The sequence below is a fragment of the Myodes glareolus genome, chromosome 4, assembly GCF_982192425.1.
Source record: "Myodes glareolus chromosome 4, mMyoGla1.1, whole genome shotgun sequence".
NCBI lineage: Eukaryota > Metazoa > Chordata > Mammalia > Rodentia > Cricetidae > Myodes > Myodes glareolus.
The window spans coordinates 109,502,798-110,079,513 of NC_142029.1; the positions used below are offsets into that span (position 1 = coordinate 109,502,798).

The 576,716-nt window shown below is 43.8% G+C and overlaps 2 protein-coding genes across 4 annotated transcripts; both read left to right on the plus strand.

Moving 5' to 3' along the window:
* Positions 1-3,941: 3,941 nt before the first annotated feature.
* Fat3 (FAT atypical cadherin 3) lies at positions 3,942-463,482 on the plus strand. 3 transcript variants are annotated; one of them, XM_085689898.2, is made up of 27 exons: positions 3,942-7,241; positions 134,538-134,852; positions 295,349-295,410; positions 343,230-343,544; positions 344,659-344,869; positions 353,008-353,147; positions 365,136-365,411; positions 367,732-367,942; positions 371,520-375,593; positions 379,036-379,232; positions 380,357-380,510; positions 383,017-383,250; positions 403,562-403,951; positions 406,403-406,617; positions 407,579-407,716; positions 408,537-408,680; positions 411,760-411,957; positions 414,154-414,952; positions 427,308-427,442; positions 429,562-429,719; positions 436,885-437,353; positions 448,738-448,891; positions 450,867-451,519; positions 454,334-454,447; positions 456,702-456,761; positions 457,473-457,508; positions 458,082-463,482. In XM_085689898.2, exons 1-27 carry the CDS (start codon positions 3,953-3,955, stop codon positions 458,687-458,689), a joined length of 13,749 nt encoding a protein of 4,582 aa, XP_085546024.2. In that variant the 5' UTR covers positions 3,942-3,952; the 3' UTR covers positions 458,690-463,482. The 3 variants fall into 3 exon arrangements, with proteins under 3 accessions (XP_085546024.2, XP_087761983.1, XP_085546026.2); XM_087905857.1 differs by lacking the exon at positions 456,702-456,761; XM_085689900.2 differs by lacking the exons at positions 456,702-456,761; positions 457,473-457,508.
* A 34,783-nt stretch (positions 463,483-498,265) lies between these two features.
* Mtnr1b (melatonin receptor 1B) lies at positions 498,266-513,362 on the plus strand. The gene is made up of 3 exons (XM_048434823.3): positions 498,266-498,385; positions 500,716-501,039; positions 511,384-513,362. Exons 2-3 carry the CDS (start codon positions 500,817-500,819, stop codon positions 512,304-512,306), a joined length of 1,146 nt encoding a protein of 381 aa, XP_048290780.3. The 5' UTR covers positions 498,266-498,385; positions 500,716-500,816; the 3' UTR covers positions 512,307-513,362.
* Positions 513,363-576,716: the final 63,354 nt, after the last annotated feature.

Below are 576,716 nucleotides of genomic sequence, written 5' to 3' on the forward strand. Positions count from 1 at the left end.
ACCCCGTGAGAGCCCTGCTTAGGTTCTATGACTTAGATTGGTGTCCCAGGCCCTTCACTGGAAGCCTTGCCTGCCTATAAAAGGTGACTAGATTGGGCTCTAAACCCCCCATTACTAGAATTCCTTGTTAGTTAACATGTATTATCCTCTGAGTTCCTTTTGCACTGGGCTTCCACATCCCCTCCCCCAACAAGTGAACCCAGTTCCAGTCAACTCTCTCCTTCCACCCCTCATTTACCCACCTGATCCCTCCTATTTCCACCCACCTGCCCCCAGTCCACCTAGAAAATCTATTTCCCCTTCCCAGGGAGATCTGAGTGTCCCCCCCATGAACTATTCTTGTTACCTGGTCTCTCAGAGTCTGTGGATTGTATCATGGTTATCCTTCGTTTTACATCTAATACCCACTTATGAATGAGGACATACTGTGTTTGTCTTTCAGGGTCTGGTTACCTCACTCAGGACGATTTTTTCCAGCTCCGTCCATTTGCCCGAAAATTTCATAATGTTATACTTTTAGCAGCTGAGTAGTACTCCATTGTGTAGAATGTACATTTTCTTTATCCATTCTTCAGTTGAGAAACATCTAGGAGAATGCACCATTTCAAAATGAATAACTCAGAAAAATAGAGAGAGAAAGTATAATACTCATTCAGGTAGTTTTTCCCTGTTCCCAAATGACCCAATTAACAGTTTTAGATGTGAAAAGCAAGATCATCAGCTACATTATAAGCTCATGCCTGAGCACGCGCAGGGTCACGGCTGTCCCAGGCACTACTGTTCCTGCCCAATGTCTCTCATCTTTATTCAGCCCCCGGAAAGGTGAATCTGCACGCTCCATCTCAGTCCCACACTGAGATTCATGCTCACAGTGAGAAGGGCTGGCTGGGAGTCTGCCAGCACTGCCTCTGAAAGACGAATGTCTCTGAGATTGATGGCTCAGTGATCTCTTTGGGGGTTGTATAAAAATATTGATTATGTTGCAGAAAATAGGCTCTGGGGTTCAGAAATAGGTGTTTTCTTTAAAATAATCCAGAAGCAGGAGAATAAATCAATGCACAGGGCATCAAAGACACCATAACTATCATAGCTTCAACAGATTTGGCTTGTGTATGGAAAAACTAATACCTTGGTGAAATAATAAAAACTGTTATCTTCAGATGCTAAAAACAGAAGCCAGAGTTTTCTTCTAGTGCCTACTTTGCAATTGTACCAAATCCCTAACTTTAGCACACATGTATTGCTGAAACCCATGAGGAAGACTGCCAGGCAGCATTTCTGCCAGGTGAGGTTTTGTTTTCCTACTTCAAAACCACCGATAGAAGTGTTGTATGAGATATTTCGGGTTTGACAGCCGAAGCTGACAAAAGTATTCTTGCTTAGTGTTTTGTTTTGTTGTGATTTCAATACAAATTTCCATACACAGTAATACAACTCTGTTTAAACCTGTTCTGAAGTATTTCCAATTGTCTTGAACACCACTCATTCTAGTTTATGACAGAGAGAAGCAGCAGAGATCTTGCTGAAAGGATAGCTCAGTATTTGTAGGCATCAATTTTGATTAGTTAAATGGAACAGTCAATTTCCTATGGCAGCTTTCTTTGCTTTGAAGGATTCATAAAAGGCTCTGTTAGGGTGGCCACCCCTCGGTCACACAGAGCATTACTCCAAAGAGACAGTATCCTAGAGGTGTAAGCAGGGGTTGGAACATGAGGATCATCCCAATTGTTGATGAGTGCTTGTTCTGAGATTGTCCTGAGATGGTTGGTCAGTGGATGTGATTGGAACGGACACACTGTTGCTCTTGGGAGATCTGAGGACTGAGTATGGTAGAATATTTTCCTTCCTCAGGCCTCAGTTTCCCCTTATGAAAACTGTGTTTTTAAGCTGCTTTTTAACCCATGTGATCTCTGGATTCTCTCTATCTCTGTTTGGCTCTCTGTCGCTGTCTCTCTGTTTCTGTTTCTCTCTTCAATAAGGTGTCCTTCCTTGGGGGCCATGGGAATGAGCATGTTAAGCCCTCTAGTTACATTAGGACTAAGCGGTGCTCTTCACTGCACTAGCAAGATTGGTTTATGTAAAATGGGTGCTGCACTGGATGCCACAGACCGCACTGGGCACGAGTGTGGTTTTTTTCAGCGTTTCTGCAGTAGGAGCTTGGACTGGGGATGTAAGGACAAGAGCTGAGCATAGGGGGAATGGTTCCTTTCTTGTAGTTGTAGACTTCGGACTCTTCCAGCAGAGGATGGGCCAAACTGCTCTCATAGACAGCTTCCAAAGTTAACAGGATGAATGAGAAATAGGCAGACACTGGATTTGTACTGTGGGGACTCCAGGGTTTTCCTCTGAGAGAATAGACTATGGCCTTTGCACCTGCTTCTGAGAGCCTGTCTTGCGTTCATAGTCACAATGGCTGAGATCAGCATCTCCACTGGTCCTAGGCATCTTCAAAAGATGAGAAGACCGGTCCATCAATTCACAGAGAGTATCATTAAGGCTTCTGCTGGCTTCAGAGTGTGATTGCTAGAGATGGGGCTGCCATACTCAGATTTTAATTGTGTACAACACAAAATACAAATCAAGTTACTTCTGAAATGCCCAGGAGCCAAATAGTATGCTTCCTGAAACCTGCTGACTAGTTCGCTAGCTCTCATCTGCCTGGTCTTATTCCTGGCTCTAGAAGCAATGAATGACACAGCTCTGATTATTTATGTTCTCAGCCCACAAGACATTTCCTGATGACACTCAGAGAAACTTCATGAAAATTAACTTCTTTTATGGAAAGCTTTTCCCTCTTTCTGCTTTTCACTGTGCTCTGTGCTGCCTATGAGCTTATAGGATCCCTGTGTTGAATTGTTTTCTCCTCCCTGCTGCTCAGCCTTTTCAGATGACTCAGCTGGTGACAGCAGCAAGGCACACCATCCATAGGAACTCAGCATATATACACTCAGAGTTTTGCCTCATTGGAACCAAGCCAAAAAGCGGCATCTGGAGGCCATTCTTGTAATCCCTTATATACTTTCGGGAAAGTGGATTTAACCACCTTTGCAATGAATGGCAGCCACCGAGGAGGGTTGCTTGGGTTATGCAGCTCCTTTAGGGACAGTCACCTGTGCTTTGTTACAAAGTGTTTATTCTCATGACATTGAACTGTCCACTCATTTTGATCAGTTCTGAAATAGGCACAGTAGAAGGCAGTAGTAGGAAACCTTTACAAGGTTATAATCATGTGGAAGGAACTAAGTGGCCGTTGTTGGGCAATGTTCAGTGAAAGAAGTGGGAAATGAAATGATGTCACACGTGCCTCAGTAGTGGGCACTTCAAAGCTAAAGATGCAACTGTCCATGTCCGTATTTAAACAGAATACTCTTAAATGCAGCCTGGCCACCTTTTCTTATCTTAGCTCTTCATCTTTAGCGTCCGAAAGTGTCTATCTCTAACCATCATTTTTGTGGCTACATTGTAGTTTAAGAATGTACTCTAAATTATTTAATTTTCTATTGATAGACTTTTAGTATCTTCTGAGTTTTCCCTTTTAAATGTTGAACTGTGCAGTAATGAAGCTAACTAAATAGCTTCCTAGTATAATTATATAAAAGGCTACTATAGGCCAACGTTAAATGCATTTAAGGTCTCCAATTATCCATCTCTAAGTTGACCTCCAACATATAATAAATTTGGTGCCCCAACCCAATTCCAAAAGAAGTGGAAAAGAATCATTTAACAAAGTTCAATCAAGATAAGGTTAAAGCCTGGTGACTTTGAATTCTTTATTATCTAGTGCCAGTGAAGGTTCAGATTTTTTATTGATGCTTTAATGAAAAGATTTTATAATAAAGCCTTCTTAAAGTATCGTTTCATGACAATTATTTTGTGTTTCTTTCCCACTCTGTCTTCTGAATTAATTTATATCTTTCCTCTGTGTTTCCCTTTAGGATGGACATGTGATGTGATGGGTGTGACTATGGGACACTGTGTGGGCACAAGGCCTCCTTCATGCCTCCTCCTGCTGCTGCTGAAGCTGCTGGCCACTGTCTCCCAGGGACTGCCAGGAACAGGGCCCCTGGGCTTCCACTTCACACATTCCATGTACAATGCTACAGTGTATGAAAACTCAGCAGCGAGGACCTATGTCAACAGCCAAAGCAGAATGGGCATCACCTTAATAGACCTATCCTGGGACATCAAGTACAGAATAGTGTCTGGTGACGAGGAAGGTTTCTTCAAAGCTGAGGAGGTCATCATTGCAGATTTCTGCTTTCTCAGGATAAGAACTAAAGGTGGCAATTCTGCCATATTAAACAGGGAAATCCAAGACAATTATTTATTAATCATAAAAGGTTCAGTCCGAGGAGAAGATTTGGAAGCATGGACCAAAGTGAACATCCAGGTTTTAGACATGAACGACCTGAGGCCTCTGTTCTCACCTACCACTTACTCAGTCACCATTGCAGAAAGCACACCACTTAGGACTAGCGTTGCCCAGGTAACGGCTACAGATGCAGACATTGGTTCCAATGGAGAATTCTACTACTTCTTTAAGAACAAGGTTGAGCTTTTTTCCGTCCACCCCACAAGTGGTGTCATCTCTCTAAGTGGACGCTTAAATTATGATGAGAAGAACAGGTATGATCTAGAAATCTTAGCAGTGGACCGGGGAATGAAACTCTATGGCAATAACGGAGTTAGCAGTACTGCTAAGCTTTATGTTCACATTGAACGCGTAAATGAACATGCTCCCATTATCCATGTGGTCACTCACACCCCTTTCTCATTGGACAAGGAGCCAACATACGCAGTAGTGACAGTTGACGACTTGGATGAGGGGGCCAATGGAGAGATTGAGTCTGTTTCCATCGTGGCTGGAGATCCTTTGGATCAGTTCTTCCTGGCTAAAGAAGGCAAGTGGATGAATGAGTATAAAGTCAAGGAGAGGAGGCAGGTGAACTGGGAGAGCTTCTCCTATGGCTACAACCTCACTATTCAAGCAAAAGACAAAGGGTCACCGCAGAAGTTTTCAGAACTAAAGACGGTCCACATTGCCAATCCCAAGAGAGACAACATCCCACTTAGGTTTGAAAAAGATGTGTATGAAGTCAGCGTAAGTGAGTTTTCCCCTCCTGGTGTCCTGGTGGCCATAGTCAAGGTAAATCCTGAGCCTCTGGATGTGGAATACAAACTCTCTCCTGGAAAAGATGCCGAGTACTTCAAGATCAACCCTCGGTCAGGTCTGATTGTCACAGCGCAGCCCCTGAATATGGTGAAGAAAGACGTGTATAAGCTGGAGGTGACAGACAAGGAAGGAGAGGTGAAGGCACAAGTTACCATAGGGATTGAGGATGCCAATGACCACACCCCAGAATTCCAGCAGACCCTGTATGAGACGTTTGTGAATGAGAGTATCCCTGTCGGAACAAATGTTCTGACCGTGTCGGCCTCTGACAAGGATAAAGGAGAAAATGGCTACATCACGTACAGCATTGCCAGTCTGAACCCTTTGCCATTTGCCATTAACCAGTTCACAGGTGTGATCAGCACCACTGAAGAGTTAGATTTCGAATCCTCCCCAGAGACATACAGGTTTGTTGTAAGAGCTTCTGACTGGGGCTCACCGTACCGCCATGAAAGTGAGGTGAACGTGACCATTCGCGTGGGAAATGTCAATGACAACATCCCCCTCTTCGAGAAAGTGGCTTGCCAGGGAGTCATTTCATACGACTTTCCTGTTGGAGGTCATATTACAGCCGTCTCTGCGATTGATATTGATGAACTCGAACTTGTAAAGTACAAAATCATTTCAGGAAATGAACTTGGGTTCTTCTATTTGAACCCAGACTCTGGTGTTTTACAGCTTAAAAAGCCACTGATGAATTCTGGCATTAAAAATGGTAATTTTGCCCTCAGAATCACAGCTACAGATGGGGAGAATTTTGCAGATCCCATGACCATTAACATCTCAGTCCTCCACGGGAAAGTGTCTTCAAAGAGCTTCAGCTGCAGAGAAACCCGAGTGGCTCAGAAATTGGCAGAGAAACTACTCATTAAAGCTAAAGCTAACGGGAAGCTGAATGTAGAAGATGGATTTCTTGACTTTTATTCAATTAACAGGCAAGGACCACATTTTGACAAGTCTTTCCCCTCTGATGTGGCTGTGAAGGAGGATATGCCAGTTGGGACTAACATCCTGAAGATTAAAGCGTACGATGCCGACTCTGGCTTCAATGGGAAGGTGCTGTTTACAATATCAGATGGGAACACGGACAGTTGCTTTAATATTGACATGGAGACTGGACAGCTTAAAGTTCTCATGCCCATGGACCGAGAGCACACAGACCTCTATCTCCTCAACATAACCATCTATGACCTCGGAAAGCCACAGAAATCCTCATGGCGATTACTGACAGTCAATGTGGAGGACGCTAATGACAACAGCCCAGTGTTTCTCCAGGACAGCTACTCAGTCAGCATTCTTGAAAGTTCAAGTATTGGCACCGAGATTATTCAAGTGGAAGCAAGAGACAAAGACCTGGGTTCTAATGGTGAGGTAATGTACTCGGTTTTGACAGACACACGGCAGTTTACCATCAACAGCTCAACTGGAATCGTTTATGTAGCTGACCAGTTGGACAGGGAATCCAAAACCAACTATTCTTTGAAAATAGAAGCCAGGGACAAAGCAGAAAGTGGCCAGCAACTGTTTTCTGTTGTCACCCTAAAGATCTTTCTGGATGATGTCAATGACTGCTCCCCAGCTTTCATCCCCACTAGCTACAGTGTGAAGGTTCTGGAAGATCTCCCTGTTGGTACAGTCATTGCTTGGCTTGAGACTCAGGATCCTGACCTTGGATTAGGGGGTCAAGTGCGCTATTCTTTGGTCAATGATTATAATGGGAGATTTGAAATAGACAAAGCCAGTGGTGCCATCCGCTTGAGCAAAGAGCTGGACTATGAGAAGCAGCAATTCTACAACCTCACAGTCAGGGCCAAAGACAAAGGGCGGCCTGTCTCTCTGTCATCGGTTTCCTTCGTGGAGGTGGAGGTGGTGGATGTCAACGAAAACCTCCATATGCCCTACTTCCCGGACTTTGCTGTCGTTGGATCTGTCAAAGAAAATTCACGGATTGGAACTAGTGTGCTGCAGGTGACTGCCCATGATGAAGATTCTGGCAGGGATGGAGAGATCCAGTACTCCATCAGAGATGGAAGTGGTCTTGGGAGGTTCAGCATAGATGATGAGAGTGGTAAGTGTGAGGTTTTGACTCAGTGTCTCCTTTCACCTCTTCTGTCTGCCGGTGCTGGAGATGGGTGTGTGTCGGGGCTTCAGAACAGATGAGGAAGGTTCTCTATTAGAGGAAGCAAGGCACAGAGCATGAACCATGTCTTAGAGTGGCTTGGTTTCTGAGTAGATCAGCCCACACCATACCCAGTGTGTCTCCTATTTGTGTTGTATTGTGTTTTCTTGTTGGGCATGACTATTCTGAGACTATCTTCTGAGAAACTTTTGCCATTATTGCCCCTGGTGATTGGATTCCTGACCCTCACCAAATGAATGGCCCTGATACAGTAATTACATTTGAATTAGTTTTAAATTAGAAGTATGAAATTGATTTTCAAATGCATCTTATATGCGAATCTTTCCTTTTCCAGTAAAGCTTTGCTGTAGGGAATTATTGCTTGGTGTTTAATGTTGAACGGGTACATCCAGCCCTTGAACAATGGGCATTCATCCTCTGTCATGAGCAGGTGACTTAAAAAGCATTTCTATAAGAGAAGAGAATTGTGCTGTAAAGTCTAGTCATAGAAACTTGGTTATAAGACATCTTTGACTATTAGTAGTTTATTTTTATATCTTTTTTCTTTTATTGAAAATATCTGGGATTTTTGTATAACACATTATTTATAATTGATTTTATAAATGTTTTAAAATGCAGAGCAAATTTGGCAAATATTTTATTGCCCAAATCTATCTACTTAACTTCTATCATAGATAGCAGCAAAACATTTTTAAAAATGCTTGCTATTGTTATCATCTGTACAAATGTTAATATGCCTAGACACTTGTGTATATGTATATGTGCATGAATGTTTGTATGTCCCTTTCCGTGTGTGAGTTTGTACCGGTGTGTTTTCGGACATGTTTGTGTACATGCACGTGTGTGTGCGCATGCATGTATCTTCTATTGTTCATACCACATATTTTTCTCGTGTTAGTAGATTCTAAATATTTCAAAAGAAGAAAATGCGTCTTCTCTGCTGTTGTGAGTGGTGGCATTAGTGTGTTCTGTTTTCAGGACCAATATGTACATATTAACTAATTTTCTACAACAGTCATAGAATTGCTTGCTATCTATCTTATTCAGTTTTAGGCTGTTTTAAAAGTTGTGTACCACCATGGGTGTCTTTAAAAGACATAATTCTCATAGCTGTGGATGCTGGAGGCCTAAGGTCAATATAGCCACATGGTCAAGGCATAGGTCCTCTTCTGAACTTGTGGACTTAGATCTTGCTATGCCCCCAAAGAGGGGGCTTTAGTTTCCTCCTGCAATGAGCAATTTTAGGTGCATGTCACTGGGAGAAGGTACAGCTAAGTCCTTGACTGCTGCTGTCAGGGCTTCAGTAATTCAGCCAATTAGGAAGCTACAGCTTGGGCTTGATGCAAATAGCCAAGGGCAGGAGAAGTTGTCAAGAGTAGCCTATGCTTTGCCCATATGCTCTATGGTTATTGTTTTTACTTGAGTTTTTATTTTAGAAAATGACTCCAATCATTTAATATCCTTGTTGTTAGAAACTCCCCACCAAACAAAACAAAAAACTACAAATAAATCCTCAGTAGTTAATATCTGTTTCATTGTAATCTGAACTTTGAAAAATAGACTTTTTTGTTTATAAAAATAATGTCAATTGTGTTGTAACACTACTTGATAAATTAAAAGTTCATTTGATGTGAACAGTAGCTCCACTGGGTCAAAGCTAAGTGAACTGTGAAGGTTGTCTTTACATTAAATGTGGAAGTCAGCCGAACTATGGACCTGCATCCCCGAGACTGAACACAGTACTATTTCCCACATTCATTCTGTGTTTCTGAGATCTTTTCTCTGAACACCTGTAAAGGTATAGCAAGTGTCCTTCCCCCTTTTATCTCATTTTCTTCTCTTAGACAATGGAAGCCTCCTTTATATCTCTTAGAAACAATGCCTGGATATGAAGCTGAAGAGTAGAATTCTCATAATATTCTACATCCTATTTCTTCCTTGGGTCTCACTGACCCTGACTTTCAGGATCTAAGCCCAGGAGCTCCTGAGTAATTGCTGTGTGCACTTATGCCTTGGTCCAGGGGTCTGGAAAGGTTACAACAAAAAGCTGCCAGCACACTGTTCATAGGCCCACGTGATTCTAAGGATCCATCTGCTCTTTGCCCTTAAGTGTGGACAGGCATCACCAGAACAAAGACTGAGAGAGTGGTACCTGAACCTGGCAGCATTTCCTGAGTCTCGGGCCTATCCTTTTCTGTGCCCTTACATCCCATGAAAGAGACATGATCTTTGCTTGTTTTTATTTTTGCCTTTTAAAAGTTTGAAGTCAGCTGCCAAAGGTTACACGTTGTCCTGTATTACTCACCAGCCTTCAGATTTGGAGCAAGAATCCCGGAGATTTGTTTACAATGTGTGATCCCTGGCAAGGCCTCAGACCATAAAGTGGGTAGATCTTGGGTGAGCTGAGAAACTTCATGTCAATGTTGTAAGTACTCCTGCCACACGGGCTTTGTAAGTACGTCCAAACCCTAAGTCCCAAGAAAGGGGCGGACAGAGTCTGCATTTTCTAAGGTCTTTTTTTTTTTCATCCATTTAAAAGGCAGATGATTTAACTCAGGTACACATTTCTTTTCTAATCATATCTTATAATTCAAGTAAACCTTTTTATTATTCCTCAGTGGTAATCTTTTTCTGAATGTCTTTCTGATGGTTCCTAAACCTATCTGTGTTTCAGTCATTATGGGAGGTTGTACCTCATGAGAGGAAGTGTATGGGATAGGTAATGCACTTCCTAGATTGCAGGAGCTTGTACCTCATGAGGGGAAGTGTTTGAGAGATTTCATAGATTTATGGTCTTGACTTTTTGGCAGTCAAAGCACAAAACTACACCTTTAAAATTCTTCTCCATGCACCAGCATTTATGAAATGTTTAATAATATTCACAGTAGCTGGATTAACTCTCCTCATGCTACATTGAGTCTGATCACAGTTTAAATCACTAGTGTGTAAGATGCGATTTAATCAGTTTTTCCTTCACAAAGAATTCTTACTCTTTGGCACAACAGGAATCCATATGCATGAGAGGTATAACATTGCTCTCAAAATAATACAATGTATGTTTTAAACTGTGAATTTATATCAGATTGTTTCGTACATCACAAACTACAGTACATATTTTATTAATTTGCTTACTTGAGGTTAATTAAAGAAATATTTAATGAAGACAAACTAATCCTACCTTGGACGTTAGTCAGAGATAATTGAGAAGATGTTGTATTATCCATCATTACTATTTATTTCTTCCACTCACTGAATCTCTATAAAGGGCCAGACCCAGGAGAAGGTGCTATCAAAGTCAATGAGGTAGTGTCAAAGGCTTTCCCATTCAGGATCACGTATCTGGTTGCTAGCAGTTCTGAGATTTGAAACCCAGCAGAAATATTCTCAGTGTTACACCATTCCCCTCCCTGCACCCAACAAGCCATCATATGCAGTCCCTGTGTCTTCCTCTTGAGAAGGGATGCTGGACTCAGAGAGATGCTCAGAGACTCCATGCAGAACCTTCTGATGTTCTGAAAGTCAGAGCACAGCCCTAGGACAAGCTCAGCACTGATTTGTGACAAAGAAAGACAGTCAAGAAGTCCCTGAAAGTCAACATCCACCCAGAATCCATGTATTGGGATCTAGTAGCCATTGGGAGTAGTGTGACGAGGTGGGTTTTGTGGCAAGGCTCCACTCTCATAAACAGGACATAAACCTTAGGACAATAGCACAAGTGGATTTTCCCCCTTTCTATTGTGTGAGAGTACCATTGGAGAAACCATCTACGAAGAACAGGCACTTGCCAGACTTTGGGTCAATTCTCACATTGATTTTGAACTTGCCAGTTTCTAAACTCGTAAGCAGTATTTTTGTGTTTGTCGATAAACTGTACAGCATAAGGTGTTTTGTTATAGACGTCCAAGTGGATGACAGCTCCTTTACTAAAGGAGAGAGAAGACAAATAAATCGTTGCTAAATGATGGCCCAGTGAAGCAGTGGTGAGAACAGAGACTATTACCTATCTCATCTCACGTGAGCTGATTTTACCTAAGGGAGAAACACAGGGAAGACACTAGTGATATGAAAGAGATGGACTTCCCATAGTGGTGGCCTTTCCAGAATGTTCCAGGACAGCAACACTAATGTTCATTTATGTGACACATTTTTCTTAACATACTCCCAGGTCCCAGGAGCCATGGTTTGCTTCCTCTAGATTTTTCTCCTCTGATGTTGCAGGGGAAGCTCACAGGCAAAGAAGGGTCTGAGACATAATAATTATTTAAAACTTTGTTGCTCTTTTAGACAATCTATTCCAACAACCAATAAATAAAACTTTATGAGTTTATAGGTATGTTCACTTGACTCTTCAAATCCACTTTGTATCCTGTTGTGTGTCCAGAAGACTATGGGCAAGTTCGATTTTTTGTTCTCTGACATTATGTGAAGTGTGAGGAAACCTGGGTTCAGGGTATTTCTTCTTTGGTCTCTTTTCATACTAGGTGCTTTGGGCATTTCATGGTGATTGGGCTATCATTAGTCCTGGAATATTAAATATAAACTGTTGACTTTTCTTGACCTTTGTTCTGTTGACTTTTCTGCCTTTGTTCGTGGAGCATTGAGTATATGCTTCTTCCTCAGTTTAGTAATGTGAGCTGTCTGCCTTCTTCCAGGACCCTAACTTGTAAAATATTCTTCTTAGGCTAATGCTTTTAAAACAGATTTAAGTTTAAATGTATTTTAAAGACTCTTTTCCAGCAAGTTTTATTAAGTGTGGTTTCCATAACCCTGATATGATGGATTGCAGGCAGCGTGGAGGTGATAGCTATCTATTTCAAAGGGAGGAAAGAAAAGTAGGTCCTTACCTTGCCATCTGGCTCCTGCCCTGCTTCTCCACCATCACAAATGGACACCGTTTGCTTTACTAAAGACCCAATCCAACCAGCTGCAAGAGAAAGGGGCTCGGTGGACAATAAAGTGACCCAAATATTTCAAACTCTCCGTCATTGTCATGCTGTGCTTTGGTTCTCTGCAAAAAGACAGCTACCTCTCACCTGGTAGCCAAGGCAACAATAAAGACACGAGCTGAGTAGCATATATTTAGTTCCACTGAAGCAGTGAGGCCAGTGCTATGTTTAGATTCATTTCTCTGTAGTCTCCGATCACCAGATAATTCAGAAGGTGGATGCAAACCAAGAAAGGGAAACATTATATTGTTAGAAAAAACTGAAAAGTTCTGTGCAATTGCAAAGCTGCGATCCCAGCCCAGGTATTGACAGGACGGTTGACCCCCACCATAGCATCTTTGACTTACTGCATTCTGAGTTTTCTTTCCTTCGGTTTCGGATGCATTGGGAACAATATTTGTCTTACAGATGTTTGCTTATTTTTCCACCTTTCTTCAAACCTCTGGTAACTCCAGTTGGATGAGATCAGGATGAATTTGGAGATTCTGGTGAAATTCAAGCCAACTTAGTTCTCAACTGCTTTCGTTTTATTCATCTGCCTCAGATGTAATATCTTACTAGAGCTCATCTGACTCAGCAAAGCACAGATGCTGGCCCAGACTTGCCCTTGCTTCCCTTGGGATCCGAACAAGCAAAGGAGAGGGATGAAGTTACAGTCAAGTGACAACAGAAGCTTTTTTTTTTGACTCTGGGATTTCTGACCGTAATGATTTGCAAGAAAAACAGTAAGGCTTCCCGGAGGAGCACTCACTGAGCAGTGTGCACTGCTCTGATGAACTCAGGAGCTGCCGTGTACGTCAGGCAGGAAAGGCAAGAGAAACTTCTGGGAAGTGATGGGGAGCGAGTGTCTACCATGGTTTTCAGCAGGGGCTTTTTTCTTGACCTTTCTTCAGCTGTTAGCTGAAGACAATTTAGCTTTAATGGAGGACCACTGGTTTATGTCTGCATTGTGTATCTGTCTTGGACTGTTATTGTTCCTGAATAACCAGGAAATGATAAGAGTAGCGACAACCATAAAGAAGTCATCCACAGTCGGGTAGCAGGCTGACCCCCTGTGCTTGGGCTCTTTCCTCTGTGTATGGTCTTCCTTTTACATTTACAAATGAACACGGGCAGTCGTGAAAGGTGTACAATATCAGGGACTGGACATATTTCTGTAAGAGGCTGTATGTGCAGAAGCTGTTGGGACGGATTTCGTGTCCTCCATGACTTTAGATCGCTTTCATCAGTTCGATTTTCTAACCAAGGCAGTCTTTGGAAGTGTTTTGCGTGTACCTTGAAGGATATTTTCATCTATCATTACACCTGGAAGAATTATAGAGTTTCATAATTATTAATGTGATACCACTATTCTCACAGTGCTTCCCCACAATGAAAATGGGCCATGGTCTGTATTTTCAGCTTGCCAGGTTTGGGGTTTTGTTGTTGTTGTTGTTGTTGTTTTGTTTGTTTGTTTGTTTGCGGAAACATGTGTTCTTTTCCAGAGAATATCTGCAGAGAGTTGTGAGTGGGAGCGGGCTTGATTTAGATTACATTCTGCAAGCTGCTCTATGGGTTATTAAATATAATAGGGCTCTCCAAATTCTCCCACTGGACACTGTAGGATTTACTGGTTCCGTTGGGCCATTCTTTGTGATTAAATTCTCAGATTTTCATTTGCATGGCCTAGTTAATATTCTGGTGGTTTTTAAAAAACAACATAAGAGTGAAAACTATAGCTAGTAAAATAAATTGGCTATGACACATAGGGACCTAAAAAGCGCATAAAATTTGAGGAAATTAAGATAAAAAGTTTCGGTATACACAATACACACACATTAGAAGATAGTTTGATAAGAAACTAAAGCACAGAGGTTTACCTCTGAGACCTCTAAGATGTGTTTCTGACCCTCTGCCTCTTTCTTCCCAAGTCCTAATACTACCTATGCACCTGTTCTCTGTTGCTATAGAGCTTTGCACAGAGTGAATGGTGGCTTGAGCCATGGGCTGTCAATCGAGACAGAGAAACACAATACGGCAAAGTACATTGTGTACAAGAGCCACAAGCATCTGCTAACCACTTTTGTGACCTTAATATCACCTTTGGGTTGGGAGATGATGTCCATCCGTTCTGAGGGAAGACTATCTGAGAGAGACTTGGAACACTGAAGTGAGCTAGTGATAAGATGAAGGTCTTATGAGGCAAGCCCAGCAATGAACCCAGATTCCTCAGGGCCAAAGACCCACCATCAAGTGACTGTGTTCAAGAAAGAACAAGTTATGACAGGAAAATTGCATGCTTTACAGTCAGGAAAAAAATTACACTTTCATAAACTGGAAAGTTCATAAATACCACAGGCATCATTTAAACCCACAGAAATGACATGATACTTTATTGATCAAACCCTCACATTTGCCTACATTTTTGGCTGCATCAAAGCTTGCCCCTGTAGTACAGCAGTTTTGTTATAATTGCTGCAGAAGACATGAAAATATCACTTACTTATCTTCCACAGTGGACGGTTGAAATCTGTTTTTTATTATTGAGAGTTTAAGATGTATTTTTTTCCAGGATTACTTGTTATTGCTAATGTAATGTAAACTTTCAACTTTGCTATCAAACTTTGGAAGACATTCTATCAAACTCTTTTTCATATGCATCTGATTATTTGAAGAAAGCAAGCCACAGTGCACACATAATATCCAAGAGAAAGTGTTGGGTCTTTTTGCCTTGGTAATTTTCCTTAGACAGCCCTCTGGGTCTTTCTCTTCTATGCAGAGGAGATAATCGGAACCCTAGAATGCTTATAGGTTCTTTACCTTACATAAGAAATTTACAGTGGAAAGGATCTGGAGGGAAAAGACAAAGACACTGAACCATATCAGTAAAACCAACACTTTGGGAGCTGGAGAGATAGCTCACTTGATAAATGTTCCTTGGACAAGCACAGATACCTGAGTTTGGGTTCCCAAGGCAGACATAAAAGCTAAACCTGGCTGGAGCGACTGTAATCTCAGTCGTGTGGAGGTGGAGACAGAAGGATTTCGAAGGCTGACCCACAAGCTAGTTTATCTGCACTTGGTGAGCTCCAGGAACAGAGCGAGACCTGGTTTCAAATAATAAAATGGAAGGGAATGAAGCAAAGCTATAGAAGGCAAAAATACGTGCTGTTCATCTGTGCAAACTGGAGTTTGTATTCCAATGACTATAGTTCCAGCTCCAGAAGACCCAACACCCACTTCTGCCCTCTACAGTCACCTATAGACACATGTGTATATCCGCTCACACAGACACAGATGCAAACATTCACCAAAATAGATCTTAAAACAGTAAATAAAAGATGGAGAATGATTGAAGGAGACACCAACATCAACCATTGTGTCTACATACACTCTATTTATGTACACACACACATGAACACACACAAACCATGTGCATACACACACATACATACACACATACATGCACACACAGATGCCCATACATACACATATACACATATCCATACACACACAGACATATACACATACATGTACACACATGGATGCACACACATAATACACATTCACACATACACATGCACACACGCACACACACAGATACAATATACACAGACACAAACACACACAGAACTCACCATTCTCCCACCTCACCTGGGTGTGTGTGGAGATGTAGCTGGTGTGCTCTTGTTGAATCACTCAGGTATCATAGCTGCAGCATGCCCTATTATGTTAATATTATGTTAATATTAACAGATGTTAATATTAGTTCAGAATTCTAAACTTTAGAGGCACAAAACCTGGTTCCAAAGAATATAATCATACCTTGGCTGATTTAGGGCTTCATAATTTGGTGGGGCACCCTGAAGAAGGAGTAGGTAAGCAAATCTACTATTGGGAGTCTCTAAATCCACCCTCAAAACAAATTTGCTCTAATCTATAGGAAATTTACACTTTACCCATAACCTGTTTATGTTAGTTTGTACATAATTCTAATAAAATCGATTACCACACACATAATCCTGTGACATTCAGAGACTGCAAAGCAGAAATTTTTTCCCCCAGAAGGTTTGTGAACTGCAGTGAGAACCAGGCAGCAAGTGAGATGCCTAGACTGGTCCCACTGTGTACTTTAGAATTAGGTAGTGAATTGGTGTTCTTACTCTCCCAGGGACACCTGCAGGTGGACACTGCTGCCTTCTAGATCTCTCCCATGAGAGAGCAAGCTTGCTTTGGAAGTTCTTTTCTGAGTCCTCCAGTGTTGTGATGGAGCTGGGTCAGGCAGGTCAGCAGTGGATTCTGAGAGCTAAATCAAGGTACTTTAGCCATTTTCAGGATTAACAGCCCCAAGCCTCCCCTATGGATTTAAGGCCGAAAGAGTTCATCACTTCATTACCTCACAGTGAATAGTAATGTTAATGAAAGCCAGGATTGTCACCCTTGTCCAGAATCCCTCTAAAACACAGCTGGGGGAAGCCACAGTACCTGCTAGGTCCTAAGGCTGCAGTCCCAGGGGAGTACACAGGGGAGGACAATTGGAAACCAGGCCAGAGAGAGGGGACGCCAGCTACTGTAACATGAGGGGCCGGCTTGTTGGGGTTTTTGTCCTGCCCGGCACCCTAATATGTCGGCAAATCCTAAAGAAAATCACACACAGGACTCCATAAGATTATAAACTGATTGGCCCATTAGGTCAGGCTTCTTATTAGTCCTTGTAACTTATATTAATCGATTATCGTTATCTATGTTAGTCACACGGCTCAGTACCTTACTCAGTGTGGCAGCTCACATGTTGCCTCTTCAGTGGTCTGGGCAGAAATGGCGGAGGGAGCTTCCTGCTTCCCAGAGTACTCCCAGTCTCTTTGCTCTACCTCTACTTCCTGTCTGGCTTTCCCGCCTATACTGCCTGCCTGGCCAATCAGCGTTTTATTAGAATATGATTGACAGAATACAGACAATTCTCCCGCATCAAACTACATACTGACATATTATTAAATTGGCCTCAGCTTCACAGTACCATATTGTTTCTCAGTCCCCTGTGTGTCTTCAGGAAGTCGCGGGGAACCAGAGGGTAGACCAATTTCAGGCTGGACCTAGAAGAAAAGTGAGCAGAGGCTCGCTGTCTCCTCTTCATGCCTGGCCTCCTATGATAACTAGAAGAACCGACTTCTCAGCTAAGACTTCTTAGCCATGCGATGTGATGTATCTGGGTAACCATCAGGGAAGCCAGGATGTCGTAGTCCAGTTCACTCACTTGCAACTAACCACTTCCAGTTTTCTGATGGTGGCTGCTGGGAGTGGCAGGCAGGGATCTGCCTATGCTGTATCGGTGGAGAGTTCCAGTTCGGAAGCAGGATGAGAAGACAAGCAGTACGTTGCCTTGGTGCACGCTTGACACTGGCAGAGCACCATCTGAAGAGCAGGCAGGAATGAGCTGTGTGTGGAAAGATTTTGTGCCCACAAGAGAACCAAAAAGCAAGGCGAGAGCCCACACATTGTGATGCTTGTGTGTCACAGGGCAATGGTTTGCTGAAGCAGAGCCACTAAGCTCATTGGGAACCAGGAATTAGACAGAGAATCAAAGAAAGAAGAGGAATTCACAGGCCAGGGATAAAAGACAACCTTCAGCAACTTTTCTGCACATCCAGGTGCCCCATCTCCTGATAGCGAGCCCATCATTGTGAATTCATGAATGGGTTAACTCTTTGATGAAGTCAATACTTTTATGACCCAGCAATCTAAATATTGTGCCACTAGTTGGACACCAAGACTTCATTTATCACATGGAGGATTGTCTATAATCAAACTGCAACAATGTTACGTAGATGAGTACACTGGTAGAAATCCCAGAGATTAAATGCAGAACAGCCTTGAATTCTGCTGTCCTGGTAGAAGATACATTGTTTCAGACCCAGAAGAGAAAGTTCACTCACACTGGGTGACGGTGGCTCTTGCTCATTCTTACTGATTCAAGTGCCCAGAAGTGCTCAATGGCATACTCAGAAGTAGAGCTGTCCGAGCTATTCCAGTCTCCCTCAACCTCAAGTGCCTTACCATTCACTCTAGTGCAGACAGTCATTATCAGCACAGATAAATGTAAGGGGCAGTAAGCCAGGCGACTTGAGACGCAAACAAGGAAAAGGAGTACATAGGTAGTAGAGGGATAGGAAGAAATTTCCCTAAGAAGCCTCCTGATGACGTCTCTAACTTGCAGGAAGAAAAAAAAAATGATTAGAACAGATTTGGATGCTTGCCACAAACTCTGATAATTGGTTTGAAAAGAAAGATAAAAAGGAGGCTGGGAGATAGCTCAGCAGCTCTTCAAGTTCAGCTCTCAGCACCCACACAGGGAGTCACACAACTCCCTGTAACTCCAGCACTGGGGATCTGAATCCTCTTCTGGGGGGCCTGGACCCACACTGGGTGTCCCTCTACTCCCTGTAACTCCAGCACTGGGAATTTGACATCTTCTTCTGGTCTCTGTGGGCTCTTGCACACATGGGGGCACACACACAGAGACATATAAAGTTTAAAAATAAAATTAATATTTTAAAAAAAACACTGTAAGAAAAATGTAGCTTAAAAATACAGTTGTACCTAGAGGTTTCTTAAGCCTTAAAACATCCTGTTTGAATATATTTTTCCGATGAATCAAGATTTCATGTAGATGGACCCAATATCAAATCTGTCCCATTGCAGCAAATCTGAAGTACCCAGATGCTACACTCTTCTTACCTATGCACACGCACCTCGTCTCCTCACTGTGGACCCATTTCATATATGCTGTTTTTTTACCAAGTCTGGTGTTGTTACTATAAAATTCATTGCCGTTAAGCACAGTGCCTAACAGCCAGCTGTCGGATGCCATGGCTGAGAAGACTGGCATCGAGTCTGGAGAATCGACATCCATGCAGGCCACAGGAAAGGACACCAGCGTGTCTAATAAACACAATGGCTAAATTGCCAATTACCAAAGAATTAGTTACTCAAAACACTTAAATTGTGATTGAATTGAATTTTTATAACTGTCGATTCTTTGAAACACCCAGAGTCAGTATTTCGGGAACTGAAACTAGGGAGATCAAGTGATTTTTCCCAGAGCTCTCTACTGATCAACGGGACAGCTCGGCCTAGAACCCAGTACTTGCCAACATGGCCACTATCCAACATGGCCACTTTTCTGCTCAAGACTATCTTCATAATCTAGAAAGGACTTTTGATGTTTGAGGTTATTAAGGTTATCGTCTTAACTGACTCCACAAAGGTTTTTTTTTTTCTGATAAGGCTCTAAAAAACGTCTTTGCTTCTTGCTAGAATTGGTGCCAGTGTATAGATTTCATATTTATATTGTGATGCTTTGGGTAATCCTGGTATATGTGTGTCTGTGTGTGTCTGTGTCTCTATGTGTGTCTGTGTGTCTCTATGTGTGTCTGTGTCTCTGTGTGTCTGAGTGTGTATCTGTTTGTGTGTATATTTATGTGTGTATATGTGCGTGTGTCTGTATATGTGTGTCTCTGTGTGTGTCTCTATTCTGTATCTCTCTCTGTGTTTCTGTAGATGTTTGTGTTGTGTGTGTATGTTTGTGTGTGTCTGTATGTCTGTATCTCTCTCTGTGTATCTGTGTATATCTGTGTGTGTATGTCTGTGTGTGTCTGTATGTCTGTATCTCTCTCTGTGTGTATCTGTGTATATCTGTGTGTGTATGTCTGTGTGTGAATGTCTGTGTGTGTATCTGTGTATATCTGTGTGTGTATATCTGTGTGTGTATGTCTCTGTGTGTATCTCTCTCCTGTGTGTAGGTCAGCAGTCAGCATAGGGTGTCTTCACCTGCTGCTCTCCACCTTACTTTGGGGCAGGGGTCTAAGTTTACTGTCTGTCTGAAATGGATTGCCAATGCTACTGCCGATCTGCCTATCTCTGTAGTGCTGGGATCACAGAGATTTGCTACCATGACAGCTTTTGTTTATTTTTAACATGGAGGGGACCGAAACTTAAAACCTCAAACTAGAGCAATTGCCCATTGAGTCACCCCTCCAGCTCATTCCCTGGACCACCTTCCCAGTTCACCCTCTGGGCCACCTCCCCAGTTCACCCCTTGGGTCACCTCCCCAGTTCACCCTCTGGGCCACCTCCCCAGTTCACCCCCTGGGCCACCCCCCCAGTTCACCCCTGGACCACCTCTCAAGTCCACTCCCCAAGAGACCTCTCCAGTTCACCTTGACGGTGTCTCACAACTTAGTGTTTTGCATTTTGTTGCTTCCTGACTTAAAAAGCAAGCAAACAAACAAACAGAAAAGGCAAGATGTAACATTCAGAACAAAGATGGAAGGACATTTTTAAAAATCACACAACTTCAGCTTTTTAGTAGCCAAGTTTTCTAAGCCATTGACACATGCAAAGCCTCCTCAAAGTTTTTAATTCCCTAATTATTGTATTGTGGCAATATAAGTAAGTCAGACTTTAAAACATCAGCATTAAAATGCAAACCTCTATACTGTTAGAAAATACTAGAAGGTTATGGAAAACACAATTCATGCATTTGTGCCTGCAGGCAATGCATGTCGGGAGTCTGGCCCTTCTGCACTCCTCGGGGCTGAATGAGGGGGGAAGAGTGCTAAAATTTCTCTGCTGGAATTCACTGACCAGACCACTTGTTGGGGTCAGAGAGGAGGTACTTTAGTGATCATCTGCAGGTTCTCCAGCTGTGAGGACAGTTTCTTAGTCCTTACTTCATTTAAGTTGGTGACTATTTCTGTGGTCTGCTCTGGTTCCAGGAAGACAAAGCCTCCTCGAAGGCACCCCGAGTGCTAATGAGCAGGTGTGCTGTTGGTTCTCCATTCGGCGATCGTCTTCCAAGCCTGGGATGGGACTGTTGCTTGACAGGCAGAGCTTGCCAACCAGCTATTGCCCTCAAGAGCACACTTCTGTGCTGGGAACATTTTCCAGTTAGTCTGTAGGGTTCACAATAATGATGCTGGGTGCAGCCATCTTGCTGTGTGTGGGCTTCTGACCTGGAGGTGACTGAAGGCCTTGGGCCACTGTTCTTCTCTGATGAACCTTGGAGCCGTTCACTTCAGATAGTGATTTTTTTTGCTTGGTTGCTTGCTGCTGTGGTTTTCTGCCATCTGAGTGTTTCTAAGTTGTTCTGATTTGACAAGTCTTGAAGAGACATATGGGCCCCAAATAATTGTACTGAAAAATGCAGAAAATATTGAGCAAGAGGCTATTGGATTTCCATAAGTAAGCAAATATATTTTTAAGAACTCACTAGTGAAAATTGCTTTTTATTTAATGAGTCATTTTTATTGGAAGGTAATGATTATGTCCAGGCCATAAATACAGTATAAATTTTCTTTGGAGAACACTAAAACGATGACTCTCAATGGTAAGCAGCTTTTTAAAGAGCATAGGCATATTGAGGTACAGATTTCCAACCCTGAGCGGTCTGTCCACGTAAGAATGTGAAGAAGTGGATGAGACTCCATGGGGGCTTGTGCATGGGGGCAAATGTGTACAGCATAGACCCAGCTTCACATCGGGCTCTGGAATGATGCAAGCTAAGACTTTTAAAGGTCCAATTTCATGCTTTATTTTATTATTACGAGTACTGAATGAGTTACCCAGTCCTCTTCCCATATTACAGCTGGGGAAATAGATGCTCAGGAAAGCTTAGAGCTTTGCCCAAAGGCTCAGCGATTTCCCTCAGTTTTTTGTGCATTTCATGAATGCAAATTATCTCTGTGATCATCTGAGCAGGAGAGTGTTCCGGTCCACATCCAACCAGAAGCAAGATCTTAGTTCGTGGATAAAGACAGTGTAATGTTTACTTATTTGTTTGTTTTGGGCAAGGTTTTGTGCAGCCAGCTGCTGCTGACCTTCCTGCCTGCACTCTGGAATTCTGTGACTGAAGATGTGTATCGCCACAAACAGTTGTAAATGTTCTATCTTCACACGAGGTAGTGACTGGAAAGTCACACTGTTTTAGGAAACGAAAGCTGTTGTCAGGTCACAAAGTGAAATCAGATTCTTTTATGTATTTTGTCTGTGTTAGAATCTGTTTTATTAAATCAATTTTAATTAATAACAACAACAATGATAATGATAGTACAAACGAGGTTCCTGTTCAGCTGCACAGCTTGCAAGTGAGAGGGCTTCTCCAGTTGATGTTCTCGCTACCAGGATGCCTGACTGTGCCATTCATCAGCCGTTCCAGTCCGCTCCCTTTCAAAGGGTGCTGAGCACACTCCAGCTGCAGGCATAGAACCCATCTTAGCCTGGTGGTTCGTCTCCTAGTTCAGCATCTGCTGTCTGCTTAATCTACTCCCGCTTGTCGGTGAGTCCTTCGAAGTTAGGATTGTTCCCTGATGAACCACTGTGTCTGGGTCATTCACCACTGGCACTGTAGGTGAGCGTGGAAGAAGCCTGTGGGAAGCTCATGGGCACAGGCAGGAGCAGCTGAGGGTCTCGGTGTAACTGTTTTGAAAACTCTGAGTAACATGAAGAAGCCATGCCATGTGCACATCAGTTTCAGATCCTGCAAGGAGAATCCGCTCTGCTTCCTTTGTTCTTCTGTGGTTAAAGCTTTGAATAATGCGTGTGTCCATGAAATATAATTGAGACTCTGGGGTCTTTGAAGACCTGGACTCCAAACACTGGCTTTCTTCATACTTTTTCTCAGCCATTTAAGATTCTGGGGAGCGAGCTGATGACAGGTTAGATTTGGAGAAACCAAACTGAAAATTATATCTGTCGGATAACTTTCACCGTGTTTCATTGCCCCCAGCAGAGATTTTCAGCTTGTACTTATATCTCTTCTTTCCCTCTCTCAAGAAATAAAAGAAATAAAGAAAAGGAAAGAAAATCACAGATCTGCCCAGTACACTCTCGTGTGCACGATCTACTCAGATTCCTGGTATTTTTCTGTCACCTGGCTTGCTTTTCCACAGTGATGTGGTTAACACTGTCTTGACCAGTTTTTAAAGCTTTGTTATCTAGGAGGCTTTATCTTCAGGATGGCCATCATCTTTTCTCTCTTTCCCATCAGTGAAAGCCTCCACTCTTCATCAGCCCCACAGCCTTGTGTCTCAGCCCCACAGCCTTGCCTCAGGAGGCACTCTCTATCTTGAGTGAAGCTTCAGGTTTGCTTTGACTACAGTTTTTTTTGTAAGGTCTTCCATATTTTCTCATTTGTGCCCAGGATATTGTTGTTCACTGCTCCAAGATACATACATACATACATACATATACATACATACATACATACATACATATACATACATTATATATATATGTGTGTGTGTGTGTGTGTGTGTGTGTATACTTTTATCCATTTTTTTTATGCATTAACCTCTTTGGGTTGCTATTAAAGAACCGTGTCTGCTGAGGTCTGTTTTCTGTTTCCTAGTCAGTGTTTTGTGGTTGGGTCCTCACATAGTGGGAAGGATGAGGAATTTTTCCCAGGCCTTTTTTACAAGGGCTGTTATCCCTTTCATGGGCACGCTGTCCCAACCCCTCTTCGTCTCCCACAGGCTGTATCTCCTTGTCTTGTTGCCAGGGTGAAGATCTTTCCACAATAATTTTGGAAAGACAAACATACAGGCCTCGGAGCTACATTTTTTTCATATCTCCGGCCTTGCCATCCCTCACCCCTCCTGACCCATGCTCCATCCACTTCTACTAGGCAGCACGTTTCTGACCTCTTCAGAGTTGTGCGCCTTCTCCATAAGCATGGGAAAAAATGCTAGCATATTCTCTCCACATTCTTTTCGTGCTGGATTGTAATGAGCAATTTTATGTATAGAAAGGATTCCTCATGGATTTACACCAGACTTCCTCATTCCAAAAGAAACTCCAGTTTTGAAACAGACGACTGTAAAGGATTCATCATTTCTACACTAAGCAAGCACTAGTCATTTCTCTTCTGGCAGATAGCAGGAGCTAGTTTGGATAGCTTTATTCTGCTTTTTGGGACTAAGGAGAAGTCACACATTTCTGGATAAGGCTCCTCTTTTTCCTTTATATTCCACAGTGCTCTGGTTGCTTGGTAACTCTCATCACTGCCCATTGCTCTTTCCTTGCAGCCCTGACAAAATCTCTTTGGTGGATTTGTAGATAAGGAGAAATGAAAGCAAAAACAAACAACAACAAATAGCTAAGCCTCACGAGGCAGTTGGCTTTGTATTAGCCGGGCAGCTGTGATGTATGGGTCTGTAGGCCATCTTTCGGCTTTGGTATCTCCATCTGTTCAAAGTCAAGGTCATCATTTTCAAAGGCTGAGATCATGGGTCAAAATTTATCATTCCATTTGACTTTTAGCTTTTCTGTGTCACTGTTTTAGGTGTACAGAACCTTTGAAGTAGAGGAAATTGGGCTTCTAATTTCTAAACATTAGAGGAGGGGGAAATTTAAGAAGGGGTCAGACCTGGCTGTAGAAGATTGATGTAGAAGATTGTGACTATCAAGTCAGGAGAAGCTGAGGACCTCACTACAAGATCTGGTTATCAGTCGGAGAAAGATTTAGAGGACAAGCCCAGGAGAGATGAATGGAAGGCCCGTTTGCCTGTCAATACTGTTGACAAGGCTACTAGTTAATCACAGCTTTGTGTTCACACCTGTACGTGTGTGTGTGTGTGTGTGTGTGTGTGTGTGTGTGTGTGTGTGTGTGTTTGAGTGCCTGTAGATGCCCAAGGAAGACAGGAATGGAAATATAGAAGGTGAGATGTTTGTTCTCTGGATAACTGGGGTTAAATTTTATTAGGGAGATTTATGAAAGAGCCAGGAAATGAATATGGCACACTTGCCACCTGTAGTAAATGTGTTTCATATCTAAAATGCTCTTTTTGGTTGACCTATGACCTTTCCCGTGCCTCTCCAGAATGCTCGGAATGAACAGTGTGGACCTGGTACGTGAAGTATGCTTCCCATGACTTTCCATGGCGTCCATGGCCTTCACTAAGTCTATGTAGCCATGGCTCCCAGCATCTTGGAGCCTCTTATCACTTCTTCCTCCCCATCTTCCTCTGTGACCTTTGTTTCACCTGCCAAAGACAGTTCATATCAGCAAACCTTTCCTTTCTTGAGCACCACAACAGAAACCCTGCTGACTGAGCACCACATTGTGAGACGGTACCCATGTGACCAACTGTTAGCCATGTGAGGCCCAATTACCCACTCTTCAGAGACGACAGAACAGTTCTTGCATGATTTAGTTTTCTCAAGGACCTGAGGCAGACCCAGTTGCCCTAACCTTCAGAGAACCTACCGTTTGAGAGTTGGCTTCTTCCTGGTGACACATTAGCCTTTGATTTCCCTGTTAGACTTATTTGTTATAGGTTGGGAAAGACATGGGCATCACATTTCCATTAGTAGGAGTTGCAAAATAAACTTGCATTCTCCTCCTTCAGCCTCCGGTTGACGTCTCTGAGTCTGGGAGTACTGATGAGACAAAATCCACAGAGAAAGTAGGATTTTTACGATTTTTGTTTGCCTGTTTCGTTGAGAGGAAATTCGGAGAGCTCACATTTCTCTTTTTAAGTGTACTCTCCAGTAGCTTTTACTTTATTCACAAAATTGTGCATCCATCACTCTCTTTATTTTTAGCATTTTCCTCACCCTAGAAAGCAACAGTAAACCTGAGAGGTAATCATTTCCATTCTCCTTCCTGTGACCCCTTGGCAACCACAAATCCGTTCTCTGACTTTGCTTATGCTTTTTATAAATACAGAGTGTTGTTTGGACAGGGTGTTACCCATCTGTAATCCCAGCACTTAGGAGGGGGCAGCAAGGAGGTCAGGAGTTTGTGGGTAGCTGCGTATAGAGCTCGAGGTCAGCCTGGACTTCCTGAGACCTTGCCTTGAAAAAATAGAGCACAGTCATCTTGAAGGATGGGAAATAGCATTTACTGTGGTGACAGGAGAGAAGGCAAAAATCTTAGAAACTGAAACTGAAATCTGTTTTTATGAAATTTTAGGTCCTTACACATCTTGGAGTTGAGATTTGAGAATAAATCTCAAACACTTGCCTGACTTTAGAAACCAAACATCAAATTCTGTGCAAACAAGCAGCCAAACAGCTAGAGGTAATGAACTGATGAACTAGTCTGTTTTCCTTCATTTTTTCCCCCAGTTGTTCTTGAAATACTCCCACTATGTAGCCCTAGATGGCCTGGAAATCACCGTGGAGATGAGGCTGGCCTTGGTCTTGTAGTGATCTTCTCTGAAAAGATGAAAATGGGGGATGGGGGTGTTGGAGGAGGGGGGCGCTGTGTCGTTCCTGGCCGCTCTGTCATTCCTGGCCACTTAGCCCTGAAATAATCACACAGAAACTATATTAATTAAATCGCTGCTTGGCCCATTTGCTCTAGCTTCTTATTGGCTAACTGTTACATCTTAATTTAACCCATCTCCACTAATGTGTGTATCACTACGTGGCAATGACTTGCCGGCAAAGTTTCGGCATGTCTGACGCTGGCCACGCCTTCATTGCATCCCTGACTCTGCCCTTCTTTCTCCCAACGTTCAGTCCAGTCCTCCCAGCTTACCTAAGTTCTGCCCTCTCAACAGGTCAAGGCAGTTTCTTTATTTATTAATGGTAATCACAGCACTCAAAGGAGACTCCCACATCACTGGGGTATCCTCAGTGGCCCCTGCCACGGTATGCACCTAAGAGAGTACACCATGGAAGTTCAAGGGTATGATTGGGGGAGGAGGAGAGTGAAGGAGTGAAAGGCCATCTCAGAGTTGGGACTTGAGAGAGGCAGACAGAAAGAGGAGGCCAGAGAGGAACGAGAAGAGCAAGAGAAAGAACCTTAGCCGACTGGCACTTTTAAGAGGTGACATGTGGCATGGCTGAAGGCTTCCGGGAAGACACCTGGTGTCCTGTGATGACTGAAGAGCCTCAGCAGAGGAGAAAGAGGCCACTGCATGGGGACTAACGTTCCTGTCACTGTCTTCTGAATGCTGAGATTATAATGTGAGCCACCATGCCCAGAAAGATTCTGATCTGTTTTGGTGTTGTTTGTTTGTTTGTTGTGGGGAACTGAGAATTGAACCTGAGACCTTACATAAGCCATGACAGTGCTCTTCCACTGGGCTATGTTCCCAGACATCCTAAACCTTTGTTTGTTTGCTTGCTTGTTTGTTTGTTTATGTTTTATATTCTTATTTATTTTTAAAAATCTTAATCATAGCAGCAGTCTAGGGAAAATTGCAACTTATCCTCCACTTAAGTGCATAATTCCATTTGTTTTCTTAAAGGGCAGTATTTTTGAGAGATTGATTGGTTAGCCATTAAGGAAAGGTGTGCAGACAATAGGGATAAAATGAAGGGAGCGTCCCTTGCTGTGTTCTCAGAGACACTGGAGGGCGGTTTATGTCCTCCTGGCAAGCTTCATTGGTGTCTCTGGTTCTTCCTTGCAGTGCTGAAGTTACTTTAGGGGAAGGAAGTCTAATAAAGCACAAGGAACTCTGGGAGAAAATTGAACTCTGTCTGCAATCAATCATGTGTTATTTTAGGAGACCCGGCGCCTGGGCTTCTACAGTTTTTGACATCAAGGGGGAAAGAGCTTGGTTTTCTTTTGATTTGGGATTTTAATGTGAGTTTTTAGTACTTAATAGTAAAAAAGGCATGTTTTCACATGTACTTTTTATTTTCCCAAGTGTGAATTTTGCATGCATGTTGCACAGGCCCTCCGAAGTGGGGTCCAGAGCCAGTATTTAAACTATAAAAAACACGGGGCCTCATGGTGGGGGCTCTGCTGGAGTGTCGTTTTCAGGAGCAGGCAATATTTAAGCTGCTCTTTGCTTGGGGTTCCCTCCAGTGCTTGTGTGGTGAGTCTGGGGGTCCCTCTGTGTCGACACAGAGTTAATTGCCGGTTGAGGTGTTCTCTTCCAGGGAGGCCTTGGAATAAGCCCTTTCCAGTGCTCAGAGTGGGGAGTGCTTTGAGGTCCTACCCAGAAGGGTATCCCCCTTTGCCTTGAGGCTCCTGGCTACCCCCTTGTCCTTTATCACCCTCTAGTGTCTATTCCTTCAGTTTGAATATTTTTTTAGCTTTTCCCTAAAGTTAAAGACCAGAACAAGAACTAGAAAAATCACTCAGTGGGTAAAGCACTGTACAAGGAGACCCCAGCAAGTCTCCAGCACCAAAGTGAACACAGTGCTGTGACCCTGCATTCCTGCTGTCTCACACTGTGGAGAAAGTAGAGACAGGTTCATCCGCCGACTAATCTAAAGATTCAGTGAGCTTCAGGTTCAGTGAGAAACCTTGTCTCAAAAACTACCATAGAAGCACAGGAGAGATGGCTCAGCAATTTTGAGCATGTATAGCTCTTACAAGGACCAGGGTTCAGTTCCCAGCTCCTTCATGGTGGTTCGTAACCAGAAGTTAAGTCCAGTCACAGGGGATCTGAAACCCTCTTCTCTGTGGCCTCCCCACACACCAAGCATGCATGTGATGCACATATATGCGTGCAGGCAAACACCCATTTACATAAAATAGAACAACTGAATCTTAAAACAATGTAACATAGTGAGGGATGGAGGAGGATACTGGAGGCTGTCTTTTGGTTTCCTCACACAATACGCACACGCAAGTGCACACACACATGTACACACCCCAAAGAACTTTAAAATAATCAAACCAAACATCTGTCTCTTCCCCAACTTCATCTGCATGTTTGTTGAGCCTTTGGTGTCATGATCCAGGATATTTCAGCAGGTAGAAGATTGAACTGGGAGCCCAAGGCAAGGCACTAGACAACCAAGTCCAGTGGGCACTCTGCCTAGCGAATGCTGGCATTCGTTCTCTCGCAACCCACTTTGTCTCATTTGGTGCCACATTTCTCCTTCCTTGCCCGGGAGTCTCATGAGAGGAGAGCACTGTTTGCTGACATCAACATAGGTCAAAATAACATTTTTCTTTATTATTCCACCAGTTCAGCAAATATATTTTCCTTTAAATTGGTTTTTAATGTGTGCAAGTGTGTGTGTGTATGAGTGTGTGTGTGTGTGTGTGTGTGTGTGTGCATGTGTGTGTGTGTGTGTGCACATGCTTGTACATGTCATGATACACACAGGGGGATAGAGCATGTCGCATGATCATCAGTTCTCTCTCATGTGAGGCTGGGAATTGAATTCAGGTCCACAAACACATGTTTTTTAGAGATAAAGAATGAAAATAGGTAGAGGAAGAGAGAAGGGGAGGAGAGGAAAACAAGGAAGGAGAGAGAGGTGGGGGGAGGGAGAGAGCACGCCATGAGAAAGAAAAAGGAATGGTGTGACCTCTAATTTAGATGATATTCCTGCTCTGAACCATCCCACGGTAGAATTAGAATCAGCAAAGCAATGAGTGACTTACTTTATATGGAGCCCTCAGATTGCAAGGCTGCTTTCCAGCAGCCACTAACAGCTTAACAAAGAAATCCATGTGCGTTTTACAGAGCCCCACCCCCACAGAAAGCGGGCTGACCTAGAATGTCATTAATCTCAGCCTTCTTTGTGTGATGGGAAGGGGTGCTAATTCTTAGGCAGTGGTTTGGGGAAAGGTACAGAGAGAGACATTTGGGTAAAACAATTCAAAGGCTTCAAAGGGGTCATGCCTCACTTTCCCACCCAGACCACCCCGAGGGTGCACCCTGCCTCCTCCATCACCGCTGATTGGTTCTGATGACTTTGTCTATTCTCCTTGTGCATCAAGTAGGAAATCAGGGTGAGTTGCTGCCCTGAGGAGAATGAGCAATTGGGAAGCAGATTTGAATGACAAAAACAGAATTTCTCTGGCAGGGAATGGGGGGGGAAACAAGGAGCAGGGATGGGTGTGACTTCATATTTTGACTAGGAAGGCACAGAGAAGAATTTCCACTCTTGACTCATTTAAGCTTTTTCCTCCCAGAGTTCTGTATCCCACGGCCTGGTAAACTCACTGTGGAAATCTCAGCAAACCGATTCAGGGAAATCACACACAGCTATCATCCCTCAAGAGTGAGTCTTCAAAGTGCTGCTGATGTTCAGACTGAAAGAGTGGGAACAGCAAATTAATTATATTCAAAAGGAATTTAAAAGAGACTAATCAGCGTGGTGGAAGAGACAGAGGTGGGGAGCTGTTTACAGATGTGCCTAGATGTAAGGAAATCAGTGTTGGCTTGATGTGAGAGAAGGAGTGGGGCTCCTCTTCTCCAGCTAATTAAAACAGGCTTATCTGTAAATTTACTTATTCATAAGGCTTGCTTCCACAAGGCTGATGTTTCTCTAATAGGAGTGCAAGACTGCTTGTCTGGAGATGTGGGTCAGCCCTGTGATGGAGTGACCCAGATTCCTGTAGACAGTGCGCCCGAGCGAGAGAGAGAGAGAGAGAGAGAGAGAGAGAGAGAGAGAGAGAAAGAGAGAGAGAGAGAGAGAGGAGGGGGGGGAATTCCTAGCAGGCCGCACATCAGGCATGCCTGGTCCCTGCTCCCTCTGGGACTGCAGCTGCACTTGGCCCTGACTGCTTCCTTCTAGAAATCATAAGACCTCACCCTCAACCAAGAACAACCATCAGCTCTTTCTCAACTGCCTCCTAACGTCAGATCTTTCCTGCTTTTCAACAAAACGAATGTTTCCCAACTGAGTCTGTGCTTGTGACAGCTCTGGGGGAGAAGCGGGCGGGCAACCATGACTGCCCATGGGTGGTCAGTTTGGAATTGGATTCAAGCTGCCTTTGAGACAGCTCATCTTGGCATCCCGTTAGCTCTCTGCACATTTTCTCCATTGTGGAGTGACTGTTCTCATGTCACAGCCAGGGTTTTCTCTATTATAAAAATTATAGCCAAGATTGCATAGTCACTGTAGAGAAACCCAAAGAGAAAAATTGGCAAAACAGAATGAATAACAAAATTAATAGCTCAGAGAGTCAAAGATTCTTCTTTCTACCTCTCTAAATATTTGAGGTAATAAACAAGAGACCGTTTCTACCTGGTTTATTATGCATCTCTGCGACTGCTCAGTTGCAACGTTTAGACAACGTAATGCTATTTGTGTTTCAGTCTCCTCCTTGGTAAAACGTAGCTATTCATCTCAAGTAAATGCCTTGGAACGCATAAAAGACCTTGGATCTCACTCTCACGAGGGTCCCATACATGTGTGCTGGAGAAGGCATTAAATGAGCTCTTGGATGGGATCTTTCCCACGTGGCACAACACTGTCTGTGGTTCTGCTCCCGGTTCAGAGGTGACAGCAGTACTCAGAACCTGATGGAAATGGCTCGGGCCAGGGCTTAAGCAGTGTGTTCTGTGCAAGCATTAGTGACCAGTGGTGCCAGTCATTGCGAGGTCACCTCCTTAGAGTGCTTGTCCAGTCAGTAAAGAGTCGCGGTGCTCTGTCCTTATTTGAAATAAGGTACAACGATATCTTCTAGCCAAGGGACTTCATCTGAACTGCTTGTTCCCATTCTGATGTATCACCAAGTCGTGTGAAGCTGCACTCAGCAATTGGTAGAGGTAAATTAGCACTGATTGTAGGTTTGGATGTTTTTGTTCCAAGCTGATAGAGTAATGAAATTTAAAAATTTTTATATCAGAATGGTTTTGTGAACATACCACAATTATTTATCTGCTTTCTCTTGGACCAGGAAATGAAACTGTTGCAGAAATTTGTCTTCATCTGGTCGCCGACTCTATTTGGTCCTGTCCACTCCTTCCTCATCTCCTGTTTACTTGGCTGGGGTTGTTTTATGAAACCCTCCAGAGGAGATGCCTGCTAATATTGCTCATTTGTTTTAGCATGTGCATTGCCTCAGGTGAAGTTATTTTGCAGAGGAGAAATGTCAGTGAAACTGTGTACAGGAAGATGAAGACATAGCTATCATTTATTTCTTAATTTTCTACTCACATATTTCAGACATATAAGATAAAGAATTGATTATGTTTCAATGAAACTTGTTTAGGATTTCTTGATGTGTGTCAGGGAGCAGTGAGTTTCCTAGCAGAGGAATAATGGGTTACACATATACAGACCAGCTGAATAGGAGCTCCATCCTTATGAAGCCTGCACTTCCCGAGAAAGATGGTCTTCTGAACAAATGTCTTCTAAGCGGTAGGAGAGATGATGTGAGAAGGGTACAGGGGTCAGAGCAGACAGCCATGAGAGAGCTGTCTGCGCAACACCTTAGCAGGTTTGATCTTGCCAAGGTCGTGACTCTCCCTGGACCAAGCACTCCTCTTGCCTGCAATCCCTTGCCTGGGTCCTGCTTTGCTTTATCACTCTCTTAGATATGTGTCTCGTTTACACCTTGTACCAGGATGTCTTCAGGACAAGATCTCCATCTGCCCAGCTCTCTCTGCCCTGCCTTTCCTAGCGAGCATCATTTTGTGTGACCACTGATAATCTACGCTCAGAAGAGAACACCGCTGCTGTTGATAGCCTCTGTATTACAGATAGGGAAAGTAAAACTCACAGCGTTGATGTGCAGTGTCTTTGTGAGCTTGGCCTGCTTTAGCAAAACACACCAGACAGCTGGCTTAAGCATCTGAGATTTATTTCTCCTATGTGTCTGGGATGGGTGATCCAGATTCTACACAGACAGGTCTGGTGTTAGTCGGTGCACTTCCTGACATGGAGGCTTGTCTTCTGTCCATGTCCTCGTGTGTGACAAGGGGGACAGAGCTATTTTTGATGGCTGCAATGATGGCGTATGATGAGGCTTGTACCTCAGTGTGATGGAGTCGAATGGCAGGTTCAGGCTGGGTCAGGAGGATGGGATTCATGCCCCACCCTTCCTAAGGGAAGAAAGGAATTCTCAACTTCACACCTCTGGTTGAGTTGCTGCAGGGCTGGGGTCATGTTGTTTGTTGTGCTTTATTTTCTTGCTGTGAGTCCCTTTCCAAAAGCTAAGTATTGTAGACCCTTCCCCTTGCCTTCTGATTACACTTCTTTCTTTGTAGTTTCCCGCTATCAGATTCTATGTCATAGCTAGAGGATCTGGACTAAGACAGGTAACAGTTTCTTTCATGGGTGCTCACACCCACGTGGCTTATTTGCATTCTGAAGACTCACCTCTTGCTGCTGTCGTGCTAGGAATAAGACTTTCTGTCTGTGAATTTTAGGCAGACACATAACTCAGTCCACAAAGTCACATGGTTCACTGAGAGCAAAAAGCAACTCTGTATTTTCTGTCCATCTGTTTTCATTGAAGCCCTGTCTTCATTAGCTGTAACTCCCATGTCGGGAGACAGTCACTGTGTGGTTGTGCCGTGTTAAATATGAACTTCTGCCTTCAAATATCCAATGTCCTTTGAATTTGGAGGTAATTTAGAATAACACTGAGTATCACTGAGATCGTAAGGAATTGAAGGAAGGTAGGATCCAAGGGGGCTGTCTCATTGGCTGTTTATGCAGGGAGAACACAAGGCTTAACACATGGAGACAGTCTGGAAACTGAAGTGCAGTTTTGAGTTACACTGGGCAAGGTGAGAGGGAAATAGGGTTCTGGGGTGCCACGCCCCACCAGACATTATCACAGATCGCTGGTGATGGAAAGATTAATTTCCTTAGTCTATACATCCTTCTATGAGTTGGCAAAGTGTCATTGACTAGTTCCAGAAACAACAACAGAAACATAAAGTTAAAACAAAACCAACTCCAAAGACCTGGCCTGTCACAGAGCATGTCCTGTGTGACAGGAAGGACCCAAGGATTTGCATCTATTCTGGAGCATCTCCTGTGATTGCAATCACTTCCTGGAGCTAGGTGTAGGAACATTCTTTCCTAGGCACCTAGCTTTTCTGTAGGGAATGTAACAGGATGGCCTCTATTCTCGACCTTAAACTGGGGCAACACTCACAAACAGGTCTGCTAATGTTTACACTTTCACCAGGCAGGTTATTCTTAGTCCTGCTCTACAAGTGAGAAAATACCATGAAAACTTGAAGTCATATTTGCAAAGAAGGTTTGCATGCAAAGAGGGTTAAAGAAAAACAGATCCAAGTAACAGAGACTGATTCCTTTAGGCAGCATAAGCTCCATTGCCAAGTGCCTGGTGTCTCCTAGAAAGCATCACTTCGTGGGTGTTCTAGACGTGAGGTGTTCTCACTAAAGCCCTTTAGAATAATTTGTTCTCCATGTAGCAGTCAGAAATGAAGACAATTACTTCTTCCTTCTACTTATGAGGAAACGGGCCCTGGTGAGCTAATTGCTCATGAGGAAGTGTCAGATGTGGTAGCTGGGCTGTTTCCCGGGTTTAGTCTCTTAAACAGTGTGGGATTGCAGCAGTTCACATTTGATGGTAGTAAGCTTTGAGCTTCCCTTTCTCCGCTGTCTTATCTACAGCCAGTGGTCTTCACAGGACTTTCTGAGAATCAGAGGAATTCTAGGTAGGGAGCAGAATAAGCAGGAGACATGCCTAGAGCAAAGCCAAGTGGGGAGGGGGAGAAAAACTGCTTGAAAAAAAGAAGAAGAAAAAAAACCTTTCTAAAATAGGCTTTTGAAGACCACATCAAAATGACAGTTTTAAAAGCAAAGTTTTTGATCTTTAAGAGCTAAGTTTTGTTGGGGGAAAGAAAAAACTCCTGAAATATATATTAAAAAAATACAGGAAAAAAAGAAAAGCTGCTAAAACAGCTAGGAATATAGCTTATGATATGATGGGTTAGGGAGAGCCAGAGGAGAACTAAAAGCTTTCTTCCCTCTCTCTCTCAGGTCTCTCAAACAAGTTGTGTAGATCTGAGCTAGGACTGGGATTCTTAGAGTGCAGCGCTGGAGAGCAAAGCCAGGTGTGGAGAATGTGCCAGGCAGCAGCTAGGCATGTCTGGGGGTGCGGGGGCTGCTCAACCCTTCATCATCACTTTTTTGGTGAGCACCCTAAGCCACTTGCATCAGGAGCTACTGTGGTTCCTGTCATGGCTAGCTGGGCCTTGATAGTTGTCTGTGTTTTGCCTGTGTATCACCTACTGGAATCAACATATTTTCCCTGTGTCTCCAATTCTATGTCAAACCTTGATGTGAGCCACCCTGTTGGGAAGTTCCATTCCATTTTTTATGACCAGAAGAATCAGAACAATCAAAGAAATGCAATTTGCACAATCTCCGTACATCAAAAGGAGTGAAAAGCGCCTAAAAGTGATTTCCTGGGCTGGGGCAGTGTCTCATAGGGTGAAGGTGTTGGTCATCTAAACCCTTTAGCCCGGCTTCGGTCCCTAGAACACATATAAAAGTAGAAGTGGAGACTCAATTCTACAACATACATGTACACACCATGGTTATGACGTGTGCCTCCACACACACTAATAAGACATAAAATAATATAAAATAAATAGATGGCTCCTTGAGATTGGTGGAACCCAAATGAGCTGGGACATCACAGGATGAATAGGTGCTGGCAGGACAGACAAGGGAGAAGACTTGGTGTCATGGATCAGAATATGTAAGGACCTGCTAGAAAGGCTGTGTTGGTAAAGGCGGGAGCCTTACAGCTAAGGGCTGAAGCTACAGTCTGTCATGTGAGTTTGAAAGCCCAGTTTAGACAGTATTCTTCAGTTTGTGGGCACTGAGTAGCCATTGGAACTACCTACTGCTTGTTTATTGGTATTTGAACTGCCTAGTGAAGACCTTATTAGTTTACACAGACCTGAGATTCAGCCTTCAAACTCCACAGGGGCTAACAACTACATGTAGTCCAATGCTGTGTAAGAGAGAAGCTACAGGAGAACATGATTGACATTTCCATCTGCATGACCCAGGACCCACGCTGTCCTTCTGCCCTCTTCCACTTCTGCTAGTGCTTGAACGGTGAGGCACATGGCAGCTGGCATCTCAGTCACAGACTGTGGCAGAGCCAGAGGTATACCTATAACCCCCGAAAACCAAAATAAACCCCCTGACACTCAACCACCCTGCCAAGTTTTCCTAGTTTGATTGTTCCAAGGTTGTGTGTGCCCTCATCCTCAAGTGAGCCACTGCATTCCGTTGTTGCTGGGATGACAGGAAAAGGGTTAGCAGCGCAGGTCCTGGGTCCACATCCTTAAAAGCCCAGGGTATAATCTTTCCTTCTCACTCCTTCAGAGTTACTCACCCTTCTGCGAAGGGGGACAACGCCGTGCTTTCTGTGGGCTATTATTCAAATGTGGGTGAGATCTCTACTCTGTCAGCTCATTAATTTGTCTACTTTTCATCCGGTTAATGACAAATGTGAGCTATGCAAATGTTTGACATTCAAAACAGACAGCTCGGCAGTTTTGTGCTATTAAATCATTTTCTCATTCCGACTTAGAGATTTATCTAAATTAGTGCGGTGGTGGCAATGCTTCCTGGTATTTGTACCTGTCCGCTCTGAACTCAGGTTTGATGCCTCAGTGCCAGGAAGCAGGGCTGTGAACACCAGCTTGCCTCTGAGACGGACAGACAGTGTCCTAATGCTCTTTCATGTCAGAGGCTGCAGGACATGTGTCCTGGTGCTGCTCGGGTGGTGTTCATTGCTTCAAATGCTGGCTGCTGCCTTGCCACCCTCCAGCCCCCCACACAAGGTGGACGTCCTTCAAGCTCAGAATTCTACCCACAGAGAACAAAGACCTTAGGCTTCTTGCTCTAGCCCAGCTGAACAACGTCATCTTCTCATGCAGTCTGTGGATGGTGATGGCTATCCATGATTTAATGCCATGCTTGTTAATCACATGTTCCCACTTGACATGATGGACCAATTCCTCTGTCCACTCTGCTGGGCTGTGCGTCCTTCCTAGATATCCTGATTAGAGTGTGCTCTCAGTACTCATGGGATCCATTGATTACTCCCATGCCTCCCTAGTTCCCTTCTATGTGAAGTGCTATGCCTCCTGAAGGGTCCACACCACTGTTCCTTATTGGTGGATTATGAACTGTCTCATGTTGGTCAGTTTACCTGGTTCAGTCCTTTCATTGAGACAAGATGTCTAGAATTGTTTTGCTTAGCATTGAATGCTGGGGCTGAGCACAGATAGGCAATCCATCTGAGTTGTTAACAGACCTTCCTTTCCCTGGTCTTGGCGAGTTCTTTGAAAAGCTGGTTGTATTTTCTGTCTTTCTTGTTTATTTAAGGGCATACTAAATGGCAGCTGTGCTGTGGAGCAAAACACAAGCTCATTTTCTGGTTACTAGTCCCTTCCTAGCTGGCTTCATACCTTTGGGAAGTTATGGAAGGTGTGCAGGGAAAGGGACCTTGTCTGTTATTGCATACATGTTTGCTTGTGTGTGTGTGTGTCTGTCTGTCTGTGTCCGCGTGGATGAGTGTGTACCTGTGTGTGCACACTCACACTGTCTGTCTGGGGACTGGGGAGGGCTTCTGTTTTGCCCCCAGTCTCCTTGTGAGAAACATCGCTGTCATGGCAGGAAACACGTGGCATCGAAGCGCAGCGGCAATTAGGCCAACACTGGGACGTCTGAGCTGAGCAGCATCTGCCGGTGCCTGCAGACTCTTCTGCCAGGATTCTTCCTGCCAAGCCATCCAAACCATATGTTCTCATCAGCAGGAACACCCGCGTCCCAAGCCTTGCAGGAGCAAGGCATCATAGATCAATGGCCGATATGGTGATCAGGAGACAACGTGGTTCCTGCTTGATTTAAATAATGGAGGGGGAGGGAAAGGAAGCTAGCAATTTTACTTTCAGACACGAGAGGTATTAAAAATAATGCTGAATTTACTTGTGACTTGCTACTATTGACAGTGTAATTAACGTGTTAATTAAATTCCATGAGAGCTGTATTTTCCATGATACAATCTACTGGCTGACTGTTGGTGAGCAGTCATTGAAAAGGGCTGTGTGGAGGGGCTCACTCCGAAACTGCTATTTAGCTATGTGGGAGAATTTTTAAACTTCTGTTGCGGGGGGGGGGGGGATATCTACTTTCTGGGGGTACTGACACAGGAATTTTATATATTTGCTGTCTTACAGTATTTCAGGAATTGATCTAGATTGTTTTATGCTTGTTACAATGTGCTTGCTTTGTTTTATATCCTCCCCTGCTCCCAAAGAATAGACGTTCTGGCAGCAGGTGGGGAACACATCACAGGAACCCACAAATAGTGCATGCGGTGAGCAGCTCCTGGCTACACCCATGAACGCACTTGAGAGTGAATGAACAATCAGGACCCCATGAGGGACATGTATGACTACATCCCTGCTTAACACTTTTCATAACAATGAAAACCAGAGTCCTAAGGATTTCCCCCACAATTTTCTTAGCGCTACTCCTGTTATATCCCTCACGAATTTCTTCCTTGTCTTTGTATTAAAACTAAAAGACTTTGGTTTTACGGGGAAACTGAATAAATTGAGGGCATATGTGTTATTTAGTACCTGGAGTCTCACTCATAGAGGAGTAGGTGTTCCCTAAGTACTTCCTGGGTCATTGCAGCCTAGCTGTGTGGCTATTGACTTCCTCTTCTCTCTGTCTGGCTCCTGGCCATGCATTAATATTGAAAAGCAAGACTGTGCAAGGAGGCCCAGGTCTTCCCTGTGAGTGACAGATTCTCACTCGGCATAACCTGCCAAGAATCCCACTTTCCTCAATTTTCTACAAAGGTACTCAGTGTTTTCAAGTTCCCCTGTTGGTACCCTGGAACCAAGATTCAGGGTCACCTTTTCAACCCCTCTCTTGTCACCCTTAGCCTCTTGTGTGTCCTTCTGTCCATATTTTCTAGTTGTATTGTAGGGTAACAGTACCCGCCATACTTCTTCATGAGTGAGATCCATTTTCCCACTGTGCTCTTCCTGCCTTCTTCCTCACAGCCTAGTCTCTGGATGGTCAAGAGTACCAGGAGGGGTGCAGTGGCTAGTTCTTGTAATCCCAGTACTGGGATGCACTCAGGACAAGGTGCTGGGCCCATCACATACAGGATAGGCTTAAAAGGGAGTTGCATTTAATACATCTGAGGGGAATGGTATGAATCTCCAAGCCATGAATCCTTGATGTAGAGAAGCCTCAGGTGTGGAGGTAGCTTAGCAGAACCTTAAAGGAGAACAGGGCAAAGCTGGGGTTTGCTTCTTCATCTAAATCGTTTTCACAAGGCTTTGTCTGCTCACCCACCACCCTCAAGGAAGGGTTTTGTATCCTGAGCTGCAGACTGTAAATATTTGACCACTTGCTCCCCTGCTTGGGCTTGGTATCATCATTGGAAGTCTTTGCTGACAGCAGGGATTGGGGAGGGGTGAGGTATGAAGAAGCCTCCTCTCCACAGAACTGAGCACCATCAGGTTCCCACGGAGGGTTGGGGGATGATGAGAAACTACAGCCTGGGAGTAGCCAGCTACATACCACCCACCCAGCCCATCATGTGACAGAATGAGCCCTTAGCTTTTGTTTGTGTCCTTTTGCTAGTCTTATTGGCCACACTTTCAGAAGTAAGTGAGCCTCATGATAACGCTGTTTTCTCAGCACATGAAAATCGTACCCTATATTGCAGGCATTTGGTGTCAGATAGTTTGCACTGCCAACATGTGCTGTCCTAGTCTGCATCAAGGCTATAACTGTTTGCAAAGTGCTTCTTGGTTTGGCCTTTGTAAAAATAAAATTTAACCAGGATTTTTTTTTTTGAGGATTTGGGCATTAAGAAGTACACTTTCCCAGATGCAACAAGCTAATTTCTAAGGGCTATGGATGTCTTGTTCATGGTATACAGCAGAAGCTTAAAGGGAATTAGTTTAATTGTGTAAGAATATTAAGCAATCTCCCACCGTCTGCTGTCAGCAGCACGTGGGTCCCTGAAGGTCTGCCTTTCCGTCACTCTGATTTCCTCCCTGTCTAGATGGAAATCCCAATATCATTAACATGCCTCACATAGTTCCTTTTGAAGCTTTGGCTGGGTTAAATCATTTTTACTTATGCAAAGTAGATGGCTAAAACCTTTTCCCCAAATACCTGCCAAAAGCAGCTCATTCTGTTTGCAGTCTTGCAAATGCCACATGCTAGTCTCACACAGTGTGCCACCAGCTCACTAGCCTCTCTAGTTAATGATGTCGCTCATCCTACCCATCCCCCATTCGTAAGTCACTGCTCCCCACCCCCACCCTCTGACATAGCATATCTTCTTCCCCACACTTTCCACGGTTTACAATTGTTCTGGATCCTGTTCTGAAAGGTGAGAGATAATCTAGTTGCTTGTTTTATTGGACTGTTTTGAAATCTTCCTTTTACCGCAATCCATAGTAGAAATTGAATTTTACACTATGACCCAGAATATACACACAAGCATACACTCCTACACACAAATCAAAAAAAAAAAAAAAGAAAGAAAGAAAGTGTTCACAAAGTAATACTGCTTTAGTTTCCAAATACAGGGTAGGTAAGTAATAGAAATCTGTTCTCACAGTTCCATGTAACAGAGGTTTGAAGTCGCCGAGTCTAGCTGTGACCAGGGATGTGGTTCCAGTTAAGATCCCTGGGAATGCTGTCATGTCTCTTCTGACTTCAAGTGGTCCCCAACACCCCTCACTCTCCTTGAGCGAAGGTGGTCCCTCCAGCCCCATGTAAGCTTCCCCACTGCTCTGTGTCTGTGTTCAGGCTTGTCTGTGCTAAGATCCCCAGACACATTGCACAGCACCTATGATGTTGACTTTTAATTTGATGACCTCTCTTCAAAGATCTCAACAGCACAAAAAGCCTGGAGGCAGAAGATATGAACCCAGCAATACCATTTATGAGACACATTTCAGCTCATAACAGAAAAAAAAATAACTCACAGAAAAATATCTTCTTGGCTATTCTATTTTGATCTTTCATTTAGAAAACTCCGGCTGTTTGTCATTAAAATAAGTTCCCTATCGGTTTAAAAGTCTAATGCCAGGCCAAGGACCTGAGCTTCAGTGTGGGGCTTTGCTGATGTTCTTTCCCTCTCATAGATCACTCAGTCCCACTTTACAGGACTCTAGCAAGTACTGGATAGAATACGCAGAAAGTACTTGGTAATTTAAACAGAATAAAGGCAAAGCAAATGATCAGGTATCCATAAGTATTAATCAGCTCTGAGAATCCACACAGAATCATTGGTAAATCTGATGCAGTTAAGACCTCTTGTTGTTTGCTAATTAAGATGGCCAGCTAATGCCTGATTCACTGCGTTTACAATTACATGTAATATGTGAATGTTCCCACTAGAGGCTTTTAAGGTTGCACCGTGAGCTTCACTTTTGTTTTTCCACTGCTATTTAGCTAAGAATCTCATTGTTTACATAATTTTCCTTTACTAAAGTCTAGGTCATCTGCAGTTTTCCCTTGCAGACTCCCCAAAATGGGTTGGAAATGGAAAATTCCCAATAATCTGAGTGTTGGATTCTATACTCATACATGGAAGGCTATTTTCTTATGAAGCCCCCCTACTTGAAACTGATGCCTGATTTTATAAACCTATTCTCACTTAACTTGTTTTTCTGTTCAGATTGATAGTTTTGATTTGTGAAATATTTAACTCGTTTACAAAATACTCCTAGCAAGTTCTACTAGAATGTATAAACATGTAGCCTGCTTACAGCACAAAGCCAGCATTAACGGCAGAGAGCAGATGTCCGGGGGAAGAACTGATGTAGCCTAGCCAAGGGCATGGCTACTGTTCTACAGAGTGGAGAACAACACACAGAGCTAGCCACACGGCAGTGGATTAAGGACACCTTCATGTTTTAACCGCCACTCACATTGGTCTCCTCTCAGCCAAGGGCAGCCTAGGTGGGTGAGTGGGGCTTTTCCATATCTCCACATCTCTGGACCAAGTGTTCTTCATGGACACAAGACTCTCAATCAGGAGACCAGGCAGGAGGAACATCAGCTGGAGAGCAATAGGGAGGAAGAAGTGTGCTTGGGACTTGTGCCTGCTTGTACCTGTTGTCTCCCAAGTGTGACTTTGGTATGAGTTCAGATCCAGGCTGTCATCTGTGGGCAAAGACTATTAACTGTTGCTGGTTCTTGCTCCAGGCTTCTGAGGTGCTCAAGAGCTAAATAATCACCATTGTGGAGCTGCCTTCATTACTTGGATATATAACACTTTTTTTCTTTGCTGTGTTCATAGTTTTATCTAGCACATAGGTATAAGCTGAACTTTTAGAAAGGCAGATGCGTAACTTCATCAGGTACTTATTATGAAATGTCAGGTGATGATTTATTAGCTTGGCAGGGTAATGGCAAAGAAGCCCACAGGAGGCTTCCAGGCTGGCCAGAAGCACAGCGAGCCGTTTTCACTGTGACTGCTCCAGCCTTGGATGGCTTACCAAGAGAAGGCACGTGCTTTCTGCTTTGAATTGTGTTTTTCCAAGTGTTTTCTCCACGGGTCACAGTCCTCAACAAGCATGCATAATGCTCAAAAGATAAGGTTGCCTACAAATGGCAAATACTTGCAAGAGGCAGGTCTGAGAGAATCTGAGATGCTGGTATTTGAAATTAAAGTGTTGTAAACAGCACTAAGTGCATTTCCTGCACACACGAACTAAGCCCTGCTTTCTACAGTAAAATTTCATGGTGTCTTGTGGAGAACAAAGGAAATTATTAGTTTATTTATTTAGGGAATAATCAGAATAACCATATAGAAAAGCAGATTAAAGGTCCTGAAAATCGACTTCAAAAACTCACAAAACAATGACGATGGTGACTGTGTTTGGATCTTAAAACCAGAAGGGGAAGAGTCGGTTCATCTTTTGCCTATGTGGTAATGTATTTGGTCCTAACAGAAGCCAAGCTATCAGTCGGACTATGGTAGCCCAAGTCTTTAATCCCAGCACTTGGGAGGCAGAGGCAGGTGGATCTCTGTGAGTTCGAGGTCAGCCTGGTCTATAAGAGCTAGTTCCAGGACACCGACTCCAAAGTTACAGAGAAATCCTGTCTCGAAAAACAAGCAAACAGACAAAACAAAAACAAAAACAAAAAAAAGAAAGAAAGCCATGCGTCCTTATAGGACTGGGATTGGTGTTACTTCAATCTCTAAGTCATTAACAGGCTTTCAAATGTTTAATGGCAATTCTCTAAAAATTCTAGCTTGTCACAGTCCAAATGCCTACGCATGCCTTGGGACATCTGTTAAGGCAGCTGAGTTCAAGGGTTCGGCTGTGGATATGTGTGAGACCATCTTAATAATGGCTGCCTGGACTCAGTGGTAGATAGATAAGTAAAAATGCTGAGAGAAATTGAAATTATGAAAGTTGATATCACATCCAAAGAAATGTCTAAAAAGAATGGTATGGTCAAAACCTTGAGGAAGCACAAACCAAAAGAATACATGCCTTCCAGGTTAGTGGGAATTAAGGTGTTTGTATGAGTACATGCATAGCTAATTGAGTGATTGTCAGTATATGTATCCTCATAATATTGAAAGCTTTTAGATTGGAAAACCCCTGGAAATCACAGTTTATTTAAATCGACTACAGAAAACTAAGAAACGTGAAGAGGTGAAAATCATGAATGAGGCATTCCCCTTTAATTCTAACAAAGGGGAAACTTGAAAACCATAACTTTTGCCATTAAAGAAAAATGCAGGCAAACTGGGTTTTTGTGACATGTGCTTTTCTGGAACAGAAATGGAGTAAGAAGTGTTGGTTCTAGAACCATCCAGGCCTCATTCTGTACGGGAGCCAGGGCTTCAGGGCTGTGAACTTCAGGGGTGTGTCTGTACTCCCTCTTTCTAGGCAGAGCTTTCTCTCTCCGTGTTCTTCATTCCTTCTCTAGCTACCACACCTTCAGTCTAGATCCTTGAAGTCGTCTTCACTTCTGCCTATGGTCATAGTGGTTGTATTATTTTCTCATTAACTAGGAAGGAGTGTGTCCAGGAGCACACTCCATTGCAAACAGTGGGATTCTACTGAGAACGCTCTGAGAAAGACTGCCTGAGGAGTCAGGAGCCGTGCAGAGGAAATCCTCAATGCTAGTGGTGGTGGTGGTAGAAGGCGAACCAAGAAGCCTACCACTGAAATCCAAAGGCCTTGGTGTAAGAGCTACAATAAGCAGTAAATTCATCTTAGTTTAGCAAAAATACTCCACATTAAGTGCCTTGCTACCTTGGTGCCCATTATCCTAGACAGCTTTTGTGGTTTCCAACAAAACCGCAAAGGACGCAAAGTGTGTCAACATCACAAAGCAATCAGCAGCAGCAGATTCGGATGTAATACCTAATTTGCAATGACCAGAAAATTTAAAATTATTTTAATTATTATGATAAAGGCACTAGTGGAAATGTTGTGCAACATATAAGAACAGAGATATATGTAACATATGAGAAAGGAATTTAAGTATATTCTAAAACCAGAAAGCACATTATGAGAAAATGTAAACCTTTGAAAGACCCACAGATAGATTGAAAACAGACAGCTCGGGGAAGAGTGGGGTTTGAAAGTAAATTAATAGAATTTGCCAAGTTGATATGTGAGCAGAAAATAAAATAGGAAAAAGGAGACTGGCAGGACATTCAAGAACTGTGAGACGTTTTAATAGATGTAGTAGGCACATGATTGTGGTGCCAGGAAAAAAGGGGGGGCAGAGGAAGAGAGATAACTGAAGTAAAATGATTCTAGAATTTTCCTAATGTGATGATCGAAAACCACTTAAAGACGCTCTAAAGCCATGCAGAAAAAAATTGTAAATAAACAACAAAAGATCCTACATTTAAACCCATAATTAGATGTATCATATTTATTCTTGGGAAAACCAAATATAAAGAGAGAATCATAAAGTAAGCTGGGGAAGGGCCATTGCAGAACCCAGACGTGAGTGTCCTCTATCATCCGTGGTCAACTCTGTTCAGCCATGCTTCCCTCATTGACAAGACCAGGGCTGCCAGTTTGATTGCAATAGTACCTATCTGATTCTCAAGACCGATAATAATTTTCTAAGAAATTATAAACTGTCTTTCTACAAATTAAAGAAGAGGGAAAGCAAAGCAGCGGAAAACTATGCGTTTATATTTGTTTTTGTTTAAAATTTATTTGAAAATTTTATGCATCTATACAATGTACCTTCTTCATATCCATCCCTCATTCCCCAAAAGACCCTGCATCACATCCCCTTCTTAATTTCGTGTTCTATAAGTTTTATATTTATTTATTATTTGTTATTTTTATTTATCCATTTATTAACCAGCTAAGTTCAATTAGTGTTGTCCATATGCTCACAGGCATAGGGTCATTCACTAGGAAATGGGAAACCCAACAGTGGACCCACTCCCAAAGAAAAGTGACTTTCCTCCCTCATGAGCCATCAATTGCAAAAGCTCCTGAACTATATATCTCCTGATGCCCTCCTGAGGTCATGTTCAGATTTTTAACTGCCTTAATCCACTGTACTTAACTGTAGGTGCTGTAATTTGTATGTGCAACAGCCCAGCTATATCCAAAGATACCACATGATAGCATCGGCTCCATCCTCTGCCATTCTTCCGCCTCCTCTTGCTCAATGCTCCCTGGGCCTTGCATAGGCTAGGGGTGGGGATTAATATAGAATCCCACCTGAGACATTCACAGTTGCTTATTCTCAGCACATTGAGCACTAATGGATTTCTTCATTGACGACTTCCCCGGCTTCTCAAATCAAGATCGGAAGAAGCACAAACACATGCATACAATCATAAATATTTAAAAGAAAATTTCACAGCACAACTGTTTAGAAAACAACATCAAGAGGTTATCTCCTAGGGCCTATCATTTCCCTAACCATGGTTTTAACCATGTTATACTACCAGGTATGAATCCCATCCCACGGAACAGTCCTCTCACACAATCAGAAGATCAGTTGGTTATCTCCATAAACAGTCTTGCCACTATGGCACCAATGGGAACAGGTTGTGAGGGAGGTGCATGTTGGAACATGCAGAGTCTGTGCTGCATAAGACCCCTAAGATTCTTCTGCCCTAGAAGCCTGCATGGCACCTTCCAATACTGTGAAAGTTACCTATCAGGGGAAAAGTATCCTGGTCAGTTTAAGGTTGCTGTCTCTATTCCCTGCACCCAAAGTGTGGTGTCTTCAGCAAATGTCTTACCAGGCCTTTATGTGAGGCAACCAAGAGCAATGGCAGCAGCCTGTCTTGTTTGGGCTGCCTTTGAAGCCACTCTGAGTAAGAGCTCATAGGGAGGAAACCTACGCCTGGCACAGAGATTCGCGTTTATAAACTATGTCTTGTGATGTGTTTTATACCACTAACATTTTTAGCAAAATGGATGCACTCTGGATAACAAAACTGCAGGTAGTTCTCTCTTGTAGACATTCACATGAAAAACCCAAGTAAAATATTAACAAAGGAAACAGATTTAAGAGCATAACCAGAATATAATAGTATTTCCATGTATTATTTTATTCTAAGTGTTTCTTATCATTAAGAAATTTAACAACTTTAAAAACTGTTGACTATATTACAGGAAAGAAGCTAACCTATTTACTGAATCATACACTGCGAATTCTTTGAACTGTGAGTTTGACTTCCACACCAGAGCCTAAGCTCCTCTCTAGTATTCTCTCCTAGGAGAAGACAGTAGAATCCTTAGGTGGTGATAGATCAGGGCACAGTTGTGATGGCCACAGGGAAACAAAGACGGAGTCCATTAGCTTCCTACTTATTTTCCTTTGTTTTACCAAATATTTCAAGCTGGCCTTGAGTCTTCTTAAACGTCTTAATTTGTAGTTTGTTTTCTTAATTACTTGCTGTGCTTTTCACACCCAGTCTAGTTTCTTCTTATGACCTCTGAGATGCAGATAAGATCCCCAGAGAGGACAAACTAGACAGAAACCACTGCAATGTGAGGAAATGTCGGGTGGGCATCAGAGAACATAAGCACCCAAGGGAAGCAGGGAGCGGAGACAAAGTCCAGAAAGATATAGGCACAGCGTTTGAGCAGTAGCCCTGCTAAGGGCTTGGCTATGGCCTCATGTGAGACAACGTCACGAGGACCCTACCCCATCAGCCCTGTCCTGCTTGCTTGGCAGATGTGCCACTTCCAGGTGCTGGGCAGTTTCCTATTGCCCTGATATGACTGTATCACTCTGATCTTGGCAGCTGCGTTTCCATGGTTTTATGTCCTGGAAGCGTTCCTGAAACACTGTTAGATTAACACCTGAAATTCAGAGGGGCAATCTTTTTAAGCCTTTGTCTAAGAAGACTTATTGCTTGGCAATAGTTTCTCTAGTATAATCTTTTTAAAATACCTCTTCCGCTGGCCATCTTGGAATGTCATTTGAGTAAGGTTCCTGTTTACACAGTAAATTCTGTTAATCTACCAGAGAACTTTTTCAATGGTTCCATTTGACTCTCTGTTAGAAAAACTGTATTATTTTGGTCTTCTTCCCATTTCCCAGTCAAATCTGTGAGTATTTTTAAACCCCTGACTATTTCAAGACATGTTCTTGAAGTTTAAAATACATCTTGTTATTGTAAAGGCTGTAAAAATCCCTTCATTGTTTGGTTCATGGTGACACATTGCTTGATTTATAACAAACTACTTAAAATATCCCTTTTAGAATCCACTAAATTCAGGTTTTAAAAATCTAGGTAGGACAGGCTCCTTGCCATTTACAGCATGCTTTCTATGGCTTTTTAAACTATTTCTGTGTAAAATGTGATATGCTCTGAGAAATAAACTATTTTAGAATTGTACGTCTAAAGGACCAGTTCTATTTTATTTCTGGTTCCATGTGTTACACCCAGGCCCTCACAGAATGTGGCCACACATTTGAGAAACAGTTTAATCTTACTCTCCGATTCTATTTCCAGCACATGCGGAGTCCTTAAATATTCTTTCAAAAGTAACTGTTCCCCTTCTTTAAGGAAATACCTTAGTGCATCCAAAATTAGTGTCACCAGGGGAATGGCGTTCCTGCTTCCCTGGTTGGAATCTGGTCTCTACTTCTCACCATGTTTAATTTGTTGGTGTGAAAAGCCTGCAGTGGACCGTCAGAGTTGTTTAAAGAGGAAAGTGATTTGTCTGTGTTATTCCAGTAGGGTTCTCTGGGTGAGCCATTCTTGGAGGAACATTACATTTCACATCCTTTCAGGAACCAGTAACAGCAGATCTTGGAAGTTCTCTAGTGTGTAGAGGCCAGGTGGCTCCGGAACTCAGGCAATGGAGACTTCCCATGTGGGTTAGATAGAGCTGTCCTGACAGCCAGTGCCTAGACTTGACAGGCTATGCACTATTTCCTGGCTTTGGTTTCTCTCAAAGGTAATCAGCCAGTGATTTATAGTTTCTCTTCATCTTAGAACGCTCCGCCTTGGGGACTATCTCTGAAAAGGGCCACTGTAAACTAAACGTTTTTGAAAGCAAAACAGTTATTCCGGGCACTAACCTCACGGCACCCCGAATCTCAGGCTTACCCACAGGATACTATTAGAAAAGCTCCTGAAAAGATATTCCAAGAGACTGTGAGAGTGTTGTGTAGTCTTGTCCCTCTGAGCTGAAACTGTGCCTCCTAGCGGATGGAGAGAAGTTCATCCGTCTTACCTGGATCAGGAATTTCAGAGTTAGAGACTTATGTGACCTAGCTTCCAGGTTATAGAAGAAGCAACAACTGCTGGAGAGGGGATGCCCTGTGGTGAGTTGCCTGCAAGTTGTGCAGGGGGCTTCAAAGATGCAGCGCTCATGAGTTACCCATGATCCTGTAAGCAGCCCAGGTAAACTCCCTGGATGTGGACGGTCATCCATCAGTACCCTACCCAAGGTTAATGACATTTCCGTACAGTATCCAGGAAAAGTCACACAACAGGAAGGCAATGGGCTGAGTGGAGAAAGAGGGAGATGGAGGTGGCTTAGGTAGATTTCATGGTATCCTTTCAGAAGTGTGTTTGTTTTATTTTTCCATCAGTAATGGAACAAATGCCAAATATGTTCTAGAAGCCTTTCTTAGAATTAGGTCTTTTCACTCCACAACCCTCAAACACCTTCAATACTGCCTACCACAAGGCAATTACTCAGAAAATATTTATTAAGGAATGGGATGGATAAATGATTTGATTAAATTTATCTGTTACATATCCTGTTGTTTGTGAATGTTTAGGTGCTGTACCTTAGCTAGGCCTTAAACATCGACTATAATTTCCTGTGTGTATGTGGGCTGATTTGAGAAGAAATGCCTTTGATTACAGAAATACAACTGGTTAGGACTGATCAGATTAAAATCTAATGTAGGCAACTAATTCAATGAGCAGAGAAAAAAATTACCTAAACAAGAGCATGTGTGATTATGCTAAGTTCCGTAACTCCGGGGTCACAAATGGATTTTCCGTGCCGTCCATCTGACGTGAATTAATTCCAGTTGTCGCCGACTGTGAGACAGCGGTGGGCACGGTGCTTTATAATAAGAGGGCGCCAATTCCAGCTAAATTACAATGAAGATCCTCCTGCAGCATCACGCATCTCATTCGCGTGGATGCTGCTAATAGAGACAATGAAAAACCACAAGGCTCATAGGGAAGCTTTGCCACAGAAACTGATGGGGAACGAGTCTCCCCTGCCACTGGGCAGAGGGGTGGGAGAGCGTGTCCCCGTGAACTGCTGTTTGTCTGCTGAGCTGCTGTAGCAGATGCTTCAGAAAATGGCGTGGCATGTCTTACAACACAACTGGACACGTCATGGTCAGGGATCCAACTCTCAGTGTTCAGTACTCACTAACACTCTGCCTAGCCTGTAGACGGCTGCTTAATTCACACAGGGATTTGCTTCTGACTGTTCAGGGTGGAGATAGAAAGTAAGTAGGCTAGCACTCAGGTGTCCTTCCCTCTGAGGCCCCTGAGCCTAGGAGATGAGAGCCTGCCTCCGTGGCCTCACTTAAGTAGGGGTTTGGTAGACCAGGATTTGTGGTGACTCAGTGATTACCTTTCAACGTGCATGTTTTAAAGGTTCTGCAGCAGTTCAGCCCTGGGCTAGTTGTGTGGCTGTTGTTGAAGCTCTCAGAGCCCTGGTTAGTCTGACTCTAATGCACCAGTTGTGACAAAACGCAGCACAAAGCAGTCTGAAGGAGGAAGACTGTCCCTAGTTCCTGTGTTGAGGCAGTGCAGTCAGAGCAACTAGAAAGTTCTCAGTAAGCTGCAGGGGGCTGCTTGCTCACATCACAGTGGACCAGGGAGAAGGGAAGAAAGAGGAACAGCAGTGGTTCAGTTCACTTGCTCACTTCCCTCTTGCTATTCACTCTGGGACGCAATGTGGGACACCATGTGGTAGAACCTCTCAAATTCAGGAGAAGGTCTTCTACTTGGCATTAACCCTTTGAATACGCCTTCACAAATACATGCATACACACCGAGGCACAAGCAAGAAATATCCAAGGTATTCCTGATACAATCCCTTTGGAAACAAAATTACTACATCTCATCTACTGAGACAGTAATAACTCATCACTGTCAGAACATTGCAAAGAATGAGACTATTGTACAAAATGCCTTGCTTTGGATGGGCAGCGATGTGGGCACTTCTGGTATGGTAACCCATGGTTGCACAGATACTTGGCCATTGCGAATGGGCAGCGATGTGGGCACTTCTGGTATGGTAGCCCATGGATGCACAGATACTTGGCCATTGCTTGGACAAAGTTAGGGGTTTGCAGAAACAGCCTGTGTGCCCACGTCCCCTCTCAGTAACTGGGTTCTTTTTCATCAGGGAAGAGCACAAACACCTCAAAACAATAGATTAGCAAGAATGTAGACTAAGTGATGGTGTGGAGACAAGAAAATGGTTACCACAGAGGCTAATTCCTGAGGTGATTATAAGAACAGCATTTTAAGCTGTTCCTAGATATCAGGGTGACCCTAATTCTAGTCCCTAAATTATGGGGTTAGGCAGAAGTCTTTGATGAGAAAATAAAGTGAATATTTTCAGCAGAATCTCATTTTTAAATGATCCCCATCTTGAAATATTTTTTCGTTAGTGATACTGTCAACTGCTAATGAATTAAACATCACGTGGAGAAGGGCCGTTTATGCCTCCTAAGTAGCAAATAAGTCTCACGAGGAAAGAGTCTCCCTCGTCTCTGTGCTTTCTTTTCATGGTATTGGAAATTAACTTTCTCTGGCCAAGTGTTATAGATAATCCTTATTCATGATTTTAGCACAGATGTTCATAAATGTCACCATAGTGTATTTGCTTTCTTTGTTAAGTTGAATTAATGGAGCTTTCATATGCACATCTATAAATACATATAAACACATCAGCACCACACAAGCGTCAAGACTTTTAAAGAGATAAGCACATTTTTCCTCCTTCTGTACTTGGAAAGGAAATGCCATCATGTATGTACAGCTGCAGCCCAACACCCTTGTAGGTTTGTGAAATCTGCTATGTGCACCCGAGTACGAGAGCCACTAATGAGCGAACTCCTCCGTTGCAGTCTGCCTGTGGAATTTCCTCAGCTCAGCAAATGTATCTCCATTCATTCAGCCCGCGAGCCGTTATCATTTGGTGTGATTTGCTGTGACAGGAGGGTGGGGAAGAACCACTCTTCCTTAAAGCGCTGTCAAATTATTGTCACTTTTTTCCCCCTCTTTTGGTCCCAGTCCTTGTATTTGGTATTCAAAAGAAACCTTTATTTTATGGCGTTGGGCACAGGATTAGATCAGTTCCAGGAGATAATGACCGTATTTGCAGCGTGAGCCTTTGTGATTGCAGGGTGGCGCTTGCGGCTCCGAGGTGCTTCTCTGGACAGTTCTGCAGACGAGGCGCATGAGGAATGTGTTCTGTGCCTAGTCAGGCTCAGCGTTCTGTACTGTGGTGGTGCGGAGGGACTTTCATTTTCCTGGCTGAAGAGGACCAAAACAGACTTTCTCTTTATGACTAGTGAATGTGCTGGTGTGTAGATTCATCTGCCCGTTTATAAGAAGAGGAACAAAGGAACACACATTGTTTTATTACTGAAAGGAAAACAAGACACGTGTAATCACCTGGATAGTAATATAAGGATAAAGATATTCACTTGCTTGATTTCTCTCACTGGAGTTTTTGTTTTTAGGATTCAGACTCCATCCCCTGCAAAAGGTGATCAGTGACCTCTTTGTCATATAAATAGCAGTAATGACACCCTATCTAGCAGGAATCCTTCATGTCATTTACTTCCCCACTATGAACTAACTCTATTATATTGCCATTTTAAAAAGCACTGTAACTAAAAAGCATATGTATATATTTTTGTTTTGGTCTACACCCCTAAGTACAGGCAGACGTGTATGTGGGGGACGGTACCTCAGTGTGTGTACATATGGAGGCCAGAGGTTGACTCTGGGTGTCATGCTCCATCACTCTCCACCTTATTTTTGAGTAAGGGTCCTTTGATGTACGTGGAGGTCACTGATTCAGTCAGCCAATCTCCATAATCATAGTATCAGTGCTCCTCAGTGCTGCATTTATACGCATGTGGCAATCAGCAGTGTTTGCAGGGATGCCAGATCCACTCAGCTTCCCATGCTTGCTGTGCAAACACTGCATCTGCTGACTGTCTCTCCAGCACTTGTAACTGAATGGTGCATGTGTGCTTGCATGCGTGCGTGTGTGCGTGTGCGCTCATGTGTGCACACGTGTGCTCGTGTGTGCCTGCGTGCTTGAGAACCTGTGAATAATCACTCTGGTGTTACCCTGGAAGTGGGTACAGGGTTCATTCTACTTCTTCAGTAACTGAGAGATGAAGAGTGCATGCCCGGTGCTGGCCATACAACCTGACAAAGACCTTCTGGAAGTGAGCTTGAGTGAACGGGGGGCTGGGGACATGTTCCCCAGATTTTTCCACTACGGGCTCTTATGTGAGCCACTGCAGGCTCTAAGCTATTTATTTCTTGTCATTCTTAGTCAGTGAGCTACCGTAGTATTTCATGGGAACGGAAGACGAACTTACTGAATAATTTTCCAGATCTCTTTCTGCACAGACTCCAGCTGTAATCTCACGTTTTCATAGGTCCTTATTTGCGTTGGCCTTCCTGGCTCCATTGCCAGAACTAGGCAAAGTAAGCAAAAATGGGAAACATGGTTCATTTTGTACTGCTCTCTTGAAATAATCTTGGAGAATTTCTCCCAGACTCTACTGTTTGGTGGAGAAATAAGCCTTATGAGAAGAAGGAAGTTTTCATATATCACTAGATTTTTAAGTCTCTCTCTCTCTCTCTCTCTCTCTCTCTCTCTCTCTCTCTCTCTGTCTCTCTCTCTCTGTGTCTCTGTCTCTCTCTCTCTCTCTCGTGTGTGTGTGTGTGTGTGTTTGTAGATGGATAAAGGTGTATATGTGAGTACAGGTGCTCACAGAGGCCAAAAGAGATTATGGGATTCCCTGGAGTGGAGTCACAGGCAGTCGTGAGGCTACCTGCTGTCAGTACTGGGAACTAAACTCGGGTTCTCTGTAAAAAGAATTATGTGCTCCTGATCACTGAGACGTCTTTATAGCCTCAGATAGATTTTTATTCTTCAGTTTATTTTGAACATTAGCGACAGTTGGCTCAGGGGACAATTTCATGTGTATAGATATGAACTTCTGAAGAACTTCCTAAAGTCAAATAGGCAAGAAACAACAAAGAAAGACTAAAAATTGTATAACCCATGATTGTATCAGTCAATTGATTTGACCCTACATTTTAGCAAGAAGGTTAAAGTGAACATTTGCAAATTTTGTCCTGTCCAGGGCATTGTAGAATTTGTTATAGAAATGATCTCATATTTCCTACATACCGAGGAAGCTCTCCACTCAGTGAAGGGGAGAACACGGGCTTCCTGAAGAAGGTGGTGTGGAAGGCAAGCAGGCTCAGTTGGCTCAGCTAGAGAAGGTTCTTGGGGAAAACAGTGCTTCAAGGCCTAAAGCGGCTGCCTGTTTTAGTGCCTTCACCTCTTAGAGTGAAAGATTTATTCCCTGTTTCATCTAAATTCGCCAAGCTTCCTCCTAAGCCTGCTTCCTCTGTCTTCCTTCTCTATGGAATTGTGAATCACGGTGATCATATTTTATACAACAACCTCTGCTGCCTTTCAAGGAGGCTCCCGAGTTCCCTGTGCTCTTTTCTTCGGAGGGGAATTAATAATCATTTGTCAGCCCCTTTTCTTACCTTCAAACCCTTTTGTTGCTTTCATCGCTCCTGCCTGAACTTTTCCCAAATTATTTGTGTTTCTCCAAAGTTACAAAACTCAAATCAAAGCTGTGTTGAGGTCTTTGCTTCTGTAAGCTCAGAGGATGGATGGTTCATTCCCGCCGTGTTCCTAAATTCCAAGATTTATTTAATTTCAAAACAGAGTCTGGAAACTCTATCATGAACTCCACATACATGGCTTTTTCACATAATGTATGTAATTGTAATAAGGATTAACTAATTTCAAAAACTGTTTTATTTTTTTTTCTGTTGTTATAACAAAATCCAACCATTACGGTAAGAATATACATGCAATTTATATAAAATATATATTCACATATATTATATTTACATATAACTCAAGATCAGTTTTAAATCACAACAAAAATTGAGAAGCAGACAGAGCTTTCCCTATGTCCTTGGCTCCCCCACTTGCTTGGCCTCTCCCCTCGCTTATTAACCCCCACCACTAGCTTGGTGTATTTATTGAAATTGGTAAACTTACATTGCATCATTCTTATGGTTCTTCACAACTATTTCTTTTCTATAAATCAAATGGATGGACTCATATGTGATATGTTTTGAAAAATCAATAAAGGAAATGTCCTGTGCATGAGAATACATAGGTTTGTACATTAAACCAGACAGGCTGTGACCTGCCTTAATCTCCACAGGAGATTAAGTACCATTAATTAGGTAGAAGCACCAGTAATTAGGGAGAAGAGTACCATTTCCCATGCAATCTACTGTGATAGCACATGGTCATATTCAAGAGAACATGGTACACGTTAACAAATGGTAGATATGATGTATGTAAATTTTTCCGCCTTATATCTACCTTTACCCCACCCTGGCAGTTTGCTTGGCTAGCTGGACTAGATTCTGGTAACATTTGCCCGATCTCTAGCTGCATCTGTTTATAGTATCATGTTCTTGCATTTCTGTTTCTTCAGGCAGAAGTGAATGGAAGGCTTGCTGGTGAGAACTCCACGGGTCTGAGCTGGTCTTCCTTGTGTGTCCTCTCCTCACAAGCGCCCATTACTTTCTCCCTTAAGCCTAGAACGGCAGCTTTTCCTGCTTGCATTTAAATGGCTTAGTTGGGTTTGCTCAACTGCACAAAAATGAAAACAAGATATTTTTCTATATAACCATTTATATTTTTACCAAGAACATTATGTTCATGTATGTTGATAGAGGATATCATTTATCAAAACTAAATGGAGGTTTTTCCCAGAAGTGAGTTTGTTTGCCTGGCCTCAATGACCCATCTCAAGACACACATGTGTTTTTATGGACCACATTTCTTCCTGACTCTGAAATTTGTGTATGAAAGCTGGTAGTAATATGGTTGTAACTTAAGTGCTCACTGTAAAGCAGGCAACAGCCTGACCTCTCTTCTTTGTATTTTTGGAGAGGTCTGAGTACATACCTTTGCTGGATGGTTGGTGATGCTCAGGCCTTACAGTTTTTCCCAATGTGTATACTAGATTATCTTTGTCTGTCTTTGTCCTGGGTGCATCTCTGTTGTCCTTTGGTTTCTCTTGGAATTCTTTCACTGGCAACAAAATCCACAGATTTGAAAGCAGCTATGAAATATCCTTGAACAGAATAGGACTCGGGAAAAAAAAAAAAAACAACTTCATGCAATTGATGACCTAGCTTAGTGGTAATGTTGGACTTCAGAGGTGATTTTCCTTTTCTAACCTCAAGGGTACTGGTTGTTTTGCATTGCAAATCAGAACATAATTAATTTCATAAGGTTTTATCTTATAGGTAACTTGTTTCTCATGGTATTTTTCCAGGCATGGAATCGCTGGTGTGTTCCTCCTCTACCTTTTGGCCTACGAGGAGTGCAACCTAAGAATGTGGGTGGCTTGCTTCCTTAGAAAATGTTCAACAAAGCTCTGTGAGATAAACTGATAATTTTCACGGCAGGAGAGCAAAATACACTGCCCTATTTAGAATGGGTTTTTATAAAACCTAAAGAATACACTTACTAAGACAAATTTGGCATGGATTTTTATATATATTTTTTTTTGTAGTGACATCTCTGCTGCAGAACATTCTGAATTGCAAAGCACACAACTTTCTTTCCCTGCTGGAGTGGGGGGAGGGAGACTTTCCTGCCAATTCCAGCATGAATGACTTCAGTACCTGTTTAATGCGTTCTCTTTGTGAGTTACAGGCCTAAAATTATCCTACCATTTCACCATTTAAAATGTGCTCGCAGCTGAGCTAATTTTTCCAGCACCAAAGTTCTCGTGCTGACGGATCAGCCGTCCATGTGCTGCAGGCCTAGGGTGCCTCTTTCCTGAACTGCTGTGTGTTCCTGACGTATCTGAGTCGGGAAGGCATGGGACCAGCATCTTTGGCATGAGAGCAGATGTCCAGGACTCTTACCTAGCCCGCTCCACTTCACTGGAGCAGCAGGAGAGGATTTGACTTGCCTCATGCTGTCCAGCTTCAGAAGGGTGATTCTGGCCAGAGCTGACTCTGTCCCCATGCTTCAGCTGTCAGTGACTGTGGTTTAAGAAGACACAGGATGCTTGGGATGGCATCCTATATCCAGAGAAGAGACCCTGCTAGAAATGTAACGTAAGCTAGAGTCATCTGAGAAGCAACCCCTGGGAAAAAAAATGCCCCCATCCCCATCAGATTGGTCTGTGTTACATTTTCTGTATTGATGGTTGATGTAGGGGGACCCAGATTACTGTGGGCCATGCAATGGTGGTCCTGGGTACTAATTAAAGCAGAATGAGCAAGTCAATAAGAACCACTTCTCTATGGCCTCTGAATCAGTTTCTGCCTTGAGTTCCTGCCCTGGTTTCCCTGAACGATGAACTATAAGCTGTACGATCAAATAAACACTTTCTTCTCCGGCACTTTTTGTCATGGCAGTGTTGATCACAGAGATAGAAAGCTAAATAATGCAATCATCTTTATTTTGAAAAGAACATTTATAATGACTGAAAAGAAGAAGACTACTTCACAGCAGATAGGCCACAGAAGCTAAAATCCACGGCTAATTAATATTGAACTTTTTCCTGGGGTTTGCTGAATGTAGAAGGTACAGACAAGCTCTCGAGAACACTCTCACGGGGCTGGAAGAACGAACCAGTTCATAAAGTTCTTGTCTTACAATATGAGTGTAAATGGAAACTGCTTGTTTGTTTTCCAGCTGCCCAGAGCCAAAATAATCACACAGAAACTATATTAATTAAAACGCTGCTTAGCCTATTAGCTTATACTTCTTATTAACTAACTCTAATATCTTAAATTAACCCATTTCTATTATTCTGTATATTGCCACGAGGCTCATGGCTTACTGGTAAGTTTCTGGCATCTGTCTCCTTTAGCAACTACATGACATCTCCGTGACTCCACTTTCTTTTTTCTTCTATCTCTGCTTCTATCTCCTGCCTTGTTCTATTCTGCCTTGTTATAGGCCCAAATTGATTCTTATTAACCAACAAAAGCAACACATATACACAAGGACTTCTCACACCATATGAGAACCTGAGTTCTATCCCTAGAAGTCAAGTAAAGAAGCTGGATATTGAGGTGCCTTGTAATCCCAGTTTATTGGAAGCTGGGGCTCACTGGTCAATCAGTCTAGCTTACTAGCTGAGTTCCAGGTAAGAGACCATGTTAAAAATTAGTAAAAGTATTGACCACCAATACTTTTGATATCTAATAGCATTGAGATAGTTCTCTGATAGCAATCCACTGGTTCATACGCACTCACAGAAGCACACCCCTCATACTGTCTTCTAGCTACCCACTGGTTCATGCGCACTCACAGGAGCACATCCCTCATACTGTCTTCTAGCTACCCACTGGTTCATGCGCACTCACAGGAGCACATCCCTCATGTTGCTTTATAGCCTTAACTGTTTTAGCAAAGCAAAAACACATGAATAACCATGTCTAGGAAAGAGTTCAGATTTCAGCATGGGAAGGTTTGTGTTGTTTTGAGTCAGGCCCCTTGCATTTCAGTGCCAACCATTTCCGCACAGTTATGTATAATTCTTCAAAACCTGCTTTTCAAAAGGAGCTTTCAATAACAACATGAGTCATGATTAGCTTATACAATAGTTGAACCAGTGTGTTTTATATATTTTTCTCCAATTTGGACAATGACAATTTTGTTTTAAAGTCCACATGAGAAGCCCCTGGAGACACCTCTCTAAGCTTGATTAACACGTTGTGGTGGCCTTGCTTGGGCATAAAAACTACCCAAAGGGAAGTTGTCATCATCCTTGGAAAGATGTTTGCAGTTTAGCAATCATCTCTGATACACTGCCTGATGAATGCTGTTTCACTGAGGTAAGAGGTAAGCTGGCAGATGTCTTTGGGGGTCTCTGATGGGAGAACCCAGGAGAGATGCAGATGAAGGAGTGGGCATCGTGTCCTGGAGCATCCATCCAAGGCTCTAGGAAGTCTGACTTAAAAACGTTGGATGGTACCTTTTGCTAGACTGGAAAAGAAGCTACCTTTAAAAATAATTATTTGATAATCACTATAATAGCAAGAACAAAAGTTTCACTGAAAGTTAAAAACTTCCCGATCTCCTAATAAGAGAAACAAATTCCATCATAACAACACTAGGTGTCTGTAAGACTCTGCCTTGGTTGTCATCTTTCTGGTGTGACCCTGCATTGGGAAGGCATCACAACGCATTGACCTCCTTGGTGAAGAAAGAATTTATACAGGTCTGTCTCACTGTACTTGGAGGTCCACGGGACCCATCTGAAGCATTCAGAGCACCACCCAGTTGTCAAGAGCCAGTCATTCCTGTCTGAAGTGAGAGACACATAATGGACTTTGCTTAAAGAGTTTCCTTAGATTCTTTTGTGTACTAAAGTTCTTTCCTCCCACCCCAACCCCACCTCTGTGTGTGTTTATGTGTGTATGTGTGTGTGTTGTATTGTGCTGTGTGATATCCTGCTGAGAAAGTCTTTAGGCAGTGTGCATAAATCCTTGCACTTATAATACTTTCAGTCTTTGCAAAACAAAGATCTACCTATTGTAGCTTATAGAAAATCATTAGTTCTGTACCAAAAACATTTCCATCATACCTGGACCTCCAGCCAAACAATCTATTATTTAAAAACTCAGACAAAGTAGAAAAGATTCTAACACAGGCTTTTTCCTTCCCATAGCTGACTCTTCCAAGACTAAGTTCAGACTTAAAATTCCATATATTCACCCCTAGAACACCATCTCTTTCCACCCCACCCCAGACTCCAGGTAGTTCTCTACCTTACTGTGATAGTGCTGCCTATAAAGACTCCTTGAAGACTCTGTATTTTCTTCTCCTTACACAATCATTCTGCTTATAAAATGGTCTTCCTGCAGCCAGCACTACTGTTGCTATACACAGTTCTATGCCCTTGGTGCCACACTCCCATGCTACTATCCTAAAGCACACTCAGATTCAACAGAAAGGAATTCCACATATCTGAGAGACATGGCTTTTCAGAAACATTGTATTATGTTGCAAAGGACAGACATCTAGTTAACCTACACACATTCAGGACCAACAGGCTCCTGTTTTTATCAGTTTTGTTAATAGGAGACTGAAGTAGAGGCTGCAGGCTGGCAAAGCTGGAGACTCTCCTGAAGAGCAAGTGTAAGAGCAGAGAGGAGACAGGCCACTCCTTGTCATTCTGTTAGACTTTGAACTGCTTCTGTTATTGATATCATTGAGTGTGTTGGGGAAGGACTTATTTTACCAGCAAGATGGAAGGATTTTACATTTCTACCTATGCCTCCTCCATGATCGATAGTTATTGCTGTTATTGTTACATGTTTGATCATCTCCAGCTGTATTCCTATCACTAAAGTCCTGAACCCCTAACCAATCTTAACAGATATAAGGAAGAATCTGTAAGAGTGAGTCAGTTGGGCTCACCTTTAATTTACTAACACACATCATGTGATCCTTCAGCCTTCTTAACTCCTGAGGTTTGGTCAATGTTTGGAGGCTAGAATCTCAGAGACTGTGAGGTAGGAAGCTTGCTGCTGTGGAAGATCATTTCTGTAAGGATGCTTGAAGCAGGAAAAGCAGAGAGATCATTTAGATTTTAAGTTCCTTTTGACATGTGGATGATTTTATTGGAAATCAGCTACCACTGTGTAGGAGTAAAGTTTAATACTTAACTATGAGAGTGTTGTATAATGAAGACTGGATTTTCCTGGTCTGGTCCATTTAGCAAAAACTGTCCAAGGTATGCCTTACAATATTAATGATACTTATTATTCATCAGATTCTCTTATTTGGTGATTATTAGTCATACCAAAAATATATTATTGATAATAAAATACATATTTTATCTATGTCTATTTTCTTCAAAGAGGCAGAACTTCTCCTTAGCACCCGTACAGGATGGGGTGGTAAAAAAGAAAGACTCAAGATCTCATAAACACAGCTTCACCCAGACATGGTTCTGGGAGCCCTGGCCTCCTAGAAACCCTGAGGGACCTTGTTGCCTTTACTTACTTACTGCCCAGTGTGAATTCTCTCACAATCTCAGGCACCCACACTCTCCATCAGCTTTCCGTAATGATAGAATAGAGGAGTAAAAAAGGATGTCCATCAGACTAAAGATTTGGTAATAGCTGAAATTCTACAAATCCCAGGACTTCAGCAACTCCACTAGGTAGCTCTTTTCTGCCTCTCCTTTCCTTCCTAACAAGGTGGGAGAGACACACAAATAGATTAAAGTACACTTAGAAACTCAGCTGGCTTGTCTTCAGCTCCCAAGGGGGCACTTCATTCCCAATTACACTATTTTTCCTTCTTATCAAATTGCTGAGAAACAGTAACTCAATTGATTTAAATGATTTCTATCGCCATAGCCTTTAAGACCAGTAATGAGTTTATTATGCTCCGTCATAACGATAGCATTTTATGTCATTGAGTGTGTTTTCAGTAGTGCTCATAAAATACTCAATTTGACTTCATTTATTAACTTCCTCATTTTCCATTAGCTGGTGTTTTCCTGTCTGCGGCTAAGCCTCCTGCCTGTTCATGTTGCACAACATGATAGGAAGGCATCTTTCAGGAGAAGAAACAGAATGATCTGTTGAGGTTTGGATGGTTTTGCTTGAGCACATCCCAAAGAGTGACTCTTCAGCTTGCTTTAGTCAACCTCAATCTTCCTGTCACAGCTTGTTGAATCCTTGGAATATCATCTTGAACTTGAGTACACTGATCCTGCTGGTTGTTGCTTTAGTTTCCTGCTTCTGAAAACTTACACTTCTTTGTTGTTTTAGATATAACTCAGTCTTTATTTATTATTGTTTGTAAAATTTATTGGAAAGATGTCTGGTCTTATATTTAAGTTTTCAGCTTTGCTTCCTTGCTTTTCAGTATCTTTCCATCTGTCTATAGGCAGAAGTCTTTGGAGTTCTTTTTCGGGCTTCCTCCTGTTTCATTGGCATGTGCCTTTGTGTATATGGCAATTGAGCTACTGTGTGCTTACGTGGGTTTATGAAATTTGCAGTAGCAGCTTTTAGAGATCTTAAATTTGCTCTAAACATAATTGTAGAGGAAGCTTTCCAAAGTAGCATCTTCTAAATTTTAGTTAAAAATGTATTTTGCTTTTGTTGAATGACAACCTCACAACCATAATGATTCATTTTTCTTTCCTCTTAAATGTATCTTGTGTGTTTGTTCTCTTGAAGGCTGAGCACTATAATGGCAGGGTGGGTGAACTATGGGAAGAGAGCATACTGGGTAGAGAGAGAGGCCCTCACAGGCTCTCCCAGTGTGTCTAGAATCCTGAGCTCTTCCCAGATAAATTAAAATTCTGGTACCTGGACTAAGACGAGCATCTCAGGTCCTACTGTCTACACAGCTCAGCGTTGGATACGGTTGTGCTGTCATTATTGATGGTTAATCCTTTTGCTCTTTGATCCAATTGTAAACAAACTCTACTTCAGTCTGTTGGGTTCCAGTCAGACCTCATCGACAGTAACATGACAGAGACACCTAGCTCTCTGTGCATCTGCTCTCTGGTCAACCAGAAAGCTCAGCCTGCCTTCTTTTCTCATATGCAAGGACTTCTCCTGGATACCTGTACCAGGAGTGCATTCCTGCTGCTTGTCCCTTCCATTGCCACTCAAAATCCTGTTTCTGCCCTACTGTTCTTGCCCATGAGCCTAAAGCTTCCGTTATATGCCAATGTCTAGAAGCAGTGCTTGATGAGAACATGTTTATGTTGATCTTGGTCTCCTTTGTCTTAAGCCAAGCTCCATACTGAGTGATGGGACCCTTCTAGGTACTTCTATCATCTGAGAACACTCAGTACAGGCAGCGTGCTGAGTGGAGCTTTAGGAATGAGAGCCTGGAGGAGGACATGGTAGGTGAGGACAGAGCTTGCCTGGAGGCTTTAGGAGGGATACAGGAGTGAAACTGGGCACACACACACACACACACACACACACACACACACACACACAAAGTGTGTGGTGAGAGGAAGAGAGGCTGGGTAGCTGAGCACCAAGCCTGAGTGAGAATGGTTGCAGGTACCACTGTGCTCATAATGAAGGGTTTCTGGAACTCGTAGCATGGCAAGCTGTGTGTTGATTATGGCTAGCCACCATCAGTGACTCCAGTGCATGGCAAACAGTCTAACTAAACTTTATGGATCTGCTAGGGAAAGGAAATAGGCTAGAGAAGACTGAAGTCCTGTGCTTCACACTACGCTAACCTCGTTCCACCCCTCCATGTGCACAAAGCACACAGCACCTTGTGAGGTACTAAAGGAAGGGCACTCAGCAATCACACTCTTATTTGGTTTATCTGTTATAATCCCACTTCATTTGTCTAACAGAAGCAACCAAAACACTGTAGTGTATTGACCGGATCATCACTAAGCCCTTTGATTTTTCAGTATATATGCATACATATGCTTGTGTGTATACACACACACACACACACACACACACACACACATATATATATATATACACACATATGAGTATTTATAACTCACAATAATATATATATACATATGTATTTAGATAGTTTTGGGAGACACAAACAACTTTGAAAACACCACCACAGGTGAAGGAAGTTGTGCCCATCAAATATCAAGACCTTTAAATATCCTTAGCTTTGACTATAAAATTGGCATAGAACTTATCCAACCCAGGACACAACCTATGTTTTGAGGGTGAAGAGACTCTTGCCTCAAACTATGTGACAGTGGAGCAGAGTTAATAAAGAGATGTATCAAGCTGTCCGTGGAAGTCAGGGTTCTCTAGAGAGCAGAGGACATTTATGGACATGTAAATGAGAAGCAGAGTAAGGTTAAAATATTGTCTGAAGTAGTAGCTCCCACAATTTTGGGGCAAGGCAAGTTCTGCTGAGAGAAAAGCCCCCTTTGCTTTTCAGTAGATACAACAAGGAGTGGGTGAGACTTTGAAACTCGGCCTTGGCCCTCTCTCCTGCCTGTGCTGACAGAGTTGCAGTCTGGAGAACAGCTTCTTCTGAAAAACCTGACCCTTTGCTTGCAAAGCCTTCAACTGATTGGCTAAGGCCCACCTACATTAGGAAGGAATTTGGTTTATGCCAAACCCACTGGTTAGCAATGCCAATCCTACCACCTAGTCATAGAAAGTTAACCTCATGCTATTTAAATAAGAAAAAACAGTGACTACCCACAACTAAAGGCGTTTGGTTCTACAAGTCCAGGGCCAAGTATGGGTCTCCATTTTTGATGGTGACATCATCCACCTTTATTGCAGTCATTAGCAAAGTGCTTCTTGATTGTTGTTATGAGGGTCTTGCTGGTTTTAGAAATAATAACCAAAAAATCATTTTGCTAATTTACATAGCTTTTCAACTAGATGTAAATTGTATGTATTTATTTAATATTTTAATAATTTATGAAATACTTGGACAGGAATGTTTCTAAACACTGTGTCTATGCAGGATGCACTATTTACCCTAAGAGCATTGGAACATTTGCACATGAGGAATTTTCTAGCCACATGTGGCTGTTCATGCCTCTGATAGCAGTGCCTGAAGAGCTGAGGCAAAAGGACCATGGTGAGTCCAACCAGCATGGGCTAGAGCAAGGTCTTATCTCAAAAAGAAAAGAAAGAGGAAGGTAATTTGTTAGCAGTTGCCTTCCCAAGTGGGAGCTGAGAACCTCAAGGTGCTTGCCAAGGCTCCCTGAGAGATCCCACCCCACACAAAGGAATTTAAACTAAATTGCATGCGGTTGCTGACTTCCTGATGGAGCCGTGTTGTTGTGATGTTACTAACATACGAAAATGTGTCATATCTCACTCTGCCTGCCTTCCTCTGTCCACACCTGCTGGCTGATTTTCAAGCACTCCTTGTTCAGTACTCAAAACACCCTTCTAGAAGAACAGGTTAGGACCACAGGCTTCTTCACAGCCAGCTCAGTGTGCTTCAGGATCCAGCTCTTCAGAACTAGTTCCTGGATCTGTGTCTTGGGTGGTCGGATTGGTCAGATGCGCTTTTCTTATGGGTAGCGGTAAAGACTGCTCCTCGGGTCCTGAAGCAAGCTCTGGAGACATCATCTTCTAGCTTGGAAGCCTGGACCCACTCTGGAGCCTCTCTGCACTGCCCTGGGGCCTCTCTGCTCTGCTCTGAGGTCTCTCTGCTCTGCTCTGGGCCTCTCTGCTCTGAGGTCTCTCTGCTCTGCTCTGAAACTCTCTGCTCTTCCCTGGGCCTCTCTTCTTTGGGTTTCTGTGCTCTGCTCTGAGGTCTCTGTACTCTGCTATGCTCAGGGCCTCTCTGCTCTGGGCCTCTCTGCTCTTCCCTGGGCTTCTCTGCACTGAAGTCTCTCTGCTCTGCTCTAGGCCTCTCTGCTCTCCTCTGGGTCCTATCAGCACGCTTTGCCCTATGAGTTTCCAGTTTCAGACAGGTACACAGCAATATCCTGTACCCTGTTCTCTGTGGCCTCGCTACCTATGCACAAGCCGTAATCGGGAGACATGCCGCAGAGCAAGCCCCAAAGGAAGCTCACTGCTGGGCTTCCATTCTTGCCACAACACACTTTTCTGACACTGGCTTCATGGCTCCACCCCTCGCCCTGTCTTTGCATTGGGTTCCTATGTTTGCTGCCATACTCAAAGTAGATTGAACTCAAAGAAGGAGCAACAGCATGTGGCTGCTTATTCAGTGCATGGCAACTGTTTTCCTTCTTATCTCCAGTGAATTTAATAATCAACATCTTATTTATTTACGGAGTCTTCTCAGAAGGTAGCAAATAAACTCATCTTTATTTCAAAACTTGCGTGTTTGGTTACAAGGAGAGATAAAATAGGAAGGGAAATGGAAGAGAGTTAAGTATTTTACTAAGGGATAGAAGAAATAACTCCTTCTGATCACCAAGCTCTCCAAAACCACGCAAGCCTGCTTCTCTCCTGGCCCTCTTTCCTTCTGTATGTGTTGCTGCGTATCTGTGTGACTTCAGGCTGTTCCCTCAAGTCCTCCATGGCTGCGCCTCTCATTTTGTGAAATGAGGCAGTTGTTGACAGTCTCATAGACACTGAAATACAATTTATAGGCATTCAGAGATATGGTCTTCCTCCTTGGCACTTGCCATGTATTAAGCTCACAAGTGCATTGCATGTTAAACAGAGAGTAATCTAATTTCACAGTTAAATAAAGTGCTAATTTAAATTACTTTTGAAATTAAAATGTTAATGGAATAAATTTCCTGGGTCTAATAAATGAACTCTCTAGCATCCTTCCCCCGCCCCCATCCGCTCTTTGAATCCTGCACTGGGTGTGTGCTGTCTTTGCCTGTGCTTCCCACGGCACCCTCCATTCCAGAATTCCTTTTATTTCAGGCGGGATTACTTTTATCTGTGGCTGTATGGGTGGCAGCAATTAGATCCATTTGCCTGACAAGAGCTTTACATGGAATACATATTTGGAAGATCAATGCAAGCGGTTGCTGCTGAAACAATTTAATCTTGCTTTCCATAGTAATGAAAAAAATGAATAATCAGAAGCGTAGATTGTGTCTGGAAGATAATAAACACCCTTGGAGGATCTTCACAGTGAGGATGAGTTAGGGCTGACCCTAGCTTAGGAGGTCAGGACCGGCTGGTTCTCAGCCATATGTTTGCTGTACTGATCCATCTTGCCGATTCATCTGGCAGAGCCCAACGCTCTGCTGTCTTCTGAAACTGAAAATTGCATTTTGAGCCAATTAGGGAAGTACATATATAAAATGTCAAGCTTCTGGTGGTTCCCTCCTCTCCCCCGGCTAGTGGCAGACCTAACATAAACATTCAAGGTATCACCATAATAGCCTAGGTTCATTATAGAACCTCTGCTTCCAGGCAGGGAGCGCTGGCAAGCATGTTTTACCCCTGTTCCTCAGCGACCTGCCCTGCAGAACTCCAGAAAGATCCAGAGAAACTCATCTCTACCCGAAGCTGCCTCCACTTTTACAGGTTTGTGTAGAGCAGGAATAACTTCAATTGAGTAAATTTCTCTAAGAAGGTGCTTTGTGAGATTTGAAAAACCCTAATCATTAAAGCAATGATCTGTTTCTTCTGCAGACACAAGATCTCAAAAATATACCTAAATACCAGCTGCATTTAGATTGTTAAGTGAAAAGAAATATGATAGTTTGTAAATAGACATATAAATAATAATATTCTTTTCTTTGTGTGATGGTTACTGGCACATTAAACCAGGCTGCTTTGAATTTGGTATGAGGCTGCACCCAGCCTTGAACTGCCATCTAGCCCAGATAGGCTGTGAATTTGGAATCCTACGATTTCTCCTCTGTGTCACTGTGTCCTGCTCTAGAATTCTTTACAAAGTGGCTATGTGGCTCAGACACCGACTTTTCTGAGAAACTAAGGGCTAAAAGGAACTGAGTTTTCCTTAATGCATGGGTGTCCATGCATCTGTGGGGCTCAGTGCACCCACCTTCCTTCTTCTCTGGGGCATAGCAGACCGGTATTATCACACCAGCAACAGCAAAGCTCCTGGCATCTTCATTAAGATATGTAGCAATCCCCGCTGTGTGTAGGATGAAGACCAGTCTAGGAGCTTCACCGGCTGTGCAAACATAAGGATGGAGCTGCACCCCCACACAATAGGTTGAGTGTGGCAGCACGAACTTGAAACTCCAGTGTTTGGGAGGCAGAGACAGGAGGATCCTCTAGCTCATTGACCGCCATTCTAGCCTCATCTATAGTCCCAGTGAGAGACCCTGTCTTGTAAAACAAAATCGATAACAACTGAGAACTAATACTCAAGTTTGACCTCTGGCCTAAATACACACACACACACTCATGCGCACATACACTCATGCACAAACACACATACACACACTCATGCACACACACCCATGCACAAATACACACTCATGTGCACACTCATGCACACATACTCATGTGCATACACACACACACACACACACACCAGTAAAAGCAGGTCATGTATCTCTGAAGAGCTCAGACTTGATTGAACTAAAGCTGAGGGACTTGTCTTTTTCAAGCTCCATGTCCTCAAAAACAGAATCAACTTCTACTCTTTCTTGTTTCTAAACATGCTTTTTAAAATAAGAAATGAGCGATGGCTCAGTGGTTCAGAGCACAAACTCTCCTTCTAGAGGACTCAAGCTTGTTTTCCAACAGCCCCATCCCACTGCTCACATTGGCCTATGAAGAGCTCCTTGGGAGCCTGCAGAGGAATGGGCTTCCTCCTTCCTGGAATTCTCCTGTTCTTATTGCCCCGCCTCTATTTACTTCCTGCCTGGCTACTGACCAATCAGCATGTATTTAAAACATAATTGACAGATATAGAATTGTTCTCTCGTACCACTTTCCCCTCTTTTTTTTTTTTTTTTTATAGAAGCAGGATGTGACCTGCCCTGCTGAAAAAGGTACTGAGCCATGTGGATAACATATACTAGAATAATGGGCTAATGTAAGTTATAAGAGTTAACAAGAAGCCTGAGCTAATGAGCCAATCAGTTTTTAACTTGTGGAGATCTCTGTGTGATTTTCTCTGCGACTAAATGGCTGGGGGGACTGGGCAGGACAGAAACCCCAACAAGCAGCCCGCTCCTCCTGTTACAGGAGCCAACACTTCTGGCCTCACCATCCTTTGGCACATGAACTGAGGCTTGCATATCTACATACACACTAACATAGAAGTAATTTTTAGTATAAATAATGTTAATGATTTTATTAATTACCCACAAATTAAATTAATTTTTGATACTGTATATTCTTGAGGTTGTTTAATATGCACAAGAGAAACATTCATTCTGTTTCTTTTCATTTTTACAGAAACTGAATTCCTGAGAGCAAAAGTGTCTATTATAATTGGACATATAAGTAATTTAAAAAATAATAAGAAAATAAAATAAGAAATGAAACAGTATTTGATACACAACACAGTATCTGCACCCCAACGGGGAACACACTGTGCATATGAGATAGACCAATCTACAACTGCCAAGGCTTAAATTTAATCTATGGCTCTTATTTTCTAAATCAAAAGTGTTGTTGGCATATAAGTATTGGGTTTAGTTGTGACTTTTCCATGCATAGCAATATGATTTGTTCTTATCCAGTCCCCTCGTTTCTTTCTGTCTCCTTGTGGGTCCACTTCTTCCCCCAAATTGGCGCCCTGCTCTCGTGAGAGATTCCTTCCTGCGTTCTCTCATTATTTCCCACTGCCCTTCCTTTAAACTATGTCTGCTTTGCTTCTGTTGTATCTACAGCTACAACTATGAAAAAGGTGTAGACAAGAAACATTTTTATGTTCTCTACCGTTGCACAATGTTATCTTGTCCAAGCTTTGAAATCTTGGACTTTGAAATCTTCCAAACTAGGGAACAAACAACACTATCAAACCAGTCTTTTGCAAAAGAAGAGGTTCTTGGATTATTGTTTCTAAAAAATAACCTTTCCTAATTTGGCACAGCTACTGGGGAGCAGATCTGGGATGCCAGTAGCCCCAAGTCCTGAGAATACACAGTGCAGGGTTATCAATTACTTGTTGAACTACCAAACAATTTTCCTGCTTGTGTGTTTTCTTCTAACAACTTCATTCAGTTTGTCTTTTAAGTCTGTTTTCATAGAAATGTTCAGGTTCTTCTGCACTCTTTGGAAATATTAGCAGGATGTAATTTAAGCTCTTGACTTGGACATAAGAGGCCACAAACCAAAGACGAGTGGCCAAATGGTCTCTACCAAAGGAGAGTCACCTAGTTAGCATTCAATCACAAGGCCAGTCCATCAGGAAGCATGTTCTAAACATGGCATTTGGAGATATTTCCTGAAGGCTTCTGCAAGAAACCAATCTTTTCGCCACAGAAGAACGGCAGTCACCCAGTGAGCTCTTCTCCTTGATCCTGTTCCAAATCATCACGCTGACATTACAGGCAGAAGAGGGAGGCAGACGAATAGCAGCGAGGAAGTGAAGATCATAACAACACCCTTCAAACCGCCCATGCCTCTATCACTTACAAAGTGACTGCATGCGTTTTCATCTAGTTTGACAATAAAGACGGGTATTGTATCTTAGGTCTACAACCCCAGCACTTGCAAGGCCGAGACAGGGAGATCACAGGGAGTTTGAAGCTAGTCTGGGCAACAGTGTGAATCCTCAGAACAGAATACACGAGACAGAAAGGGGAAGGGAAGTCACTGAGAGAGGAAGGATGCAGAGGGGAGACGGGGTGGAGAGAGTGATGTGATCAGGACTGATGGACAAGAACACAAACATCCTGTCTCCTGATTTATAGCTGGGCGTGGTACCCTATCTATAAATCATAGAATATGGTTTGTAGATGCAAACAGAAATAAAGATTTGGTTGATCAAAAATATTGGGCTCTGAGCACAAGTTATAATGCTCTGTGCTATACAAGAATAATACACAAAAAGAGGGTTTTTTTTCTTCATTTTGATGTCAATAGTTCCCATATTTTAAGAGTAGACTTTGTTTTAGTTTTTAACTCTTTTCTTTACAATACACAATACAAGGTAAATGATATGTAAATAGAATATTTTGGAAATAGAGGGAAAGTGTCCCTATTCAGTTATAGTACTGTCCCCCCTGTTCTCCCCTCCTCCCGACTGCACCCGCCCTCTCTAGGTAACTGTTCCTTCCCGCTTCTGTCTCATGTATTCATTCTTGGGAATTTACACTGTAACCTGGGTAAAGTGGTGACCCAGGGTTTCTCCTGTGACTCAGTGGGAGAAAACCTGTCTAGCATGCATGAGGCCCTATCCTTGACATCAGGTACCACAAAAAATAAAATAAATAAAAGAACTTACTCTACACAGCCACCTGGCTAACTGAGAAGACAATCAGTCACACATTTATGAAATAGACAGTCTCAGCGCTCAGGGGCATTTCCTGTCTTCTAGCAGCTTATCTTTACCATTGTGTGGCTGCGGGATGCATGTTTATTTAAAAGCTGTTCATGTAACTAACCAAAATAGAGCTTATGCTATAAGCCCATGTCCTACTCCTGTGGGTACAATATAGAAATTTGATTAATATAAAAAAAAAGCAAAAGTTAAACTATGGGCAGAAAGGAGAATCAACTGTGACAGGCCCTTTCAGCCACAGAGAACCCTCCAAGTTTCTGGACAGGAAACGCTTTACTTATATCAGTGAATATTGCACTGCCAGGGAGATCCCCAGTAAGTACAGGTCTTCTACACCGTTCTAGGAATGGACCCAGTAGAGGAAACAGCTTCATGGTGGCTTCCAGTGAACTTGGCCTTTTCTTTCTCAAAGGTGCTATGACCGGTAATGCTGCCACCCAAGGAAAGTTTCTGTCATTTTGCTGGTGGCTCTATAAAAGTAAAAGGCCACCATTTCTTGAATTCCTATCCTTTAGAACCTCCAAGCAAGCTGATGTACTAAAAGAAAAGGTCTTTTAAGAACTAAAATACAGTTACCCTAGCTCTTGGGAGGCTGGGGCATGGTGGGTCTTGATTCTGTGTGGCTGACATCCTTATGAAAAGGGAAAATTGGCTTGCACCGAAACTCTAACAACTGGAGACTGAGACAGGAGAATTGTGAGTTTGAGGCCAGACTGGAGTGTATCACCAGATCCTATCTACTAAAAAGGCACTGAATTTGGAATCAGAAGCCTGAGGAAAGACAGAATGAAGTCCCAGTGGGAAAATATCAATCAGGAGGCCACAGAAGATAAAGTTGCTGGTGCCCTCACTTCAGGGGTGTGAGAGTAAGGAATTAAACTACGCTATTCAACATCACTGGCCTGTGTGTTTGATCACGACAGGTGACAGTGCCAGCCAACCATCACAGTGTTTCAGGGTCATTTAGCAGTCCATACAGGGTTATGGCTCAAGCACCATCCCAGGGCAGGGAAAACACGATCTCTGCCATATACGCATGCTTTTCCAAGCTCCCAGGAGTCTCATAGGATGTTGGTATTGAGAATCACTAGATTACGTTTCTTCTCAAGGATGTTCCTTCCTAGTTGTTATCAGAGAGAGAAGGGAACCTTCTACCCCCTGTCTGGGTTACTGATGCTCATCAGACTCAGATCAGACATCCTAAGGCTATCAGTAGTGGTCCAGCTTAGACCAGGCTTCCATGGAATTGCCTGGGTATCTATAAATACAATTCATAGAACCTAGTTCTGTCATCCTCAGTCTTACAGAGTCATGCCAGGGTTTGTGTACCTACAATGATCTCTGTGAGAGGGCCTCTGGTAACGGGATGGATTAAGAAGGGCTTGAGATTTGTGTGTTGGGTATGTACCTATGTAAACCTTATCTTCAGCAAGGAAAACTTATTTCTGAGTCCACCAAAGAGCCTGCTCACTCTCTGATATCTGTTTCTGAAGGCCTGTTTTCTCCGTGGTAGCTATTTCAGTGATAGAAGTCATTGATGCTGATTTAAAGAAGCAGATGTGGCATTTCGGCACGGTGGTTCATAGTTGTGAGCTCAGGTTAATCAGTGCTGTGCTTCCTTCTTCTAGAATCTGCTGTCCAGGGAAGGTTGGGGCTAACCAATTGTGCTGCTTACCTCTGAAGTATAAGCTTAATTCCTCATTCATTTGTTCAAGAATCCTTTCTTTATCAAATACTTTTTGATAACTACTTCTTTGGGGGAAATTCATCTATAGTTTGTAGTACCCCTACCCTGAACTCTGTGACCCTCAACTAAACAAACTAAGACCTGAAACGAAGGGGGAAAACATTTCCTTGGAAATACAAACTAGATATGACAATGATAACTCGTACATGTCGTGACTGATAATAAGTGATCATTTGTGGTCATAGGACAGAGTCGGTAGAGGTGACTGTTACATCTAAGCAAAGTCCTCCTGTAAGAGAAGACTGCCCAGTACACAGAGTCAGGCAAGGGTCTTCATGTGAGCATGCTTGCCTACAGCCACAAGGCATAGCAGTGCTCAGGGGTGTGAAGGGGAGAAGCTGAAAGAAATGAGTGAGGAATGATAGGAAAGTCAGAAAGGAAGCCATGGTCATCCAGAAGGGTCCATGCTGAATACAAGCTGGTAGTGATGAGGCTGATCTAGGAAGAGGTTTCAGCTAGGACTGTTTTCCAGGTCAGTCTACACCAAAGAGAAGGGTTTCTGCATGTGCAGGGTGGTGACCCTCTGACTGCAGACAGGCAGGAACTCAGGGCTCAAGCCTGGAACAGCTGACGGCTTTGGATGAGTGTTTTGTTTTGTTTTGTTTTCGGAGGCAAGTTCCCTTATTCTAAAAGTGAGAATAAAAATAACACTTAATTTTCAGGATTATTATAAGAAGGCATGATTAAATCCACTTATGGAAATGCTCAGAGCATATATACTAAGAAATACCAGTGTTCTGCATATATATCAAACCTACATAAGCAAAGGTTGCGGGGCCAGATTCTTTCTGTCCAAGGAGCTGTCTTTTTTTTTTCTTTTTTGTGAATTGAACCTTGACCTAGGTGCATTTCCATGTGAGAGAAGATGTTTGGCAGTTCACACTTTTGTGGGGTTGCATCGATGTGAGGCTTCTTGAATTAGAAGTCCTGAGCCCATTCTGACATAAATTATTGTCATGGAAACAGTTCCTTTCTCAGTTAGGAACTGCTTCTCACCCTTTCTAATCCTTAAGATGCCAAGTCTGTGGTATAATAAGCACACATTAGCACAGAGCACATTCTCAGGTGGAAAAAAACCCTCTAAATAGTCGGACATCACTGAAGTTCGAACATGATTTTTAGCAGGAGAATTTGTTTAGGATCTAAGGGTAGTCTCATCCTCTATACTGTTTTTAAGTATAGCTGCAGGTGAGGGAAGTCTGGACTGAGCTCCCACTGGCCACTTCAGCATCAATCTAGCTTCCTTGTTGATTGGTAAAAGTGTACTGAGGAAACAGCCTGGGTGTATCCTTGATTCCTTTCTCCATGTTCAGCTGCATCAGAATATCAGGGATTTTATTGTCACGGAGCCTAGTAGAGAACCAGTGGTCCTTGCATTGTGTTCAGGCTGTCTCCACAGAAGAGCCTGACAGATGTCGCTACCAAGATAGTTCTAAATGGCAGCACGGGGCTGCTCAGATGTCAGCCTCTGCTGGGTGTCTGGAGACACACACTGCTAGGTGGCAGGCGGTGCTCGGTGGGTTGTAAGTTCAACAAGGCAGAAGAGTAGTCTTCATCCATCACTCAGGGAAACCTTTTGTGAGAGTAGGCTCCGTGCTAGGTGGTTTCAGATGCCTGCTGATCTACTCCTCGAGACGTCATTGGGTTAGTTCTACAAAATACCCAACCAAAGCAACTTGGGAAGGGTTTGCTTTGGCTCACAGTTCAGGTGCAACAATCCACCATGGTAGGACAGTTATGTCAGTGGAACCTGATGCAACTGGCTACTCTGTCTACAATCAGCAAGCAGGAATGATGGGTTTGATGCTCAGTTTACCGTCTCCTTTTAAGTCCAGGAGCCCAATCCATGAAATATTGTCCCCCACATTTTGAGTGGGACATTATACCTCAATTAATCCCATCTGAAAATTGTAGGCATACCGGGAGAGATTGTGACATGCCTGAGTCAAGCCATCGATGATCACCATTGTTTCTATGCTGAAGAAGTCCTGGCTGAGACACCTCTGTGATTTACAGATGTAAAACTGCCTGGTGTGGGCTGTGTGAGGAGTGCAGGCTCCTGGGAACACAGAGCCCTACAATTAGCAAACCCTGAGCCCTGCAGTTATGCAAATGTCAAGTGTAGGCTGTTTTAGAAGTGCAGGCTCTTACAAACATGGAGTCCTACAGTTACACAGAACTGTAGAGCTGAGCTCAGCACTTTTCTGTGTACAGGATCGGTGTGCCACCCCTCCTAGATTTGAAAGGAAGGAATCGAGTACAGGAGAGACACCAGGACACCAGGACCGCATTCAGGGAAAAGCTATCCCCATGAAAACCAGCACAAAGTGAAGCTCAGATGAGGAAACTGAAACTGGGAAATTGAACAACCCGCAGAAGGCTTTCTAGTTCCTTAACGCAGGCTCTGACTCGAATGGTATATTCTCACTTCCTTTTGCTTAGTGGGAGCTTCTGGCCCAACGGAAGAGCTGGAATTCTGTCATAGGAAGAACCTTGTTTCTCTCTGCTGTGGGGATCCAGTTGGTCAGATGCTCAGTCCAGAGCTACTGACCCTCGCTTTCTGCTCTTGGAAATGAGGTTCACTCATACTCTCCAATCAAGGCGAGACCTTAGATGACTCCCCAAAAATAAGCAGGCATTTTCTTTATGGATTTAGCTACTTTTCCTCTTGTGGTTCTGAGGAAAACTTCCTTCACATGGTGCTGCCTTGGTCACTAGCTTCTGTCTCCTGAAACTGCACACCGGATCTCCTGTCTCTTCCCCAGACCTGATCTTGGTTTATTCTAATTGGCTTCTTAGCAACAAGTGAGAGATGCCCAACATTGAACTGTTTCAGCTGCAGCCGTACGCATGGCTTTGGGTCTGAAACAAACAAACAAACAAATGCTTACTTTCAAAGCAGTTATTCAAGCTTGGCCTTTGTTGTCCGAACTGCATCTTCTTCAAAGGCAACAAGCTGGGCTGGTCTCTGCTTGTGTCTGCATCTGTGCGCAAAGAACCGGCTGCTGGTAGCTGTGGTAGAGAAGGTTCCTGAGAGAGCCCAGTGAACGGACTGGAGAGTAGGACTGGTGGAGATGCGGTGTCAGAGCCGCTGCCTTCTAGAAGGCCTTGCAAACTGCACGTAGCAGCAACCAGTTAGCAGCAGTGAGAACTGCTGCATGAGACGCAGAAGTGGGGTGGGGTGGGGACTTCTGTACCAGACTGAGACACAGGGATGTTAAATTGCAGCTCCTTCAGAGCCAAGAACTGTTCCCGCAAACCAAGAAATCACCAAAGACTGCTTATTTCATCCACGGTAATTTTAGAATCCTGGCATCGTCCTGCCTTTGTGGCTAAGCTGACCCGAAAGAGGACAAGTTGTAGACCGTATTCCCTTGAGCTGTCGTCAGCAGATAGACTGGCACTGTGGCAAACTTGTCCTTCAGTCTGTCCTGTTTCAGTCACGAGAAAGAAAACCCTGCCTCACGCGGGTTTCCAAACTCAAGAGCCGCCAGAAGTTGAGAAGCTGACTAAAGAAACTCCATCTTCTCATGATTTACCGGTTTTGTGGGGAAAAGTGTGCGATCGATTTTGTTTAGAATTTGCTCAGGCAATTATGCTAGGTTTTCTCTCCCTCCTGACTGAGTCCTCATCAGATGATTGCCTAAACACAAGCCTGTTCATTAAGAGAATTCTCCCCTCCCCAGAGTGCCCATGCCTCCCTGGAGAAGAGCTCGAGCTTGTGGCCGGGAGAAACTCTGGAAAGGAAGGTGTCCTAGACAATCAGACGTGGGGGGAGAGCCAGGGCACACTCAGCAGGTAGAGTTGTAAGCAGTGTTCCGTGGCTAACTCTGTCTTTGATTCCTTTGTGAGAGCATTATCCTTTGGAATATCAAACTAGCCCCTTTGGATATTTCTATGACCTTGAAAATTAGAATAATTAAGTTTCCTCTGGCACAGCAGAGACTTGATACGCGTAATTAACAGCAGCTTCAGCTCCCCGGAGACCAAATTTATGAAAGACATTAAAATAGAAAAGAAGCCGGCATTTCTGAGAGGGGAGGACCGAACATTGTCATGTGGGCTGGGAGTGCAGGGGTGTTCCTTGTTCTGCACATCTGTGTCTTCTGGAGTTTGAAAGTGCACTGTCTCTTCATTTTCCTTCGGAGTAACAATCACATGAAACAGAACAGTAACTATCTGTATCTGAATCAAGGACCAGAGATAAGAACTAAAAAACTCCTTTACAGGGAGACGAATTTAATTGTATGGTATATTAACTTATTAACTTTTTGTGGGCAAAACAACTTCTGATATTCAGTCTCATATTTATTGATTGACGAGTATGTCTGTCTGTCTGTCAGAGGACAGTCTCAAGGACGGTTTTTCAGATCCATCTACTTATATTTTGAGACAACTCTTTCATTGGCCTGGAAATCATCAGGTAGGCTAGGCCTGATGGCCAGCAAACCCTGGGAATCTTGCTGTTTCCAGTTCCTGTGTGACTGGATTACATGAATCCCATACTTGGTTTCTGTGGCTTCTGGCCATCAAAGTCATGATCTCATAAGACATGTGTTTTAGTTGATAAATTATATTACCATATATATCCTTAGACCAGAGCAATTGTATGCGAGCCTTTTTATGTTCCCAAACTGTGACCTTGTCAGATATGAGCTGGTCACACAGTAGACACCCGAGATGTGAGCAGAGAATTTGATCAGTCAGTCACTGGTCTTTCTAAAGACTGGGTCAAGCAGCTCTGATTTTACATAGCACCGGTTCCTCTGCCGTTCGTTCCCATCATGAGTTCAGTCATGGATTGGCAGATATAGCCCAAAGCTTCACAGCCTACAAGAACATACATCTATATATAAGCATCTCCAGATTGCTTTGATATGGGTTTGTTTTTAGACAACAGGAGTCAAGAAGAATGTGCTGTGGATACGCTCTCAGGCAGTGATCACGAGTGTCCAGTACACTGAGTGCTTCCTGTTGGAATTCTCAGAACAGTGTGTCCATCACCTGGGGTCTGTGTCCAGCTTTGGGTTTAGGTGGCAGGCCGTGATCACGGAGGTTCGAAGGTTGTCCAGCTGTTTGTAAGACTGGCTTTGTGCGGTTTTTATAGTGATTCGAGAACCTTCAAGGAAACTACCCAGAAAGAACATGGTGGAAGCAGCAGGTGCTGAGAGTCCTTGGGGTGATTAATTCATTTGCCCTGAGGGGTAAGATTGGGACACAGTGGGCAGGGCAGAGCACTGATTTGATGAGCCTTGTCAGCAGGCCAGGAGATATGGCTAAGATTCTTCAGAGGGACGCCTCACCTGTGGACTCTGCTTGTGTACCATGGTCCTGTGCTTCTGGACGGGAAATGGAATGTTGAAAACTCAAGAAGAGGCAGATAAAATGTTCCAAAACACTCACCACAGTGGTCTTAACTTGTATCCATGTTTTTCCTTTTTATCTTAAGCCACCAATGAACCTGTCATGGCCCATGGTCTCCTCTCCCCAGATAAATCACTGTTGAGAAGATCTGAACACTAAGAAAGAGTCCAGTAGACGAGCACAGGCCCTAGATTCAGGGCTGGAGTGACAGGAGGAAGAGTGTACACAAGGCTGCAATCTTCCTCGTGACCCAACATGTTAAAGGGCATAGCTAAATATCTATCCTAGATCATTACCACCATCTTTGTCTTTTCTTAGAAGTGTGCTGTTTAAATCAGTCTCCAAGTTCATTGGTTTGAGATAAAAAATTTCATTTCTTATAACTTCTTAGATTTAAAATTAAAACTACAATAATTTGCTATTTTTATGAGAAAATAAAATAAAACGGGAAGAGAATAGAAGAGGGAGGGGAAAGAGGAGGAGTGATAGGAGAGAAGAGAGAGGGGAAGTGGAGGGAGAGGGCGAAGGGAAATCCAAGGACAGGAAAGAATGCACATCTGAGGCCGGTGACCATGTGTCTTTCGTGATATATACACTATATGCTTAGTAACTTTGGGAAGGCCTAAACTAAGACATTTACTTCATTTAAATTTATACTTTGGTCAGTGAACTGACTCAGGGAGTGACGAAAAACGTTGGCCTTCAAGCCTAGAGACCTGAGCTTGAGCCTCAGAATCCACATACAGAAGGAGAGAACTGACTCCTTTAAGTTACCTTCCCACCACAGATTACACACGCATACATGCACCCACACAGACATAAACACACATAAACACACACAAACACACAGACACACACAAACACACAGATACACACGCACACAACACAGACACACATACACACACACACAAACACACAGACACACACAGGCACACACACAGACGCACACACACATGTACACACACATACTCACATATGTATACACACACAAATCATGTGTCTAAAAACTTAATGATCAAGCCTTTTCTTATCCTTATTCAGCATGATGGAATTTTAGATAGATAGGCAGATAGATAGGTCGATATATAGTCAACATTTTTGAAATACATTGCAGAATCATGGCTTTCTACTACACCCTCTCTATGCTATTTTCAAAGTAGCATCCATCAAGGGGTCAGGTGGTATATTAAGTCAACAAATGCATTTCTGTGTGAGTAAGCAAAACGATGAACTGAGTGTGCCTATAATCCCAGCCACTGAGGAGGCTGAAGCCAAAGGCTAATACACACTCAAGAGTTAGAGACCACCTTGAATAACACAGTGACAGCCCCATTTCAATAGAAAGAAGGAAAGGATGAAAGGGAGGGAGGGAGGGAGGAAGGAAGGAAGGAAGGAAGGAAGGAAGGAAGGAAGGAAGGAAGGAAGGAAAACAAATGAGAGAGAGAACCACACACACAGGTTTGCCTTATACTGGGCCAGCACATACCTCTCTCCTCATCTCTCTGTCTTCATCAGCACTCTCTCATAGCCATATAAAGCCAGGTATACATCATTTATTTCTTTTCTAGGATGAAAGTGAAAAATTAGTAAAATACTTTTACAAGTATATTTAATCTGTTATATCTAAACTATTATTATTTTAATGGAATCATGTAGAAGGAGGAGCGGTGGGCTGCTTCCCGCCACCCGGCTTGCTTTACCCAAAATAATTACATGGAAACTGTATTCAGTTAAACACTGCCTGGCCCATTATCTGTAGCCTCTTATTGGTTAACTCTTACATATTGGTCTAACCCATTTCTAATAATCTGTGTGTCACCACGAGGTGGTGGCTTACTGGGAAGATTCTAACCTACATCCCTCTTAGGCTGGAGTTTCATCATCTGCCTCATTGCCTTCTTCCTAGCATTCTGTTCTGTCTACTGTGCCCACCTAATTTCTGACCTATCAGGCCAAGTAGTTTCTTTACTAATTAACCAATGAAAGCAACACATAGAAAGAAGACCCACCTACATCAGAATCCGTTCATTTTAGAATTTTTTGTTCTTTTCAACCACATCCTCAAAATCTTTGCTTTCCCCATATGTCCTGTATGTAGCACACAGGTCTTAGCAACCTCTTGACACAAGTCCCCTGCCCTTCTTCCAACTGTGAAGTGCAACCAGTCTAATGTCACCTCCACCATGTCCCCTGGTATCCCACCAGCTATAGGAGTTAATTGGTGAAGCCTCCAAGTAGAGGTCATGACTATACTGAGCTCCTAAAGCAAGTTCACCAATGGGAAGGCACATACTTCATATTAATCTTCATGAATTAATGAAAGCAGAAGTAAGTAGTCTAGAAACATCTTTTAGCCTTGCAGGGATACATTATTGCTCCTACTTAGATATGATACATACTTCCATTTACTGTCAGTTTATGGGAAGCTTTATACATAGCTGGGTGTAGTTAAGATATATCACGATTTAAGAGATGAATTCTGGAGTAGTGGTGTAGAAAGTTTTTCTGTATGCTTGTTGCTTTTATTAGTTAATGAATAAAGAAGCTGCCTTGGTCTATGATAGGGCAGAGTAGAGCTAGGCGGGGAAAACTAAACTGAATGCTGGGAGAAAGAAGGCAGAGTCATGAGACACCATGTAGCCGCCAGAAGAGAAATATGTGAGCTGCCAGTTGGAAACTTGCCGGTAGGGCTACGAGCCCTGTGATAAGACATAAAATAATAGAAATGGGTTAATTTAAGATATAAGAGCTAGCTAGCAATATGCTTAAGTGATTGGCCTGGCAGAGGTTTAAATAATGTAGTTTCTGTGTGATTATTTTAGGTCTGAGCTGCCGGGAATGAAGCAGCAGCCTTCTCCCGACAGAGCAGACACTGAGGACTGGAGAAATGACATGCCTAGTGTGACCAGCATGGGCCTGTATATGGTCATAGGCAAGAGAACATTGTAATACTTAGTGCCTTTTAAGGGCGATCTCTGTGTTCATTGCACATTCCTCTGACACGTCTGACTTTGGAGTGTCTCAAGATACAGAAGAAAATAGGAATTAGGCTTATTCCACAGTCCTCCTCACCGCCCAGTACCACACTCTTGGGACTCCTGTGACAGGGATCCTGAATGCTACCTAGCCAACAATTTTCAACCTTGTAGGAGCAGGTGGGGTGAGGCTCAATCGGGATAGCATCATTACTGGACAAAATGCATCCTTTGTGGTAATATCCCTGGATGTCTCACCATGAGAGTGATGTTCACATATTTTCTCCAATAACATGAGTGTGAAGATAGTGAAATTCCAACTTTGAAAACTGTGAGACCATTTGAATTTTTTCCTAGAGTGTCAAATTCACTCTGTGTTTCTCTTCTGTGAAACCATGCCTTGCAATTTCAGCATGACTCTGTCCCCAGAAGTTGTGGCTCCGACAAGCTCCTGCTGCAGCCATGTCATTAATCTTCCTCTACCGGGACACCTGCTTGCTGCTGTGCGGTATCAGCTGATTTCATGAAGTAATTATGTTGTTAATTCATGGGCTGATGTTTTCCAGGCTGAAGCCTGGCTTCCTGTAGACAGTGATTTGGGAAATGGAATCAGGGAGGCCAGGAAAAGCACTGACAGTTGTCAGCTTCTGCTAGCTTGGTTGTGTGACATAGCTATGGCCGAGAGAATGCTGTTTGTGGAACACCCCTCCCTCATAGCTGCAGTTCAGCAGGGGTCTCGTCCTGCGGCTGACACAGACCAAGAACTGTCCAGTGAGAGTCTGCCAGACTGGAACTCTCACTCCAGCTTGTCCCTTCAGTACCATGAACTCAGGGACCTTCCGTGCCCTTATCAGCATGAAGAGTGATAACAGAGTCCACATCAAGCATGAAATCTTAGTCTAGAACATTCAAAATATGTTACCTTCTGTTAATCAGCACATGACTATTTACTTAGCGGTATTGAAAAGTTACGTGGACAAACAGGTACTCCTTTACTTTTGATTGTAAAGGAAAAGGCACATGAAACCATGAGAGAAAGGGAGTGGCAGATGAGAGGTGGGTGGTCTTGAATCTTCAGAACCTGTCCCACGCTACCGTCTCGCCAGCAAGAACCACGCGGGACACTAGGATTCTTCTGCAGAAAAGCTTTAATGCGTCCTGAGAGAGAGAGCATAAGCTAACATGGCAGAGACCCCTAAATGAGGGAACACATCCCTTATATATGAAACAGTCCTTGCTTCGGACGTGTCACCCTTGGATTGGTCCGCTGTCTATTATCCCAGAAGATGCCTCGGGAGTAGGCGGGGACGCAGCAGTGGAAAGTTACCAAGCACGTGTGCGTTACCTTGCTCACCTGGTGGTGAAACCGGACGCCAGCGCCATCTTGTAATGGAGTATGTGGTTGCGGTCCTCTACAAGAACCTGTGAATGAAACTCTTGCAGCTAACCTTCCATAGTGGTGTGATGTCTCTGCTCCACTACCTCCCAAGTGGCCTTGGCAGGTCACTTCACTACTTGATTTCTTCGAACAGATAATGAGTATCTACTTGATGGCTCACTACAAAACATCGTAAATGCAAAGTCATGCCTGGCCTGTGATATAAGCTCAAAACCAAGGAACTGTGTTCTTTATAAAATTTAGGTTGTTTGCATGGTCACGGTTTCACTGAGGAAGCTGACCTAGTACACAACACAAGTAACCTATAATTCATTGCTGCATTGTGTTCATGTGCATGTATGTATACATAGATAACAGATAAAATGATAGATGATAGACAAAAACATTAATTTCTAATTATTTTTTGTCTGTAAAAACTTATCATCCCTTCCTTCAATGACTTAAAAAATAAAGCAAAATCATAATACAAAACAGTTTGCATGTTTTCTAACTATAAAATCAATCAATGGACATTGCAAACAGATTACAAAATATAGATAAACCAAGAAGGGAGGGACAAATTGAACCCTTAATGGTGCCACTCTAAAGTAGCTATTGTGAGCACCTCCCTGTACCATATTCATATATACTCATTTTGTGTGTCTATACCACTTGATGAAATGAAGTTGTTATATGAATTGCATACAATCTAGCCTATTGTTTTTGTTATATCCTTAGCTGACAAGGAACTTGCTGTGTAAGCCAGATGTCTCAAAATTGTGTCAATCCTCGCACCTACTACTGAGCTAGGTTCACAGGTACAACCGATCCTGGACTTAGTGATAAATTATACATATTTTATCATTAAACCTTTTCTCAGCAACACTTTGTGTGGGGGCTAATACTACTCTATTGTATTGACATAGTAGGACTCATTATCAGAGTTTTCATTGCTGGACACAGAGAGCAGTTGAAATACCTTTTTAGCCTCAGCTTTTCCTTAAAAACAAAATTAAAGAAAAATCCATTAAAATCGTCACGTGCACATCACCTTAGTATGTCACGTTAAGACCATTTAATTAGTCAGGTGCAAAGCTAAACGAACATGGCTTGGCCCACCCAATAGAGCTGACTACTTCTCACCCGGCTAATGGCTAGCAGTAAAACCTCGCCTTTCACTTCAAAGTAGCTTGTGACCAAAGCAGACCAGTTCTCACTCACACCCCGCTCATGGTTAGGTGACCTCCGTTTCCTTTTTCACGCCATGGTCCGTGGCTGTGGTGAGATTATGATGTTCCACATGCATGTTTTAAATTTGTTTTAAATATTTTAACTAATAAAATGCTGCTGCATTTTTGCTCTTGGGGACATGAAGTGATAATCAAACTCACTTAGGGTTAACTGGTAAAGGTCAGCAGCCACAGTGCTGATTAATCTGTATCTGGAAGCAATATTCCCCACTAGTCCCAGTTCTGACATCTCTTCATGCTCTTTGTCTTTCTAGGGCTTATATAACTCTAGTTTCTGCAAAAAAAAAAAAAATGTTTTCTTTAAATTTCCACAGATTGGAGCATGCATTCTTCTGCCGCTAATTCAGCGGTCATGTCAGAATGTGGACGAGCTTGTATTGGGTAATTGGCAGTGGAACTCGGGGATCTAGCGCTGAAGTTAGCAGCCCTTACTCCTGCTAATGTTCCCTTCCCAGGTACCAGTTTCCAAGGTGGTGTAGGACATTGTGACTGTGGTTTTAAGGGGATAAGTGGCTTTCATTATCATTTTCAAGGGACACGTTCCTCTGTGGTAGGTTCTTGTAACGTGTGAGACACACTATACCCCCTCCCCAAAGAAAGTCACAAGATACTGTGAGATTTTGCTGTTTCTTTGGTCTAAGAGGGCTGTGAAGAAGGAAGGAGACCACTTACACAGACATTCTGTCACCTCTGTCATCTTGTCTCAGTGTCTGTCCCCTCCCTTCGTTCTGCAGGATCGGTAGCCAGCATTGCTCTTTCTCTCCAGTGGAGTTCCGGTGGCCATCCGAGATTTTCCATGGCCCATAGGGTGAGAGAAAGCAGAGTGAATTAAGGACTGAGACTCCCAGTACCTTGCTTTTCCCTAGTTCTGCAGACTAACAAATCTCCATACACCCTGTGCATTCTTGGCATTGATAATACTTACAGCAGGGCCAAGGGCTGATTCCATTTAAATAAACTCCAGGGGGTCACAACTCACTGACTCCTCTGCCTATGCCTAGAAGAAGAAATGCTCAGAAGTTCTCCACATCCGAATGATTGTAAAGCATTGCACACTTAACTCTGGACAAACATTTATTATCTGGAAAGATGAGGTCTCATTTACTCCTTGCCTCTTTGAGCGTAGAGTAAATGTCCTGCTGGTTGACAGAAGAGCCAGGAGTGGGCTGGTATCATCGTGCACTCACTCTGAGTGCCCAGATGTCAAACCCACAGCTCCCTAGGGCCTAAGAACTGGACTTTACCTGTTACAAGACAGGATGTATTTCTGCCTTAGCCTCAAACGCCTTTGCGTGCCCTGCCCCTACCCCACTTCATCCCCAAGGCTCCTCCCGGGTAAGACACTCAGCAAGAGGAGCCATACTTAGCACAAGTCAAAGAAGAAACTTTCTGTTTTGTTTAGTCTTTGGCCCCAGGTTTGTTGCTCCCACGCTTCTATTTGCTACCCAGTAATTTGCTACCCAGTATCAGAAAGTGCTTGTTCTGTGCCTTCCGCCTCTCCGGTGACACCTGCCCTAGGCGTCTGTGTGCAGCTTTGGGTTAGACAGCATTCTGTAAAGTCAGGTCTGGAACTTGTTTGCAGTATCACTTCCAAGAGCGACAGACAGCCAGGGAAACATAGCTGCTGAATCTGTGCATTGGAAGACGGCAAATAAGTCAGCTCCTGCCTGGCTCCTTACAGGACGAGGATGTGTTTTTATTTTCTAGGGCATGGGTAATGGCGTTCAAATGTCTGAGTCATCCAGGAAATAAGAATTAAGCATGGCTCCAGTGCCCACCTTCCCGTGTTCGGCACAGGTCCAGCCCTAAGTCACCGGCAGCAGCACAGCTGGACTGACCGCACAGCTGTCTGGATCACACGTTTAGGAACAGCTGGGAGTTCTCTCTCCTTATCGGTGACAGCATTTGTTAGCTCAGGTTTCACTTCTCTTTTAGACGGTGGTTTTGTTCTCGGGCAGGAGCGTTTGTTAAGAATGATAAACGTTGTGAAAGCTGTATTAGAAAGTGTCTCTGCACATGCTGTGGCCCAGCGACACAGAGCTTGCTAGAAGCACAAAGCCCCTTACTGCTTCCGGCCAAATAGAGGAGGCTTAGTGCCACATCTCAAGGGAGAGATCTGAGCCCCCAGGGAACACATTCTCATCCACACCCCAACACATGTCCAGTGCCCCCACTCTGGCTGGTCTTTGTCCTGGTCTTGTACACCTGAAGCACAAATGTGCTGGAGACCTACCCAGGAAAGCTTTTCTTTCGCTTGAATGTTCTCTGTAAGCTGCAGGGGCCTCTCCTGGGTGAACCACCTTTATTGCCTGCCCCACAGATACATGGGAATATCACCCGGAAAGCAAACAGGAGGCTGTTATTGTTCTGAGCTGTACAAACCACAGGAATGCTACTCTTTTTGAGTCTTGTGGCTAAAGGAGCCTAAAGGAAAAATCGGTAATGTTGCTCCCGTCCTAATAAAATAATGTAGCATTTATTGGGGATTCTATTTTTAGCTTTCAGTGTTGAGTCAAGATGTTACTTCGCTAGTATGTGTGGATTTTTTTCTTTTACACCACTTAAATTTCTTGCCCTGGAGGGTGTTCGGTTGTCTTGCCTCCTCCTAAATTCTCTGAAGGGTTACCTTGCATTTTCTTTGGGCGGCACCAGAAAGAAGAGCCCTGTCTCTACTGCTCCTGTTGCCCAGTTACCCGCCCCATGATGTGACAGCAATTGAATCAGACACGGTCCCCACGTTCATGTAGTTAATGATCTGGAAGCAATAATAGGCAGAATCAGATTAAACACATTTAAAATTAGAGTAAACACATTTATAAAAATTAGAGGAAAGTCATCTATGAATATTTTTTTCACAGCATGCAAAGTACTATGTAGCCAGAGACTTGGCAGTGTTCAAAAGGCTAGGGATGAGATTGGTGACAAAATTAGAACCGTTTGATCCGAGAGTTAAGTTGGCACCGACAAGAAGGGACACATTGCAAGCTGATGGGGGCAGAGAACTCCATGCAGAGGGCACCATGAGGGTAAACACCCCAGGAAGAGACTTACCTGAGAGTGTTCAGAGGGTGAGTGAGGGAGAAGCTCAGCAATGTGCCTGGGGCAGGGGAAGCACTGATAGTAAGCAAACAGTTTGGAGGGGAAATTCAGACGTCTGAAGAGGGGCTTGTGGACCGCCTGTGGACCGACAGAGACTCCTCTGAGAAATATTCTCACACATTTTCCTTCACCCTCTGGGCCTACAGTTGCCTCCGTTACTTATCTAAAAAGAGATTTGGACAGCAGAGGACCTAGAGAGATGGTCCACTGGTTAAAGCATGGGCTGCTCTTCCAGAGGACCCTGGTTTGCTTCCCACATCCCAGATGATGTCTCAGAACCGTTTATAACTACAGTTCTGGGGATCTGATGCATTCTTCTGGCTTCTGTGGACCCTGTTTGTACATGGTGCACAGATGTACATGCAGGAAACATTCCAATGCCAAGTTCTTGAATAAAAACTAAAAAGTGTATTTGAGGATCTGAGAAGATCCTCGCTCTGTCCACAGAGCCTTAGGGTCAGACCCCTGCGGTCTTCAGTACACCCACACTCTCATGCTGATTCGTCTTCAGAATCTCCTTTCTCCTTGCCCTCTGATGAGGATGGCAGCTGTCCCTTCATTGAGAGTACCTTAGAAAGGACTGGACCTTATTCTGGTTTACTAGGCGGCAGAGGAAATGGGGAGGACCTCAGCAGTCAGAGCGCTTGGCAAACTCTCTGGCGAACCTTCACATGTGTGCCGCCTGCTGTACACACCCAGTTCTTCTCTCTTCTGAGAGGCTTCCCGTACCAAAGTTACAGATCAGCTCTCATCTGCTTCACCCTCCTAAAGTCGCTGGCTCTTCCCTACCAACACTTTCAATGTTTTCGGGAGTACAATTTAATAAAATATAAAAGCGTATTTGTCTTTCCCTCTGAGGGCCAAGCCTTTCAGTACCTCTCACTGCCTTCTCTCAAGAGAGAGTCACCACCTCATGGTAGCCAGCTCTTCACCCACGCGCCATCCTTCACACCCTTTAGTCTTCTTTTCTGTAGAACCATGTTAATGCCTGCTGTGGTCAGATCAGGGCTATGCACCAAGTTCTATGCCGGGCATATGAAGGGTCCCCCTATGTTGGAGTGAGACATGCCGAAAGACTCACTGTGCTCCTGGAGTTGGCTTATTGGAAGGCTTATTCTGTCGGGCTATTTTGGAAAGCTTCATAGAGGAGAAAATATCTATGTCAACTCTTAAAAATTGCCTCATGTGTGATATTGACTCAAATGTTGTCTGTTGAATACAGTCTCTGTAATGCTCTCATTTATTTTCGGGATAGATGAGTAGCAGATACGATTTAGCAAATTATTGTATCCTCGGTGTGTGTGCACACCAAGGTGTGTGCAGTGCTGTATAATGACTCGGATAGCTAGCTCAGAAGAAAGCAGTCTAAGCAAGTCTCAGCTCCACCTGTCAGCCCTGGGCATGACCTTGGGAAGTCCCAAGACCTTCCAGTCCAGTTCCTTGTCACTAGGGTGGGATGGACACTCGTAATTACCTGATGGCAGTGTAAAATGATCTGAATAAGTCATGGAAAGAAACAATTGTTGTGGCTACTGGAAATTAACAAGTGCTTCTCTGGAAGCTGTTTTTGTTAGCATCCGAACCGCCTTGAGGAATTTGTGAAACTTCCCAGCTTTCTGGTCCTCAGAGACCTAGATAATTTTCAGCATCTGTGCATCTAGCAAGCGTTCTCTTACTCTTGCCATGGTTACCTGGCATCACGTCTTTCCCCAGATCTGGCATCTGGGGCTGTGAAAGAGAGGGCCTGGACCTGAACCTTATAAACAGAGAAGGATGCTGCCCTTCTCAGCCCCTTCAGCTCCGTCACCCTCCGTGTCTTGGATGTGTACTTGCTTTCCCTCATGCTTGGTTTTCTAACTTTGAAAAGGAGTTATTATTCTTTCGCAATTTGGGGAAAGCACGAGGCTATCCCATCGCAAGTCCACAGCACACGGTTAGGGGACAATGGGGCACGGCCGCTGTCCCCACAAGTGTGTACTGGCCACTGTGTTAGGTGTTGAAGGTTCAGAGAAAGTGGGTGCTTTCAAGTTTGCCGCAGGAGCCCAGAAAATGCCCGGTACTTTGGTCTAGAATAACACCCAGTGGTTGGAAAAGGCCATTAGATTCCAAGCACTTTCATGTGGTAAAAGGACTGTCCTTTAACATCCCCTCAAATGGCACTCCTCTAAGTGACAAACCTGTCACATGTCACAGCGAATGAAAGCGTGCTTTCTTGTTATTGATTCTTTCAGAGCAGTCGGTCCAGATCCCTGCAGAGTAACTCTCAACCTTGGGTGAAGCTTCGGTCTTGAAGTATCCAAAGGCAATGTCATATTTACTCTTGACTCTAATTTTCAAGTCAGCATGATCTGATTCTCACTTAGGGACTTACAGCTTCTCCGTGCCCTGCTCTTCTGCCATGGGCAGCCGGGTTGCCTTCCGCCTTGGGGAAGCTTTTACAAAGGCTTTGGGGGCACTGATGCCTCAGAAGTGTGTGTGTGTGTGTGTGTGTGCACTCCCTCTTCAAAGGCCTGTATGGGAACAAATTGGCTGCTGGTGTCAAAGTGAATAGATTTGGTAATTGTGGGAGAATATGGAAAGAATGGGTATGAAAAAAGTCACTGCTTCCTAGCAGCTCTCAGAATATCCTCAGCCTTCTTCCTCCACGCCTCCGGTTTCTGTTTAAAAGTCGCTTCTTTGGGATGTTGAGATATTCCTAGCACATAAAGCCTGTCTGCTTCACGGTGTCTGTGAGAAATGAAAACTCTCAGGGACTGTGCAAGAGGACAATGCCAGTTAAAGCCGGGAGCTAATGAGACGGCCGAGGCAGACATTCGATAAGCTTTGTCATCTTTCTGTCTGAAGATCATAGACTTCGCATTTTAATTTACTACACATAATGCTTTCTTAATGAGTTCCAGTGGACGGCCATTGAAACATGCCAGAGCAGATGCCCACGTGACGACGGGAGGGGGAGAGCATTTATTTGATTCACGAGATACGCAGTTCGGGTGACTAATATCTGTGGCTAGGGTACAATAACAGTATGAAAAAAATCATCAGTATTACTGTGGGTAGGAGAAAGGTGCTAAATCAATTTATTTTTTCCTGTACGTGTGAAAACTACTAAATTTAAGCTAATGGAATTGCATGTTGGATGGTGAATTTCTTGTTAGACTGTGGTTCACTTGTGCCAGAAAGTTCATACTAAGCCAATGTAATTATCGGAATTATTTTCTAAGTGAAAATTGAACTGAGGCTTCCTAGTAATGATTTTGGCTGTGTTATAAAACACTGCCCTCAAAAATAAGTAAGGTTTAGAGAGATGATTAACGACAATCCCAAGGAGCGTACCATGGACACAGTCACAGATGTGATGACGGCAGTCATAAGAAAGGGCCAGAAAGTCTCTCAGATGCATTATGTCATGACGTTCTTGAGTTCTGTAAGCCTTGCCTATGGTTCCTGCCTCATTCTGGGGAACCCAAGGGATAGTACTTCTCCAAATGCTATGAAAGGAGCAAGGCAGATGGTTCCGTGAATAAGGTGCCTGCCCTCAAGCACAACTGCATTTGCTCGTTAATCCTTCTCTTGGATATTACCAGCCCCTTTTTATTCTGTGACTATTTCTTCTGCCCTGTACACAGCCCAGAGTATGTACCCAGTGATGGCACTGGTCAGTGATAAATGTGTCCTCCATCATTTCTTAAGGCCTGCGACTCTGGCATTGCCCTCCTGTGATAACAAAAGTCTTAACACAGCTGTCATTCTATACCAAAGTCATTTGCTTCCGATAGGTATTAGAATCCAGAACTCAAGAAATGCAATAAGAATTGAGTGTGATAGGAAGCACACATGTACCAGATGTGTGGCATCCTCAGCAGGGTCCAGGCAGTGTCTCCTGATCAGATATTTTGACATTTCAATAGCAAATGGTCTACAGAATCAGCCTCAGCACCTGAGTGTGGTCTCCCAAAGGCCAGCTGGGTCTCTAATCAGTCTCTCCTGGTAAGGGGACTGAGCTAGCACAGCTATGGGCATTTTGATTTTTCAAACTGTGGAGAGAACAGGAATATCAGCCTGCTGCTAACCAGTGTCACTGTTTAAAATGATTCACTGTCATTTGTGTTTGTAGGAATTCAGTGTTCCATTCTCTAGACAAAAGTATACATTTGTATCATAAAATAGATTACATCAGAATACAGTTGGCCTGGCCTGGTGTCTACAGCTGGGATTGGTGTCCATAACTCTGCCTTCTGTTTATGAGACAGGGCAGCTACAGAAGCACGTGACTGCAGAGCATCTAGAGAAGCACGTGACTGCGGAGTATCTAGAGAAGCAAGTGATTGTGGAGTTTCTAGAGAAGCAAGTGACTGTGGAGTATCTAGAGAAGCATGTGACTGTAGAGTATCTAGAGAAACATGTGACTGTGGAGTATCTAGAGAAGCATGTGACTGTAGAGTATCTAGAGAAACATGTGACTGTGGAGTATCTAGAGAAGCATGTGACTGTGGAGTATCTAGAGAAGCACGTGACTGCAGAGTATCTGGAGAAGCACATGACTGCGGAGCATCTACAGTCTTAGTGGCAGACTCTACAAATCATTATTTTTCCTTGATAATTTATTTTCATTTTTTTTAGGCCACAAACAACTAACATGTCTTTTCATCTTGACATAATTTTCAAATGTATTCTGAATTTTAGAGCCAAATACTAATTTCACCACATGGTTTCATTGTCTAGCAGGGTTGTAACTTCACGAGCCATCAGGCCGATCAAGGTCATCTTGTACGTTATAGACAATTAAGAGTGAAAAAAACAGGCATGTGGGGTCCTGATGGTTACATCTGAAAATCAAAAATTGTTCAGGAACTCATAAATTAGCCCTGTTTAATGTTTATGAAGATAATTAGGGAAAGATTGCTTCAAAGTAATAACTATTATAAAAATGAGACCTTTTAAAAACCCTGAGTTATAAAGCATTCATTTGCCTTCAAAAATTTTGGGGGCTGATTTATAAGCTGATTCACCATCTGTCTCTTTTTGGCCGAACAAAGGGGAAAATTGTTAGATTCTATTTCAGGAGCTAAATTAAAATATTAGTGGTACATTTTACACGAGTAAGAAGTAGAGGGAGCTAGAATTTGCCATTGACCATGGGTTCTATTTTCTGTAATATAGTAAAGTGATATTTTAGAAAAAATAAAATTATGTATAGAAAAAGTAGAACTTGAAAAATGTTGTCAGTGGACATGTGTGGCGGGGTGCATGTCAGGGAAGGGTGGGTGTGGGGGAGCGGTGGGTGTTTGTGGGGGAGGAGCGTGGGAGGGGTGGGTGTGGGGACAGGTGGAAGGGGATGCACGAGGAGGCCAGAGTTTTATCTTGTATATTATTTATCAGGAGCCGTTCACCTTGTGTTCTTGTTGTTGAAACATGATCTCTCACTGGTTCCTGGGGCTCAGCCAGCAGCATGGGCTGCCACTGTTTTGGCTATCCCAAATCCGAAATCACAAGCACATTTCTACACTGGGCTCTTTATGTGGGTGCTGGGACTTGAACTCAGACCCTTACCTACTGAGCTCCCTTCCTGCCCTGTCACCAGGCTTTTAACCAAAGGTTTCAAGATTTGGTTTTGTTTCTATTGTAGCCACTACATATCTAGAAACTATTGTACGATGGTCAAATTTCAGATTTGGAAGCAATCACTATGGTTCCACGATTAATATTTTCTACTTCCTAAGTGGCTCTGACAGGTCACTCATCCTGTTTATTTTCATTGTCCCTAAAGACCCAATAGTTATCAAATTCAATACCTGCTGTTATCCCCATCCTCGTGATGAATAATTTGAATCTACAATGATTTAGCAATTGTTCCAAGGCTGAGCTTAACTCTGTCTGCTTCTAAAAACAGTTTTTCCTTTTGTTCTATACTTGATTTTAATTCTGCCAAAATTTTTTGGTTAATTATTTATAAGCATACACTTCATAAATGAAAGAGAATTATTCTAGTGCTGTCGACCACCGTATTTGAGGTCGTGGTGTTTTTCGAGTCTCTTTCACAGTCTAAGTTGGTCGATAGCCTGTCACTAGTCACATGGCTTGTCTAGTCACATGGTCTCTTCTGTGACCCTCAGAATCCAGTTATGGCTATGACTCCAATTAGCTAGTCTGAATCACCTTACACTGTCCTGAAATGTGAGCCTGTGCCTAGAAGCTACATGCCCATTCTACGGTGTGGGTACAAATTATGTTTTTCCAACTCTTGTCTATTAGTCTTAATTGTCTCATCCATCTTATTTAGATTGTGAGCCTTTAGGGAATGTGGAGCTCTGCTGTACGTGGAACCCACAGGACTCCATGGTTATCATTTTCCATTAGGTGAGACAGGGTTGATCCGACGTGATCATTTCCTGAGTGTTAGGCTGACATGTCTGGACTCAGACACAGACGTCCTGCACACGTGTGCACATACGTCTTATTTAGCTTTCCCCGTGACTTGTGGTGGGAAGTTATCTACATTCTGTCGCTTAGATTAGTTTTTCTCCTATATCCCACTTCTGAGTCTTCATGATATATTTATATGAAAATTATTTTTTTAAAGGAGTCATGTCCTTCACAGAAATTTTAGAAAAGAAAACAATTAAGATTCAGGGAAAGGCATTTGCTAACAAATAATTAATATCACTATGTAGAAGGAAATCTAGCAAATTCAACAAAGCACCTTAAAAGAGAAATGGCCTAATGTCTCACCTAAACATTTTCTACAGGAGAAAATGGAAATATTCAGTAACCATACAAGGACTCACCCAAGAAACATTACATGTCCAGCAAATTAGAAAAGAGTGCTTGGTTCTGAACTGTCTGTTTTAAGCCTGTGAAAAACAGAAGCTCAGGTATTTGTGGGGAGACAAAAGGGGTCTTCAGGAGCTTTGGAGAAAGACTTAAGGATACTCAGAAAAGCACAGGTGAAATGTACTCATGCAAATCACTCACTAAGGAAACACACCCTCGTGTGCACTAATGATCCTTATAATACTGCTTCTAATCGAAGGAAACTGGGAAGAAGTCAGGCCTCAGGCTGGACCCTCAAAGCTTCTAAACAAAATCAAACCAACCAAAACTAAGGCTCAGCTCCTCACACGTTCTTCTTGTCCACATCTATGTAGTGCAAACACAGCATAAACACCGTGGGCCCCAGCCTGCCCTTTAGTCCTCTTCATTCCAACTCATGTAATGTGCTTGGACTGAATCCTTCCAGAGATGCTGAGAGATGCACAACCCTTCCACTCATTCAGCCTTAAAGGCTGTTCATGATCAAGCAGTGGCACCCTTGGGCCCATCTCCCACGCTACTGAGTGGTTGTGGTTCTAATAATAGCTGCTGGCTTTTCTGAGTGCTTCTCCTTTACTATTCCACTTATCCTTTAAGACTTAAACATAAATATAAATGTTGCAGGGGTGGGGGATCTTTCCCTAGCTTTTGCAGTTACAATGTATTTGCACTCCTGTATAGTATCATTGTCTGCACATGGTAGTCCTTCCTATGTGTGTCGAGCTCTCTAATTAGGCTTCTAAGCTTCTTACAGTAGGGAACTGCAGGCTTCATGTTTGTACACTTAATTGGCATAGTACTTACTGCAGAGAAAGCACTCAGCCAATGTTTGTTAATATAATTGGAATTAGCAATGTTCTCAGTTGTGTATATTGTGTGGGGGGAGGGGAGAAAGAGAAGTAGGGGTGCAAGGAAGGATAGGGGAGGGAGGAGAGAAACAGGGAGAGAGGGAGGGCAGTCATCAAAACAGTTACGTTCATATTTTAAATGTCTTTGACATTTCATTTTTCTTTGAAAATATTTTTAGTAGATGACAATGATGTTGAAGTTTTACCCAGGTTTTCATAGTATTTGAAGTGCTACCTGATTTAGCTCTGCCACCAAATTTAGTAGGCAAAGCTTTGCTTCCTTTATTTGGTATTAACAAAGAGAGAAGGGGTTGAATTTTAGGATCTGTTCCTAAGAACGAAACACTGCCCATCTCTCCATTGTTTTGCTGGGTTTTCATTTATAATAAACACCCTAAGGAGGAGTATCTCACATGTAGTGGGTTTTTATCTCTTCTGATGAAAGGACTTGGGCCAATAATCTGTTCTGTGGAGAACATGCTTTGTGAATACAAAGACTGAAAAGAAATTCAGAATGCACTTTTCCACATAGATAAAGAAATGTTCATTCTTAGGGGTAGAAAGCAAACTCAAGGCACTTGCTGTCAACACTGAGGACCTGAGTTCAGTGCCTGGGATTCATAGGGTTGAAGACCAGTGTCCTCTGAACTCACACACACGCCATGCTGCACACACAGTGTACATGCACACAACACAAGAATATATAATTTCTGTAATCATAGACCAGAATAAGGCCTAGACTTCCCAGCTTCATGCGTGGGAAGACAGTAGTGAAGTAGTGTTCTCCACAGGCATCGTGGTGATTTGGGCATCTGGTGTCAGCCTAGGCTTTTGTCAGGATCCTTCTGATGCTAGATTGTGGAGCAGGAGAATTGTCTGTATTCTGTCAATCATGTTTTAAATAAACGCTGATTGGCCAGGCAGGAGGTGTAGGTGGGAAACCCAGACAGGAAGTGGAAATGATGCAAAGAGAGCAGGAGGATTCTGGGAAGGAGGAAGTTGATTCCTCCCACTCCTGCCCAGATCACCGAAGAAGCAGGATGTGATCTGCCCCACTGAAAAAGGTACTGAACCACATGGCTAACATAGATCAGAAAAATGGGTTAATCAAGATGTGAGAGTTAGCCAGTAAGAAGCCTGACCTAATGAGCCAATCAGCTTTATAACTTATAAAGATCTCAGTGTGATTTTTCTCTGGGACTAAACAGCTGGGGGGAAGGGCCAGACAGAAATCCGAACAAGCCAGCCCCCATCATGTTACAGGATTGCTTGTGTGTGTCTGTGTGTATACATATATGTGTATGTGTATATTTGTATGTGAATGTGTGCATATGTGGCTGTGTGTGCCCATTTGTATATATGTGTAATATATGTGGATGTGTATGCAAGTTTCTGTGTATACATGCGCATGTGTGACTCTGTGTGTGTGTGTGTGTGTGTATGTGTGTAATTCCAATTTCCTGGAGCCCCATTCAAGAGTCTCTTGGTTTCTCTGGTAGTCTCCTTGTCAAGCACTCTATGGTTGTTGTCATCATCTATAAAGCAGGGTGTTCCGAGGTCTGTCCCATCAGCGGCTGCAGCTAGCAGGTGACCCGAGGGCTCAGTGGGTCCTCTTGCAGGTGGCAAACCACAGCAGATGAGAGACAGATAGATACGCCGTGCAGAGAGAACTGGATTATTTAGTGGGTTATGGAGGGGGAAGAGAAGAGGAGGAGGGGCGAAGGAGAAAAGAGGGTGAGAGAGAAACAGAAGATGCATCATCAGAAGAAAAGCATACAGAGAGAGAGAGAGAGAGAGAGAGAGAGAGAGAGAGAGAGAGAGAGAGAGAAGGCTGGAGAGGAGACCAACCTCGAAAAGATTGGTCCCTGGTTCCTGAGAATGAGCATGAAGAAGCCAGTCAGAGGGAAGTCATTAGAGAGAGCTCACAATGTGCTTGGCTGCCATGCTGGGCTCTTGTTCTCATAGATGGATTCAGTTCATGTTTTTCTCAGTTTGGAAAAATTCTAGCAATAATATTATCATGTCAGCTTGTACCTGTATGGTCTTGAGGGAGCAATGCCTTTCCCTGAAGCGAGCTGATCCAATACAGTTTCTCCCATCACTGTGTCCCTTAGACAGGAGTAAGCAGCTGATTTAGGTTTAAGCACCACCAATTTACTGAAACTGTGTTTTCCTGTTTCTTCACCATCACTCTGCCTCAATCCTTGGATGTGGGAACTGTATGCCTGTCTGGTTTCTGGAGGGACTGCTCCTCAGTTCTCTATCTGCGCGGAGAGTCTGGGACTAAATGGACATCCTCCTACCCTGTTCTCAGCAGCTTCTTCTACGACATGGTTCATCTCTCAGCAGAGAACTCTACGTACCAGGCATTGCCTGTTGGCCCTTCTTTTCAGGCTGATTTTTGTTGTTGTCTTTGGGTCACTAGAAAACAAGTGAGGATGTATCCTGGACTACTTTTGCACTGGTACTAGTGTCAGAAGTAGGACAATAGTTCAGAAAGAACCTAACTATTCATGAGAAAAGCAAGCAAGATGCCTCCCTCAGAGACAATGCCTGGGGCTCCCAGCTTCTATCTTGACAAAATTTACTTTACATTAGTTCTTCAACCCCTTCTTGACCAGAGAAAAACAAAACAAAAATGCAACCAAAGAGTAAGTCAGGAGAGCAACAAATAGATGAGCTATCCTGAGTTCTGAGAGAAAGCATTGACCACCTGTGTCTCCTTGTTGTGAATGGCCACATGGAGCCTTCTATGTTAACTCTAAAACTATGGGATAGAATCTGAAGGGTAAATTTAAAGTTCTTTTTAGGGAGTCAGTTCTATACAAACCTTCATAAAAAGTCTTTATGGAGAGAAGAGGTCATAAAATCAAGAGAAAAAGGAAGAAATTAAACAGCAAAGGTTAAGGTGGAGCAAAGGAAGATGGTTAAGTGATTTATGAGACAATTTACTTGACAGAAAAACTCCCTTTCAAGGTCCATGTATCTGGAGGTAGCTGACCAGCCAGCAGAGAGAGAGAGAGAGAGAGAGAGAGAGAGAGAGAGAGAGAGAGAGCGCCTGGGGAAGACAGAGACACAGAGAAAGAGGGAGAGGTGTGCAAGGATGTGTGCATGATGGGGCAGCAGGAGGGTGGACAGATGGGAGAGGACTCCAGGAAGGAGCAGACAGACAGATACCTGGTAACCACACAATACTGAGCAAATCTTTTGGATGGCGCTGGCCAGCAAAGCAACAATTTGCTTAACGTGGTGTTGACTGGTGTCCTCACTTTCTGTTGGGACCTCTTGCAATCAACTGTCCAGGTGGAAATGCTGGACTCATATTAAGATCTGCCATTTATGTAACAGTTTCAAAGCCATTTTATGATATATCTAAGTACATTTCAGTTTTCAGAAAAACCACAGCCAGTCCACTTTGCTTCTGTATTTTATAGGCTACTATCTCTTACCATGAAGGCCAAAAATATGTTTGGGATTTCATGACTTACCAACAGAGTAGCTCTTTACCATCCTGCCTGCTCCATACGTATGAGAAGGGCGAGCTGCAAGGCTGAGGCACTGCAGAAAGTGAGGGCAGAAGACACTGAAATACACTGTCCCTGTCAAATCACAGCAGGTGGGCTGTGCAGAACTGTTACCATTCTGGTGAGAAGTGTCCCCAGGCCATTTGTGCCCAGCTGGTAGAACTATTCTTGGAGGTTGTGGGCCATTTGGGAGGTGGAGCCTAGCTTCGGGAAGTGGGTTGCTGGTATCTGGACCCTTAGTTTAATAGCCTGGCCTTATTTCTTTGCCTCTCTGTTTCTTTGTTCGTGAAGAGATGAAGCAATAGCTCCTTTCTTCTTTCACCACGGATAACTTGGGCCCACCACCATGCATTCCTTGCCATGCTGGACTTCTACCCACACAAATACTGAGCCAAAGTAAACTTGTCTACCCTCAAGTTTCTTCACAGTAAGGAATAAAGTAACCAAAATGTTTATTTACTGCTCTGTGAGAATGAAATGTAAGCCCTTGCTCTCATGAAGCTGGTAAACATTACGAGCTAGTATGGGGTAAGAGGACCAACATGGACGGAGACAAGAAACCCGTGGTCACTAATGACAAGTAGAGCACTGTTGTATCAGAAAAAGCAGTTGAAAATGAAGCGTAAAACTAACTTCCATCTTGAACATGGTAGGTGTTACCAGCATCGTCTTTTCTGTAACTCTCTCCTCTGTTTATTTCTGCCGCCCCCATGACCAACATGTCTCCATGTTGTGAGCTCCAGTCTTGTGCAGAAGGCCAGGAGTCAGAGGTGGGAATACAGTGTATAGTCAGATTTTCTCATTGTCTTGGGACTTTCTCCATGTGCTAGCGTTTAGATTCTGAACACCTGGTGGAAAGTTCATTAATGAACTTTATTAGTAAATCCAGTGGGACCATAATTGGTCTTTCATTTGTTATTTTTAATTGAGACCGTCTGACAGCTTTATTTAAAACACCTTCCCACAGAAGAGAATGGGGATTTCTATGGTAACATGAGGCCATTTGCTTTGGATAACAGATGACAATGAAGATGCCTCTATTTTGAGGGCTTCTGGTGTGATACGTATTTTTATCCATTGCCTCATGCTGCGTGTAGGTGGCAAACACAGCAATCTAAAAATACTAGCTGCCAGACTCTTAGTTTAGGGATGGAATAAATAGGTCCAAAGTGATATATATGTGTGTGTGTGTGTGTGTGTGTGTGCAATCTAAATTCTTCAAAGCCAATGTGTCTGTCCTCTGTTCTGGTAAAATCTGTTCCTGTTCTTCATAAAGACTTGTTTATGTCGATGCATCTTTGCTTTCAAAGCTCTGCTGAGTTCTCCTCCTGACCTATTGTCACTAGAACCAACTGCTCACTTGCTCCTCTCTGCAGCTCTCTTCGTACTCACCGTTCACTAGTCTGTCCGTTTGCTTCACCGTCTGTGTTTAAGCGTGGATGTGGACTTACTGAAGCAGGAAGCTGTGGTATGCAGCGCTGGAGCTCTTACATTTAGCACAGCTGTGACTTGATCCCAGAGCAGATGTTGAGTCAGCATGAAGGTTGAGTTCATTCATGGTTCACTGTATTCTGTGTCTGCCTTGGAACATAGGGGCGGTTATACAGCTCTGGTCTATGCAAGTCAAAGTCACCCTTGACCCAGAGTCCCTGGAGAATGTACTGCAAGAGGTAAGCTGAAGAGTAGCCTGACCTGGTCAGTGAGAGAACCCGGCTCATTAGAAGTCGCTATTACCATCCTGGCTAATGTTTTCAGTCCAGAAACCAGAGGACATCCACACCTCCGAGTGGGCAAGGAACGTGCATACCTTTGAAGTGCTCCTGGAGAACCCTGCAGTACAGAGTCGTTGTTTAAGGAAGCTAGTCATAGTTAAATATTCGCTTTGTCAAGTCACATGGACATTTCCAAACTTTATAAAGCCGTTTTTATTTTGTTCTTGAAAACTTAGGTTTCAGTTTTCAAAATATTTGCTTCAAAGAATGGAAGAGGCTACGACTAACAGAAGTTTCCACTGCTTTGCCCTCCCTACAGCCAGGCTGGTTTAAGACGTGAATATTTCAACAGATCATGGCATTATTTTCCCTGGTCCTAACGGATTGTAGTCATTTTAACTCATTGCATTTTACTTACTTCTCTTATTAAAAATCTCTTCTCAGGACTTCACATTCTATGGGTTTCAAGTCTACATAGTCGTTGACACCCTGTCTTTCTTCTAGATTTTATATCATTATCCTTCTGTTCTGGTGGCCTAGTGATTACTACTATTTATTAACCCAACAGCTCAACTCAGGAAATAGCAAGTAGAGTTGAACTGAGCCATGAGGATGACTTACCCAAGCCTCGTTTGTTTCTGATGAGAAATAATCTACCTTATCCCTATAGTCATGAAAATGTTGGGACTGTAAAATGAAGAACATTTAGAAAGCAATGCTGTCTATGACTTTAATAACTAGAATTTACTCAAATATGTCATCTATTAGCAGGAAATGATGGGTTGACATAGTTGTAAATAGTTATTTAAAAACCAAATTTTTTTATGTGTCTACCTCACAGAAATAGAAATATATATCATTGAACATATAAAAATGTTATATAGTTTAGTCCAATACCTCTTCTGTCTTCTTAGTTTGTTAGTTTGATTCTACTCAAAGCTTTATTCTTGTTGTTAATCCTCCCTAGCATATAAACCATGGTCTTTCTTTTTATTGCCTTATTCCTACTACTAATAATAACATTATTATTTTATGATAGATTGCCCCAGAGCTCCGGGAGCCCTATGGGAGCACTATCCCACTGCACTATACTCTTCCTCCATGGAAATGTCTTGGAGGAAGGAAGTAAACATTTTACTTCTGCCCATGTGCAGTCCCAGGAACAGTTAGAGTCACAGATAGTAGGTGGGTTTCCACCTCCAAACATGATGTTTCAATGGCCCAACTTCCAAAATGCCACTCAGTGTGCTTGGTTACTTGGTTGACGATTAAAAACTCATCTTTATTCACTCATTTATCTTCAGTGAGAAGAAAAGATTCTATTTCTTCAGTGGTAAATACTTACAAACATGTGTGAAGTGCTTTTTTTCATATTACTTGAGCTTGTTTATGTTCATTTTCATGTTTTTCTTAATCGCCTGATGAGCAGATAAGTAAAGATAAAGGGAAGGAAAGCTAGAAAGCAAGGGTGGGAGCATGGTGGATTCCAGTCCCTGTGATTTCAGGCTACTGGTCTACCTCAGGTAAACAACTGTCGACTTCTGTTTATTTTTTTCTTCTTTCTCTCTCTCTCTCTCTCTCCCTCTCTCTATCTCCTCTCTATCTCCTTCCCTCCTTTCCTCCCTCCCTTTCTTTCTTTCCTTCTTTTTTGCATGTTTTCTTTTCATGAGTCTCATTCTGTATCCAACTATCCTAGAACTCTTGTTGTTATCCAGGATGACTTTGAACTCATGACAATTCTCCTGCCTCAAACTTCCTAGCGATAGGATTAACAGTATTAACCACTATGCCAAGCTTGTTTCTCTAGTTTTAATGACTGGAAAGCATGATATCCTTAGTCCCTTCTATCGAAAATATTTTTAAGTTTGTAGAATATTCGCTAAAAACATTGGAAAATCATCATGGAAACCTCACTTCTCAGTTGAGTGAGCTGGTTTCTCCCATTCTACTGACAGTGCCAAATTCCTTTTCATTGTTAGAGAATGGTCATCTACAAGTGTTGAAAATGTACCTGCTATGGTGTGGGTGGTTGGCATGGTTGCTCGCCAAAAATAGCTTGGGCATGTATGTTAGGACTGACTGAGCTTCCTGAACGCCAACCAAAAGGAAGTGACCCTGTTTAGTAGGACAAGCAGCAACTCAGCTGCAAGGTGGGGAAAGGAAACACATGCAGATTTTAGGATGAAGAATTCTCACAATTGATGGGTGAGGCAAAAGTCCTAAAAGCTGATATTATGTCAGGGTCGTGTTTAAAACTCTTGCAGTACCTTGTCCCCTAATTTATTCATCTACTTTATCAACAGAATGTATTTTGCTTATAATATATACAGGCATTGAGAGGTTTTTATCCAATAAACTATCAGAATTGGGCTTGCAGAGATGCTCTAAGAAGCAGTTTAGGGTGTTGTGAAAGCATACAAAGAGAATCTTTTACCTTCTGTGGTGTGTTGCTTGAAGGAATGGGGGGCTGTTGATTGAGAGAAGTCGGGTGTGCCTGGAGCTCAGAGAAAATGAATAAGATGGATGCTGTAAGAACTCTCAAAGGACTCAAGATGTTGTCCACATGTGGTAGCAATTTATTTCCCCAGTCTACTTCCCAAGATAAATAGGAAAGGCAAGTAGCTCCCACCTTCGACAGTTTATAAATGATTAAAATACGACAGAGGTGTGCAATGACTTGCCCACGGCCAAGGCTCAAATACAACAAATTCCAAAGTTGTAGGCTGTTCTGTTTTCAACACACTCATTCATCTAATGGTTTTGGAAACGTTTATAAATATTTACTATGTAATTGTGGTGTACCACTTAATTAATTCTTAATATTTAAAGTATACCCCCTTATCAAAGGGGCTTTGTAAACTCCCTACTTATTCCTGCACAACCAGTCTGCAAAATTATTTATGCAAACCAATCAGATCATCTTGTGATAACCAGGACCACTGGGCTTTTACACCAACAGTCTCCCCTGACTTTCCATTTCCAAGTGTACAAATTAGGCTCTGTGAAACATGGGACAGCCTCTTCCCTTGGACTGTGAGGACATATGACTAACACACAGCCTCTGGTCTCATGTGATCAGTGTGTCATACTGTGATAAAGACACGCCAGAGTGCTGAGCCTCACAGAGGGTTTTGGCATCAGCTTGGCAAACTTGAGTCAGACCCTTTCCCTGGTGCTAAGGGAAACACTTCTTTCCAACGGTTCCTGATGCTAGAACCACACTGCTGGCGTTTATCGTTTTCTTCTGTCTTGGATTTTGGCGTACACCCCAGAAGGAGAAAGACAAGAAGAACGCTTGATGCTGTGCTCCCTGGTCTCGTGAATCTTCAGGAAAGAGGTCTCCTGGTTCTCCATTAGAGTTAGGAAATAGTCCCCAACTGGTTAGCTTTCCACGGTTTTCCTGAGAAATCAGAGATGTATCATGGTCTCGGGAATGGAAACGATACAGGTATCATTGTGGCTTGACATGAACTTAAATGTTTAGTTAGAAGCATACAAAGTTGCCTAGTGTCTGACTTAGAAGTAAAATATTTCCATGTGTTAATATGTAGACAAAAGTGCTGTAAATCAATCATAGGTTGACATTATGATTTGTTTCACTTAGGAGAAAGTTAGAGAAGGCATTGCTGGAAATGCCTGGCGAACATCCGTCCTGTGGATGAAGGGAACTTTGCCTGAGGGAGGCAACCATGCATCTGTGCCCATCCTTGTGCATTGACGCGTGTAAATGGAAAACTAGTGTGACAAAGTTGGAGGATTTGTCATTGAAAAATAGGATTAAGACCTTATCTCCTGTAAAATAAATTCAACGATCAACTAGAAGGGAGATTTCGTCAATATAGTCTCACATTCCCTGCTTTATTAGTTGAGTTGATTTCCTGGTATGGGTTTGTACCACAAGGAAAATACTAAATTATTCTAGGCCCTCATTAATCCCAGATTCATAATCCAATAAATACCCCTGGGTAGCATTGAGAGTTAACAATGATAATTTGGAATATTCAGTTTATGGAGAATATAAACCTCTTCCTATTATGTATTGAGTTTCTAGTGACAGTTATGACTCTTCATAATTATTCAGATAAAAAACCGTTGAGGAAACCATACACACACACACACACACACACACACACACACACACATACAAACACACACATCCACACACACATCCACACACATCCACATACACAACATACACATACACACACATACACACACACACAGTGCATATTGGTGAACATCAGTTTTCATTTTTCATCGTTTCCAATCCTCCATTCAGAATACTCACGGAAATAAAAACTTAGAGTGACTCTTCTAGAATTGACAAAACTACATCCCCTAGTAATCCTGGAGTCTTCATTAAGTCTCTGTCTGTTGCTATGGATATAGTATCTAAACATTACATCAACCTGACTGTGTGGGTTCTTTGTTTCTTTATTTTGTAGATGAATAAAGTTAAGTTTTGAAGAGATTAAATAGCTCCCCAGAATCCAGACTCAGGTCCAGATCTTTCTGACCCTGTATCTACTTCTAGCAATGTGGTCCCCACCTCTATACCCACAGCAGGATGGAATCATCCCTCCTCAGCACGTGGCTCTTGAGTTACTTCTCCTGGTTCCCCTTGCAGCTCTGGTCCTGATAACCTGATACAGAAACCTCCAAGACCTTTCCTCCTTCTCTCATCTCTGCAGTCAGGCTGAGCGTCTCCCTGTTGGACCCCTTGCTCCTTTAGACTTACTTGTCTTCCACTCCCCATGGGCTGCCATTGCTAGTGCAGAAGCTGCAGCCTCCCTACCTTCGAGAGGGTGGAGGAGATGGATCTTTCTAGGCTTCCTTCGTTTACAGTGCCTTTGATTTCCACCCTCAGAGAGCGGCCGCCCCTCAGTGGCACAAAGTATCCCCGAGAAAAGCCGTGATCCTTCTGTTAGTTACCGTACTATGTCTGTGATAAATCCCGGATGGACAGCATCTTAATGGAGGAACGGCCCCTCGTGTCCTGAAGTTGGAAAGATGACAGTCTGTCACGGTGGGAAGTTGTGGCAGCAAGACCTTGAGGCTTTCTGCTCATATCTAGGAGTATCAGGAAGCAGAGAAAGATGAGTGAAGTTGTCTACTCTCTTTGACCTTTCTCCCCTTGCTTCAGTCCCAGACTCCAGGTCATAAAAGGGTGTCTCCCAGATTCAGAGCGGGGGTTTTTTGCCTCAGTTAATCCTCTCTAGGAAAGTGCTCACAGCAGGCTCTGGGATGTCTCATGACTCCCCAGGCATTTTTTAACTTAACCAAGCAGACTATGTAAGTAGCCACCACAAACTTAAGTGGGGGGCAGGGAATGAGGTAACTATATGTGCAATACAGGAAGTCCTAGGCACTCTTCTGTGTTCTGAGTCTTCCTTCTATAGTCCAGCACTGGGAAGAGCTATGCAAACAAACTGGTCAAGCTAAATGAACAAGAGTGCACCTCATGTTTGCTAAGCACTGTATTCTATGGAGGAAAAGCATATCTATCAAGTATTTCTCTTTGTGGTTCAGGAAAAGCCAACCTCTCTTATATTCTTCTCTATTTGCCCTGCCACACGCTTCTTATGTCTCTTGTTTTCCTCTGAACAGAGGTGACACTCCTTTTTGTAGCTCCCTGTCTGCTAGAATTCAGGATCTGCAGGAGTCCTCACAAATCTGTCTTATCTACCCCTATGCCAACCTCTCTCCTTCTTGCCGCTTTTCTTCCATTCAGGCTTATTAAGCAAGCCTCTCTTCTGCATCAAATGCTGCCAAATACTTTGTGTCTCTTGAGGTACAAGAGTGGGCATGGGAAGTAAACACTAACCAAAAAAATTTCGAAAGCATAGCTCTTTGTGTTGTGTTTATGCAGAGAAAACACTCAATAAATGCCCACTTACTTCATAAATGTCCTTGATCCCTAGAGATGTGATCCCATTCTAGTCACCGCTAATGTCCCTCCCTTGCAGACCTCAAGATTTTGCTGCTTATTGCCATAGGGAGCTTCCTAGAGGCTGCCTGGTTTAGGGAAGTATTGATTTGCACAAAGAGGGTCTGCGTTGCATACCATCATTATTAATGATGGAAGATTTAGCATGTGATGTAGAGAGGTAACCAGGGGCTGAGTTCTCTTCATTTTTTTCAGTAAGAATATATGGATGGCTTTTTTTTAAAAAACAAATTTCACCCTTTGTTCCCAGCCCTGCCGTGCTGACAAAGGGCTTTCAAATTACCTTTATGCCCATGCTGTATAAGTTATAAAAAGCAATCTTGTGCTGTTCCCCTCTTAGCAGATTTGTTTTCTTTTACTATCATTTAATTTATGAATTTTCTAAGACAAAGTCTCACTGTTTATTTCAGGATGATCTCAGAATTGCCATATAACCCAAATTGGCCTCAGACTCATGGCAATCCTCCCTCTCGCCTCGGCTGTTCAGGGCTAGGGTTGCAGGTCTGAGCCACTGTGCTTTTAGATTTGTTTTATTCCGTTGGCCTAGATGTCTTATAATACAACATCCAGGAGAGGGCAATTTGTGTGACTAGTGAACAAGAAATATCTCTGGGAGACACAGTGTAAGACGCCGTCAAGGACACCCATCTTCCTTTCTGGGATAGAAAGAGACAAGTGCAGAACAGCACTCGGAGGGAGATAAATCTGAGAAAATAAAAATTACATTAGAACAATGGATATAGCTTTCATCAGGTCTCTGGCAAGAAGAGAAACAAATAATGTGATCACATCAGTGTTGTCTTACGTAAGTCACTGAGCTGCAGGGGAAAAAAATCAAATCACTTAATCCGAACTCCAGCTTATTATATGGAAGTTTTATTAGAAGGCTGGTTCTCCCCTGCCTCTTCTCTGTAGGGCAATAACTGTAAATTCCACCCTGTGTGTTCTCTTCTACCTTGTGTCTTCCACTAATAAATACTGTTTATAATACTCTGAAATCAGACTCCCAGGCTGCTAGACTGTAATTGTGCCGAGTTTTTGGTGAACTGAATTTATGTGTGTTCATAAAGAAGTTAATTGGACAAGTAATTTTTGAGACATGTCTTTGAAAATGTGTGTGTGTGTTGAGTGCGGAAAGGCATATGAGAGGGGGGAGAGCATCATGTGACGAATGCAACATTAAAGTGTAATTGAGGCTGTTTCAAGGGAGAAAGGGTACCAGGACAAGGTCCAGAGGAGGGCAGTTGGTGAAGGACTGAATAAGAGCAAAGTACCATGAAAATACCATAAGGAATCCTATCTCTTTCGATGCTAACGTAGAAAGTTTACATAAAAAAATAAATGCCGAAGACAGAAAAAAATTGTTCATCTCTTCCATCCTGTTTGCTGGCTGACACATTTTATGTGGAAGAGGTTGCAGAGACCAAAGTATCTGTGTGGACCCAAAGAAGCAGACATGAGCTACAAAATCATTCCGTGGAGACAGAAGAGGCCTTGACTGTAGCTCTGCCCAGACTATTGAGATCTCTGTAGACTGTATATTGACAGAATGGCTTATTTTAATCATTATAATGAGGATGTCACATTGAGTAGACTGTACGGAAAGAAGCCCATTCATGAGCAGCTTATTCTTTAACTGCATATTATCTGAATGAAAACATTTGTTTCTTCTCTCTTCACTACACATACAAACACACAATCACAGTTACAAATTCATACATACCAAGTGCCCATGGGAATTCTCAATTATCTACTAGCCGTGGTTCTCAATCTGTGGGTCTTGATCCCTTTCGGGTCACATATCAGATATCCTGCATATCAGTTACTTACATTACAATCCATAACAGTAACAAAATTGCATTTATGAAGTGACAATGAAAATAATTTTATGGTTGGTGATCACCATAACACAAGGAATTGTATTAAAAGTTCGCAGCATTGGGAAGGTTGAGAACCACTCTGCCAGAGCAGCCCAGAACGGTAAGAACTATTCTCTATGTGAAGAATGAAAACACCAGCTTCTCTCTACCCTATGAATTGTACTGAATTAAATCCATGATGATTTGACAACAGGACAATTGCTTGGTTTGCTGGGTAATTACGGCCTTGTCAATCTCTGTGTGGCCACACATGGATCAATACTGTTCGCGAGCAGGTCCCATGCCACATGCAGGGAGCTGAAGAAGGCGAGGCCACAAGCGCAGATTTCACACGGTGTATTTGTACCTGAACAAAGCAGACACAGGGAAGACGTGGATAATTTCACCACTGTCTCTGAGGACTCATATGTGAAATAGATGAGAAGCTGCTGCCTTTTTGCTAGACTCATCTTTGCTTTGCTTTAATTTGCTCTCAGAATAAAACACTTCGGAACTGTTCTTTGGGGGGCTGTTACTACGGATTGGTTAGTTACTTTATTGACTGTGCATTAATAGTCTCTGAACCACGTGTTCTGCCTGTTGTTTTACTAAATTATACTTTGCAACCCAGGCAGATGGTGGTTCCTATTTTAGCCAAACACTTTGTTGTGGTTTTTCTTCTCACAAGCCTGCTGTTCGCTGTGATGCTGTCTGTCTCATAACGTGGTAGTAAACAATGAGAGGTCAGAACAGAGAGTACAGGAAAGGGATGTGGGATTTCATCCCATCCATTCATGCCTTAACGTATTCTAAAAGCATTTAGTAGACATGCTCTTTGTGACAGATGCCGTAATCAAATTTCATTAAAATCCTAGTTGCTGAGGGGCTGGAGAAATTGTACATTGCATAAAGTATGTGCCATGACAAGCAACAAGACCCAAGACCAGATCCCTAGCATTCCCTTAAAGCTGAGCATGGGGACATATATCTGTAATCCCATTACTGATGAGGTGGTGACAGGTAGATCCTTGAAGCTCATTGACTAGTCAATCTAGCTGAATAAGTGAGTTCCATGTTAGTGAGAAATAAGTAGAATGATTGAGAAAGACTATCAATGTTGCTTATGCTCATGAATGTTCAAACATGCACAGACACACATACACGTTAGCTCATATGAACACAAGCATATGTATGCACATGTACAAGTACCACAGGTATATAATACACACACAGGTACACATGAAAGCATGATCATACACCATTCTTAAACACATGTATAAGCACATATGTATTTCCATGCAGGTGTGCACACAGCTGAATATGTATATACATTGCACATACATACATGTGCACAGGCTCCTGCATCCACATGAGCATACATGCACACAAACACAGATATACCTTCTGCTTCTTTCCCTTCTCCCAGTGAGCAATCCACTTGCTTTCCACAAAGATGAACTCTGATCCCTATGTTATGGCTACACAGAACCACAGGAGCACCTGAAGTTAATTTGATTTTATTCTACCAGTATCTGTGCTCAACTCCCTGAGGGTCCTTGTCGCAGTCATTTTTTAAAGTGAAAATGTCAAGTTTTGGTGAGCTCAACCTTGCCTGAAGAGGAGGAGAGAAGAGACTTGAGTGCAGGAGACACAGAAGGGCAGATCTTAAATTATATCATGTTTTCCAAAATAATTCTCCCTCCCAAGACAGCAGGGTGCCCCCTGATTAAAGGGTATTTAATCTTGTATCTGCAGCATCCTGTGGGAAGAGACACTGCCCTCTGAAGGAGTTCCCACCTGGTTAACTCTCACTCAGGAGCTTTATGGAATCTTTGTATCAACGCCACACACGGAAGCAAGCAAAGCCCACAGTTGTTAAGAGCAGCGGTAAAACTTTACTGAACTCATCCTTTGAGGCAGACATCCAGCTATTCCTGCACTGACGGTCTCTAACTCTCACAGAAGACCCAGAGGAATGCTGCTTTACACACAAAGGCCCGAGCTCAGTGAGGTTAAGTGGGCTACCCGAGGTCATGCAGGAAAAGGAAGGGACTTGAACCACATCTTTCTGCCTCCTAAGTCCTTGTGTTAAATACAGTGCTAAAGTAAACTTATAAGAATCTTTTGAAATTTCAAGAATCCTTGGAAATGCCTGTCCAAGCCATTGACTGAACTAGAGATTCTCAAATAAGAGGGCACGTTACAGCAGATAACTGAGTCTGTCTGGCAGGGTGTCTGGTGCTCCTTCATCCCCGCCTTCTGGTGTTTGTGTCTTGGTAGAATACTCTCCACTTATATAAGCGATTGATGTTTTCCTTCTAACCACTAGACTATAGCAAAGGTGACTCTTACTATTGCAATACGATAATACATGATCGTCTTACTAGCAGGTTCATTCTAGAGGTGTGTGCGTGTGTGTGTGTGTGTGTGTGTGTGTGTGTGTGTGTGTGTGTGTGTATGTTCACATATTGTGAGTACACATGTACATGTTTAGTATGTGTGGCCATATAGAAGCGATACATGGATGCTGGTGTCATCTTTGATACCCCTTTTTAATCTACTGAGGCAGGTTCTTTCACTGAATCTGGGGCCTGCCAGTTCAGCTATTCTAAGTGACCAGCCTGCCCGGGAGATTCCCTATCTTCATCTCCCAGACCCTGGGCTTGCAGAGGGGCCGCCATACTTTTCTGTCTTGTGGATGGGATTCTGGAGAGTCAAGCTCGAGACCTTATGTTTATGTAGCAAAAACTCTAACCCTGCTCAAGACTCGGCGGGCTTGACAAGGTAAGCACCATGTCAAGCATGCTCAAATGATAAGGAGGCTGTAGACAGGCTCCAGGGACCCACAGCAGCTTCTAGAAGCAGGCACTGTCTTTTTTTTTTTTTACAACCATAAGCAGATTAATTCTGACAACACTCTGGATAATGTTGGAAGCAGCTTCCCACCTACTTAATCTCCAGATGAGAACACAGCCTGGCTGACACTGTGAGCGCATCCCTTCGAGACTTTGAGGCAAAGACTCACTAAGCCATGCCTGGGCTCCTGACCCACAGGGACTAGGAAATGATAAACACTCTATTTGTAGAGTGTTGTAAATAAATGTGTATTGATGTATCACATAGTAACTAATGCCTGCCCCATGCCAGAGTTTCTGATTCAGTAGATGTAGCGTACAGACCTATATTTTTTTCAAAGTTTATTAAATTATAAAAGTTTCCATTTCCCCCCCTCCTCCCAACACCCTCCCACTCCCCCCACTCCCTCTCCTCTTCCCTCTCCATCCCTAAGAGCAGTCAGGGTTTCCTGCCCTGTGGGAAGTTCAAGTTCCTCCCCCCTCCCTCCAGGTCCAGGAAGGTGAGTATCCAAACAGACTGGATCCCCAAAATCCAGTATATGCAGAGGAAACAAGTCCCAGTGTCATTGTCAATGGCTTTTCAGAAAGACTCCGGGTCAGCCACATTCAGAGAATCTGGTTGGATCACGTGCTCGTTCAGTCCCAGTCCAACTGGCCTTGGTGAACTCTCATTAGATCAGTCCCCTTGTATCAGTGGGTGATCGCACCCCTTGCGGTCCTGATTTCCTTTTTTGTATTCTTCCTCCTTCTGCTCCTTATTTGGACCTTGGAGGGCTCAGTCCGGTGCTCCAATGTGGGTCTCCGTCTGTATCGTTATCCATTTTTACAAGGCCCTCAGCAGTCCCAGATGGTACCGGCCTGGGGGCCACTGTTTAAGAACCACTGGCCTTGACTTGGACCATTGTATTTTTTTTCTTCTTTCTACACAACCACTCTCTGACTCTTTGTTTTCTACACAGAAGCCAAACAGTTTTGAAAAGGAAGGTCTTCACCGTTTTCTAGATGGTTTTCCACACAGCTTTAAGATAGATCTGTAGAACCTCCTGCTAGGGTATGTTCCCGTGGACACAGCCACTCATGCCCCATCTGCCAAACACCCTGCTTCTGGCCTCATTTTGTCCCCTTGTTTCTGTCATCTGCCTCAAAACCCCCAATGCTCTTGCTCACCATATTTTGCCTCCTTTCTTTAGCTGAAAGTACCCTTGTTTTTAACTTCGCTGTCCCCTGCTCAGTGAGCACTTCTTTCCCCCGTGCATGTTTACAGAGTCTGGGAGACACATGGTCTTTGTGCTTCAAAAGAGGTCTGCCTAGGTTTGGATCTCAGTTCCACTACATCCTGGCGATGAACAGTGAACAACGCCATTAATCTTTTTGTGCCTCTATTTTTTATACACTAAAGTGTCATTTCATTTAAGTCAGGAAATTACATCATCTACATTGAAAATTGAATGGTGACTGGAAGCTATTTAGCAGATTAGGAGAACAAAATGCATAAAACACATGGACCCTACCTAGAGCACAGAGTCCCCACCTGTGCAGAGCAACCTGTGCTGCGGGAGTACCTTCAGCCAATAGCCGCTGAAATACCAGCCCACTGGGGTGTGGTATATTTCTCTCTAAAAAAGAGCGACAAGCCTTGGCTTGCTCTCTTGGTTCTGGAGCTTGGTTCTGGCTCCTGCTCCAGCGAGTAGGCTCCTTTCCTGACGATTTGTGTTATGTAAGTTTTACCCCCCAAAATAAAAACCCCTTTAAAACCTAACTGGTGTGGGACTGTTTCGCGCATTAACCTGGACAACGTAGATGATCCTACAGTGCAAACCTCAGTTCCCAGCAGAGACAGACATCCAGGAAGCCTGTCCCTGGCTCACCATGGAGTCATTCCTCATGTTTGGAGGGCACTTCTCTGCACTGAGCACCCCCCCCCCCCTTGCTCTCTCCCCTTCACTCACTGGCTATGTTGAGAAAATACAGTGAGTCTTTTAGCTGGCCCTTGGCCTGGGATTCAGGTGAACTCTTCGCCCCCAATTGGAGTCTGTTTCTTTTCATGGATCATAGATGTAGTCTTGTGTACTTGTACTGCGTCAAACACTGGGGCATCTTTGCTTATTGGGATCTTCTAACCTACTTTAAAGTTTTTCCAGAGTATAACGTCTACCAGATGCTAAAAGGACATCACTGAGTTAAACACAATTCTCTGAGCTTCTCTCGCTGACTGTTCATAACTTGCTACCCTTTTTCAGTGCTGGTAAGAGTGCTGGAACAGGGTTGGGGGGTGGTGGCACATGCCTTTAATACCAGCACTAGGGAGGCAGAGGCAGGGGAGTCTGTGTGAGTTCGAGTCCAGCCTGGTCTACAAGAGCTAGTTTCAGGACAGGCTCCAAAGCTACAGAGAAACCCTGTCTCGAACAACAAACAAACAACAACAACAACAAAAAGTGCTGGAAAAGACATTGTGACATAGCTCTTCACAGAGACTAGAGAGTGGCCTTCTGCCTTTCTTGACTGGAAAAAGAGACATGTGTTTTGTAGGGATTTTGTTTTTTAAACTTCTGCTCAAGAGCAACAGAGAGACAGCTCTGAAATATGCCAGCTTCTCTGGAGACGTCTTCCCTTCCTACCCCATTTCATTAACCTTTCTTCTGAGACTCCTTATGAGAGTCTGGGTTTAATTAAGAATTTTAGTGTGCAGTACAGAGGGAGCCCATCTCTCCCCTTGGCGTTTTCCTTCATCTGATTTGGACTGAGCATATACATTTTTTGAGAATTATAATTGCATTTGACAAAAGAAATGACTCTTTTTAAAATGTCTGCATATCCTTAATGCTGGTTTGTTTTCAAGTAGTGAAGATAGCCATCACCACAACCAGTTCCAGTGGCCTCCACTGTCTACCTGGTTTTGCATACGGCAAAGCGATTCCAATTTCAGAAAGTTGGGTCTGAATTGATTCTTTGTTCTGCATTTAAGTATTGCCTCAGAGTTTGGAACCAGGAGAAGAGAGAAGTCTGCTGCTGCACGCACACTGGACTAACGTCTCAACCTGGGGAGATGGGATGATTTCTTAGCTTTTGCTGGTAACCTGCTTACCTTTCAGGTCACCCCCTTTTGAGCAGTGTAAACCATCGTAAGACCTCTTATGTGACAAGACTTCGTGAGCAGTCAGAGGCCCCTCATCTGCATGGGATTTTATTTCTAATCCAAAATATTCTTTCCAAAATTTCTTCATAATTTCTTTGGATTGTACCAAGAGCATATGGGTCAACTCTTGTCACAGATGTTTGAAAACACCATGACATGGCATGAAGAGTCATACACTTTATAAATCATTTTTGTAAATGGTAATCTGTTCTTAGTCGTCTACAAGAACAGGAAAAGTGATCCTGCAAAGCAATTTAATGTGTGTATTTCATTAAACACAGAAACTTTGAGAGCTACTTAAAATTAGTTATACTCTTTAGATGAGATAAACTAAGCTCAAAGTTTGAATTTTGATTTTTAGAATTCAGTATTCCCTTGACCTTATAGGCATTTCTCATAGAGTTCTCTTTGGTGAAGAAGACTGAACACAGAGCAGTGAGGAGTCTTAGGTTTGCCACAGTAAAGCACTACTCAAACTTTCCATTTTAATCTTTCTCTGTGTTAACAGAGGTACGTGGGCTGAGAAGTACCATCAGTGATTCACTCTCTCTACAGATCGGATCCAAAGATGAGCAGGGTAGTCAAAGAAGAGATGTAGGATCAGAAGCTTCCAGTTCAGGGATTTCAACTAGTGGCTCTCCTACACTCCCCCTATTCCCCGGGAGGCACTAGAACAGGTCCCAGGCATGTTTTACTGCAACAGGACAGGCGTCCCTAGCCTCTAATAATGGGGTCTCTAACTTATTAGAGTGGATGCTGCCAAACATCCCATAATGAACAGGACAGATTCATTTTCCTGACAATGAATTATTCTGTCCAAGTGACAACAGTTCCAAGTTAAGAGAGTTTGCTAGAAGCAGAGGAGCCGGGAAGGTTCCTGGAGGAGGTAACACAAAAACTGGGATCTAAAATATAATTCTCCAGGCGTGGAAGGGAAGGGAAGGGAAAGGAAGGGAAGGGAAGGGAGGGGAGAGGAGGAGAGGGGAGGGGAGGGGAGGGGAGGGGAGGGGAGGGAAGGGAAGGGAAGGGAAGGGAAGGGAAGGGAAGGGAAGGGAAGGGAAGGGAAGGGAAGGGAAGGGAAGGGAAGGGAAGGATAGATACTATGGAAGGCATTTGAAAAGTTGTGTAGGCCTGGAACATGGTTGTATTGTATTCTGAGCCTGTAGCAGTGCGGTCTACTTAGTGACTCTGAGCCTAGAGCAGTGATAAATATTTAGCCGTTCTGAACTTGGAGTAGAACTCCGTAGTAACTTAACCTGACAGTGCTGTGCACTTAGTCATTCTGAGCCTGGAACAGTGCTGTGTATTAGATTAGTCTGAGCCTAGAGTCAGGCTGTGTCTAGTTATTCTAAGCCTGAATCAGGGCTGTATGTTTAGCCACTCTAAATCTGGACTAGGGCTGTCTGTGTCATCATCCTGACAATCACACCGTCCAGAGAATGGATGGGGATGTTGTTTTCTGGCCTGAATCTGGGCTTAATCATGCTGAACTTGGGACAAGATTGTAAATGTTAATAGTTTGAATTAGAGCTAGGCTATATATGTGTTCTTAATTCTGAGCTCTTTGGTGTTGCTATGATATAGCGTAGCATGAATTCTAATCGGTCTTAATAATAAAAGCTCAGAGGCAGATACTGGGGTAAATGGTGAAAGATCAGAGAAGCAAAAGAGCAAGGCATTAAAGTTCTTACCTCTACAAAGTCCTCAGACCAAAAAGGGTTGAGCTCCTGTCTCCTCCTGCCTTATATTCCTCTCTTTGCCTAGTCACATCTTCACCTCCCAAGTGCTAGGATTAAAGGTGTGTGCCATCACTGCCTGGTCTCTGCAGTTAACTAGTGACTAGCTTCAACCTCTGATCATTAGGAAGTTTTATTTGTTAGAGCACAAACAAAATTTACCACGCTCCAGACTTCAAGGAGGAAGTCCTGGGTATTGATACAAGAGCAATGTGTGAAAGCCTCTTTTATTCTAGGAGTACTTCACATTAAGACTTGAATTGAAAATTCATTTTTTCCCCCTGAGGATAAATTCTTTCCTTCACAGCAATTGAAAAGAGCCTCTGAGGGGTTTCTCTAAAGGAGCACAGCAGACACACAGTTACACTCAGTTTGCTTCCCTTTGGTGGGCATCTACAAGCTTAAGCTCTCTTAAGTGGTCTTCGATATGGAACCGTTCTGCGTCGCATACTTCCCTGGCTTCTGTATGCGCAGCCCTGTGTCTGGCTGTTGTCCCTCACATCAGCTCTCTCAGCTCTGCAGAGAGGATTGCACGGGCAGCGTGTCGGATGAGACTCAGGGGCCCCGTTCAGGCCTGAAGTGTGTGGATCTCCAGCCAACGTAATTTGTTGGACCTGGGTGCTTCTGAGGAAGCTTATAATTATATATGGGCACGTTGCAACAGGCGCTTGCTTCAGTTTGGTTGAATAAACACTTTAGTGAATTATGTTCACCAGTTTGCTGGCAAACCTTGCATTGAATTGGCTTTGTTGTTTCCTTGTTGTGAAACCTCAGCTGTGACTTCGGTAATAACCAGTGAGGTTGTGTTCAGAGGTAAAATGATGTGCAAAACACCCCAAAGAGATGTCTGACAAGCCCAACAGATGGTAGGTTTTTATTCTTATCTCTGTTGGGGGCTGGTGGGGAAGGTGCGCTGAGTATTTGAATTATAGTCTGGAAAGCCTAAGGATTAATCAGCTCCACCCACATCTTTGGAGCTCAGTCCCAGAACTCTTCAGCTGGACCCAACATGACTCCTAACCTGGCCTTGTCTTGCTACCTAGATCTGTCACCACCCGTGACCAGAGCCCTGTCTGAAATTTATGACTTTGGATTTGTTTAACTTCTCTGAGCAGTGCCCTGAGATGTGGGAGAGTTAGATGAAACAAACAATTTCCCATTCTTGGCACCCAGCGATTCTGTACCAACATTGGTTTCCTTATTCCTGGGGCAACTATCAGCAAGATCTTCTGAAGATTTTACTACTGGCAAACACAAATAAAGTTGAATAAAAGTCAGAGGTGAAAATTTGTTTCTGTTTTATTCAGCTTTTTTTCCCTAGAAACTTCTTCTCATTCTCAAACTTAGGGAGATTTCAGCTCACTTATAGTTCCCTGAGTTGAAACTTAACTTCTTTGTGTTTGTCTATAATAAACAACTTTGACCTTGGATGAAGCATCTAGATTCTTCCACTCCCTGGGTTACCTGCTTACCTCCAGCATAGGGTTGTCCTTGGGTAGAGTTCCCAGAATTTCTTCTTCAGCACCAACATTTCTGCTCTTGCATTTTGGGATCTGCTTGAATTCATTTCTAGATGTTAGGATGATGTTTTCTACAGGTGCTCAGAGATCTGCCCTCTGACTTTTTGTCACCTATGAACTGTAGACACCAGCTTCTTACAGAAATTTTGCCTGAAATCCTATAGGGCCCAGATGCAGACACCTTAGGAAAGCTTCACCTTCATCTTCTGTTATGTTTTCAGACTCCAGTGCTGATAAGATCTCATTCACTCTGAAGATGCTGCCATATTTGCAAATATCCTAGGTGGTCTTGGGGAGAAACTAGAGTATGTAGGCTGGGGAAGATGAGGGGATGAGATTATGGTTCTATTTGTCTATGGGAAAACCATCATTCATACTCAGTGAATACTTTACAATGGACTGCTTGGTGGTCACACACTCCTTTAATAAACCCTCACTCAGGTACTATAAGTAAGCACAAGAAACTCATTGGTTCTTCATAGGGAACTCTAAGGGAATCAAGCATCACTTTGTCGTTATGACCTTAGAAGAAAAAGAGAAGAGGTAGACAGCCTAACCCAGTTTAAGAAGAAACTTCTATTGAAAATAACCTAAATAGAGATTGTAGAGGACAGGAATTACGCAAATGGAGTCTTCATTGAGCCTTCTAGGGTGAGCTTAGATGCAGTTATTAAGGAGGTAGAGACAAACAGGAAAGGGCAGAAAGATGAAGACATGTGCCACCGCCGAGCAGCGGGGTGCTTCCATTCGCCCTCCTGGTGTATTGCAAGCATGCATCTGGAGTGAGGATACCAGAAGAGCAAGCACTGCACTGCTGACAAGGAGCAAGATTGAGCACTCTGGTGGGCTGAGGAAGAGCCCCAAGGCCTGGACGGCATTCCCATTTCCTCACTTTCTAGGGACCTTAGTTGCGCACATGGAGCGTGTGATCCATACCTTGCAAAATTTTGTACCTCAAATCTTCAAATTCTAACCACACAGAAATGGACCATAGCACCAGATGAACCCCAACGTGTTACTAGCGTTCAATACACATTTCCTTGTTTTCAGTTAATTGGTTCAACAGCTGAACATAACTTAGGGACATCATGGAAGCTGGTTTAGAGGATCTTGACATCGTTCTTTAAAGTATTCAATATGGCAAATATATATATATATATATACATATACATATACAAATTTGTAATTAAAAACTCATTCTAGCATGCCGTTTCTTTCTTGTGAGTTCATGCCTTCTTTAAGAATTAATAACCACTGCTGTTTTATAGCAGAAGAGTGTCTTTGCTGGCAAATTGTACTTCCCAGGAGTTTTCGTTCAACTTTTCTTCAGTGCACAGAGCAGCAAACAGGTGAGGTGGGCAGGGCAAGAGGCACTACGCTCTGTAAATAAGAGAGATGGCCGAAGCTCTTAGAAAGGGTGAACTATACGAGGTCACACAGCTAACGAGTGCCAGAGCTGAGGCTGAGATCCTGGTCTGCTCAGTGTGCCTTTCTCCAGTGCCTATCTCAGAGGGATCAGACAGCTGCCGTGATTTGTACACAATGGTGTGTTCAACCAGTGTTGACTGGCTGGTTTGACTGAAGACAATTGAAGATATTTGTCATGGGGGTTGTCATTGCTGCTATAAAGGGGCCGTGAGCTCATTACTCCAGTTTGCTGGTGTGCAGGAAAGAGGCAGAAGGATATCAAATGATCTGCTTGAAAGATGTTTACTAGGCACCTGGAAAGTTTTCAGAGCAGAGACATTAGCAGTTCAAGCCGTTGAGGAACACCTGTTCTCCTCTCAAAGGCATGCCTGGGAGCAGTACGCCTGCAGAACTGAAACAGAGAGGACATCCATCCAACACTGGTGACTCAATATCCACCAGGAGGCCCAGAGAGAGCAACGAAACTGTGGACACAGCCTGTTCGGTTTTGGATCCATGACCTAGCAATTTAGCAGAGTTCTTTGTAGTACAAACCACATGGGCTGAAGATGATTTTGGTCATAAACTCTTAGCGCTTCAGATCCAAATCAGCTGGTTTAAATCAGAGTTTCTAAGCTGCGTCCAAGTTTTGGCTATTTATTTTAGTAATCTGTAAAATCTTCATTAGATGTGGCATTTTTTTCTGGTGTTGATCCATCCAAAAGATGAGTACTGACAATATTCAGTACATAAACTCAAGGGCTGATGAGTGATTTAATCTGTTGTGCAGATTATGAATGCAAGCATGGGTTAGGATCACTCTGCCAGATCTAACTATCCTGTCGGCTGCTTCCCAGACATAGTGGGCAGTTAACAAAAGACCAGGGTCTTTTCAGCATAGGCAGACTTTTACTTAAAAATTCAGGTTATAGAAGAAAAAATTATAAAAAATAATTATCAAATAGTCCATCTCACTCCAAATCAAAATAGTTATTATCAGTGAAGTAAAAAATAATAAATGCTGATGATGGGAGAGAAAGGAGACCTTCCTGTGCTGTTCAGAAAGTGTTAGCTCATATAACTCAGTACAGAAGTCCCTTCCCCCAAAAAACTATTGTATCGCTGAGCTAAACGGCTTCTGGGGATTCAAAAGTGTCAGAACTATCACAACACACAAATGTGTACACCTTCATGTTTACTGCTGCTTCAGTTCAATAACCAATTCATGGAACAATCCTAGGTGTCTGTCAACAGATTAATCAATAAAGAAAACATTTTCTTTGTACACAGGAAAGATTTAACAAGCTATAAAGAGAGACATAGTTATGTCATTTTTGGGGAAAAATAGGTAGACCTAGAGATCATTATGCTAAGCCAAATAAGACAGAAAAAATACTATATGTTCTCTAATATGTAAAACATTGTGGGGGGGGGCCTGGTAGTAGGAGAACACTTTTTAGGAAAAGCAAGTGGACTCATGGAATGGTAGAGGTGCATATAAAGGAGAAGTTTGAGGGGAATACAAAGAACATAAGATACATGTATGAAAACTCATAATAAGACTCAACATTTGTACAGTAAATGTACAGTATGCAACTGAGAACAAAAGAAAAATGTATTAGTTAACATATATGTTAGTGAATATGTGGATGAGTATAAGGAGGTATTTTAGATCTCCACCCCAACCTCCCACTCTGTCTCCTGTTTCTTACCTAAATGCTGTATTCTTATCCCATGTTATAAAATCTCTTCAATGTTGCGGAATATTTCTTTACACTGTGTGAAGATGTGTCACTGTAATTGGTTTAATAAAGAGCCGAATGGCCAATGGCTAGGCAGGAGAAAACAGGCAGGATTTCTGGGCGAGAAAGAACAGTGAGAAGAAGAGAGGTGGAGATATTCCTGGAGATGCGGAGAATGCTGGACGTACAGAAGTGGAGAAGAGGTTTAAAAAAGCCACATGTTAGAACATACATTAACTTCAGTTATAAGAGCTAGTGGGACAAGTGTAAGCTACAGGCTAAGCTTTCATAATTAATAAGAAGTCTCCACGTTATTATTTGGGGGCTGGCAGTCCAAAGATAGTCCGAGGAGCCTGCTACAATTCTCCCATAGCTGCCTTACTTCCTGGGAATTCATATAGGCTACTTGTGATAGAGTTCATGGCCACCCTCTTGATACCTGTTTTCCTAGGCATCCCTTGCCAGTGTTTGGGGCATCTCCAGAGACTCCTAGACTGTACCCCCAGGTGAAGATATATCCTGACGCAGTTTTCCCCCTTTTCCTTTGTGGTGGAGGTGTTTTGTAATAAGCCTGACAACAGTGGGACCTTCTGTGGCTTTTGTGAGTGCTAATTTGAATCTGACAGTTCCAGTCAAGTCTCCACAGAACTGCTCTCTAAAAGTCCAAGGGAAGCTTCGTGTCCTTCTTGACTCACGCGTCACCACCCTTTGGCATGGCAAGACTTCCCCCTTTTCCCTGTATCCTGCAGCCCATCACCCCAACTCAACAGAGAGCATGGCTGATCTCTGTTGCACTAGAGGTCTGAGCTATTTTTGTTACATGGTAAACTTGTATTCGAGGGTTGTTTCCACAGGAAGACGCCAGTTAAAACCCAGTCTCTTCATTTTAAACGCTATCGGCAGGTACAGACCCAAAAAGCTTCTGGTGGAAAAATATTTTTATTCAGTGTATTTTATATGAACAGGGCAATCTGTCTTTCCAGCACTTTCAGACGCATTGCTCAGTTAGTTATCTTAGCAGCCCTGTAGATTAGGTGTCCTTTTCCTGTTATCAGCCCCATCTCCCGAAGACGGAAACAGACATGATGAGAAATTTATTGGCTGGCTAAAGGTCACACCACCACTTAACGACAGAGTCAGACCCTGACCCAAGTGTGTCTCCAGATTTTATGGCATGACATCATCTGGTAATTACTGAGATAATACAGCTTAAATTGGTCAGAATCTGTCAATCAATCACTGTATTAAGGAATGCAATTGTGGCTACTTTGGGAAAGTCTTACAAGATACAAGGTAGCTGAGAGTTCTTTCCTGAGGTGCTCTGTCTCCCTTGTAACCCTGTGATTGCAGCAACCTTGGATGTGAAGGGGGAGCACAGAGGGGGTGTGGGAAAGGGCAGAACTGCATTCTTCATCACTGTGTTGCATCTAGTTCACTCTTGCAGCCTGACTTATAAAGGAATTTCAACTTGACCTTTGTTTACTCATGGACCTCGTTCTCTTCACATCTATGGGGTAGTTTTCTGTTTATGCTGTTATTTTAGCAAACATTCATGGGAGACCTATGGCCCATCCTTGTGTTCAGTGCTATTCACACGGAGACAGTTACTATTGACTTTTTGTTGTTGTTGTTAATACAGTTTTTATTGAATTATATATTTTTCTCTGCTCCCCTCCCTTTCTACCTTCCCCACCCTCTCTCATGATCCCCATGCTCCCAATTTACTTAGGAGATCTTGTATTTTCCTACTTCTCATGTAGATTTGATCCATGTATGTCTCTCTTAAGGTCCTCTTTGTTCTCTGGGATTGTGATTTGTCTAAAAGTTACTTATGACTGAGTATATATAACATTTATTTTTCTGGGTCTGAGTTACCTTACTCAATATGGTGTTTTCTAGATCCATCCATTTGCCTTCAAATTTCAAGATTTTTTTTTTTTTGCTGTGTAATACTCCATTGTGTAAATGTACCACATCTTCTTTATCCATTCTTTGGTCGAGAGGCATTTTTGTTGTTTCCAGGTTCTAGCTAGGACAAATAATGATGCTATGAACATAGTTCAGCACATGCCCTTGTGGTAAGATTAAGCAACCTTTGGTTATAAACCCAAAAGTGGTTTTGCTGGGTCTTGAGGTAGATTGTTTCCTAATTTTCTGAGAAATCACTATACTGATTTCCAAAGTGGCTGTACCAGCTTGCATTCCCACCAGGAATGCAGAAGTGTTCCCTTTACCCCACATCCTCTCCAGCATAAGTTGTCATCAGTGTTTTTGATCTTGGCCATTCTTGCAGGTGTAAGATGGAATCTCAGAGGTGTTTTGATTTGCATTTCTCTGATGACTACGGATGTTGAACATTTCCTTAAGTGTCTTTTACCCATTTTAGATTCCTCTGTTGAGAGTTCTTTTTTTAGGTCTGTGCCCCATTTTTTATTGGATTATTGTTCTTTTGAATTTTTTGAATTTTTTGCATATTTTGGAAATCAAACCTCTGTCTGATGTTGGGTTAGTGAAGATCTTTTCCCATTCTGTAGGCTATCGTTTTGTCTTGTTGACTGTGTTCTTTGCTTTACCAAGGCTTTTCAGTTTCAGGAGGTCCCATTTATTAATTGTTTCTCTCAGTTTTGTGCTACTGGGGTTATATTTAGGAAGCGATCTCCTGTGCCAATGCGTTCAAGTGTACTTCACACTTTCTCTTCTATGAGGTTCAGTGTGGCTGGCTTTATGTTGAGGTCTTTGATCTATTTGGACTTGAGTTTGTGCATGGTGATAGATATGGATCTATTTTCATTATTCTACATGTTGATGTCCAGTTATGCCAGCACCATTTGTTAAATATGTTTTCTCTTTTCCATTTGATATTTTTTTAATTCTTTGTCAAAAATCAGATGTTCAAATTAATATCCAGGTAATTCATTCAGTTCCATTGGTCCTCCTGTCTGTTTTTATGCCAATACCAGACTGTTTTCAGTACTGGAGCTCTGTAGTAGAGTTTGAAATAAGGGATTGTAATGCCTCCAGAAGTTCTTTTATTGTACAGGATTGTTTTGGCTGTTATGGCTTTTTTTTCTTTTCCGTATGAAGTTGAGTACTGTTCTTTCTAGGTCTGTGAAGATTTTTGCTGGGATTTTGCTGAGCATTGCATTGAATCTGTAAATTGCTTTTAGTAAGATTGGCATTTTTACTGTGTTAATTCTACCTTCCCAAGAGCCTTGGAGATCTTTCATCTTTCTGGTGTCTTCTTCAATTTCTTTGTTCAAAGATTTAAAATTTTTGTCATACAAGTCTTCCACTTGTTTGGTTAGAGTTACTCCAAAATATTTTATGCTATTTGTGACTATTGTGAAGGGTGATGTTTCTCTGATTTCTTTCTCAGCCCATTTATCATCTGTGTACAGAAGAACTACTTATTTTTTGAGTTAATCTTTTATCCTGCTATATTACTGAAAGTGGTTATGAGGTTCAGTGTGATTGGTTCTATATCAAGGTCTTTGATCCATTTGGACTTGAGTTTTGTGCATGGTGATAGATAAGGATCTCTTTTTATTGTTCTACATGTTGATATCCAGTTATGCCGGCACCATTTGTTGACTACTGACTTTTTCTGCCCAGCTGGAATATTAAAATGGAAATTGATGCATAGTGGCTAGTGGCTACTGGTGGTGCTTGAAACTTGCCTTGGAGTTTCAGAAGGGGTAATGACCAAACCTATGAAAAAGAAGTAGAAAGGGACTATAGGAAATCTCCACATGGCCTGAGCTGATTCAGTTGCTGAATTCGATTCCTGGGAGGGGCCTTGGTTCTATCCACTTCATTACCTCATATGACATCCACCTTTCTGTTTGGATATTGCAGGGAAAGAAGTTGCAGACAAAGACAGCAGGCGTCTCCTTTCCCTCTGACTTCGCCTTGGCTATCTTCTGTGTCAGTTTGAATCAGTCTGGGTAAAAACCAAGTCCTGGCTGCTTCCTGCGAAGCTGCCACCCTTTATTTGATTGAGCCCGGATAACTTAGAAAGCCCGCCAGCCAGTTGCTTTGTGTTAGAGAAAAATGCACAAGAACTGTGAGTTCTCTCAGCAAAGTGACTGCCTAAAGCTGAACGAGTCTACAGTGGGCCCTGAGACTGGAACAGCTAACACAGGTGCTGAGGGTTTGTGAGAAATTGCTGATACTCAGACTTGAGCTGGAGTCAGATCCTCAGGATCCAGAGGCCTCTCCGTCTTCACACTCCAGGCTGCCTGAGTCAGCAGAGAAAGTAGCTGGAGGCATTAGTTGACCAGAGCTGAACGCACCATTGACAGTGTGCTTCTTGTTCTTTACAGATCACTCCACAAATGTTTGTGTTGAGCTGTAAAGCATTAGTTTAGGTTGAATTATGTAACTTAATTTAATTTGGTGTCAGTGAGATCCATATCTAATACGGTATTATCGATGTGATGCTCTCTCTTCTGAGAATGAATTTATGTGGGTGATTAAAGCGCCTGCACTTATGGGGACGTCACAGTTCTAAAATGCTAATGAGCATGATCAGGGTGGTGGTGCGAAAAGTTCAAAGCGGGAAATGTGCCATGGTGTTTCCGCTCAAGGCATGATGCGGGCATGTAGGCTCCTCTCTACGTCTCTCCATTTCCGTCTTCCTGGAAACACCTCCCCATCAGAACAAAGAAGTCAGAGGTAATTCTTTTCCAAACCGGTTGTGACAGAACACACTTCGGCATTCAGAAATGAGGCTTTTGCGGTGGGTAATGGTGTAATCGGTTTTGCCAGCAGCAGAATGTACAGTCTTATTAGAGATGGGGAAAAGAAAGTGCCACCTTAATTTACCTCCAGGCATCAGAGCAATAACTTGAGGTGCCTGAGGCTGCCTCTGTAAAGGCACTTTAGTCACATGGTAAAAATATTTTTTAGTCTGCTGCCTGCTTTCAGTGAGGGACAGTTCTCCCAAGTTAATAAAGGAAATCCATCCAGCTCCTAGCCTGACAATCATGACATGCTATTTTTAATCTTTGTCAACATGAAATCTACAGAAGACATTTAACAGTTAAAGTGAGATTTCCCCACCCCCTTTACAACCTCCGTGTTTCCCCTAGAAAAATAAACTGATGGCGGTCCTGCGAGACGGACAGGTCACAAGGAGGACTTTCCCCAGAATCGAGGGAAGCCAGACTTTTATCCTGATACCTTCAGCTGGAAGCTGCTTTCTGTTATCTTATACTTCAGGGACCAAGTTCATTATAGTAACCATCAAACCAAAACGTCCTCAGCTGTGGGTCTTCCCTGTGTCTGCTCTCTGGTTGTATGGGGGATGTGATCTTTAATTAGTTCGGGTTATAAAATATTGCAGGGAATTTCCCAGCCCCCTTTGCTTTGTCTTCAGGTCAGCTAATGCAATTGTTTTAATTGTGGTTGAGCTATCGCTTTGACTAGGTTTCCTAGAGTGCCCTTTACCAATGAATGGTCATATGCACTGGGAAATCATGAAACTTGTGGAAAGCTGGAAATAGAAAAGCCCTAATCGGGTGCCTATTAATAGTGGTGCAGAGTCAGGGCCCTGATGCCATTAAATGTCAGTGTTCATGTGTGTAAAGTGAGCACCATCCAGGAACGCAGCAGTCAGCTGTGCGTGGAGCATATGTATGGACATGAACACACGTGCATACACGCTTGCTTTCTGCCTCCTCCTCCCTCCCTCCCTCCTTTGACTTTTTCTAATATGGATTTCCATTTTCTGCCATCGATGATGGATTGAGTTCAAGGAAGTGACAGGAGCATGCTGCTGCCTTTGAACCTGTACTTCAGACGCACGCTGTTTTATCTTTCCTCTCGGCTTGTCATCTGTCCTACCAGTGAATTCTGACACGTGCAAATTAATAATCATTCAGTCCAAATGAGTGGGGTGACCTCTGGGCCCACATGATGTACTCAGAAGAAACAGAGGCATCACTCATGAGCTCAGAGACTTTGCAGTTTAATGAGAGAGGCAAGGTACCCTCTCTCATTATTTCTATTGTTTGTGTGTGTAGACACACATGTATACATGTATATGTGTATAAATTACCTGTTTCTAATGGGCTGACGGTTTACAGTCATTCGGTGTAACGACATTCTGTGTCAGTGTGGCGTGGACTGCAGAAAAGAATGGTTGCTTTGTGAAAGACTTAATTACCAGTTGTAGTGGCCTCTAGTTTGGAAATGGAGACCTAAAGCAAGTCAAGAAAACAGTGCCACGTAATACAAAGTCCCCAGATGCACAAATGCAGGGTAGAGAGACAGTCTGTCAGCTTGTTTGACAAACCCCATGATGTTTATACGGCAGTGGAGAAGTCGGGGGTGGGGGGGTCGGTAATTTGTTCCTAAGAAGATTCCGTGTATGGTGACAGACGTGGACTTCCATCTTTGCGATTTAGTCATGTCCATAGAATTTAAGAAGTAATAATTGATTCCTAGGATTTAGGAAAATACGTAGTGGAAGTATGTATATTGCCTTAGAAAAACCTAGTTATTTTACAATAGCCATGTAAAAATCAAAAAGGTCTAATAGTTAAAGTATTAATTACTGACTGGGCACCTAGCTAAACACCAAGCATAGTAAACAGTGTTTCTCACAGTTGTGAAAAGCAGCCTAACTATGTCCTCACAGCTGTAGGTGTGATGAAGGGTTGTCCTCACCTGAAAGACAAAGAAAGTGATATTGAGAGATGCTATGCCTTCTGTGGGGGACATCAGTAACAAAGGACAAGGAAAATTCTAGGCCTTTGGCCCCACTTTCTCTGTGCTGTGTCGAGAGCCTGTCTGCTCCCCTCCCTCTCTCATACATGTGTTGCATCATGTGTGTGTTGTTTCTTATTGTATGCAGGCATCCTATTTTCTTCCTTCTATTTAGTTTTTGAAAGACCAAACCAAGCTGGGGGATGGTATAATGGGTAAGAATTGCTTGCCATGCAAGTGTTGGGGCCTGAGTTCACATGGACACAGCTGCTGTATACACTCACAAAAGTAAGATGAAACTGTCACAGTAGGGATTCCCCATCTTATGAACTGATTGCTGCTAATTACTGCTAAAATCAATAAGCACTGATTGTTTTTATTCCTGTAAAAATAGAGTTCTCTCTCTATCTACTAGATTCAGTTTTCATGGACAAAAACGGACTTGCTTCCGACTTCTTTGAGATGGTACCATGCCGGGGCATCATCTCATCATGGCAAAGGTTACAGCGAAGGAGAGGGACGCTACATGAATCACATTATCCCAATGAATTACTGCTGTCATCTGAACTCCAAGAGACACGCTGTTCCAAATGGGAGTCCTAAGTGACTTGTGCCTGTCCATTGGAGGCTGTGAATTATTACGTAATGGGAGCTAAATCGTAGTTTTTCACTGTAGAACAGTTGTGGCTCCCGGATCCAGATCTCTCTCCAAAGACAAGTCGAGCCATGGAAAACAGAATGCGAGCCAGCAAGCCGCACAGATTCCTCTGGGAGCCAGGCTTCTTGGGAGGTCAGCACCTAGCCGAGGCAGGGAGGGCAGCACAGGCTTGTTTGGGGAATTATTCTTCCCCTCTTATCGTTTTTGGACGGTTCCCAGCTGTCACGACACCTGTCTACTGGACCAGTATTTGAAACCTCTCTGGTCTATGCTTGCTGCTCCAGTTTGACGGTAGAAACGGGGAATACGATGTTTCTGAGGCCATTGGCTGTGAACAACTCTTAGTTAGAGGTTTAATATTGTTTCTCTGCAGGAATGTACACAAATGGCCAATTAAGCCCAGTCATTAAAATAAAGTATTTTTATAGCCAATTCAAGAATCCTGTGCCGGCCATGTCTTTGAAACACTTAATTGTTATGAATAAATATATTTCACATTTACCTCCCTTGCTCACTATCCTTGCTGTTAAAAGTGGTCATAGTAGGTTTTACGGTCTTCCTGACAAGAGTTTTTTTTTTTGTTTGTTTTTATGGTCTTTACCTACTGGTGTGGTCTCTGGCAAAGAGCTGCTGTGCAGGCAGTGGGTCACATCTGTGCTTTGTGCCGGGCACCCGGAGGGTAAAAGATGAGTTGGACATTGCTCCCTTAAGGCACTGATAGACGGACAGACAGGCAGAAAACTGCAGGACTGTGCACTAAATGCCACAAACCGGAATATAATGACAGCAGGAGAATAGAGGTCCTGTCGGCTTGAGGACTTGTTTCTTAATTTTACAAAGTAAAGTCTTCACTTAATGAATTAGGACGGAAAGGAGATTATTTGCACGCACACACCCATGTGCATGCATGCTTGTGTGCTTGCGTGTCTATGCCATGAGTGCCTGAATGCATGTGTGCATGCGTATGTGTGTGTGTCTGTGCTTGTGAGTGCATATGTGTGTGTGCACATGTGTGTGTGCCCCCACGTGAGTATGTGTTAGGGAGGGTTACTCCAGTTGGATTGTACCATGGTAATATAGGGAGAAGGATTCAGAAAGTTTGTTATACATGGGGAATCTTGGCAGAGGGAGCCTGACCCGAGGAGATATTAGAAGGAGACTTGCTACCTCCTCTCAAGGGACTCTGAAGCTGGTGCACCAGTCTGACCATACCCAAGCCAGACTTTCTAGGTAACAACTGGGCTCTTAGGCCACACTGGAAGACTACCACCAACTGTGCCCTTGAGTGGTCTTGTTAGAGGGAAGCAGCCCTTCTCCTTCACCTTGACTTAGGGGTCTGTATGCATCTCTGATCATGGCCTTTGGCCATGTGACGGAGGCGCGTTGGAAGGTCGCAGGTCGAACATGGTGTTTTGCTTCTTGTATGTACCACTAGACTCTCTGAGGTGTCTCTGCAGCAGAGTGACCTCACAGGTCTACATCTGCCGGGTCTGTGTGGGTGATGCACAGCCTGCACCAACCAGTGAAGAACTGAGAGTTTCTTAGCTGTGCCCCCTACTATTTTAATTAAATCCTTCTTTTAACAGTTCATTCTCGCTCTGCTCTCCTGGGATGTCTAGGTGTGCTCTTTTGCTTTGTAGCTTATTGCCACACGTTGGACACCATTAATGGATATGACAAAGATGATAAGTCTCTGCTAGGTTTCCCCTGGATATCAGGAGCCACAGGGCCTCTGGAGATAGAAGCAGCACACACACACACACACACACACACACACACACACACACACACACTCAAGCCTAATTTATTGTGTGCACACTATATGCAATATCTGTAGGTGTGGGGTTCGTGCTGAGTAAGATAGACAGGGTCTGCTATGCCCTGGACCCCAGCATCAGCAGACTAGTGGAGGAGAGCCACTGACTCCATTATTAAGGCTGTGAATAAATCCACTCCTCAAAAGGACAGGGCAGTGCTTCCACGGCTGCTAAGTGTGGATGAGATTTAGAGCAGACAGCCGGTTCGAAGCATCCCAAACAGCCTCCTGTGTGTGTGCCGGGGAAATGATTCATTTGGGAAAGTGTTTGAGGGTCTAAGTTCAGTCCTCAGCAGTCGTGGAGAAAAGCAGAGCGTGGTGGTACATGATTATAACCCTTGTGCAGGAGGATAGCGTAAGTGTGCCGGCCAGGTAGTCTCATCTACTCAGCATGATCAAGGTCCCAGTGAATCTCACCATTTCAAAAGCCAAGAAGGTTCCTGAGGAATGACAACACCTGATTTTAAAGCATGTGCACATATTCCCACATTTAACTATGCACACACACACACACACACACACACACTCATTCACATACATACTGCACAATGCAACCTATGTTCAGAGTCATCTTCTGAAACTCTGGGATTAGTGGTGTGTCCTCCACTAGTGTCACACTCCCCACCCTTGGCCTCTCTGTACAGTCTTACGTAGCATCCTGGGATTTACCTGTACTTATTTCTGAACTCAGACAGGTACAAGGAAGAACGGAATATGTAGCAGCAGCTGCAAGAACCCAAAACCCTCATTTCTAGACCCCGCCCGCATTTCTCTGCGTCTCTGTAGAATGCTCTGCAGTTAGCTGAGAGCTGTGCATGCCGAGTGGAGGTCTCCACCTCCAGCCACACCTCCTGCCACTCTGGCAGCCAGCTCGTCTCCGGATCCCAGGGTCTTGCCAGTTCCACGCACACCTTGATTGTCCCTAGGTCAGAAGTGTGCCAGCCAGGACAACACAGCCAGAATACCAACATGAATCAAGACACTTTGCATGATCTTGTATTTCCCCAGTATCATTGTCATTTTTGAAAATCATAAATGTTTCTGATTTTATACATATTATTTACTTTATTTTATAGGTAGTTCTTTACAAATGTCTTTACAACGGGAGGAAAATCAACATAACTTTTCATCCATGACTTGCGAATACAGGATGATCAACTCACGGATCTCAGTCATGGTAGTCAAAAACTATCATTAACCTGCATTGCTATTTAAATAGCTTGTGAACATGAAGTCATTTAAATATAAAAATATTTTAAGAGATTAAATTTTTTTTCATGCGACCAAAATCAGTATGGTAACAACGTGGTCCTAAAAATTGCCTTCTTTTTCTCTCCTGTCTTTTTCCCTTCTCATTCATGGTCAGCATCTAGGTGCTTAACAGATACACAAGCTTTCTTCACAGAATTCTGTCATGGAGACCACAGGGTTCCTTTGTCTCCTTGTTAGCATAGTCTAGAGCTGTATTTATCTAGGTCTCCTCAGTGCCTCTGGCGCTGTCTATAGCCCAAGTGGGCACATTTCATCTCAATTAGGGGCTTCAGAAGAATGCAAGGCAGGGGAGTGTCAGAGGTTACAGCCTTTTAATGGGATGAAATTCAAATGAAAATTGGAAAACAATCCAAGAAATCTACAGATGATGAGAACTGAGGAAACTCAATTAGGAAAAACTATAGACTTTCCTCCTTTGGGGGTTTGGTTTCTTTATGCGGCTGTAGTGGCCTATTTGGTGATAAATAAATAGAGAAGCTCAGGGCTTACCGCCTCCATTGGAAAGAAAGGTAAGTTACTCTAAGGCCTTTGTGTCTGTGCCCTCCCTACGATCTGATCAGCCAAAGCTAATTAGAGAAGTTTGACATTTTCTGTCATTCACCATCATTGCCCAAAGAAAACAAAGTATTTTGGTGAGGTTCAATGTGAATAAATGAAGCAAAGCAGAACTTTTGTGGAGGGGTTTTCCCATGGGAAGCTCCAGTACGCACGTCTAAGTAGACGCAGATGGACGTTTTCTGTCACTGCTCGTCATTGGGTGAGAAACAGTACTAAACTCTACCTGATCCCTTTATTCTGTTGTATGTTTCATTTTTGCTACCTAGAATGAGTCTGACCTGGGAAATAAAGCCAGCTCTTTATTTGTTTGGTAAGTAGCCTCTATATGGTGTGCACCGCTGTTGGCAGGACCTTGGTTTCTTAGGTAAACATCAAATTACCACGCAGGTCAGAAGGCATTCTCTTGGGGAAACAGTGTGCGAGGGGTCTGCTTTCACTACCTTACTGGGTAGTTATTTGAGGCTGTTACTCCTGTTTTGCCTTCTAAGCTTCGAAGTATACAGATTGAATCTACACGCTTCGCTTGCAGCTTGCTTATCTGTAGGAGAAGCATGGGGACGTCTCCCAAAAAGAATAAAATTGGCACCTTTAAGTTCTGCGGGTCAGGAGCCCACAGCAGAGCAGCTCCTGAGTTCAGTTCAGTTCAGGGAGCCTTTTGAGGAAAGCCGCTTCTAAACAAAGCTGGAATTCCCAGTCTGCATTCTAGGAGACTCCAAAATACCATCCTGAGTTAGAAAGATGAAGTCCTACAACAAATAGATCTAAAGATTGGATGAAGGTACAGCTAATACCTACAGCACTCCTTATTAAGGCTCATCTTACGAGCCAAAGGTCATGCTCAGCTATTTCATTTAATTAAAATTAAACCCTCCATACTGCTGGGTGGTGGTGGCGCACACCTTTAATCCCAGCACTAGGGAGGCAGAGGCAGACAGATCTCTGTGAGTTTGAGAAAAGCCTGGTCTACAGAGCTAGTTCCAGGATAAGCTCCAAAGCTACAGAGAAACCCTATCTCAAAAAAACCAAATAAATAAATAAATAAATAAATTTTAAAAACTCCATATTTTTAACCCTAAAGAATTCTGTGCTGTGGACATATTTTGGCTTAATTAAAGTTATACCTCTAGCAAGCTATAACAAACTTGCTGGCATCATCTCTGCCAATCATAGGTTTTTGTCTTATTACAACTGGAACACCTTCGCCACTGAGTTAAATCATTAAACTTGAGGAAGGAAGAGGAAGGAATGATTCAAAGACAGGAAATATGGCTCTGTGGCAAAGAGCACTGACTGCTCTTGCAGAGAACATGGGTTCAACTCCCAGCACCCACATCACATCGGTCACAACCACCTGTAACTTCAGTTCCAGGGAATCTGAAGTCCTCTGAGCTGCACTGGCACATGTAAACTCCTGCAAGTATACACACACACACACTCACACACTCACGCACACACACACACACACACACACACACACACACACACACACGTACACGCACACGTATTCAGGCACATGCACACAAACATGCACGTGCACACATACACATAAATAAAAGTAATAATTATATTTTAAAATTAAAAGAATGATCCAAACATTCTGACTGGTGAATTCAATTTTTACCATTCCAGGTGACAGAGTATAGTGTATTGTAACTTTTGTATTTTTCCTAATAAATGTTGCTCACTATATAAACCGAAAATTTCTGGTAGTAGTTTCCCCAAGCACACCTGCTCCTGATACACATATTCTGCGAGATAACAGATCAAGCACACTCAGCAATGGTGTGCAGGAATAGGGAGATGACTTGGTGAACTGCTTTCCTTTCTTCCCTAACATATGTAAGTGCTGGGTATAAAAATACGTGCTTATAATGCAGGCTCTGGTGGAAAACAGATAGGTTAGTTTATAGCTTGCCTAAACTAACCGGAAATCCCAGGCCAATGAGAGATTCTGTCAAAAAAAGAAAGAAAGAAAGAAAGAAAGAAAGAAAGGAAGGAAGGAAGGAAGGAAGGAAGGAAGGAAGGAAGGAAGGAAGGAAGGAAGGAAGGAAGGAAAGAAGGAAGGAAGGAAGAAAGGAAGGACAGAAGAATAAAAAGGTGGCTAGCATCTGGGAAACAAATCCAAAGTGAATATCTGGTTTCCACGTGCACACATCACGTGTGCAAGTGCTTACATCCACATGAATAAACAAGCACACAGACATGTACAACACACAAAACATGTTTTTTCCCTCCTAAGAAAATATTTTCGGGGCTGGGGAGATGGCTCAGTGGCTGAGAGCACTGGCTGCTGCTCTGGAGAACCTGGGTTCAGTTCCTAGCACCCAAAATGACATCTCACTACTGTCTGGGACTCCAGTTCCAGGGGATCTGATGCCCTCATGTGGACATACATGCCAGCAAAAACACGAGTGCATATGAAATAAAAATAAGGAAAAAAGGAAATTGTTTTAAAGAAGAATAGAAAAATAGAGAGTTAAAAAGCTTTTTTTTTTTCTTAGCATGGGTTTTATTATCAAAAACATGTCCTTACGTAGAGTGGCATCTCAGTTAAATCTCACATTATGCACATGGTGAGTCCCGTTTCTGGCGCATCACTGTGACAAATTCTTTGTGGTGAATAAGTTTGGTGCTGAGGCCGCATCATCAGCTGCCTCATCTCTTTTGAGTATTTCACCTGTACTGAGGGGCACTGATCGTTGGCTATGCCAGTCTGGGTCTGTGCAGATTCTGTCTCCCTGTCCAGCGGCAATACCTGAGAGCTGCTTTCACAAGCTCTGCAGGCCAAAGGAGACAAAAGGCCAGGAAGAATGAAGGCGCTGAGAGGGTCCTGGGAGCCAGCTCCTGAGGCCTTTCCCGTGGACTTTCTGATGTTTGAGGGTTTAGTGAACCCTATACCTTGAAAGAGCATCCTAACTAATTTTGAGATGTCCTAAGCGGGCATCTGGTTTTTCCTAATAGTAATTGTGCTTAGGCCTGTATCCCCGTGATAACTTTCTGTGGCGTGGCTACTGGTGATGGCTGTGATGTGGCATAAGAAAGCACAGTATTGTCTTTTAGGCGTCTCTGGCTGTTACTTGATTTTCTGTTTGGCTTCTGTTTCGACTATGAAATAAGAAAGCCATGAGGAAGTAGTTTAGGCGACTTTTTTTCCACCTAATTTAAAATGATTGCCCATGAGCCTCTCTCTCAGAGTGGTTGAGGGTTTATTTAAGGCCCTCGGTAGAGTCCTTGAGGGAGATGAAGCTCATTTAGACAGTATATTGATATGGCTTCTTCCCTGACTGTTGCAGAATAGCTGTGACATTTGATTCTTCAGGAAAACAGGATGGTGCAGGCTTACATCTTTGCAGGTGAAACATTTTCCAATCTAACAGACAAGAAAATATTTGATTCCTGTAAATGAGTAGATAAAATAATTTACCTGAGAAGAGTGTTTGTTTTGTATGAAATCAATTCAGTGTCACATCAAATAGAGAGATTGGCTTGCAAGATGGGACTTATTTTGTCTCTTAATCCACTGTCTTCTCACTCCTTCATTTTGTCTGTGGATGTGGTGTGTGTGTGTGTGTGTGTGTGTGTGTGTGTGTGTGTGTGTATGTGCATGGTTTGAGTGTGTGTAAAAAAGAGAACGATAGAATACCACTGTCTTTTCATTCCTCCATTTTGTCTCTTGTGTGTATGTGATGTGATGTGTGTGTGTGAACAACTGTCTTCTTATTCCCTCATTCCTTCATATAGTTTATGTGCATGTGGAGGGGGTATGTGTGCATACACATGAGCACATATGTATCTTACATGTCTGTCTTGGAAATGCAAAGTAAGTGTAATTCGAGTTGACAAATAAGGGAACTACACAGTTGAGTCCCGCAGACAATCGTTTCCTTATATAAAGAGTAACATCACGATTTAATCTCATATTATGCATTTGCTAATCTTCTTCAATATGCCAAGATTATTTGTGCTGCCCTCAGGAATTCTGGGGGACTCACTTAACTGCCTTCCTTTGCTTAAGCTGTCATGTGCTCTGTGTTTTCTCCTTAGGAGTCATCACGGCTGCTGACATTCTTGATCGAGAGACAACAGGGTCGTACTGGCTGACCGTGTATGCCACAGACAGGGGCGTGGTCCCTCTCTATTCCACCATTGAGGTCTACATAGAAGTTGAAGATGTGAATGACAATGCCCCACTGACCTCGGAACCCATCTATTATCCCGTTGTCATGGAGAACTCTCCCAAGGATGTGTCTGTCATTCAGATACAAGCTGAAGATCCTGACTCTGGTTCCAATGAAAAACTGACCTATAGGATTACAAGTGGAAACCCACAGAACTTTTTTGCCATCAATATCAAAACAGGTAAGGGCATACTTGGCTGAACTGAAATTGGCTGTCTAGTTTTACATGCGTTGTCGGGCCCTTGCTGATGCTGGTTTTTCTATTTTGTTGTCCAGAATACAGAGTCTCCTTCTCTAGAAGTAGTTTTTGCCAAGGTAGATGCTTTTCCTGTCTACTTGGGATGTTTTAATCTCACCTGACACAGAGGTGAACTGATGTATTAAGAACCAGAAGCAACACAGAAAACCAGCTGCAGGTTTGCTCCGCTCGTTGTAACATGTGCTCCAGGACCACTCGAATGGTCAGCTGCCTTCTCTCCTTGAGAGCAGGGCAGTTGGCCTACGCTGGGTTCTTTATGAGAGCTAGCATTGTAAGGTCTCTAGTTCTAGGTCCTTCTGCTTTGCTTGATTTCACTCCGGCTTGTTGGAAATGAACCTCTAAAAGGCTGAAATCTAAGCTCAGAGATTTTCAGCCCGACGTTCTCTATCAATGAAGTGTCAGTGTTCCAAAGAATTTTCCGTATCTGTGTCAATATTTGCACAAAAATTGGCAAAATTTAATTTCTGACCTTTTTCTCAGAAGGTTTCTAAAGGTTATAATAAGAATTGAATTTGCTAAGTGCATCTTGCAAAGGCACACTGATGAAGCCAATGCAGACTTTGACTGAGTGTGTCCTGACCAGGATGCCCACTGGACTGTGGCTTTGTGGTGGAGTCAACCTCAGCATTCTGCTGCTCTCCTGTGCTATGTGACTTTTAGATCTGAGCAAAGACATCGAGCCCTCAGGGAGAACGTAATGGATGGGGTTTTAATTAATTGAGATTGAGAATAATGGAATTCACATTGCTCTGGGCAGGCGGGTTAACATTGGTCAGCGTTGGGCTTGGTTGATGCTTGTTAGTGTGGAGAGACTTTCCTCAGGAGCCTTGATGAAATTAGTAATTATTCACCTTATTTGTGAAAAGGGAAAGATTCAGTGGCCTTTATGTCCTTTGTAAATATCAAGTTCTAGTTCACAAACTTTGAAGGTTGATATTTTTGGTTGTTTGGTTGTTTGTTTGTTTGTTTTTATAACCCTACTTCTGGGTCAGTCAGTCAATTTTCAAGCCTATTTCAAGGGTCTTAAAAGTATTTGGTCAGGACTTGACTTCTGTTTCATTATAAAAGAAGGTGGTAGCAGCTGGCAGTGTCTGGCTAAGGCTTACGTGTACTAGAAGGCGAGAGCTCAGATAAAGGTGCCCGGCCCCGCATCTGCGGAGCACAAAGCACAGACCATCACCATATGCCTGAGGGTTAAGTCCTTGTATTGCGCCAAGAAGACCTCGTGCTCCACTTCTGTGCTGTAACATAGGACTATAAAATGTGGATAAAAATGAATTCAAATACTTTACAGATTTAACAGGGAGAAAGGAGAGGGAAGGGGGAAGGAGAAAAGCAAAGCAAAGGAAATGTCGACAAATGAGTTGTGAGTGGCATTTGATGCCTCACACTCAACATATGATCGCTTCTTGACCTGTTGTCATTTCAGTCACCAGAGGACCCGACACCCTGCTTTTGAGTTAAAAGACTCTACAGAGGGACAAGTTCAGCTGCTACTGACGTTACTTAGAGTTGAAAAAGAAAAATACTTCCTTGGGGCAGACCTAGACTTCCCTGGCCATCCATCCCAGCCTAATGAGTTCCAGGCCAGTGAGAGACCTTGTTTCAGAAATAACATAGACAGTGTGGCTGAAGAATAACCTTCAACGTTGTCCCCTGGCAGCCACACACACATGTGGTCATGTGCACACACACACACACACACACACACACACACACAAATATATATACACATGTGAACATACACGCTTACATACACACACATTCTTACAATACAGGATGGCCATTACAGATAATATGTATCTGGTGTGAAGAACTTTGACTAGACCTTGGGTGCTTTGTGCTTACTGTCTTTTATGCTCATGAATTTTCAGAAAGCCTTACATTATCATAATGTGGCTTACATTGCATAATAAGAACCTTAATTGTATTCATAATTTCTCTGTCTTTGCCAGAGATTTTTAAAAAATGTACCCAGAATGACATTTTCATCTAACTTGTCTAATTTTCCCAAAGAAATGGACAGCATGCCTTGGCTTTCAGACATAATATAAGAAAATAATATATCTTGTTTATTCAGTTATTATGATTTTTGCACTCATTTCTTTTTATCACAAAAATCCTGTTGTATGGAGGCCATGAGTTAGTTCCCGGCTGCTTAGCCCCGAAATAATTACACAAAAGCTGTATTAATTAAACCACTGCTTGGCCCATTAGCTCTAGCTTCTTATTGGATAACTCTTACATAGTAATTTAACCCATCTCCATTAATCTGTACATCACCAGGAGGTTGGGGCCTACCAGCAAAGTTTTAGCATGTCTGTCTCTGGCAGCAGCTTCATAGTTTCTCCAAACTCTGCCTCCTTTCACCTAGCATTCTGTTTAGTTTTCCCTGCCTAGCTCTGTTCCCCTATAGCTCCACTATAAACCCAAAGCAGTTCCTTTATTAATCAATGATATTCGCAGCATATAGAGGGGAATCCCACATCATCTCCCTCTTTCTGTTTAAATGAAAAGGAAGGTTTTAACTTTAACATAGTAAAATTACATATAACAAACATGTATCAAGCAATAATTAGTTACAATATTTATATCTTCTTTATCTTTTATCATAACTAAGGAAAACTACAACTGTAACTATAAATTCTTCAACTCCACCAAAGATTCCAGAAGGATATAATATTATCTAAGTAAACAGGAAGTGCATTGTAAGCAACTTCCAAAACTTTAGAATCTTGCTGCCTGGACAGTCACCCAAAGTTCTTCTGTACCATTGGGGCATCCAATCTTCAGCCTACAGGCCCATAGTATCCATCAAACTTTTCCATGAAACAGGAAATTTCAAAGACAGTTCTGTCTATATTGGCAGTTTGTCTGCAGAATGCCTGGCAGACGCTTTTATGAAGCAGGAATCCCAAAGGATTGTCTCACCTTTAGGCAAGTTCAGCAGTCTTTTTTCTGTGGGTCCTGCATGCCCAGTTCATAAAGAAGTCCAGACAAGAGCAGTTTCTTGCCCAAACTAAACTATGGCTAACCAACTCCATAAGGAGTCTCTGTGATGCCCATCTTCCTCTTGAAGTAGACTGGAGCTTCCAGGAGCATATGTGTCTCACTGCCATGAAAAGTCCTAAGTTCTTAAAAGATTTTAAATGCCATATTCTGAAGGACATTGAAAGATTTGAAGAATGCCGAACTGAAATATATCTCTATGTATCTAAAACACTTAATTTACATGATTACAAGCTTGGCTATTATAGATGAATATCTATTACATTTTTAATTACATTTTTAAATGAGCTGCACAAACACAATAATACCTTAATCAAAAACAGAAATGTACATATAACAAAACTGACCTTAAAATTGTATCAATAAACTAAGGTCTATACCAATGCAAATCTCTATAGCATATCCACTTTTAAATGAAAACAAACCTTTGTAAACAATATTATGGAAGGTGAGTATAGTTTTCTCCAAACTGCTTCCTGCTATTTATTGGGTGAAGTAATTTTTTAAAGATGATTAATTTATTTACTTATTTATTTATTATTATACAATATTCTGTCTGTGTGTATGCCTAAAGGCCAGAAGAGGGAACCAGACCCCATTACAGATGGTTGTGAGCTACCATGTGGTTGCTGGGAATTGAACTCAGAACCTTTGGAAGAGCAGGCAATGCTCTTAACCTCTGAGCCATCTCTCCAGCCCCGGGGGAAGTCATTTTTGAGGGGGGTTCAAGGCAACCTTTCGAGGAGTCTTGGTCCATCAAACCACATTAGTCTGGAAGCAATCCATAGGTTCTCATCCTCCTTGGAAACAAAAGAAGAACCTCTTTTCCAAAGCAACATTTCCTTATATCCATATTTTGAAATCAAGATACCTTTAAAGTATATATGTTGGTTTAGTTTACCAATCCCTGGAATCAAATGTCTCTCTATAGTCAATAAATTCAAAGAAGACACAATAATATACACAATCCAGACACTGTGAATTTTCCATTTTTATGTGACTTATTTTGCTTATAATCTATGACTGTATGTACTCTGTCTCTTTAAAGACTTTGTTTTAATTTTTCAAAACCATTTACTTCTTTTTATAGCTCTCTATACTCTTTTCTCTCCCAAGTCTACATACATTTATCCAACACTGTGACCCATTTAGAGGTCTTTTATGTCCGAATCTGCCCTATTGTGTATCTGTAATTTTTTTCCTGTCCAGGAGCACTTCTTAAAATGCTAAGCTCTTCTTATGAACTTAAGTGGCCACATTACCGGGGGAAATAGGTCCCTGCCTGCTTGTTCCACCCAGTTCTGCATGGCAGAGCTGTTTGTTTCCTCTGAGAGCCATGCTCACAGTCACATTTTTAGGCACACAGCTGGTCTATGTTGCCATTAAGCAAGTTGTCACAAATCCCATTTAAATGCTTGGTCTCCTGAAAGAGCCAGAGGTTGTGCTGGTGGTATGGCCCAGAAAGAAGGTATTTCAAAACACTGAGGCTTTTTTTCTGTTACCGCTGAGTCAGGAACACCTCTCTTAAAGGAGCTGTGTCATGCTGCCAGAAAACAAGGAGAAACTGTGTTAAACTCTGTGCTTTTGTGTCTAGAAATCCTTTTCAAGCTCTCTCAGGTTTTTATGTGGATTTAGTTGGCCACATTGGCATGCCAATTTATTATATGGAGATTGCTAGCTAGTTTCCGGCCACTTAGCCCCAAAATAATTACACAGAAACTGCATTAATTAAATCACTGTTTGGCCCATTAGCTCTAGCTTCTTATTGGCTAACTCTTACATAATAATTTAACCCATCTCCTTTAATCTGTGCTTCACCAGGAGGTTGTGGCCTACCAGCAAATTTTCAGCACATCTGTCTCTGGCAACAGCGCCATGGATTCTCCCTGACTCCGCCTCCTTTCTCCCAGCATTCCATTTAGTTTTCCCCACCTAGCTCTGTTCCCCTATAGCTCTGCTATAGGCCCAACGCAGTTCCTTTATTTATCAATGGTAACCCCAGTATACAGAGGGAAATCCCACATCAAAATCCTAAAAATAAGATCATAAGCTTAGGATATGTTTTCAGCTTTAAAGGGACGAGAAGTACTATGAAAGTCACAGAAGAGTTGACACTTATGGCCAGCGACAGAACCGATACTGATGTGCAGGAGGTTTATTGACTATATGGTTGGCAAGGGTGATGGTCAGGGAGGAATTGCTTTATGTTTAGAATCAGGTCTTTAAACCTTTGCCCTGGACTTCATGAATGTGAAACCCTATGACCACCACAGAGAACACACAATAAATCAGTCATTGCTGGTATCAGCAGCTTTCTGTCCTTGGACAAGTTACTGATTCCCTCTGTAGGTCTGTCTGTGGGGCACTATCTTTATTAGGCTAATTGATATGGAAATACCTTGCCCACGGTGGGTGATACCATTCCCTAGCAATCCTGAACCGTGTAAAAGTGAATAAACTGAGCTGGGAAAAAGCAAGCAAGCGAGCATGCATGTTTTCATTTCTGCTCTTGACTGTGAGTATAACGTAACCAGAGGTCTCAAGCTCCTCCCACTGAGAGCTGGAACTATGAACTGCAATAAACGTCTTTAAGTTGCTTTTTGTAAGAATGTTTCTCACAGTTGCAGAAATGAAGCTAGAACAATGAGTAAGGATTGCTGCGAGGAATTTGGGAGTCCCATGAGGATGTAACCACACTGCCTAGCACAGCAAAGTCCCATGATAAATGATGTCCTGTCTGCTTTATGCTAATGGCAGGAATGTGCATTAATGTCTTTAAGCTTAGGTTTCTTCTCTGGAAAGTGAATACATCTTTGCTTACAGCACAGTTATTACTCATGGACCATGGAAGTCACAATGCATGTAGAGTATGCTAGTGAAATGCAGAACTTTTTAAGAAATGTCTGTAACTAGGACCATATTTCTCTTTTTCTTTATGTTGGAGTGGAGATGGTGTGTAAGTGTTTATGGGTGTGTATATGTTGTATGGGTGGGAGATTGTGTTTGTACATAGACATATGGAAGTCTGAGACTAAACTCAAAACACAACTGTTATTCTTCAGATACTGTTCACCTTGGTTTTGTTTGCATCTCTTTCACTCTTCCTTTCTTCCTTCTTTTCTTTTTTCTTTTCCTTTCTTTTGTCTTCTTTCTCTCTTTCTCTTCCTTTCTTCCTTGTTTTCTTTCTTTTGTTTCTTTCATTCTTTCTTCTTCCTGTCTTCCTTCCTTTCTCCTCTCCTCTCTCTCTCTCTCTCTCTCTCTCTCTTTCTCTCTCTTCATTTCTTTCTTCCTTCCTGTTTTTCTTTCCTTTTTGAACAGAGTCTTTCAACAGCCTGAAGCTTGTCAATTAGACTCTGCTGGTTTACTAGTGGGCAACAGGCATACAGCTGTCTCTATCACCCCAGGGCTGGTATTACAAGTCCATGCTATTCTGCTCAGCTTTGTATGTGTGTGCTGGGGATTGAACCCATGTCCTCTCATGCTTATGCAGCAAGTATTTTGCTTACTGCACTATGATTGCTACGTTTTGTTTCATTTTTGTAGCACTGGGGGTCAAGCTCACTGAAGCCTGTGAGTTCCTTTCTCAGGATATTGTTCTTGTGGGGAGAATCTGATCAACTCGCTGATAGTAGTTTTAATTTTGGAATTTTTTCTGTCTTTATGAAGTCATTAGTGTTAAATAGTGGCAAAAACTTTGAAACAGTATTTTTCAACAATGAATCAAGACATATGGCTAACCAGGACAAAGCAAAGATTTGTGTTTTATATTTTTAAACCGGAAATGTCGCTTATTCTAGTAAAGTAACCCTTTATTCTCTCTATGATAGAGATAAAATTTAAAGAGTTTTGCTTTGTTCTTGAAATGTGCTACAGGATAAATAAAGATTAAAACGATTAAACGTAAATGTAAATTGTGCCAATATTCTAGGTCTCCAGTCTATAGCACATAATGGATGTCACTGACCCCCAAGTAGAGAGAGATTTCTCTGCTGAGCCAAAAGGCCCATTTGAGTTTTCCTCTACTAGATTTGAAGCCATGTAAAAATAAGTGGGTTGTGGACTTCCTTCAAGTTCTTTCTGTAAGTTAGGCCAAAAAAATAAAGGCTGTTCAGTTGGGAAGTCTTCTTTGGCCTGTACTAGTTCCAGTCAGAGCAGGTGAGATCACTCAAATGCAGCTCCCTGAGGCTCACATGTGATGAGCAAGAGGCTGTGCAATTTTCAGACTCAGGTGAAGGGGAACTGTTCTTCCTTCCAGGGCTTGCAGAGAGATGCAAGCTGCCCAACCTGTGCTCAAGCCAACAGAAATAGGGAGTAGTGGTGGGACGCTTCTCTACAGCTTCAGAACACCTGCTTTATTTCTGTCTATTGTGTTCACTCTTCATCAGCAGGCTAGCAATTGGTAGAGCTCTCACTATGCATTAGACAATGTTATTGCTATCAGTCTGTGTTCCTCACTAGACAAAGGACTGTGTATACTACAAGCAGACTGCATCTGGATGCCACTGTCTCAAAAGAGGGACTCTAGAGGAGGCTTTGCATCGCTATCTGCTGTGTAGCTCTGCGACCTCCCATTCAGTTTTGTGAAGTGTATTTTTGGTACTACTGTTGACCTGGACCCAGTATTGGTGGGCAGGAACATAGCAGAAGATGACTTCTGAGCTAAGGAGATTTAGTCTCATGAGAAGAAGGATTATCATACCTCATGCAAGTCAACTGTGTAAGAAAACTTGCATTAACTAGAAACTACTGAACTCTGTCGATGATCAGCCAAGAGTAAGGTAGCAAGTATCAGACCAAGCAGGTGGCTAGGGGAGCCTAGCAGCCTTGAATGTCCAGAGGAATAGGCTGGTCTACAGAGGCAGAGGTCTGTAGATCACCACCCGGGGAATGTAAACTAGTTCAATTAATCTCCAAAGCTAGTCCATATATACTTCAGCTACTCCAAAATGCATGCTACTGTTACAGAGGGGATTGTAAAAGATCCATGACTGCTATGTGAGATCATAGTCTCCAGATATTTGTACTTCTTTTGTCTGGGGGTTTGATGGTATTTAGGGTTCAGAGGGTCTTGAGATTTCCTGTTACATCTTTCTTTGAGAAGCCTGCCTCTTAAGTGATTGTTTAGAAGGGAAACATACAGAAGACACAGGTTCAGACATAGCATCCAAGGTTGGTAGCATGTGTCTATGAAACAGGTCTTTGTTTAACCCAGTTCTTCCCATGGAGCATTATGACTTGAGATATCTTATTTCCTGTCCACAGCTGCTATGTTTGCCTCTGATCTCTGACCCTTCCTCTGCTCCCGGGTCTGTTGTCTCACCTGCACTTAAATGGTTGCGGTTTAGGCTTAGCATCTTGGGATCAATCTGACCGAAAGATATTTTATTATCAAGTATACTAGCTATACACACACACACACACACACACACACACACACAAACCAACACACACTATCGCCAAATCATTTGAGAAAGAGGAATCTTCAAAATTGTGTCTCCCATGGGAAGGCCTCAAGTTCAACCTGTCTGTTGGTTCTTTGGGATGTAGACTTGTAGATAGCCAATATCAAAATATTGGATGGCTTGAGGTTTTTTTTTTTCAATCAGTTATAAATAATAGCCTCCTGTCTTTGGTTATGTAGTGTAAAAGATAACAGGTAACTCTCAACATTAATAAGAGAGTTAACTGAGGAACCCAAGCCATGCATCAGCCCGGTAATCACCAGGTGATCTTATTAGCTAAGGCAGCCTGTGGAGAAGCCTGGTAATTTGTGTTTCTGACAAATTCCCAGCCGAGGTGAAGTTCCCCTGAGGAGCTTAATGTGCAGTCTCTAGACATCAGTGACCTCAGGGAGGTCACCAGGGCTGAGAAACCCTGCGGAAGAGGCAGCCAGCTTTGTAAATTACCTGACTCGCTCACCTCTCAGGGCTGCAGCTTTGAGAGTCAGCTGTGAATTCCAAGTTTCTTCTCCACCGATTTCCAATCAGTTCTCACACCCTTGTTATCTTTCCCGGTTTATGAATTAGGTAAAAAGGAAAATCGTGTCCCTTTAATTGTCAGTACGAGTAAAATATCAAAGAGTCTCAAAAACGGTTGAATGTTATATAACATTTGGGTACCCTTTTTTAGCTATGAGTTTAATTGTATTGAAAACAGATAGTTTTCACACAATATATCCTGACCGTGGTTTTCCCTCCCACAACTCATCCCAGATCCTTCCCACTCCCTCCACACCCAAATCTGCACCCTTTCTTTGTGTTATTTCTGAAAACATAGTGCAAAGCAGAACTGGTAAAATACAGCTTAGACCTACATTAATAAACAAGCAATCATTATCCAATTTCAGTAAACCGCTTGAATACTTAATTGTCAGAGGAATACTACCTCACAAGACAGTAGTATTAAAAAAAAATAATTTGCTCTTCAAAGTAAGTTAAGCCCCATGCTTATGTAGAACTCTTTTTGGGGGTAATCTTCTTAGAACACCCCACGCTTATGCAGAGCTGCATTTGGGGGTAATCTGCTTAGAACACCATCTCTTCTAGGAAACCTGAAGGAAATCACCTGGAGAATTACAGAGATTTCAAGGGGAAAATACAAAGCAAGGTGAGGGGCAGGGCAAACAGCAGTGCTGGCCTTCACTGCTGCTTCCTTGCACGGCCTTCATAGGGAATGGCAACTTCTCCCAAAGCAGTGGAGATGGCGGGAACGGCAGTTGGTATTCCTAAGACCCAGGCACAGAGGAGATAACGCAGCAAATGAGTGTGGATGTAAATCACCCTTTCCCCCTTCATTCAGCCATGAAGGGAGGCCTTGTCCTATAGAATATTAAATTGTATTCATTTAATCTAGCAAGTTCAGGAGAACGAATGGGGCGCATACAGATCTATCACGGGCTGTTTGAAATGCAGAGATGACCTTTGCGTCCAGCCCATGTGCTCGAGATGGACAAGAGCCACAGGAAAGGCTTCTACGCTGTTCCTGGGCCCTGGGGAAGCTGGATAATCCCCTCTGCACCAACTCACAACTCCAAACTGGGATCAAGGCACCTCTGGGATACTGAGCGATGATTCGAGTGGCCATCTCCAAAGGAAAATATGTTCCCTCCTGTCATAGGCACTGGCTATACCTTTCGGGGCCCAGCTCTATGAAGGTACGTGTTGCTGAAGACAGTCTTGGAATTTCTCAGCCCAAATCCTTTTAGCACGTTAATTCCAATGATGTTGTTCTGTCTGAGCGCTCATGCACTTTAAAGTACCTAGCAGTTTCGTGCCCTGTACTTCATCCTTAGTGCACAACTCTCCAGCTGCTGCAATGAAGACCTCTCCAGACATTATCAATTGTCACCTACGGAGAGAAATATCCTTTCTGAGAACCACTGAAACACTGTGGAGCCCTTCACAGGACCTATTCTTCATGGTCGCTTGCAAAGGGTCCATTCGAGATAAATGACAGGGCAGAGTCATAGAAAAACAACAGCAAAGCATATATGTAGCATATGTAAGTGCATATTATTATTAATAATACATGGGAGCAGTTCGATGGAGGAAGGGGAGGGGGAAAATGATGCAATTATATTTTACTGAAAATGAAAAGAAAAATATAAAAGGAAGAAATCCAAAGTTACCTCTTGTCCCTCTTTAATTCCAGTTTCCTCGTGTTTTTAAGGCCCAGTGAACACTTGATATCAACTCTATTAAGAAGTAAAAGGAAACCGCACAATAGCAAAACTTCCAGCATAATAAACACTATAAAGTTATTGGCTCCCTAGGATTTGAAGAGGATTTAGCTGGCAACCAAACTCTCATTTGAGTCTGTTTTGAGCAGCTTTGTTCAGAAAACAGCATGAAGAGATTATTTAAGAGTTTTAAGCTTGAAACATTTTGTAGCTCCAAATCCTGTTCCTGCTTAAGGTCAGCCTTCTGATGGGTAGGCACACAATGTGACTTCAGTCTTGCTGTAGAGGGAGGTGAAGGAGGGGTGCGCCACCTTTCCGACCTCTGGTAGCTAGGGCACAGCTCAGCCACTATGAATTCCTGGTGTCTGCAGCAAGCATGCCAGGCTATGCATAGGAACTAACTGCAGCTGCAGGGGGAGGGTTCCTGGGTGCTGAGCCCGGGTCCTAACACATCATTAGCTTATAAAGACTGAGGCTAAGGGGAAAACTGCACAACTATCAAGAGAGGGGAGCTGTTTGACCCCCAAGTAGATGCAAACTCCAAAGAGCAGGCTGTCAGTTAGACAATGGCAAGTGTTTTGTGTCACCTACAAGAAGTGACTTTGGGTGTTTGAGTAGATAGGATGACTTGGGAAAAGACTTCTGAAGTGCTGTTTATTCATAATTACATCAAAGAATTAGGAGCTTTGATGACAGGAGGGAGGTGTACAATCAGAAGCCACACAATTAAAGCCTGCTGTGATGGCGCTGCATCACTGGCTGTTACTGGCGGGGGCAGAGACAGGCTGAGATGCAGTGTGCTGGTCACCCCTGTCAGGGTCAGGCCAGTCTGAGCCCTGTTCCCTGTGCTTCACTCAGGCTCCGCTGCGTTGACGAGCTGTGAGAAATTTCTGAAGATTATTTGGGAAGATGATGGAGTCATACAAAGAAAGCAGATGATAGAGATGTATTTATGAGTATAAAGGAGATTGATTAAGGTCATAAATTTCTCTTTTATTTCTTGTATCTGGGTGTTGTATCCACAGCAGTGATTTGCAGTGCTGGTTTATTGCTGTCTTCTGTTCTGAGGGAAACCTTCCGTTGAAACCACTACTGTCATTGTGAAAGTGTCCCGGAAGGTTTCTGGCCTGGGACCTCCTACCAGGGCTTTAACGGAGTTTGCACACGCTAAGGCTGAGCCATGCTAGTGCGTTCCAGTACTCCCTCAGTTAGCGTCCACCAGAACACTGGGAAGAGACAAAAGTTCTGGCTCACAGGGCACTGACCCCAAGTCCCTCAGTAGCTAGACCCATGAACATTATGCAAGGTGTAATTTGAAGCAACCAATTCCCAACGTAGTAATTTCTTTCTGGGTCGAAAGTTAGAAACTTCAGCACCTTTGTCCTAGTTTTTAGCTAGATGTGTGTGGACATGTGTGTGGTGTGACTAACCTAACCATTTGAGGACTTCTGGAGCTTCCTCTGTTGGTGAAGCTGTGCTGTTCTTAGGCCTGTTTGCCTCCACTTATGAACTTGTATAGAAGTCATTGTTGATTGACTTTTAGTATTTCGTAAAATAAGATCTCATCTATTTTTACTCATTTGTCATTTGTCAGACTCAGATTATCGGGAAATACCCCTATAAATGAGCCCTGAATGGGCAGTTACTGTAAGAAGAGTTCAGTTTCCTCGTAGACTGGAGAACATCAATGCTATTTTGGCGTCGATGCCACTTTTTCTTCAGGTCTTGTGGTGTCATTTTTGAGTGACTTTGTCCTTACCATCTTGAAAGTTTTATGGAAGAATGCAAGTGTTTTAAAAAATCTATACGTTTTCTTCACACGGAGGTAGATTAATTTAGGAAAGCATGAGGAATGCCAATAATAAAATTTCAAACCACCTGTGGTGAGCCCTTACTGTTGTCTTATTAATTTGTAGACAAATGACATCATCCATGCTTTGCATATTCTGTTAGGCGTCATGATAAACCTGAACACAAAATATGCCCCAGAGAATGCGTTCAAGAGGGTAAACAATTGGGTCAAAGATCCTCGCGTTCGAATCCAGCCACGTCACTTTTGTAGCTTCTTTTCTGCATCTGTGATTAAAAAATACCGTGATGAAAAAACAGCTTGGGGAGAAGAGGGTCTGTTTGGCTGACAGTTTCAAGCTATGGTCCCATCGTTTCAGGGAAGCCAAGCCGGGCACTGAAGCACCTAGTCACACCATATGCAAGGTCAAAAGTGCTAAGGAATGAATGCTCCCAAGCTGCTCGCTGCCATATTTGCTAGCTCTCTTCACTCTTCCACAGCTCAGTGTTTAGCCTAGGGGACAGTGATGTCCATAAAGGCCCGGCTCTTCCTGCACCAGTGACCAAGGAAAGAAATTCCCTGTAGGCCAATTCAATCTAAACAATTTCTCACTTTAGACCATTTCCCTGGGTGATTATAGGCTATGGCAACTTAACATTTAAAACTATCCAACACAGAACTTGGCTGTATGGTGTTGAACAGATTACTTAACCTTTCTGGGCTTCAGTTTCCTCTGAGAAACTGCAAATGATCTTAATAGCACATTGGTTTGCTAGTAAGATCCGATAGTTTAACGTATGTAAAGTACTTGAAGGAACACTTGGCGCATGGCACACGCTCAATAAATGTTACATATTAACCAAATCTGTGCATGCAGTTTCTCTCAGCTAACTGGCATTCACAGTACATGGTTAAGGCCTTAGACAGTTTGTGTTGTTTGTGTTTGCAAACTGAGATCGGATGGAACACTCTCCTCAAGATCCGTTAAGGTCACCGTATGATTAAGATTGCCACTATGTTGGCTCCTGAGTATGTCATCACCAGAGTTGGTCTGCCAAGTGGACAGTAAAGACACAAAAGATGCAGACTCAGAAACCTGTCTGCCTATCCAAGATTGCCTGCTTTTTAATCATATAACAATATGATGCCTTGAAAACTCACTGACAGGAACAATGGGATTTTCAAAATTCCAGTCCAGGACCTGCCGTTTAGTTGGTTTGACAATAAGAGGCAGGCTTATATCTGTTGTGTCAGCCTCTGAATTGTTACTTGTAAATGAGGGTTGTCAGGATCAAATCTGACAAACCCTAACTCTAGACTGCTTCTCTATTTCCTGTGTAGACATCGCTAATCAATGGTAGCAACCTCTCATAGTCTGCTTAGACTGGCATGGACAGGCATCACTGAGCAATGGCAACGTTATCTTACCAGCTACCCATACTGGCACCCAACAATACAAATCACTGGTGGGGGCAGATGTTAGGGATAGAGCTACTTACCACTGAAGTCTAATAATACCTTTGTCCAGGGTTGTCTTAAGTCTCAAGTAACAATGACACTGAAGGAGAGAAGAGTGTGAGAGAGAAATGTAGACTCAGGGTTTGATGAGCCAAAGAAGAGATGAAGATAAGAATTGCATTGCATTGCAGTGGGAAGGAATGCCTGGAAGAGGGACCCCCTCCTTATAAGCTGCAGCTTGCAGCAGCATCTCTGTTCCTGGGCTACTAACCTCCAGTCCTTTCTCACTTGTCGCAGTCAGATTGAGGCAGAGCCTTGTACCAAGGGCTTTCTTCCAGAAATTTGTTGCTAGTATTCAGAAATAATATCTGGCTGTAGTGGAATGTAGCTGCAAATCCGAGCTCCTCCAGTTGACATATAGACAGATGAACAGACCGGCCCTGGCAGGCTGGTCTCGAAGAACACAATGGCAAGTCTTTCCGGCAGGCTTCTGTGATCATTAATCTGTTGGTACTGATGCACAGCTTACCATCCTAGTTTAAAATGGGTTCTCGTTATGTAGTTGAAAGGACCATAACAGTCTGTTACTGTGGAAACCATGTTGGGAGTGAGGCTGCGGCCTCCCTGTTACTGAGGGGTGTTAAAGAGGAGGAAATGCCTATATCTTTACACGTGCTGGTCTAGGGAAGAGGTGGCTACCGCATACACTCTCTTGACAAGTCTCTCCATCTGTATCACTTGGGATCACTGCTCATTTTCGCAGTAAAACTCTGCATGTACTGACTGTCGTCATCTTCAGTGTGTGCTTCAACAGAGCCTGAGACCTCTTTAACGGGTCTTAGACAAAAAGTGCCGATCTAAGCTTTATCCGTAGTTTTCTGTCTTAGTTAGCGTTCACTATTGTGATGGAACGCCATGACCAAATGGAACTTGGGGAGGGAAGGATTTATTTCACTCACACTTCCATGGAACAGTTTGTTATCAAAAGCAGGAAGTCAAGCAGGGCAGGAACCTGGGGGCGGGAGGTGATACGGAGGCCCTAGAGGGACAGGACTTAGGGGCTTGCTCTCCATGACTTACTCAGCCTACTTTCTTACAGACCCCAGGATCCCTCCAGGGATGAAAGCACCCACAATGCACTGGGTGCTCCTCCATCAGTCATTTACATATGGATGCTATGTATTTCTCAGTTGAGGTTACCTTCCTTCCGATAACTTTAGCTTGTGTCAAGTTTACATAAAACAAGTCACCCCATGTTCCATAAGAAAACTCTCCTAATGTTCTGATAAAAATGATTTTAGTTTATTTGAATCAACTTGTCTATGATCTCTTGAGTAGATTGCATGGACACCTCCTGACTTCTCAGAGCTGTGTCCCGAGAAATCCACCTATGATGGGCAGGCAGTTCCCCAACCACACGGAAATGGGCTAGTTCCTTAACTCCCTTACGGATCAAATTCCCCATCAGTGTAATTATGATAGCAAATGAGTATATATATAAATGAGCAAATAGAGGTAATATTCAATGGTTTACTCAATTTTATGAAGTCTCTATCTTAGTTTTTGCATATGAAATATCTAACAAATATTAACTATTATAACTAGAATTAAATGAATTCAAAATTCTCCCCTTCAAAAAAATTTTACTTGAAATGAATCCTGTTTTGAAGATTGATGGCAAGCAGTACAATGAGAAGCCTCTAAAGTCCTGTATGCCTGCTATACATTCATGTTTTATGAGTACATACTACACACCAGGAACTCTGATAGGCACAAGACAGACGGCAAGAAGGAATGAAATAATAAACTTCCCCTTTAAGATCCCGCCACTCAGAATTATTTTGCAGTTGATATTATTGCTCCTGTCACCCTGTTTAGAATGCAGCAATTTATATTAAGGGTTTTGTGTGAGCATTACATTTCTAATAGTGATAAATTCTTATGACATTAGTTAGTGGTTTTAGGCAGAAAATATCTGAGAACATGAATGAGGAAAAACAACACAAATTCATCATGTTCAAAACAGGTCATTACATGGAAAAAATGGGGAGCCTTTCCGGGGCACCACTTTAAACACGCTGGCCTCATGCATTGTCGAAGCAGGGTGAATCCAGTTATCCCTCCCACCACTTAAGCAAATTTCTCATCTCTGTAAAATCTGCTGTTTTATAAAGATATACTTCATCGTGGCTGTGTACATCCTAAATAGTCCATTTTTTACTTAGTTAAATTGTTTTCTGCCATGGTGAGAAATGCTTTTTTCTGAAGAAATGATGTTTGGGTCCGGGAAGTAGGGACATTTATTAAAACGGTGTATTAGGAAACTAGCTGTAGTTATATTTCTTACAATTTTAGTTAGTATTTAAGAACTTTTAGTGCCCAGTGAAATTACTTTTACTGTGAAGCAGCCCGTGATAACAAGAGTCTCTGAATTCTCACTTTTGTACTTAATTAAAAATCATTGGTGGATTTATTTCTTGCCTGTGTATGTTGAGAGATGTCAGGGATGCTTCAGTGGATCTTTGCTGAGGCTTCCCTGGGTTGGAGAATCCAGTTAATGATGTAAATCTGTTGGTGTTTTTCCCTTCTCTAACTTAATGAGCTTATTGACTTCAGATTATTTGCAAGGAAAGAACTCAAGGAAACCCAGGGCTTCTCAGATTCTGTTCTCCAGGTAAAGTCAAAGCAATCAAGCAAAGAAAGTCTGATTTCAGGGTGAATTTGTGCTTGTTTCTGAGATTTGTCTTGGAATTGTGATCATGACTTGCTCCTCTCAAGCCAGACAAGTGATGTGTATTAACAGATAGTTTTCCAGATGATGGACCCAAAACCATTGTGTGTCTTCATAAACAAAAGGACAGTCATTCTGAACTAGTCTCCTTCAATTTCTCATGAAGTCTCTTGAAACAAGCTACCTAAGACCCATTCTTGGGAGGTCCCATAACCTGTCCCTAGCCCCATGTACTTCCTGAACAAAGGCACTGTATTTGCCTTTTGCTCTGGGCCCTGCGATGTTGCAACCCATTCTGCAAACCTCATTTTCATTTGTGTCTTTAACCTGGGCTACCTGGAACCTTACCTTTAGTTCAGCTTGCTAGCACACTCTTCTGTGCTCAGCCTGCCTCATTCAGGGCTCTGCCCACTAACCTGCTCTTTCTTGGCAGTGTTAATGTCATATAAGTAAGACTTAGAATACTAAGCAGGCTAGGATTTGAAAGGTGACCTTGAAGACAACTCGCTCCCAAAAGGTAAATATACCATATTAGCAGCCAAGCTCTGCAAAGGTTAGGTCTGGAATCCCCAGCCACAGTCCTTCCCCAGGATGACAGCATGTAGTCTCTGCAGGGACATCCGGTGGAAGCACACAGTCCTCCTTTGAGTTCGTGGAAAGAAAATTGTTATAACCAAATCATTTTAAGGGGTGATGATTCTTCTACTGAGATTCTTGTTTTCTGTATCTTATAGATTAAAAAATTCCCGGTGACCTTTTAGACTTACTAAATTCCAACTGTTCTCAAATGCTCAAGACTTGCTTGCTTGGAACAGTCTTGTCTTAAATAAGAACCTTTATGGCCCATGTTCTGACCACCAAGCTACTCATATAGCTTGTGATAACTCTTTCTCCATGTCTGCACAGTCTTCTATCAGATGCATGAAAGGTCAAATTGGGTTTTACTTTTATTTTAATGACAATTTCTAATTCCTGAATGGTAACCAAAGGAAGCAGATAGGGAACAAAGCCAACTGTCTTATTGCTACTTCTTTGACTAGTTATAGGATGAAAAAATATGTTGGCTACAAAGAAATAAGATTCTTAAGAACAGAGAGGTAACTTACTTGGTAGAATGCATGCCTAGAATGTAAATAGCTCTGGATTTGATTCCCAGCACACTATAAAGCAGGTGCCATGGAGTAAATGCATGTAACCCTAACATTTTGGGAGGTAGGGCAGGAGGATCAGAAGTTTGAATCATGCTGAGCCTCAAATGATCTGGAGATCAGCCTAGGTTGCCTGAGAACCTGAACTGGTGGTGGACCCCTGTAATGCTGGCACCCTGAAGGCAGAGACAGGCAGATCTCTATGAGCTCAAGGCTAGTCTTGTTCCGTGGCATGTGCTGCCTACTCAGAACCAGCGAGGCCCTAGCTCACCAAACAAACAACACAACACAAACAAATGCTTATTTAAGAGGAGAGAATTTTATCCTCTTTTAAATGCAATTTTTACTTTATTTTAAGAGCCTCTTTATTCATGGATAAGCAAACAAATGCAGAATTGTCAGAAATGCCTTCAGGACCATTAATGGGAACAAACTTCAGAAGCAAACTATTTTTTTTGGGGGGGGGGGCTTTGAGACAGGGTTTCTCTGTAGCTTTGGAGCCTGTTCTGGAACTATCTCTTGTAGACCAGGCTGGCCTCAAGCTCATGGAGATCCTCCTGCCTCTGTCTCCCGAGTGCTGGAATTAAAAGCATGCACCACCGTCGCCAGGCCAGAAGAGAACTATTTTAGCAGCCAACAAAAGTCCCATAAATGCAAGCCAGCTTGCAGCTCAGTTGCAAGGGTGTTTCAGGTGGAAACCATTGAGAGCAAAGATTGAGTCACTATAAGATGGGCAGTGCCAATGCCCCATAGTGTACATACCTTCAGTTGGTGGAGAATGAAGGTGGCAAGTGCATGTCATCCTACAGGGCATAAGAAGAAGTCCGAACACTTGTTAAATACAGATCAATGTTTGTCCTAGGGAATAAAGTCGCCAATGGTGGAATCCACATTGCAAGTCTCTGCAGACAGTGCCCAAGGGCAGTCAGGGCAGAAGACGTAGCTTAGCAATCTCTTTCTTCACTCACCCGTTCTACGCAGTGGCAAATAAAAGCCTTGCGAGGTTGTTTTGGGGGGAAAAGTGACAAATACAAGTTATCTCCTCCTTGGGTTTGCTACTAAATCAAAACTGCTTACTGTGCTTAGTCAGGTTCCTTTGGATGTCACTGTGGCCCTACAATAAACTTTCTGGGTATGAGTGTTTTCGTTTGCGTGGATATCTGTTCACCATGGACATGCTGTGACCATGGAGACGAGAAGAAAGCATCTCATCCCCTGGAACCAGAATTACAAACGGTTGTGATCTCCCATGTGGATGCTGGGATTCCAACTCGGGTCCCCTGGAAAAGCAGCCAGTTTTCTTAACTACTGGATCATCTTGTCAGCCCTCAGGAGCGTTATTCTTATCCAGTATTTATTTAACCATTCATTCATTCTTTGTTCAACCTTAAGCATTGGTTACTGTATATTAACTGGTTGCCAGGCATGTGTGGTAGTCATGGTAACATAAACAACTGGTTATAGCCCACAAGGGTAAGACTTCCCACATTTCAGGTGCTCCATGGAAAGCATGGATCCCGGTTGCTGGATTCCTCTGCAAATCAGACCGAATTAATAAATCCAGATTTAATAAGCAGGGTAATGCAAAGAAGAGCACTCCCAGGTGGCCCTCAGGAAGGCCAGGGACAGAACAGGAGGGCACACACAACAGATCTACGGGCAGGGTCTTAAATAGCCAGTAGGCATGGGTTTGAACAGCCCTGGGAGGGGCTAACTCTTGGTGGGCTTTCTGAGGGAGCACGGTCTGGGCAGAGAGAAAAGTGGTGCTTCCACCTGATCATCCCAGACTCTTTGGGAGCATGGGTGCCAGGGGCTTGGGTCGAGCTTCCCCTGGAACACCCATGACAAGGTTGGGTGAATGGACAGGTAAACTCAGGCTTCAGGTTTTCTGTATTGCTCCCATCAAACCTGGGGTTCTACATTTCTTTGTAGCAAGTAGGCACTTGGCCTTCTTAAAATCTAATGGAGGCTGAAATTCTCCTAGTTGCTTTTGCTTTTATATCCATTTGACATTTGGAATGTTTTTGTTTGTTTTGTTTTGAAATAGTTTCTCTATGTAGCCCCTAGAACTTACTACGTAAACCAGGGTGGCTTCAGAGATCTGCCTATCTCTGCCTCCTGCATGCTGGGATTAAAGGTGTGCAGCACCATGCCTGATCTTTTGAAGTGTTTTCAAAATGTCATCTCTGGATTCGCCAGCCTCTGAGGAACTGAAAGCAGCCTCTTTATTGACGGGTCATCAGGATATGCCCAGTCCTGGTACTTTCATAAGTGTCCAGAAAGGAAGATTAAGAAACCAGTAGTCTCAGGCTGGAGAGGTGGCTCGGAGGTTAAAAGCACTGGTCGCTCTTCCAGGGGTTCTGAGTTCAAGTCCCAGAAGCCTCATAGTGGCTCACAACTGTCTGTAATGAGATCTGGTGCCCTTCTGGAGTGTAGGCATACATCCAGGCAGAACACTATATACATAAAAATTAAATACATTTAAAAAAATGAGATTGATAGTCTTCATTTAAGTCAGTTTATTCCTAGGTGCTTTGTGACACACACACATCAGTGCTGGATTTTAACACTGGCTAGTAAGAGCAACAGCTTTGACCTGGTTGCCTGTCAAATTTGACATTTGGAATTCTCCTGTGTCATTGCCCTGTGGCACGACCCCTCTTTTAGTTTTGATTTTAAAGTGATCTAATCCATAGGGGTAAGGGTAAGTAAGTATTGTGAAATGCCTTTTACTCTCATCCATAGGAGAAATACAGGATCTGGCCTCTGTCAGCAGACGTTCTAACTGTGATTGTGATTTACGCTGCACAACAGTGGCCTTACGTATTCTGTCTGTGATGGACTTAGGAAATCCCATTCTCCATGTCCCCCAGTGCTGCTGTGGGAGCTCTCTAGCAAGCATCCTTACCTCAGAACCAGGAGGAGCTTGGCTAAGTGTCAGAATCACGCTGCTGCTTAGACCTGTCATTTTTTCCCAGAGGTCCACCATTATATTGGCATGTTATGAGAGTAGTGGGCGGCGCCGTAAGTGCGAACAGATGTCTGTCAACCTCACCATGAGCAAACTCAAACACAGTGAGTCATGCTTACGGGTCTGACTGTCACGAATAAATAAACTGGCCAGAATTTTCTGTTCTTCAGTGAGGTGACTGCTTAATTCACATTAAAGATGAATTGCTTAAGGAACAATCACATATGAAAACCAGTTCCATAACAGCTACTGCACTACGTGCTGAATGTATGAAAGTGTGGGACACCCCAGCCCCCATGATGCGGGGTCTGTGTCTCAAAGCACTTGCTCTCGTTGTTTATTGATCTGTACGGAAGAACACTTCCTTCCTCTCTCCAGCTTTTGTTTCCTCTGTGCTCTAAGTTCCTTGCCAAGCCAGAACTGTAAGCTAAGGCTTCTGGGCACGTGGGTCAGTGAGACAGTTTCGTAGCTGAAGACGCTTGCTATCAAGCCGACCAGCGTGAGCTTGAGCTACTGGGCCCAAGTTAAAAGAAAACCGACTCCTGCCGGTTGTCCTCTGCCAACTTCTGTGCTCGAGATCTAGGCTCATACTGCAAAGCCCCAGTAGAACTGTCTGGGGCAGAGTCCCCTGCTAGGATATAAAAATATGTGTTTGGGTGACAATTTAATTTGTGCTGATGGATTTGATTGGATTAAGTGACACATGTCCCTAGTGAGCATCATCATTCCCCTTTCTCTGCTCCCAGATCCACCAGGCTGTGGACAACCAGCCTCCTCTCGCACTGAGGATAGGAGCTGGTCCCGCAGACTTGGTTTCTCTGCTGCTGCCGGCTCAACCAGCTGCCCTGTGAGACAAATAAGCTCCCTCTCCTGAAGTCGCTTCTTCCCAGATTGGAAACAATGGGGAAAGAATCTAATACACTCAACTGTAGGATGCTGATTCAGAAAAACTCCCTTCCCCACTAAATGAAGAACTTCCAGTTTGCTGTAGCTGCCAATCAAAAGGATGCTGGAACAAACTCTGACCCTCAGAACCTGCGTTTCTGAACCTGAGGAACATGTCACACCCAAAGGTCAGGCTTTCCCTGGGGTGCCTCAGCAACGGCATTCAGAACCCTGTCACTGCCCAGTTATTTAACGTATATTTGTTGAATAGATTTCAAAACACAGATAAATTAACACAGACTGGCTTAATAGTAATCCTCAAAGGTAACCAGCCATAGACTCTGAATGTGTCCTTTGTCCAGAAACTGCTGACCTGGGATGTTGGGTTTCGCCTGGACAAGCACCTGGACAGCTCCTTCCCCTGCTCAGTCCAATGCTGCACGTCAGACCAGGTCTCCTCTGGCTCTATTGTCCCTAGCAATCACGTGAGATCCTAACTAAGCATTTCTGATGTTAAACATTCCTTCCTGGAACAAATTTGTCATTTGCTTCCTACTTCTCTCTATGCGCTCTTGTTCAGTTTTCCTCCGTACGTTGTTTATCATAACTTTTCCCTGCGGTTGGAGATAACAGATTTCTGCTTTTAATTCAAGAAACGCCGTCTGCTGTAATGTTTTACAACATGATCCTCTCCCAGTTCCAAGGGAGAGGATGCTGCCTGGTGGCGCTTTTCCGCCTGTGCTGCAGCGCAGACCGTGCCTGCCCTGCAAAGGCAGTGCAGAGAGCTCCTGCCCCTCCATCTCTGCCAGGGCTTTGAGCAAATGTAAAGGGCTTTTTTTTTTCCATTGTAATTTAAATTCAGAAGGAGCCTATTTGTATGGTAATCGTAAGCTAAGGAAAACAGTGTTACATTCCTCTCTGGGATTTGTTTTCTGACATCTTCACATTCTCTAGCACTTTAACCTGCATATTACAGGCAGTTCTAACTCCATATTTTAACAGGAGAACAGTGCCCTGAAGATTAATCCACAGTGACAACAGGGAAGGAAGGATCGAGGTCGAAGCAGTAATTAATGCTGCCCTCATATTCTGTGCTGGTGTTTTCAGGGCTTCACCAAAATAAGCTCGCCATGGTTTTTGCTATTGCAACAAAACTATCGTGTGTGAGGAGGCATGAATAGCACTGTCCTTCTCTGAGAGCTTCTGTTTCCAGCACGGGGGTACAAACCGTATTCTTGTTGTTTGAACCGATTATTCAACAAAGCTGATGATTCTGTGTTTGGAGAAGTGTTGTTTTCTTTCTGCCAGCAAAAACAGGAAGGGCTCCCTTCCCTGGCTGTTCACGCAGCTCACTCTGAGCAGAAGAAAAGCTGAGGTTAAAGACTTCCCCTCCAGTCGACATGATGACAAGGTGTTTGTGTCTTCAGAGGGACAATCCCAAGGCTTGGAGTTGCTCCTTCAACCACTCAAGTGACTCCAGTTTGTTAATTAAAACTTAATTAGATAAATTCTGCCCATGATTCCATTTGGGGAAGTGGATCTATCTTAATACGCAGTGTCCTGGGACCCAAAGTCTTATGTTTCAATGCCTGCCCAGGCACAGGTGACATTTGGGGGTGTGGTGTGGCCAAGAAGAGCCCACATCATTTTGCTTTGCTTTGTTTGTCTGAAAAGCAGCCAATGGCTAGGTTTACTTGTCTCTGGAAACTTTACTGAAAACCAGTAAGAGGGGCCCACTGGACCAGTCCACCAGGTTCAGGAGATTGCCTTCATTTCCCAGTGGGAAATCATGTCCTAAGCATCTCACTTGTGGCTGCTCTGAGAGACCTGATGGAACGTGTCAGGTTCATATGAATTTCTGATAGCTCTGACAGTTCTGTGCATCAGCTCACCTGCAATCTGCATACCAGCTAAGCACAGGATGCTGGTGGCTCTACCACTCAGAGGTCTGGGATCAAAGAGATGCAAAGATAGCATTTCTGCAAGGATAAAGTGGGGAGAGATGGTAGAATCCCCCTACGGAACTGTTGGTAAGGCCAATTCCAGTGCAAATGGTGGCAGGTGTCCAAACCTGAAAACCCAGCTTGAGAGTTCTTCCAGATCTCAGAGAGAAAGAAAGGAGCATCATGGGATGGAAGAGACCCCACTTACCCCATGCCCTGCTCAAGTCCTCATCCTAGGACTGTGGTCTCTCTACCTTAGGGCCCGTGTGCAACTGTGCTCTCTCTCTCCAGAAGACCCATGGTTGACCAGCCCTCATCCTCATGTGTTGGGAAGGTCTGGCCTGCTACAGGCAAGTGAACCTGACAAGATCAGAGAGAATCAGGCCAGCTTAAGTGAGGGATCTAGCATCTCAGGAATCAGAGCTCGGTTTAGAATCCAAACTTAGGTGGTATATGTAGGGCCTGTGGAGGAGATACATCTCCTAGGTCTTCTGGGCTCCAGACCCTTGGGAAGACGCATGCTTTGGAGACTTTCTGCCCAGCATAGGCAGTTAATTTCCTTGGTGGCTTCAATAAAAGGGACAGTGCTGGTTAGATCTGTTGATTTCTGCAGTATTTATTCCTGATGAAATCTTAGAGGGGCCTCAGTTTATAAAGAATTCTGGCCAGGCAGTGGTGGCCTACACCTTTAATTCCAGCACTCGGGGGAAGAGATAGGCAGCAAATATCTACGAGTTCAAGGACAGCCTGGTCTAAGTAGCTAATTCCAGGACAGCCAAGGTTACACAGAGAAGCCGTATCTCAATAAACAAAACAAAACACACAAACACAACAGAAGAATTCAGGCACGCTAAACTCAGCAACCCTCTGAAGGGATATAAGTGTTTGGGTCAGAAATACCCAAACGTTCTGTTTAGTCCTGTTGCTATTGTGTTACGTGGGTTCCCAGAGCCCCCTTTGTTTCTCTGGAGTCCTCAGTGGGGAGATGTTATTGTCACATCTGGCTTTCCCCACCCATTTCAAAACTGAATTGGAGTATTCTGTGTCCTGGGCCATTCTTTTCCAGGAAGTGTGGTCTCCTGTGAATCTCTGAGCGATCTTTCTGAGCGGAGCTCTCTTTAAATGCAAGGACATTCTCAGATTGCCTTTGCCGTGCTCGATCTTTCTCTTTCTCATAATGAAAAGGACAGCACATAAAGGAATCTGCTTAGACGTGGAAAATCTCCTCTGTTGATTATGGAATCTGATAGTAATGATCTTTAAAATTTCAGGGTCCTTAGAACAATTTCAAAGCACTGTCTAATTTTTAAGATTAGTTTGTGTAAAGGACTTGGACTCTAGATGCTTGGCTAGGTTTCCCTAGAAACCTCCAAGATCATTTTCATGATTCACCTCAGTAAGAGTTCTTTGAAAAGGAGGCCCCAGAGGGAAGGGAAGAAGAAGGAGGAGACAGACTCTCTTAAAGGATGTTAAATCCAAGACCATTCAAACTAAAACTTTACCTCTATTCGAAGACAAAGTGGCCTCGAAGTTGGAATTTAGGAGAAAGCAGAAGTTGGTCTTGGCCGTTTTTATTGGCCAACAGTGCTGACCACTGAGCTGTGCACTGAGCCCATGGTCTTTTCTCTGCAGTGTATTAAGCCATTTGTTTCTAGTGGAAGTCTAGAGAAAAAGCACAGGAAGCTCATAGTACCGAGTGCATGGTCCTGCGGCTGTCTCTGCCTTGGTCCCTGACTGAGACCTATATGCGGAGTACCTCTAAGTGTCTAAAAATGCCACCACTGTCCCTTTAGCAGACGGTGAGACCCGTTATCGCCAGATGCACACTTTCTCAGACTTGTGTTCTTAACTGAGCCTTTGTCCCTCTACCAGGACATTTTATTCTAGGACAAGCAGTGCCCTATATTTAGTTGACAATCTGAAAATCTAGTTGCTTATTAGTTGATTCAAAACAGGGGCTGAGGATATGGCTCAGTGGTAAAGTGCCTGCCATTCAAACACGAGGACCTGAGTTCAGAGACCCAGCATCCACTTAAAAAGCTGGGTATGGTGTCAGCTATCTATAGCCCTGCTGTCAAAGGGCCTTAGACCAGCAGAGCAGATCCCCAGAGCTCACTGTCCAGACAGTCTGGTCAATCGCTTAGCACTGCTCAACGTCAGCCCCGGTGAGAGCATCAAGAGATAAGTAATCAAGTAAAACACTAACTCTGACATCTGTCCTGCACGTCCATGCATACACATGCACACATACCCACAGTACACACATACCCACATATACACACATACACACATACACACATCTACACACATACACACATCTACACATATACACACATATACACACATACCCACAGTACACACATACCCACATATACACACATACCCACATATACACACATACACACATCTACACATATACACACATATACACACATACCCACAGTACACACATACCCACATATACACACATACACATATACACACAAACACACATACACACACATGCACATATACACACATACACACACATGCATACATACACAGAGAGAGAAAAAGAGTAGGAAGAAGAACACACACATTTCACACATAAAATGTCTGCTCTGCTTAGGATATCAAAGCAAAGATCTGGCTCAAAAGGCTTCTTCAATCACAGAGCCTTGCAAGCGCAGCATCAGAACTCAGACGGCAGCAGAGGAAGACAGACCGTGGTGCTGTTAGGTGCAGTGCAGGGCAGTGAAGAGAACCGAGCACTCTTCAGTGTCTATCCTCAAAACCACACCTAACGAGTGAACCATGGCGCCATCAGTCCTAAAGGATCGCTGTAGAAAGTGGTTGGGGAATCTAACTCGATAGACAACCTCTACTGAACTGCCACGATTAGAACCCAATGCTACATTCACTGATTCCAGATAATGTCATGTCAGCTAACACACTCCATGGAGAGGATTAAACATGGCAGGCATTTGTAGTTTTTTTTAATACATTTTAATTAGAATATAATTGTATCACTTCTCTCTTCCCTCTCCTCCTTCTTCTAACCCTTGTTGTGCCCCCATCTCAAACTGACATTCTCATTTTCCTTGATTATTATTGTGACATACAGATATACAGATAAAGATGTGCAAATACATAAATCCAACCTGCTGAATCTGTTTTTGTTATTTGCATATATAGTTTTCAGGGCTGATCATTTTGCATCAGCTAATCGTTTAGGGGGCTCATTATTCAGTGAGGCTAATTCTCCTTCTCTCAGCAGTTGCCTGTAGTTCATAGGACAGACTGGTTTTATTACTATTATTATTATTACTATTATTATTATTACTGTAGACAAAGATGCTGGGGCACAGAGTTTCAGACAAGGGTCCCAGACAGGTTTTACAGACACAAGCTGACACCAATGCTCCGAGGTCCTGCAGTTTCTAGAGTACTGCAAAACTGCCCAGGAAAGAGGAAAGCCTTCAAAAACTGAAAGTTCCCCTTTGTTTCAAATAACTTCATTAAGGACTTAGCAGATTGTGTGAATGAAGCAGTAAGGCAACATGAAGATGTCTGTATTTCAGTTCTCCAAGCAAAAATTTCCTGAAGGGGTCATTTTTCAAGTTGTATGGGTTATTGTGAAATGTCTTGCACCTAACAGAAACTACCTGCCAAGAGAGAAGAGGCAGAAAATTGCTGGCTGTGAGTGTTCAATAATTAGGAGGGATAATTTTTGGATTTATTTTATGATTAATATTTTAGTAAAAATAATCATCTGCCGATATAAGTATAATTTTGGGCTGGAGAACCAGTGTCCTTTTCAGAGCCGTGTGGGGCGGTTTCCTTCCTAAGCTTCTCACTGTGCCCTGTCTGCCCTAGGCACTGATGACCACTGCAAGTACTGACCTGTCCCTCCTTGCCGCCCAGAGTCCCATCTCTGCAGAGTCCCCACTGAGACAGAAATTCACAAACAATAGGTGATCATTGCCAGCAACTGAAGCACAGCAGTCCTGGCCCTTGGCAGTAGTTGGCAGCAATTGGCAGCCTATTTCCCCAGTTCCCTGCCAAGAGAAAGCTGGGCCTTAGAGTTACCTTGTTCCTTTCACCTAGTGGCAATGCTTCTCTCTTTAAAAGAACAAAACACAAGAGAAAACTCTTTGCACGTGTGTGTGTGTGTGTGTGTGTGTGTGTGTGTATGTGTGTGTGTGTGCACGCGCGCGCAAGTCTACTTTTGTGTGTGCTCTTCTTTACAGTTTTCAGACTGAAGTCTCCTGGCACAACTGCATGTGAGTCTCTGTAGGTACTAAGCATGTATACCCTTCTCTATAAAAATCCATCTTTTGGGGGGGAGGGGAGGGCTAGGAAATGGCTTTGTCCACATTGGTGTCACAGCTGAAACGTGTGGGATGAGTTGTATTATCAGGGTGCCAGCACACTATGTCTGCATGTGCTGGATACAAGAGACACATGATTTTTGCCTTCATTGTAAATACAAAATAAAAATGATTTATGACTTAGGCGAGCCTCACTTTTCAGAAGAGGAAACTATCAACATGCATAATGTTTAATTGATACAATAAAGTCTTTAGCCTTATTTGATACATTTAGTAGCCATGTCACAGGGTGTGGTGGCATCAAAGGAATAGTTCTAATTTTGTATGTGATTGTGTGTGTGTGTGTGTGTGTGTGTGTGTGTGTATACATGTGCATGTGAGTGCATATGCATGAGGAGGTAGGGTCAATGTGAAGTGTCTTGTTCAATCAATCTCCACTTTAGTTTTTGAGACGGGGCCTCTCGCTGACCCTGGAGCTCACCAATCCAGCTAGCTTGACTGACCAGCCAGGCCCTGGGATCCTCCAGGATCTGCAGCTTCCATAACACTAGCACTGAGCTCTTATATGAGGGCTGGAGATCCAAACTCAGGGCCTCAAGCTTGTATACCAAGCTCTTTGCCTACTGAGCCATCCCTCAAGCCCTATTTTCCAATATTTTTATAGGAGAAACATCCGTATGCACACAGGTTATACAGCAGCATACATCTAGATGATGATGCGCAAGCATGCTGTGGGGGTAGTGACTTTAGTAGTTAGGACAAGGAGAGCCACAAGGAGTCTCAAAAGACCAATGAAGAGCTAACAATTGAGCCCACCTCACCCATTTATTTTTTCACGGAGATAGAATGAATTCGTACTCCTGGTGTTAGCACTGTCCAGACACCCTGAATAACTCAGCAAGGTGCCATTTGGGGTTTGGGGTCAAATGGCATACAGAGGTGACTGGGGAGTGATACTCCAATGTGATGGGAAGATGAGGGAAGTGTCTGTGAAAACTCAAAGTTTACAGGCACTGAAGCCGGACACTAGGGTTCAAGAGGTGGGTTATATAAGGGAAAAAAGAATAGCAGAATTTCCTCAAGGTTACAAGGCTCATGGCTGAGGTCTAGACAATAAAACACGTTGGTATGATAAACACACGAATTCTACTTGACGAAATTTGGAGACAAACACACAGGACCCTTTGGAAATGAAGCCTTTGCGCATTTGTTTGTTTGTGTTGAGGTCTGATGGAGTCAGGTGAGCTGCACAAAGAACACCCGCACCAAGAAGAATATGATGCAACTGTACATTGGGGAAGACGTAGAGGTTCTTAGATCCCGTGGGGCCCTGTTTCTCCCGTGTGTAGGACACAGCGTCGCTAACAAGAGAACATCTACAGTGGCAGGTGGGAGACAGCAAAAGGAGACCTGCTTAGGTTTTACGACTTTCCTTACTTTCTCAATTTCCAGGGTGTGTGTGTGTGTGTGTGTGTGTTGCACATATAATAGAAATAATGTATGAGAAGGAGTGTTCTAAGAGAGGCTCGCAGGAAGAGGTAGATTGAGCAACATGTCTGGGGAAGAGTCACAAGGGAGCCACCGTGATAAGCGCTTTTCCTGCATTATCTGCCCTGACTCTCACCACAGTGTCAATTTGGTCAGCAAGATATTAACTCAGGTTGAGGAACTTGCCCAAGGCCACAAAGACAGCAAACAGATCAGGAGTCTAGCTTGGATGTCTAGGATATAGGGCTCTCCTATAGGAGTCTGTCCCCGCCTTGCTCTTCACGATCAGTGATGGAGGACCTGGGTAAAATGTAAAGCATGACTTCCAGAGCTGGCGATGCTTCTGGGGACAGAGAAGCAGTCACAGTGAGTTCAGAGTGTGTAGGACCTGAGTGCCTTTGGCCCCAGCAGCCAAATGCCCTGTGAGCAGCTCCTGGTGGGACACCCTTGTATCCTCCCACTCCTGTTCTGGGAACAAATAAGCATCCTAGCTGAGTTGCTTCTTTAGTTCCCAAGACACACGCAGTCTTTGAAGGCCCACTCCTCTGTGAACCAGTACTCATGTCTGCCCTTCTTACAGGTGGACTGCCACTAGCTTGGCCCTCAGGCTCTTGACCCAAGACTTGCCCCGGATTCATTCTTTGACTATGACCCTGTTTCTAGACTGAACTTCTGTGATCCAGGTGAATTTGAAAGTCAGAGTTAATCTTATACCTCTCAGCACATGGTGTTTTTGGTGTGAGTATGCGTTGTAGTAGGAATCCATGCATAACAATCAATCTATGACTAAACTAAATCTCCAACTAATCTCTGTTTTCTTGAATTATACTTTTGATGTCTGTGTGCACATTTGTGTACATGCCTGTGTGTGTGCGTTTATACTATTTGTGTATGAACACATCTGTATATACCTGTGTGTTTTTGTTTCTCATCAGCAGTCTGCTCTTTAGCCTGTCTGTAAAGTCTGGATAAACACACTCTTCTTAAGTCCTGCAGTTTAACCTTGCACTGTTTACAAGGACTGTTGTTGCAGACAGAGGAATCTACTCAGAAGTCTTTCTTCTCTTATGATTCCATGTACCTTACCGTTCTCATGGATGCCATTTCTTACTGAAACACCTCTATTTGGTCATATTATTACAGGAGATGGGCTTGTTGTTTTGACAGAGAAAAATCTTTAAACTAAAATCTCACATTGCTTATCCAGCCAAGGAGTGCTGCTGTTCATAAGGTGCTTTGGGAACTGCCTGCTCACATTTCAAGATTTTCTTTTTTTAAACTCTATCAAGTAAAAAGTGACAGATTTACTGATGAATAAAGAAAGCCTGTCTCCCTGTTTGCTGAGGCAAATGATACTTTATCTTAGGGTAAGCTTCCTGCTTTTGGTATGCTCAAAGAAATTAATTTGACTGTTTATGATGTTATTTAATTTTCAATAATCATTCAAGCATATATAACCACAGACATCTATGTAGTAGGCAGATGGATCAGCAAATATGCATGTAATTAGAAATAACCCTTGAAGTACAAAAGTAGATTTTAATATTCAGCATCTGAGAAATTGCTAGCATTACAAATTGCCCAAGGTCTTTGTAGGCAGTGATGTAAAAACTTAAATATAAGAATTCAGATGAAAGTTTCAGCCACCTCAGCATCAGGAAATTACTGAATTAACGGAGCCAACTACAAAGACCAACTGCATAGATATTCTCTCTGCTTCTCTCTCTCTCTCTCTCTCTCTCTCTCTCTCTCTCTCTCTCCCTCTTGCTCTCTGTCACACACACACACACACACACACACACACACACACACACACATCAGTGAAAATTAACAGGGTATCTTGCTCACATTAGACAAGTATTCTTTTATTATTCTGTGCCCCGGCCATATTTTTTTCTTGAAAGTGATATATTTATATAACACTATATCTTAATTTAAAATTTTTAATCCAAGTTTGAAATAATATTATTATCCCTTTTATAACAAGCATACCACTCAAATGGAGAAACATACCTGAAGATAACTCACATTCAAGATTACTAGAGAAAAGAAAAAATTATCTGTATTCCATCTTTACCATAAAAGGTAAGATTCATTCTCACAATAAATCACATTTCAAACATAGGAATGTGCTTCATCCCAGTGGAAACGGAGACGAGGCTGCAGAATCACACGAAGAAATGCACCTGTGTCTTTATTCCCGAGTTCCCTTGGAGGAATATCATTAGCTTCTCAGCTACACTCTAGCAGGATCTCTTCAGAGAAGCAGCTGGTCAGGACACAGGACACAGGCTCCGTGGGCTGCTTTGTTTCACTTTTTGTTTTGTTTTGTTTTGTTTGGGTATATTTTTGTATTATTGGTTTTCTTTATTGCTATTATTATTTTGTTTGTCTATTTTTATTTTCTGGTTTTATTTTTTGAGAGGAAGGAGAACAGGAAGTTGTGTGGGGTATCTGGGAGGAGCTGAAGGAGGGGAAGAAGGGTAAACATATACATTGCATAAAAAAGAGGATTTTTAAAAAGAAAATTCTTTTTAAAAGATCCCTGAATTCCAATGAAGTCACAGCTTGTTGTTTATAAGATGCATAGCTGTAAACAAAGCCCTACTCTTAAAGAACTTATTGATTTTTTTTGCAACAGTTGCTATTGTTTTAAGAATATTTAACATTATTTCTGACACCATAATGAACCCTAAATAATTTACTAAAGAAAGAAAAGAGTAATTGGAAATTTACAGGTGTAAAAAGGAAGCAAGATGTTAGGATAAAAAGAAATAGATAGTGAGAAAAAGAAAAATCAAGCACTTTGGTGTCTTTCCAGGTTTCCCCAAAGCAACCTGGGTTTCCAAGTCAAATCCCCCTCTGATGGTATCGTGCAACGGTATTGCAAAAGTCAGCAGTCATTTACAGACTGTACTTTTCCTACAATCATCACCATTATTTACATCAACTGTTGGGTTCTGTTTCTAGACAACAAATGCTTGTGAGCTTCCTGCATTGTGCCTTAGGCCTGTGAGTACAAAGACAAAGACGGTTTCAAGAAATTCAGTTTTAAGGAACTTAAAGTCTAGAACTTTCCAGAAGGTTGCTTCTTCTAGAAAGAAATAAATCACAGCTGGGGCACACCAGTCTGTGCCAGTCACCACACATCTGCTTGGCTTTCAAATTCGGAAATGTGACTTTGTGAATGAAAATCAGAGGTTCTGTGTAACTTAATGCAGCATGGGAGGTTTTTGCCACACCAGGGGCACAGTTAGATGGTGGGGACATTGTGGACATCAACCCCAGAACCTTCCATGCATTTTGGGATGCTGAGTATAAGAAACTTTCACCCAAAGAAGAAAGAAAATATATGGTATCATCTCAGGTCTGTTTCAAAGCCCCCATTCTAGTGGACCTGGTCTTAAAGGGAGGTAACCCACGACTTAGTGGAAGAGGTCAGTGCTTTACAGTAGCCACAGGCTAACTCCACTGCCAGTTTCTGATCCCTCTGCCTCTAAACGCACTAGGAAAGTTCAGGAATCCATCCCATGCACACGTGTGCATGAATCAGGAATTGTGAGCTGCATTGACCATTTACCTAGGTATTTAACAGGAAGGCATGCATCTTTGGGTTATGGTAAAAATAATCTTATGCAACTTTGCATTGGAAATAGCTTGAACCACCAGCCATGAAATTTGCCCTCACTGGAAACAGAGGCAGTGGGTGTCTGTGGATGCCTTCCTTTTCTGATAAGTCTGCAGATAACAGTTTGTGCACCTTTGGCTACTGGGCCAAGTCTGCCTTTTCTTTACGGCTTGTATTGGTTTGTTCATTGGAGCGTGTCTAGGCCACCTCTGATCAGCTCCTTGTAGCTAACTCCCAGGCTGAGCTGAGCAGAGACTGTTCCCTTATCACAGCCTCTTTGTGCCTTGCCTCTGAGCTGAAAGAAAATGCAATGGCCCATGCTGACTAATCCTGGCAGCCACACTTCCCCTCTGGATGGACCAGGCACAGCTCTGCTCAGTCATTGGCAGAGTCAGCAGAATTCACAGAATCCTTCGGAGAAGCTATGGTGCTTATGCTCTCAGTCAAAGGCACACAAACACTTGGAAATTACAATTCTCACCCCTGGCTCTGCATTCCCTCGTTTCTTTCTCCAGCCTACTTAGTTAAGAGGGAGCACTTTGTGTGTGTGTGCTGATTACACTCTCAGCTTATGACCAGGCAAGCCGAAACATCAACCCAGAGAGCCTGTCTGCTCATTTGGAGAAAAGAAATGATAGCGACTGATAGTCCCGTGGCTAACTCAGCCAAGCACGCAGTGTTTAGTTCAACTCCTGCGATACAATAGGCACTCAGGAAATGTTCACTGTGATTACCTTGTTTACATGAGTTTCTGTAGTTCAGTTCACCACAGAGGAAGAGCGCGGCTTTTCTCCAAGCCGTCTTAGGTAGAAGTTCTTCTCTTGTTCAACTTAGAACAGTGCAAGAGGAGAGGACCCAGGTCATTTATATCCAGTCTCACGGCCTGCATTCCCTCCATTCTTTAAGCTTTTATCTAAGGCTTCCAGACGTCTTCCACAAGCCATGTGCTGTGCTCTTAGTTTTCCATTGTCTCCTCTATCCTGCCCTCACCATTATCTCAGGACCTACCGTGCCTGTGAGGAAGATGACTCAAAGTTCATTACTTCCATCGAAAGCATCCTCATAACCCCAGCTTACTGCCAGGGCCAAGCTTGCCCACGCTCATCACGACATACCCCTGAAACAGTCCTCCCAGCCCTTTGCTCTGCTTTCCCTGTCAGAGCGCTGAAAACCACGGTGGGCTATTCATTCGCTCAAGCTCTTATGTTCTCTCTAAAACTGGGCGCTCAGCTTCCATGCCGCTTCAAGGGCTTTCCCAGGTGCTGGGCAGAGACAAAGGGCAAGGCAGCCATTTTCCCAACGCACCAGCTTCCGCCCCAGCTCGTGTGCTGTAGCTCTGGGCGTGCACGGCTGTCGGTCAGTTTGCTGTCTTCAGGCTGCCGAGCCCCAGTAAAAGAAGGAAAAAGTCACCGAATTGCTAGCCAGTCTGACTGAAAGGTACTACGCCAAACATCACCAAATGGGCCAATGGTATCACTCACACCCAACATGGAGCTTTCCCTCGGCTCTCCCTGAGCTCCTGTCGGCATCCGTACCCTGACTCAAACCGGAAGCGTGGTGAGTGTACCATAATACCTGTTAAAACTGGATGCAGTCTCTCCTTATTTCAACCCTAGCTCAGTCTCTAGCTGCTGCTTGGCAAATCTGTTTCTGCACGTTTGTTTGTCTTCTTTGATTTTCTTCTGTGTTGCCCATAATACTCATTCCAGGTTTCATTACAAACTTTTCTACGTTCCCGAGTTTTTTTGCCTTCATCTTCTCTTCTTGTGGGAAGTTTGGGCTCAGATTTTACTGGAAGTTCCGATACACTGATTTACACAAATATCCGAGATTTCCCTTTAGGTTTTCAGTCCTTTTGTCGTAATTACAACCCATGGTAAGGAGCAAGAGGAAGGATCTGGGGTGTAGCTGCCCCAAAGACTTTTTTTTCTGTACATCTCATTGTGCCAGGCCCATGGCCTGAAACTCAGCACCAGTCCAAAGGACTTGGTCTGAATCACCTAAAGTGGAATTAGCATGACTTCTCTCTGGATTAACAGCTCCCTGCAGTACTAGGTAGTTTCCTAATAGAATGAGCAGGGGTTGGTCCATTCTACACAAGTTATAGCGTCAAGGGCTGTTGTGAACAGGCCTTGATGTAAGTACAGCCTGCAGCTGTTGGCCCTGGGGGGACCTTGAAAACTTCCATATTTCTTCCTGGGCAGCAGAAGGGTAGTGAGAACTTACCCAGCAAGGCTGTCCTGCTCCAAAATGGGGCAACTAGAATTCACGGTGCCTTACGTATCCTCAAATGTTCGTCCCATTTACGAGAAGCCTAAAAATGCTCTGCATTTAGTAAGTAAAACAAAAGCTCATCCACTGCTCCTAAGGGCTGAAGATGTGCCAGGCACCTTTGACAGATGTGCTTAGTTTAGGCACGAAGGCTCTGCCCCACATTTCCTGAGCCTCATTCTGGAGTGACTTCGTCTATTTGACTGGGTAAATGTCTCCTGCTATCACATCCAGCCATTTGCCTCCAGCTTGTAAGAAATGCTTAGCAATGTGAATCATTCTACCGTGTGCTCACTCTCTACTGAGGGCCTGGACTGAGGCAGCAGGGACAGTGAGGTTTGCAGCAGTCAGGAGAGAAGGAGGTATTTTTTGTCCTCTTGGAGACCCTTGGCTATCAGGTGCTTCTTCCAGAGAATGTAATTATGAGCTATTGATAGGGATTTACTTCAATAACTCCAGAAAGTGTTTATTTAGATAAGAGGGAATTCTCCTTTCTGGAAGATAAGCTCTCCCTAACCAGCATTAAATTACCTTTCCAATAGTCTCTCAGAAGCCCAACCGTGGATGTGACATGCAATACTCTTGTGTGCAAGCGTGGCATGCTTGCTTGTGTGCGCCTATGCCACCGAGTACTCAGAGCCTGCATTTGTATGTTGAGGGCTCTCTCTAGCAGGAGATGAGGCGATCCAATCTATCTCTGGCACAGGGCAAGTCCTGTTTGTCTCTGGCATGAAACAGGCCTAGCCCGTCTGGTGCCGTCTCTGGTTATCACACTGCTCAGCAGGGGTAATTTGTTTTGTTTTATTTCAGTCCCAAAAGGTAATTAATAATACAGGAGCAAAATTGTTTGTGTGCTGTTTTTTTTATTTTGATTACCCAATGAGGCCTTTTTTTTAGGAGCCTTTCCAAATGGCTGCTGTGTACCTGGCTAGGAAACTGTAAGCCAGAGCGCAGACCTTGGAGCTCTTCCAGGGGTCCATTCCTCACCTTCATGCACCCCTGAGTCCAATTTAATGTGGGTCAAGGAGGCTTTTAGAGGTTATTCATATCAATGAGCAGTCTTTAGTGCATGGTAACACCAGGACAGAATACTCTTCTGCCTTCTGTGGGTAATTTAAAGAAATATTTGTAAGATTATCACCTCTAAGCTTTTCCCAGATTTTCCCACACATCTTGCTTAGTCGTCCCAGTAGGCAGTAGAGCCCCACTGTTCTGGACCTACCCCTGCTCTCCAGGGCCTGACCCTCGGGTTGCATCTGACCCAACACCTGCTGCTCACTGAGAAGCAGCTGACATCCTGCACCCATTTATGGTTGTCAGGGGACAGTGCCGGTCACTGCTGTCAGGTCACGAAAGTCCCCAGTACAAGTGGGTAGCAGGCTGCTTTTATTGTAATGTGTTTACTTTACACAACTGCCACTTCTTTTGTTTCCAAAAGTGGTAACCCGAGGCTTCGAGAGAATTTGTACCTTTGTAAAAGTCAGTTGGTGCGACTGGAATCCAAGCCTGTCTGGCAGTCTCCCGCTGTGAGTGACGCTGACTTCATCCGTGTCTCTGTGTGTGTTCACCGCAACCGCAGCACCCAGCCACTTCCAGATCACTGTTTGGGGCTTTTGGATTCTTTGTTTTGTTGGTGGAGTGAGTTTGTAATATTTATATTGATTTACAATTCACAATCCATACCAATTTCTTGCGACCCCTACCGTAACGAAGTTTAGAAGACTTGTATTAACTTAGAGAAGAGACCTGTACCTGTCTGCCATCGCTCTTGAAACCGTGTGCCCTGGCAGAAAACAACTGCCCATCTGCCTCTCGATGGGACTCTGCCCACAGTGACTGCTTCCCTCACGTGGAATCCCGCATCTGTAAGTCCTTCCTACATGTCTTTCACCCAGCCGATGTCCTCCGAGTCCATGTGTTACAGCATCCCTCAACCTTCGTTTTTTCTTTATTTCACACACACGTGCACTACTGGCACAGCTCCTTGCTGGTCCGTTCATCAGGATGGATTTTTTGTTTTGTTTTGTTTTACTTTTTGACTGTTTTGAGCCACTTCGTCTAAGAACATCTAAGCATGAAGTTGCATGTGATGGATTCTTCTGCTTCTCTTGAGAGTGTACTCAGGAGGTGCCTCACTGTGGCTCGGGGTGAGTCTTCATTCAACTCTTTGTGGACCTGCCTCATGTTTTTGGAGACTGTCCTACTTTCTGTTCTAGCTAGGAGGGTGTGGGAGACTCAGCGAACCAGCACTCTCGGTTTTTAGCAGCGTCCCAGAGGAGTGTCACGTTAGTGAGCTCTGAGCTCTGTGTGGCCAGTGCTCTAGGCATTGGATGTCTTCCCAGGTGTTTCTGGGCCATTTGTTCCTTTTTGTTGGATACAAAATCTATTGTAAATCTTTTGTCCAATTTTACCCTGGGTCGTTTTTCTTTTAGGGAAGTATAAGAATTCTATATGCAGTCTAGATACAAATATAAGATGTATAATTTACTAACATCTAGGTTTTTCTGTGTTCATTTTCACCATTGAGATGAAAATACGGGAAAGGACAATTTGAAGATTTATTTTGGAATACAGTGTCAGAGACTTGATCCATGGGCTTGGGCAACATCCCATGGCGGTAGGAGCCTGGAACTGGTGATCCTTAGTCAGATAGGGAACAGCAAAAGAGACAATAGACTAAGAATAACCTTGATGCCCCCACTGACCTGCTTTCTCCAGCAAGTCCTCCTCTCTTAAGAGTCTCTCCAGCCTTCTGCAGGAGTCCCATCAGGTAGAGAGCAAGTGTCAACACAGAAGCCTGCCGGGACAGTTCAGATGCTAACTGCATCAGGGCTCGGATTCTGGCTGCAACAGGATTCTCCTTTGCTTTCTTAAGAGTCTCCTTAGACAAATAATCCTATTAAGCTTTAGTTTCAGTTAAGAATAGTTTGAGGGCTGGAGAGATAGCTCAGTGGTTAAGCACACTGCCTGCTCTTCCAAAGGTCCTGAGTTCAATTCCCAGCAACCACATGGTGGCTTACAAACAACTGTAATGAGGTCTGGTGCCCTCTTCTGGCCTGCAGGCATACATGCAGAAGGAATACTGAGAATACTGTATACATAATAAATAAATCTTTTTTTTTTTAAAAAAAAAGAATAGTTTGAGTTCTGTTTGTCTTTGTTGCAAATAATTTGGGTTTCATGTCTAAGAATTCATGGATAAATCTAAGGAGATCCACTCACAAAACAATCATGTTTTTTGGTTTTCTAATGGAATTTATTTTTCTACAATGTTTCTCCACCTCCTTTTTTGCAAATCCATTCTTAGGTTGTAGAAACTCAAATTGAATGGGAAAGTCCAGCTTTGGGATTTCAAAAGACCTCATTCTGCCCATCCAACATCACTGTTTGACCTCTACAGGTACTAGGAGACCTCTGGTCAGCATGTGGTGTTTCTCATTGGTTACTGTGTCAATGACCTGTGTAGTTAAGCTTCTGTGTTTGCTGTGTTTCTTGTTCATTATTCTACTGTATCACATATTAACCTGACAAAGTACTTCTATGGAAACAATAGAGAATGTAACATATCAGTTTCTTATAAAACTACTTCTGCAGAAAAACATTTTACACTTTGAAGATCCTAAGATAAACTTTCAGCACCTCTACCCACATGCTCTTTATCATATTTCTAACTTTTTGACAAAATATTGGAAGGGTGACATATGCCTTCTTAGAGAGCACTGAAGTGTGGACGAACATGCTAGTTCCGTTCCTTACTAACCTAGATGAGACACTCACAAAGTCTCCAGGTTTCGCAGGTATTTCTATCACTCCCTGCCTCCTGGTGTGCACAATGTGGTTGACACATTCATAGCTATTCTTTCAAATTGACAGTCACTTAGATCTATATTGTGTGTGTGCATGTGTGTATGTGTGCAGGGGTGTGTATGTGTGTGTGTGTGTGTGTGTGTGTGTGTGTCCGTGTCTGGGTTTGTGTGTACATGTGTTTGTCCCAAATGGTTCCTTTATGACCTTTTATATACCTAATATATTAATAATGTTTTGAGAGCACTTTGAAGATAAGTGTGTCATTCATATAAAGAAAAGTTAAATATTTTTGTGTCCCATAGCTTTACACAACTTTCCACTAAAATGATAACTAAAAAGTTTTTAGATTACCAAAATTTTATCTATGTCTATAAAATATTATCTTGCCCTTTAAACTTTTCATAAGGTTCTCCTTAGATTTTTATCTCAAATTGACACCAAATGTTTGACAACATGAAACAAGACATCAGGCTGACAAGATGGGTTAGCAGATAAAGGCAAGGCTGCTACAATGTTGAAAACCTGAGTTTGCTCCTCAAACCCCACATGATGGAAGGAACCAATTCTTGTAAACTGTGCTTTGACCTCCACACTTATGCCCTGACATGTATGTGCATGTGCATGCACACATGTGCTCCCGCACACACACACACACACACACACACACACACACACACACAGATAAATACACAAATGTAATTTCAAAATGAAAGAAAAGCAGTAAATAGAAACAGCTGTTTTGCCCAGGAAGAAAGAGGATATGTTTGTTAATTTTAATAATGTGTATATCTGTTCCCTAAATTGGGCATCTGAATACCTGCTCAGGTGCTGGCTGTCCTCTACCTCTTTGTCCCATTTCTGAGCTGCCTCCACCTACTGGTCAGCAGTGTTCACTGAGCCCTGCCTGATGCTGCTGACCTCTGATAGTTTCTGGCCCATCACTAGCTATCATTATGTTGGGTACATAGAAACCAGCACTGAGTGCTCAAATTCATATATGAGTTGTCTACGTGTGCACGTCCTATTCAAGACAGCCCTCTCTAGTATATAGAAGATGAAGTCATCCTATGCACCCTACTACTGGCTGGGTCTCCTTCTGTATCTCTCATGTTTTCCAGAATAAACCTTGTATAGAAGACCACCGTCTTCTATATGTTCTGTACGTGTTCCTTGTTTTTGTGCTACCAGTTACTCTGATATGGATAATTTACCTTTATTGAGCTTCAGTCTTCTTACCTAAAATATAAATACAGTACCTGTATTAGTAAAGGTCCTTTAGAATAGCAGAACTTACAGAATGGATCTCTCATTACATATATAATGGGTATTTATTAGAATGACTTACAGGTTGTATGGTCCAGCTAATCCAACAATGGCTATCTACGAATGGAAGGTCCAGTCGTGTGAGAATGTTGCTCAGTCCATTATGTTGGATGTGATGTGGGATTCTTCTCTGTATGCTCTGAATACCATTGGTTAATAAAGAAGCTGGCTTAGCTTGATAGGGTAGAACAGAGCTAGGTGGGGAAAACTAAACTTAATACTGGAAGAAGGAAGGCAGAGTCAAGAGAAAAGCCATGGAACCACACCAGAGACAGACATGCTGAAACCTTGTCATTAGGCCACTAGCCTCATGGTAAAATATACAATAATGGATATGGGTTAATTTTAGATGTAAGAGCTAGCTAGCAATAAGCTTAAGTAAGTGGCCAAGCAGTGATTTAATTAAGACAGTTTCTGTGTGGTTATTTCAGAAGTCTGGGCCGCCAGAAAACGATGCCTCAGCTAGTCTTCAGTATACACAAGAATCCAGAAGTAGGCTCTAATGCCAATGAAGGGTTGGATTTAAGCCAATAAAGAGAAAGAGCTTCCTTCTGTCATATCCTTATATAGACTTCCAGCAAAAGGTTTGGGCTAGATTAGATCTGGATGAAAGATTGGATCAAAAGCATGTCTTTCTACCTCAAAGATCTGGATTAAAGGTTTATCTTCCCACCTCGAAGATTTGAATTAAAATTGGGTCTTCCCATTTCAAATGATTTAATTAAGAAAAACATCCCTCACAGGGTGTCCCCAGTCATTTGAGTTTTAGTTAATTCCAGATGTAGCTAAACTGACAACCAAGAAAAGCCATCACAGTATCTTATAGTGTGAATTTGCCAGGGTTAGAACCAATAGCTTCTCATTGGCTGATGGAAACGGAGGAGGTTTGGGGTACAATTTAGACCCAATGTGAATGCTTGTGAACAGGAGTGTGAAAAGTGGGGATGTGGGTAATTATGATGTAATTCCAAGAGTCATGAATGCTGATGTTCATGGGCAGAAGATAGTAGATATTCTGGGGAAAAAACAAAGAAAGAAAGAAGAAAGAAAGAAAGAAAGAGGGCAGGGTATAAAAAGATTTACCCTTCCCCTATCCATTGTATCCCCCTATCCCGTTTCTCAGAGGATGGCATGATACACACCCACACTGGATTGAACAGGAATCCTCTTTACTCAGTCCACGGACTCAAATGCGAATCATTTCAAGATCACCTTTATAGATAGACACAGGCAGAAATAATGTTTACACCTATCTGGACATCCCTGTGGTCATAAGTATATTATCACCACAGTGCTGCGGTGCATCTGAAGGGATTTTATGACTGGCCCTGGTATGTGACTTAACCGATGAAAATGCTATAGAAAGAGATTCTGTACCCAGTGTCTCTGCTTCTTCCACACAAAGGCTCTTTTCTCTCAGCCCAATGTCATCTGAGAGTAATTGTTCAGAAAATATTTTCTAATTGGTTTCTGGGCAGCTACTTAATTCTCCAAATAGAGCAGAGTCATCCGTACTTAATATGGATTGCACAGACACAACAGCAGGCATGTCTGAGGGAAGGCTTGTAAGGAATTATGAGTTTCTAAGAATGTGGGCTCCCAACCTTTTGTGTGGGCACTACTATGAATAATTCATTTTTGAACAGGAACCATGTCCAACCCAGTGTTTTGTGTTTGGTTAAAATATAGATTTATGTAAGCCAACTTCAGAAAGTCAAAGTTCGTCTAAATATATCACGATTTCTGCTGAGGTTGTTGCTACAGGTGAAGCAAGCACCTCAGTCAGGTCAGGAGTGTGTCTACACTATGTGATCCCAGCACCAGGAAGCCACAATGGGGGGGCTCCTGAGTTCAAGGGTAGAGTGGGCTTTGCAGGGATTTTAGGGCAATCTGCAGTACACCTCAAAACCTATTCACAAAAAAATAACCGCTTGGTGCCTTTAAGATACAGTTGACCTAAAGAAAGGTGGAAATCATGAAAATCTTTCTTAACTGAAAATTCAAAAAATGCTTGAGGCGCAATTCCTTGGCTCTAATCTTCAGAGCACCCTATAAAACCTTGCTTAGAAATGGTTCCACTCCACCAATCCAAAACTATCTGTTCAATACCTTCTAAACAACATGGGCAGCAGCCGCAGTTTAAGGAGCCCATCACCATCTGCTTTTATACAAATCAAACTGTCTGGGGGGAGTCCACAAAATGGAGATGATAAAATGCATTTGCTATTGCTATTTCTTTTTCCATTTCTTCCTCTTCTTCTTCTTCCTCTTCCTCTTCCTCTTCCTCTTCCTCTTCCTCTTCCTCTTCCTCTTCTTCTTCTTCTTCTTCTTCTTCTTCTTTGGCTAGCATCTCATTCTGTGGTTTGTATAGTGAGAATTCTGAATTCTGTCTAACTTTTTAAAAATTTACTATTTCTTTTTAAATTCCACATTCATTTCAAGCACCTGCAAGATCAGAAGAATTTTAAATGTATTCATATTTAACATGAAGATGGCCTTGGTCATTGTCCTTTTATCATTGAGTTTGATAAACCAGCAGGGGCAAAGTCCAGAATGTCCTAAAAGCACACATTGTGGCAAGGACTATTGAAAAGACTGGTATAATGCATACGCTTTATGCCAAACAAGCAAAAATGTCAGCTGTGTATGACGATGACTGGAATCAGCTGTGGCAGCAAAGAATGAAACCTGTATTCCCGTTAGGCCAAGTACATAAAGCTACAAAAATTAGCAGGCTAAGCTTAGGATGTTGTGATTGTACAAATTTTTAACATGGTCCTTAGGAGTCTTGAATGCCTCTAATCACACCAGGTGGAGTCTGCATTTTTCACTTTTCTGGGGCAAGCAAGACCTCCAGACTGTGACCCAGCCTTGCTTTCTAGTCCTGGGAACCACTTTGTTAGGTGTTGTGTAATGTCACCCTCACACTGCTTGCTTGGCAGTTCCCAAATAATCTTTTAAAACCCTGCTGGAAGATCAGCCCCCCTGTGAAGTCATTCTGGAGGTTTCCAGACAGGTGCTCACAGTGTGCTCTGACCTCCTGGCGCGTTTTCCAGTGGATACCTGTCAATGCGCAGGGCACCGGATTTTAATCACCTCTGCTCCTGTCCTTCCGGCACTGCACGGGGGGGTGGGACACAGGGACTGGAAGACACTAACTACTCTGGCCTCAGGGAAATGAAAGCCATTCGCTTTGGGAGTGGAGCAGGGGTGGCGGGGGCACATTCTAGATGGAGCTTGTTAGAGGTTGAAAAGATTCCTCCGATATTTGTGTCCCATTGGTTGCCGTTTGACTGAAATTCATGGTGCAGGGTTCCAAGCCATCTGCTGCAAGTGATGTCAACATAACTTTAGCAAAGTGCACTGGCTAAGGGCGAGTGTCAGTCAACCTCGGAATAACCCCTCCTTTGCTACACAGCATGTCTGCCTCATCTTATGTACCTCTCCAGGCCTCAGTTTCCCTTTGTGCAAGCTGGAGATAATAAGCAACTTTTCCATACCATCACCATAGGTGAAAGAATGTGAAGATGATGGGAAAACTTGCAGAACAGACCATGAATGCTAGCTACTTGTGATTCAGATGCAAAATCTATGTATTGCACCAATGTATAACCTCCATGAAAAGAGAGATGACGTATCGGGCCAGTTATTTTGAGTAAACACGATACAGTGGATGGGGGAAGGGGATGTCAACTAAAGGGAAGAATAAAGGAAATTGAGTGGCCCCACTTTTCACCAGCGAGTCCTGTAAATGTGGGAGCTTCTCATTGCCCTTGTGGGAAAATTAGCAGAAACGCTATTGGTCACATAATTGTAGTTCTTACCATCATCCCCAAGAGAGAGGGTCAACTTTGCTCTGAGTCCTATTGAATTCATGAGAAATTTAGTGGACACTTCTCCGCATGGTTAAGGTACTCCGGATTTAATTTTCTCATTTTGCATATTTAATAAAGCTAGAATATTCTCTGAGTTCATTAGGAGCCTAGTGTGTGTGGTGGGAATTGCAAGCCCTTCCTGTCTCAGTGGCTCGCCGCATAATTGGTTGGGAAAGTGATTTCCAGCAGCTCACGCCACAGCAGCTATGACTCTGGTGCTGGATCTCACCACAGGCCTCCTTGTCAGCCTTCTGATGTGTGGCTGCTGCCTTTGTCTGGCTGGATGGGTTCACTTAGCGTATATGATAGCAGTCTCCAAACTTTCCTGTTTCAAATGGCAGCAAGAATGGTGGCCTGTATTCACTGCACTAAGGTTTAGACATCACACAGCCAAATCCAGCGATGGCTGTTGAGCAAAACAAAGAAAATAGGCAACTACTCAGAAGTGTGCAAAACTACAAAGTGAGTACACTACCACTAGAAAATGTACAGAATAAAACTGACCCCGAATTCCTCTGTTGTTCCGTGGCGTATCTCAGCTTGTGCTACGTAACAGCTGCCCACGGTGCACCTGGAGACACACATGGTCTCTGGTTACCTCCATGTCTGCACTGAGGCAAATTTGGTATGACCGTGTGCTCATTAGCTGCCCAACAAAGGCAGAGAATCTCAGTACAGGCATGTATTTTCGTTAGTGACTGTCTCAGTGAATTTTCAAAAAGTTTGATTATAAAAATTATTTTTAAAATATGAAAAGCTTTACAGAAACTTCTCAGTTCCAGGAGGTCCCATTTATTAATTGTTGCTCTCAGTATCTGTGGTCCTGGGGTTATATTTAGGAAGTGGTCTCCTGTGCCAATGCATTCAAGTGTACTTCCCATTTTCTCTTCTATAAGGTTCAGTGTGGTTGGTTTTATGTTGAGATCTTTGATCCATTTGGACTTGAGTTTTTTGCATGGTGATAGACATGGATTTATTTTCATTCTTCCAGATGTTGATATCTAGCTATGCCAGCACCATTTTTTGAATATACTTTCTTTTTTTCCATTTTATATTTTTTGCTTCTTTGTCAAAATCAGGTGTTTGTAGGTGTGTAGATTAATATCTGGATCTTCGATTTGATTCCATTGGTCCTTCTATCTGTTTTTATGCAGTACCAGGCTGTTTTTAGTACTGTAGCTCTGTAGTAAAGATTAAAGTCAGGGATTGTGATGCCTCTAGAAGTTCCTTTATTATACAGGATTGTTTTAGCTATCCTGGGATTTTGCTTTTCCATATGAAGTTGAGAACCATTCATTCAAGATCTGTGAAGAATTTTGCTGGGCATTGCATTGAATCTGTAGATTGCTTTTGTAAGATTACCATTTTTACTATACTAATTATACCTACCCAAGAGAATGGGAAATCTTTCCATTTTCTGGTGTCTTCTTCAGTTTCTTTGTTCAAAGATTTAAAGTTCTTGTTATGCAGGTCTTCCACTTCTTTGGTTAGAGTTACCTCAATATATTTTATGCTATTTGTTGCTATTGTGAAGAGTGATGTTTCTCTGATTTCTTTCTCAGCCCATTTGTCATCTGTTTAAAGAAGGGCTACTGTTTTTTTTGAGTTAATCTTGTATCCTGCTCCATTACTGAAGGTGTTTATGAGTTTCTTGGTAGAACTTTTGGGATCACTTATATAAACTATCAAATCATTAGCAAATAGTGAGAGTTTGACATTTTTTTTCCAATTTGTTTCCTCTTGGTCTCCTTTGGTTGTCTTATTGCACCACAAGTACTATATTGAATAGATATGGAAAGAGTAGACAACATTGTCTTGCTCCTGATTTCAATGGGATTGTTTTGCGTTTCTCTGCATTTAGTTTGATGTTGGCTGTTGGCTGGCTGTGTATTATCTTCATTATGCTTAGTTATGTTCCTTGTGTCTCTGCTCTTTCCAAGACCTTTATCATGAAGGGCTGTTGTAATTTGTCAAAGGGTTTTTCAGCATCTAATGAGATTATCAGTGTTTTTTTCTGTTTGTTTATATGGTGGATTACAATGTATTGAGCTGATTTTGACCTGTTTGTGCAGATATTTGGTAAGTGAAAAAATGCATAGTTTTAATTGATATTGTCAGTCTTCAAGGGTTATGCTAAGAGAAAGCTTTGTGGAGTTCTGTGAATGACTGCCTGAAAGAGGCAGGCCCATCTTCTGTTTACTCTGTTTTCAGCACACAGAACTATTCTGTATGAGACTAAATTATGAGTAGGGTGTACTTTCAGTGTGTCAAAATGTGGAAGCGTGTGTATCCGTTCATTTCTCTAGCACTGATCGTATGTGAGAGAAACTCTCCTCCGACGTCTTACTCTGAGAATGAAATGCTTGCCATCTAATAAGACTTCAGGAAAGATTACTTACCAATTCCCATTTCATAATTACCCTGTGCCAGGAAGTGTTTTGGGAACCAAGATTTAAAAGCATAAGACTAAATAGACTTCTTAGCATCAACTCCAGCTAGAAGCACCAAGACCATTTAGATTCTGCTAGGAGAGCCTAGATATGAAGAATGATGAGGGAAGAGAGGATTAAGGACTAAGAACACAGGGAAGGAACCTGGATGAAGAAGTCAGCTGGAGAGGAGGACGGGGGAGGCTCCTGGAGGATTCCTTACGGATGAACTGTGCTTTTCAAATCTGTACCATTCAGTGCTGGGGCAAGGGCAGCCGGAAGGACAGTGGACTCCTTCCGGTGTCTGGGAATCAACAATGGCAGCCACCACTGTGGCTCCTTCCTGCTCTAGCAGAATGCCATCCCCAGTGTTAGCCTTGAGTTTAAGGTCATTCTTTTTTTCTTATGACGATGGTAGCACCATCCAGTAACACCGTACTTCTTTCTAGTTTTGACTAAAGCTGAAGACGAATTCAGTGAAACGTCACCTTTGAACTAATTTTGAATGCAGGGCTCAGTGGGAAACTTAGCCCAGCATCTTGGCAGGAGCTGGTAAGACAAGCATGGCTGTTCTTGCTCTCCGCTTCTCTGTGGGTGCTTAGAGCTCCTATCACAGTCCTTGGGGGTTCTTCTCTTCCCGCCTTCTTCCTGTGTGCTCCCTCCTCATGTCAGTCCCTCTCTGCGCCTAATTCACAGCTTCACTCTGGGCTGACTCGCACGAACACTCAGGATTGCGGCATTGCTGCAAACCTTTCTAACGACATCTGAAAACTGCAATGTTGTGCCTGCCACACATTTGGGGAAAGAAAAGGAGCTTCAAATCTCACCCTTAAATGAACATTGGAGTCTTGCAGCTCTGCTCTCTGTGTTCATTCCAGTTGTGTGATGTCCCTGGTGTGACTGGACATTTGTGTTACTGCAAAAGGAGTCCACCCTCAGTGTCCTTCGTGCAGAGATACTGTTCCCCCCAACACGCTTGAGTATAACTGAAGCTGAGCTGTCTTATTGGGGCCTCGCATTTTAAAGATACCATTTAAGTAACCATGTCAGTGAGTTCCGTGGGTGGGCAATGTTTATGCCCCAAAGCTGATGTGCTCAGAAATGAGCTTCAGAAACGATGCTGTCAGCATCCCAGGGAGGGAAACACAATGGAAAATGCCCTGCAGAGAGTCAGGCATCTTCTTTCCTGTGCATGGCGGTCAAGGGATATTTTAAAGACCACACTATGGTCTGTGCTCCTGAAACAGGTTATTAACATCTGACCACAGCTTTGTTTAATTCCTGCCAACACCGGGATCTTAATGATGCAGTTAAATGAAAGGCAGCGTGGGGTGGCCTATCCTTATAACCAGCAGCATCTAAGAGAGGAATAAGAATTAGGGGTCTTACACAAACGGAAGAATTGAAATGAATTTATGTGGGGTACCTCCACCTAGTTAACTGGTAATTGAAGTAGCTAATTGCTGAATGGGTGAGTTGTCCTTGTTCAGCCTGTTTTTTTGCCATGACAACAGAACCCTTCGTCTCTCCTAACATATACTGAATGCTCAGTACTTAACAATTTAAAGATTTCATTTCTTCATGAGTTAACTTCAAAGCATGTGGTATCTTGCTAACCAAATTAGAGAAACAGAAGCCCTGTGAAGATGATACGTAGAATTCACTTGAAAAGGAGAGGGCACAGCGTTACAAATCAGTCCTATCAAGAGCTGACAAACGCCATGGTAGATTTTTATGTAAGACTGAAGCCACTTTATCTTCTAGCTTCTATTCTATTTCCTTTACTCTATGGAGCTTATCTGTGTTAATTTAGCAAATAGGTTAGGGTACCTGCTCAGGTGCTCAGTGCACAAAGATTCAAAAGAATGCCCCTGTTTTTCATAAACCGAGGACCTGTGGGAAAACCTCAGTGGGTGGTGGTGGCCTTGCATCACAAATGCTCATGCCAATGACTTCAGAAGGACTCTGAGGGATTGGCCTACTCTGTTTCTCCTTTCTGTCCCCCCTGGGCTGTTGAGTGGTGGAGAATAAAGGACCTTCCCACGGGAGCGTGGCTTCCTTTCAGCAGGCACTTGCTATATTCCTGCAAACATCCCTTTGCCTTCTGTCCTATCAAGCAGGGACTCAGCACAGTTATTGCTGGTTGTACTGGGGTGAAGAGTGCTTCTATGAATCTTAGCCCAAGTCCTAAACGCCAGCACCGAGAAAGCGATCTCATTTGGAGACAGGGTTTCCAAGTGTTCAGATGTAAGTAGGTTACGGATCTTAAAATGATGTCATCTTGGAATAATGTGGGTTTGAGTCAAGTGATATCTCTGAGTCAGAAGACCTGGTGGCACAAAAAACAGTCACAGAAAGATGAAGGCAGGTATTGGAGCCACAAAGCCACAAGCCAATGATATCACAGACTGCCAGAAAATGCCAGATAACTCTAGCTTGAACCAGGTTCTACCTCAGATCTTCTTTCCCAGCAACCTTGCCAATACCTTGATTTTGAACCTTCTAGCCTTGCAACTGTGGGAATAAATGCCTGTGTTTTTTTAGCTGCCCAGGTTGGGGTCATTTTCTATGACAACCCAAGAAACTAAGAAAGTAATTAACTGAAAAATTAATAAAGGAAATTGAAATTACCTACAATAAAGTTTTTTCATTTGGCCACAGGGTCTCTCAAGGCAGACTTAACAAAAGAGCAAATGCTATCTCCACAAGGCTGACATGGATCAAACATCCCCAGGGCCCAGAGAGAAGAGAGCTTTGATTTATGTCTCCATGCTGGTTGGAAACAGTGTAGCAGTGGGTGAGGCTGGCTGTATCACACACCTGTAGAAAAGTGTTATGATCCTCCCAAGCCAAAGTTAAACACCAATGTCACAGATAACGTCGAATCAACAAAACCAAGGAAATAAAGACCCCACCCAAAACCCCGTTGCCCATAGTAAGTACACAGGCGATCATGCCGTGTGTGCATGGTGAAAGTCAGCAATGCAGAACCTCCCTTCTGCAGCGCCCTCTTCTCAGACCACACAATCGGCTCCATCCCTGTATCTTGGCAGTACCTCAGCTGGGGTCAGATCAGAGCCCGGCATTTTCTCAACTGTGCGCCTTGAGCCCGGCCTGAGTTTGGCCAGATCTTGTTGCGTTATTGATGAACTCGGAGATAATGGAAGTTAGCCCAGGAAACCTTGCTGCCCAGCCTCCACGGTGTAGGGAAGAACAATTCGATTCTCCACAACAGTTGGTTTGTTTTATGCTAATACAGCCTGTAAACTGTGAAACAGGTGAAATTTCTTTCTGCCTAATTGAATGGGCTTGAAGTTGAACGAGAGCCTTTCAAGTTCTAGTGAGTGCCCTGGCTGGCACACATCTGTGTGCTTCATCCTCTTCGCTGCTTCTGGCACTGATGGCTCCAGCCTGTGGCGACTTGCTGCACGTTGTGCGTGGTGCTGAGCTTTCAGAATGCGTTCTTGATTTTACGTAATGGTTGTCTTATGACAGCATCGTGGTAGTACTATCCCTCCCTTACTGTGCAGAGTAAAACAAAACTCTAGGCATCACTACCCAGGATCCTCTCATAAGTGAGAAAGAGCAGTGAAGAGTGTCAGCTGGTTCCTATTCAGGCCAGATGTCCTCAGAGCTCAAGAACACACCAGGCTGTTTGTGTGACCTATGGCTTTGATTTCTAAAACACAGCCAGGTTGTGATTTCACCTTTATCCAGATTTTCTCGTTTATTAGCTCCTGGGCTAATGTGTGCTTTTTCTCTTTTGTGACTTTGGGAGGACTCTATCTGAAACTGAGGAGAAGTTTGGGTGACTTCAGCTCATGCACGCGAACACATCCTATAGCCACACCTTGGAGACATCACCCCTCTGGATTGCTGCATAACCAACTTTCCACCCCAACCAGGTGTCTCCTTTGCTTCTCAGGCAACGCCTGCAGCCGAGGGAACAATGGGAAGATGAATATCTTGTCTATGAATCTGAACTAGATGTCCTCAGTGAACAGACTTGCCTCCATGTACACAGTGTACGAAATCCCTCACGCCTGCAATTGAATTAAGTGTAGAATATGTGTGTTCTCTCCACGGACCTGTAGACCAGTTGGTTTGTGAGTGCTGAGTGTGTAAGGCAGGCACCTCCATCATCAGTGTGACAGTTCCGTTTCCATCTTCTCCTCAGTCTGTAAGATGGGTGGAGTGTGGTCACAAACTTGCCATTATGACAGGGCAAGGCTCATGCTGACTCGATCCAGAACTTCTAGGTAGTATGAATTAATAAGCAACATGGGTGAATTGTGTTACATCTCTACTTTTTCACCTTCTGGTTTTTTTTTTTAGAATAACTGCTATCTTTAATTTTTAAGACTCTCAATAAGTTATGAGACAGAAGGAAGGAGGCAGAGCTACAAGGCTGTTTGGGACTGTTTTTGGTTTGTTTTATTTTGTTTCATTTTGTTTTGTGTTTTTGAGACTAGGAATAGAAAGTTGAAGGTTGGATTATGGGAAATATATTTAAAATAGTTGCACTCAAATAATATCTCATTGAGAATGAGATTTATGTGCTAATGACTTTGGTATGCTATGTAATGAATTCAAAACTGGGAGTTTAAAGATGTGCTCTGATCTGAAGTACAGCCTGGGCTGACACAGGTCACTGCTCAGACACAGGACTGGGTTCTGTAACTTCTGCAAATTGAAGAAAGCAAGGGAGCAGCTGTGGTGCAGAGCTACGTGTTCTCCTGTGGTTCGGTCCCTAAAGATAATTCCTGAAGAATATTTAGTTTCTTGATTTGGTGTAAATTATTTGTGGGTCTCAACATTAACATGACCTAGCCTGTGTCATTAAAGAACATTTTGTTGGGGTCGGGTGGCAGATATTACAAACAGGTAGATTGCATCACAAGTAAATTAATAAATCTGTAGCCCAAATGGGGTGGTTATCTCTCTGTGCTGTAGGCTTGGTTCTCCTCCCTGGTAAGCAGGATGTGTGTGTTGCTTCTATCTCAGCGAGATTCTATATGAACTGCTGGCTCCACGCACAGGCCACAGCCGGCTGAGGGAGGGCTCGCGCCAAACAGGGGCTCACTCCAGTAGCCGGAGTGGGGCAGTAGAGCCGGGGGTTCTAACACCAAACATTGGGCACCAGATGATGCCATAAAACAATTCCACACCAGTTCAGAATTCTTGATTATGAAAAGGGTTATTTATTTAAGGGGGGAAAACTTACAGGTCACCATTCTAAACATCAGTCCTCTGAGCGCAAACAGGAAATAGAGTCTAGCAGCCAGAACAGGAGCCATAAGAAAGAGAGCAGGCACACTTCCCGCTGCTTTTTAAAGTATAAGTGACCACGCCCCAGTGGGCTGGTATCTTAAAGGCTATTGGTTGAAGGAGCAGAATGTGCTCCCACAGCAGAGTGTAGTCAGCCAACGGCCGACTCAGTCTTGCCCCTGTAATGAAGTGCCAAAGGCCACAGATTTGGGCAAGCCTTTTAACTTTATATATTCAGGAATGCCTTCACTGAAAGTAGCAATAACCTCCAGGCAAGCGCTGCAGCCAGTTGACACTTGGTCATATACAGGAGGGATAAAAATAGACCTAGTTCACCTTTCCTATTCATGACCAATGAATGGCTTTCTTTAAGGAAGAGGGAGGGGCAGGGAGGAAAGGGTCCAGGAAGATGAGGGATGGAAGCTGACCTTCTTGAACTTGGACTTTACTTTGGTAACAAAAAGACATAATCAGTGCATTGGTTGTGCTGAACTTTTAAATTTTGCCACAAGGCGAAGCTGCCTGGGAAGAAATTAATACGGTAGAGCTGAGTTCCCTGAAGACAGGTGCCTAGAGTGCAGAAGCACCAGGCGTCCCAAAGTCAGCAGCAGACCTGTTGCTAATAGACACTTCCGGTCCGCTGGGATGCAGACACATCTCCTTCAGTCAAGTCTAGTAGGTTAAAAGATCAGATGGGGGACATTGAACTAAAGCAGTGCAGTATGTGTAAATATGCAGTGTGCGTGTGGAATGCCAGCAGGGCTTTCAGATGTCCCTACAACATCATCGTGTGCTGGGTTCCCCAGGGCTCACGCGTGAACTCAAGCTAAATGTTGTGCTTAAAAATCATCTATCTGCCAGCAAGCTTCTGGCCTAAAGAAATGCCACAGTAGTTCCCACCAATCAGCAATTTGGATTTTTAATATTAAAGGCAGGCAAAAGGAAAGCAATTCTGGCCAACACTGACTAGACTGTTCCTAGTATATTTTCACCACCAGGGTCAAATAGAGTCATGGTAGTATTTGTTTTCCGTACTAAGACTGGGAGCATGACGGATGTTTTGAAATGTTACAGTATGTGCATTTGACTTCTGGAATTTGAAGGTGACTTGTTCAATGAAAGTGATCTCCAGAACCCACTTCAGAAACATCCCCTTTAAAAAAAAGAGAGAGGGATTTATTATTAGTATGTGTTGTGTGTATGAGGGGCGGGAGCACATGCATGTGCATGCAAGTGAACATGCGTGAAAATGTATGTCATGTGTATGGTTACCCAGAAAAAGATGTCAGATCCCCTGGAGCTGGAGTTACCAATGCTTCTGAGCCACGCGGTTTGAATGTGAAAAACTGAACCCGGGCCCTCTGGAAGAGCAGCAAGTGCTCTTAGCTGCTGAACTTTCTCTTCAGACCTCAGCATCACCTTTGTCTGTAGGTGGCTCACCCCATGAGTCCCCTGCTGTCCTAGTGACCAGTCACCAAACAGAGGTCTGGCGAATATGAGCAATGTTGGAATTCAGAGTGGGTGAGGGGTGCTTACTGAGTCCTTGCCTGGATCAACGGGGCTGTACAGATAGAGTGTTATCCACAGTTCTTCGGCAACTGTTTCCTATCTCGGTAATGGAGGGCAGTTCGGGGAGTTAGTCCCCTCGCCCGGCTGCCGTAGTGGCAGAGCGAGGAGAGCATCCTGTCCCAGTTGTCCTCTCCAGTCCAGCTCACCTTCATCGTGTCGTCTTCCCAGACTTTGCTTCCCCTGTTCATAAAATGGGGCTAATAAAACCTCCCATCTCTCAGGGATGAGTGTTTTAAGGACATGCTAGATCACTTATGAAAGAATCTTTATGTTCTTCAGAATTAAAGTGCATGGCAAAGTTACATTTTTCCCATAACTGTCTAATATATCATAAAGTCAGTACTGAAAAGGTAATTAAGTATGTGGCTTTGACAGAAGCGTAGAAAGCAATGAAAATAAAAATAGCTATCTTGGTGAGCGGGATGTATTATTACCTTATAAGGACTTTTCTGAGCCCGCTTCACGAAGACAGCTCTTTATTAAACATAAGATGAGTATCTATAGAGCGGCGGTGCTTTAGGCTGAAGTACAGAGGACAGGAGCTGTAAAATCTGTGACATGAAAGACTTTTAGTCTGTTCTCATTAACTCTTGTGCCAAGATCCAACAGAAATGAAACATTTGGAAAAGACTAGGAAGGGATCCACGGGAAAGATTAAAGAATTAGGAGACAGAACCTGCTTGGGAAAAGTTGGAGGGGTAAAATAAAGTAGAAGATAAGGCCAAAGAATGAGAGAAATATGAGCAGCAGATGGTGACCAGAAAACAGAATGAAGGAAATGGTCTAAATTATGGCCAGCAGCTTGTAGGGAACACCCAGGGGAGCCCCCGTGCTTCTGAGGCTGTAAGCAACTGGAATGCGCTATTGATAGAATTTATGGAATCTCTTTTTTTTTCTAGAGACATATTCAATAACAGGCCACCTTTCCATTTCAGCAAATTGCTGCAGGCTGTGGATAAAAGGGAGCATTCTATCATAGATTGTGGTTATGCCCTAAGATAATTAAATTTGGGGACATACTACTTCACTGGGGGAAGTGTGTCACTGAAAAAGCTGCCATATTTCAGAACTCCAATCAAACAGCACTGGGGACGCTGGGTAAAAGCCTATGTTCTGTGTTAAAGAGAAAAATGCATAGTTGCCATTTTCTCATCGCATTCTGATGATCTTAGCTTTGGTCCCAGAAAGTCTATTAACAGCGTCTGCTAAGACCAAGCAGTGTGTGCACACGACAGTGCTAGCCTCACCGCTGAGACACCTCAGTTCCTTAAGAGGGCAGTGGGAATTTGGCTGTCTTCTTTGAAAGCATTGAAAAGTTTACTTGAGAGCTAGCAATTGTACAATCTCTGAGTGTTTTAAAATAATTAGTAAACGCTACAGAGGCAGTTATGCAGTTATTCGCGAACATGGTGGGCAGCAGCTGCCCAACTGCCTTAGCCAAGTGAAACTTCTGGGGCCATGGTCTTATTTTTGCTATTTTTTGTTACGTTAACACAGAACAGCACATCGGGATGAACAGGGCTCACACAGTCCCTTACCAGAGATCTTACCTTTCTTCTTCTCTGTTTGCCTTCTTCACTGCTCCGGGAACCTCTAGGCTATCCACGACGTCTTCCCGTGACATGATGATGGCTCCGGCATGTCATCTATGTGGGAAATGGTCGTCCCCGTGACTAGGTGTGCCTCTCAGTATCCTCCTTCGTGACTTAAAGCTTCCCTGCTCCCATCTTGAGCCTCAGGTTGGGAGGATATTTTAACATGCACACACCCACAGTACTTTGCTTTGAATTTAGCCCACAAGAGAGTTTTCCAGGAGGCAGAACTCTTGAGTATTAGTTAACACACAGACAGACCTCTGCTGAACATGAAAGCCAAGGCCCTGTCCAAAGCCAGCTGTGAGGGCTGTGGGAGGAGTGGAGATCAACAAGCTGTCCTTGATCAAGTGCTGTTTAAGCAGCATTAGGTTTTTTGTTTAACATTTTTTTTGGGAAATACTGCTTTCCGTTATCAGACTGATACTATATTCAAATCATATTAGCGTACTTAGCAATTTCCCCCCCAACAACACCCATCCTTTATGATAACATTGCACCAAACTCAGTTTAGACTCCCTTGTCCAATCATCACTACAGAAGCTTTTCCACCAACAGGAAGGACTCAGGGATGCTCCCCCTGAATAGGCATCGCTTCCCTCCAGACAGAAAAGCCTGGGGAGGGTCAGAGCTCTACAGGCAGGCTCTTTCTCCTTCTTTCCTTTCTGTGCGGGATGCCAGGAATGTGGTCGGAAACTTCACGGGTGATGCCCCAGTAAAGCTAGACTTCTGGGGGGAGCTGGATACCTGCAGCCTTGGGAAGGACCTGAGATTTTGCTTAAGGTATGACTACCCTGGGGTGGTTTTCACCTGGTCCATCTCAGCCTGGTCTGTAGAGACCAGGATTTTAGGATTTTTGTTTGTTTTTGTTTTTATTTTTATTTATTTTATGTGCATTGATGCAGAGGTGGCACCTGGACCTGGAGTTTCAGACAGTTGTGAGCTGCCATATGGGTGCTGGGAATTGAACCCAGGTCCTCTGGAAGAACAGTCTGTGCTCTTAATCACTGAGTCATTTCTCCAGCCCCTAATGTAGATTCTTAGGTGGGAAGTTAAGAAGGTAGGCAGGGAGAGAAAGCGGAAGTGAGAGAGGAACTTCCGTGTCGTAGAAGGGTTCCAGGAAGAGGGTGCCTTGGCTCACTTAGTCTGGGTTTTTTAAAGGACTTATGGCAGAAATCGCAGTGGGACTTGGGACAGCGATGTGCTGGTCAGCACTGATGTCCCAGCCAGGTATCCAGATGTCACTCTTCTATCAGTCCTGTCTGATTCTATGGAGCCTTCGGGAGATGGGAAAGAGAGAGGAGCTGTGATTATCTCTGGCAGTCCCATCACCCAGCAGGGACATTCTCGAAGGATGACTTTGAGGTCCCTGCTTTGTCTGACTAGTTTTTATTCCTGTTCACATCACCATGACTGACAAATATCCTGGTGAAAATGAAAAGCAGCAGGGTGTTTGCTGGCTTTCGCCACGACTTCTTCCCCATCTGCCTCCTCTTCTGAGTCCTTCTTCCACCCTTCTTGGGTCCCCTCTGCCAATGGTTCCCTTGCTGGGTGTTGCTCTAGAGACTTTCTCACTTTTCCAGCCCGCCTCTCATGAGCTCACATGACCTCTAATGCCCTGGGCTCAGGCCACCCCACTTGAGCTATTGCTAACGAAATAGAGAGAAAATTCTGCTTGGACCATTGTGTCTAAAGCTGGAATTTCTTCCAGGCTGCCCAGGTTCGACAGACATGTGCTTCTCTCCCTGCTTGGGAGGGGGTGGAGGAGGGCCAGGACCTGATTCTCTTGGCTGCAGAATATGGATCCAAATGGAAATGCATTGAATATGGAGGCCAAGCACAAGGCTCTCCTCAGAGGATGTGAAAGAGTTTGCTCACTCTTGAACTGAATATGAATGACAGTGGCCCTCAGGTTGTCAAAAAAAAAAAAAAACTTGTTCCACTGTAGAAATGGTTTCATGAAATATTTATTGTTATATAACAAAAAGCCATAAATCAGGATATTTTTCAAATGCATTGGTAGAAATATCAGGTAAATGAGTATTGTAGTTTCATATCTGTTGCTATGATAAAACGCCTTGAACAGTTTTATCTGAAGGGGAGAAAGGGTTTATTTTTAGCTTTCAACTCCAGGCAAATCCCAAACCTGAAGCAGATACTCACGGTAAGAGCAAAGAGAAATGAATGCTTGTGTGTTTGATGTTTTTACTCCAGTACAGTCCAGGGCCCAAACCCAGACAGTCATGGTCCAACTTCAGCCTAAGACTTTCCACATAACTAGAGATAACCAGGACAGTTCTGCCCCCAGACACATTCACAGGGCAGCCTGACCTGGATAGTCTGTCATTGAGAATGCCTTTCCAGAGGCAGCCTGGTTTCTGAGTTCAGTGCTAGCCTGGTCTACACAGCAAGTTCCAGACAGTCGGGGCTACGTAGAGAGAGCCTGTCTCGACCAACAGAAAGTTTAGTTATGGCCTAGAGAGATGGCTCAGCAGTGAAGAACAGTGGATAGTTATCCAGAGGACCCAGGTTCAGTTCCCAGCACCCACAGGGTGGCCCACAACCACCTGTAACTCCAGTTCCACGGCCTCCAATGCCCTCCTCTGGCCTCTGTGTGCAGCAAGCATGTGGTGTGCACAGATACATGCAGGCACCTGGAGACATTAACAAGTCATCTTTAAAACAGAAAGGCGACTGTCTTTCCAGGTCACTCTTGCTTGTTGTTATCAGGTTGGCAAAATAACGTAGACGGTAAATGACAGTGACTGGGGAGACTTGATACAGTCCTCACATGCGATTTAGTGGCGCTCTTAGGCTTTAGCTTAGTGGAAACCTAGGAGTTTTCTGACATCATACATTCTAAAAGCCATTACCTGGTGGTCGCAAGGATGTTAGGTCAGACGCAGAGATGGGTTGATTGGCTACTGAGGAGGATAAAGACAATCATTGATAATTTGGTTCTGGGCCTGAGACCTCTCCAGAAATCACAGCCTTGTCTTCCCTTCAACACACATATGTCTTTCCTCTGGCAACAACAGCTCACTAGAACCTGAAACTAAGAAATGCAACTGGAGCCTTAGGGCAGAAGCCCCAGCTTGGACTCTCCAACAGCCTTTCCTCAATTCCCTGCCCCTGCAAAAGTACAAAGCAGAGAGGGGGAATTTGATGGAACCACATTGTAAGGAACAGAAAAGTGAGTCCCAAATATGTCTGCAGGACTCTGACAAGGAACTGGGTTTTGTGTTTAAACAGAATAAGAATGGGAACAAGAGCAAGGCATCTGCATAATTGAGGGCTTTCTTGCCCATCACAGGCTTAGCTCCAGTCCAGCAATATTGGCAGAGAAGGGTACCATCATCATGACGTGAGGAATCAACTGGTTCCTAAGAGACAGTCAGGTTTATTGCAGGGCCAGCCCCATCTTTAGGGATAGTTACCCTTATCTGGGAGAGGATCTGCCCTCCCAGGCTTTCCTCTTTCTGGAATCATCCAAGGTTACTGCAAGTTTGATCCCAGGTAATTTTCATAGACTTTGATTCTTTCTTTGCCTACAAAGTTAAGTTTAAAACATAGCCACTATCCTGTGTTTCTAAGAAAATTAAAGGAACGAGGGATGGCCTGGCGACTTTTCAATCTGTAGCGCTCATTACTGTTGTGTGCGGCTGGTACGGCAAACAGCAGATGTCCTGTCTCTTCAGGAGCATCCAAGCCCTCCCAGAGCATAATGGCTCTACCTGGGCAACCACATAGGCAGTAGAAACTTTGGATCCTGTAAAGATTTCCCTTTGTGTTTTGCTTTTAGAAAGGTCTCATGGAGTCTGGTCTGGCCTCTAGCTTGCTGTGTTGTTAGAAATGAGCTTAGCTCATGATCTTCCTGCCTCTGTTCTCTGAGTGAGAACTGGGATTGTAGCTTGGTCACGATGCCTGTCGTCATTCTTTGGATTTGTAATTGTTCACAAGAACAAATTCAGCTGTAACTCAGAAAGTTTGTTGAGTGAGTTTTATGGTACAGAAATCCTTGTGAGGTACTATGTAGGCACACAGGCTCCTAATGAGAGAAAAAAATACATCTGCGATCTTTATACCACCTTTGCTTTATGGCTACTTAGCGCAATATATTTATGGAATGTTATGTTGACGGAGCAGACTGGAGTGGAGGTCTTCTATGGAGTGCTGACGAGACAGAGGAACTGATGGGCAAGAGATGAAGAACGTATCTAGTTTTTCTTCATCTCTGGTCCTCAAAGAGGTCTGCCTGATAGCTCTTTATAAATTAGAGTATTTCCTTGGGGGGGGGATCTTCATTTTTAAAAAACACAGGGAAGAACATTTTCAGAATCAGGAAAAGCGAATCAATCATACTTATTGGGAAGTTTAGTCATTATCTTAACTGGAGAGTAGAACATTGCCTTGACCCATGGTCTGAATAACTTGGGGATTTACTCAGGTTCTTTGAGGCAGAGATTTGTAATTTTAAATGATATTCCTTTGGTATTTATGTAAAAGCTTGAATTTTAAAAATGCTAACTGTGCAAAAATACCCTTTCTACTATGCAAAGGAGAAGAAAAAGACACGGACGATAACAATAGCCCTTGACAGTGATGTTGGGAGAGGAATAGTCTCAAACCTTGATAACCAGGAGACCCGCCCTTCTGTGGTACATGGTATATATGCTCCACAGAAAAGAGAGACAGGCAGCAGGAAGGAACAGGGCTGGTGTGCTAACCGTGTTCTGTGTTTTAAATAGAAATGGCTGTAAACCTAGTTTCCACTTGTCGGTGATACTAGAGGATTTGTTTTGTGTTATTTTGCTGTTTTAGGTTTAATGTAGTAACTCCATATAAAAAGATTTTAATTTAGACAGTTGAATTGTTCAACACATTTATTTATATTTTCTTTTATAACTCGTTCTGTTTAAAGTTCTGTCATTAGTATACACAGTATTAAGTTTTAATATGGGTTTTTCAAACAAAGCCCCAAGTCTGTCATTGTTGATTCTCCTCCCAGTGTTTTCATCCCATTCCCCCTTGTGCATTTCCAGCCCCAGCTTCAGCACCACAGATGTCCTACTGCCCCCAGTTCCGTTTCTCAGCTTCTTTCTATTTTTCCATGATCTCCTTTCTATTATTTCTATATTCCATACCCCCACTTATGTACATACTTAGAATATTAAAAATATGTGAGAAAGAAGTGATTTTTGTCTTTCTGAGACTGGGTCACCTCATTTAATAAAATGTTTTCCAGACCCACCTATTTTTATGAGAATTTCATTTTTCCTTACGGCTCAATTTTTAGTATAAAAGCCTAGGTTCCAACAGCCCAGCCAGCCAGGCTCAGCCCCCTGTCCCTGACACACCAGTTAAAGGGGAAGGGTCATAGTGGAAAACAAGACGAGGGTTTTCTCAGTGTGGCTACATTAGGGTGAGGAACACATAAAGGGGTACAGTAACGACAAGGGTAGATTGAGGACAGGTGCTAACATTTAAATAGTCCAGGATAAGGTGTGCTCTCTCTAGTCATTGTCCCAACTCTGCTTCTACAAAGTGGCCCAGACAGTCCTATTCCATCCTCTCTGTGTGGTAAGTCTGGTTCCCACATAATGCCCACTCCTGCACCGAGGGAAGCCTGGCTCTCTGGGCAGTGGAAGACAATAGTCCTCATTGGGCCTGGGGTCTGTCCTGGGGTGTTCATTCTTCCTGGAATGTGAGGAGTCTGTGGGTTTAGGACAGTGACTTCTCTCTTGGGGGGGCTGAGGCAGGTTCGATGGACACTTCTAGAGGGACTGGCTTTCTAGCCTGCAAAGGTGAGCAGGTGACCCAAAGTTAAGGGGACAGACATGAAAATTCAGAGAGGTCAAGATCTTATCCTGGTCTTAGATGCCATGAGGGCCCCAGTGAGAAGACAGGTGCATTGTAGAAAGGGGACTTATTCCATCTGCAGTTTTCTATTCTGCTAAGATATCTTAAAGTAATAAATAAATTAATTAATAAAAAAACCTCCGGCAAACATCTCTCTTGAAAGCACTACCTTGGGAAGACAGCTGGAAACTGCTGCTGACAAGCAGTGACAGCTGTTTCTAAAGAAGCAGGCGCTGTTCTGTGCTGTGTAAAGGGGACACATCAGTTTTTATAGCCGTTCTGCATAATATTCCATAACCCTGCTTTTAAAAATGAGGAGCAAAGACAGAGAAAGGTAAAGTTAATTGGCCAAACTTGCAAAGCTCGGAAGCCGCAGTTTCCAAACTAAACCCAGGAATGGTGATGCCATAGCCCTCAGCTCACAGCCATGGTAGCGTCACCTCTACCTCTCCTCCTCCTCTCCCTTCTCATCCTTCTTTTATGCCATTGACTATGCCATGCTTATTGTTATGAAATTAAGTATATTATCTGTCCCTCTCTTTCCTGAATTATTTCTCCCTTCTATCCTCCTTTTCTTCTTTCATTCTTTCCTTCTTTGCTCCCTTCCTTCTTGCTTTCTCCCTCCACTCCCATTTGTATTTCAGAAAAAGCAAGCATGCCTAGTGAAGTGGGGAAGATGATCGGGTTGAGCCCATTCAAGGAAAGTTCAGAAGCAGTGTGGCATACTGAGGTCAGAGGTCAGGAAAGGTGAAGATATTGGTGCACACTGGTTATACCAGAAAATGAGATTGGTGGTATGCTGGGTATTGACCAAGTAAAGTCCATATCAAGCTGAAAGAGGCGGGCATTGCCCTGTCCTGGGAGAAGAGTATTGCTAACAGGAAAAGGAAGAGGCTGCCAGGACTTCTGCAGTGCTAGCGTGCTTTCAAGGTATACTGAGCTAGGAAATGCATATGAATGCAAGGGTGTGTGTATTTGTGCGCATGTGTATTTATACACAAAATGTCCCTTAGTTCTGGAAGGCCTGGATGTGGTGAGGGAAAAGCCTGGAGATTAGGAGATATGAGACTTTCTCTGTGTCAGGGCCTGGAGCTTGCCTGTGCCACCCTAGTTCTACAGAAGTCCTGACAGGGGCAACAGACTCGACCACTCACCTCAATAGGCCAGTTAAAGACTGGGAACCCTACCAACCACAGCAGTGACGAGCAGGGCCAGCGATGCCTGCGGGTGCAGCAGTGACACCTACAGCTCAACAGCAGCCGCCACTCCGTCGGAGGGAACCTGTGCCTAATACTGTAAATCCAGACAGTTACCCATTTCCGGCGAGGTCGTGGAGAAATAGGACAACCTAGTACTGCCATTTTCTTAAACCACTTCCCTTAGTTAGGGTCACCATTGCTGTGATGAAACGCCACGACCAAGAGGAACTGGAGAAGTTGTAAGAGATGGAAAAATTCAGTCTTTTGTAAAAGATGTAAGAGACGGGAAAAATTTCAGGCTATTGTAAACGATGTAAGAGATGCAAAAGTGAACATGCACTCACATATGAACCTTTGCATATTTTCCTTAGAGACGTCTTAAAATGTGTCTGTTTGTCCTAACCACACCCATTATGTTCAAAGAGTGTGGTTGTATGTGCCACTGGGTGGGCTCCGTGTCTGTCTTCTCGCTCAGGAAGACCGTCTTCAGTCTCTGGACCCTCATGGCCTCCCATTCTGAGGACTCCAGGGTGGGGTCGTAATAGAAGAGACATTTCAGAGTCAAATTTTCTAAGAAGCACAGGCTTCTCCATGGGCTACAAGGGAACTGAAGTAGAACAAATGCCTGGCATCTTTGCCCTCGCTTTGGGTCAACCCTATGCTTGGATTTCCACAGTCTCCTTGATTACCAGTTTTTAGTGAAAACTTTTAGGTATCCCACCTCCTCCTCATCTGACTCCTCCCATGTCTCCCCTTACCCCCTCTTAAATTCAGGACCTCTTCTTTAAGTATTATTATAACATATGCATATCTATGTATTATATAACCCTCAAATCTATTAAGTATAACTCCTGTGTACATGTGTTCAGGGTTGACCAGTTGGGATTGGATAACCAATCCCTGAAGAAGACTGATTTTCCCTCTCTTAGCATCCATTTATTGACTGTAACTCTTCCACTGTGTGTGGAGCCTTATGACGTTTCCCCATCCATGTTAGAAGGTCATTTGGTGTTGTCATTTTGCAGGTCCTGTTTAGAAAGCCATGCAAAGGTTCAAACGCGCATCTATGTTCATTTTTCTATCTCTTAATCATCAATTAAAACTGAAATACGTAATGATGATGACCACGACAGAAGCCATCTTCTTCCAGTTCTTTTTCTCAGCAAATTCAAATTTAGGGAATTTGACCAGATTTCCAGAATCAGAGATTATAAAACTCTACTAATTATGCATTTAAATGAGTCTCTGTTAATTGCAAGTAATGAGCCTGAATAATGGCAATCTTTTCATACCTTCCCTTTGGGGAGTGTACTCTGATTCCCTGAATACCATGCTTTTAAGAAATGGGCTGTATTTCAGCCCACCAATTTCCCGGGATTGCTTTTGTCAAATTGAAGAAGAGAGGTTTTTAGAACACAGGTCCCTGGTAATTAAGGGAAAGGTTTCTTTACCTTGGATTGATTTCAGATGTGAAGGACAAGGCAGACATGGTGTGCATAGCAACACAGCTCATTTCCCGAGCCCGTCCGGGTGGAAGCAGGGCCGAGAGCAGCCCTCATCCACAGCCTTTCTTCCCCTTTCCCTACTTGCTTTCAGAAACTACAACACTGACATGAGTTTTTCTAAAGATTTGTAAAATATCCATTAAATAAGGCATGGCTTCATAGTTCTCTAAAACTCAAATGAAGTCAGTGATTAGGTGGGGTCCTCTGGACAGGTGTATTGATCTATAGGCAGTGATGTGTTGAATTAGATGAAACTGCTTCTTGGTATAATTTCGTTAGAACTGATCCCAATTTATTTATTTGTTTTCTTCATCCTTCTTCCTTTTTCCTTTCTTTCCTCCTTTCTTTCTTTCTTTCTTTCTTTCTTTCTTTCTTTCTTTCTTTCTTTCTCTCTTTCTTTCTTCTTACTTCCTTCTTTCTTTTTTATTCCTTCCTTTCTTTTATTTCTTTAGGAATAAAATTGGCATACAATTGGAGCCAAAGATCTTTCCAAATTCTCCTATAAGCTTTTATCTGACTTTATGTAAAAAAGAGCAGGGAAGGAATTTGCTTCTTTGGATGTTTTCCCTCTCTGCACTGAAACTGAAGCAGGGTTGGTTGGTAGCTCTGTCTGCTGCTCAAAATCTCTTTAAGTTGCTCAGCTCCAGGGTGCCTCTCCCTCCCCATTCCCTCTCAGGGGTGGAATAGATGGATTGGAGGACCTCCAAGCTCTGACCCTCCCAAGGGGGTTCATGCAGGAGACAGGGGAACAGGCGTCTTCTCATTCACAGTTTTGTCCATGCACCTGCAGACTGATTTTGAAGCACTACCGTTTCTTAATGCCTTGCTCGGCATCCCTTCTCTCTGTCATTTTGGCATGGCTCACACATTTTTTTCATTTGTTTTCTTGCAGTAAGATGCTGTTCCAGGGCAGAGATAAAGTGTTTTCTTTTTCCAGAAACCTGCAAGTGTGCTACATCCATTAAATCCGGTTACACACATAGCACAATGTTCTATGGCTATTGGCAGTGACCTCATTGATTAATTACAGTCTGACCCTCTTGACAACTGCCTACCGACTTTACTTCCTGAGTGATTAGCTCCAGCATTGCTGCTGCAGTTGGGGTGAGGGGGGCTTAGGGACAGCCCTGCACTGGAGCAGTCTCTGCTCTGCTGACATCAGTTAACAAAACACTGCACAGGGGGAATGTAAGAGCCAGAGACCTTATCAGACCATGTCAGGCAACTGAGACCAGCTGATGGAATGAGGAAGGAGCAGTCACTGTCACATAGCTGCCAGGTGTGTTTGGGGAGGATCAGTAGCCCAGGCTAACACATGATCCACCAAGACATATTATACTCCTGAAAAATATGGCTAAGCACAGCCTATTTGTGCTCTGAATGTAGATAAGAAGGTGAACTGTAGCTACCATCTCATAGTTGGAGAGATTTATATAGGGAATTAATGATGAGTTATTTTAATGAAGGTAAAATGAGGCCATTGTTACAAAAACACTCCTAAAGTTTAGAAGCCTTTCTTTCTCTTTAATCCAGTGAGTGTGATATATCCATGATATTATCCAGCTCTATTCCTCCCAATAAAACGAGGGCTGAGTTTTCCATGTCCTGACCACAACAGCTTTTTGGACATTCTCACTCTCTCCATGAATGATGCTGGGTCATAGATATGTTCATTTCTGACTCTCAGAAGAGGAAAAGGCAGAACTATACAGCGCTCGGTACACCTTTCACCTGGAAAGTGACCAAGGTTGCCTTCTGCCGGCTGGAAATAGCCACATCCCGCTGCATGGAAGGCTGGGAAATGCTTGTTGCTTCTAGCTGTATGGCCATGGCTTCTCGCTGCTGTGAAAACAAAGACCAGATCCCAGTGAGTAAGCCTCCGTGAGGATGCACTTGCTATGGCCCCTCTCCTTGGCTAGCGTCTGAGCATTTGAGAGCATCCACTCAATATTGACTGCATGAGCAGCTCTCAAGTACAAAGAATGTACGAAGAATGTCTATGATTTCTAGTCTGGGCCAAGAGCAAACACTTACAGAGACCAGATTCCCCTTTTAATGTAATCATACCTCCTACTTAAGCCTGTGCTCACTCCATGGCTCAGCAAAGTGGACATGCTGTGTTCCGTAAGTGGATTTTTCTTCTTGAATGACTTTGGATCCTCTCTCTCTCTCTCTCTCTCTCTCTCTCTCTCTCTCTCTCTCTCTCTTTCTCTCTGTAAACAACATTCCCACTCAGATCTCAGTAACAGAGATATGACACACGTAAGTGAGGCCTAATTGAGGCCATTCATATTGTGAAGCTGCTGTCTGCATCTATACCAAGCACCGTTTGTCATAAGACAATGTTTAAATACAGGAAATCAATCTTGTAGCAGAGCAATCACATGGAACACCAGCTCACTACATCAAAGCAATATCAATGGATGTCTGAAAGTTCATAATTTGCTCAAATTGATTCAATTAAATCCCAATACATTTTAAGTTGGAAAAAAACTTACCCTTCTATACAGTTTTACTTTTTTAAAAATTTCTCTTGTCTTTTGATCTCATTTAATACCATACTAATAAATGTTATATAAGAATTTTCTTTGATTCAGCTTTTGCATATAATTCAAATGTTTGCCGCTCATAAGTACTATGATCAATATGTACGTAGTACTGAGAATGAGGGTGAGACCGTGATATTAGTCACTTTTCTGTCACTACAGTGAAATGGTAGATGCTGCTGGCTTATAAAAATAAAGTATTTGTTTTGTCTTATTCATTGTCCTGGTTAGTTTGTCAAGTTAATAAAACCTAGAGACATAACAAGAGAGCCTCAATTGAGACAATGTCTAGACCAGATTATCTTGTGGGGATGTCTTTGAGGGACTGTCTTGATTGTTAATTTGGTGTAGGAAGGCCAAGCCCACTGTGGGTGGCACCATCCCTAGCCAGGAGGTCCTGAACTGTATAAGAAACTTAGCTGAGTGTAAGTCTACCTGTGAACTAACTATCAATCAACATCCGCCATGGTGCCTGTTGTACTTCTCTGTCTGTGAAATGATTTCCTTGGTTGGAAGCAATGCTTTGTGGAATAGCATGCAAGAATAGTCTTCACACACCTGCCCTGACTTCCCTCGGGGACACTCTGTGATTTGGAATTGCTAGCTGCAGTAAACCTTTCCTTCCCTAAGTTCTTTGGGTCACAGTATTTTATCACAGCAAGGTAAATAAAAGTAGAGCAATGGTTATGGAAGTTCATTTTTAAGGTCAGGTGACTCCATTGTCTTAGGCATCTGGAGAAAAGGTGTCTCACACTGCAAGGACAGTGGAAGACCAGCTGTACCTACGAGCCAGCAACAGAGAGAAGAGGAGAGGACTGCAGACTCACGGTCTGCAAGGGCATGCCTCTGGTGAGCTAGGCACTTTCCAGAAGGAAGGCCCTGTCTCCTAGGGATTCTACCATGACCAGCAGTCATCCCCGGGCCTGAGCCTCTAACACATGAACATTTAGGTGGCATCCAGCATCCAAATCAAGAAGTCTGAGAAAGCTACTTGGGAGAGAGAAGGCTTGGACTTGAGCTTTTTCACTGTAGATTGGAACATATGACGGGAAAACTGTCCTGACAGATAGACTGGGATACAAGGATGGAAAGCTTTACCTAAAGTTCATCCTGATAGAGAAAACCGAAGTTGAGTGAGGAAAACCACAGTAATGGTTAGAAGCCATTTAATATATGATTGAATGTACCTGAGAAGTTATATGGTAGGAAGTAATCAGGCTTTCAAAAGTATAAATTTCATAAGGTCACATTCATATTTTATTAGCTAACAATGATTCTGCACAGATCGAAGCATAGCTGACTGAACGTGTAAACTAAAAAAGGAGGACCTGAAACTAGAGCTGGTGTGTTGTCAGAACTCTTGGCCTTGGCTCAGTCAGGTGCCCCTGCTTCAGGAAGCCAGAGGCTGTGTGGCCTCTTCACTTTATGCCGGGCAGAGTTTGCTCATGCAGAGAGACAGAAGCAAAAAACAAATATGTTACAGATGATGGATTTGTCTCCCCAATTCCCTGTAGTCCACGTTTTGTCTATCAAGCCTGTATCTCAGTTCAGGAAGAAATCACATGAACTAGGATTCTAACACAGGGCCTAAACTATACTCAGTTGATGTCCACAGAGAAGGTGGCCCAGAAGCTACAGTGTCAACAACTCAGACCCATTTCTGCTCCTGTATAGGGAATCCAAAGTTAAGTCCAATTATTTTTAGTTCTTTTGTGTGTTCTCAATCAAATACAAAAGAGCTAATGGTCTCAAAGGTTTATGATCGGCCTCCAAAATGCTAATTCAGATGCAAAACCCTTGGAAAGAATTCTATGGCCAAGTGAAATGGAAATTTACCTGCCCTTAGAACAAAGCAATAAAATGCATTTAGAAAACTTTTGATTGTTTTCCGGCATTGTAGGATGTGTCTTCTGTGCTCTCACATCCTCTTAGGCTGAAGTTTAATATCCGTCTTCTACAAATAAGAGTGAGCACACAGCTCGTCCTTCCTAATAGGCCAGGCACTTCATGCTAATGGGTTTCTCCACACAAGGTTGGTTCCTCAAAAGCAGGATATATGTCTACATAACAAAGAGAGAAAAATCAGGGAGAAGTTAGTTTAGAAATATTCAGGAGCACTGAACATATTTATGCATTCCTATCAGTTCAAAGAGCACATTAGTTTCATATACACAACCATATGTAAAGACAAAACAGCAGCTCAGCTAGGCGATGGTGGTGCATGCCTTTTATTCCAGCACTCAGGAGACACGGGGCAGACAGATCTCTGTGAGTTTGAGGTCAGCCTAGTCTACAAAATCTAGTTCCAGGACAGGTTCCAAAGCTACAGAGAAACCCTGTCTCGAAAAACCAAGGAAAAAAAAAGCAGTCAGAACACTCATTTTAATTATATCGTTTTTAATCTCGTAATTTCCAGTGTGATGCACTCATGCATTTCCAGGAAGAATTTTTAAGTCAGATGCAGTTTCACAATAGCGGAGACATGGAGGAATACCAAATCCATCCAAAACTGGAAAACTACCGTTTGTTTTACAAAACTCATGACAGGAGCTTAAAATATCTCTCCTCCCCCACAAAGCACAGAACCACGTCTCCAGCTGCAGTCAGAAGATGAGCACCCAGCTTCTGACATACTAACCGCTGCAAAGGGAAAATGAGCATTTCCTGGGTCGTGTCTCTGGAACACCTTGTCCTGGCCGTCGCTAAGCTGAAAAAGTCCTCTCCCTCTGTAAGGTTTTAGGAATATAAATAAGGCTGCCCCATTAGTGTGTGGTTAAGAGAATGAATCACTTCCAAGCTCATGTAGACACTAAATTATTTTTAGACAATAACATTTATTTCTGAAGTGTGAGTCATTTTTAATACTAATTAGAACATTGTGAGGTGCCTGGGCATTTAGCATGTTTATGATCCTATTGAGCTCTGTTCTTTAAGCATTGGGCATATTTAACTTGGCTTGTTTCTATCTAACTTGCTGCTTTGGTTATGATAAAATAGGTACAGTGTAAGATGTATCATCTCAACTATTTTAAGCACACATACCAATAGTGTCAAGCGCACTCTTGTGGTCATAGCATCTGAGAACTCATGCTACCATGGAGCCATTACACCTAGGAGAGAACTCTCCACTTGCCCTGACAACCACTCTGTCTCCAGGAACTTGAATTTAGTTATTACAAGTACCTCTCACAAGTAGAATACCATGGCATTTATGTATTCATAAGCATCTTATTTTACTTAGAATAATATGCTTGGCTCAATGGTATGGATGTTTCTGAATCCTTTTTCTTTGAAAGATTGGCCAACACACGTCACACGGCTGTCTGTGCATCTGTCAAAAGTCACCTGTATTGCTGTGTCTGCAGGCTATGGTGGATAATGCTGCTTTAGCATCTGTGAAAGTCCATTGAGCCTCTTTTCATTTTTTCTATGGTTTTTACTCAAAGGAGAAGTTCCTGGGTCAGAATTAATTTTATGGAGGAATCCCAAGCTTTTCTGTGGAAGTTGCTCCTGTGTCCTCTCCCCACAAGCAGTGCTCCACATGTCCACCAAAGCTTGTGTTCTTTCTGTTTTGAATAGTTTGGTAGTGGAGATGAGGTCTGTTTAACTCCATTCATGGAGCACACACTGAGGTAAAGACTCCAAGCTGGGGCTGCAGTCTCTAGGATTTTTCCTGTACAGTCAGTTCCCAGATCCACCATGACTTAGTAGTATCAGCAGCAACCAGGTGCTTCCGAATCTTGTAGTTTCTAGAAAGGTGATTTCCCTTTGGTCCAAAGCCTACAGAACTGGGCCAAGAGGTAGTTCAGTATGTACCAAGGATTCACATGAATGCAGTACCACAGTTACCAGCATAGTCTCAAACGCATTTACTAATCTCTTGTTGAAATCCATCAGGACTTCAGGGACACTACTCACAGAAAGGCCAGTGTGGGGCATGGTGACTATGTGTGGTCAAGTTTTGTTATAAAACATCATGTCAGCCACATATATTACCAACTCTAGATTATGAGAAACACAAGACCCAGCTCTACATTACCTGCCCAGGAAAAGCAAAGCCAGGACCCCTCCTCCCTCTGCTTAGCTCTTCTATATTTAAGAAATGACAAGGGCATGGTAGCAGGGTGGCACCAGGTCTAGCAAGAACTTCAAGTCAGAGCACAGGGCTAGCCAAATGAGCTTGTGGAACATAGGGTGCCAATCGTTAGACACACACTGCGTCATACAAGGAAGATTTAACATGATCTCCCTTGCTGTCTCTCCATGACTTCTGAGCCGTGAAATGATATCCATTTTCATCTCTGTGTGTAACTTCCCTTACAATCTTAGTCACTCAGTCATTAAGAGTCAATCAGTCGGATTTCTGTTACATACATCACTTTATTCTTTGTATTTGTCAATGGGTTTTTTTTTTTAAAGGCAAATTAGTAGTTAGCGTCTGAAATTCTGGCTCTGAAAATCTGATGGTATTTATGGATGCTTCATAGTGAGATGGTCCTGGGTGAAGGATGGTCTGTGTCCGATAGGACGACAGGTGGCTTTACCATAAGTTCTATTCCCAACTCTCTTGATATCTGCTGTTAAAATATACATTATGCTTTAGCGTGTTTTCTGTTTTGCTTTAAAAATGGGCATCAGGTGGGATTGCCTATGGAAAGACATAGCAGATTCGTATAAAGTACAGCACAGAATTAGAGAAAGCACACAGGGTGAAGTACATACCCCGTGTGTCATTCCTTTACAGCCAGGCAGAAAAGTCTTATTGGTTTTTCACATATATCCATGTCAGTCCTGTGTGTCCTCATTTCCCTTCCTCCTTGTTCTAGGTATGAGGGACGTCCCTTTTGGTAGGAATGATGGATGTGCCAGATGGGAATTCCTTAGCTGAATCTGACTTTGGTAGCCCATGCATTCAGAAGAGGGTAGTAGAGACTCGGTCGCTTCTATTTCAAGGAACCCACATCTCTATCAAGGCTCCTCTAAAGAGTCCTCTACTCCCCAACCCGTGCGTCCTCTTGACCTCACCTTAGAATGTGTCTGTGAGGAAACTGGAATCAGTTCACTGAGTATAAGGATGTGGGCAGCTAATAAAGATGTTCCACCTATTTCCTGACAGACTTTTAACCGGCTGTGGTTATAATGGGACAGAAATGCATTCTGTCCGTGGCACAAATTGCTTTTCTTTACAAACAGAGTGATAGTGCTTTCAGATCCCAGGGTTTCTCTGGTCGTTTACCTTCTTTTACTGGAGTATGAACTAAGTACAAAAGAAACAGGACCTTACCTGAAGAAATAATCATAAAGTTTTTATAGAGGCAAGCTCGTTTCTACACTTATTCCAAGGCACATGAGAAATCTCATTCGGAAACACAACGAGCTCACTGCTGGCGTACGAGCCATCAGACAATGTATTTACATGTGCCCTGCTCGAGCCGCACTTGGCCTGATGCCCATGTAGGAAGATACTGCGGTTCAGCACAGCAGCGCCAGTCAGGCTTCCTTGACTTGCTTCTGTGCACTGCTATCAGGGTCTTGGAATGAGAAGCTGCACAGGACACCTTCCCCTGCTTTCCAAGAAACACCAACAGAGTGCTGGGTAGTCTCTGCGTTGGGAAGATTATAACATGGAGATGTCCAAGTGCTTAGTAATGTCAGAAGGTTTACGGAAGTGGTCTTACAGGTCACCCTTAACTCACAAAGGCTCAGATGATAAACATCAATGTTAAAATAATTATACTATGTGTTAATGGTTCACTTTTTAAGCATTCGAGGGTAGGTTCACTGTGAGGCCTTCTACATCAAGCAATCTAAGAAGTATGGGGTTCGAACCATCTACAGGAAATTGGAAGCTTCAGAAGTGGTCTAATCAGGCTCACAGAAGTAGGAAGAGAATCTAGAGATTTGCCCCAAAGCTATTTTGACAGAGTTTGTACAGTTCTTTACATTACTTGTACCTACAGTGTATGTAACAGGCTGTCTGAGGTTCTAGATGCCACGCTTGCACGAGGCTCTCTGCAAGGCTAGCTGAAGCCATCTTGCTCCAATGTGCCAGGCCACAAGCCATTCCTTCTCTAATGAGAAAACCACAATTCTACTGACATCATCACGTTGTTGTGTAACTTTTCCTGAGTAGATAAACAGGTTTGTTCTTCCCAGAGAGTACGTTGCTGACAGACCGAAAGAATGATGGTAGGTGATCCCCAAGTCCAGCTTGGTGAACACATAAAACTAGGGGTTTGGTACAGGACCATGGGTGACATAGGCAGCCATATCACTCCCTGGACAGCCCACTCCAGCATGGGCAATGATATATATAGCCTGCATTACCTGAATTCCTGCACTGGTTTCAGGCAGACCCCCTGGAAAGTCTCCTCTTGTGGCAACTGGTTACTGCTTATGTGACTTCAGAGAGACGTTCTAGAATTCTTGCAGCTTTCTTCCCCATTTTGTGAGCCTTTGTCGTCACTCTGTTGTGAGCCTTTGTCACTCTACGCACAGAAGATGTCCTTGCAGAGCAGGAGACTGAGCTGTGGCTGCTCCGAGAACGTTCATTTTCCTGCATTAGACCAGGTCACACGCTCTTTGGTATCCACGCTCTTTGGAACAAGAAACTTCTTTCATATTCAAGTTCATACAAAAGCTCTGACTATAATCTACGCTGGGTTTCTATCTTTTCTGCCAAACACCAGTATTTCCCAGTAACCCTAGATGCTGGCCACATGCTTCATCATGGCTAGTCAAGTCCCGAATGACTTGGCAAAAATAGGTCTATACCCCCCTCCCATGGTTCCCACCCTGAATTATGAAAATTGCACAGATTTGCTTCTCGTACTCTTTAATTATTTATATTCATGACCGTTCCCTTTCTTCCCTTTCTACTTGACTGTTTCCTGGTCCATGTGCTCATTCCACATTTCATAAATGTATTAACACCTACTCTCACTATTATTTCTCTCTACATATATCTAATTGTATCTTCACACACACTAATACACAGTTTGCCAAGTTTTATCATAAGTTAACAGAATATTTTTTGTCTATAGAGGAGAAAGTGGATATTCTCTCCTGCTTTGTTTTCCCTTCTAGCTGACCCTGATGAAAATCCAAGTTCTTTACCCTAAAAACGTATACTAGAACCAATTTCAAGATAGAGAAAGGTGATTTATAAAAGTCCCAGGCCAGCTTCCAGCACAAAATAAACAGTCATTGTCCTTTCCTGTCGTAATAATGGCTTTGCTCCCCCCTCCCCACGCATGTCATTCCCTGTACATGCACTGCTCCTGTGGGTTCAAGTAGATCCTCTGGGAATGGAACCCTCTGGGCCATGTTGGAGCTTGAACACAGAGCATCTCTTAGCATCTCTAGATCTCTGTGCTGGATGTCACTGCCAGGGAGGAGATATCTTCTTAGAGAGTGAACCTCAGACTCCTCTAAAGGAACATCAATAGAAGGTCATAACTTCCACCCCAACCCTATAATTATCTCAGTTAAATATCAAATCAAATTTGGGTTCTTTAGAAACTGAATTATTGGTTACAGAGATGAAAAGTCACCCTCTAAGAGAATGTTTCACATCAAAAATTATGAGTCCAGCTTTGAGCTAAGCCAACACAAGTAGCTCCTTTACTTCACCTCACCATGGAGGCTCTGTCACACATGCAAATGAGAAGTCTGGAAACCTGAGTCCTGTAGCTTGAACCATTGGCACAATAAATCATTATTTTTGTATATAGAAGCTAGAATTCAAAACCAGGGCCTTTCGTGTGCTAAGTACAGGCTGTACTTCTGAACCAGCCACCCATCGGGAAGAACTAGATCTGATGGAGATGTTTCCAAGATGTATAATTCTGACTGAACAGAGGAACACCCATGAGCACACCACGCCTCACCGACTTGCCTTTCCTGACCTTGCACACACAGCTAAAGCAGGTCATTGGCCACTTTCTGGGTGTTCATCTGTGCTGCTTGATGTTATGGTCCTTCCTTTTCCTTTGTAGAGCTGTTCTCTGGACCCCTTCCTCTTGGCATTCACTTCTTCTCAGACTTTCACCAATCAGTTTTATGTCTTCCTGTAATAATTCCTCTGCAACACACTAAGTGTGAATTAAGAAGATATCCAATCACACTTGCTAAATTTGTGCCTAAATATGGGTATGAAGACACTGGTGAAGCCCACTGGCCTCCCCTGTGAGTTAAATGCTTAAATTCTTGATTATCTCCAACTCTGGCTGCATTTTTGATGGCCAAAGTTGCTGCCCTCAAGAAAGTTAAAACTCTGATGGGGATTTAAACAGAAAGGCATGCTTATGATAGAGTAGTATTTCTGAAAGTATGTCTGCGAGTAGCTGGGTCAGATAGAGATGTTAGAGAAGGCTTCACGGAGTAACAAAAACAATCTCAGAGAAAGCTGTGTAATCATTAATCCCTCTTTAACTCACTCAGTGAGTGATTGTTGGGCAATACATGCAAGATTTACTGTGACACAGGAAGCCAAACATGCAACCTTTTCTAACAGAACATGTATTAAAGTGAAGGGACACACCACATGCAAGGAAGTCAAAAAGAAAAGAGAACCTTTCAGAGAATAAATGATACTAGAGAAAAAACGATAGAAAAGATGATGAAGTCTGGCATAGTGGTTCATACTTTTCATCTTAGCATTTCAGAGACTGAGACAAGATGATTACTGAGTTTGAGGCCATTCTGGACTGCAGAATAAGGCTTTGTCTCAAAACAAAACAAAAATAAGAAATGAGGGAGGGAGGGAGGGGGAAGGAAGGGAGGGAGGGGGAAGGAAGGGAGGGAGGGAAGAAGAAAGGAAGGAGAGAGGGGGGAGAAAGAAAGAGAGAGAGGGAGGAAGGAAGAAAAGAAGAAAAGAAGGAAAAAAGAAAGAGGAAGGGAGGGATGGAAGGAGAGTGGGAGAAAGAAGTAGGGAGGGAAGGCACTAAAAGGAATTGGAAAGAAGAGGACAGGAGAGAAAGAGATTGATGAGCAAAGTGATAGAGCAATTGGGCAGCATTGTCGTAGCTGTTTAGAAAAGATGCTGGGGACCTCGGCAGAGGGGAGGAGTGTTATGGGAGGGGAAAGAGCAATATGAAGGCCTGGAGGCTGAAGCTATCTTTCTAACTTCAAGGAACAGAGAAACGGATTCAGGAGGAGGATGGACATGCCATTCGTGACATGGGGTGGGGGGCAGAGAATGTGGGAGTTTAGATTCTAAGAAGCCACAGAAAGCTCTGAAGTGATACAATACTAAGTGATACTAAGTATTTCTTAGAAGACAGCTGACTGCTTGTTGTAAGGAGAAAGTGGGGACAAGGCAGGTATAGGTGTGAAAATAAAGACAGACCAGGACAGTCTATGTAGATGGTGTGTGTGTGTGTGTGTGTGTGTGTGTGTGTATCTGCGTGAGTCTGTGTCTGTGTGTGAAAGAGTGTGTCTGTGCACAGGTGTACGCCCATCAGATGATCTGATGAGGAGCAAGGCAATGGAGAAAGAAATCAAATCCTAGAGATGACTGAATGTGTGCAGTGTTAGAATAGACTTTACTACATAGAATAAAGATTTCTGTAGCTAGAGGATCACTTGTTTATGCTTCTGCAAAAAAAGTTAGGATTGTAGCCACCCCGTTATTTCCAATGACGGTCACTAAAAATCCACATTTCAATGAGGCTAACCCTGATTTATAAGTGGGTGACTGTTTGAAATTCTGTGGCCCTCCTGTGGACCCAGGGCTTGGGGAGTTTGAGACTTCCGGATAGGTCTTCATAATATGCATGCATGCGTTTCTGCTTCTGACAGGACAGCACGCAGCAGCGTCCCCTGGACTTGCACTGCAGACATCCTCTCTAGTGCTGTGTCTACAACCTCATTCCATGTATGCAGCTTAGCCTTTCTATCCCAGCTTTACTGCAGGGGGGGGGGGAACAGACGCAAATTGACCGATTATCCTGTTGGAGGGGGTGGGGACAGGCAGTGAGTGCTGGGGTCAGGGCTTGAACAGGGGAGGTTTTATTTCCAAGTCCACATGATTAACCAGCGTGACTTCTAAGATATGATGGCACATTCCTGTAATCCAATGGTTCTCAACCTTCCTAATGCTGCAACTCTTTAATGTAGTTCTTCATGGTACTGTGACCCCCCAACCAAAATGTTGTTACTTCATAACTGTCATTTTTTTTTTTTTGTAAAAAGTCGGTTTTATTTGTCGCTTTTTCACTGTATCTCAGTTAAGCCATTTTGGTGTCCACAGTGACAGTCCTCTTGGAAGTCAGGTCATCCCCACTCACCCACAAATGGTGACCATCAACCACAGGCTACTAGGCTCAGCTGATGGCTACAGCAGATGAGGCTGTGGGCTCCCCAGCACAGCCCAGAGTTGGGGACTCTGCACCTGCCTGCCAGAAGCTGTGGAGTCCCTAGTGTAGGTGGGAGACCCTGCTGCTCTGTGGCAGAGGAGGGGCAGTGGGAAGACCCTGTGGACTGGGAGGGCACCGGGCTCCTCTGCTCAGGACTGGGTCTAGACAAGGCCACGTGTGATATGGTGAGTCCTGGGCTGTGGGCAAAGGATCTGGCCATAACTGTCATTTTGATACTGTTATGAATCATACTGTAAATATCTGCTATGTGCCCCCCCCCAAAAAAGTCACAACCTACAGGTTACCAGCACTTGGCAGGGTGGAGGCAGGAAGTCCAGAATTCAAGACCAATCTGAGCTGCATAGTGAATTCAAGGCCTGAATAGGTTACAAAAGACCTTAACTCAAGAAAGAAAGACAGTACAGTGGTAAGATCCTTTTGGTTAAAACGGGACATGAGAGAATGGAGCTGGTGTTAACATAGGAGCTTCTCTGTTGGCTAGATAGACTTCACAGTACTGAAAGGTACGATGTAGTCTGCTAGGCGAGAAATTCGTCAACAATCTCACCCAGCTGTGAACGCTTCCACCTGTATCCAGCTTGGCAAGATACAGCCACAGGTGGCATAATGACATGGGCATTGTATGGGAAGCCAAACATTTTTTTAATTGGATTTAAGACCCAATCCACAAGGCCCTTGTACTCATGCCCTCATGAACTCATGACCATTGAAACTGTCTACAAAAGATAGAACTGGAGCCAGTCAACCTCCCAGCACAGACAGGAGAGGAAGCTCATGGCCCACCCTAGCTGAGCAGCTCTGGGTAGCTGACTGCTGCTAGGGAGGGAGAGCCAGCTTTCTTTAGGGGAGGAGTCCCTGGGGAGTTGGCCATGCTCCAGCGGATGGCCCACATTGATGCGCATACAGGCAGCATTAACTGGACTCAACACGTTCAGAAGAAAAGAGAAGGGAAAAGGAGATGACGCTGACAGTTGAGGAGATGGGAAACTGGTAAGAGTTGTAGATGAGGAAGGAGGGTTTGAATGACCAGGGTACATTGTATAACTGTATGGAACTCTTGAAAGAATAAATAAAAATACTACATTATAAAAAAAATCAAAAACAAAAACCAAACAAACAAAGGCAGCTTTCCCTCCTTCCAGAGGCCGAGTCCTAAGCAGTCACTTTCAGGGTGTAGGTGGAACAAGAGTGCGCCGAAAACTACGGTCACACAGATGAGCAGCCCCTCAGGCTTGTGATTGGGTTTAACCCTAGCCAGCCGGGTTTCATTACCACTGACCAGCTTTCATAATCCACTGTTGTCCCCCTGTAGCTCCTTTCTTGAGATGTGGTTGGTGGATGTTCATTCTTGGAAATATTCCAAAAAATGAAACAAGTAGAACAAACTTTCTGAGCTATGAACAAAGAAGTCAGTAGACTCCGATTACCTAATCCTATTCCATTTGTTGTTTCCTTTGTCAGCTATCAGTCCTGAAATAAAATCCTCCAATTCTGCAGCTTTTACTGGCTTTTTTGACCATTATTTTAGGGTCCTGTCTATGCGGAACATTCATTTGGCAAACACTTTCTTACTTTCAGTTCATGTCCTGTGAGGCAAGCTGATGATAGATAATATATATCACACATATAAAAATGATATCAAAGTGTGTAAATGCATTATATCTTATATATACATCAACAGAGCTTGAAGATGTATAGATCTCTATAGATACAGATCTGTAAATATAGACATAGACATCTATCTGCAAGCTACACTAATCAGAATGAATATGCGCGAGTCCTGTTGGGAAGGTGTCTGTTTTCTCAGTATTTCCTGGACTCTTTGGTGAGCTTCACTGTGTCTGCGTCATTAGTGAGAGCTTCAGACTGTGGAAAGTTCCTGGTTATTGCAGTTGAAGCCCAGGAGGGCTGATCCCACCATGTGCTGCTCTGGGGGCATCATTTCCAGGCCCGTGCATTCTGCAGTGGCTTTGACTTTCTTTGGATATGAACTAGTTAACAAATAAGACAAGATCCTGGACCCTCAAGAACACGAAACATGAGCTGTGAGATTCTCAAGATGCGTTCTTTGATCACGTCAGTGTTGCTGTGATTTCATTACAGCCCTTTGGGTAGAATTGCACCCCAATCTCAGCAGAGTTCTGGAGTCTCAACATTTCTCAGGAACATACAGACTCACATGAGGTCACTGGATCCATGACTATGTGTCTTCATGGCTTCCTATCACAGCTTCCCTGGCCCCTGCTCTGCCCTACTCATTTCTCCAGACCGTCAGCCTCTTGAGAGTCTGCCACCTCCAGTCACAGTCTCCTAGAGCAAACTCTAGAAGGTTTTTAATGCTGTTTTTAAAAGGAAATGTTAATATATGTGGACTAATTTTCTGGATAGAGGTTGTTTTATTCACTTTTATTAAGAATCTGAGCTTGGGGAATGCAGACTAACCTTATAAACTTAACGATATTTAATTAGTCTTTAATGACTTCTGTATCCATTGTGGCAAGCTGAGAGCTCTGAAGAAACGGTGCTCTAGGAATTATCTTTTCACGTGAGATGAGCAGGCTGCCCACCCTGGGGACCCTCGAGTCTGACCACCGTCCCTCCCTCAGGTCTAGCCCCGTGGTGTTTGATGAGTATAGACTGTAGCAAGCAGACTTAACTACCTCTACTGAATTTTATGTATCAACACTAGTGTACATGTGTGTTTTATCTCTTCACTCTTCTCCCAGAGCCGAACCTCAGGAAGGCTGTTCTCCCGTCCTTCTTCTCTTCTGTCTATGAGCCTACTCTCCTGCGCCAGGCATCCTATGCTACGGTCTCTCATGGAGAATGCAAAGGATTGGGAATTAAATAAATCATGTTTGCTGGAGTGCTGTGCTAGATATTAGCAAGCACCTGTGAGTAAAGGCTGCAACTGTTTGAACGTGGTTTTCTTCATCTGTGGATATGGTACCTCCTGTGCTGGGTCTGCAGGGATGTAAATGAGATCCAGGTGCAGGTCTCTAACTGCAGCAGTGTGCTGATACAGGGGCTGTGGGCAGTGTCTGAAGCTCAGACCAAACACGTCTTCGTCCTGCCTCCCCTCATGACCCACTGTCTCGAAAGGACCTTCCATCCTGCCATCCGCTGGCCCCTTCCTACCAGGCTGTGTGTGAGCTTGGTTATCTCGATTCCTACCATCTACCTACTCACAAGCAGGAAGGACTTGGCGAACAGTGACACCAGTTCTATCCACGAGCGTTCCCAGCCTCTCTCTAAGAAGAGAGAATGACAGGACCATTGTCAGAGGAAGCAATTGGGAAGACTCCTATGAATGATCAGGTTGTTAAGAGTGCTGAGTGGGCAAAGCAGTGGCTCCCTAAAGTACTTACCAGCCACTGTTGACTGAGACAGACACATCCCAGCCAGCAAATGAGGTGGTGTCAGGTTTATGCAGTGGCAGCATGTGAGGAATAAATCTAGAACTAAATACACACATTGTAGTATAATGAAGATAATGAAAATGTTACAGGAAAAAGAAAAAGGAGGAGATAATCTTGTGTGGTTTGTAAATTCTCTAAAAAAAAGAACCAAAAATGATATCATAATAATTGAAACTACTTACATAGACATAGTACCCTGTTTATTTTGTAGCTCTCAGAGTCAAACCTCATCAAAATGAATTTCTAGGTGATGTAACTGTAGCTATAATCGCAAGACCTGGTGTCACATGCCTGTAATGGGAGCACTCTGGAGGCTAAGTCGGGAGGATTTCATAGCCCGGAGTATAAGGCAGACTGTCACAAAGTAAAGCCTTGGAGGCAGACTTCACAAAATTTCAAAATAATAATAATAATAATAATAATAATAAAAGACTAGCAAAGATTGCCACCTAGCACAAATGGAAAGCAAATCTGAGGCTACCTGACCTGCTTCCCAGTCCTCCCCCTGTGAGTGGCAGTGTCTAGACACCTGCTGAGACTTTCTGCAGCCTTTTACTTAGGTGAGAGACAAACCTGTGACATCCTCTAAATGGCTTCCACACAAGAGTTCTCAAAGGGAACCAAGGCTAGGAAACACAGACAGTGAACACAGAATGCCATCCTTTCCCCAGAACCTCATACTTGCTCCTCGTACGAATGAGGAATTCCTCGAGCTGAATGAGCTAGGGGTGTGATGTAGTTTTCCCCTCGTCCAGCCTTCAACGACTAGCGGCAAAAGTCTAGTTCTTATCTCCTATTGTTTTTCTCCTCTGTAGTGAAGAAAGCACCACTGTGTTCTCTCCATCAGAAGCCCGAGATTTCTATTTGCAATGGTCACAATTTTGACCCAAGAGTTTACTAAAGTATTGAGCTGTTCATCCATCATCCATCAATCTTCCATCAATCCATCCATCATTCATCCATCCATCCATCCATCCATCCATGTACCTATCTTCCACATATTTTCATCACTTTATTTTAATTATGAAGCAAGCCTTCTATTCTATTCCACTCTGTTCTTGTTTGGGAAAATAACACATCATCATATCTAGACTTGCCTGGGCTGTAAGCATCCCGTTTTCCTGGGGGAGCATTTAGCATGCACCACCTCCTGCAGCAATGGATTATTGTTTATGTAGGGGATCTGCTGTCCTCCATTCTCAATCCCTGGGTACTTACTGGGAGGCAGCCAGCAAGGAATGATGCTCAATGTTTCTGGTTGAACCTACCACCTCTGCCTTCTAACTCACCAATGAGCAGACTCTTCACTGGTGAGATGAGTAATAGCAGGACTGAATGTACTTTCATCCCTTGAGAGCGGTGGCTGTCAGTCATTCAGCTAACTGCTTGCATGGCTTAGCCTCACCTCAGCACCATTCGCTGAGTTTGCGATTATTAAATCACATCTTAGAGTTGAGGAAACTTGAGCTTGAACACGCTGAATCTGTTTCCTCGTGGTGCTCAATTAGAAACTGAAAATGGGCCTCAGCTTTCTCACTCTGCCTGAAATTCCAAGTCTGGATCCCAAACCTGTGTTCTGGCACTACACCTACGTTAATTTCTTACCGTCAGTCTCCCAGGGGAGCCTCTGCAAAGGGCTGGTACATAGATTGGTGGAGTAAGCCTGGCACTTTAGATTGCAGGTCAGTGTCCATCATCTGCTGAACATCCCTCTCTTTGTTTCAAGCCACCTCACTGTGACTGATGCAGCCGTGGAGCTGACCTCATAAGTCACGAAACAGCGAATTCCTCCCCAGGACCTCTCTTTTCATGCCTCTACCCTTGATTCAAAGTGTTCACCTTGAAATCTGGAATTCAATTAGTATTTCTGTAGACTTTAATCTTTTGTGATGCTGAGACACATTTTGGTGATTGGTGACAGATTTTTCTTGGTGATGTAACTAACTCATCTTGTGCTATCTCTCATTCTGGCTCAGCAGTCTGGCAGGTGAAGCAGCATGGTGGTCATGGGAGACTGAGTGTGGCTTCCCCAAAGGCATGCATCTTGCTGACAGTGCCATCCATTAGATTAACAAAACACGGCAGTATTTATATCCATTTCTTTAACGTCGAGAGGCAGTTGAATAATAAGAGACTATCCCGGGGTTTTAGGGAACTTTATCTGCTTTCTCCTGTGAAGTTAGCTCTTCAGCAAGTGTTTAGGAGTCTCTTGCATATACAAAGGGATAATTATTGTTTTGCTGTTCAGTTTTAATTCAAATTAACCAAGCAGAACTGTATTTTAAACATGCATTTAAGAATAAGGTAAACAACTCAGACGTTAGACGTCCTGTGACTGCCATGCGCCTGCACATCTTGCACTACAAAATACCACAATCGTCTCATCCCATGAGTCATATTGCTTAGTCATAGCGTTATTACCAATTTCTCATTTACTTTTCAAATGAAAGGGCAACATTTACTTTTCCCACTGCTTTATTTTTAGGTCCACTTTCTACATGCTTTTAATATTGCTGCTTCCTCTCTACCCATTTTCCTTTTCTCTGGTAAGACATTGGAGTATCATCTCTCAAATTTGAGATACCTAGACATAAAGAGACTATCTGCCATTTTTGATTCCTCTTGTTTAAGTCTAATATAATTGAATAGTATAAATACTGTGGCATCCAACATTGTGGTTGGGGTTGTAAGTGTGTTCAGGAAATTAAAAGCTAGGATCCCACAGGAGCAGAGAGATAATGGTGTAAGAGTGTACTGACTTGCACACCTCTGTAAAGGAACCGTGAACAAATACCCGTTCCCTGACCTCAAAATCATCAAACGTTAATGCGTTTTACTTTTATCCCTGGCAAGTTGTTTGAGGCAGTATTACACACACAGGCCCTGATGGGTTTTATATTACCAGGATATTGATACTTGCCGACACTCAGTTAATTTACTTTTCATTTCCAGCTCCTTATGGAATGATAAGCGGGTAGCCGTTACTTTTCAATCTTGTGTTCACGCTTTCATATTGCAATTACTCAGCTTTTAATAAAAAAACTAAATGGAAAAAATCATGCTTGAGTGTGAAATATGTGGATTTGTAGATTCCATATTTTCTCCCTCCTTCTGCAGTAGACTTCAGAACGTCTCCAGCCCAACTCTTCCCTGACAGCATACAGGAAAAGGGTAAAATGAGTTAGTCATCTAAATGGTAGGGTGTGGGTTAGAATAGGTTAGCTGTCTACATGGTGAGATGTAGGTTAGAATGGGTTAGCCGTCTACATGGTAGGATGTGGGTTACAATGGGTTAGCCATCTACATGGTAGGATTTGTGTAATTATATATAGGAGAATCAAAAATTGATAAAACCTGGCAGATCATGTTGCCTGTGAATTCATGAGTTCAGCAATAACTAAAATAAACTCCTTCCATCCAACACTGTAAGATTTTGCTCCAGGGTCAACTCAATGGAAAGGTGAAGTCCTTTTGGGAATCTGAGAGCTTGAGAATGCTCTCACTGTTTTCTGTTTGTTAGAGCTTGCTGAGCAGACTCAGGAAAGTATCACTGGGTTCCAGGAGAAAATTTTGTCCCCAGAAGAAAGGAAACAAAACTTTTTGCCTGTTTTTGTGGTCATGGAAATGCTAAAGCAGGTACTTTAAGTCCACTAAGCACTAACCAAGGAAGTCCTTCCTTTCTTACTGATCCTCAAGAATGATGGTTGAGTGACTATTACGGTTGCTTTGTTCTCAAATGTCTAATGAACTAAACCTTTTTTTTCATAAATGTCAAGTTGTTTCTTGATGATGTCAAAATGCTTATAGAAGCTTACAATGGGGATAGATAGGAGAGCTTTGTGTACTGATTGCCATGATCATAAGTCAAAGCCTGCTTGGAATTTACAGGCAAATATTACATATGTGTGTGTGCCTTAGTATGTGTGCATGTGTGCTTATTTTCTGATGTGTGTATCTGTGTATAGTATATGTGTATGAATAGACACATGTGTACAACAGTGTGTGCATGTGTGTAAACACGTGTCTATATCAATGTGTGCATGTGTATATGCATCAGTATGTGTATATATGGCATATGTGTATGAGTATGCATGTGTCTAGATCAGTGCATGTATGTGTGTATATCAGTATATGTGTGTGAGCATGCATGTGTATGTGTTCTGTGACAGTGTACAGATATCAGTGTATATAAGTGAATATTTCTGTGTGTGCATGTATGTACGTTTGTGTACTGTGACTGTGTATGTCCACATAAATTTCCGTGTTGTGTCTATCAAATGTCATTTTACTGGAACAGAATACTTGACACTTCAGCTCCCAGTTCAGGAGTTTTCTGTCCATGGTCCTCAGCTCTGTTAGCTCTGGACTCCTGTGAGGAGAGCAAACTGGCAGCAAGGATGAGTGGCAGAACCACTCTCCCTATGACAGGAAGTTGAGCAAATGATAGAAAGGAGCCTCTAGACCACTTCCGGTGACACTCCACATGGACCTACTTCCTCCAGCTTTGCCAGAAGCTTCCCTTCTGAAGTCTACAGAATCTCCCAGAATAATGCTACCGTCTGAAGATTAGGTCCTCAGAAGGAGTTGGTGTGTGGCACATCACATCCAAACCACAGAGCATATTGACCTGGATGTTAAATTTCACCACACACATCCTGATGGGATCAAATTTAGACTCATATTCTCTTTATGAACTCATGGAAACAGATGGGCCAAAGATCCCTTTAAGCTGAGTTAAATGGAAGGCAAAACACTTTATTTTGTTTCAGAGTTTGTTTTGTGAGTACAAACAGAAAAAATAAATAGCAAAGGTCAAATATAAAAGTGAAAATTATTAGCTATTGGCATTGTATATAAAATTATTAACATTGGATATGAGAGTGTTCTAGAAGGCCGTGTTCTCCTTCCTCTCTTTCTTTGTGTGTGTGATTGTGTTTGAGAGTGAATATGTGTGTGTGTGCTTGTGTGCAGTATAAATACACACTTCCCTGTTGGTATTTTGATAGTGTGTGAGTTGGAGGTGGGTCAAAGCACACACTACTTTCCTGTTGATTTATTGATATTTATATTTGAGTATGTATGTGTGTGTGTGTGTGCTTGTGTGAGTGTGTATGCAATCTCAATCTAAGCACACACTGTCAATATGTTTATACTGTGTGTGAGTTGTGTGTATTTATTATAAGAATATGTATGTGAATGTGTGTGTGTGTGTGTGTGTGTGTGAGAGAGAGAGAGAGAGAGAGAGAGAGAGAGAGAGAGAGAGAGAGGAGTGCAGTCTAAGCACACACTTTCCTATTGGTATAATGATATTGTATGTGTTAGTGTGTGTGTGTACATGTGTGTATGTTTAGTCTAAGCACACACTTCCCTGTTGATGTGTTGATATTGTTTCAGTCTCTCTACAAATTGCCCAGGAGGTGTATCATTTGTTATCATTGTAGCTCAGACACTGGATAATTGACACTGAACTACTTGAAATTGGCAGACCAAAGCTGTCTTTCCTTGTTAGGAAGAAAAATGAGGATTTATTTATTAAGTTTGGACCTTAGTCAATAGTTCTAGAAAAAAAATCTCTGTAGGGTTTCTCATTTTTTTTACATGAACACTACATGAAGCCTTTAAGAACATATTTTTATGAAGTTTTCTTTCCATTTGATATAAACTTGAGTAAGTAGAGATTAAGTGAAAATTTTAGGTCAATTAACTTTGATTGAGTTGATGTTTGAATTTGTACTGTGTAAAGAACCTGCTTTCAGAATTGAGTAATCAAACTAAATTAGTAAAAATAAACACAGAAGAACGGGCATTTCTGTCTTCGCTCCACAAGCAGCACAGCGTCTCCTTCGGCGTCTAGTCTGGGGCAAGTGGTCCTCAGCTGCATTTTTTCTGCTTTTTGAATGAGATAAAGATCAACCCCAGGACCTTGCACACAGTAGGCCAGCACACCACCACAGGACCTGGCACACACTAGGCCAACACACCGCCACTGAACTACAGGCATTGTCGTTCACATTTATACACTAGTGGGACTTTGCAGAGTAATTCTAACGAGTGCCCTGGGTCTCGAAATAGGTTTGAGCTATCTGCTAAATGACTTCAATGACATCTATTCTATAATTTTATTTTTTTTAAGATGAGGATTTTTTTTAAAAAAGCAGCTTTTTTTTCATGTATTCCAAAATTTAATCTCTTGTGTATCAGACCGTATTTAGCCCTACCCTCTCCCGTTTAGATGTTTTAGCATTCAAAAACAAAATCTACCTTGAAAGTCAGAGACTCCAGATGTACGTATATATGTATCTCTTTCCCCCTCCTGCATTTCCTCCCTTGTTCCTCCTCTGTTTCTTCCCCCTCTCTCTTCTGCCATCTCTCCCTTCCTCTCTCTACTCTCACTCTAAGCGTCTGTACCCAAGGGATGTTGCTTTAGCAGCTCAGGTCAGCCTGGGTTCTCTCCTCTACAAAGCAAAGGATCTTACACATCTTTATTGTACTTTCCATAAATGGATGCTCAATCAGGTGTTTTGTTCTGATTCATCCTTCTTGCTCCCACTGGTTCTCAGGATACAAACCACCAGTCTCTGGCATGCAATGGGTTCTTTATTACATGCTAAGTATGTAAAGACTAGAAGCAGCCTCCCACCTCTGCCTTCATCTGACAGAAACATTTAAATCAACATTCATAGGAAAATACTTTCAAATCCAAGATTTGTTTCTCTGACCTTGAATCATTTATATTTTCTTTTCTGACAATATTTTTATTTTATGCCTCAAAGTACATCATTCAAAAGTTTAAAATACACACCATTCTTAGTGTAATGCAATCACATGTAATCCCATTTGGGACTGCCTGTACTGTGAATCATCCCCCTGCCCAAACTACCTAAGCAGCCCATCCCTTAGTCACAGAACATTCATCTTGGTCATCAGAGCAGCTGCCCCAGTACCAAGGGCTTAGTGGTAATTTAATATGCCAAAGAGAGGCTGTGAAATGTGTGAAAAGGCAAAAACTGCAGTTTCTAAGATGTGCAGTAAAAACTCAGGATATATGTAGGATGTAACACTGTGAGGTTCAGGTATAGTGGAGTCTGCAACAGGAAGTGAAGTTGCTGTTTTACAGTCTGTAGACTTTCAGTACTATTACAGTATAGAAACATCTCAAAATTCATTCTGAAATCAAGTATCAAGGAAACTTTTCTGGGTGGTAGAATAAAGGTAGCAGTTTCAAAGATTAATAATTTGTCTCAGGAAATTCATATGACCATGGGAAAGTTGAGTTTGAGAAACAAAACAAAAAAATAGTTGATGTGTTTTTAAGAAATTGAGTTGACCAGTTTATTGTGATTATACAGATTTAATAATTAAAAAAAGAGTTTTGTTTATGTCTTTGATCACCTCAATTCTATCTTTTCTTTAGTTAAGGGGGAAACAAGTAAATAGCCAAACAAGATTATTGAGTGATTTCTTTCTGTTTCTAGACACTCTGGTGATTTAGGAGTAATCGAGGGAAGGAAAGATCAACTTGCAAAGGAGCTTAATCATTAATCAGAAAATTCTGTGATTGTGGGCAAAAGAATTGAATATCTGTCTGCCATGAGGCTAGATGCCTGCACAGCTCAGGGGCTGGATACCTGCACACCCCAGGGGCTGGATACCTGCACATCTCACGGGCTGTATACATGCATGCCTCAGAGGCTGGATACCTGCATGCCTCAGGGGCTGGATACCTGCACATCTCAGGGGCTGGATACCTGCACATCTCAGAGGCTAGATACATGCATGCCTCAGAGGCTGGATACCTGCATGCCTCAGGGGCTGGATACCCACACATCTTAGGGGCTAGATGTTTGCATACCTGAAGACCTTTAGCAGTAGAGGAGGATGTTTGACTGAGACTAGGGGAACCTTGGTCACATATTGGCTCTCACCAGGTGACATTTAATGAGTGTGACCTTTATCTTCTCATTTCTTCATCTTCAAAATGAAAAAAAAAAGCACAAGGAAGGTGGCATGGTTTTATAAAATAATAAAAAAAATACAGGAAAAATACTGAATTAGCACATTACTAAACATAACAGACAACTTCAGTAATACTCATCATTTTGTTATTTTGGCATTTTCAGCTAACAGGGTGATGTCATCTCTACATTTTCCTTCTCTTTTGATATTGATAATGTTTTCCATACAAGACAATTTCCATGGTACACCAACCCTTTCTTCCCGTAGTTCCGAAGCAATCATAGAAATGACAATTGGCTCCTTTCTCACCTCTCCTGCCAATGTCCCACTTGGCAAACTGATACAGAGAAGTGCCTCATCTAAAAAGATAAGAAAGATAAGAAGCAGTTGGTTTCTTAATGAATCTTTGCCAGTTTAAAAAAAAAACTGAGAGACTTGAAGGCTGTCATGGCTTTGAGCCCCATTTTGATGGGGTAGACAGACAGCAGAGTGGAGGATTGTAACAAGAAAGGCCAGGCAGTTACATAATCTGAATATTGACCAGTCCTTCCTGAGCACAGTGGAGCATGTTTTATAAGCACAGAAGAGCCTGCACACACCGAAGCTCTAGTTGCACTGAGGAGACTCAGGTATACTGCCATGTAACCCCCTAAACAAGAGTTGACCAACGGGGGTGTGTAGAGTATATAGGATAAGAAACTTCCCTAGAGAGAGAAACATTGAAAAGAAACCTGGAAATAAAGGTTTGGTTTTCAAAGGTGACGAAAGGCCCCTCAAAACATGCTAACTGCAGGAAAAGAAAGGGGACGCATGAGGGCGCAGGGCAGGAAGTGTGAGAGATGAGAAAGTAAATGTTGAAAATAACACAAGCACACGCAGGCTCACCAAAGACCATCTCTTAGCTACTCACAGCCTCTCTTCTCTCTCCTGCCTTTGGGGATTATTTTTCTAGTCCATATTCCAGCCTGTTTGAAACTTGAACCTAATAACTCTCCTCACTGGAATATCAACTATTAAGAAGCTGCTCTTTTCAATTCTGGCCATGACATAAGCAACGGAACATGTTCTATTTGCTTTCTAGCTTCTATAAATGTAAAATCCAATGATGTTTTGCATACATGGAATTTCTGCCCATTGGCACAATCAATTTTAAAGTATGGTTATTGCCCCCAAAGGAAACCTTGCTACCATGATCATAATTCTTTCAGAGTTACTGTGATTGATGCAATTAATACATTTACTGACACAGTTATATTGCATTAAATATTAATTATCGATTAAAAGCAAAGTTCCTGAGCATCCAGTAGGAGCTATTTCTCCGAATCAGTCAGGTACATCCTCAGCAAGTGTCTACACAAGCAAGCAGAGCGGCTTAAGAGAGATCATTGCTGGGCAAGAGTGGACTGCAAACCCACGGCTGCCGCTTCCTCAGCCTTGTTCCTGGGGAGCAGCCAAGGTTCTCCCTTTTGAGAAGAAGCAGGAATGCCTTGTGCTTCCAGATCAGTCTGCTAGATGAAACATCACCCATCAGCCTTTGTGCCTGATTTGCTTTCACCTGATTTTAGGCAGTCCTGAAAAACCAGCTCAAAGGAGTGGAAGAAGGCTTCCCACGGTGAAGGCACATGGAGCTCTTATCTGAGCCCTTGGCATTTCGTAGCAGAGGCACACAAGTTAGGAAAAGGAAATTAAATCTTCTGCCTGAAACAGCTTTCTTCCCTGAGACTCCCTGCAACACACTTGGCTGCAGAGCTACAAGCATGCTTTTCTGTGGGGACGAGCTACAACAAGAGTTATGGCCCAGTTCCTGGGTGGTTCTGGGACAATATATCAGTCACTGACCTCCAGACCCCCAGAGAGGCCTCCCAGCAAGTCGGATTCCAAGGAACTCTCATAATGAGGTTGACCCAACTGCTACCTTTGAAGGTCTTTTCTCATGAAATCTGTAACATTCAACCACACTATCTTATAAGCTTGGGAAACAACAACAATAACAAAAAAATGCTTGCAAAAAGTTCTGTCATGCCAACTCCCCAGAACTACACAAGCAAGTCAACCTATGTTAAATACTACAGAAAAGAAGATGAGTTTCCCCCAGTAACCTGAGAGCTAGCCAAAGGCAGTATCTTGTTTTACTCCATTTGATGCGCACCTTCTCCCAGGCCCACCCCTTTCAGTTATTTCTTTACTGTTCAGCACAGTGGCACTTGTACTACAAATGTGCTCATTGGAGTGACGGAGAAGGGAGCTGAAGACCTGGTCTTAAATAACATGGGTTAGCATAGGCTATGCCAACTCATTAGTTTTTGGTATGTGTACCAAAAAAATTGAAATCCTGCCACATTATGTTGTAGGCAAGTAAGATAATTCACTTCTCACTGCATTAGAAAGAGTAATAAATTGTGGAGTAAAGATTGCATATTGTGATTGCTTTTAAAATTATAGCATATGGAAGTACTGCTTTTAAATATTAAAAACTTTCCACCCCTCACAATAGATATTTATGAACTCTGCTGTAAGCTGATTACTCTGCTAGATACTAAAACAGTTAGGGCTTCAAAGGCAAACAAGGCATGGGCCACTCCCAAGACCCTCATGGGTAAGAAGCTATTGCAGTGAGATTCAGTGAGTCTTGAGAGAGACATGCACGCTCCTGTGGACGCAACCCAGGCAGAGAATCAAGACCTTTTGGGATGAGTAAGTTTCCCAGAAAGATGCCTGAGGAGAAAGACAGATATCTGCAGATGTGGGATACTGTGTCCACTAAAGGACAAAGGGAGTGACACACACACACACACACACACACACACACACACACACACACACACATATATATATATATATATGCGCAAAACAGTGCAGTTATGAAGAGATACCAGCACTTGAGAAGAGGAGGCAGGGGGAATCAGGAACTCGAAGATACTGTTAACTACAGGTCAAGCTACGTAACAAGAAAGAAAAAAAAACTAGAAAAGAAAGGAAGGCAAGCGAGAAAAATGGAGGGAAGTGATAGCGAAAGTTAGAATTGATAAAACTGTGAGATTAAAAAGCCAGTTGAAGCTGGGATGAATTTTAGATAAAGATCAAGCAGTTGACTAAGCTGACACCTTGAAGGGGGTGGCAGGTCGACTAAAGCCACGTCATCCACCCTGAACCCAGTAGGCCTACGCTGAATATGTGGAAATAGTTCAGCAATGTAAACCTCTTGGCAAACATGAGAATCCAGAGTCATCAAAAGTCAATCATTTGTAAAAATATATTGATTTATATTGTGTGCACATATGTGTTCCTGAGTGCATGTATGTTCATCATATATGTACTGTATGTGCAGATTCAGAAAGAGGGCATTATATCCCCTAAAACTAGAGTCACAGGTAGTTGTAAGCCACAGTAAGGTGCTAGGATCTGAACCTGGGTCCCTTGGAAGAATAGCAAGTGCTTTTAAGCACTGGACCATCTTTCCAGGTCTTCATAATTTCCTAGAGTGATGAAGTGAGAGACAGGAAGCTAACAAGTCAAAAGATGAGAAAGAATGTTCAGCATCTCACTAGCAATGGCTAATATAACATAACTGCCAACAAGGTGACTTCAGCAGCAGACGATTATCATCCCATGGTTTTGGAGGACATAAATCTACAATGAGTGCTGCAGCCATGTTGGCTCTTTCTAAGTGGAGAACTTGCTCCAGATGTTTTGGGTGGTAAGAAGTCATATTTCCCTCTGTGCCTCTTCAGATCACCGTCCCCTGTCTTTTGTCTACATCCAAAGTTCCGGCTTTTGCAAGACTATTTCTTATAGTAGATGAAGCCAATGTCCTTCACTTTGATGTGATAATGTAGAGAGAACCTTTCTTGAAACAGGATGCAGTGTACCCTTAAGGGCCAGATGACTGCTTGAGACAGACTGCGAGATGGCGTTATTACATTGAGACTGAACTAGGTCCAGGCTGTGATCTCCATCCTGCATTTCTTTAGCTAGAAGGGCATGTGATGGACCATAGGCCGCCTGCCTCTGTGAATTTTAGATTATGTTGTGCAGCACCTTGGTGCGATCCTCTTGCTCTATAGTTTAAGTATTCTGACTGTGCTTCTGGGAGTGGGGTTGTGGAGAAACTCCAGGCTGCCCAGCTCATACATAGTCTGTCAGACTCCATAGCTTCAAAGTCATTCTGCTTGGATGACAATAATCTCTGTTTCAACTGCCCTGCCCTAAGACTAGCTGTCATTGCAAAAAAGACACCTGAGGCCAGTATAACCAGCCTAGGAAAACTCCTTCCAGCCGTGTTGTCAACTGGATTCTCCAGTGAAACCGATGGTCCAGACGGCAGAGATGCTGATGTCACAGTCAGCACCAAGCACACTCCGCTAACATGCCCTCAGCTCCCTATTTCCCAAAGTTGTCATTAGCTCTGCCCATTTGATGCTGTACTGGGGAGCTAAGCAGGAGACAGCCAGTGACCTGGTCAATAAACGTGTTTCTCCCCTTCAACAATTTTAAAGAAAAATGACATTAGTCAAACCCAAGGCACACTTAGTAAACCCGAGGCTGAGAATCCCCTCTTCTGTCACTTTAAATTTTTGGGTCCTATTGAAGGCCGAGATGAAGTGTGACCCAGACAGGAGAACCACACTGGGCCAGGGGACTTCCTGGCTTTAATTAAAGTACTGAAATTGATGAGTATTGTAAGTGACTTGCCAAATTGCCTGACAAAATGATTTCCACAGATAACTCCCTATTTTCAGAAAAATGCAAGAAAGTAGCCAAAGCTTTGAAGTGAACCAAACAAACGACATCTAATGGAAGATTAGCTGGAGGATGCCTGAGGTTTGGAAAGGGACCAAGTACTCCTCTGGAAAAGTCTTTTTTATACTCCCTGGAGAAGCCCCAGAACCTGGCTGCAGATTGATCTCAGCTTGTTTTTTATTCCAGTTTAAGTACGACATGGGAATTCTACTGGTCTGAATTATTATGGAGAGTTCATTTTAAAGAAAGACAATTGAGATAATAGTTTTGAAGACTGGGATTTAATTTGGTAGCTGGGATTAATTTCTATTTAATCAACAAGTTTGGAGAAAGAACAACCTAAGAATTATTGGCGTAGAGAGATTCAAACATGAATTTAATGCATCAATTTTTGCTGGATAGAAAGACCATAAAATTAAAAAACTCATAGAAACAAAAATTTTAAGTAAGAATGAAGTCCCACTTATGTATTCTTTTAAAAAGAGTAAATAAAAAGAGACTAATGATGTTCCTGCAAAGTTTGCAGACGTTTTTTAGGTTGTTCCTCCAGTCCCTTGACATCCTACCTCAGAAGCTCCTGAGTGTCTCCAGAATGAAGGGGCAGGCGTTGGAAAGCTCTGGCTGAGGGGCAGATGATCTCCTCACCCCAGGGAGCTATCCCATGTAGCTGCACGCACCCCGGGATACTCTGAGGAGAGGAAAATGGATAACTTTTAAATGGGAAGTGATGTTAGTTAGGAAACCTGGAGATGGGCACTGATTCCCCTGCTCTTAAGTTTAATCCTTTGGAAAATCCCCTCTCATGAGCTGTGGTAATCTGCCATGGATGCCCTCCTTTCTAGACGACTTCAGAGGGTATTCCTGTTTTAAGTTCGTCTGTAATAAGCGCGTAGCTCGTAGTGTGTCACTGACGAGTGTCACCGATGAAAGATGATGATCCTTTTGTGCAAAGGTTAGCAAGGGAGTCAGAGCCATTTTAGTGTCTCACCATGAGCAGATAGGGTTCGCTGCATGGTTCTAGAGGTTCTGTTGATCAGAGAACTAGAACCCCATAGGGAGGAATGGCTTCAAGATAGACTGTAGAGAGATGGAGAAGAAAGCTGCCTTTCTGAGGGTCCCTCAATTAGCGAACACTCCACAGAATTGGCACCTTTTGTTTAAGCATTCCCTGAGATTTTCATTATATTATGTTGTCTGACTTCAGCTCTCCTGAAATGTGTCGAATGCGGATGGAAAAAGCACATGACTGGGCACAGAGCTGCTCACTTGGAGAATGATGTCTTGAGAATAAAGAGCTCAGCTCAGGTCTCAGGTGTGTATGGTGGAGGCAGGAGGTGATGTGAGCACAGAGGGGAAAAGGGGCTTCTAGTCTCACTTATGGAACAGGAATTTACGCTTTCAACATTTTTCCTTTAACGATGAAACAAGAGAGCTGGACAGACTCCCTTGACATTCTCCCTTCCTCTAAGAGCTGATGATGAGATGGTAGACGCAACATGGTGCGTGCTGTTGCTAAGTGGGCTGACAGCGTTATAAAGAGGAGTTGACATTCACCATGAAGGATTACAGGAACTCGTGTTCTGAACAGCTTCATAAGCGAAAAGAGTGTCAGGTTAAGGGGGTGGGGGGCTCAATTGTATCTTGATACCCTCTGAACAACTTGGTGTTCAAGATCCTTCCTGTCACTGTGCAACTGGATAAGCAAGGCCAACCTCATTTCACTATTCGATGGGATAATTTGGAGAGTAGATACCTCAGTCAGAGCAAACAACCTGCCTGTGGTGGGCTGTCAAAGACAGGGTGTTTACTACCGTACACTGCATGTGCTCACAACTTACATGCTGTCATGGTTTGCAAATAATTCCTTATAGCACACTGTTTAACTACCTCTTAGAATGTAAATTTTATCTTGTGTTCACCTGGGGAGCTTGCTATTTCAAATCTCGATTCTCTTCATAAAAGATTTTATGGTGCTAATTATCTACATATAATTTATCTGGTTTATTAAGTTTGGCTTCTTGTCTTTGGTGTTTATTGAGGTGCATCAGGCCTCATATCTTGTTCGCTCATATTTGCCCTCTACTGTGAGCTTTGTGGTGTGTGATCACTGGTATCTCTCCCTCAGCTCTTGAGAATTAAACTGGAGGAAGCTTTCTTCCAGCGATTATTCTCGTAGGTTGAATAGTCTTTAGATTGCAATTGACAGAGTGTTAGTTGGATGCTATATTTAGGCTCTATTGTGTACCTGCATCTATTATCTGTGTTTCTCTTTCTTTTCCACAAGGCAGTGTTTCCATGGAAAAAGCACATTTGTTGCTTAGGAGCTTGTCCACTATTCCATTCTCATTTTTTTCCACCCGTTTAATCCCACACAGGTTTGTCATGTCACTCCCAGTTGCTGTGGAGACTGTTGTGATGTCATGTGTGTGCAGCTGACAGAGTGGTGACTTAGCAGCCGGAGACTCTGAAGTGAGACTAGTACACAAAAAGTGCCTTCTGCAGACATGAACATGAGTGCACATGCACGCAGGTGTCCATTCACACACACATGCACACACGCACACATCTACACACATGCACGTACACATGCACACACATACAGGCATGTGCACATGCGCGCGCGCGCATGCACACACACACACACAAACAAACACACACACCCTGCAGGAGTTCCTTTTGGAAGTGATCCTGCCACAGAACTCATGAGAAGTGCATCAGACTTTTTGCCCTAATATAGTCAGACTTATGTTCTGCTCTTTGACGGCCTGGCTTCTCAGTCATTCAGGATCAAAAGGCTGACAAGGTAAAGAAAGCTGTACAGCTTTTGTTACTTAAGACACCGCTAAGTCTGTATTGCCCTCGACCAAGGCTAATCAACTTGCAGCTTGCGTACAGATCGCTCCTCACAGCTAATCATTCTTTATTAATCAGTGTGATTGGAAATGAATCAAGCAAATCCAAAGATTCATAACTAAGCTAGAAATTCCTGCAAAAAGGTAAAGGAGAAGAGAGGTGGCTCAGATTTATTGAGTTCTTTCTATATGTTAAGTGGAAACCATCCCCAGGACTTTCGGCCTCTTGTCCCTCTCCCCACACCTTAGCTCCACTCCCCTTCTCCAACATCAACCCAAGACAGTGTCTGAGTCTCTGAGTCTCTTCCAACCCCTTTCTCAGCCTGCACCAATTCTGACTTCTTCCTTACGTCTCTCATTCTATTTTCTGCTATCTGCAAAAACTAACCTGTTTTCGCCAAGCAAGCCACCCGCCAGAATGGCCAGAAAAGCATATGTGATACACATGTCATGCTTCATGGGCTCAGAGGAATAGAATGTGACTCAGGCCTCAGCTTTTCAGCCAGATCCCTGAGAGATGCTGGTGCTGTTAGACAGAAGAGTCCTCAGCTGTCCACATTGCTTCAGACTCCCTCTTCTCCCATGCATTCAGCAGCCCTTCTATCCCTACACCAGAGAGCCTGCATTCACCTGGAGTCACCAGGACCCTCCCTCCCTGCTAAAGGAAAAGCATGTCAATGCGCTGTAAAAGATGCATATGCCTGGCCTTGCCCCAATTGAAATTTCCTCCCCTCATTCCATGGTGCACATGCTTTCCCATTCTCTTTGTCACTCACTTCTTGGAATCCTCGTGGATTCTGTTTTCTCACCCTCCTCCTTAAAGGCCAATTTTCCTCAGGATACCACACTTACCTGCCACTGTTGGTGGCGCTCATATGCACCTGAAGTTTCCACAGTCTCTGAGCTTCAGATCAATAAAATTACCCAAGTGCTAAGTTTCTGTGGCCTATATTCCCTTTTGACTCAACGTGCCTAAAACTGAGGCATTGCATCCTCACTAAACATAGCAGAGAATGCTTTGCCAGCAGGCTGTCTTGGTCTAACATATCCCTGGCACTAAACACTTACAGAAGTTCCCGTTGTCCTCTGAAAAACTTCTGAAATGTCTCTTCTTAGTGTCCCACCTTTAGACCCACATGGTCCCTCAAGACAACTTTCTCCCATGGACCCAGCAGAAGTCTGTTTCCTTGGCACCCTGTTAGATGCTTAGCTTCATGAGGTTGTGGATTCTGGGCCTCATTCTGTATGCTCAGCATCTCGCTGAGTGCCTGGCCACTAGTCAATAGACAGAGATGAATGGAAGCACGGACAGTTCAGCACACTGCTTCCTTGGGAAGCTTCACTTACACATCAAACATAAAAAGCAAGGTGCTTTGGGGCCAGAGTGTTTAAAACCTGAGTTGCCAAGAAGACAGACTGGTAATGGTATTAAATGTAGAGTTTTACAATTTATTTCCCTCCCTTTAGTCTTGAGCATGAAACTAGGTCAACCAAATGTTTCCTCAACCTGAGAGAAAGTTGGCTACTTCACTTCAAAGTGACCTTCCTCCCATCCCATTGCCACAAACCCTAACCGACAGAGACAGGTTCAGGCTTCTGTGGTCTCCCCTGAGATCTTAAGCTTAGTCGTGTGCGATAGGTATTGCCAGGGTGACTTGAGTCACTTCTGTCACCACGGTCACCATGGCAGCCTGCTTGCTGAGCCTTTAACTTTTGCGTTAGATCAGAAAGCAGGGATGAAGGTCACTGAGAAAAGTCCTGCCTCCCTCTCCCCTTGGTAGACCAGGCGTCACATGATATACTTCATGAGAGCAAGTGCGCGTCTGTTCAAGCTGGCGACCTGGAGAACGGAGATCATCTCTCTATTATGGACTCATGGAAACCACCAAGCTTGCCTTCCACTCGCCAGTGTGTTTGCTTGTTTTGTTTTTATTTGTTTGGTGTTTCTTTCTTGTTATTCGTCCCTCCAGTGTATAGCTGTCTTGTGTCTCCTGCTCTTTACAGAGCCTTTATAGCTTCTTGGGGAAAGTAAGTCAGCGAAGTCAGTCACTCAGCGTAGCTGTGGGTGACAGTGGCAATTGAGAGCCCATGTTTATAGGTGCTGTTTTAGGATTGTATTCATAGTATCTTTTTTCTCAAACATCTTTTGTTGAAGGAGAAAACGGAACATCTGTGAGATTGTGGAATCTAGTTAGCAACATGATCTGCCATGGAGTAAACACAGCCATTCTAGCAAGTCCTGGACTCCCACCCTCCATGCTAATGAGGCCCAGACATGCAATGGATAATTTAGTGCCATGGATAATATAAAAATCCAGAGGCCCACAGTGTTTTATATCTTTTCTGCTGTCAAACTGGCAGTCATTTGAGTTCCACGTCCCCTTCCTTCCCAGCTCGCTTTCGTGAAAGGCGCTAATGAGAAGCAAATGGCTGAAAGTCAGGCATGGTGATGTAGAACGAGCTGTGGCGGACAGGAGCCCAGGCCACGGCTACATAATCAGTCGCCAAACCCAGCTACCGCCAGCACTGCTGCTGTCATCCGGTCTGATTCTGCCAGTCAGGCAGCCGCTCTGCTCCGCAGCGTGAAGTCAGACGTCCTCAGTCAGACCAGCGCAGTAGCTCCTGAGAGAGGTGGGGGAAAGCAGGCGCCATGAGACCATGCATGCATTCCTGCAGGAAAGCAGCCTCTGATCCCGTCAAATACAGGTGCAGTGACAGCCCCAGGCCATGTCCTCCTGGTGTTTGGTTTATTTGTATCCACATTTCCCTGTGGAGATGTACTTGGTGCTAATCCTATCAGGACATGTCTCGTTTCAGTCTTTGGAGTGAGCACGTGGGGAAGGTGGGCAGTTCTCAGCACCACTTCCGAAAGAGCATTCCATGTCCTCTAAGACACTGCCCCAAGGCTACTCTTCACTGACCACAAGCAGTTGAAGTCATAGATTCACAATTGCGGTTTGCATTTGATCAGCGTATCCGTGGTCCTTCATCTCCTGCCATCTTTAATGCATTATCACACACGTGACATTTTAGTTACCTTTCTTACTGCTGTGACAAAATAGCTGACAAAAGCCACTTATAGGAGGAAGAGTTTGTTTTGTCCTGCAGTTTAAGAATGGAGGCCGTTGTGGTGGAGACGGCGTGGCAGCAGAAACGGGAGGCTTTTGTTTACATTGTGTCTGTGGTCAGGAATGCGAGAGAAAGCTGCTGCTTGGCTTTTCTTCTGTGTTTTATTCAGTCCATGTCCCCAGCCACAAAGCGAAGCCTTATTTAGGATGGGTCTTCCTATCTTAATTACCCAATTTAGAAAGTCTCTCATAGACATGTCCAGGGGTGTGTTTCCATACAGACTCCAAATTCTAGCAAGTTGTCAGTCAAGATTCAGTTTACCATTCTATATGTATGTATATGCATGTTCATGAGTGTGTGTGTTCCAGAGATGGGAAACACATCCAGATGTGTGTGTGTGTGTGTGTGTGTGTGTGTGTGTGTGTAGATCAGAGGTCAATGTCAGATGTATTTGTGGATTACCCAATACCTTGTTTTTTAATACTGGAACTCTCTCTGAACACGACACTCACCAAATGACTACACAGCCTGACCAAAAACTCCAGGGATCCTTGTGCCAACATCCTTACAGTGCATGGTTTAGAGACATGAGCTTTGCTCAGTGTTGAGAATCTAACTCAGATCCTGGTGCTTCTCAGTATGCATTCTGTGTATGGACTGAGCCATCTCTCCATTCCCAATTAGTTCTTAATATAGAAGACAAAGTTTTCAATCCTGGACTCAAGGAAGCTCAGACAGCTATTTCTTATCCAATGGGTGTTTGTAGAAAATAGTTCATTTGATTCCTGTGTTTCTCAGGCCACCATAAGCCAGATAGGTTGTCAAACAGTGATTTCTACTGTGGCCTTTTACAGAGAAAATCCTAAGAATTTATTTATTGCCTCGGTGAACTCCACAAATGCTTGTGTATCAAGCTGTGGTCCATAGAGCTTAAGGAGTTGACCAAATCCACGGGGAGTCATCCATATCACAGGCCTTTTGTAGAGATGACTGGTGTGGGGAAGGAGTAGCGGACTCTGGGCCTAAGGACGAGTGGTTACAAACTTTCCTTCCTATACAGAATACTGACCAGTTCCTCCATTGTTTACCATGCTCAGTTTGCTGCCTGTGAGTCTTGGGGCTAAATGATGTAAAGAGTAGAAGACGACTGTGTAATAGCTGCCGCCTTGGCCACAGCCGTCCTAGTCAGAGGACAACAGATTCAGATATTCATAGCGTCTAGCAGCAAAGTCTTAGATGGGTAGCTGGGGGTGTGACTAGCAGGGTCTGCTGTGACAGTATTTGTGCTCTCCATATTGGACTCCAGCTTCTTCACTACTTTGACAACCCAGATTCCTCTTTTATAATCCGTTTCCCAAAATCCACAGATAAATTTGTATCACCAAACTGATTTTCTATTAGATCTTACTTCAGCTTTTTCCAGTTTTATAGCAAAATCAGGGGTTTCCCCAAGTGATGGCTAGTAGCAAGAGGAACCAGTCAGAATTCTACACCTAAGCTGGCCTCTGACATAGAAGATGAAGTCACTGCACACACTCTTTGTGGAGTAGCATATGGGCTGAATCCCAGTGCCTCTTCAACCACACACTAAGCCTCTAACCACACCAAACTCGTAAAACCTAGCATGACTACTTTATCACACACTGAGCCTGTAATAGTCACTGTGACTATAAATTCTGAAGAGGCTCCAACGATGGGATTGAGGCTCATTGGAAGGGGTCTGACCCAGTAGGATCATAGGAAAAGAAAGGAGATCTCTAAATATCTTTATCAATCCCATCTCTGCCCACGTAAGCCCCAAGAGCATGCCAAGATAAAAATCCTGTGAGGCCATAACCAGAAAGTAGTCTACAGACCAAGAACGATGTATTCAGAAACCAGACACTGGGCTTCCATATCCAGAACCGTGAGCCCATCCGTGCCTGCCGTGGGCTACCCATCTGTAGTGTTTCTTCATGGCGGTCAGGCTAGGCCACATCAACAGTCTCACAGTGTGCTGCAGGCACCACTCAGCCTGTACTAGTGTGAAACACAGTTGTAAGGTTTTCTTTCTTATGGTTATGACCCTTCCCAAGTAAGCATTTAGAAAGCATTTTTGTGTTGCCATTGGTGAAGGGAGAATGTCATAGAAAGATTCTATGTCTAATTCAGACTCTTGCTGCATGCTGTAGTTTTCTGCTAAAACTAATTTAATTGGTAGTACATTCAGATATAATAATAAGCCATATGATGAGGGCATTCTACTTTATTATTAAAATACCAGGAATAACTGTCTAATGAGGCCTTCAACGTTATGTTTTAATTATATACAAAGTTAAAGAGTTCTTAGCCTTCAACTCAGGGTATAATTTTTAAAAAATTACTTAAATTAACTTTGAAGCACCTTTCAGACATTCATTCAACAGCTAAACCCCGCAGAACGCCTGCTGTTTCTCTCTAATCTTTGACATTTTTATCTTTCTAGAAACAGAGCTGCTGTTTAGCTCAGCTAACACTTAACAGAGAAGAGAACTGGTTATTCTCTGGATCTTACCGCAAAGATTGAAAAGCAGTCTTTTGTGTTGTAACGCATGGAAGAGAGTGTTCTAGCTTATGACAAAGTAAATATTTCCACAAGAGAGGCCTGTAGCTGCGTCAGGAGAACCGAATGGGTCATTACTCAGTAAGAAAGCCTTAGAATCCTCTGCACTAGAAGCTTCCATTTGGGAACATCTAGGTGGAGAAGACAGGACGTCTTTCTTTGACTGGTTGTAATGCATGACTATACAGAAGAAGCTAAGGTCAAGTTATTCCAGAGGCTACTCTTTCTATAAATCAGAGACTTGTCTTTACTGTATCCATAACCCAGATTCCAGCTGGAGCTCTCCAGAAATGATAATTCAAGTCTCTCATTTTATCTTCTTTAAGAACTCACAGCCTTAGGGACACCTGTGTGTGTGTGTGTGTGTGTGTGTGTGTGTGTGTGTGTGTGTGTGTGTGGAGTGGCTTGGGTAGAGTTCCATGGATCAGTTCATCATCACAGTGTCGGACAGCGAGGTTTTGCTTGTGTGCCTGTGTCTGTGCGTGGAGTGGCTTGGATAGAGCTCCACGGATTAGTCCATCAAAATGTCAGACAGGGAGGCTTTGTTTTTGCTTCTCAGAAGCCTCCTTGGGCACTTACCAGTCTCTGAGAAACAGAAATCCGCAATGAAAGAGAAATCAATATATGATAAAGGCAATAACAAGGTCAGCAAGATTTCTAACAGCTGCTAGGCTTTCTGCTCAGTAGCACAGCGTGAGACTGACTGAAGATTGTGCTGTCCTGGCTTCCGGCTTCACAGTTTCTCAGTGTTCAGATGAGAGATGCAAGTTGGATGGCTGAGTGAGCCCCATCCTGTCAGAAAAAACATGGCAGCAACCCCAATGTGTCTTTTCATTGGTGGCCTCAGCCTCCTTATTTCTATTCATTGTTTATTGAGCATTTCATACACACACAGAGTGTTTTATGCAGATCCACTCCCATTCACTTCTCCCCAAGCCCTCTCCCACCTCTCTCCAACACTCTGTCCCACCAAGTCTCACTTAATGCTGCCTACGTGGCTCAGATCTAGGACTGCACACTGGAGAAGGAGCAGCTTTTCAGGAGCCTCCTCCCTGGAGAAAACTTTCTCTCTCCAGTTAAATAGGCATAGTATAACTGGCATATTCATCATAATACCCACAGAAGAGTGCACTTCTCAACCCTCATTGGAGGAGTTTCTTGTTGTTGTAAATGGTGATCAATGCAGAACCCTTCAATTGATCAACATGCAAAGAATACTAGACTATGGAGTGTTCACCTCTAAATGAGACGTAAGTATCAATCCTTTCAATTTAATGACTAATCTCATATAAATTAAGTTAGAAATTACAATATTACCCATGACTTGGGTCTGGACCCAAGTTCCCATCCTGACTGGCCTTTGGCAGCCACTACAAAGAGCCCATATCTTCTCACAATCATTTTTCTGTCCTCCAATTTGCCTGTTTCTGATGGACAGTGTTCAAAGACTCACTCACACTACAGAAAAGGCGTACTGAGGAAATCTATCAGCATCAAATACTATGCTGCGTGAGTTCGGGTGTGAGAAAGAAGTGAGTACAAATAGACATGAAAAGAAAGGACACTCTTTATTTGGTTGTCCAATGCTGAGTAGTTATCCCTGAAACCACATATATACCAATGTACATACCACATACATACTAACATACATACCAACAACAAAAGCACAGTCAAGTTTCTCATAAATATATATACACATATATATGTACACATATACATAGTCTAAGAAAAGAGGCTATCAGCTAGAGAGGGACACAGAAGGACTTGAGGGTAGGTGGGAGGGGCGAGAGGGAGGAAAGGGAAGGTGCAACATGATGCAGTTTTATTTCAGTTGAAAAAAACTTTCAAAAGAAAGACCATTTTCCCATAAAGCCCCAGTCTGTAACAAGCAGTTGATGATGGAAACCTATGTCTCATCTAATGATGGTTTTATAGAAAGCCCTGGACATTTTCCTTCCACTTCTCTTCAGAGCCCCGGATCTGATGTAGGCACAGGTAGATGCTTTGTCCTGATGCCTGGGAAAGGGGAGGGCTTAGAAGAAGCCGGGAGGCCAGGAAACACCAGTTCTGCATTCACGTGAGTTATCCCATTAAGGACTAAACAAAGGCGATTAACTTGCTTCATCTCCTGCTGACAAGATCCGGTTAAATTCTCTGGTGTTTGCAACGAGTCCTTATAAAGATTAACAGTGGTCGTGGCATAGCTCTTCATTAACGCTGTTGAAGCCACCAGTGAATCTCTGAGAAGTGCTGGGCCAGCAGCAACACAAACTCCACTTTTACTGAGTTGCAGCCACAGTGATTTAAGCATGCGTGGAGTTCTGTGGGCATTCTCTGTCTTTGCTGCTCTGAGCTATGAAACCCCCAGAAAGCCAGAGCTAGATGACTGACTCATCCTTCCTTGTCGGGTTTCTGCGTGTTTTCTACGGTGTAGAAGTGATTTTGACTCCGTCATGCTCCAGAAATGGCACAGCCTCATCACACACGGGCTTGTATTTTCTAAAATAAATGAACTAGTGTGCTGGGCACATAGAATTCCTAGAAATAAAATCAACGCTCGATGAAAGCTACATGTTGTTTGAACATTGTTCTTTTTGCCTTGATATTTTATATTCTCCTTGTCCAGGCCACAGATACCCATTGGGGTTTGTGATATTCATGGAGCTCACATGATGTTTAATGCATACCTCAGAGTGGGTTGCAGTCATATGGACACAGCAACCTCATCAGCTTCATTTTTGCAGCAAACAGACCTCTGTAAAATGGTTTCTGAGCAGACTGAGGGGTGCTCCTTGAACTTGCAGAGAAGATGGCATTTTACACCTAAAATTTCAGATACACTGAACAGTATGAATAGTGTAGACACGTGTGCCAGTATATACAACACTCAGGTCTTCCCAAGGTTTACCGGACATACCCTTACCCTAATGCACAAACATAATCCAGATCATTCCAGATGAATTCTGTTGAGCATTCTTTAGTCTGATTGCTTTACTCGGATCTCATATATGCAACATCATGGCTGTCGGTTCTGCTAGCACCTTTCTGATTCTTCTGCTACTTCTAAAGGAATTAATTTATACTATTCATACATTTGAACTTTCATAGTCTGTGAGTAAAAACACTGCTAGCTATTGTATTTAAATCTAGATGAACATGACATCAGAAATGCCGTCTAGGAACTCTTCTACAGACGTGGAGCCTCTGTGGAGTTTTCAGGTGGATGAAGAGCGTTCGTATGTGCCACAGCAAGGCTCAGTTCCATAATCACGGCGGTGTGCACAGAAGTCAGAAGAGGGCATTAGGTTCCTTGAAAGAGGAACTGCAGACAGTTGTGAGCCTTCTTGTCTAGTAAACAGTGAAGTCCCTGCATTCTCAGACTCTGTAGGTTTTGCTTCTGCTTAGCTGCTTTTCCACTTTGTTTTCTGGAATGGAAATCCAATCTCTTAATTCCCTTACGGGAAAGCGTGGGCACTGTGCATGAGCTTGGCTCTGATGAGTTCACTGGACAGAGCCAGGTCCTGCTTTCCAGTGTGCCTTCACATTCCTCTCTGTACCCCTCCTCCTCCTCGGAGCACCCACATCCCCCACTCTCCCTGCATAGATCCTGATCTCCATTTTTAACCCTCCCAATTCTGCACAGACTTAACTTCAGTACTGTGATAAAAACAAACAACAATAACACACACAGCACCACCACCACCATCTTTTAATCTCGTTCAGAATACTGGGCCGGAGAAATTGAAGAGGCCTCATCAGGGACCTCTGCTAAATGAGGAGGATACAAGAAAATCCCATAATGGAGTGTAGAACTTGCCTGCTCCCTGGCTTGATATGTACAGCTGTATGCTTCTGAGCTGTGAATCCCAACAGCTGGGCCAGAAGCTGATCAACCCCGCTCATAATGAGAAAGAACATCAGCTCAGGAGAATCGCTTCATCGTGCCAAGAACAGTGAATGCTTTTATATCTGAAAAAAACCAAGTGCCTAATAGCAGCACTCGGAGGGCTTCTATATAGATTTGTTAACCAAGGTAATGTGCTTCAGTGTTTCAGAGTGGAGCCTGAGTCACTGTAAGTGCTCAGTAATTATTAATTATGACCATCACAGCAGCTATTCATTGTTATTAATAGAGCTAGCTGGGAATGGGAAAGCTTACTCTAAATGCATACACACAAAAATAAGAGCGCAATTCATGGAGGTTTTTGGGGACTGTTACCTTAAACTTCATGTTGTACAATATGGAAGACCCAATGTCTCTCATCCAGCTATATATGTTATTAGTTCAAAGAGTACAAACTTGACCTGGTATTTAATGATTATTGCTATGATAGCCTTGTATGTTTTTTTTTCTCTTCTCAATTAGTATTTTATTGTTTGGCGTAGCATTGTGTCCCCAGATGAGGCACAATTTTTACTCCAACTCTCCCATCGTCCAACACACAAGTCAATGGTTGTAGGAAGTGTTTTAAAGCCCTGCCAAGAGGCCTGAGCTAATGATGAAATTTAGACACCATGTGATAAAACAAATCTTCATCAAATACTATAATTCTCACTTGTTCTATATTTATATATCTGTATAAAGACACATTAATTTATATATATATATATATATATATATGTAAAATGTTGAATACCTGTTCCTTATTATATATGTGCAATTTTAGCTTCTTGGTGTTCTATAAATTCTATAAATCACTAAAAAATTTAATATCTTAAATATTAGAATTGTATTTCACTCTTCTGAAGAAGTCTGGAATCTATAGCTAAGGATGGCAATGCTGCTCTCTTATTAGAACCATTCTTTGCTCTGTCCAGGTTTGGGAGCACATATATTCCTCGGTATTGGGCTATAGAAACCTTACCTCTGCTCCTATCCTTGGCCTTCTCTTCTGTGTTCCATATTTCCTCCTGGCTATCTCTTACAGTGTCACCTGTCATTGGTTTATGGTCCACCCAGGTAATCCAAGATAATTCACTCTCAAGGCGCTTAAATCTGTTCTCAAACATCCTTTCTCCAAGTTCACAAGAAATTGTGTGGCTAAGATGTGCATAGCTCATATGCTATGGAGTCACCATTTAACAGCTTCTACATCCATGCAGCTGCCACTGTTTTTATCATATATTCTAAGTGCAGACGTGGGGTGTATATACTATATAACTATACAAACTAAAGCGAACAAAAATAATAGATAACAGTGGAAACTGATGCTCATGTATCATGTAACACTGACATGCTGAGCTCTGTACTAATGAAGACTGCGAAATCAAAGAGCATGCTCACAAGATGAACTTTGAAGACTCTTAGAAGAGTGATTTGTCCAGCCCGGACCATGTCCCTGATGTCCTGTGTGAATCTCACATGTATGACTCTGAACAAGGGGCTATAAAGCATCCTCTGTGATAGAGAACTGATCCAAAGCAACCATGGGACAGGTAAGGAGACAGTCCAGCCAGATCTGCCTGGACCTTGAGCCTCATCTTCCTTCCTGTGTCTAGCCTGTCAATGCCTCTGGACCCCTGCGAGCCTCATTTAGCAGTGCCCTCACACTGAACATGACCCAGTTTCCCCCCTGTTTGTCTGAATGTTGGCAGGGTCATCAGCTTTAGGATAGAGAGCTGAGGAAATTGCATATTTTAACCTCTAGGACAAGACTGGACTATCATCACACGTATTTTCTGGACCCCACTCAAACATTTGACTGCCAGGAAGCCATTCTGCTAAGGGAATATTAGAAGGCATTTTTGGCCTTCATCCTAGTTAGAGAGTTGATACTATATGCAAATCAAGAGACAATCCTTGTAATAATTCAGAGATTGCTACTGTGATTCTCCCTTTTAATGTATGTTCTTCAACAAGGACAGGCAGTGAAGTTCTGCTGCCTGCTAGAGCATTTCTGGAGAATACCAAGGTAAGGATCCTGAACCCTAAAAACACTATCATGGCTAGTGCTTCCTTTGGCCACTATGTGGACATGTGGAGATCAGTAGATCATAGTTCTAGTATGCTAGACCTGCCTATGAACTTTCTCTCTCTCTCTCTCTCTCTCTCTCTCTCTCTCTCTCTCTCTCTCTCTCTCTCTGTGTGTGTGTGTGTGTGTGTGTGTGTGTACATGTGTGTGCCTGTGCAGGTCAGAGGTCCACCTTGAGTGTTGTTCCTCAGCAACCATGCACTTCCTTTTCTGAGACAGGATTTACTAGAATCTGCCTGCCTCCAGCGGCTGTGCTCTCGAGTTACAAGTACAAACTACTGTGCCCAGCTTTTAAGCCTGTGTTGGGGATCGAACCCAAGTCCTGGTGCTTGCAAAACAAACACTTCACCCACTGACTTACCATCCCTCCCCTGCTGCATGATGAGAACTCTTATGGTCTACCTCCATTCCTGGCTAGACTAGAACTCATAAACCCAAAAGAATTTCATGGGCAGAGGAGTAGAGCTAGCTCTTACTTCTCGCAAGGCCTCACCGCTGTGGTGTGATCATTACTGCTCCCTCCATCCTCGCGGCACTTATCTGAGGTGCTGACGTAAACAAATGAAGCAGAACACATTATTTCAGCCCTGGGATGCAGTGCTTGCGCTCTGCATTCGGCTGTTAACCACCTGCAGAGGTGGTTGTCTGTGAGGAAGCCATGTCCCAGAGAAGTCCAGTCATGGGGTGGGACTCATGTGGGCTAGACATCAGCTTTTTCCCCTACATGAGGCTGTACAGCAAAGAATGTCCTGGTCCTGCCCCAGTTCAAAGTTTTCTCCCTTGCAGTATGGACCCGCACCCTCAGAAGTACAGAGGCCTTCTGAAAGACAGGCAGCCTTCACCAGCCGAACAGACTGCTCTGTTTGTCCTGTGAAGGGTTTGACCTGGCACAAAATCTTCTCCGAGGCAGGAGCGCTAGCTAGTCTGACAGGGTGAAGAATGTCTGCATAGTGGGTCCATTGTGAGAAGACCTTTGGGTGAGCCCTACGGGGCTTCTTACTTGTTTTTGGCCTTAGATGCACCCTTTTAATACCTCTGATACACCTTGGACATCTGTAAAAAGGATAATCCACCTTCCACGCTTAATCCAAGAAGGATCCAGAGAATAAGACACCTTATGAACTATACAGATAACATGAGCGTGCTATTACAAGAATTCAAGTACACTCAGGAATGGCTGAAGACAGCCCCTGGAATCACTAATTTCCAAGCCTTGATCATGGCTTCTGAAGACTGGAGCTACCACAGAAAGCTAAGACACAAGACAGAGACACCCATTCCAAGCAACAGGTCAGCAACGTGGCTCTAAGCTGAGCACAGCAGAGTGGAGAGTGGGTCTTGTTCTCTCCCTGGAAATGGGAACAATGACCAGTCAGTTCAGAGAAGGCACGGGCCACAAACCAGAGAAAGAATTCTCCCAGACCTAGCTTAAAGAATTAGTGAATTTATTGCAGTCTCTTATCAGAAGTATGAAGAACTCAGAGTCACCAAAAAGCCCACGCAACACGGATGGAAGAGCCACAAAGCTGCACCCCCGGGGCTGCCTGCGTGAACTCAGTCGGTCATTCCTCTCTCCTTAGCAGCTCTTACAACTTAAGAAAACTTAGGGATCTTGGTTTGAGGAATGTCTTGAGACTAGACAGTTCTCATTTACCTAGACGTATAACCTTCATTTATTTCCTGAGACGTCATGGGCAGCTTTTCTTTTCCCAGAGAAGAACGGTTTCAGTAGGGAAGAAATAACTTGCTGATGCCTGCACTGCAGACTTCCCGCCTTGGTGCCTCATGCTAAGGAGATGCCTAGATCATACCTGTGGAATGATTAAAAGCGAGAGTACATCTTCAAGATTTTCTTCTTTGTTCTGTGACATCCTTGTCACATCAGGCTGCAAAGTGCTGACCTTGCAGCCATCCCTGTCATTGCCTGGATGCCTGTACCACTGCTACCCGGGCAGCCCAGGGCCATCTCTGGGCCTGAAGGCTAATGTGTCTCTGTCAGACAGGCCGTGAGACAACCCTGAAACTGTTTTGACACATAGCATTGCTCTGTGGTAGAAGTGTCTCCCGGGACTTCCACCCCTGACTCCAGTTCATCAACCTGGATGTCCCTGCTTTCAGATTCCTCCCCTCCTCCAGATCACTTCAGCATGATGCTGCACTGTGAGACGTCAGGCGGGCACTCCAACTATCCGACCTCCTCACTAGATGTTAGGGACAAGCTGGTTTTCGGATGTGTACCGCTCTCCATGTTGCATCTGGCCATGGAAACACACATGGCTGCTGATAACTCCCATCCTTGGCTTTATGCCTAAACTAAAATGATTGGCTTCTGAAGCCCCTCTCAAGTGTGCATCTCCCTGGAAATAGATTTGGTGAACTCCCTAATAGGGGTCATACCTGCTTTCATTTGCAGCTTGGAAATGCTGTTACATGCTACTCTCTTGTCCCAAGGCCAAAAAACACCATAAAGATGGCATTCCGAGCTTGGTGCATGCTCTGCTAACTCTCCACAGCTCATTGCAGGCCCAGGTGTTGCACTTTGCAGGCAGAGTCAGAAGTTAATTGAAATAGCTGCCACAGGACACTGCATGGAAACTCTTGCTCCACCATGCTCCACTGCCTCTGCCTCCCTGTAGGAAAACTTAAAAGTCTCAGAGAACAGGGACTTTCTTTTTGATGCGCTTGGCAGTGTAGCTAATGGAGGAGGCAGACTTGGTTGGTGCGGTCAGCACTTTCCCTAACAGAGTTAGCCATGTTTTTAAAAGTGTCCTTTTCAATATCATCCTGCAGTACTTGACTGAAGTCCACATGAAGAAGTTCCTGAGTAGATGGCAAAGAATAATTCTTAAAATGTATGAATACCAAACGCAAGATAAAAACGTAATTGCAGTTTAGACTTCAGATTTATTTGAAAAGGAGATAATGATAGTAATTACCCAGTTTGAGTTTTGTGGAAGGCTAATTAGATCCCCAAAGCATTTGTATGCATAAGGAAAACCGTAAATACAAAAGACCATCTGGTCCTTATCAGCTTCCAGCACTAACACTGTCTGTAATTATTTTTTCTATATTGTTTTGATGTTGACATTTTATGGAGCAATACTTCCTACCCTGGTTAGGGGACAACCTACATTCCTGAAAACTGGGAGTTACCCCATTTTTGTTAATACAAAAGTTTTCGGACTCCTCAGGCAAAGGAGATGCTGTGTTCCAGTGAAATAGGTAAACAGGTCTTCCTGCTGCAGATTGTACCAGAAACACGGTGTTTACAAACTCCTTTGACTTATCTGACTTCTCATGTTAATACATGAGTCTTCTGAATGCACTGATGCATTGAATTTTTGTTTATTTTGTGTTTCATTTTTTTTTTTGCTTGTTTAGGTAAAAACTTCAAAAATGCATATTGCATTCAGTAATCACGTTCAGGCAATTTGGGTATCACAAAAGCAATGTTCTTGTTTACACATTCATTTTCTTCCTTGCTCCTTCATATGGCAGGTTTTTCCAGGGCAGAAGGTTTTTCTTCATTCAGTTGACCTTATCTTCAAATCCTACAGCATCATCTGGCCCCTGGCAGGTATTCCATAGCTATCTGGAGAAGTGATGAGATAAATGAAGTCAGCGTGGTTTTAGCCTGTGGACACCTATGGCCAATTTGTTATCAAGCATTCCACAAACCATTCCAGAACACAGTGTCTTTAAGCAACTAACATTTTATTGGATCTAAAACTGGGAGGAATAACTCTCGCTCTGTGCAGCACTGACACAAGCCATGAGTGATCCTTGACTTCCTGGTGAGCAAGTCTAAAAGCTCCGCAGGGTCCCTTTCTCACACCCCAAAACCAGGCTTGGCTGAACTATTAGCACACCAGTGTGTGGCTTGTCCTTGTGGCCTAGGTTCTCAGCAACACTTGGGGTTCTAAGAGGTCAGGACAGAACAGGGAGCTGTCTGGTAGGACTCACCTGGAGTTGGCACCCTAGATTCTGCTGGTCTAGAATGTGCTGATGAATTCAAGTTTTTGATTATTTTGTGTTTCATTTTCTTCTGCTTGTTTAGGTAAAAAGTTGCAAAAATATATATTTCATTCAGTAGTCATATTCAGGAAAGAACGGTTCTGATTCAGTGAAAAAGTAACTGGACTTCTCCTTACATGGAGAAGTAGGAAAAAGCATTCAGACACTTTCATGTGTCCTGTTGTTTAAAAAGTGAACAGTGTCCCTGTTGAGAAACCCTAAAACAATATAGAATTAAACAAGAACAGCAAATTCCAGACACATAACCACACAAGAGCATGAAAATGGAGAAACCAACTTCGGTGAATGAGGCGAGTGTGGAGATTATTGGTGTTGTATAGAGGTCCCAAGGAAGAGCTTTGAAAATATGAAGATAATGGAAGAACATTCTCAAAGAACTTTATGCTTAAACGTGGTTTTAAATTTAAGCTTGAATGTGGATAGTGTTTAGAATGTCATGACTAGACACCATAAGAAGCAACCTACAGAGTCCTAGCCAGAATTTTATGTCCATGTGTTTCACATAGATCATGTGTATGCACATGTGTGTGTGGTGTTTACATGAGGACTATGCCAGGTGTCCCGCATAGATCATGTGTGTGTAATGTGCACATGGGGCCTATGCCAGGTGTCTCACATAAATCATGTATGTGTGGTGTGCATGAGAAGACTATGTCATGTGTCCCGCGCCATTGTTCGCCATCCTATGCCCTTGAAATGAGGCTTCTCGCTGAACTTGGTGCAGGCTGACATCCAGCAAGCCCCAGCGTCCTCCAGTCTCTGTCCTCCAGAATGTTGGCTCGCACAGCATACACTCCTATCTTCTCAGCCGTCTCCCGACCCCCAGCACAATCCTTGTGAAACGTCCACTGTGCCCCTGCTCTTGGAATCAACGTGAGCGTTATCTTTCAGATTCATGCCAGATGTAGCTGCATTAGGCCTAATCTGCTGTCTTCTTTTTTACAAAAGCCAGGAAATCTCTTTTCTTTTTCCCATTGGTTTCCGGGAAGCTCTACCCAAATTTCAGCCTCAAGTGTAATTATATATCTCTAATTTTATTTGCCATTTTGAAACATCTCCTCTTCTCTGATAACAACACTTGAAGTCTTTCTGTTTTGCCTCGTCCCTTGTATGATCTTTTTGCTTTAATGTACCTCAAAAGCTTTATAAAATCAATTGGCAATCGTGTGCTAAGCACTTAATGTGCTCAGCGTGAGATAAAAGATATATGACTATGACAAAATAAAATAGACCCTTATCCAAAATGAACAAACAATTTAGCTGAGGGCATATTTGCAGGAGCTTATTAAGGACAGCAACAAATCAGAGGATGGACAGCAAAATGAGGTCACTGGTAAAAATAAGCAGAACGAGGCGAGCTGTAGATGCGCAGCTGAGTGCTTCCCCAAAGCTCAGTCCTAGCTGAAGAGCCCTATGTCAATATGACACGGTGCTTCAAGCTGATACAGAATGTACTTGCTCAAGAAGGTAAATATTTCATGGATATTTTCTTCTAAATTGATCCTTCACACAGGAAATAGGACAGAGTCCTTCAAACGTCTTACTCTAAAAGCATCGAGGGCCCAACAGGAACAGTAGCTTCTGGAGGACGGCAGGGACGTACAGAAACATCTCATGCTTCTGGGGAGCATAGAGTTCAGTTGAGGAAACACCTTCAGCTTGTTGACAAGCTAAAAGGCTATCGATAAGCTGAGTTTCTCCTCGTGTCTCTGGGTCTTACCTCCTTTGTCCCTTTAAACAAAAAGCACAAGACATGATAAATATTTACCTCATGCCATGCTTGAGCTGAGATCTTGACAACTCTGGCAAAAACAAAACAAAACAAAACAAAACAGGACTTCCTAGTTACATTGAATGTATGGAGCAGAAAATTATTAAATAAATGGTATGCTGTCTACCTTAGTTAACCATTCATTACTGTGATAGAATACTCTGGCAAAAGCGAATTAGAGGAATGAGTTTGTTGTGGCTCATAGGTACAGTCCATCCCGATGGGCAAATCAAGGTAGCAGAAGCCTGGAGCTGCTGGTCTCACAGCATTCACAGTCAAGCAGAGATCAAGACATTTCTGTGTGCTGCCGCCCAATTCTCTTGCTCTGCTTTATACAGACCCGGATCCCCTTGCACAGACAATGGCTCTGCTCACAATTATGAAGATCTTTGCCCATCAGTTAATACAGTCATTGCAATGCTCCACAAATCTCCAGAGGTCCATCCCAGAGGTGACTCCTGATCCTGTCACATTGGCAGTACTGACCATCACACCCCTTGTTCCTCTACCTATGTGTGAACACTATCTTAAAGTGTATCCCCTGTATGCATATCCAGTAGATACGGGTTTTAGGGCTTCACTTTTAAACCCTTAGGGATGATAGTAAACTGGGAAAAATTCCCTGACCAAAGCAGCTTACAAATGGGTTAGTTTTGGCTTCCAGTGTGAGGATATAGTCTATTGTGTCAGAGAAATAGCAGCAGCAGAATGCCGCAGCTGGTCACATGACATCTACAGTCAGGAGGCGGAGAGAGAGGAACGCTGGTGCTCAGCTCACTGTCTCGTCAGTTAAGGCTGAAACCCCACTCCATGGGATGGTGCCGCTCTCACATGGGGTGCATCTCCCCACCTCAATTTACCCCACCTGGAAAGTCCCTAGAACACATGCACAGAAGCTTGTCTTCTAGATGATGCTAGATCCTGTCAAGTTGACAGTCCTCACAGAATTGGTAGTCTGCAGACCACAGAAGTTAGATGTAGATGGTAGATGTTTTCTCTTTGTTCCGAAGTTTTAACCTGCTGACACAATGCTAGCAAAGGTAGCTTGGGTGCAACCATGAAGAAAGCAAAGACTTCTTGGGGTGCAAACAGCAGACGGAGAAAACAGGAAGGTGGCTGAGAGCCAAATGTGGTGGTACTAGCAGCAGAGAGAGGTTATCTTGAGCTACATACTAATTTCAAAGTCTGCCAGTGGTGCAAGAGACTCCATCTAAATATAAATAACTAAATTTTGATCACAGACACCACCAAGGTCAGAATCAGCATTTTCATAGTCATGTGTGAGTGGTGCCTTCAACCACTCATACCTGAGAGCGTGGTAGATGCTGTTGTATGCTGGATGTGGTCTTTAAGTCAAATTACTCCCTCCTTCCACTTCCAGGCTGACAAACACCATGGATCTCATATGTGAACATAGCTTTTAAAAATGAGAATCACTTTCTTCAGTGACAGGGACAAGAACAGCCCTAATCAATGAGAACACAGAAGCCTGCTCACATCAAGATGGGGCAACGTCACATGGATGTTGTGTGACAAAAACCTTTCCTGGGGAGATGTGACGAACGCCTCTGCTCACCCCAGATATGGAGCCCACAGCAACCAAAGTACAGATACCACCAAAGTCCAACTTGGCGTTATTATTGGTGAAAGGTCACTTACAGGGACAGAAATGACCCAAAGGCAGCTAAGCCACTCCAGCTGGGAAACTGGAGCACCCTGCACAGCCTGCAGGCAGCGGCATAGGTTGGAGAGTCTTTTCTACACACCTCCGTTGGTCTAAACCTCTTCCAGGCAACTCGGCTGCTTCTGACTTTTCCAGGGAGCAGGTCAGGGCTTAGAGTCTTAGAGTCTTTGCAGCTCAGCTTCCTCCTGTCTGAGAAGGACTCTCATTGGTTATTCTGCCAGGAAGGGCCTAGAGAACTTAGTAGGTTTCAGGGACTTCCTGAATCCATTTTGAGTTGTTTACCTTCGTGTTTAAGGAGTATTTCCAGACAGGATAGAGTGTTTTAATCTCAGAAATGTAATACAAGAGCCAGCCTTTCCTAACGATCTGCTGAGACAAGTTTTGAAAGCCAGGTCCTCTTTCTGCTCCATTCTGCTCCTTGTAGAGTCTAGGACCTGCCCACACACCTTTACCTTGATCCGCTTCCTGGGGAAGCTACACTTGAGAGCTGCACCAGCTACAAAAAGTAGAAGACCGCTTATTTACTTTTTACATAAAGGCACACATATACAGTAGACCTAGGGAGATTCCACAATCCTAACCTCTCCAGACATCCGTGGATCCCTCAGAAATGCTGACAAGCGTCTCAGAGTAACTTCGTGCAGACAGGCGCCGTTTCTCTTCATCTGCTCCTTTGCAGTTCTCCACTGGGTCCCAGCGCCTCCATCTGTCTTTATAACTCAGGTTCTTGCACCTGCCCAGTGAGGCATAAATGGTGATATTTGTCTTCCATGCGCAGTGCGTGGAGAAGTGTCTGGGTTTATGAGGAAGTAGGTCTGTCTCCGGGTTGTGATGAAGACTGATACTTGGCACTAATTATACAGAGTATAAGATTCCTAGGTCTATTGATTTCCATTAAAGTTGTGTGGAGTTATAAATTTCAGAATGGAAGTCCACACTATAGCCATCCTAGGACAGGGTTTTGTGACATGCTAGACTCTACAGAGCTTCATAGAAGTCCGGCGTTGGTGCTTGTCTTCGGGTCTTACATCTTGCAGGATTGCTTGCACTTTATCTGAAAATGTTCCCCAGCCATCTTTGTGGTACTGGGCTGACTGTGTGAACACAGAGCCCCAGAAGTTTCTGGAAACGGGCGCTCTTCTCCCTTTGCCTGTGTTCTTCCTTTTTCTGACTATGGTAGAGGGTTTGCTTCCCTGTCATGTTTTTCTATCTCTGTCACCATGTTTTAGAGAGAGTCTCTCCAAAGTGGCATGGCAGTCATTGCTCCCTTAACTGACCACTCTAGTATGTACATGCGCACATGGCTCTGTAAAGAGGAAGGTGGACACAGTGTCCTCCTAGGCGTCGCATCAGAGACGTAGAGCACAGCTACTCATGAAATCATAAGGGAAACCTCTCTTGGTTATTTCTTTAGCACCATTTGCTGAGAGCTCGCTCTGTAATTAGATGCCTTCCTTCTCTTTCTCGAGGTTTACCTCCATGGCAAATAAACCTCCTCCTAAAAGCATTCCTGGGGGTATAGATCTACCGGTCTACAGCTCAGTGACAGAGCATGTGCTTGGCCTGTACCAACACAGAAAGACCCAAATCCAAACAGTATCACGGAGAAGAGCTGCCTCAACAGCTCACCCATCCTGCCCCCAGAATGAGCAAGCAGCAGAGAAACCGTGCTCCGATGACTGAACTGGCAGTTCTTGCTATGGCAGTGAATGGAACCTGTACTAACTGCCACTGAGAGAGTGGGGTCTTCTGTTCCTCCCAGGTATTGAAAAGGGCACCCTGATGGGTGGGGAAGGGTAAAACTACTTACAATGACATAACTCCCAGGAAATTTGGATCTTCATGGTGCAGTCTTTGTCCCAACAAATCTGAGCACCAATTCTTTAATTTATAGTCTCTCTACATCATAGCTTTTTTGCAGTCTGTATCGCACGATGTCCTTCTCATTAACATCCAGCTGTTTCTGAGTCTATGTCAATCACTTACTGGATACATAAGGAGCGCAGTTCATCACCAAGACTTTCAGATCAGGCAGCCTGTGAAATGGACACGCTGGAACAACCTGGCTCACCAAAAGAACCCTGATCAGCTTGCCAATTTTCTTGTGGTGTAAATATTCCCGCCATAGCCAGTTTCAAGATACCCAAGTAGAGTCACTAGTAAAAATGAGAGCGTAACAGCTCCTGTGGGCTGGCACACAAAGACGTAGGCAAGGACTTACCCTTGGCAGCCCTAGCGAACATTTGCCCAAAGTTCTGCCTGCCGAGATAGAAACACTGCTTTGTTAGACATGGCTTTGCAAGGGGCATGTTTTCACCAGTCAAGAAAGGGAAAATTAGTTAACTAGGTGTTATAGACACATTAATCTCATCATCTGTTCATCTCTTTCTCTGGAGCCATGGTTAGTTCTGATAAAATTTGTTAAAGAAGTCAGCCTCCATTAAAAGGATTCAATTCAAGTAGCTTGGTGCTGATGGCCCTGTTCATTTCTGCAGGTCCATCATCCTACTTAACAAGTAACTAAAATGTGTGTACAATCTTTTCTTGTGAATATATTGTGCTAGATATTGGGAAAAGAAAATACCTGAGCATGACTGGACATCACCCAGTTTACAGGAAAGAGACAGACTCGCTGAACAAAGAACACATAGCTGGAAGATGGAGAGGAAAACTGTATTGGTTCTGGAGGTTTCCTCTGAAGGAAACACCTGGTAGTCAATGCACTCTGCGTCAGGAGCTACAGTATATGAAGCATGCCTTCTTGGCATGTGGGTTCTGCCAAGCAAGGAGTGAGAAAGAACCACCGTTCTTCTCATCTGTCTGAAGCGCCATGTGGCTTTGCTCTGGTGACCCCGAAGGGAACCTGTCTTTCAGGAAGAATTGGACACATTTCGTTTTGCTTCAGAATCAAACCACACTTCTCTCCTCTGTTCTGCCTCACCCAGTCAAAGTGAAGGGTGCACGGTGTTGATGGGGGTGGGGCAGAACCATCCGCAGAAGGAATAGAGGGACCCTGCACAAACAATATATTCAAAACAGTGTGGTTTCTAAGTATTTCATTTCACTGTGCTTGACGGCCATAAATCTTACTGCTTTTAAGAATTTATTGAGACATTTTGAAGAGATAAACTTACACAAAATCCCGGGCTCACATTTTCCAGTAAATCTATCCTGCGCATATACTTTACTAACATATTCTTTTCTCCTTGCCAAGAGGAAATAGTGTGTGTATGTGTGTGTGTGTGGAGAGAGAGAGAGAGAGAGAGAGAGAGAGAGAGAGAGAGAGAAGCAGAGACAGAGTTGATATGTGTTTATGAGTATACACATATACGTTCTTCAGTGTCCAAGTAAAATTGTCCCTCTCCTTAAAGCCCATTTTAATCCCCAAACCAGTCTACTGAATCTTCTTTGCTGTTCTAATGGAGTGTTGTATCTTTCTGGCCTCTCTTCTTTTACTTCCGCTATTACAACCTGTGAATACACCTACTTTGCCAAATCCCAATCTAAGTGGAAACATGAGAGCTTGGAGTCCAGCCATTGGCCATCCCTTCAGCCCACCTTGAACCAAGATGACTCTGTGTGTCTGCTAATACTCAGATCAGATCTGTTTTCTGAAACAATAAACTATTGCAATAGGAATGTGCTCATCCCGGGTCACTGTCTCTACAGCAGCTGCTGTTTCCACCAGTTAGAAAATCTTCATCGCAATGCGTCTAAGTCTTTGCACTGCTGTTGCTTCTGGGGATTATAGTTGTCCTTTTGGTTGTTAATTGGTTTTTATTCTTCCCAACTGTGAACCTAACACATCACATCTTCTCACTGCAAGAATAAGAACATAGCTCCCTTTAATTATTGAGTCAACTTTAAATATACTTACTTTTTCTATTTTATTTAAGTAATAATAACAGTAGTAATTATTATAATTATTTTGTTGAAGATTGCATTCCAAACTTTAAGCTTGCTAGGTAGACACTCTACCAGTAAACTAAATCCCCATCCCCTTTCAGATTTTATTTTTACTGGAAAGATTGTTTATGCTGCCTCTAGGAAAATTCCTAACATGCGTTACCTACTACTTCTCAATGTCCACCCACACATCTCAGGGAGCTATTAAAATATTTCTTGATTTTCCATTTTTTGCTTTAAAATTTGACTACAAACAACTAAATCATCCCATTTTAAATTATTTTTTTCTTTCTACCCTGAAGCACATTTTCAAATTAGTTTGCAGAACTTTTCTTAAAAACAGTTGCAGAAATGCATTTCCCTAATGGGCTCAAAGTATTGCAGCTGTTGGGGACAAGCACTAAGAGGCTAGTTTGCTAGGTTTGCTTCTGACTCCCAGCCCACTTCCAACCTGGCTTTCTCCTTTCTCTCTTTCTGCTTCTTGCATCTTCAGCTTGTGTGAACATGGTTTTTAAATCAGGGAGACCTGAATTTGGAACATCTATGCCAAAATGAGTCCTTGCGATGTTCCAACCTAGGCAGCTGGCTTCTGTATAGCAATAAGAAGGCTATTTTCAGATTAAGATTTAAAGAATCAAACTCTTGATTTCTGCATGCCTGCCCCTTACTCCTGATTAAACTTTTTCCTTCTTACTTTTCCCCCCATCTCCTCAAATGATGGTGTCTTCTACCTAACTATCCAACTGCCGGTTCCAGAGTTCCTCTCCCATGGGAAAGCCTACTGTCATAGCCTCAACACAGCTGGTGCTACTGTTTCCTTCCTCTGTTCCTCCCCTTTTCATTTTTTTTCCTAATTTTATTTTGTTTTTAGCCAGTGCTTCTATCACCCAACTGTGATGGTTAATTTTGTTTTCCCCTTTGATTGGATTAAGTAATGCCCAGGGGATCAGTGCTAGAGTCTCTGGACAGGATCAAGGGGTTGTAATCTATGGATTGACCCTGAGATAGATTCAGAACATGATGGCGTCGAGAGGTGCTGAAAAGTGGGAGGTGCAGCCTTGTTGGAAGAAGCATCTCACTGGGTTGAGTATCCTTGGGGACATATATCAATGACCAGTGTCCTGAGAGACCTTGTCAGGCGGTTTCTCCATGCATCATGCTGTGTTGTGGGGTCTCTGTTTCCCGCTCTCAATGACTCCCCATTTATTCCCATCCCAAGGCATGAACAGCCTCTTCCGTCTACAGAGACCTCTCCTGTGAGCTTCCTATTGTTCAGGTCTCAGCTCAAATGACATCTTTAGTAATGACTTCAAGCCTTTCTTACTAAAATATTCAGCCCAAACTCACACCACACACACACACACACACACACACACACACACACACACACACACACACACACACAGTCCTTCTCTTGCTGTAACTTCTCCCTGGCATTTATCACTGTTTTTAATGAACGAGCAAATGTGAGGCTTTACTACTTCACTCTTCTCAGCAGAACACAATCTCGTTTAGATTAGAAACAGGATTTTTTTTTTTAAAGCTCTGTGTCCTCAGCACCTAGAATGGATCCTAGAGATTAGTAGACGGACAGCTAATATTGGATAGAAAGGACTGACGGAATGACTGCAGAAACACCATGTTGCATGCTGGGAGAATAGGGCTTACTTCTCATTCGCCTCTGGAGTTGGTTGTCAGGACAAAGTATAATAATTATATAAAACTCTTAGTAAAATAAAGTAGACATCTGTCATCATGTGTTTATTTATTCTCATCATCTCATTTGTCTGCTTAAGAACCTTTGGGTTCAGCTCAAATAAGGCACTCTGTAGATTTTTCCATCCCCTCCGGGTCAGAATTACCCTCCCCAGACTTTCTCCCTGTGTTTTTCCTAAATCAGACCCTTATTCTCTGCATCTTATGGTAAACATTTATGTTTTGTCCCTCAGTGTTCTGAGAATTGTAATGGGTAGAATGTTGGGGTTATTGTAAATCGATCATCATTAGTTTAGTTAATTTAATCCCCTCCCGTCTCTGTCTATGGACCCACCTTTGCATTCTGCATATACGCTCTGACTCAGATCTATATTCCAAGCTTTAGCATTCCTAATTTAATCAGGCATCTTAAATTCTCTGAGTGTCAATGTGTTACTTGAAATGTGTCAGTTTTTGGAACAGTTTTGTGAATTTCAGATTTTGGGCTAAGTAACCCTGTATGGATAAGGAATATATAATTATTTCACAATCTCCAAAACTCACAAATCTGAAACATACCTAGTCTCAAGCATTTCAGATAACTAGAGGCTGCTTGGGGCTTCAGTTCTGTAACCTCTTTTTGCCCTGCATGATTCTGTACAGTTGCTCCTCAGTTCACAAATATCCAGTGAATGAATGGGAGAAGCCTCCTGTCTGGATCCTGAGCTACTGGATACCCTAGGCTCTCCGCATCTGTTACTGTGTATCACCCAGACACACTGATGGGCTGTGAGACACACACACTCTCCCTGATGTGTTCGCAGAGGCCTATAAGCCTTCACATTATGGGTTTTAGGAATCATTGATGCTGGGTTGCCTAACCTGTCTTCAGCTCCACCAATTGGCTTTGGTCTGTAACAAATGATGACGCTGGTAACATTAATTGCTAATTCATCTTGTGGGTAGAAATGAAATTCTGTGGAGTTCGGTAGTATGACCAGGTTCTTTAGTCCTGGCTTGAAATCAATCTGGTTGTTGATTTCTGCTGTCTTCTGAAGAGAGTTTCTCAGCAGCGCTGGGGCTCAGAAGTGAGTCCTCGCTGTCCTCCAGGCCCAGCGGTCTCACAAGAGTGAGCGCCCTCTTTTCTACTTCATCCTTTGCACCTACCTGTACCACTTTACTTCCCAACATTTGTTTCGCTAACCCGGGCTCATTGCATATAAGCAGTTACCTTAATGTAATGAGATAACCAAACCACCAGGCACTTACATGAAATTTCCACAACAACGGCAGAGACCACCCTTAGTTCTGCTGTTTTTGTTGTTCCAGTAATGGGTTCTCAAGTTTAAATCTACTTTCTAATCCAGAGCAACTGTAATTTTGCTAATTACTTTAAATGCTTTCTGTATTAAAAATACTTAGCATTAATGGCATTCTTTGAACTCTAAAGAGTGAGTTATGTTCATTAATTAATCAATTAAGGCTACATCCTAGGGTGGAGGAATCTATCAGCTCAGATATTTTCTAAGTGGAGAAACTCACAGTGACTCATACATGATTTTTGAAGTTCAATTCTTTATCATATATTTTTCTGCCCCTCATCTACTTTTAAATGAAATAAATTGCCTTTTCAATAAGTACCTGGATTAAAGATTGAAGTGGGGGGGGATGCTGCAAGAGGGTTTGTGTGATACTGTGTCTGTGTTCTGACAAAAAAAGCTTGTCTGGGGATCAGAGAATGGAGCTTGCCACTAGTTAACCATAGAAGTTGGGCAGTGGTGACATATGCCTTTAATCCTAGCACTCACGGCTCAGGCCTTTAATCCCAGCACTCAGGAAGTGGAGACAGAAAGTGATGAGACAGGATCTCAGCCTTTGGGATGCAGGAGACAGGTAGGAAGCACCTGGCTGCTGCTCCTGGTGCTCTGATCTTCCAGGCTTTATTCCAATATCTGACTTCTGGCTTTTTTTGATTAAGATTAATTAGATTTATGCTTCAAGAGGGAAAGAGAGGAGAGGGAGAACAGTGGTGTGTGTTGGGGCGGTGTAGTTGTGTCACGAAAGTTAGAAACTTAATGAATGGCCAGCATCAGGAACGAAGATAGAAGAGACTGCTCTTCTGTGGTCTGCTGAACGAAAACTTTGATTGAACAACAGCCTATCTCATTGCTAAGGTTCTTTCCCATCTTGTGCCCAAAGTGTGGCTGTTTTTCATTGACATGGCAAAGACCCCTCCAGTCCCTGAGGTGGGTGGGTCTGAACTGCTGCTGCATTGAATGCTAGGCCTAAGCAGTCACTCTTCCTGCAGGGCATCCGGTCATCTTCCCAGCATACTACAGTTAGCAGCATTTGCTGAGTAAACTCTTCATGTTCCCCGGGTGACACTTTTGTGGCAGAAGTTCAGTTGGCAGGGTTTAAGGAGCCATTGTGCCATGCACATAGAAAGCAAGGGTGTGGCCTGAACGGTGAGTGTGCAGGGCTGTGAAGTACACGAGTCCAAATGGACCCTTCATCGAGTGGTGAAAGAAAAGGCCTTGGTGCTTACAATCGGCAGTTGGAAGCTGAGTGTGTTGTGCAATTGCTACGTCTTCTCCCAAATGCATACAGCTTTTGCCATTCAAACAAATAGCCATATGTATCAATTTTCAGAGGATATAAAGATTAAAGGGGATGGGAATATTTTGAAATATTATATGAAGATTCAGGAATAACTTGAATGGCAAGAATAAGTTGATGATAAAATTGTAAAAGACAGACTCAAACTTAGCTTGAAAAACCAAAGTCTCCATTAGACCTAATAAATCCATTATAGATCACACTATATTTTCAGTATCACATGATATTTTTAGTTGTCAGATAATATCTGAATTTGAAGTTCAGGTCTACATTTGTAGACCAGTGCTGTTCAGCAGAGGTGCTGGAGGGCACACGTGTGGTTTTCACATTTTCACTAGTCAGACTAAGGAGCCAAAATCAATTCTAATGTTTTAACACAATATAAAAGATACTACAATCGTAATAGTCAGTAAATATAAGATATTAAAATGCGTTGCATTTCTTCAAATTGTTTTTAAAAAATCTATTGTACATTTTATACCAACAACAGATTTCTAAGTTGAACACTACGTTTTCATCAGAAACAATTTATTTGTATTTAAATTTCATAAAATTTATAGTTGAAAGATCAAATTAACAAATCCAAATTGTTAGATGTTTCTGAAAATTAAATTAAATATCAGTTTTAAAATTTAAGTTTGATTTATTTAAAAGTGAGTTAACTTAAAAGTCAGCTTCTCTGGTATACTGTCCCCAGTCTGTGTCTTCCCCAGCTACTTGCAGACACTGGGTAGCATGCTGAAGGCCCGCTCTCCACACAGAGACACAGTGGGGTCCCCAGGAAGCAGGGTCTTACACAGAAACAGTGGGCAGAGCAGGAAGAATGTGTGGACTTACCCAAAGCATAGAGGAGACGGAGAGTGTCGTTTTGGTAACTTCCTACAAGTCCAACTTTTCAAAACCAGTGCCCAAGCACTTCTCTGTTCTTGATGTCTTCCCAGTTCAAAAGAAAAAAAAAAAAACCAGAAGACCTGGAAGTTTTAGGTTTTTGGTCTTTTGATTAGTTGCTGTGTCTACTGCTTTTGTCAGTTCTTCTCCCAAAGTGCCCATGCTCATCCAAGTCCTCAAGGACCCATTTCCTTTTCTGAATACAGGAACTTCTTTTGGAAAGACAGCTGGCTCATCATGCTTCAGCAACAAGGCATAAGCCTTGCTACATGAGCCGTAAGTGCCCTGTGGGCAGAGAGTCTAAAGGCCGTGATTTTCCTTAGTGCCTTGACCACTGCCTCTGTCATGACCATGACCACCATCTCTATGGTCATCACCGTGTGTCCCACCATCATCGTAGACCACCACCAAGTAGACCACTACCCTTCATTCCTCTAGCACCCTTCACTCCGTTATGTCTTTGATATCCCACTTTAGACCACTGTTTGAGGATCAGGAAATTCTTATGGTAGATTATTAAACTGTTGGCCAATCTGTGCAGATGGTGAAGAAGAGAAATGAAAACGCATTTTCACGAGGTCTCCACAGTTTGGGCTGTTCTTTGTTCTGTTCTAACAGTTGAAAACACAGCTCTAAGCCTGACAAAGGTTGACTAGCTTGCCCTGGATCACACGGCAGAGCTCAGGTGTGAATCCACAGGAACCGAAGCCTATTTGAGAACAGGGCTCAGGCGCTACAACCATACTGCAAACCCTCACTGTAACGGTGATGGATGCTAAGCTCAGACAGTCAGAACATGATGCTTGCATTGTCCCAGAGAGCACATGGGAAGCCTCCTTCCTGCCTGCAAATCACAAGTTCATAAAACTCTACTTTTCTCCTTCTCTTCTGAGAATGCTCACTTGTGTTACCATGACTTTCCCTGCTCTTCCTCAGAGTTATCTTCATTTTATAGACGACAGAACAGGAAGTTTCAGACAGAAAAAATAGGTGCTGGAATCAGAGAACGTGTTTCCTGGGAAGGAATATCACGAGAGAGCCACTACCCAGGCTTGGGCCACTCCAGTGAATGCTGGAATGCAGCAGGAAGGACATGGGGGGCCGGTGGTAGAAGATGATCAAGTTTTTACCACGTCAGGGGAGATTGCTGGGTGCTGGGATAAAGACTCAGTGCAGGGATCCGTCATCAGGGAGACGTGAGGACAGCCCCAGAGAGCGTCATCAGGGAGACGTGAGGACAGCCCCAGAGAGCGTCATCAGGGAGACGTGAGGACAGCCACAGAGAGCGTCATCAGGGAGACGTGAGGACAGCCACAGAGAGCGTCATCAGGGAGACGTGAGGACAGCCACAGAGAGCAGAAAAGGAACTCAACCTGGATCTGTGCACATGTGCACAGCAAGCTGGGAACACACTACTGTTGCATAGTCGCTCTAGAAAGACACCAAGGTAAAAATATGGTTAAACCTCAGCTAAGGTTTAGAGCTCGTTCTTGGAATTTTCCCCTTAGCCATGTGTGCAGAATATGGCTGTATATTCCAGGGCTCACAGAAAAGAATGAAAAACAAAAATAAAAAAGAACTGGTTTCTCCCTTATGCACTTATCTTAGTATCATTTATTCTCTCTTGATCTGATGAACCATGGGGAGTTTGGCATAGGAGGAGCACAATGGGAACCCATTTGGTGGACTGTTTTAATAACTAATCTAAATGAAAATTACTGATTTAAAGCACACACACATTTTTCCAGGCTAGGGGAATAAAGACAGGGAGTTTATAGAGGTATATCAAGACCAAGAAAGAAACTGTTTCAAAACTGACACTCAAGTGTTCAAGTTGGATGAAGATGTTCAGAGTATGTCAGGCTCTTTTACAATGTTTTACAAATTCCAGGAGTTGGGATCCGTGTGCAGGCCTGCAGAGACTGCTGCGTGGGAGATAAACAAGTCCAGAGAAGAGGTCTGCCTAGAAAAATGTCCAAATGCAACAGCCAGTCATGCAGTGCAGAACAACCACTCCAGATCTAGGCTGCTCTTCCTAACCAAATCTTACTATTACATGTGATAGAGTGGTACCTCATAGTGGTGCCTTTAGTTAGTTATTGTAAATAATGTAAGAACTCATGAGATCCTAATAGAAAATTCTCTGGGTCTCTCATCCTATAATTTCAGTTATGTCTTAAAATGTGGACGTAGCTGTTCCTTGCACTAAGAATCAGGGCTTGGAGAGATAGGAAACTCAGTTGTCTGTCACTGAACCTATGAGCTGAAAGAATTTTATTGTATACAGCTGTCAATCAAAATCTCCTAAAGAGACAGAACATAAATTATTTCTCATTATAGATCACTTCTTAAGCAGCAACAGCTGTCTTCACAGTGGGAGAGTTTCAAAGTTTGACCTTAATGGCTCTAAAAGTTAAGTCAACAGACTTAGCAAAAATGATCTTTAAAAAATATTATCCTAAGGGAACTGAGGATGTAGCTCAGTTTGTAGCGAGCTTACATAAGATGGGTGTGATCCCCAGCACCATAAAAACCAGGTGTGCTGATACACACCTATAACACCTACAATCCCATCACTTAGGAGGTAAAGGAAAGAGGTCATCTTTGGTCACATAGTGTCTTCAAGGCTATTCCGGGTTCAAAGATATTCTCTCTCTCTCTCTCTTTCTCTCTCTCTCTCTCTCTCTCTCTCTCTGTGTGTGTGTGTGTGTGTGTGTGTGTGTGTGTGTGTGTGTGTGTGTGTTTGGTGTGTTTTAATCATTCTTTATTTAAATTCTTTGATTCCTTGTTATAAAGCACAAACAGTTACAGAGTTAAGCACCTGAAGGCCAGTACATGGTCGTGTAAATACCTTACAACACAGAAGACTGTATTTGAGAGCTGGAACAGGAGTAATCAAGGGTAAGGAGGGACCTCTCCTAGAGAGAGTTCTGCAGTGAGCAGTGCAGATGCTGTTTGTCTATTTTCAACCCCAATACACTATTTCAGAAATGTTCACAGAAAGGTTTGATAAAATGTATTTACACAGCGGGGGCAGAAAGATATGTAGTCCTCTGAACCATGGGTCCAGCATTGCTCTGCGGTTCTGAGAGAAGATGGTCTTTCCAGATGGAGCGAAGCCTTAAGTGAATTCAATTGCAAGATCTATGTCCTGCCTCTGAGGACCACCCCCACATGCATCGAATTTATTGACGTGGCTGCACACATGGGTTGGAAGGCATAATGGATGGACATTAATGTGTGTGACAGACTGTGTTTCTCTGATCTTGGTTTTTCTGCAAAGCATGGTGACACATGTCCTCCTAAATAAATATTCTTTCTCATCCCTGCCGATCTGTTCAGAAGCATCAATACACTTGGATGTGGGGGAGAACCCATTTGTCCTTAGAATTTAAAAAGCACCTGTTTTTAAAAGAAGGATCTGTAAAGAGGAGAAAGTCCTTTTATAAATTACCAATAAATCAGCATATAACTTTTTCCTAAAATAAACTTCAGCTATTTATACAATCCAGGTGGAGATCGTGAGAAAGGAATTGTAGGACAGGAAGATACAAAGGATCTTTGTTTTTGAGAACAGATGTAAGATGCCTGCCATACATATCTGCCAGTGTGGTGACTATTACACAGAAAAGTGATTCTCGTGAAATCCCAGCGCATGATTCATGGTTTTTCCCTACCTCTCTGTTTATATCCCCACTGTTGTACTTGGAATTACTCAAGTGATATTAGCCTGCTAGGCCAGGACACACACATCACACCATTCCCACTAACCCCCCTCAAGCTAGTGTGGTGCTGAGCAGAATGAGAACATCTCAACAAGAGGCCCCATTAGGGGTGTGAAATTGGTGTCATTCTCCCGAGTACAGCAGAAATGAAGGGCACATTTGGAGGTGGGGAGCATCTCCCCAGTTGTTTCTGTATTCCTAATTTGGGGGAGTGGAAAAATTTACACAATGTTGCCCTGGCCTCTGAAGGCTATTCCTTCTTGACTGGAGCTGGAGCTATGTTATTCTCTTGGACAGTATTGATCTATTGACAACTGAGGTCACATGCTCACCTATAAGATGTCATGTTGTTTTTGATGAGTTCATAAACTTGGAAATGTCACAATGCAACTGTTGTGGTAATGTGCTTCCCTCATCGTGCGCTGCCACAGCCACCCGGAAGCTGTGGGCTGGGCAGGAAGAGTCCTGACAGGGAGACACATGAGACAAGCACGGGGAACAGGGCGCTCTAATCTCCGGCGTTTGTCAGTCCGCTAAGTCATTTGTCAGGTTGCATCACATCATCTCAGCCTTCCCATCCCCACCGGGACCTGGCTGATCAGCCCTAAAGCTTTCAGCTGTGAATGAGAGGAAGACCCTGCGCACCCACGAGCAGAGCAGAGTGCGCTGTGTGTGCTGAGCCCAAGGAGGCACTTCTTCTCAGCACCTCTTTATTCAGCACATCCTGTGGGCATACTTCCAAAAAAGTCCTGCTCCAAAGCAGGAAGCTGGTTCATTAGGCCTGTGCTAAGGCAGGTTGGAGGAGGACGGATTAGCTCACCAAAGCCACGAACCCACCGACGCCTAGAGGGACAGCAGGGCGCGTGCCATTGAGCCAGCTGGAGACACTTTAGGCTGTACTGATATTTGGGGTGGAAACTGATGCAAAATTCAAATTTCAATCTGTGAAGTCAATGTGGAAAGAGAAAGTATAAAGCTGGGAAAATAAAAGCAAATTTCAGGGGGACGTACTTGGGGTACACTGAGTAAATAGTTTTCTTGAGTATCCAGGTTGAAGGAGATAACAAAAAAGGGTTTAGAAATAGGTCATAATAAGCATCCCCCTCTTGCCCCTCTATTCCCAAAAAGGAAAGGTGGGTTATTTGTTTTGAACTTTATTTTATTAGATTTCTTACAAAAGCAATCATTTGGTCATGGGTTTGTTCTGAAAATTTTCCTCTAAAACTCCTCAGTGAAGATTCACACTGGTCTCATTTGTCACTGTGTTGTGTGCAACGTGGATCCATTCTCAGCTCCTGTGTCTGGTGCATAGCTCCGGTGACATCTTGTTCGGCCATTTTGATCCAACTCTATCATTTAGCCAAAGTGATTTCAGTACTGAGAGATTGGAAAGTTTAGAAGGACCTCCGTTTGCCTCAGAGACCCATGGCATTTCTTCGGACCTGCCTGCCCATGCAGGCTGTGCTCTCTGGACTCAGCAGCCTCATGTCTTCCGACCTCACATTGTCTTCAAGACTCACTTCTCAGGGAGGAAAGGTTGGGCAAATGCCTTTCACAATAAGATGTTGAGCACAAAAGAATGAGTTCAGTGAAAACTACACTTTTGAACATTTAGCAGGTACCAACTGTGACTGTCTCATCTGTTGTGATACCAAGGGTTCTCTTTCTAATTCATAAGAATGGAAAGGAGAATGAAAAAGAAAGTTCTAGAAAGGAAAGAAAAGTAATGACAATATGGGATCCTTTCTCAACCTATATTTTTTTTCCACAAAAAGTTCCTCCCTAGGGTCTAAAACTTCTTGAAATTCACTTGTCAAGAGTAAGATTCCAAGTTACCAACCCCGAAGAACTAATGCTGATAGCTGTGGTCAGGCCAATGGGAAGTCCTTCTGCCTTGGTTTATGGTCAGCTCTACCTGCCAGGAGAGAAACAGTTGACACACATGCCCTCTGGTCTGACTCTATTGGGCTACCATATTCTGTTCTCCACCAGGCTCCCTTGAGCCTGTTTTCACTCCTGTGAATGGTGGCAGTTATATGATGGTGATGAAGACATTGCCAGATCCCTTAATTTGGTCTTTTCTTTGACTTAGAAGCTATGCTCATTTTGAACTTTTGTTGCCTCCTCCCAATTGGGCCCTGTGTTCAAATCTTTTGTCTCATTTGATGCAAATTTTACATTACCTATTGGCAAGATGTGTCAATACACAGCTCATCGGGAAAGGGAGCTTCTGTGAACGAGAAAGGGGTCACCGTAAGGAAAGCAGCTGTTAGATGACATCGTTTGTGAAGCTATTTGACAAGGGGCAGATGACATCTGATAGCTTAGCATATCCTGGTTTTTACTTCTAATCCAGAGTCAAGGACCCCATGAAAAGACTGCTATAATATATTCCAAAGGGGAAGATTCCAGGTGGTCATCCTGATAAAGCTCAACTCGCAGTGACCCCACTTTTGGGGGGCGGATAGGCGGCCCAGAAGAAAAGGGTGATAAGCCATAAACAACCTTTCCTGCTCATTGCAGCAGAAACAAGAAGAAAGAAGAAAGGCAGAGATCATGAAAACAAGGACACCCAAATGCAGCTTTGATCCTATCCACAGTCCATTGGTGGAATCAGTCACATGGCCACACTAATTAGTGCAAAGGAGACTGGGAAATGGAGGCCAGATGTGTGCCCAGGGAAAATGACAATTCATTAAACTGAACAGGTTACTCACATGGCAGCAGAAGACTTGGACCAAGAGAGCTGGGCTGTGGACCTCACTGCACTCACCTGGAAGATGAAGAAGGTTATGACTACTTTCCCACTCCACCTGTGACACTATCTGTGGCACTAATTTGGCATTTGCTATGTAGTGCACAGTTAACTCTCAAAAGAATTTCACAACACATAAAGGAACTTTCAGAGCTAGAAAGACAGGCGGTACATCACTTCGTGAACCATGTTCACAGATCTGGGGAAATAGAAAAAGGTGGACCCTAGACCTTTCTAATTAACCAGCCTAACTTACGTGGCAAGTTCCAGGTCTCACCACAGAGAAATCCAGCTAAAAAAGAAAACCGGGCAAGTCTGAATGACCAGAGGTTGTCCTTTGGTCTCCATGCATACATGCATGCACCAACATATGTGCATACATGCATTCACAGACACACAACGTCTTTACTGTCCTCATGGTATAGTGTGAGCTTGCTTTTTTTCCCCCTTAGTCTCCTTTTCTATGTCCTACTGAACCCCAGCAAGCTTGTAAAGAGATGCAACATGAATCAAACAGCCAAGGAAAACTACTGCACCACTAGCCCCATGCCCTCCACGGAAATTCAGAACCCAAGCCAAACAGCTCCAGGGCCAGGCCTGCCCGCTGAACCTCGGGTGCTGAAGTGGGGAGAGATGACGTTTGAGACTTCAGTGAAAGACCATGAGGAGGGGCCAGTGCTGATAACCACCTGACAAGTATTTGTTCTGGCAGGGGGGGCAGTGATGTCATCCTTAGCAAGAGGTGGCAGCCCTTTCTCTCTCTGCACCTTTTCCAGAAGTCCCAGTGCTCTGGAATGACTGGAAAACAGCAAGCATACTGAGGTTAACTGCCATTATCACTTACTCTGCTGCTGGGGCTTTTCCCACAGAAATGTCATTGGCTTGAGGTGATCTCTCTCTCTCTCTCTCTCTCTCTCTCTCTCTCTCTCTCTCTCTCTCTGCTTTGCAAATGTCAGACTCACATAAAAAGTGGGTTGCAAGCAACTTTTGCCACAGAAGACTTTTTATTAGCCACATGATGATGCATGAACTTTTCCTTTGCAAAGAGAGATGAACCCATCTCGGGGAAGAGTAGGGCAGGGACCTAGGCCTTGTTTCCCTCTAGGAAACACCAGATGAGGCGGCACCATGTCTGCTTGGCCTGAGGAATTCAGGCTGCGCTTTTTAATCTCATCTGCTCTTGGAACAAGTGTCTCCTAGCTGAGCGGCAGCACAACAAAGGTACCGGAGCTTGTGGGGTCCTTACAGGATGTTGTTAGACGGATTCCTTCCGGTTTGTCAGTTCAATTCAACAAACACCCATGGCTCTCTATTACAGAGTATTAGATACTTTTCTTGTTGCTGTGTTCAAGGAGTCAATGGGAAGCAACTTAACAGTTGCTCTGGCTCACTTTTCAAAGGAATACCAACTCTCACAGCAAGGAAGTCGCGAGGCAGCGCCTTACACCGCATCCCAGTCAAGACACAGCGACGTGAATGACAGTGTTGAGCTCACATTCTCTTTCCCATCCAGCCTTAGCCCCAGCCCCCAGGAGAGTGTCATCACTCACATTGACAGTGGGCCTTCTCACCTCGATTAGTATAATCTCTCAACTTTCCAACAGGCATGCTGAGAGGCTTCTCCATGGATGGTTCTAGACCCTATAAAGCTGGCGATCAATACTGACCATCAACTAGGAAGGAATCTTTTCCAAAAATGTGGGTCCTCCGCACCCCTGTGTTCTCTATGCATAAGGTAGAAGGCTTAAGAACAAACCAGATCCTCACCACAGCAGGAAGCGCCTGGACAGGTCTGTCTTTCCAGGGATCCTGGTAATTGTCAGACACATTGGCCCAGGCTGCAAGGGATCCTTCTTGTAGAGATAGATTGCTGGAAATAATGTGGGCTTCATACTCACTGCATGGAGGTTTGAGTCTGGGCTCTCCTGCCTACAAGCTGTGTGGTTTAACTCTCTTAAGCCTTATCCTCTGCTATGTGTAAAACCAGGGAATGGAGCAACCTCTTGGATCACTGGGAGCCGTAGAGCAATCATTACGTTGAGCACCTAGGCACGCACAGTTGGAGGAAACTCTCGCAAGGTTTTGTGTTCAAAAGCTACTAAAAGTCTCCCAATAAACAGAGCAGCACTTATCCTAGAGACTAGGATAAAATGTGGCTGTCGTGCACCAGACAAGACATTTAGACAACAGCACTGAAGATTGCCTGTAGTAAAATATAGCTGGTCTCAATGGCTTCTCTAAAACATGCCTAGCTTTTCAAGACATTTCTACAAGGCTATCAGCCATGATTTAGCTAGAACATTCTCCACTTATTTATGCTTTCTCCCTGTTCTGTCCACTGTGAGAAAACATCCAAGTCAACTCTTCCCATCTCACGTGAGACTCAGTTTCTGTATACAGAGCTGACTCTTGGACCGTTCAGAACTCAGGTTTGATTTTAGACAGACCAACTGTGCTCCGGAGCTTTCTGACTCCCAGATTTCACATGATCCCTTCTGATACCAAGCCTCTAGAGCAGGCAGCAGTCTCTGGACCTGCACAGCTGCTGACCAGTGGATAAAATAATCTATGCCCTCCACAGTCACATAGCAATGTCCTCGGCATACAGTCCCCCTCTTTGGTTACCCAGGAAAACCTGTGCTGATTGTATCCATGATTTTCCTTTCTTTTTTCTCTTTTTGCTTTTTTGAGACAAGGTTTTTCTGTATCTTTAGAGTCTGTCCTGGAACTAGCTCTTGTAGACCAGGCTGGTCTCAAACTCACAGAGATCCACCTGCCTCTGCCTCCTGAGAGCTGGGATTAAAGGTGTGTCCCACCACCACCTGGCCATGATTTTAATACACAGATTCCGGCCATTCTTGTGTTAAGCTCCCAACTTGCCAGTCACCTCACTTCTGTGCATCACCAACTTTACCATGACTCACATGAGAAAAACAGCCTGATTTCCACTGTGGATGAGGACAAAATAGGCTAACCGTTGTATTGTGAGTCGAGACAGGTTATGGTGTTGGAAGAATATGCTTTTGAGAAAGGTAACCATGGCTTCCAGCACCATGTCAAACGCTTTCTAATTGCAGGTCATTGTAAGAAACCTTTAATGTTGAAAGTCCTGTACCTGATTCATAATAAGTCTTCTTCACATGACGCTCTAAGTGTGAGTGTATGGGTGTGTGAAAGCATGCTACTCCATCTATTGGTTCTGTAAATAATTAATACTGCTATGATCTGGGGTGATCACCCATCTGGTAAAGTGCAGGCCAATCAAGCGTGAGAACTGAGTTCAATTCCCAGAATCCCTGTAAAAATGCTGGACATGCTAGCATGTGCTTAAATCCCAGCTCTAGGGAGGTGGAACCAAATGAATTCCTGAGGCTTGCCACAGCCTAGCCTGCTCTAGGGTATGACACCCAGGGTTGACCTCTGGATTCTGTGGGCATGCATACCTGCAAACACATTTATACACACCAAAGGAGTTAACAGTGCTTAGCAAAAGGCGTAGTACTGATGGCAGTAGGAAATAGATCAGGTCCAAAACCCAATTCTGCCACCCCAGAAGAGAAGTTCCCGTTTCCTATCTGTGATCTATAAGCCAAAGCAGAGACCCGACCATTCTGATGAGGAGGCCGCCTTAGCTATGAGACCCTACAAGAACCATTGCTTTCCCCATGCTCTCATTACCCTGGTGAGTGCTCGCTGAGTGTCTTCTCCTATGGGCTGATAACTTAGCTTCTCTTTGTCAGCATGCTTTTGAGGTATCGGCAGGCTGTCATTTACTTCAAAGGTGTTTCTTTTTATTATAAGGACATTTCATTGCTTTTTTGTTGAAATAACTTCTTTCCATTCTGGAAGAGTCCTTAAAATGACCTTTGCAATTCACAAATTTCTGGTAACTCCAAGCCCATCAGCACCAAAACCAGGGACTCCCCCTGTCCAATTCAATCAAATGGATGTTCCCAGAAAGGAATTGCAACCATGTTCCCTGCTTCTTTCTTTATTAACAAAATGCTGCAAATAGCGTCCTGTTAGCAGATACTCAGATTACCTCAGGGAGGAAGCACTTTATTAATGAGCTGCACTGCCTTGTTTGGGGAGATGAGCTATGTTGACAGATCAGGTTTCTTTTGAGCCAGCTTGTAGAGCGCCTGGGAATTGGGGCCAGACGATGTTTCATGACACAAGTTTCCTGAATTTAGCTGTGGCAAAGCGGGAGCTGGATTATTTACACTGTGATAACATCTGCAGAGGAGACGGATTGAGTTTCAAAAGAGAAAGAGCATTTTATAAATGGGTCACACCTGCGTCGGGAAAATGAGACAGGTTAGGGTGGACACAGTGTCTGGACACAAAAACACTCCGTGTCTAGCCAGAGCTTACGCAGAGGATGGGGAGAAGGTGCAGGAGGCCACTGAGCCCCGTGCTGATAATCAGTCATGTCACTCCTTCCTTCAAAGACCCCTAAGTACCTTTCCACGACCATAAGAATAACGTCGAACAAGAGCCTAGGACTGCCGTTCAAAGACTGGACAGGGCCTCCTGCCTCAGAGTACAGGGGCACCCTGTGACTCAGGTTCCTTGGACTCTTTCCTGCCTTGGCTCTTTTCTGATCAGTGGCTCTGTTGGCCACTCCAGTGTCTCTGTCCTCAGCTGACTGTCACTCCATGCTGGCCTCTGTCCAGGGAGTCTTCCTGCCATCCACTGATGGCCGTCTGTAGTGTCTCCTCTCCCTCAGCTTTCCTAATTGTGCCTCTGTCAGAGCTAAGCTTGTTTTCCCTGGACACTGTCCTCTGAGTCCTTCCCCCTTGGAGGCGTCACTGTCGTTGTTGGAATCAAAAACTGCAGTTCTCACTGCAGCATGCATTCAGCAGGCTTCCCCTCCGTGTGCGTGTTCAGCACTGGCTTTCCTGCTGGGCCGCAAATTCCATGAGGTCCAAGACGAGCCCAGCTTGCTTCTTCATCTTACTTTCTTTCTAGGAATAAAGTGCTTAGATGATAATGGGGCTTATGAGGCAACTTTTGGGGCCATAAGAGTGAATGAGAGTGTGATGTGTTTCACAGCTAAGCTCAAATAACAGAGCGTATGAGGGGTGCCAGCCCATCACAGACAGACCCATCTAGTTACAGGTCACAGGGCTTGCGTCCAGGTATCACACCATCGGAAAGGCCCTGTAAGTCAGACTGTCTACCCACTTTAAGGTGTGGGCTCTGCAATGCTTCCACACATTGGAACTTGAAGGCAGATACTGCTGGAGACTTTGCTCTTGACGTTACATAGCTGTCACTGGTGATAGGCATTCCTGTCAGAGGGACATTGGATGTCAATCCCAATAAGAATGTGAAAACCTTACCCTGCATGGTGGCTCCATCTCTTTGTCTTTTGGTAATCCAGTGAGCCCAAGGCCAATGAGATATCTGGTTTCAAAGAATAAGATGGACAGCGTTTCTGAAGATTGACACCTGTGGTTGTCCTCTTAAATGAAGTAGGTACACAGAACACACACTTATAAAAAGGGGAAAGAGAGAGGCTTCCTAGGAGTGTCAGCTGATCGGCATCGGGTGCAAAGAAGGACGAGCCACACATCCTCTTCTGCATAAGTGTAACATGAAAAAGCCAAGCCTGCTTGTTTGTGTTTCTGTCCTTCCTGCCCCCCCAGCTGTTTAGTCCCAGAGAAAAATCACACACAGATCTCTGTAAGTTATAAAACTGATTGGCCCATTAGGTCAGGCTTCTTACTGGCTAACTGTCACATCTTGATTAACCCATTTTTCTGATCTATGGTAGCCATGTGGCTCAGTACCTTTTTCAGTGGGGCAGCTCACATCCTGCTGCTTCGGTGATCTGGGCAGGAATGGGAGGAATCAACTTCCTCCTCCCCAGAATTCTCCTGCTTTCCTTGCTTCACATAAGTTTGCAATTGGGTTGGCATCCTGGTATTCAGACAGTGCCAAGTGTTCAGGGCTGGCACACAGTTCTTCATGTGTCGGACTATCCAGCTCTTCTTAGCTATTAACTAACACCTAGCTATTTACTTTTAACACTAGTCTGGATTCTAGACTTCCAATTAAAAGCAAGGACATAGTCCTGAACTGGAAGACTGATTGGAAAATAAATGAGTTCAGAGACTTCCCCAACTTTGCTGAAACACACACATCCTCTGGTCTAGACCAGGGACTGAGAGGGCCTGGTATGGAAACCATGTGGGATGCGACAGCTCAGAGGTCAACCCCTCTTGTGCTGGTTCCTGGGAAGTCTGAGAGCTCCAGATTTTGGACAGGAAGCTAAAGGAAGGCAAGTTAGGGTGCACTGTGGGGTCTGGTGGGACCCTGAGAAGCACGCATTTGGCGGGCGCAGACTCGGGTCACCACTCCTTCTCCATCACCTCTCTGAACGCTGCACTTCATTCCTTTGTTACCTTGATTTCCCAATGTCATACGAGTATGTACTGTATTCAGATTGCTCTTCCCTGCTTTCTCTTACTTCCGTCCCATCAACAGACTCCTTCCTTCCTGTTCCTTTCCCAGAATCATGACTTTTCTTGTCTTGTGATCCATTTAATCTGTGTAAAGTCCCTGAATGGCCATTGTGTTGAAACTATTAACTAAACTATCAACTAAAGTGTGTGTGGCAGGGGTATTGTAGAAAAGGCAAGACATGTCAGGTATGTTCATTAAGAAATCTTTATAATTTGAAGGTGTCCAACAGACAACGGGGTGGGGAGTAAGAGATGAGTATGATCAAAATATAATATATATATAATTATCAAAGGATAAATGAAAAATACTGTTAAAATATCTTCATAATGTAGGTGTTCTTTGAAAGCTGGAGCTGTTAGGTGTTATTCATAGCTGCTCCTCTGAAACAGGCCTTTCTTTGGCTTACTCTTCTCATCATTTAAATTGGATAAGAATGCTTGCTACCCTCATAATTTGAAAAGGTGCCCAGAGGATACAGCTTCAGTAGTTGAGAAAACTTAATTCTCAGGCAGGAAGCATGCGTGCCGTTCTCTTAGTGGTCCTCGAGAGACATTTACTGTCCCTGTGTTTTATTAAGAGGCCAAATGAGTGGTAAGGAAAACCTCACAATTCAGGAGTCGCTTATCTGCAATTGGAGGAAGGGGAAACACTTCCTAAATGCCTAGCTAGCTCTTGGAGAGATTTTCTCTTTCTGACTGTTTAGCTGCAAATTTCTCAGCATTGAAAGACCTGCAGTCCATCCCAACAGCACTTAAGCTTAGAACGTGGTGGGTAACAATTAGGGGAAATTTAAAGCATACCCAGGAGGCTCCAAAAGTAAATATTTCTCTGGGCAGATGTGTTCTAGCTGAACCAACTGGGTGTTTTTGAGGCTGCAGTGAATCGAAGAGATAACAGTCTTTATTGCCTGTAGATGCAGTCTGTGATTTCAAAACACAAGTGGTGTTAAATGCTCCCAGCAGAGGCCCAGGCCGTTTGCTAAGCCAGCCGTTGCTGCTGCCAGGTTATAATCCTGCTGCCGTGGGTCGTTTATCCAGTTCACAGTACTAAGGTTGCCATCACCCTCCATCTGAGGTGTGTTTATCTTGCAAAACTTTGGGTTAAATTGAACTTTAATTTCACTTGATTGTATTTTCTGCTAAGCGCCCTTCTGAGAGGAGTGAATCACAAGACTCTTTTCCTTCAATGTTCTTGTTTAAAAGTTTTGCCGGCCAAGGAAAATAAGCACCCCCCGTTATGTGGATTTGATAGTTTGGAGCGATTACTCCATCCTCTTACTTAACTTAGTTCATTCTTAGAATTGACAGGGACATTTAGTGAGATTCTGCCAGAATGGAGACCACAGGGTACCAACCCAGAACAGGTAGTGCTTAAGAACTGGTACCCAGCAAATGCCCATGGTGGTTTACAAGGACTGGAGTTGCCTTTGCTGCAATTGAGTACATTTACTCAAGATAAAGATTACTGCAAAGTGGAACTGGATTGTGTTTGAATCTAGCTGAGGCCGGCAGCAGGCAGGTATTCGCGGAAAGAGCATCCAGTGCCATGTAGAAAACAAAAACCTGTCTTACTCTGATGCTGAAATGTTTCTGAGGTCTGTGTGACTGTCCAGAAGTCTTCCATACTCAGAGACATGAAATGGCTGTCATGTCCCCAAGAAAACTTTCAGGGGTTGTTAGGATCTCAAACATCTCACCTAGAAGTTTTAGGGTTTGCCTTACTTTTCTTCTGCCGTGACAGAAAGACCACAACCAAAGCAACTTATGAAACAAAGCATTTAACTGGGGACTTGTAACATGAGGGCCTGCTTGTTAGGGTTTCTGTCCTGTCTGGTTTCCACAGTCGTTAGGTCTCAAGGAATCACACAGAAAATCTACATAAGTTATAAAACTGATTGGCCCATTAGCTCAGGCTTATTATCAATTCTTATAACTTCTATTAACCCATTATTTTTATCTATGTTAGCCACATGACTCAGTACCCTTTTTAGTGGGGCAGGTCACATCTTCCTTCTTTGTTGCCTGGACAGGACTGTAGGAGGAATGGGCTTTCTCCTTCCCCAAATTTTTCTGTTCTCATTGACCTGCCTCTACTTCCTGTCTGGTTGTCACATCTATACTTTTGCCTGGTTACTGGCCAATCAGCGTTTATTTAAAACATAATTGATAGAATATAGACAATTGTCCCACACCAGGGACTCATAGCTACTGGGGGTTAAAATCCCTGACAGTCATGTCAGGTAGCATCACAGCAGACAGACAGGCAGGCAGGCAGGCAGGCAGACAGACAGACATGGCACTGTGGCAGTAACTGAGAATGTATCTGTTTCACAAGCACAAAGCAGAGACAGAGGATGGGAGAGAGAAAGACAGAAGAGAGAAGGGAAAGGGGAGGGAATCAGGAGGGGAGAGGAAGAGAACTGGGAATGATACTGGCTTTTGAAGCCTCAAAGACTGCCCCTGATCACACAGTTCCTCCAACAAGGCCACACCTCCTAGTCTTTCCCACATAGTTCCACCAACTGGGACCAAGAAGTCAGACACATCAGTTGGTGGAGGCCATTCTTATTTCAACCACCATAAATTTCCATATATTTTTTGCCAAGAGCATCAACAAAATTAGATGAAAAGTAAGCTGAGTTTTTAAATAGGTAAGGTGAGAAGTGGATTTTTGTTGAAGTGAGACTCTCCTGTTACAGAATGGTGGAGAAGTCATTGATACATGTGCTTTTTAATTAACATCTTCATACTAAAACCGGAGAGCAAAAACTATTCCATTCCTTTCTCTTGCTCCACCTTAAATCTTCCTTTCTTATGGCTTCCCTTCTACTGCCATGTCGCTCTCATGCACACATGTATGTACACTCATGTGGGGGTGGGGGTGATACTTCACTCTCTGAGTCCGGTTTACTTGGCTTCTCCGATCCCATCTTCTCCAATTCTGTTTTCCAGCAAACAGGATCATTTCATTCTCTGTAGCAGACTGTTGTTCCATTGTGTAAATTTATCACGGTTTTATATCCAGTTATTTATTGATGGACATCTAGGCTTCTCTACATCTTGGCTCCTGTGAGTAGCATGGTGATGAGCAGTGCAGGCCGCCGTGTGTTGCTGACACAGAATCCTTTGGGAACAAGTGCAGGGTGGAATCAGCACACCACACCGTTGCTCTAGCTTCGCTTTCATGAGGAACATCCATGCTGGCTCCAATAATGGCCACACCCGTTAAACTCCGCCCAGCAGTGTATAAGGATTCCCTTTCCCTCACATTCTTGCCAACACTTGATGCTTGTTTTCTCTTTTCTGTTGTTGCTGCTGTCGTCAATATTTTTGATGACAGCCATTCTGACTGGGGTGAGACAGAATCAGCGAGAGACTTTAATTGCTGTTTTCTTGTTGCAGAAATCAATGCTTTCTTTATGAAATAAAACTTTTCCTCCAACCTCAAAACTTGTGTTTTATGCATAACTGGGTGTTAGTAGCATGCAAAGGAAAACTGGGAGGCGGAGGCAGCTGGGATGCGAGCATCTGAGAACCAAACGTCTCTGACCTGGATCCTTTCTCAAGACTCACTGAAGGGTTCAGAATGATGCCCATTAGTAGTTACATCATGTCTGATACAGGTGCAGCAAAGGGAATGGTCAGCCTTGCTCTCTAGACTCCAAAAACCTCTGTATCATCTTCTGCCAAAACCTTTATTTCCCAAAGCTGCAATCCCTTTATCTGAAAGAACAACAAGGTAGAAGAAAATAAACAGCTGCAACATGTACTTGTTTCTACAAGCCCCATTTTTGCAGGATGCAGGACCCGCATGCACAAACAGAAGTGCGTTCAGGCTTCCTTGAAGGAGCAGTAAGTGGTTGATTATGATGACTGCTAGAGACTGAAAAGCTTTCAGCTTTAAATTCAGACTGTTGAACAAGGAGACTCTGGGCATTTAACCCTTCATGCTGACCTGTTTTGTGTGCTGCTGGAATATGGATCCATATTCCTGGAATTCACTGGTCATGGAGGTCTGACCATAAAGCATTGCTGTAGGAACAAACTGCTAAGTATCTTTCTCTGATAATGATTAGCCCCTCAGTTCCTACATCTTTGTTAAAGTATATTGTTGTAAGGGTTTCTGAACACATTCCAAGCTCAAATTAATTAATAATGTGGTTGGTTGTCATTTCTATCTGGATAGCTACATAAAAGTATAAAGGTCAGCGTACAAGAAGAGCAAGGACCACACCAACTGCTCGTCACGTTGCAGGTGGTGTTCCATGTCTTACTCTCTCTGCATTACTCTCTCTGCGCTCTCTGCAGTCCTGAGGGCAGACTTGGTCTTTCCCATCACATGGTTGGAAGAGCTGAAATGCCGAAGTAGAGTCCTCTGCTTGCCGTCACTGAGCTGAGAAGCATTAGTCTTGGTGCTGAAGTTGGACATTCTCTTCTCCCCTATTCTACTTTACGGGTTTCCACTCTGATCGTATCCAGAAGGCTCAGTAGTGCAGTCAAACCAACAATTTAAATAAGCAAATTCATGGAAATTCTTGAAACATCGTGATATGAGGATTACAGCGGTGCTCTGGTTCCTCACACCGAAGCCCACTTTTCTACCTCAGTCCTTTACGAAGGCCTTCGCATGTGCTGTAGTCCGAGGCTGTAAACGTGTCAGTACTGGGTATTAAGGTCAGATCTTACAGGTTAAGTACACAGTCACGGTACAGGCTGTTCATGGCACACGTTCCCAAGGAGGGTGGCATGATGCTGACAGTGAGTGGCATGTATATCAGCAGGATAGTTTTAGCGCCTCAAGGTCAGAAGAAAGGAAATGAGCCTGGCACACCTCAGGGGAGTGACAAGAGAGGAGAGTGACATTTGAAGTGATCTTCTTAATGACTATTGTTAGGAAGAGCCTTGCCATTGAGACAGCTGTGTAGACCAGAGCAGGAAAGAAACATTGGCCCAGGGAAGGCCAAAGACAATGGCTTAAGGAGATAAGATTAACAGAAATAAAAAAATATGTGGTGATAGTGCAGGGCACATTGGAGTCTGGTGACAAATAATAATATAGTGAATTCTGGAGTTTATTCTGAGTATAAATACTACATTCAAAAAAGTATTTAGCAAGAGGGGAACTGGAGAAGGGCACAGCAAGGAAGGAAAATCCCTCTGAAGGAAACTCTGGAATCCAGAAGATGAAGCCTTAGCAAACCCAGAGGGTAAATTCCTGAAACCCCGCAGGTCTCAGTGAAGGGATTCTAGACAGCTCAGTGTCTCAAGTTGAAAGACCTCCCATATATGCAACTGCGGCCTTCCTGAAGCAGTCCTGGGCAGAAGGGAATAAGAGAGACTCCCCAGTCCACCAGGAGCCTATGGCAAAGGGCATAGTCTTATTATCTGGACACACAGTAATTAGCATAAGATCGAAGGATGAAAGAATGGGAATGCGGCACTCAGGAGGAAATCCATGTGTATATAGTTTTAGGGTTTGTTGATGAAGTGATTTTATAGAAAAGATAGAGAACAGAATTTAAAAGCAAGGAAAGGAAAGAAAGTCTTGTATTCTCATGGCTAAGAATAAAGATGCAGGAGGCAGAGGCAGACGGATCTCTGAGTTAGAGGCCAGCCTGTTCTACTAGTTCCAGGACAGACTCCAAAACACAGAGAAACCCTATCTTGAAAAGAAAGAAAGGAAGAAAGAAAGAAAAAAAGAAAGAAAGAAAGAAAGAAAGAAAGAAAGAAAGAAAGAAAGAAAAGATGCTACAGTCAGTCAACACGAAGGAATTTCGAAACCCTATCATTGAACTAACTGATCCTGTTAGTACTCAAACCTCTCACCTGCTGACAGACACAGTCTTACTTAGAAGTTTAGCAATTATAATTCAGAATTATTTTGAGATAAACAACGCTTAATATGCATGTAGGGAATGGTCAGAAACTGTCATTTGATGTCAGCTGCCCCAGGAGGGACCTGTGGAGAGATTCTGGAACTGTGAGAGAACCTGAGTCAAGACAACAGGAAGTTCTAGAGCAATTCTGAGAGTCTCTGAGCAGTATCTTCACCTATGTGAGCTGAGAACTGTACCCGAGATTCCTCAATTTTAAACCATGGTGGATGTCAAGGAACAACTTCAAGCATTGTCCCCAAGATCCAGCACCAAGCATATTCTGTTTAACAAGTGAACGGCAAAGGTTCGGCTCCCAGACGTGGTTTGCAGCTAAACTCAGCCAGCCAGCTCTGCTTGTACAAGACTTGATACTGGATTTGATACTAGAACTCTCAAAGTCCCTACAGATGCTTTTCATCTGAGAGGAAGATAGGGTGGAAATGGGGACAGAGGGTAGGGAGGGGCTTGCTTCAAGGTAAGGGACTGGTTTTCTCCAAACTTGTGGTTTGATTGGGACCAGTGGCTTGGTTTTAATGTCGTCTTAGTCTATTTATTTTCAATTCTTTCCCAGTAGCATGTAAAACACAATCTCAAGATGTATCCTAAGATATCCTAGAGCAATGCTGGACAGTTTAGCAGATCCTTCACCTCTGCCCCCTGCTTCCCCTTCAGAGCACAGCTGAAGCTGCTTCACCGCCTTGACTGTAGGGAGCCTGACAACCCCTCTTTGTCTTCTGCACCTTCGTGCCTCTTTATATAACTGTCTGCACTCACTACACCTTTCAGATTACTCTCAGCACTTTTTAAAGGGCAAGTACACAGATGCCGATAGAAAAATAAAGTTAACACTGTAATTGTGAGGGTTGGCTTTAATTGTCAACTTTACACAGACTGGAATCTCCTGAGAAGGAGGTCTCATGGAGGATTGTTTGGATCAGATTGACCTGTGGGCATCTCTTTGAGGAATCTCTTGACTGTTAATTGATAGAGGAAGACAAAGCTCCTTGTAGACAGCACCATCCCCCGCGCAAAGGATCCTGAACTATGGAAAACAATAGACAGTTAGGTAAACACAAGCAGCAGGCAAACAGCGTGTCTTCCTCTGTTTCTCTCTGCTCAATTCTCTCTGAATCATTTCAACTCCGTCTCCGTGGCTCCTCTGCAGTTATAGGATGTCACCTAGAACAGGAACCCAAAAATCTTTCCTCCTCCATGTTACCTTTGTCAGGATAGTTTCTCACAGCAATAGAAAGGAAACTAGAACAGAAATTAACTTCCTATTAGAGACCGTCAATGTCTGTCTGTCTATCAAAAAGAAAACAAAAATCCAAGCACCTAGAGGAGGCAAGATTGTCAATGCAATTCCCTCTGGTTTTGTTTGCTAGTGAATAGTCTTCTAACAACTTTCTTTTCCATGCTAATATAACAAAACTCACTGATACACTTTCAACCTTAATTGATTTAGCCTTGAGCCCAGGTCATACTTGTATGAGGGCATTAAGGAGATTCAAAAGAATTAAAATTGCAACAACATTAAATAATTTCATTGAATGAATATGAAACCAGGATCTAATTTAAGGGCATACAGCAAATTATCTGCCAATTAAAGCTTCAGCAGCTCCACACCAGCTCTCAGTGCTGTAAGTGGCTTGAGAATTCATTCTCAGACTCTGTGCATAGCCATTTCTTTAGAAGGTACTGTATCTCCCAGAGTGTGACTCAGGTCTGTCCATCTCCCTCCACCCTCCCTGCTTAGCTCCACAGAGCCAGTGACTGCTTCTCTTCATCTCCTCCCCAACTTTTCCAGCTCGTGCAGCCGTTCTCAGACTTGATTGACAATTCTCAATACCAGATAACCCACCTGTTAGATAAGACGTGGCTGATGCAACCCATAACGGATTCCTACTGACTTTTACAAATGTACACATAGCAAAAAATCATTTAACTAGATACATTATACTTCATCTGATTATTTAATGCACATGGTTCCTGTAATTTATTCCCTAAGTTTGTTAAGATGTCTTGGTCCCCTTTTACAGAGCCTGTACCAAGTCTAAAAGACAGCAACAGTAGCGTTACCTTCCTGAAATGAACACTATGTGATTAAAATCATGGCTGACTTGGGGAAATCACAGGCTACCAAAGCAGCATGCAGAGTTCAAAATGGGGCTTCTTATAGTATTTTTCACAAAGAAGGATATAACTCTCTGTAAACAGAGACTGCACATTAGTTTCCTGGCCACCAAGAGCCAAATAATCACACAAAAATTATTAATTATAGCACTATTTGACCAATGGCTTAGCTGTATTTCTAGCAAGCTCTTACATCTTAAATTAACTCATTTCTATTAATCTACGTATCACCATGAGGTTGTGGCTTACTAGATAAGGTTCAGGTGTCTTTCTCTTTCAGCAGATTCATGGCATCTGCCTGGCTCTACCTTCTTCCTCCCTGTATTCATTTTAGTTTTCCTGCCTAACTCTATTCTGCCCTGCCATAGACCAAAGAAGCTTCATTATTAACCAATAGTAATAAAGCATAGTCATAGAATACAGAGGGGAATCCTACATCATCTCCCCATTTCTGCCTAAATAAAAAGGAAGATTTTAACATTAACATAGCAAAATTATGTAAAATAAAATAGGTATCAAACAAGAATTACAGTTACAATATTTCCTTGTGAATCTATATCTAATTTATCTTTTATCATAACTAAAGAAATCTATAATGTAACTGTTTTCAATGCCATCAAAGACCCCAGAAGGACATAATATTACCTAAGTAAACAGAAAGTATATTATAAGCAACTTCCAAAACTCTAGAATTGACAGAGACATCTTGCTGCCTGTACAGTCACCTAAAGTTCTTCTGTAATGTTGGGACATCCATCTTCAGTCTACAAGTCTATAGTTTAGGGCAGACTTTCCCATGAAACAGAAAATTTGAAAGACTGTTTTGCCTGTATTGGCAGTTTGTCAGCCACTTTCTTCTGTGTCCTACATAAAGACTGGCAGACTCTTTTATGAAGCAGGAACACTGAAGGACTATCTCACCTTCTTTAGGCAAGTTCAGCAGTCATTTTTCGGTGGGTCCTACATGTCCAGTTTATACAACACACAGTCAAGTAGTTCAGTCAAGAGCAGTTTCTTACCCAAATGGCTAGCCTTGCCAAATTTAAGGCAAATTCTATAATGATTTTCTTCAATGTCCATCAGCCTCTCTGAAGTAATTGGTGCTGCCAGAAGCTGACATGTCTCACTGTCAAGAAAAACCTAAATTCTTAAAACCTTTTAAATGCCATATTCTGTAGGTCTTTGAAAGGTTTAAAGAATACCTATCCATCTGAAATATATGTCTGTACATCTAGGAAGCATAACTGGCATGATTACAAGTTTGACCACTATAGATGACTGTCTGTTAATATGTATTTTTAAATTATACATTACATTTTTAAATGAGCTGTATAGACATGATACCTTAAACAAGGGTAAAAATATAGATATGACAAAATTGGCTTTAAATTTGTAGCAATAAACCAAAGTCCATACCAAGGTAAAGTATTCATCTCTATATCATAGCCCCTCCCATTTTTTTCTTTATAAAGAATTTGCCTGTGACCATTAACCAATTATAATCAACCCCCTTTAAATGAAAATAACATATATAAACAACCATTTTGGAAATTTGGGCATTGTTTTCTCCAAATTGCTTCCTGCTGTTTATTGCACAAAGTATTTTTAGGGTTGAGGGAGACCTTTCAAGAGGGTCTTGTTCCATCAAACCACATTGGCTTATCCACAGGTTCTCATCTTCTGTGGAAACAGGCAGAACCTCTTTTCCAAAGTAACATATACTTAGACTCAAATTTTAAAGTCAAAATACCTTTAAAATATATTTTTTGATTTAGCTTAATGACCCCCAGAATCAAATGTTTTATAGCAGTTAACTCAGTAGCAGTCAAAAGATTCAAAGAAAACACAATAATACACATAATCCAGATTCTTTATGTGTATTCCATCTTTACCTGGCTAATTTTTTAACTCCTTTATTCTATGACTGTGTGTACTCTTTTATATTAATTTTATCGTTTCTTTAAATACTTCATTTTATTTCTTAAAACTATTTTTTATTACTGTCTATACTGTCTTTTCTCTCTCACCCAAACCTAAATACATTTTTTAAATACACTGTGTCTCATTTAGAGGTTTTTAATGTCTGAATCTGTCCTATTGTGTATCTGAAATCCTTTCCTGACAGGGAGAGCTTTTGAAATGGTAAGCAGTGTGGTCACAGTGGCCCTGGATGCTGGCTCCACTTCTCTTGTCCTTTTAAAATGACAGAGGCAGTTCATCCCCAGCTCTGGGACCACCGGGTGGGAGTCACGCTCACCACCTCAACTCAGGGAAGCAGTTAATCCATGTTGCCACCAAGTAACTTGCACAAGCTCCAAAAGAGCCATTCGTGACACCAACATGGACCAGGAAGCTGTCTCTTAAAGGAGCCACAATTTTTGCTTCTAATGTTGAATCAAGAAACCTTCTCTTAAAAGAGCTGCACCTCTGCTCGCTGCCAGCAAACAGAACCTATCTTAAAAAAATGCAGCTACCAAGAAGCTTCTCTTGGCTCCATTTTTTTGTGGGTCTAGAAGCCTTCTTTTTATTTTGTTCATGTTTTTTCTAAGCTTTTTTAGACCTTATGTGTGGATCCATGCCACACGGTGGACACCGTTTTGTAAACAGAGACTGCATATTCATTCCCCAGCTACCCAGACCCAAATAATCACCCAAAACCTGTATTAATTGCAACAGTGTTTGACCAACGGCTTAGACATATTTCTAGCTAGCTCTTACAAATTAAATTAACCCATTTCTATTCATCTAAGTTTCACCACGAGGCTGTGGCTACTGGTAAGTTTCTGGTGTCTTTCTCCTTCGGCAGCTACATGGCATCTGCCTGACTCTGCCTTCTTTCTCCCTGCATTTGGTTTAGTTTTCTAGCCTAGTTCTATTCTGCCCTGGTAGGCCAAAACAGCTTCTTTATTAACCAATGGTAATAAAAATATATCCATAGCATACAAAGGAGAATCCCAATCAGGTCTCCTCTTCTGGATTGCCACGGCCTTTCTTCCAGGGTGCTGTTAAACCCTTCCTTTATTTCCACTTTGTTTTATGTAAGAAGAAGATTTCACATGCTACCCCAATTGAGGAAGAGGCTCTTTGCTACCCGTAAGGCCATTGTTACTTTAGAGGCTCACAACACTTTCAAAGAGGCTCATGCCCTTGATTTTGAGAAATGATGATGTAGAGAATTCATCGTTCTAACAGTGACCAGGCAGTCAACTTCCATTCCTTCAGGATTGAGGAGGGAATTAGAGCCGTGGGAAGCACAAAGTCTAGGCCAGTGAAATGGCTTAGGAAGAATGAGACTTCCACCAAGTCTGAGTCCAGTCCTAAGGGCCACATAGGAAGGAAAAACTAAGTTCTGCAGGAACGCTGGGCTTCCACACAGTTAACTGGGAGGAAAACACGCACCCTCATACACCTGTAATAAATAATGTAGTACAGTTCCTAAATTATAGAGGAAGAAACTGCAGATTCCAGTGCATTTCAGGAAAGAAGACTTTCCTGGCTTTAACACCTGGTTACCTGGTTATTGCTGCTATCACAGTGTTGTGGAGGAGAGCCCCGTGGACACATGCTAATGGAGCTACCAAGGCTGTTTGCAGCCAGAACATCAAAACGGTGGTGGATAAAGTTAAATTGCATCACAAATTGTTTGTCTCAAAATCATTAGATAGCCTCCTGAGATCTTTCTGTCCTGCTAATTTACCAAGACAGCGGAAAGATAAACGCCAACCAGACATGGAGCTGTCAGAGATCCTCAGACAGGTGGCACAAAAGAGCGAGAGCTTACGCTGCATATGTGAATGTAAACCAAAGGCTTGGGTGGTGGGAAAATCACCTGTAAAACACGTGCCTTTTCTTCTTCTTCTCTGTCTCTGTCTCTGTCTCTCTCTCTGTCTCTCTCTCTCTCTCTCTGCAAAACTTTCCGTAAAATTAGTGTTTCTTAATTTGATTTCACAATATTGCTGCAAAGAGATCTCATCTAATTTATAGAATAAAAATGGTCTGGAAGTATCATGTTTTCAAAGCACACATGTATTTTCCACACTTGACACATTCTCTGAGTAATTTGCACTTTATCCGTCCTCTTGATTTTAGCTGTCACATGGAAACAGATGTGGGAAGAAATTATTTGCAGTGAAATAATTTCTTAGGGGCGTGCAGTGCCTGTTTTCACACCTCTGGAGTGAATTAAAGAATGTTCAGGATCGTCTGAACAAACTGGAGGAAGCTTCATCTCTCGGTTGTCTGGTTACTGAATTCGCAGGCATTGTCAGACTGCCCAAGCTGAGATAATAAGGACTCCTGAGTGCAGTGAGAAACAGCACCCTGTGCTCATAAGGTTTTTAACCAAAGGAAAATGTGTACTGCTTGTTAAATTTAAAAATTATTTTTAGGTTTTTATACTTAAAATTGTATGTTGAGCATATCCTCCATCCCCATGTTACCTCCCAGTCTCTTCTGTCTCCCCCAGACAATTCCATAGCTACTCCCCTGTCATATATCATACATGATGATTTTATGTCTCCATACAAAACCCAGGAAGCAAAAGCAAGAGGAAGCATCTGTTATGCCTTCCTGAACCTGGCTTAATTCTCTTCATACGATGGTCTCAGTTGCTTTAATTATCACATCAGAGTGATAATTGCACATCAGTGTTTTTGCAGCACTGTTCACAGTAACTGAGTTACACAGAAAACTGAGGTGCCCAACGACAGAGGAATGGATAAAAGGAATGTGGCTTATATGCAAAATGGATTAGTTTTTCATTGATAAAGAAGAAGGAAGTTGAAACGTTTGCACTGCTTTTTAGTAGAAGCATGCCTACTTTACTTCTTTCAAACCCTCGTGTGTGTGTGTGTGTGTGTGTGTGTTTGTGGCGTGTGCAGGTTTGCTTATACCACGGCACACAAGACAAGCAGAGGTCAGAGGACAACTCTGTAGAGTCCGTTTTGTCCTACACCTGGGTTCTGAGTGTCACACTCAGGTTAGCAGGCTCCGGAGCAAGCGACTTTCCTATCTGAATCCTCTTGCCAGACACTAGGAATGCCTCCCTGCAGCTCCTCAGAGCCCCAGGTTAATCTGTCACCTGTGCGCCTCCTAACTAAGCCTGTGTACTCTCTCCAAGGCAAAACTGAGGTATGAGTACCCAGAACCCTCCTCTGCATCTCGCCAAGAAGATGCAGAGCCAGTGTCTAAACTCTATACATCTCCTTCTTCAAGCTTCTGCCCTAACCTCAGACTGATTGGGCATGTTAACCTTTCCAGGGTCTCTGGTAATCTGGTCATTTTACTGGCCACTCATGTTCAGGCATAAGTGCAGCTTACACCCCTTTACCTCTCCACAGCACATTCCGTCTGTGATTTGTCCTCAGGGCACCCTGGTTTGCCTAACATATGTGCTCAATCACGCATTCTGTTGAAATGTTTCCAGTGTGTGTCCATCTTCCTCACTGGGCTCTCAGGCCTATGATGGCAACAGTGCCCTTAGTGTTTATCTCCTAGGTCCCCTCCCCCACATTGGGCCTTGTTCAGACATATATGTGGAAAGAGGAAACATCACAAGGTGGTGATACCCGAACCTCTGCTAGGGGATTCATGGGACCACCAGGGCCAAGGCAGGGCGAATTGTACAACCAGGAAAGAAAACAGAAACTCCAGAATGAAGTAACACTGTAGCCAAGATGCATCGTAGTAAGACAGGTAGAGGCATACATCCAATCAAGGTTAGGGAACATGGCATCTACCCAGTGTGGTCCTTTGCTGGAGGGATTTGAAACAGAGCTCTATTGAGTTCAGATGAGAGCATTCAGTGGACCACATACATTTCATAAACTGCTAATTATGGGCAGCATGGTTCATGGTGGAGGAACCAAATCAGCCTGGTAAGCCACCGCTTGATTACTGTAACCCTATCACTGAGCACCTGTACAGACAGTGGCTTCCAGCCTAGGCAGAACCCCAGAACAAGGGCACCACCCAGGATGTTTTAGAGATACCCTAGGCCTAGGATTCAACCAGTCACAGAATATACACAGCTGTTAGGTATGGGACCTGGTGTCAATATGTATAAAAACTCCCCAACTGCTTCTAGCACACACTGACCTTAAAACTCAGCAATAATTAGAGAAGAGCCCCTACTTCTTCATTTCCCACCATTTCCCAGAAAACACTCGGTACTAATCCATGCCATACCAATCACGGAGGATTTACGCTTTCCTCTCAATGATACGTAACAGATATACATCAAAAGTTCTTACCAGTAAGTTTTTGAGTAAGTTGCATAAGAAACAATAAACGACAGCTTTCTTATCTGCCAGAGAACAGGCTGAGGAGTAGACATGGTTTTTGTTACACTAACATTTGAAACAGTAGGAAGGAATCTCAAGATGGGAAAAACAAGGCTAGACTGTGAGATGCATAGGATAGCCCTGTGGCTATTCTTCTGGTTGATAAGAATAATAATATCATCCGGGCATTTAGTCTGAGGGAGGAACCAAGCCAAGAATTTTTAACGGATTACTTAATTTAATAAGTTTCATTTTGCAACAATTTAGGAAGCTAAGTAACTTGCCAAGAGGCATGCAGCTGCCTGGGCTCGATCTGAAGAGGGAAGCTAGACACGGAGGCCAGAGCCTGCTGCTAGCAAAACCCCAATACCTCCCACATCAGATAATCCCCAAGGCCCTTCTATTTAGCTGAATTTAGATTTCCAGTGATTTCTGCTTCTTTATTTTCATCACACAGTATTTGGAACTCTGCAAAAATATCTTGGCAGAAAGATAAAAGAGATGCGTGCCATATTGCACATCTGAGTCCACACACCAGTGATGTGTTAATGGCACCTAAGGATGGCATCATTTCGTATGACATCCTTAATACTGGCTTGCCATCTGCGGCTTAATTTCTCCGAAGAAATCCAATAAGCATCCAAAGTACAGCCAAACAGCCTAGAGACATTTTCAGGTGCATAAATGCTTCCTCCACCTAGGCCGAGTGGTAGAGTAGAGCCCAAGGGCTCTGTGTGATGAGGAGGATACTGATCAGGAGAAGCACTGTGAGAACAGATGGGCCTGGGAAGTATGCAGGCATCCTGGCAAAACCAGTCTTAATCCTATGTCTGTGTGTGCATGTGCACAGGTGTGTGCATGCGTGGTTGTGAGGCAGAAACACCAGCTACGACACGGAATGCAGAGGAATTTGGAGTAACTTTTCCCCTCGGCATCATCACGTTGCTCCCTTGCTTGCTGGCCCTACCTTACTCTTCACTCTGACAATATCACCTTGACCCAGAAGCCTTCACCCATCTACTCTATAGCAAACGGCACTGTGATGGATAAGGACTTGTCTGGGCCTCAGAATGCTCCTTCCAGGTTATAGGCATCTCTCTCCGTCAGTTAGGCCTGAGGGGAAGGTAGAAGACATGTGTGTGCACCTAACTTTTCTTTCGGAAGCTGGCTTTCCTATGTGGCAGTCATAGAATCCTCAATCTAAAGGGAAAAGTGTCTCTGGCAGAGAGGAGCACTGAGACATCTCTGCTGCTAAGGCAGACTTGCAAAAATGCCGTTCCCTGGCTGGTACAGCCAGAAACCGAAGGGTGTCTGTTACCGAGCCAGAAGCTGCAAACCGTGCTTGTGCCGCTGTGTCTCCATGCTCCTGTTTAAAACACACGCTCACTGGCAGAGTTCTAAAGCGTCTATTAGCATCTTGTAAATTACTATTTATAAAGAAATGCATGTGTTACAGGCTTAAGCTCTGTTGGTGTCCCTTGTCAAATTTTCTTAAGAAAATTTAATAGCAGCGCTTGTGTGCTCAATAGAGCAACTCCAGATCTTCACGCCTGACGAAGCAGCCCTTATTTAAGAAGCACATCAAATAGGGCCAGCTTCCATAATCCCTTTTAACCCCTTCATAACTAACATCTTAGCTCCCAACCTTTCTGCTTATTCTTTTCTTTATAAGAAATCACATATGTGTGTATACATATTCAAATCTAAGATTGCATATTCCTTAGTTATTCTATTTGTTTATATTTTAAAGATGTTTTATATGCGTGAATACTACATATATGTCTGTTTAACACATGCGTGCTTGATGTTCGTGGATGCCAGAAGAAAGCATCACATCTCCTGAGTCTGAAGTTACAGAAAGGAACTTGGTTCATTGTACCTCAAAGTCTGAAGTTCGTGTTTGCTCTGGGTCCATTTTATTTCTTTCCAAGTTCAGCAAACAGACTTATAGCCATATGAAAATACTGTGGGTAGCATTGAAAAAAAATTAGGACTAAAAGCTAAGGAAAGAAAAGATTCTGTGAGTCAAAATCTTCTGGTAGGGATGAAGGGTGACAATCGTCACTGTGTAGGCTTTCGGGCTAGGAGCATACAGTTGCACTTTAAAGAGCATTTTTGCATTTCCCTTTGGGTAAATCTGTGCGTTGGTGTTTAATGTGAGGGATCAACAAATGAGCAAAGGAACAAGAACAGAGTACAGCCCTTCTGATCAAGCACCGCCTTTTTCCACAGTTTGAGTGGAAACATTTATCACACCAAGGAAAGCCTGGTGCAGGAGCATGAGGTGACTTGTCACATTGCTTTCATAGCCAGGGAACAGAGAGGAGGGGTCAGGGATAAATACTGATGTTCATTTCATCTTCCCCTTCATTCCTTTTACCTAGTTCAGGACTGACTGTGACCCATGGGACAGTCCACCTACATTCAAACTGTGTCTCTCCCACTTAAACCTCCCTGGGAATCTTCTCAGAGACACATGAGAGGTGTAGCCCAGGAAACTTTAAATCTAGTCCAAGCTGACAAGAAGATTAATCATCCAAAGTCTAACCTGTCAACTTGACACTTAAACATATCACATGAAATCAAAACCATAAACAAAAAACACTTTCTCCATCAGATAACTCCCCAAGCTTGTAGACATTTAATGAAAAAAATGCATTTCATTTATCTCCAAGAGTCCTCGAAGGCTTAAGAGTTCAATATTGTCCAAAAGTCACAATCCCAATGTCTTATTTGGGACTCAACTGTTGGGCCATGCAAAACAAAATTCATGCTAACAATACACAATAGAACAAATCAAACATTCCCATTCTAAGAGTGAGGAATGAGGGCATATCAAGAGCCAAAGCAAGACTGAAACCAGACAGGGTAAAGCATGAATTCTGACAACTCTGGGACTCTTAGTGGTATCATCTGAGTTTCACCAGGCTTGGTAGCTCTGCCCCTCCACTTCCATTGTCTCCAGCACACAAGCTGGCTATTCTTGATGGCTGAGGTTTTTCTTAGAAAACACTGCACAGCGAGGCACATCCAGCATTCCCATTGGTCTTCACCTGCACAACTTCATGCAACAACCCCTGCCCTGCCAAGCCTGGCCTCAGCAGCCTTTTGGACCTTTCATGTAAGTCTTCATGACATTGTAAGACTTGAATTTCACATATCTGCAAACTCAGCATAATGTGGACAAGACAGTCAAGTTTGGTTAACTGCAGGAATTGTAGTCTGGTCTCCTCACAGCTCTGTACTGACCTCTGTGTACCTAGGTAAGGAAATCTTGAAACACTCCAGTTCATTGTGTACAAGCAGGGTCTCCCCCCCCCTGCCAACGGCATCACCAATTCCAATTCACTCCCCTTTCTAACAAATTACCATTTCTACAGGTTGGAGCCTTTGTTGATTGGGATCTAGTCCTCAGGGCACCTTTCCTATTGTCCCAGTAATAGCATAGATTTTTTTTCTTTAATGACACCAATCTTCGTAATAATAATAACTTTCTCCAAACTGCCTTGCCTGCTTCTTTAAATTCACTCATGCCCTTTTCCTAAACACACTGTCTATTTCTCAAATCTTTCCATCTGACTTCAGAGTTAACTATGAATTACATAGTTGTGATCTGTTGTCACATGACACAGCCTGCATGTTACATTGTCTTGAAATTTTTTCTGCAGGCATGTAAGTGTATTTTCATTTGTTTGTGCTTAAAATTGCATAACATGAGCAGTGTGTTTTCAACATTCTTTGTGAGAATGTAACATGAATGCTTTCCAGTCTAATTCTCCAATGTCCCTTCTACTGCTATATGAGACAGTGTTCACGGCCTGACTATCTGCTTTCCGAGTTCTCATACTCCCCCCAAAATGGTCCATTAAGTTCTGCTTACAACAGTCTTGTGCATCTCTAGCCCATAAGTCCAAACTCTTCTATATTTCTTCTACAGACTGGTTCAAATTCCTATGAACCCCATAGTCAGATCATCACAGTAACAACTCACTTCGTGGTAGCAATTTTCTGTATGAGTTATTTCTTCACTGCTGTGGTAAAATGTCTGCCAAGAGCAATGTAAGGAAAGGCTCAGAGGGGCTCATAGCCTAAGGGGACACAGTCCATCACGGTGGGGAAGGCATGGCAACAGCAATGTGAGGCAGATGGTCATATTGTACTTATGGTCAAGAAATGGTCTCCTCTTCCCTTTCCTCAGTCAAGAAGCCCATCCCATGTAGTAGTTCTTCCAGATCCAGAAATTTCCCTTCTCAAGCCCCTCTAGAAACACCCTCAAGTCATATCCAGAAATGTGTCTCCTAGCTGATTCTAAATCCAGCCAAGTTGACAGTGAAGACTAACCATCCTGAGAGTTTAGTGTAATTTCCTGGAATTTCAGAAGAGGAGAAAAATAAACTTGAAGTGAAAACAACTATTAGGTCTGCCTAAAAAGTAGAACTGTGCCTGAGGAAATGTCTCAGTACGGAGAACACCTGCTCCGGTCCAGTAGAGGACCTGAGCTTGGATTTTAAGCATTCACATAGAAAGATGGGATGTAGCACGTACCTGCGACCCCAGTGCTGGAGAGAGAGACAGATGGAGCCTGGAGTTCCCAGGTCAGACAGTCTAGCCAGTGGGTAAGCTCCATGTTTATAGGGAGGTCTTGTCTCAAAAACAAGGTGGAGTGTAAAAGAGGAAAAATTTTCAGTATCAGTATCTGGCCCACACATATGTGCACACAAGTGTACATACAAGCAGACATACTTGGGTTGTATGGTAGCTGGTTTATTGTGGGATCCTGCAAGGCCATGTACGTGGACTTTTTAGAACAGTGCCTGATATATGGTATGTATTAGCTATTACTATATTATTAGCCCCCCACATTTCTCAATAAATTAGATAGAAATCAGGATGTGGAGAAATGTGGAAAGGTCTGAGAAGCCATGGGCACAAGATCAAATATAACTGCTCTAGGCAAGGGCTGAAACCCTGCTTTTAATATTAAGGAGAGAGGAAGTGGGGGAAGAGCGGGGTTAGGAGGAAGAGAGTGAGGAAAAGAATTATCAATAGTTTTAAGTTTAAAGGAATTTAGGGGCTATTCAGGTGCTCCCATCCCTGTGCATTGAGACCACATTGAATAAAGCAACACCTCTGGGTATTCTGAAGACTGATCACTTCGCCCTCTCCCCTCCTCAGGACAATTGCCTCTATCAACATTGCACAGTTTCTTTATTGAGCATCAAGAGTGCCAGACAATTTATAGCCATTCCTTGTCCCTTTGCTATTAGAGAAAACTTCAACAAGCAGAGAAAAGCTCTGGATGTCCTCAGTGCAGCGTTTGTGCATCCAGCAAATGAGACAAGCGCTTGACCTGGGCGCTTGTACTGGGGGACGACCTCAAGGCTCTGGCTTCGTGGGCTGTGCTCTCAAGGACGATCCAGAGATAAGTTTCCTGCAGCTCTGTGTAGAAGGGGAATCTAGGAAGGTTGCACTGGGCCATCTGTGAGGATGGGGAAGAGTTCAGAGTGCTGGGCTTGGACATAGGAAATTAGGCAACACTAATTCCCATTAGATGTGTTAGTAGCAAGCCCAGCATTTTGCCCTCTGGGAGAATTACGCTGAACCAGCCAAGACCTGCACTTAAAGCAAATGTGAATGTCCTGTTCTTACTTACCCAGCTGTGACCCAGACAGCCACAGGGAGAGAGATGGAAAAAGACATTCTTATGTGTGTTGTTGTTCTGGCCACAGCTACTCGGAGTATCTTCAGTCCTTTGAAAGAGGCAGTGACATTGTTTCAGTCTGCTTTTCAGGGAGAGCATGTTCGAGTCTCCTGCCCTCTCAATGACAAAATGAAAGCCAACTATTTTTAAAGCAATTGCCCTGTTCCAGTCATTTATCACCTTACTAAATGTCATTCATCTATACTGGCACCTTTTCCTTCCTCCTAATTAGAAATTTGCATAAGGAGCCATATGAAATTATGTGGTTGTTTTTACAGTCCAACCACACTCCAAAGTGGGTCTCTGGTTTGTTTTGGAAACTCCGTTTCAACATTTAAGTCTCCAAGTATAGGTGTCCCACATGTCTACAGCTCCGTGCACGGTGTCCACACCTCTCTCTTACATTGGTTGCAGAACGGGATTTCTTTCCACATGGCCGAGTCAGAGCAGTTAAAAGGAAGCCTTGCTCTGTTTGATCCTTTGCTTCATTTTAAGGCCCAGTGCATTTGTGTGCAACACAACCGTGGAAATGGAGTTGGTTTTTCTGACGAGTCCCTCCAGACCCGGAGTGGTGACTCTCTGAGGTTCTTCCTGACCATAGACAACAGCCAGGCATTTGATATGTTGCTTTTCATCCTAAGCACCTACATCTGTAGAAAGTCAACTTCACCCTTTCTGAATTTTCTTAGAACTGAACTCTTAACAAGATATTTTTCAGGACAAATAATCATGAATTAACGCTCTAGCACTGCCTGCCCCAGAAGCTCACTATTTCTTGGTTCCCGATTCCTATAGACAAACCTGAGAACTCTGTTCATTCATTGAAACGCCAAATTAAGCCTGATTGCTAAGCTCATTCATTCATTCATTATGTATCCCTCACTTCACAAAATAAACTCTTGTTAAAGCCTGAAAGACAGTTTGTGATTTTCCACAGATTTTTGACCACTTTGTTGATGCATAACTTACACAAAATAACAGCTGCCCGCATGAAGCATGCAGTTCCTCAGGTGTCGTAGCGTAGCACCAACGACACAAACACCATTTAATAAAACATGAAGGACTCTCACTGCTCTCCAAAGAACTCATGTCCTTAGCAGTAGACGTTCACTATCCCCACCCAACCTCATCTGCTTTTCTAGTGATTTTTACTTTTTACTCCGTTGACATCTGAGAACACACAGGGGCTGGAATCCCAGAGTACTGGGCTGTGCGAGGACTTCCGGCTGGCTTCCTTCTAGAAGCAGTCACTACTTAGCTTCCCACCTCCAGTCCCCTGCTTGAGGAAAGTGTTTCAAGTTCCCTTCTCTGTGAGCTGATAAACTCACTTATGAAGGGCACAGATGGGAGACACTGGGCTGCTCTCTGAGACCCATGTGAGCATTGTAAAAAATAAGCAAATTGTCTGAAGATGTCCCCTCACAATCCCCAGAAGAGAAAGCAGACTGTCGCCCTGGGCATCCATGCTGGTTGATCCCAGGTTGCAGGAGTACTGGGTAACATGAGAGAACTCAGGGGAGCATAGGTCAGTGGCACCTGCTCTCTCTTTCTTTGTGAGTGTGAGCGTGTGTCTGTGTGTGCGCACCCGTGCATGTGTGTGTGTGTAAAAGAGTTACAGATGTACAATAGAAAGCAGAATTCTTCCTCCAATACCCACATGTAGCAAGCATGCCCCATTCCCATTGCGTCCTCTAACATAGGACTCCCTCTGAGGAGGCTGGAAGCCGGGAGAAGGCCTCCATCCCTCGCTCTGTGTGAAAACAGCTGCTATTCGCTTGAAATGAGCCTTCATGACATACGACCTTGTCAGCCAGCATGGTACGGAACTGAAGAGTGGGAGTCAGACCCCTCAGTCAATACGAACCCAGGAGCCGGGCTTTTTTCTTTTCCTGCCTTTCCCTGTTATAGAAGCTTCTAGATGTGACTGAGCAGACGGAAAGATGAACGTCTGTGGAAAGAGTGAGATGTAGGAAGAAGAGTCGAGGTGGATGGTGCCTTGCTCTCAGATGCCGAGTCCTCTTTCCCGGATTCCGATACAGGAAATTAGAGAGGGATAAATCTGTGGTGTTAAACATCCGGGTACTGTGACGGTGAAGAGGAGAGGGAGTTATTGACCTCCAAACACTGTGGGGGCGGGTTTGCAGGAGCCCTACGTCACAAGGGCAAGAGCGTTGGTAGCACACGGCAGGGCACTCACATCAGGTCATGTCCATATTGCACTGGGAAATCACAGACCTGAGAGCACAGAATTGTAATGATGACAGAAGAGTGTACCGGTGGCGTGTGGCATATCAGATTGGTCAACACAAGTGGAATCTGCAAAGCCTATGGGTACAACAAGTTCATAATGGTGTGTTTGCTGTATGTTTCAAATTTGCTAAGGTGTGTTTCAAATGTTCTCACCTTTAGGTGATTGATAGGTAAGTTCATTTGGTAAACTTTCCCACGTGTCGCTTATGAATCATAACATTGCTTTGCAGTCCATTAAAATTATATCATTATAGCCAACCTGCAGGAGAGAGAGAGAGAGAGAGAGAGAGAGAGAGAGAGAGAGAGAGAGAGAGAGAATATCTAGGGTGAACCATGTGAATGAGGTCTTAGTGAGGGTGAATGAAGCATAGGTTGGGATCCACTCTGGCGTGCCAGGGTGCAGGGAATGCGCCAGTTTGTAGAGAGCTGTGTTACTCTGAGATGTTATTTTGGATGTCACTAAGGCATCATTTAATTTCTTATGGCCTCTTGTTCTCTATAGTCCATGTCCTCCCCTCTATGCATCTACAGCTCAGCAGCTTGAGGTCAAGAACTTCCCTGTAGACCCCAGAAACCTTTTCCATACATGACTATTCTTTGTTTTTTCCTCATTAAATAGCACACACCATGAAAAAAAATCCAACTCATGTTTTCTTCAGAGATATTATAATGGAGAAGTGGGAAATAAATTTAGGTTCCTAATTTCCATTTCACAATAAAAACAATAAACTGTGCAAAAGACAAATTTGTGCAATGAGCCAAGAGGCCTCCAAGGTCTGCCTTCTCATTTCTTCTGTCTTTATAGACATTGAAAGAAGATATAGGTCCTTCCACTTGGGGTATCTTAGTGTAAAGATCTGAATACATAAAACAGAAAAATTACAGTGGGGTGTTTGTTGTGAGAGCTACTGAACTCGAGACAATTATGTGTACAAGTGTAGCTATTGCAGAAATCGCCTTCTTGGAAAGTATAGTTCCAAGCATATAAAATTAAATAAGAAAAAAGGGATATCTGATAGCCAGAATCTAATCAGTGTCAACTGCGTATTAACAACTTAACAGCCTTTAGCGTGGCTCCTAAAGGACTCCAGCCCTAGGTAAATGAATCTTTGGGTTGCCTCATATTAGAAAAACAATGTTTCCTAAGAGTTTTTGCATTTCTCCCAGGCAGCAGTGTTTCTTCTGTGTTACATAGACCTGAGGTCATGTCCCACCATTTCTTAGTACGTTTGATTTTCCTTTAAGAACAATCTGAACCTCCCTGGGAACTGGAGGGTACCATTCTCCAACATTTTTACTTTCCCTTTAACTGGTCTTTTTGCCATATTCAATGAGCTACCTGCCCCAGATATTTAAAAGTCAAATATTCTCATTTCTACACAGGTCTGATTACCACGACTTCAAGGAAATTGGATCGAGAGCAGCAGGCGGAACATTTTCTAGAGGTAAGCGCACAGAGAGAAGCCGCACTCATTAAAACTGACTTTCAATAAACTCCCCTAACCTTCATCACAAGCGAGAACCTTAATGCGTCTAAGCAGTGGGTTTCCCAGGCAGGTGCTCTTCCTGGCCTGATTGATTCTGAAGGCAGAGGCTTCTAGTGCAACCTTATCCAAGCGCTGCTGTGAGCCTGCGAGCAGAGAGGGGCTCACAGAGAACACTTAACCCGGTAAGGACAGGCAGGTGCCTGCACATGTCTGCCTGGACTTCAGATGGCTATCAGTAATCAGAGAAGAACACCGTGGGGCAGAGCCCCAAGAGCCTCAGCTACAGATGTATGGGGGCGGGGGAGCAGCGGCACTGCAATCGGAGTGAAGCATGTCATCTGAGAGGACGCTGCTCACCTCATTTCTCACCCTGGGGAGAGGGCTGAGGCTGAGAGGTGCGACTTGATTCACAGCCTGAGATGACTGCTCCCGAAACTACAAAATCCACAGCCATAATTCATTAAGACAGGAGCAGTCACAGAGGAAACTCTAAGAGCATTACTTCTGAGGAAGAGAGAGATTAAAAGACAGTATAAGGCAACAGATGAGAAGACAGATACGAGAGAGCTCTGTGGATCTTCTGCATTTCCAGGGTCTTTATTGGGTAAAGACCCAAAAACTTGATGGAGTTTTATAGCACCATGATTTAAGTGTGACAGTGTGATATGGAATGGAGGATGATAATATGCATGCTTTTGAAATATTCCTTTTATCCCTAAGATTTGCTCACATGTACCACACCTGCACACACACACACACACACACACACACATACCTACATGCCTAGACACACACACATATATATATACATATATATACACACCTACATACAACTATAAGCCTATATTCCTGCACACGCATCCACGTGCCTAGAGACATTTGCACACCTTACACATACACCTGCATGCCCCTATGCAAACACACACATACCTGTGCTGCACATACACAGCTCTCAGATCTTATACAGGAGTCTCTTTGGAATCCTCCTTTATTTATTTGTTCACCGTGAGGAGCTTTGTAAGGAACAAACACTGGGCATTGAAGTGTTCTGCCTTGTGTAGCCTAAAGCCTTTCATCATGCTGTGTAATTAATCACCCTCAACTTCTATTTCCTTCCCCTGAAGCATTACAGAACATGCATAGTACTGATACCTTATAGGCACACTGTTAGAATCAAATCTTGTGTTCTATAGCGAAGTATTTTTCAGAACTCCAAGTCCCACACATAATAGAGTGCCGTTATTACAGAAAAACCCCCTGATAATCTGTTCAAATACCTTCTTTATCCCATAAAGATAAAGACTACAGGCTGACAAAAATAATTATAATAATTCCTTCCCCAAAATCCTGTTAATGGACTGAGAACTGGTCCAGGTTGGTGATGCCAGTGTTGTTTTGTGTGTTTCTCTGCTCCCCAGAAGGAGCTCAGGAGCCCTGGAAGGGCTTTGTTAAGAGATAGCTAGCCCTGTTACAACCCAGAAGGAGGAAAAGAAGACAGCATTTCCTTAGGTGGAGCCCATGGCATCCTCGGGAGGGTGTGGCTCAGGGCAGGGATGGAGATGTGCTGCAGAGAAGGGATGTAAAGTTGTTTGGGGTCAGTAGGCTTCCTTACCGTGCACATCCTTAATGCTCTGACTCTTCAGAGACTTAGTTAAGTGTGAAGTAACAGGCTGGTGCTTTGAACTTGCTTAGCTTGAGGTCTGATGAAGGAAACAGCGGTCCTGAGCAACTGAATGCAGCCTGGTCTCTGGCTGCGGCTAGGCACTACCCAGATCCCCAACAGACTGAGGGCAGCAATGATAAGCCATGCCATAGTCAAAGGGAGAAGCCACTAAGAAAGGACCACGGGGATGCAAGAGTGTATGGGTGTGGGAGATGGGTTGATTAGGAAACCCTATTTAAAGAGGTGACATTTGATGGCTTGGGTCTGAGATTCTGTCCAAGAAACAGACAGTAGAGGGGGGTATCAATGTGGAGCAGGAGCAGAGGGAGAGATGATGGGAAGTCAAAGTGAAAAACAACAGATCGTTGTAGAAAGGATCCCATGCTTGTTCTGGAGTGTACAGACAGCCATTAGCCCATTGACAAGTTGATTACAGAGTCAGGGTGGGGGCAGGGCAGCAGGGACAGTGGGAAGTTTGGTGAGACCCAGGTAGGACAGTGTGGCCTGGAGGAGAGTGAGGACAATGTAGAGGGAATTACCTACTTCAGGCCCCACTGGGGATCCAGGGACTGCTGACTTTCTGAAGCTCTCAGAGTTGAGAATTCACGGGCTCTGGGCCATCTGAGTCAGACCAGCCTGACCCAGGCACACCTCATTGCCTTGGAGCACACTGTCCTCAAAACTCTACAGAGATTCAAACACCAGCTGAATCTTTCTCTCCTCTCTTTCTTTTTTCTCTCTCCCCTCTTCCCATCTCTCTTTCTACCTCTTCCTCCCTCTTTCCCTTTTCTTTCTTTCTCTTCTCTTGTTCTCAACCTTTGAATTGTTTATCTTATAGTCATGGTGTTTTTATTTCATGTAACATCACAGGAATTTCAATAGACCCATTTGTTTTTTAATTGATCATTAGAGGAATGTTATAAATAATACTAAGTTATATTATCTATATATTAACTAATATAAGTAATAATTAACTAATATAACTAATAATTAACTAATATAACTAATAATGAATAGTCCTGAAAAGATAATGCTTTTTAATGTAGACTAGAGTTCTTCATTATACACAAATTTCTGTAGCTTCTGATCCATTTGGAGAGTCCCGAGTATGGGAATTAACCTCTTGAAGAGTTTAATCGCCCAGGTAACACTATGATCCCCTAATGCTCTTAGTAACCTCTGGTCTCTTTCATATTTTTCCTTTCCAATAAAATGAAGTTGACTTTTCCTGAAAGAACTTGTTTAGAAGCCAATATGGCACATGTACCCTGTAAAATACACCCAGAGGACATGGGTGGTTGGAAGTCGGTTGCTATCCCCATGATAGAAGGCCCTTCAGTTATACATTGATTGAAGGTACTTACTCTTATTGTGTGTGGGGTGCGTGGTCTTACAACTCTGTAGACAGTCCTGTGGCTGTCATGACTGATGTGACTCACCTATGGCCCTGTTACTCAGGAGGCTGAGGCTGATGGACCACAGTTCTGACTAATCTAGTCTACACAGTGAGACTGTCTCTCAAACAAACACCATGTGGATACCAGAGGAAGCTGGATATTCCCAGAATCCAGGAAACTTGCCAATGCAGGCAGAGTAGCAAGGAATGCAGACAGACTCACATGTACGATGCCTCTTTCCTCCATGGTTTCTGTGTTAATTCTCGCCCACCTCGGGAAGTCACTGATGTTAAGACATTCGGCTGCTCTTCTCTCACTTCCATAGGTGCAAAAATAGGTTTGTAGCTCACATATTCAAAGTTTATACATTCGTGACAGGCTGTTGTGGTTGTGGTGTGGGAAGCCAGTTCCTACAACCACAGAGTGTTGGAAATGGACTCATTAATTAGTGAATAAAGATCACGCCTTGGTAGTTTTATCTTTGGCCCAGGTTACTCCATTTTCAGAGAAGTCAGTTACAAAATAAGGAATAAAGCTGTCCCTTGCAGTATAATCACTAATGTAGACTGGTTTCTCACCTATCAGATGCTGAAGCTCCCCAAAGGCACGAGACTCCATTTCTTGAGGTCTTGAATCAAGGACATGTGGGGAAGGCTGGCGTTCATTTGAAGAGTGCCTGAATCTGGTAGACTCTCAGGGCTCAGATGCAGCCTTGGACCTCTCTAGACCCCCCCCCCCCAGTCCTCCCCAGAAAGAGGAGGACCATTCCCTGCCTCTCGGCTGGTATAAAAGGTGGATGAATGAGAGCTGGTAGGTGCTCCACGTGTAGATACTGAGGAATGTATGTGTGGGCAGTGGACGTGTGGGCAATACAGACTGGCTTTCTCGCCTCTGTTTTCTGCACCTGGGAAACTCTGGATGTAGTGTGTATGCCATGACCGGTATCACCGGAAAAGACAGTGCTGGGGTCACTATCAGCACATGCTAACGGGTGTAGGCTCAAGGTAGAAGTCTAAAGATTCTGCCTCCTTCCATTTGCATGAGGATTGCCAAGTTAAATTGTCTCCAACTACGGTTTTCTTTGCCTGTAAAATGGAAGTAACCACACTTTGCTTTATATACACAAGCCAGGAACTCACAAAGTCTCCAAAACCCTGCCTGCCCCTCCCTCTCCCTTCTCCTTCTTTCTTCCTTGTCTTCAGAAACCATCTTGTCAGTTACCCTTTTTTCTCCTGTAACTGCTCCAGCAGTTGACTCTCTCATTTTGGTGTGATTATTCTTGAACACACACACACACACACACGCACACACACACACACACAAAGTCCTGACCTGTGTGTGTCTTTATCTTGCTTGCAAGAAGAGCATGATTATTCTTCTCTTTTGATTTTGAAACAATGCTCTCTTCAGGGCTGGATGTTCTGATTAAAATCTCCCAAACAGAACAGAGAAAATATTTTATTTGTAAATCGAAAACTATGGCAGGACAAGACCCTGTCCTGTATAGAGGCAGTAGATGAGAAATAATCCTGAATGTGCGTGTATAACTTGAAGTACCTGAGAGAATGTGGTGAGATTTTATGTGATAAAATTTGTGTAAATATCATATCATAGCAGAGATGTACCTGAGACCTACAGGCATGTGTACTATTTAGTGTCTGTCTTTCACAGACTCATCCTACAGGCATGTGTGTTATTTATTGTCTGTCTTTCACAGACTCGCCCATCATCTTCTGTAGGATGCAACTCATGTAATTCTGATTTTCCTCACACCTGGAAGTCTCTTCACTTTCCTATTAATTTGTCCTTTGGTAATTTTATCCAGGTATGTAATTTAATTTAATCAGGCTCCAGGTTACTCTCTCCGCACAATAAGGGAATGTGCTACATATTGAGAAGTTAGTGTCCTACTTCCTCTTGGCTCGGGTGTCAATCCATGTGCCCCTGAATGTGCTTCCGGGAATCCCCTACCTGGGTAAGCAGTTGCTTCTGGAAGCCACGGTAAAAAGACAAGCACCACCCCACTTCACACTGCTATTTCCAGAACTTAGTCCTAAGAGGACTGGAAGGTGTCCCCTGGGTGTCCTGTATGAGCCACTTTTCCTGTGGAAGGAAGGAAGGAAGGAAGGAAGGAAGGAAGGAAGGAAGGAAGGAAGGAAGGAAGGAAGGAAGGAAGGAAGGAAGAGCCTTTGATCTCATGCCGTCTCACTCCGCACAGAGCCTACTGTTTGAACCACAGCCTGTGTTCAGAGCCCAGGAACAATTCCTAAGTCACATTTCCCTATTGGAATCTGTCACCCCTAGGAGGTATGATAAAGACCTAATTCAGAAAGAACATCTTAGATTTCTTTTATGATAGCTGTTGTAATTCCTGGCCACTGTGGGCTTCTAAAGATGCCAACGAGTCAGGATTAGGCATGAAGCTAAAGCTTGAGCTAATACGTACTTTCCTGTGACACTATTGATATTGTATATACTTCCAGGTGACTACTTCTAATAAAACATAAAAAAAATCAACATTTGTTTACAATGTATAAAGTACTCCTTACCACTGTAGCTTCTAAAGCTCTCTGGACCAGGCAGCCAGAATCCAGAGGAGTCGGACCAAACTAGAATGTCTCCTTTGGAGAGAGCAGGTCTCCTTCTGTGTGTCAGGAAGAATCCCTCAGGAAAGTCTCACCTTTTCAAGCTCCAGGGTGAGCATCTGAAGAGCTTGAGGAGGGGACAAAGGGTGCAGGAAGCCATGTTAAATTCAAAGCTCAACTCTAGCTGCATTGGCAGAGATCCAAACCAGCAGCCAACAGGCTCTCAGAGTCTGCAGGAACTGGAGACCCTCTTGTTTGTGTTTGACTAGAGAACACGATAAGGGTTTTTATTATTCAGCATTTAGGAAACAGAGGATGCTGTTCTCTATCTTTTAGCCATAGCCAGGGTATGCCTCTGCCTGAAAAATCACAACCCTCACCCAAGGCCATGACCAATCCAGGATCTGTACTTCAACACATGTGCAATGCCATCTGCCCAGCCTCAGAAACTCTTCCGAGAGCAAGGCACTTCAAAGTCCCTGTCAGACCACAGGGGCATTAGCATATGAGGAGGGCTAATCAATTTCTGATGATCTGAAGCACAGACGTGTAGCAGACCTTTTCTTGTAGGCCACCAACCAGCTCCAAATCATGACACGGAGACTTCTGTTTAGTTATAAATCCGCTGTCTAGCTTAGGCCCATTTCTGGCGACCTCCTTTAACTTAATTTTACCTATTTCTCTTTATCTGCCTTTTGCTTCGGGACTTTTTGCTTTTCTTACATTCTGTATACCTTACTTTTACTGCTGCTCATGTCTGCTGAGTGGCAGCTGCCTGGCTTTTTGTCCCAGGCTTCTTCTCTCCTCCTTCTTTTCTTGTTCTCTCATTCTTTTCTCCTCCTATTTATATACTCTCTTTGCCTAATTATTGACCATTCAGCTCCTTATTAGACCAGTCAGGTGCCTAGTGAGACAAATGTCACATATCTTTCCATAATTAAGCACATATCCTTTCATCATTAAACAAATACATTGTGTTAACAAATGTAACACACCTTTCCACAGTTAAAGTAATATTCCTCAACGTAAACAAATGTGACACTTCTTTGCCTAGTTAAAATAATATTCTACAACATATACATCCACACACAAACACACAGATAGATACATATGCATATATGTGATAAATGCACACACACATACATACTATACACATTCACATGCACACAGAGAGACACATACATACATGTACATATATACACATATTGATGCATACATACACACATATATAGACATATAAACAACATGCACATGCTCACTCAGACACACAGAAATATATACACATACATAAGTATAAACATATACACATATACATAAATAGAATAAATACAAATTTGCATGCACATACATATACACATATAAACATACACAGACCTATATACGTATATGCAAAGAAACATATATACACCCACATACTTATATATACACACACATACATATATACACTCACATACACACACAGGAATATACCTGTATACATACACACACATATACATACATACATACATACACACACACAAGTATGTGTGCACAATAAATACAAATGCACACATATATACACATATACATATACACATATGCATACGCATGTGCACCTATATGTCCACATATATGTGTACATGATGCATACACTTAGTTACACATACCTGTCTACACACAAACACACATACATACACATACTTATGCACATACACATATACATCTATACACACAGACACACATACTACACACCCACTAACACTACTCACACAAACATGCATGCATACATACATAAATACATATATATATACATACACACACATAAACACTTATGAAAGGGAGAAAAAACTAAACTACTATAAACTCCTAAAATTTTAGACTGACTAGGGTAGAATTTTAAGGAGTACAGTTATTTTGAATTATGAACTGGTTTCAAACACGTCCCTTTGAGGCACAAAAGCATATAATACAAAACATATTCATTGTAAGAAAGAAAAAAAACAGAGAGCAGCATGCAAAAGGACATAAACAACTAGGGAAACTTTGTTAGCATCCATAATTTCCCCAACCAAAAATAATCATGTTTTCTATTTTTTGTATGATCTTTCAGAACATTTTTGCACTTACATCCTTACATATACACATCTCTTCCACATAACATGGCTGGAGAGAGGCTCTGTGCTCAAAGCATTTGCTGCTCCTGCAGAGGCCCAGAGTCTGGTTTCTGGCACTCGCATCCGGTAGCTCCCTGTCTGTAACTCCAGCTCCAAGAGCTCAGCTGTCTTCTGGCTTCTGTGGGCACCTGCATGTATGTGCACATACAGGCATCTGCATCCATATAAATTTTTAAAAGCTGTCAAATATATTGTAATACTGTCAGTATTCTTTTAAAAACAATTTTCATTTATTTTGTTCATTTATATATTGATAAATTTATGTGTTTCCACCCCACAATGGGGTCTCATTAAACAGTACTCTGTGGCACTCTGTGATGACCTTAAGTAGGGAACCACCCATCAGACACTGCATGGATTTTGCCCAGCCTTCCCTCTAGGCCCTCTGCTTAAATGTCTGTGCTGTTGGTATGCAGCCCACTTGGAGGCTGTTGACTGACCTGATCATGAAGCAATTCAAACACAGACTGTGGAAAGCAACCAACAGCACTTAGATGGCTGGGTCAGACAGCACTGAAGCAGGAGCAGAGGACCCTCGCAGGCCCAGGCGTGCACCCTTGGGTACCACAGCAACTTTCAGACACCAGCTATTCCTCTCACTTTCAGGGTAAGTTAACATTCTACACCATAGCACAGTTCTCACTGAAGCCACATCGTAAACATCTTTTGCCCAAGGTATCAATCAGTAAATCCTACACAACCTTCCCATTAACCAGTACTTTGGACACAGCTAGTCTAGATGATAGTTTATTAAAAACCCTCAAATAAGGGTAAGCATTTACCAAATCTGAGCATGGAACCGCATTCACATCTAGCATTGCTGCCCGCCCCCTCTATGACTCTGACTCTTTCTGATGTCCGTGGAAATGAATCAGTACTGTAGCTAAGGCCTGTGTGTCTTTGAGAGGGCACGAATGCCATCCCAGGCTGGAAAGAACGATCCTGGCGTCTAAGTCTGGCTCGGTTATTAAGAGCACTAGCTACTCTTGCAGAACAGCCAAGTTCAGTTCCCTGTGCCTGCACGCAATTTGCAAGTGTGTGTCAGTCCAGTTCCAGGGGTTATGACACCCTTTTCTGGCCTCCAAGGACACCAGGCACACATGCAGTGCATATTCATAACGTAGTCAAACACAAAATAAAAGTCAATAAATCTTTTTTCAAAAAAAAAAATAGCAAAGCAGAATCCTGTCAGATGATACCCATGACAGCAACAAACAGAGAAGCAACTGTTGACATAACCCTGTGTGTGTCCACTAAGGCTGGGCTGCATAGCGACTCCAAAACCCCCTAGTGTGCATGCTAATACATCACTGCTGCCCTGGGTTAAACCCACTTTCCCACAGTCTTGATGTGTGCTTTTGAGGGAGCGATGGCAGGGAAAATAATACACGTCAATGAAATGCCCTGTTTTGAGGGTAAAATAAGCGTAAATATAATATTTATGATATGAGTGCACCAAGACCAAAGATTATAGGATCCTTAAAGACTGATCATGTTTCCTGGCACTGAGCTGAAAGCTACTGGACCCTAAGTATTGGCTAAACTAAACTGAAAGGCTCTTTTACCCGCCACTGCTCCGTGTGTTTAAACCGAGGAGGGAGAACTGAGTGGCAGCTCGGCTTTGCCACCAGCTCTTATCTAAGAGAAGCTCAGATAGCTGGGACTGTGGTAGACATTTCCAAAGCTGTGGACAGGAAACTGTAGGTAAATCCACTTCCGAAACACTAGAAGGGGCCATATCTAGGTGGAGGCCAACTGAAAAGAAAAACGAACTTGGACCCTTTAGCTCACATTACTACATGACCCACCATGAATTTATTTGACCCCAGTGGGACAGAACTCACACGATGCCGAGACCAGCACTCTGGCCAATTCACACCTGAGATTACATGCTAAGTGCTCCCACGGGTGTTTGGACGAAAGGCCTGACACAGCATATTAAGGAAGCAAGCAAAAAAGTGATAAGACTAGAGATGAACGCACATCACAGATGCCAGTGAGTCACTAAAAAAAGAGCTGCCCTGGAGAGCCACACCTGAGATCTGGGTTATAAGTTCAGAACCACGAGAGCTATCAGTGTGTGGAGGAGCATTGTTCCACTGCTGCCTTGTTCTCTTTGTAATTGCCACACACATTTCAGTCACATCCAGATGTTCTATTATTGTGGCTACCAACTTGGGAAATTACATTGTAGTCACTTTCAAAGCTGTCAGAACACTAAATTCAACAATGACAGTTTATAACCCATTTTCTCTAAAGTGCTTAGTTTTTTTTCTTAACCCTAATGGGTTAGCATTTACATAAAGAAAGCCAGGCTTTTTAAACTGAGTTTTTCCCATATTTGTAAAGTCACTCTTTCTGGTTCCACAAATGTGCCTTGCCTCTGTGCATGCCTTGTACCCATCCGAGTTCTCCTCTCCTTGTGCTTGAGTTAGTTTTAAAAAATGAAAACTGTGGGGCTGAAGATAGGACTCAGTGGTTAAGAGCACTGGCTGTTCTTCCAGAGGTCCCTGGCTCAACTCCCAGCACCCACACAGCAGCTCACAGTCTAGAATGACAGTTTCAGGGGACTCAACACCCTCATGCAGGCGAAACATCAATGCACACAAATTTAAAAAAAATGGAAATTACTTGATACTTAACATTAAATAGTTGAATTTATTGATGAAATTCTTTCAGTGCCTTTTGAACATGAGTGTGGGTGTGAAAATTGCAGACTGGTTTAAAGGACCAGCATTATTAATTTTGAAAATGAATGTTTTCCTACCTAAATTAAGAAATATGTAATAGTGTATTATCTGTTTTACAACTGATAGGTTTAATATTTCCCACAAGGTTTCATCGGTAAATTTCAGTTGCAAAGGGATGAGTTCTTCAGTTCAATGCCCTCAGCATTCATTCTTATGGTAATTTAGAAATTGGGAGGCTTAGCCACATTCATAGATGGTAAACTGCAAAGAATCAGTCACTTTCAAATCAAACAAAGGCACAGAGAACCTTAAGGGTCCTTTTGAAAGGAGACTGCTTCTAACAAGTCAAATTACAGTGTCTATTTCCAAAGTCAATGGAAGGCTGAGTTCATAGGAGATGGTTGCTGCTGCTCTTTTGTGGGGGCTGCTTACATAATCTGTCTGCACTGTGCCTAGCACCCCACTGAACTCAATAAATATGTAGTGCTGGTAATGTTGGTGCTCAGAATTCGTTTAGTGATCTCCCAGCTTTTGAGTATCGCGATGTTCTGCCTACTAGGTGCAGGGAATTTTAATTTAATGCCCTCTTTGAGCTTTGGAAGTGTAATGACCCATGTAAGGTAATCCTCTACTCCAGCGGGACATTTTTGGAGCAAAGCCACAGAATTGTCCAAGAATTCATTTAAAAAAATCAGGGAAACTTTCCTTCCCACACTAAAATGCAGAGGTTTAGCTGGCTGGCTTTTCCGATCTCTGTCCTCAGAGCCATCTACATCACTATTTCTCAACACACACATATGAAAACAAGAAAAGTGGAGAGAATTCGAGTCTGTCTATGATACTTAAACCACTCTACTCATCTTCAATTATGTTATGATCCCAGCAGATGCTGGAACAGAAAAAAAACATAAATAAAAAGTGACCAGGAAGCCACCTACCCAGCCCTCCCCTCCCCCACCACCTGTTAGCTTGACCTAGCTATTACTAGACTAAGGGATATCTGTCAGTTTCCCAGATTTCCCCCATGAAGTCAAGGTTCCTTTTGGTTCAATAGAAACTGGCACAGACAGCTGTGGCTTTGTCTGCCTTTCTGTCACGATGCTGAGAATGGAACCCAGGGTTTCCCACACGGCAGGTAGGCCTTCTGTGCAGACCCACACTCCTGGTCGCATAGAATTGTTTTTTTAATCAATCATGTCTTTAGTACTGACATGATTCCGGGCACCTACTGGGCACTGTGAACTATTATCTGAGGAATAGACATTCCATAAAGGGAAGCACCAGCTCACTATAAGAAACTCCCGTCTTGCTTATTTTGTTGCTAAAAAAGGACAAGAAAGCTATTTTGGGAACCTGGCAATCTTCAGCCCCTCCTCTCGCCTCACTTGGAAACTATAGGGTAGCTAGACTAACGGAAGAGCTGAGTGCATCAAGAAATGAAACACAATTGTGGGGAATATTTAAACTCTATCAAATCAAGTTGAATTATCATTCTTGTGAGTACAGAGCCAGCTCTAGGTTTTGCATCACTGTGACAAAATAACAACTCAAAAAAGGAAAGATTTGTCTGCTGTGGTGGTGTCGGAAGTGTCCGTCTGCCGTGGCAGGGCAGGTGGAGCAGAGCGGCTCAGCTGGGAAAGCACGGGGAGAGCAAACCTTTGCTGGCCCCGCCCATGGATGGATGCTGTCCATCTTTAGGTTTGGTCTTACCCTTTGGCTAATCCTCTCTAGAAATGTCCTCCCAGACATTCAAAGGCATACTTACTAAGCACCCAGACACTTGTAAATGTAGCAAAATTGACAATAAAGATTTACTAGCACACAGCCCATGATAAATAATAGCCAGGGGCAGACATAACTAGACACATATATAGATTTTCCACTTTATAAAACATAGGAATCACCAAAAAGGTTGTCCTAAAAGGGTTGGGGCTACCAGTTTAATTATCAGCTAATTAATTGAGGGAGAATATATAACAGAACTATGTGTAAAAGTGTGAGAATCAACTTCTGTGTGACGGGGTCCAAGACTTCACGTAGAGGAAAGGGGAGAGCTCCAGGCCTTGAATTAGAAGAACAATATCAAAGAAAATAACACACATGATTCTAGCACTAACATAAGTAGTAAAGCATGTGGTACTCTTGGGAGGTGGGGATGCAGGGAACCTGACTGGCAAGCAGAGTAGGAATTAGGAAAGGAGGGAGGATGAGAAGGCAGGGCTGTGGAGCCTGAGCAGGACGCCAGCACACTGACATGCCTGGGTGAAGAAGATCGTAGGGGAGGGAGGATGCCTTTGTACTCAGAGCCTGACATCCAGCTAGAGAGGAGGAGCAGGCTGTGAGGTCTGACCTTCGCAGCCTGGGGAAGCACACCAGGAGAGATGAAAGTGGAGCAAGGAAGGAGTGCACAAAACTCTGGGATTCTGAAAAGAAGAGGGAAGGTCCTGGTATGTCCCAGAGGTCAGAGCTGGAGCCAGCAGCTCCCGGTACAGACATCATGAGTTCAGTTCATTTCTGTGGAGTCCCCCTGTTTGCTTATCTCCTCCTCCCCATACATGTGATGTCAGGAAAAGATGCTCCAGGGGACATTTCCTAGAAAAGCAAAGGTCCTTTTTTTTATTTAGTTTTTCCTGTAGATTTACATGTATTTTAGTTTTGCTCATTTTCATGAAGTTCTTGACTCACAGGGTGTGATCAATTGCCTTGTTTCCAAACACTGCAGCTTGACATAAGGCCTGAGCATCTCGGTTTCCTTCTCAGCTGTGTGCTGTTATCTGAAGAAGGTGTCCCAGAGGCATGCTGTTGTAGAGACTCTGGGGTAGGGGCTGGACTCTTCCTTTTGCTGCAGTAAGCCTTGTTCTTCCTGGCACAGCAGCCTATGGTGTATTTGCTTAGAGGGCGGAGCTCATCGCTCCAGCAGCACTCTCCCCAGTGTGGGAAGAGACTCGTGATTATAGCAACCATAATTGCAATAAAGATTCTGTCAGATATCACTGAATAGGTGAGAGAAAATTCTTATTCCATGACAGTTTCAATGCCCTCCGCTACAAATGGGAATGATTACAACCAGCTCATTGGGTATTTGAAATGCTATAGAGAAGAATGAACTGAGAGCAGGAGAGTGCCCGGCATTGGCACCACTACCATTACTTGTCTTCCTAAACTTAGAAATAAAAAAGGCGCCCACAATAAAACTCCACCTTGTCCCAAAGCTAGTATAATCTTCTTAGACTCGTGACTCAATACGTGTGTCGAATCATAAATACAAAGGAGAAAGGCATTTTGATGCTTATAAAAATATAGCAGCCGCCACCACCAAGGACACCCCTTTACCTTCAGGGTGCACCTTCTCAGGTCCCCTGCTAACAGTCGTGTTGTGGGTAGGTACAGAAAGTGAGTGGTACAGTCTTACCTTGAGGACCTGTCAGGAGGACGCCATGACTCATGCTCCCGCAGAGGAGGTTGTTAAGTGAATCATTAGAGGGTTAGAATTGCATGGGATGGCTTTGTCACCCAAGTGACAAGAGGCTTCACTTTGATGCTGTTAAATCTGAAGAGGCTCACAAGCAAGAACTCTGCATGAGGATCACAGGAAGGGGATGTGCTTCAGAGTGTTTGTGCCAAACCTCTCTTCTCTCATAGTCCTGCCATGGGCTTTGGCTATTGTATTGTTCTTCACTTAACTTTGATTTTAGACCGTTTTTACAGCTTCTCACTGATGGCCTAGAGTGTGCAGCTTTTGTTCTCAGTATGATGAGGATCAGGACAAACAAGGCATGGCTTGTTGGACTCCCACCTTCTGAAGCCCAGGGAAGCCTTTGTCAAGGCAAAATGGTCAGCCATGGTCTCCATCAAACAGCCTTTTTTCAAATGGCACTGATGATGTGAGCATTGCTAAGCTTTCTCGGAAGCGACAGTGGAATTTAAAATGGCCAGGCCCTCAGCCTGACCCCCAAGGAAGCCCGTTCAGCTCTTTCTGTCCTTTGCATCCTGAGACAGTGACATGTTTCCATGGGGTGATCCCTCCAGCGGAGAATACTCACTTCCAAACTTTGTTTCCTGAGGCTTAATAGGCCACCAAGAGCATATGACAGGGTGCCCTATTTTCTGGGGAGAATGGGGTGGACCCCAAGCTGGTCTATGAATGGCTTTGAAAGTAAGAAGACACTGCCTTAGGAACGTTGTGCAATGATTAGCTGGAGCGAGGTGGAGCTTGGGCTGACCCATACTTAACTTTCCAACTTCATGTTCTCAGTTTGCTTCCACAAAGAGCACGCAGGAGAAAGTATGAGGTTCCGAGAGTGCTCCCACACAGAGCACGCAAAAGAAGGTGTGAGGGTCTGAGAGTGCTCCCACACAAAGCACATAGGAGACAATTTGAGGAATCTGAGAGTGTTCCCATACAGAGCACGCAGAAGTTGTGAGGGACTGAGAGTGCTCCCACACAGAACACACAGGAGAAGGTGTGAGGATCTGAGAGTGCTCCCACACAGAGCACACAGGAGACCGTGTGAAGGGTCTGAGAGTGCTCCCACACAGACCACACAGGAGACAGTGTGAGGGGTCTGAAAAATAAAAACTGTCAACCTGGAAATTCTGTCAGGCATGACTTTAAGCACATAGAACCTGGAATTACTTTTCTGCTGTCTTTATTTAGTGGTTATTGCTCTACCTTCCCCAGATCATAAGCACTTTAAGATGAAGTTACATTGTTTTCCATGATTCTACAGCTTCAAGATCAGTGCTTGACAATCAGTAAATTTTCAAGGAATGTTTGGGAATAACCTAACTTCTGCAGGTGTGCTGCTAAATAGAACCCAAGGCAGCCATTTACAAAGACAGCTGCATTGTTGGTGTCTCAGACAACACCCCACACCTCCTATCAGGTTTATCCCAGAGGGGTGCCTGGAAATGTGAGCCTGTGTCCTTTTCTATGCTTTGAGGAATATCGTCGTGTCGTGTCTGATCACATGAATATATGTCATCTATATACATTGAGTGGGGCAATGCAGCTTTCCATGGCAATGTTTTAAAAGTATTGTGTTCTTGGATCTTACTGAATTCCTGGGTTACAGTTATTATACTGTTCAGCTGTCTCAGAATAGTTGGTGGCAACGCTGCACAGAATGGCGCTTGCTTTTTGACTCGTGCATCTAAGGACAGAACTGTGCTGCAGGCATCTCACAGTGGAGAGCCGGGTGACAGGAAGGCACTCATTCCTCCATGGTAGATGGGAATGGCAGCCGACTATTGCATAATCAACCATTGGCTGCTAAACCGTGCTAGCTTTCTGTCCCTGCATTCTCTCTTATTCTCACAATGACCCTAGCTCTTGTCCTTTATCTTCATGTGAATTACACATGTCTATATTCTCTATGTATGTTTTTCATATACTTATTTAGGGAGGTTTTTTTCTGTAATTCTTTTCAAGTTTTCTTTGGCAGTAGGCATCATATTAGTAATTCGTAATGGATCTTATTCTGAAACAGAGTTGGCTGTCCAGGGATTTCTGTCTAGCGGAGCCTGGAACATGGACAAAGCCATGGGCAAAGCTGTCTGCCTCTGTCCTGGCATGGCCTGCTGCTCTTTGTTGTTCCTGCAGCTATTTAAGGGTTAACATTTCTTGTTGAATTGCTCTGATTGCTCCCTGTTCTCCCCTGTGGTGCTGGGCTTGTCTGTGAAGCCCTGGCTATCCTGGAACTTGCTCTGCTGACCAGGCTGGTCCCAAACTCAGAGATTCACCTGCCTGTTCTTTCAGAATGTTGGTATTAAAATGTGTATGCCTCAAAGACTGGCTGTCTCCCCTGGGTTTTATCCCACTCTGCAGGAGCCTGGTTAATGATATTTGTGCCCACAACTTGTAGGCTGCAGACATCTAGAATTTGAAAGGCATACACGCTCCAGAGATGGCCTAAAGGACATTGCTGAGGGACGCTTTTACCTTTATCTCCTCACTGTTTAATACAATGCCTAACCCTTAGGCCCTGAAAACTAGGGTGGAATAATTACCGATTGATCTTCCAGAGAACTTTAATATCTTTGTAACTCTAGGATTGATTATCTTCTTAGACCTAGAGTCTGATGCTCAAAATTAAGACAAGAAGTCACTGTTAATATGATTGTTTAACCTTTAATTTAAAATGCTTACAAATATAATTCAGTTAATTTTCTTTAGGGACTAGAAAGCCACAATAAGTTGTGCTTCATGGTCAGTTTCTATAATGAATCTATTTTTCTTTCTCTTTTTTATTCATACGATTGGAGCCATGCTTTTGTCAAAAAACATGGCTTGAGGTAGTGGGCTGTGATGGAGCTGATGAAGGAGGTCATGTAGCGGTGTTGCTGCACACTGCACAAAAGGGGAGTAGAACATATTCAGAGGCATGCAGTGCACCCCAACTCTCCATCTATTTCCCTTCCCTCCTCCCATCCCTAACTCTGCATTTATCTCCCTTCTTCGTCCTTACTTTCAGATTCAGGAAATTACTGGCCATCCAGATTGCTTAGTGTTTTACATTTCAAATGAAATATCATAAAAGTGTATCTATGCTTCAAATTCAAACTCTGCAAATTTGCTCCTTTAACTCCAATGTTTATCATCCTCTGAGGGTTTCTCTACAACCTTCTAAAACTCCAGCTTAGAGTTCAGGAGTAAAAGCACACAGCACACGTCACAAAGGGACAATCAGGCTGGTGGAAGAAATACTTGACCATGTGACAGCAAGTCCAAGATCACTGACTGTTGGCCACAGAAAATCAGGAAGTAAACAGCTACATCCTGTTCGAGTTGTTTGTGTGTTTTAAAATGAGATTACTGTAATGATTGTGGCAGCCTGTAATTTTTAGAAGAACGTTTTAACTGCATATTTTGGGTAAGTGGATATTATGGCCTGCGTGTTAGTAAAATCTATGTCCTGGTGAGGGATGGAAATAATAGTGTGGATTATATGTGGAGGCAGCGTGGTCCTAAAGCTCCCACAGTTGAAAAAGGCCACAGCCGTGGCTCTCAGAGCCAATGTTGTCCACTGAGGACCCTTCTAACAGGTTATTGTTGTTGGGCTTCCACTGAATCTTTCGAGACTCAAAGCCTTCGACCTAATCACACTGTTCAGCGGGTGATGCTTGGTTGCGTTTGGATGAGTCTGTTCCTGAAACCTATAAAGTACGAGACACAGTTGTGTTGTGAACTCATTGCCATGTAGCAACACTTGATGATGTAACTGTCAATCATTCGCCTGCATTGGCTTTCAGTGTACAGGCTGCTGGTGTCTTTACAGGCTCTGTTGCGTTCCGTGGGGTTCACCAGATTGTGATCGTGGGGTGGAGAATGACTGTTCATGTCCTACAACAGGCAGAGCATCATCTCTCTGTGTACAGCCTCTGCTTGTTTGGTATGACACCGTAGTGGTCTAGGTTCTCACGAACAGCAAGGGCAGAGACTAGAAAGCCTCTTGCAGCTCGGATCATGACATAGCTTTGTTCCTTAGACTGTCTTTCAGTGACTAATGCAAGTCTCCAAGACAAGACAAATTCACATGACATGGCAATAGAGCCCACTGATTGGGAGGATCAGGAGAAGGTGGAGGTGGGTGCTCCAGTCCCCTCCCACAGTGCAGCTAAATCTATCAGTATTATCCTAGCTTGTGAAAAGGAGACTCTGGTTTTGAGTACTGTGAAATATGCACAGAGTCTTCCGTACTTAGTGCCCTTTGAATTAGTTCCTCTGGGCTGGAAGTGGCAGGAAGTTTGGTCAATGTTGTTTGAATTTCATTTGATAAAAAAACCAGGTGAAAACCACGTTTTAAGTTACAACACTGAGATCTTCTACTTTAAAAAATAGAAGAGAAAAGAAAAAAAGGAGAGAGGAGAGAAGGAGCCAAAAGAGGAAGAAACCATGCCAAAAAGCTTTGCTAGGCACCAAGCCACAGGTTCACAGTTCATTTTTTTAAGGAGTAATATTTTTAATTTTCAAATTAGCAAGTAACCAAAATACTTCTAAAGTTAAAAAGTATAAGTTACTCTATCAAATTCACTAACATGTCAAATACTGTGTTTAGTGGAGCTCTCACTGGACAGACTGACTAGCAGCTATGACAAACCATGGGGCATTTGGGCCAGGGTTTTCCTTTCCTTTGTTCACAGAAGTATTTGAGAATGTTCATGTTCTCAAAATGAAAAGCACAGGTGACTTAATCTTTTTATCTATGTCTATTATTCAGTCAAATATATTTAGTGGTCAATAACTAAAATTTCATACATAAATATGAAATTTTATATAGAAAGATATGAGCCAACTATATCAATAAATAATACTAAAATTTTTATTAAATACTTATTAAAATATGAATCTTAATCACGTGAATTACGTTATATATATACATATATATAAGTCTTTCTGTGTATTGTTTGTAAAGATGCTTAAATTCTAAGTATTTCAAATGGTACTTGTGCAATGAACTGATATTTAATGCCTGAAGCAAACTCTCCATATATAACAAGATAAAAGTTAACAAGGAGCTTGCTTCCAGCACCAGATTAAGGTTGAAAAGTCGTCCTGGTTGAAAACATTAAGGAAATTATCATGCAGGCATACAAAAACAGCTCAAGAATCCTGCACTGTTCAGAAACATCCCATCACAAATGAAGCTAGTCCATTAGTACCAGGCGGGTGGGATCTATGGCAAACAGGATGTGGCAGCTGAGCGGATGTATGTATACAGACTACACCTGAGAAATGGGAATCATTCAGGGCAATAGGAAAGAAGCAAGAATGGGATTTTCTGAGAGAGCAGGCGCGAGGAAAGGCATCTCACTGATAAATCCTCTCAGCAGAAATCGAAGACATTCTGATTGTCTCAATAGGATGAATGCCCATAAAACACTGTTTTCAAGAAGAAGGAAATCCAACTTCCTTGACGTCTTTAAAAGCTGCTCAAACTGCCGAATCTAATATGAGTTTCTATTAGCTATGCAAACAGTAACAAGAAAGTAATGTTTTGGTAAATTTAGCACATTGATTTTTGGTAAATTGGCCTCTGGCAAACTGGTCATTTTGTATATTGTTTATTTCGATGTATTGATTTTTTTAAAGCATACTGGCTTTCTTCTCATATCTGGTACCCTTAGAGAACAAACTGGATATGCCAAAATTCATTGTAAAAATGCACATCAAATGCTATCAGACACTGGCTGGGGAACTGGGTGCACACTAGTGACAGAGGCATTGCCCCTCTGCTCTTGGGGTCTGTGGGCATGAAAGGAAGGCAGGAATTAAGGGAAGATTCAACAATCTTACATGGAGTTTTGATAATCACTTTAAGGAAACATGATGAGAAAATAGAGTCCCAGAGGAGAACCTGGGAACAGAACTTCCCTTACTCAGTCCATAGTGGAAAATCTGCAGAATGAAAAGCTCAGTTTCCACCCATGGACATAGACAAGAAAGTGAGAGTTGGCTGTTTGATTATCCTCCTAGGTGAACAGGTGATAAAATTCCACTACAAGAAGACACAGACCATGGGGTAGAGAACATGCTTCAAAAATCTCCAGTGTTCAGTTCACCTCTTGAACAGGTTTTTGTTTTATAAAAAATTTATTTTGCATACCAACTATAATTTCCTCTCCCTCCTCTCCTCCCATTCCCTCTTCACCTCCTTTCTACTTCCCCCCATCCATTCCTTCTCTGTCTCCATTCAGAAAGGGGCAGGCCTCCCATGGGAGTTAACAAAGCATGGCATATCAAGTTGAAGCAGGACCAAGTTCCTCTTCATGAATCAAGGTTGGGCAACCAACCCAGCTTGGGGATTGGGTTCCCAAAAGCCAGTTCAGTGGTCTCCAGTTGGCATTTGTCTCTAAGAAGACATCTTAAACTTTCACCTATTCACTTCAGGAATCTAAGGATTGTTGGGCTCTGGAGTTGAGGCCGCCAATGTTTCCACCTTCACCAACACTAGAAGATATCTAATTATGAGAAGGAAGGTCTGACTTTTCTTTTTACAACTTATCTGTTTAAAAGCAGATAAGAAACAGTGTGTGTGTGTGTGTGTGTATACTGTTTTACATGTTGATTATATTACATTTGCACATGTATGTGTGTAACTTGATTATAGCATATGAATGCAATATTATACACATGTGAAATATAAGTAGTTAGTTTTAAAAACTCAAGGGTAGTATTAGGTGTGCTACTCCAATAATTGAGGCACATGGAAAGTTGGAATAAGAGGATTAAAAGTTCAAGGCCCATGGACATAAAACAAAATCTTGTTTCAATAAATCAAGAACTCAGGGTCCAACACCTAAGAGAAGAGAAAAGCTTTCACTTGAAACATTGACAGAAGAGCTGGATTGTTCAGGTGAGCTACAGCCCGCTTTGATTTGGCTTCAACATTTGCTTAAGGCTACTATCCAGTGAATGACCGCACATTTGTCTTAAGACAACAAGAAATAATTTCGGGAGGCTAAAAGCTCAATATTAATTTTACTGAGTCAAAATTAGCAAGACTCTGGGCAAGAATTTTTCTTTATTCAAGCTTCCAGCAACTTCCAGCAGCTTTGCTTTGTTGGTTCTTTCTCAAAACTGTCTGCAGGTTCTCCATGGGTGACCCCACTGTTTATTTGATGAGTATACTTGTGAAGTCAACTGGAGCCAGCAGGCTAATCCAGAGATGCTTGGTCATCTTTGGAAGGGTGCATTTCTGAGTGGGGTCACATGCAGTCTCCAGAATTTGGCTTTGTTCCTTTGGTGCCGTCACTCAGACCACTGTAAGGGTTTCCAGTATTTTAACTGTTAAACAAAATTCATGAGAAATTGACCAACGCTTCCTTTGTATTGAAGTTGGGTAGTTTGTTGGGCTAGTTTGCTGGACGATGTAAAGTAGTCACTTTCCCCTAACCACCTGGATAGGGCTCTTGTGACATCATCTTCAGTGAAAGATGTTAATGAATAGGGTTGCTGCTGTTTAAGTCCACATATGGGAAGACAGACTGAAATTCTAGTGGGGAAAAACGGAAGCAGTGGTAGGTGGGTGGAAGAGTTCTATTTATTTATTTGATTACTTATCTATCTATCATCTATTTGATTTTTAGAGATAGGGTTTCTCTGTATAAACCTGGCAGACCTTGAACTCACTCTATAGACCAAGCTGACCTCAAACTCTCAGAGATCCATTTGCCTCTGCTCCCTGAATGTTAGGATTAAAGACATGTGCTACCACTGCCTGCCCCAAATTCTTTTAAAAATTAAATGCAATTTTAATTAGAAAACATTTTAAGTACCCATCGAATCTGAATACTCAAGAGACTACTCTAGAATCCACAGTCAGCTCCTTACTCAGGGTGTCTTATAGTAATGGCCACCTCCAGTGACTAATGAAATCATGGGATTTTCTGTCTTTATGATTTTACTGTATCAAGTTATGTTGAACATAGAAGATTGATTGAAACTGATATGTTTGTGTTGTGTTGGGTTTTAGAGTTTCCAGATTTTTCTCCTATGAAATGTTTTAACTAGTGACTAAAACAGTGGGCTTCATGGTGACATTTGTGTCTGTCGTACTTTACCCCTACTTGCCCATCACCTTCTCCGTTCTTCTCCTCCTATGGTTCCCTCCTGTCCCCCAATGTCCCATTTCCACCTTTATGTTCTCTACCGTATTGTTTCAGGTGATGCTAGGTGAGAGGGATGCTCTTTCTCCTCTTAGCGGATGAGGATCCAGCTTTACACCACTGTCTGGCCTCAGACAGCAGGGAGCTGTGCAGAGGCACCGTGCTTCATCTCTCGATTGCAAGTCTAGTGGCTGAGTCAGAATTTAACTTTCTTTGAGTTTGGTAATAGTCTTCCTAAATACTTATTTATAAATATGTTTGGAAGTAAATATTTTTTCTCATCCCATCCCAGTTCCTTTATGGGATCTCTAGCAGTTCTGAACGTGCTCATGAGCATACTGATTAACATTTATGAAGATTCTGCACAGCCGTCGTTATTTCTGAGAAATGCCCACTTGTATCTTCAATTATCTATTCAAGCCTCATAAAAGACAACTTTCAATAATGTGAATTTCAAATCATGTTTAACTTCCCTGGTCTTACTATATGTACTTGTAAAAGGAATGGCAGGCCGCTTCCCGCCACCCGGCTCCTTGTAGTAGGAGCAGCGGGCCGTGTTCCCGCCATCTGCCTCCCAGCTAGTTTACACCCAAAATAATTACATGGAAACTGTATTCTTTTAAACACTGCCTGGCCCAATAGTTCCAACCTCTTATTGTCTAGCTCTTACATATTGATTCATCCCAATATTTCTAATAAACTGCATGTCACCACAAGGTGGTGTCTTACCGGGAAAGATTCAGCATGTCTGACCTGGCGGCTGGCTGTATGGCGTCAGCTCTCTGCCTCTCCTTCTTTCTCTCAGCATTCTATTCTATCTACTACACCTATCTAAGCTGCTGTCCTATCAAAAGCCTAGGCAGTTTCTTTATTAACCAATGAAAGTAACACATAGACAGATGACCCTCCTCCATCATGTATTCTTACACCTAAGAGTTGATTCAGTTTATATAAAATGAATAGAATAAGATTTTTTAGAACATTGAACTTTCCTCCAAAACTTGATTGTAAGTTAATCTCATATTCAGCACTCTCCTTGTCTGCCTCGCCCTTCTGAGAGTCCTGCAGATCAGCACTCTGTATTGCTGTGCTAAAACTCAGCATTTGTTACTGAGTTGTGGATTTGTGAAAGCAGAAGTTAAGTATTGTTTCATTTTCCACTTTCTGTTGAAGCTAGAAATGCTTCTGTCTGGGTGTCATAGGAAGGCTCTATAATCCTGTCTCAAGAGAACATTAAAGCCTAGAGATAGTTTCTACACATCAAATAGATTGATATTTCTCTGCTAGGACTAGTTTTGTCCCTAGAAGACAGGTGGCAGCCTGGAGAAATTTTGTTGTTGTTCTCTTAGTACAAGACTTAGAGTGGGGAGAGGCTAAAGAAGTTACTAACCAGCTCACGGAGGATAGTCTCTACACTGAGGAACTCTATGACCCCTAATGTCAGAAGTCCTAATAGCGCAACAGCACCCTCGCCCAGTTCCATCTCTGGAGTAGGCTGAGCTCCTTCTTCAATGAAGGACAGAAGCATATAGATTCTACACAGCCTGCATTTGGACTGGGAGAGGCAATCCTATCAGGTCATGGCGAAGCACTCTGCCTCCTGGTGTCCTTAAGATGTGACTGACTTTCATATCCTTGTGTACAGTCATGAACATATCCTGCTTTCTGATCATTATGGATTTCTGAGAGGTCTTAAGAGTCCTTTCTTTAAAAACTAAAATCCTCTCTGTGAGAACCTGTAGAAGTACAGTTGATAGTGTCAGTCTTCGCAGCTCTGACATAACAATATTTGTCTTTCCTTTGTTCTCTTTTAAAATCAATTTTGCTTTTGACAGTTTCTCTCTTGTAAATAATATATTCCATTCTCCCATGGTCTTCTCTTATATTTTTAAATTTTTATGGATTTTTGTGTCCTCAATTAATTCAGTTATTTCATAATAGCAACCCATAAAAGTCACTTAGTAACTGATTATTGAGGGATTGGCTTTAATTGTGTGATTTAGAATCATGCTTGGTTACAGAGCATGAATCCCAGTCACCTTCGGAATTCTGTTTTACTCTTTCTGCTGACTGAAGGATCCATTGTTACCCACTTAATTCCACTTAATTCATGGTAACAGGGACTGAAAGGTCTTCCAGGAAAAGACAACGAAAGGATCACGGCAGCAATAGGTGACTTAATTATCATACAGAGAAGGCCTGAGTGCCATGATAAACTGATTCAAGGATAAAATGGGGTTATGGTCTGCTTAGTTAGGGTTTTATTCTTGTGAAGATACACTATTGGTGTGGGACGTCCTTCTATACATGTTTTGCTTTTATTGGTTAATGAATAAAGAAGCCGTTTAGGTCTGTGATTAGGGCAGAATAGAGCTAGGCAGGGAAGACTGAACAGAATGCTGGGAGGAAGAAGGCAGAGTCAGGGAGAAGCCATGGGCCCCCAGAGGAGAAAAGATGTGAGCTGCCAGTTCAAACCTTGCTGGTAGGCCATGAACCTCACAGTAAAACATAAAATGATAGAAATGAGTTAATTTAAAATATAAGAGCTAGCAATATGCTTAAGTGATTGGCCAAACAGTGATTTAAATAGTTTCTGTGTGATCATTTCAAGTCAGGGCAATCGGGAAATGAACTAGCGACCTCCATCAACACACCATGACCATAGTAACTCTTCTGCAGGAAAACATTTAATTTGGGTGGCTCACACGTTTAACCCATTATCATCATGGTAGGACATGGTGGTATGCAGGCAGACATGGGGCTGCTGATGAGCTAAGAGTTCTATGTCTTGATTCATAGGAAACAGTAAGTGAAATGGGCAAAGCTTGAGCATATATGAGATCTGAAAGCCCGCCTCCACAGTGACACACTTTCTCCAACAAAGCCATACTCCCACATAGTGGCATCCCCTATGGGGGACATTTTCTTTCAAGCCATCACTAGGTCATACAGGAGTTTGCAAAAGAAGCCTCAACATGTGCTCCTCTGAGTAGAATGGAATTTGGTGCTGTGCATTCCTCAAACACTTACTCTTTCCATAGGCTGCTCACATGCCTGCCATATGTCCACGGCACAATGGTAAGTATGATGTTATTTTATCCCCTCAAATGAATTGTAGCCTCATAAAATAAAACCTCAATAGGAGCCAAAGCTCCAGAAGCTGTTTTCTGAGGGCCATTGGAAGATCCACAGAGCATGACATGAAGAGGGAAAGCTGAGGAGAGCCAGCTACCGTGAGAGAATTTGGCAGTAAAAACTGATAAAGGCAGGACCCAGAATGAGTCTGATTAGGAGTCCCAGATACAGAGAAAGATGGTTAGCTGGAGACCCTGAAAGGGAGACATAGAAGAGGGGAGGAGACAGGGACGGTGGAAATTTAAGCAGTATTCACCAAGGCATGAAACTGGATATGAACAGACTTTGTGTGTCTTGCTGGAGACTTTGGACGTAGCCAAGTGTTGCCTTTTGCACTTTTTTGTGGACACCCGAACCTCGAAACAGGCGCGCGCTTTCCTGACCTGAGCCCACGAGAACGGACAATTGTCCTAGGGGTTTGAACAGAGACGACACACACACACAAAGAGACCTGGCTCATCTGCCAAGGAGCAGTGGCAAATGGCAGCTTTATTAAGCATAAGTCGGATATATATACTGTGGGGCAAAAAGACACCAGCCCCCCATCAGGAACAAGGAAAGAGAAAAGTCAGGGGGCCGCACCCAAGGTCGGAGAGCAGCTGAACAGAGAAAAGAGGAAGCCAGGTGGGCGTGCTCAGGCTTAGAGAAAAGCTGACCCGGGAACCTTGCCTGCGGTTCTGAAAGGTTTGCTATGAAAACAAGTGAACTTGTAAGATTCTGACTCTTTTAGCCCAAGGCTTGCATTAGAAAGTTTGGGGAATCAATTCAAATGGATGAGGCTGTGGTAGAATGTGGTAGCTCTGATGGTCTCTCTTCTGTCACACTATAGAGGGTTTCAGAGCCATGCGTATGTTGTTCTAGATGACAAAAAGACATGAGGACTGCATAGCAGATGTCTAACGAGTACTTCATCATCAAATTATAAAGGGTGAGAAGTGGAGTAGCTGAAGGAGAAAGGAAGGGATGGACAGAAGACTTCTAAACAGAAGAATCCACGCTGTGGAAAGGAAAGAGACTCCATACTCAGCAAGCTTAGTTAAAGGGCCATTTTGGTTCACACAAACAGTTGCACTTTGAGAGAGACAAAGTTTGTTTGTAGGCTGAGTTTGGCACCTTAAGTCTAAGATACACAGGAGGCAAAAATGGGGAGTTTCCCATGAGCACTTTGAATGCAAATGATCAAAGCTGTCCCCAACACAGAAGCTGGAGGCATAGATCTGGGAATCCTCAGAACAGAAAAGATTATGTCAAGACTATATAAGTACTTCTTGATTTTTATGTCAGTTTTTGAGATGAGTTTTTATGATGTGGATTATATGCTTTGGTATAATATTTGATTGGTGGATTAAGACTTTTTTCTGCTGGGAATTGACAGTTGAATAGGCACCGCTACCTAACACGCCAATGTGCCCTGCATCTGCAGTTACCCTTGTGACACATTGGCTCCTCAGAAGCTGGGCCAAGTTTATCATCACCCAAAACACTGTACAATGTTTTAGTATGTTTCCTCATATTTGGGGTGCTAGTTAGTGAAGCCCAACTCTTCCCACATACTAATCACATGCTCTACCACTGAGACACGCCACCAGCCTTTGAGGTTTTAACATATAAGAAAAGTGTGACTAGGAAAATTACAGTAAGAATCTTTGATAAGATTCTGGACCCTGTGTATGGACATTTTCCTAGTTTCCCTTGAGAAGGAATAACTGTTAGTGGTAGAGAAAAGTCACATGAGGTTAATTTAGTATCTTCCATGTCCATAACCCCCCATTCTAAGTCTTAGTGTATGTCTGTGAGACACTGGGTTAGAGGATGAGGGGTTAGCACACTGTCACCTGGGCAAAGCAAGCAAGCAGTTACAGTTGAGTGTGGAGAAATGGTCAAAGAGAGGACTCTAGATGTTTTGCAAAGCATTAGAGACAGCAGAAGTGACCTTGCTCAGGGACATAAAGTGGGAAAAAAAATCGTAGTGCAATAAAGCTTGCACTCAGACCTAAAGGCTAAGTTATCTGCTTCAGCAGTTCCATGTGAAATTTCAGTTGGCCACCCTAATGGCTATGTTCTGAAACACACATTTTAAAGCAGCATGTTTGTTTATTTGGAACATGATGAGTACTGGAAAATGAAGGACAAAATGGTAGTTATTTGTCAGGTAGACAAGGAGATCAAAGAACAGTGTGCAGATTCCAGAAAGAAGCAGTGATGTGCGTATAGAATGGTGTTCATAAAGGGCAGGCATGTGGCTGTTGTGCAGACCAGAGGGGAACACCGACAAATGAGCCAGCACAGTGACTTTGGAAACTGTTCTCTGAACTTGCAAAGGAAACATGAGCTGTACACAAGCTAAAATAGGACGTCATGGCCCTATTTGGGGTAAAAATGAATGGGGGTCTGTATTAAGGAAGGGGATGAAGAGGAGACATTGATGTAAGATAGACCCAGGTATTAGAATCTGTAGAACTCTGCGGAAAAGCGAATGTGTGAACGGTTCACAAAGATCCTGGCAGGCACTCTTCCGAAGCTCCCTATGTCACCAGAGCACACTGGCTCGGCATGAAAGAGTTGCCCCCACACACCTTCGTTGAACAAGGAACCTGATTCTTCTGCACCCACGCTATTCTGGTGTTTCCATGCTATGCCTTGGGAAGCAGCATTAACTCAGGTCACTGGGGCACTAATCACAGTCATTTCTATAGTTATAAAACTGATTTACAGTTTTGTGGGAATAAATATAGATTGAGGGAGGGTTTTCCTGGAAGATGATGTCACTGTCTTAGGACAAAGGCAACTACATTAAGACTATTCCATAAGGCTGATGTCAGGAACAGGAAAATTTATGGAGCTTTTGTTCTCAAATTCGTATCCACCTCTGAGACATATTGTGTACTAAATTCTTTGTTCATTCCAGATATGTTAGATCTATAGACACAGACTATTCTAAATGAAACCCAGCCACAGCCCACAAGCTTCAGGAAGAGACCATGCTAATGACTGTCGTGCCTCAGGCTTGCAGGCCATTTACCCAGCCCAGCCGCGGACCTTCTGTAGAGCCAACCACAGCTGCATGTGACTGAAGGCCCATGCGATCAGGCCAGATCACACCATAAAAGAGTGGATTTGGAGGCAGAATTTTCAGATGATAGGTGATCCTTGAGTATTTGATCAAACCTCCATCAGACTTCCAGGAATAAGGAAATTTTTACAGATTCTGCCCCTTCTCTCCATCTCAAGCCATTGACAGTGTCTTATCAAAGACTCTATGACATTCTTAGGCCTCGAGTAGCGATCAGAACTACCGAGTCATAAATCTGACAACATTTCTCTTCTTTGACATGGAAACATTCTTAGTGTCTGGGCTATAGAGTCCTAATTGGAGGATGCATTTATCTGAAAGTTCTGCCACCCAGATGCCATTTCAGTCACTCCGAAGGTGGTCTTTTATTTTCCTCTTCCTTTCATACATGTGAAAAGAGAGACAACTCCTGCCCGGGCCCTCCCTCTGGTGCCTGCACAAAGCTGGAGCCAGACTGATTACAGACCTTTGTTGCCGTGAAGACAGAGCAGGATGCAGTTCCGAGAGAAGAAAGAGCCTTAAGTAGGATTTCTTCTCCTGTGATGGCTAATTTTTTCCCCTCTGTTACCTTTCCAAAAACATGGCAAGGTGACATCTGCTTAGAATGTATTTAATTGCAACTTTCCGAAGGCTGAAGCAGTAAAACCTCAGAGGATCCTAAGTCACAATTCAAAATGTTTGGAAAAGCAGATGAAGTGTAGTGTCAGCTGAGGGGGGAAGAAAATGGAATTTTGAATAGTCTGCCTGGTCTACTGATTACACTCTAACAAAGAGGGTTGCCAGCCTGATTTTAGTCTCTGATTTCCATTCATGTGGGATCCTGTCATTACCATCAGGGTCGTTCCATAGCCACGGTACTGAGGATCTGAGGAACAGCGCGAGCGTTTTGTTACACTATAATGTGGTAGCTGCGGATACAAGGAACTTGATCTCTATCCGTCTCTGCAACAATCCTAAGACAGGTTGAGGATCTTACCTAACTACAGTCACAGTGTGTACGTCTGTGCCAGTCTGTACAGATAGGCAAGCTTGTATATATAAATGCTTATTCAAAATGAAACACACCAAACCCTTTTGGCCCTTTTTTCTTTTTAATTTGTCTCTCCTATAACACCTTCCAAACACAGCCTCTCCTCCTTCCACTCCTCCCACACCCCCTCCACCAGTGCTCTGCTCCTCCATCCCCTTCAGAAAAGAGCAGGCCTCCCAGTATCACCAGAACATGGCATACCAGGACACCGTACGACTAGGCACAAACCCTCATATGAAGACAGCCTGAGGCAACCTGGTAGGAGGAGAAGGGTGCTAGGAGCCTAAGAGCAGGCAGCAGCAGTGACACTCCTCAGTCCACTGTTTAGAGTCCCATAAAAACGCCAAGCTAAACAAACAACCATGGCACATATACAGAGGACCTAGCATAGACCCACAAAAACTGTGTAGTCATTGCTTCAGTATCTGTGGCCCTGTGAGCCCTACTTAGTTGATTATGTGGGGTGTGTTCTCCTGGTGTCCTTGATCCTTCTGGGTGCTATAGTCCTTCCTCTCTCCCCTAGGTCCCTGAATCATCCAACTCCTCGTTCCTAGCCTTCCAGACAGTTTCAATCCTGGGCTACCCTCTTGTAACTTAGGCTTCAAGTTAGGCCTGCCATTGTTGGGTCAGTCCCACTAGGGAGGGCCTGGTCCTATGGCAGTAAATAAAGGGGCTGCCATACTTAGAAGTGTACATTCTAAGCCACTGGGGAAAGCGAGTGACCCTTACCCACAACAGAATCTTACATGAATATCAAAATTTAATGACCTAGGGCGATGGTTCTCAACCTTCCTAATGCTACAACACATTAATACAGTTCCTCAGGCTGTGGTGACCCCCCAATCATAAAATTATTTCATTACTACTTCATAACTGTAATTTTGCTACTGTTATAAATCTTAATGTAAATACCTGATATGTGACCCCCCCCCCATGGGGGTTGTGCCACACAGGTTGAGAGCCACTGACGTAGAGGCTGAAGAGATAGCTCAGCAGTTAAGCATTTATTCTGCTTGTCTTCATTTGTGTTATATTGCTATGTAGAAATGCCATGACCAAGACAACTCTTATAAGGAAACATATAATGATGGAAGGCTACAGCTCAGAAGTTTGGCCCATTATTATCATACCGGGAAGCAAGGCAAGTCACAGACAGGCAGGGTGCTGTAGAGGTACTGAGAGCTCTAAGTCTGGATCCACAGGCAGCCGGAGACTGCCACTCGGCTGACCTGAGCTCCTGAAACCTCAAAGTTCACCTCCCAGTGACACACTTCATCCAGCAAGGTCACACCTAATCCGATAAGGCCACACCTCCAATAATGCCACTCCAATAATGAGTCTGTGGGGATTTTCATTCAAATCACCACATTACTCTTGCAGAGGACCCAAGTCCAATCCCCAGAGCCCACATCAGTTACCTCACAGTGACTTTTAGCTCCAGCTCCACCTCCAGAGACCTCTGGTCTCTGTTGGCATCTGCACTCGCATGTGCACACAGACACACAATGAAAAAATACCAAAAGTTAATGATTCAGACATTCAATAAGAATCAAGTTTTGTGTGAATTCATTTAAAATAAGACACTGGAAATTTTCACTATATATTGATAAACTTTGGTTATCAGTAGAGTTAATATCATAACTTGGGAAGAACAGTCTTTCTTGCATTAATTCAGTAAATGTATTACACACCATAAAACAGTATTAATGGCTGCGGTGCCAGGAGGTGTTCAGATGATAAGAAGGCTCAGGGAAAAGATGTCTCAGTCCTTCCAACCCCAGTGTCCAGGCATCCAGTGCCTTCTTCTGAGAAGCCATAGCTATGATCTCCTGTTCACACTGAAACGGGGTGGCAGGGTGGTAACCAGGAGACAGGGAAATAACCCCATTTCGTCATTAACTCATAATTCTTACGTTTGTAAAAGATGTGCAAAATCTATGCTCTTTTGTCCCCAAGCACTTTGTGAGAAGCACAGATCTTAAGAATAAGCAGGAATTGAGAGACCCTCTGGGCAGCTATCCAAAGCAGCACAAATACATGGTTCCAGATGGATTTCGAAGCATCCCGTTTTATGAAGAATTTTATAATCACCTTATAAAAGAGAACTCAATAATACCGATTTCTTTAGGAGAGACATTTGATTTCCCAAAAGCAAAGGGCATTCCTTTTAAAATATCAAGTTGCCCACAACACTGATGTGGCATTTGAATAATACCACAGCACCGCTGACAATGAGGGACTCTTAACCTGATTGCCTTTACATGCAGCCCATACACGGAGCCCTTCTTCTTTCCTTCCATCCACTCATTATTTATAGCATAACTGACACCTCTTGAGATGGGCAGCTCCTATGGATGGATGCTATATTTTAGTTCATGCTCCTCTCTGTCTCCCATAGGGATTTCTCATTATAGATCTTCCAGGGCCAGTGAATACATAAAAGAATTATACAGAGAGATCAAGAAGAATACCCATATGAACAATACAATTTTTTTCTTGGATGTAGATGCCCTATGCCTTCACTTGTGCTGCAGTAATGTGCAGTTGACATTTTCTAGGCCTGGTGTGACTCTCTGCTGGACCATGCAGGTCTGCCAAGGGCTACAGAGCATAAACTTGTTTTACAAAGTGCTAAGTCAGTCAAGCCCGTCCTGTGACCTGTGAGTCAGGGAACTTGAAGGAAAGACTTTGACCTTGTAGAGTCTTCTATCTACAATCTCTGGGATTAGAATTCCTTCAACAGCTTTCCTACTTAAGCTGCTGAGATTCAAATGGGATCACAGAGAGCAAAGTTCTCTGAAAGGGATGAAAGAAGATGGCCTCTGTATCATCACTGCCAATAACACAGAAGGTCATGGGTCCCTCCGGCATGTGTTGTTGGATTTTTATCGCTCTGGCAACTCAACCACCAAACCCAAGAACTTGAAATGACTCAGGGATTGAACTCCATACCAAAAAAAGCCATTTAAGAGGACAGAGGGTCTTGCTGTCAGTTTGTCTTGCGGTGTAGTAATGTGTTCAAACAGCTGTCCATCAAAGGCCCAGATCTTCGGGCATATTCCTCTGCTATCTGGCCTCTGCTGCTGTGCCTTGATGTCTCATCCCTCAGTCTTGTCAATTGTATAACTTCTTCCAACTTCAAAAGGATTGAAGATGGTCCCATGCTATGGTAATATGCCTAGGCATGGGAACATGAAGGCCAATAACTCTGTAATCCACAGATATTGGCACTTCCTAAACTCATTTTGGCCTGGGTTTTCTGCAGGGTTTTTCATTCTAAAAAAAATCTAATGGATTTGCTAGTTTCAGAAATGATTCCACTTTCTGGGTGTACAAGGCTTTCCCAGATCTGAACTACATAGTCTGTAGATTAATTTCTCTTCTTTGAATCCAGGCCTACTCTTTTGGAAAAAGCCCTGAGAAAAAGAGGGGTACTGATTCACAAAATTCTGTGCTTAAGTCTAGAAGAAGGCTTATCAGGACAATTAGTGCTCATAGCACAACACCCCACGAGTGGGAACTGCCAGGGTAAACTCTGCCAGCGTTTGGCAGTCTCCAGCACCTCACACATCCTGTAATGTGGTTTGGGAATATGTCTCCCAAAGTGCTTTTGCCATAAAGTAAAAATAGCTTTGGCTGCCCGCTAAAGAGAGTTCTTACAAAGAGACATCCATTATTCATTGCTCAATGCTCTTTAGGGCTTCCCACCAGAGATCTCAGGAGCTTTCACGCAAAGGCACTTACAGGCCTGACCTTCTGAGAGGAAGCAGAGGAATCAGGACTCTCCTGGCAATGTCATTCTGTGCCTTGCAAGCCGAGTAGTGCAGGCTGATCTGCTGGGCAGCTCTGCTCTGAAGGAATACAGCTCTTAGAAGGGGCTTGACTTCGACCATCACTCTAAGGGCGAAACTCAAGACCGCATGACATCATCTGTCAGATGGAGATTTGTTAGGATTTACCTGACATGGGCACCAGAGGCTGATGGGACTCTTGCAAATGCCTTTGGCATGGTTTTTTGACTAGGCGAAGACTCTTCCCAGATGTCCAGATACACACCTAACTCAGCTATCTTTAACTGACCCCTGAAGCAATGTAATTCGCATTTATCTTTCATGACTTAGCACATTTAATGTAGCTCGATTTTGACACCACAGAGAGCTCACCAGACACTATTTTTACATCATTTGGGCCTGAGGACAGAGACTACCTGGGGCATCATGGTGGGAACATTTCTCTAATGCTCTGCCTCCCCGTCCACAGAAGTGAAGACTCATCCTGACGCTGGGTGTGACTGGGAATGTTGACTGAGAATTGGGTGGAAATTTTAGGCCTCGAGAAATCATCCTTTGAGATTATTTATTTTCTTAAGTCTCTGAGTCTGTGTGATTTTATAGTCAAAGGATAGATTCCATTACTAATGTCATGGACATAAACTTCAGAAGTTACAGAAATACACTAAAAACTGCCCATTCTTCTAACAGCTTTTCAAGGCTTCTAATGGCTTTTCAAGGCTATATGACAAACTACTAGAGCACCATCGTAGTCATTTCATTTGAACTTTATTAAAATGTTGCCTTAAATCCTTTTATTTTCCTATACCAGATACCTAAGAGAAGCAACTTTTAAAAAGGAAAGATTTACTTAAGCTCATGTTTCTTGAAGTTTCGTTTGAAGGTTCTATGGCCCCGTTGCTGTGCACTTGCAGTAGGCCAGAGCATTCTGACGAAGGGGTGCTTCCCCTGTGGGTGTTCGTCTGCAGTCTGCTGAGATGACTGATTCATGTGTTCACCTCTTGTCATACTGTGAGCTACTAGAGACTGGGTCTTGAGCCTCCTCTGCACTCTCCTGGAGCCTAGGGTTCTCTGAGTGCTTGTGGTTACCAACCTCAGTTTCAGATTCTCATGACTGCTTCTCAAAATACCCGCCTCTACATTGCTATGTTCCTTCCTGGAGTGTGGGGCGCCAATGACTCACAGCCTCAGACCTTATTATCCAAGCTGCCTAGTCTGACTTGGATGTAGAGTGTCACCACAAAGAACCCATGTGTTGAGTTCTTAAGTCTCTAGATAGTGACACTAGATTAAGAGGCTCTGGAAACTTTTGTGGATTGCTGGTGGAAGTTGATCGCTGTGGGTATGTTCTTGGGGTCTAAACCTTGCTTCTCACCCTCTTCTTTTCTCTTTCTGCTTCCTGTCTGCCATGATGTGAGCAGCCTCATTATAAACCATCACAAATATTAACAATTCTAGACATTTCTTTTGGTCACTTTTATAGTCAAAATATTTCACTCCTCATATTTTTCATCTTTGAGCTTCCCAGTCTCTGGCAGTATACAGCTCACACATCTCCTTCAGTTATTCTGACCCAGGCCCTAAAACTAAAAGATAAAAGAATAGTTTTGTCCTTGAAGAACTCACAAATCTACTCTTTGGATAATTTTATATGGGGTCAAAAGCATTTGATGGGAAACAGCACGAACTTGGAGGAAGCAGAAGAGGGACAGTTAACACTTGTCCTTGTGGTGCATTCCCCTCCAAAGCAATGACTAACAGATATCAATCCAGACACAATACACTTGCTGGATATAGAAACTATAACTTAAGATATTGGTATGGATACTGTTTAACTCTTGAATTTGAATCCTTTCAAGTCTACTGAGTTGATCTTTATTTAAAACTTACAGGTACTCTCTGCCATCCTGTGCACGTAATTAAGATACTTTCACCACCTAAGGGGAGCCAGCTGTCTCTTTCAGTGGCTGTATCCTGAGACTCATTTCCCTAGAGATTTTAATTTTACTATGTGTAAAGAGCAAACATCACCTGTTGTATGATGAATACAAGAGTACATGGGGCTTTTAATCACTCTGTTAATGGGATAATGAATTACATTTGTTTCTAACCAACAGGATAGCTCCTTAATTTATTAGTAATCTAACAACCTTGTTTTGCTATAAAAGCAATATTCCTTTATGAGTGAAAAAAAAACAGGATAGAGCAAATAATTTATTCACTGATACAGGGCTTTGTTTTTGCTACCTCATGTGAAAACTAAATGAAAATGATGTTAGATCTGTAGCCATTACATACCAGACCTCTGTCTCAGAGGTTAGCAATGCAGTGGTTGGTACATCATCATCTTTACCCTCGGGGGATATATAACCTAGTGAATACAGAGATGTTAATGAGGACTAAGATGTATGATCAAGGAGTATGTTGGTGCATAAACAAGGTCCACCGAAATCTAAAAAGGAACAACCCCACCCGAGTGTGCTGAGAAGTTGTAAAGAAGCAAACTGTTACAGCAGGCCACAGAAGGTTTCGCAAGAACTATAGGAGATACAGAAACATCCCATGCATGGGAACCCCTAACAATAGCCAAGGGTCTGAAATGAAAATATTTGAGCATTCAAGGAAGTCCTTATTGCTTACTGCTGCATAGCCAGAGCCCAGACACTGTCCCCACAACACCAGCAAGTATGTGTTAACTGAGCCATCTGGCTATGTGAGTAGAACTTTACCTGTGAGGTGGATTGATGCTGCAGCTAAAGAAAGCCCGGCAGACAGACAGTATCACACCTCAGGGAACCTGCTTGTCAATAATAGAGAGTGTGGGCCTTGTCCTATAATTAAGCACTTCCTAAACACATCCTTTGAAACGTCAGGCATGGGGCATTCATGAGAATCACTCAAGGTTCTTATATCTATCTAAAAAACTCAGATTTGTTTTAAAAAGATGAGCTAGTTTTTTGGACTTTGTTCTCTGTATTATAATGCCACAAGAGGGGACTATCCTTCTTCAAATTTCTGAGATTCTGGATCATAATCAATAACAAGTTCCCTTCTGTCTGGCATTCTCTGCATGTTTTGTAAAATCTGCTCTGAGTGATGAAGAGCCATCACAGGTTTTCTAGCAAATTATTGACATTCAAGCATCTAATTTCAGTTTAGAAGACTTTTGGTGATGAACGGAATGGGTAAGGCAAGGGTGGAAGTAAAAAGACCCTGCGGAAGGCAGATGCCACAGTTTAAGTAGAAGATAGTGATGACAGGCTGGCATCATGAATAGAGAAGGAGGCATGAACTATAACTGGCTTCCAGGTGAGAACACGTCAGAATTATGAGCTCATACAGGTGGTGGCCTGTACAAGGACAAACAGCCAAGTAGGTCCCAGTGCACTGACTCTGGCCTCTGTTCTTTGCTGCCAAGCTTTGTACCAGGCACAGGGCTGCATGCAGTCTGGAGAAGATGTCACCTAAGGTGCATGGCTGCATGCAGTCTAGAGAAGATGTCACCTAAGGTGCATGGCTGCATGCAGTCTGGCGAAGATGTCATCTAAGGTGCATGACTGCGTGCAGTCTGGAGAAGATGTCACCTAAGGTGCATGGCTGCATGCAGTCTGGAGAAGACGTCACCTAAGGTGTATGGCTGCATGCAGTCTGGAGAAGATGTCACCTAAGGTGCATGGCTGCATGCAGTCTGGAGAAGACGTCACCTAAGGTGCATGGCTGCATGCAGTCTGGAGAAGACGTCACCTAAGGTGTATGGCTGCATGCAGTCTGGGGAAGATGTCACCTAAGGTGTATGGCTGCATGCAGTCTGGTGAAGATGTCATCTAAGGTACACAGCTGCATGTAGTCTAGAGGAAGACACATGCACTTCTAACTAGTGACTGATCAGGTGTTGAGAGGGAACAACAGGCGTGTCCCAAAAGAAGACTATTTCTAGCATACATAATTGCTTGGATAAGGTTGTTTTATTTTTTTTAAAAAAAGATCTTACTTTAATTCTTTTAAAAATATAGTCCCTGAAATCAATATCTCTAGGAAAGGAATAATGAATGTGTAACTCTGTTGTTCTGAACACACTCTGGCAAAAGCTGAGGTTTTATCTTTATCATGTATTAAAGTATAGGTACTATCAAAACAACTGCAACAATGAAAAAGAACCTCTCCTGAGATCTGAAGCAGGAACTACAGTCCACAGGCTTACAGGATCCACTCAAGCACTGTAAATCAGTAAAGTATGTAGCAGGCTAAGAGTCTGTGCATGGAGCTGACAGGAAATCTCTCCATTTACAACGTGTGTGTGTGTGTGTGTGTGTGTGTGTGTGTGTGTGTGTGTTGCTCTTCATTTGCTTTCAAGTGAACAGTCTTCTCTGTCTCTATTTTATAGCCTCTTGCTGAGAGCTTGGGTAGCAAGACACATGTCTCCATCCTAAGAACAGCTTCTCCAGAGAAGCAATGAATGACAGCCACACCCCTGCAGTGCTGGCGGTGCAGGGGAGAACACTGGGTCCAGAAGGTTTGCTTTACAGGAGGAACTGAACAGTTCACTTTTTATAAGAAATCTCGCACAATTTAAATAGTTCACAGAAAATTTTATAATAGGCTGCCTGGAGTAAATAAAGCAAACCTGTTGGCCACAGTTTCCGATCTCTACCTGGGTCCATATGGACTATCCTCTATACACATGGGTCTGATTGCTCTGAGAGTTTAGAATCCATATTTTTAGGTAGACAGGTGTTAAATGACCTGCTAAGTTGCCCTGAAAACCTAGCTTGAATTTCAGAGTGGGAAGAGAAAAATCCCTGTTTCCTGAGCCAGTAACTGGAGCAGAGTCCTTATTTTTGCATTAAGCCTTGGCTGTGGAAAGACATAATATATGTGTATATATATATATATATATATATATATATATATATATATATATATATATGGAAGCATTAGTGTCTAAGTACAAGCAACACCATCAGTAGAGCATGGGCACAGAAATCTTCCAGGATAAAGGAAGCAGAAAGCACGAGGTCCAGAACAGTGAAATGGAAGGCGATTTATTAATGTGCATTTTCCACTGGCCTGCAAACCTGGTGGATTCAGTTTCACGGGGAGAGTAATACAGAGCAGTATATCAGTAAGGACCTTGGTGTCAGGAGGGCTGTGAAATAGTGCGGGACGATTTAGTCCTGAAGCTAACGTGATGTCACAGCCTGGTTCATGGCAAGACTCTTAACGCACACGTGTGAGCACACAGATCAGATCCATCTGTGCAAAATGGGGGGTTCTCAAACGGGTGTAATCACCCACTTTCTAAGGAGGCTGGTGGAGGTGTTTAGTCCCTGATGATGGGGAAGATTAGAATCAAGCCAGTTTTGTGAATAGAAAATGATGAGCTGACGAGACTGCAAGGAAATGGAAATGCGGTGAGATTCGTAGCTGCTGCGCACCTCTCGGCGGGGAAAAATTACCAAGCTTGGAGGGCCGTCAGCCTGGAAAAGGCTTTGTTTCCTAAGGTGTTACACAGAGGCTTGGGGAAACCTACAGTTTTAGTAGGTGCTGCCAAAGTGGTCATAGCTCTTTCTAAAAAACAAAAAAACAAACAAACAAAAAAGCTGTCATTTAGGATTTGATGGGTCTAACGTGGTAGGGAAAAGATGTCATTGTAGTCTTAGATGCCAGAATCACAAGTACCAACCACCAACAAACACAGAAGGGAACCACCAGCCCTGTGCTGGCACCATGCTATCCCCTCTGGTGCCTTAGTAACTTGGGAGAATAAGCTCCGAGTAGAAGAGGGAAAAGGGAGAATAAACTTCCCTAGGTTCTCAAAAGGGCCCTTTGTGGGGACCAAGGTCTGAGTTTTTCCTGAGTTTCTCAATGCTGTGAGTCTCTTGGGTCAAAGATAAATCTTCAGAAGATGAATTTGGCGACTCTGTGGTCCTATTCTGAGGATCCTGGTTCCAGGGACCAGGCAGCATCTTCAGCAGAGCATCTGTGGCTGTGTCCATCCCTGTATGAACTCAGAAAGACAAACTTTGTGGATAGAAAGCAATCTGAAGCAAACCCTGTCAGCTGCTTTCCCATCTGTTTGCAAGGGACAAACAATCACGAGATGTAACAAGTGGGTTCTCCTGTTTCTGTGTAAAATTCTCCCCTGCGTAGAAGACAATGTGTTCACCTCTCCCCACAACGTTGCTCCATGTGTCTGCATCGCCTCTCCACAACAGGTTCACCTGTCCTTGCTCCTTCCTTCCTTGTCTCTTTCCTCATTCGGTCTTTTCTTCTTCTCCTCCCCCTTCTGCCCTTTCATTACTGTTTTCAGAAGATCTCTTATAATGTCAACCGTCTCCATCATTTTAATATAGTCCTTTCCAGAAATAACTGGTTGAGTGAAGTTGAAAAGAACAGAGACACTTCCATCCCCAGTTCACAGAAAGTGTGGTCTTGAACACGGAAAACAACAGGCAGTGTGGTGTGGGGCTAAAACAGCATGCTTTTAATTGATTTCTTAATACCCAATTATAAGCCAAATAACAAAAACTGCTTGTAAAAACAAGCTAGGGGTAGATGCGCTAATGGTAGCTTCCAGATGCTTTCCTGCTATGTAGAATGCAGGGAACCACTGAAGTTAATTTTAGCTCAATGATTTCACCTTTTGAAGTTTATCTTCAAGAGTTGCTGCTCCTTTGAGACCTACCCTTTCGTTTACTGTTTGCTCGCAGTTTTCTTTATATCTGTGTCAGGAAGCTCTTGTCTTCCCAGAAATGCAGGAGTCTGAGCTCACAGGCAGAAAGGTCTGCAGCCCAACCCAGCCCTTGTATCTACTCCTGAGTATTTTCTGAGAAGGTCATTTCTCTGTTTTTCCACCTGCAAAGAGAAGATAAAGTAACTTTCAACCTATTATCTCCAGAGAATTAGGCATCTAAAATTTTAAAAATTACCTAAAGATAAAAAGTGGAAAATAAATATGTTATCTACTATAGAACTAGAACAGTAACTTTTTTTAAAGCACTCAGCATTCTGAAAATATATAAATTAAAGCTTCAAAGTACTAAACGAGATTCACACATATATATGTGTGTATATCTATTTTAGTACGTTGAGATGTATGTGTGTATATATATATATATATGTGTGTGTGTGTGTGTGTGTATGTGTGTGTACACTCACATGCCCATATAGTTGAGTGTGAGTGCATATACATAATGCACATATGTGAGATTATCTAAATTCATAATAATTCATGAATTCATGTCTTGTCTGAATCTGAAAAACCAACTTGGGATCTTGGTACCAATGTTTCGGGCAGACTGAGGTTATTTCTGGTGAAAAGATGTCCGAATAAGAAGCTCATGTGTCTAGACTTCAGTCTCCTCTGAGCGAGCTCAACCAGGAGAGGGCTGACACACCCTGATCCTCCCAAGTACTCCTAATCACTGTGGGCTTTCTGGGGGCATGCAGGTACACGAAGGGAGCTGCTTTTTGAAAGTTTTCCTGTATACATGAGGCCTTTGGGTAGGAAAGTGATCAGTCATCGGTTCCTTCATCCACCCCCTTCATGTTGTTAACTAGGAAGGGAAACACCCAAGCACACACAGATAACAACAGCCACACCACCCCCAGCTCATCCACCGAGTAAATGCCAGGGAGAGGACTGGAGAGGAGGTTCTGTGGGTAAAACACTTGCTATATGATCTTGAAGGCCAGAGTCTGGATCCCTTGACCCATGTGAACCCTGACATAGCACCAGGTTTCTAATCCCAGCATTCCAATAGCAAGAGGGGGTGGAGAGAGGAGAATCCCCGAAACTTACAGGTTCGCTATTCTGACCTCACAAAGGGACTTGTGCCGAGGTGGAAGATAGGACCACAGCAAGGTCTCCCTCTGACTCTCGCATGCTTGTGTGCACCATGAAACACAGGCGCCTTCACATACACATAAACATGCACACACATACACAATTTTTTTTAAAAAAAAGTTATTCTCATCAAGATTATTTTAACACCCATTGTATCTGAAATTCTACCCAATCGGCGTGTCCTTTGCCTTCTGTGATCTCTGCAAGCTTATGTTTCTTTATTTTTTTTTAATTTTCATGGTTTCTATTCATTGTACAAAAGGAGCATTACATGAGACCTTTCAATACAGTTGAATATTGTGTGTTGAACACATTCCCCTCCAGATATGCCTTCCCTGCCTTTTATTCCCCCTCCTAGAACCATTTGCCTTCTTTGTTTCCCTAAACATTCCTCTAAGCAATTTTAAAATTGTGATCAGATCAAAGAGACTGGTAGCATGCTTGTACATTAGTAATTTGTCAACGGGCCTCCTAAATGATAGTCAAAGGACATGGCAATGCTTGTACACTGCCTTTAGATATGAGGAGAAGGCTAATCCCAGCCAGAAAACTCTAGAACAATGGTCCATCATGTTGTCCAGGAGTTACCAGGGTCAGTATTGCAGCTCCCCTGAGCTTAATTGCTGCATGTGTTTAGACACCCTCCCTTAATTCAAATGGCTTTATCCTTACCTTTGCTCCTTGCCCAGAACCTGCAATCTAGGCGAGGAGCAGAAAATGAGAAGGTGTACAAAGTTGTAAACCTCCTTTAAGAATTGTCTTCTCTAGAACAATAGCAGGTGCTAAAATAGCTCATAGCAATCAAGAGGCCCGAACAAAGGGCTGGCAGAGGAGAAGGGGCGTTGTCAAGGTAAGACAATTGCTGGAACAAGAGGAAAGGATTTAGCCTGGAAGGTGGCAGATCCACGACAGTAACAGCCGCCTGCTGAATTCCCTCTCGCAGAGGTATAAAGACACATCATGTCTTTGATGCTAACAGCAAATACTACGTTTACTGTGGCCTCCAGGGACAGAAGCCACAATGATGGAGAAGGCACATTACTTGTCATTGTTGCTACACGGCAAAGCTGAGGCCGGCAGGGCTGCATTTGGACTATGTGCAGACAAAGGAGACTGAGACGTGCCAATAGGCAAGCATTTTGATGAGAGGAAGCATAAGGCAGGGAGAAGGGAGAAGGCGTAGCAACCACAGACCGGATGAAGAAGTGAAGAAGCCTTGGTGTCATTCTGTCATCTCGCATGGAGATGGTACTCAAATTTTTTTCTCTGCGACTGATTTAAGGATACACAATTCTTACTTCCCATGAATTTAGCATAATGCCTATCATCATCAACACAGAAGGGAGTTCCTGATATAAACTGAGATTCCTATTGAGAAAAACCGGGATGGCATATCTTCTCTTATCTCTGAAGTCAGACCGCTTCCCTTCTGTGTTCAGAATGGTACAGCACATTTTCTGAAGGGGGCTAAAGAAAATTCATTCCCACCCAAAACATTTGGGCCTCAAGTCTTGGGATACTGACAGACATTGGGCCCATACCCCGTGGCTAGTGTCAGAGTTTAAGCAACAGAGAACAGGAAATGTGCCCAAAGAATGGAAACAACCAAAGATGTTCCCAATTATCAAGAAAGGGAGAAGGCTTGATTTTAGATGTACATCTGGATGCTAACATGGTGGTGTGACAGGAGGTGAACATGGTGGCTGTGACTGACAGGAGGTGAACATGGTGGCTGTGACTGACAGGTGGTGAACATGGTGGCTGTGACTGACAGGAGGTGAACATGGTGACTGTAACTGACAGGAGGTGAACATGGTGGCTGTGACTGACAGGGGGTGAACAGGGAGGCTGTGACTGACAGGAAGTGAACCTGGTGACTGTGACTGACAGGGAATGAACAGGGAGGCTGTGGTACCAAATGTGAGGCACAGAGCAGGCCATCACTCTCCTATTAACTAGCTGTGTGGCCTTGCACAACTTATGTAGCCTCTGAGCCTGAGTTCCTGCAGATGTAACCTGGAAACCTCACAGTTAGAGGACACGGGCCTGTGTGTGTGTGCGTACAGTGTGTGTGTAAGAACCGATGTTGGAAGTCTGCTTCTCTCTTGGGATGCTAGTTGCTCAGCTTCTCTTCCAATTTGTTTCAACCCAAGGTTTTGCATGAAGAGCACTGAATATCACTTTCGTTTTTCTTTCTTTTCTTTTCTTTTCTTTTTTCTTTTTTTTTAAAATTAATTTAGAAAATGCCCTAAGGCTTGCCTGAAGCCTGATCTTTTTTTTTTAAGATTTATTTATTTTGTATACTTGTATGCCAGAAGAGGGCACCCAGATCTCATTATAGATGGTTATGAACAACCATGTGGTTGCTGGGAATTGAAAACAGGACCTCTGGAAGAACATCCAATGCCCTTAACTGCTGAGTTGTCTTTCCAGCCCCCCTGGATATAACATTCATTTATTCCACACAAACTTATTAAATACTATTATTCTAGGCATTTATTTGAATTTCATTTCTGTCACTGTGATAAAATGCTCTGAAAAAAAGTTTATTTTAGTTTACAATTACAGCTTATAGTCCATCATAACAAAGAAGTTCCAGTAGCAGGAACTGAGTACAACATGCCTGCAGCCAGGAGCAGAAGGAAATGATGCACACAGGCTTGTTGACTTGCTTGCTTTTCTCTCATACTGTTTAAGACCTGTGTCTAGGGAATAGTGCTGCCCACAGTGATCTGCGTCTTCCTGCATCAGTTGACAGTCAAGACAATCCTCAAGATGTGACCAAAGCCCTACCTGATCTAGATGGTTCCTTATCAAGGCTGTCATCCAAGGTGACTCTAGGTTGGGTCAAGTTTACAATAAAAACTTACTTTCCTGTATGTCAGGAAATATCCTTGAACAGAATAGATTAGAGTCGTGCTTCCTCAATCTCATATTTTAATGAATATCTTGTAAAGAAATGTAACAAATAAGCTCATAAAACAAAACCAAAAAGTAAGAACATGTTACAGTGTCAAGGGCAAATGTAGAACATGCAGGCTCCTATGGACTCCTCAAACAAGGGTTTGAGATATTAAATATATTGGCTTTGGGATAGCTGGTTATGATCAGTTAACAGTAGGAAGGAGTGAAAAATTTTAACTCTCCAGCTCAGATGGAGTAAATATGTTCTCAGATATTCTTGTGATCACTGGACAAGGCCCCACACTCCAGGAAGGAACATAGCAATGTAGAGGAGGGTATTTAGAGAAGCAGTCATGAGAATTTGAAACTGAGGTTGATAACCGCAAGCACCAGAGAACCCTAGGCTCCAGGAGAGTGAAGAGGAGGCGTAAGTCCCAGCCTCTAGTAGCTCACAGTATGACAAGGGGTGAACACATGAATCAGTCATTTCAGTAGATTGCAGACGAACACCCACTGGGGAAGCACCATGTGGAGACTGTCCGAAAAGCAGTTCCCTAGGTCCTGAGCTGGCCGTGCTTTCAGAGGTGCAGTAGGGGAACAAACTTCAGAGTGCATGGTTCATCCATGGTTCATACCACAAAGCACGTGGAAAACATGTTTGGTCTCCGAGATGCCTCCATGTCAGAATGTTCTTTCCACTTGTTGTCGTAAAGATGCATGCATGTAACCTAGTTTTGACAACATTCACTTGTTACTTTGATCTGAATTGGGGGCCAGAATGGTGCTGTCAATAAGCTGCCCTTGACCCCAAGGTAGTCACAGCCGGGAGGACTGAGTGCAGGCCAGCCTGTGGACAGACCTGCGGTGCAGAGTGACAACTGTGTTCTGGCTCTGTGCATACAACGGGTTGGTGACAGTGCCAGGACCGTCAAAGGGCACGCCCATGGATCTGAAGAAGAGGAATGGCTCTCTAAACCAAGTCAGGTGTGCTGGCAGGAGCACTGGAGAAAGATAGGTTAACAGAATGGGGATGTTAACCAAGCTCTTGGCCCCTAAACTTGACTGTCCTCACAGTGAGGACAGTGTGTGAGGGCAGACCAGGTCCTTGTCCTCTGGGGAGCTCTGCAGTGTTTCACGCAGGTCGGCAGCATGGTCACCCCTTTGAAAAAACTGGCATTCCACAACCAAGACAAAGTCTGACTCCTCAGACATTAGGAGGCTGCAGTAATCTACCAAGTAAGAGGGAAGGGAGACCCATCCTGGGAGAGTGTAGCAGCGGAGCTTGGCCTGGAAGGAGCTCACAAGGGACCACGTTTGATTTGATGTGGAGTTTCGACAAAGGGAATTTTGGAGTATACTCCCAAGATATAGTGTCACTGAGAACATGTATATAGAAGAAAGACGTTTGGAGTCATAGTGCTTATTTCTGATTTTTTGGAGGTACATACAAGTGGTCTAATATGAATTTCTAGTAACTGGCTACAGTATTTTGGAAAATGGGGATAAAAGATACACACTAGAGAATTCCAGTAAAGAGGTAGCAGCTGTATTTGTGGGTGAGGAGGTGAGATCATGTGGGGAGGGGATGTCCCAAGGGCAATGGACCTTGCTCCACTCCCCGCTTGGTGCACCTGAGAGCATGTTTGTGAGCCGGTGTAGTACACGAGCTGTTACTTAATTGGTGGGATATTCCAGTGAGCAGGGTCTCTTTCCTCAGCTACCTGGCCTCGGAGCCCTCTGAAGGGTACATAGTGGCAGTCAGTGAAGAGGAGGTTGAGGCACAGTGAAAACACCAAGAGTGAGAGTTGCCTTGACTTGGAAAAGAACTGCTCGGGCAGGGAAGAGGCGGAGCCCCTGAGCAGCCAGGAAATCAGTCTGGGCCAGCACAATTCTCCTGGAGTAGAATCTGAGCACTGAGCAGGACAGCATGGCTTTTCAGGACTCACGGACCCAGGAGCCCACGTCCAGCCTGGGTTCACGCCTGGCCTCAGTGGTACTTTCGCACAGCCCAGGAAGCCAACAGAGAACATAACATTGGAAGAAAACTGCATTCATTCCTTTTTTTTTTTCAACAAAAGCAAGAACTTTGATAGAAATCTGTCTTGAGTCTGTTAAGGCTACCCTACCAGGCAGCTCGTAAGAGAAGCTAAACTACATTACAATTCTATCTGAAAAAGAAACTTTAATCTGTTTTCCAATAATTTTGATTCCCCCCATTATTCCCGTTATGTTGTAGTAACTGTTAAGTTTATTTAAAATATGCTATGTGAATTATAAATCATGTATCATTGTATCACAACCCAATTACTTCATGCTCTTCTTGTTGCCCCATAACGATAAAAAGAAGAGACACCAGACACCTCGGAGCAGAAGGTAGGAAGCTGGGTCTGCAAGCCAGGAGGAGCCTTCCCCAGAAGTAAGAACGGGAAGCTGGATGCCCTACTCTCCCTGTTCTTGTCTGAATGCTTGTCTTCTCATAGTCTTAATGCCCAGTACAACCGTATCAGCAGGCAGGACCATTAAGTATGGTTAGATCATAATGGAATTAGTGTTGTTATTTTAAAAAGGTCAGTGGGGCTTGTCTATACCCGTCCGTCATCAGAGGCGCATCTAGAACGCTCTTTCTGTAGGGAGGCCTTCACAGACAGACTTTTCTGGGACCTTGACTGTGAACTTCCCAGGCTCTGCAACTCTAAGTGAGCACATCTTTTGTTCACAAATTTCCACTCTAAGGTGTTTCCCCTTGTAAACTGATCGCACAAACACAGAGCCCGTGAATAGCCATGTACTGTGCACCCTTCCTCACGTATGGAACTTTCTGGATGTGTTTTAGGGTGGCAGAAGTGGACGAGCAAGCTTTCTTAACCTCTTTTTTAAGGACACTAATCACATCCATGACAAACCCCACCTGCTAATGATATATTGGGAACCAGAATCTGAGGATGAGACAAACACTAAGATATAATAAGGAGACTGGGATGTCCCTGGTCACGTTCTGACATGGTTTTACTTCTGGTGAGGGGCTCTTCTTGATTTGTACCTTCTTACTATACACTTATATGGCAGAGAGAAATGCGACATCAGACATCATCTTTAATAAAGAACCCAGTTAGGTCAGGACTCTCAACCCTTTAACCCCTTTCCTTGAGGATCTCATTTGCATAACAGGCCCACGTAGGAGCAGGGCTTCAACACCTGAGCTTCATGGGGAAAACAATTCAGCTCACAGCATAATGGGGAAGAAAGAGGAGAGGAGAGCTTGGATGGCAAAAGCCTTGTCTGTGGATTTGATGAAGCCCTCACGGGTCAATGTATAATAATGATTGTATAATGTATTTTGTGTCTGTTGGGAAGGCATATTTTATATTCACCTAGTTTATATAGTCTGAAGTTTGCAAATTCAACTATTCTTCTCTGCTGTACTCAACGGTAAACCCTTGCTGTGGTCCTCTCCTTTGCGATGCCCCCACTGAATTCCTATGTAGAAATGACGATCCCAGGGGGTGGCATCACAAAGAGGGACTTTGTGAACTGACTAGGCTATTAGTGCTTATCGGGGAGACCTCAGAGAGTGGATTAGCCTCTTCCCCCAGGCTCCACACTCAAATAAATTCTGCCTTTAAAAGTCACTGTTACATGGCATATGGCTCAGCAGCAGAAACCAACTACAAACTGCTCTGCTTTGCCACTGTCGCTCCAGCAATGACTTTTGTTGCTGGTTTGGAGGCATTCACTCTCTTACGTGTTAACTATGAGAAATTGGTCTATTCTATATAAATAGTGGTACTCAGAAGAACAGAGATGGCCCAGTGTGTAACTGGGACATGTGTGGTATGGGCAGGACAAGTAGATCACAATATACAGATTTCCTGATTGCATCATCCTTTCCCTTTCCAAACTCAGGTGACAGTGACAGATGGAGGGACTTCTCCAAAACAGTCAGCGATCTGGGTGGTCGTTCAAGTTCTGGACGAAAATGACAACAAGCCCCAGTTCCCAGAGAAGGTCTACCAGATCAAGCTTCCAGAACGTGACCGCAAGAAGAGAGGAGAACCCATTTACAGGGCTTTTGCATTTGATCGCGATGAAGGCCCCAATGCAGAAATCTCTTACAGTATTGTGGATGGGAATGATGATGGAAAATTCTTTATTGACCCCAAAACTGGCATGGTCTCCTCCAGAAAGCAGTTCACAGCAGGAAGCTATGACATCCTGACGGTAAGATTCAGTTCCAGAGCAAGTGGGGTAGGGCGAGCCCTCTTATTCATGTCTACTCCTTGGATCAGCAGATCTCTCATGTGGAGAGCACAGAAGGAGCGGTGAAAGGCTGCTTTCTGGGAACCAGTTACAGGCGAGAACTCTTACCTTGCTGGGTGATGTCCTAAATAATGAGTTTCCTTTGATGGGTCTTATCAGCAAACCTTCCCCAATTCCTCCGCCTCTACTCTCAATCACAAATCTTGGGCCCTAAATCATTCTCTAGGTGCTATAGATAAAGGACAGTATGTATCTAGAGTAAAGCAGAAGAAGCTGTGATACACACACACACACACACACACACACACACATACACGGCATCATATGCTCACACACAGGGACACAAACATACATACATTCATACATATGTGCACACATGCATATGGTCATACAAATGCACACAATATCCCCACACATGTACATATGTATTCTCGTATGTTGTAAACACTCATACCCATGCTCACACATGTGTACATCACACATGCATAAATGCATATGCATGCACACATAGATTGTACTTACACATATTCACATATGAATGCACAGACTCAAACATGCACACACTCAGTACCTATGCACAAAATTACACTCATATGCATGTATTCATGTGCACACATCTGATATACTTACACATCCATAAATTTACATGTACATGATCACAAGTGTATGCACATGTCCATACATGCTACCACACAAATAGGGAGTCCCATGGACTTCAGTTCCCCTCAGCTCTCACTAGAGGTGACGTCAGAGTCATGCTGAGACAAATCAAATTAGCTATCTTCACTCACGTAAACTATCGCTCTTGCCCCTGAAACACTGTGAGTCATAGGGACAACATTTATTTTTCATGGTTTTACATCTTAAAAGTTGGCTTCTGGCAAACGGGAGTGTGAGTCCTGTTCCCAAACAGATCATCTGCTCCCATTCCAGAGTTCACTCTCAGCAGGATACCACTCTTCTCGTGACACTGCAGAAAATGGTCTTTTAGCTCCACACTGTGTTAGTGAAGGATTTAAACTTCCACAGACACAGCGCTAAGTCATCTTTCTGTGTTCCCTCCGTGTGTGAGTAGATCAAGGCTGTGGACAATGGCCGGCCACAGAAATCCTCCACGGCTCGCCTCCATATTGAATGGATTAAGAAGCCCCCACCTTCACCTATCCCGCTGACCTTCGATGAACCATTTTACAACTTCACAGTCATGGAAAGTGACAGAGTGACAGAGATTGTAGGGGTGGTGTCTGTGCAACCAGCCAACACCCCTCTGTGGTTTGACATCATTGGTAAGTTGAAGTCTCTAGAGCATATCAGGAAATAAACTTTACTGTTTGAAAGAACTAGCCAAACAAATAAATTAATACATTTTAAAATAATTTAAAAGGCAAAAAAAAAATCAAAGCCTATCAATGAAGCCTGAGGTTAAAAGTAGTGCTGAAATGAAAAAGAGCCAGTAAAATGAATAACCGACCTGTGCTTTCGTTCCAACTCTGTAGCTAAGCTGAACAGAAAGTGCTCTCTGGCTGGATTTTTCCATAGTATGTTATTTACTGCAAACTTAATGTCTTTCTGTGTGTCATTTTAATTCTATTGTCACACTTGGCTAATCTCATTTCTAAATGTATTGATGGTACTAGACTTGCTGTCCTTCATTTCTCTCTTTTTCTTCACCTTTTTTTCTGCATTCTGTTCTTTTTTTTTTCTGCTCCCGACTGCCCTGCTTCAAGGTGGCAAGCATGCTCGAGAGATGTTCTATATTCTACAGACAGCTTGTGGGCAGAACTGTTCAACAGAAGGTACCCTTAGTGCAAACACATTTGCTAAAATACAGCTATCCAATCTGCCTTTTACGTTTTTTTTTAAACAAATTGAATTACATCTTTCATAACTGCCTGTGACAGACTGAAATGCAGCCCACAGATTTCATACATGCCTCTAACAGCTATCTCATTACCCGTATCCAATGACTTCTTTGTTTGAGATTAAATGGGTTTGGGGTTTGGGGGGATTGTTTTGATTTTCTTCCATTGCTTTTGAGGTATGTGGGCTTTTTGTTGTTTTGTTTTTATCTTTTTGTAGGTTAGTTTATTTAACTGGGAATTTTCCAATTGAAAATAAATGAAAATGTATTCCCGCCCCTCTATTTTTCAGCAGTAGTGGCATTCAGACTATAAACCCCACAGGAGAGTCCCCTGGCTGCTGTCCACAAGAGGAAGGGCAGGAAGCAGAACCTAGATGTGCGCGTGTAGCCAGCAAGCCTCCGCTCACCCTGAATAGAGAAAGCAGATGGAAGGAAGCGGGCAGGGCAGTCCTTGTGAGCCAACCTTTAAATTCCTTGAAAGAAAGCAAGCAAGCACGCCAGGCTGCAAAAGGAAAAGGGCAAAACAGCCTTTCCACAAAACCTGCAGGGAGAGCACTGGAGAGGAAACGTGTGCAGGACGGGGAAATAAAACAGGCTGTTGTCAGCGAAAGGGCGAGCGTGCCTGCCAGGGTCTGATCAGCGCTGAGCCAGAGCTGGCTTCCCACGATTCTCTGTGAGCAGTGGAGTAGCCGGGAGAGCGCCAGTGTGGGAGAATCATGATGTCTGGCCAGCATAGGTAGGAACCAGCTACTCCTCCAGAACAGCTGGGTCTGGGGAAGGCATTTAGGAGGTTCCACATCTGGTTTAATGAAGCATAGTAAAAGAATGTTCTGTCTCCCGGTCAAACCTCAAAGAGTCCTCTGAACTCCCAACAAATAAGGGCTTGTCTTCTGCATCTTATTCTGCAAAACATAGGGTATCTTTGTTTTACTTAATTGACATCAATCTTGCCATTTTTTTTTCATATGACCATCCTTTCAATTCCTTCTTCATCTCTGCTGCCATATTTGAGATGGAACATCTTCTGGCCCCATGAGAAGTATCTTACCACCATCTCAGCGGTTGTTCAGTTTCTTCTTTCTTGATGCAAGGAAGCATTGCACATGTCCTCCTGGGAGCTGCCTTTTGCCTGCCTCGACACCTTTGCCCATTCCTTTACCAGCTCAGTTTGCAAGCATCTCTTCTTGGATAACAGTGTTCCCTGTCCCTTGGGCGAGCATCCTACCTCTGTCCACTTACCTGAGGCTGCCCATAAATGGTAAATCTCACCAGCATGCCTTTCTCAGATGCTCAGTGTGGTCAGCCACCTGCATCAATTATTCGGGCCAGTCTGCAGTTCTTCGGCATCTCCACAAGTATGCAGGTTAGCGGCCACAGGCTTTCCATATTGTGTTCTCAGTGATACTGTGTGTTTCTACTTATGTTTGTCCCATCGCCATTCTGCACCCTCAAGTGACTGAAGAATACAGAGACTGTTGGGGATGCCTCTGGCAACCATGCTAACCCTGCTGGGGACTCCTGGCCCTGCCCAGAGTCAGTGTGACATCCCATTGTACACTACTCACAATAGCCTCGCTAGTTCAAGGAGAAAGAGGAGTTTACAGAGAACATACTTCCTGGCATCCAAATATAATTCAGGAATGATATGCAAAGTATGGCCTTAGTTTTCGTGTCTCTTTATCTCCGTGTTTCTAAGCACTGCGCTCTTCCCTAGATTACCTCCTCATCCATTCTACTGCATGAGCAAGAACGGTTTTTTTCAGTGAAGAATCCCAGGACTGGGATTCTGTACATTGGTCTGGACTTCTCCATCGCGGACATTTCTCTGTAAATCTGGTAACAGTTTGTCAAGTTTCTTCTACAAATTGAACTTACTGGGCCTTCTGCCCAAACAGATCATGATTTATTCCCATCCTCACGTCCCGCCAACAGTGTCTTGAGATGCCAACTTTTTCCTTCACTGGAGGACATCGGGTCTTTCTCCCAGGTTCTGGCGGCTTTCAGTAGAGATGCTGCCCTCTACCGAGTCTCCTTCCTGAAAGCACAACTCGTCTGCCAGAGTCATATTTTACCCAGTGTGCTGACACGCTCTTCCTTCTTTTAAAGCCCTTCATTTGCTTTATCATCTTCAGGTGTTTCGTCCTACTGTCAAATTTTCTTGCATATTTTTCCTTTGTGAGTCTTCCCTTCCTCCTTGCCTAAGCACCATCTTTGATCAGACTAGCACAGATGGGACCAAGAGAGGGCAATACTCCTTAGTATTTAATGCTACCCATGACCTGTGCAGAAATACAGGGACTAGCGTGGGATAGGTGAGGTTCACGTGGATCTGAAATAAAGCCTCAGGTTCCAACAGGCTTTGCCCAAGTACTCTTGTGAAGTACACCCGGTGTTTCCACCACAGACCCTGTGCATCCAGACACCCACGAAGAACACACTGAGAGGCCCAGGAAACACCATCCTGATCTGGCACATACCGCTTTAAACCGCTCAGCATGGCGAATCCTCATTCAGTCAAACAACAAAAATGCTTTAATCTCCCCTCCCCTCCACAGCCTGCTTTCACTTGCACATTTCCAGACTTCCATGAGTTTCTTTGCCTCTGACAGGATCCCAAAGTCACAGAAACTCCATGGGAGCAGCACTTTGTCCCCATGCCCAGACACTTGCCTTCTCTTGACTCCAAAGAGACGGCTTTCTCTGTAGCGAGAGACTCTCTTCAGCTCTCAGAAACAAGCCCTACTTATAACCAAGCTAAGAGAGCTGTAATTAAAAGGAAACAGAATAAAATTCAGCTGTTGTGGATTTGAACAGCCCAACACACAGCATGCTCCCTCTCCTTGTTAAGAGGAAAAGAACAAAAATAACCCACAATCCTTTGTGGCTTTGTCATGGATCTTCACACTTCTCAGGAGGCTCCGATTTCCCCTCAGCCATCCCTTCATTTACATACCCTCCAATGTGCCGACAATCTGGTTCTCAGCTCGCCCCAGAATCTCATCCTGATGGCAAATATTTGAATTGTAAAGGCCGCCATCATTACCAGCTCTGTGCTAAGAATTGAGGCATGCTGATCTCCAGTTTTTAGCTTTTACCTGAATCAAATAGACGCTTTACCTTGCATACAGATAGCACATGAATCTCCTGACTTGCCTCACCCAATGTCAGGAAGGAGAAGGCCAATATTAGCAGGAATCTCTCAGGGCCGGCCCTCTGTGCTGGCCTCTCAACTATCCTTCTGTGTTGATAGACGAAGGCTACCTTGGTCCTCAGTGGGTTGTAGATCTCTGACTTGGAATCCTTAGCTGTTGCAGTCTCAGGTTCCACCTGTCCTTTTGTAACCTTGTCTCCTGCGCAGCCACAGATCATGCAGGTCTGGGCCAAGAAGGTGAGCCACTCTTCCCCACGGCGCTGGTAGTAGCTTCATCCTCAGCCAGGTGTGTCCAACCTTGTGAAATTGACACATAATATAATCCTCCAATTAATGCTTGAGAACGACAATTACTCTACTAAATGTTTTTTTTTAAAAAAAAAAAAAAGAAAGAAACAAATCTCGAGTTTTAAATAAGTCTCTAATTTTTTTGTGCCTGTGATTTATTTGGGAACTGGGTAATCAACAACATGAACTGATAAACTAGACGACATCAAGATAAAGCCAGCCTCATTGAAAAACCTTGTTAGGAAAGACCAGTCATGGCCTTGTCGGCCATCACAGCTCTTCTCCGCCACATGAGGCTGGACACACCTCAGAGCTCAGTCCACCCTAACCAGGCAGCTCCGCCATCGGGGTAAACTCTGTGCAGCTAGGCGGTGGGCATCAACCACTTCATCTCTCCCATTCTAACTGTATCGCACACAGGACCCTATTTTCTCCATGGCAACAGTGTCATTTATGGAATCATATCTGAGGAAGTTTTAGCAAAATAATAAAAGTCTAAAAATACTTCACATATTAATTATTTTAAGAAAAGGAACCTTGGAGTAAATTCTAGGTCTCTTTCCCCCTTCCTGCCACTCTTTCCTGCCCTCCAGCTCCAGCCCGCCATTTAAAGATCAGCCTGCTGTGTGCTTGCTTCATTCCAAGGCAGAAATTTATTCATGATCACACCGTAACTGGCACCGACTGCCTTTCCTTCAGTCGGGTGTACATGCTGAACTTGAACGAACAGCTTGTGCACGGCTCCCTTCATTCATTGAGATGCAGTTGCTCAGGATTTTGGAAGCTCCTCAGTCACACCTCCCCCTGGGTGACTACTAGATTTGGGTTGGTATTTTTATAATTACACGTGCAAGAGCCGAGTTATTTTCTAGAGGAAGAACCTGGAAGCTGACAGAGATGGCACCAGCAGGCCCTTTTTCCTCCGTCAGGTGTGCCCTACCTTTTGAGATGGAGAGATGATATAATCCATAAATCTCAAACCTCAAATGGGATACCCACCTTTACAAAAGAGCTTTATTCCGTTATACCCCAGGGAACTGAGCAGTAGATGCTAGCTCCAAGTGTTTTTATCCATGTCCCATTTCTAGAGTCTTTCCAGGGCCCCTCCTTGATACATTAAATTTTATAATATTATAACAGAAATTCAGTATGCCTCTTCCGCTCTGCCTTTACTCTATGACACCTGCCTTGATCAACAATGGTTCAAGAGAAATGTCCCTAAAGTGAATTATTGTCATGTGGGCTGTTCACAACCTCGCTTTTAACTATCTCTGCCGCACACCCCCGCAGCAATGCACAGGCTGTGACATTTCTGAACCCCACTTTGCTGGGACTCGGGCCAGCTCTGCAGTGTCCTTTTCTGCCCACGTTTTCTTTGGCCTCATGCTGTTGCACCCAGCACACTCTGGCTTTGCATGTTCTGTTACTGGCTCTGAGGAAGCACATCTTACCTAAACGGAATGCTGTAGCGAAGATGGACTCCTTGTATTGATTAATGGCCTCACCCCAGATGATTTGGACTTGTTTTCTCACAAAATTGAAATCACCTTTCAGGCTAAAATGGAGCTTGGAAAAACAAGACCTGGGGGAAGGCATGGAGTCATTTATGAAATAGGATGCTTAAGAGTAGGTTATTAAATTGTGTGGGGGTTGATGGTGAACTGCTGGTCTAGATTCTATGTCCCTTGTCAGAAATTCGTTTGGAAACTTGGGAAGATTTTGATTTAAATGAAATCTTGGCTTAATTAGGAGCAAATGTCCTAGAAATGAGTATTATAGTATGCTGGCCACATTGGTGGATGGGAAAATGTACCAAGGATGCTAATAATCTGTCTCTTCTATGACATCAAAAGTATCTCATCAAGAGTGTTTAAACTGCAAAAACTAATGAAGGAAACAAATACAAACATGGCATATGTAGGCAAAGAGGAAACGAGGGGATTATAAAAACAAATTTGCAAAAGTTGCCAAAATATTAACAAGAGCAGAACTTATGAAAACACATATAATCTACATAAATACACATAAATACTCAAATGTTATACCCCTATGCAGGAAGGTGAGAGTGTGCTTTGCACAGGCTCTGAAGGGCCACAGCCAGTGAGAGCAAGAACTGAAACTGGACTCCTTTGCTCCTCTTGCCTCTCAGCTCCGTTTTCACTCATCTTCCAGATGAGAAATAATTTGCACAATTCTCTTCTATTGACCCTGAAATGTGTGACTTTCCTAAGTAGCTGGCTCAGGAGTGTGAACACTGTTCCTCCAGAACAACCGCAGTTTAAAGAAAACTCTCAGTCTTCATCCTTAGGAAAGGGAGCAGCAAAGGGAGGGGCCGACCGTCTGCTGCTGGCTGAGCTGTAACTGAGACCAGGAGCTAAGATCCCCCAGAAGGAGCTTAGAAGCTGTAGCCTTGTCTTTTTCTCATGGCTTTGGAGGTTGTTATTACCTTTCCTTGAGGGTTTCCATGGCAAAGGTGTTGGTTTTGTTTTGTGTTTTCCCCAGCATTTACTTCTTGGAGGTAAATGATCGGTCTTGCTACTTGAGATGACTGGAGCCACCCATCATCCAGATCAGCTTCCTGTATTATTCCGTGAGCAAAGCAAGAAAGCACACGCTAAGACCCGCTTCTTTTCTCAGGCTAGGAACCCCCTCTTCCGAGTCCTCAGAACTCTTCTTTGGAGTTAGATTCTAGTGGCTCTCGGTAAATCAATTAACGACAGTAATTGGAAGATGATTCTCTTCTAGATGAAACTTGGGAACATATATTATCTCCAAGCAACTCACTGGTACCCCTGTATCTCTACAGATTTAATTAAATGTTAAAGGCAATTATATCCTCTCCAGTAATTAAAGAATCCTATGTGAACATGGTAGCTGCAAGCAGTTGGTACTTAGACTATACATGCCTATATTTTTAGAAAGAAAACAAAAAACCGAATTGTTTATTTTTCACTGTAGCACAGATTTCAGTAATTCAGATGTGACTCTTTACCCCCTTCACTCATCTGCCTACTTAATATTGTAATATCATGAAAATGTGTTGTTAAATGACCAGAAAAATAAAATCCCAAGACTGTAGGAAGTAAAAAAAGCCAAGCTTTTCTATTCTAAAATATGAAATTCAATAAATGCATTGCCCTACATACTAAAGTTATATAAAATTACCATCTGAAATCAAAAGTATTTCACACATGCAATTCCTGACAAAAATAAATAGCACTGGTGAACATATACTGACATTTAATTAAAATTGTTCCAACACTTAGACCGCTATCTTTTCTCTTCCTTAAAAAGGTCTCTAATTTGGGGACGTTTGTAAGTGACACTTCTGTTCAGAGATAAAATGATCCCAATTCTAACCATCTTAAGTATGTCTTTCAAGACAAAAGGACAAAAGACAATTTTTTTTTCTAAAACTTTGTGTAAATTGTCTTATAAGTTCACTGGTGTTATATCCGCAATATAATACCCCTCTGATTTTAGGATTTCATGTTGCTCCTGTGAAACCAACAGAACATGCTATAGAATTAATTTACATTGCCAAGATGCCAAAAACATTTCTCTGACTGTCCCAATGTTCAGAGAGACTCTTTTTCATTTGAAATTCACTTTTTAAAATTTTTCTCATCTTGCTCTATTCATAATTTTATTTCTGACACTTAATTGAGGGACTCTGAATCCTACCAGCCAAATGTTTACCAACAATCCTAGAATAGACCTGAAAGTATCAACTCATTTGTGTTCATTGTAATTGGAAGAGTTTTTCCTGAGAATGTATTCTACCAGAGAAAAAGTTCAAGAATTCCTGAAGTTTGCAGCATGGTAGCTGGGAGGGTTTGGGGGCTGTTAGCTTTCTCAGTATTTTATGGAGTTTTACATTAATGCTGGCATTTTTATTTACAATTCCTTGGTTTTGGGGTCCTTTGTTATGCTTATAGAGTAAGGCTTTTGAATACTAATTAAGTTAGAAGTAGTAAGGTCCCATTTAAGAGTTATGAAATTGAGCCATAGGGATATGCCAGAATATGTATCTACATAAAAACACCCTGTAAAGATGTAAGCCTCCAGACACTTAATACCTTCTCAGATGTGCTAATTTCATGTTGTTTCTGTGAAATCATCAGGGGGGAATTTTGACAGCTCTTTTGATGCAGAGAAGGGTGTTGGGACAATTGTCATTGCAAAACCTCTGGATGCAGAGCAAAGGTCGGTCTACAACATGAGCGTGGAAGTCACCGATGGAACCAATGTTGCTGTCACTCAGGTAAGATGTTGAGCTACTGATAGTAAGAATGTGAAAAGGTCTGCTAAAGAGAGAAATGGAAGCAATGAAAAGGAGATCCAGGGAGTAATAAATTATGTCCATGGATGTTTAGTGTTCAGAAAATTGTTTAGTGAACAAGTGGGACGAAAGGGTCTAGCAGTGACGTTGTAGAATTATTTGCTGCCTCTTTCAAGCTGACTGCGGCTGTTTGCTCGTGGAAGAGTGGTGTGCATGTCTTTCCTGGTCATTTACTGTGGACTGTTGTAGTTGACCACAGTCAGCTTGCACGGAGCCTGTCTATGTTGTTGGTGTTAGCACAGCATGAGATTCTTCCCCTCCTCGTTTTATCAATCACTGAAATGTAAGTTAGAGATGGCCACGAGCCCATGTTAAATTCTGTACCGAGATAGAAGTTACCTAGCCAAGGTCAAACAGCCTCAATAAAGGGCAAGACTGAGGCCTGGGTATCCACTGTAGTCTCTGTGTTAGGGGCTCTCTGTCCTGGCTGCACCTCGTACCCTCTGACCCGGAGCATGGTGAGAGCAGGGCCAAAGTCCTGACAGCCGGAATCCAGTCCCAGAGTCCCTGCTGAGGTTACCATGCAGCTGGGGTTGGGAGCTTCTCTTCTGCTTCTTGAGTGCCAAGGAAAGACATTGAGAGTTAGAAGGAAACTTCTGAGTTAGCGTCTGACTCAGAACACTTCTAAACTTCTTCCCAAGGGAGACTGACCCAGTGCTAGCTCTCAACACAGTGGATTTACCGTAAATATAAGATTTCTGTTTTGTTATTCAGAACCATAAGCCCAGCCCCATATGGCACACACTGAGGCTCCACTCTTTCTCCCTGCTTCCCTCTGTTCCCACAACACCAGCAGACACGAATGATTGATCTGGACCCTGCTCTCTACTGGACCCAGATGGATATTCAGAATTCTTCTCAACACATTTAGGTAGTGAGTAAGAAAGCTTTGCCAAGCTAGAAGCAAGCAAGTGATGATTTATTTTAAATATGATTTACACTTTTGTAACCAGGAAATTTGAAAGCAGGAGGAAGGAGAATTCATATGCTTGTCCAGACAACTGTCTCTTGGTCTGTAGATGCTGCAAAAAATGCCACGTGACTGTTTCCGTGTAATCAGAGAGTAGTAGAAGTTGAGGGGACAATGGGGTTTATTCCATCTGAGTATAGCTATAAATAGAAATGACTCGTATATAGACAGCCAGTGTGTGACCGCTCCTGACTCTCACTTTGGTCCCTTCCTACTTATCGGGTGACTACAGGACCCTGTTTGCCTTAGAGAGTCCCACTTACACCTGTTAACCTGGAATATGTATTAATAGCACCCCATAGTGTCTGATAATTGACCCAATTGGGACAACAGATTATGTATTCTTCCTATTTAAAACCACATCAATCCTTGGTATTTTCTGAAACTCAAATCTAGACACATAAATGAGGCCCCCTGGCTGAGGTTCCATGGGAACTAGGCAGTAGAAGAGTATGCTAGAAGATCAATGCCAAACAATCCAAGTGCAGTATTTCTATGTTGTTAGTGCTAACTCATTTTAAATGGGAACTTGAACTATTTTTTTTTAAATTAGTGGTTTCTTATCATAGCCAACCCCCAGCTTTTCTGTGCTAATTAAAAATTCAAAGCATATTCTAGCAAAATAAAAATAATCCTATTCATTTCCAGACTTTCCTCTGGGTTTTAAAACCAGTGGAATTAAGCAGTATTCAGTGTATCTAGAATGTATAATTCATTAAATATTTTCAGAATGAATGAATGAATAAATAGATTCTACATATCCAGCAGGATCTATCTAGAAGGTACGCCAGATCTCTGAGGCACAAAGCATTCATGTTAGCAATGGCGATAAAAAAAGTTAGCAGAAAGACATTTAGAATTCCAGTAGGATGAGACGAGCAACAATTTAGTAGCATTTATTTCATAAATATTTTTTCAATCCATACCATATGCAGAGAACTAAGATGCTTAAGGTCACAGAGGTATAGTTTGAATTGTTTGTTGTTTCAGGCAGGATCTCGCTGTATTGCCCATATTGGTCTCAAACTCCTAAGCCAAAGCAATCCTTCAGCCTCAGGTCACATAGTCAGTGGAACTAAGGCACACTCCACCACACTAAGCTAGTAATGCAGTTTTAAGGCCAAATGTCTAATCTACACTCACTAAAATAATATGGAATTGCAAGTCTTTGAGTGAGACCTTTTAAAGGAAATTTGTCTGAAACAATGCTTTTCCAAGCTTATATACATTCAGACTTGAATCCAGAATATTCACAAGCAGCCTGAGAATTGGGGTGAACTTGTAGGTCCCCTTAGCAAGAGCAAATTAAAGAGGTTAATAAAGGACATCATGAGATTTTTCTTGTCAAAAAAACCCATGTCATGCTCTTCTCAGGAACCATGCCCTTAAGGAATGAGAGCTCAGCTTCCAAAGCACGCACTGTGTCCTCATCAAGACCACGGCCAGCGGAAGGCCGCGGCAGTGTTGAACCTGTCTGTTTACCAGAGTTGGTCAGCCCAGACTTCCTGAACATGGCAGCAGGAACAGTTCTCTGCAACAGCGTCAGGCATATTTGAACAAAAGAGTGTTTTGGAAATAAACAGAGCATTCTAGACATCTTTAGAAACTACTAAAATGCACTCAAATCCATGACTTTAGACAATGCAATGACTCTACCACCAAACAGACACCTTTCTCCATGTAACGTTAATGTCCTGGAGTTTCCAGGCCACCTGTTCAGAGCTCCATGGGGCATTTATCTCTCCTTTGTTCACATGACATCGTAAAACACAGTAGGACATGGGCTTCTCAGCAGCCATAAACAACATGTTGAATTTTACTTCACAAATATCAAATAAATCAGAGCCTCAGGGATTCAGTGTCAACATGAAACCTCACTTCGTCTTCAGTCTCGTCCCGCTCTTCTGACTCTCACAGATTCCTGTGCCTCCGAGCTACAGAATCTGAAGCTACATAAATATCCCTTCTTTCTGAGGATTGCCCAGGCTGAGTACAGCCTGTAAAGGAACCTGTGCATTTCACATTACAAAGATACCAAGGAACAAAATAGGAAACCAAAGCAATCGACATGTGCAGAAGCCACCTGATGAGGTGGACAGACACTTCTGCATGAAACTGCAGGTTTTGACAAAGGATGTCATTGTTCTTTTCATATTACAACACAGTATGGAAGTGATTCCCATATCGTCTTAGAAAGCCAGAGATGAGAAAGGAAGTCTGCATTGAAAGGGAAGGATGAAAGAGAGAAACTGTCTCTGGACGGTCTGCTTCAGGCAAAGATGAAGAATCTCAGGATCCCTGGTAGTCATAAGCAACAGGACTGGAAAGTATACAGGTAGTGGGGGGCACACAGAGAATGGACTGAAACGCCAACAAGGAGTCACCATCTATCCCAACCTAAGTCGAATTATAGAAGTTTAAGTGGATCCCTGCCCTGGTTCCCAGACAATACACTTCCATTTGCAATAGAAAAGAGCTAAGATGCTTTATTGAGATAGCTAACAAGTTAGGGCAAGACTGTTGGTCACTTTATCCTACTAAAGATTCATGGAGTCATTTAAAGGGGGACCAGAGGCTACTTAAATTGGCTTCCACTAGTAAAGATGGGTAGATCCCTCAACTTTCATAATGACTTTTTTAAGCAGGTACTAAAAATACTCATTATAGACAGAATTGGTATATCCCACCTCCCCTCCAAAAATATCCATACTCTAGATGTCCACTTTAGAATCTTGATGTATTACATAACTCAGCAGAAGGGATTTAAGAGATATAAGATATAATTAAGATCAATGGTCTCCACAAAGGACCTATCTACTAGCAAAGACTTGACCGCCAACTTTTCCCAGCTGGAATTGGAAAGGAAGGAAAGGGACAGGACAGAGAATCCAGTGCAAGGCAGATCTGAGACAATTTGAATATCTAGGGCCTCAAGATGTTGGGGATCCAGTAAGGAAACAAGGACCCCAGTCTCATAACCAGATGGCACTATATTGAGCCTGAATGAGGAAAGAGAATATTTAAAAACGAATGTTTCTATGTCAACCCTTTGAGTTTGGCCTTGACCTCGGTATTCAGATCTATGAGATAATGATAATACCAGGTGTTATGTTAACACCTAATTTATCGAAGTTGGTAATGACTTATGTGCCAGAAATATGAAACACATTGACTACTGGGATTTACAGTTTACTGTTTAGGTCAAAGGCCCAATGCAATGTCAAGTGGTTTGAGGAGAACTTGAACTCAGACCCACACAGGCAGGCACCAGAGCCTGCTCTTTCATCCACTGTACTGTGCCAGCTCTCAAAGGCAATATTAAGCCTTCAGAGTCTGTTCTAAGGCAGGAACACACCTATTTAAGTTGGTCTCCTGGGAAATACAATACCTGTATTCTTCAGACTGCCTCCTAGCTATCCTAGGTCCGGCCTCCTCTTAGCATAGCTTCAAACCCAAGACTTATGTTGCTAAGGATGATTCACAATACTCTCTGTACATCTGCCAAATCAGTCAGAGCTACTGCATCTTCATAGAAAAATAGAAAACAATGTAGAACATGGCTCTCCCAAAGGTTCATGGATGAAAAGGCATACAAATATATAAAACTAGATGTTTTCATAGTGAGACTCAACAAGTCTCATTAGGAATGTCTATTTCCCAGTAACCTTGGGAAAGTTGAATCTGGAGTTATTATCATTCTTTTTCAGGGAGAAATAGAGACCCAGACTGGTTAAATGACTGCTTGGGTTCACAGGAAAGAGATGCAAGCCCATTTCTTCCTTTGCAAAAACATGTTATTTGTAAAACATTCCTGTATATGTTTATGGCTACAAAATATGCAACTTCATCCAGTAGGGAAATTGTATATTGTACAGTGAAAAAGTATTGAGCCAGAATTGAGTGGCACAAGTCCAAGTTGGCCCTTGACCTGTGTGTATTCCCGTGGAAGGCAGCTCATTCACTCTGCCTAAGACTCAGTCTTCTTCTCTGTGAAAGAATCCTACGTGCTTCATAGATTGTTGTAATACTGAAGATGAGAAGGTTCTTGGAACTATCACGTGCTGAACGCATACAGACTTTATTAATACAATCTGATACTCAACTTTAAATTGAAACATACCTGATAGCTATAAATGACATGAGAGACCTTTATTGTTATATGTGAAGGAAAACAGAGATAATCTTGGCCAAATAGTAATCTAAAAGCTATGTTGATTTGCTTCAGAGACTTGAGATATGTGATTTGTTTGTTTTTATTGAGCTACACATTTTCTCCCATTCTCCTTCCTTCCTCCCCTCTCCCATTCTGCCCTTCTCCAGATTGTAAAAATATTTCACCTTTTACTAAAGAGTGTGCGATTTTTAATATCTTTTTCTTATTCAGGGCATGCTTTGTGTTTGTAAAGCTAGAAGAGCAAGCTCATAATTGTGGCTCTACAAGCAAGCCTGACATTAAACATCTCCTTCCATATCTTCCCAAACTCTCCAGCTCTAATAAGCAGCTACTTGAGTGTGGCCTGCAATGACTGGCGTGGAGTGAGGAAGAGCTATGACCAGATTCCCAAACTTAGACTTGAACCCCACCCTGCGGATTGCACCACTAAGGCTGCTTCGAGTCCCTCACTGCCCTGCTCACTTAGGACAGATTTTACCATGAAAATGTGTCATCTATCTTGATCCTTTTCTCCATCCACAGATGCTTCAGATGCTAAAGATGTTTGTTAGCTCAGGAGACGTCTCAGAAAGCTCTCCTCCCACCTAGAGTTTGCGTACTTCCATGTTAGTGTAACGTCATTTGCCTCTAACATGTGAAGACAGCGCTGGCCACAATGTTCCTCTGGTGTTTAGTTAGAGTAAGACCGAGCCAAAGAGAGCCAGCTGCATATTGTTAAAATACCATTCCTTAAAAGAAAAAAAACGAAACAAAGAATGATAAAATTTCAGTATAGGTAGTAGATCTATCCTGGCACTTTATGAAAATTAATTTTTGAAAATAGATTCCCATTTTCAAGGTATCGGGGACCATTCTATTAAAATAATTTTGTGATTAATGTTCCCGAGATGAAAACAGCTATGCCAGTTATGTTTCATGAGCTAGTGTTTCTCTATAGCAAAAAACGTGAGAGTTATACACACGTGTTCACATATATACCGTGTAAATTTATTTTTAATGTATATGTAAGCTAAGTGCACATGAGAATGATCATGAATGAATACAGAACTGGCTCTGAAGAAAGGAGAATTGACTCCGACCTTGCTCCTGTGACTTTGGCCACATCCTTTAACACTGTTCTCCACTGAAGAACCAGATATAACAGAGACTAAGGAGCAAATACGACGCACGTTTCTATACAGGAAGCAAGCATGATATAAGTTTTCTACTCATACATTCCAAAATAAAATTCACACGTTTGAAAAGAACGTGAGGGACTTTTCCCCTGGAAAAGATGTTTTAAATATGTCTTAGAAACGCCAGCAGAAGCAGAGCAGAATTCCAGTAATTTAGGACTTAATTGGTCTTGCCCAACAATTCACCCCCACGAACTGTTCTACCATGAGCCTTTGGAAAGCAGGGCTTTGGCACCTTCCCAGACTTAGCTTTGAGGAGCTTGTGGAAGGCAACATGTTTGTGGGGGGCATCATTGAACCAGCCCTGGAGATACTTCCCAAGGCTGGGTTCCCTCCTGCCTTGAGTCCTTTGTGCTTTTGTAAGCTTTTCAATTACCATTTTGAACACAACATCTTTGAGAGTTACTTTGCTTTGTTAGTTCAGGAGCTCACAAATGGCCCCAACTGTGGGAAATAAAAAGCAAATGAGGAGAAGGAAGTCTTTTACAGAGGAACACTTGTTCTGACTGTAGATTAGGTTCAGGACAAAGCAAGCAGAAAGAGGCAAGCATTTCAAGATCACATCAGCTTTGAAACTTCATGAAGGTCAGGGCAGCTTGCTGGCCAGAAAGGCTTTTACATCTGTTGATGTAACTGCCACTCTAAAAACAAATATTTTAGCATCTTGACTAAGTTACTTGAACTTTTTAAAGAACTGGCATTCAAAGAATACAATATGGTTTTGCAAATACATTAAAGATAAAAACAATACCGCAAACTCTTTGGCACACTTTTCAACTGTTTTTGCAAGTACAAGCTAGGGCACAAAGCTTGCCCCTGCCAGTGTCTCTTCTGAGTGAAAATGGACGTGCCACAGGCATGATAAAGTGGCTACCACCCCACTCAGCAAACCGCATCTCAATCACTGTAGGCAGCTGTGCAGCTATTTGTCAGGGTAGTATGTCTGGGTATATTTATTTGGAAAAAGTCAATATTTTCTAGAATGCAGTCACATGTGAAGATACAGTGAAATGGAAAAATCATTAGTGGTGTTCCTGTTAGTCAGGAATAAGACAAGAACAGGTGCCACACCCACTGCCACGTAAAACTGTGTTGTAAGACACAGGGCAACCAGGCAAAATCCCGCTCCAAGTCAGAAGAATTATAAAGGAAAACGTAAGACCACCTCTAGTTTCACATCCATCCCTAAAGATGCAGAAAGAAATGCAGACCATGTAGAGAAAATGAAACTGGATCTTGCTTGGCCTCACATATTATTGAAGGAAGAATTCCCAGTGCACCAGAAAGGAAAGTGATAAAAAAAGGAAAACACGCAAATGCCACCTGTAAGTGCTGCATGTGTTCATCTGCATCATGGAAAATGGGAAATATTTGAAAATGCCTCACCACCCAGAAACAACATACGAAACGCTGGGTGCCTTTCCTTCTACGTGGCATGCCAAAGAAACTTGCACCCAGAATAAAGCCCACGACAGAATTTAGCACAACGTTGTCATTTATATCACTGAGTTTCCAAAAGCAAAAAAGGAGGGTAAACTTTCTAGCCCGCAGAAGAATGAACTGTCATAAGCAGTTTAACAGAGAAAGAAACGCAAAAGGCTCTGTAGCGTAAGAGCCAATGTTCAGCCTCGCTCCTAGGAGGGGCGTGCAGATGAAAACAACGCTAAGGTGCCACTTCCATCTAGCAAGCTGGCAACGGCGCCAAGTCTTCCCACAAACCTTGCTGGCAAGGTTGGAGCGTCATTCTTGCATACATGTAGGAATGCACATTGATGAACCCTTGGAAGAGTGGAACGCAGAAATATTTCATCAAACAACTCTCCTAATGTGAGGACAGGACTGTATGCCAGAGAAATTAATAAGAGACATAGGCACATTCATTTTCTTTACATACTCTATGAACAAATAATAGAAAAAGCTTAATGAGTCCGTAAAGGATGACTGACCATGATGCTCCCTGGAAGAACATTTCTTTCCGTGTGGCCAATTTATCTTCAGGATATCAAGCGGGGTCCTCAACACTGCCCGAGCCATGAGCAGCAAGCAGTTCTGTCCTATACCCACTGGATACCACCAAAAACTGTCTCCAGACACTTGGGAACAAGGGGCATCTTCTGTTCATTGTAATTGCTAATACAAAGTGGTAGGGAAAATATATATAGTATCACTACATTGAAAAAGAGATGAGAAACCATCTGTTTTTTGATAGAAGTTGTCTACAGTAGGGAAGCCAAATTTCTTTAAATTTTCTTCAATAGTCTAATAAAAATATAAACTATTTTAATCATATCCACCCCACCCCCTCCTTTCCCCTCCCACTCACTTTGCGTTTCTTCTTCCCAACAATTCTCCACATACCTTCATGGCGTTTTCACGACCTACTCATTGAGAACCTAAATTTCTACAAAAATACTTGGTATGGTTTTAAAATGACAAAAAAACCCAGAAATTAAATGCTGAAAAAGCAAATATGATACTTAAACCTGTTCCAACCATAGTTGACATCTTTTCTTCTTTAACACAAACTTTAAGCTGAGCATACTCAGGGATGAGCTCGCTTGGTACCGGAAGGAATCTGGCTGCCCCAATGCTGTCTTCTGTGAGCTTGTCTAGGTTTCATAACCAAGTCCACAGGATTTCTTCATAAATCAGCAAGGTGCTGCTTTAAAGTAACACCCTGGACACTCTTTATTGGTTCAGATCATAAGTCATTGTCTGTCCTTTAAAAAGAAGTTCTAAAATATGGAAATAAATGGAAGCAAATTATCCCACATGACAATCCAGTTCTGGAGGAGAATATGTTAACGGAGGTTCATCATCTCATTCAACTTCGGGTTCCTCCTTGGAGATTCATCTCAGGAAGAAGAGAGCTAAAACACAGCACCAACTTGTTCTGAATAACTACAAGAGAAATGCTAGCTTTGTTATCCAGAGTCCTTTGCACTCATATTTAAAACAAAACAATGACTAATTATAAAAAATGTCCACTTCAGAGGAAGAATAAAACAAATGCAGAAACAATGACACCAAGTAAAATCACTACAATTGGAAACATATTTGTGAATTCATTAAAATTTGATGGCTTTTTAAATTCTTTTCTAATTTTGTCCAATGAATGAGAGCAAAGCTGAAGTCAATCGACTAAGAAGAATTCCCAGTACCAGACTGTAATCTCCAAATATCATTTCTAACAAAAGAAAGAAATGGAGAGAGATGCCGACTTTTGGAGCAATGGATAATTCAAGAATAGAATAGAAAAGGTTCAAGACAACTCTGAAAATAATGCCATCTGCAATTATCAGAGAACAAGGGAGCTGGCTGGGAATGCAGTTCTTTCGCAAAGTGTTGACTTAGGGCAGCAAGGTCCTAGGTTCAGTTCCTTCCTCATCAAAATCAATCAATCAATCAATCAATCAAAAAAGGGAGGAAAGGAGTGAGAAAAGAAGAAAGGGGAGGGGAATTCAACGAATACCAGGATTGTGTCAGAGAAACTCAAGCACCAACCTAAAGACAATCCTTCTGGCCAAGGAGAGACTATGACAATGCAGTAAACAATAACGCTTCAACAAATAGGACAGTCAAATATGATCAAGCTGGCTAGGGTACCCAAGGGTGAATTTCTTCCTTTCCTTGTGCTAGAAACCCTATCAGCCTTGGGCTGAGTGTCAGCACGGTGCTCAGTCATGAATGGCACACCTGCATCACCCTTTACACTGGTCATTGCTCAGTGAGTATCATAAAGATGAGAGTGAAGGATGGAAGGAGCCAGAGGCTGGGCGGGACTAGAGTGGACACTGCCTTCTGGGTACGACAACTGTGGGCACCCATGAATTCAGAGTAGTTGTGGTCACCCGGACAAGATCAAGCTGGTCAACATTCCAGCATGGAAAGGAGAGATAACAAACAAGACAGGGGTCATAGAATCGGAACATTAAACATTGTATGAATAGATTAGTCTTTAATGATCACCAATGGCTGCGGGTATCGTAGTATGAAAGACAAAGCCAGATAGGGTACATCTTCAGAAGAAGCATGTGTCACTCAAGACCGATGCTTATAAAAGTAAGTAAAACTAGAAAGGAAATTGAACTGGAATCACACCATGCCTCCTAGACCGCTCTACAAATTTATAACAAATATGAGGACATATCGTGTAGAGAAAAGCCACAGGGATGCTGCAAGCAAAATTCAGACTGGGAACTAAACAGAAAAAAAAAATCTCAGTCTCTTCCACAGCAATAATCAGCATGGGGAAGAGAATCAGGAAAATTTACAGAGGGAGAGGAAACTTCTGTAAATTAAAATGTGAAAGTACACATTGAATGCAATGCTTGAACCTTTATATTGTGATTATAAGAAGTTTATATATGCACACACAGCATATTTAACAGAAATACTAGCATAGATTGCACATTTAACATTAAAGAATTCCTGGGGCTGTTTTTGCTTTGTTTTTCGAGTTAGGGACAATAATGCTGTGGTAGATATTTGTACACATGACTTTATTTATTCTAGGAGTCCCTGCCCGTTAGAAATGCATACTGAAATGATAGCTGTGATTTGCTTCAAAACAGTCTGGGTGGCAGGTGGGGATGATTAGCAAGACAGTTGAAGCCACTGATGGCTGTCAAAGCTAAGTGATTAATGGTGTACTTCTCTACCTGCCCAGAAGATTCCATAACAAGGGACCTCATGAAGAAACAATGGTAGCTTCATACTGGAGCTATCTGAGCAAGCTTTTGGCTAGTCGTCTCTCAGAGAACAAGCTCAGGGTGGTGCTATGGGGGCTGAGAAGCTCCGATGGCATCCAGCTCACCTCATCCCCGCCTTCCTTCTCCCTGCCTAACCTTGATTTCTCCCCACCTTGTAGTAATTGCTTTGTTCGCTGTTGTAAAAGATAAACCTGGCAAAAAAAAAAAACTTAAGGGTTTATTTTTCTTTATATGTCAAGTGAATGCATCCCACTATGACAGGGAAACATGACTGCAGGTGTGTGAGGTCACTAATTAGCTTGCTTTCTTCTCCTTTCTTTTGTATTCAATCTGGCACCCCAGCACACAGGATGCTGGCACTAAAGTTCAAGACGTATCTTCCATCATTAGTTAAACCTCTAGAAAAACCCTCAAAGCTGTATCTAGAAGATACATGTCTCCTAAGAGATTTCTGATGCAGTCAAACTGACCAAGATTCATCCCTCCCAGCACTGCTGTTGCTAGTCCACCAACAGAAATGGCATACAGATAAGACTTTAAGTAACAGAAACCTCCACATGAAGGCCACCTTCTAATCATTCACATTGTGCCTCAGATTGGTCTGTGGAATTACCACGTCTCATGGCTACCTCAGCTGTCCATTTATTAATGAGATTACAGATCCAATCGTAATTGATGTTGCTGTTACTGTGAACTGCTGGTTTGTTGTGAGCTACTTACCGTCAGAATGATTTTATAAGAGAGCTTGCTCTATGTTGAGATTGCTGCTAAAAGCTAGGATGCAAGGATCCAAAGAGAGAGGAAATAAAAAGGTGACCTCTTCCATTAGCAGCGAATGCACTGGGGTTCCTTATCCCTCCTGTCTTCCTTTGACTGCAGGTGTTTATCAAAGTGCTGGATAATAACGATAATGGCCCTGAATTCTCCCAGCCACATTATGATGTGACAATTTCTGAGGATGTGCTTCCTGATACCGAGATACTGCAGATTGAGGCCACAGACAGAGACGAGAAACATAAGCTGAGCTACACCATCCACAGTAGCATCGACGCCATCAGCATGAGGAAATTCCGGATGGACCCCAACACAGGCGTACTCTACACTGCCGAAAGGCTGGATCACGAGGCCCAGGACAAGCACATCCTCAACATAATGGTAGGACCAGACTCATAATTTTTGTCTCCTGACAGAACCATTTACCAGCCAGGGCATATATACCTCAGTCTTCAGAAAACCAGAGCCCTTAAAGTCTGTAAATCTAGCCTTTGCGCTGTCAGGGAACATTCCACTTTGTCTTTGCATTTCAGTCAAGGAGTTGCTCTTCTGACAAAGTAACTCCAAAGTTTTTGTCAACCTGAAATATTAGATTAATTCTGCAGATGTTGGCTACTCAGAAAATGCTGCTGACAGATGGTTTAGAGAAGAAAGCAACAGACAATGTTCCCAACTCAGGGGGTTTTTTTTAGAGCCAGATGGTTGTGTGGGAAAGTTTGAAAGAAGCAAGCCCCTTGAGAAGTTCTTCACAAGGTCAACTGTTCTCTCAACCCACATCAATTTATGATGTATTTCATTGGTGTTGGACCTATGGGTAATACTGGTGACCCCAAAAGAATTGAACATGCCTTCCTTCAAATTATGTAGAAGTGGCTTTGCATTTCAAGTGAGGTTTTTGGTAATCCGTCCAGTGAATAAGAAAGATGAGTGAGAATGATCATTGATTCCCTTATGGCCTATAATCTGTCCCTGTAATAAGCCCAGAACAACACTGGCGTGCACAGCCTCAGCCTATCAGGGCCCCTATCACACTCCTGAAGAACAGGAAGGCTGGCCATGATTTAATCTCCTGCACTGATTGAGTGTGAGATGCCTAAGTCTATGAATTCCCAAGTCATTCACAACAGTAACAACTTTTTCCTTCATTGGAATCTTCTGGACAAGAGGCAGCTTGAACGCCATGCCCTCAGCTATAGTTGCCACTTAAGACCCCAGGAGACAGATGAGCAGTTCCCAGAGGCTGCCTGGTTCACTACTATACCCACTCATTCATTTATTCATTCATTCATTCACAAATATTCTTGAGCACATAATACACAGAAAGCAATCTCACAAGTACTGAGATAGACAAAGTCCTCACACTCTTTGGTCTAGTGTTCAATTCATTCAACAACAATAACAAAAAAAATCTCCAAGTAGAGTTCAGTTGTATTCTTGGGTGTGGATGGCCAAGCAATAGAGCTCCATTATAGCATACTGACCATGATGATATTTACATGGTATTTTAGAAACAGAAGACTCACAGTGGTGAAAATTCATTCTCATTTTTTCCAAGTCTTTTCTGTTCATCCTTCCCTCAGCAAACTGAAAAATCGGTTTGGTTGCCCACCGTTCATCATTTGTGTAGTTATATGCTTAGAACAAAGACCGCTTTAGGCCACCTTCTTCCAAGCCTCACCTGCTCATTCCTTCCATGTACAGTCATGAAAACACTTTTCTCATTGAGAGTTCCTTGTGTATATGGCCCAATGTTTTCACATTTCTCTGGAGTGATGCAGCTTAAAACTGAACAAAGCAAGGGTATTAATTCAATTAACAATATGTCAAATAATAACAGAGCCACATGGATAAAGAATAGATTATTTATAAGCTTTTGCCATGTGCAATTCAGGTTAATTTTAAAATCATTAATCAAATTTGTCTGGAAAAATCACACCGAGGGGTCTTAGAAGTTGTAGTTGAATGCATCTTTCTGGTGGTCAAGGTTCTCTAGCAGCTCTGGGCTCTGCTCCCTTGTCACCACCACCTTCATGTTATTCCTTCTCCTCGCTCTGTCTTCCAGGAAGTTGAATGTTAGGTTATGTTCCTCTTTGCACTCACAATGAGGGCCTTTAAATGTATATCCCATGCTGGCATTTAACTGCTTGGTATTATGCCTTTCTATGGCTTGCCTGTATCACCCATTTCAAATATTCTAATCTTCGTGAAGGTAGAGACCGTCTAGTTCACTACTGAACCACTCTAAGTATGCCATGAACCTGACATCACAGATAGCAATAAATGTTAGTTGAATGAATGAATGAATGAATGAATGTAACAATACTGTATCATTAATCTCATTCCTTAGAAGAATCTCTGTCTACCATTCCATGACTGAATTTAAGCATATAACAAGGAATAAATGACTATGGAAACTAAATGAGAGAATTGGGTTTGTGGTACCAAGGTCATCTTAGACCAGGCATCCAGTGGAACAAGAGAGATGCTACTGCCCTGCTCTCAGATGGCTCCTAATCTTAACATCTCTCAATGCCCCCGCCCCGTCTCCTGTCATACCACTGTTGAGTGCTTTCTAGTTGTGCAAGCCTGGGTCAAGCACTTTGCATGCATGATCTCATTTTGTTTTCTCAGCAAACATAGCCATGTGAGTTCTTTGAGATTCAAGTTTTTAGTCCTGCTGCTTCTTATATTTTGCCTAAAGGTCAGAGATCAGGAATTTCCTTACCGAAGAAACTTGGCCCGAGTCATTGTGAACGTGGAGGATGCTAACGATCACAGCCCATACTTTACCAATCCACTGTATGAAGCATCGGTGTTCGAATCAGCTGCCCTGGGATCAGTTGTTCTACAAGTGACAGCTCTGGACAAAGACAAAGGGGAAAATGCAGAGCTCATATATTCCATAGAAGCAGGTGAGAGCTGCAGAGACCTCGGCACAAAGCATGACACCCCTCCCTCTGCAGCACAGCCCGCCCTCTGAACTCACCAACCTATTTGTGCAATGGTGTGTGTAAAGTTCTTAGCCTTTCAATATTGGCAGCAAGGGAAGAGCTTCCTTCCTTGCATTCCATCTTGGAGTTTTCTGAAATGAAGAAAAGAAGTGTATAATGAATTCAGTGTCCCAGACCCAGAAAGCAACAAATTTGAACTCAGACTGAAATAACCACAGTTGGGTAAACTTCCCAGTGGGTGGACTGAAGACTTCAGGAGGCCCGGCACACCACCATGAACACAAACACCTTGCCTAGGTTGGAGGCAGTCTGAGCAACACAGCACCAAGCCTGTAAGACCTAAACTTAACCAGGCAGATAAGTAAATGAGAGCACGTGTCTTAAATCTTGGTGTTTTTCCAAGGACGTTAACATTTGAAGAACAGTTTATAGATGGTTTGAAGATAGATAGATAGATAGATAGAAACATTTATGACAGAGATGAATATCCAAGCAAGAATAAAAGACCACGAAGCTAAAAATGACAAGTCTCCCTTATCTGTTCTGTGTCCCTCCCCATCTTGCCATTTTTGAATATTCACGCTGCACGTTCCCGAAGTGTTCTGTGGCCTGTCTGTGGTGAGCAATGCCGAGTGCACATTCTTTCTGTGGCAGCAGCGGGATAGCTTCCTGCCCTTCTCTTAAATGTAGAGCGTTTGCATGAGCAGCTAAATTAAAATAAGCATGATAGGGAAGTCGCTTAGGAATCGAAATTTGAGAAAAAGCAAAGCCGATAACATAGAAAATCCCCTCTATCAAATGACAATCTAAAGGCTACCTTTTAGATTAGGTGCCATATTTTAAATGGGTCAGTGCTGCCATCCACACAGAAGATGGTGCTCGCTAATGGCCAGGTGCCCACAGAGCCTCCCCACACATTACTGCTGGGGTTTCCACAGATCTAGATGGACTTAGCAACTCTTGGCTACCCCAGAGTATTGTTATTACAACAATAAATTATCTTTGTTCTTCTAGATTACAAAGCAGGACGCTAAGAAATGAATATTAAATACCACGGCGAGCATTTTCCAGGCTCTCATCCTCAACTGTTCGTCCTAAGGTCCATGTAATCTCTTCCTTCCCTGTGTCATCCATACACATCAATCATGTCACTGCGAGCATCCGCGTGGAAGGCTTTAGTTCTGCCGTTCTTATCATGTTAGGGATATTTATGTCTGTATTATATTTATAAATTTACTACTTTTATTCCTGGGCTTCAAATAACTTTTAAACTAATATTAGGTTCTCAAGGAACATATTAGTGACATCCCCGAAAATACTGTTTCCCTCACATTTTCCCTTCAGGACTGAGCTCGGTCATTGCTTTGACAACTGATTGAAGTACAAAAGGAAAGCTATTCCTTTAAAATGTATTTTACATAGAAAACCCAAGTTTCCAGAAAAACAAAGTTCTGAGAATAATAACTATCTCAAAAAAACAGCTTTTAATTGTATGCATAAAAGTCTAATGAGAATTATAGTGTATATGACAAACCTGTCGCAGTCATTCAGCCCCTTCTAAACACACAGCTCAGCCCTGGGTCTGCCTATCCCTCCCACACACATAGCCCTACCCCAGGCCTGCCTGTCCCTTACACAAATCCCAACCTCCTACCTGGCCTCCCTGGCCCCCCTCCATCTGATCCTAGACCTGCCTGTTACACACATACACAACCAGACCTCCAGCCTGCCTATCTCTGATACACACACACACATACAACACACACACACACACACACAGAGACCCCAGGCCTGTCTGTCACACACACACATACACACACACACACACACACACCACATACCACACACCACACACCACAAACACATATCCTGGCCTGTCTGACCCTCATACACACACAGCCAAATCCCCTGGCCTGCCTGACCCCCTCCCCTCTCCACACACAGTCAATCCCCAGGCCTGCCTGTCCCTCACACACAGTGAGACCTGGGACCTGCAGGCCCCTCACAGCATGGCTGAGCAAGCTCCTTTAACATGAGGGAAACAGAAGCAAGTGACAGGTGGTTGTATAAGACTCTGGGTTTTATTGAACTTGTCTCCCAAGCCTCAGATAAGCCAGATTTTGCTCTGTTTTCCAGTGTGGACTATAAAATTCCTTTTGTCTGGCCTCGAAAGTCATACTGAAGCTTTAACTTTGGATGGAAACAAAGTCGGGGGTGGAGGCAGTGGCAGAGCTTTGAATCTTGTATAATAATCAATATTAATTTTCCAAAGATTCATGAGTAGAAGGAAAGAATAGGCAAGTAGCCAATTCCAAGGGAAGGTCAATATATGGAGGAGGGAAAGGGCGGAGAGGCCCAACTTGAACCTGACGTGGGAGCACAGCACCCTGGAAGGGTGTATCGTGTGGCTCCACAGAGAAGGGACAGCAGGGGTATCAAGGCCAACTGGAGTAAAAATGCCTTAGCATCATCCATTGACCTAGACTGAGGCAGGGCTCGCCTGCTCACTGTGAAGTAGGACACTGACATCAGTGTGCATGGACAGAGCTGTGTGGTTCTGCATCACTTGGGGAGGACCATTGCTCAGGTACCATGGATGATGTTTCTACTCTAAGCCCTCTTAGCTCCCATGCCAGACATCTCACAGCAGCACCCATGCCTCCATTTCCCAGAAAACGGGCCTTCCATTAGTGCCAAGGACAGTTTCCAGGATCATCCCTCCTCTCCCGCACCTGAAGCTCTCTAAGGCGAGCAAATAGCGTGACTACAGATTAGAGGAACAATCTTGTGTTTCTGATAGCCGCTTGTATGCCTGGGTCTGTGTCTGTGTGTATCCATGCAGTATAGGAAAGGGATAAAAGAAAAGAATAAAGGAAGAGGAATTCTGAAGAAATCCTTAAAACTTGTAAAGCAAGCAATGACTTAGAAGAATTCCCCACCTGACCAAAGTTACCTTTGGAGAAAGCCAGTTTTCATGTGAAAATGTAGCATGGCACCCACATCCAAAGTCTACCAATGGTACAAGCTGAAAGCCAGTCACATTGGCCATATTCTGAAACCATTCCTACAGTGTTCCTTTCTAAAGATTAAGACAGAAAATGAAGCACTATTCTATACCAGCATATACATATATATATATATATATATATATATATCCATTTTATATTTACAGTTATGGCATACATACATACATACATACACACAGGTAGATGCATTAGCGGAGGGACATGCCAATCGCAGCTATCCCTCTTCTCATGGGTCCAGGAATGAGGAAACCCCACATATTCCTAGCAGAATATGTAGTGCTCTCTGTAAGTGCTCTTATTTCCCAGTTCCAATGTGTCCACAACGCTATTGTGTTGCTAGTGATGTCATCCTGGGTTGGGAAGCTACAGATCTGATCTAATTTTGTTAGGAGCCATTTGGGATGCTTCCCAGTATCCTAGAAAGAAAGTTCTCCTTTTGCTTTCCCTCTCGTCACGAAAAGGCTTCAATGGCCCTCACGCAACTCACCCCCTCGTTGGTCTCTGTGTTTCAGGAAACACGGGGAACACGTTTAAGATTGAACCCGTCCTGGGCATCATCACCATCTCCAAGGAGCCAGACATGACAGCCATGGGTCAGTTTGTCCTGTCAGTTAAAGTCACAGATCAAGGCTCCCCACCAATGTCTGCCACGGCGATTGTACGCGTCTCCATCAGTGTGTCTGATAACTCCCGCCCCAAATTCACTCACCAAGACTACCAAGCGGAAGTAAATGAAAACGTTGATATTGGAACTTCCGTCATCCTCATATCTGCCATCAGCCAGTCAACTCTCATTTACGAGGTCAAAGAGGGAAACATCAATGGGGTCTTTACCATAAACCCATATTCTGGAGTCATCACCACTCGGAGAGCTCTGGATTACGAGCAGACCTCTGCCTATAGACTCATCATCCAGGCCACTAACATGGCAGGCATGGCTTCCAATGCCACCGTCAGCATTCAGATTGTGGATGAAAATGATAACCCCCCAGTGTTTCTCTTCTCTCAGTACTCAGGCAGCCTGAGCGAGGCTGCGCCCATCAACAGCATCGTCAGGAGCCTAGACAACAGCCCACTGGTGATCCGAGCCACCGATGCTGACAGCAACCAGAATGCCTTACTGGTGTATCAGATCGTGGAGTCCACAGCCAAGAAGTTCTTCACAGTGGACTCCAGCACAGGGGCTATCAGAACCATCGCCAACCTAGACCACGAGGCCATTGCACGCTTCCATTTCCACGTGCACGTGAGAGACAGTGGGAGCCCCCAGCTGACTGCAGAGAGCCCTGTCGAAGTCAACATTGAGGTGAGAGACGTGAACGACAACCCACCTGTGTTCACCCAGGCTGTGTTTGAGACTGTCTTACTTCTCCCCACCTACGTCGGTGTGGAGGTTCTGAAGGTGAGTGCCACAGACCCTGACTCTGAGGTACCCCCTGAACTGACATATAGCCTCATGGAAGGTAGTGTGGATCACTTTCTAATGGACTCAAATAGTGGGGTGCTCACCATAAAAAACAATAACCTCTCCAAAGATCATTACATGCTGATAGTCAAAGTATCTGATGGAAAGTTCTACAGCACTGCCATGGTCACTATCATGGTTAAAGAAGCCATGGACAGTGGCCTCCACTTCACGCAGAGCTTCTATTCCACCTCCATCTCAGAGAACAGCACAAATGTCACCAAAGTCGCTATTGTCAATGCAATTGGAAACCGCCTTAACGAGCCCTTGAAATACAGCATCTTAAACCCAGGAAATAAGTTCAAGATAAAATCTACCTCAGGAGTCATTCAGACCACAGGAGTACCCTTTGACCGCGAAGAACAGGAGTTGTATGAGTTGGTGGTGGAGGCCAGTCGTGAGCTAGACCACTTGCGTGTGGCGAGGGTGGTGGTCAGAGTCAACATCGAGGATGTAAACGACAACTCCCCGGTCTTTGTGGGCCTCCCTTACTATGCTGCTGTGCAAGTTGATGCTGAACCAGGGACTCTGGTATACCGGGTGACAGCCATCGACAAAGATAAAGGTGCCAATGGAGAAGTGACATATGTCTTGCAGGATGACTATGGCCACTTTGAAATTAACCCTAATTCAGGGAATGTGATTTTAAAAGAAGCATTCAATGCAGACCTCTCCAACATTGACTACGGGGTCACTATCCTCGCCAAGGACGGTGGCAATCCATCTCTGTCCAACTCAGTGGAACTTCCCATCACCATTGTTAACAAAGCAATGCCCGTGTTTGATAAGCCCTTTTATACAGCATCAATCAATGAAGATGTCACAATGGACACTCCCATTCTCAGCATCAATGCGACCAGCCCGGAAGGCCAGGGCATCATATACCTCATCATTGATGGGGATCCCTTCCAACAGTTTAACATCGACTTTGACACAGGGGTCCTGAAAGTCATTAGTCCTTTGGATTATGAAGCCACATCCGTTTACAAGTTGACGGTGAGAGCCAGTGATGCTCTTACAGGGGCCAGGGCTGAAGTCACTGTGGACGTGCTAGTGGATGACGTCAATGATAACCCTCCTGTTTTTGATCAGCCCACTTACAACACAACACTGTCTGAGGCATCTCTCATCGGAACCCCAGTTCTGCAACTTGTCTCCACTGATGCAGATTCAGGAAACAACAAGGTGGTGCATTATCAGATTGTCCAGGATACCTACAATAGCACGGATTACTTTCACATCGATAGCTCCAGTGGCCTAATCCTAACAGCAAGGATGCTAGACCATGAGGTGGTGCAACACTGCACCTTGAGGGTCACAGCAACTGATAATGGTTTTCCATCCCTGAGCACTGAAGTCCTGGTTCACATCTATGTTTCTGACATCAATGACAACCCCCCGGTGTTCAATCAGCTCATTTATGAGTCCTATGTCAGTGAGTTAGCCCCCCGGGGTCATTTCGTAACCTGTGTGCAAGCCTCAGATGCGGACAGCTCTGACTTTGACCGGTTGGAATACAGCATTTTATCTGGGAATGATCGGACCAGCTTCCTGATGGACAGCAAGAGTGGAGTCCTCACGCTGTCTAGCCACAGGAAGCAACGCATGGAGCCTTTGTATAGTCTCAATGTGTCTGTGTCCGATGGGCTGTTTACCAGCACTGCCCAGGTACACATCAGAGTCCTGGGGGCTAACTTGTATAGCCCTGCCTTTTCACAAAGCACATATGTAGCCGAGGTGAGGGAGAATGCAGCTTCTGGGACAAAGGTCATTCATGTCCCAGCCACAGACGGGGATCCAGGAACATATGGACAGATCAGCTACTCCATCATCAATGACTTTGCCAAGGATCGATTCCTCATAGACAGCAATGGACAGATCATCACAACGGAAAGACTGGACCGCGAAAACCCTCTGGAAGGGGATATTAGCATTTATCTGAGGGCCCTGGATGGTGGCGGCAGAACGACTTTCTGCACCGTGCGGGTGATTGTGGTGGACGAGAATGACAATGCTCCGCAGTTCATGACGGTGGAGTACAGGGCCAGCGTCAGGGCTGATGTCGGAAGGGGCCACCTAGTCACTCAAGTTCAAGCTTCGGATCCAGATGATGGCGCCAATTCTAGGATTACATATTCCCTCTACAGTGAGGCCTCGGTCTCAGTGGCTGACCTCTTGGAAATCGATCCTGATAATGGCTGGATGGTGACCAAGGGCAATTTTAACCAACTGAAAAATACGGTGCTGTCTTTCTTCGTGAAGGCGGTAGATGGTGGCATTCCTGTCAGGCACTCCCTCATCCCTGTCTACATCCATGTCCTGCCCCCTGAAACGTTCCTGCCTTCATTCACCCAGACACAGTACTCCTTTGCCCTTGCAGAAGATACAGCCATTGGAAGCACAGTGGACACCCTGAGGATACTGCCCAATCAGAGTGTCCGGTTCAGCACGGTTAACGGAGAACGGCCAGAGAATAACAGAGAGGGTGTCTTTATCATAGAACAAGAAACAGGCACTATCAAGCTTGACAAACGCCTTGACCATGAAGTCAGCCCAGCTTTCCACTTCAAAGTAGCAGCTACTATACCCCTGGACAAGGTGGACATTGTATTCACCGTGGATGTAGATGTCAAGGTATTGGATCTGAACGACAACAGGCCAGTCTTTGAAACACCAAGCTACGAGACGATCATAATGGAGGGGATGCCTGTCGGCACCAAGCTTGCCCAGGTGAGAGCCATAGACATGGATTGGGGAGCCAATGGGCAAGTCACTTACTCCCTACACTCAGATTCTCAGCTTGAGAAGGTAATGGAAGCATTCAATATTGACAGCAACACCGGATGGATCAGTACACTGAAGGACCTGGACCATGAGACAGACCCTACCTTCTCCTTCACTGTGGTGGCTTCTGACCTTGGAGAGGCTTTCTCTCTTTCTTCCATGGCTCTGGTCTCAGTCAAGGTGACAGACATAAATGACAATGCACCCGTCTTTGCTCATGAGGTGTACCGAGGAAAAGTAAAGGAGAGTGACCCCCCAGGAGAGGTGGTAGCTGTTCTCAGCACCTTGGACAAAGACACCTCCACCATAAATCGCCAAGTGAGCTACCACATTACGGGTAAGTCCCATCACCCAGCTTTGCCCTGTGGTCTGCTTACTGAAGAAAGGCAGGTGAGCTGAGGATGGAGGGAGTGGCGGAACTTTCTGGTTCTGAATGAGAAATCTAATTACGTGGGGATTTTCAGGTGTTGGTTCTCCCCTCAGCCATAGTCTACAATGCTCATACTGGAACTGGTACCAACCTTAATTTCACTTCCTGTTGTTTTAAAAAGCAAAATATTTTAACTGAACAAATTAAAATAATAGCTCTTTTTAGTAGGAAGAGGTGTTCTTAAACGTTATTCCCCTCCGACCGTCTAATCATGCTAGGAAACAGTAGGGTGAACTCACTAAGCTTTCTGTGCCACTTCCTTCTGATCAGAAAAATGTCATACACACATGAAAATTGGAAGTCTCAGATGCACCTTTTGCTGAGAAATTCTAAGTTTATAAGTTAGGAGCGAAGGATATTTCTATTGACAGACCTTTTCCCTTGGAATGCCTGCCTATCTTCCCCGCCCCTCCCCGCCCCCGCCAAAAGTTGCTGTTCACCAGAAAACCACGATAGACAAATAAGATCACTGCGCGTGCACAACGTGTCACTGCTGCTCTGTGAGGCTGCAGAGTTCAGCCAGAGTGATGTCTGCCCTGCTCAGCAGCAGCTGTCGGGGATGACCCACGTGCAGTGACCAAGAGGAAGGGTTGGTGGTGCCAGGAAAAGTCTTTCCTGAAAACCATTTGGGGCCTTGCAGCCAACACCTTGATGCTGAGACTTTCAGAGCCAGAACATAAGCCACGTGCCAAAAGATTCTAAATAATCCATCAATGCTTGTAGTCAGGTGGCTTTCCCCTTAGAAAAACCACATTATTCCGAGTGAAAAATGAATTAATTAGGATGCCCTCAGGACACTGATTCTGCTTAAGTCTGTTAGTGGAAAAGTTAATTAATCACTGCAGAATAAGATCGTACTGGAGCAAACATCGAAAGCTTGAGAAGGCCACGTTTCCCTGAGGTTCTCCTTTGTGTTTTTTTACGGAGCTTGCATTTCTCATGTAAGAACACTTCACGCATTTTGTGCCATCTCTGAAACCTGGTTTCTTATTCCATTTTTTTAAAAAAGTGTATTTCTGAAGTTAAAACACGGAGCATCTTGGTAAGAAGAGACTGAAAAAAAGGCAAGGATTTTTTACTTACTTTTATTTTGTTTCTAGGGGAGACACGCCAAGAGACCCTTTTGTACTCGAAAGAATTGTTAAATACCAGGCCTCAACTGTTTTTTCATAGTCTCTGAAGTATCAGTAGATGATTTAAAGGGCCATCCCATCAGCTTCTCTACAGTAATGAGCGCAGCACAGCTTAAAGCCCCTCATACTATTAGCAGAGCCAACCACCAACTGATTTTAATTAGATTTAGGCTTTGCTCTTGATGCAGCACAAGTTGGCTATGCTGCCTCAGACTAACAAAGGAACATTAATCATTTTATGTAACAAAGGAACGGTGTGGCCTTGCCTGCACTCAGGGCGTTTAATAGAGAGGTTAAATTTGTGTGTGTGCTGAAATCATACTCAACTAAAGCACAGTTGCATTCTAGCCAGTGGTAGCAGAAAGTGATATTACAGGGAGGACCCTGAGTCTCCCAGGGCAGGGTTTCCAGTCACCACCACCTGGGCTGGGCAAGTCTCTGATGGGAGCGAGGCTGCTCTTTATATATCCCAGCCACCCCTGACCCCTCCACCCATGGCATTCCAGCAGTAGAGACTCACAACCATCCTATGGTAACCAAACATATCTACACAGCATAGAACATCCCTGTAGAAAGACTGGAACCATTGCCCTGGATGAGCAACGTGACACCTAATATGACTGGGGTCCATTCGTCCTCTGGTTTCTTGCAGTGAAGAGACCCTGGAACCAGTGTAACACTCAGAATTCTAGGACCAAATGCTTACCTTTTATAAAAATAATAATTAAAAAAAAGATTGATTTTGAAGTGAGCCACTTCCACTCTTACAATATAAATATATAATATATTTAATATAAAATATATAAACTATAAAATAATAGTTTGCAGTATATTTCCATATGTTCTGTTTGTTGTGCTCAGAGATGACTTTGGGTGTTTTGCCCTTCACTCACTATGTGGCCCACTCTGGTTTTGAACTCATTACCTCCCATCTCAGTCTCACAGAGCTGGCATTACAGGCGCATACCACCATACCAAGCTTCACATTAAAATGGTAAACAGTTTATTTGAGGAAAAGAAAATCCATGAATTGAACTGCCGCAGACTGTTCAGAGAGATACGGGCTTCCAGGATGCCCATGCAATCAAAACCAAAGTGTACGTTGTTGATGAATGTGGAATAGTAAACAGAGGTTAGCTGGAGGGTTCTTTTGGTAACATCTGCCTTTTAGCATTTCCATAGGGTGGGGTTTGGGCTACACGCAGAGGAACCCAACAATAGGGCTGTCTCAGCTCCTCACTCGATCAGGTCGTCACCTATGGCCATTCTTCCCCTTTATAACCTGAGCTTCCCTGTGAAGCAGGAGGTTTCGTGGTCTCGTCTGCTGCTGAATCCCTGGTATCTCGAATAGTGGCCGAGCGCAGAGGATAAATACTTACTGAATGCCCAATAAATGGCCTCCTCACTCTGCATTCTGACTACTTCCTATTGCCTTTGGCCCAGCCCTTCTGGGTGTCAGAATTGGCATGATTTCCCAATTAGGGGGCAGAGGTCAAGTTTCCGTCCCTCTTCCCACCTGTGCCAAGCTTTAGTCTCCATGCGGGTTCGTGAATGGAAGCGGAATCCATTTGGGCCATTCTGTCTCCATCTTGCCTCCTTCCCTCCCATTTCTACAACCTTGCTCTCATCAATTTGATTGAATCGCAAGGCTTATCTTTAAGCTGTTTCTTAAATGACCTCTGGTTGGGACTCTTTTACGACCAGGGGTTTGTCCTGTGTGGTGCCGACTTTTCTCCCCAAACTCCAGGCCCTGTGAGAAGACCTCAGCTGTATGATAAAGCGTTCATTAAAAGATAGCTTAACAAAGCTAGCTGCCTCTCCTTGATTGTATAATCAACTCAGCGGCTAATGAAATTGTCTTGCTGACAAGAACTACAGTGTAATACCGCCTCTCTTGAGACCAAGCGGAAAGCCAATCACATCATCCCGACGAGCCAATTGATGGTTCACAATTTGAATCTGATTATCTTTAAGGGAAACTAAACAAAAGATCATTCCAGCTTCTCTAAGAGGACTTCATTCTCTCGGAAGTTTCTGTTTTACTTCTCACACAAGAAGAGAATATAAATATCATGCTTTCTTGCAGGAGAAATGAAGGGACGTTTCACTCTTTCCAGTATCATAAGGGTGGAGAGTGAGGGACACTTGAATGCACCCCCATGGGCTCTTATGTGGGTATCTACTCTGAGTCCTCAGAAACTCTGTTTCTACCACAGGAGGGAACCCCCGAGGACGGTTTGCCCTGGGCATGGTGCAGAATGAGTGGAAGGTCTATGTGAAGAGACCTCTGGATCGAGAGGAACAAGACATTTACTTCCTCAACATCACTGCCTCTGATGGACTCTTTGTCACACAGGCCATGGTGGAAGTGATTGTTAGTGACGTCAATGACAATAGCCCAGTGTGTGATCAGGTGAGCTTCAGGGATAAAACTGCTTCTTAAAAACAGACTTACTTCCTCCAAAATGGAAGTCAAGCTCATTTCTCCCTAAATTCAAAGCAGCATCTGCTCTTGTCCATTGAGCACAAGAGGGAAGGAAGCAGAATCTGGGATCAAATGTCCTAAATGTGAAGGGCATCTAGATAGCCAGCAAGATCATGAACCCAATCCCTATGCCACTCCCCCAATTAAACTGAAATAATCAGCCTTAAAGCTAATTTTTAAGAAATTCTTAAGGGTTCTTTTAAATTAATTCATAGCCTCTTTCTAAATCACTGGACCCTATGTGGTGAGTTGCCTGCTTGCAGATTACGTAGCTGTTAGTGGAGCCCAGTTGCTGAGTGAGGTCCCGAGGTCCCCCATGAAATTGCTGTCCAAATGCACAATGCTTGCACAAGAACTAGATTGCATTATTTTTCTGGCAAAATTAAATAATTGTAATCTATGTCTTCTAACCTGTGGACCAAGAGACAATATTTGTGCTCTGCATCTTAGAAGAGTGATGTATGTAGAGTTAATCTCACACACTAAGGCCAGATGTTGCCCATGACTCTGTCAAGACTGAAAACGATCCCAGGAGCCCATTTGGACAATCAGTGTCAGAGTGTCAGGTCTCACAATGCAGTGACACATCTGTTTCCTTCACTACTGCGTCCTCACCAGTCACATTATCCATGCCCTTTACATACAGGGAGTGTTCAATCCATATGTGTGGTGAACATGCACAGAGAATGTAAGGACACGAATATGTTAAGTTTCATTGCACACTGAAATATGGTCTCAGGCAAACAAAAAGAAACCACAAAAGTTAAACCATGAATACTTAAATGGTGGCTATAAAATGTGTACCACAGATAGTAACATTTCAGCCTGGTGTAACACTCATGAAGGATATTGTACCACAGGCAGTAATGGTTCAGCCTGGTGTAACACCATCATGGAGGATATTGCACCACAGGCAACAATGATTCAGCATGGTGTAACATGGAGAATGTTGTACCACAGGCAGTAATGGTTCAGCCTGGTGTAACGTTGCCATGGAGAATATTGTACCACAGGTAATAATGATTAACTCACTCTTGTTGACCTTTGCCCAGGTTGCATATTCAGCATCTCTTCCAGAAGACATTCCATCAAATAAATTCATTCTGAAGGTCAGTGCCAAGGATGCGGACATTGGATCCAATGGAGATATACAATACTCACTCTCTGGATCTGGAAACAGTGAATTTTTTCTAGATCCAGAAAGCGGTAAGATGAAATTCATTCTTTGTGGAAATGCCATTATATATCCATGTGAAAGTTTATCTTCCCATGTGGTCTCATATTGAGTAGACAATTACAGCTAGAGCCTTGATATGAAGCTCTGATGTGCTACACGCTATGAAATAAGCAGTTTATAGTGTACTTGGACACTCCGGGCCACAGGAACCTGACTTGGTTAGGGTCAGGACTTCCCTTTCCTTTCCTCTCCTCCCCTTTGCTTTCCTTCCTTCCCCCCTTTCTCCTCCTCTCCCTCCCTCCCTCCCTTCCTTTCATCTGTTTCCCCAAATTTACTCGTGTTAAATGAGCACACAGCTCTGTGAATTGGCACCAGCTTCCCAAAGATTGAAGAGGAATTGCATCACAAACACTGGTCACCATGCAAACTAGGTGTGATGCTTAGGAAGAAAAGTTGCTTGGTGGTAAAATCCCTTCAGCTCCCTTCTGGTTGTTACTAGCACCGTTGTCTGGTTTTGATTAGACATTCATGCCTAGTTTCTCCAAAGCTGTGAGCCCCCAAATGTCCTTGCATAATCAGACAAAAGTTATAAGGTAAAAGGTTATGTAAACTAAAGTCAGATGCCTGGATTGAAGGTCAGAGCTGGTGGAACAGTCATTTTCTGTGGCAGCCAATTATTTCTGTGTTGTGGATTGGGTGGTTCCTCTAGCGGGAATTGTTAAATGAAGTGTAAAGAGCAAACAGCTTGCATAGTCCCACTGCTGTGTCCATCCCAGTGAGCTAAGTCTTCGGAAATCACTGCCTTCCCCTCGTCTCCCGCCCACGGATCCTGCCAGTAAGCAAGGCCATGGTTGCATGAGAATATGCTTCTAACTCTCTGAGCCCTATTGGAAGATAGACAACCTGCAACCGCAATAAGGAAAGGCGCAGGAAAGGAGAAGACACGCAATGGCAGCTGTGTAGGAATACCACAGAAGTCACTGCTGTTCTGAGGCAAGGAGGTGGGAAACCGAGGCAATACTCTAAGAGTTAAGCAGAAGACTGCAGGGTGCAGGAGTCAGAGCATGAGAGGAGGAAGGAGCATCTCGAAATAGACCGTGCAGGGTCTGGGTGTCCTCTTGATAAACCCCTGGGAGCTTTCTGAAAAAGACACAAATGACTCAGTGTGGCCTGTGCTGGAGCACTGACTGTATTCGGGAAGGAAACCGAGGAGGAACCGACTGGTAACTCATGCGGCTTATCCAAATGCACCAATGTTATTTAAGAGGAGCAGAGATCCACAAGTCACACTTTGTACCAGATAGCAACTACTCTGGCTTCTCGCTACACTTGCCGTTCTCTACTGATACTGAAACAACCACAAAAGCAATTTCTACAGTTTTGAATATATACAAATATTCATATGAATGTGACATAAAGGTAACAAAGAGGCTATTTTAGAGGAAGATGGAGGCAAGAATATGGGAGGTGACAAGAGAGGGTAATATGGAGGAAAGAACAGACAAATATTGCATATTTCCTCTCACACGCAAAATCAGGTCCAACTCTATATCTACCTACATGGTGTGACAGGAGAGGGGAGACTGTTTGCAGAGAGGGAGGGAAGGAGAGATGGTAATGAGGCATAAATATGAGCTAAGTCCATTAGAAACGGGTTATTTTGTAGACTCAGCTTAATCCCTGTGGTGCTAGAACCTACATCCATTGCTTTTCCAGGCGCTGTGGAAAACACCCTAACAAAAGCAATGTTCAGAGGGAGGGGTGGATTCGACTCCCAGCTCTAGGGTTCAGTCCATCATGATGAGGGCCCTGCAGCAGCGGCGTGGGGTAGCTGGTTGGTCACATTGCTTCCACAGTCAGGACCAGAAATGAAGTCAGTGCTCTGCTCACTCTCTCCATTTACAGCTCAAGATCCCTGCCCAGGGAAGGGAGCCTCCCATATTTAAGATGGGCTCTAAGGCCTCAATCAGACGAATCCAAAAGTCTCTCATGGGAACTCTAATTTAGATAATCCCTTTTTAATCTGCCAGGAGCCTTGACTCCTATGGATTCTTGGTACGTCCTGCCAAACTGACAATCATTGATAATCATCACTCAAGACCTTTCTGTTAACCAGTCAGTTTTGGTGGTTTTATTTCCCTCTAGAAGATGGGGTAAAAAGGGGCATGTTTAGAAACAGGATATTATGCTCCTGAGTCTATGGGTCATGGACACGGGGACAATTATACACCTAGAGTCATCTCTTGGTGAGAGCTTCCCGCATTCGCCAGAAGAAAGAACCTCAGGAAACTCGGTGAAAGGATTAATTAATCTGAAGGTCAAGTGGTTGGTTTTCCATTGAATCTAAAATTTTGTGATATTTCCCTGATGCCTAAAAAAAAAATTGAATTTGCTGTATTTCTTCAATTTACAGGGCACTTAGGCCTTATGTCCTTGGTATTTCTTGTGCTTAGAATTCTTCATACAATTGATTTTCTGCTTGAAAAGATCATTTTTGAAAAGCCATAACAACCATGCTGCTATTTCGTTTCACAGGTGAGTTAAAAACCTTGGCCCTGTTGGACAGGGAGAGGGTCCCAGTATACAACCTGATTGCCAGGGCCACTGACGGGGGCGGCCGCTTCTGCCACTCCAATGTCCTCCTGCTCCTGGAAGATGTGAATGACAATCCCCCTGTGTTCTCCTCCAACCACTACACTGCCTGTGTCTACGAGAACACGGCCACGAAGGCTCTGTTGACCAGAGTGCAAGCAGTGGACCCTGATGTTGGTAAGTCGGTTCACCAGCCAGGCTCCTCCCACAGTGGCACACTACGCCTAGAAGTAGGTTCTAGAAGCTTCTCCTGATAGAACTCAGTAAGCCAGGTTTTTACCGCTGGGCTGGTGTGCCTCTAATGCAGGAAGAACCCTACCTATTCTCTCCCTACTTCTCCTTCCCCGTCCTCCTCTAGAATCCTAGAGAGAGAACCAGGAATCCCTCAACCTTGTAACTAAGGATGTGGGGATAGTTTACAGGATCTGGTCTTTTGCTTTGGTGATTTTCATTAAAAAAAAAAGAAAGAAAGAAAGAAAGAAAAACAGTAGCATTCTTATTTGCCTGTTCCTCTGAAGCATAGTTAAAACACTGCGTTCTACAGCAGGGAGAGTTCATTTCCATTTCTAGGAAGACTCCCGTCACAGCCTCCGCTGAAATACGACAGTCTCTATCGTACTGCCCCACGGTGCAAAGACCAATTGTTAAATGTGCTACTAGTCCAAAGTGGATTTTTTAAACTGGTGGTTTCCAGAGCCCCACCCCCATTATTTACAAACAGGCACCGCCAGCAGAGTGAGGGTGGAGAGAGAAGGAACAAAGGGAACTGGAGTCGCTAGTAAAGATTATGTTCAAACCCTTTTCCATAATGAGATGAGGAGTTGGAAGGGGCTGGAGCTAAAGGCAAGGTAGACCTAAGAGTGCATAAGTTATTTATAGGATGGAATATAGATATGAAAGGACAAACAGAGCGGTAAATCAGAGGACTAGGAAATGATGGGGTGTGTCCGTTATGCTAAGCAGGCCTTTCTTTATATAATTCACTGTCTTTCTGCTTAACTCTGAATTGACAGAAAAATTATTGGACTAATGGAAAAGCAAATACATGATAATTAGCTGACAGCAAACGTAGCACCCAGGGTCTCTTCATATTTCCCCTTACAGAAATTAGAGGCTGCACTTGAGTTATTGCTCTTCTCACATTAGCATAATTCTGAGGCCAAGACAAATCCTTTAAAAGCATGTATATTATTGTGGAAAATGGCAAACAGAAAGGTTGTTTATTAGTACGTAATTATGTAATAACTGCAAATAATCTTTTTCAAATGAAGATTAGAAAACATTCTCTGGACTCTTATCTGGAGACTTTTGGGGAAAGAGGACAGAATTAAAGCTAATGAGTCTTTTAACAATTTAAAATTCAACTTGAGGATGTGTAATTAGCCTATAGATAAAATTTCAGAAGCTGAAAGCCTTGAATTCTGCCGTTCAGTCCCTTCACGAAGTGACCAGATGTGTTCAAGCGGCCGGAGAGCAGACACACAAGTCTGGTTACTGCACATGCGGTTTGGACGATGTGTGTGTGGGATGGGGCGGGACTGAGGGATGTGGCCCCAGACGTGATGTACACGATGAAGAACAAAGTTATCTATGTGTCCTTCTTCACGTCTGTCTGGTCAGTTCACCAGGTTGGCAGATGGGGTGGAAGGAATATCTAAATTCTGATCATTTATCAGGACAGTCCTGGAAGTCTTGGAAAGTCCTGATCTTCGCATTTTCCATGACAAGCAGAAGGCTTCTTCCAAGAGCCCCCCCGTGAAGACCAAGGAACTGGGTACCATAGTTACCAGTGCAGGAAGTAGATGTGCCTGGCCATTATGTCAACCTTAGGAAACTTCCTGTATGGTACCAGACTCTTGTTCATCTTCTCAAAAGAACCATGATGGGGCTGGCCAATGACTCAGCAATTAAAAATTCCTGTCACTTGCTCACTTTGGAAGCCTGAGTTCAAATCATGAAACGCAAGCAGACATGGAAGGAGAGAACTTACTCCACGAAAGAAGTGTGGTAGACGGTGTAGAACAAATGGGCGCCTTACCATTGCCTGTGCACCAAGCTGAGGGTGCGCTAGTGGGGCTGTTCAGAGCTCACAGCAGTGTCTGTCTGTCCGGTGTCATCAGACGATGATCTTTGAGTGTCATGACTGAGCGCTTAAGACATGGTCTTTAGTGGCCCCAATGGCACACAGGTCTTCAGGGTAAATTTCTCTGTCTTTGCTAAAGTGAAAGATTAGAGCAAGCAGCGTATGATGGTTATCAGGTGCTTGAGTCAGGGATTCGCTATGCGGACCAATCAAATGTGTGGAAGCTGAGTTCACACACAGCTATGAAGCTGAATCCAGCCGTCTAGTGTGTCTCGTTGCCTCTATACAGTGCCAAACAGAGCTTGATTTCGTTATTATTACATAAAGGTCAGGTTCTTGTTGGATGCTTTAATCTCTAGCACTTTATAAATGCCATAGCACTCAGAAGATCGAAATTCCATGTGTTCAGGTCCTATAGTGTGGCAAAGAGCAACAGCTGCTTGATAGGTAGCCACCGACCCCTCTGCAGACAGGGTCCCCACTAACTGAAGGTACCACCTAGTCACAATTGCAACCTATTCTCAAGAAGAATAAAGAAATTTCTACCTTTCTTAAATAAAATCATTCTGAAATAATTAATATTTAAATAATAATTTATTTATTTAAAATAAAACAATTTATTTATTGTTTATTATTTAAATACATAAATAAATTACTATTTAATTTATTATTAATAATAATGATAATAATAATTTATTATTTAAATAAATAAAATAATTTGTCGTTTAAGTAAATAAACAATAATTTAAATATTTAAAGAATAATTAATATTTAAAATATTACTCACCAAATCATATCATTTGTACCCTTTTGAGGCTGGCGTGTTTTCTTTTAGCATAATTTGCTTCAGGTTCATTCAAGTTATTGAGTTGACTTCTAGTGATAAGTATGAATCCATTTAGCTTGGGAGACTTTTGTTAAGAACATTCCTTTAGCCAGGTAGTGGTGGCGCATGCCTTTAATCCTAGCACTCAGGAGGCAGAGACAGATGGATCTCTGTGAGTTTGAGGCCAACCTGGTCTACAGAATGAGTGCCAGGACAGGTTTCAAAGCCACAGAGAAACCCTGTCTGGGGTGGGGGGATATTCCTTTACATGAAATGGTAAACCAGTTTTATTGGTGTCGGCTCATGAACTTCTGTGTCCTTATCAAACGCTTTTGTTGGAGTCTTGGCGTTAATGGGTTTGCATTGAGATGCAGCCAGTGGAGGGAAGGGGGTAGGTGTTACAAAGTGTGGACCACAGAGTGCTTGATGCCTTTACCAAGAAAGCTTGAGGGAGCCTGTGCTGTGCCCCTTCTGCCTGGCACCTTGGAGAACTCAGCCTCCTCAGACACCAGTGGGTCCAAGTGGACTCTGACAACCGTAATCTGGCTGCATTATATACTTGGTCACTCTGCTTTGTTGAGAAATGACAAGATATTAATCCAAAATCTGATTCCATGAATTCCCAACTCCAAAAACTTTGTTATGAATCCTTAAACCTTTACTCTTTAGGTTCTCATTTTAAACATATTTTTATTTTAGTCAAGCAGGTCCTTCCAATGAATAATTTATAATGAACTAAAAATAATGTCATAAGAATTTCTTCCATTAGGAATAAAATAAAATAAAAGAAGATAAGATAATATTACACCCGTTTAATGATTTCTAAGAAATAGCATGGTAACTAGATTTTAGCATTAAGTTCTTAGTTTTCCTATAAAATGAATATATTCTCAGCTTCATAAATACTGACATGACTTCATGACCCCAAATTTATGAAAGTTTAATAATCTTTTCAGTAAAGACAAATTTTGGTCTTTTAATGCATTACTTCTTGGGGTTAATATGCTAGATTTAGTAGATATTTAGGTGGTGTGGGAGAATTGTCTGTATTCTGTCAATCATATTTTAATAAAATGCTGATTGGCCAGGCAGGCAGTATAGGCGGGAAAGCCAGACAGGAAGTAGGGGTGGAGCAAAGAGACTGGGAGTATTCTGGAAGTAGAAACTCTCTCAGCACTCCTGCGCAGATCACTGAAGAAGCAACATGTAAGCTGCCCCTGCTGGAAAAGGTACTGAGCCATTATGGCTAACATAGATGAGAATAATGGGTTAATATAAGTTATAAGAGTTAACAAGAAGCCTGACCTAATGAGCCAATCAGTTTATAACCTGATGTAGACTCCGTGTGATTTTCCTTGGGACTTGCTGGCTTGTTGGGGTACTGGGCGGGACAGAAACCCCAACAAGCTGGCCCTCATGTTACATTTAGGCTATTAACAGTTCTTAGGAGCTCAGGGTTTTGTTGGGTTTTGTTTTTCCTAAAGTCAAACAAAGCCAAAATGTATTCAAAGAGAACAACTTTATTAGAATTCAAACAAAAACAAAACAAACAACAAAAACAAAACAAAAGCGCCAGACAGGCAAGCTCTAAATCTCAGCCATTTCCTGGAGGAGAATAGGAAAGAGAAGAGGGCAAAACCACTGTGCTGCTAAGTTAAGGCAGGATGGAGGTCAGCCGCCCAGGTTAGCAGCAGGCAGCCCTGCTGTGAGAAGGGCTCTGGAGAGGAGCAGCAAAGCCCATGGCGTGTGAGAAAGCATGCTTAGAAAAGAGATAAGAAAAAAGAATAGCTATACTTTCCTTATAATCCAGAAAAGCAAACTGGCTAAAAAGCAGTGTGGTTGACTGCCTTAAAAAAGAGAGGCTATACTGTCGGCTATTCAGGCAGGGAAGAGTACAGTAGCTAATTAAATGGGTAGTTATTCTGCCCATCAGAATTTCATTTTGAGAGTTCTTTTTTTTCCTATCAAAAGAAACACAGAGTGTGGAGGATCAGAACAAAAATGCTATGACTGTTTTAGGCAGCATGGCATGGAAATTGAGTGTGAGTTTGTGCAGGGAAGCATGCTACAGTTGATGGTTTATGGAAATGCCAACTTCTAGATGCTGGGTTGTGGGGAGGAATGTTTTTCTTATTACTAATAAAGACCACAAAGAAAGGAATGTATCTCATGAGCCAGTTTCTCCCTTCTTGCTCTGTAATCCCACAAGAACTGGAATTTGGGGGAATCTCAGAAGTGCGCAGGCACACCTCCAGTATTTTATTTTTATGCAGCCAATACTTAAGAAGCAGCAGAGTAAGAAGCACTGTAAACAGGACAGCAAGACTTTCCAAGATAAGTTATTCAGAGAGATTTTCTCAAGCTACTCGAAGGTTAAGGAGCAAGTCATAAATATAGAGTCCCAAAATAAGTGGGACTTGGGAATAATCTTCAGTAAGAATAGACTAAGGAAGACATATGGACCATGAAGATGAAGCCATAAAGATGAAACTCTGGAAACCCAATTAAAGACCTAGAAGAACAGTCCAGGACAGAGGAAAGGAGCTGGGACCAGAAAATAGGACAGGGTGTGTCCATGATCATTCAGGAAGGCTAGGGAGCACGTACTCTATCAGAGACAGAAAATGGATGAGCTTGTTTAAGAACTGGATAATCAATTCTGGGCATATGGAAGACTAACACAGAACATCTAAAGTGGATTAGAGCAGGACACACGAGGGCATAGCAAACATCCTATAAAGGTATTGAGAAAGACCACAGGACCAAATGAGAAGGATCAGAGGAGGCCCCGAGAGAGACTTCCAGTGTGAAATCTGCAAACTTTGGCAAGTGACTAGGTCAATGGCAAGACAGGCTCATCAAGATCTCAACCTTAGGACACAGATGCAAGTGTTCTTTCTGCTCAAGCTAAGATGTGGTATGGACAGATAATGCATTAAGAGATGCGAAAAACTCTGCGTCTACCAGATGGGGCCCTTCCTATAAAATCAGGAGAGATTTCCTGAAGGAATCAGGAAGACCAAGGAACCTGAAAACTCTTGAAGAATTCTTCCATTTTGACCTGAGTGTGTGATTCTACTGTCCCTGTGTCATTCTTCCTAGGGGACACATGATAATCACAGCACATTTTGCCCACTGGGAATTTGTGCAACAAACCCCTCATGAGGACCATGGCATAATGGGTCCTGCACTAGTCAGAAACAGACACTGGAATAAACCAGCCTTCCTGTACATGTAATAGCATACAGGGTTTTCCAATGGGCTGGATCAACTGTTCATTCTGAAAGCATAGGCCCTGAACAAAAAAAAGAAGCGCTCCGCCAGGGAGGTGTACTCTAAAGGAAGCACTGGGGGGGGGGGGCTTCCAGATATCTTCGACAAAACTATTTCCAATGAGCCTCTCCAGCGTTCCTCCTTTCCAGTCTGTCACTTGTTGAGAACCATAAAGAGCACAGGAAAGTATGTCGGTGAGATGCTTGAACCAAGAGGAGTGACCACCAAGTGCCCTGGCCCCTTCCTGGAGTGGTGTGTGAAGTACTGCTTGTGCCTTCCTGTGCGTATTCTGTTCTTCACTGGAGCTTCTCAAATCTGATGGGCAAAGTAAAGCGCCAGCTTCCATGATCACCCTTCTGATCTCCTCACGAGGAAAAGTAAATAAATTCATCACTTACTCCATGAGAGCTATCCGGTAAGGATGTGGCTGGACACCCTATGACTTGACGCCTTTACACAGGACCTCAAAGGCAAATACAAAGAAGCACAAAGAGGAGACTCTGCAATTTCAAGTGTCAACCACCTTCAATGCTGGGGAGGGGACAGCCTGTGGAGTCAGGAGGAAGTTGGTTCGCGGGTATGCTACAGGGGATATATGCACATGTCCTGAGACTTTCTTCTACTCAGTTTCCTAAGCATTCTACACCTGCAATGTCTCACACCCCAGGTGAAACAGTGCCCAGCCTTCTCTGGATTCTATGGATGAAGCCACGGGGATGTCCCCCAGATGGCCCTAAGACACTTATCCCCTAATAAACAAATGGACCAAGATTCCACATACATGTGAAGAGATGCCTAAATGATTAGCGGCCTAAGGGTTTGAGTAAGTCTTGGGTCTCCCTCCTGTACAGTATTAGAGAGAAAGTAGCTTGCTGTGCCAACCACAAAGTGTCAATATGAAATTTGTTCAGGATGGACAGGGCTGTCTCTCAGAACTTGTCAGGCCACATTTCCCCGTTGACACTCCATTTCCTGATGGACTTTTCTCTACCAGTCCCACACCCACCCAAGCAAGAAGAGCACCTCTTAAGGACCCTAAATGACAATAAACATTAAACAAAACACAGACAATTCATGGTCTCATAGCAGCAAATCCCAAAAAAGGGGGAAACACACAAATTAACATCACCAACAATGACAACTAAGTTAACAGGAGATAGCAATTATTGGTAATTAATATCCTTTAATGTAAATGGACTCAACTCAGCTATAAAAGGCACAGGCTAACAGATTGGATCCGAAAACAAAATCCATCCTTCTTCTGCATACAAGAACACATACCAACCTCAAAGACAGACATCGTCTCAGAGGAAAGGGTTGGGAAAAAATATTCCAATCAAATATCAAATACCTAAGAAACAAACAGGTGTAGCTATCCTAATATCTAACAAAATAGACTTCAAGCTAAAATCAAGCAAAAGAGACAAGGTCATTTCATATTAGTCACAGAAAAAATCTATCAAGAGGAAATCTCAATACTGAACCCCTATGCCCCAAATACGAGGGCACCCTCATATGTAAAAGAAACCCTTCTAAAGCTTAAATTATACATTAAACCCCACACACTAATAGTGGGAGACTTTAACACTCCACTCTCACCACTGTACAGGTCAGTCAGACAAGAAATGAACAGAGAAATAAGGGAACTAACAGATATTATGACTCAAATGGACTTAACAGACATCTATAGAATATTCCATCCAAACAGAAAAGAACATACCTTCTTCTCAGCACCTCATGGAACCTTCTCAAAAATTGACCACATATTCGGTAACAAAACAAACCTCATCAAATACAAAAAAAAAAAAGGAATAACCCAATGTATCTAATCAGATCACCATGGTTTAAAACTAGAAGTCAACAGCAATACTCATTCCAGAAACCCCATAAACACATGGAAATTAAACAATACCCACCCAAATCAATGGGTCAAGGGAGAAATTAAAGACTTCCTAAAATTCAAACCATACAACATACCCAAATTTATGGGACACAATGAAAGCAGTGTTAAGAGGAAAGTTCATAGCACTAAGTGCCTACAGAAAGAAGATGGAAAAATCTCACACTCGTGATCATTTGAAAACTTTAGAATAAAAAGAAGCAAACTCACCTAAGAGAACTAGACGACAGGAAATAATCAAATTGAGAGCTAAAATCAACAAAATAGAAATAAAGAAAACAATACAAAGAATCAATGAGACAAAGAGTTGGTTTTTTGAGAAAATCAACAGAATAGACAAACCTTTATTCAAACTAACCAAAAGGCAGAGAGAGAATATTCAAATTAACAAAATCAAGAATGAAAAGGGGGACATAACAACAGACACGGAGGAAATACAGAGAATCATCAGGTCACATTTCGAAAACCTGTACTCCACAAAACTGGAAAACTTAAAGGAAATGGACAACTTTCTGAATAAATATCACTCACCTAAATTAAATCAAAACCAGAAAAGCAAATTAAATAGACCTATACTCCTCAAATTATTCTACACAATAAAAACAGAAGGAACATTGCCAAACTATTTTTGTAAGACTACAATTATCCTGATACCCTCCACAAAAAGACATTACCAAGAAAGAGAATTACAGACCAATCTCACTCATGAGCATTGATGCAAAAATACTAAATAAAATACTGGCAAATCAAATCCAAGAACACATCAGAACCATCATCCACCATGACCAAGTCAGCTTCATTCCAGAGATGCAGATATGGTTTAACATACAAAAATCTGTCAACATGATCCACCATATAAATAAACTGAAAAATAAAAACCACATGATATCTCCTTAGATGCTAAAATAACTTTTGACAAAATACAACATCCCTTTATGATAAAGGCCTTGAAAAGATCAGAAATACAAGGAACATACTTAACATAATAAAGGCAATATACAGCAAGCCAACAGCCAATATCAAACTAAATGGAGAGAAATTCCCAGCAATTCCACTGAAATCAGGAACATGACAAGGTTGTCCACTCTCTCCACATCTATTCAATATAGTTCTTCAAGTTCTAGCTAGAGCAATAAGATACCAAAAGGAGTTCAAGGGGAGACAACAGAAAAGAAGAAGTCAAACTCTCACTATTTGCTGATGATATGATAGTTTACATAAGCAACTCCAAAAATTCTACCAAGGAACTTCTACAACTCATAAACACTTTCAGTAATATAGCAGGATACAAGATTAACTTTAAAAAAATCAGTAGCCCTCCTGATGATAAAAGGACTGGGAAAGAAATCAGAGAAACAACACCCTTCACAATAACCACAAATGGCATAAAATATCTCTGAGTAACTCTAACCAAACAAGTGGAGGACTTATTTGACAAGAACTTTAAATCTTTGAAGAAAAAAATTGAAGAAGACACCAGAACATAGAACGATCTCCCATGCTCTTGGGTAGACAGAATTAACATAGTAAAAATGGTAATCCTACCAAAACTAATCTACAGATTCAATGCAATGCCCATCAAAATTTCAGTAAAATTCTTTACCGAACTCAAAAGAACGGTACTCAACTTCATATGGAAAAGCAAAAATCCCAGGATAGCCAAAACAGTCCTGTACAATTAAAGAACTTCTGGAGGCATCACAATCCTTGACTTCAAACTCTGCTATAGAGGTACAGCACTGAAAACAGCCTGGTATTGGCATAAGAACAGACAGGAGGACCAATGAGACCAATCGAAGACCTCGATATTAATCCATACAACTTCTAACACCTGATTTTTGAAAAAGAAGCAAAAAATATCAAATGGAAAAAAGAAAGCATATTTAACAAATGTTGCTGGCATAACTGGATATCAACATGTAGAAGAATGAAAATAGACCCATATCTATCACCATGCACAAAACTCAAGTCCAAATGCATCAAAGACCCCAACATAAAGCCAGCCACGTTGAACCTTATAGAAGAGAAAGTGGGAAGTACACTTGAACGCATTGGCACAGGAGACCACTTCCTAAATATAACCCCAGTATCACAGATACTGAGAGCAACAATTAATAAATGGGACCTCCTGGAACTGAAAAACTTCTGTAAAGCAAAGGACATGGTCAACAAGACAAAACGACAGCCTATATAATGGGAAAAGATCTTCACCAACCCCACTTCAGACAGAGGTCTGATCTCCAAAATATACAAAGAACTCAAGAAACTGGTCATCAAAAGAACAATATTCCAATAAAAAAAATGGAATACAGACCTAAAGAGAACTCTAAACAGAGGGATCTAAAATGGCTGAAAAATACTTAAGAAAATGTTCAACATCCTTAGTCATCAGAGAAATGCAAATCAAAACAACTCTGAGATTCGATCTTACACCTGTAAGAATGGCCAAGATCAAAAGCACTGATGACAACTTATGCTGGAGAGGATGTAGGGTAAAGGGAGCACTCCTGCATTGCCGGTGGGAATGTAAGCTGGTACATCCCCTTTGGATCAGTGTGGCAATTTCTCAAAAAATTAGAAAACAACCTTCCTCAAGACCTAGTAATACCACTTTTGGGTATATATCCAAAGGATGCTCAATCGTGCAACAAGGACATGTGTTCAACTATGTTCATAGCAGCATTATTTGTCATAGCCCCAACCTGGAAACAACCTAAATGCCACTCAACTGAAGAATGGGTAAGGAAAATGTGGAACATTTACATAATGGAGTACTACACAGCAGAAAAATGAAGACATTTTGAATTTTGCAGGAAAATGTATGGATCTAGAAAACATTATTTTGAGTGAGGTAACCCAGACACAGAAAGACAATTATCGCATGTACTCACTCATAAGTGGTTTTTAAACATAAAACAAAGAAAACCAGCCTACAAACCACAATCCTAGAGAACTTAGACAACAATGAGAACACTAAGAGAAAATTACATAGATCTAATCTACATGGGAAGTAGAAAAAGACAAGATCACCTGAGTAAATTGGGAGCATGGGGATCTTGGGAGGGAGGGTTGAAGTGGGGAGGAGAGAAGCAGGGAGGGAAGCAGAGAAAAATGTAGAGCTCAATAAAAATCAATTTAAAATGAAAAAAAATATTAGCCATTAGTATCCACTTTTACAGCTGCTGTTCTATGGCAGGCTCTGTGCCAAGGGCTTCAGATACATTATTCCCATTTTGCATAACGACCCTTCAGTTGGCATGTCATTGTTTAATTTACTCTATGCAGACTTAACTTGTTCTGAACCATAGCTGGTGATAGGATAGCAGGCATCATAAAAGGGAGTTCAGGAAGACTGGGGAACAGATATGCAGGGGATAGTAATGCTCAGATTAGTTCCCTGGACCATCTGTGTTGGTGTCACCTGAGGGCTGGAAGGAAATGAGAGACTCCAGACAAGTCAGGAGCCCTCAGAAGTCAGCCAGCAGCAAACTCACTAGGATGACTGTGCAAAAGAGTCAAAAGCCCCATTGCCAGAGAGCCCCTGGTGCTGACCGTCCTCCAGGGTTTAGGACTCGGTGGTTGGGGATGCAAAGCACAGTGGTAACTTACCTTTCAGATGGTGCCCAGGTAAGCGCGGCCTGCTGTTCCTCACACACAGAGAACCACTCAAGAACTCTATTTCTGCATCTCAAACACCTTAGCACTAGGTTACAGCTACAGATCATCTCTCAGAATAACATTTGTAATTTATAAAAACAGGAATATTACAAATTGAATATATAAATGCAAGCATTTTTTAAAGCCTCTGTGTATTACTGTGCATTTCTTCTTTAACATAGTAAATGCCAAGATCCAACACGGCATGGCTGCAAAGCCACCGGCACTGCACACACCACTGGCTTTGTCACCTACGCTAGTAAATGAACATGCCTTCAAATATAGAGATTAAGGAACAGGAAAATTTCAGTGATTGTCTAAGTCACTGCTCTATGGCTGTGAAAAGACGCCATGACCAGGGCATCTCTTGTAATAAAAGACATTTAATTGGGTACTGACTTCTAGTTTCAGAGGTTTAGTCCTTTCCCGTCATGGCAGGGGGCATGACTACATGCAGGCAGCCATGGTTCTGGAGAAGTAGTTGAGAGTTACAACTTGATCCACAGGCGGAGAGAGAGAGGGAGGGAGGGAGCGAGGGGAGGGAGGGAGGGAGGGAGGGAGAGAGAGAGAGAGAGAGAGAGAGAGAGAGAGAGAGAGACTCTGGGTCTACCATGGATCTTTGAAACTTCAAAACCCACCCCTAGTGACACACTTCCTCCAACAAGGCCACACCTCCTCATTCTTCTCAAATAGTGCCACTCCCTGACAACTTAGCATTCAGATGTATCAGTCTATGGAGGTCATTCTTATTCAAAGCACCACAGCTGCTCTCCCTCTGGTAGCTGTCTCTAACACTGAGCCCAGTGACTTGCTTCCTGTAATGTGCTTGCCCTTGGTACCACTTTGGTCATTAGCCTTAAAAAGGTCATTGCCATTCACTGTAGCTGTGGCTTCTGTTGAGTCACCTCAGGCTGCTATAGTAACCACTCGTGGTTTAAACAGAAGAGAACTGCTTTTCACAGCTCTAGAGCCAGGATGTGTTGGTTAGGACTGGGGAGGGCACGCCTGATTTGCAGACCCCTGGCTCCTTGCTCTGGACTAACATGGCCTTTTGCATGTATACTATCTGGGAAAGAAACATATTTTTCTTTTTCTCTTCTTCTTTTTTTTTTTTCCTGAATAGCTCCCGTTGCCTCCCTTTAAGCTCTCCTCAGGACCTCATTTAGCCCTAATTACCTCCTAAAAGTCTTCCATCCCACCTCTTAAAGACGAGAGCCTTGACACATGAACTTTAGGGGTCACACTCAGTCCAGAGGTTCCCTCTCATTCTCTCTCGGATCACTCACACTAGGGAATAACCACTGCAGATCTGTGAATGGCCCACATGGCAAGGGACAAGGGTTCACCTAAAACTGCATGATTCAGATTGAAAGTCAACCTGCTGCCCTTCACTGAGCTGGCAGATGAACTCACATCCCACCTGACAGTGTACTTAGCAACTTCACAAGAAACCGTAATGGAGACACCGCCAACGAAGTCACACCCAGATTTCTAATACCTAGAAAGCACAGTATAGCATGTATTCATTATACTATGCTGCTAGGGTCCCAAACAACTTGCTATGGAGCAATATAGAAATATATGAAGGCAAGTTCATAGGCATCTTAAATTCTATCTATCCATGCATCGCTAGGAATTCCCTGCGGAGTGGTTATCTCTGGAACTGTCTTACACAGTTCCATGGCAAGCCTCATGGGGACGGGTTCAGGAACCACAGTTATTTTGGCATGGTTGGGGGATGGGTGGATGTGAGATCTGTTTCCTGTGGAAATCACGGTCCTAGTAGATGTTTGCAACATCATTACTGAAATCTAGACCAAACTGTCGCTTTTTTTAAGAGACTCAGAGACTGACTGGCCATAGAAGAATTTGAAGAGAAGACCCTAACACCTTTAGTCAATATTCTATGTCATGGTGATTTCTCCTGGAAAATATTCTAAGATGGATTCAATTCTGATGTCTACCTTTCTCCTTTAAGCATCATATAATCATTGATTTTCTTGATGCCTTAGAAATCATTACCACTGAGTTGCACAGGTTAGGGCTAAATGTAGGTTTGTATGTTCCTTCTCCCAAGCTCCAATATTGTCTGAAGTATTAAATCTTTGAAGGTGGCTGAGGGAATTATTAAAATATCACTAAAATTAAATAATCCTCTGTGAGGACTGAGCAATTTAATGCATTTTCTGGAGAACAATGTACTCCAAGACTTTTGTCTATTGGATAATAAAACACTAGGCAGAGCGGTGCATGCTTGTAATCTCAACATTAGGACTAAGAGAGATCTATCTCTAGGGCTTGTTGACCCAGCCAGCCTCGTCTAACCAGTGAGCCCCAGACTAGTGACAGATGCTGTCTCAAAAATAAACAAAAAAGTAGATGGTACTTGAGGAACAACACCTAAGGTTGACTTTTGCCCCACAGACTGACATCCAAGTATCCACACCCAAGCTAACGTACACAGATACAAAGACAGTCTCTCTCCATATATGTGTGTGTATTTATATAGCATAATAAGCAAAAAGCTGTTCTCCAGAGATCTCAAAGAACTTTCACATGTACCCCCATTACTGAAGGAAAGGATCTTGTTCCTCCTAGCGGCAGATGGAAAAACTGTTCAAAGTTAAGTAGCTTCCCCGGGGGGTCTGTTCAGTGGATAGTGGCTTGGGGACAGTGAAGGGCTCTAAGGCCCCTTAAGACTCCTGGGTTCTTTTCCTTCTCCTAGAAACAGGTTTCTTTCAGTAGTGCTTGAGACACGTACCTGTTCTATGTCACACTCTGGGAATGAATCCAGAGTGACATTAGGATATAAAAATGGATTAAATAAAGCAATTCCATCCTTTACCAGCCATCTGAATAAGTTCCCCAACCCCCTGGCTGTAATTATAGACACCATCAGAATCCTCTGGGAAGCTTTCCACAGCCAAGGGTTAAAGAAACAAACATCCTAAAATAGCAACAGGACATGCTCCACGACTAAGGTCTGATTCGGAAAGACTAAAGTAAGGTAGGTAGGGCTGAACTATTTTTTTTTTCTCTAGTAAACTTTAATGCCTTGATCAGCTTAAGAGTCTTTGCATTTGACACACAAGTTACTGTTGTTATTACCCTTTCTAAAACCCAATTTCTCTTAAGTGTGAATCAAAACACTAGTTGTCAGACGAAATAGGAATTCCTTCTAAAGAAGCATGAATGGAGAATTTTGATTTCTCCCAAGTGATCACTGTGACTTGTGCCACGCCCCACTCACACACACACGTTGGCACACTCTCTGTACTGGATCAGGCCTTGTGCAAAACGCAGTAATGCAGGGATGGCCTCGAGGAAGACTCACAGCTGGGGGAATTTCTTCCTACTCTCGGCATTTTGTGTTCTTAAATGCCAAGGACCCCAGGGTTTGACTTCCTGTCTCTTAGGGCACATTGAGGCTCTGATTTGTAGTCACCTCCCACCGTGAGGCCTCCTGACAGGCATTATTCTGCCTGTCATCTGCTGGTGAGTTCCTCTGCTCACACATCCCCAAGCCTCCCGATGCAGCATCCTTCTCTCTTTGCTGATTTCCCTCCTCATGTACGTAGGCCTACTTTGTAGTTTACTCTAGAAATGGTCTGTTACACTGAATTGGTGACTCTCGGCTGGCTGAGAGCAGGCAGCCTCACACTACACTACAGCTGTATCAACACGGAGCCCTCTGCCTTCTTGTGAGCATCCATAACTCCCGTTGCTCTTGCATCTCCCCAAATGCTCCCTTTGTCTGTGGTGTTTCCACCTCAGCACTCCTGACAACATCTACTTTTCCTTCATGACTGAGTAACTTTAGTCTCTGAGAAACTTCTGACCAATCCTTCCTAATAATCCATTCTGCACGTTTGTCTCCCAAGAAACTAGGGACCTCTGAGGTTGCACAGAAGTGCTAGAGACGCTGAGTATGTCCTGGGCAGCAGGAGTCCTCAGACACTTACGAGCAAACGCATAAGTGAATAACTAAGTGAAGAGTGAATGAATTAGTCTGGTGTCCATCTTCAGTGTTGGAGTATCATCACTGGGTCACAGCAGAACACAGAAGTCCAGTATACTAGTAAAGATGGCGGTTTTTTCCAAAAGTCCCCTTTGTAGATTAATTAATTTAGCCACAATTAACTCCATCAGGCCTAGGACAAGACCAGGCTATGGGATCTGTAGTTTTCTCCATGTCACAGGGAATCTCACTGCACAAGAGCCAGCTTCTTGAGTGTATAGACCATGCTCTCTAAGCAGAATAATGTCCCTTACTTACTGGAGCCTTTTCCTGACTTAATTCTCTGATGTAACTGTGCTGGATGTCTGCATGTTTCTAGACAAAGGCCCTGGGGTTTTGTTTTGGGTTGGGGCCACAATCTTGTCATCAGACCCAGAGAAACAGTTGCTGTCAAACTTACTTGGCAGTCACCCGGGAGATGTTGGGCACAGTCAGCAGGGTCTCCCCGACCTAGTCATAGCAGCCTTCTGTCTTCTTTGGACCTTTCAAAGGGAGATTCAGACCCTGGGAGTTAACATCCTGCCCAGGAGAATGAGGCAGCTTCAGTCATCACTGATTGAAAAACTTTTAAATGGCACTTAAAGCAGAAGGCATTAGAAAGTATATTAAAAGGGCAGTAATTGCTATGCTAAAAGTATTGCTAGTTTCTGGACTTTGTCATCGGATCTTCCAGTTTAATTCTATATTATCCCAATATACATTTGAAAGATAAAACAGGAGCACTCAACCTAAGCTCTTTGGCTCCCTGGGATTGTATTTGCCTGCTACTGAAGATGAGAGAAGAATTTTAGGCCAGCCATTTCCTTTAATTGCCTTAATTAAAGAGTAAAATTTCGTTTAAAAATACTCTTTGCAGTAACTTTATAATGGGGCCTTTGACAAAAGCAATTTTCTAAGTCGCATTACTATCTTTCTAAGCATGATGAGCTAAAATGAACAATGGAAACAACCAGAAGAAAGCCTATACAATCTGTAGGCTAATTCTCCACAATTAGTTCAAATGGGATGTACATTAAGAATTAAAGCTGGGCTGGAAAAATCTCTTGAAAACTTGGATACTTTCCAAGCTTGGTATTAAAGAATTATTTCCTGAGAGCATGTATTTTTTTAACAGTTCATTTATTTATTTCAAAGTGTCCTGTGCCCACTGTATATGATCTAGAAAGTTAAGCACATGTGAAAAACAACTTCAAAATAGTTAACATTTTGGCTGAATTCCTTCAGCTTTTTCTTCACAAAAATAAACTTATAAACTTGATACTATTTTATGACCTGCATTTTTATACTGATTCATAAACAGATTCCCATGTCATCTATTATATTAAATGACATGTGCAAAGCACTCTATCTGCATATCAATGAACCCTAATTTATTCATCTGGTATCCATTGTAGAAAAAATTAAATAGTTACCAAGTTTTCTTTTCTACAGAATTAAATATATACTCAACAGCATTTTTGTTTGTTTTTTATTTTTTTATAAAAGAAAACAAACTATCTTTTTTCATTACACATACTAATCAAAGTTTCCACTCCCTCGCTTCCTCCCATTTTTTCCCATATCCCCAACCCCACCCCCATCCACTCCTCAGAAAGGAAAAGGCACATTGCTTTGGGGAAGGTCCAAGGCCCTCCCTATTATATCTAGACTGAACAAGGCATCTATCCAAAGATAATAGGTTCCCAAAAAGCCAGTACATGCAGTAGGAATAAATCCTGGTGCCACTGCCAGTGACCCCTCAGTCTGCCCCAGCTATGCAACTGTCAATCACATTCAGAGGGGCTAGTTTGATCCTATGCTTGTTCCTTCCAAGTCTGGCTGACGTTAGTGAGTTCTCATTAGCTCAACTCAGGTAAACTGTTTCAGTGGGTGAACCCATCATGGTCTTGAGCTCTTTGCTCGTATTCTCATTCCTTTCCACTTTTCAGTTGGACTTTGAGAGCTCAGTTCAGTCCTCTGATGTGTGTCTCTGCCTCTGTTTCCATCAGTTGTTGCATGAAGGCTCTATGGTGACATTTAAGATATTTATCAGCCTGACTACAGGGCAAGGCCAGTTCTGGCACCCTCTCCTCTATTGCTTAGGGTTTTAGTTGGGAATTCCTGGGAATTTCTCTAGAGCCAGGTTTCTGCTAACCCTATAATGGCTCGTTCAATCAAGATATCTCTTTCCTTGCTCTCATCTCTGTCCTTTCTCCATCTCGACTTTCCCATTCCCTCAAGTTCTCCTCGTCCCCCCTCTCCTCTACTCTTTCCCTTCCATCCTCCCTTCTCCCACACCCCTATGTTCCCAATTCTGTCAGGTGATATTGTCTATCTCAACTTTCTAGGTGGATCTAATTATGTTTCTCTTAGGCTTAGCTTCTCTAGGATCATGAAATATAGGCTCCATATCCTTTTTCTATACCTAGTATTGACTTATGAGTGAGCACATGACATATTCATCTTTTTGGGTCTGGATTATTTCACTCAGGATGGTATTTTCTAGCTCCATCCATTTGCATGCTAAATTCAAGATGTCATTGTTTTTTACCACTGAATAATACTCTAATGTGTAAATGTTCCACATTTTCTTTATCCATTCTTTGGTTGAGGGGCATCCAGGTTGTTTCCAGGTTCTGGATATTACAAATAATGTTGCTATGAACATAGTTAAACAAATATCTTTGTAATATGATTGAGCATCCTTTGATTATATACCCAAGAGAGGTACTGCTGAATCCTGAGGTAGGTTGGTTCCCAATTTTCTGAGAAACCACCATACTGATTTCCAAAGTGGCTGTACAAGTTTGCATTCCCACCAGCAATGAATTAGTGTTCCGTACTCCACATCCTCTCCAGCATAGGCTATCATTGGTGTTTTTGATCTTAGCCATTCTGACTGGTGTAAGATGGTAACTCATAGTTGTCTTGATTTGCATCTCTGATGACTAAGAACGTTGAATATTTCCTTAAGTGTCTTTCGGCCATTTGAGATTCTTCCATTGAGAAGTCTCTGTTTAGTTCTGTACCCCATTTTTTAATTGAGTTATTTGGAATTTTGAAGTCTAGCTTCTTGAGTTCTTTATGTATTTCAGAGATCAATCCTTTGTCTGATGTGGGGTTAGTGAAGTTCTTTTCCCATTCATTAGGCTGCCTTTTTGATTTATTGATCATGTCCTTTGCTTTACAGAATCATCTCAGTTTAAGGAGGTCCCACTTATTTATTGTTGTTCTCAATGTCTGTACTACTGAGTTATATTGAGGAAGTGGTCTCCTGTGCCCATGCATTGAAGACTACTTCCCATTTTCTCTTCTATCAGGTTCATTGTGGTTGGATTCATACTGTGGTCTTTGATCCATTTGGACTTGAGTTTTTGTGCATGGAGATAGATATGGATCAATTTCACTCTTCTACATGTTCACATCCAGTAGTGCCATCACCATTTGTTGAAGATGCTTTCTTTTACCATTGTATAATTTTAGCTTCTTTGTCAAAAATCATTCATTGGTGTGTGGATTAATATCTGGGTCTTTGATTTTATTTCATTGGTAAACCTCTCTGTATTTAGTCCAATACCAAGCTGTTGTCATTACTGCTAGCTCTGTAACAGAGCTTGATGTCAGGGATGGTGATGCCTCCAGAAGTTCCTTTATTGGACAAGATTGTTTTCGCTATCCTGGGCTTTTTGTTTTTCCATATGAAGTTGGTTATTGTTCTTTCAGGGTCTGTGAATAATTGTGTTGGGAATTTGATGGGGATTGCATTGAATCTATAGATTGCTTCTGGCAGAATTGCCATTTTTCTTATATCCAAGAGCATGGGAGATCTTTCCATTTTCTGGTATCTTCTTCAATTTCTTTCTTCAAAGACTTAAAGTTATTGTTGAGAAGGTCTTTCACTACTTTGGCTAGTGCTACCCCAAGATATTTTACGTTATTCATAGCTATTGTAAAAGGTGATGTTTCTCTGATTTCTTTCTCAACTTCTTTATCATTTGTATATAGGAGAGCTACTGATTTTTTTGTTGATCTTGTATCCTGCAACATTATTGAAGATATTTATTGGCTGTAGGAGTTCCCTGGTAGAGTTTTTGGTTCACTTATGTATACTATCATATCATCTGCAAATAACGAAAGTTTGACTTCTTCCTTTCCAATTTGAGATGCTTTTTCAGCATCTAAAAATATAATCATATGGCTTTTTTCTTTCAGTTTATTTATATGATGGATTATATAAATAGATTTTCATATTTTGAACTATCCATGCATTGCTGGGATAAAGCCAACTTAATCATGGTGGATAATTTTTTGATGTGTTCTTGGATTAGGTTTGCTAGTATTTTATTATGTATTCCATCTCTGTTCATAAGTGAGATTGGTCTGCGATTCTCTTTCTTGATTGAGTCTTTGTGTAGTTTTAGTATCAAGGTAACAATAGGCTCATAGAAAGAATTTAGCAATGTTCCTTCTGTTTCTATTATATGAGGAGTATAGATATTATACTATGATATGAATATGTTTCTATTATATGAGGAGTATAGATATTCTATGAGGAGTATAGATATTAGCTCTTTTTGGATGTTTTGGTAGAATTCTACACTAAAACCATCCAGCCTAAGGCTGAAGACTTCATTTCTGTATGGCCAGAGCTATTTCCACAGTGGCTTTTTTCCCTGGGCAGGTCTTTCGCAAGGAAAGGCGAGTCTCTTGGTGCTGTGCTTTTGTCCTCTCATGCTGTGTCACCTCCCACAGGTATCAACGGGAAGGTTGTGTACTCCCTGGAGGACTCAGCCAGCGGGGTCTTCTCCATCGACAGCTCCTCTGGTGTCATCATCCTGGAACAGCCCCTGGACCGAGAACAGCAGTCAGCCTACAACATCAGTGTCCGGGCCACCGACCAGAGTCCTGGACACTCCCTCTCCTCGCTCGCCTCGGTCACCATCACCGTCCTGGACATCAACGACAACCCCCCTGTGTTTGAGAGGAGGGATTACCTAGTAACGGTGCCCGAGGACACTTCCCTGGGTACCCAAGTTCTCTCTGTGTTTGCAACCAGCAAAGACATCGGCACGAACGCTGAGATCACGTATCTCATCCGGTCTGGAAACGAACAAGGGAAGTTCAGGATCAACCCAAAGACAGGTGGGTAGATGGCAATTCCAGTGATATTTCCTGTGTCTTCTGCCATCCCATCATCCTCCTGCCTCCCTGGCAGGGCCTGCATGCAGACTTCAGTGCCCAGCTCCTAACAATGACCCTCCTAAATTCCAAGCACTAAGCAGTGGGCTCACTGCTTGGGTCAGCAGTGTATGTTCTATAGAGCAGCTGTGAAGCTGTGATGTCTACATGCAAGCACAAGAGTGTGTTTGTGTCTCTTTTCCATTGGCTCTTCTTGGATCCCATGTGCTTATGGTAGCAAGGGAACATGAGATGAGCTGCCTCTGTACCCCGTCTACAAGTAACTGACCACTCTCTGGTCAGCACCATGACTGACACCGGCCATGCTCCCCTGTACAGCAAGCGGGAGCTTTGTTGTAGTCCAAACGGTGTGTGTCTGGGTGGTTTCCACTCCTCTTGATTCAGCGTACCTTTGGTGTGCGCCCTTCTGGAGGAGCGATTCTCTAATAGTCCAAGATATCCCCATTTTCCAAGCAGGAGGGAAGTTACTCACACCTCTGACCTTTGCCCATTTCCTAAATCACTCAGGAAACATGTCGCTATTGTGCGAGATGGCAGAGGAGGCCATTTCTCCTTAGTCAGTACATAGGAAAAGGGTAGTACCATGATCACCAATGTTCAATCACCATTGCCATTATTCTGCCGTCCTATTAAATCTTTGGGTAGGTATACTCACATATTCCAGATGATAAAAACAGAACTTTTGAGCAGTTAAATAATTTCCCCACCCTTTACTATTCGTAAGTAGATTATCTAATATTTGAATTTTTTTCTTCCTGGCTCAGGAATGCACACTGTAATCCTGTCATAACATAACTGTGTACAATTGTAAAAATGTACCCTAGAGTAAAAGAAGTAGAAGTATCGATTGACAGGCCGCATTAGCAGGATCTCCCGGCAGAAAGTGTTTATTAGGGTCATTACTTCAGATCAAACTGGATGAAGAGTTCACTCATTGCGATATGCATTAGCTTTGCCCTGTCCAGCTATGACAATCTGTATGAACACCATGGGGAGGTGGCTAAGGAGAGTTTAAAGTTGTCATTAGGTAACTAAACTGGAAAAGTTAAGCTCCAGGGGTAGTGAGTGCTCAGAAGAGGTACAGATTTTGTTTCCACCATCATCTGAAGGAAACTATTGGCAGTCTCAGCGCTGGAGTTCTCTGGCTGAGCATGCCCAAGAAAATGGCCTCTCATTTGACCTAATGATTGTTTTCCAGGGAAAGACAAACACCTGGGAACTGTCTTCTAGGCACAGTGGGTAGCTAGCAACTTGAGAGCACAGCACAGGGTCGCCACCAGACAGGGGTGGGACAAGAAGGGTGGGTGGCTCACTCTCAGAGTCCGTCTTAGAGGTCACCCTCAATTAGAAGCCTTCTTTTGTTCTGCTCACGTGATTCCTTGTGGTGGCATCACCTGGGCTACGTGGGTGTGAACACCTGGGGTATGTGGGTGTGAACACCTGGGCTATGTGGGTGTGAACACCTGGATTACATGGGCGTGAACACCTGGGCTATGTGGGTGTGAGCACCTGGACTACATGGGTATGAACACCTGGGTTATGTTGGTATGAATACCTGGGTTACGTGGGTGTCAACACCTGGGCCATTTGGGTGTGAACACCTGGGTTGGGTGGGTGTGAACACCTGGATTATGTAGGTGTGGATACCTGGATTATGTGGGTGTGGACACCTGGGCTACATGGGTGTAAACACCTGGGCTACGTGAGTGTGAACACCTGGGTTTTGTGGGTGTGAACACCTGGATTACATGGGTGTGAACACACAGGCTACATAAGTGTGGACTCCTGGGCTACCTGGGTGTGAACACCTCAGCCGTATGGCTGCAGACACTGAGGAGCTGCCGGTTTCCAGGAGCCCTTTTCACCTCATGCCACCCTGCCTTGAGAGTCCCTGTGTCCTTGCCCTTAGTGCATGCTAGCTCCAGACAGGCACATGATCAATGGGCACAGCAGCTGTGTGGTTAATTCAGTCAGCGCTGGCCTTCAGTGGGTACCTGATGACTGGGTAGGAGGGGCAGTGTCCTCCAGTCACGAGTGCACACTATGTGTTCTTCCTTCCCCAGGGGCCACTCAGAGACTTGAGGGACACTGCTCAGGGTTCTGTCCCTGTCTAGCTCTCTGGTTTCACAAGCAGAGACTTCTGCTGCCTGAAATAAACCCTGGAATTACACAGAAACTGCGAGCACTGCCCATTTCTTCAGGAGCGTGTCTGATAGATGGCTACGCTTTAACTGACCGTTTTCATTAGACATCCACAAAGTTTTCAGGGACTCACAAGCAAACGCCCAAACATTCAGTCTTGGCTAGGAATGATAGAAATCACACTTTGCCTACAGAACAGCTGAACCATGTTTCCCCCTAATCAAATATAAAGTTACCTATTTTCCTTTGAAGGGGGTATTTCTGTCTTGGAAGCTCTGGACTATGAAGTATGCAAAAGATTTTACCTGGTGGTAGAAGCTAAAGATGGGGGCACCCCAGCCCTGAGCGCGGCAGCCACCGTCAGCATCGACCTCACAGATGTGAATGATAACCCTCCTCGATTCAGTCAAGATGTCTACAGCGCTGTCATCAGTGAGGATGCCTTGGAGGGGGACTCTGTCATTCTGGTAGGTGCCAGCAGCATCTGAATTCTGGGACAAAACAACCTCACAGCGAAGAAATGAGCGAGGTCTGTGTTAGACTTTGTTTCCCCTCCTCCGTTCAATGTTTCAAGGATGTCGGTCACATGTGGGCTTTGAAGAGCTCCTTCTCCGGTTTGTGTGTTAGAAGGAGTCTTACAGGCTCATTTATATCAAGCTATAAATTACTAGTAATTGCTTTCCTTACCGAAGTATATACTTTCAAAGAAAATGCAAGATAGCATAGATGAGCTTTTTAAAGCTCCAAGGCAGCTAATCCATGACTACAGAATAACTGACCCGTGACTAAAGAGGAAATGCGTGGGGATTGTCCTACTGGAAAATGGGGATTCTCCAGTGTGAGTGTGAGAAAAGCCCGTGATTAAGGGAGCACGGCCCACTGTGGTGGACAGGCATGGCAATGGAAGAACAAGCCTGGTCACATGCTGTCCACAGTCAGGAAGCAGAGAGCAATGCTCCAATAGGTTCCTGTAATCTTCTTTTCCATTCCGTCTAGGGCCCCAACTCATAGGGAGGATGTCATCCACAGAAACCCTCAAATAGTCCCTAGAGCTGTGTCTCCAAGTGATTCCTGATCCAGCCACACTGAGTAAAGAGCCATCCCAAGTAACTGAGAATGCTGTTTGCAGAACTATAAAGAGGTCATGAAATTGGCTTTATCCATTAGCTCTGGGGTCTGTCATTATGATCTCAAACCTGATGAAAATCAGACCCAACTAATGTCAGACTCGGGGAATGTAAAAATTAATAAGGAAATAGATGTCTCGTGCTATTGCTGCCCTATTTGGTCCCAAAAAATCATCTCCTCCCCTGGGAACTTACCATGGGTAGGGGTGCTAGAGTACTGTCAGCCGGAGATGCTAAGTATCAACCTTTTGTCTTTCTCTTGCGTTATACCTTGTCTTTGCTTTCTCTCTTCTCTGTGAAGCTGATAGCAGAAGATGTGGATAGCAAACCCAATGGACAAATTCGTTTTTCCATTGTGGGTGGAGATAGGGACAATGAATTTGCTGTGGATCCCTTCTTGGGACTTGTGAAGGTTAAGAAGAAGCTGGACCGGGAACGGGTGAGTGGGCTTAGGTCATCCCTCACCATCCACTCCTACACCATCACTGGACTGTGGGCATAGGCTCATTATGAGTAGCAAGGAAATGCAGGTAGACATTTGGGATAGATTTCTGAAAGAATGTTATACTGATAATAGCTTTCGGCAGACATTGGAGATCTTAGCAAAAAAGACAAATATGTACCTTTCTGCATAGATTGAACTTTTTAGTCCATCATGAGTCTGAGAAAGGAGAACCCTTCAGCAAGGACGCTGCTCCTGGTTTCATCAGCAACTTCAGCCCTACGTGAGCTGGTCAGGAAAGATCATCTGAAGGCACTCAAGGAAAAGAATGATTCCGAAAATCCGTTTGTCCCAGACTGAAATAATTCTTGACTGAAATGTATGTTTTCAAAGAAAGTGAAATCTAGAAATGAACTCCAGAGCAATAATACTAAGAGGCAAACTGAATCTTCTAGTGATACAGCCCTCTAGCCCAGGAATATCAAAATCAGCGGTGTAGGTTAGTGACAACAGTTGTATCAAACAGAGGCTCAGGCCCAGCCTTAAAGGCAGTGGCTCCTCCCCTCAGGGAAGAGCTAGAACTATCAGGCTGGAGTTTTGGTGGGCACAACCCTAGTGGGTAGAGTCTGGGACATCTCTAAACACCCTGAAATACATAAACCAGCTCCCAACAGAGAAAGATCCAGCCCCAAATGATGATGGTGCCAAAGTCATCGTGATATGAGAAAGGTGACACAGCCAGAGACTTCAGGTTATCTGAGCATGTGCAGAAAGACGAGGCTCTGCAGTCCCTAACACCATCTCTGTGCCTTGTCAGGTGTCAGGATACTCCCTGCTCATCCAAGCAGTAGACAGTGGCATCCCTGCAATGTCTTCAACTACAACTGTCAACATTGATATCTCCGATGTGAATGACAACAGCCCAGTGTTTACACCTGCCAACTATACTGCTGTGATCCAGGTGAGCAAGTCCTGCCAGCTGGTTACTACCTGTGTGGCTCAGCCTCCTCCACTCTGCCTTGTTGAGCTGGGGCGTCTATAGAAAATAACGTAGAGCTGGAGACTCTGGCCGCTGGAGTTTATTGCTGACAGTTTCAGAGGCTGAGAAGATCAAGATCACGGCTTCCCCAGATCTTGTATCTGACAAGGGATCGCATTCTGTTCATAATGACGACTGTTAGCTGCGTCCTCACTTGGCAAAAGAGACCAACATGCTCCTTTGGGCTTCTGTCTGAGGATTCTAGGACCTCAACAGACCTGTCTCTTAATACTATTGCACCAGGACCTAGTTATAGCCTGTAGGTTACGAGTATCCAGTATCAACTCGTCTCTTTCTAAGGAAGGTATAAAAGCAAACTGTTTTCCCCCTCAATTGTTGAGAAGAGTTATTGAGTCCTGTTTCTTCTAAGTATTAGATGTTTCATATGCACAGCCTTTCCCCATCATGGTGTGTCACGGAGGATGTAGACCGACATACACTCTCCCATCCCGTGCACACATACCTTACAGTTGAAAGAGCCAAGGATCTGTAAGCGTGGATAGTCCTCTCAGGATCATGCAGCTGGAAAGCAGTCAGGATTCGAACTTGAATCTATCATGTAAACACATAATATGAATAATCTTTCTGCAGTGACAGGCTATCTTTAAGAACCCTGTTCTGAGTGGGAGAGGGATCAATAGGAACCAGCCCAGGACTTCAGATAGAGCAGCTCCTCTGTAAAGTCAGCTTCCATCGCAGTTTGTTTAGTACTTTAAATCCACCTGCCTTAAAGTCAGGCCGCAGGGTAGAGAAACTTACAGCTGGCGTTCTGCTTTCAGAAGATGGCAGACTTCTCCATTGGCCTATTGTTCAGCAGTTAGCTCAGGAGCAGGGTACTGGAGGCTGGAAGCCAGGCTAGGAAGATGTGCTGACCCAGACTGTGAGTGTGGAGGACTTGGAGACACAGCGAGAGATGCTCGTGCCTTACAGTTCACAGGAATTCTGGAGAAGCAGCTCTTACTGTACTGGCCTTGGTGTCACAGTGGCTCTCAAGTTCTCCAGAGCCTCTGAGAAGGAGTGAAAGGAGAGAGTGCTCGGGTCTCGGGAGAGCCCTTTGTTATAAGATGGACGCTCTTGAGTGTGGCCATCTATAACCAGCCTCCTTTATACAGTGACACTGAGCTGTCTGGTACCCAGGCTGAGATGTTCATGAAACAAATGCTACCCCTGTCTGCTCATCCCTGGCCATTGTCAGTGTAATCTCAGCCCTTCCTGGAGAGATTCTGATTTACCTCTCATCTGCTACTGCCAGCAGTCACACAGGTGATTGCTCTCCTCCCTCATCCCTGGCCCCCCTCCCCTCTTTCTCTTAGATCTCTATGGTTGTAGCCTGCCGGGGCACTCTCTGCCTCACCCCGCCCTGTACCCTCTTCAGACAAAATACACTTTGCCTTCTCCACATTCCGTTTACGACATGCATCCCTCAGCTGGATGGACTGTTTCAGATGCGGAAGTCAGCCAGGACTTCCTCCCCCGCAGGCCGGGCTTGTCTGTAATTTCACACCCTTCCTTCTTAGCCGGTGACCCCAAGGACACACATTCTCTCGCTCTTTCCATTTTTTTCTGCAGAGGAAATGGCCTTCAGAGAATGAGCAAACAAATCAATAAATCTTCTGTTTGTGTGGTGCTGAGTGTGTTGTCTGTGTAAAGCAGTAAATCTTCTCTGGGATGACATGGTCCCACGGTGGGCTCCAAAGAGAGCCAGTGCCTGCAGCCTGGTGATCAAGCAGGCAGAGATGGGGCAGAGCAGAAACCTCTGAGGTTCTCTCCTACTTCTTTTTCAGGGCTTCTCCCTTTTCACACCCAGAATAATGGGTTTATTCTAGCACCTGGTTATCTTTTTCCCTGTTTCCTTTTTCTTTCTCTTTCTTTTTTAATTTTAAATTTTCATTATTTAAATTTCAGCATATGTAGACATGGATTATCTAGAACTCATTCTATATTTTAGGCTAGACTCAAACTCATGACAATCTTTCTGCCTCTGCTACTCAACTGCTAGGAGTACCAGTGTGAGTCACTGTCCTCAGCAACACATAGTTGTCATAAATTAATCCAGCATATGAGTCTTGCACTCCACCAACACCCTGTACCCTGCTCCTCATCTCTTGGGACCCAAATATCTTAACTCTTCAGCTGGTGCCATCAGCAGGCTAACTCCTAAAGCCGACATCAGCCTAGACAGTGCTAAAGGCCTAAGTCTAGCTCAGTGAGTCAAAGAGACCGATACTGGCCTTGGCTACAGAGAATTTCATCCAGGGCTTTCAGAGTGAAGAAGATAAACTTTGACCCCAGAACTTCCTCATGTTCCTGTTGTAAGGCCAGGTTTCCAAAGTAGTTGTTAAAGTTGAAGACTGTCCCTCCTCCTTCTCAAGTTGATAAATGTGCTATCTACTTTCCTTTCCCTAGAAGAACACGGAACAGCCGAGTTGTGGACTGAGTTGTAAAAGTCCATTTGGTTTTATATGTTGACTGGAAAGTTGTTTGCATGTCCCCCCAAAATGCCTAGTGTGACACTGTGTTACAGTGTTGGGCCTCCACGCAATCACAATACAGCATAATCATGTTGTAACTAGGGTGAGAACCCACATTTCCCTCCCAGCAGGGTGATGCTGCCAGGCCCTGGGTGGATTTCCAAGGTCATCCCAGGCTGTGAAGGGTATGACTCAGAGCCCTGTAGACCGGTTCTGAGAGTGCTGGATGAGGGAGACCTGGACGTATCTTTGGAACCTAGGAACCTGTTCAGTCAAAGACGTGTGTTGTCATCTGCAGAGACTGCAGTCTCCTGGCACAGCAGCGAGGAGGCTACTACAGACGGAAAGAGGATGCTTGCCACCCAGCCTGTTTTCAGAAGACATAATAAGTACCATGGGGAATTCTTTATGGCGAACGTTTGATTCTAGCTTGGCACTCCCAGCCAGTAATGATGGTTTTGTTGTTGTTGTTGTTGTTGTTTTGTTTTGTTTTGTTTTTAACCTCCTTTTTGCAACACTCTTTTATACAGGAAAACAAGCCAGTGGGTACCAGCATCTTACAGCTTGTGGTGACAGACAGAGACTCTTTTCACAATGGGCCTCCCTTCTCCTTCTCTATTTTGTCGGGAAATGAAGACGAGGAGTTTGTGCTGGACTCCCTTGGAGTCCTGAGGTCAGCGGTGGTCTTCCGGCACGTGGAGTCCCCAGAGTACCTGCTGTGCATTCAGGTACAGCTTGGCCGTCTGTCCACACTGGGTGCTGCTCTCTCCCATGTCTGTCCCTTCTGCCTTCACTAAGTCAACACAGTAGCTCATGGTAGTGAAGGAATGTTCCTCTTCTAATCCCAAATTCAATGCCTGTGTTTGGTATTAAAAAAAGCACAAAGAGGCCTAAATGGCGGTTGTGAGTTGTACAAGGATCACAGAAAGCAGCCGTGAGTGATCAAGCACATGGAATTCCTGCCCAGGACTTTGCCTAGACCAACATTTGGATTCTAGACATAAACCTGAATGGTGCTCAAGCTGCTGTTGCCCACAGAAAGCTGCCTGACCATTGTGAAGGGTGGTGACAGTGGTATAGTGTCCAGCTATCTAAACAACGCCCTGTCTCAGAACATAGACTCCAGGGACAACAAGGAATTCTCAGTGTCTTCTCACTGCCCAGCACAGTTCTTTGCATGCCAGCCTAGAGCTCTGGGTATCACATCTCCCACAGTTCGCCCTCTGACTTCCTCATAGGAAACATCCACAAGATCCTTTCTTCCTCCAAGGGTCCCTGTTGCTTTACCCTCTCGTTCATATTCAAAGTCTCTCTGTGAGAGCCTGCTCCGGCTTCATTTCCTTCCAGTCCATCTCTACACCCATCCCAGGCCAATCCTTTGACTTTGTATCATAGAGACAAGAAAATGAAAATTCCCTAGTCCACTTCCTCTCATTTTATCAAAAAACCTTCATCAGGGCACAACTTTACCTATAGATTTCTGCTTTTATTGCTGCCCCTGGGCTGTAAAGACAGAGATGGGTGTTTATGATACAGATAACATAACTCAAACCTCCTACAGTCATCCAGTGCTTATGGAAAGTGCTTACCAGTTAAGGTAAAACTGTCCATGACTGGCAAGCCTTGCAATCCTGGGGCCTCAGCCTCTGGTCTTTAGATTCTGAATGCCAGGGTCCTTAGCTATACATCATTTCGCCATCCATCTCTGGCACAGGCTCCCTGTCCTGACACCTTCTGTCCAGTGACATCACGCCTTTCTGAGAGTTGTCTGGCCTCTTGCATAGGGGTGGGCAACCTCTGGCAGATCTATGAAATTCAAAATCATCAATGCTCTTTAAGGTGGCCACAGTTTGACTCCATATTCAATCTAATTTACCAAACTTCCTTCCACCTTCGGGAAATCTCCATTTTAGCATCTCATGATTCACATATCCAAGTAAACAGATACTGATGGTAACGATGCAAATAACAGTGCACACAACTGCTTGCTAAGTGTTTGTATGGGCGATGCCTGTGCTGAGCACTTCGCAATCACTTCCTCTTTTAATTCCCACAAGAACCCTAGGGGCTGAAACTACTGCTAGATTCATGTGTTAAAGATGCAAAGCTCAGAGAGGTCAAGTGAAGCTTACTCAAAACCACAAACAAAATGTGTAGAAAGCTAAGATTCAAAGCCTGTATGGTGCCCAGGGCTTGGATTCCCACTGCCATCCACATTTGAGGATACATTTCCTCTGCGGTAGCTCTGTCTGCAGGGTCACTGAATCCCTGAAGATCTGACCCATGGGGACCTGACTTTATTCTGAAGCATGACACCATTGACCCCCCATCATGCATGACAGGTGTTCATAAAGACCTGTTGTCAAGGTGATTGTTTCATCGGTTCCTCTGTTAGGAGAGAAGGGGGGTTTTCAAGCTGCCCACTTCCCCTTCAGTGTGTCATCTTTTGTATCCTAAATCTTCCTATGATGTAATTCTCATTTAAGTAATGGCATTTCTTCTGTGTGCCAAAAGGTGTCACTTGGTCCAGCCAAAAGGAAAGAATCCAAGAGAAAACAAAGATTCCTTCTCCAAGTGAGAACATCCTTGATGGAATATTTTTTTCTGTTTTCTGTCCGAAATTAAAATAAGACAAGCCTGGTGTGGGCAAGCTGGGTCTTGTAGCATCCTGCCCATCATCCCTCGCTCACCCCACTGGCTTGATTGTGTTGACACATTTTATTGCCCATCATACGGCCCCAGAGAATGACAGAATGTGATAAACCTCTCCTCTACTTAAGTGCCCACCTCAGCAATTTTCAGAATATTGACAAGGAATGGAGGAAGAAGTGAACCTGGTAGAAGGTCCAGAGAGCTGCTGTCTCAGGGTGACATTTCAATTATCAGTCTTAACTCTCTGTTTGTCCACCTCTTGGTATCCTTAGGCAAAGGACTCGGGAAAGCCGCAGCAAGTTTCTCATACCTACATCCGGGTGCGGGTCATTGAGGAAAGCACCCACAAACCCACAGCTATCCCTCTGGAAATCTTCATTGTCACCATGGAGGATGACTTTCCTGGTGGGGTCATTGGAAAGATCCATGCCACAGATCAGGACATGTATGACGTGCTCACGTTTGCCCTGAAGTCAGAGCAGAAGAGCTTGTTCAAAGTGAACAGTCACGATGGGAAAATCATCGCACTGGGAGGGCTGGACAGCGGGAAGTACGTCCTGAACGTCTCTGTGAGTGATGGCCGCTTCCAAGTGCCCATCGATGTTGTTGTGCACGTGGAGCAGCTTGTGCATGAGATGCTGCAAAACACGGTCACCATCCGCTTTGAGAATGTGTCCCCCGAGGACTTTGTGGGTCTGCACATGCATGGGTTCCGGCGCATCCTGCGGAATGCGGTCCTCACCCAGAAGCAGGACAGCCTGCGCATTATCAGCATCCAGCCGGTGGTGGGCACCAACCAGTTAGATATGCTGTTTGCTGTGGAGATGCGCAGCAGCGAGTTCTACAAGCCGGCCTACCTGATCCAGAAGCTGTCCAACGCCAGGAGGCACCTGGAGAACGTCATGCACATCGCAGCCATCCTGGAGAAGAACTGCTCGGGACTGGACTGCCAGGAGCAGCACTGTGAGCAAGGCTTGTCGCTGGATTCCCACGCGCTCATGACCTACAGCACAGCTCGCATCAGCTTCGTGTGTCCGCGTTTCTATAGGAACGTGCGCTGCACCTGTAACGGTAGGTTCAGCTAAATGGCTCTCCTTCTCTATTGGTTATTTTCCTCACTGCTGTTACAAAATACCTGGAAAAGACACTTAAACGAGAGTCTATTTTGTGTCACAGTTTGAGGGTACAGTCTGTCACTGAAGGGAAGTTATGACAGCAGGACATCAATGCAGCCAATCACATCTGTATCTGGAGTCATAAAGTGGAGAGCAGGGAATGCTGGTGCTTCGTTCCCATTCCCTCCTTTATTCAGTTTAGGACCCCAGCCCATGGACGATGCTGCCCATATTCACGGTGGGTCTTCCCAGATCAAGCAAACCTTTCTAGAAACACGTTTGTAGGTGCACGTGGGTATTTCCATGGTGATTCCAAAACTAGTCAAGCTAACGGTGAAGATGAATCCTCCCACCTCCCACCTCTGAGAACTCAGAGGGAAACCGACATGCCTCTCTTGCATTCAGGCACTCATTCACCTAAACAGTAATTCTCACGTGCCTAATGCAGATGCTGGGGTGTAGAAGAAACTAGAAAAGGGAAAAGTTGGGCCCCATAGTCATGGACCTGTAGCTTAGTCTTTGAGTGATGACCACTCCTAGGTGCCATTGATGTCACTGTGCATAAAGAGCAGCCAATGCACGAAATGCCGCAACCCTGTTGCCGCCTGCTTTGATCTTACTGTTGGAGTATAAACCCCGCGGCAGACTCAGCCAAGGCAGCATCCTGTAGGCAGAGATAAACTCAGGTAGGGATCAGGGGAGGGTTTGCCTGAGGGAAGCTTAAAGGATGAGAAAGGAACCCATCCCAGCGAGAATGAAAGCACTTCCCCCTCTGGAAGAAGTGGCAGCCATGACAAATGAGACTAGAGAGGGCCATATCCACCCTCAGCCATTAGCTAGGATGAAGAATTAGGAAGGACCCTGAAGCAGCAGGAGATGCCCGCTGATTAGAAGGGAAGAGGTGAGGGGGTAGGGTATGTCCATTACAAAGGGTGCAAAACAGGCAGGCTAGAGGGTTCTGCTGGTGAATGAGTTAGGAAGCTGTAGCACAGGTTAATAGCAGTACCATTTGCCTCCCTGAAAAGCAAGCCAGATGTTTACTAGTGCAGTCAACCGGCAGGCTAACCTCAGAGCTGAACAGACTAAGCGTCCTGCTTGTCGTTGAACCTTGACCTTGACTGATCAAAGGTCATAGCTGTACAGTCACAGGCCCTCAGTAATCAGTGAGAAGAATTGTTCTCTCTGGCTCTTTTCCTCTCTTTGACTTGGGAGCCATAAATTCATAGCCCTCTCTAAGAAAATCACACTGGAGTTGCTCTATCCAACGTGAACTCGGTCCACAGGGACTGTGGCCATAAGAGAAGCCATTTATAAAACATCCTTGTGGATAGTTGAGGACAGGCAGCAACTCAGGCCTCTTAAGCACCATTTTGGTTGCAGTTTGGAGAAAAAGCTCATCAAAGGGAAGGCTGGGGACCTCAGTCCCCTGCAGGAGCCATTTTGACAGCCTCAGAGCATCCTTAAAGAATGGAGACGTGCCCTCTGATGCGAGTGACTTTGGTTTGCATTTTCATCAGCGATGCAGTGACAGCCAGATCTGCAGCATATGTACTTAAGCGAGCTACAAAGTAATTCAGCACAAGCATGCTAGGGAAATGCATATCTGGCAGATGCCACCATGAACAATTTATGAGTGCCAGCTGTCCAGGTCTTGTCTAGTTGTCCTTTGCAGACAAACTGATTTATGCAGCAAAGCTGTGTTAAAGAACCCACGCGGTGGTTCACGACAGGGTTCATAAGGAGTTCGGGACAGGACGGGGCAAACTCTGCGGGGGAAACTGCAGCAACACATCAATCCTCAGACTCTGAGAACTCAGAGGAAAGCAGAATGCTTTGAGGCAGCAATGTCCTAGACAGTGAGGATCCAGTGCAAAGCACACAGCCTCCTCAGGAGCCAGTGACGATGAGGCGGCCTTGCTAGCTCCTGCCTACTGGAAAGCAGCTCAGGGAGAGACAGCAAGCACCCTCCTGTAGCCCAGGGAAGCCTTCTGTGGAATGTTTACAAAGAGACTGAATATGTGGGGGCTCTTCAGATATAAACAGAGCTCAAGACATTGGGGTTAGCCAGCTTAGCAACGTGTCTTTATAGGAAAGACATAGTGGATTATTTATTATTTGTTTGTTTATTATTTTAATACAAAGGTTTGCTCTGTGGTTTATATATTATCCTGGTATTCTAAATGCAATGTTTCAAGGTCATGTCCCCACCTAGGACTGCTATAGTCCCTTTAAATCTTTCTACTCTCAATGAACCTAGAATGTGAATGATTTTGTTACTCAGCCCCTTGGGAAGGGAAGAGGAGGCCTTCCGAACACACCCTAAGCCTCTCTCTAGTGAGACTTGGCTTGCTCAGGAGAGTTCTCGGCTCTAAGTCAATCTTAAAATGAAGCTGAAAAATAAAATTCTAAAATGTACTATAAATAGAGTTGGAAATATCAGGCACGGGCTCATCTTCAGCAGACAATGCAAGGGTAACCTCCAACAAGAGAGCTGTGTGTCTTGGCCAGGCTCGCATATGACCTCACACTGGTTCAACACAAAGATCAGAAACTGTTTCCTCAAGGCCCATGTGTCGAAGGCTTGGTTTCCAGCTGATAGAATTCATTTAAAATGTATGTGTGTGTGTATGTGTGTGTGTGTGTGTGTGTGTGTAATATGTGTATACTTGCACATGTGTTCACACGTATGTGCCTGCATGTACACATGTGTATATGTGTGTGTGTATATGGAGGCCAGATGCCAGGCATCTTTTTCATTCTCTCTGCATTTTAGATATTGAGGCGGTGGTCTCTTGCTGACTCTAGAGCTTGCTAATTTGATTAATCTATCTAGTAAGCTTGTCCCTGTCACTGTAGTCTGTGCTCTGGTGTCTTATGTGGGTTTGGGGGAAGTCTGAATTCAGAATTGAAAAGTCCTTTCTCTTATCCATCACCTCAGCCCCACTGCTGGGCTTTGAGGAGGTGAATGGAGCATGCCCATTCTAAATTCATCTGTGAATTAGTCCACTCATGAATACATAGTTGGATAACTTGTAGAGGTGGCTCTGATGGATCAAAGAGCACACCTTGAAGAGGTTGTTCATTAATTCTTTTCTGTGTCTCTCTGCTCCCTGGCTGCCGGGAGGTGAGCAACTGCTCCATCACTGTCTCTCACCATGGTGTCTGCTTTACCTCAGGCAGGGAGGACCGGTGACAGTGGGTCTACGCCTTTGAAACTACGAACCAAATCAAACCTTTCTGTTTCAGCTTAGTTTACTCAGCTATTTTATCACAGAGACAAGGGGTGGGGGACATAACAAAAAGTAACAGATCTCCATCATAATAGCAGTTACCTTTCTTTTCATTTCAACCAGAATCTCAGTGATATGTGCTCCCTGAGACTTCTCAGTTAATCATATTTCCTAGTAGAGTGGTCAGTGTGATCCCGGGAAAACAGATGGTGTCTCAGACACAGTTTGCAACAGGCTTGCAGCAGGTGCCAAGCCTCATAGTCAGGTGTAGACAGTAGGCTTGGGTCATAGCCAGGAGTCTATCAACACGTGTGCCTCTACTGCTGATGACCAGGAAACCAAACATGGAGGAGTGTCACAAGTTAAAGAAGAATAAATTCTCCCTTGGGCTCAAGGGGCAAGCTATTGTCCCTCTCTGTAGTTTCCGTGGAAGTGGAAGTAGAACAAAGCAATGTAAACAGTTAGCAGGTGCTCGCTTTTGGGGCGTCTTTTCATTTATTAAAAATCAGGGATCACTGAATTCAACAGACATTCCTCTCCCCAACACACACAGACACCCACACTCTAACTCACACACTAGTGTGGCGCTTCTTCTATTTATCCTGGGAGACTGACAGATTCATTAAATGGTCTTCCCCAGCACTTGGTGCAAGAATTAGCATGATAAATGAATGTAGTGATCATTTAGGGCTATATAGTGATGTTTATACAGAGTTGGCCTCACGACTCTGCCCCCCTCCCAACTTCTAGTTCATCTTTTTCTCATGCAGATTTTTGGGTCCAATTATCATCATTAGCATCTTGAACCAAAATGCTGAGTTGTGCTAACAAGTGGAATCCAATGTGAATTTTACTGCCAAATAAGCTCATTAAATCCCAGCTACCCTGAGACAATCCCTTTGAACAAAACTAGAGAGACGAGGCGCGGAGTTCTGGTGTCCTGAGATGACTCCACGTGAACATTGGGAAGTCAATGAGTGTTGGCACGCCAGTCAGGAAGTCTGACATCAAATTAAATAGGGAGTGAGAGATGTCATAGCCCTCCCATGGCTAAGCAAAAGGGATGGGCATCAAAACAGCACGTGAGACTAGACTGATTATACTCATTTTAAATTTTTCATTAGCTGCCCAAAAAATATGAAATAGAAATATATCAAAAAGGACATATTGCCTACAATAGGCTCCCAAGGTGACCATCAGCATTTAAAGTCAGTGTTTTATAGCCACTGTGGCAGAAGCAGCTGCCTGGTTTGTCATATTTATTCAGATAAGAAACAGAGAAGGGAACCTAGAGGGCCCAGGGAGATGGCTGGGCATTTCCATCAGTGATGCTCCGTGATAGGCAGATGAGGGAGACAGCAGGCATGCCCTCCACCAGTAGGGCGGGCACAGCAGCTGCACAGAGCAGCGTCTGGGCACTGGAGCTGATGGTGTCAGCTGTGGTGGGGTTGGGAGCCTGACGATTCCCTTATCTCAGCTCCATTCAGATCACGCCTGAAATGGACATTTAAGCAAAGTAATGAACTTGGGAAGAGCACTTGTGAGCATAGAGGTGGAGTTGATAAGGGATTTATCACAGATCTTAAGCTCCAGGATTAGTAGAGAGACACACAGGAAGGAAGTGAGACCCCAAAGCTTAGGTGTGGGCTTCTCAAAGGACAGTCACCGCTCACTATCTTTCTTACAATCATAAATACGATTTGAGTGTTTTTGAAGTTATTATGACTGACAGATTGCTAAGGGATTTAGACAAGATCACAAGGTGGTTCCTGAGGTTTATCAGACAAGACTACAGTTAATTAGATAAAAGTGTAGACGCCAAGGATGCAGGAAGTTGGGATCGCCTCACTCACCATAAACAAAGTCAGTCTACTTGTTTGTGAGACTCTCAGCAAATATCCAGAAGAGAGGGGGGGCCCTCTAGAGGACGTCGTCATTCAAGACTTAAGCTGAGTTTATTATTTTAATATTCCTAATAGAAATATTTTCTCTACGGACGGCAGTCTTTACAGTCAATGTTACTTGTACTAGAATTCTTGATTTTTACCTGGCAAAAGGCCTTTACCAGACTCTGGGATGAGAGGCTCCTTTTTCTTCCGAGGTCCGTATAATTCTGTCTTTCTACATAGCCTCATTGGGAACTGAGTGGAGTCTGGCAAAATGCCTGGAATTAGGCAGGGGGCCATAGGGGAGGAGGTGGGGGTTCCTAATGAAGAGTGTGAGAGCCAAGGCATGGAAATGAAGACGTGCACAGTGCACCCACAGGTCGAAGTAGGGATGGACAAAAGACTTAATATTTGTTGGTCCATGACCAGTTTCCAATTCTATTTTACACTGTTAGAATAACCCTGGACACAGTGATCCTATAAAGGAATCAGCTTTCTTTAAAAACTGATGAACCCAAGACACGAGAATGTCTGTTGACAGGTTCGCAGCTGCAGAACTCATAAATGGCTGAACCAAGATTCCTATCTGGCCATCTTACTGGAAGCAGTTGTCAGCCACAATACCTTGCTACCTCTGGGCAGCTATAAGATGAGCTTGGAGACCTCCCAACCCAACCGCCCCACACTGCAGATATCCAGTCTGCTTCATCCCTGACGTGAAAATTCAGCTAAAGTTTAAGCACCAGCCCAGGGTTTCTCCAGATGATTGTATTCCGCTCCACCAAAATCCATCTTCTTGCCTCACACAGATTCAGCCTTGACAAACACACAGAACCTTGCCTGCTCATCCTTGCTCTGCAACCTGCCTTGGATAGCTAACGGTAATGGTTATGAGTCCACGGGTCATTTTTTCTCAACCAAACACCAGTGTTCATTTACTCCTTGATATAAACAATAGCATGCTACCAAGAGTAAGAAGGGGCAAAATCGGGGTATAGAGTAGATAAAAAGGAGTGAAGTGCCAGTTTTAATTGGAGGAGTTCGAGAAGGATATTGGAAGCAGGGGTTTTTAATGATGGGATCTAGCCAATCAGGAATGCATGTTGAGCTAAGGAGACAGTAAAGATAATAGCCCAAGCTTTGGGCAGCATGTGAAGATGCATGGTGAAATGGTTGGCCCTGTCCTTATCCCCACGAAGCCTAAAGCAGAATCATGATGTTAAGAAGGTAGCAGAGCTGCGATGGATGAGCTGGATAGGAAGGAATAGGAACAGCCCTTGGAATAGACACCATGGGACAGGGAAGGGGAGCTTAGTTAAATCAAATGAGGAATTCTGAGGCAGCAAAATACTTGAAACTTGGTTCTGAGCTTTTGCAAAGTAAAACCAAATTCTGAACTGGGTTCGTTCTCAGGCTAGAGTTTGTTGGTGCTAATTGTCTGAGGACATTCCATCCACACAAGATGGCTCTAGGGAGGATGTCTTGAAGAAAACCAAGCTTGGCCATTAGTGAAATAATAATAATAGTAATAATTGTGAGACGCACCCCTTGACCAGCAAGCAGGGATGACCACGAAATCGAGAATCCTTCCCAAATCACAACTTTATTGGAGCACTCGGTTGAAGGGGGAATGGGGGACGAGAGAGAGAGAGAGAGAGAGAGAGAGAGAGAGAGAGAGAGAGAGAGAAGCCGAGCGGCAGCTGCTTTTCTAGGGTGGAGAGGCTCGGATACTGATTGGTTAATACCATTCCGATGAAGCCCGGGGTTTCGGGATAGGCTAGGGAACTAAGGCCCAGTTATGCAAAATACAAGCCCAAGGCGCTCTGGCCGCGCCTTTTTACCTCCAAGCTGTAGGACCGCTTGCACCATTTCACCATGGCGAAGTCCTGACGGCCCCTTACAAATAATAATAATAATAATAATAATAATAATAATAATAATAATAATAATAAAAGATGGCTGAGCCAAGCATACTGTATAACCTGGCCATGTCTCTACTTCATGGAAAATTACACAGACTGCTTCAAATCTGAATTCTCAGGAGAAAAGGTCCTATATCTTCTTGCAGGCCATGAATCAATAAGGCATCTCACTGACTTACACAGCATTTACCAAGACACAGCCTCTCAGCAAAGCATGTGGGTTTGGGGTTGGGATTTAGCATTAGTTATTGGATTCTTCAGCATAATGAAGCAATGACATAAATCAAGAAATGGACTCGGCTCCAAGTGGCAGCTTAATAGTTAGAGCTAGAAGCTGATGTATTAGCCATTGGATCAGACATAATCCCAAGGGCTGTGGGAATACTGTGGCAATGAGGAGGATCGTAAATATGGAAGCAAAAGCTTCCAAAAGTCTCCAGGGAACCACCTTTTGAACTGCACAGAAGCATGAAGCTCAGGTGCCTTTTCTGTTGTCAGTATTGTAGAGAGAGACCAAAATTTCCACCTGAGAAGAACTTCAGGAAGCAGAGAAGTTGCAGAGAACAGAGACATCCCCTGGGGTTTGAAGAACAGCCACAGTTGATGTAGTGAAGATAGCCACCTGGAGCCAAAGGAGAAAGAGCAGGAGGAGGAGGGACACAGATGTGCCTGGGGCGGAAGAGGTTGAGGGACTGTGAATGGTGAAGAGACAGTAAGGTGTGCCTGAAGTGGACCTGGTGCGGGTGGTGTTTAGTATGGAGACTGTGGGGAGTTGTGTCTGAAGTGGACATGGTGAGGGGTTGTACCTGAGGTGGAGAAGGTAAGAAGTCACACCCAAGACCTAGAAAGAGAGGAGTTGTGCCTGAGGTGGAGGTAGGTTGTGCCTGAGATGGAGAAGGTCAGAAGGGCTCTACATAAGGTGGAAAACCAATGGCTTTGAAGCAGAGGTGGAGGTAAGGGACTGTACACAGGGTGGAGAAGACAAGAGCTATCCCCGGATTAGAGAAAGCAGGAGGCTCTACCTGGGATGGGATTGGAAGCATAGACACATAGCTACCCCAGCCCTGAGCATGAAGAATAAAGGGCTCTAGGCCTGATTTTATACCTCTAATACATGTGGTATTCCAAATCATCGCTCAGTTTACCAATCTTGACCAAATCAAGCTGCAGGTGAAAGGACCAGGTCTCCGCAATTTGTGTTAGCATCAGCAGCTTCGCAGCCTCTTCCAAAGGTGCAGCTGTTTTCTTAGCCCTGGCCCATTCACTTTCCACAACACTATGAGAAATCTTCATCCTGACTTTCTGAAAGGCCATCACAATCCAGGAAAGCCAAGCAACAAGTTCAAGACCACAGAGTAGATAAATGAAATAACAAACCAGGTCTGCAGCTTGTCAATAAGATCAGGACCCTTTCCTCTCACACTTCACCCTTTCCGCAGGGGAGCTCATTCTTCCTGCTTGATGTTGTGATGGAAGCTCCCACCGCCCACCCTAGAGTGGCACAGGACAAATAGGGTCATTTGACTTGACAGAGTGGGAGCCTTCTCCCTTCGTGCTCGCTCCACAGTGATGGATGTCCGGAGAGGCAGAATGTGCAGATCTACGGCTTCCGCTCCCGAGTTGTCACAGAGCACAGCACAAATTCATTAAACCTGGGTTATTTAATGATAGCTAATAAGATAAACTTCCTCCCAGAAACCAACAGGAGTTGACACTGTCATCTCTTAACTGGTACTTGGGAGCTGATGAGCCACTTTCTGCCACCGGATAGAGGGTCTGTAAAGCTCTCAACAGTAATGAGTGTGCACAGTTGTTGCCTGAGAAGGAATGACATAAACATGGGACTCCTAAAAATCAGGTTAACCCCTGTGGGCCCACACAGGCAGGCTGCATTCTATGTACCTAGAAAACTTTAGACCTCAACTGAAAAAAGCATGAATCCCCAAAGTGTTCCCAGGACCTAGCCCTGGGTCCATCAGAGGCCAGCAGACAATATATGCTTCAAAAAGGACCTGCTTCCTCTGCCACTTTACAGAGAGCAGAGGATTGCTGTTTGCTGTAGAGACTTCCCTGCTCAGAGAAAGCTTGTTTTCAATAGTCTTATGCATTTATTTGGAATAAACTTGTTGACCTAACTGCATTTTGCCAAAGAGGCATACTGAATGCAGACTGGCCTGCAGACTCTTGTTTGATGTTAGAGTTCCTTAAGCCACCAGAGGGTGGGTCTGTGAACTGAGCTCTCTGAAAGGCAGCTGGATTGACTGTTTATGGCTAAGTAGACCCCAGGTTGGAATGAAGGCCAGGGCCCCTGCAGGTACCTAAAGCTGCCAGAGTTCCTTACCCCCAAAAAATGTCTCCTTCCCAATATAGAGCTTATTAAAAGCAAAAAGAAGGGAGACATGATCTAAGTCACAATCAGGTAGAATGAAAACACATGTACATAATTATATATGGAATATTGTTATTCACTTTATAATTCACTTGCTATATTTGTATTATGATTTTTCATACATACTCCTGCTGATTTTCCCTAGTGGGGACTGGATCCAAAACACTCATTAATTGGCGGCTGTGGTTTAATTATTTGCATTTCTGTGTATTATGACACAAAGACTTGCGAGGAAAAAGAGCTATGAGCTTGAAATCCAATTGCTGGTAAATGAATTTGCGCTTTATCACAAAGTCAGAGATTCGGCAGATCAAGTGAACAGTCCTGTGCTAATTATTGAGAGCGACGGTGACAGGCCACACGCGAATGAAAAGTAGAAACACCTCGGTTCTGAATGTCCTCTGAAACATGATCATTACCTTTCATTAGATACACTTGCAAATGTTAGTTTATTTTTAAAAATATTATCGCAACGTCTACAGGAATAAATGTTATTGCTGTCACGTGTCTAAACTTACCTAAACATCGTTTCTTCTTTGAAATGGTGGCTTTTAAATCAGAGTTTTGAGAATGTAAGACTTCTTAGAAGTGTAGAGTAACATTAAACCATAACAGACGATGAATGTAATATCTACAGTGGTATGTCAAAAATGTAGAGTTATCTGCAGACAGCATCCCTAGGTGTCCTGAACAGAAAGGTGTAGGAATGCAACGGATCGAGAGCAATAGATTTCTGTGCATAAATTACTGCATGTGGGGCCTCTTTGAAGTTACTGCTAGCTGGAAGGGTCTACCCAGATAACCCAGATAAACCTCCTCCTTATAAAGAGGTCTGACACTCTCCCAGGAGGTACCAGCCCTTTTCTGGGACATCCCTTGATCTCACACACCTGTCAAAACAGCGATCTGATATGTAATGTATGTGTGCATTTCATGTCTGTGGATATGGTTTCCTGCCATCTTTGTAGGCCCTGGATTCTTAGCTCATTGGTCTCACTTGCTTTATTGAATTAATATTTTTAGTTTTCTTGTTGAATGAATTCAACAAGTTATTATTGGTTGAACAAATACGCCTAAAGTTATTTTAAAACCGGTCATCAGAGCTCCTTGAAGTGGCTTATGAGAGGGTCAAACATTAGTTGATATCTTACCAATACTGATGAGTATACGAAATCAGAAAGACTTGGGATGAAACCAATCTCAGGATTGATTTTTATTCTAAATATTGAGTTTAAAATTCTTCCATCTTCTAAGCCCGAGAGTGCATCAATGCCAAGAGTGAGCTTTGCAATGGGGCTCTAGCTAGAGGCAGATGGAATCTGTGAATCCTGACTGGGCTAGTACTGGATGCTCCTCTTGAGGACCACAGTTCCAAAACAGTTTGTAGGTAGTTAGCTCCACATCCCTGCTTTCTCCTGGACAAAAAGATGATTATCATGGGACAGCCTTAATGGCCAGGGAAGGCATCACGGAGAGGAGCGTGTTCACGCACCAGCTGCTACCAGTAAAGGTGGCGCCTGAAGTCTGGTGTGTCCCTCCTTCAGTGGAAGGAGCGCCCCAGCGAGAGCACTAAACCCCTGAGGATATTAACTGTCACTGCATTTGAGGGTTAATTTCAGTTGATTCACTTTTTCAAAAGTCCTTTGACCCTTAAACTCTTTCAGGCTGAAAAAGTCCTAAATACATTTAAAATACCCTGGGGCCTGTGAAAAACCAGTTTCTTTCGATAGGTGGTGTTAGGAATATTCCTAACACGAGCTCTCTGCCGACAAAAAATCCCAATCAAGCCAAATCACAACAAGCCAAATTAAAGAATATCCAGGTTTAATGGGATTCCCGAGCTCTAGGGTGGCCCCAAGGGGAAACCAGGAAGCCCCAAACGTGACCATGGGGGATGGGGGGGCAGGGAGGACTCCAAGAGACTTTCCTGGGAACCGTTTACATAGACTGGGGGAGTGGTAAAGGTTTTGGTGGGCTACTGCGCCCCTTCTCGGGGGAGGGGTCAAGGTTTGGCAGGCATGGGGATGGGGCCTCCGAAGATGGAGGCCAGAGACTGGGATTTACAGACAGAACCTGCCTTCTCCCTAGTTCTGACCTAGTTCACCTGGGCCCTCGTTCCTTTTAATCTTCTTCCAGGGATTTCCCTTCTAAGGGATTAAACTTTCATCTGACCGAGCATGAATGGAGCAGTGGAGTGGAAGCCTGATTTACCCAAGGATAATTCTGCTTATTTTTTTTATATATATATAGTTGTCAGAGTCTCCTTATAGATATCAATAAAATACCATGTGACAGAAAGGATTAGGAAATTAAATAAGCTGTGCTTTCACAATTTACAGTTAGACTTTTATTTAGGAATATGTACTCCCTAACCATCACACACACACACACACACACACACACACACACACACACACACACACATGCCTTCTCTCCCTGAAATCAACAGCTAACATCTCTTACAATCTGCCCTGAAGTCAGAGTGGTATTGGGCTGCAGAAGAGAGATAAGCTCACGGTGCTTGCAAATGACGCTAGGATTTTGGAAACCTTTGGTACCTCCTGGCAGAGTCGATGCGGTGATCTTTTCTTTAGCTGAAATTGGCTCAAATAAAACGTTGGCATATTTTGTCCTAATAAGATGAGCTCTGGATTTTCCTTTGCCCTTATCCTGCTTCCGCCTGGCCCTAAAATGCTGACAGACACAGAGATCTGTGATGGGCACCAATACCCCATGTTGATCATCTTAATGCACGTTTCTGGGTGGCCCCTTTGTAGCTCACTTGAGATCGCATAAAGCTCAGGCCTTGACAATTTCTTATGATCCATAAACTTGGTGCTGAATGTTTCAGTGTCCTGATCATGCTTCTTCTGCTTTGCCACAGGAGGGGTGTGTCCGGGGTCTAATGATCCTTGCGTGGAGAAGCCGTGTCCAGAGGACATGCAATGTGTGGGTTACGAGGCCAGCAGGAGACCATTCCTCTGCCAGTGTCCACCAGGGAAGCTCGGAGAGTGCTCAGGTACGGAGTGCCACGGACAGGTCAGGGTTGGATCGCCACTCCTGAACCATTCTTGTGTGAATGTCTCTGCCCAGGCCCTTCCAAAAGACGCATGGATGTGCATCCGACACTTACCTTCAGAATGGAGCACGGCCTGTGCTCACCCTCATGTTTAGCTGGGACATGTCTCAGCTGGTCTATGCTAATAAGAGGTAAGGCGGAGGTCCTTGTGTAAAGCGGAGGCTGTATCTTGGGTGCATGGTCGTGTTTCATGGCTGATGCGAGTATGCAGCTATGGAAGACAGAGTGCTGCTATAAGGACAGAGGAGACAGAGCCTCTGATATTCAGAAGGCTGCACCAACCTGTCGTTAAAAACCCCAGGCCAGCAGGAGGTAGATGTGAGCCAGTCTCATCAGCTTCCCATAGAATAAACCCAGCCCTGAACACCAAGTAAGACAGCTCTTCCCGGGGTGGAGCTCTAGCTGAGTCCACGTTGCGGAAAACTGAGATGTTCAAGTTGCATCTTAAAGAAGAAAAATTAGTGTTTACATCATTTCATCCAAATAATTTCCTACTTCGGATCTTCATCCACTTTGACGTTTTTCTCCACTTCATTCATTTGGCTTTCACTTCTTTTTTCTCAAAGCGTCTTCATTTGCTTCACTGGTAGTGAGGTGTATTTAACACCCAGGCACACTGATGCCATTCTTGGAACAAAAGAGAGCTACAATCTCTTGTAATGCACAGCCAACAGCATGGCTGTGGGTAATGATGAGCAGTGTAAGGGACATAATCACACTGGTGATCGTGGGAATAGGAGCTATCATGCCACTGTATAAGGCACTTCGCTGAACAGGGCCATTAGAAGCTCTCTGCAAAGGGAAGTCTTTTTATAAAAAATGGGAACCAAACTCCATCGTGGTTGGTGTTCAGTCTAGAGCTGCCCATGAAATGAAGGGAAAACCAGGAAGCTTGAGCAAGTCACTAAGGGGTCCCTACCCCAGCACACATCTCATGCACACAGCATCCCTTCCTGCCAACTTCTAAACGGAGAACTTTGGTTTGCTCATGACCATCGTCCATTTGCTTTATTTCCATTCTCTCTGCTTCTCACTCTACATGGCTATCCATCTGTTTGCTGCAGCATTGTGTTGGAGAAAGGGTTAAGAAATTAAAAAGAGGGTTAATTCAGAACAAGGTGAGTTCAGAATCATGTGAGTAAGTGGGTTGGTCTACACAGGCTAGGAAGGGGTGATTTTGCTCTGAGAAGCCCACAACCGTGCTGGCCACTTTGCCTGACTTTCCTCTGAAAACCTCTTTTCTCGTGACCCTCAATCTTAAGCCTATACTTTCCTAAGAGAGAAGGAGAGAGAGAGATGAGAGAGAGACAGACAGACAGAGACAGAGAGAGCGAGACAGACAGACAGAGAGACTGAGAAGGGAAGCCTTGTAGTGACTGCAGAGGGCTTCCTCTCTTCAACCCCTGACACCAGTTGGCTCTTCACCATTGAGATCCTGCGGATTTTAAGTATTCCACAAGAGTAGCATCACTGCCTTGTCCTTGTTTCATAAAACTGAAAATTCTTTTTATTTGATTTTATTTTTCACTATGAGGGGTTGAATTAGGACTGCATAGACGCAAAGCAAGCTCTATCATCAAGCCACAGCTTTCGTTTGCCTTTTCATTTGAGAATAAGTCATTCAGGGCAACAATGAACTCACTCTATCATCTAGGCTTGAGAGCCTCCTGCAGCAACCTCTCCTACTGCTGGGATTTCTGGCGTGCACTGCCTGACCCAGCCACACTCTTCCGTGTCTAAGGGAAGGCAATGGTGGGGGAGGAAGCAAAGGATATCTTTTAATAATGCAGAGTTTGGAAAGAGGGAGTTAAGAATCTAATGAAACTAAGAAAATCCACATTATGAAATTTACCAAGTTGCTCTGAACATGAAATAAGTGGGATGAATTTGGTTAATAATTTAATGACGTAGAATTGTGTGAACCGGCTTTAGTTGAGATGCCTGGGTTCCACCCTTACCTGCTGTGGTCTGTAATCAGCTTTCCTGGTGTGTGTGGTGGGGTCCTTGATCTTCTCTGGATTTTAAATGAACGCCTTTGCCGTTGGAATGGTCTTTTCAGGGCACACTTCTCTCAGCTTTGCCGGAAACAGCTACATCAAGTACCGGCTTTCTGAAAATAGCAAGGAAGAGGACTTCAAGCTAGCCCTGCGCCTGAGAACCCTGCAAAGCAATGGGATTATAATGTACACCCGGGCCAACCCCTGCATGATTCTGAAGGTTTGTAAAACGGCTGCATGCTTCTGCAGCTCTGTCTTGTAGTCCTCTGCTATTGTTGTGAAGACAACTTCAAACTTATAACATTCCTCCTGCCTCAACCTCTCCGCACTGTGATTATGAGCGTGAGCCGCCATGCCCCAACACAATCGTTTCTTATATGGCTACACTGGATACTAGATTGGGAGATACTGAAATTATTGTCTTGTGAGTTTGGAAGACCAGAACAGACTTCAGGACAAAAGGGACGGAAACGGGGTTGGAAAGCACACCAACATCCTTCTGCTTAGGTGTATCTTAAAGCTGGCTGGAGGAGAATAGGTGTCTCCCTATCGGAAGGGCTTCCATGTGTATTTATATTCCAATTACCCTACAGAGCATTAGGACAGACCTCTCTATGAATCCCATGACAAGGTTAGTCCTTTGACGGGTTGACTATCCATGTCCACTTTCGGTCTCTCCATACTCTGGCCACCCTGTCGCTGGAGAGGAAGTAGGAGATCTTGAACACAGATATTCTATATATCCTATCATGACCCAAGTCACCCAATTTTTTTATTTTTTTTTATTTTTTTAAAAAACAATATTTTCTCATTTTACATACCAATACCAGTTCCTATTCCACCCTTCCTCCCTCCTTCCCCACCTTTCCTCCCACCTCACCCCGTATCCACTCCTCAGAGAGGGTAAGGCTTCCCATACAGAGTCAACAAAGTCTAACACATTTTTAGACAAGAACAAGGTGCACCCCACTATATCTAAACTGAGCAAGGAATGCCTCCAAAGAGAATGGGCTCCAAAAAGTCAGTTCAAGCAGTAGGGATAAATCCTGGTGCCACTGCCAGTGACCCACAGACTGCCCCAGTCATACAACTGTCACCCACATTCAGAAGACCTAGTTTGGTTCTATGCTGGTTCCCTCCCTGGTCATTCCCCAATCAGAGAGCTCCCCTTAGCTCAGTGAACTGTTTCTGTGGGTATCCCCATCACGGTCTTGACCCCTTTGCTCATATTATCACTCCTCCCTCTCTTCGACTGGGAAGTTATCCAATTTTTAAGTCATTTCCTGACCTCAGAAGTTCACCTAAAGCAGCCATATTTCCTTTAAAATAAACCTGGCATTCGTATGCAACTTGGGGCTTCTAGAGCCTTCATGATTACTCCAATAATACTAACAGATGTATCTGCATCTTTCTAATTTAAAATTTCATATTAATCTTCTATGGACATATTTTTCCCCACCTACCTGATCAAGAAGAACAACCCAGAGAGTTTTACACATTCATCCGAGGTTGCTCAGTTACTGAGAGCCAAGGCTGAGCCCACAGGGCAGCATATCCCACCCTGTGCTCTCTGCCTCCAAGCTCTCCTCCACTCACCGTCCTGACATTCTAGCTCAGCTGACCACAGATCATGTCCTGCGCATCTCTAGACCAGATCTAGCTTTGGGGTCTAGGGGATAGAGAAGACCAGATCCAGGGTCTGTGCGTGGGAGTGTGGGAGAAAGAGCCTTCCCCTGATCTGTCTTGTTCTATGTCTCAGTTTTTATTTCAGCCTCTTATTCGCTGTGCTGTTGCTCGGGCTCCTTAGGAGTCTGCAGTGCTTGCCCAGTGAAAACCGAGCATCCAACAGCAGCAGCTAGAAGTGTAACGGGAAGGAGCCTCACCAGAGCCACCATGGCCTGGTACCTCTGGCCCTCCCTCTCCTCTTTCAAGCTCTCACAGATGACAGTGATGTCGAAATTTGCTGTTAGATAATCCCTGCGTAGCACTAAGCTTGAGAGGGAACAGAATCCAGTTCTTGAGATTGGAGGGAACTTGAGAGGGAACTCATCCAGTAAGGATGAGTCGATTTTGAATTGAATCTTGTCCTGGCAAGTGTGTTATCAGTGTACCTCTCTGGGGAGAGAAAAGAAGAAGCCCCTGAGGGAACACTCGCCACACAGGTGTGTGGTACTGCGTGAAACAAATGTGTTTCTGAAAGTGGATGATCAAATTCTTAAATTCCAATAATCTAAGGCTGGTTGCTATTTGAAGAGAGCCTCTGGGAACGCCTTGGGTTGTGGCCATCACTGCCCTCGCTCTGTTCTTCTGCATATGTTGGGTTTGCTGAGAGCAGGAGGCAACTGTACCGAACTGGGGCAGATCTTCACCCATGTTGCCAGTAGTATCTTCATAGGGGGCTTGCTGAACACTGAGCCTCACGGAAGATTTGATCTCATTGGCTTTAGGCACAATGTGCACCTTGTGCTTTGCTTCGGCCACTAACATGAAATCCTGGCCTAAACTGCACCTCCTCGTTGCCTGCATTTTCTCAAGCAGAGTGTGTTCTGTACAAATGTATTTAAGGCAATCAGGGGGCAGAGGGCACCCCCTGATAACTGGTAAAGAGTTGCATGGTGATCAGGACAGAGACCTTCACGGACAGAAGTGTCATTGTATCCTAGCTGCAATAAAAAGCACTTGTCCTTCTGTCTCCCATTACAACCCTGGCTTCTAAAAGAGATTTGAGACTTACCATAAACACAAAAATGCAATAAAAATCTAAGCACCATTGACATGAAAATAAAAGGTTACAATGCAATCAATGAAGTTTAAAAGAAAAAGAAAAAGAAAACGATCATGATGGGAAAAAACAGCATAGAAAATACATTAGTCGAGCGCAAACCCACTTCTGAGCTTCCTGGCAACCATGGCAATGGAGTATGAAAGGACTCCGTCCCCTTCATGCCTGTTAAGAGCAAAGTGTCGGATTTCCAGAGCTGACATGAGGGCAAATCAAGGCTCAGAGCGTTGGCGTCAGACCTTTTGGCAACAAGTGGAGAGCAGACGGAAACCTCGGTTGCTAATGCAGAAATGTTCTTAAATAGAAAAAAAATATTTAGCAATGTGATATGTCAACAAGTCGTTTAACCAGATTATTCTCCGATTTGACTTGATACCCCAGAACCGAAAGAAAGACAGGGTACGTTTGTAGGTGGTGTGGGCGGGTCTTTCCATCACGACCACAAAGGCTGCAAAATACTTTCTCATGTATCTCTTTCTGATTCCCACCCCCTCCCCAAAGGCAGTGCCCATGTCTGCCTGTGAGAAGAGTTGGGCTTGGAGGACTCCATAGACGTCTTTGACGAGCAATAACTACTCCACAGTGAGTGTGACGGTGAGCAGGTTAGAGGCACTCCAGGAGTCAGGAAGAGGCACAGCCACCCGCTTATTGACTTCCTCATCCAGTTTTTATTATTTTTCTTAAGGTACCCCACATGTCCAGTACCCACTAAGTGGCCTTGAAAAGACATGACTGAAGGTATCCTTTCCAGAGACTACTTAATGACCCTTGTGGTGATTGGTCTTAATTGAGGCCTTGATTAGACTTAGATGTACTTAGGGGATTCATGAGGCACACATCTAGCTGTGGCTGGGAGAGGCTTTCAGAGATAATTAACGGAGAAAAAAAGACCCACCTTAAATGTGGGAGACTCCTTTCTGAATCGACTTTTCTGCTTCCTGACCACCAAGATGGGAGCTGTCTTGCTCCCTATCACGCCCTCCTGGGTGGAATGCACCAGGCCCCCTGAAAGTACAAGCTCAAGATAAACCCTCCTTTATGCTGTTTCTGTAAAATGTTTTGGTCTCAGCAATGATAAAGCTAACTAACAAAGCCCTCTAGTGAGACTTTGCTACATGGAACCCTACATAGACACCCTAAGGCTCCAAAGCAATGAGACCCATATTTAATAATTTCTACTTAAAGTCCTTTCCTATGAGAATGACTTTTATGGGTCTGATTTCTTGTCGTTTAATTCCCTAGCCATTGAAAATTGGTCAAAGCGCACCACTGACTTTACATGACTCTAAAGATGTAGATGTTTTATAACATAGGGGCATCTATCTTTCTCTGAATTTTGCATATCATTGAAAACAATCGCCCACCTGCCCAACCGATAAGCCATCCCAATAGCGTGACTCCAGGCCTTTCGCAGCTCAGACACACTTCGGTCTCCACTGCCGTGTCTCACTGGTGCTCTGATTTGAGGAAGTTCATCTTTTGCAAAGAAAAATGCTTTATAGCTTGACAGAGAAAAATTAACTAATATTAGAGTATGGCTTTCCCATATGAAGGTGACTCAGATAACTCAAAGAGAAGGAAGTGTTCTTTTATCTCCGGCATAGCATACCTCCTGTTATTAACTTCTCATAGGGTAACTTTGGGCACCAATATTCCAGGGTGTCATGGCAACAAGCCTGATGATTGAAAATGCCTTGAACCATAAAGATGCATGGAACATGAGGGGCCGGCTTGTTGGGGAATCTGTTCCCGCCTGGTACCCCACAGCAGGCAAGTCCCAGAGAAAATCAACCACACAGAGATCTCTATAAGTTATAAAGCTGATTGGCCCATTATGTCAGGCTACTTATTAGTTCTTATGACACATATTACCCCATTATCCTTTTCTACGTTAGCCATATGGCTTGGTACCTTTTTCAGCGTGACAGCTTACATGCTGCCTCTTCGGTGGTCTGCGCAGGAGTGGCGGAGGGAGCTTCCTGTTTTCCCAGAATACTCCCAGTCTCTTTGCTCCACCCCTACTTTATGTCTGGCTTTCCCGCCTATACTGCCTGCCTGGCCAATCAGCGTTTTATTAAAATATGATTGACAGAATACAGACAATTCTCCCATACCAGATGCAGGTGATGTTTCTTTGGGGAAAAAAGTAAAAACTGTGGGCACCCAGCTTCTTTCACTTAGCGCTGCTGCTACTGCTGTTATGTTATAAAAGGGGGAGGGGAGACCTTATAGTGCTCAGTATTCACGGGGGATAAGTTTTGTTCCTTAGCTGCAGAATTTTAATGTGTGTGCATGTATCAGACACATGTCAATTCTTTCTGGTTATTACCCGCAGGCAGTGAGTAGTGATGGGGGAAGGGAATGAACCAAGTAATATGTTAATTGGCACACTTACGTGAACTGCACCTTCACCACCAGACTTGCTCTGACAGACTGAGGATAGTGTTTTGTAGCTATGGGGCTCCAGAGCAGATGTTCTTCTGTGAAAGATGGTGTCTCCGAAGCTGTATTCCATCAGTTTATTGTTCACACGCAAATACAGATGTGGGTATTAGCTGTGTATTGTCCCTGTGCAAGTTTGCTGCAATTTACAATAGCCATTCAGTCCAGTTTGCTAAATAACAACAAAAGCCAGCACTTGCATACGATTATAGATGAAAGCTCTTTGGAAATGAAGTATGTTTTCAGCCGTTTCACATCCAAATAGGTATATTACAGAACAGTGTGTGTGTGTGTGTGTGTGTGTGTGTGTGTGTGTGTGTGTTGCACACACTTCATGTGTGATGCCAGCCATTCTGCAGCAGGCTCCATGACACGTTTTTCTATTCTCCAAACCCAGGCCCACCAAGGGAGAGCCACGCTGTCCAGAGAGCAGGGTGGTGCAGGCAGACCTGGAGTTAAGCTTCGCATTCTCTGAGTCCCTGACTCTGCCCTGCTCTCCAGGTTCCCAGTGTTAATGGGGTATAAATCTGTGACCTTGACTTGCAGCTGAGACAATTGGGGGAGTCCCAAAGCAGACATGAGACTCACTGGATGGTCTGAGTCTGGACCTTCCGGGGACAGAATGCTCGTGAGGATGAGCATGCTGTGGAAGCCGCTGGTGCTTTTGCAAGGAAAACACACCGTGAAAAGATCAGCTCTGCTCATTTCTAAAAATCCATTTAACATTTCATTTTGCTAGCTGCTGGTGACACGGAAGGAGTGTCCATGTTGGTCTGTCACCTCTATCCTTCCTTTCTATTTTTTTCTCTTGATGAAAGTCTGTGCTATGCTCAGCAATGCAGGTGTCAGCCCTTGTCAGGACAGACAGACCAGCCCCACCCCATTCACAACTGGGCACTGGAGTCCACAGAACCATTTCCTAGATCTAGAGGCTTTGTCTCACGGTGCCCAGCTGTAAATCCCTTAGAGACCAAATTTAAGCTTGGCTACAAAGGGACCTAGCTGCCAATCCCTCGATCCTGATGCCATAGAGCATTCCTAAGAAATACAGTCCAGAGTGGAGAAGCAAGGGTCAAAGGCCCTCTCCTCAACAGCAGGGTAGCCTGGGTCTACGTGGACAGCTAGGATCCTTCTGTGGTATAGTTTTCTCACCTATGGGCAATGCTCCTTGGTGTTAGACCCCAGGAGATGAGGAGGACACCCTGAGGTCTCCCCTGCAGCACCCTGACAAGGGACTGGAACACCCCCAGAGTGCAAACACTGACCAGAAGATCCTGTTGTTACACACGCGTGAGCGCCAAGCCAGGGGTGCCTAACTCCTAACCAACACACTCTAGGATAGTTATGAACGCAGCTCAACACAAAATTATAAACTCACTTCAATGTTATTAGATTTTCCGTGATTTCCATTTTATAACTCAATTGTGAAGTTCTGAAATATGAATTTCATACTTTTATAGATGACAAAGAAGAAATATAAACATTTATTCTTCTCACGGTGTAGTCCAGGGACGACAGAAGATTGGCCACCCCTGCTGTATGCAGGAGCCAAGCCGGGACACTCTGGGAGTGCCTCTTGTCTATACCGTGAACAATGCAGGAAAAACGGGCTTAAGAATGACATCAGTGATGAACACAGAGAGTTTAAAATTCACAATATCCACAAAGCAGGGCACCAGGAAGCCTTGCTTCTATCTGGCTCTCTTCGCTCCTACATCACACTCCTGTAAACTGATTTGGGGAGGATGTTGCAGAGCTAACAAGAGGCCATCCGCCTACTAGACTAGCAAGCCCCAGAAGGGCTGCCTCCATCGCCTAAGCTTGCCTACCACATGGTGGGTGTCCAGTGATTATTGGTGAGTTCATGGAAATCATTCTTGTGATCGAGATGGTGCAAGATATCGTAGTGAGTCTAAAGGGGGGGGGGGACGATCCGCTGAAAGAACCTTTTTAAAATACCACTGTGAGCTTCCTGGTAGCCCCTAGGAAAAGCAGCAGGAAGATCTGAGAAGTGTTTCCTCAGGCCATTGTTTTCCTGGCAGGTAGTGGAGGGCTTAGTTCACACAGGTGCAGACACAGGCCTTGATGGAGCATCTGCCCGGTTGGGTTCACAGCGTTCCGGAGCTAGACTCACGATGGCTCTGCCTTTCTTCCCGCGCAGATCGTGGAAGGCAAACTGTGGTTCCAGCTGGACTGTGGCAGCGGCCCTGGCATCCTGGGCATCTCCAGCCGCGCTGTCAACGACGGGAGCTGGCATTCGGTCTTCCTGGAGCTCAATCGCAATTTCACCAGCCTGGCCCTGGACGACAGTTATGTGGAGCGGCGCAGGGCGCCCCTGTACTTCCAGACTCTAAGCACCGAGAGTGCCATCTTCTTTGGTGCCCTGGTGCAGGCCGATAACATCCGCAGTCTGACGGACACACGAGTCACCCAGGTCCTCGGTGGTTTCCAGGGTTGCCTGGACTCGGTGGTGCTTAATCACAACGAGCTGCCCCTCCAAAACAAGCGCAGCAGCTTCGCAGAAGTCGTGGGTCTGACAGAGTTGAAGTTGGGCTGCGTGCTCTACCCGGATGCATGCCAACGCAATCCCTGTCTGCACGGGGGCAGCTGCAGCGGTCTGCCCTCTGGTGGTGAGTGCGCCTGTGTGCAAGCGCTAAGGGCAGGGGAGGACATTCACCTGTGGGAGGCTCCCCCTCACAACCAGCATACCACTCCTTCCCCAGGACCCTCCTGGAGAGGATGCTCAGACCTTCTGAACCCTCTGTTCTGCATAACCTTGATGGTTGCAGGTTATCCGGGTTAGCCAGTAACTGGATGCCAGACTGTAGATGCAGCCACCTCTTCCCCGCCCCCCCCCACACACACACACCACACCCTTCAAGACTTCAGTTCCCTGCAAGGAGCCACCTGCTGTCACTGCACTGACTGGAGTTGCTATAGGGAGGGGTTGACTTGCCACCCTGGGAAGATAATCAAGAGTTGAGGGTCTTTAGAGCCTGCTTTTGAGATGTGCCTTGAAAATAACTCTGCTCTTAACTCTACAAAGATGCAAGGCATCAAAATAAAAGAGAGAGGTCTGGGGATGCTCCAGTCAGCCGGTACTTGCTTCACAGGTGTGAAAACCTGAGTTTTATCTTTAGGAGTCATGTATTAAAAGCTAGACATGGTGATGTAACTCCAGCACTGGGAAGGAGGGGCTCGATGGCCAGCCAATCTCCAAATCAGTAAAGATGGGAGTGTCTGAAAAATAACTCCTAAGGATGTTCTCTAGCCTTTATACTCTCCTAATCTCTCTCTCTCTCTCTCTCTCTCTCTCTCTCTCTCTCACACACACACACACACACACACACACACACACACAAACGCATGCACACGCATGCACATACTATATGGAGATGAAAATATACAATATACTGAGAGTCTCAGGAGGGGAGCCAGTCAACGGTGGGTACAATGTTTTTGTCTAGTCATGTCTTCCCCAGGGATATCCTCAAGGGGAAGGAGAGAGCAGGAGAAAGATGGGAGGTGGGGGGAAGGATGAAGGGGGAAGGAGGAGACATGGATCCACTGAGCATCTCTCCAGTTGAAGGCTCAGGAGCCTGAGATCTCGTCTCAGAATTCCCACCTGACACAGGGCCTGTGTGGTGATCACTGGGTCAGGCTTCCTTCTGGCCGGCTGCCGCCTCTCAGTAGCCCCAGCTGGGCCCCTCCTGGCCCCTTTGCAGGTTTACTCAGCAGCCGCCTGCGTAGTGGATTTAAACATTCCTCACAATCGCTCAAGACTGCTCGGCAGGCGTTAGCATCTACTGTTCCTGCAGCCTGACTCTGAATTTAGAGTCCGCTTTGTTGTTAGAATGTTATAAACTGTCCGTGGGACGATGTGGTGCAGGAACAGACAGCAGAGCTGTTCAGACTCACATACGTCACTGTCACAGTGAGGGCCCAGCGTCCTGGGGGAAGTGTCTACAGTCTCAGTTTAAGAAATCTATTTGCTGTTTTTACTGTCTCAGCAGTATATGTAAATAAAGGGTGGTTATGGCTCCATAATTCCCGAATGATGGGCAGTGATTCTCCTCTAGCTGCTCTGTAAACCAGGCCCTCGTGACAAATCACGGCCAGTTTTTCATGAGGCGAAAAAAGCTCTACCAGTGTGAGCCACTGACAATATACGAAAGGGCCATATAATTAAATTGGGTTGAAATGGAATACCACACCATGTCAAATCCTGGGTACGCAGCCACAAATTGTAACGTACTTTAGCCATGTCAGAGCGTTGTTTTTCCTGGCAAAGCTGTGGTCCTTCCACAGAGGGTTATCTTTAAAATAATAACAGTCGCTGAACAAAGGGGAATCTGGCTCAGCAGGGTACATTTTTAACTGCCATGAAATCCTTTAGCTAAGTACCCAGAGCAGGTATGTTATATAACCAAATGGCTCCAGGGCCCTTCTGAGGAACACCAAGTTTTTGTTTTTTTTTTCTGTTTTGTTTCGTTTCATTGAGACAAGGTTCCCTATGTCCTAGAACAGCTTCAGACTTAATGTGTAAGTCACGAAGGACAGGCTCAGATTTTTGGTCTTCCTGCCTCTACCTTCCGAGCACTAGGACTCCAGGCATGCATCATTACCACACTCAGTGTGCATGGCACTTGGGGATCAAACTCAGGGCCTCATGGATTCCACCAGCTGAACTGCACACCCACTGTTTCCCGTACTCCTTCCCTCCCTTCCCTAAGAGTCAGCCTTGCTGTGTATTGTACTAACTGTCTCTCTTTGCTCCCCCATGTTCTATTTCCCTCCATGATAGGGCTTTCTTCTCAAGTCTGGGCGCCTCAGCTCCTCTTCCTTCCAGGATGATGTAGTCTCTTGTCAGCTTTGGTCTTCTCTTTGCACCTAAGAGCATGTGTTTTCCTAAAATGATCCATGCGTCCTCTCTCACATCCACCTCCATCACTCCCTTACCTCAAGCCCATTACTCTGCTGATCTGAGGAGACCCCACAGGGGCAGCCATCCCACAAGCCACTGCAAGCCTGGTTGAGAGAACCTGGCTCTGGAAGCGTGGCTCCAGGTAGAACAACCACCACCTAGTAAGACTATCAGAGGTCCTCCTCTGGAATGTGAGGGGGTCCTGCAGCCTTCCTGCCTGTACAGATGAAGCCTTGGCCTCAAAGAAGAGGATCTGTTTTTCTTATCTCCATTTTCTATTAATATCAAAGGCATTGTTTAAAAGACTTTTTAAAAGATTTTTTTGTTTGTTTTTGTTTTATCTTATGTGTATGGGTGTTTGGGCTATGTGGACACCTTGCACCGTGTGCATACCTGGTGCATAAAGGGGCCAGAAGAGGGCACCAGGCTCTCTGGAACTAGAGTTAAAGGCAGCTGCCATGTGAATGGTGGGAACAGAACCTGAGTCCTCTGGAAGAGCAATCAGTGCTCTTAACCACTGGGCCGTCTCTCCAGCACTTACCATGGGCATTTTTAACATGTCCTTGTTTTTCCTACCTGAAAAATCCCTTTGACCCATTTAGAAGGGTGGGTTACAAGAAAGGGATGAGGCAAAAGTCAGGCCTCTACTTCCTGCTTATGAAACCTTAAATTAATCATGAAGTTACTTACAAGAATCACCTTCTATAAATCGTGGTGAAATAAAGTATAGACGTGACCTCATGAACTCCTCTGCCTGCTGAAGAGGTCTAATCACAGAGCCATAGTCTTGGGCTCCCAGATCAAAAGCTGGGATACATGCAGCATTCCAAGACGACATTTGAATTAAAGACATAGACTGAGGTCTCAGAGGTAAGCCCTTGCCCACGACAATCTGATGACAGAGTTCACTGAAACATCAGCTTGCTTTTTCCTTTTGGTTTGGTTTGCTTTTTAACTCTCCCCTGTGGATCGTTGTACAGCACCAGAGCATGGTTTGCCATCTCCATCCCCTTGATACTGGAGGACTGGATACTGGGTCTCTTGGTAACAACAAACTCCAGTCTCAAACTGTGGCATAGTGTTCCAGAACATTAATAGTCTGTAAAGCCATCAGCCCACAGCAAGAAACATTTCCTTTCAGAACTGATTCCTCCCCCAACTGCCCCAAACCAAATAGAGTCTTGGCACAAGGACCAAAGAGTTGCACCGACCAGCCTAGAAGGGCATAGTCAGCAGCTCTGACCAACCTTATAATTCTTCCTGCCCAAGAAGCAGTCCTCGGGAACCCCAAAGAGTCAGGGCACAGAGTGCGTGCTTGGAACGTGACTCTGTCAATCAACCACAGAAGAAAGGTTCACCCTTGACAATGTCTTAAAAGTCCATATACCTCATAAACATGACCTGCAAACAGCCACCCCCCACGAAGGAGAACTGGCTGTGACCCGTTCTAACCTTCACACTTTCAGACCCATTGGGTGGGGCACAGACCAGCGAACACCCACATTCTGAATAAGATGTACACTGTTCTCCATGTCTCGTGATGTTCAACTCCAGACAATGAAGGGAAAACACAGAGGAAGCTAAGCTGGAATTTAGTGAAGCAGGGCACCAAGCTGTGCTGTCACCAGGCCAGAAGCAAATCCTCAGACAGCTTTGCATGAAACTGGAAGACTAAACCCTGAAAGGAAGCACTGGCAAATATTCAGTGGTCATGGGTACAAGTTTGAGTGCACAGAGTACTGGACTATTGCTTACCTTGCAAATGCTTATATACTAAGACATTTGATTTTTTCCAATACTCTGGGAACATTCTTCCCTTCTACCACCCTCTCCCATTTTACAATTAAATTCGCCAGCAAAGTTAAATAAAAAGTCTAGCACCACACACCTGGGAAAGTATAAAGCCAGAATTTTACTCCTCGCTCTAACTCGTGTGTCTCAGGAAAAGCTACACCATCACTGAGGATGCTGGAAAGATGTATCTCAGATCCCACCTGAACTTGCTGGTTCAGTCTGTGCCCCAACAAGTCCACTAGACAATACTCTGACTTTACCTTCTGGCTCCGAGGTGCTCTGGAATTTAGGGAACCTTCTAGTTCTTGTTTACCACTGTGTTATGGATATTGGTTCTCTGACTGTAAGAAACATGACCCAAGACACTTGTTAAAATGAGGTCTTGATATTGAAGAGGCTCTTGATTATTTAAAGGGAAATATATTTGCTTGTCTCTGTCTTTTGTTGGCCACATCAGAAGAACCCTCTGCTGGGTAACCAAATCATACTTGCAAACTCCTGGATGTTTTACCAAGAAAAACCCAAGGGCAATGGGGGAGGAAACACAAACCTCAAGTATCAGAATCTTCAGGAATTCAGGCATCTCTGTTTTAACAAGGCAGGTTCTGTGCACATTCAAGTATGAAAACTACTGACACCAGAGGACCCTATGAGTTCTCTACCTACAGGAATGTGGTCTGTGTGTTCCAGGAGAGGTAAAGAGACCCAGGACATTGAAATGAGTTGAAGGTCAGATGAATGGACCTGGAGCATCACTCTCTTATCAGCAAAGTCAGGTTACCCCAAGATCTTCAAAGGTCAAAATAATAGTACCTGCCCAACCCCCACCTTGGATATTCTACGTATCAAGTCCCACGATGGGCTCTTAGATGTTTCAGAGAAATGGACACAGACATGCTCTTGGCTATAAAGTCCCTTTAGCTACCTTGGACCCTATTTGTGGAGTATTTAGTTCCTCTTCTTGTAAGAGTCAGGAAGCTCTGTCTGTCAGACTTTATCAAGAGGCTGCATTGTGTTGATCCACATCAAATCCTAAGTGCCACGACTGTTGTCATAGCCAGCAGGTGCCACATGTGTGACCTTCTTCCCCTCCCATTTCACACATGCTCTGCTGTCGGCCGGCTGAGCAGAGACGCAAGAAGAGTGAATCTGATGGCTGTACTTATACAGTGGAGACCATTTAGATGAACTCTGAAACGTATGGAAAATGTTTTTCTTATTTGAGGGACTTTCTTTGAAATAACAAGTTCACCAATTTTTGGTGTTATTTTGGGTAGCATGAGTAACAACAGATGCTAACAGCAAAGTTCAAAAGGCCTAAGTCATGTGAAGACACAAAAGAATAGTCTAGAAGATGAAATTCCACTATATACCTCATGATGCGAGCACATAAAAGCTAACACACCCTCAAGGAACCTATTCAAGGTCTGGCTGAACACACAGTACCTGAAATGTGGCCCACCTGTCCTGGGGAACAGCACAGTACTCTCCAGAGGTTTTCATTTGACAGGTTTCTAAAACATTGAATGTACCTTGCTTGCAAAAGAAAAAAAGTCAAATTGACAACGATGAGGGACAATATCAGCAGTTAAGTCATCCCCACTCGTGTTCACCATCTCACCTGAACTAACTAACTCACTCTCTCTCTCTCTCTCTCTCTCTCTCTCTCTCTCTCTCTCTCCCATCCCCCTCAGACACACACACACACACACATTTCCCATGTTAACTGGGGTTTGCAGAGACTGGGGATCTTGATACTCAGCCTAAAATTCATGGTGAAAACCTTTTTTGGCTTCAGCTGGCGGGAGAGAGGCATTGACAGAGATAGACAGATGAGAGGGAGACAGAGACAAGGCAGAGACGCAGAAAGAGTAAGGACGCTTGGGTGCACGGACATGCTCATGTTTGTTCATGCAAGTGGAAGCCAGAGGTTACCTCCACTGTTGTTCCTTAGAACATGACTCACCTGACATCTCTGGCATAAAATTCAATAATTTAGCTAAGCTAACTGAGTCCCAGGGATCTGCCTGCCTCTAACTCCCTCTCAGGAGCTGAGATTACAAGATGCACCATCATGCTTGACTTTTTACAGTGGTCCTGGGGCTCAGACCAAAATCAAGTTCTCATGTTTGTGAGACAAACACTTGGCTGGCAGAGCTATCTCCTCTGCTTGGAGTTATCAGGTTTATAAGCAACAGGGAGGTGAGACTGACTTCAGAGTCCACAGTGATTTCAATCCACTAAAGCTCCTACTACCTGTGCGGTTCACTGACTTCTGGAATCTAGAACCCTGTTTTCTCTGGCAGATCATTCACGAATATGATGATCCAGGAAAAGCAAGGGGATTCTCAGAAGGCAAGCATCATGTTTATGGCCCCATGCAGTGATGGGCAGCAGTAGCCATATGAAGTGATGGCCACCAGCCAGAACCCAGCCTTGGACCCAGGTTCTCAGTAAATACACAAGTCGTGATCATGTCATATGGCAGCAGATGAAACTCTAGGTCTTGGATACTGTGTGTGTGTATGTGTGTCTTTCCACATCAGTTCTGAGGACATTGTTTTCTTATCATGACAATGGACCGAAAGAATGATATTCATCAACACTGATGAGTGGATCAGAAGGCTGAGGCCACTGCCTACATGAACTGGGTCAAAAAACACCTAGGCAAGGCAGGATCCAGACAGGAAGTGTCTTGCTCATTTGCCTACACCACCCAAATTTGCTCTATATTTGCTTGTTCTGATTCTATTTTTGCATTTAATAAGTTTTGTGATGGTCTTCTTGGAGCAAGGGGAGGAGAAGCACTTTAAGTTCGCCTGGGTACAGGTTTCAAAACCATCTGCACGGCTAAAAGTGGGAGTGTAAACAGGAACGCAGATTTGGAGGCAAGGCTTAAAAATACACTTCCCATGTCGCCCGGATTTGAAGGGAAAGAAGCTGTGGCTTTTTTTGTACACATATTTCAGTGCCAGAAGGGCCACTTCCTTTCTACGGGCTGAGAAGTGTGCACAGTCAGTCCATCTGCTCACTGGCTTCGAGGACCATGTGAGAACCATCTTACCTAAGGGCCTGCTTTCTCGTCTGTAAAGTAACCGTGATAAGAACTACTGTTTAAAGAATATAATGCATGCAGGTGTTATAAGAAGTAAGCGAAACATAAGTTATAGAAAGCCCTTAGACATTTTCCTGTCATATGAAGTTATTAAAGTTATTATTCTGGTTAGTGATTTTGTAACTTCTCTCCCACCTCCCCCAAAGTCAATTCTTATTCAGGCTTTGAGAAATTATACAACGAATGATTTTTTTATCTTTTATATTTGTGACAGTGATAGATAATATTTGTGATCACTTGATACTTTCTCTAGGAATGTGTGTATGTGCATGCACAGGTTATGTTGTGTGTGTTGATGTTTTAGTGTGTGTAGGTATAGTTGGGCATGTATAAGTGTGTACATGTCTGCAACTGTATGTGAATGTGTATGTGTGTTGGTATGTGTATGTGTAGATATGCATGTCTTGGTACATTGCATGTATGTAGGTGTATGTGGTTATATGTTAGTGTGTGCATGTATATGTGTGTGTTTGAGTGTGTGTACATGTTGGATGTATTCGCTTGTGTGTGTATTTGAGTGTGTGTACATGTTGTATGTACTTGTTTGTGTGTGTGTGTGATAGCAACATCAGGAATTCTTGGAAAGAACAGAAACATACATGACGTTGTTCATCTACTGATTATTTGGATCCCAGAAGGATTGTCTGTTCTTGTCTGTCTTACTATTTCTCTTTTGCCCTGGGAGAGCTATGTGAAATATCACAAGCTCCCCGCTCTTCTTCTTGGCAAGCCATAGTCTCACTCAATAACGTCTAGACTCTACAGTGTTATAGAAAGTTCTTGGGCTTGGGAAGCTTGGATTCGAGTTCAGGCTCAATCACTCTCCAGTCCAGTCCAATGTCTTAGAATAGCCTCATGGCCTCTCCAGTGCCTCATGGGGGAATGTTAGTGAACCATTCCCCTGTCCCTCCTAGGATCATTGTGCTTCTCTGTTGAGTGACTAGAAGTAACGTTTAAATCACTAGATCACTTGGATTATTAGGGCAGACTTACTGATATAAAGATCATTGCAACACGGTTCTGTGACATAATAAAGAGATAATACCGTCATGGTAGTAGCAGGTTAATTTTGAAAATCAAGACATTCAAAGAGAATGAATGAACAATAGATGTCATTATTGACTTAAAATCTAATTTGAGTATTTTAACCCATTGCTTACTCTCGCATTTTGTATCAAAAACTTCCTCCAAAATTAAACGTGCAGGAGCACTTGTTCCCAGAGCCCTCTGACCCCTGTCTGCTTCTTGTCTGATGGCTAAGAAATGCACACTGAGTTGTTGTTGGACTAATATTTGGTGTTGGAAAAAGGTCAGGATGACTCTGACCAGGCCTGAGTTTAAGTCCACCCAACTGTGTGAGTGAGTGTGAGCAAGTATCGGCTTCTCTACGACTAGATTCCTGGGCTGCAAACATCTTTTCTGACCTTGGATCCCGGTGCTTCTCATAGTTTTTTTTCTGTGTGTGTGCTGGTAACACTGAAGTGAAGGCCCTGGTTTGCAGTGCTGGCTGATGTCTGTGATTATCCTGTTTCTAATTGGTCAACCAGGGGTGGAATAACTGGCCTGCTAAACCCCAACTGCTGAGAACCGGCACCAGCACCCCTCCACCTAACACATAGCTATTCAGTCTTTAGAGGCAGGAAGTCAATCAAGTTGACCGCTCCATCAAGACAGTGTCCTACAGAAGATCATGAAGGGATTTCTGTAATTTGGAAGAGAGAGTACCCCAGAGAAGCAGAATCAACAGGGCGTATCTATCATGCTCTCTCTCTCTCTCTCTCTCTCTCTCTCTCTCTCTCTCTCTCTCACACACACACACACACACACACACACACACACACACACCACACACACACCACTTATCACACACATGTGTATTCACACACATACACAGAAAGGGAAAGAAAGAGATTTAATCTTATAGAATTCACTAATGTGATTTGGAACTAGCAAGTCTAAAATTTGTAGGGCAGGCTAGCGGCTGGAAATCCATCTAAGAACTGGTTTTGCAGCATTGAAATAATAATCCATAAAGCAAGCCAATTATCTGGAAATGGGTAAAATTTCTTTGGCATCGATTTTGAGGAAAAAAATTCTTGGGCCCACACACATTATGGAGAGAACTAACTGACTGTAAAAGTTGATAGATTGACGTACACCTAAACTTCCAGGTCAGTGTTTAAATGACAGAGCACAGTAACCTAGCTGACCTAAACACAAAGCAGACTATCACAGAGATCAGAATTCCAGAAGAAACTATGCAGGCAGAAAAGCACCATGAATTATTATTAATATCCTCAGAGAGATAAGATGCTATGACCATAATATACAAATCCTAGGCTCAAGTTGTACATTAGCAAAAAGAAAAAGCCGGTGAGGTGGGGGAGGGGACTTCAGTGACATAAAAAAGAGGGGGGGGGGTTGGAAGATGTCAGTGTCAGTCAGTCTCAAAAACAATTCAAAATGAGAAACTGTCCCCAGAACTCAAGCAAGAAGTGAGAATTTAAGAGCACAGTCAAGATAGCGAGTTCCAGGAAGGTCTAAGTCTCAGATGCAAATAAGAAAACTTCCCTGAAGACGGAAGAGAGAACAAAGGAAATCACCAATAAAATGATGCAAGAAAATTTACCAAATTGAAGGATGACAATTTCAAGATTACAAGGGCCTACTGAGGATCCAGCACAGGCGAGAACAAATCCATGCTAAATCACAGAATAGCTAAAGGTCATGAAATTCCAAAATTATGGCCTACCAACATATTGGAGAAAAAAAAAATCAGGCTTCTTACAAGCTTCAGAGACTTTGGATTTCCCAAAAACAATAGGCAGAAGATTGCTTCAATTTCCTACTGTAATCTAATTTTCAATGAGGCCTAAGGATTTAACCATACAAATTCTCATAAAATTTGCCTCCTGCAACCCCTTCCCATGGGAAGCAATTACAGAATCTCCAAATGAAAGAGAGAATAAACCAGGTGCTTCCGAAATTGAGTTTTAACATAGGTATACACAGGAGCTGCATGGAGAGTCAACTATTGGAGGCAGAGCCCTCAGAAGCTTCACGGAGACCGTAGTGTGGGGAAATATGAGTCACCATGTGCAGTTCAAATAGGGAAACCCAGCTGGTGAAAAGTCTGGAGGCCAATTTAAATAAGTATTCAGAAAAAGAGCAATCCAAAACACAGGTCCGTCTTTGATTATTTTTTTAAGACAAAGATATGCATGAAAATAAAAGTCATAATTCGCTAAGCAGCTTAGCTACAAATGACATATTATAGCTAATTGAAATAATGCAAATACTGCTTGTTTAATTAACATTAAAAGACTACATCATATTGAAAGAAGGCCATCAGAAGCCTGTCCACGTGTGGTGTGATTGATGTTTGAAATAAAAGATATAATGGGAAGCCAACAGAGAATGATTGTTAGAAACAATTGCAAAGTATCAACATTCCGCAGAAGATGTTAAAATACTAAAAGGGATACCTGGGCTGTTTCTACGGCAGTATAAACGCTGTGATTGACAAGGCAGAACTCAAGAATATCTCCCATTTGTAAGTCTAACTCTAAGGGCAACAACAATTTCTTATTGAAAAACAATAACCATAATAAAATATCCTTTCCACCCTACCACACAGGTAATACTAAGAAAGTCTGCATTCCTCTGATAGCTGTTTTCTGTTGTGCAGACATCAGTGACATACATGACAAGTTCATGAATGGAACGTGAAGGAGATGCGGAGATGAGGCTTTGCATAGAGGAGGTGAAAGGTTAGGGCTTGAGTTTCAGTTGAGTTGACTTGGCCTCACTTGGAGCTCAGGGTCCGAGGGAGCATGGCACCAGTAACTTCTCCCATCATGAGCTGTCACCATTTGTAGAAGGTGATAGAGAAAGCACTGTCACCTTGCTAACCATCCTGGTCTCTGCTCTTAGTGTCTCTGCCAATAATATCATTAGCATTCTTTCCAATCTAGGCAATTGGATGAATATCTTGTGGACTAATATGGAATCCAAACTTTACCCTGGTATTTAATGGCAAATGAGTTCCACATAGCTAATGTGCTGATCATTTTTGAGCCTTGCCCAAGATAAGGAGCTAGGGATACTTGTTACAGAGGCATCTAAGGACTCTGTGCATCACTGTGGCATCCTCGGCTCATGAGGCCCTCTGTTTCCCCCAGGCTATCAGTGTTCCTGTCTCTCGCAGTTCACGGGGAGAAACTGTGAAGCAGAGATCACAGCCTGCTTCCCCAACCCTTGCCGAAATGGAGGATCCTGCGACCCCATAGGAAACACCTTTGTCTGCAGCTGTAAAGCCGGCCTCACCGGCGTCACGTAAGTGCGACTGTTCACGGGCTCCCCTCTCTCTACACTGCTTCTTGTCCTAAGGAAACAGCCCAGCATGTAGTTCATGAGGATAGACAGACACACAGTGCTCAAAGGGGCTGGCTCAGCAGGAGTAGTGGCTGCAGAGCAAGAAGGAGGCCCGCAGAGTTCCTGGCACCCGACATAAAACCCGACAAGTCCATGGTGTCATGGACTTGTCATTGTCAGACTGGCATTTCCCAGGTCTCATTCGTCAGTCAGTCTACTCAAACTGTGTGCTTTAGGCTCAGTGAGAGATGGGCATCCCAAAAGACAGAGATGAAAAGTGATGGAGGAAGACATTGATGTGCACCTCTGGTCTCCACAGGCATGTGCACACAGCCACACTGACGAGAACCCACCACGCACAGTCACACAGACACACAGACACCACTAACTACATTTTTTAAAGTACTTACAATGTCAGTAGGGAACCCCTAGGGTTGTATCTAACTTGTATATTTTACTATAGACCTTTGTACTTTCAGGCTTATTCAATCCCTGTGTATTCTATAAGCACGTCAAATGTGCTTGGCATTAGCTAAAATTTCCAATATGATTATGAGATCTACATAAAGCTCACTTCCCAGAACCCACCAACTGGACTCTACTATCTCGTGTTTAATGGCTGTTCTGAGAACTCAGTCCTTATCTTGCCTTTGAAAACCCTTTTCCTCCAGGAAATGAGGGAAATCTAGGTGTTAGTTAGGTGGAAAGGAAATGCTTTAAATTCTGAGTGAAAGGCCACTTCCAGGCGTTCGTGATCGTTTCGAAGTGTGCTCTCGGTGAGGGATAGTCTAATTACAGGTCAGCCTGGCACGTTCATTAGAGGGAGTCTCTAAGGACTCCACCTAGAAATACTTAGCTGATGTTGAACTGCTGGATGTAATTTAAAGTAATAAAGCCACATTTATTTTTAAATACCCTGTGATTCTAATTTCTGGCTGACCTGGCCCCAATCTGTTCAAATTGGGGATATTTGGACTACATTGTAAAAGGTGGATTACCAAAACTGTAGATGAATCAGCCTTTTCCATGGCATATCAGTACAATTGCTTAAGTAGAGAGGCATGGAAGACACAAGTCCCAGCACGTGCTGTCATTGTTAAAGAAGGAATCAGACTAAAGGCTTACCGTGTGGGGGCCAGAGAGCCAGGCCGGTGGTGAAGACCGCTTGTTGCTTTTCCAGAGGGCCTGAATTCAGTTCCCAGCACCCATGCTGGGGGGCGCACAACCACCTGTAATTCCAGCTCCAAGGGACCCAGTGCCCTCTTCTAGCCTGTGCAGGCACCTGCACACACATGGAATACAGACAGACAGACAGACTCACAACACACACATGTGAAAATTAAAAATGTCTTTAGAAGCCTGCTTTGTAGTTATACTACTGTGGGGGTGAAAGAGGCCAAGAACTGCCCCCAGATCCCTTCCTGGTCCATTTCTCCCGCCTGGTGCAACCATCCATATTTCCCTGTGGAAACATTGGGGTATTTGATTATGAGGTCCTATGTGGCACCCTTAGGGAAGGGGCGCAGAAGTGTTTTACACGATGTGAGAAATGCATACTATATGCTATTTCTGAAATTGCACAGTTTTGAATTCTAATGTGCACCTGACCCAGAGGATGGGAGAGGGTACCTTTCCCACACCATCTTGATGCTCCTCTCCTACCAGCTTGTCCTTCTCCAGATCCCATGGAGACCTGAGAGGGCACACCTTGACGCAAGGAAATACATACATACATCCTTATGTGTATGTCTCTGTGTACGTACACAGTGCACACACAGATATGAACATGTACCTATTAATATGAACAAAAATATTCTCACATATGTATGCACACACTGCCACATGGCATGGTACTCTTTCCGGGTTTTCTTCTATTTTAAAGCCTTTTGTCTGAGCTCTGATGTTGGAAGGGCTTCTGTGTGCTTTGTCTCTAAAGGTGCGAGGATGACGTGGATGAGTGTGAGCGAGAGGAGTGTGAGAATGGAGGCGCCTGTGTCAACCTCTTCGGCTCCTTTTTCTGCAACTGCACCCCAGGCTATGTGGGTCAATACTGTGGCTTGCGTCCCGTGGTCGTGCCCAACATCCAAGCTGGCCACTCATATGTGGGCAAGGAGGAACTAATAGGCATTGCTGTGGTCCTCTTCGTCATCTTCACCCTGGTCGTGCTCTTCATCGTCTTCCGCAAGAAGGTCTTTCGGAAGAACTATTCTCGGAACAACATCACGCTAGTGCAGGACCCAGCCACAGCCGCGCTCCTGCACAAGAGCAACGGCATCCCATTCCGCAGCCTGCGTGCGGGCGACGGGCGCAATGTGTACCAGGAAGTGGGGCCGCCTCAGGTGCCAGTGCGCCCCATGGCCTACACACCCTGCTTCCAGAGCGACTCCAGGAGCAATCTGGACAAGGGCCTGGACGTGCTGGGTGGTGAGCCACAGGAGATGAGCACGTTCCACCCGGAGTCCCCGCGTATCCTGACGGCGCGTCGGGGTGTGGTGGTATGCAGCGTGGCCCCCAATCTCCCAGCTGTGTCGCCCTGTCGCTCGGACTGCGATTCCATCCGGAAGAATGGCTGGGACACAGGACCCGAAAGTGAGTGAGATGCAATAATGGGTGGGTGCCCTGGTAAGCCCCTGGATTTCAGCAACTCAAGCCGTGCTAACCTCCTAGAAGGAGGGAGGAATGAAAAAGGCTCTCGCATGACTGAGTTGAGTGTGGCTGGGGTCTCCCAGCATCAGGTAGAAGGTGGGGTTTAGCACCCGCAGGAGGTAGGTGTTTAACCAAGCGAAGACCACCCTGACAGACCCTGCAGGGACTGAATAGGACTCAGAAGGGAGGCTGAGTTGGTAAAGCAGGTGACTGCTCCCTGCCCTGGCATCAGAGTGAGACTAAAGCAGACTCTGTTGTCCCCTGACTTATCAGCAGGCTGCACAGCTTTTGTATGCCAGAGAGAAGTCTGAGTTTCTGTGTTGTGCTGTATATGGGGAAGGAGGATGGAGTGGGTTTCAAACGGTCCGACAGAGCATGTTCAGACAAGGAAGTAAACCGCGCTCCTGGACAAAGCAGACATTACTGAGACATTACATGACTTAAACATGAGTCAGTTTCAGTCGGAAACTATTGGAGAGGGGCTCCTAGAATCAGGAAGCAGCCAGATCAGTATTAAGGATGCATGTGGGGATTGGAGGCCAATCCAGCAGTCAAAGAGACAACAGTTGACCATCATCTGCACATGGGGAAAGAGAAAGTAGGCTGGCTGGACCTCTGAAAGAAGCTTGGAGATCCCTGTTTGACGGCAGAGGGCAGAATGGGAAACAAATTCTCCCTGAAAAGCAAGAGCAGGGGGAAGAGAGATGGCTTTTATTACAGAAGCTGAGCACGTCCATAAGGTTCATAGTGTGCGGTACTAGGAACCGACAGAGACAAAGGAAGGCATACGCGTGGGGTAGACACTGTGATTTGAAGAGAATGCAGAGGTAAAGCTGCCAGGTCTGTGTGTCTGCCATGTGATTGGCTGTCCAGCACGGGTATCACCACCAGCTCCTGCCATGTAAGACTAGTCTGAAGGAAGCAAAGGCCAGAATCTGGGCACTGACAGGTCCCAAGTCTGCTCTTAGCAGAACTGCCCCGGGAGCTCGGCAGGAAAGAGGCACCAGAGTAGGAGAGCATCGCTCCACGGGAGGGGAGACGCAAGACGAGGTCGTCCTATTCTAATGTCACCAACATGCCACCTGCTGCTTCTGTCCTGTGGACACACATGTCTTTGAAATCACCCCCTGGGCTCTCAGGTGAAGTCAGGGATCATGCAGTGCTGTGGAGAGACTCGTGCTTGGCTGTCATTGCTTTGTGTATGTGTTGGATCTCACTATGCAGCACTACCTCTTCTGGAACTTACTGTGTAGACTAGGGCCTGGAACTTAGGGGTCCCCCTGCCTCTGCCCCCTAGGTCCTGGAATTAAAGCTGCGTGCTACCACACACCCAGCCAAAACCCTCCTTTTTATTTTGGAAACAAAAGGAGTTTTGAGTTAAAGGCAAAGCAAGGGACTCGCAGGTGTCTCTGCCACCCCCAGGGCTGGCTGACCACCTGCCTGCTCTTCAGTGCTCAGGGTTCAGCCATGAACGCCTTGCTCTTCGCATGGCCAAGCTTTGAGTTGTGGCTGTTGGAGGTGAATACACACAAGCGCACATGCTCGCACACACACATGCACACGCACACGTGCTCACACACACATACACACACACGCACATACACACATACACACACGCGCGCGCACATACACACACACATACACACACACATACACGCGCACACGTGTCTCTCTACACCTCTGTCACTCATTTGTCTAAAGCCCTGGCTTAGCAGAAAGCAGGTGGGGGTTCTCATGTTTGCTCCTGATGTTGCTCTTTATGGAGGGATCTGTGGCTGCAAAACCAAGTAACTGTTCCCTTAACCACAGGTCTGTGTCTCTGCACCCTCATATTCCAGGATGCTCTGCAGTATTTCTTGGAGAATAGTTTCCGTCACCACCTCATGATGTGACAGCTTTATTTTCAGAATCGACCTCAGGCCAAAACTAACACTTCCCCCTGAAGTATCATTGGATTTTATAGAGCGCGCTTTCCTCTTTGTTAAACAAGCCACAGTTAGAGCTAGCGAGAGAGTTTCTGACAACTAATTCATTGTGGGCTTGACCACCTCAAGATATGGTGCTTTTTGTTGCTTCCTACACCTTTCAAATTAGAAAGGGGTGTGTGAGTGAGTGTGCCTCTGTGTGTGTGCAGGGGAGCTGGCTATTTTCCTATAGCAGAGACAGAGAGAAAAATAAAACACCAAGTGAATAAGGGAAAATTCACATCGGCCTGTCCTCTTACCAGGCAGAGACCATTGGCAGCCCCAAGATGAAACACCACTGCCCTCTAGAAGGCAGAGCTGAAAATTCCACTCCTCCCCAGAGATGGAAGCTGGGAGACATAGAACGGCTTTCTTGCCTATAAAATATTTATGCCCCTGTTTTAAAAGTAATCTCATTTAACCTGGTGTTGACACCACATCGGTTCATGTAAATGACATAAATTAAGTCTGAATGAAGAGCAACCCAGCTACTCCATCCCCATTCCACTCTCTCCACGGTCCTCACTCGGAGGCAGGCACACTTACTTTCAGCTGACAGCTATTCGGAAGCTCATTTACCCCGGGTTAAGGGTTCCAAATCCATAATGTAAATCACTTGATTGACAGACCTTTGCCCCCTATGGCACAATCAATTTTCCTTTGTGGAACTAACTTATTTTCTCGAAGCAAATCAGAAAGCTTCTAAGAAAAGGGGGCAGGGAGGGAGAGAGCAAGGCTGAAGGACTGCACCAGGCTCAGTGATGTTTCTGCTTTCTCTCGCCTGTTCATGAAGACAAAGGGGCCGATGACCCGGGAGAGGTGACCTGCTTCACAAGCAGTAACAAAGGCAGTAACTCCGAAGTTCAGTCCCTCAGCTCCTTCCAATCGGACTCTGGTGACGACAATGGTAAGCGCATTCCCTGTCCTGCACCGGGGTCAGCAGAAGAGGCAAGGGGGGCAGCGCTGCTATTGTTTCTTAATCTGTGTGTTGACTTTTTACCGTTTTTACCCATTGTTGAGAATCCTTGCCAGAGGACCCAATGTGCCACTGGTCAGGACAGGATCTGCATCCATGGGACTTGGACGGTGACAGAATTGCCTCCTCCCCGTGATGCTTCACAGCAAACCTGACAGTGCCCTCCCTTTCTTGCTGCCTGTGTCCTCTCACCCCCCCCCACCCCTCGCATCCAGCCACCACATCCTTAGACATTACTTTGGAGACAGGATAGCTATTCTGTAGAGCCAATGACGCCTTTGTTCAATTGAATTTCCCTTCTAATCAATCATTTGGGGTCGTGGGATTTTGGAGAACTGATTTAAGAACTGTGACACAGACTCTTAGGGGGAAAAAAGTGCCTGTCTGCCAGAATGCTGCATGCAAGTCCCTGTGGTTCACAGCCTGCTTTGATAACTCCAAGTCAGGTGCATCCAGCTCCCACAAACCTGTGCTGATGGAGAAAAAGCTGGTGTTTCTAGCTAGGAAACCAGCTGTGGAGGGCGGGCAGTGACGGAAGAAGAACGTCCAACTAGCAATGTTTGTCACGTGGTGCTAAAGCAAGAATTATTTCAAATGATCATCCAGGGGCAGGCGGCCCCACCCCAGCTAACACCTTAGGTGGCCTCTCCCTTTTACCAGCAGTTGGCAAGGAAAAAAAAATCGCACTTGCTATTCAATGTGCTCTTTCAGCACATGAACCCTGGCTCGTCCCCTGTGCGCTGCGTCCTGGGCTGCGTATTCTGTACGCAGAAAAACAGATTGAGAACAGCACAGTCCCAGTCTCCGAGCAAACAGAGGGAAAGTGACCAAGAAGTAGTTGTAGAATTGCAATAGTTTGCTTTCTCATATGTAACCCAAACCTCTCCCGCATGGTCCCCCAACACTAGCCACCCCTGAAGAAGTTTCAGTATGGGGGTTGGGAAAATGGCTCCAAAGGTAAGAGAACTCGTTCTGTACATAAGGGCCTAAGCTAGGGTCCCTGGCACCTACAAAAAAAAAAAAAAATCACATGCATGCGGTGCATGGCTAATCCAAACCCTGGGAGAAAAAGACAGGCCATGCAGACAAGCCAGCATTCCAAGCTTCCTGTCCACTGATAGAACCTGCCTCGAGGCAGTGAGGTCGAGTGAGAGAGATCGACACTTAGGCATTCAGCTCTGGCCTCCACACGTGATTGTGCTGGCCCGTGAGCCTATGTACATGCATATATATACCACACACAAACGTGCATGCACAAGCACACACACACACATACAAACATATAAATACACACATACAAACACACACACTGATGTATCTATCTGCTTGGATAACAAACCATGTATCTTAATTTCTTCTGGTCATTTTTGAAACAAAGGCACTAGCCTCGGACCCAGGTGTATGATGTATCTGCCCTTCTTTACCTCCAGTGAGAAGGAAAACTATAGCACCTTTGTATTTTATGTTGAACATTGAGAACACATAGTTTCAGAGACCAGGCAGTAGCTCCAGCCATAGTGTCTGGCTGATGGCTCTCAAAGGTTCTGTAACTCACACACCTACCTCTTCAAGATCTGCATCTGGGCAGGAAGCGCTTGGCCCTTTCATCTGAAGTCAGGTTGTCTAAAGCAATTCTAATAGACCAGAGGGCCCCTTCACATACCCCAGGCCTCATCAGCAAGAGATCGCCCTCAGGTTGGTCTGGACCGTCAGTGGCATGTGTGAGGCCATCAGACTCATAACAATACCCAAAATCCTACACAGTTGACATTGTATTCAGAGCACATAGGTGACCAACAAGGAATTATGTCCAGGAATAGTCTTCCTCTGAGGGCCTTGGATGATGCTAATGAGAAATCTCCATGAGTTCCATGGGCCACCGTCTTCCTGGTTTGAAGTGACAGGCCGTGGAGTGGGAAGAGATGGATCAGAGATCCTTGACAATCATGCTTTTTAGAAGTATGGCCTCCTAGCTTTCTGTTGTTTCTATTCTGTTCTCACAGAACCCAGGCCCCCATATATATAAGTGTCCTCTTGACACCAGCCCTGAGGGACAGATTGTGGAAAGGAGTTTGTGTGTAATGTCTTCATTATTGTTGTTATTAGTCATTAACATGTGTTTGAAATATGTAACTAACCAGGAACTGTCCCTCCCCTCCCTCCTGTCTTCTTTTCCCGCCAAAAGCATCCATAGTGACTGTCATTCAACTTGTCAACAATGTAGTTGACTCTATAGAGAATGAAGGTATTTACAGTTATTTTTTGGTTTTGATTTTTGTTTGTTTGTCTACTCCTTTCGTGGCATGTCTGTGTCCCTCTGGAAAGTTTGCTTCTGTGGTACTTTATCTGAACTGACTGTAACCAAGAGAAAGTGCAAGATAAGGGTGGTTTTAAGTGCGGTAATGGGGTCGGGGATGTATCTCAATGACAGACAGCTTGCCTAGCTAGCCCAAGATTCTGGGTTTGTTCTCCAGCACCAGAAAACAAATCAAATTCAATGCCAGATGTCTCTCTATTGATGGCACTAAACTTAATCATTTTGAGAGAAAATCTAGTTCGTATTTTTAAATATCTAGGTTCTCTTCTTATCAAATGTCTTCAAAGTAAAGAACATTCATCTGCAATCCAGGGTAATCAGTTAACATTACATTCATTATAGTATGTTTTGAATACCTGCTGTGAGCTGTGGATACCTATAAAATCATCAGAAATGAAAATTTTATGAGGATTAATTTATAGCAGGTAATTTTGTCAGTGCTTTAATAAAATTATACCAAAATACAGATAGGATTTATGTCTTAATTTCCTAACTAGTGACGGGGAGGTTTTTAAAAGCCTAAACTCAGTGTTAGCTTTGGTTCCTAAGGAGTGGTCTTAACGCTTCTGAATTATCTGCTTTGTCTGTCTTCCCATGGCCTGGATGGCCCGATTCACTTTTCACTTTGTGTTTGAACAGTGTCTGTCATGGACCAAGGACAGAACTACAACAGAGGTGACTGTGCCACCACCCAGGATGACAGCTTATTTCTGTGTCTCTTACCTCTCCCCTCATACTGGCCATGCCCCTCTCCGCCCACTCTGAGTCTCCCAGTTTGAGTTTTGCATGTTCCAGGCGTCTTGTGTGCTCAGCTCCACATGCATTTAGCAGCCTCGTTCCCTGTGTGTGAACTCACCCACTTTCCTGCAAGGCTCCGTGTTCTCTGCAGTTCTCAGAACACACTGTAACCCCGCCAGCATGCTGCCAGCCTGGTCTTGTGCACAGCATGTGGATGGGAGGGGGGGAGAGGTGGATATTGAGGACCCTGTCTCTGTTCCATCAGCATGCCTTTGTTGGCCATCGCTCTGGGCCTCATGGTTAGGAGTCTGTACAGCCAGGCACCTTCTCTCTGTGCTCTCTCTCTCTGCAGGCCAGAACATGGCTGGCCCTGTGGGCCCTCAGGGAGTTTGCATATGACCTTGGCTATGGGGTTCCCTGGGCATCAGTAATGCACGGCAGCCCATCCCTGCTCCTCATTCACCCACCTCCAGTCTGGAGGCAGTTAATCATCTGGGTTTCCTCTCACAGCCTACCACTGGGACACCTCGGACTGGATGCCAGGGGCACGGCTGTCTGACATCGAGGAAATGCCCAACTACGAGAGCCAAGATGGAGGATCAGCGCACCAGGGCAGCACGCGAGAGCTGGAGAGCGACTACTACCTGGGAGGATACGACATTGACAGTGAATACCCCCCACCTCATGAAGAAGAGTTCCTAAGTCAGGACCAGCTGCCCCCTCCGCTGCCCGAGGACTTCCCTGAACAGTACGAGGCCCTGCCTCCCTCGCAGCCCGCCTCACTAGCTGGCACCATGAGCCCAGACTGCAAGAGAAGGCCTCGGTTTCACCCCAGCCAGTACCTCCCTCCTCACCCGCTTCCTAACGAAACAGATTTGGGGGGGCCACCCTCCAGCTGTGATTTTAGTACTTTTGCAGTGAGCATGAACCAGGGTCCAGCAGACAGCGTGTCTCTGTCCTTGCACAATCCCAGAGGCACCTCGTCCTCAGATACGCCAGCCCACCGTGGCTTTGACGACTCTGAGGTGGCCATGAGGGACTACGAAAGCGGGGGCGATCTCAGCCTCACCAGCCTTCACATTCCCTTCGTGGACACGCAGCACCAAACCCAGGTGTAGAGGACACCATGGGTGCTGTGCCCTGACTGTTACAGTGTAGAAGGAAACAAGCCGCACTTGGGTCTGGACGGAGAGGAGTCTGTGGAAATGTGGATTGTCTATGAGGAACCCCTTCACAAGTCTCACTGTCACAACAAGCTTGACTCCCAGAGTGACAAGCGGCTCAGAAGTCGTTTGTGGGGGAGGGGGGAGCTGACAATCCTTGCTTGTGAATACCTGTGTTTATGGCTTGGAGTGCAAAGGAGAAGAAATGAGTTTACTTTGTCAAAGGGGAGAACACAAATGGCTTTGTGCATTAATTGTGCCCTGGAAAGTGGGAAAGCAAAGGTTCTTGCAGTATTAACCCCACCACCGTCAGAGGGGCAGCGTTGCATGTGATTTTGAGCCAAGGAAATGAAAGCAGCAATGCTGTCTGTCGGAGAAGTTAGTGTTCTAGATGAGGGAAAAGAATGGCCGTGTTCGACAGGGTGGACGGAAGCCTTTAAAACCGGCTCTGTTTTTAAATAAGCTGTCTAATTTTCAGCTATAAAATTAGATTTGAGTAAAATGCTTAGTGTGCTCAGATTTTTTTTCTTGTTTGTGTTAAGCATCCAGTATAATATAGTTGGGTTTGTGATCTCTGAGAAAGTTACCATGAAAGAGCAATAAGAGGCTATCTAGACTCCAGTGGGTGGGTTGGGGGAGGTTAATGTTCAGACACCAGAAAGACTGTGACGATCTTGTTCTGTGTTTTCTGGCAAATAATCCTAGCCATAGCTCGGTTCTAACATTCCTGCAGGAACAGGGCCCTGCTGGTCTATTGCTCTCTAGAAGGAGACGTGGTGGAAGCCTAAGCAGAATTCACAGATTTGGGGAAGACAGGATGTGATGCTGTCAGCCGTTTCCCGTAGGGGACCACACTTCTTCACACTGAAGGGAAAGCTGGACCTGTCGTTCCAAACTGGTAGTGGTGTCATTATAAATACTTCTAGGTTTTTGAAGAAAAAAGTAGGTAGTGACCATGTATAAATTAAATTGTACGTATGTGTGTGTGCATGCGTGCGTGCGTGCAAATGTGTGTGCGTGTGTGTGAGAGAGGAGGGCCTAATAAGTATTGCTCTGAGTGTGCACTCACCACAGCTGCTCTTGAGGGAAGCTGCCCCAAAGGGTTTAGGATTCAGTGTTGGAAATCGTGAGGGGAACAAGCGTTGCTCACCTTCTGATTTCTCTGATCTCTCGTCTAACGGGAACACCAAATGCCATATCTTACTCCAATTCAGTTAACCTTGTTTTAGTACTGCCATTTATAGTAACTTAAAGCAAGTACCGTGATTTTTTTAAAGACAGTATTTTCTAATTTTTCAGAACTACTATTTGAAAAAACTGAGTAACATTTGATTACACTCTGGGGTCTCCCTCCCATCGAACATATGGCCTTTGGCCAGCACTTTCCCATGACAGAATACTCATCCCGCTGAAAATACAGAAACCTAACATTTGAAGGTTAAAGCTGGGAGTGGAGTTAACTTTGCTCTGATCAGCTGTGGCCACCGCCTTGGCAGTGAGCAAGGGAAAGGGATGCATATTTGCACATCTGCCTGCGAGCAAATCTCTGTATGGGTGTGTGAAGGGAGCTGTCTGGGGTGTGCCCATCAGTCCTCGGTTGTCTTTAATCCACTTACCTCTCTGCAGGAGCTGATGTTTCTGAACATCTGTCCTTTTATTCCCAAACTTCCTGAGTTAGAGAACATGTTTGTCCAGTTTCTCGGCTTTTCTCTTGCATTCTCTAGCTCAGACTCACCCGTGGAGGCATTATCCACACTGTGGTCTTGAAATAAATGAATTTCACTAAGGCTGCTTTTAAGAATGAAGTCTTTAGTATTTTTTCTTATGTAAGAAGCACATTTGCAAGAATCACAAAGAAAATGACAAACTAATGGTCCAGAATTGAATCACTGCTGTGCTTTTAATAACACAACAGCATAAAACCATCAAAGTAAAACCAACAATTCATTTCTTGCCCCCAGGAAATATGAGATGAGATCCACGCCAATGAGTCACCCGTGCTTAGCCAGCATCTCTTTTAGAGAGAACGCCTGGCCAACCCTATAATGAAGGCATAAATAGAGCTATCTGCAGGCAGTAGCAGAGTCACTGAAGAAATCCCTCTCCACCCTCTCCTCTGACCTACATAAAATCCTTTTTTCTTTAGGATACCTTCCTGCTAAGTTTCAGCTCTACAGACATTCCAGATGAGCACTGGGTTTACTGGATTCTTCTCCTTCTAAAAATTAGGTTTCCTTATAGACTAGAAGATGTAGTACCGTGACTTCTACATGCATCTTAGATGGGGTGACCACAGTTTAGCAGAACGGGGTCCTTAAGATTTCCTAGGCTAGCCCCCACACTTTATAAGGGAGAAAGCTCGCCCAGAGAGAGGAAGAGACTTGCCCAGGCTCAAACAAAAGTTAACTCATTGACCCAAACTGTCACCCATCCACGTAGGCACCACTTCTTATCTGTAATCTTGCACACCGCTAAGCTGCCCTGAGCAGGCAGCCGCTTCCTTCTACTAAACCCTTAACTTCCCACTGTTCCGTCACTGAAATATGCAAGGAAAAAAATAAATAAAGACCATTCCTCTGGGACTCTGATGGGCCCAAGGGTTTGGACATTCATCAGAATGCTGCTTTTGCCAAATGAATGTTTCTAGGATGGGGATGGAGTGAGTACAGACCTCTTCAGACTGTAGTTGTCCCTGGTGGTGAAACTGGTGGTGTGTAACACACACACTAAGTGTGTCTTGTGGGTTTAATGTTTTCGTTTCCTTCTCATAAGCTCTGCCTACTGTCTGTTCTTGTCCTGTTCACCATGATGGAAAATTAGCCAGTTTAGTGAGTGTCTGTGTTTCTCTTGGGAGATGTGTGGCACACGTCTGGTTAGTGTAAGAGAAGCTGTCAGTCTTTGTCACACTCTAAGCGGGAGCTCTAGGGATATACAGGACAGACATGTGCTTCATTCATTCCCTTCCTCTGAGAGGATTTTGCTGCTGAGCCTCATCCCATGCCTGCTTTCTGTGTCCCCACCTTTCCTGCCCACTCATAAAATGCAATGAGAAAGTCATAGCAATATACGTAGGTCAAGGCCATATCTTACATTTTAAACTGTTGGAGTAACAGGAAGGCCTGGGCAGATTGACCTGGATCTGCCACAGGAAATCACTGTCTCAGAAGAAAAGGAAACATTTTTTGTCGGCCGGCCTTTTCCTGCTGACTCCCTAGCCTCAGAGCACTGTCTTCTTTGCAGATGCTGACGGGGGGGGGGGGGGGGCCACACAAAACACAATAAACAAACAAAAAGAGAACAATGATCAGAATAAACCATTAAAGACACATTTAGATGAAGACACATTTAGATGAAATAATTCAGGAAGATCTAGTGGTCGTGTTGCGTGGATTGTCCGGCGGTCGTCTGGCCTCCTCACTGCTGCAGACCCTGGTCGTGTGCTTAGGTTTGTGGGTCGTGGGGCTTCCAAGGGGCATTTCTTCAGTGCTGTCTTTCTGTGTGGTCCGTGAGGAGGCAGTGAGTGTGCTTGTTTGTTTGTCTTGCAACCTCCAGCTGCACTGCTGATTCAGACCCACCTCTTTGAGCTTCCGGTTGTGTGTCACGCGGGGAGTTTAAAGTCGCCATGTATGGGTGTGACATCAGCAAATATTTAGCCAGATGGCTAAGACAGGAAAAGAATAAGGTATTTCTTTCCTTATGTAATAATGAAAAGCAATAATTACAAGTGTTTAACAATACACAAAGGCCATAATTAGTCTCTTCCAGTGTTCGGAATACACCAGAGAATTCTGTAGTCGTTTGGAGTGTGTTGGGCCCGTTAGTATGTCCTGCGGCACCCTTCAGCAAACCAGTCCCTGGACTGCTCCTATTTAACAATGCTATGAGCCCATACTACTGCATCTGGGGAGTAACAGATGTGTCTGGAAACGGGGAGGGTCCTTGCGAAGCACTGTTACCAGAGACCATGGTGTACATTTGTCTGTTGTAAACAGGCTGGTTTGTAAAAGATGTATGTTTTTTGGTGTTTTAAATGTTTATAAAATTGTATATAGGTGGTTTCCATTTTCCAGGCATTTGTAGATACAGTATTTGATGCCTATCCGGATGCTTTAATTTGGAGGGTCAAATAGAATTCTTAGTTATCCACATTGTTGTTTGCAAACTTTTGAGGTATACCCACAAAGAAAGAGGACTTTAGATTTGAAAAAGATGTTTTTATTCATTTTGAAATGTATTGTGTCTTTCCTTAGATTCTATTGTTTTCATTTAACTCCATCTTTCAAAAAAAAAGTGTTTCTATTGACTTTTTTTAAGATGAATGTGTTTGACCCGGTTATTAAGCACTCGACCTTCACACCATTTCCTAGACAGAGTAAGTTGTCAGTCCGCCACTTCCATGCACACTCACCTCAGCTCCATGCACACTCACCTCAGCTCCCACACACATCAACACAAACCTTATGCAAAGGGGAAAGTGGCGACTTCACTGAAGTTTGCCCATTACAGACATGGATTGTTCTGCACATATTGCTGTTGACGATATTCAGTCTTGTATTCTTTTTCTTAAAAAAAAAGAAAGAAAGAAAAAAGAAAAAATTAAGGAAAACAAAATTAAATAAAAGAATACAAAATTACAGCCAAAAACAAAAACAAGAAAAGAAAATCTCCCCCATGGTGTCCAGGTTTGTAACTGCCAAATTTGATCATTAAAACACATTTTCAAGTAAAAGGGAAAAAATGCTATGAAACTCTGTCGCGTTGGTTCTTCTTAAATGTCGCCTCACATTCTTCTGGCGTTCAGGAGCAAGTGCTCTGACAGGAAGACGCATCCAGCTCTACCTATGCCTCAGGGAGAGTCTCTGTTCTGAAGGACATGGTCTAGGTTCTTTTGTTTCATCTCAGATATTTTTAAATGATATTCTGAAGCCCATATAGTAAAATCTATGTAATGTCTCACTGGTCATATTGTCTGTGGGCCTTTGAAGCATGAGCTACAGAAAACGGGAAACTAGACAGCAGAGGTCACCAACTTCCATCTCAGCTGGAATCACTGCTCAGTCCCAGCTCTCCAAAGCAGGGCTCCACTCCGCACCCCCCCAATCCTACTCTCTCTCCCGAGAGTAGGACTCAGATGCTAGTCTGAGGAAGTGACTTCAAAGGTTCTGAAAAAGGGATACTGTGTGTCTCCCCTTGGCGAGGTGGGTCAGGGTCAGCAGGAAAGGCACCCAAGCTTCTGGGAAAGTGGGCTGTTCCTTCTTCCACTCCATCCACTGTGGGAGTACACCTTCTGGGTGTTGGTCAGGATGCCAAAGCCTTCAACCGCAACCCCACAGGAATACCACAGCTGACCACCCTTCAGGCATTTTCAGAGAAGTCCTCTGAGCTCAAGGGCTCCCCTTTGGCAGAGCAACCCTTGGTGACTTGTGAGACACAGGTAAGTAGTGAAAGTTGGTTAGGAAGGTGGGTACCAACTTATAACATGCACCAATTCTTTGAATAAATACTCCTATTGGGGATGATTTGGGTAAATGACAGAAGGGATGGATAGAGACATTTCATATTTTTCATTATAATATGTTGAAATGAGTCTGCATGTATGTGTTATTACCAGCTTAGCATATACACACAATGTCGGTCTTTTGCTCTGCGTTAACCCAGAGGAGATTAAGGTTGAGATCAGCAAATAGTAATTTGTCTTGTTATCTAAACTGCCAGAACCCAAACATTCATGGAGCAAAGGAAGAGAGCAAGGGATGATGGAGAGAGAAGCAGAGATGTTAGTCTCAGAAACGTGGCTGACCACCACATAGCACCAGGGATGAGGGAACACCCCCTCCCCGCCCCTGGCTTGACTCAGAGCTCCTGAAACCCCAGCCGGGTGACTCAGCATTAACGGCCAGAAGCAACTGACCCTACTCTTCCACTGTCTCACTGGGCTCCAAAAGCCCTATAAAAGTCCCTCCCCTCTGCCCAGCCCTGCACTGTGTCTGCTCCTGACCAGAGGCAGCCACCCTTCTATTCTTCTTCCCAGTCAATCTCTTGTGTGAGGGTTGCTGCATGGTGTGATGTGTGGTATCCCTTGGCTCCCAAATGTCAAGATGTCCTTGCGCTGTAAGAACTCTCTCACATCCAACCAGAGGGACAAAGGTAAACTCAAGAATAACTCGTTCCCTTTGTTTCCTCCTGCTTCCCATAAAGTCCGTTGGGCATGAGATAGAAGACAGTTTCTTAGGGTGCTAACCTGCTGCTTTCTCAGACTGTTGACTCTCTAGATAATACACAACTTAAGGATTCAATTCCTGTCTCTCATCACTAACCTTTGTGTAACGTTTATTTCTGTTATAATCTCAAGCTCTAACGTGATGGGAAAGAGCTTATGAGGTTCTGAAGAGCCTCGCTGTTGCCTGTCACAAACCTGTTTGAACCACCTGGATTCCTAGGCGTTCCCTGCCGTCCAAGGGGTGACTTTCCTTCACCCAGTATTTTTGTATATCACGATCCCTGCACATACATGGTTTTCTTTAAAAAGTTTTAACTAAAAGGTTAATCCTGTTTGCAGTTAACTGCCTTTTCTCTCCTCAGTCATTTTTCATTTTGGTAAATTTGACCATACTAGTGAGGAGGACTTTCTGAGAGGACAGTGTTGGTGATGCTGGTCTCCCGCCACTCACCAGCACCTCACATTCCTTCCCATCCCCCCTACTCCATCCCACTCCGCCCAGGCCTGTGCCACCACAGCAACGTGCTCAGGAACTGAGCAGGAAGAAGACATCCAATCACAGGTGTGCCTTCCCTGTGCCTCCCTTTGCGGGAAAGCCTTGGCTGAAGTCTTCCCATTTCCTTGTAAAATGGTAGGGCAACCCAGAGATGAGACCAATATCTTAGATGGGCAAAGAGCGTAGGTTTTATCTGTCTGCTTCCTGTGCTGTGTCTTTAAAGTAGAGGAGCTTGATTCTAATTTGGAAATAATTCTCTCAAAGTTCTCTCCTTGGATCAGTCCCAAAGACTACTTCCAGTTTGACATTCACCAGGAAGAGTCACATGACTCTACAACAACCGTACTTACACCTATGATTTCCCGAAATGAAAGAATGCAAAGAGAATAGAGTGCGAGGGACAGTTGTACAAGGTAAGGCGGGCATGCACTGCGATCAATGCTGTTTGCAGAAACATTGAAGAATGAATCACCCTGAGCAGTTCTGGAAACTACCAGAACCTTACCAAAGCCCAATGCCCAGATACCATCAATAGCCAATTTTTCACAGGACTGCAGTCAAGTTGAAAGAGATTTTATGCACAGTTCCTTAAGATTTTCACCAAAATGACATCCCTGTTCCGCAGACTCAGCAGCTAATGGTTTCTGCTTCTCACAGTGCGCTGTGGGGAGCTGAAGCCTGCTAAGAGCCCACAAGCACGCTTGCTATGATCTTCCTTTCCCTTTTCCACAGCAGTGGAGGTGCTGACCTGGCATGCTTCTGCCAGAGCATCCTGTGTGAGCACATGAAGGTCAACGGAGTGATTCTGTCAACTATGGGACTTGTACGCCATCCCCAGAGCCCACTATCAGGTTAGGAACAGGCTCTCTGCACAGAAGTTTATCTTGAGAAATATTGATTTGTTTGCATTATTTTTTTCCAAATTTCTGCCACTTTTTCCTTACTCCTTTACTTTTAAAATTCTACTTAAATTTTAAACAGCTTTGCTAACTCTATACTGTTTTATAAGGAAAATTTGGATCAATATGCATATCAAACATTAAGTGGCAAAGTTTACCTGCACACACATACACACACATACACACACACATAAATCACCTTAACAAGTCTAAAAATGGTTTGAACATAAAAATAAATATTTAAAAATTAACACATAAGGTGTCACATACCATGAGTTTTTGAACAAAGTCAGTTTTAGTGGTTCTTCACCCTCCTTATCCTCAGCCTCAACCCTGATGCCCTATTCTGTATAGATAGAAGTTTCTGTCCCGCTCAGTTCCACAGTTGTTCAGTCTCAAATAAACACACAGAGACTTATGCTAATTATAAACTGTTTGGCCTATTGCTCAGGCTTATTATTAACTAGCTCTTGCAACTTAAATTAACCCATAATTCTTATCTATGTTTAGCCATGTGGCTTGTACCTTTTCTCAGTAAGGCATTCTCACCTTTCTCCCTCTGCTTCTGGCTTGCAACAGTGTCTCTGCCTTTCCTCTTCCCAGAATTCTCTTAGCCTGGTCACCCTGCCTATACTTTCTGCCTGGATACTGGCCAATCAGCATTCTATTAAACTAATATGAGCAACAAATCTTTCCAGGGTGCAAGAGCATCCTCCCACAACAGTAGTGTGTCCTCCCCAACCCCTTGCCTTCTTTCATGTCCTGCTCACCCTGTCCTCCCTCATTACTTCATCCCTTGCCATCACCTCTCCTCTTTGGTTGTTTAGGCTGTGCCCACATTTACAACTGAATAAATAGAAGTTTAAAACATTTATCATATAAAAAAGGGTTTCTTCTAATTTCTTTATTTCATTAATTATTTATTTACTATAGTCTGATTATCCTTTACCCCTTATTTATGGGTCCAAAAGTGTTTCAAATTTCAAACTTTGTTTAGCTTGACTTCTCATGTACATGATGACCTGTGTTGAGGATGGGACCTTAGTCTAAACACGCAGTTCATTTACGTTTCATATCAAACAGGATATAGTTGTGGACCTGGAACCTATCATGTGAGGGCCAATATAAAGTGGTTCTATTGTGGTGTATGTCAGTACTCAAATATTTCAGATTTTGTAGCACTTGGGGATTCAGATTATGGACACCCAACTTGTATTCTTTCTTTCTTTTTATTATTTCCTGAGCAGTACAAGTTCATTACAAACCGAGAAAATGAAGACAGAAAAGAATGTTCTTTTATCAGCACCTTTTTGTGCTCCTCCTTTCTACGGGTTTCATGATCTGTCAGCTCTTCAGACATCCCCACTGTACTCCATAGGATCCCAGCTTCTCCCACTTCCCTTTCTTTGGCTTTGCATACTCCCCCTAGACTTCTTTCAAGGAGTGCTCCTTGATCTCACTGAACCTTATAACCACCAAGAAGTTCAAATGAAGTAAATTCACATATCTGTGCTATGGGCTAAATATTCTGTCTCCCCAAAATTCACATATTGAGACCCCAATCCTAATGTTCTGGTTTGGGAAGTGGGGACTTTGAAAGGCATCAGTAACGAGTGTGAAGCTCTCACAAAGAGGATTAGTGTCCTTACCATGAGAGGAGAAGCCCTGAGAACACTTCTGTCACCTCCTTCCATAATAAAAAGTGGGCAGTGCAAAATGGAGAGCTATCCAGGTGCTGGGACCCTGATCTCCGACGTCCATTCTCCAAAACTGCCAAAGATAAGACTTCGCTGTGTATACATTTTCTAGCCTATAATATTTAGTAATCACATCCCAGATAAACAAATGTAGCCCATCAAGTCCCATGTACAGGTGAAAGGAGGGTTCATAACAAGGTCTGTTTTGTACATATACATTTTCATGAGACTCGCTGTGTCCCTTACCACCCTAAACACCTCCCTTGTCCAAGCCGGATCGACTGGTGGGGTTTAGGATCATGTGTCTGTTGTGTGTCTCTGCACAATAGTTGTGCTCTTCACTGTACTGTGATCAGTTTGTGGTTTATAAAAGTAAACTCTTAGTGAAAGGCTAATGTTTGACATGATGCCTCAGTGAGCATCGTTGTGAAAACAGGCATACATGCAGGTGTTTCTGAAGACAGACTTCCGGAAAGAAAAACTTTAGGGCAAAAGATGTGCTTGTCTGTTTTTAACTCTAAGAATTTCTTCCCATTTTAACTACCAATGAGACAATTTAATAATTATAAATAGAATAAATTATAGTTCTATGAATATTACACATTTCACACATAGCAATCTATTCAATGCACTCACTTTGTCAACTAAGTGAAACTGGTTTTATGTTCTTCAAGGTTCCCAGAAAACCCTGGGTTCCGATGTCATGGCCCTTCACTACCATTCCCCAAATCTGACTTCTCAGCTTCCACACTTGTAGATTGCACTGACTGGTTTTGTGTCAACTTGACACAAACTGGAGTCTTCAGAAAGGCAGGCGCCTCAGTTGAGGAGGTGTCTCCATGAGGTCCAGCTGCAAGGCATTTTCTCAACTAGTGATCAATGCGGAGGGCCCAGCCCATGGTGTCATCCCTGGGCTGGTGGTCCTGGGTTCTATAAGAAAGCAGGCTGAGCAATTCATGGGGTCAAACCAATAAGCAGCATCCCTCCATGGCCTCTGCATCAGCTCCGGCCTCCAAGTTCCCATCCTGTTTGAGCTCCTGTCCTGACTTCCTTCAATAATGAACAACAACAATAAGTATAAGACAAATAAACCCTTTCCTCCCCAACTTGTTTTTGGTCATGGTGTTTTATCACAGCAATAGAAACCCTAAGACATAGATACTGTCAACTGTAGTGTCCCTCACTTTGTCCAGAGAAAGCACACCGAGAAAGGCCTGATCTCGGGCTGGCAGAACTGTAGAGGCTACATGTTCAGAGGCACCAGATACCTGCTTCTCAGGCTGGATGCTTGGACAGGAAGGTATGCAGGAAAATATTTCACATAAGCAGTTCTTACTGGTGTCCACTACAGAAGCTCACATTGGAATGGCCATGACTTTACAACCTTTAGCATTGTCTGTTTCTGCCACATAGGAAAACCCCAAATCATTCTTAAACCATACACTGCCAGGCTGGGGGAGATAGCTCAGTTGGGACAGCACTTGCTGCACAAACATAAGGTTGTGAGTTCGATCCTCAGAACCTACCTTTAAAAGCTGAGTGTGACACTGCATGCTTGAACTTCCAGCCCTGGGGAAACGAAGACAGGCAGAGCAATTGGGGCATGCTGGCCAGCCAGCCTAGCAGACTGAGGAACGGCGTCCCCAACACACAAAGTGAGCATCGGGGCCTTAGTGTGCCACCCAGCCACGCAGGCTCTCATCTTCCCCCTCACTTCCTAAGGAAGTCAAGATTCCCATCAATGTCAGAAGCTGATCTTGAGACCCAGGCTTTAGTACTGCATCATTTCTGTGACCCAGAAACGGCATTTAACTAGGTCACAAAGGAACGTGGTGACAGGTGAGGCAGTCTGGGCTGGAGAACGCTAACACTCTGGGTGCTTGTTCTAAATGGTAGGAAATTGACTCGAGAGAAATGAGATCAAAATGACCAAAAGGACTTCAGGGACAACCTGAAAGGCCGTGAAAAGAGACATCCAGCCCAGAAAACAGTTTCAGAGGGCTCGGCGCGTAAAGGGACTTGCTTCCTCATGCCTCAGAATATAATTAATTAAGAATTCAGGATACAAGGTAATTAGAGGAGCTGTAACCTGGAGGCATTCTGCTCAATTATTCTGATCATTTTTAACAATGAGAGAACGCAATGTTCTGGTCACATGGCGTAGACTTGGATTTGGGTAACGTGAAGAGCGATGTTTATGTAATGGCATCAGAAAATTAAGTTATTTCCTTTGATTTTGATTTTCCAGTGAAAATCAGCACCAGATAATTGAATCAAAGCTAGGGAAATGATTGAAGGACATGAAAAAATACCTGAAGGAAATTTTTCAGTTCAATTTTGTGTCTTCCTTGACATGAAGCTATAATCGCTCTATTTATAATCTGTGTATGTATGTACATATGCATGTGTGTATGTGTGAATGTGTATGTATTATGTCCTTTGTGCATATATGTACACACGTGTCTATGTGTGTATATGTGCCTATGTGTATATATTTTTGTATGTGTTATAAGAATAAGTATGATTGGATCTTTGTATGTGTGTATTTATGTGTGAGTGTATGGGTATGTGTAAATATGTATGAATTTGTGTTTGTTTGTATGTGTGTATGTGCACATGTATGTGTGCATATATGTATATATACGTGTTTGCATGCATGCATATATGTATATGTAAACCCAGCATCTGCATGAGCTACAATTTACTACAGCTTCAGAATTCCCTACTTTCCACATAACTCCAAGCAGTGCTTCTCTCAGTGTTTCCAAGACTTCCCATGACATGTATGAATCCCTAGCTGACCAGTGAGAGTGTTCGAGACTGTTTAGTGATCACCTAGTACTTGTTAATTTTTATTTTTACACTGGCAAAGCTCCTCCTTTAATTGCACTATGAAGACTGAGCACCTCACACAGGATTTCAGAGACTTGGGTTTGTCCTGTCCTAAGGTTTACTATATCCCTGACTTGATATTTCATGCTTTCTTACTCGGTGCCTATGAAAACCATATTTGGCAGTAGAGTCTTGGCAAATGTATGCAAGTTTAAAATGAGGACATACCAGATTAGGGGAGTTCTTAATCCAAAATAACCATTGCCAACAAAAAGAAGGAGGAAAGAGACAAAGAGAAAGTCATGTGGCCACAAGGCTGAGTGCTGCTTCTATATGTCAAGGAACATCAATGACAACCAGGAGATACAGGAGCTGCCTAGAGAAGATACTTCCTTGAAGTTCCAAGGAAACACACTATTCTGTGGAACCCTGGACTTCCAATTTCTACTCTAAAGTCCTGGATAGCAGAGGAGAAAAGATGGGAGAATTAGAGGGAACATGAGAGACATGGGATTAGGAAAGAGAAGATAGTGTGTGACCCCCATTTGAATCTTGCTCTGTCAGTGCCAGAGACAGCACCCTGTACCTCCACGGACAGTGCGTAACCACTGTCACTAGCCAATCCCCAGGAAGCACAGCTGTATCTGTTGGTAATGTAACAAAAGCTCTTAGAGAAGAACCCATACCAAAGGAAGGGATGGGGGAAATTCTGTTCACAAAATGAATGTGTGAAGAGTGGGATTCAGTGACGCTGTCATGAGGAAGGCATGGCAGCTATCTTACACATCCATGACACACACTGAGTACAAGGTAGGCATCTTAGTAGGTGCCCAGCTCCATTGTCAGCAAGTGGCCAGTCGTTTAGTTGACCCAAACATACACCTTCATTACATATAGGGTGTCCCTGGTTGAGGGACCCCATCTAGAAGTGAGAATTGGGCTCCGTGATGACTCCTATTTATACAAGGACAGGCGCTAGCAGCTAATGGAGACACATGCTGAGGAAGCAAGGCAGCGGCTTCAATGACGTAAGCGTAGCTTCAGGCTGCCTTTCCCACTCGGTGTCTGGTAGCTTGCTATTTGCTGGAAGGCTTCACGGAGGGAAGAGCAGGCAAGGGTTTTCCTCTCTAGACTCTCCTGTCACAATATGCACACCACTTTTCATGGTGGCATTGTAAGACAGTGGCACAGACGCTGTGTGGGCTCCGCCCCACAACCCGTAGCTCAGACAATTATACTATTTGGGATAATTGTCTTGTAATTGCTGCTGTGATGTAAAAGCTAATGTTATCTTCCAATTGTTCGGATGTCTTTTCATGAATAATGCAGTTGTCCCGAGAGCCCTCTGCCAGTTTCTCATTTAGACTGGCCCTGTGTTTGAGTTATGCACCATTGTCTCCCAAAACTAATGTGGCAGAGACAATATAGAAAATAGCGAGGACTTGGTAATTATGGGAAAATGGGAACATAAGTAGAGAAAGGTTTATCCATGGAAATATTTCCAACTCTTGATAGGAAAATAGGACAAGCATCGTGGTGAGGGGCAGGATTCTCTTTAGGAATCTTAGTCTGGTGATACTCGTGTTGTGGTTGGCATATTGTTCTGTGTAGCATTAGGATTTTGCTTCGAAGACTAGAAGGAAAACAGGGTGACTTTTCTCATTTGGATTGTGTTATCGTCAAACACAAACAGCTCTGACAACATGAGCTGGTGCGCATCCCAGAGAATCTGAGACCCCAGCTGCTTGTCTGAATGGACAATGAAAGCCTAGGTTTCTGTTTCCTCTATCTAGGTCTTGGATTAAAATCACAAGAACAATTGTGTTCCAAAAAACGTCAATAGAATCTTCTCAGAATTTCAGTTATGCCTCTGGCTAGAGAAGGGACCGTCTCAGTGTATAGAAGTATTGATCATTTATTTCTATGACAATGACATAGATGTCATCCTGACTGGGCCAAATCAGGCCAAGAAGGCATGGCCTATGTCTTAGATGAGAACCAAATCCAATTCTGAGACAGCTTAAAGCTCACACTCCTCGTTTAGAGAAAAGCCAGCCAGCTGTACCCTACACGACTCCTCTTGGCCTCTACATCCAGCTCCGATGGTCAGGGTAGCATCCACACAAGATGGCTGACTATTCATCTATCCATGGTGCAGACCAGCCATCTGTCCCCCATGCTCACCATGCCAACCCTCCACATACTTTTACAGAGGTCAGTTCCTCTGCCTCTTGAATCAGTTTCCTCTTGTTCTTCAGTCTTCTTCGCTAGATCTCAGGTTTCTCCAGAGCCTCCTAAGGTTCCCCTATGACTGTGCTTCTGACAACCGGCATTTGGTCTTCTGTTATATGTATGGCTCCCCTGATAGACTGTGAGGCCTGGGGTGGTAAAGTCTACGCTCACCCCAGGTCACCAGAATCACCATGCACGGTTGGGACACTCTCCATTCTGTCAGATTCAGTTGGATACAGGGAGCAGGGTGACCATGTGACTCTGAAGAAGACATAATCACTTTGAAACTTCTCATAGAAATGAGAGTGGCAGAGGATTGGTTCATTGTACCGCCCAGTAGGCAGCAAATGTAGCTAGGGAAGGCTCCTAATACTTGACGCACAACCACAAAACAGTCAATAATTTCAAGTAAAATGTCTCCGATACATTTACATTATGCTAAGGTTTGTGTAGGACTCTGGATCACCAGACCCTACTGACCTATCAGAGGAAAGCTACAGCCCCTACTGACCTATCAGAGGAAAGCTACAGCCCCTACCGACCTATCAGAGGAAAGCTACAGCCCCTACCGACCTATCAGAGGAAAGCTACAGCCCCTACCGACCAATCAGAGGAAAGCTGCATAGCGCTTCTCTCTAGCTAGTAAGCGGATGTAGCTCTTACTCTCTGTCTGCACGCAGCAGCCATCACCTGATGTGAAACTTCTAAATCTACTTGCCTTCTTGTAGTGCTACCCAACTACTCATGGGACTGGATTACCCACGCATCAGAAAATATTTGATTGCCTTTTTCCCAAAAGTTTCTTTTGGATGTCCGCTGAGAAGTGACGCAGGAGAGGACGAGTACTGGAGAGTTAGTTGACATTGATCAGCTCCTGTCAACTCTATACAAATAGAGTCACCCGGGAAGAGGGACCAGCGGTTGAGAAATTGCCTGTGGGTGCATCTGTGGGGCGTTTTCTTGACGAAAGGTTGATGTAAAAGTTCCCAGTTTTCTGTAGGCAGCACCACCCCTGGGCAGGTCGCCTGGTCCGTCTGAATAGGCTGTAAGATGGAAGCCAGTGACCGGTATTTCTCTGTGGCCTTTGTTCCTGCCTCCACCTCTCTGCCTCAGCATCCCTCCAAGATGGACGAGAAGCTTCAAACCAAACCTTCTTCCTCCCCAACTTGCTTTTTGCCAGTGTTTTATGGCAGCAACAGGGACCATATCAGGACAACTGATGTCTTAAGTTTTCTTTGCAAATTTAATTTTTGAAGCTATCCTCAATGGCAAGCACCTGAGCCCCGAATTTCTGAGAATTAAGGGTGAGCCGACATCTACTCATGCCTTCACTCATCTCAGTAAATATACAGAGATGCCCTGATTATTGCACAGTGCTTATTAGTGTCACTAGAACCCTGGGTGCTTCAGAGTTAGGTGCTTAGTTCCCATTCATTTTCAGCAAAGCTGTCATTACGATTCATGCACATCTAAACAAAGAATTCTGGACGAAATGGTTTGTCATCTTGTGCAGGCCTCACTAAAGACGTGGGCACAACATGTGAGCACTCTGCCTTCGATCCGTATCGCCCCCTCACCTGCCTGGATCCCCGTCCACCGTGGGTGGCTTCTGATGACGCTGGCAGCTTTAGGAGCTCCACAGCTTGGTCCCAGTAGGCACGGGCTCATGCTGGCAGCAGCTGGACTCTGACAGGCTTCCCAGCGCTGGAGACAAGGGAAGGTCTTGACATCTGTCTCGTGACAGGTCTGATCGCTTCCTGCTATGATTTCCAGGTCTCTGCTGGGTCAGGGTTTCCCAGGAGATTTAACTTGAAAGGGAGCCAACCTGACAGGAGAAACAGGCGATGTTATTGATAGCTGAGAAGCTGAAGAATGACACCTCCAGCCCACTACCTCAGAGTCTCGGAACAGAAGTAATGGTATTCCCAGCTTGACTCAGTCGCGGTTCAAGCGGCTTCCTGGAGAGTGACCCACTTTAAGTCAGGATTATCAGTATTTGAGGTATGTGGTCTTTGCAAGAGAAATCTGATCATGTGTGCTGTAAATTCCTCTTATGGTAACAGGGCCCATGTGCACACAATAGCACATCCTAGAAGGCACTGAGGATGTTATATTTCACAATAACGGGATTCAGGGAGTTTTTGTACTTTGCCTCAAATCAAAGAAGAGACAGGATTTGAACCCTGATAAACCAGAGTCAGATCAGCATTCTGCTCTCAACTCTGCCCAGCCTGTAGTCACCTCACACAATCTTATACACTCTCGGAGTGATGACCTCAGAGGCATGCTGGCCCAGCAAGAAAGTGAAAGGGCAGAGTTCAAAACTCCTACCAGTCACCCATGGAGTTATTCTCCTTCTCCACCCTTGAAGAACAGCCTCTGCCCAGAGGTAGAGTGGAAGTGAGTCTGGGGTGTGGTTTCTGGCACCCAGTCCTAGGCCATCTGCATTGCTCAGCCACCTGACACCCCGGTACTGAACTCAAACGTGTTATTGCATGTTATTACCATCTAAGACAGGCAAGGAAGTCATGGCAAGGGTTGTGGGAGGATCTCACCATTAGCAGTGTTCTCAGAATTCTGTTTGGGGCTGTAAGAATCCAGTCAAGTCTGTCCTGTTCACCAGCACAATGAGGGATTTCAGGCCTGACTGGAGACATACGGATGGGCAACAGCAGTGTGTACATGCGGATAGACTCTGCCTGTTCTTGAAGAGACCTGCCTACAGGCTTCCCGTGCTCTGACCCACAGCAAATACTCCTGGTAATCCTACACAGAGTGAGAGAGGTACATCACACGCGCTCCACTAGAGCTTCTGGCTGTCCGAAATTCCACATAGAGCTGAATAGCACAGGGGCAGAAACTCAAAAGCAATTCACAGAACTCTCTTCAGTGACGCATAAGGACTTTTCTGGCCTGTGGTGCATTCATGTAGGCCATAAAAGGTCCATCAGCTGCTGTCTCTTTGTCCCCAAGCTATCTACTTGCCTCAGAACCAGAAAACCAAGGACAAGGGCCTTCATTCAAGTGATGAGAATCTTCTCCCTAATTCTTTCAGATGGATGTTTAGCAGGAGTCAGGGAGACACTTCCAAGGCTACAATCCATACATACTTCCTTCTTCAAGCCTTGTAAATAGAGCCTGGGCTACCCATGCCATATGAAGGTCCCTGAGGACGTGGATTGCAGAACCTGGGAAGAATCCTTTGGCAGTGCTCTTGATGAGGTCTCCATGGCATAGTGTTTACTGGTCTCAAACATTCTGAAAGGAGACCCCAGGGGCAACCCTTTCCACCTTGAGTTTGCTCAGGTCCCAGGCACACTTGAAGGACCTTGACCATGTGAGGAGGGGTAAGTGCATTGGGGAGCAGACAAGCATGCCACATCAGACTCCAACAGCATTCCCTACCTGAGGAGCATGCCCTTCTCTCTGCATTCTGCAATAGATGACCCACTAAGAGGCTCTTGAACTCTTGATTGCAGTATGAGCCTTACCTCTCCTGACTCCTCAGATTTCTTCATGACTCTCTTCTCAGAACCCCACAGTTTCAAACAAATGCCCAGTTTTTGGGAGAGTCCGCTTATTTGTTCCTGACTTCTCAGCCCCAAAATAACCACACAGGAACTGTATTAATTAAATCACTGCTTGGCCTATTAGTTCTAGCTTCTTATTGGCTAGCTCTTACATCTTAACTTTACCCATTTCTATTAATCTGTGTATCACCACGTGACTGTGTCTTACTGGTTAAAGTTCCATCCAGAGTCCGTCTCCGATGGGGTTACATGGCTTCTCTCTGACTCCACCTTCTTTCTCCCAGCATTCAACTTAGTTTTCCCCACCTAGCTCTGTCCTGTCCTGCTATAGGCTCAAAGCAGTTTCTTTATTCATTAACCAATAAAAGCAACACATATCCAGAAGAACTTCCCACACCACCCGGTGATGGTGGATTTATTGCCATCCACATGGTTGAGGCTGAGAACATTCATGTGAATCTTCTCCTTGACTGGGGCAATAGGCTTAGGAACCACTGCTAAAGAGGACAGCATGGTAAGTCCGAATTCTCCTACACTGTATGTCCTCCTCCCGTGCTCCTGCCTGCATCCTCTCTTCTCCTCTGTGCCAGGTCTGGAGTGTGGATGGGGGAGGTAGATGACTGCAAAGCAATGCCCAGCTTAGTGAACAAATACATGGAACCTACATGGAGACTCACTGGGAAACACCCAAGCTGCGGGGAGAGGTGAGGGCAGCTTCTTCTCCAGAGAGAAGAAACTGCATCTGGTCTGATAGAACAGTTAGTCTCTGAGAGCCTAGAGGAGAGGATCCCTGCCAAGAGAGTCACGGTACAGTCCTGTGTTCTGAGTAGTGAAGGTTATGGCTTAGGAAGTGAGGAGGGGTCCTGCCAGCAGCCACGGCACAGTCCTTGCTCTAAGCCGGGCACGTGTAGAAGGGGAGGTGTAGGAGATAAGAGTCGAGCAAGTGTAAGTGCTCTCCTCAGGTTTAATTTTTTTCCAAACTGAAAGCCTAATTGCATATTTCTTACACTCAAATGGCTTGATTATTCTTTATTGCCCTCAGGGGAAATTTTTACTTTTTATTGTGTGGGAGCAGCTCAGAGTCACCTGGGACTGAAGGCTAAGAGCCCCTAGACACCAGTACAACTATCTAGGACATCTGACCAATGCTGAGCATATTGGGGGGGGGGTGCTGGCTAGTTTTATGTCAGCGTGACACAAGGTACAATAATTTAGAAAGAGGAAACCTCAGTTAAGATGTTCTGACCAGACAGGCCTGTGGTACATTTTATTGAGTAACGATTGTCATGGGAGGCCCAGCTCATTGTAGGTGGTTCCAACCCTGGGCAGGTCCTGTGTGTTATAAGAAAGCTGGTTGAGGTGGTGTGGTGGTGCACACCTTTAAGCCCAGCACTCTGGAGGCAGAGGCGGGTGGACCTCTGAGTTCGAGGCCAGCCTGGTCTACAGAGCAAGTTCCAGAACAGCCACGGCTACACAGAGAAGGAAGGAAGGGAGAGAGGAAGGAAGGGAGGAGGGAGGGAGAGAGGGAGGGAGGAGGGAGGGAGGAAGGAAGGAAGGAAGGAAGAAAGGAAGGAGGAAAATAAGGAGGGGAGGTTGAATAAGTCCTGAGGGACAAGCCAGCAAGCTGCCCTCCTCTGTGGCCTCCACACCAGCTCCTGGCCCCAGGTCGCTGCCCTGACTCCCCTCAGCTGTGGAGTGTGACTTGAGAACCGTAAGCTGAAGCACATCCTTTTCTCCTCAAGTTGCTTCCGTCCATGGGGTTTTCCCACAGCAATGGAAACCTTGACTGAGACAGGGTCATTTAAACAGAGACCAAAGGAGCTGGTAAGCGTGTGAGCGCCACCAGGACCTGGAACACCTTCATCAGGACTTTCTCCCTCACAACAGAGTTTGGCTACATAGCTTCTCAGGATTCCCAGAGAACCCACTGTGAGTGGAATTTAGGTCCCTTCCTGACTTGGTAACCCAGTAACGTGATGTAAATGTGCTGAGCACTCTTTCCTCTTAATGTGGAACTCCCCGGCTATGACTTTTTAATGTATATATAACAATCATGCATATCTATGAGTTGTATGATGACATACATATTTAATGTAGAAAATCAAACAAGAGTGATTTGTGTTTCTGTCTCACATTTATTATTTGTGTTATCAAGGTTTGAAGTTGTTCTCCTATAAACTTGTTCTTTATAAACTAAACAAGGATTTGTTACAAATTCAGGCACCCTACTGTGCTGTGAAACAGAACCAACTCCTCTTGTCGTAGAACGGAAAACTGCAATAACCCTTATTTTACCTTGAAATCCCCCAGTTTCATCAAGATACCATTGATCTCTTGGTATTTCATTCTCTTTAAATTAGCACAATGGCAAATTAAGCTCATAAGATGATTGTGCCTTGGAGTCAGATGACCTAGGTCTAAAGCCATGCTCTACTTCTTATCAGTATGGTTCTAATGTCTCGGAGCCTCAATGTCCTTATCCTTAAAATGATGAGACTGCCACCTGCTTGCTTGGTGTAGGAGGGTCTTCTTTCTATGTGTTGCTTTCATTGGTCAAATAAAGAAACTGCCTTGGCTTTTTGATAGGGCAGAATTTAGATAGGTGGAGTAGACCGAACAGAATACTGAAAGAAAGAAAGCAGAGTCAGGCAGATACCATGGCTCTCCTCTTCGAGACAAACGCTGGTTAGACTCATGCCGGTAAGCCACAGTCAAATGGCTATACAGATTATTAGAAATGGGTTAAACTAATATGTGAGAGTTAGTCAATAAGAGGCTAGAAATAATGGGCCAGGCAGTGTTTAAATGAATACAATTTATGTGTTGTTATTTCGGGTATAAGCTAGCAGGAAACGCAGCCCACTTCTCCTTTTACTACACAAGTGTCACTGTAAAGGTACCTGGGAGCAATGTGAGGGAGTGGGGTAGTGAATATGGTTGTCAACTTGATGAGATGTAGACTCACCTGGAAACACATCTCCAAACATGTCCATGAGGGGTTTCTAGGCTAGATAAATTTGAGTAGGATCCACCCTGACTGTGGGGAGCTCCATTCACTAATTAGGGCTCTGGACTGGATGAAGCAAAAAGAATGTGAACCAAACAGCAGCATTTATCTCTCTTTCCTACCATACTATGAATGTGGTGTGGCCCATGGCCTCAGGCTCCTGCCGCAGCGCCCTCCCGATCACAGTAGACTACACCCTCAACTGTGAACCATAACAACCTTCCCTCCCTCCCTCTCTCAGTCTCTTCCTTCCTGCCTTCCTTCCTTCCTTCCTTCCTTCCTTCCTTCCTTCCTGCCTTCCTGCCTTCCTGCCTTCCTGCCTTCCTGCCTTCCTTCAGCTGTTGTATTAATTACTTTCCTGTTGCTGGATAAAATGCTATGACTAAAAGTAATTCAGGAGGTAAACAAAGAGTTTATCTTTCAGTTTCAGAGGAAGAGTCCATAATCTGGGAATACATGGCGTTTCAACAGAAACAGGAAGGCGACTCATCACGTTTTAGCTGTATGTAGGAAGTAGAAAAAGCAAGCAGGAAGTGAGTCAGGCTCTGAATCCCCAAGAATGCTCTACTAACTAAAGGTCCCATAACCTCCCCAGACAACCCTGTCAGCTGGGAAACAAGAGCTCCAATGGATAAACCTGTGGAGGATAGTTTTCATTCAAACCATCGCTGTGGGGGAGGCACACATTTTGTCTCAGAGATGAGACTAGTGACTGATACAGAGAGGAAGGATGTGGCTCATGGTTCAGGAGTGATCATCATGGTAGCTGGGATGGTACCATTCATAGTGGTGGGGGGGGGGTTTGGATGATCAGAAAACAGTGAGACCTCGTTTGGGAACAGAAGCAGGTGTGATGCCTAAGTCCTGCGTCTAGAGCTCGAAAGTTCTCCCATTAGACACCACACCCAAGGCTTCCCCGGCCTCCCCAATCAGTGTGACTAACAGGATACTCCAAACACGAGCTTCCAGGGAGCATTTTACGTTCAAATGGCATGCCTGGTACACGGCGATGATTGATAGCTATAACTGCTGCTATTCTGTCTTCTTTTCCCAGCCTGCATTGCTGCATGGTGCTCACTCTGAGGTAAAGTGCTTACATCAGCATAAAGACCTGCCCAAGGTCACAACGCGAGAAGTAGAGAACAAAATTATATATCGCTGAAGACTCGGGGGATACCTCTTGGTCTGAGGTCTCCAGCCTTCTCAGTCAGGACTGTCTTCTCAAGAATTATTACTTCACTTGCCCCATTTGAGCCATTTCCACAGTGAGTGTTTGTTGGTACTGGCTGGACCAGAACTGAAGAGACAGTCAGAGTTAAGAGGCTTCCTGACATTGAAGTAACCGAGGGGCGAGTATTCCTGAATAGATGACTTTTCCTATGCATGGTTGCCTGCCGGTGACAGGGAGACATCCCCGCTACCTATAAATCAGAAGACCCTGGCCATTCTTCCTCATTTTTATTTTAAGAGGTGTTTATAATTCATGAGCATAAGTAAAATTATTAGAATCTATGTAATGAGATGGATAGGCCTTAGAAATAAATTTACACTGGCAGAAATACGAGCTTCCAATGGGATGAACTATAACCTCCTAAGATAACAAGCAAAATGTTATAGTGATCCTCTAGGACAGACAAGGTTCCATGTCAGGGTGTGTTTGTTGTGCAAATACGGGGAGAAGACTTTTGAGAAAGCAAGAGAAGAGAGTGGAATTTGCTCCTGAGGGGGTAGATAAGGTAGGCGACACTGGCATAGGAACTAAACACACCTATGAACTCATTTCCATCTTGGGATCTATAACCTAAGCCCTCGGTGGGTTATAGTGAGCAGTGGCGGCACAACTAGATTTCTTACCTTGTCTAAGATTCTAGATACAGACTTGATCTGTATAACTGAATAAATGTGTCTTACAATACTCAAAATGAAAGAGAATCTTTTTTTATCTGTCTGTCTGTCTGTCTGTCTGTCTGTTTGTTTGTTTGTTTGGTTGGTTGGTTGGTTGGTTTTTCGAGACAGAGTTTCTCTGTGTAGCTTTGGAGCCTGTCCTGGAACTAACTCTTGTAGTTCAGGCTGACCTTGAACTCACAAAGATGCGTCTGTCTCTGCCTCCCAAGTGTTAGAATTAAAGGAATGTGCCACCACCGCCCGGCGAGGCCAACAAATCTTAAAATAAAGAATCCAAGCTCTTAAGGAAAGAAAGAAAGAGGGGGACAGAAGAAAGGAGGGAGGGAGGGAGGAAAGAAAAGAGGGAGGGAAGAAGGAAAGGAAGGAAGGAGGGAGGGAGGAATAAGAAAGGTGGAAAACAAGCACATCTCTTCAACCGTCAGGAAGGAGACATGTCCACATACTGTAATGATTCCGAGTCAGTGATTGTACTTAGAAAATGGATACAAAGGAAGAATGGCCTTCCTTTATTTTCCAGACATTAGCAACTCCCACGACACACTGCATTGTGGGAAGCACTGCCTGAGCCCTGTGAAAATGAAATGCTTCTTCTCTGAGGTACCCGGGAGCATCATTCACATTCAACAAGTTACAGAATCTTGACCCTAGGCCTTCTTACAGACCTTTCCCCCATCGTACGCACAGCCCAGAGGAGGGGAAGGAGGACAGGGAAATTGAATCTCAAACAGGAAGCCTCTTTTCTTAAGCAGCATCCATGTCCACCCTTCTAAGGCTGCTTTTCCAGGACTGTAGAGCATTTTAAGCATCCAAATCTTTACCTGATTTGGATCACAAATTCCGAGTGAACTCTGTGCCTCAGCATGGAGGCAGAGCAGGTGCAGGATGAGAGGATGAAGGAGTAAGGAGGGCAGAGGTCCCCCATTCCCAGTATCTGCTCAAGAGTGTCCCAGGGAGAAGCTGGGGAGCACAGGGACCTTTCTTCTGGCTCAACGGAGAAAGAGCACATGGCACGGGGTGAGGAGGTGAAGCACAGGATGGTAGGGCTTAGTGGGAGTGGAATGTCCCGGGGAAGACTTTCTGGAAGCCCGCTAGGCACGCAGGAGACATCTGCAGAGAACTGCGGAGTCCTTTGCTCATTAGCTCGTTCATTCAAGGAGCAGTGGCGATTGTGTCTTTTCAGTTCTAATTTTTTCGATTGGGAACCATATGAAGCAATAAATCCGACTTGAACTGTATTCCATATTCACTGGAATTTCTCCCTTCCTTGAGCCTACAAAGTTCAGATTCCGTCCCCCGTGGGTCTCCGTATGACTTTAGATTGGGTACCGATTCTCTGAACCGTGAGAACTCCCTCTACAGCAGAGATGGTGAACCAGTTCTGCCAGGTTACAGAGGAGGCAGACAGCAGTTTGGAAGCAAAACCAATGGGCTCTGTGTGGAATACACAGAGCAACCACACTCCTGATAAGCAGAGAGGTTGGGAAGAGAAAAGAGATGTGATGTGAATATATCCTCAGGTGGCCCCTCCCCCGGTGTTCTCCGCCGGCTCACTGGCAGTTTCCAAGGCCAACACTGACAGTGACTTGCAGAAAGCAGAGTCCTATTTCTGAAGGGGACAGTGAAATGGTCAGATGTCTATATGTGCCAGTTTATCAGATAATGCAGCACCATACAGACCTGAACTTGCACGTTAACTTGTGAGCACATGCATTTATGAACATTTGGTACCTTAGAAATCATTTAGTTAATCCATAGGAGATAACTGGACAAAAGAAAAATTGGAAGAAAAAAACTTAAGGGGTAAAAGAGTTGATTGCATATCAACAAACAACTAAAATATTATCCTGATGAATGTCAGATTCTAATGAACTGTGTTTACAATCTAACTGTTATTTACCATGTAAGGATAGCACACATATTTGCAAATTGTTTTATTTTACTGTCATTTTATAGCTTCTCTGTGAGAGATAATTAAAGCAAAGCCAGTTTAAATGAAGCTACTCAAAGGGACACCATTGTTGTGCCAATAATGTGCTATGTAAATGCAAATTATCAGAATCCCTATTATAGTGAAAACCGCTTTTATCATTTTTATTAGGCCAGCATGTAAATATTTTAATAGCGCTCTGATTTATAGAGCGCTTTTCTCTCTCAAAAGATCAACATGCCCAGCCATGCATTATTTAACAGATCCTCCCAACCCTAAGGCATGAGGAAATCTATTCACCCCCTAATCCTTTCCCTGAGATACTCACACAATGCCAGCTAAAACAGGTACTCAGCACTTGACAGCTGAGTGAAAGAAGGAGGTGACATTTCCACGGGTGACATTTCCACGAAGCTCACACACGTCAGCAGCCTTCTGCAGGGAAGAGAATCGCAGGAGGCTGGGGCTGGCCATGAACTAGAAAAGGTCAAGGCATGTGGGGAAGCACAGAGGAATTCAAATGGCTTGGCAAAAATGGAAACCAGCAAAGGAGTCATTGTGTGAGTGAGTTGAGGCAATTGCTAGCATATAGGAGTCTATTTTTCTAAGCCCTGGGAGATAAAACTATGAGGGGAGAAAAAGAAAGAAATTATGGGAAAATTCACTTGTAATTGCTGAGCTTAATGTTCTGAAGAAATAAACCCAACAGAGTGCTAATCTGTACATGTTAAGTGTCAGAGAAGCTGATAAAAATGTAATCCCAGGAGAGCTCTGTCTTCACTTGCCTGGCAGAGCCGGAGACTTATCTGTGGTATGAACATAGAAGTCCACACTTAATATGTTTTAGGAAACTGGGTAATAGGCAAAACTCACCATAGACTTCACACATGCATTTAACTAGAGAACCCATTTTTAGAGACATATATTAACTTCTTGAGAAATTAAGACTAAGGACTAGTCTGAAGAAAAGAAAAATGGGGCAGAAATGAAGTTCCCACATGTTCATGTTTCCTGAAAAGAAATGAGCCCCTATCTTGCTAATCTCTGATAGTTAACAATACTCAGAATTCAGTTCATCTACATGCCCAGATGCCTGGAAACCGCTGCCACCTATTCCTACTGTTCTGTTTACCTAAATGGGATATGTACACAACACCGTTAGCTATTACTGATTGTGCGTACACGGAAATACAGTGTTTTTATGGGAGTTATTACTGTCAAATTCTCACACCATTAAAACAAGCCACTGCCCTGTGTGTGAGCATCGATCCAACATGCGCTAAGCCAGAGTGGATCTGTGGGTCCCACAAGATGTGCAGCCACCCCGGGCCTACACTGGAGATAAAAGTGCCATACTTGTCCAAGTTGTTGATGGATGGAGAGAGCAGTAACCTGACTTCGCAGGTGACAAAGATGGTCGCTGGTCACCGCTGAGGTTTGTTTGCTCATAAAGAGACAGTCATAAAGAACACACGGTGACCTTCTCTAAGCTTGGCAGTTACTCCGTTCCACACACTCTTCCTTTTCATCCTCCCTGTCAGTCCAAGGTGGGAGGATTCCAGGGCAGAGGCTGATCAGATATGGGGGTCTCTGTGCCACTTTTCTGATGTAAGACAAAGGTGTCATTGTCCCCAGGTCTTTGTGGTACAAGTGGACGTTTACACGGGCCTAGAAGAGAACACTGAATGCTCCCAACTGTAATAAACAGTCTGAGACCCTCAGCAAAGGATCTTTAAAAATGAACTTTAAAAACCTTCAAAGTTGAAATATAAACCACCCCGCCAACTTCTGGGAGCCTCTAGAAGTGTTTTCTATATTTTTAGGATTGTGAGCAAAGTCACAGACAGTAATTCTAAGATGAAGACAGTTTCGTTAAAAATATTTATCAAAAATGTCATTGATGAAACTGGGCTGCATTCCTTTGGTGGCTTCTGAATGTCCTGAGGGATTGACGTCTGTTACTCTGGCTTAGAACTGACCCTGCCCCCTGCACACACGAGGAAGGGAGACCTGGGCATTGAGCTGCGGACATCACACCCGTGCATCCCTGGGCATTGAGTTGTGGATATCACACCCATGCATCCCTGGGTATTGAGTTGTGGACATCACACCCATGCATCCCTGGGCATTGAGCTGTGGACATCACACCCATGCATCTCTATCCACTTAGTCCTCATTTGCTCTCTCCTGCCTTCTTTCACAGTTTCAAACTTGACTTAAACCCCAGTTTCTTTTCATTTTGTGTGTGTGTGTGTGTGTGTGTGTGTGTGTGTGTGTGTGTGCTCCCCCTTATTCTTTGAGACAGGATCTCTCAACTAAACCCAAAGCTCAACAAAAGACTAGTCTAATCAGATAACTTGCCTGGGTCCTGTCTCTGTCTTCTGCCACCGTATTTAACCACTGTGAGGTGGCGTCTGAGGATATGGATTCCAGGTCTCACAGGTGTGCCCGAGTGTTTTATCTCCTGACTCATCCCTCCAGCCCAGATCCCACAGAGGACCCAGGCAACACACACGAAATAATGCCATCAGTAAAAGGTTCCTGACCAGTTAATTCCGAACCAAAGGTGTAGGGCCCTGAAATATTTCTGAGGCACTTGCCCTTGCTGCAGCCATGGCACCAGAAGGACATGGACATGGCGCACTTTGATGTCACAGTTCTGAAGAGCACCATCAACTGACGCCTCAACTGTCGCGGCTCTGACCCCAGACTGCTCTACGTTAGGAATTGATGCGTTCTTACTGTGCATGCAAAGTTGTCAGCTCTTCAAGAAATGTAGTGGCTTAACCACAAGAAACAGACTTTTAATACTTTCCTAACAGTCCACCAAGTAACAGATTATCTGGATTAGACTGTTCTGTGGAGACAGAGTTTTCATATTTTACTATGGTCATTTCTCAGCACGTACCAAATTAGAACTTCTTTTGATTTTAATATGTTGTTTGACTTCAAACATTGCTAACTTGATATTGAAAAGAATCCTTAAATAAATTTTGGCTTGGGATCAGGAAAGAATTTCCAGCAGTTGCTGAAATGGTCCTAAACGTTCTTCCGACATTTGTACTACCTAATTATGCAAAATAGTATTCTTAAGATTGATGATTACAAAATCCAAATACTGATCGCTCTGGAAACCATTAAGGATGTTCTACATCCTGCAGTACTAATCACTCAGCCACGATTCAGTTCTTCATGAAAGATAGTCACATCCATCTCAGCATGCAGATTGTCTTTCATCCTTAACAATGATGAAATATATGAACGCCAAAAAATTGTTTTAAAATTAATTTCTTTGCGATTATTCTGTGTTTGTCTTGTTTGACTATTTTAAATACCTTTATGTCCAGGACTGCATAAAAATTTCTCATGTGCTGAGGGGTGTAGAGAAGAATTTCAGAAGTCCAGACTTTGATCTTCTCCAGGACACTTTCCAGAAACCGCAGGAGGTGATCCTGTGTCTGAGAGCAGCTGAGATGCTGCTTCCTGACAGTGGTAAAGGCGCAGAGAAAGTACAATATTTGTAGATTCTTGCTAGCTGGAGTTTACAGCTTGTAGAAGAAGTTACCTTTTAGAAGTTGGAATTATTTTGTTCTAGGGTTCCCAGTAGCATGTTCAGTCAGTGAAGATCCAGTGACAGTCCTCCACGAGTGCCTTGTCTTCTCTGCATACCCACAGACTCACGGGAGGAAACGGTGTGAAAACTGGACCGCATGCTGTCCTGGGGGCAGCAGACACCCTACTCTCAACTCCAAACCTAGCGCCTGTGTCTTCCCATCCACTGAGAGGTGGAGAATGAGGCCCTTGTACCCTGACCGCCACACTCAGAGGTCCAGAGGGGAAACACACAAGGATTTGACTCCTGCACATGCAATTATAAAATGCATGGGGAAGAGACTTGACTTTGTCTCTGTAGCCTAGGACAAGGTACCCAACTTTCCTGAGCCTTAGTTTCCTCATCCATAAAATGGAGATACCATAGTATTATAACTCTCAATAAAATATTGCACATAACAGGTATTTAAAGTCGCGAGCATATGCTCAGTAAATGCTAGCTACAATTATTATTTATAGGTATTTGCTGTTGAAGTACAGAAAGTACTTTCCAAGGCAGAACCGCCCTGAGGGAAAGCACCCCAGCTTCAGTCGGCCTAGGCAGGTTATTTACTCAGCAGCCAGACAGTCACTCGCAGAACACAGCTTCTTTGTCCTGAAGATAGATTTGCAGAACACAGCGCCCATTTCCCACCCAGCACTCCACATGGCACGAGATGTGGGGGTCAACTCTTTCTTTCAACAAGTTCTCATTATCAGATTCTGAACTACAGAGGAAGTTATAAACATTTTAAAATGTAAGTTAAGATAACAAAGTGTTAGCCACACTGCTCAGTAGGCGAAAGACACCCGCCAGCCATCCTGGTTCCTTATAATGCAGACTGACTGAAGGTATTCACAACCCAGCTTGGAGACTCGCTGGTGGGTGCCATTATGATGGGCAACTATATGGGAGAGAGATGGGAGAGAAAAGGAGGAGAAACAGCCATGTACTGTGATTAGAGGCAGATCTGAAGACCAAGGACAGTATGGGCTGATGTGGGTGACCTTCTTGCCGTCTGGGACCAAGGAGAGCCTGGGCTGCTGCCTAGGGCCATGTCTGGGTCTGTGATACTGCCATCCGTGTTGAAATCCATGATCCATGTTGCTAACAAAGGCCACGAGGATGTCTGGGGTCTGGGCTGCCACCTGTGGCCCTTCTGGTGTCTGCGGGTTGTGCCACCATCAGGACCACAGTGATCAGGGAGATGACATCTGGGCCTGTTCAGGGGCCATGTCTGGGCCCATGACGCTGCAGCAGCCAGTGTCTGTGATAATGTCCATGGCTCAGTGACCTCTGAAGGCTGTTCAGATGACACCTGAGTCCATGCTGGTGTCCCAAAGTCATGCTGCTGCTAGGGCCATCCCAAGACATGTCTAGATCTATATTACATCCAGTGTCTGTGTCGATATCTGTAGCTCCTGACACCACCGAAGACCGTAAAAATCCCTGAGGTCCAGGCCGTCACTTGAGGTCATGTTGGTCTGAGGGCTATGCTGCCACAGGGCCATGCCTATCTGAGTGGTCTGTGCTGGCACTGGGGTCATGGTAACATCTGGGCCTGGGCTACTGCCACGGACCATTTCTGGATCCATAGCTCTGCAGCAGCCAGAGTCTGTGCTGGTGTCCGTGGCTCCCGATACCACCAAAGGCCATGCCGATGCCAGGGGTCTAGGCTGTCCTCTGAGGCCATGTTGGTGTCCAAAGGTCTTGCCGCCACGGGAACCATACTGGTATGAGCGGCTTGCGCTGCCTCTGGGGCCATGGTGACATCAGACCTAAGCTGCTGCCGAGAGCCATGTCTGAGTCCATGGTCCTGCTGCAGCGGGGTCTGTGTTGATGTCCTTGGCCTGTGTTAACACAGGGGTCATAGGAAACATGCTTGTTGAAATCCAAGGGCGTTGCTGAGACAGCCCTGCCCTCCACTGGCCCTGGGATAGCTGGCCCTGCCCCTCACTGGACACCATAGCAGCAGAGCCGACCCCACCCCTCTCCACTGATGTAGAAGACCTGGCCTACGTGAGCTGACTCTGCCCTTTGCCTGACAGGGGTGATCCCAGTGGTCCAGACAGACAAGTTCGGCTACCGCCCAGACCTAGAACCTGGGCATTGGATTGACCTACCCTAGCATCTACCCCATCTGGGACCTGCTGGAGTATGTGAAGGAACTGGTCCCTGCAGAACATTAGCCACAAACTCTCCACAGCTCTGGGTGGACGTCAGATATTCAAGAGGAGTTTCCGTGAGGGTCCAGTGATGATGGGGTACCAGAAACCGGAGGCCTTTGAACAGACCAATGACTCACTGCAAGGAACACTTTGTGGGTGGGCTTACTGGACAAAGGGTAGACTGTGTGGCACCCCACAGCTCCTAACGCCGCTAGGATGAATAAAAACGTCTTGGGAAGACGGAGGAGAGAGGCGGGTCTTGTCATTCTTCTTGTTTTGTTTTTAATTATTTTGGGAGGAGGGTTCTTCTGGGAGACACTGTAGGGGTGAGGGGCAGATATGAAGGAACTGGGAGGTAAGCAGGATTCAGGAGCATGATGTGAAATTCCCGAAGAATCCATAAAAAATTACTTTATATAAAAGAGATAACAAAGCATCACTTTAAGTTTATCCCACGTCAGCAAGTTTACTTTGAAGATTCCCTGGAAGGCCAGGTCTGAGTCTAGAGTTCCAGGAACTCTCAGAGGTGTTTGCCCAAATGCGGCAGTGTACTTACTGGCTCAGCGCCCAGTCATGCCTGACACCTCCGACACTGGTGTCAGTCTGCAGCCTGCACCCCTGCACGCGAGAGTGAGGGTGTTACAGCTTGTTTAGCCAAGCCACACGTCCAGCTTTACCAGACACTCCACAAATCATGCCTCTGGCCTGGGGTGCTCTCCCCAATGGTCAGATCACCTTGTGGGAAAAAAACTCGGGTAAGAGACTTGCACAGTTGGTGGAAGTGGCTCTGGTCTATGAGGAAGATAATTGCAGCATCCTGCACACATAGAAAGAGGAAATAGTCTTGTTGGACAATTGTCCTTGACCTTATAAATTCCTCTGCCTATGAGAAGACATAGCTGGAGTAGGCAATGGGAGGTTACAGGAAAAAAAAAGGGCTAGAAAATCTCTAGGTGGAAGAGCTACCATTTGCAAAAACCCTGAATGGGGAGAAACGAAATAAGATTGACACTTTGGAGTGAAGAGAAAGACTCAGAACTACAGGTGTCGGAAAGGATGGGGTGCTTTGAAATGTTTTGTTTTGGGGCTTTTGTCTTTATGAGCAATGGGAAGGCATTTAAGAGTTTTAACCAGGGATATACGCTTATGATGCTGGGGATGACGGCATGTTTACACTGATTCTTGTTGCCTGACACAATGCCTACAGTTATACCTACATCAGATTGTAGAATACGTGGCTTGAGCTTTGGAGATTTAACAACCGGAACATTCACTGGTGGCTCCAGATGGCACTGTTGCCTGTGTGATGGGGCCAGGAGCCAGATGGGAAGGGCTACAGGCAAGGAGAGGTGAAAAAGTTAGGTGCCTGGAGTTTGAGCAGGCTCTGAACAAAACTGGATCTGACAGGGAAAGGGGATCGAAAAGAAATAGCTAAAAGGGGGTTTGAAGTCAAGAACTGTTTTCCTGTAGGATTTAAGAACCAGAATTTGAAAACACTGATCACAGCCAGCAAAGAAAAACACGCGAGAGACTTTTTAGATAGCCGTTTGTGTGAGTTCTAGGAAGACAGTACGGCCTGAGACCCACAGAGGACTGGGAAAGGATGCCTCTTGTTTGCAGGAGCTAGACAGGGAGTCCAGCTAAAGAACAGTGGGGAGTCTGTGGGGGCAGCAGGCATTTTCTCCAGTGGCTGGCTTTTGTCTGGCTGGTGGGAGGGAGATCAAGATCAAGGAGAGGGTAAAAAGGAGGGAATTTCAAAGCTTTGCAGAGAAAGAGAAAAAGGACTTAAAATATGGTAAGTCATGATGGGTGTAATATTTTGGTATAACTAATTATATATATATACATATGTATATATAATATATATATACATTACCCTCCCCTTCCCTGTCCTTTGTTACAGTCCTTGAGCTCTCCAAAGCGATGAGTCTGTTTTGTATGCCATGACATAACTTAGGTTTGCAGCCCTAATAGCTTCTAGGTGGGGATGGCTGGTTGCCAAGGGAACCAAATCTATTACTAAATGGTCCTAACCTCAAGCAAGGGAAATGGAACTAATGGTCATTGATGATCAATTATTTAATTATCTATGCTTACATAATAAAGTCTCCACAAAATTCAAAATAAAAAGGGGTGGAGGCCTGACTGCTTAGGCTGGAAAAACCTGCAGAGGGTGGTCAGACAAAGAGGCCACAGCCTGAGACCGGCAATTGGTGTCTGAAATGGAAGGGTGGGCTTGTGAGGTTGAACCCTTAATCTGTGGCTCTTCACTAAGTCTGTGCTTGTTGGCATCAGAGAGCTGGAAAATGGCTTAATATGGAGAAGGCAAACTTGTGGTGTCAAAAGTGAAGTCAGGGGAAGTCAGAAAGCGTGGTTAGAGATAAGCAAGCGACAAGGAGGGGAAGTCAGGAAGGGAGGTTAGAGATAAGCGACAAGGAGTAAGTCTCTGGTTACCAAATGGTAAAAAGCAAACACAGGAGAGTGGCCAGGGTCCCGGTTCTGTGGATCTGGCTTTTATCGGTATGGAGATAGGTATCTATAGTACGTTTTAGGGTGTTTTCAATATAAGTTATCAGAACAGTGGCATTGCCTCTCTCTGGTGTTCTCAGCAGCTAAGAAATTCATTTTTGTATTAGAGAGAAACTGAGTAAGAGTCGTGAGGCTCGAATATTCATCATTATCAAGTCTCTCCAGGAAGCACAAATGTGTCCTCTCAAGAGCTGGAAGTTATTAGCTGGAGAGTCTTCGCTGTTTGAGCTTGGGAGTGGGAAGGACATTGACCTCCATGAGCTAGCTGGAGGGACGCGGAGCTCTGGAGGAAACCAATTACTCTAAGACTGTTGGCGTTCACTGTCATAGGGAGAACAGGTGGAAGCCTGCAGGGTCCAGTCTGAAGTAATCCAGGCTCAAATTCTAGATCTTCCTCTTAAGGAATAGAACTTGGGTGATGGAACGAACCCTATTTAAACCCCTGTTTCCCTAACTGTAAGAGCAAAAAAGCCAGCCAACAGTCCATGGATGCTGACCAGAATTTCAGTGCTATACAGATCAATCATGATTGTGTCTTACGTTCACCCACTTTATCTTCATCACTTTCTGAGAGGCGTAGTACTTTCATCCTTATTTGAAAAGGAAACTGGAGCCCAAGGATGTGAAGTGCCTCGCCCACGACCTCTTAGCTAGTGAGAGGCAGTCTGACCTGCTTGCAAAGCTGGGGTTTGTTTGGTTGGTTGGTTCGTTGTTTTACTTTGAGTTATGGTTTTTTGTTTTTGTTTTTGCTTTCGTTTTGTTTTTTGAGTATATGTATTAAAGGTGCCGCCAGGCATTCATGAGGCGTGCCGCTGTCTGTCACTGGGCTGTGCACTGGATACCTGCGCTGTTCTCAGGCTGCACAGTTGGTGACCGCGGCCATCTGGGATGTCCCTGTTGCACTCTCCCACAGGTGATATGCCATTCTCCCGAGACCGCAGAGCCACTGTGTGGCAGAGCTGGGCATAAACCAGACAGCTGCATTTCAAAGCCTGCACTCTCCCTGCGACAGCAAGTGCCCTGCAAGTGAGAGGAAGGCATAAAACATCCGGGTAGATCGTAAGACAGCCAGTGTTTCTGGCTCTGGGTCACATGATGCTTTTACAGACAACACTACTGGGGGAGGGGGCGCTGGTAGGAGGAAAAACTACCAGTAGTCTATAGTACAATATGATACTGTGGTAGAAGAGCTAATGTATCCTGGTTTAAATGTCCCCAGCTCAGGTAAACGATAAATGTCCATTAGTCCGCATCTTGCTACTTGTTACTAAGAAGTTGATTCGAACTGAGCTTTGCAGGTTCTAGCTCCTGACTGAGTAGGCTCCTTGCTCTTCTCTGGTAGGGGTGCTGAATGACAGGGAGCACGGCCAAGGAGAGAAGGACAGGGGTGGAGCTTTAGCTCCTTAGGAGAATCTTTGTCAGAGGCCAGATTCCCTGAGAGGGGAGGGAAGGAGAAAGGGAGAGAGGGAGGGGGGTGGAGAAAGAAGTAGGGAGAGAAGGAGAGGATGAAAGAGGAAGAGGGAGAGAGTGCGCACCAAATCCCAATTTGGAGTAGCCCCACATGGCCTGAGACTTCCCCGTGGCTGAACTCTTGTAAGTTTCGCCATCTTCTACCAGTGCCACCATGAGGACGACCAACACTTTAACGCGGGACCTTTGGTAACATTCCATATCCAAAGGTTTCTCCAGGATCCCTGTCCATCACAATGGAAATGTGTTCAGTTCCTCCCCAGGTTCTGTTCTCTGATTCAACATTGTGCAAACGTCCAACTCCACAATCTCTTTTGAGACTCCAAGAAAATACTTCAACAATTAAAACTAGTTACATATTTTTAAAACACACTAGTGTGTCAAAGGGTGTGTCATTCCTATTTGAAACAGAGTAAGGGGAGCTCAACAGTGGAACTAGATCAAAATCTCCGCCAAGACTAACACTCCCAAATTCCAAGGCCACGTGTGTTTTCCATCGCCACCACTAGGGGGCAGATGTGCCTACAGTAATGTGCAATTCTCTTTCAAATGGTGAGCCACTTTCTTAATAAATGAGAGATGTCTTGCTGAATCAAGAGAGGCCCATTTGACCCTTGGTTGATGAGGCAGAAGGGTGGGGGCAGTATGGACATGGGAATATGGGAATGGCAGAAGAGGTGACTGACGGGTGGAGACCGGTGTTCCTCTCAGGTAAGCTGTCAGACGTGAGGAGTCAGCAAGAGTAGGTTTACATGATCCCCTAGGTGATGTCAATGGGAAGCCAGGGGCAAAGTGCACTGGTTCAAGGTGAAGCCATACTTTTTAAAAATCATCTTAGGGTTCTAACTTATCTTTTTACAGTTATAGCCGAGTCATTTACCTTATCAGAAGGAGAAGACTTTACTTAAAAGGTGGGGGTTTTTGTATACAACTGGATGAAGTTACCACGTGCATGTAAAGAACATCCACCATTCAAAATTGTGTAGGGTCCCGCTCCTAGACAAAGAACTACAGGAAACTAATGACTGCCGGGAGTAGAATTAGCCTCTCCCAGAGATTAGCGGCCTTATCCATGGCAAAGTGGCCACACAAACAACACTATTGGACTCAACACATACGTATCTGTGACAATAACAATCAAAGAAAAAGAGGTTATCAACTGAAAAATAGGGCTGTGAGTGAGGGGTCAGAAGGGAAGAACTTGGGAGGAGCTGGAGGGGAGACTTGCGAGGGGTTGGAAGGAAGGCAGCCTTGAGAGTGATCAGTATATTTCAATTTAAAATATATTAAAAGAAGAAGAGAGTCGACCGTTCAAACACAGTGCTTGGAGAGAGAGAGAAACTCATTGCCAGAGTGCTTGCCCAGCATGCACAAAGCCCTGGGTTTGATTCCCAGCATCTCAGAAACTAGACACAGTGGTGCACGCTTATAATCCTGGTCATCGAAGGCAGGAGGATCAGGATTTCAATGCCATGCTTGGCTCTATAGCAAATACACAGCCACCATGTGCCCTGTGAACTTGGGCTGACATCCTGGGGATGAGAGCATATGAGAAAGGATATATCTCACTTCATATCAGAAAGAAAGAGTGAACGACAGAGGAGCCCATGACAAAGTGCTACTGCAAGAGACATGCTTCCCTTACCCCTGAGAGAGACCAGGGTTGTGGCTCAAGTACCCAAACCCTCTAGACACGTCCTACATTCTAAAATCTACAACCTCCCAAATGGTGCCAGGAGCTGAAAACCTAAGTCAACACATGGGCCAGATAGAAGTGCCCCACCTTCTTCTGGAGTACTCATACATGCACATACCCACACAACAATATATATATTAAAATAAAACAAAGTTTTAAGGAGATCAAGAGTTCTTACTCAGGAGTCAGTGTCACCCAAGGACAGAGAGTCGGGACCTTCTAAACTGAGTGCTGAGATCACTATCAAATAAGAAGGAAGTACCACCTATCTGTTAGTGACAGAGTTGCTCTGACAACGACAAAGCAAGAGTCCACTTTTTGTCACTATAATGGAATCTGTGAAGCTGGATACTTCAGAAATAAGAGAAGTTTCCTTGGTTTACATTGCTAGAGGTTCAAAGACAAGGTTTAAGCACCAGCTTCTGATGAAGGTCTTATGGTCCATGGCATCAGAGTGGCAGGCTCATACATGAGAGGGACAGATCACATGGTGACACAGGAAATAAAAACAAGACTTTAGATTCATGATGTAGTGGAGGTGGGGGGATGCTTGTTTGTTCCAGCCTCCTGGCTAGCTTAGGCCCGAAATAATCACACAGAAGAAGCAGACAACAGTTTGACTTTAGAATAGGAAGCAGATGTCTTGGGAATTCGCCCAAACCCTCAAAATCCCTCAGTCTTACTCTGGAGGACTCTGTGGTCCAATTTTCTGCCCACTTCTGTAGACCAGGCTCTGAAATCACTCCTTCCAGAATGTCTTCCTTGAACATGAAACCCACTAACTTGGGTCTGACACCCCTTTATTACTTGAGTGTCATAGACCTAAACTCTTACTAGGACTGTCTCTCTGCATCCACTTCAGCTCATCATACTAATGTTTGCATAAATTCTAGTGGGTTGAGGAAGGACAAGCTTGGGGAAAATTTCACTCTTCCAGCCAAAATCCCTTTCTTTTAGAAAAAGCATTATTTTAGAGTCACAATAAAATTTTTAAAAAGAGCCATGAGTAGTTCCCGAAGATCCCTTGTCCTCATAGACCCAGCAGAAATTATAGTGCCTTTTACTGCTGAAGAAATAAAATGTTATGGAAAGACAATGAAAAAATATGGATACCATCAAAATTAATAAAGATTCGCTTTGAAAGGGAGAAACCTCTTGAAAAAGAAAAATGACAGCTCATCCACAACAGTGGCAATCATACAGGTGGTAAGGAAACCTCATAAGGGTTGGGGCGGGGTTTTGTTCTTATTTTTACAGGAAAATACTCATCATCAAAAATTCAAGAGACTCTGGATGTTTGAATGCTGACAGAAGGAAAAATAACTATCAACTAAGGATCATCTAGAAAACAGAATATGGATCATATATAAAGGTACTGGTTACACACACACACACACACACATATTCAGCTGGTTTTGGAGTTGGACAATGGCTCTGTACCTCTCTAAATCCATGCATGTGGTTAAAAGGAACATTCAGAGTTTCTGTTTCCTATCAGAAGCCATCTGGTATGAGACAGAAGGAAGACTTTAGGGAAAATTTTACTTTCTTCATCTCTATTTTGTCTATATCATATTCTTCATTGAATGTATGTTTGTATGAATGATGTTTAAGTTTTCCACAATGAACTATAGATTTTCCTACAGATCCTTTTCCTGCAGTAATCTTTGAAGTTTCCAGAAAGAAGATGGGGCCCCACAGCGACAACTCCACCTAGTTGAGATAACATTATGTTGCTGACAGTGCTACTATAAGACCTGTTTTGGGGGTACCACATGCTGATATGGTGCACCTTCTCATGATGTTCTGGCCAGAACTCCAAATAAGAACTTTGAAAAAACCCTATCAACTGCTCAGAAATTGTTTGCAGCTATACTAGACAGTAATTTTGAAACTTAACCATCACTTTACTTTTGCAGGATCCCATTAAGAGAACATCACTCCATGACAGCAATAAGCAATTCTAGAGGATGATGTCCCCTATCCCAAAAATGTTTGTCCGTAGGGTTGGGTACACTGTTTAGGGGTTGTTGATTATTACTTGTATTAGATAGTGGGTTGGGGTGAAAACTATGTTTGTTCAAAAAAACAAAAGGACTAACAATAGTGGGTAATAGAGTGAATACTTATGAGCTGTTATTTATGAATAATTTACATTAGTATAGTTTTGTATATTGACACAAGTTCAAATTGTATTTGTTATTTTTGTTTACATTATTTGTACACCTATGCAAAGTTATTCTGTTAGATTGTATATATGCATGTTTCTATCTCTGTTTAGGACATATTTCATATTGCATTATATATTGCTCCTACCTCTGATCAAGATACTTACAGATTGTTTACATTTTGAGATCATTATCTTATTTGTTGCACATTTATTTACAGATTATTTAATATTCTAATATGAAGTTTTAGTCTTTAAGTTATACAGATATTAATTATATTAACCATTATAGGTCAATGGTTGTTCATGTTTGTTGTGCTTACAGTCAGATCAATTAGGTTCTTTAGCTATCTAGAGATTGTATTCTATCTAGATGAGTAATCTTCACCCACTTCAAGGATCTGTAGAACATGGCATTTAAATAACTTAGGGTTCTGTTGACATGAGACATGATTGCTCCTGACAGCACCAATCTATTCCCGAGAGAATATTGATCACCAAAGAAACTCCACTCAGAGTTTGTTTTTTTCTTGGCACCATTGGATTTTGGGCAAGAACTGCTCATACTTCATCCACTGACAGAGTACATGTTATCCGGAAATGGATAAGCAGGACACAAGGAAAAAGATTGTCAAACCTTGCCAAGACAGGGTAAGATGGTTCTGAAATTTTTCCTGTCTCTGAAAATGGCCTGCCAGTTATTCTAGGCCTTAGCCAAAGGATGGTTGCTTCAACGTTGCAAAATAAAATTTTAGGTGATTGCTCAGGTAGCTAACTGTCTCTGTCATATATTGCTCGCTTTGGAAGCTGCTTGATTGTACTTCCTGCCTGCTCAAGTAATATTATCTCTCTTATCAGGCCTCTGATGGGGTTGAAGATTAGATAGTCGTAGTTACTGTACTCTTATGATCTAGCCAAGCCATTTCCTATGCAATACTTAGACTCCTTAGGATGTTTATTAAAACATTTAGCATACATTCCTTGTTTAATATTGTTTATGCTAGTTGTAATTCTAATTATACTTGATATCTATTTCTAGTGTATATAGTTTTGTATTGGGTTTGGAACCCTCTTATTTAAAAAAAAAAGGGGGGGGAAGTGTTGTGAAAAGACATTCTGTTCCTTCAGTCAATAGTCGTCAAGATACCATCCCACTTGGGTGTGGTCTCCTATACTGTAGAAGCAGTTGTAAGCTGCACCCGCTCTTTTGATTCCAGCTCCTGCTCTCAGCTGCTAGACTCTGTTCCTGTTCATGCAGAAGACTGTTATCTAGGACAGTGGTCTGTAAGTGTTCCCTTCTATTTCATAAGTAACCCTTTTATTATTCATAATTCTGAACTGGTGTGGGATTATTTGGTGATTTCCATCATCACACCCCCCCCCCGCCCTGTCCTGAGCTAGGCAGCTCTGGTTTGCTGATTGACACCACAAGTGGCTGGTTTAAAGTCCTACCCAGGGACACTCATGCTCCTGACAAGCCTTCTGTGTCTCCTAGGGTGAGTTCTCACTCTCTGAAATGCCTCTTTGTATCTTCTGTCTTTAAGCACCCACCCTATCCTCAAGCCTAGTTTGGGGGTGACCTCAAACTCCCAAAGAACACAAAATTCAAGAGGATCCCAAACTCCCCTGCAGTTTAGGAGCCTTTCTGAATTTGCCCCGGCTTCAGCCTTCATTCTACTCAGGGGAAATCTTCCTCCTCTTTCAGGATCCAGACATGCTCACCTCACCTAGGCAGGTATGCATTTCTGTCATCCTGCCACACTTTCTCCTACTGATTTCTGGGAAGAGCTTGACTATATAAAGCTACAAGGACAAAAACTATTTCTTTTTTCAAAGATTTAAAGTTCTTGCCATACAAGCCTTCCACTTGTATGGTCAGAGTTACTCCAAGAAATTTTATGTTACTAGTGGCTATTGTGAAGGGTGATGTTTCTCTGATTTCTTTCTCAGCCCATTTATCATCTGTGTACAGGAAGGCTACTGATTTTTTCGAGTTAATCTTGTATCCTGCCACATTACTGAAAGTGTTTATGAGATGTAGAAGTTCCTTGGTAGAATTTTTGGAGTCGCTTATGCAAACTATCATATCATCAGCAAATAGTGAGAGTTTCGCTTATTCTTTCCAATTTGTATCCCCTTCATCTCCTTTTTGGTGTCTTATTGCTCTAGCTAGGACCTCAAAAACTATACTGAATAGATATGGAGAAAGTGGATAACCTTATCTTGTTCCCGATTTCAGTGGTATTGCTGGGAATTTCTCTCCATTTAGTTTGATGTTGGCTGTTGGCTTGCTGTATATTGTCTTTAGTGAGATTCCATCTTACACCTGTAAAAATGGCCAAGATCAAAAACACTGATGACAACTTATGCTGGAGAGGATGTGGGGTAAAGGGAACACTACTGTATTGCTGATGGGAATGCAAGCTGGAACAGACCCTTTGGAAGTCAGTGTGGCAATTTCTCAGAAAATTAAAAAACAATCTTCCTCAAGAACTATAATACCACTTTTAGGTATATATCCAAAGGATGCTCAATCATGCAACAGGACATGTGCTCAACTATGTTCATAGCAGCTTTGTTTGTCATAGCCAGAACCTGAAAACAACCTAAATGTCCCTCAACCGAAGAATGGATAAGGAAAATGTGGTACATTTACACAATGGAGTACTACACAGCAGAAAAAATAACATTTTAAATTTTGCAGCCAAATGGATGAAGTTAGAAAGCATTATTTTGAGTGAGGTAACCCAGACCCAGAAAGACATATATCATATGTACTCACTTGTAAGTGTTTTTCAAACATAAAGCAAAGAAAACCAGCCCACAAGTCACAATCCCAGGGAACCTAGACAACAATGAGGACCCTAAGAGAGACATACATAGATCTAATCTACATGGGAAGGAGAAAAAGACAAGATCTCCTGAGGAAATCTCCTGAGCATGGAGACCTTGGGAGAGGGTTGAAGGGGAGGGAAGAGGCAGGGAGGGGAACAGAGAAAAATGTAGAGATCAATAAAAAACAAAAACAAACAAACAAACAAAAAACACCTCCAGCATAGACCATGTACCCATTTAAACACCACTCTTAAACTGATATCCACATAAGTACTTTTTAAAGTATTGGTTTTCCAACACTGACCTCAGGGCCACCCACAACACATAACATGTGACTAAGGGATAGTTTCCTGTCACCTCTCAGAACTCAACACTTGTGGCTTCTTTGCTCTGGGGTTGATCCCCATTCCTCCGGAGTCTTGTGCTCTTCAGAGCTCCACCATCTGGCAGATGGGGTCTCAAACCTAAAGATCAGACCACTCGAACCACCCACCAGCACTCACTCCAGTCTGCAAAGCAGGGTGTCCTCAAAAGGACACAGCTTCTCCACGTTGGAAAGGAACTAGGGAGTCTTGGTTTTTAAGGACTTGGTTTTTAGACCTTACCCACTAGGCAACTTGAGGTGGCCCAGACACTGGCTGAGCTCTGGCGGCAGCGCTGTTCCCGAGTAAGCAGCTGAGGGATGTGTTCCTTTCTATAACACCTGAGCCCTGGTCCTAGTCTGGATCCTTTATTTCTCTCCGCCCCTCTTCTCACGTTCAATTAATTGTCTCCTTTAGGTCCCTCCCTACAGCCTCTTCGTAGCATTCGCTGGACTTGAAGGAGGGGTGTCAGGAGTGCCCCTAAACTGTGCTCACCTGTGCGGCTAACCTACCCTGAGATGCCTGAGAACAGCTCTGCTGCCAATTGCTGCGAGGCTGGCGGGCTGGCGATGCGCTCTACTTGGTCCGGGTCAGCGGGCGCTGGGCCACCAGGGTCTCCCCGGGCTACTTGGGTGGCTCCCACGCTATCTACAGTGATAATTGTCACCACAGCCCTGGATGTCGTGGGAAACCTCCTTGTCATCCTGTCTGTGCTCAGGAACCGCAAGCTGCGGAATGCGGGTAAGTACCAACTTCCTTAGGGCTGGGTTCCTTCTATGCCCTGCCACTGCTTTGAAGCCTCAATCTTAGACCCTTTCCCATCGCACAAACACCCCGCCCGCCCCCTTTTCTCTCCTGGGTGCCGTGTGTCTCCTTCCATTCATTTCATCCTGGTCCCAAACTTTGGTTCTTTGAAGAACTTAGGGGGAAGTTTTGGTTCCCGCATGCGAAGCTATTCTGGAGCTTGCCTCTACTCAGGGCACACTTGAGACACTAGTGCCAATGTGAACTGAGCCAGGCTTTTCTTGTGTACTTGTTAGTGGCAGGATGTGGGCGCTGTAGGGAAGCAGGCAGCTATCCATAGCATTTCAACTGTTACTGCTAGATGGGGCCTCTTTTGGCCGTGGACGCTCCCCACCTGTGAGAGAGACCCCTTTCCCTGCCTGCCGAACTGATTTCATAAGCAGGCAATCAGAAAGTCCTTGCTGGAGGGTGAGTGGATTCTGCACAGATGCAAGCAATGGATGGATGAGCATTCTCTTAGGCACCGTGTCAAAGACTCATCTCATCACTGGGAGATACAATTCCAAGTAAGCGTGTTAATTTAGACTCTTGTGGGCATGGCTTGCATCAACACTGACTTTTCTGCATGAAGATAGAGAAATCGGGGGACTCACTGTGAGAACCATAACAAAGATTTGGCTATATCAGGTGACAATTCTGAAATCATTTTTTTCCTTTCCTATATATTCCCAGTTCCCCCTTTCCCTGCAGGATAACAAAACCAGAGGGAGGGGTGTTTAACTCAGCTCCTGACAGGGTACAGAGATGTGTTACCCAGTGACCTGAGAGGAACCCCAGGGACCCACTGGTTATTTCTGGAATTCCTTTTCTTCTTCTTTTTTTTATATTTGTTTTACTTTAAAGAAAACAAACTATCTTTTTCTATTATACATATCAATCCAAGTTCCTACTCTCTCCCCTCCTCCCATTCCCTCCACATACCCTCTCACCCCACCCCCATCCAATCCTCATAGTAAGGCACATTGCTTTGTGGAAGATTCGAGACCCTCCCTACTATATCTAGGTTGAGCAAGGTATCCATCCGAAGAGAATAGAAGCCCCAAAAAACAGTACATGCAGTAGGGATAAATCCTGGTGTCACTGCCAGTGGCCCCTCAATCTGCCTCAGCCATGCAACTGTTAGCAACAGAGGGACTAGTTTGGTCCTATGCTTCTTCCTTCCCAGTAAGGCTGGAGTTGGTAAGCTCCCATTAGCTCAGATAGACTGTTTCAGTGGGTGAACCCTTCATGGTCTTGATTTCTTTGCTCATATTCTCATTCCTCCCACTCTTCAACTGGACTTTGGGAGCTCAGTTCAGTGTTCCAATGTGGGTCTCTGCCTCTGTTTCCATCAGTTTCTGGATGAAGGTTCTATGGTGATATTTAAGATATTCATCAGTCTGACTACAGGGCAAGTCAAGATCGGGCTCCCTCTGCCCTATTGCTTAGGGTCTTAGCCAGAGTCATCCTTATGGATTCCTGGGAATTTCTCTAGAGCCAGGTTTCTGCTAATCCTGTAATGGCTCCCTCAATCAAGATATCTCTTTCCTTGTTCTCATCTCTGTCCTTTCTCCTTCTCAACTATCCCATTCCTTCAAGTTCTTCTCATCCCTTCCATTCTCCCCTCCTCTTCCCCTCTAATGTCATTGTTTTTATGCTGAGTAGTTCTCTAATGTGTAAATGTGTACATTTTTTTATCCATTCTTTGGTTGAGGGGCATCTAGATTGTTTCCAGGTTCTGGCTATTACAAACAGTGCTGCTATGAACATAGCTGAACAAATGCTTTTATAGTATGATTGAGCATCTTTTAGGTACATGCCCAAGAGTGGTATTGCTGGATCCTGAGGTAGGTTGATTCCCAGTTTTCTGAGAAACCACCATACTTATTTCCAAAGTGGTTGTACAAATTTACATTCCCACCAGTAATGGATGAGTGTTCCCCTTACTCCACATTCTTTCCAGTATAAGCTATCATTGGTGTTTTTGATCTTCCATTCTGACAGGTGTAATATGATATCTCAGAGTTGTTTTGATTTGTATTTCCCTGATGGCTAAGGATGTTGAACATTTCCTTAAGTATCTTTTGGCCACTTGAGATTCTTCTGTTGAGAATTTTCTGTTTAGTTCTATATCCCATTTTTTAATTGGGTTTTTAGAATTTTGATGTCCAGTTTCTTAAGTTCTTTATATATTTTGGAGACCAGTCCTTTGTCCAATGCGGGATTGGTGAAGAACTTTTTCCATTTTTTGTCTTATTGACTGTGTCGTTTGCTTTGCAGAAGCTTCCCAGTTTCAGGAGGTCCCATTTGTTCATTGTTGCTCTCAGTGTCTGTGCTACTGGGGTTATATTTAGGAAGTGGTCTCTTGTGCCCATGCATTGAAGGCTATGACCTACTTTCTCTTCTATCAGGTTCAGTGTGGTCAGATTTATATTGAGGTTTTTAATCCATTTGGACTTGAGTTTTGTCCATTGGAATAGATAGAGATTTATTTTCATTCTTCTACATGTTGGCATCCCTCCTGGCATGCTGGGTGCCAGGGAAGCCTCTATGTGCAGAGTCTCCCTGTTTGGTCCTTAGGCTGTCTGTCACGAGAGGCATGGTTGAGGAAGTAACCATTGCTGCTTCTTGCCTAAGGAAGATGAGAATCCCACTTCTTCATGCCACTTGGGACTGTCCCAGTCTGTGCTCCCCACAGTGCTCAGCAGCCAGGAATAGACAGCAGGTGAATTGTTGGTGCTTCATTCTATTCTCTACCTACAGATGCCAGTGCTGCAGCCCAGCACCAGAGAAACAAACTAACTAACGTGCTATTCACACGCATTTATTCCTGCCCATGGCAACTTCCACAGTCATTCAATATAATCAATGTTTTCTCTTTCTTCCTCTTCCTCCTCATCTTCCTCTTCTTCTCCTACTCCTTCTTCTTTTTTAAGGTGCTAGGAATGGACCAAAGAATCGTATTCGTGCCAGGCAAGCACTCTTTGTGTGCCGTATGCCCAGCCCTTGGCTGGCTTTGTTGGTGACACTCATTTACCTAATGTAATGCTGGCTTAAGCTAAATGACCATGGTAAAGTGATATTTCAAAATGTTCTGAAAGCCTGCAACACTTTGAAAAGTTAGCCCCATCCACTCTTTATTTTTTGTTTGTAAAGTGAAGAATTTACATTTACCTCAGGAACAACTTGTCTCGGACTTTGTACTTAAGCCTGTTCCCTAAATCTGTCAATACTGTGCCAGTTCTGTTCCCACTGCTGTGAGGAAATCAACAGGAGAAAGGAAAGGCTGGTCTGGGATCACAATGTCGGGAAACAGCAAGAGGGGAATGCTGCTTCTCAGCTCAGTTATTTCGTTGTTTTGTTCTGTTGTTTTTCTAGACAGGATTTCGCTGTCTAATAGCCCTGGCTGTCCTGGATCTCGCTTTGTAGACAAGGCTGGCTTCGAACTCAGAGATCTGCCTGCCTCTACATCTTGAGTACTGGGATTAAAGGTGTGTGCCACCACCACCTGGCTCAGCTCAGATTCTTGTTTGTGCTCAGTCTAGGAATTAATCCATAGACTGGTGCTTCCCACATTTAAGGTGAGCCTTCCCACATGAATTAATGCTATCTGAAAACATCTATGTCCTGAAGACATGATCAGAGGTTTGTATCCTGAATATTCTAGGTCTTGTCAAGTTGACAGTATCAATATCATCATAAACCTTATGAAATTTGTACTAGAACATATAAAGAACATTTATTTCCAATAACCAAACTACATGACTCACCTGAGGTCCCAGCATGCTTCCCAGGGAACATGCGGACCTCTTGCTGACAAGGCCAGCTACACAGTGGAACCGTGCCCTGCTGTTCTGAGTACCCATTTCAGATGAAGACTAGACCAAAGCAGATGGGGGGAAACCTTGGAGACAGTGGAGGGCAGATTCAGGGGACTGACTACCAAGAGGCAGTCAGGTGTGTGTCACTCCTTTCTATAAGCCACTGTCTTGCTCATAGTAGCCCGCCACCTTACATTATGCTTCTTGGGGGCTAGCCAAGCTTGGGACTCTCCTGAGAGCATGTCAGGACTTCGTCATGCCCACATCACCTCTGCCTTACCTGTGTATATTCCTTGTGCTTTGATCACTTCCCCTCTCTTCAGGAACAGTCTTCTATCTGGAGCTCCCACTCCTCCCCTCCCCTCTCCTCTCCTAATCCCTCAGGCTTCTATCCTGCCTTCTCCTGCCCTCCCCTCTGCTACCCCTCCTCTCTTATACTCTCTTTGCTTGCCTTCACTCTCCCTGCCCTGCCCTCCCTTACTCTCCCCTAATCCACAATACCCTTCCCTCCTTTGTCTTTCACCTCTCGGCTTGTCCTCACAGACAGACACCAAAGTCTCGTGTTTTTAAAGGAAAGAGTTTTTCCTTAGTCTTAGTTGGGATTCTCACCGCTGTAAAGAGATGCCATGACCACAACTCTTATAAAGGAAAAACATTAGCTGTGGTGGCTGACAGTTCAGAGGTTTGTCCACTATCATCATCACGCAACATGGCGGCACGCAGGCAGACACAGGGATGGAGAAGGAGTTGACCTGTCGGCAACAGGAAGTGGTCTGAGACCCTGGGCATGCCTTGAGCAATTTGGCTGAAGGGTTTGGGGGAGCTGTTCATCCTGACCAACCCCATCGTTGTCTGGCTTGGGACTCTCTCCGGTTCGTTGCTCTGGCCTCGTTCCCCGAGCCACTACTTCTGTGTTGACGCAGCATGACAGGTCTTTCTCTGAACACCACGCCATGACTTTCCTGTGTATGGGAGAGCCCAGATGCGATGCACAGTATATAAAGGCTGGAGGCCGGCTCTGATCTGGGGGAGGTTAGTCCTCTGGGCAAGCAAGTGTCAGCTGTGGCTTCCCTCCCTGTAGCTGCTTTCCTTGGTTGGCTGTCTTCTCTGTGAGGGAACAGCCGCGCTTGGGTTCCTCACCACCGTTCCCTATGCTTCTGGAACAGTCAGAACTACTCTGAGGAGATTCTCAGGGTGTCTGCTGAACAAATGACTGGCTCAAGTAAATATTGACGGGAAGCTCGATGTCCAAAGTCATTTTGAACACAAGTAAACTCTTCAGAGTTCAGAAGGCAAACATAGAGGGGCAGCTGGGGTAACTTGGCCGTTCAGAGTTCTGTCTGATGAAGACTAGACAGTGTAGCACTGCCCACCTCCTCAGAAACAGACTTCCCAGAAAGGAGACAGGATAGGAAAATCCTGTGTGGGAGATGTGCTCTACCTGCGAATAATAGAAGTGTTCTACTTCAGAGAGCACAGCCCTGTAGTGGCGGCCCCTACCACTGATACAGTTTGTCTGACAGAGACAGGCCGGATGAGTCACCGCAAGACTCTTGTATGAGTGTTCATTACAAGCCATTACACACAATGCAGAACGGAGCTACACACTGGCTGATTGATTTCTCACCTGGCTGGGGGAGAAATTGGTGCAGCAGGGATCTCCTCCTGAATCTCATCCAGAGAGACCCCAGTATCTCAGCATCTCACAGATGGCAGGCAACACGAGATCGGTAGTCACCTAATTGGGATTCTTGCCAAGACACTAGAAGACAGTCGGACTGCTGGGCGGATGACTCTCCAGCAGGGCTGGCGGATCTCGGCCTTTACGAACAGAGGGCTTAATAGGGGAGAGTAATTGAATCGCTTTCCACGTGGAGCTAATGTGTTCCGCTCGCTATTTTCAGGCTGTGCGCAGCCTCTGGGGCATTATTAGGGGAGAAGCCGCATTAACACAGCAGTGCCTGCCTTAGCTTTCCCAGAGAGACAGCTGGCAGAGCTGGCACCGCTTCCAGCTTTGGACTTTCTATGTCGTGTTTGTACATCCCAAGAGCCTGTGTTCTGTCCTTCCAGAAACCGTCAGGACCTGCAGCAACTAACCTCCCTATGTTGGTGAAAGGAAATGTTCTTTTCAAAAACACCATTATGAAGATGGGGAGGGGGTCTCCAGTAGGAGGAGCCATAAGTGAAGAAGTCACAGCAAAAGTTCGATAATTGCCCAAATGCCTGTGACCAGAAATGGGCAGAACTAAGTATACCTCAGATTGCTCCAACCCCCAACACCTTGTCCAAGCACCAAAAGGAGCTTGAGATCCCAAACTAAGACAGTTCCTACCCTTACTGGGTTGAAGGCAGGAAACTTGGGAAGCAGTCTGTGTCTTGCTTTAGCTGTTTTTCTAGTTGCTGTGACAAGACACCTGACAAGGGCAACCTGACTCAGTAACTGTTTGGAAGTGTAGCTCATCACAGTGGGGAAGGCCTGTGGCAGGGTCGTGACAGATAATCACACTGCAATGGCAGCCAGGAGGCAGAGGGGAGCAAATGCTGCCTTCTTTTTCTCAATCTAGGATACCGGTCCATGGATGGTGCCACCCATATTTAGGGTGTGTCATCGCTGTTCAGCTACCCTAGCCTAGAAAGACTCTCAAGACACACGTAGAGATGTGTCTGTCCCTTGGGTGGCTCTAGACAATGAAGAAAAGCTGCCACAGCCAGAAAGCCAAAGGCTGCTGGTGGTGGAGAAAACCACCAAGGCTGACAACTCAAAGACACAAATTAGATCTCCCTCAGGACACACACACCCTTCAGATCTACCAGGCCTACCCCAGAACACACACACATCCTCAGATCTGCCAGATCTACCCCAGGACACACACACACATGTCCTCAGATCTACCCGATCTCCCTCAGACCATACGCCCTCAAATGTGCATTTTTTCACCTTGAAGTAACAACTGGAAAGAAATGAGTCTTAACCTATGAAGTTTATTTGCCCTCAAATTACAGCAGGGTGAAGCCAAGAGAGCAGCCCATGCAGGATCCACTACACCTAGACTCCTTCCTCCCTGTGTGGTGCTCAGACACTGGACCATGCTCACTCTCCTCCCACACTCTTGCCAGGGTTCACACTTTGGTAACCTGTCATACAAACTGGCCATCTTGGATCCCACACTGGCTCTAGATAGCGGTATAGCCCTGAGGTCCTGAGAATTCCCATAGTACGATGGGACTTACTTTCTCTCCCTTCTGAGCTGGGCTGACCTGGAGCTTTTGAGATGAAAAGAAGCACATCTGCAGGTCCCTATCCAAGGAACTCTATACCACACAGCCTTCCAATAAGGTGAGCATGTGTGTTGGGACCAGGACAGGCTGGAGCTAGCCCTTTCCCGACCTGTGTTTTAACACATGTAGGTCTGGAGTGTGCTTCATGTGTAGGTCTGACACATGAACCTCTCACTGTTTCGAAACCTCCCATTTCCTAGACCTCAGCTTGTCCTCTCCCTTCCCCCCCATACACCGGACCCTCAGGTGGACTGAGGAAGGCGGGCGTAGGCTCAGCTGTAGAATGAGGACAGATTTGAGGCACCTGTGTCCTGACGTGCCTCCTATGAACTCCCACTGCGCTGTCTGTCTGACAAAAGGCAGCACACATTTTGTCACATGGCCAGAAAACTGTAAAGGCTGTGTCCCGTGTGTGCGGTGCCACTGAGAAATGCTTCCCATGGACAGCCTGCACACAGCACACGCTCAGAAAACACAAGGCTGGTGGGGAAAACAGTGCGGGAAAGGAACTGCTCATGCCCTGAGCTTCACGTTGGAACCCTCCAGAATCCTGGTGCTTCGCTCGGTGCCCTGATGTTATCAGTGAAACTGGATGAGCAAAGGCTGCTCCTCAGGAGTGAGCAGCCTCCTCCCTGGAACCCAAGCTACGTTCCTGAGTGGCTGTGTGGCTTCCTGAGGCTCTGGCTGGCTGAGCCGACAACACTGTCAAGGGCTCCATTCAGAGGAGAAAGTTGAGTCAGCCCCGCCTGATGCCTAACCACGCAGCTGGGGCCTCGGCCAGGGTCCTCAAGGCCAGGGGTGGCAGGCGGCTGAGGTCCATGTCAGATTTGGTGGCCCTACTGCAGCCAAGGTCTGTCCTGATGTCCGGTGTACCTGTACCATGGAAGGCCATGCAAACACCTAAGATTGAAGGCCATGTTAGTGTCTTGGGGCCATATTGCTGCTGGGATAGTGGTGACATCCAGACCCAGCTGCTTCCAAGGACCTTGTTGGAGTCCACGGTTGTAGGGCCATAGCTGGAGTCTGTGCTGAAGTCAGGGTACTGCATTGCCACCAAAGGTCTCACTGAAGCCCAGGGTTAGGGCCATAATCTGAGGCCTTGATGTCCAGTCCTTCTATCCAGAGCCAGGATGTCATCTGGGCCCAAACTGCTGTTGAGGGCCATGTTTGAGTCCATGGTCCAGCTACAGCTGGGGTCTGTGTAGATGTCTGTAACCTGTGCCACCTCAGGAGCCTAAGAAACTACGCAAGACGAAATCAAAGAGCCATGCTGAGTTGGTCCTGCCCTTCACTGGCCTTGGGAAAGCTGGCCCTGCCCCTCACTGGACACTACAGCCAGAGAGCTGGTCCCTGTACACTAGAGAGATGGTTCTCACCCTCACCCCAGGCCATGTGTAGAACTGACCCTGAGCACATGCACGTAGAGGGTTGACTCCACCCCCTCGCCCAAGGTGTGTATGGGGGAGAAGGGGCCCAGACTGACCAGCTTGGCTACCACCCAGGTCCACAGCTAGGCCTTGGGTCAGTCAACCCTAGCACATACCCCATATAGGACCTGTTGGAGCTGGTAAAGGACTGGCCCTGTGAAACAAGATCCACAAGATCACCAAGACTCGGCAGCCACAGGACATCCCAGCCGAGCCCCAGTGAGGGATCCAGTGATGCTGGTGTACCAGAAACTAGAGGCCTTGAACCAGACCAGTGACGCATGGCAATGAACACTTGACAGTAAAACTGAAGGGACAACGAGGTACACCACACAGCACACTGACACCTCCAGTGCCCCGGGATGAATGAAGAGGGTTGGAGAAGCAGGAAAGAAGGGGAAGCAAAGAGATTTTTCTGTTGTTGTGGGGTTTGTTTTGCTTTGGTTCCGGGGTTTTTGATGGTGTTTTGCTTTTGTCTGCTTGCTTGCTTACTTTGGTTTATTTCTTTTTTGGTGGGGGGTTCAACAGGGATGGGTGGAGGAGATGGGGGAACCAGGAGATGAACGGAATTATGGTTTACAGTGTGAAACTCCCGAAGAGTCAATGAAGATGTTAAATAAAAAGTAAACAAATAGATAAGCAGAGGAGAAAGCTCAGAAAGTCAGGGAAGGTGCGGGCTAAGTAGGAATCGCCACTGCCGCTTCCTCCAGGACTATGGGGCAAGAAGACAGTAGTCAGGTCCGTGTGTCTAGTTAGGTTTCTTTTGCTGTAATAAAACTTCATGACCAAAAGCAGCTTGGGGAGGAGAGGCTTTATTTCCGTTCCCATTTCCTGATTACAGTCTTTCATTAGAGGAACTCAAAACAGGAGCTCAAGGCGGGACACTGGAGGCAGGAACTGTGCAGGCACACTGCTTGCTGGCTTGCCCCATGGCTTGCTCAGCCAGCTTCCTCATGTAACCCCAGCCTTGGCACTGCCCATAATAGAGGGGGCCCTCACACATCACTCAGGAATCAAGGAAATGCCCCCACAACCTTGCCTAGACGTCAGTCTTAGTGAGACATATTCTCAGTTAAGATTTCCTCTACCCAGATATGTCTAAGTATCTGTCAAGTTGACTAAACCCATCCAGGACACCATGCCTCTGTACCTGTCCTGGAAGCAGTTACTTGAGAGCACACATTACACAGGACATTGGTCTCATTCTCACACCTATCACAAAGTCGGATAATTATCAATGCATTGCCAATAACCAAAGGGAGCCCATAAGAACTTGGGTAGACAAGTACAGATGCAATTTGAGTCCTCGACTGTCTCTAAATGCTGTTTGGTTTCCACTCCCAGTGCTGATGAAAGCAGTTCAGAGAAGCCATAAAATGTTAGGTGCATAGCTGTACTGTGTGTTGGGGGGGGGGTTGTGTGGATGCACAAGCATTTATGGCTAAAGAAATCAGGGTTATTATTCTTGTATTCTCAGGTGCCATGCACCTTATATTTCAAACGGGATCTCTTAGCAATGTGGAGCTCATGGTTAGGCTGGACTGGCTAGTCATTGAGCCCCAAAGATCTATCTGCCTTTCTTTCCCTGGAATTATAAGAATTGTCACTCTGCCTGGCTTTTTTCTTTTTAAGATGTGGGTTCTGGGATTCAAACTCAGGTCTTATGCTTCAGTTTCAGGCATATTGCCCACCAAGCTATCTCCTCCCACCCCAAAAAATAGTGAACAGGAATTGTGAGGTCTCCACTAACTGCTAATCTGTGCTTCCTCCTTCAGGTAACTTGTTTGTGGTGAGTCTGGCCTTGGCTGACCTTATGATAGCCTTTTACCCTTACCCACTGATCCTCGTGGCTATTGTTCATGATGGTTGGGTCCTGGGAGAAGCCCACTGCAAAGCCAGTGCCTTCGTGATAGGCCTGAGCGTCATTGGCTCCGTCTTCAGTATCACAGCCATTGCCATTAACCGCTACTGGCGCATGTGTCACAGTGCAACCTACCACCGGGTCTGCAGCCACTGGCATGCCCTCCTCTACGTCAGTCTCGTCTGGCTCCTCACTGTGCTGGCCTTGGTGCCCAGTTTCTTTGTGGGGAACCTAGACTATGACCCACGCATCTATTCCTGCACCTTTAACCAGACGGTCAGCACCCGGTACACAGCAGCTGTGGTGGTCGTCCATTTCCTCCTTCCAATATCTGTGGTATCCTTCTGCTACCTGCGAATCTGGGTACTGGTGCTCCGGACCCGAAGGAAGGCCAAGGCTGAAAGTCAGCCACGTCAGAAGTCCGGTGACTTGCGCAATTTCCTAACCATGTTCGCAGTGTTTGTGGTTTTTGCCATTTGCTGGGCCCCCCTCAACTTCATCGGCCTTGCAGTGGCTATCAACCCAGAGGTGATGGCCCCTCGGGTCCCAGAGGGGCTCTTCGTCGCCAGTTACTTCCTAGCTTACTTCAACAGCTGCCTTAATGCCATTGTCTATGGGCTCCTGAACCAGAACTTCCGCACAGAATACAAGCGGCTCCTCTCAGCGCTCTGGAACCTTGGATGCTGTTTCCATATCGCTTCCAAATGCTGCCTTGCTAAGGAGCCACAGAGCCCAGTACCATCTAGTGCCAGGGCTCCCATGACTGTCCAGGAGGGTCTCTCTAGCCTGCATCAATTGCATGAACCTAGCAGTAAAGTTTTAAAATGCGGGGAGTGAAAATATACCGTCACAGTGCTGGGCAACAGCATGCTCACACCACAGCACACGGTGAGGATGTCTGTCAGGGAGCAGACACTCCACCCACAGATTCCACTGGATTCCAAAGGGCTGGGGTAGAAGTCAAACTTTATCCACAAAATGTCATTTTCCCTGCCACCTTGACCTGCTTGCTAATGTCTTCCCTTCATTGAAGGCTAGAGGATCTCTTGATTACCTGGGCCGAAAGAGAAAACTCTGCAGCATTGAAGGTTGATGATTTCCAGGGACCCAGGAAAAAGGCAGGTGCAGAGCCCCCCCCATCAACTTTTCCTGCACATCACAATGAGAACACAGCACATACTGTATCCATATCCACCACACATATATACACCAAATCATATCACATACAGAGACATCAGACACACACCATGCATGTTCACACACCATGTGCATGTGTGCCAGACACATGTATACCAAGAACAACCATATACCACACATATATAAACAAACAGCACCATACATGTACACACTGCATACATATACACCAGACATACACCATACTCACATACATACAAAACATCAACACATGCATACACAGCACACGCACCATAGTGTCTTTTTCAGATGTTAACTGGGTGTGGTTGGTGAGTGTGGTACAGCAGAACAAGGTACCTGCCCTCTGAGAGGGCAGTCTGTGGACAGACTGTTATCAGTACAAGTTGGAGGTTGTTTCCTGTCTATAGTCACTGTGGCAAATGCTTGATATACTATTGGTGTGAGAGAATTGCCTATATTCTGTCAATTATGTTTTAAATAAATGCTGATTGGTCAGTAGCCAGGCAGGACAACCAGACAGGAAGTAGAGGTGGGACAATGAGAACGGGAGAATTCTGGGAAGGAGAAAGCTCATTCCTCCCGAGTCCTGCCCAGATCACTGAAGAAGCAGAATGTGACCTGCCCCGCTGAAAAAGGTACTGAGCCAAGTGGCTAACATATGTAAGAATAATGGGCTAATATAAGCTACAAGAGCTAATAAGAAGCCTGAGCTAATGGACCAATCAGTTTATAATCTTATGGAGACCTCTGTGTGAATTTCTTTGGGACTTTCTGGCCGCGGGAACCGGGCAGGACAGGAACCCCAATGAGCGGGCCCTCAAGTTTCATACTATCATATCTAACTCTTTCAAAATCCCTGGAAATAGATACTATCGTGTGTTTACAGAGTAAGAAACTGAAACTCAAAGAATTTAACTGATTGGGTGAGTACAAAGAGGTCCTAAGTTCAAAGGTAGGTGTGGAGCCAGGGCTGTTAGCACCCCACACTACACTTGCAGGCCTGGGAACAAGCAGCAGAGATGTGTTGAGCTAGGTTAAGTACCTTATATGCATGTAATCCTCAGGGAGAAAAAATACTGGCCATGAGGCTTTCCTGGAGGCAGAACAAGGGGATGCTGGTGTGCTGCAGGCTCAGCACTATACCACATCTTTACCTTCCCTGGACTGGGAAAAATACAGGCTGACTGAGCGCTTAGTCACCTAGTTACCCGGGCATTCCTTAAAAATATGAATTCCCTGGAACCTGCCAATGCTTCAGTTATGGAAATCTGATCTGCTATCAGAGATCCGCTACAGGAGTGATTCGGGATATGAGTGGCACCTTTAAACTGCGGGTGGATATTCCTACTTAGGGAACTCCACAGTTCACACCTTGGTCTGAGAGAGCCCTCCAATGCCAGAGTCCTCACGCTCAATGCACTACAGCTGGGTGGAAGTCAGAGTTGACCTCCTTAGGCAGATGTGACTCTGTCCTCTCTGTAGACACCAAAGAAGTTTCCCATGACTCCGGTTTTGAAAAAGAAGGAGTCATCACTTGCATGTCAACAGGGTGACCCTACCCTTCCAATCATCCCTGTCTCCTAGCGCTAAATGTGTGTGTGCATACTCAGTAAATACAGGCAGAAGGATTACAATCTCCCTTCATTTTCTCAGCCGCTTGTCCTCCAGATCCTCACATGGACGTCCCATAACCAAGACCTTTTCTTGTGTCCTTAGGTTTTCAGGATGAAGCAGTATCCTAGAGATCAATGGGAAGTGGGGAAAACCAGGGCATCTGGCCATGTGCATACTCCATGGAGTGGTCTCCCACCACTGGCCCTGAGTTTAACCGAAGACAATCAGCTCCCTTTGAAGGGTTTAGAGATGATGCACCTTCTGCTTGATGAACTCTACAATCTCTGCAAAGGTGCTTCCCAGCCATCTTCCATCTGTGATCTTCCTTGGGACACCTGTCTTGAGCTTTTTAGGAGGTCCTAGCCTTCAAAGGGACCTCAAGTTCAGATACTGACTTCTGACTGGGTTGACATCTGAGGTCAGCCAGCACTTTGGCCACCATGGATCAGGACATACAGACATGCACCTACACCTTGTCAGAGACACACTTAGGACACAGAAAGTCACAAGAGACTGGCAATTTTTCCTTAACAAATATAATCACCAGTTGGATACACTACAAATCATTGGTTTAAAAAGAAAGCATTAGTATGCATAAATAAATGTATAAATAAAAAAATAAGCAAAATCTGAACTGTTTAAGTTTCCCAGGGTGGAGAGGGTTTTAAGACAGGACCTCAGATAGTCCAAACTGTACTTGAATTTGATATGTAGCTGAAGATGGCCTTGAATTTCTGATCTTCTTGCTTCCTCTGCTTCCTGGGTGCCAGAATGACAAGCATGTCTGCTGCTACACCTGGCTCCGAGGAGCAAATCTGAAAGTGAGCTGTGTGCTGATGTCAAGTACGGAATCAGGGTTATAGAGCAGAGCGTTAGAAACTTCCATGTGCAAAACTGAAACCTTTCCCCCACTGCCATGAGCCACCTTCTCCACAGGGCCCTACTTCCTGCTTTGGGGAGTGACTTCTGGGGAAGCCTTCCTGAGCAAGTGCTGTACAAGCCCTCTGTGACCGGACTGTTCCCACGGGACAATGTCCCGCAGGTTCTTTAGTGTTGCTTACAGTGAGATTTCCTTCCTGTGTTAGGGGGAATCACCCACTGTCCTTCTACCCTGCCCTGAACTACCACTGTGATCCAGCAATCGCAGTTGTGAATATTCACCAAGAAGAAATGAAATCAAGATCTCAGTGACTCACGTGCACACCCATCATGTGCTGGTACTGTTCAAATCAGCATGGTGTGGGAATGTCTGCACTCGCCACATGTTCTGGTTCCACTGGATACCTAGATGAATTTCCAGTGTTGGTTCCATTCTAGTGTTTGAGGGATTGTCATGCTGTTTGCATCATGCTGTTATGCCCAAATCCGCTCAAGGCCAACAAGGAAACCGAGTCCCATATGTAAAAGCAAAGAGCCTTTATTTTAATCAAGTTTACAAACATGTCCAAAGTATTGGACTAACCGGAGAGCCGTGAGCTCAATTAGAATTGGGTTTTTATAGCAGTAAAGGTGGGGGTGAGGGGTTTCTGAGGTTCAGGACCCCTGGTTGGCTTACATCTGTCTGTGGTGTTCTGGTGAATGCACACTGGTGGGTGATCCTATCTACAATGGTTGGAATGCAAGGCATTTCCTTTGAATGGTCTGTTCTTGAGTGGGGGACAGTTAATCTCAGCTTGTGGTTCCTCCTGTGGCCAGGCATTGTCTCAGGGTAAACTAAATTTATCAATGGCTGAGTTCTACTCTGGCAAAAAACTTCCTTTGGGTGACCTATCCATATTTAGCTTATTATGACTGGCCCCACACATGGCTGTATGATTTTAGTGCAGCAGGCATGCTGATAATTCAGCATCCACACCTTGCTAGCAAAGGCTACTTGTTTTGAAAGACCCCCAATATGGGGAGACTCTCACTCAAGCCTTGAGATGACACGACGCCCCCAGTAACTCACGAGAGACCGTCCTTGCTGCAATCACATGAGGTTTAATGACAAGATGACGAGAAGGGAACCAGTGCACTGGGGCCAAGACTCAGAACCCACGCAGGGGAAGAGTTTGACTCCGAGTAGCTGGGAGAAGGGGTTTTTAAGGGAAGAAACCACAGCCCAGTAATCCGAAAGGGGCAGGGAGGGTATCACAGAAAATTCCAAAAATACCAGTGATGGTCACAAGGGGCAACTCCCTGCCTCTCAAGATCACTCTCAAGGTCATAATCAGCTAGTTCCTGAAACACAGTGTTCCAAAAAAATACCAATGATAATCACAAGGGGGGAACTCCCTGTTTCTCAAGATTATTCTCAAGATTACAATCTTACTTTATCTTCAGCTAGTTCCTGAAACACTGAACTGACTAATCCTAGATTTCTGATTCTTCCCTCCCTGCTTAGATTTTTGGCTCTATGTTTTCCTGTTAGGGGGATCTGGATTTATCCAGGTCTTTTAGTTTCATTTTCAGCCTTTCCTTGATGACTTCCTTAATGACCTTCCCAAAAGATAGGAAGTGACTGAGGTTTTATTTGGATTTACCTAATGCTCAGTGATTCTGAGCACTTTTTGGAATCTTGTTGCACATTTGTGCATGTATTCTAGTTTGGCTATAGACAACATTTATGCCTCCACCCCGACCCACATCTCTAAGCCCTGTTCTCAGTGTAAATGGATCTGGAGGAGACTGCAGGAGAGGACAAGCAATGAGCTCATGAGGACAGAGAACCAGTGACCGAGATTATCATCACTCTAAACTGAGACCCTGAGAGCTCCTTGCCTCTCCTGCCACATGAGCTCGATGCATTCTGCAACTGCCAGAAACTAATTCCTGACGTCTACAAGGCACAAAGTCTGTGATCTTTCGTCATAACTGCTAAACCAAATGAAATAAAGCATTCTGTCTCTTTCTTTTTAAACTTTGGGATGTTTTGCTTTGGTCTTGGCTTTGGTTTCGCAACTGACTTATAGGGTTTACCTTTAAAACTGTACATTGTTTTACTTTTGAGAAGCAATAATTTTACACATATATGCATACATCCTTTAGTGATCAGGGTAATTAGCAAACATAATCATTGCCTCAGAGTCTCATTTCTTTGTGTTAAGACCATTCAGAATCTTCTGTCGTGTTTTGAAATACATGCAACAGTTATTATTACTTATCATCACCTCACTGTGTCGGAACACCAGAGCTTAGTCCCCTTGTCCAACAGTGACGCTGTATCCTTTGATCCACAGGACTTCTGGGAGTTTCTTTACTGTCACAGATATTAATCCCTTACAAGATCAGTGATTTACAGAACATTTTCGCAATTTCGTGGGTTATCTACTCACAGTTTTCTTTGCTCTGCAAATGATTTTCAGTTTGATATTCTTATTGTCTATTTTGTTTTGTTATTTGTGATTTTTATAATGTATCATAGAAATGATTGTTCAAACCAATGAAACTCTTTACTCCAGGCATTTTGTAGTGTCGGATCTCATATTTAAGACTAGTTCATTTTGAGTTGACATTTGCACATTTGCACATGGCATAAAACAGTCATCCAAAGAGTGAGGAGATACTACATTCAAACTTAAAGAAAAATAAAGTGAGCATGAAAATATCCTAGAAAGCCAGCCAGCAGGAGAGATTCCAGCGGGTAGGCTCCCCCAAAACCCAACCCCATCTACGGGCCCCTCCGAGCTACTAGCCCCACCCTGCCTAAGAGCTAAGAGTATTGAGGGAACCAGGAAGTTGCTACAATACTGAGGGGCCCAAGAGCTTGCTAAAACACTGAGGAACCAAGAGAGCAAACTAGGAGAGAAGACCAAGAGAGCTGGCTTGTAGAGACCTCAGAAGCTTCCTAAAACACAGACATTGATAGTACAGAGCAAACAAAACAAACAAACAAACAAAAAACAAAAACAAAAACAAAACCTCCCAAACACTCAGACAGCCACTGTAAGGGTTGGACCAAGATGCAAAGACACTGTTGGCCTCATTTGAAAGAAGAGATGGGTAGGCGCCAATGCAAAAATTCCTCCAACATCCTAATAAGCAACATGGTAACACCAGGACCCAGTGGTCACACAACAGGAAGACTTGATCATCCTAACCCAGAAGAAGCAGAAGAAAGCGACTTAAAATGTAAATTATGAAAATGATGGGGACCTTTAAAGAGGAAATGAAAAACTCCCTAGAAGAGATGGAGGAAAAGACAAACAAAAAATTGGAAAAAAATTAATAAATCCCTCAAAGAAACCCAAGAAAATGAAGAAAAACAATCAAACAGGTAAAGGAAACAGTTCAAGAGTTGAAGACTGAAATAGGGGTAATAAAGAAAACACAAACTGAGGGAAGGCTGGATATGGAAAATCTGGGTAAACGAACAGGAACTACAGAGACAAGCATAACCAACAGAATACAAGAGATAGAAGGAAAAATCTCAGGTGCTAAAGATACAATAGGGGAAATAGACTCATTGGTCAAAGAAAACATTAAATCTAACAACCCTCGGCCTGACACTGACCACATGAAAGCACATGGTCACCCAAACTTGGCATGTAAATGTTTGTGGCAGCTTTCCCACAGTTACCAGAAGCTTTAAGAGCCTGATACTTGTTAAGAAAAAAATGAAGGAGCCTCCCCTGTCCTTCATGCTTTTCTAAATGGCCTCCTGAGACACACATGCATTTTCTAGTAAGACTGCAGCAGTTCAGAAAAACTTTAAAGTTGGTTTTGTACTGTGGGAGCGCCTTCAGCCAATAGCCTTTAAGATACCAGTCCACTTGGGCATGGTCTCTTAGACTATAAATGCAACTGTAGAGCATGCTCTCAGTCTCTTGCTTCCAGCTCCCTTGCTTCTGGTTGCTAGATTCTGTTCCTGTTTCCCATTCGTGCAGAGGACTGCAATCTAGGACTGTGATCTGTGAGTCTACCCCTTAATAAATAACCCTTTATTATACGCAATTATGAACTAGTGTGGCATTATTTTGTAACTTCCGTCATCAGTTTTGGAAAGTATACCCCATTTTCACGGGACATGTTTACTTGCTTCTTTTGTTTGCTTGTACTGTGGATTGAACTTTGGGCCTCATACGTGGTAAGTACTCGGTCAGAACATATTGTTAGTAGTGGAAGTAATATTCATTCATTCATTCATTCGCTTGAGACAAAGTCTCAACAACAAGTTGCCCAGACTGTATTCAAACCTGGAATCCTCCTGCATCAGCTTCCCAGGCGATTATGTATTCATATGGCCACAACCATCTAGCAAAAGCGAGTATGTTTATGGTAGATCTAAAGCTTGGATGCAGTTTAAAAGCTATGCAATGATAAACTGGGCATGCCTGATTAAAAAAAAAAAAGTTGGTCTATGTCTTTGCCATAATTAGTGTCTCCAGAGAAACTGGAGGAAATTGGGAAGCACCCAGAATTTCTGTGGCTTCATTAGCTTACGGCGGGGCCATCACTGACATCATGCTAGAGCGCAGAATTCTTGTGGCACATCACCAAGGCTAAGAACTGTGCCTGAAGGACAGGTTGGATTGGCTTCTGACCACCAAGACAAGTCTCTACAGCACTGGCAGAGTGAAGTGCACAGCTTCCCAAGGGCGATGTCTGGAAGAAAAGCAGCCATTTGGAAGCACAAGTTTAGTTATACTTACCAGACATTTGTCTCTTAGTGGGCACCATGGCAGAGCAGCAAATGTAAAAGATTTGTTTAGCAGACTTTAGCAAATAAATTCAGGTAGTTAAATATTTAATTCTGCAGTTTTCTAAGGGAAATTACATTAACCAAATTAAATATTTCATTAAAATTATTTAGTTTCTTTGATTTTCCAGTTTGTAGCAAAAAATTTAAAAACACAAAAATTGCTTACATTAGTCATAAAAACTGAGACAAATATATAAATATGAAACATATGGTTTTAAAGAATGTGAAAGAGGGCTGGGGACAGAGCTCAGTGGTTGAGGCACTCACTGGGCAAGCATGGGAGGCAGAGTTTGGATCCTCAGAACCCACATACAGGCATGGCACCCCACCTGTCCTTCCAGGGATGCTCAGAGCATGCTAACCAGCAGAACTAGCCATATCTGCAGGGAGCTCAGCATTTCATTGTGAGAGCCTGCCCCAGTGAATACAATGGAAGACTAATAGAGATGATTTCCAACAGCAACCTCAGGTCGCCACACTGTGTGTGCGTGCGCGCGCACACACACACACACACCACATGAAAATGGGGTGTAGGATTTAAAAATGTAGATATAAATGAATGTATATTTAAATATAAAGTTATAAAGAATATAGTGACACTGATCGCTGTTTCCTGTAGGAAATCCCATGCTGTCAGAGGACCTGTGCGTGAACATGCTCATGATTCAGAGGTGCAATGTCTTTCACGGTTATTAAGTTATAATCTGGAAATTGCCTACCTAGTTGTAAAGCTCTTAGGCCAGGTCAAACTGTGCCTAGTAGCTAATTTCCTCTGAAGTCAGGCCAGCGATGGAGCCAGTGTGCCAAGACAACAATCGGGCCAGCTCAGAGAGATTTTCGACACCAGCTGCAGGGCTGAGATGCTGCTGTGCCTTGTGCCAGATCAGAGGCGAAACTCCACAGCTCTGTAGTGGCTCACCTGCTCTGGGCACTCTGAGATGATTGACAGGTGTCTGGCAGAAAGAGGGGCGTGAAGACATGATTACACATGGGCCTTGCTCACAGGACAGCTTCCCTAGCTGAAGCAAGGAAAGAATACAAGGCCTGGCTTTCCTGCCAGCCGCCTGACTGTTATTGCCAGCCAGCTGAGGTTGAACTGGCAGCAATGATGGCCGTGCTGTGCACTTGGGTCAAGGAGGACCTCAATGACTGTGAATTATTGCCAGTGGTGGATGCTTGCTGTGTGCCAAGCTCTGCACAGAGCTTTAAACCCATTATCAACTTTATTATTGCAGTGAATTGGTTAATTGGGTGACCACTTCAAAGGGGTGGTGGGGAAAAGGAGATCACACTCAGCAACTTTCCTAAGTTCATACATGGAGGTACCTTTAGCTCACGGGGAGAAGACAGGACTCCCGTTGGGTCTCACTTTCCCCGGTCATCATGCAGAGACATCCCACCGACCAGCACTGCATGGCTGGCATTAAGACTGACCTCCTATGACATGTGTCCATTAGGATGTGACGTGTGGCCGCTGAAAGCAGAGCTGTGTATCAAGTCCCAAAGGGCAAACGTCGCATGGTGTGTCTGTTTGTTTGAAAAGCGCTCTAATACTGGGATCAGCACACACCATCTCCAAGCAAGCATTTTGTTTCCCTCCACATTAGCCCTACTTTCTGAATTGCCCAATCAGGGTATCTCAGAGGGGACTCTTTCTTCCTGGGCCCCCCTAAACAGAAGGTAATTGCCCTTTAATAGCCACAGAAGCACAACTCTGATCTAATTGCACATGAGAGTTCAAAAGGAAAACAGAGCCCTCTCGGTGTCTGACCAAATTGCAATTACCAAATTAGGCTCTGCACAGCTAACGCCCCACGGACTGAGCAGCACACTGCTGTGGACAGATGTATTGAGAAGCCATTGTCACGGAGGAAATTAATCTTGATGTGGGGATGGAAATCCTCAGCCCTCCTGCTCCCTTGGCTATTCATTTTCCTGAGTGAGGGTTGCAGAGTTGATCATTTTCTTCTTCATCCAGTGAAAAGACATTACAGCCTGCCCCTGGGCTGTGGAATAAGCCACCGTGGTACACACCCAGCACAGTTCTGTGGACACAACTTCACTACAGACAGGAGAAAAAGATGGTAGGGCATGTGCCCGCTGCACAGAAGCAAAGCCTTTTGACCACAGTTAGTGCTACAGCATTGTTAAATCTTTAGCCATCCCGAAATGGAAGATTAGGTAAAACAAACACTTCAAGGCATGAAAGGGGAATATGGCTAATCATGTAAGAACAACAGGTGCAAGCAGACCTGACTGGGTAAAATTGGGCATGGTCTTCTCATGTTTGGGGCTAGTCACTGATAAAAGGAACAATGCTTTGAACTTAGATGTTAGCCTCCGCACTTTTCTGTGAATACCCAGACCTCGAAACAGGCACGCGCTTTCCTGACTCGAGTCCACGAGAATGGACGACTGTCCTAAGGGTTTAAACATACAGACAAAAAGAGACCTGCTCATTCACCAAAGAGCAAATGGCCACTTTATTAAACTCAAGTCGGGTATATATATTAGTGGGCAATGGGGGCAAAAGGGCAAGGCCCCCTCCCATCAGGAGCATTGGGAGAGGATGACAGGCGCCTGGTGCCTAAGATCAGAATCAGCTCAGGGAGGCAGGCGTGGCAGGCATCTAGGGCCTGCAGCTGAAACCTTGTTACAGGTGGAATTACCATAACAAAAGAGAGCCAAGTTCTTTCTAAACTATACCCTCAGGCCGGTGCTAGTGCAGGAGAGCCAGGGAGCCAGAGGTCAAACAGCCCAGGAAGAAAAGGGAAAAAGACCTGGGTACCTACACTTAGATGTCTCCCCAAAAATTACATATATGGAAGCCCTGACCACTATGCAATGGTATCTCAAGGGAGATAATTGAGTCATGAGGAAAGAACCCTCTCAAATGCGATGAGTGTTCTTGCAAGAGGAGCCAGGGATCTATCTTTCTTTCAGTCTGTCTTCATCAAGCAAGCAGTTGGCCATCTGGAGACCAGGGAGAAGGGTCCTACCGGACTTCTACTGCTGAGATACAGAGGAAAGCCAAAAACAAAAACAAAAACCATTCTGAGATGTTGGCTGAACTGTATACCGCTGTGTTAGCCGCTCTCTGTATGTGAGAGCTCCTACCGCTGTAAGAGCTTGCAAGCGAACCCTTCAAGATTCCTGTTGTAGGCAAGGAGTTCACAGTCAGAGAAGCTGGTGTCACAGCAGCAGAAGGTGGGGACAGAGAGCAACTCGCTCAAGAGGAAGCAGGGGCAGACAGAGGACAGTGCTTTTTCTTCGGATCTCTTATGTCTGGGTTGACCCTGGAGAGTGAAGCTCACTTTGTGGTCAGGTCTTCCCACTCAGCAATGCTCTCTATTAACCGTCATGGAAATGCCATGAATATGTCTTCTGGGTGATTCTAGATCCTGGCAAGTTGAAAATCAAAACCAACTGTCAAACCATTTTTTCTAGTGTTTTCTTCTTCTTCTTCTTCTTCTTCTTCTTCTTCTTCTTCTTCTTCTTCTTCTTCTTCTTCTTCTTCTTCTTCTTCTTCTTCTTCTTCTTCTAGAATTCTTTTTCTTTTCTTTCCTTTCTTCTCTAGAGGTTCTTCCCAGGTGGAAAGTTGCTCACCGAGGGAAGTCATGTTCCCTGTGTTAGCTCTCTTCAATCTCTTCTTTCTTATGAGGTAAAAGGAAGTTTCTGAAGTCCTCATAAAATCTCCCACCCCTACACAGCCTCTCTAGACCCTTTGTTTCCTAGTAACTTGGTGGGTCTCAAGGTCATGTGATAATTTTTCAGCTATTTCTTATGAAAAACATGACATGATCATGTACCTAAATTTTTACATCATTATCTGATAAATATTTGGCTTGGTTCCCCAGTCAACGTTTGAAAATGCAGTGTTGCAAAAGTAGTTCCAGTTGGAGATAACTGTTACTGTATAAACACACTCAGAGGAGAAAATGAGGGAGAAAAAAGTTAAAATGCGCCCCACTGGCTGTGTTGTGGGATATCTGACTGCCATGATGCCACTCATGTTCAGATGCGCCACGAGGGAAGCAGGTCATGAATGCATAGATGCATCTGGACTCATTCTTAACTTTGCACAGAAATCTCTTTTTTTCAGTTTTGTGTGCATTGGTGTTTTATCTGCATTCATAACTGTGTAAGGGTATCCGATCCCCTGGAACTGCAGTTCCAGACAGCTGTGAGCTTCCTTGTGGGTGCAAGGAATTGAACCCAAGTCCTCTGGAAGAACAACCAGTCCCCTTAACTACTGAACCATCTCTCCAGCTAAGGAATCTCATTCTTTTTAAAGCTGCCTTGTAAACAGAGATTGGTAGACTAACAATGTGATGGGTCTAGAATCAGCACTGCCTTGGAAGATGACAGAAATGAGAGAAAAAGAGTCTTCTGGACCATTAGCACAGAAAATAAGACATGTCTTGGAACTTGGGTCAGAACAAATACGCAGGACATACAAATTCTTTGCAAACATTTACTTCGTTCCATTTGTCTTTCACCACAATTGCCCCTGCCTTCCGGGGTGACTCCTCCACCCTGTCACCATAGCAGCCATATCCACACTAATCTCTCTCTGGAAACAGAAGACAAGACGTCAGCTTGCACACAGCCCCCCACTCCAGCTAGCCTTGGCTCCCTGCCTACTTGCCTTTGCCTGGATGTCAGTGCTGGAGACAGAAGACGGCTGTTTGTGAACACAGGAAGGGCACTCGCTCCTAGAGACAGGAAGATCAGGGAGCCACAGTCATGGCTCCAAAAGAACAAGGCAAACACCAACTTTAGAAGAGTAGGCAGATACCTAGGAGTACTCGAAAAAGTGGCTGAGTGCTGTGGAGCAGAGCCGAGTTCATATTTGAAGGTCAAACATTCTCAGCTCTCAGTTAGATTGGTCCAGAAGGAAAAAAAGCAGGCACAGATACTATTGGTTGTGCCTGAGAATGTACACTGCTGTTAGGAACAAAGCTGCTAGGAACAGCCCAGAACATATTTGGCCTCACTTGAAGATTTATAAAAATACAATATGCACATTTTAGAGAAATGTAAGAAATAGTAATGACTCAAAAGTGTCAGCTTCTAGAATTTCTGATACATGTTCCTGGAATAGACTTCTTGTTCTGCATAGTTCTGAGGGTCATTAAGAATGGAGAGACTGGTCATGGTTATACACACTTCCACGTTAACGCGGAGTTCATCAATCTCCATAGGTCTCTTCCTGAATTCTCCTGAAGTTCATAGCTGCTTGGGGATGATGGAGTAGCAGGCAAAATGAGGAACACAAGTGCTGGCTTAGATTTATGGCCTCCTTCATCACTCAAGGGAAGGACTCAAGAATGCAGAATATTAAATTTTTATCAATTTCCAGGACTAGATTAAACACTGAGCTACATGATAGATGAAGCTGGGATTAATTAGTGTCAGTATTCATATAAATTGTTCGTGATAAGGAACAATGGAATCATGGGAAGTAGATATGATCCATCATCATTTCTCTTCATTTGCTCACACTGAGAGGTGGACCGGGAGGAAGACACGGTATACATTCAAGGAATGTGGGCACAGTGGTGATAAAATTATATCATTTCCTTTCAAGTAGTCAGGAGATGGTCCATGCACCTGAAATTTAAATTTGTTGTTCAAACTAGCCAAATGTTTCCACTCTGAACAAAAATCTGGCAGCTGGAGAGATGACTCAGAAGTTGAGAGCGCTTGTTAGGCATTCAAGGACCAAAGCTCAGTTCCCAACACCCCCCCACCCCCCCCACCCCCGTCAAACGCATCACAACCACCTGTAACTTCAGCTCCCAGGGCTCTGAAGCCCTCTGCTAACCTCTGTAGGCACCTGCACTCGTGGGCACATACCTAAAGGCAGACACACACAAACACGCATACATATAATTAAAAATAAAAACAAATCTTTCTAAGCCAATTATTTTCTGTTTGTAATTTAATCTTACTTTTTGACTGTGTAAAAAGACCTGGGGGGACTTTCAGTGGCAGCAGTATGAACCTTCTCACCCTTTTGGAAGTTCGGCATACATGGCATGAAAGAGGACTCCGTCATTACTGGGCTGTGCTCGCTCTCTTTCAGGACTCCGTCTGATAATACCCGGAAGTATAGGGTGAGGTCTGGCGGTCACTGCCGTGAGCCTTTCCTGTTCCCTGCCAGGATGAAGACATGGCAGCGAAGCAGAGAAGGGTGCTGAACCAGAGCGCTTCTGGGGCAAAGCAGCACCCAAGGGTATCAGGGAGGCTAATGCAAAGCTGGGGTGACGGTAAGAGGGATACTTCTTCATACTTATTTTAGCTCCCTTCCTGTTGCTGTGATAAACCATCCTGAAAGGCAGGTTTGTCTTAGCTCACAGTCGCGAACAGATTCACAATCCTAGCATGGTAGGAAGGCAGGAACAGGAAGTGGGTTCATCACCCTTTCACCCACACACGTGATGGAGGCAGAGGATGGTGAGGGAGAGCGAGAACAGGAAATGGGTCAAAGCTATAAACCTCCCCCCCCCCCCCCCCCGTGACATACTTCCTTCACCTCCTAAAGGTTCTGCAACCTTCCCAAAACAGCGCCATCAACTGGTGATCCAGGAGAGACCAGGCTTCCTTAGTCTGGTACACACTGACTCTGCTACCTGTCAGGCCGCCAAAAAGCGAAACTACATGCACTGTGGTTTGTTTGGGTGCCCTCTGAGGTGTTCTGGCTGCATCAGAAGTGGGTTTGCGCTCTTAATGATGAGAACTAGGCACAGTCCCCATGAAAACAATTGTATTTAGTCTAACAGTTCAGCTTTGAGAGAGTGGCTGTACCATCCACTCATTCTTGTGTAACATGCATTTGGTGAGTTACGGCAACACCTTTTGAATATTTCAATGGCAAAAGATTAAAAATAAGACAGTATCAAAGGACTGAGAAAATAGGCCTCAGTGTGGTTCCACTCTGTGACACCATGGCAGCAGGCCATCGTGGAATGGCTCTTCACATTCAGGTTGGCCATAATTCGGGTTAGCCAATATGCAAAGCAGCAGGTGCAGAAGCACCATTTTACAGATACGTGAACATGGGACAAGCATTTCATCACTGTAGCACAGACCTTGGCGCAATAAGTGGACACTTGCTCCACTGTTAAAGCATGCGTCTGGGTGTGAGTGTGGGGTGTTCCCAGAGAGGCTGGCAGGTGAATCAGAGGCTTGAATAAAGACCCACTCTCACCAACGTCAGGCAGACACACCCAACCCTTGAGGGCTTTCATTGGTCAAAAGGCCAAAATGGAATAGATGGACTCTCTTCTAGACTGGGATATCTATCTTCCCTACCTTTGGAACTCGGAATTCTGAGTTCCTATGAAAGAGGCCTGTTTCTCTCAGCTGAAGATCAGGAGTTATAAGGGATCTACATATCTTCTGATCCAGCCTGACTTTTTACCACTGGCTTTGCTTATTTTACATCCTGCACATGGAATTTTGTGGAACTCTTTGACCTTTAAAATGTCAAGCCCCAGACAGTGAGATGGCTCAGCAGATAAAGGCATTTGCTCCAAACTGATAACCTGAATCCTGTCCTCAAGACCTACAAGGCGGATAGGGAACCTAGCTCCCACCAACTGGCTTCTTAGAGCCATACATGTGCTGTAACACACATGTGCAAGCACATATATACACATGCACACACAAGTAAATGTAAAAATTAAAAAATGGAAGTATTAAAAAATGAAATTAAATGTCATGAGCCAACTCTTACAATGAATATCCTTGTTTATGTCTACACCTTCCTGTATGTCCCAGCCTTGACTAGTACAATAATGTCTCATAAAATAGCTCTGAAAAGATACAAAAATACTTGTATATGCTGTGTGTTTGAGAGGAGGGCAGCTGGGGACAGGTACAGGAGGGGAGGCGACTTCACTACAGTTATTTTCTGTGTGGCCATATCACATGTGGTCTCTCCTATTGAATATATTCAGAGTGCTTGCTTTTGTTATTGTTTGCTTGGCTATCTTTGTTTGCTTGCTTGCTTTTTTCATCTTGTTCTGGTATTGTTTTCTTAGTGTCTCACTGTGTCGTCCAGATTAACTTTGAGCTCGTGCGTCAATTGACCACCCTAGTGCTGGGATTCCTGATATGCTCCACCATGGCCAACAACTAGACAGAGTCTGAAGTGTACATTTTGCTTGGCACTGTGTCCCCACACTCCATACTGGAATATTTACATTGCCTCCTTGGTGCAAACGCCACAAGGAGACACCTGCCTTTCCATGGATACAGTCTATTCAGATGTCAGGTGAGCATTCTAGGGACACAGCTGCTGTGACTGGCTGAGACAAAGGTATCATGGGAAGAACACAGATGACAAGTCATCTGTTGTGTGAAGATTCAAACACAAACGCAGCTCTAAGCCACACGCCATCTATTTTAACACCACACGAAGCACTGTTAAACGAGTTAGGCAAGTACAGCTGCAGAGGAAGCAGACTGGAGATGAAGATCTTTCATGCCTGCCTAAAGGGAGAGGCACAGTCAGGTCAGATCAGGTTTCAGAGCACTGATCGGTGGGGAAGGTAAGTAGCTTTGTAATTCTTTCTCCGGGTATATTCCCACGTATGGGTTTTCTGGGCCACAAACATCTAATTTTAGCCCTTTTGATGACCATCCACACTGGTTTCCATAGTGACCACACCAGTATCCACTCCCTTCAAAAGTGCGGGAGCCACTTGCTCACCACACTCCCAGAAGCACTGCTCACAACAGCCAAGTCAGGGGCATCCACCTAGGTGTCCATCACCAGGTGGTGCATACACACACAGTGGGGTTCATTCAGCCCCAGAGAAGAATGGAGCTGTCACATCTGTGGGGAAATGGATAGATTATTAAGTAAAATAAACCCAGGAAAGATCAAAGCGCATGGCAGACTTGAAGGAAAGAGCGTTATCATACCTAACACTGTGCACAGTGAAGTATGGCAACTAAAGTTCCTCCAGAGAATCCTCCCTAAGCCCTGCACCTTGCTGGCTGCCTGGGGTCTGCAGCAGGCAATGCCCTTCAGGCCATATCGGTGAAGTAGCTTTAGGACACTGGTCCAGTTTCAAGGACAGTCTACTCAGCTATATCTTTGTTCCTCCCGTCCCTTTCTACTTCTTCTGTTTTGGGGCTGCCCAGTTCTTAGGTTTATATGCCTCCATCGGAAGAAGAAAAGGTTCCTCCTCTAGCAGCAAGACCGAAGCCATCATGTCAGGGAAGTCAGAGTACAAGGGATCCCATGTGTATTTATTTCTGGCATTGTGACAAGATCAAACTGAGGTACTAGTCTACTGATCTGATACTTCCCCAGCAAGATAGTCAAGAAGGTGACAGTGGAGGCTGGGAATGTGGCTCAGCTGATAGAGTATTTGCCTAGCATGCATTAAGCTCAGAGCTCAATGCCCATAACAGGTCTTTGCAACGCATGCCTATAATCCCAGAAGTTTGGCTTAGACAGAAGGACCAGAGTTCAAGCCCAAGCTCATCTTCAACTGTATCAAGAATCTGAGGCCAGTCTGGACTTCCTGAGAATATCAGAAGACCAGGCTGTCCTCGTCCGCTTTCTATTTCCGTAATAAAGAACGTGAATAAAGGGTTTATTTAGCTTACACATCCTGATCAAAATCAATCACTGAGGGTTATACATCCTGATCAAAATCAATCACTAAGGGTTACACATCCTGATCAAAATCAATCGCTGAGGGGAGCCAAAGCAGGGCAGGAACTAAAGCAGAGGTCATGAAGGAGCATTGCTTACAGGCTTGTTCATCATGGCTTGCTCCTCATGACTTTCTCCTGATTCGTTATATAACCCATGACCACCTTTCTAGGAATGATGCCCTCCACAGTGGACCGGGCCCTTCCACATCAATCATTAATCAAGATGCCCGCAGACTTGCCTATGGACCAATCTGATGAAGACAGTTTTTCAATTGAGGTCCCCTCTTCCCATCTGTAGATGACTCTAGCTTGTACCAAGTTGGAAAAATAAACTAACCTGCATAAGGGGGTCAAGGGCTTGTGGACACACAATGACTCAAGGACTATGTGCAAAGCCTCTTCCACACAGCAACGCAAGCAACATAGACCAGTAGGCATTATACATCTCCCATGAAATGCCATAGTAAGCACCCACCATCCTCCTCAAGAGGAAGTAATCCCACAATTCCAGGACATGATGTATCCTAAGAGATAATGAACCCCAGTGTCCTTTGTGGTAGACACCTTAGACAATATTTCTGTATTATAGCCTTTGGTTTTTGTGATGTGATGTGGTGTGTGTGTGTGTGTGTGTGTGTGTGTGTGTGTGTGTGTGTTGTATTCTCCAACACTTAATAGGACTACCACATGCAGTACCTCTGGGATAGTACCACTATTGTGGAGTGAACTGTGGCTATTTCAAAGGCTAAACTATAGAAAATAGTTCTACTTCTGACTCATGTTATCATAGATTAGTGTCTGTGGAAGAGGTTGGTCACCATGCTATGAGAAAGAAACACAAATCAGTTTCACAGAAGGGCTCATATCGTGAAAAACTGAGACCTTCTCTGCCAGAATCGGAACCATCTTGCTAGACATCGGAGCCAGGAACCTTGGAAGCAACGCCTCAGCCTCAAGCAAAACTTCAGACATGGCATTTTCAGGCAATGTGTTAATTTTTTCTCATAAGAGCCCTCTGCCATGGTATAAGGTCAAACATCCCCAAACCCACAACCAAGAGAAACAGCGAGAGGATATTTATGGTTGGTTCTGGCCACTAAAGTCTGAAGAAATAACAGGCAGTGAAGACAAGAAAGGAAACAAAAAGTGAAGGAATTATTCTAAATTAAAGGAAACATAACATTGAAAAGAACATGGCAATCAAAGATAATAAAGGAAGCTACATTAGAACTCAGAAGGGGGACCCAGGAACTGGGTGTTAGGGATGTAACTTGGGAAACCTGGATGGCATTATTAGGTCAGTGTTGACACGCTGGGTGTGTTGATGTGATGGGTTTGTTTTTAGGAGATCCAGGTTTGAGCAGTGAGGGATAGAACATGATGGTGTCCTTAGTGCTGAACACTTAGGAATACAGGTTTATAAAGACAGAAAAGAGAGTGGGAGATGGGTCTTGGTAGAGCTTAGGTCTTTATTCTATTCTTTTCATTTTTTTCTATTCATGAATATCTCCAAAACAAAAATTTGAAAGGAAGTAGACATGTAATTTACTTCTCAAGAATTTATCCTAATGACATAATAAGTAAGCAAGAACATTAAACTGTAAGAATCCTATCATCCCCTTTTGTAGTCAGAACGCAATATTTCACACATATACTATACTATTTTTCATTCTTAATGAGGTAGACTCTCTCTGTGTAACCCAGACTGGCCTCAAGGTTCCAATCCTCCTACCTTTACTGCACGAGGGCTGGGATGACAGTTGTGTGTCTCTGGCCGGCAGAGACAGGAGCCCCTGGCCAGGATAAATTGATGATCTCCTGCTTCAGTGAGAGACCCTGTCTGAAAAAAACATGAGGAAGATGGCATACATTGGCGCTCTAGCCTCTCCATGCACATGCACTTTTGTACCCACACCCACACACAAAAACATGTATACACACACATACCCCCCACACACAGACACACACATACCTTTTTTCAAGACTCACAGGCCAGCCTTTATAACCTTGCCTTCCACGTGAGTGACTGTGTAAGGGGAGGAAGGCATCTTCCCTTCTGTCCATCCACATACTCAGTTCTCTCAGCCTGCGTTACTGTGAAAACATGCCTGCTCTACCAGCCCGTGGAGCCTGCACACCATGGTTCCTGTTCACACATAAAAGGGAGTATTTAAGGGTTTCTATTCAGTATTCTGTTTCACTGCTCTATATATTTAGCCTCTCACTAAATCAAATTAGTTTCAACATACTATCATTTAAGTGAGTCTCAATTTCTGAGAAACTGAATTTTCTACTCAGATCTTGATCATTTTGTGATTTTAGCATTTTCCATGAGAATATTAGAATCATCTTATTGAATTGCATACAAAAAAAAATCTTGTTTGGGCTGGAGAGATGGCTCAGCGGTTAAGAGCATTGCCTGCTCTTCCAAAGGTCCTGAGTTCAATTCCCAGCAACCACATGGTGGCTCACAACCATCTGTAATGGGGTCTGGTGCCCTCTTCTGGCCTGCAGGCATACACACAGATAGAATATTGTATACATAACAAATAAATAACTATAAAAAAAGTCTAAAAAAATCTTGTTGATATTTTTACTGGAATTATAATAAAATCTAAATAAATTGGAGAAAAATTGTATTTTAAAAATATCAACTCTTTAGATTCAGTCATAATATACTTCTCAATATATGCAGATTGGTGTTAACTTCTCCCAGTACTATTTATCCTTCCTCAAAAAGTCCTGGCCATGGTTTGTAAGCTTTAGCAAAGACATTTTACACACATAAGGCTCAAAGTCACCGACACTTTTGTTCTCCAGTGTCCTCCGTGGCTATGACACACGTGTGTCATATGGTTTTCACATAAGCATGTGACCTGGGGAAGCCATCAAGGAATGTGGTACTGTGGAGACATTTTGCTGGTGGCAGAATCGCACTGTCCTGGAAAGCTGTGGTTGTGCCACCCAGCGCTGGGGTTAGCTTTGAAGTTTTAGGGTGGCAAGGGCATCAGTGGCGCCAACAGTGGCTGTACCGATTGACTCTCCAGAGCGCTTGGTTCCTTGATGTTTAGCTCTATTTCTGTAGCCTCTGCTTCCGTGGGAGAGCTAGTCAACATGCAGAGGCACAGACAGCTGTGTTTGCCACTGATTTTGCTCAATCTTCTATGAAAAGAATGCTGCTTAAAATGTAATTTTCTACCCAATATATAGAACTATGACTCACATATTTTTAATTTAACAACCTAAGTTTTTTTTATCAATTGAACTTAGATTTCTAGATGTGTTCATTATCTTCAGTGATGAATGATGACTTCATTTCATACTACCCGGCTCTTAATTTTTCTTCTCATTTCTCTTTCGAGTATGGATGCAAGTGCGTACACGGGTGTGTTCATGTGTGTGCAGGTGTGAAGATTCATGTGCATGTGATGGGGGAGTGGACTATAGACCAATTTCAAGTGTCATTCCCTAGGACACTACATACTTCATTGATCTGGGGTTTGCTAATGCAGTCGGGTTGTTAGCCTGTGGCCGGGAGAGCCGCCTGTCTCTGCCTCCACCGTGCTGGGATTAGAGGCGCTTGTCTCCACGCCCAGCTTCTTATAAGGATTCTGGGAACTGCATTCAGGCCCTCAGGATTACACAACAAGCAGATCTCAGGCCGAGCCATCTCCCCAGCCTCCCAGTCCTCACCCTCATCTTCTTCTTCCTTCCTCTTCCCTTCCCCCATTCTCATCTAAGTATTAGGTAGAATCTACTTGAGAACTAGCTTGTGTGGGGAAGGGTTTTTTACTTGATTAAATCTGTTAAATGATTTTCACTCTGTTCAAGGTTGTTATTGCTTTTGATACATTTCATTTCCCAGTTGCTTTACCCTTTAAATAGCTCTATATCTTCTAGTGTGTTGCGGACTCTGTCTGAAGAATTCATGTAAACAGCTCTTTCCGTTTCTACTATTATTTGCACCTTCTCATTTTTTTCACCTTTTGTATCTAGCTTGTGGTATTTTAGTATAGCCTTTCCAGTATTTGCATTTTGTGGAGGAAAGTAGGTTCAAACGATTCTTTTCCCATGATTGGTTCCCTTTTATAATGCCTGAAGATGTGCAGGGGTCTTGCCACACATCGCTGGCTCCCTGTTCCTCTGCTTTCCACTGATAGTGTCAGCTGCTGGAAAGCAACCCAAGGATTCTCCGAAATCCTTGGCGATTCAACTGTGAATGTTCCATTTACTTACACAAGACTGTAAACTTTAACCACGCCTCTTGTACCCAGAAAACTTGCTTGACATTTATTTTAGGAAACTTCACTTGTTCACTTAGGCTGTTAAATGTATTTGTTAAAATAAATTGAGTTTACTCACCCTAAAATGTATTTACTAAGTCTGGAGTTAATGAACCCATAATTCCCTTAGCCTACAAACTAAATATTAATGACCCCACTACTTTATACTAAATGGTTTTCTTCAATAATGAGAAAACATCAGAATCTAGTGAATTCTTTCTCTGATGTCTGCTTGAAGTAAACAGAGACTTTAGCAGATTCTAACAAAGACTCTTTTTTCTCTGTGAAGGTTGAGTGTATTTGAACCAAAGCGCTTCAAAGAGGAGATACAGAGCGATCTAGACAGGTCAGCTAGCTGACTTCATGGCGCTGATATTTTTAGTAGGAGCTGATAAAGTAGCTTCGTACCAAGTCTGCTGTGTCTGCCTTGGTCACCGCTTGGTCACCTGTGTAGAATGACCCTGAAAGTTATATGTGAAAATGGCATCTCTCTGCCTGGGCTTTTGAATGGCAACAAGACAGAGACCCCTTCGTGGTGGATGTGAAATGAAATCCTACTGAAGAAGCCACCCACATTTCAGTAACGTGAACACACATAAAACTCTTGGTAGAGAGTAATAGGAGGGCTCTAGGATGTGGAAGTGGGACACTGGGGACAGGAACCAGATGACGAGCTTGCGAGAGCCCCCTGGGTAGGCAGAATGATCGGAGGCTTTCATTATTCCAATGGTAACTAGAGCCACTGGTGAACAGGGTAACCCAGAAAGCTAGTGATCACGTCTTATATGCAAAGCGCAGTTATGATGCCCCAGATCTCTAGCTGAAAAGAGGGACCTCCCCAGAAGAGTGACGTCCTAGGATTTGTTATGAAAAGGTGCACAGAAGCTCTGGAAATGCTGAATGGCTTGTTTTGTCACTGAGCCCTGAAGCAGGTGAAGGATGCCCTCTGACCCTGTTTCCTGGCCAGTGAATGCTAATGAAGACTGCTGCCCTTCCCACTGCAAAAGATGCAATCAGTGGCAGATAGCCACTCTTTATGACCCACGGAGGGACCAGGTCAAGGATGCAGGCAGGTCTCTGAAAACGTTCTTCTCTCTGGAGGAAATCTGCTGTTGGAATGAATGGTGCCGTTAGTGCCGTTAGTTAGCTAGAATTAAGGGATGAAAGCAATGTGAGCAGTTTTTATTTGGTGCACAGATTTGTGGGAGATGTCAGTGATGCTAACTAAGATCACTCAATACGCACTCTTATGTCTTCAGTTAACACGCTTTCCTCCATTCCAGCACCAGAAAGTCACCGTGGAGAGTCTGTGCTTAGCAGGTCAAGTGCAACTCAAAAAGTGCACATTGCAAATGGACCTTGGACGAAGTTGCCATTTAAGCACTAAATTCTTTTGCAAATATTGTTAGCCCACGATAAATAAGTGTTGTGGTTGGAGGACTCTTTGCCTCCCATATTCCTCTCCTTAGCAAATTTCTGCAACAGAAAGAGCGACCGAGTCCCACCGCAGTCCAGACATTCATTCACACGGAGGCACGGAACAGCCCCACACCTTGCTTCGCTAAGTAAAGAAGTTCTCTCTGTCCTAGGCACCTCAGAGAGTAACCGGAAACTTCAACCTGAGGCAGCGGCTACAGTGTTCTGAAGCTTCATAGTAAGAGAAAAGTCAGTGCTCTTTTGTGAAGTGGGGCACAGGACTAGAAAGAGTCTCTCTAGGTCTCTGCATTGCCATGAAGACACTAGCCTACAGGGCTTGAAATCTTGTATTTCCCCCAATAAGAGTTTTCTTTATAACCATACGTTTAGAATGCCACTAATTTCTTAATAGAAGTTTCTTTCATGTCCTCAAGTCTGGTGTAGAATCTGGTACTAAATAAAGGGTCTGCCATCCTCATGCAGTATAGAGCACTGAACAGTTTCTGCCAAATGATAGCCTACCTCTGCTAGAATGTCACGGTTAGCCTACATGTGGATCTAGGTGTTTGTACTAGATATTTTAAAAAGAAATCATCATACTATAAATACAGGATGTTATACATTTTAAATGCCTGCAAACTCTTCCCTAAGTTCCTACCCCAGATCTTCTGTGACTTTTGACTGTTATTGGTAGTACAAACATACACAGACCCCATCCCATAGTGCTAAGGTTTCAAAGCCGCAGTAACAGTGACACAGAAAAGTGGCCTTCAAAATGTTCAGATGCTCACAGTGTTGGAACGGAAGTCAGAAACACAAGCTACACAGCACATGTAGAGGTTTGGAAGGCAAGTTAGGGACTGCGAAAGGCAGAGGATTCGGAAGCGTATGTCCAGCAAGCTTGAGGGACTGACAGACACAGAGCTGCAAGTGATTTGCTTTGTAACGTTCAGCTCTGGGTTCCCAGAACGGAGAGGGTGTCTCTGAACCACACACATAGTTCTTCAGAAGACGGGCTACCCAGCCTTCCTCAGGTGGAGTGTGGAGACGGTTCACATAGGCCCTTCCCACCCAAGTCAGACACTGAAGTCTAGAATCCCGCAGGAGCTCTGAGGAGCCAGGCTTATGTGCAGAAGTGTTCAGTGTGCATTTGTTGTTCTGTTTTGGTCTTCTTTTTGAAACAGGGTCTCAATGTGTATCTCTGACTTAACTGGAACTCATCATATAGACCAGGGAGGCCATAGAATCCCAGAGATCTCTTTCCCCATGCTGGGAATAAAGGTGTGTGTCACCACGCTTGGAGTCAACTGGTATTTTTTTTAAAGGAACCAAGAAATCATGTTAAACCGACGTGGTGCTAAATACACTTGGCAGGTTTCCTCTGGGAAATCCAAACCCGACACTTCCTTTTATAGAACTCTGGAGTGTGAGGGTGCAGACACTCGTGGGCAGGTAGGAGTCCAGCACCTTCCATCCAGCCACGATTGTCAAGAGGGCTACTGCCCTCACATACCCCCAAGCTGCCATAACCCTCCTTGCTGTGGAGCATGACAAGGCTCACCGGCGACCACTGGTAGAGAGTTTTGTGGGATGCGGATCTGAGCGGCCGGCACTGCCCCTTGGGGCCACAGTGACCTCTGAGGCCGGGCTGCAGAGCAGAGCACACCTGCTCCTTGGGCCACCAGCTTGACAGGGCAAGACTAGCTGCTGCCTCTGAGTGATTGCTAAGGACGACATTGTAGTGAATCACTCCCTGGAAACCACGCTGGGGGCATTATTTCTGCAGACCTTACACGTTTCAGCTCAGAGACAAGACGGTACGCGAGCTAATGGTATCACACGGAGGACTGAGAAAAGCCAGAGTCCGTTCTGACAAGCTAAAGTGCCGCAAAGTCTGAAGATTCTGAAAATGGGAAAAGTGAGCCCTTGATCTCCGTTGCACAGCAGCCTCACGTGTGACAGAGGCAGTGAGGGTTAGAGAGAAGGCAGAGAAGCTCATCCAAGGGACCCGTCGGGGAGATTATCAGGATGGTAAAGTATGCTCCTATGCACTTTAAAGACAGAAACGAGGGGGGGGAGAACATCCCCCAACACCTGCCCCAGTCTCTGTCTCGTGTGTGTGTGTGTGTGTGTGTGTGTGTGTGTGTGTGTGTGTGTGTGTGTCTGTGTCTGTGTCTGTGTAGGTGTGTGTCTCTGTCTATGTATTTGAAAACCAGTATGAAATGGAGCAAGACGTTACCGGCCATTTCTTAGAAACTTGCCTAGTGCCAACAGCCTCTCCACAGGCCGCAGCCATCTCCCAGGCCTTTGATCTTTAGAGGCCCATCCTTCAGGGAAGCAGGTCGGTGACTCTGAGCACACAGAGCTGGAACAATAAAGATCAAAGCATGACAGACTGTGCCACGCCACCTCACCAAGCCCATTCTAGACACACTCTGACCAGTGAGGCAAGGCAAGCCACATGATCTAATTCACAAAATAGGCAATTCTTAACCGTATAGGGCAAACGCATAATTCACCGATGCATGTTTCCTTCTGGAAACCTCCATGGTGCCACCCAATGACCCTACAGAGACCTCTGCATAATGAACATTTTGCTACTTTGGCGAACTCTCACTGAAAACAAACGCTTTGTACCCAATCGCCTGGTTCTGCCTGTGCTAAGGAATCTTCCATTTGGGAAGCTGAGGGAAGGAGCTCTTTCAGAAGCCGGTAGCTACCGGTCTGTGCACCTCTGCAGAGTCTGGTGTGGATAAGGAAGCTAGCTAGGTGGGTCTGTTGGAACTGCTCATGTTGCGCCCACAAAATAAAGCAACGCTGTAGATAGTCTGGAAATCTCAGGTTTTCCCTAAGCTTGATGCAGCCTAGAATCATCTGAGAGGGACGTTTCATTTAAGGAATGATTTAAATCAGATTGGCGGGTGGGAGATTGTTCTGACTATTGACCGATATACAAAGATCCATCCCACCATGGGCAGCACCATTCCCTAGTCAGATGGTCTTAGGCTGTATAAGAAATCTAGCAAAGCATGAGCCCTTGACTAGCCAGCAAGCAGCTTTCCTACGGCTTCTGGTCAGCTCCTACTTTAGTCCCACTCCGATTTCCCTTAACGATAGACTGCAGCCTGGGAATATAAGCCAAACAAAGCTTATTTACTTTCCTCCCCCAAGCTGCTTTTTGTCAGGGTGGTTTTGTCAAAGCAACAGAATGAAACTGGAATGAGAAATAAAGAAATAAGCAGTGTGTTGACCCAGATCTACAAAGATTTGAAACAAAAATGGGAACCAACTAAACGTATTACAGGTAAGATGGTAAGAGTTCCAAATGTTGTCCTCTGGTTCTGTCCTCTGGTCCAAGAAGGCACACTTGGCAAACTCAGCAGACAGAACATATGAAAAACATACACACATTTCTTTCAGAGAAAGCATGGTCATGCTTCTCCCCGCTTCCACACAGTCCCATTCATGTGGCAACCACGCACTCAGTATGTCTGGTGAGAGCAAAAAATAAACATCAAATTTCAAAAATGTACTTTTCTAAAAAGAGGGCTTGAGCTATAGCTCAGTTTGTAAAACACTTCTCCAGCTGGTCCAGCCCCAGCATTTTGTCAACTAGACATGGAGGTACACTGTAACCCCAGCACTTAGGAGGCAGAGGATTCAAAATTCAAGGGCATTCTCAGCTATATAATGAGTTCAAGGGAAAGGTAGCCATGGGCACATGAGATTCTGTGAAGTAGACAGACAGACACACAGACATTACACACACACACACACACACACACACACACACACACACACACACACATGCACCATGAAATATCCCATTACTAAAGTTTTAATATTTATCATGTTCGAAAGATATTCTTGATATATTTGATTATTAGAAACATATCCTTACACTTTATTTCACCTGTTTTGGTCAGTGGTGGCATAAGCCTTTAATCCTAGCACTCAGAAGACAGAGGCAAATGGATCTCTGGGAGTTCAAGGCCAGCCTGACCTACAGAGCAACAAGTTACAGAACTACACAGAGAAACCCTATCTCAAAAAACTAAAAAAAAAAAAAAACCTAAAAAAAAAAAGGAAAAAAAGAAAGAAAAGAGGTAGGGAAGGACGGAAAGAGGGAGGGAGGGTAGGAGGGAGGAAGGGAAGAAGGGAGGGAGGGAGGAAGGGAGGAAGGAAGGGAGGGACGGACGGACAGACGGATCGAAGGAAGATGGAGCAATGGGTCAATGGCCAAGAGCATGGGCTGCACCTGAGGAGGACCTGGGTTCAGTTCCCAGAACCCACATGCTGCTTACAACTGTCTGTGACTTCGACACCCTCTCATGGCTCTGTGGGCACTGCAAGCTCATGGTGCACAGACATGCAGCAGAACACTCACACACACAAAATAAGTCTTACCTGTTTCTTATTTACTTTTAAAATGCGACTGCTGGAACTTTGTGTTCAGTGCCATATCTTTCTGGGGAACAGCATCTGAAGCATTTCACCCCACTCTGTTTCAAACACTGGGAAAAAATGTGGGGAGCTACGCCCGCCATGAGCAGGAGTGCGGCCACCAGAGCTACTTGGATGGTCTTTCTGGTGGGCAGCTATGCCCGCCATGAGCAGGAGTGTGGTTACCAGAGCTACTTGGGTGGTCTTTCTTGAGTGTCAGTGTATGCTGTGCGCCCAGCCTTCACCCTAGAAGAAATAAATGTATCCTTTATCTGCAGAAATCCCAGCTGATGCGAATTTCTGAGACAGAGAAAACCTAGAGCTTGCGCCGAGCTAAATCTGCCACAGAAGCAAGTGGCTGAGGTCAGGAGAGCCTTGGCAGCCCTGCAGACCTGGGTTGCTTCACAAGGCATCCAAGCAGGTTCAGCTTCGGTCACTTCCAGATGAACTTGTCTGGCGAGTTTGCGGATGTAAAGGAGTGAGCTGGGAGCTCTCACTGTTCAGCTTGGTTTGTAAAAGAACAAAGAGGAATTTTATGCCTATAACTTGTCTTCTTTTAAAACAACGTAGAATAAATTTCTTTGTTTATTAGTGTGTGAGGTGAGCTTGAAGGAAGGGGAGACTGTGCCATGGAGGAATTTAAGGGCAGTAAACAGCAGGATTCAGTTTATGATAGACAGATTATACTACTGTGTATCACAGGGGCTGACGGAGCTCCTGGAGGGATACACACGTGTACAGAGAGCAGGAGACAGGCAGAAGCAAACTGTGGCTGCCCGGCCTGTGTCACAGTGCAAGATGAGCTATTTATAAGACAAATAACCGTTCCATTATTCAGACAGAAAGGAGAACACATTTTTATCTTGTAGGAAAAATCAAAACGAAACAAAAACAAAAACAAAAACAAAAAAACCTACCTGTGCCAAAGATGATAGAAGAAACAAATCACTTAGAGACACATATTACAAAATATGCAATGGTCCCATCCTAAATGTTATTGGCATTTACCTTAAAATAAATTATGAAGGCTAATACTCTTAGACAAGTAACTAAAGAGGTTAAGAAAAATAATAATTGCTCTAAAGAAATGGGTTTTATTGGACCAAAAATGTGTAGTTGTATAACTCTAGAAGAACTCTGAGGCCTCTCAGCCTTAGTGCTTCCCCCACCCCTGGGAATCTAACAACTACACATGCACGTACTGGAATGTTGGGGACTTTTCAGCTCCCTGAGTCCTTGTGGATGTTCTCCAAATAGAGCCCCGTTCCTGGAATTGGGACAAGATAACCCACAGAAGTCCACAGATGTTTTGGCTCAGTCCCTGGAAAGGGGTCAAAATAACCCTCAGAGGTTCCCTCGTACCTTGCCTGATCTGGCAACCACTCTCCAGACCTGGCTCAGACCAATTATTGTTACTAGCCCTTTGAATAAGCCAATTCTAATAGTTGAAAAACAACCCCCAAGTTTCCTCCCTTGTTTCTATGGCTTTTTGCTTTAAAAGTAGCTTGTAACAGTCATTCAGGGTCTTTTGGCTTCTCGAATGCTGAAGGACCCTGTTGTGACAGAATTAAATCCTCTTGCTTTTACATCAACTGCGGTGTGAGAGTGGTCTCTTGGAGCAACTCCTCCTCAGTAATTGGACTTTAGGGTCCAACACAGTAAGCCAATGCCTGAAATCCCAACTACTCAGGAGCTGAGACAGGAGGATTGTGAGCTTGGATTACATAGTCAAATAAAGAAAGAAAGGGAAAATAATTTTTATTAACCCTAACATACCAAGTAATACAGTTCTAAGCTATGAGGAGCCTAAGCCTGGAAAAGAGAATAAACAAGCCATGGTTTCCTAACTCCATTATAATTGGTTCTGGCTGCTGTAATCAATGTGGGTGTAAGTTTGTTAGGTCAAAGGGTTAGCATAAAGAGTTCTCAAGAGGGTAGACATGAAAATGTTCCTTGTCATGAAAGCACCCAGTGGTCACTCCCTCAGTTGAGTGACAGGAGAGGCTTATCATTATGAGATACTGAGGACTTCTACTGAATGGTGTGTCATTATGAAATGTTCTTTATCCAGCATTTAACTGAGCCCAGAAACCACACCACTTAGTGTGGTAGTATAGGTGGAGGAAGATTTTTCTCAGCCTTCCAGGGACTCTGGGTCAGTCAAAAATTAAAATGCAAACTCATCTGGTCTATTTCATGTAATACACAGCCTGCCGAAGGAAATACAGATCTATCTCCCCGCAAAAGGCGATCTGCGTGTTTTTAATGTCAAGTCTGACAAGGTGGATGGTGTGGAGAAAGATGATCCAGTCCAGTAAAGGAGAATGAAAGACACTCTGGTGATCAGAGCGAGGAGCAGGGACCCAGCAAGGCCTGCTCTCCCCAGTTATTTTCTGTGTTTCTGGATAGAAAATTCTTCCCTTCTAGTTCCCTCCTCCCATCTAGGAGGGTCGTAAACATATATTCAGAAAAGCCCTGTTAGGTAGGAAATTTCAGAGACTTTCCTGCGTCTGCAATATTCACAGGTTTCTCAGATTCGGGAACCAATGTACTAAGGCAGCATATTTGGGAGTCACGTGCTCTGGACCCCATCACTGGCTGTGACACACATGTCAGGCAACTGCAATGGGGCTAGTCAGGACTGAGGTGCAAAACAGCTCATACTGATCATATACTGGTGTGGGAGAATTATCTGTAATCTGTCAATCATACTTTAAATAAATGCTGATTGGCCAGGCAGGAAGTATAGGCGGGTCAACCAGACAGGAAGTATAGGCGGGGTGATGAGAACAGGAGAAGGCTAGGAAGGAGGAAGTCCATTCCTCCATTCCTGCCCAGATCACCGAAGAGGCAACATGTGAGCTGCCACGCTGAGAAAGGTACTGAGCCGTGTGGCTAACATAGATAATGATAATGGATTAATATAAGTTACAAGGACTAATAAGAAGCCTGACCTAATGGGCCAATCAGCTTTTTTTTTTTTTGCCAATCAGCTTTATAACTTATAGAGATCTCTGTGTGATTGATTTTCTCTGGGACTTGCCGCTGTGGGGTACTGGGTGGGAACAGATGTTACAATATACTAAAATATTTTGTATATATTGATTTCTGAAAAACATAATATGAAAATTAACACCTCTTGCTTTGCTTTATTTTCTAACGAACTTGGCATTCAAGGTTTAACAGTTGAATCATATTTCAATGTTTCAAAAGTCTTGGCAACTTGAATACATAAGAAATTGGCAGTGGACATCACATCTAATTAAGTGATTTCACAATAAAGGTCCTTCGGTGGTGGCAGGCACTGCTTTGGCTGACATTACAGGCACACATTTTACTAGGAGATGGTGCTACTGAATAGTTCACAGCAGTTTTCCCTAAGAAAAGATCTTTATGAATAATTTTACAACAAGGAAGGAGAGTGTGCTATGTGCACATCATCACTGTCACACAGGACAGGAGGAAGGGAGTGTGCAGTGTGGACACCATCATTGTCACACAGGACAGGAGGAAGGGAGTGTGCAGTGTGCACATCATCACTGTCACACAGGACAGAACATCTGGAGGTAAGCCTTGTTTGGTGTACTTGCTGCCTATACTGTCTCAGTAAGGCCGTCTCACTGGATTTGCTCCTATTCTTTGAACTATAAGGTGTCTCCCTCCTTCCTTCCTCTCCCCCTCCCTCCATCTCTCCCACACCTATGCTTCTGTGTTTCTGAATGCTGGTGAGGCCCTCCATGGGCATGAGGATTGACTTTCAGTCTACTTTTCTTCTTTTTCAGAGCATCCCTTGGATTTTATCACTTCATAAAGTTCTTTCCTGAGTCTTCTCTTCTTTCATTTTGCAGCAGTGCCTCACTTTGCCTCCTCACCTCCTCCTCCCCCTCAGTTTTGTGAAATGCACACAGGCTCATATCCATGCGAAGGACACAGTCTAGCATGATCTGTCACCTCCACTTGTCATTCCCCTTCTGATCAGTGTCTGTGTTGACCATTTCAGGGCTCCTGGCCACATCCACAGTCAGCCCCATAATGCATGTGAGAGCGTTCCTGGTCACATGCAAGAGAGAGCATTCCTGGTCACATCCACAGTCAGCTCTGCATGCAATGCACATGAGAGCATTCCTGATCACATCCACAGTCAGCTCTGCAATGCACGTGAGAGCGTCCCTGGTCACATCCACAGTCAGCTCTGCAATGCACGTGAGAGCGTCCCTGGTCACATCCACAGTCAGCTCCGCAGTGCATGTGAGACCTAACGCTGTCAACAATTCTTTCAAAGACTCAGACTTTCTAAGTAAGTTCAAAGCTTTTTCCTCATCCTTGCCCCAGCGACACCGAAGTTACCCCAAAGCATATTAGATCCAAACCCTGCTTCTCACCTGCCTCCAATTCCTGTCATGAAGATTCCTGGGACCTCTCAGAAAGCACAGGCATGCATCAAGAGTAACGTGAGTTAAACACAACTGTATGGCTGACTGACCATGGTCCAGAGTTCTGTAGAAGTCTGTGGTGACCGTGACTGTTGTTTCTATTAGACTCCTGCATGAGGAACAAGTACCTGGAAGTCAGTGACAGTCAGCATCTAAGAAGTGAACTGGATCAGAAAGTGTCTAAGTACATTCCTGTTTCCAAGTATGAAGAACTTTGCATATTTTTATAATATTAAAATTGGGTCTACTTGCTTAAATGACTGTCTACCATTTGGAAACATGATAATATGTGCTTTTGTTAACAACAAATTGTTAAGCCTATATTTCAAGATTATGCAGTAAATATATTTTATACTGTCAGGCTATTCAAAGAGACACTTAATTTTGAGTTGTAAACCCCCCACACACAAAAAAAGCAATGGTTTTCAATTTCCAATATAAAAAGTATACTCCTGGAGACAGTATCTGTCTTGTCAGGAGTAAATGATTCATTGTCACAAAGTTATCCAAAATTAACCCTATTAACAGAAACTTAAAAATGTCCACATTTCCATTTCAGACACACATTCACTATGAGCGAGGGGCTTGTCAGGGTTACCTATTCACCCTGGACTTGGTAACAGTGCAGCCAGACACAGAATATAAACATAAGGCATAAAGGAAGGAAGGAGCAAAGATCTCATTTTCACAGATTATTAAAAATTAAAGATTGATTTTAGCATGACCATCAAAGACAAGGACAGTAAATACAAATTGTTCTTCTATGCACTGCAGTAACTAAACAGAATTAAGTAAAATGTCATGTATAATTATTCAGATAACTGATAATAAACCAGCAAAGATGTGCAACACCTCTATATTGAAAACCATCAAGTAACGCTGAGAAAAATCTTTATCCTCAAATGACTAGAAGGCTATGATTTGATCACAGATTAAAAAATTCAATATTGTCAATATGTCATTTATTTATAAATTGATCTACACATTCAACATAATCTCATTAAAAATGTCCTTGGTTGTTGCAAGGTATTTGATTACACTGTGTAAAGCTATGTCACTGTAATTGGTTTAATACAAAGCTAAATGACCAATAGCTAGGCAGGAGGTAGAGGCAAGACTTCTGAACCAAAAGATCTTGGGCAAGAAGAAAGGGGGAGTCATCAGCCAGAGGCAGAGGAAGGAGGACTTATAGGAGGAGAGGCCTTGAGCCATGTGGCAGCATGTAGATGAATAGAAATGTGTCCATTTAAGTTATGAGAGCTGATGAGGAACAAGCCTAAGCTAAGACCAAGATTTCATAACAAGAAGTCTCCCTGTCATTATCTGGAAGCTGGCGGGACAGAGAAAGACATGTTGTACTTGGTTATTTAAAGTTTATTTTAAATTATCAGTGGAAATGCAAGGATCTAGGATTGATAGGAATCATTTTGGAGAAATAAGAAAATGGAAAAAAGGTTGAACTTAATTGACAAATTTCCTACTCATCCTGATGATGTGAGTTTGTAAGAACAGGAGAGAGACCAGTGTAACAGACAGGACACCCACAAAGGGATCTAGACTTACGCAGTTACTTGATTTCTCTTTTGAAACCACTACTATAATTCGGGGAAAGATTTTCCTGGAATTACTATGTGTTGTTATTCTTTTTAAGTAGCCTGTATAGATTCCTTACACTGTATGCAGAATTAACTCATTTGGATCAGAGCCTTGGACAACAAAGTTGAAATGATAAAAAGTATCTCCATGGCTTTGCGGTATCCAGTTTTCTAAAATCATAGAGCAGAAAGGCAGAAAGCACCGAACACAGCAGAAAAGGCTTATAATTATGGCATCATCAAATTTAAGGATGCTGTTCCTTAATGATATTTTTAATTCAGGAAATAAAAGGCAGACATTTCCTGGAGAAAGCATTGACAATAGTTATATCAAACAAAAGATTCAAGCTTTCTCCCCCACCCCCCAAAATGAAGAAATTCCATAAATTGGTAAGCAGAAGACAGCTCAATATTTTTAATAGGAGAAGAACAAGGTGGCTCTCAAAAGATGATTTTCAGATGATCAATAAATATATGCAAAGGAACAATGTGAATATCTTTAGATTGAAATGAAAACCATAGCAAAGCGCAACTACACCTATCTACCCAGTAACTAAAACTAAGAAGATTGACGACTTCAGACGCCAAGCGGGATGAGAACTCCCGTCCTTACAGCAAGTACTGAGGGATGAAGCAGTCTTGAAAATGTACTGTAGACTTGATAAATACCTAACGTCTAAGAACAGTCAGAGGGTAGCCTCGTGGAGAGGCCTATGCAGGAACAAGGAGATGTCTCAGTAGTTTCTGTAAAAAGCCAGACATGGTGGCATGCCTCTTTAATCCCAGCCCTGGGGAGGCAGAGACAGGAAGAGCCCCTAGAGATCACTGGTCAACTAGTGTAGCTAATCAGTGAACTCCAGGTTCAGTGAGAGACCCAGTGTCCAAAACAGGTGGAGAGAAATTGAGGAAGACACCCAACATGAACTTCTGGCCTCCATATTTACATGCATACTTGTGCACACATGGAGACACTCATGCACACATCAATCACAGCGTTGTCTGCTGCTGCCTTGATCTTAGACTGCCAGGCTTTCAGACTGGAGTAAATAGTCTTTGGTGGTTTATGGTATTCACATAGGAGGCTGATAGGGTAGGAGGATGGGCCATCTGAAAACTGCTGGCTGTTTAAAGACCATGAATAAAAAGATGGCCACGGACCCCCTACAAGGCTTAGGTCTGGTGTCTGACCCCACAGGGGCTCCAGGCCCGGGAAGGGCAGCTCCGTAGTCTCCCGCACCGACACAGCAACACAGGGCTAAGATTTCCTGTGTCTAACTGTGTCTGGTTGTTTTCTTCTTCAGCTGTTCGCTCTCCTCCACACCTGCATTTTCTCCTGAATTTCTGTTTCTCTAGAGCCCCAAGGGCATGGTGCTGCAAACTCAATATACCTTCTATCTCCACGACCTGGTGGGTCTCCTCTCCTGCTGAAAGTCCTGCAAGGTCTCGCCTGGCTCTCTTCTTCCTTATCCAGCGTCCTCTCTCCTCTTGCAGCCCTTCCCCCTCTCGGCCCTTGAGCAGCATGAACTGGGAGGCTTGTGCACAGAGGTGCTTTCCGGGCTCCACTGACCCGCTGATTTAAAACAGAAGAAGAAAATTAAATGTAGCTGTCAGATCTTTCTTAAAGAGGTCGAAGCAGTTCACAGGGAGAACATTTCGAAACACAACTTCCAGGAGTGCCTTCCCGTGAGGCCACATGATGACTCGAAGAGGGGTCACATCCTGCAGACTCGGTGCCTAGTGTGTCCCTGGCACCCTTGGAAGGTGAGAGAAGCTTCTGTAGGCTGGACTTCATAGGATGGTCTTGGGGTCAAGCCCTCGACAGGGTCCTGGTTTCTTTGTTCTCTTTTGCTTTATGGCTCATGATATGGGAAAATCGGCTCTGTCTCTTTATGCTACCTCCACAAAGACCCCAAATACTGGGGCCCTTTGATCGTAGGTCAGGGTCTCCCAATTGTGGGTAGTCATAAATCTTTGCTCATTACCAGTTAATTACCTACAACACCTGTCACAGAAGACTAATAGGAAGGGGGAGTAGCCTGGAAAGGTGGGGGCTGAAGTGTGAAGAACTGATCCAAAGAGCATGCAGACTCTTGCGGGTCCTTTGCCTGTGCCAGAATTCTGTTCTGTTGCAAAGGGAGGAAGAAAAAAGCGATGTTGCCCATAGCTCAGATTGGTGAGCCTGAGGAGTCTGGAGAGGGAACAAGTCACAGGAATAGCAGACAATGTGACCTTCACTGGTCCTTGGCGGGAAAGTCGAGCAAATTCCATTCATTTCCTTGTGAACTTAAAATGTGTTCTTCTGTCTTGGAAAGAAAGTTTGGTGTGTTTGCACATGCAGGAAGCAAGCGCTCTTGCTCTAGACTCCTGAGTCTACAATTAATAAGACAAATTCCCGGCTTGCAAAGCGAGCCAACTGATTAACTGAGGATTGCTGTCCTGAATAAGGCAGGGCACAAGCTGGCTGGCTTTGGGTTTTGTTAGCCAGACTCTTTCCTTCCCAGATGTAAGAGCTGTTTGTTCCCTGGGGAAGCCTTTGTTTTATGCTCCTTAAAATACCATCAACTTGACATTTCCTTGGATTGCCAGTACAGTTGAGGAGTGTGACTCTCCAGAACCCTGACCAGTAGAGACTAGAATGTTAGCAGACCCTGGCCCTCACCCAGACCTGTGCTGAAACTGAGGTCTGCTCTCTCTCTCTCTCTCTCTCTCTCTCTCTCTCTCTTCACATGTGGGCCTGCCACCATTTTCTCTGCCTTCCTGGAGGAGGCAGGGCCCCAGGATGTGTGCCCAGCTGTGAGGACATAGCTGTTCATGTTCTGCTATCACACCAGCACGCTGCCAAGGAGGGGTCTCCATGACCAGGCGCTGCCATGTGCACAGCAGGGGCTGAGGTAACAGCTCTGCTTCTGTTTTATTCAAAGGAGCCTCGGCTTTATTTTGCATTTAGGTCCGATAAAAACCTGCAATGGTTAGTAACCACTGTGTGTCACGTGAGGCTTCCGTCTCCTAGGGCATCGCTTGACTAAGGAAATTCAGAGCGCATGGAAGTGTCATGTAACGGGTGATAAGAGTCTTCACCTTAGTTTCAAATGGTGAATCTCAGGGTACTTGCCTCTTTTTAGAGACAGGGGTGAATATACCTGAGGCTGGACTTGAAATCCCTTGAGTGCCTGACTTTCCTGTCTCTACCTGGAAGCGTTGGAGTTACAGGTGTTGTATCCTTATGGCCGAGTCCACCCTGATTCTGTCTGTATAACATTTCATCCATGCCTGTGGTTTTAGATACAACATGTGTGTAAAGCTATCTTTAGCTATGTTCTCCGTGCTGACACCCTCCTCGCTTCTAGAGTCTATGCAGGAGTTTAAAACTATCTCCCTTTTACAATAACAGCTATTTGAAAACTGATGTGTTTCAGAACCAAGTATCCTTTCCTTGGTTACCCATGAGGGTTCTAGCATCGGCCTCTCCATTCAGGCTCTACCATCCGTCTCCGTACAAACATCCCTCTGTCCACCCAATCATGACTGTTTTGCTTTTTCAACTTATTCACAACCTGAAAATTGTGTTTTTGTTTCTTCTAGGTGCTTTTTTGGCTAAATCTCTAACAAGAATACTTGTATTCAAAAGGTACTCTCTGGATAGACAGAAGATGCTGTCAGGATAGTCAGGGCTGAGAATATAGTTGTGGGTGCTTCTACACACACCTGGCATTTAAAGCCACTGAAGAGGGAGGGATATTATACAGACAGACAAAGGAAGATCCAGGCAAGGTGACGTGGCCCCCATAATCCCAACACTTCAAGGTAGAGAAGTGTTCAAGGCAAGCCTTGGCTACAAGTAAGCTCAAGATGTTTGAAAATGTTAAAAGCAAAGTTATATAAATGTTCTACACATGCAGAGGAAGGTGGTAAGCTCCACGCTGTGACTCCTGAGGGTGACTGTCTACAGTGCCCAGGAGCGTACTGTCGGGCATTCAGCCAGCTATTAAACATTGCCTTTGGAAAAGCCAAATTGAATTATTTTACAATTAAATGAACTCTATTAAAATAAAGGTGGCAAATGCTCATCACTCACCTCTAAACTACCCCATCACGTCACTATCTCAGCCAAGGCTGTTTATGGTGTGTGACGATGGAAATCACTTCATATTTCATTTCACCATTATCTGAGCTATGAGTTTATTGTGCCTGATGATGGAGATACCTTTGAAAGGTGACTCTTTTCTGCCCCATTCTGTACTCTGCATCCTCTCCACCAACACAGCCCCAGTGTCTGTTGGAGTGTTACGAATCAGTCTGCCCTTTCGGTGGAGGTCCAGCTGTGAAAGAGTTACCAGCACACCGCAGAGACCACCCATAGAGTCTTTGAGGGATGGTATAGATCCACATATGTGGAGTCATGAGGGTGATCCTCAGTCATAGTCACTGGCTTCATTTAGAAAACTGGCAGGAGGAAGGCTCTAAGCAGTTGTCATGAAAAGAAGAAATGGAGCCCGTGCCTTGACAGAGCTTTTGTGCTGGGGAGCGGCAGAAGAAGAAACGGCCTCTGCAGCGGGATCCAGAGACCTAGGTTTCGTCCTGTAGGAACAGACATACTGAAGCCTGCTCTATGACGTCACGAGCTGACCTCAGAGAGCAGACTCTCAGCAGGGATCCCATCAGGAGACGGAAGGAAAGAGAACTTCCATGGTCCTTCACACTCAGGCAGTCAGCAAGAATCGGATGATCAATCAAAATATGGAGTTGAAGACTCTCCCTTCCAAAGAAAGTGATGTGCAACCGGGGTCCGCTAGATGACTTAGGGGTTAAAGGTGCTTGCTGCCAAGTCTGGAAACCTCAGTTCAAACCCTGGGTTGATAGGGTGTAAGGAAAGAACTGACTCCACCAAGCTCTGCTCTGAGCTTGTCACTACACCACCCACCACACACACACATACACACACACACACACACACACCACACCACACACACACACACACACACACACACACACACACACCACACACACACACACCACACACACACACACACACCACACACCACACACACACACACACACCACACACACACACACACCACACACACACATACCACACACACACCACACACCACACATACACACACTACACACACCACACACCACACACACACATACCACACACACACACACACACACACACCACACATACACACACTACACACACCACACACCACACACACACAACACACATTCTAAATTGAATAATAGAAACATCTCAAACTATAGACTGAAGAGATGATTCAACAGGCAAGAGTTGTTGGGTTCTTAGAAAAGACTTAGGTTTGATTCCCAGCACCCACAGGGTGGCTCACAAATATGTAATTCCAGTTCTGAAGACTCTGAGCCTACTTCTGACCTCCTTAAACACTGTGCCCATATGGTGGACAGACATACATGTAGACAAAACACTAATACACATAAAATAATAAAATAAAAATGATTTAAAAAATAATTTTAAATGTGATGTAAGGTAAAACTTACTTTCCCACATTTGTGTGAGCTACACGAAATTAAACCAAGCTGTAGTCTGAGGACCCATCAGCTCTGAAAATTGAAAACTCATGAAAAAGTTGAATCAAAATGTGGAAAAAGGGTAATTATTTGATGAAGTTCAGTACAATTACTTCTCCATGGGAAAAGTTCCCATGAACCTCCTGGCATGCCCTTTGCACTGATCCGGGGTCCCCATGACCTTGCTCCATACCCCTCCACTGAGTGAAAGTCCCCACAACCCTCCTAGCATAACCCCCTCCTCTGAGCAAAGCCTCCCATAAACCTGCTCTAATTCCCTCTCCACTGAGCTGAAAAGCAGTTTTCAATGTGTTTACTTAAGGATGTGTTTCTTACCATAGTGGAAGCTCATTAGTAGCAGCTGAAAATAATTAGGGGGCTAATTAAAACAGAGTAATAAGGTGGTTCAGTGCTAATGATCCAAGACTCTTCGTTACGCAGTCAGCGGCGCTCTTTGCGCTCTTTGTGTCTCGTCTGTAACTGCGGGAAAGCCTGTATTCCGCCGGATACAAAGGGGTCTTGCCACTTTCGTTTTAACCTTGTTATTATGTGCACAGGAGTCAAGTCGCAGGAGAAAAAACCTGCCATCTCTCCTCTTGTAAAAAGTGAACAATGCTCCCAGCAATGTGGGTGATACCTGGACTGTACTGGCTGGACTTTCGTTTGACGTGAGGACCGGTGCCATGGAAGCGGCAGCTTGCCATGGAGGAAGAGAACATAGAGACCTTAGCACTGTGGGTAGAGTGGGTAGAGTCGCCGAAGAAGGGAAGAGCGTTTGAGCTCTAGTTAGATCTGTCTCTAGTGCTGACCAGAGCTCTTGGCTTTCTGGTATGAGGACCAGTAAGCCGTGGGTTTCACTGCCTGGTTACTCCGGGGTAGCTGACTGGAACCACGAGCGAAAACAAACCCTCATCAGTTACATTTTCCTGTTGAGCGTTTTGTCACAGAAATGAGAAAAATCACTAAGATGTCCCGGTGGTCAGGTGAAGCCTCTCGCCCTAATCACAGATAATGAGGCAGAGGAGGTGAATCTGCTCTCTCCACCATGTTCCTCATCCTGCCTTGGCCTCTGAGTTCTTAAATTATAGAAACGGGTCACCATGGCCCACTCAAACCAGGAAGACCAAAAAAAAAAAAAAATTGAGCATAGCCAATACTTGGAGTCATACATCGGTTTGCTGTTCTGTGTGCTGTATGGTATTCGGTGGATCCCAGGCCTGGATTCAGCAGCATCTTTGGCAGGAGTATTTAATATTGCTGCTCTCAAGGCATGGTGATCTTTAATATCTCCAGGCAGCGCCAAGTGTGCCTTAGAACAAAACCGCTCTGATCTGAGAAACCAGCGATTGAAATCCCCTACGTTTATCAGCACGGGTAACTGAAGCCTGTGTCCCAGCTACTTTGCCTGCCAAGAGAGTCACCAAGACCGTCACTCTCCGTTCTCACTCAGAACTACCAAACAAGGAGCAGCGGCCTCATTTACGCCTGGGAAACAGATGGGGAGAGAGTTAGTAACTAGCTCGGGGTCACAGAGCTGGGGTGGTAAGAGGCCCTTCAGACTCCAGAGATAGCATGGGTAATAGCAACCACCCAGGATGACCGCCTTTCTCGGGTTTCCAACAACATCACCCATGCACTGGAGTCTCTTCCCTGCCAGGAACAACACCCATCTCCATGTTCGCAGGGACACCACTACTGTGACCCCAAGGAACTCTAACCCTGTAGCCCATGTTCCCTTCTCACAGGAATAATCCACACATCCTGATGTCTCTTGATGCGTAGATATGCCAGGAAAGTCAAGTTCCATTCTCGGTCACCCCTGCCTATGTAGAGCTCCCCATCAAGCCGCCCAGGACTGGCCATTTCACCTTCTTTCTTTTGTTCTGCCAGCTCAGCATGGTATTGGCCTTCTGAACTTGGTGTTTCTATGATTCTTTCGTTGTTGCTTCATGGTCAGTGTTATCAGAAGGCTGTGCAGATGCCTACTGTGCATTTTGATCATACCCACCCTGACATTCCCCTTCCGACTCTTTCGAGCTCCCTCCAGCCTCCTGTAATTTCATATCCTCTTTTTCCAATAGCTTACAGAGTACAGAATTAGTGCTTTCCAAATACATGTGGATGGGAAGCTGTCTGCGAGAGCATCATCAACCCGCCCAGTGCCACACCCCTGAGAAAAGCTGACCTTCCCTCGGCAGCAAGTGCCAGAAGCCGCTCCCCAGCCCCTCCCTTATCCATGCTATAATGCTAACTGGCTTGGCATTCTCCAGGGCTTACACAGGTCCCACAGCTGCTGGGAATTCATGAGCACAAAGGCCCGTAGTGTCCAGAAGACACCACTCACAGAGGTCCGCTTCATCTCCGGTTCCCACAATCCTACCACCCTCCCTGCTGCAGTGTTCCCTGAACTCTGGGGGCAGCAGTTGAGATTTCCGTGATGTGTAATTGATTTCTCTTGACTGTTCAGTTACTTCACATGCCTTCATACCTAATTAGGGACATTTTGTTTTATTAGCTTTCTTATAAAGACAACTGACTTGGTTTTCATCTCTTGGTTGAGCCCTAACTGCAACAGATGCTGGCTAACATTCAAGAAGACCTGTCACTGAACGTCCCTAGAATGGAAAGACAGAACTGGTAACAGTTACGAAGTGTAACTTAAGCAATACACATGCAGAGCTTTGCATAAGTTCCTGGGAATCGTGATGCTCACCAGAAATATTAACGCATCTGATCTTACGTCTGTGATCTGCTTGTGGGAGAAAATAAAACAGAGGTCGAGGATGGGGACAACTCACCTCTAACACTCACCTTTGTCCTTGATTCTGCTTCCCAAGTGGGGACTCTGAGCACACAGAAGATGGCAAGAAAGAGCGACAGAACATGCCTAGAAAACTTTAGAAAAGGAAGATATTTAATAAGGCAATAAACCGCTGGAAGGAAATTAAACCGAAATGTGAGAACAGGAGTTCCTTGGGCCAGCACCCCAGGGAAGTACTAGAAGAGAGGAAGTCTGAGAAGAACAGAGTCCTGCCTGACAAATCCCAGTGGTTCATTCTGTTAGCAAATAAATGCTTCCCTCCAAGTAACAGGATGTGAACAGCAATGGGTTTTAACCACGGGGAAAACATGCTTTCTACTTAGAGCCACAACATGCAGTTCTAATAGCTTTTCCAGGTACTATTCTGTGGAGTGTGTTCTGCCTCCAAAATGTCTGAGGGCTTTTAGTTATGGCTCCTGTAATAAGACCCAACTTGATTCTAATGTCTAACCCTCAATCTAAGGCATCCTTAATTCATGAATTATTGCTTGAATGCCCCTGGGGGTTTCCATTAGCTGTTCAGGACTAACAATCATGAACAAGGGACCTGAAATCTTAAAAAGACAGCTTCCTATGGAGACCCCTGTCCTTCTAGCTATAGAGCTATAGAATGTCTGTAGCTATGGAGTTAGAGAATCCCTGCCAGAACCCCTGTAGCCCTGATAAAGATGCACAGAGGTATCTTCCTATGTCAACAGCCTCTCAAACTGCAACAGGGACTTTCATTGTCTGAGAAAAGGCACAGTCAAGTGAATTTGTCGAGATCACTCTAAAGTCCCTTGGACACTTCCATGGTGTTTCTTCTGCATGGTGTGACATCCAGTAAGTTTCAGAGTTTATAGTCTCACGCGTCTCCTAGCTTTTCCTGGAAGTCTGTAATAAAGACTACTGAATCCCATGCTTACTTGCAATTTCTGCAATTTCTGTTCTTTGTACTTTAAAATAAATAGGTAAAAATTATGAGTGGAAACAACCTGTTCTTCTCATCCTGATTCTGTCACCAGTGAGGACTGGAAACTCAGATGAATTTCATAATCCATGCTGGCCCTGTTTGCTTTTGATACTGTGATGAATGCCATGACCAGAGAAACTTGGGAGGGACAGACTTTATTTAGCTTACAGGCTACAGTCCGTTACCCAGGGAAACCAAAAAAATGGTAATGAAAGAAGGACCTTGAAGCAGAAACAATGGAGGAGCACTGCTTAATGGCTTGCCCACTGGCTCATGCTCCTCCACCGTTCTCACATAGCCCAGACCCACCTGCCTAGAGATGGCACTGCCCAGATTGGGTGGGGCCCTTACACATCAACCAACAACCAAGATAGGGCCATAGGCCTGTCTGAGCCGGCCAATGCCTCCTTTAAGACTCCTTCTCAGGTAACACTACACTGTGTCAGTTTGGCAATAACAACTAACCAGTACAGTTTCCATTCTGCCATTCTCCTTGGGGGCATGGCTGATTTTCAGCTGGGTAGCAAATGTCCAGAGGCTTCTGGAACATCTTTCAGTATCAGGAGGCAAAAAAAAAAAAAAAAAAAAAAAAAAAGTGCTTAACCAAAAGCCCAAGTTGACACAGACATGCCAAGAGGACACAGTAAACAACTGAAAAAATCCCCAGCGGCGAAAGCTGAGAAAATTGAAGCATCAAATAAAGTGTAATCAGATTATAATCCAATCTAAAGCACAAATACTCATGAGTTTATACTCACATCAAGAAATGAGTGAAGAAGCAAGAGGCAAATGTCTTTTTGCCTGAGAATTGTAAATGATGGGTATAACAGCATTAGTTAGAAGGCAACTTAACAACACTTAGCAAAATAAAAGTAGTTGGCCACCTTCAGGCCTAGGACCTCCCTAGCCATGGGCTTTTGATCAGGAATACAGTACTGGACATGAAATCTCCTTCTGTGTAACAGGCTTTAAGGCCTATCGGAAAGGAGCCATTTATTCCGTTATAATCATGCCTAGGCTGTCCCACTGGGTACTTCTTCCAGGCAGGTGGGTACTGTGGCCTTCCTGGTCCAGCACCAACTGCTCTAACCTGGGTCAGAGACGCTCCTTTTAGGAGTGGGCTGTGGTGAGTGTAGAGGCACAGAGCTGGCCCAATGTTGAGGAGAGAGGTTTGTGAAGTCAGCCCTAAACTGGACATCTCTATCAACAAACCCCCTGCCATCTGCAAGGCCCAGGGAACATTGCAGAAACGGGGGAGTGAGGGGCCCCCCATTCATGCACATAGGAAGCACTACTTGGACTTAGCGGGTTATCAAAAGAGGAAGACATGGAATTTGGTTGGTGATTATGAGAGAATTGAAGGAGAAACAAGTGAATATATGACCATGCTTCATTATATACATATATGAAGCCCTAGATGAATTTAAAAAGTGGAAAAAATCCCAAATAATGTACGCTGACACAGAAGTTACCACTCTCAACGTGTGAACTAAGTGTTCCTTCTGAAGAGCGTTGGTGTCAGCAACGGTTGGAAGAAGCTTTGTCATTGTGAAGAAACCCAAATCCTTCCGCAGGCAAGGGCCAAGCTGGATAACCACCACTGTGGAGGGCCGGACCACATTCTCCATTGCTTCTAGGAACAAAGGTAGAGATTGACCTCTGTGACCCCAAGGTGTGGCGACACACGCCTTTAGTCCTGATGCCTGGGCGGCAGAGGCAGATTGACCTCTGTGACCTCAAGGCGTGGTAGTATACGCCTTTGGTCCCAATGCCTGGGAGGCAGAGACAAACAGATCTCTGTGAGTTCAAGGTGATGTAGCACACGCCTTTAATCCCAGCGCACGTGCTTTGTAACTCTCTACCGCTGCGTCCCTGCCTACTCCCGAGGCATCATCTGGGATAATGGGCAGTGGACCAATCCAAGAGTGACACGTCAGAAGCGAGGACTGTTTCCTTTATAAGGGCTGGGTTCCCCTCATTCGGGGTCTCCGCTTTGGAAGCTGATGCTCTCCCTCTCAAGAGGCATTAAAGCTTTACTGCAGAAGTATCCTAAGTGCCCCGCGTCGTTCTTGCTGGCGAGACCGTAGCGCGGGACACACCACGACCAATCATGTGGACACCACATCTCCTTTCAGGAGTTGATAAAAGTGTCATCTTCCTCCCAAGGATTAGTGACTTTAGTCAAATCAAGAGGAAAGTAGAGAAGACTCCTACCACTCACACTTATGATTGTGAAGAGAAGACCAAATGGACCAGAAGCCTCCATCAACCTGGGCTCTGTTCCCCCACTGACTTTTTCTTCTTCAACCACCTTTCTGCGATGCTGAGCCAAAGCTCAGCCAACCAGCTCCTGTTCACCTTACTGTCCTCCAAGAATATATACTATATTTATTGTGAACCCTTCCTAGGCTCTCTAGGGGAATCCTAAAAGTGTTTTGTCAGGACAACTTGAAACTGCCACAATTATGAAAATTTGAGAAATCGTTGGGGCCCAGAGAAACCCATGGGAGTGAGGAATGCCAAAGCAGTGTGTCTCTCAGAGTATTCTGGAATGACGAACATTCAAGAAAACTAAAGAAAAATACATTGTACCCTTGAATTAATAAGGTGTCATCATTTATTGAACGCTGCCACTTATTCTGCAAACTTACAACTACTCTAACCAAGTCTATTTGTAAGATTACAAAGGAGATTTAGACATCACTCCCATGAAAATAATCCTAACTGAATGGAGTGGTGCGCACCTTTCAGTCCCAGCATGCAGAGGCAGAGCAGGCAGATCTCTGTGAGTTCAAAGGCAGCCTGGTCTACAGAGGGAGTTCCAGGCCAGGCAGGTCAACACAGAGAAACTTTGCCATCCATAAAAATCCGTTGATGGTGTCATGCCTTACTTTATGTTTTCTAAATATTAAAGAAAAAAATCAAAGATTGTATAGCAAACAATGAATTACATATCCAAAGCCAACATTCCATCTTTCTTTTTTGTCTTATCTTTTTCTTCTTCCTTCTTTCTTTTCTAACAATTTTGTTCAAGATTTCAACATAAAAAGGATCACAGAGCCAAAGCTAGAGAAAAAATTATGGAAATTTTTCATCTTTGCTCGGGAACAAAAGTCCTGAGAGCCACAAACTTTTTTATGAGGAGAGAGGGAGAGGAGAGAGGGAGAGGCATTTGTCTACTTTGTATTCCTGTGTTCCAGAGGCGCTCCCGTCACAAGGACACAGCCAGGTCCTGATCATAGCAAAGCAATCGGTCCATTCCCTTTAGCTAAAGCAAAATAGGAAATGTGTCAACTAAATGGGCCATGCTGATCTAGATTCAATTTCTCTTTATGTCAGTCTTTGACAGACTGCTTGTTCTGGCCCCAATGTGTGAGGGCTGAGCACTCCTCAGTGGATGAAAAATGCCACAGAGAGCATCACACACCCACCGCCAGCCAGTGTTCCCTCCATCCTACCATCTCAAGAGGCTGCATTATGTCCTTCCTTCTGATAATGGGATTGCCCTTCTGCCTGGCTTCCTGGAAGTTTAGAACAAAATGTTATGCTAATTACATTAGCCAGGCTATTCCCAGGAATTAATGATGCTCTTTTTCCTATATTTTTTTCTATTCTAACTTCATTACCTAAGGGAATGTATTTTAATATGGGCTTTAAAACCCTTTAAAATCATGACTGGAATACAAATACCATCTTTTGATGCCCACATAATTTGGGTAAGGTCACAGAACAGGCTTTGTCGACAGCAGTCTCTTTGCAGGACCAATTTGCAGTCACAGAAATGAGGGCATACAGCTTCTCTCCTGCGCCATCTGCTCACTCATGTTTATAATTCGGGAGACAGCGTCGTAAACTTCTCCAGAAGCAATGGAGGCACAATGGCTGGATGACTCCCCGTAGAGCTGAGCACCAAGGCTTTGTGATTTTTCTAGAAAACTAATGTATACAACATCAGAAGGAAAAATGGCATTATTTTCTCAACTCAGGAACGAATCCACTGACTTGTTGTTTTTGTTGAGCAAGTTGTCAAATATTGTTTCAAATGTCCCTTGATCCCCTTCTATATCTTTTTGTGTTGTGAATGTTCACTGTTTTGTGCTTTGGAAATAAGACAATAACGTTCAGCTGTGGAACCAGTGACGTAACTCCACGGGTGTGTGCGTGCATACTGCCTGAGGGCCTGAGCTCAGTTCCCAAGACCCATATGTCTGAAAGGAGAAACCTGTTGTCTGACCTCCATATACATGCACACAAACAAATGAATGTAATTTTTTAAAAGAACTAAACTTTAAAGATAGCTAAAAGCCTTGACAACATCAACTGACAGAAAAGGTTTAAAAAAGTACTTTTTAAAATCAAAGGGCTTTAAAATTAAAGTTGAAATTTTTAAAGACTCCAGTGTTTATAACATGGGATAGTAGCAATTAATAATACTGCAGGTAGATCACATTTATCTCAAGTGAGGCCTGTCTTGGTGAGTTAAAAGTCCATCTATTTAATTCTCCAAAGGACCATATACCAAGTGCTGACAGAACCCATTACACAGATGGAGAGACTGAGGTACATGCTAAGATTGAATGTTGTCTTAGCTGCTATTGCTATGCTCAGTCTTATCCTACAAATTACAGTCAGCCCATCAGGAAGGGAAGTCAAGGAGGCCCCAAAGTAGGCACCTAGGGGCAGGAAATGAAGCAGAAACCGCAGAGGAACACAGCTTCCTGACTCGCTCTCCCAGCTCGCTCAGTCTGCTTTCTTACACACCGCAGGACCAGCTGCTCAAGGATGGCATCGCCGGCAGTGGGCTGAGGCCTACAGAGTGGGATGGCAGGATACAGGGAAAGTAGAGGGAAAACGGCAGAAACGGGGATGGGGCTTTGGTTAAGCAGGCCGTTCTCAACCTGCAGGTCTCGACCCCTTCGAGGATTGCAAATCAAATATCCTGCCCATCAGATATTTGCATTATGATTCATAACAGTAGTACAATTACATTTATGAAGTAGTAAAGAAATAATTTTAGGATTGGGGATCACCACAACATGAGGAACTGGACTAAAGGGTCTCAGCATTAAGAAGGTTGAGAACCACTGAATTAGGCAGAGGGGAGGGTTCGGTACAGAGTGGAAGGCCGGGAGACGGGACCGACAACACCACAGATGTTTGGAAAGCCTTAAGCACTCCTGTTTATCCGTCTACCTTTACTTGCAAGTGTTCGTTGTGAAGAGGCATTGGTTTGGTTTGAGGCCTCTGGTTCTTGCTAGACTACTGATTCTTGGCCCTCTCTGGAGCTCCTCTTGGTTATCCTGACGTTGCCCTGCAGCTTTGGTTCTGCACAAACCGGACACTTCACGTGCTCCAGCAGAACACAGACCGGGTGGAGGTTGGGGTGGGCCAACACATAGCCTGGTGCTGGGCCTGGGTAGTTGCAGGATGGATAAAAGGGCTCACTGCCTGGCTCGCTGTACCACCCAATAGCTTTCATGATAACATTGATGTTTTTCTTTCTCTCTTTTTTTCTTTTAGATTTTATTATTTTATTTTATTTGGTAGGGGGCTGCAAGGGCAGAGGGTTGTATGGAAAAATGAATGGGATGGAGATGCTTGATAAGAAAGACACAAAGAATGAATAAAAAAGAACTCACTTTATACTTAATTACATACATATATATATACGTATATATGTATATATATATGTATGTATGTATATATATGGCTGACAATGCTCCCCACAAGAACCATAGACTAGCAAAACCCCCATTAGCAGGTATGAGGACACCACCTTTCAAATTGTTGGTCAGGATAACCCAAGAGACTCTCAAAACAGCGTGAGCTGTTGCTGATGTCCTTGGTTGCTTCCTGAGCCTGAAGGTAAATCCCTATTGCTGGAAACACCATACACTCAGACACAAGGTTTAGAAGATGAGCTGGATGTGACCTGAAACCCTCCTTCATAAGTTCTAGCTTCTGGGGTGTCAGAAGGTGCCATGTAACTGCCACAGGAGGGAAGCAGTCAGTGGTCCTACCCATCTGTGTCATCTACGAACTACGGTGATCCGCATGGCAAGACATCAGTAAGTGAGGTCATCTTGACACTGACCAACATCTAGCTGTCTATTTGGATGAAGGCCCACTCAGCAGGAAGGAATTCATGGCTGGTACTAGAAACCTAGACAACAACCTGGAGCTAGTGAGACCGCGGGTCTTATAGAAGAATATACTGCTACTGTAGTGGACCAGTACAATTCTGAAATCTCTAAACCCACAGATAAGGGGAGCTCTCACTCTCCTTGCAAAAGACAGTCTCTGGAAATCACGAATTTCTAAATGCAGAGATCAACTGGTCATGGGCTGCCCAATCCCAGTGTATAGATCACCGCACAACTCCTGCCCTAAAGCTTAGGGAGAGTCAGAGGAAAGGTCGTGGGAAGACTGTTAGAGTCAGAGCACCCGGGAGTCTGATGTGAGATTCTAGAAATAGTAGGGAAGCTACCTCCAAAACACTTCAACAATATGGCTTCCTACACACAACCAAACAATGATAACACCAGACTTGCTAACATGGAAAGGGGAAACCTCACAAGTGGTCCAACTCCTAGACAAGGAACTACAGGCAACTAATTACTGCTTTGAGGGAGAATCAGTCTTTCCCAGGCATGAGCCCCCTAATTGCTTATGTAAGTGAGCAACCTTGATGCCATATATACACATATCAGGTATTCCCAGTAAGGCCTGGACACAGGAAGGCTCTTTATTAGCTATCATTACATTTTTACTATCAGACTCACCACCTATCCATGGGCAGTATGACCTTGGACAGTGTGTTTTTCTCTCAGTCTTAATTTCTTTATCCATGGAACTAAGTTGATAGTGTCAGTGCCTTTAGAAGAGGGTGACTTATGAACAAGACCAGGCCTTGAAGCAGCCCTTCTGCGTAGGAGATACTCCACTGATGATGTCTCCCTGAGGACAACTCACTCAGTCTTACTTCTCTTTGACTCTGCTCTCCTAGTAGTCTCCAGACTTGGTATCAAGCAATGCTGTGGGACAATGGTTTGTACCCTGTCACTTGTGTTTTAAATAAATGCTGATTGGCCAGTAGCCAGGCAGGAAGTATAGGTAGGGTAACCAGGCAGGAAGTAGAGGTGGTGCAAGGAGACCAGGAGAATCCTTGGAAGAAGAAAGATTTAGTCTGCAGTCGTCATCCAGACACAGAGGAAGCAAGATGTGACCGCCTCACCAAAAACGGTACCAAGCCACGTGGCTAACACGGACAAGAATTATGGGCTAATATAAGTTATAAGAGTTAATAAGAAGCCTGAGCTAATGGGCCAATCAGTTTATAATTAATGTAGGACTCTGTGTATTTATTTGGAACTTAATGGATGTGGGACCTGCTGAGACAGAAAACCTCTGTCAACAAAGCAAGAAAAATATCTCCTCTCCTGTGTGTGTTTCACAGGGTGTCATCTGAAATGAAGTTGTCTACAGACCGGAAAATCTGTTTCTTTTTCTGCTCTTTTCCCAACAACCCTGGGTACTTCTTGGCTATGGATGGAATGGAACCTTGATAAGTAGAATTAGAGCTTTTGTGGAATATGATTTAAAGATGTGTTACACTTGTTTATGCTGCGGGACAGCTGTTTTAATGATGCAAAGATGTGTTGCATTCTTTTTTGTTCCATTTGTTTAACTCTGTGAAGCTGTGATTTTTTTTGTCTGTCTAAAACACCTGATGGTCTAACAAAGAGCTGAGGAGCCAATAGTGAGGCAGGAGAAAGGATAGGCGGGGTTGGTAGGGAAAATAAACAGAAGGAGAAATCTGGGAGGAGGAGCAGAAGGAGCAAGGTAGTAAAAGGAGGAGAGGGGGACATCAGAGGCCAGCCAGCCATCTACACAGCAAGCTACAGCGAAGCAGTAAAGAAAGGTACACAGAAATAGAGAAAGATAAAATCCCAGAGACAAGAGATAGATGGGATAATTTAAGATAAGAAAAGAGGCTAGGAATAAGCCAAGTTAAGGCTGCGCATTCACAAGCAATAATAAGCTTCCGTGTGTGTGTGTGCTTACTTGTGAGCTGGGTAACGGGTCCCCAAAAGACCAAAGAATAAAAAACAGAAGCAACAAGAGTCCTTATAAGAACAGCCATCCTCATACTTCTATCCACTTCTCCTCCTCCCCTTCTCTCTGCCATGCAGGAAGATAGACAAGAAAATAGTACAAACCACAAGGACTTCTCAGCCTCCAGACCAAGTCTAGAGTGACCAAACAAATGGATTTTGGAATCCTGCAGCGGAAACTCTCCCCAGCAGCCATCACATTCCACTGTCGTTTATGATTGACAGTCCCCAAACACACACTGTTGAGACGAGTCACTGTCTAAGCAATGTGGCCAGTTTTTTTGCCTCCTCCCATTTTTCTTCCTCCTACAGCTGGTTCCTCTTCATTTCTATTCCATTGGAGCATCCTCCTCCTGCAGGACAGATGAGCTGCTTAAGGTCCTGAAGCTACTGGTCCAGGCTCATCCTCTGAAGTCAGTGAGATCGTTGGCTTCATCTTAGAAAATGTAGGCTTTAACAGTTCATGTAGCCTCATTTAATTAAGACAGAAAGTAATGCAAAATGGTGTCTGGTTCACGGACCATGCCTTCAGAGAATCTAGTTGGTCTTCTGATATGTGTTTTCATCTTAAAGTACATGAAGTCTAGCCTCATAAGGTATTTGCCAAATTGCTTTATTTCCAGTATAAACACTAATGAAATAGCTATTCCAAAGTGAACTCTTCTTTGGATAAAATCTTAACTTCTCTATCTTACCTAATTACAGAATGTGGATGTGTTCTCTACTTTGAAAATGACTAAGGTCTGATGGCCAGCAATTCTCAGTGGGCCCATGCATGACATGATAAAACGTGTAACGTGGTCTCATGTTTATGTCTGAATCCAATCCTAGCATCAACATGTATTAGTGTGATCTTGGGAAGCTCACTTAGAGTCTGAGTCATATCTCTTACGGTAATAGAATAAAATCCACCTTACATAGTTCTTGCAAATACTGAGTTATAGATGAAAACAAACTGAAAATGGATCATAAATACAACAGCTAAAACAAGAATACGCGAGACCCTGTCAAAATGTACAGTGGTATCAAGGAAGCGAAAAGTGGATGGGAAGTAGCTTGCTTGTTATGCAAGCAGGAAGGCCAGAGTTCAGATCCCCAGACTCCAAGTAAAAGCCGGGTGGGTGTGGCAACCCACCTGTAATCCCAGGGCTTGGAAGCCCAGCAGAGAATCCCTGGAGTAGGCTGGCTAGGCGGATTAGCCAGAACGACAAGCTCCAAGTTCAGTAAGTAATCCCGACTCAATTTATAAAGTGAAAAACAATGGAGAGAGGCACCTGGCAGCAACTGGGTCTCCACACACATGCACACATATGTGCACTTGTACACATACCTGTGCTGCCACATGTACAAACTCACATATGTACATTATACACAGAGATACACAAAAAGGAAAGAAAATGAAAAGATCCATAGGATAATTAAAACTTCTGCAAGTCATAAATCTAACAAGAGACTCATTCAAACGAAGATAGTCATTCATGAAACCTTACACGAGAGTGTTCAGAGTCAGTCGGAACAGCGGCTCATGCTTCTGGTCCTAGAATCTTGGAAGCTGAAGCAGGAAGAGTATGGAGTTAAGGGCCTTCTGTGCAGCACACCTAGAGTTTTTCTCAAAAGAGGGAAACTGGGGCTAGACAAATGGCTCAGTTGTATTGTTAGCAGCACGTGTTGCTGTTGTATCAGAGTTTCTAGAACCCACATCCGACCCACGTTAGGCAGATCACAACCGTCTTTAACTCAGGTTTGAGGGCATCTTATCACACACCTTTGGTCTCCTCAACTACCTGCGTAAAGTGGTACATATAAGCAAGCAGGTACACACACATATGCATACAAAAATAAGATGAAAACAAACGAAAATGATCACTGTGAAATTATTGACATAGTTAAAACATAAACAAGGAAATTCCAGGATGTCCACGCAATGGGAGAGCGTTCACTCACAAAAGGGTCGGAAATACTGGCATGAGCTGTAACATGTCTGGGTACTGAGCAAAAGCCCTCTAGAAGAAAAAGCTGGATCAGCCAAGGGTGAGGTTGTCTGATATATAGCAGGGGGGCAAAGCAGAAAGTGTGAGAGCCCCAAGGATGCTGCTGGTCACTGCTGCCCAAGGTCTCTTCCTTCCCTCGATAGGATCTTCAGTGTGGCCCAAGAGACCCAAGTCTGTGACAGGCTCAGATTAGCAGAATTTGAGCTCCATTTCATATTTTATTTTGAAGCAAATTGGAATACAATGTAATTCTTTCTATTTAATAAGATAGTTATTCCCTTTTAGCAACGAGTACTCAGAAAACTGTGCACTCCACAACGAAACTGTTGTTTGAGCCCTTAGCCAAAAGGCTCCATTTCAGCCCTGTTGTGTCCTCGGCCCTGGAGCAGGCCCCTCAGAGTGACCTTACAGACCACAGCCAGATCTCTCAAACAGGTCAACAGCCATGCTGAATTCCCACACACAGAACACTAGCTTCTGACGGGCTGGAAAAGGACTTGCCTTACAAACACAAAGACCTGACTTCCTTCCCTGAAACCCATCTAAAAAAGGAAGAAAAACCCAGGCAAGTGACACAAGCTTGTAGTCCCCCGACACCAGGGAGGCAGATGTTCGTGGATCCCTGGGCTTGCTAGCCATCTGGTCTAGCCTGCTAGTCAGAGACCCTATCACAAGAAAAAAATAGTAAAAAGGGAAGATATGCCCAAAGGATGAAACCCAAGATTGTCCTCTGCCCCATATGTACATGCAAACATGTGTACACCTGCACATAGATACACACACACACACACACACACACACACACACAAGAGACTAGCTTTAGGGTTAAGAATGCCCCAAATATTACATGCCACCTTGCTACATGATCCCTAAGTCCCCTGCTGAAGGGATGAGCTAAGCAACCATGTTCTTAGTACCCCTCCCCTCATCTGCTGAAGACACAGACAGGCAGCATTTGTGGCGGTCTTGAGCATTGGAACTATAGAGGCGCATCAAGCCCATCCACGTTGGGTTTATGGGACAGTTCATTCATTTGCAGACAGGAGATGGGAGCAGAAGTAAAGAGAGAAACCACGATGAAAGCTTGCTAGTCACCTCAACTGGTGAGCTCTGGGTTAATCAAGAGACTGGGTCTCAAACGATAAGCAATTGATGACGACACTCCGTGTTGACCTGCGACCTACACACACACACACAAAACCTAAACCCAGCAGATGAAAGTAGCGATGAGGATGATGCCGCAACACAGATGTGGCCAGATATTACTCTGCCTTCTTGGAAAGGCAGTCCCACTCTGAATGTCTAAGGGCACACGGACTTCTCCTGGCCCTGTTCATAATGACTGGGAACACTAAGAGCCACATGTAGGCCAGAGAAGTCTGAGCCAGGTCCCTAGCTCTGTGTACCCATTCAGTTCAAGAATGACTTGAAGGTGGGGGGGGGATTGGAGGAGGAGAGGATGAGAAGTTTAAAGGGAAAGGAGTGGAGGGAGAAATATTCTCAGTGCTAGGCACCAGCCCTCCCTTCCTACTCAGCAGGTAGGGGGACTCAGTGCCAGAGTCACCCTGGGGAATGGGTGACAGCAGGCTCTGACGTAAAGTCCGACACAACTGTGGTTCACTGTGAGATCCCTTAGGAGCACTGTGTCTGTGCAAACAGTCTGAGATCTGACGGTCTCTTCCCATGTCCCACCCTCCTTCCCCATCTGCGAATCAGGATTTCTGTTTTCCTGTCATTCACTGCTCACCTGCTAAGTCAGGCACATCTCTGAGGGACTTCCTTACTGCCATGTGTTAGCCACGATAACAACCTTGTGAGGTAGATAGATACTGTCGTAGTTTTATACCTGATGTCTCTAGCCAACATTTATCTCTGGAGAGCTTTTCATCTGGGAGGTACTGTCCTAAGAACAGGCAGAATCTCATTTTAGGGAAGGCAATATTCACATCCCTATATGTAGAGATAAAAACACACAGAGAGAAGCGAAGAAAATTGTCTATGGTCTTAGCTGAAATGTGTTAGCAGTATTCCCCAGAAGAGTTCACAGGCAGGAAACCACAGTACAGCAGCTAAAGGTACCCACTCAGGAAGCTTCCCGAGGTGATTCCTCCTCACCGCTCTGGTGAGGTCCATCCCTGGCCACACTGATGACACAGAAGAATGCTGGGATGAAAAATCATGAGCAAAACAATCAAAGCAACATCTGGAATGAGGAGCTCTTTGGATTTACAGTTCCAGAAGGGAGCCCACAGTAACCCAGGAGGCATGGCAACCGATGGCTGAGAGATCAAATCTTCAACCACACACAGAAGTGGAGAGAATGAACAAGAGCTGGATTGAGGCCCTAAGCCCACCCCAGTGACGTATTTCCTCCCGCAAAGCTCCACCTCCTACAGGTTTTCAACCTCCCCAAAGAGCAGACACCACCACCACCAGAGGACCAAGTACACAAACACATGCACCCAGGGGCACATTTCCCACTCAAACCGCCACAATTTCTACGCATAGGCAGGATCGGCCGCTGTAGCTGCCTCACCTCACCAGGCCTGACGCATAACAGACAGTGAGGCCTGGAGGTCACGGAGCTTACACTCAATGGTGTACCAAGCTCTTGAACTGAGGACATGGTAAGTTGCATAGCTGCTATGTGGAGGAGTGTTTGGAGATGAATGCAGGAGTCTAAGCATGGCAGAGAGAGCTCCTGCAGTGTCAGAGGTCAGTGTGTCTGAACCTTGGCCTTGGCGATAAACAGAATTCAAGTCCTGGATCTGTCAATAATAGCAATAGTGAAGCTGAGCTAAAGGCATGCATCCTCATTTCTTACCTACAAAACCCTACTTCACAGATCATTACGGACATTAAATCCCTTGGCTATGAAATAGTAGCAACTCTCAGCCCACAAGTCTGGACATCTAGAAACAGGAGGTTCTTCGTGTTTCTAAAACCAAGATAATTATTATCATTGTTGTCACTAAAGGAACCCTCCCGTGTCAAAGGCTGGCTTTGAGCATGCTATTTAACTGATGGGGACCTTGACTCTCTGATGTCCCTGCCTCCACTGCCTGAGTCATGCCCTGCCACCTGGTTTACACACAATGAGGAACCCAGGGCTTCATGTATCCTAGGCAGGTACTCTTCCAAGTGAGCCCCTCCCCTTCTGTTTTGTTTGTTGTTGTTGTATGTTTGTTGTTTTTTATGTCTAACACTATTCTGCAAAATAGCTGGAAATGTTGACCAACTTCAACAAGTAATCCCTCAGTTGAAAATCTTGTTCTAATGAAGATTCTGATTTTGAAGATCTGAGATGAAGTCTCATCTCTAACAAGTTCCCAAAAATACTGATAGTGACTGGTCGCTGGTCCACAGTTTGAACAGCAAGAATCCAAATCTCAGAGCACCACGGAAAGACCCTAACCCTAGTCTCCATTTTAAGATGTTTTGATCAACTAGGCCAGGGCAAAACAGGATATCTATGGGTGGCAGAAGCTGTCTTAAGACCAGCTGCACCTACCAAGAGGATAAAAACAGGATATCTGTGGGCAGCAGAAGCAGTCTTGAGAAAAACACCCAATCCTTTGTGTATCGAAACCCAAGGGGGCAGAAACTGGCTGAAACTAGCTTAATTTAGACTTGTTTTTGTAGACTTGCTTTTGTCCTGATGTTGATCCACCCTATATGTTAATTTAATTTGAGTTGACCAATGATGTTGCTGTTGCTATGCTTCCCCATTATTTAAGCCTGAGACCCTATAAATACTTGCTGGAAAAATACTAGGGGGGCTCAGTTTCACTGGAGTACTGAGTCTCCCATTGGCGCCTTTGACAATAAAGAATCCTCTTGTTGTTTGCATCCATTGGCGTGGCTTATTGAGTCTGGAGGATCCTTCCCTGAATCCTAGAAATTAGGGTCTTTCACCAACAGATACCCTGCATATTTAGAACTGACAAAGACCACAGAGGAAGGGAATGGGTCCGCCTCACTTTAGAAGATTATCTCAGTCTCTTCTGCTATGAGAAAGCACTGACCAGAGGTAGCTTGGAGACAAAAGAGTTTACAGTCACATTCTGTCACTGGGGGATGTCCAGGCAGGAACCACAGAGGAGGGATGCTTGTTGGATTGCCCCCTACGGCTTGCTCAGATTTCTTATACAATGTAGGACCACCTGCTCGGGGCAGCACTACCCACAGTAGCCTGGGGTCGTCATCATTAACCAAGAAAATGCTCACAAGCTAATCTGATGGGGACAGGTCATCAGCTGAAATTTCCTCTTCCCAGGTGACTACCTTTGCCAAATTGTCAAAAACTAACCAACACAAGCCTCCTTCCAGAACACAGGGCAGTAGGCACTCAGCAAAGGAGAGCAGTGAGCGTTCATCTTTGAGAACAGACCCTATCTGTCTTCACGGGGTTCCCAGTCTGCATTAATGACTTCATGTGCTATATTTATCTGCATGACTTCATTGTTCCAGGTCGCTTTGCCCCAGAGGATAAAGTTGCAACCAACTTGATCATTTCTTTAGAGAATATCCGGAAACTTATTTTACAGTAACCTTAAACTACTAAACAAGCCTGTATCTTTCTAAACACACAGCTTCAAATGATTGTTCCTGGTTCAGCACATCCCTGAAACCATTGCACTTACCTCTATTTCTAAATACGTTAAAGGTTTACCAAACATAAAAGGCTGCTCTGACCAAAGGCCTGCCTCGAGCCGGGTTCCTAGCCTCTTTCCTTGCCCTTCCTGCTCTGACAGTGGAGTGGCACTTTGGACATGAAATTTGTATGCTGAGGGAGACCTGTGCATTGAGGTAATACTACAGAGATGGGCACTCTGGAAGGTCACTGGGTCATGAGAGTAGAGCCCTGACAAACAAGTTTGGTGTTGCGATATGAAGAAATATAAAGGAGAGAGTCCTCCTTCCGCTGTACAGAGGAGGGAACTGTGCTTCAAGGTCCTGGTCTCTGCTCTGGCCCTCCAGGATGGCATGTGGGTTGGTGAGGAATGCTGAAACTTTTCTTCATTGCCCCGTGACTAGGTTGCTAAGAGGCAGAATGTTCTTGTTCTCATCAGTGTCTGGCAGGTAGGAAAGAGGCAAAGCTGAGAAGGAAGACGGGTCCTCAGATCCTCTCAGGTCCTCTGAGGGCATCTTCTCCCTCCTGTCCCAAGCCTGGAAATGATATCTCCATCCCAGCCTCAGATCTCTCATCACAACCCCCTACTCCCTGATGGTGTTGTGGGTCATTAGCAAGGGACCTGTTAGGATTCCCTCCTGGGTCGTTCTCATGCTTCTGAGAAGTTTGATGTTTGCTAACCTGGAGAACTCACTGATCTTGTTTTAACATGTTGTTTATTCTTTAACGGTCCAGTCAAAAGATGATTCTAATGCCTATGATATTCCAGTGTTCTTGTTCTATGTGCTGCAGCCAGGCATAGATTCTCACCCTCAAAACAGTTCGCTAGGGTAGAGAAGGCTTAAGGGGAGATAGTCACAGAGATCCATGGCTGGGGATTTATTCAGCCAGCAAGGTTTAAGATGCTGCTTTGGGCATTATTCATAATAGCCAGAACCTGGAAATAACCTAGATATCCCTCAATTGAAGAATGGATAAAGAAAATGTGGTACATTTACAAAATGGATTTTACTCAGCTGAAAAGACCAATGACATCTTGAAATTTGTAGGAAAATGGATGGAACTAGAAAAAAATCATCCTGAGTGAGTAACCCAGACCCAGAAAGACAAACACGGAATGTCCTCGCTTTTAAGTAGATATTAGACATAAAGCAAAGAATAACCAGACTGCAGTCCACTACCCCAGAGAAGCTAGGTAACAAGGAGGACCCTAAGAGGGACACACATGGAGGGCCCCAAGAAGGGGAAATAGTTAAAATCTCCTGAGTAAACTGGGAAGGGGGGAGTAAAGGGAGGGGATGTGGGATGGGAACATGAGGGACAGAGATGGCCAAGTTGCGGGAGAAACGGAGAGAGAGAGCGATGAAGGCAATATCTGGAAAGTGGGGGCCATACGGTGTTAGGGAGAAACCTAATGCTAGGGAAACTCCCAGAAATCCACAAAGCAGACCCCAGTTAGAACTCCTAGCAATACTGGAGAGGGTGCCTGAACTGGCCTGCCCTCGTAATCAGATTGGTGACTACTCTGTCATCACAGAACCCATATCTAGTAACTGATGGAAGCAGATGCAGTGATCCACAGTCAAGCATTGGGCTGAGCTCCTGGAGTTCAGCAGAAGGGGGGGGGGAGGGGTCATATGAGCAAAGGGGGGTCAAGATCATGATGGGAAAAACCAGAGACAGCTGACCCAAACTAGTGGGAGCTCATGGAGTCTGGACTGACACCTAGGGAACCTGCATAGGACCAAACTAGGCCCTCTGAGTGTGAGTGACAGTTGTGTGGCTTGATCTGCTTGTGGGCCCCCTGGCAGTGGGACCAGGACTTATCCCGATGGATTTGGAGCCCATTCCAAGATGATGTGATACCTTGCTCAGCCTTGACGCAGCAGGAAGGGGCCTGGTTCTGCCTCAATTTGGTATAGCAGATTTCATTGACTCCCCTCTAAGGAGTAGATAAAGGGGTGGGGGTGGGACGGGCAGTGGTGGGGAGGGATGGGAAAAGGGGAGGGAAGGAGAACTGGAGTTGGTATGTAAAACAAAAAAAATTAATTAAAAAAGATGCTGCTTTGGTACAATTAAAGAAAAGTCAAAACTCTATTTGACTGAACTCAACAAAGAATGTCTGTGGCATGTGAATCAGGGAGCAGGACACCAAGAATGTGCAGGTGATTGTTTTGATGCCCTGGGCAGTCCCGCCCTACACACCTCCTATGAGCTGAACTAAGAGTCTGTCCTTTGGTTTTAGTATCTCTGTTGGTCCACAGAGCACGTGACACACACTGCCAGCAGTGGTAAGTGCCTGGTGAGCACAGCACTGCTCACAAGGAAAATGCATTGTCACTGCATTAGGGGCCACTGTCACCTCAAGGCTAGGGAAAACAGTTCGGCAAATCTCAACACTTACGGGCAAGACTTCCCAGACACCTCCCAATGGCATCTTTAGGCTGTCTACACTAAGCTGGAATTCCCTATCTTCCTAGATTTCTATAGCTCTAATCTTTAACACAAATGCATGTGTAGTTACTAAAATGCAAAATAATTTATTGGAATAAGTTCCTTTGTTTAAAAAAAATGTATATATGTTTCCAAACTGACAGTGAGCCATCTTTACACATAAGAAGACATGTTTACTGTGTATTTTGTGTTTACTCAATAGTGTTACTCAATTTTTGCTTAGATAACCATAACACAGTCACATTTATAGTGTTCTTACCCTGATGGTGAGAATGTATGTTTCCCTCATCTGCTTACATGGTTTCTAGAAGTAAGCAAAGAAATGTGATCTCTGTCTGTTCATTTCAATGAGTATGTCTCTTGTTCTACCTTCTATAACTGTCTTAAGGAAAATTTTTATAGCTTTTATCATTATAAAAAAGATGACTTTGGAATGAACGAGAAAGATCACTGGATAACCTTTCAGTGAAAGGCAAAAGGCTCCAGAAGTTATGTAACTCCACTGAGAGGTGACTTTACTACGCTATGCAATTTCAAAGGTGTGTGCTAACCTCTAATAAACTAACAGGAATACAAAACGGTTGTCATGGAAATTTAAATTAGATGGGACCAGCTGGAATAAAACTATTGCCTTATAGGTAGACTAGTGTGGCAGTTTCATTTAAACATTTCCTTGCTATATTACAATGCATATACTCATTCAATAAAACCTTTAACACGTGTGGATTTATATCTGGAAATAATAGATCCTCTCGATTTTTGAAAATTAGCCTCTGTGGTCACAAATTTCAGTGAATTAGTATTGATTTATTTATTTGTGACATTAGGATGTGGGATAAATTTTGGTCAGCTATTCAATAAAACAGACACAAACTTCTTAGGACTTGGCAACATCAGGTTTTCTTTGTTGGTAGAACCCAGTGCCTTTTACCCAGATTTCTAATTGACTTGACAGGGATTTACACATTGACTGGTCACATCCATTGCCAGTGTCACAACAGTGATGGAGACGACCACGTGGGGTGCTAGAAGGGTTTCCTTGTTTAAAATATACATGGGGATGATGCTGGGACTTGGGAGAATGCTTGGATGAATCTAACACTTTATATTAACTATTTCTTAAAATATCACAGGTCAACTTAGCTTTGGGCTATTTTATGGTTTTACAGTTAAGGGATCACAGCAAACAGCATTCTTTGCAGCAGTCTTTGTCAGACACCACTTGTCTGCATGTGGGTCGGTGAAAACAAATAGCAATATTATTGGAGAAATGGGCAAATGCATAAAACCATAGACATCCATAGACCTCAGACAGCGTGTTCTGGATCCATCGGCTGCAAGGAACAGCGGAGATATTCGGAAGCCCAAGGAGTGTTGCAGGTGTCTCCCTACCAAGTTCCAAGGGAACTGTGCAATGCAAGAAACAGTAAACTAATTGTGGGTGAGTTTTTTTTAACCACTTATATTTTTCCTGTGGAAACAAATAAAATATATTGGAAAAGCAATTGAAAAAATATGGTAAGGTGGGGAGATCTTGTTCAAAAGTTTGAACTATTTTCCTCTTCTCTTTCTGATTGCCTTGTCATACACAAAGAGCAAGTCTGTTGACACAAATCTATCCAGATCCCTGAGGGCCTCCCAAATTGTCTTCTCTTTTGTGCTGTCTTCAAGAAAAACAAGTTCAGTATCTGCCTACAAATGGCACACCAACATGGGGCAACTACACCCACATAAAACCTGAGAGATCTTGGGAAGGAATCCTAGACACAAAAGAACAGTTAAGCACAGCTTCTTGGTAGCTGCATTTTTCCATAGGCTCTGTATGATGGCAGCACAAACTCTGGCCCTTTCAGGAGGCCCTGCACTTAGTGGAGTTTGTGAGCAGAGTGCTACAACTTGCTTAATGGCAACATAGACCTGCTGTGTCCCTGGAGCTGGTGTAATGAGCATGGCTGGCAGAGACGGTGAATGTACCTCCGCCATATTAAAAGGCCAAGAGAGGCAGAGCCAGCATCCAGGGCTGTGGCAACCACACTGCTTACCATTTTAAAATGCTCCTTGTGAGAAAAGATTTTCAGATACACAATAGGACAGATTCAAACATAAAAGACTTCTACATGGGACAAAGTAAAAAAAATGTACGTAGGCTTAGAAGAGAGAGAAAAAAAGAGTAGAGACAGTTATAAAAAGACAGTCAGAGATTAAAGAAATAAAGATAATAAAATAAAAATTTAAAAAGTAATAAAAAAAAGCCCCAGAAAGAAGGAATATACACAGAGTCTGGATTATGCATATTATTGTGTTTTCTTTGAATTTTGACTTCAGAGAGTTATTTGATTCTGGGGGCTGCTAAGCTAAACCAACGTAATGGTATCTTGACTTCAAAATTTGGGTTTAAGGATATGTTACTTTGGAAAAGAGGTTCTTCTTTTGTTTTCACAGAGGATTGAAACTGGCAAATTTCTTCCAGGATAATGTGGTTTGATGGAACAAGACCCCAAAAGGTCTCTATGAACCCTAAAAATACTTCACCTAACAAAAAACAGAAAGCAGTTTCGAGAAAACTATGTCCAAATTCCCAAAATGATTGTTTATAATTTTTTGTTTTCATTTAAAGAAGGTTGATTATAAGTGATTAATGATCACAGTCAATTTCTTTAAAAAAATTAGGGAGATATGATGTAGAGATGGATATTTTGCATTGGTATGGCTCTTGGTCTATTGATACAAATTTAAGATTGATTTTGTTATATGTATTTCTGCTCTTGTTTAAGGTGCTGTTTGTGCAGTTCATTTAAAATGTAATATATAATTAAAAATTACAGATTAATAGATGGCCATTTATAATGGCCAAACTTGTAGTCGTGTTAGTTACGTTTTCTAGATATACAGAGATGTATTTCAGATGTATAGGTACTCTTCAAATTTTTCAAAGACATACAGAACATGGCAGTTAAAACTTTTTTCGACAGTTAGACATGTCTGCTTCTGGCAGCACCAATTACTTCAGAGAGGTTGATGTGCATTGCAGAAACTCGTTATGGAATTTGCCTTCAATGTGACAAGGCTAACCATCTGGGCAAGAGACTACTCTTGCATAGTCTGCTTGATGGTAGACAGGCAGGACCCACAGAAAAGTGACTGCTGAACTTTCCAAAAGACAGAATGGTCCTTAAGGGTTCGTGCTTCACAGAAGAAACTGCCAGATATTCTTTAGGACACAGAAGAAAGTGACTGGCAAAAATGACAATATAGGAGAAACAGTCTTTTAAATTTCCTTCTTCATGGAAAAATTTGCCAGATGCTAGGGGCCTGTAGGCTGCATCAACATTACAGAAGAACTTTGGGTGACTGTCCAGGTAGTAAGATGTCTCTGTTAATTCTAGACTTTGGAAGTTGATTACAATGCACTTCCTGTTAACTTAGGTAATATTATATCCTTCTGGGGTTTCCAGGGAGTTGAAGACAGATAATTATAGTTTTCCTTAGTGATGATAAAAGATAAATTAGATATAAAACTTTAGACTCACAAAGATAGGATAGATGATAGAGTATTTTCCTTAATTTACCAAATATAAATGGACTAAATATTGTAACTATAATTCTTGCCTGATAATTGTTTTGTATATGCAATTTCATTATGTTAAAGTTAAAACCTTTCTTTTTAGCTAAATAGGAAAGGGAGGATGATGTGGGATGTCCTTCTGTATATGTGTTGCTTTGCTGTTTTGTTCAATGGCTTAGCAGAGTAAAACCAGGCAGGAAATCCAAACAGAGAGAGAGAGAGAGAGAGAGAGAGAGAGAGAGAGAGAGAGAGAGAGAGAGAGAGAGAAGACAGAGTCAGAGAGACACCATATAGCTGCCAAAGGAGAAGGACATGCTGGAACCTTAGGAACTTTACTGGTAGGCCACAGCGTCAAAGTGATACACAGATTGATAGAAATGGGTTAATTCAAAATGTAAGAGCTAGCTAGGAATATGTTAGAGTCATTGACCAAACAGTGTTATAATTAATATAGTTTCTGTGTGATTATTTGGGTAGGGCGGCCGGAAAAGCAAGCACAGTCTCCACCAAGACTTTGTGTTAGCTTTATCTGGGTTTTGAATCAGGAATTTAGTGTGTCTGGAGCACAGAATGAATTGTGTTCTAACTTGTGGAAGTGTTTGCTGAGTGTTCACATTTGTAAACTAGGGCAGCTTTCAGAAGTGGTGGTTGAGGTGAACTGGCACTGACCTCCTGAAGACAGGCTTGTGACTAATTTCCCTAGCTTACTAAAAACGCCCACACCCATTGGCAGTGAAGTCTACACTACCAAGATTCTGAGAAGTCCCATATCTGATTCTGCAGCCTCGTTGGTAGGATCACTGTCTGCACTGGACTTTCCTGCTGTTGTGCTTCCTGTATTTACACACTTTCATCGACATCGTATTTCAG

Coding starts and splice junctions, on each gene's coding strand:
- Fat3 (XM_085689898.2), top strand. CDS start 3,953: ATGGGTGTGACTATGGGACACTGTGTGGGCACAAGGCCTCCTTCATGC. Junction 406,618..407,578: donor AGGGGGACTCTGTCATTCTG/GTAGGTGCCAGC, acceptor TTCTCTGTGAAG/CTGATAGCAGAAGATGTGGA. Junction 414,953..427,307: donor CGTGCGCTGCACCTGTAACG/GTAGGTTCAGCT, acceptor GCTTTGCCACAG/GAGGGGTGTGTCCGGGGTCT.
- Mtnr1b (XM_048434823.3), top strand. CDS start 500,817: ATGCCTGAGAACAGCTCTGCTGCCAATTGCTGCGAGGCTGGCGGGCTG. Junction 501,040..511,383: donor CCGCAAGCTGCGGAATGCGG/GTAAGTACCAAC, acceptor TTCCTCCTTCAG/GTAACTTGTTTGTGGTGAGT.